The sequence below is a fragment of the Homo sapiens genome, chromosome 9 (assembly GCF_000001405.40).
Source record: "Homo sapiens chromosome 9, GRCh38.p14 Primary Assembly".
Classification (NCBI taxonomy): Eukaryota; Metazoa; Chordata; class Mammalia; order Primates; family Hominidae; genus Homo; species Homo sapiens.
Genome location: NC_000009.12, coordinates 132,704,564 through 133,232,063, shown reverse-complemented (window position 1 = coordinate 133,232,063; position 527,500 = coordinate 132,704,564). Strand labels below are relative to the sequence as shown.

Here is a 527,500-nt window from a genome sequence, read left to right as displayed (position 1 = left end):
TATTGCCTGGTATGTGGCCTATTTTAAAACTATTCCATGTGTATTTAATAAGAATTAGCAATTAAGAATTGTTCATTGTAACAATTATAACAATATAATTGTTTACCTTTTGAGGCAGTGTCTTTGTATACTTTACAATGTTGGTTCCAAATTTCGACATGGGTGTGAACTTTTAACACCCTCGCCCTCTGTTTCTAATGCAGAAGTTCTGACATCTCCCCTTCCAACTGTGTATTTGACCCCTTTGTTCTTCAGTCTGTTTTGGCTTCTTGTATTTCGATGCAGTATGCCTTCACATTCATGAACATTCGTCTTCTTGTGATTGTGCTTTTAATTGTTTTCATGTTGGCTGCCTTTTCATCTATACTGATGAAAAGTAAATCATGCTTTTGTCTAACAGGCTTCTTTATGTATTTTGAAAATTTATTATCCCTGCCCACCCCTTTCCACTTCCCTCTCCATGGATCACTATTCTCCCGTGCTTAACGTGCATCTTTTGTTCATATGAACCCATGCATGTGGGCACAAGTGTGTTTTGTGTGCATTCTTGTTCGTATGAACCCATGCGTGTGGGCACAAGTGTGTTTTGTGTGCATTCTTGTTCGTATGAACCCATGCGTGTGGGCACAAGTGTGTTTTGTGTGCATTCTTGTTCGTATGAACCCATGCGTGTGGGCACAAGTGTGTTTTGTGTGCATTTAGCACTCTTTAAATATGCACTAAAACAGAACCTTTCCCCCACCATCAAAGTCTGCACCATTCATGTTTGTACAGCCAGCAGGTAGTTTGCCTTGCTGACATCATTTATACCCCCGACCTCGGTCTCCTATAGACTTGCTAAAATTCTCCCTTTCAAACTCCCTTTGATGGAGACCAGTGAGTGGTAGACACTCTCAGTTGTTGTTGTTGTTCAATTTTTATTTTTATTTTTTCGAGATGGAGTCTTGCTCTGTTGCCCAGGCTGGAGTGCAGTGGCATGATCTCAGCTCATTGCAACCTCTGCCTCCCAGGTTCAAGCAATTCTCCTGCCTTTGCCTCCTGAGTAGCTGGGATTACAGGTGCACGCCACCATGCCTGGCTAATTTTTGTATTTTTAGTCAAGATGGGGTTTCACCATGTTGGTCAGGCTGGTCTCGAACTTTTGACCTCGTCTTGGCTTCCCAAAGTGCTGGTATTACAGGTGTGAGCCACCACGCTGGGCCTCAGTTGTTTTTTAATGTCCGAGATGTCTTTATTTTGCCTTCAATATTTTATGAAAGTTGCACTGAGAATAACATTCACAGGTAAATGTGATTTCTCCCGGGTCAGTTAAAGATGTCACTCCACTGTCTTCCGGAAGGCAGCGTTGCTATTGAGAAGTCTGCCATCAGTCCACATCCGCTTTTATGGTATGTAGTGTGGCTCTTCTTTCTGGTCGTTTTGACTTTTTTTCTCCTTTCCTGGGTGATCTGCACTTCACTGTAATATTCTAGGAGTGGATTTCTCAATTTTTATCATTCCTTGGTAATTTAGATCTGGGATCTCATGTCTTTTCAATTCTGAAAAATTCTGAGCTATTCCGTTGCTTTGTTGCCATTTTAGAAAATGTTTTTCTTTCGGAACTCCTATTCTGTTTATATTGGAGCCTCCTGATCTATTCTCCACGTGTGTTAACTTTGTGCATGTGTGTATGTGTGTGAATGTGCATGTGTGTACGTATGTGTGCATGTATGTGCATGTATGTATGCATGCATGCATGGTGTGTGTGTACGTGTGTATGTCTGTGTGTGTGCATGTATGTGTGCATGTGTATGGGGGGTGTGCATTTGTATGTGTGCACATGTGCGTGTGTGTGCATGTGTGTGTGCATGTGTGTGTGTATATCTGTGTGTGTTGTGTTTTCAGAGCTGCTGCACTCTGGATGGTTTCCTCCACTCATTTTATTACTAGCTCCAGGATGGAGACTGAATCTATCTGTAACACCTCAATTTCTCTTTCTAATTTTTCTGTCTTCATTGATTTTGTTGGTACTATCTTCCATGACACTAAGTCTCTTTTCTACTATGTCAAGTCTGGAATTTAACCTGTCTATTGAGTTTTTTTATTCACTTTGTTATTCATCTTCAAGATTTGTAATTATTTCTATTTCATCTCTCCTTGTTTCTTATATTCTGGCCAGTTCTAATTTTATACTTTATATATTTTTAAAATGCTAGGCATCTTGATCATACTCCTGCAGTTTTAAAGTGTGTGTCAGACTTTCCTTAGCTGGTGTAAGTTCCTGTACCAATTGCTCATTTTTAGCCTGCCTTTCTTGGTGTGGTGTTGCCTTGGGTAATTTGGAACCTGGCCTTTCTAGCTTATTTCAAGGCAAGGATATTGAGTCTCTGCATTTCTGCCTTTCTCCGACATCTTGTTGTCACTGTCCTCTGTCTAGCAGTGTTTCGTAGCCTCTGCCCCGGGTCCCAGGCTTCTGCTCTGCAGTGATGTGGAGGATGTCACAGATAAAGTCACCCTTTCTGAGGACGGCTTGTCTCAGCTTCTGCCCTTGAGGCTGTGTCGATGTCCTCTTGCCTTCCTATGCCCACAGTGCTCCACTAAGTTATAAGAAGTTACAGCCCTGGGATGTGTCAAGGAGAGTTTCTCAGCCTCCTTTCTGGAGTCAGGGAAGCCCCTCCCATCACTCCCAGGAGCTGGATCTAGGCCCTCTCTGCCTGCCTTGGGACTTGGAACTGACAGGCCCCTGCCTCTGCCCCATCACCAGCCTGTGCTTCTCCTCCATTCCTGGTTTTATGTGAGTGTGTGTGTGTTTGTGCATGTGTGTGCATGTATATATGTACACACCTGCATACACACACACACACCTGTCTTGGTCTTCTGTCTGTCTGACCTATTGCTGCTCTGTGTGTGGAGCAGAGAGGGTCGTTACTGCACACCTTGCTCAGGACAGTGGACACCGTCCTTAAATGCACACGGTATCGTGTTCACACAGGAGGGTCCCTTTTTTTCCATGATGAATCTGAGGCCAAGTAACCTGCCCAGAGATGCAGGAAGCTCAGCCGAGCCCCAGGCCCACGGCCCTCGGACTCCAACCCCAAACCCCCTTGACGGTGTGCACATCAGCGCATGTGGGATGGCTGGGGGGCGCCTGTTACTGCCGCACATGTCCCCAGGAGGCCTGCACGCCCTTCACTCCCTTCAGTTTCCTCCCAGGTGAAATCTGCAAACCCGCTCCTCTGGACCTGGTCCTGTCCGGATGATCCTCTGGAATTAACAAGCTGTTATTCACCAGCCTCCAGCAACAATGGCACGTTATCTGCTCCGTTGCAGAACTGGCCGTGGTTTACATCCAGGAAGGGATTGGTCAGTCACCTGTGCTAGGTCCCCAGGGGATCCTGAGCCCAGCTGTAAAAAGGGCGGCTGTGGGAGTGGCACACCCTCTCCCAGCCCCAGCAAGTGAACTGTCAGGCGGCCGTGAACTCAGACACCAGAGATGAAGCCCCTGCTCCTGGCCATCAGCCTCAGCCTCATTGCTGCCCTGCAGGCCCACCACCTCCTGGCCTCAGACGAGGAGATTCAGGATGTGAGGCCCGGATGGGAAGGCTGGGCTGGAGGGGGCAAGGGGCGAGGCTGAGACTGCTGGATGGAGACCACATCCCTCCCCCATCCAAGGAGACCCTCATTTTCAGGTTGGGCATTAAAGCCCTGCCCTGAAAGATGGTGAGATGGGACAGCAGGAGTCTGGGCTGGGAGGGGGCCGGGGTGCAGAAGGGCAGGGCTAGGAGGGTGGGGGTCTGGCTGACTTCACTTCTCTCCTGGGGGTGAGGGCTCCTGTGGTCCTGGCCAACTTGCGGGGGCTGGAGCCTTCGGGTGGACCTGGCGAGGGTGCTGGGTGTTTTCTGGGTGGATTAGATTGGGGAATGTTCCCCATCTCCAGCCCTTGGGGTGCGGTAGAGTCTGGGGGCTGCAGGCCAGGGAAGGGGGAGGCTCTGGAGCGGTCAGCCTGAGCCTGATAGAGAGGAACTTTCTCCAGGTGTCAGGGACGTGGTATCTGAAGGCCATGACGGTGGACAGGGAGCTCCCTGAGATGAATCTGGAATCGGTGACACCCATGACCCTCACAATCCTGGAAGGGGGCAACCTGGAAGCTAAGGCCACCATGCTGTGAGTGTCTGCCAGCCGGCCGGGCAGCCTGCAACCTGGTCTAGGGCCTTCCCTTTCCCCACCCAGGAGAGCTCTGGTGCTGGGGAGGTGGGCAGACCTGCTGGGAGGCCTCTCTCAGCCCTGCCTGCTCAGGCAATGCTTGAGGGCAAACTGTGCCAGTGAGGTGCCTCAGCTAGAGGGGACCTGAGGGAGTAGAGGCCCCTGTGGGCTATCAGGGGCAGTGCTGGGTACCACCCACCACCTCCTCCGACTAGGGAATGTGTGGTGCCGTGCAGGCCCCTTTGGGAAAAGGTGTTTACCCCCGATCAGAGTCAGAGCCAGCAGGCAGGGCTTACAGACTCTAGACTTGTAGTCTTGGCAGTAAATTTCTGCTTTGGAGAAGCGCAGGGATGGGGCTTGCAGAATGACCAAGAGGGGGCATAGGACACCATGGAGAAGACCCCCTTGAAGTCCCTGTGTAGCGCTCACCTGTGCGGCTCTCACCTGTGCTGCTTCCATCCGCGTGGCTCACATCTGTGACTTCCCACCTGTGTGATTTCACCCGCGTGGCTCCCACCTGAGTGGCATGCAGTGCCTGTGCTCCGGTCCTGGGGGCTGACCCTTAGGAAGTCACTGACCCTGGCAATGACCCTGATTTTTTTTTTTCCCCAAAAGCCCCTCACTGAACCTTTCCCTCTCTGGGCCAGATGATGATGGGTATGGGGCCTGTCCCTGAATGTCTCTAAAAGGAAGAATGCAGCTGGTGGGATGAGGCTCAGGCCCACGCCACAGACACTGCCTACAAACCAGGCAGCCCGGGTGCATCTGGCAGGAAATGTGTTGGGGGCGGGGGGGTTGGGAAGGCAGCCACCAGGAGGAGCGATGCAGAGCTCCTGGCCACCTCAGGAGACCCCGGGAACTGCCATGTGTGACCCGGAGGGGCTGCTGGTGCCTGGGTCTGAGATGCAGAGAAGCATCCTCCTCCATGGGCCTGTGGCAGACTCAGGGCCACCTTTGCAGGGCATTGTAGCGTGGCTGCTCCAGGGCCGGGGGAGGCACAGGTCAGGGCCGCTTTGCCAGGGGGCTTCTGTTTTCCAGGATAAGTGGCCAGTGCCAGGAGGTGAAGGTCATCCTGGAGAAAACTGACGAGCCGGGAAAATACACGGCCAGTGAGTCCCGGAGCCTAAGCCAGAGCCTAAACTCAAACACACGCTGGATGTGGGGGGGTAGCCAGTGCCTTTTTGGGGTGGCCTTTTGGCCTGCTGCCCCTGACTCCACTAAAAGCCCACTTTCCTCTCCCACTGGTCAATTTGCTTTAGAAATGTGAACACCTGACCCCAAACACCAGGTGTGACGGGTTTGTCCCTGGGTGGACCCTCTGGGCTTTCCCTGTAGCCCTAGCTGCGGCTCTGGCAGGGCCAGGAGCAGAGTCATATTTGGCTGCGGGGGGCTGTACCCCAACTCCCACCTCCGCAGACCTCACACCCGGAGGAACCCCCCGTGACTCACTGGTTTGAGATGTGGCCACCTCTCGGGTGCATCAGGTTCCTGGGAAGTGGGGGTCCCATGGCCTAGGGCTCAGGCCCAGTGGGGAACCTGGGTCAGGGAGCTCTGGGAGGCTGGAAGGGTGCAGGAGCTGCGGGGCTTGCAGGGCCTGGCAACGCACACTGTCCCGGGATCCTCTCTGAAGGCCCCGGTGGCTAATTCAGGACTATGCTGCTGTCCTTCTGCAGACAGGGGCAAGCACGTGGCATACATCATCAGGTCGCACATGAAGGACCACTACATCTTTTACTGTGAGGGTGAGCTGCACGGGAAGCCGATCCGAGGGGCGAAGCTCGTGGGTGGGTCCCGTACCCCCACCCTGCAACCCATGCCTCCACCCACCCTCCCTCCTCCCTCGGCTTCCTGCACCCTCTTCCCCATGGGAGAAGCCACTGGGACCCAGGAACACACTGCAGTTTCCTTAGGATGAGTTTTCCTGATAAAGGCCCCAATTCCCACCCTGGAGTTCAGGATTTGGGATGCCCCGGCCTCGGTCTCTGCAACAGAGGCAGGAAGGAGCCACAGCTGTCGGCACAGGGGCTCAAAGGTCACACGTGTCCCAGAGTGGCCCAGGCCTTCCCCCGGGGCAGCTCCCTGCAGTGTCATCCTTGAGCGCGTTCCTGTGGGGTGTCCAGCAGGGGAGAGGAATGGGGATGTGAGCAGGAGTCTGCGTGGAAAGAACGTTCCAGCTCCCGGGGTTGAATTCCAGACGCGGTGGCTCCCACAGACGGTGGCGCATCAGTGCCGTCCCTGTCGGAGGACGAGGCCCGTGAAGGCTCCTGAGTTCTCCCTGGAGCCAGGGGTGTGTGAATGACAGAGGAATGGGACAGGCGGTGCCCTGGTGCCCCCGAGGGGAGAGGCGCTTCCTCCAGGGCGGGCCTGTCCCGCAGTCCATTCTCACTCCGGGAGATGCTTGGGGATGGACGGAGAGCCCTTCCCGTTCTCCCGGTTCTGCTGCTGCGGGAGCCTTCTCAGCCGTGCACGGCACCCTGGTCCCACTTTGCCAGCCTGAGGACCTCTGGGTTCAAGTCCCCCCACCGTGGGCAAGGTCCCTCTCCCCAGGCTAGCTCAGGCCTCCAGGCTGGGACGGGGTGCCGTCTGCCCAGTGCTGCCTTGAGCACCCGCATCTCGTCCTGGCACCCACAGGCAGAGACCCCGAGAACAACCTGGAAGCCTTGGAGGACTTTGAGAAAGCTGCAGGAGCCCGTGGACTCAGCACGGAGAGCATCCTCATCCCCAGGCAGAGCGGTAGGAGGCATGGCCCTGCAGAGCCCCCCATGTCCCCGCATGGGGACGTCAGCAGAGCTGCATTGCACGGGCGCGTAACTGTACTGTGTCTAATTCTGGCTTTGTCCTTCCTGGGGTGGTGGAGTTGGTGGCTGATGAGGGGCCCCGGTCCTGACTGCATTCCTGGGGTCTCCTGACTCGCCTGTGCTTCCTTTTGCTGCAGAAACCTGCTCTCCAGGGAGCGATTAGGGTGAGCGAACAACTTTAGAGGACATTTGAGAAAATCCAGCCCTGGGGCTCAGTGGCGCTTCAAGAAGCCCTGGGGTATGTTTATTGCGGCACTACTCACAATAGCAAAGACTTGGAACCAACCCAAATGTCCAACAATGATAGACTGGATTAAGAAAATGTGGCACAGATACACCATGGAATACTCTGCAGCCATAAAAAATGATGAGTTCATGTCCTTTGTAGGGACATGGATGAAGCTGGAAACCATCATTCTCAGCAAACTATCACAAGGACAAAAAACCAAACACCGCATGTTCTCACTCATAGGTGGGAATTGAACAATGAGAACACTTGGACACAGGAAGGGGAACATCACACACCGGGGCCTGTCGTGGAGTGGGGGGTAGGGGGAGGGATAGCATTAGGATAAATACCTCATGTAAATGACGAGCTAATGGGTACAGCACACCAACATTGCACATGTATACATATGTAACAAACCTGCATGTTGTGCACATGTACCCTAGAACTTAAAGTATAATAAAAATATATATATGTGTATATATGTATATATATATGTGTATGTGTATATATATACATATATGTGTGTATATATGTGTGTATGTGTGTGTGTGTGTATATATATGTGTATATATATATTAAAAAAAACTCAATTCTGGCCAGGCATGGTGGCTTATGCCTGTGTTCCCAGCACTTTGGGAGGCTGAGGTGAGAGAATCACTTGAAGCTATGAGTTGGAGACCAGCCTGGGCAACATAGCGAGACCCCAGCTCTACCAAAAAAAACCCAAAAATTAGCCAGGCTTGCTGGTGCACACCTGTAATCCCAGATACTTGGGAGGCTGAAGTGGGAGGATTGCTTGAGCCCAGGAGGTCGAGGCTGCAATGAGCTATGATCATGTCACTGCACTCCAGCCTGGGGGACAGAGCAAGACCCTCTCCACAGAGGCCTGAGCACCTTCCAGGTTGTTCCTACCCCGGTGTGCAGCCTCAGCCCTGGGGTAGAGCTGGCTCCCATTTCTGTTATTTCTGTGGTTTGAGAGTCCTCTTTACCCGTTGGTAGCCCCTCTCCTGTTACCAGCTGGGGATTCTTTACAGTAATTTGCTCTTCAAATGACTGCGCGACCTGTCTCCGACACCCTCTCTGTGTGAACCATGGCCTTTACTTTCTGAATTTGGACACTTTGACATCTGGGGCCTTGCTAACCCTGGAGAAAGTGCTTCTCCAGGAGTTGGCTAATTTCTAGAAATAGCAGATGACTTGTCTGTAAGTGTGCCTTCCATATGCAAACCGGTAACCAGTCCAGAGCCTACACCCTCCCCAGGGCAGGGACCATCTGTAAGTGTGCCTTCCATATGCAAACCAACCAGTCCAGAGCCCACACCCTCCCCAGGGCAGGGACCAGACAGCTAGGGACAGCCAGCCCCCACACCCCAGGGCCCGGGACATTATTGAAACCAGCCCGCCCTGAGCCTGTTTACCCTGCTTCCTCCGTTCCTTCCCGTGGGAAACGTGGGAACCGCAGTGCAGGCTCCGCCCGGTGCCTCCAGACAGGCCCTGGTGCTTCCGTGAGGCCCCGCCCCTCCTGTTTCTAGGGGCCTAAGTGTAATAAGCCTCCGTCCCACAGTCATTCCTATGGCTGTGTCTTCCCCCACCAGCCTAAAGCAAACCCTGGGAACCCTTCAATCACCTGCAGCACAGAGTCCTTTCTCCATGTTATGTGGGGCCATCCTGGCGTCCCAGCCCCTGTGAATGAGGCCTCAACACCAGCTCAGCCAGTCCTGGAAGCCATCTGAGAGCTGCTCTACCGCTCAAGCCAATGTGTTAAATACGGCATTTTGGATACGTCGTCACCAGTGAGCCAAGCTGAATGCTAGTTAAAGCGGTGAGGACAGGTTTTATTCAGCAACTTCTCAGAGCCAGGAACAGACTGGTTCCATGCCACTTTGTGCAGGGGAGAAGGGGTGTTCTGAAGGGAGAGTGGTTGGGGGTGCGGGAGGGAGTGGGGGCTCCGGTGAAGAGTTACAGAGTGCTGGTCAGGGTCAGTGCAGTGGGACCAGCTGTGTGGCAGTTATGGAAGGAGGACTCTGTCCCCCAACAGAGTCTGGAAGAAGGAGGCCCATTCTTCCTGAAGGTCACATTTCTAAGGAATGGCTCTCAGGTCCCTGAGAATGACACTTTTTTTTTGTTTTGGAGTCTTGCTCTGTCACACAGGCTGGAGCGCAGTGGCACGATCTCGGCTTACTGCAACCTCTTCTGCTTCCCGGGTTCAAGCAATTCTCCTGCCTCAGCCTCCCGAGTAGCTGGGATTACAGGCACGTGCCTCCACGCCCGGCTAATTTTTGTACTTTTAGTAAAGACAGGGTTTCACCATGTTGGCCAGGCTGATCTTGAACTCCTGACCTCAATTGATCCACCCACCTATGCCTCCCAAAGTGCTGGGATTACGGATGTGAGCCACTGCAGCCAGCCTGAGAAATACACTTCTGCATTGTAGGAGAAACACAGACTTCTCAAAGTGGCAGAGGAAGGAGTCACAGGTGTAAGCCCTTTTTAGCAAAAGCTCTAAGAAGGGGCAGCTGGGTGCTGGCCAGGACACACAGCAAATTCACCTGCAGTGCCGAGCTCTCAGGCAAGCATTTAGGGCGCTGGGGCCACCCCAGGGATGCGCCTCCTGCTGTTGGATGCCATGAGAGCTTGGCGATCTCCTGTCTCCTGGTGCAGGGGCTTGGGCGGAGCCGATCCATGCTGAGAGCTCTGCCGTGCTCAGTACATACGCACTGACACACTCAGCACATACGCACTGACACACTCAGCTTGGGTCCACATTGGAGCGCGGTTCTCCTGGTGTAAAGCCCCTAGAATCCACCCCTACACAACTGCCTCGGGGTAAGATGTCTGAGAAAGGGAAGTCTCATCTCCTCACGCAAAGGAGGAGGGGATGATTCTGCCCAGGCAGGTTCAGGGGGATTGGGTAGGGGAGGAGGGGGTGATTCTGCCCCGGCAGGTTCAGGGAGATTGGGGAGGGGATCAAGATTCTCACTTCCATCTGAGATCACATAAATGTCCCAGTTCTGTGTGTCATGGTCCCACTCCTTAAGCAGTGACCCAACTTTCACATAAAACACTTGGCGACTTTTGAATCCAACTCACCATGCAATCCACACTATTAAATATGGAGTCTGATTTTCAGCCATTTCTGCTCTGTGGCTGCAAGAATGAAATATTATTCTAAGGCCAGGATGGAACATCTCCATTGTCTTGCCTGTTACTGAAGCTCAGACCTTGGCATTTCCTTTCTGAAAGCCCTAGATCAGTCAGGCAGTCCCCGCCCCATTCTCCCTGAAGTCATTACCACGTCTGTGGCCAAGCACAGCAGCCAGTTGGCTTCCCAAAGTCTTGGTTCCAGTGGGTGCCACGTCCCAATGAGCAACCACAGCAAACAATTTAGGGAATTGTGGTGTCACTTCATGCCGTGCCCAAGAGTATCCCATTTTCTATCGACGAGATGCCCTCCCTGCATCTGTGCACACCCAAGCAATCTGCACACGCGCCTGTAGACCTGAGAAAGCCCTGTGGTTGACAAGGGTGGGAAGAACGACTCCAAAGTTCCACTGAGTGAGGGGGAGAAGTCAAATAATTCCAAATGCTTTCCCTCCTTGAGCTGCAGGAGAAAACCGTGAGGAAACGCATCCTCTGGTTGTGAGGCTGGGACTGGGAATAGATATTCATGCTCCCCTTCAGCCGATGGTGCATGGGGTCTTAGAACGCTTTCATTTGTTGGTCAAAAAACCCACAACCACAACCGAGCATGCAGGTTTTGCTGAGACAACTTCAGATGCTTCATTCCAGCTCTTCTTTTCAGTATGTTTCACGGGGCTAAAACGAAGGTTGGCAGGGCTGGTTCCTTCTGGAGGCTCTTGGGCAGGAGTCTGTCCCTGCCATTTCCAGCTTCCAGAGGCCTCCACATGCCTTGGCTTGTGGCCCCTCCTCCACCTTCAAAGCCAGCAGCACAGCCTCTTCTACTTCTGTTCATAAATATTCTCTCTCCTCACCCTCCTCTCTCTCCCTCCCTCGCTCCCCAGCCTCTCTCCTATAAGGGCCCCTGTGATAACAGTGGGCCCACCCAGATAATCTGGGGTAATTGTTCATCTCAGATCCTTCACTGAATTATATCTGTGAAGTCCGTTTTACCATGCACACATCCACAGGGCCAGGGATGAGGATGTGGACATCTTTAGGGGACCATTATTCCGTCTACACATGGGGGACACAGGGCCAGGGATGAGGATGTGGACATCTTTAGGGGACCATTATTCAGTCTACCACATACACACATCCACAGGGCCAGGGATGAGGATGTGGACATCTTCAGGGGACCATTATTCAGTCTACCACATACACACATCCACAGGGCCAGGGATGAGGATGCGGACATCTTCAGGGGACCATTATTCAGTCTGCCCATGGGGGGAACTGGCAATCAATAGGACTGCAAGTAAATGAACAGGGTGTCTCCGGGGAGTGATGTGTCCTAATGGAGCGCAGCTCAGGGAAGTGACAGAGAGAGGAGGGGCTGCATCTTCCATTGTGTAGCCTGGAGAGGCTTCTCTGGGGAGGTGGTTTTTAAAATTTTTATTTGATATATATTCCACATGCCATCATACTCACTCTTTAAAAGTGCCCAATTCAGTGGGTTTCAGTAAATTCACAAGGCTGTGAAACCATCACCACTATCTAATTCCAGGAGATCTTCATCATCTTACAAAGGTCCCTATGCCCGTCTGCTCTCACCCCCATTCTTCCCTCCACGCCCCAGAACCTCTCATCGACTTCCCGTCTGCATGAACTTGCCTGTTCTGGACACTTCATAGAAATGGAATCATATATATGTGTTTCTTATGCCTGGTTTCTTTCCCTTAGCATAATGTTTCAACGTTTGCTCATGTGGTAGCATGGGTCGGTATTTTCTTTTTATGACAGAATAATATTTCATTGTGTGGATAATACCACCTTTTTTATCCATTCATCCATTGGTAGACATTTGAGTTGTTTCTACTTCTTGGGTTTTGTAATGTTGCTAGGGACATTTGTGCATAAATGTTTTCATGGGAACATATGTTTTCATTTCTCCTGGGTGTATACCTGGGAGTGGAACTGCTGGGTCATATGGTATTAAATAATTCTATGTGTAACTGTTGGATAAACTGCCAAACTATGTTTTTCTGAGCAGCTGTGCCATTTTACATTCCCACCAGTGGTGCATGAGGGTTCTAATTGCTCCACATCCTTGCCAACCCTTGTTATTATCTGGCTTTGTGATTCTAGCCATCCTAATGAGTGTGAAGTGGTATTTCGCTGTAGTTTTGATTTGCATTTCCCTAATGACTAATGACATTGAGCATATTTTCAGGTGTTTATTGGTCATTTTTATATCTTCTCTGAAGAAAGTCTATTCATTTCCCTTTTTAAAATTGGGCTAGTTGTGTTTTTATGTTGAGTTATAAGTGTATTTTATATATTGTTGATACTAGACTCGACTCTTGTCAGATATGTGATTTGCAAGTATTTTCTCACGTTCTGTATCTTGTCTTTTCATTTCCTTGACAGTGTCCACTGACGTACAAAAGTTTTTAATTTTGATGAAGTCCAATTTGTCTGTTCCTTTGGTTGCATGCTATTTGGGTGTATAGAGAAGAATTCATTGTCAAAGCCAAAGTCACAGAGATTTACACATCTTCTTAGAGTTGTACAGTTTTAGCTCTTACGTTGAGGTCTTTGATCCATTCTGGTTGAAAGCTTGTGTGTGGCGTGAGGTCCCACCTCAGTCTTTTGCATGTGGACATCCAGTTGTCCCAGAGCCATTTGTTGAAGACAGTTCTTATCTTGGCATCTCAACTAATTCTTGCACCTGTGTTTGTGGGGTGTTGATTTTCTTCAGTTCCTTGGAATCCTTCTTTACCCAAACATCATTTTCTCTGGCCCTGTGGAGTTCCACCCTCTGTCTGCATGGACTGGTATTTAGCTATGGTCTTGAGGACCACTCTGCATGTTTCTGGAGCTCTTCCTCTGCAGAGGGCTCTCCTATCTCTTTCCTTGTCTCCCACATTCTAGTCGTCTGCGATGCCTAGAGTCCAATCTGTGTCCCGTCCACGCCGTCTGACTCCTTGCTCTGTTGGGTTCCTCTCTCTGTGGTGGATTGAAATTCCCTCCAGGCATAAAGCTGCCATGATCCAGCTGAGCTCGTTAGCTCCCATTCTCAGGGATCACAGCCTGCGCTGTCTGTGTCCAGTTTCTAAACACAAGCGTTTTGCACCTGGGGGCCAGTTTCCCTCTGTTTGTGGTGGGACAGTTAGGTCCATCCCCTGTTCTCCTGGATGCCCAGGTAGAAATCAGTGCACCATCCTGGGTTATTGCCGCGTCTTTTCTAACTGCTTTCTCTGCTTCTATATTCGGCCTCCAAATCTGTGCTCAATGCAGCAACTGGAGTGACCCCTTAAATACGTAAGTCACAGCTTGCCTTTGTCAGAGCTCTCCAGGGTCTTTCACTCAGAGCAGAAGCTGAAGTCCTCGTGGTGGTCCTTAATCCCTACATGGCAGTTCCACCCACTCCCCAGCCTCATGTGTGGCCGGTCTCCCTGGATCATTTGCTGTGGCTGCTCTGCTGTGTGTTCCCGGAAACTGCCAGCGTTCTCCCACCTCCAGGCTGGCACTGGATGCTCCTGCCACCTGGACTCCTCTTCCAGCTGACGAGCTCATGGCTTGCTTCCTTCATGTCTTAAATTCGGTGTTTGAATGCCACCTTGGCGGGGCTGTTCCTCATCAATTCATTTAAAGGACAAATAACCCCTTGTCCTGACACTCCTGTCCAACTTGTCCACTTTGCTTTTTCCATAGCACTGATCACCATTTAAAATAACGTATGAACCAGTGACCCATCAGGATCCAGAGACAATAGATTGAACAGGGATTGCTTGCACAATGAACAATCAGCTCTAGAGGTTTAAAGAGAACCACAAAGAATGGCTCAGGATTGCACGAGGGCAGTTAAGGAAGAAATAAACAGGGGTGGGGATCCTTTCCACAAGTCTGGGTTCAGACCTCACGGGAGAAGGTGTGGTTCTCCCAAGGGAAGCTGGAGAAGTTTGCTGGGTTGTCCCAGCCACAGCTGGCCCACGGTCAGGGCAGAGGCCAGCAGGCAGGGAAATGTAGGCTGGGTCTGGCAAGCAGGAAGCCTCTCTCCCCACCCAAGGCAGGTGGGCTGGGGCTGGGAAGCCTGCAAGAGTCACTGGGAACCCACAGGTGCAGATGCCACTGAATCTCAATAGGAAGCCATCTGGGGGCGGTCCCCTGAATTCAATGTGGTGTGTGCCGCCAGACGTCCCCGACTTGTGCCACTGCCATTTGCATAGGAAGAGAAAGAAAAAGGAAGAAATGGAAGCATCTGGAACCAGTCATCCTGGACCCATGCTAGGAGGCGCTTCTCCCTACGCCTCAACCAACAAAGCTTAGCATTGCACCAGGTGCACAAGAGAAGCGCCTGCTGGCTCCAGCTCCATTGCCTCGGAACCGGCCATGAAGGGTACGTGTGGAGCTGGAGGCAAGACATTGATAGCTGGCACTGCAATTCACTTATTTATTGTGTTCATTTTAAGTCCCCTGCACCTAGAATATAAGCCCCCCGAGCACAGGACATTTGTTTCATTGATCGATGTATTCCTTGTGCCCCAAAGAATGAGAGGCATCTAGAAAGTCTGCAAAAATCAAACATAAAAATGAACCTTTATTCAGTCATTGTTATTTTGATGGAAATTTGAGGCATTTCCAAGATTTGTAAGTAACAATTGAACCCTTCTGCTGGTTCATGTGTGGGAGTGTATCTGTTGAAATGATGCTTCTGAGTGGAGTTGCTGAGTCTTTGGCTCTAGGTTTTTTTTTTTTAAGCATTTATGCTTATTGTGGTTTTTAAATTAAACATTTAACCCTGAGACATTGTAGATTCCCATGCAGTTGTAAAAAGCCACACAGAGCTATCATGTGTATCTTCACCTGGCTTGCTCCAGCCCCAACCCCAGCAATGACAGACCTGTTCTCCACTCCTGAAATCTGCTCATTGCAAGAATGTCGTCTATTGCAATCATAAAATTGTGGGATTGGCTTTTTTTTTTCCTGTGCAGCATCATTCTCTGGAGATTCATCCCATTGTTGCATTTATCAATAGTTTATTCCATTTTACTTCTGAGTAGTGCTCTATGGTATGGATGTACCACAGTCTGTTTAACTATTCACCTGTTGGAGGATGTCTGTGTTTATAGATTTGGGCTATGACACATGTACAGGTTTTTGCATGGACATCAGTTTTCATTTTTCTGGGACAAAGGCCCAGGGGTTCTATTGCGGGGTTCTATGCTTGTTGCAGGGTTTTTTTTTTTTAAACCTGTCAAGCCATTTTCCAGAAACTGTCCAGTTTCCATGCATCCTCACCAGGCTTCAGTGTGATCACTATGATCTTATCTCAGCCACCTTAATAGGTATGTACTGATATATCATGGCTTTTATTTGCATTTCACTGATGACTAATGGTGTTGAGCATCTTTTCATGTGTTTATTTGCCATCTGTATATCCTCTCTAGTCAAGTGTCCCTTCATGTCTTTTGTTTACGTTCTATTTTTGAAACTGTTGAGTTTTGAAAAATTCTTTATAAAGTATAGAAACTAATTCTTTGTTGAATATGTAGTTTGTCAATATTTTCTTTCAGTCTTTGGCTTGTCTTTTTATTCTGTTAACAGGGTCTCTTACAGAGCAAAAGGTTTTTATTTTGATGAAGTCTATTTTAACAATTTTTCCTTTTATGGATCATATTTTTGGTGACACATCTAAAATCTCCTGACCCAGCTCCATATCCCAAAGATTTTCTTTCTGTTTTCTAAAGCTTTTATAGTTTTAAGTTTTATGTTTAAGTCTATGATCCATTTTGAGTTAATTTTCTTGCAGGGTGTGAGACCAAGGTTGTGGTTCTTCTTTTTGTTTGGTGGTTTTGTCTGTGGATGTCCAGTTAATCCAGCCCATTTGCTACAAAAGCTATCTTCCATTGAATTGCTTTTGCATCTTTGTAAAAACTTAACTGGGTATATGCGTGCAGGTCTGTTTGAGGATTCTTTATTGTCTGTCCCATTGATCTATGCATCTGTCCATCTGCTAGCTATACAATGAGTCTTGAAAGGGTAGCCTGTAGCTGGGTATGGTGGTGTGCATCTGTAATCCCAGCTACTTGGGAGGCGGAGGCAGGAGAATCACTTGAATCTGGGAGGTGGAGGTTGCAATGAGTCGAGATTGTGCTACTGCACTCCAGCCTGGGTGACAGAGCAAGACTCTGTCTCTAAAAAAAAGAAAGAAGAAGAAAAGGAAAGAAAGGGTAGCCTGATTCCTCCCACTTTATTCTTAAAAAAAAAAGTTTTAGTTATTCTAGTTCCTCTGCCTTTCCATATAAATGTTAGAATAATCTTGTCTATGTCTACAAAAATTCCTTCTGGAATTTTGATAGAAATTGTGTTAAATCTTTATATTATTTGAGAGAAATGACGCTTTTATTATGTTGAGTCTCCTAATCCATGGATATAGCACATCTCTCCATTTGTTTAGATCTTCTTTGATTTATTTTATAATCATTGCATTATTTTCAGCATACAAATCCAGCATATGGGTTGTTAAACTTATGCCTAGGTATCTCTTTTTTTTAGCCACTATAAGTAGTATTGTGTTTTTAAGTTTAGGGTCCGTTACTAGTATGTAGACACACAATTGATCTTTGTATATTTATCTTGTATCCTGCAACCTTGCTGAACTCGCTTAATAGTTCTAGGAGGTGTATTGTTTTCTTTTGTTTTGTTTTTCAGTTTCTTGGGATTTTCTACAGAGACAATCATGTCATCTGCAGATGCAGACAGTTTTCTTCCTTCCTTTCCAATTTGTATGTCTTTAATTTCCTTTTTAAAAAACCTTTATTGCTCTGACTAGAACTTTCTGTACTATGTTAAATACAAGTGGTGAAAGTGGACATCCTTGCCTTGTCCCTGATGTTAAGGAGAAAGCGTTTGTAACTGAGTATCCCAGCCTCAAAATGTGCTTAAAAACTTTTTTCCTTTCTTGCTTTCAGCCTTGAAACATACTTCGAAACTCTTTATTTCTCCCTTTCCCACCAGGCACTTCTGTGAGCAGTGCTCGCTTATCTAATTATGTGCTTACTTAGAAATTCCAGGGGCCAATTTTGAAACAAACCAGGCAGAGAGACCCAGCTGCAGAATCCTCCCTCTTAGGGGGAGTTACAGGTAGCCTACCACTTCCCGGCTGAAATCAGGATGACTCAAACCAGACCTCTGGACAGACGATTAATGACTCATGATAACCATTGGAACAAGATGCAGACCAACATCCTCCTGCACCATTCCCACATATTTCCCACACCTTTTCCTCCTTAAACCCCTTCGCTCAGTCCAGAAAGTTTGAATGGTCTTTTAAAGGCATGGGCCTGGCCATTCCTCTACTGCTAGCATTTGAATAATGCTGCTTTCCTTTCACCACACTTCACTTCTCATGCCTTGACTTCTGAGCAGCGAGCAGCTGGACTTGAGCCAGTTACACATCAGTCTTTCACCATGAGAAATGATGTTAGCCATAGGTTTTTTGTAGATGCTCTTTGTCAAGTTAAGGAGGTTCTCTTCTATTCCTACTTTTCTGAGAGTTGTTTTCCTGAATGCGTGATGAATTTAGTCAAATACTTTTTCTGCATTGATCGATATGATCATGTAATTTTTCTTCTTAACATATTAATATGGTTGATTTTTGAGTATTGTACCAGGTTTCCATCCCTGGAATAAACTGCTTTTGGTCATGGTGTAGAATTAATTTTATATATTATTATTTGCTAATATTTTGTAAAGGATTTCTGTATCTATATTCATGAGGTATATTGTTCTGCAGCTTTCCTTTTTGTGTTGTCAGGTTTTGGTTGGGAGATATTCTCTCATCTTCTGAGATTATGCAGAGTTGGTGTTATTTATTTTTTAAATGGTTGGTAGAATTTTCTAATGAAACCATATGGACATGAAGAATTATTTTTGGAAGCTTTTAAAATTAAAATGTTAACTTTAATTGTCATAGAGCTATTAAAGTTATCTATCTTATATTGGCATTGTGTTTTTTGAGAAATTGGTTCATTTCACCTATGTTGTCAAATATATGTGGGAAGGTCTCTTCGTAGTATTCCCTTATTATCCTTTGATGTCTGCAGGGTCTGTAGTGATAGTCTCTGTTTTGTTCCAGATGTTGGTTATTTGTGTCTTTCTTTCTTTTTTTGTTTGTCAGTCTTTCTAGAACTGCCTCAATTTTATTAATTTTTCCAGAGAACTAGCCCTTGTTTCATTGTTTTTCTCTGTTGTTTTTCTGCTTTCGATTTTTTCTGCTTTCTGCTTTTGATTTATTAATTGCTGCTCTTATCTTTGTTATTTCTTTTCTTCTTGCTTTGGGTTTATTTTGCTCTTCTTTTTCTAGGTTCTTGAAGTGGGAGCTTAGATAGTTGATTTTGGACTTCTCTTTTCTAATATATGCATTTAATGCCTCTCAGCACTGATTTAGCTGTGTCTCACAAATTTTGATATGTTTTTGTTTGTTTGTTTTTGAGGTAGAGTCTCGCTCTGTATCCCAGGCTGGAGTGCAGTGGCACTATCTTGGCTCACTGCAACCTCCACCTCCTGGGTTGAAGTAATTCTCCTGCTTCAGCCCCCTAAGTAGCTGGGATTACAGGTATACGCCACCATGCCCAGCAATTTATTTATTTATTTATTTTTGTATTTTTAGTAGAGATGAGGTTTTGTCATGCTGTCCAGGCTGGTCTCGAACTCCTGACCTCAAGTGATCTGCCCACGTGGGGCTCCAAAGCACTGAGATTATAGGCATAAGCCACTGTGCCCAGCCTGTTTTTGTTTTTTTTGAGATGGAGTCTTGCTCTGTCACCCAGGCTGGAGTGCAGTGGCATGATAGCCCACTGCAACCTCCGCCTCCCGGGTTCAAGTGATTCTCCTGCCTCAGCCTCCCGATTAGCTGGGATTACAGGCGTGCACCACCACACTCAGCTAGTTTTTGCATTTTTGGTAGAGATGGGTTTTCGCCATGTTGGCCAGGCTGGTCTCGAATTCCTGATCGCAAGTGATCCACCCGCCTGGGCCTCCCAAAGTGCTGGAATTATAGGCACAAGCCACCACGCCCAGCTGATATGTTGTATTTTCATTTTCATCCAGCCTAGTATATTTTTAAATTTACCTTCAGGCTTCCTCTTTGACCTGTGGATTATTCACAGGTGTGTTGTTTCCAAGCCTCTGAAGAAAGATTTTCCATTATCTTTCTGGCATTGATTTATAGTTAGATTCCATGTGGTCAGAGACTACCCTCTATATCATTTAAATTTTTAAAAATTTCTTGAGGCTCATTTTCTCATCCAGGATATGGTCTATCTTGGTATATATTCTGGTGCACTTGAAAAGAATGTGTGTAGTGCTGTTGCCAGGTGGTGTGTTCTACAAATGTCAATTCGATTATGTTAATTGATGGGTGGCCGAGTTCTTTGATGTCCCTGCTGGTTTTCTGTCTAGTTGCTCTGAGAGAAGGGTATTGAAGTCTCCAACTATAATTGTGGCTTTTTAAATTTCTCCTTTCAGTTCTGTTTTGCTTCACATATTGTGCAGCTAATGTTTGGTGCACACACGTTTAGGATTACTATGTCTTCTTTGCAGAATGGCCCACTTATTATTGTATAATTTCCCTCTCTGTTAATTAGTCTTTGTTCTAAAGTCTATTTTACCTGTTATTGAAATAATGCTTCTGCTTTCTTTTGATTAATGTTTATATATCTTTTTTCATGTTTTTACTTTCAACCTGTCTCTATTGTTACATTTGAAGTAAGTTTCTTGTAGACGGCATATAGTTGTATAATGGCTTTTAATTCACTTTGCCAATCACTGTCATTTAATATTTAAACCATTTACATTTAATATAATTATTAACATGCTAGAGTTTGTATTATTTTTATAGGGTTGCTATAACAAAATACTACCAACTGGGTGGCTTAGAACAAAAATTTATTTTCTCACATTCTGGTGGCCAGAAGTCTGAGATCAAGTGAGATTTGGAAGGTAGAAAAACCAACAAAATATGTTAATGATGTTACCATTGTGGGCAACTGGGACTCAGTCCTTCTGAGGACCATCTGAGAAATAGGGTGGAACCATATTTGATTGTTCCACTTAGAAGGAAGAGTCCAGACCATTTATCCCATCAGTTACTATCCCTACAGACTGAGGATGCTGATTCACTTGCACATCTGGGTTTCATCGGTGTCAGGGGAAGCACAGAAGAAAAGGTGCAGGCACTTAAGGTGGGAAGCTGTGAATACGTCCGTGCACCAGGAACGATCTACAACTGTGGCAGGTGGGCCGAGAGCGTGGGTCACCAGTGCCTTCAGCCACCCCTTGCACTGCACTGACCCACTCACACAGCAAATCAAGTCCATTTTGTAACTGATGCTTCAGCATGGTGGCCAGCCACCGTCTCTGAAATAATTAAAATAGGTGGTTGGTGGCACAGGCGATGGTCCCTACTGTGCAGTTGGTCTTGCAGCCTTAACTGAGATTCATCGTAAGCTCCCACTCTGCTCCTTCTTGGCGTGCCTCAGTCCCAGCCAGCACATGCTCTGGTCTAGGTGCTTGTTTGGTGGTGCCATCTAAACCTTCTTATGCCCAGGTGTCGAGTAAAGCCCAGACACTGTCCACTTCAGTGAAGCACCTAGGAATTAGCAGCCCTGAAAAGCTGTGATCACTGTGAGATTCAAAGAAAAGGGTCGTGAGGGAAGTGGTGAGAGAGAAAGTTGTGTGGTAGCGGCAGCCCAACAGGAGCCACCATCAGAAGGAACACAGCCATCCAGAGAAGTGCCCCAGGCCACAAAGCACTGGGGGCCAGAGATCTCACCCCTCATGTCTGCCATGGGTTGACCCCCAACCTCCAGCCCTACCATCTCCTGACGGTGTCTGCACCAGTTGAACCCAACCAGTATCTAAAAGGACACAGTTGGCGAATGAGACTGGGACACAGGGCAAGATGGGTGGATGATGGGAGACTCCTGGAGAGCACCCGTCGCACTGAGCGTGGACCTCATGGGAGAGCCCTGTTCTCTGAAGCATCTGTGCATGTCGTTCCAGCATTTTCTTCAAGGATTGAGCCAGCAGCACCAGTGTTGTAAGGTGCTTAGATCAATGATTCACAAACAACCAATGAAATACGAGGTGCCTGGGGTACAGTCAACAAACACAGAGAACAGAGAAACCTTCCCGTTGATGTAGAGACTCCAGCCTGTTTGCTCATCTCTGGTCCTGAAGAGCCCAGGCCCCATTCTTTCCTGCCCGGGGGGATGAGGGTGGGGGGTTTCTGCTCGGCAGCACTTGCCGTGGGAGGGGTGAGGGACTGGGTCACACCAGCCCGTTCGTTACAGCCCCAGGGTTTATTAGAGTGTGCATTAGTATTATTGAGTAAGTACTTGAGAGTGTCTGATCTTGGGCCAGAGAGGCACAAAGATGCCATTGTGTGGGTCCAGCACCTGCCTGCAGAGCGTGGGTCAGCCTTGGGTCCCAGGGAAGATGACACACACCTGGGAAATGCAGGGTCCGGGAGGGAGAAGGCAAAGTTCTGGCTCAGGTTGGCTGGGGATGAGGCCAGCAGAGCCAGGTGCCCAAGGGACCTCAGCCACGAACTCTGAGCACAGGCTGGCAGGTGACTCTTGGTGCCTCATGCGACTTGTTTATCTAAAGGGATGAGATTCAAGGCCTGTCCTGGGGGCTGGGGGCCGTCAAAGCTGACGAGAGAGGGGAATGTATATTCTAACAGGGAGATGGTCGATGAATACGTGCAGGAAGAAATGGACAGGACAATCCAGAGAGATCGCGTGTTCTGAGGACAGCACAGCCAGGCTCCGGTACGGAGTGAAGCGGGGTCGGGGAGGCGGCGGGGTCCCTCATATGGCCCGAGGAGGCCGTATATAAACTGACCCTGAGCCACACAATAGTGCCCTCCTCTGCCCCTAGGAAGCTCGAGTGCAGGGTCCAGGTGGGGAAAATCAATGCAGAGTGGGTCCCAGAGTGGGCGGAAGCTTGGGCTCTAGGGCGTGCGGGACTCAGCTGGCAGCAGCCCCACGTCTCTCTGGTTCTAAAGCCCAGTCCATTTCTGCTCAGCAGGGAGATGGCCAGTTCCCCAGAGGACTTGCCCAGGGTCCCAGCCGTGGCCCTGGGAGGGTGCAGGGGTTGGTGAGGGAGTATCCCGAGGCTGTGGGCCCTGCCTCTGTGGCTTGGGGTGCAGATGGACACCACCCTGCCCTGTCCTCTCGAGTCCTCTGGGCTCATCTGAGTGGGCGCGTTCGGGTGGTGCAAACTCTGGATGGCATCGTGTGTCTTTTCTTCTCTGGCTGGCACTGACTTGCTGTTCACCAGATGCCAGCAATGAGGACACTCCCCCTCCCGGATGCAGGACTGGTTGCCACCATGGGGAGGGGTGCACCGTGCCACGTGCTCCCAGGACACTGGCCAGGGGGCTATAAAGAACATCTCGAGAGGAGCCAGCACAGCCTTGTTCAGACGCCCAGTGACCTGCCGAGGTCGGCAGCACAGAGCTCTGGAGATGAAGACCCTGTTCCTGGGTGTCACGCTCGGCCTGGCCGCTGCCCTGTCCTTCACCCTGGAGGAGGAGGATGTGAGCTGGGTTGGCGTGGGCGGATGGAGGAGCCAGGCGGACTCCTGGGCAGGGGGCAGTGCCAGGGGCCCTGCTTTAGGAGGTGTCACTGAAGGCTGGCTTCTGACCCCGTGCTCCCAGCCTGGGGTGGTGGTGGAGGGGTCCTATTGTTCCTCCAGCAGACACGGCCCCCCGAGGCCCAGGGCCGGAGCAGGCTCGTCTCAGGGGTTCCTGCTGCACTGACGCCTGAAGCCCGAAGGTCTCGCAGGGTTGGGCCCTGTGGAGGGAGGGCTCACCTGGTGCTGGGGCCCGGGGGTCCATGGGGTGCAGACATGCCCTCCTTCCACTGGGGGCTGGGAGCCCTGAGCAGGGGGCTGGCTCTAACTCACTCCAGCTGAGCTCTAACTAAGGTGCAGGAACACAGCCTGCCTTTAAGGGCAGCAGCCGGGCACCATGGGTGTCTGGTTATAGCTGCAGGCCTGAGTGCCAGGGTCAGAGTAGAATCTGGGCCACCCATGGTGGGCTCACGGCCTTGGCCTGCTCCAGATCACAGGGACCTGGTACGTGAAGGCCATGGTGGTCGATAAGGACTTTCCGGAGGACAGGAGGCCCAGGAAGGTGTCCCCAGTGAAGGTGACAGCCCTGGGCGGTGGGAAGTTGGAAGCCACGTTCACCTTCATGTGAGTGTTGCCCACTGCAGGGCCCCTCAGGCCACTTTCGCTCCCCTCCCCAGATCCACCTGGTGCCCATTGCCCCATCCACGTTTCGGGTGTTGGGAAGAGTCACCCCCTGCCTTGGAGGGAAACAGCCTGGGCATCCTGAAGCTCGGTGGGGTGGGGGGCAGTGGAATTTTCAGGTTGCCGGGTCAGGGCCATGCACCAGGTGAGCTGAGGATGGGCCATGGGTGTCCTGGGAGCCGCTGCCCGCGTGTCTCCTGTTTTCCAGGAGGGAGGATAGGTGCATCCAGAAGAAAATCCTGATGCGGAAGACGGAGGAGCCTGGCAAATACAGCGCCTGTGAGCCCCTCCCCCACTCCCACCCCCACCCTCCCCCACCGCCAACCCCAGTGCACCAGCCTCCACAGGTAGAGAGTGCCCAGGCTGCCCTTTTGCCAGGGCCCCAGCTCTGCCCACCTCCAAGGAGGGGCTGGCCTCTCCTTCCTGGGGGGCTGGTGGCCCTGACATCAGACACCGGGTGTGACAGGCTTGTCCGCAGTCGAGATGGACCAGATCACGCCTGCCCTCTGGGAGGCCCTAGCCATTGACACATTGAGGAAGCTGAGGATTGGGACAAGGAGGCCAAGGATTAGGTACGGGGAGGCTGAGGGTTAGGGATGGGGAAGCTGAGGGTTAAGGATGGGGAAGCTGAGGGTTAAGGATGGGGAGGCTGAGGGTTAGGGACGGGGGCCAAGGGTTAGGGATCGGGAAGCTGAGGGTTAGGGATGAGGAGGCCGAGGGTTAGGGATGGGGAGGCCGAGGGTTAGTGCTGCGGAAGCTGAGGATTAGAGATGGGGAGGCTGAGGGGGAAGATGAGGGTTAGGGACAGGGAAGTGGGGCAGGAGCAGCTGCTGGAGCTGGGAAGGCCGGACTCTAGTCCTGGACGTGCTCTGGCCTTGTGGCTCCATTACTTGCATTGGGACCTTCCTGAGAGGAGGCTCCTGCCTCCGTGTCCGGGTCCACACTGTGCGGAGCAGCCAGGCCTGGCTCAGGCTGTCCAGGGCACCTGGGTGACCGCTGAAACATTCCCGAGTGTTTCTTCATGTGGCCCCGAGTGTTCTCTCTGGGAATGACCCATTTTCTCTGTCATCTACAGATGGGGGCAGGAAGCTCATGTACCTGCAGGAGCTGCCCAGGAGGGACCACTACATCTTTTACTGCAAAGACCAGCACCATGGGGGCCTGCTCCACATGGGAAAGCTTGTGGGTGAGGGGCTTGCTGGGGTCTGCGTGTCCTGCCCCACGGTCTCTGCCTCTGGAAGCCGGTGGAACCAGCACCACCATGCCCTGGCATGGGGGAAAAGGAAGCCCCCTGTGCCGGCTTTCATGTGCCGGGCACCGCTGGGCAGCCGGTCCAAGTACCTGAAGTGGGAATGGGATGGGCCAGGCAGGGACAGACATGGCCCTCGGTGACATGAACCTGCCAAGGGCCACTTCTGGGGTCTCGGGTGTAGGAGGGTCACCTTAAGGGGGAGGGTCACCTTAAGCGTCCTAAGAGAGCTCTTCATGGGGCAGGGACCCTCCAGGGCAGGAGGGTGGCCGGTGCCTCTGGGAGACAAGGTCCCTCCAGGTGAGGGCTGTGACCCTGCAGGGTGGCATTGGGAGCTGCCCAGGTCCCCTGGGGTTGCCGAGTGGCTTGGAGAGTCCCCGCCACTGTCCCCCTTCCTGGGGACCTCTCATCTGGGCAGTGACTGTCTCCTCTGTCCCCAGTCCCACCCCTGAGCTCTCATCCATTCTCAAGTCTCCTCTCCTGCTTGTCCGGTGCTGGGCTATGGCCATCTCTTCTGTCCCCGGCCCCACCCCAGAGCTCTGGTCCACTCTTGGGTCTCTCCCCTTGTCCTGGTGCTGGGCAGTGGCCATCTCCTCTGTCCCCAGCCCCACCCCCGAGCTCTGATCCACTCTCAGGCCTCTCCCCCTGTCCTGGTGCTGGGCCGTGGTCGTCTCCTTTCGGCATCTGCTCCCTGCAGGGCCGTGCCGCTGTCCCCACGTCGGCTCACCTGGCCACCTCACCTGCAGGTAGGAATTCTGATACCAACCGGGAGGCCCTGGAAGAATTTAAGAAATTGGTGCAGCGCAAGGGACTCTCGGAGGAGGACATTTTCACGCCCCTGCAGACGGGTGAGGATGGCTGTGCCCAGTCCCCTGTGTCCCTCTGCTGTGTCTGTCTGCTATCTCCAGTGTCCCATGACCCCCATGTCCTCCCATGTCCCCCGCATTCCCCGTGTGCCCCGAGTCTCCTCGCAGGGGCTCCCGGGCCCTGTTTAGCGTCCTCCTCATTGGAGGCTCTGTGCTCTGGGCTGCGATGGGGTCTGGGGCTCCGCGCTCTGGGCTGCGATGGGGTCTGGGGCTCCGCGCTCTGGGCTGCGATGGGGTCTGGGGCTCCGCGCTCTGGGCTGCGATGGGCTCTGGGGCTCTGAGCTCTGGGCTGCGATGGGGTCTGGGCCCTGGTCTAGGGCGCCTTCTAATCCCTGGGTTTTTCTTGGTCTCTGCAGGAAGCTGCGTTCCCGAACACTAGGGTGAGTGAGCCTTTAGGAGGGCACTGGACAAGCCCAGAGTCCTGGGTTCCCGGGGTTCGAGGGTACATCTGCTCTGGCCCCTCCCATCCCACACAGCCAGGGAGACCCCCCCAGGGTCAGGCACGAGGTTGGCACCTCAGAGTCTGCCCACCCACAGTTCCTGGGACATTCGGGAAGTCCTTTGTTTTATCATTCCTGCACCTGCCAGCCCGAGTGAGGGTCCTCCTCGGCCTTTCCACAGCGAGGCCTCCCTCCGGCTCCCTCAGGTGTCAGCTCAGCCCATCGCCCCCTGCACCTGTCCCCACGCGGTCCACTCCCCACCATCCACCCACCAAGGATGCTCAGAGGCCTGCCCAGTCATTGGAGGAGCTGAGGTCGCTCTGGAGCCCCGAGGTTGCCCAGCAGTGGCCGATGTGGGGGCTGCAGAGCCTGGGGAGGGAGCTCTGGCCCTGGCCTCTGCCCTACCCTGCAGCCTCCCTGACCTCTGCTCCTCTTCCCAGCACAGCAGCCCCCGGGTCTGCACCTCCAGAGCCCACCCTACCACCAGACACAGAGCCTGGACCACCTGGACCTACCCTCCAGCCATGACCCTTCCCTGCTCCCACCCACCTGACTCCAAATAAAGTCCTTCTCCCCCAGCTCTGGGCAGGCCTATCTGTGGGGACAGAGGGGCTTGCACCCGCTCCCTGGGAGGTCTGCTGGGAGGGGGAGCCACAAGGGAAGCTGGGGAGATGTTGGACCTAGCAAGGGCCAAACCACAAGAGGCACGATGTCCAACAGGCCTGAGGGGCTGCGTGATGTCCTGGAGGGGCCTCCTGCAGAGCCGCCCTCAGGTCTCAGGTTCAGCTTAGGACAGGCAGGGCCCTGGGCAGGAGCGTTTGGAAAGCTACTGGGGAGGACAGGAGCGGGGACACGGCGTCAGGGCTGCAGCAGTGGGGCCACCGCAGGGCTCCCGCCTCAGGGGTCTCAGAGGGATCCTCCAAGCTCCCCCATTTTAGCAGCCTGGGCTCAGTGGCAGCACTGGAGAGAGGAGCGCTGGAGAGAGGGACACTGGCGCCTCCATCATCACCCCCAGAGCAAGGCAGAGCCGACCCTGGTCTCCGAGATCCTTGGCCCCACCCTGGCCTTCCCATGGCTTGTCCAGGGGCCATGGTCTGTGCAGACACTGGGGCTGCTGGGACATGAGGAGGCCGACCACAGTGAGGGACGAGAGGCCACTGCACCGCAGTGATAAACATGCCCCAGGAACCACAAACCCAAGCTGGACAGGCCTCCTGGGGGCTGAGCCTTCAAAGCGACCGCCTCTCCCCCCGGCCACACCAAGTAACCACTGCCCACCTCCCGCCAGACCAGCATCCTCATCTCCTCCTCTCCCACCTGGACATGATTCTTGGGTGAGGCTACAGGGTGGTCCTGAAGTGAGCCAGGCCAGCAGGGCCCAGGCGAGCCGAGGCGGAACCAACCTGGGTGTCCACGGGCCACATGTGGAGGGCAGGGCAGACCTCACCCTACAAAGATGGGTGAGCAGTAAGCCATCTCCCTCACCCTGTGCTACCATGCAGATTCCAGAAAGGTTAGGATATGTGTAAAAATTCAAGATTGGTTGGTTATTTGCTATTGGATAGAAAACCTAAAAAGTTAAAAAAAATACATATATATGAAATTGGCCAGGTGCAGTGGCTCACATCTGTAAGCATTTTGGGAGGCCGAGGAGAAAGGACACTTGAGGCCAGGTGTTCGAGAACAGCCTGGGAAACACAGTGATACCTCATCTCTGTTTGTAAAAAGAAGAAAAAATAAGTAAATAGTAAAAATATTAACCTGGTGGAAAAGGATTTTTGACACATCTAAGCAGTGGGGAGGGTCTCCTTGGGAAAGACAGAGATTGGACTGCAGAGCGCTGAGCGTGGGTGCAGGGAGATGCTGGCAGGAACAGGAGGTGGGCACATAAGAAGCTGGGAAACCTGTTCCTGCCCACTTGGAGGGCCTGGCATGGGCGGCTGTGGGTCTCCCTGCATCCTTGCCTGGGCTGTTTGTCCATTCATCTGCCCTATCCATCCAATGTCCTGGCCACCTCATGATGGGTGGACCAGGGACCTGTAGCCCTGGGAATGCAGCCCTCGAGGTGGGAGGCTCTGTCCTGGCGGACGTGGGCCCCAACCATCATCCATTTCTGCTCCCGAGAGCCCTGGCCCCATGCAGCTTCCCCTTCCAAGCTCAGCACCCCCCAATTCCACCCACAAACTCTCCAATCACTGAGTCACACGAAGCCTCTTCCCATGGCTCATAACCATGGGACCCTCGCAGACACCCAACATCTGAAATATTTGAGGACAGTATCCCAAATAAGTCAGGAAAACTTTCACTCCCAACCCAAGCATGGCAGAGGCACCGAGCAGAATCTCTCCAGGAGCAAAACGAGCCTTTCAGTGTTTGAAAATCAAGAAATCGCAGATGTGAAGGAGGGCAGTGGAGATTTTTTTGTTCTTTCAAAATGAATTTTTAAATATATGTACAAAGGGACACAAGTATCCTGGAGATGGCGCACCAGACGGGTTCTCTCCGACATGACTTGTTCACCAGGGGCCAAGTGTCCAGGCTGAGAGCTAGGGCCCCAGGCAGACTGAGAAGTGTGACACAGGGCTCGTGGGTCACCAGCCTTCCGGAAAGTGCTTAACCTGTTTCTTTGTTCGTAAAGAGAGGACCACAGGAGCACTCACCAGCAGGGTTGCTGTGAGGAACGGGCACACATCTACACACAATCTCACACATGAACACACATATGTGCGCACACACACACCCCTACACACACCTATACATGCTCTCACACATGCACACACACCTACACACACACTGCCACATGCTCTCTCTCACACATACACACAGTCTCCCACCCGCACACACACCTACCTACTCACAATGCACCCCCCTGGTATACATGCCTGGTACAGCCTAAGTCTGCATGTGTGTCAATGATGAGCCTTCTTGCTGGGGAGTGTAATCTGCATGCCTGCGGTTGCCTAACTCCATGTCTGGACTCAATATTAAGAGAACAAAGATGCTGGAGTCGGGCGTGGTGGCGCGCACCTGTAGTCCCAGCTCCTCAGGATGCTGACATGGGAGGATCACTTGAGCCTAGGAGTTTGAGACCAGCCTGGGCAACATAGCAAAACTCTGTCTCAAAAAAAAAAATTTTTTTTAAAGACATAAGCAAGCATTCATTATCCATAGAAGGATTTCAAATCACACCACTCCATATAACAAAAAAATATTAATTTTGTTTTTCTAGTGTGAGTCCCCCAGAAGCAGATGAGGCAGATGCAAGCTCAAGTGGTTTACTTAGGAGGTGGTCCCAGGAGACCCTCCTAAGTAGGGTTGGGGAGGTGACGTTAGCAGGGAAGGCCACTGGTGAAGGGTCCAGCATCAAGGTGACCACTTGCGACCAACTGGGGCTCAGTCCCTGGCGCTGCCATGTTTTAGACCAGCTCCAGCCGGTCACGGGATGGGGATGCTTCCATGGGGCACTTATTCCTGGCACTTCCCGCTGCTGCAGGGCAGGGCGGCTTAGGTGGAAAGACGACCCCTCCAGAGAGGAGCTGAGGACACTGCGGTGGAAACGTGGCCAGCGTGGCCTGCAATAGCAAGAACCAAGGGCTATGACAGCCCCCATGGCACCCACTGCAGTCCACCCCTGGCAGCTTCAGAACACTCATGCCCCACACTGAGCTCACACTTTGCTGCCACCGGGTCTTCAAGGTGACATTTGCCTGTGATAATTTCTAAAATACAAAAAAGAAAAAAGTCTTAGAACAGAAACATTCTTGGGCTGGGCGAGGCTCTGGCTGTGGCAGTCAGTGCCAGGCGTGGCTGATGTTCATCCTTTCCTCCTTGCCGCTGGCCAGGGGCTCAGCTAGACTAGGTCTCTTCTCCGGTGGGATAGCACTGACCTTCCCCGCCAGGGTTCTGAGCCCCCAGGTGGGCACCTTGGAGGTCTGTGGTCCTGCTGTGCCAATTCACAGGCCTGGAAGCACCAGAGGGTGCCCAGAGAACCCTGGAGTTCTGTACGTCCACCCCCATCCCTCTCATGGGACAGTGCACCTGTTGCTTGGTGATAGGCAGATTCACTCATCTGGCAGTAGGTTAGCAAGACTATCATACTGTATGTGCAAAAGAGAGATGGGCAGAAGTTTAAAAAGTTCTATTTTGCCTGCAAAAGTAAAGGCGGCGTCTGGCTTGCTCCTGGGCCCTAAGGAACGCTGAGCACCTGCCCAGAGGATGCCAGTGACGGTGGGGCTGCAGGTGCCTGTCTCGCCTGGCATTGCCAAAGGTTGGGTGGGCAGAAACCCTCAGCCGTCTGAAGAAGCAGGGCATTTCAGATCAGCCCCCAGCAGGAAGGTCCCATGAGGCCCTGGTGAGAGCTGACCGGAGGACATGGGGTCCCAGCCACCTGTTGGACACCATGGTGTGGGCAGGTCTGGGAAGCTTTTCTCCTCTTTTTTTTTCTTTTATGAGACACTGTCCTTCTCTGTTGCCTAGGCTGGAGTGCAGTAGTACAATCACAGCTCACTGTAGCCTTGATATCTCAGGCTCAGGCAATCCTGAGTAGCTCAGCCTCCTGAGTAGCTGCCACTACAGGTGTGCACCACTATGCCCAGGTAATTTTTTTTTTTCTTAGAGACAGAAACTCCCAACGTTGCTCAGGCTGGTCTCAAACTCCTAGGCTCAGATGATCCTCCTACCTTGGCCTCCCAAAGTGCCTGAATTCCAGTCATGAGCCACCGACTGTGCCTGGCCTCTTCTCTTCTTGTTGGTGTTTGTCTATTACACATAGTGAACAGCAGGAGAAATATATCCGAGGGCTGGTGGCAGTGCCCTCTCCCTAACTCACCCCTAAACCCCGCTAACAGACACGGAACAGAACCAGAGCCGGGAGGTTTATTCTCTCAATGCAGGGGGATTCCTGGAGGTTTATTGTCAATGCAGGGGGATTCCGTTGCCACTTGCTGCCATCTCTGCACGATCAGCTCCTATGCATCTTCCCTTGGACTTGTCTGTGCTCAGCGCCAGGCCCCCGCCCACCCGCTTGCCTGGTGAGTGCCTCTCATTGGCTCCTCTCCTCGGATCAGCGCTCGCCTCCCCCCAGGTCACTTCACTTTCTTCCGTTCCTGGCCTGGTACCGCATTCTTGGATATCAACCTTTTTCTCCGAACAATCCATGGATGCTTGTTCTTCCTTTCTGTGTGCGTTTAGGGGTTCGTTTTATTAAAAACAAACAAACAAAAGCGCTTTATATTCTTGATCTTTCGAGATCTTTCCAGGATCATTTATTTTCATCTTTTAAGTCCAAGAGCTTTCCAGGATGCGCAGGCCTGTGTCTCTCCTCACCTGCCTTGCCTGAATTTGTGAGCGCTAGCAATCTCACGCTCACACTCTGCGGCGTTCCTTCTGCTCGGAGAAATTTTATGCCATTCTTGGTCTCCTGTCCTCCATCCGTGTGCCTCCCTGCTCCTGGAACGCCCGGGGTTTGCAGGGAAGGCTCCCGCGCGCCCGGCCCCCTCCCGCCCGCGGGCTCTCACTCAGCTCTGGCTGAGAGCTTCCTCTTCGCGGTGGTCTTCACCTTTTACGTCTGGTTGCGGTCTCTCCTGCATCGTCTCACTCATTTCCCCATTTGTAAAGCACGTGTTTCCGAGCCCAGTCTGCTTTTGCGCCGTGGCCTCCTGTCCTCAAGGGGCGCGTTACTGGTTTGGCGCCCGCGGTGGCTTCCGCTGCCGTCGGGGCGCTCTGGTTCCCGCTCTCTGGGCCACTCACGAGCTGCGTTCCTTTGCCCGTCCCCGGGCTCAGGTCCAGGTGCTGCTTCTCCCGGCAGGCGTGACCTGAGATTGTCGTGGGTCCCGCAGTCACTGGCTCTGCGGACGTTTTGCTCATCTCCTGCAGAGAATCCTGGAGGAAGCCCTTCTATCCCCAGCCTCCTTGGGGCAAAGGCCGGGGTGCCCAGGTCTCAGGCTGCAGGGCATCATTGCCTGCGAGCAGTTCTCTGGGGGCAGGCCAGGGGCCGGCCAGCGGGGCCTTGTGGAATGTCACGGGAGTGGCACTGCCTTTCCGTGGGGCCTGTGGGTCACACTCCCTCCAAGAAGGGGAACGGACCCACCCCTGGCGGAGTCCTGGGCCTCCGTCCCTGGCTCCCGGGAGGCCTGCCTGGGAACGCAGCTGCAGCTGGGAGAGGAAGGCACCGGAGGTTCCCACACCGCCGCTCTTCCAGAACTCGCTCCGCCGCCGATTTGGAGCAGCTTACATTTTGTTTTGTCTCTGCTTCCATCCGCAGTATTTATTTCTGCCTCCTGTGTTTCTGTTCTTCTCCAGTCTCCCCAGAGTCCATTTCTTTCTTTCCATCTCTATAAGGAACCAGCTTCTGCCTCCGAGGAGTGTCTCTGCCTCTCCGTGTGCCGACTCCCAGCTCGCACTCCTGTCTCACGTTCCCTTGGCATTTTGGTTTTGCTCTGTTATTTGTTCGTTTGTTTATTGAGACGGAGTCTCACTCTGTCCCCCAGGCTGGAGTGCGGTGCGCCATCTCAGCTCACTGCAACCTCCGCCTCCCGGGTTCAAGTGATTCTCCTCCCTCAGCCTCCCAAGTAGCTGGGACTACAGGAGAGGGCCACCACGCTTGGCTAATTTTTGTTTTCGTGGGTTTTTTTTTTTGAGACAGAGTCTCACACTGTCGCCCGGGCTGGAATACAGTGGGGCCATCTCGCTCACTGCAACCTCCGCCTCCCAGGTTCAAGCGATTCTCCTGCCTCAGCCTCCTGAGTAACCGGAATTACAGGTGCCCGCCACCACGCCCGGCTTATTTATTTATTTATTTATTTTGTATTTTAAGTACCACCACGCCCGGCTTATTTATTTATTTATTTATTTATTTATTTTGTATTTTAAGTAGAGATGGGGTTTCACCATGTTGACCAGGCTGGTCTGGAACTCCTGACCTTGTGATCCGCCTGCCTCGGCCTCCCAAAGTGCTTGGGATTACAGGCGTGAGCCACTGCACCAGGCCTAATTTTTGTATTTTTAGTAGAGACGGAGTTTCACCATGTTGGCCAGGCTGGTCTTGAACTCCTGACCTCAAGTGATCCACCCGCCTCAGCCTCCCAAAGTGCTGGGATTACAGGCATGAGCCACTGCTCCTGCCCTGCTCTGTTATTATTTTTAATATTGATTTGAACACTTGGTTCATTTATTTGTATGTTATATGTTTCTTTTTTTTTTTTTTTTTTTTTTTTTTTTTTGAGACAGGGTCTTGCTCTGTCGCCCCAGGCTGGAGTGCAGTGACATGATCTTGGCTCACGGCAACCTCTGCTTCCTGGGTTCAAGAGATTCTCCTGCGTCAGCCTCCTGAGTAGCTGGGATTACAGGTGCCCACCACCATGCCCGGCTAATTTTTGTATTTTTTTTTTTTTAGTAGAGGCAGGATTTCACCATGTTAGCCAGGCTGGTCTTGAACTCCTGGCCTGAAGTGATCCACCTGCCTCGACCTCCCAAAGTGCTGAGATTACAGGCGTGAGCCACCGCGCTCGGCCATATTTCCATGTTTTATGTTTCTAATGCTTATGTCTGTAATTTTCTGAGTGCAACAAAGGACACCTTTAGCTGCATCCAACAAATGTTGATAGAGATTGCTGTCACTGTTATTCATTTCTCAGTAGTTCATAAGTTCCTTTGTAATCCTAAGAGTATACACTGTCTATGGGAATCTGTTGATAGTTCCTTTCTGATACATGGCTGAAAAGTTTTTGCAAACATTTCTCATGTGCTTGAACTTAATTTGTGGGTTTTGGTAGTTGCATATTTCCACAAACACCTATTAGATGAACTTAACTGATCATGTTACTTACATCTTACACTCTCAAATATTTTTCTCTACTTCATCCATTTGTTTCTGAATATCTCCGTTAAATAATCCCGCTTCAGTTGTTGATTTCTCATGTTCTCCTTAAATTCAATTAGTTTTTGCTCCATATATTTAGAATTTACAATTGTTTTGGTGTGGCCAGCTCAATGGTGGTGATTTTCTTTTCCCTAAGGATGATCATTCCTGTTATCAGCACCAAGCATCTTTGTGTGTTCACATTTGATGTTTCTCCTCATATTTCACAGCAACTTCTTTTGGAAAATATATTTTCCTTTTCATTCTTTGTTTTTTAACGTGAGTCTCTTTCTGATTTTTTTAATTATTTTATTTTGAAATTCACACAGAAAAAAAGTGGTTTTTTTCATGGACAGTTCTGTGGATTTTAGCATGTGCAGAGATTTTTTTTTTTTTAAACAGAGTCTCGTCCTGTCGCCCAAGCTGGAGTGCAGTGGCGCGATCTCTGTTCACTGCAACCTCCGCCTTGAGGGTTCAAGCGATTCTCCTGCCTCAGCCTCCCAAGTAGCTGGGATTGCAGGTGCCTGCCACCATGCCTGGCTAATTTTTGTATTTTTACTAGAGACAGGGTTTCACCATATTGGCCAAGCTGGTCTCAAACACCTGACCTCAGGTGATTTGCCCTCCTCGGCCTCCCAAAGTGCTCAGATTACAGGCGTGAGCCACCGCACACAGCCACATGTGTAGATTTGTGTAACCATCACTGTCGTCAACAGGCAGAGCAGATCTGCCACCCCAGCAACCCCCCCTGCTTACCCTCCACAGTCAAATCCTCCCCCAGCCCCTCACCTCTGGGGACCTCAATCTTTCTTGCATCTCTGTAGTTGTGTCTTCTCTAGAATATCACATAAATGGAACTGCATAGTATGCAGCCTTTTTAGACTGGCTTCACTCATTCCGCATACTGCCTTTGATATTAATCCATGCTGTTAAGCATATCAACAGCTTGCTCCTTTTAATTGCTGAGAAGTTTCATTGCGTGGATGTACAACAGTTTGCCCTATTGATGGTGAAGGTGTTTGAGTTGTTTCCAGTTTCTAGCAATGATGAATGGAGCTGCTACACACATTTGTTTTTGTACAAGTTTTGTTTTTGTATTTTTGTTTTGTTTTTGTTTTTGAGATGGAGTCTTGCTCTGTCGCCCAGGCTGGAGTGCAGTGGCGCCATCTCGGCTCACTGCAAGCCCGGCCTCCCAGGTTCACGCCATTCTCCGGCCTCAGCCTCCCGAGTAGCTAGGACTACAGGTGCCTGCCACCACGCCTGGCTAATTTTTTGTATTTTTAGTAGAGACGGGGTTTCACCATGTTAGCCAGGATGGTCTCGATCTTCTGACCTCATGATCCACCCACCTCAGCCTCCCAAAGTGCTGGGATTACAGGCGTGAGCCACTGTGCCTGGCCAATATTTTCTTATACATACATACCACATACCATATTTGCTTATCTGTTCATCTTTTGATGGACATTTAGGATGCTTCCACCTCTTGGCTACAGTGAATAGTACTGCTGTGAGTATGGATGTGGAAGTATCTTTTCCAGACCCAGTTTTCAATTGTTTTGGCAATACATGCAGGAGTGGGATTGCTGGATGATATGGTACTCGTATTTTTAATGATGTGAGGAACCTCCACACTTTTTTCCACATAGGCTGCACCATTTACATTCCCACCAATGGAGCACAAGTGTTCCAACTTCACATCCTTGCCAACACTTGTTATTGATAGTCGCTGTCCTAATGGATGTGAGGATATTATCTCATTGTGGACTTGGTTTGCATTCTCTGATAATTAGCGATGTGAAGCATGTTTGTGTGTGCTTGTTGGTCATTTGAAAACCATCTTTAAGGCCGGGTGTGGTGGCTCACGCCTGTAATCCCAGCACTTTGGGGAGCCAAGGCAGGCGGATCGCCTGAGGTCAGGAGTTCAAGACCAGCCTGGCCAACATGGTGAAACCCTGTCTCTACTAAAAATACAAAAATTAGCCAGGTGTGGTGGCAGACCCCTGTAATCTCAGCTACTTGGAAGGCTGAGGCAGGAGAATCACTTGAACCCGGGAGGCGGGGGTTGCAGTGAGCCGAGATCGCGCCATTGCATTCCACCCTGAACGACAAGAGTAAAACTCCATCTCAAAAAAAAAAAAAAAAAAGAAAAGAAAGAAAGAAAGAAAAGAAAACCACCTTTAGAAAAATGTCTACTCAAGTCCTTTACCATTTTTTTCTTTTTTTTTTCTTCAGCACCTTTTTTACTCATTTTTTTAAGTGGGAGTATTTAATTGTTTTCTTGTTGAGTTGTAGGGTTTATTTATTCTAGATAAAAATCTGTATCAGAGATATGATTTGCAAATATTTTCTCTCAGCTTGTAGGTTACCTTTTCACTTTGCTGTTAGCATTTTTTGATGCCTGAAAGTATTTATGATTGATGTACTTCTGTCTGTCTGTTTTTGCTTTGGTTTGCCTGTGTTTTTGGTGTCATATCTGAAAAGTCAGATATGCAATTTCAAATTTTCCTGTATTTTCTTCTAGAGGTTGTGCAGTTACAGGTATTACCATTAGGTCCTTATTTCATTTCTAGTTAATTTTTGGATGTGGTGTAAGGCAAGGGTCTTCCTTTATGCTTCTGCACATGAATATCATTTTTCCCAGCACCATTTGTTGGAGAAACTGTCCTTTCCCCAGTGACAGGTCTCAGCACCATTGTTGAGGATTGCTTGAACATATGTACACAAGGGTTCTCTGTTTTATTCCATTGGTCTATATCTTTGCCTTTGGCCAGTACCACACTGTTTTGATTACTGTAGTTTAGTAATATGTTTTGAATTCAGGAAGTATGAGTCCTCCACTTTGTTCTTTTTCCAAATTGTCTTGGCTATTTGGGGTCCTTTGAGATTCCATGTGAATTTTGGGGTGAATTTTTATATTTATGAAACAAATACCATTTGGATTTTGATAGAAATTGCAGTGAATCACTTCAAGTGGTAGGGAAATTTGACAATATTAAAGTCTTTGAATTGAAGAACACAAGATATCTTTCCATTTATTTGTGTCTTCTCTAATTTCTTTCAGCAAGATTTTATAGTTTTCAGTGTACAAGTCTTTGAGCTTGTAGGGTAGGTTTATCCACTAGTATTTTATTCTTTTTGATGCCACTGTATTGAAATTATTTTCTTAATTCCTTTTGGATTGTTGATTGTTGGTGTATGGAAAGGCAACTGACTTTTGAACGCTGATTTTGTATCAGCAACTTGGCTGAATTCGTTTACATTTCTAACTTTTTTGGTAACTTTGAGGTTTGCTAAGTATAAGATCATGTCACCCGCATACAGGGATGATTTTACTTCTTTCTTTCCAATTTGGTGCCTTTGCTTTCTTTTCCTCGCCTAACTCATCTGGTTATGAGTTTCAATACTCACTTGAACAGAAAAGACAAGAGCCAGCACCCTTGCTTGTTCCCACTCTCGGAGGAAAAGCGTTCAGCCTGTCACCATTGAGTATGATGTTAGAAGTGAGCTTTTCATAAGCGACCTTCATTGTGTTGAGGCAGTTCCGTCCTCTTCCTATGTGTGGAGTGTTTTTTTTTTTTTTTTACTGTGAAAGGATGTTGAATCTTGGCCACATGCTGTTTCTGCATCAGTTGGCATTACCATGGGGTTTGTCTTTCGTTCTGCTAATGTGTCTGCGTGGTTCATATGTTGCTTCATCCTCAGAATATACTCTCATGTGTCTGGCTTCCTGAATTCAGCTCATGGGATTCATAAATGTCTATGTTTCGGTCTGGGTTGCCTCCATTCTCTCTCTTTCTCTCTTTTTTCCCTTTCTTTCTTTCTTTTTCTTTCATTCTTTCTTTTTTTTTTTTTTTTTTTGAGACAGAGTCTCACTCTGTTCCCCAGGCTGGAGTGCAGTAGCATGATCTTGGCTTACTGCAACCTCCGCCTCCCAGGTTCAAGTGATTCTCCTGCCTTAGCCTCCCAAGCAGCTGGGAATATAGGCATGCGCCACCATGCCTGGCTAACTTTTGTATTTTTAGTAGAGACTGGGTTTCACTATGTTGGCCAGGCTGGTCTAGAACTCCTGGCCTCAAGAGATCCGCCTGCCTCAACCTCCCAAAGTGCTGAGATTACAAGTGTGAGCCACCCCACCCTGCGGGCCTCCATTTGTTTTTGTTGCTCTGTGGGTCTGTTTTGTGCACTACAACCTCACTGCCTTGACTCCTGTAGCGTCATAAGTCTGAACATCTCATAGCATAAGTCCTCCAAATTTGTTCTTATTCAAGATTCTTCTGGTTCTATTTTAGTCCTTTGTATTTCTACATAAATTTTTAAATTGGTTCCTCAGATTCCACATAGCAATATCTGCTGTTGTATTTCATAAAGAATGTATTGCATCTATAGATCAATTTGGGGAGAACTCAATTCAGTAATACATGGTAGGGGGAGCCCCACAATGTGAAAAAGAAGGAATACGCTGGGAACAAATACCTGCAACTCATCTCAGGAAAATGACTCCCATCCCCAATATGTAAAGAGCTCCTAGAAATTGATAAGAAAAAGATCAGCAAAAGAGAGTATGAGACCCTTTACAGAAAGAAATACAAAAGGTTTTAAGCATATGAACGTATGTTCATTCTCAATGATAATATACAAAATTGTCTAATCCAAAGGTTTGAAAATATACTCTGAAGCTGTGTAGAAATAGGAACTTTTATTCATTGCCAACAGAAATATAAGTTGCCTGCCAATGGATGCAGTTTGACGATATCTATCAAAGTTACAAATTGGCCAGGTGCAGTGGCTCACACTTGTAATACTAGCACTTTGGGAGGCCAAAGCAGGTGGATCACTTGAGGTCAGGAGTTCGAGACCAGCCTGGCCAACATGGTGAAACCCCTTCTCTACAAAAAGATACAAAAATTAGCTGGGCATGATGGTGCTCCTGTAATCCCAGCTACTTGGGAGGCTGAGGCACTTGAACCCAGGAGGTGGAGGTTGCAGTGAGCCGAGATCGCACCACTGCACTCCAGCCTGGGCAACAGAGAGAGGCTCTGTCTCAAAACAATAACAACAACAACAAAAACCCCACAAAATTACAAATGTATTTACCCTTTCATTTATCAGTCCCAGTACAGGGAATTCATCCCACTTAACACTTCTACACTTGACATGTGTTCACAGTTATTGATTGCAGCTTTCCTCTCAAGAGCCAAAGATTAGAAACAACCCAATTTCCTCCAGCAAGGGTCCGGTTAAATAAATGATGACCATCCACATGACAAAATACAATGTAGTTGGGAAAGAAAATAAGAAAAAGTGAAAGGAGGGAGCCTTTTATGTATCACTCTGGAAAGATCTCTGGCTAAACCCAGTTGCTACCAGGGCTAGCACTTACTGCTCTGTGCCTGAGGCACCCAGCTGGATTTTACCAGCACCTTAGGAGATTGCTTTACCAGCATGTCCCCAACACCTGGGTCATCATGGTCACTATGGGCCAGGCCGGAGCTCCTGGCCCAGCTCAACCACTGACCAGAAGAGAGATATTGGCCAGTCCTCCTGTGGGGACACATAGCCCAGGTCCTGCAGTGAACTCTAACCCTGGGCCTCCAGGTCACGTGAAGACAGACAAACTGCAGAGAGCTCTTCTTTGCTTGCCTTAAAGAATCAAGGTCAACTTCATTATGGAACCAGGAAATGGATATCCTCACATGCCCATTTTACAGATGGGAAAACTGAGGCCCAGTGAGGGGAAAGCCATTGGGAATCATGGATAGCATGGCATGGCCGTTTGGAGCAAGGATCCCACATCCCCTCCACCACAGGCCCCACCCAGGCTGGCCCTGAGCTGCGGGACAGGAACTTGTGCCTGACCTACTGATCCCGGCAGCTGCTCCCACTGAGCTTGGACCACGTGCTTGAGACCCGCCTCCCCTCATTTAAACCCTGCTCGGGCAGCCTCACACCAGTGGGGACCGTACTTGTTCACAGCAATTCTCTCAAGCCTCTAGAACAGAGCCTGACACAGGAGGTGCTTAATGTTTACTGAATAAATAGATGAATGAATCAGTGTAATCCTCCCAACAGCCCTTCGAGGGGGTGCTCTAAAGAATCCTGCGACACAAAGAAGTCTTGGGTTCATTCATTCAGTCATTCATGCATTCAGCACCTGTGTGCTGCTCCCTGTTGTATGCAGACACCTGGAATATGACAGTGAGCCTCAAACACCTGGAATATAACAGTGAACCCCAGGCCCCTGGAATATGATGGTGAATGCCAGACCCCTGGAATACGATGATAAACCCCAGGCCCCTGGAATACGATGGTGAACCCCAGGCCCCTGGAATACGATGGTGAGCCCAGACACCTGGAATACAGCAGTGAACCCCAGACACCTGGAATATGAGAGTGAATCCCAGACACCTGGAATACAGCAGTGAACCCCAGACACCTGGAATATGACAGTGAATCCCAGACACCTGGAATATAACAGTGAACCCAGGCACCTGGAATATGACGGTGAACCCCAGACACCTGGAATACGACAGTGAGCCCCAGACACCTGGAATACAACGGTGAACCCGACACCTGGAATACGACAGTGAACGCCAGACACCTGGAATATGATGGTGAACCCCAGGCCCCTGGAATATGACAGTGAACCCCAGACACCTGGAATACAACAGTGAACCCCAGACACCTGGAATACAACAGTGAGCCCCAGACACCTGGAATACAATGGTGAACCCCAGACACCTGGAATACGACAGTGAACGCCAGACACCTGGAATATGATGGTGAACCCCAGGCCCCTGGAATATGACAGTGAACCCCAGACACCTGGAATACAACAGTGAACCCCAGACACCTGGAATATGGTGGTGAACCCCAGGCCCCTGGAATATGACAGTGAACCCCAGACACCTGGAATATGACAGTGAATCCCAGACACCTGGAATATAACAGTGAACCCAAGCACCTGGAATATGACGGTGAACCCCAGACACCTGGAATACGACAGTGAACCCCAGACACCTGGAATATGGTGGTGAACCCCAGGCCCCTAGAATATGACAGTGAACCCCAGACACCTGGAATACGACAGTGAGCCCCAGACACCTGGAATACAACAGTGAACCCAACACCTGGAATACGACAGTGAACGCCAGACACCTGGAATATGATGGTGAACCCCAGGCCCCTGGAATATGACAGTGAACCCCAGACACCTGGAATACAACAGTGAACCCCAGACACCTGGAATACGACAGTGAGCCCCAGACACCTGGAATACAATGGTGAACCCCAGACACCTGGAATACGACAGTGAACGCCAGACACCTGGAATATGATGGTGAACTCCAGACCTCTGGAATATGGTGGTGAACCCCAGGCCCCTGGAATATGACAGTGAACCCCAGACACCTGGAATACGACAGTGAGCCCCAGACACCTGGAATACAATGGTGAACTCCAGACACCTGGAATACAACGATGAACCCCAGACACCTGGAATACGACAGTGAACCCCAGACACCTGGAATATGGTGGTGAACCCCAGGCCCCTGGAATATGACAGTGAACCCCGTAAACCTGGAATACAATGGTAAACCCTAGACACCTGGAATACAACGATGAACCCCAGACAACTGGAATATGAAAGTGAACGCCAGACACCTGGAATATGATGGTGAACCCCAGACCTCTGGAATATGACAGTGAACCTATACACCATCCCTGTCCTGAGAGCTCACAGCCCAACAGAGGGGACAGCATCTCACCCACAGCCAGCAGTGGAGGCTACAAAGCTAGAGCCTGCTCTAGCATAAGGTCTTGTGCCAGCCACAGAGCTAGAGCCACCTCCAGCTCCAACACTCGGGCCAGCTCCAGAGCTAAAGCCATCTTCAGTGTCGGTTCTTGCCCCCCTTCTGGCACCAGGCTAGAGTTAGAATCAGCTCCAGAATAAGAGCCAGTTCTAGATCTAGCTCCAGCACCACTGCCTGGGATAGAGGCAGCTCCAGCCCTGGCTCAGGCCCCCGCTACTGAGCCAGTTCCACAGCCAGAACGCGGCAGCTCGAGCATCGGCCACCACTCCAGCTCCAGTGCGGGAGCCTCAGGCAGGCACCACCTTCAGCACCAGCTCCTGTGCCAGAGCTTTAAGGCCCCTCCCTGGGCTGGCAACATTTCATTTTTATAGTATGTTTCTATTTCATATTCTTTATGGTTTATTATATTTTGTGATTTAAATTTTATATACAGATCAGGTGCAGTGGCTCATGCCTATAATTCCAGCTCTTTGGGAGGCTGAGGCAGGTGGATCGCTGGAGCTCAGGAGTTTGAGACTAGCCTGGGAAACATAGTGAAACCCTGTTTCTACAAAAAAAAAAAAAAAAAAAATTAGCCAAGTGGTAGTCCCAGCTCCTCGGGAGGCTGAGGTGGGGGTTTCCCTCGAGCCTGGGAGGTTGAGGTTGCAGTGAGCCGAGATCTCGTCACTGCACTCCAGCCTGGGTGACAGAGCAATACTCTGTCTCAAAAAACTAAAACAAATTATACACAATGAAATGAAATTTAAACTTTAATCATTGTAAACTATACAATTCATGGATATTAAATGCATTTACTATGTGGTATAACCATCACCACTCTCTAGTTCTAGAATTTTTTCATCACCACTAACAGACACCCTGTACCCATTAAGCAGTCACTCTCCACCCCTCACCCCTGACAACCACTCATCTGCTTTCTGTCCCTGTGGAGTTCTCTGTCTGGCCTGTGGCCCCCTCTTGAGCACAGCTGACCATCCTTCTGCCCTTCCCCACCAAGCTGAAGACCCCTGACAACGCCAACACGTTTTCAACCGTGAACTCTACCGCTGACTATGACTTTGTCCAAAAGAAGCAACGCTTAGCAAGGGGACACAGGTCAGGTGTGGAGGCAGCTCGGCCCTCCTTGCATGAAGCAGAAGGGACTGGAGATTCCCAAGGGCATCCTCTCAGCCATCTCCTGTGCTGACTCACCACAGGGCCGCCCTCCCCAGGGTCTGGCTGCTGGCTAGGCACTTACAGACTGGAGGGGACCAGGCCAGTCAGGCACCTTCCAGCCACCTGCAAGCCCAGGCCACCCCAGACTCCAGGGGCTCTGTCCTTCTGTTGGATAAAACACCTGCTGGTCACCAGGCTGACCTGGCCTCAGTGGACCGCCATAATTGCCTTCTGTGCCCTGGGAACCAGAGGACCAGCTAACCCTTTCCAGCAGGTGCTGCCACCATGCTCCGAGCCCTGTTGGCCCCACGTGCTGCCCCCCCCCCCACCAGCATGTCCCTGACACCCTTCTAGTACAGGTCACTGCCATCCATGCCCGGGGCATCCTAGAGCACCCACTCAGCCAGCAGATCTGACAATGGTGAAGCTGCCCTTCCAGCCGCCAGGCCCCCAGCAGGGAGCTCAGGACCAGAGGCAGCTTCCACTCAAGCCCTGAGACCAGCTCAGGTGAGCTCCTCCCTCAGCAGCCGGGACATTGCCAATGCACTCAGCGTGCACTCAGCCGGCTCCTCCAGCTGCAAAGTGAAGGAGATCAATGTCAGCTTTGTCCTGGAGCCCCCTAATGGCAGGGAAAGAAGGCGACTGCTTGCCCTTCTCCCTGACAGCTCTTTCATTCTATGTCCCCTCCCAGCCGGTGCCTGCGTTCCCCACTCTGCACCCAAAAAAGAAGCAACAAACCCCTGACTGCTGAATGGAGCTGCTAACAAGCCCCAGAGGGGGACGCTGGCCTCAGAAGCCCTGCAGGGTCCAGGCTTCTGCTGATCTTGCTATTCCCCTCAGTTCTGGGAATCGACCTTGCTGTCATCCGCAGGGACCTCCGGCACCAACTCCGACTCCAGCAGCACCTCCTCCTCTTCAGCCTCCAGCACACCACGGCTGCTAAACCCACCTTCAAATTCTCAGTCTCAGGGCTCTGCAGCCACAGCTCCTCACGCTGCTCTACAACCTGCAGGTAGGCGACGCCACGTCATCCACATCGGCCCGGACAAGGACAAGACAACAGGTACAAGAGCGTCCTGGGGTGCCAGGCAGGTGGGCAGTCCCTGGTCCCCTCACTCAGGCCTCTCTGGGTACAGACGGACCTCTCCTGCAGGACTGTTTTGACAAGTGACCAGTTCTGGGCCATCCAGGCAGCATGCCCAGCCTGAGCGGAGGCTGATGGTCCCCACAGTCCTCATCTAGAGCCAGAACGAGCTCCCCAACCAATTCAGAATTGGAGCCAGCACCAGACATGGAGCTAGACCCAGTGCCAAGTTCAGAGGAAGAGCCAGTGGCAGCACTGGCTCTCGCATCAGCTCCAGAGGTAGAGCCCGGGCCAGCAGCAGCTCCCGCACCAGCTGCAGAGCTACAGATGGCCCCAGCACTAGCTTCAGAGCTACAAGCAGCTCCAGAAACAGCTCTAGCACCATCAGCGGAGGTAGATCTAGCTCCAGTACGAACTTGAACATCAAATCCGGAGTTTGGGCACCTTTATCACAAATTGCTGCACTAGCTGCAATGGTAGTTCTAGCACCAGCTCTAGAGCTTGAACCGGCTCCAAAATGATTACAGAATTAGAGTCAATGCCAGGCTCATACTATGGCCAGCACCAGATTCAGAGGAAGTCAGGTCCAGAGCCAACTCTAGCACTAGCTCCAAGCTAGAGCCTGTGCTGCCTCCAGAGCCTAAACAAGAGCTCTAGCTCCAACACCAAAGCAACTCCAGAGATAGAGGCAGCTCTCTCAACTCGGATACCATCTCTAGAGCTAACCCCAGCTGCAACAAGAGCTCTAGCTCCAACACCAATCCAGAAATCGCTCAAGCACCACCACTCCCAGCAACTCCAGGGATAGAGGCAGCTCTAACGCCAACTCTGGTGCCATCTCTAGAGCTATGACCTGCCCCAGCACCAATTCAAGGAGACAGCCAGTGAGAGTTTTCATTTCGGATACAGGTCCAGAACCTCCTGTAGTATCACCTCCTGACCTAGAGCCACTCCAGCATCCACCTCACAGCTAAGGCTAGTGCCGGCTGCACGTCAAACCCGACTCTGCCATCACCTCCAGAGGGAGAGCCAGTCGCTGGCCCAGAACCACAGCTAGAATCAGCTCTGGCACCAGCTCCAGTCCCAGCTCCCAAGATACAGCCAGTGCCAGCCCCAGGACCAGAACCTTCATGGCCCTCACCTGTCAAGGCATTCTTTTTTTCCTGCCTGGTTTTCTTTTATTCATATACTTTATAGTTACCTGTATTTTATGTTATAAAATTCATATAAAATAAAGGTTACTTTTTTTTTTTTGACACGGAGTATTTCTCTGTCGTCAGGCTGGAGTGCAATGGCATGATCTCAGCTCACTGCAACCTCCGCCTCCGGAGTTCAAGCAATTCTCCCGCCTCAGCTCTCGCGTAGCTGGGATTACAGGTGCCTGCCACCATGCCCAGCTAATTTTTGTATTTTTAGTAGAGACAGGGGGGTTCACCATGTTGGCCAGGCTGGTCTTGAACTCCTGACCTCGTGATCCGCCCGCCTCGGCCCCCAAAGTGCTGGGATTACAGGCATGAGCCACCGCGCCCGGCCTAAAGTTTACCTTTTAAAACGTACCCAATTGTACAACTGAGTGGTATTCACTACATTCACCATCCTGGGCACCATCACCACTCTCAGTTCTAAACACTTCCATCACCCCAAACGGAAACCCTGCCCCTGGTAAGTAGTCACGCCCCATCTCCCACTCGGCGCCTCTAGCACCAGAGCTGGCCCCTGAGCTCCCATTAGAGCTCCCCCTGCTGTCAGCCGCGAATCTGCCACCCGTCTATTCGTCTACCTTCTCTGGATTTTTCATACAAGTGAAATCATATCACGTGTGGCCTTCGCTGAAGGGTTTCTTGCACTTAGATGTTTTCAAGGTTCATCAGCTTTGTAGCATATATCAATACCTCATCCCTCCTTATGGCTGGATAATATTCCACTGTATGGACAGACCATACTTTTTTTTTGAGACAGGGTCTCACTCTGTTGCCTGCCCAGGCTGGAGTGCAATGGCACAATCATGGCTCACTGCAGCCTCGACAACCCAGGTTCAAGCAATCCTCTCACCTCAGGCTCCTGAGTAGTTGGGATTACAGGCACACGTCATCACACCCGACTAAATTTTTTTTTTTTTTTTTTTTTTTTTTTTTTTTTTGGAGAGATGAGGTCTTACTGTGTTGCCTAGACTGATCTTGAGCTACTCCTGGCCTCAGGTGATCCTCCTACCTCATCCTCCCAAAGTGCTGGCATTATAGGCATGAGCCACCACACCCAGCTTGTATTCAATTCTTTTGGGTATATACCTAGGAAAGAAATCACGGGGCCGGGCGCGGTGGCTCACGCCTGTAATCCCAGCACTTTGGGAGGCCGAGGCGGGCGGATCACGAGGTCAGGAGATCGAGACCATCCCGGCTAAAACGGTGAAACCCCGTCTCTACTAAAAATACAAAAAATTAGCCGGGCGTAGTGGCGGGCGCCTGTAGTCCCAGCTACTCGGGAGGCTGAGGCAGGAGAATGGCGTGAACCCGGGAGGCGGAGCTTGCAGTGAGCCGAGATCCCGCCACTGCACTCCAGCCTGGGCGACAGAGCGAGACTCCGTCTCAAAAAAAAAAAAAAAAAAAAAAAAAAGAAATCACGGAGTCAAATGGTAGCACTATGCTGAATTTTCTGGGGAACTGCCAAACTGCTTTCCAGCCACTACACCATTTTACACTTACTCCAGCAAAATATGAGGCTTCGGTTTCCTCAACATCCTCTCCAGCCGTCGTTACTCTCATTTTGTAAAATGTGGCCACCTAGTGGGTGTGGAGTGGGATCTCACTGTGGTTTTGGTTTACATTTCTCCAACACCTCGGGATGCGAATCATCTTTTCCTGTGCTACTGGCCACTTACTTGTACATCTGCTTTGAAGAAATGTCTCTGCAAGTCTTTTACCCATTTTTAATTAGGTTATTTGTGTTTTGATGTCGAGCAGTAAAAAGTCTGTATATATTCTGGATATAAAACCGTTGTCAGATTTATAATTTGCAAATATTTTCTACCATCCTGTGGGTTTGCTTTTCATTCTTTTCAGGGTGTACTTAAGGGGTTTTAATTTCAATGAAGTCCAATTTACCTGTTTTTTTTCTTCTGTTGTTTGTGCTTTTTGTATATTTAAGAAACCATTTCCAAATCAAAGGGCATAGAGATTTGCTCTTTTCTCTAAGAGTGTCATTTTTCTTCCCCCTGCCTAGGCTGGAGTGAGTGCAGTGGCGTGACCTCGGCTCACTGCAGCCTCCGCCTCCGGTGTTCAAACAATTCTCGTGCCTCAGCCACCCGAGTAGCTGGGATTACAGGCATGTGCCACCATGTCTGGTTTTTTTTTTTTTTTTTGTATTTTTAATAGAGACAGATTTTGCCATGTTGGCCAGGCTGGTCTCGAACTCCTGGCCACAGGCGTTCCACACGCCTCAGCCTCCCAAAGTGCTAAGATTACAGGCATGAGCCACCACACCCGGCCGAGTGTTAAAGTTTCATTTCTCAAATTTAGGTCTTTAATTCCTTTTAAGTCAATATTTTATATGGTATTAGGTAAGGCTCCAACTTCCCTCTTTTGCCTGAGGATATCCAGTTCTGCTGGCACCATTTGTGGAAGAGACTGTTTCTGCCTCACTGAATGATCCTGATAGCCATGTTGAAAATCAATTGACATACATGTATGGATTTATCTCCTGATTCTCAACTGTATTCCACTGATCTGTATGTGTATTCCTCATCTCTGCTGCAACTTTGCTGAAATTGTTCATTAACTCTAAGATTATTTTTATTCCATAGAATTTTCTACACATAAGTTCATGTCATCAATAAACAGAGATACTTGGCCAGGCGCAGTGGCTCATGCCTGTAATCCCAACACTTTGGGAGGCCGAGGCGGGTGGACCACAAGGTCAGGAGTTCAAGACCAGCCTGGCCAACATGGTGAAACCCCGTCTCTACTAACAATACAAAAATTAGCTGGGCGTGGTGGTGCGCATCTGTAATCCCAGCTACTCGGGAGACTGAGGCAGGAGAGTCACTTGAACCTGGGAGGCAGAGGTTGCAGTGAGCCGAGATTGCGCCACTGCACTCCAGCCTGGGCGACAGGGCGAGACTCCATCTCAAAAAACAAAACAAAACAAAACAAAAAACAGAGATACTTTTACTTCTTTCTTTCCAATTTCAGTGCCTTTATTTCTTTGTCTTGCCTAATTGCTCTGGTCAAACTTCCATCACGATGTTGGAGTGAAGTGGTGAAAGCAGGCATCCTTGTCTCGTTCTTCATCTGAGGCAGAGAGCTCTCAGCCTTTCACCACCGAGTCACAGTAGGTGTGAGTTTTTCGTAAGTACTCTTAATCCTGTTGAGGAAGTTCCCTTCTATTTCTCTTTTATTGAGTGCTCTTATCATGACAGTGTTGGATTTTGTCAAATGCTTTTTCTGCGTGAATTGGGATGATGGGTTTTTCCCTTCATTCTAGGGAGACGGTGTATCATATTGAAGATTTTGAGAAGTCTGAGAAGGATTGGTGTTACATGTTAAATGTCTGGGAGGATACGCCAGTGAAGTCACCTGGTTCTGGGCTTTTCTTTGTGGGAAAGTTTCTGATCACTGACTCAATCTCCTCACTCTGACAGGTCTGTTTAGATTTTCCATTTCTTGACTCAGGTGTGGTAGTTTGTATGTTTCTAGGAATGTGTCCATTTCATTTACGTTAACCAACTAGTTGGCCTACAATTGTTCCTAGCATTCTCTTTATAAATCCTTTTTATTTCCGTGGGGTCATTGGTGATGTCACCCTGTCATTTCTGATTTTAGTAATTTGAGTCTTATCTCTTTTTTTCTTAGTCAACTAGCTAAAGGTTTCTCAATTTTGTTAACCTTTCATGGAAGGAACATGTTTTCACTGATTTCCTCTAGTGCTCCTCTCTCCTCTATCCCATTTATCTCTGCTCTAATCTTTATTATTTCCTTCCATCTGCTAACTTTATGGGGTTGGGGGGGTTTTTTGTTTGTTTGTTTGTTTGTTTGCTTTACGACAGGGTCTCACTCTGTGACCCAGGCTGGAGTACAGTGGTGCCATCTTGGCTCACTGCAGCCTTGATCTCATGGACTCAAGCTATCCTGCCACCTCAGCCTCTCAAGTAGCTGGGACCACAAGCACATGCTAATTTTTTAAATTTTTTATAGAGACAGGGTTTCACCATCTTGCCCAAGCTGGTCTTGAACTCCTGAGCTCAAGCAGTCCTTCTGCCTCAGCCTCCCACAGTGCTGGGATTACAAGCATGAGCCACCATGCCTGCAAGGGCATCTTCTAATCAACCCCTGGCACCAACCAGGGCTTCCCTTCCTAGGGTCTCACCTGCAGAGTGGCTAAGCACTTACAGACGGGAGTGGACAAAGCCATCCAGACACCCTCCACCCACCTGTCAGCCCAGGCCACCTCCAGATTCCAGTTTCACACAGAACCTGTCCTGCTGCTGGGCAGGACACCTCCTGGTCACCAGGCTGACCTGGCCTCTGTGGACTACTCACTGCCTTAGGTGCCTTTTGCTCCCCAGGATCCAAAGGAGTAGCTGACTTTTTCCAAGGAGCACTGCCCATGGGGACGGAGCCCTGACACCAAAGGGACGGCTGCCCTCTGTGCGCTTCCCTCACACTTTCCCAGATATGAGTCACAGCCACCTGTGCCAACGAGCACCCTTAGAACACCCATTCACCCAGCAGGTGTGACCGCTGCAAAGCTGAACCTTCCATCTGGCCACCAGGCCCCCAGCATGGAGCCTGGGACCAGCAGCAGCCCCTACTCCAAGGCTGGAACCAGCTCAGATGCAACCCTCTCAATCCAAGGAGTCTGGGACTCCACATTCTGGGACTCCAGCTAATTTTATGCATAAAAATTATGGGCCCAGAACTTGTGCATTTTTAGAAAAATGGGTTAACCTAACTAAAGAAAACTTAGAATTAAGATGGCTGCAATGGGGAAGTTTTAATTTGGATAAAATTGTTTATTTATGAGGCATATTAGAAAAGGGGGAATGAAAAACCCCATAAAACAGTGGGATGTGTATTCTTTTATTGGTATGCAGAAGCCCCTAAAAGAGTAAATGAATCAAAAATTGACTCCTTAAAAGATTCTTTGCAAAAAGCAAACGAAAAGCTTAAGCAACAAACTAACGACATGATGAAAGAGGACTGTACTGTGACTGACCTCATCCTGACTGTTCCTTCTCTTTATCCTTCTCTACCTACATACTCTGAGTCCACTAACCTTTTTGCTAAATTACCCTTTCAGGCCAGGCTTGGTGGCTCATGCCTATAATCCCAGCACTTTGGGAGGCCGAGGTGGGTGGATCACCTGAGATCAGGAGTTTGAGACCAGCCTGGCCAATATGGTGAAACCTCGTCTCTACTAAAAATACAAAATTAGCTGGGCGTGGTGCTGCGTGCCTGTAATCCCAGCCACTCGGGAGGCTGAGGCAGGAGAATTGCTTGAACCCAGGAGGCAGAGGTTGCAGTGAGCCGAGATCATACCACTGCACTCCAGCTTGGGTGACAGAGTGAGACCCTGTCTCAAAAAAATAAAAAATAAAAAATATGTATATATTACCCTTTCACCCTGAAGACGATTAAAAAAATAATAATAAGTTAGACAGGCACCTTACAAAGTGAGACTTTCTGATCAGTCATGCCTGCCTGCTGTAACTACTTTCACTCCATGGTCTAAAACTGAGCTTAGAGCCATTGTGAGGGACTTGCCTGATCCAAGAGAAAATCCTCAAAAATTTACTGAGGAATTTAGAATCCTCATAGGAGCTTATGATCCAGGACTTCCTGACCTTCACTAATGTATTCCCGTGATATTGGGGCCTGGTAAAGCTCGGAAATGGACGGCAGCAGCAGAATGGGGCAAACCTGAGGAGGATGTTAAAGACCCCTCCAAAAGCTCCTCACAAGAAGGACCAAAAGTCGCTGGAAAAATTGCTGAAAACCTTTTAAATTCAATTCCTAAAATTTTTCCGCAAAAAATGGACTGGTCCATCATACAATCTTGTAAACATAACAAAAAAAAAGATTTCAGTTTCAGATTACAGAACTCACTTAGAAATGCTGTTTGTGAAACATTCTGGGATCCAAGTACAACAAGAAGTATTTCCTGCAAGGACTGAAACGGCATTAAGTGCTCTATTTGTAAATGGACTCCATCCCGAACTCAGCAATTTAATTAAAATACATGAGTTGGGATAGGAAGTTACAGATATGACTAAATTGTTGGCCTTAGCTGGACATTTTGAGAGGACTCTAGAGCAAGAAAAAACTCAAAAGGCTAACAAGCTTATGGCCCTTCAGCTATAACAGTTACAGGGACCGGGACCCAAGGGATTAATCATTTTATGTATTTATTTAGAGACGGAGTTTCACTCTGTCACCCAGGCTGGAGTGCAGTGGTGAGATCTCGGCTCACTGCAACCTCCACCTCCCACGTTCAAGCGATTCTCATGCCTCAGCCTCCCAGGTAGCTGGGATTACAGGTGCGTGCCACCGTGCCCGGCTAATTTTTGCATTTTTAGTAGAGACAGCTTTTCACCATGTTGGCCAGGCTGGTCTCGAACTCCTGACCTCAAAAGATCCGCCCGCCTTGGCCTCCCAAATTGCTGGGATTACAGGCGTGAGCCACTGCGCTCTGCCTCCTTCTCATTTTAAATCACAATCAGGAGGTCCTAGAACAAGAAGTTCTTTGCCCCAAGATGTCTGCCTGTATTGCAAACAACCAGGGCACTGGAAAAGGGATTGTCCGCTTTTCTATCAGTCCACCAATGAGCCTCCCTTTCGGCCAAACTGTTTCACCACTAGAGGGAGCCCAAGAGACCTTAGGCCTCCTGATAATAATCAACCTTGATGAGGTTCCAAGGGATTCTCCAGTAGATTGCTCTCCGTGCCTTTAAATCAACGTGGAGAAACAGGTTAAAATAAATGGGGAGTTGTGTACAGTCCTCGGGGATATGGGGGCTACTCTATCTACCATAAACCCCACTTTAATAAGCCAACAAATCCCTTGGAGTAAAAAGGTCATTTCTGTGGTGGGGGTTTCAAATCAAGTTTAAGAGGTTCCCGTATCTGAACCAATCCAATTAGCTTTGGGCCCCTTTTCAGAAAAACACTTTTTTACTATGTTATACTGCTCCAGTAAACTTGTTAGGGCGAGATTTGCTTTCAAAGCTAAAAGGGCACATAAAATTTTTCTCAGGAGAAATAACCTTAGAGTTTCCTGATTCTCCTGGACTAGAATTGTTATGCTGTCTACAGACAGAAATCTATAAGATTGAAACTCAGGCCTGTAATACCCCTGATCTTTCAAAAATATCTAAATGTTTTTGGGCCTCTTCCCCAACTGATATGGTAAGAATTAAAAGTTTGGAACCTATAAAAGTACAAAGAGATCGTTCTAAACCTTTGCCTAAATTACCCCAATATCCTCTAAAACCTGAAGCAATTCAAGGGCTGTCACCAATTGTAGAGGATTTCATTAAACAAGGACTCATAATCCCGTGCACCAGCCCTTGTAACAGTCCAGTACTACCAGTTAAAAAACCAAATGGACAAGGCTGGAGATTTGTTTAAGATTTACGGGCATTTAATAAAATTGTAATACCAAGATTCCTGTAGTTCCAAATCCTGATACTTTATTATCTAATGTACCAATTAGTTCCAAGTGGTCCACAGTAATAGATCTCTGCTTAGCCTTCTTTAGCATTCCAGTTCATAAAGAAAGTTTGGTGGCTCACGCCTGTAATCCCAGCACTTTGGAAGGCCGAGGCAGGTGAATCACCTGAGGCCAGGAGCTCAAGACAGCCTGACCAACATGGTGAAACCCCCATCTCTACTAAAAATACAAAAAGTAGTCAGGCATGGTGGCGGGCACCTGTAAGTAATCCCAGCTACTCAGGAGGCTGAGACAGGAGAATCGCTTGAACCCAGGAGGCAGAGGTTGCAATGAGCCAAGACCATGCCATTGCATTCCAGCCTGGGCGACAGCAGCGAAACTCTGTCTCCAAAGAAAAAAAAAAGTCAATACTTGTTTGCCTTTACTTGGAAAAATAGGCAATACACCTGGGCTGTAAAGCCACTAGGGTTTACCAAAGCCACTTCATATTTTTCCCAGGCATTGCATCAGGACTTAATAACACTACAATTTCCTCAAAATTGTACTCTCATTCAGTATGTAGATGACTTATTGTTCTCCCACTAAGGAGTGCTCTGAAATTGACTCAGTTTACCTTTTACAACAACTTGCATATAAAGATCACAAGGCTTAAATGGAAAAACTTCAGTTTTCAAAAGAAAAATTCCACTATTTGGGACATGACTTGACTGCCAAAGGGATTTCCTCTCACCTGGGAGGATAAAAACTGTTCAAAGTTTTCCTTGACCTGAAACCAAAAGACAATTAAGAGGATTTCTTGGACTTACAGGATATTGCAGATCCTGGGTTCCAAATTTTTCCTTAATAGGTTCGCCATTGTATGAACTCACTAAAAATGCTGTACCAGAGCCTTTACCTTGGGAAGATAGTCATGAGCAGGCTTTTAGCCAAATGAAGTTGGCCTTACAACAGCCCCCAGCTTTAGGACTTCCAAATTACCCTAAGCCTTTCACCTTGTTTGTTCATGAGTGTGACAATCAGGCATTAGGAGTCCTTACACAAGAACGTGGTGCTAAACATAGGTCCATTGCATACGATAGCCTGCAATTAGGCCCAGACTCTAAGGCATATTCTAACTGTTTAAAAGCAGTAGCAGCAGCTGCCAAGCTGGTAGAAGCTTCATCAGATCTGGTTTTAGGAAGCGAACTTAATTTGCAAACCTCACATGCTGTGGAAAGTCTGTTAAATTCCAACCAAACCCAGCATTTTTCAGTAAGTAAACTAACATTTTATGAATTACTGCTATCTCCTAATCTTCATTTAAAATGCTGTAATCTACTTAACCCTGCTACTCTGTTACCTTTGCCTGACGATGGTGAAGAACACAACTGTGTAAATGTAGTGCCAGAAATAGTGGCCCCTCATGTTGATTTACAAGATACTCCAGTGGATAATCCTGGATTTATACTTTTTGTTGATAGGTCCTATCCTAAAATCTCAGAAGGAAAATACCAGGCAGAATATGCTGTTACCATCCAAAATGAGTGAATAGAGAAGGAAACGCTTCCTCAATTTAAGTCAGCCCGAACTGCAGAGCTTTTTGTCCTTACCCAAGTTTGTCATATAGCTGAGGACAAGTCAGTAAATATTTATACAGCTAGTAGATATGCTTTCGGAGTAGTACATGATTTTGGCGTGATATGGAAACTATGAGGGTTTCTCACCTCTAGTGGGACCTCCATCAAAAATAGACCCCAAGTAAATGAGCCCCTTTCTGCTATCCTGTTACCATTGTAGACTGTTGTTACTAAGATTGAAGCTCATACTTGTAGAACTGAACCCAAATATCAGGGAAATGCTTTAGCAAATTTTTATGCTAAATCAGCTAGTGCTGAAACTGTTAAGAAATGCAATCTGAATGAACTCCATTGGATTAAGCCGAGCCCACTTCCTTATGATGACCTGCTTAGTAAACAGTGCAGTGCACCTGATTTGGAAAAGCAAAATTGGTATCTAAAAGGATGTAAATTTAATGTGATGCACAGACTCACGGAGGGCCCAGACGGCCGCCTGGTCCTTCCTGAGTCTTTGAAGCTTCCATTGTTGAAAACGCTGCACTCCACCGCTCATCATGGAACAGACAAAATGATCCAAATTATGAAAAAATACTGGTCGGGTGACTGTTCCAAAATTGCTAAAATGGTTTATAATCAATGTTTGACTTGTCAAACTCATAATCCTGGAAAAACAATCAAAACTTCAGGTCATATATTTCCACCACCTGATGAACAATTTGAGCATTTACAGATGGACTTAATTTAGTTGTGACGCGCAATGGGGTATCAGTATGTTCTTGTAATAGTTTGCATGTTTTTGGCCGGGCGTGGTGGCTCACGTCTGTAATCCCAGCCCTTCGGGAGGCCGAGGTGGGTGGATCACAAGGTCAGGAGATCGAGACCATCTTGGCTAACATGGTGAAACCCCCTCTCTACTAAAAAATACAAAAAAATTAGCCGGGCGTGGTGGCAGGCACCTGTAGTACCAGCTACTCGGGAGACTGAGGCAGGAGAATGGTGTGAACCCGGGAGGCAGAGCTTGCAGTGAGCCGAGATCGCGCCACTGCACTCCAGCCTGGGCAACAGAGCAAGACTCCGTCTCAAAAAAACAAAAAGGGGCCCCTTCAGAGTCCTGGAACTGTACACCTGTTGGAGACTTTAAAGTAAAGCTGACCAAGGAAATCTCTCTTCAGAAGCAGACAGCATCCTAGTTTTGGACAGCTTTCCCAAGATCATGGACCAAGACTTCTCTATCATCAGGAAAGCCTTATGTGTTTTTCTGTTTTCCTCATCTTCTGCCCTAATCTTGTCCTTTTCCCTACAGGCAAACCCATGGCACCATAATCAGTGGATGGCTTTAGCTCAAGTTTATGCTCTAGCACAAAACCAGAGTAATTGTTGGGTTTGTGGGCTAATGCCAAAAAAAAATCAGGAAATGATTCCACTGGTGCCAGTGCCCCTCCGCGTTCCCAGCGAGAGCTACCTGAAACTAAGGGAAGAACAGAAAGTTATTCTTGATATGCTAAACATCACTGCTACTTGCTTCCTACACTCACTAAAAACAACACTCTAACTTTTTCAATTGATAAGTCGATCATTACCAAATATAAAAAAACAATCCAAGGCTGGGTGCAGTGGCTCATGTCTGTAATCCCAGCACTTTGGGAGGCTGAGGCAGGTGGATCAACTGAGGTCAGGAGTTTGAGACCAGCCTGGCCAACATGGTAAAACCCCATCTCTACTAAAAATACAAAAATTAGCCAGGCATGGTGGTAGGCGCCTATAATCCCAGCTACTGGGGAGGCTGAGGTAGGAGAATCACTTGAACCTGGGAGGCAGAGGTTGCAGTGAGCCAAGATCGTGCCATTACACTCCACTCCAGCCTGGGCAACAAGAGCGAAACTTCGTCTCAAAAAAAAAAATCCAAGTGATGCCAGCAAAAGATACATTGTGCTTCCAGACATCACGCACTCAAGATTTGGGAATTACTTATGTTGATACAAGTGATTGCTTGTATAATGTAACTGGATTAAATCCAGTAGGGTCTCTTTTTTACTAGATATGGTTATATACCCTTACAACATGCTATAAAGGGGCCACAGAAAAGTAAATTTCCCACTGGACGTTGTTCAGGAGGTATGCAGATTTGTGGTCGAACAAACCTGACTGATCTCTGCTCAAATGCAACTAGGTGGCCCTCTTTTCCAATCCCCAAGGGTCTATACTGGGTCTGTGAAGAGTCTGCGTATCCTGTTCTGCCTCCTCATTGGTTGGGTTCTTGTTATGTGGCCTGGCTTGCTCCTGCCTTTCAAATAGCTTCCCCTGAAAATTCTCATGATGGCCCTTATGATTGGAGGCCAAAATGATCAATAACTGAAATTAGCACTAGCCTTGAAATATTTGAGGATAAGCTCGTTTCTACTGAGGAAAGATTCCAGTGGGATTCCTGGGGGTGCACTCTTGGTGGTAGTGAGATAGCAGTTGTATGGAATTTAAAGCTAATTTGTAAATTGGGAAAAATCTTGGATTTTGTAATCAATCAGACCTCCCAGGGTTTCAGATGGGTAGAAGCTGCTCTCAGAAAGATAGATGACAGGGCTGGGCATGGTGGCTCACGCCTGTAATCCCGGCATTTGGGAGGCCAAGGCGGGCAGATCTCTTGAGGTCAGAAGTTTGAGACCAGCCTGGCCAACATGGTGAAACCCCATCTCTACTAAAAATACAAAAATTAGCCAGGCATGGTGGCTCATGCCTGTAATCCCAGCTACTTGGGAGGCTGAGGCAGTAGAATCGCTTGAACCCAGGAGGCGGTGGTTGCAGTGAGCCAAGATAATGCCATTGCACTCCAGCCTGGGCAACAGAGTGAGACTCCATCTCAAAAAAAAAAAAGATAGATGACAACACGTGAATTCAGCAAAAACACTTACTGGAACATCGTGCAACCTCAGATCTTTTTGCTCAAGCTGGAAGCCTAGGTTTGGTGTTAAACAAAACTGAATGTTGTACTACTTATCTCTTACCTGATTTTGTTATTACAGGAAGCTTAATTTAAAAGGTGCTGATACTGCTGTTTCCTTAGACACTGCCACCAAATACATTAAAGACATCTCTCAAGAGAAAGGAGCCCATGACATGTTTACAATAGGCAACTAACGGTTTGCAGGCATCCTAAGGGTGGATGGCAAGCTTGGGTTTTCCAAGGGCTTCTAATCCTTATAATTCTTCTAGTAGGTTTCCAAGTTATTATGACTTGTATTACCAATGTAACAATGAAAATGAGTAACTGTTTAAGTCAGGCCACTTTACAGCAAACCATGGTCCTTAATCGCTATCATACTCTAAACGAGGATAATGACCAATTGGACCCTAACACTGTTGAACTGCCTATATTGTCTGAACCTTCACTTGGCTAATTTGGTTCGGTTCATTTCATAAGAACTCTCATTAAGGAGTACGCCTTGGCATTTTGATAGTATCCTCTTGATAGTCATAATAATCGTCACCCTGATACACTGTATCCTCTCAAGTCTTAAATGTTTTGTATGCAGCCATCCATTGAGAGTTGAATGGTCTCATTCCAACCAGGTCAAAAAGAACATAAAGAATCATTTAGCTGGTACAAAGCTGCAACTTGTGAATTCCATGTTAACACCAAAGAAGATGTGTGAGACTCCATACTGAAACTAAAGAAGACTTGTGAATTCCACACTGAGACCAAATAAGTCTTTAGGATGGTGACAGAGAGTGGCATCAATGCCTAAAGCTTCGGTCAATCTCTCTAAATTGAGAGGCTGACCAAAAGAGGGGAATTGTTAAAGCAAACTAAATATGGCCTAAGAAGGGACTCCCTACCTCTCTATTTGAGTCCTTGTGGATGAACCATAAGCTGGCTTAATAGGCAGACAAGATGGAAAACCCAACTTAGTAGTATGCACCTATAACAATGGCTGAGTGTTGGCCAATCCCAGCGGCCATACTTCAACCACTCATAGACTGCTGAGTGTTTAAACTGTGTTCAACTAAGGCAAACGCCGAGATGCAACCAATCTCTGTTTCTGTACTTCATTTCCAATTCCTGTACATCACTTTACTTTTTTGTCTATAAATTTGTTCTGACCACGAGGAACCCCCAGAGTCTCTGAATCTGCTGTGATTCTGGAGGCTGCCCGATTTGTGAATCATTTCTTTTTTATTTTTTTCCAATTAAACTCCATCAAATTTAACTTGTCTGAAGTTTTAACAGCTGGTAACACCAGCACCATAGCTTCCTGATGCATTCACTCATTCAGCAAATATTCTCTGGTCCTGCTGTGTGCCCAGCTGTGTGCCTCAGTGAGCGTGATCCGATGAGGTCACTCCCCACGTGGAGCTCACGCCCACTCTGTGACGTGCAGGGACGGTCCATGGGGTTAGCAGGGATGATGAGCACCGGGAATTGGCCATTTTATTAAAAGAGAGTCCTGTATTTGAAAGAAATAATGGAGAAAAGGCCTACTTGGCACTTGATCTTGAAAAATGAAATAAAAATATGAAAAATAAATGTAGCCTTTTTTGTTTGCTTGTTTGCTTTAAGACAGGGTCTCACTCTGTTGTCCAGGCTGAAGTGCAATGGTGCAATCTCACTGCATTCTCTCCCTCCCTGGCTCAAGCAATCCTCCCACCTTAGACTCCCAAGTAGCTGGGACTACAGGCACACACCACCACACCCAGTTAATTTTTGTATTTTTGTATTTTTTGTAGAAACGGGGTTTCTCCATGTTGCCCAGGCTGGTCTTGAACTCCTGGCTTCAAGGAATCTGCTCACTTCGGCCTCCCAAAGTGCTGGGATTACAAGTGTGAGCCACCATGTCCAGCCAAATGTATATTTAACAAAATGTGGCCCAGTGCAGTGGCTCACGCATGTAATCGCAGCACTTTGGGAGGCTGTGGCGGGCGGATGACCTGAGGTCAGGAGTTTGAGACCAGCCTGGCCAATATGGAGAAACTCCGTCCCTACTGAAAATACAAAAATTAGCTGGGCGTGGTGGTGGGCACCTGTAATCCCAGCTACTGGGGAGACTGAGGCTGAGAATCGCTTGAACCTGACAGGCAGAGGTTGCAGTGAGCTGAGATCATGCCACTGCACTCCAGCCTGGGTGACAGAGAAAAACTCTGTCCCAACCCCCCTCCCCCAGAAAAGGAAGCTATAATAGCAAGTATACACTGAGTTTTAGAAACAACAATGAATAAATAAGTCCACAGTAGATTAGGTACGTGTGACACAATTTTTACGACAAAATTATAGCGTATCAGCAGAAATCTTCTAGGGCCTCATTAATTTTCCTAAGGGTTCGTAAATCTTCTAGTGCTTAAATTGTTCTCTTTGAAACCGTCTGTCACATTATCTTTTTTGTCAGTTGTCTCTTCTTCCATTGCTAAGTGATCTGACTCCGCCAGGGTCTCCCTTGGCAGTGGCTTGCTGTGTCTGGACAGGCTGCCAGCAGCCCTTCCTCAGCCAGGCGAGCTCCGGTTTCTTCCCACGATTTGCATTTCCCTTTGCAATTGATTGGCATTTTGACTGTGCATCACTTTGCATGTGCACATGCCGTGTCTCCTTTAGTGACTTCATGAGTTAGGACTTTTGTCCCCATTTTACAGATTAGGACACTCAAGTCCAGAAGGTAGAGACCACCTGCTCAAGTCCTGCAGACAGTGTGGAACCCTGGCAGAGTCTGGGTCCCTGAAAGCAGACAAGGACTTGGGGACATGTCATTTGTTGCAGATGATCCCAGGACACCTGAGTGAGGACATGGGAAGGTGAGCCCGGAGGAGGGGAGCCGGAGAGTGGCCCTGATGAGCGAGCTCTGTGGTGGGTGCCTGGGCTCAGTCTCGGCTCAGCCTCCCGGCGTCCCACCTGGATGGGCTCCATCTCTGTGGTAAAGGGTCGTCCCTGGGGCATTAATGCTCTTGCTCTGCTGGCTGGTGCTGGCATGCAAACGAGGACGCTCCCATGGGGTTTGAAGTACATGATGCTATCCCACCTGGGAGCAGGGGTCTTCACCGTGGATCCCTGTTCTGTTCTAAACAAGGAAGCCGGTGCTCAGAGAGGGAAACGGTCATGACTAAAGTCTCTCGGCCAGAGAGCGGTGCAGCTGTGGTTCCTGCCCAGCTCGGGCTGCCTCGGCACAGAGCCTGAAGCGAATGCACCAGGAGCTTTGTAAGTAGAAAAACCCCAGCACAGCCAGGGGCTGCATCCTCTCTGCCTCCCTGGGGTCTCCGCACGCATCCCCCCTTGTGAGAGGCTGGAGTAAGTAGCCTCCTCGGGCCAGGAAAGCTCAGCCGGGAGGGCACCTGGTGCCTGAGAGGTAACCGTAGTGCCTGGTCAAGCTCGGAGCAGCGGGCTGGGTGAGGGAGCTGCCTAGTACAGCCAGGCCAGACGCAGGTGTAGTCATCTACCAGCTGCCATCAGTGTGTGCCGGGGGCTGGAGCGCAAACCGTGTCATCTGCAACCAAGCCTCTGAGGTGGAGAACGTGGTTCCCCCATGCTCTAAGTGGGAAATGGAAGCACCTCCTGGCCAGTAAGTAGCAGTGCTGGGGATTTAGCCAGGTCTGTCTGGCTCAAAGACAAGGCTCCCCACTCTCCTGGGAACGGGGAGCCCTGAGCAAGGATGTCAGAGGCCAGGAGGCGGCCTCTCCTGTACAGGTGTCCTGGGCTACCCCAACCCCCTCCCACACCTGCCACACCTGGCCTGTCCCCCATCTAGAACACTTCATGTCTGACGGTGTCCACACGCACACACCTGAGACCAGCAGTCCACGAAACCCTGGCCCTTCCTGGGAGGCCACTCTCTAATGTTTTCTATTTTGTTTAAAATCCAGGCCAGGCGCAGTGGCTTACGCCTGTAAGTCCAGCACTTTGGGAGGCCGAGGTGGGTGGATCTCCTGAGGTCAGAGTTTGAAACCAGCCTGACCAACATGGTGAAACCCCATCTCTACTAAAAATACAAAAAGTTAGCTGGGCGTGGTGGCGGGCGCCTGTAATTCCAGCTACTCGGGAAGCTGAGGCAAGAGAATTGCTTGAACCTGGGAGGCGGAGGTTCCAGTGAGCTGAGATCACACCATTGCACTCCAGCCTGGGCAACAAGAGTGAAACTCCATCTCAAAAATAAATAAATTTAAAAAATCCCAGTCTACCCCATTAACTCGGCTCATGGTCCAGTGAGGGGTGTGCTGACCTCTGTCTGACACCAGCTTTTTTTTTTTCTTTGAGACAGGGTCTTGCTCTGTCGCCCAGGCTGGAGAGCAGTGGCACGATCATGGCTCACTGCAGCCTCAACTTCTTGGGCTGAAGCCATCCTCCTGCCTCTGCCTCCCAAGTAGCTGGGACCACAGGTGCATGCCACCACACTCAGCTAATTTTTTTGTAGAGATGGGGTCTCCCGATGTTACCCAGGCTTGTCTTGAAATCCTGGGCTCAAATGATCCACCTGCCTTGGCCTCCCAAAGTTCTGGGATTACAGGTGTAAGCCACCGTGTCTGATCTGACACCAGCATTTTTTTTTTTTTTTTTTTTGAGATGGAGTCTCACTCTGTTGCCCAGGCTGGAGTGCAGTGGCGCAGTCTCGGCTTACTGCAACCTCTGCCTCCCAAGTTCAAGCGAGTCTCCTGCCTCAGCCTCCCAAGTAGCTGGGACTACAGGAACATGCCACCATGCCTGGCTATTTTTTTTTTTTTTTTTGTATTTTTAGTAGAGATGGGGTTTCACTATGTGGCCAGGCTGGTCTCAAACTCCTGACCTCGTGATCTGCCCGCCTTGGCCTCCAAAAGTGCTGGGATTACAGGCGTGAGCCACCGTGCCCGGCCAACAGCAACACCTTTAATGGCTGCGGGGCGTGTTTCTTCCTCCAGGGACACCAGATCCCCCTGCTCAAGGCTGGGGGGCGAGTGTGCCACTCGGGGCTCTGAGATGGGCAGAGATGACTATCCTCGAACTTGAACCCTTTGTTCGTGTCTCTAAACCTTTCCTGTTTTCTAGAAGTAGACAAACTGAATCCAAGGGCGGGTGTGCTGGGGTCTTAGTGCCAACTCACCCTCCAGAAGGAGAGTCCAGACCCTTCTCCCACTGCCAGGGGGAAAGTGTCCATCCCCCTCAGCCAATCCAAGGGTTTCAAACTTCAGGGGTGTGATATCATGCCAAATATATATATTTCCATCCATGATTCCTGGCTCATAACTCCCATAGTGCTTGTTATAATGTTGGGGTGTTTTAGGCCTCAGAAGCAGGCCTCAGAAAACAGAATGTCTCTCTCTGTCTCTCTCTCTCTGACCTTCTCCTGCCCTCCTTTCACCTGCTCCTTTTTCTCCCCAAGGCAAGAATCTTCCCCTGCCTTTCTGTCTGGCCATAAATTCTCTGACCTACCTTGTCTAATTGTAGGTCACAAGATCCCCATTTTAGGAGTCCCACCCCAGACCCTGGAGGAAGGAATGCTGTAGGGAGAGGCCAAGAAGAATCTGCACAGACAGGCCTTGTGAGTTTCCCCCTCCACTAATGCTAGACCGTGGGCCAATGCTAGACCGTGCGCCAATGCTAGACCGTGCGCCAATGCTAGACCGTGCGCCAGTGCTAGACCGTGCGCCAGTGCTAGACCGTGCGCCAATGCTAGACCGTGCGCCAATGCTAGATTGTGCGCTAATGCTAGACCATGCCCTTTTTGTCCAACCATGTTTCTACACAGTTGTCCATGCTTCAGTCATGCCTATCCGATTACCCAGTGAAGCCTCCATAAAAGGCCCAAGAGGACAGGGTTTAGGGAGCTTCTGGATGGCTGAACACATAGAGGCTCCCAAAGGGTGGGCGTCCGGGGAGGGCTGGAGGCTTCGCACCCCTTCCCCCATACCTTGCCCTACACATCCCTTCATCTGTATGCTTTGTAGTATCTTTTATAATAAACCAGTAAACATGTTTCCCTGAGTTCTGTGAGCTGCTCTAGCAAATTAATTGAACCCAAAGAGGAGGCTCTGGGAACTCCAGTTTGCAGCTGGTGAGTCAGAAGCTCTGGAAGCCCAGATTTGTTTGTTTGTTTTTTTGTTTGTTTTGGAGATGGAGTCACTCTATCACCCCGGCTGGAGTGCAATGGTGTGATCGCAGCTCACTGCAACCTCTGCCTCCCAGGTTCAAGCGATTCTCCTTGGAAACCCAGATTTGTGATGGCGTCAGTGGGAAGTGGGGGAGGGGGCAGTCTTGTGGGACTGAGATCTCAACCCGGGGGATCTGATGCTACCTCCTGGTGTCTGTTGCCTGGTGTGTGGGAAACCCCCACACGCTGGACCACAGAAGTCTTCTGTGTTGACTGTTGAATGAGGGAAGAGAAAAAGCCCTTTGAGAGAGAGAGAGAGAGAGAGAGAGAGAGAGAGAGAGAGAGAGTGTGTGTGTGTGTGTATGTGTGTGTTTTCCACTCAAGGACCTTTGGGGGAAATGGCTGCACACTTCATAGGTGAGATATGCTATCTAACTCATTATCTTATTTCATTGTCCTGATGCAGGCGGAGGCTGGATTTTCATCTTTCCACCATTTCTGAAGCGTGGCCCCTTCTGCTCTCAGGGGAGCCTGCTGAACATGTGTTCTTCTGGGCATCCCTGGGGTCAAGGTCTAGGTATGGCTTCCAGCACAGCCAAGAAGCTCCTCTCCCAGGTGCTGGGGGCCCAGGAACCAGCCCTGGGATCCCTCCTCCGGGCCTAGCTGGCTGGTTTCAGTTAGTGCTTGGACTGGCTTCCCTGGGACAGGGTGCAGTGGGTTCTGCTTGTATCCAGGCCAGGCCTTAGCTAGTGCAGGATGATGGGCTTGGATCAGAGACTGGCTCCTGGATGCCGCTGGGTTCTGGGTGGGCCAACTGTATGGATGTGAACGCACTTGTCCTCCTGAAACACCAGGTCAAAGAGGAACACAGTGAAGGGAGCCCCAGAGGAGTAGGGCTGGCCCAGAGTCCACCCAGCCCTGTAGTCTTTAAACCCCACCTTTTTGGGGCAGTGATACATTGTTCTGATAATACAGATGTAGAACCCCAATGTATCAAACCCAGGACAGAGCTGCTCAGGGTGGAGCTGGGATGAGGTCTGGACTCCCTACCCCCAACCCAGACACACAGACACACTTCAGGAGCCTCCTCCCCGACACCCCATTCCTAGGCCTCTGAGAGGCCCAGCTTGACAAGCACTAAAGGAAGCTGTCACTGCAATGCATAGTGGGAAAAACTGAGGCTTTGTCCAAGATCAGCCAGCAAAGCAGGGGCAGAAGCTTGGGTGATGAGCTGAGACTTGGGGTCTGTCCTCAGGACCCTCCTGCTGCTGCCCACCCCCAGGTTCCAAGGCCAAGGGGAGCCAAAATCAATGTCTGGGTCCAAACTGAGCTTTGCAGAGATGCCTGATGGCCACTCAGGAGAGCACTGGCTCTTGTTCCAGACAGAAGCTTCTCCTAAAGTGAGGAGAGTGAGGCCCACACGGGGGGCCATGGGGCCTGCCTCCACCCCACCCAGTCCCTCCACCCCAGCTCCACGGCCAGGGAAGCTCTGCAGACTCTCCCCACCTCTCCTTAGAGATTAAAGGTCTGGGGGGTTCTGCCACCCCTGCTCACCTGAGTTCCCAGACTTGACCATGAACTCCCTTATTTCTGGGAAACACTCTGGAGCATTCTCTGGCATCCCAGAGGTAAGGCCCAGCCGGGGATCAATTACAGAGGGTCTGTGCATGGTGGGGAGCCCAAGGGCCTCCCTTGCCTTTGATTATTATATTTTTAAGTCATGGAGGTCTCTCTTGTCTGAGCCAAGGGGTCTCAGCCCAGCTCTGCCGCTAACCAGAAGGGGGACTTTAGCCAGCCCCCTACGAGAGGACATTTCCCCATTCCCTTCATGAATGCAAACCTCAGCCCTCCAGGATTACCAGTGGGAAGACAGGTCACTTCTTTGTCAGCTTCAGAAGATCAAGACCAATTTATGGAGAAACCGAGAGATGAGTCCTCACAAGCCCATTTTCCAGATGAAAAGCTGAGGCCCAGTGAGGGGAATGGTCACAGAGGGACACTGGATAGCCTGGGAGTTCGGACCAAGAGTCCTACATCCCCTCCACCGCCGACCCCACCCAGGCTGGCCCTGAGCTGCTGCACAAGAACTTGCCCGTGACCTCCCGATCCCAGCCGCTGCCCTCTGACCTCCCGATCCCAGCCGCTGCCCTCGCTGAGCTTGGACCACGTGCCTGAGACCCGTCTTTCCTCATTTAAACCCTGCTCGGGGTGGGGGGGGCTCCACACCGGCGGGGAACGTGCTTGTTCACCGTGTGTTCTTAGCCTCTAGAACAGAGCCTCAGGCACAGGAGGCACTTCACATTTATTGAATAAATAGATGAATGAATCAGTGTCATCCTCCCAACAGCCCCTTGAAGCAGGTACTCTTATTTGACAGAGGAGGAACCTGAGACACAAAGAAGTCTTGGTTTCATTCATTCCTTCACTCATTCATGCATCCAGCACCCCTGTTGTGTGCAGACACCTGGAATATGACAGTGAACCCCAGACACCATCCCTGTCCTGAGAGCTCACAGCGCAAAAGCAGGGACAGCATCTCACCCACAGCTAGCAGTGGAAGCGCCGATCTGGGTCCCAGCTTCAGTGGCCCACCACCTCCTCAAAAGATAGTTAAGTAAGGCCAGGCACGGTGGCTCACACCTGTAATCCCAGCACTTTGGGAGGCCGAGGTGGGTGGATCACCTGAGGTCAGGAGTTCGAGACCAGCCTCGCCAACATGGTGAAACCCCGTCTCTACTTAAAAATATATAAAAATCAGCCAGATGTTGTAATCCCAGCTACTCAGGAGGCTGAGGCAGGAGAATTGCTTGAACTGGGAGGCAGAGGTTGAACTGGGAGGCAGTGAGCCGAGATTGTGCCACTGCAGTCCAGCCTGGGCGACAGAGCAAGACTCCATCTCAAAAGATCACGCCACTGCACTCCAGCCCAGGTGACAGAGCGAGACTCCATTAAAAAAAAATTAAGTAAAACATAAATTTTATTTATTTACTTATTTTTGAGACATAGTCTCACTCTGGCACCCTTGCTCCAGCCTCATAGCTTGCTATGTTACCCAGGCTGCTCTTGAACTCCTGGGCTCACGTGATCCTCTCACCCTAGCCTCCCAAAGTGCTGGGATTACAGGCTTGAGTCACCATGCTCGGCCTTAAGTAATATTTAATAAGAGTTTTCTTTAAGTCATATAGAGAGAGACAGACAGAAAAACAGAGACAGAGAGAGACAGAACTGGAAGGCTAGCAGTGACTCTTCTCCCCACTGCTCTTCTCCCACTCTGCCTGGCTTGGATTTGTTCTTTCTGGTTCCCTTGAACACTGCAAGTCTCTGCCTACATTCCTATTTCAGCCCACTTAACTCCCGGATGAGAAAGATGCCCACATCCACCTACAGTGTCTTCTCCCATCTTCCTTTTACCTCCCTTGCCTTTGATTATTATATTTTTAAGTCACGGAGGTCTCTCTTGTCTTTCTTCACCTTTGCACCCAGCCCCCTCCAGGCCAGTGCTGTCTTTAGGCCACATTTTTTCTCCTCTGGGGGTGCAGCGGGGAGGGATGGAGAGACTGCTGGATGGGCCAAGGGAGGGCTGCAGCCAGTAGGCACAGCCATAGGGCTAGGTCGGCCCTGTCTTGCTCACCTTAAAGCTGTATTAGAAAACAATTCCCAGAGAGGCATCAGTGTCTGGAAGGCAGACCAGGGAACTTTGCAAACATAAACTGAGTAAGGAAAATGAATCAGCAGATCCCAGACCAGGTCCCAGGGAGCTAGTGTTTGCAGCGAAAAGGTGGAAGCATGACCTTTTGAACAGCACTCACCAGCTCCCAGGGCCGGTGCCAGGCTCCTGCAGACTGAGAAAACAGGCCCTGCCTTACAGGAACCCCAAGGTGCTCTAGAGAAACCCCAAGGACACAGGTAATCATCACACCCCTGAGGGGCCTGGGAGGCTGTGCCCAGGCACCAGGCAGGGCTGGGTTTCCAACTTCCAGCTGCACTGTGACCTGGAGCACACCCATAACCTCTCTGAGCCCGTCTCTGGCTGGGTCCCACCCCCCACCCCTTGGGTCACTCTCTCTTTTATTTTCCCTTAGGGCCCCTTCATTTCGCCTTACTGTCCCTCCCCTCTCGCACCCTTCCTAGGAGAGGTTTCTGCTACGAAAACTTTCTACCCCATGCACTGGCGGACCTCTGGTGAGCTGCAAGAGGGTCTCTCCTGGGGTCCCAGAGTCCCTGGGGTGGAAAAGAGTAGCCCTTCGTGGAAGGGATAATGCAACCCCGACAGGCCGTGGGAAGAAAGTGTGGCCAGTCCCATTTCACAGAAGAGAACACGGAGGCTCCGGGTAATTCTGGGAGCCACTCACTTGTGTCCCCTCGCTGGGTAGGGGCGCCTGGCTCAGAGGCCCCCAGCAAAGGAGGACAGATCCTAAACCGGACAGCAAGCTGCGTCCAGCTGGTTCTCCCTTTCCGTGACTGCTTCAAAGCTCTTATAAACAAGGTAAGGTTTTCCCCACAAATCGCTTCATTTCTCCACCCGCACCCTACCATGGCCCCGGACCTGCGGTTCTCGGCCCCCCGAGCTGGGCCTGCTGCATCCTAGGCAGAGTTCTAGGCGGCTAGCGGAAGCCAGGCCCAGGGGTCAGCTCAGGCGCTCGGTCCCCCGGGATCCTGCTCCCAGGCCGCAGGGAAGGGGCTCTGGGACCGCAGGGGCGGGGCCTGCGGTAGGTGGGCGGGGCTGCGGCGCCCTCTTTCCCGTCTGGCTTCTCTTTTCTGTCCTCTTTCCTGTCTGTCTTCCTCTTTTCTGTCTGGCCCGCGGCCCCGCTGCCTGCCCTGCTCCAGGCTCCACCTGCGCCGCCGATCGCCCGGGTATCGCGGGGGCCCAGGCCAGCTGAGTCCGTTTTCCGCGCCGGGGTGGCGCCCCTCCAACCGTCCTAACGCCGGGCCGGCAGCAAGGAGTAAGTCTGCACCCCGTAGGGACAGTCGCGCTCCCTTGGCCCCACCCAGTCCCTGCCACGCAAGGGGCCAAGGAGGAGGGCCCTGAGCCCAGGAGGTGCGCATCTCGGACCCAGGGTCCCGGGTCCCGACCACGGACTGGGGCCGGCGGCGCTCGGGGCTGGGCTCTGCGTTCGCGGGAGGCGGGGGCGAGACGGGGCTTGGAGGCCCGAGTGGGGAAACTGAGGCCCCAGAGGAAGAGAGAGGGAGAGGGCTTGCCGGACACTCCCGAGTGGCAGCGGCCTAATCCCCAGGACCCCGGCTCTCCGCTCACTGTGGCCCGGGCTGCGCCCAGCGTTTTACAGCCGTTCCCGCGTGTCCTCCCCCCGGGCGCCGCGTGCCGCCCCCCATCCACTGAGGCCGGGAGCAGGGGATGACTGGCCCAAGGTCAACGAGCCAGCGAGTTGAGGCGCGTTCCCATCGTTCCGTGGAGAACCCGGGCCCTGCCTCCCGGAGAGGTGGACAGCGGCCACCTCGCTCCCCTCGGGGAATCCTGGGCGCCCCTTCCCGCGCATCCTGCGCTGGGACTGCATGTGTCCTCGCTGTGCCTCGGTGCTTGATTTCCAGCGGACGGTGGACTGGCCCATGCACCCCTCCCGGCGGCCTCGGCTCACCTCTGACAATGGACCTAGTACGGAGACGCGGGAGCCAAGGCAGGGATCCGCCTTCGCGGCCTCTGCGAAGTCGGTCCCAGCCCCTCTCCCAAAGGACAGCTGGAAGCAACAGCTGAGCACCGAGCCACTGCCACCGTGCGCCTCCCAGAGCTGCCAGAGCTGAGCCCGGGGTCCAGCGGGACCTAGAGTCCACATGACCGCAGTGGGTGACCGAGGGAGGGCAGGGCTGCAGGGCTGGGGTCACCGTCTCCCCATAAAGAGCATTCCTGGCCCGGTGCAGTGGCTCAAGCCTGTCATCCCAGCACTTTGGGAGGCCGAGGCGGGTGGATCACCTGAGGTCAGGACACCAGCCTGACCAACATGGAGAAACCTCTTCTCTACTAAAAATACAAAAATTAGCTGGGCATGGTGGCTTGTGCCTGTAATCCCAGCTACTCAGGAGGCTGAGACAAGAGAATCGCTTGAACCCAAGAGAAGAGGTTGCAGTGAATGGAGATTGCGCCACTGCACTCCAGCCCAGTTGACAAGAGTGAAACTCTATCTCAAAACAACAAAAGTGTTCCTTTGCAGGTGTTCCTGGGACCTCAGAGACCAGGCTCAGAGCCTGACATCCCTGCGAGGGGACAGCCTCATCCGCCCAGGCCAGTGGGGGTCTCTACAAGTGCCCAGGCTCAGGTGCAGCCCCCAGCAATGCATCGCCGGAGACTGGCCCTGGGTCTGGGGTTCTGCCTGTTGGCGGGCACAAGCCTCAGTGTCCTGTGGTGAGTCTGCCCCACGGAGCTCCCCCTGTCTCTATCCCCACCCAGGACTCCCCCTGTCTCTATCCCCACCCAGGACTCCCCCTGTCTCTATCCCCACCCAGGACTCCCCCTGTCTCTATCCCCACCCAGGACTCCCCCTGTCTCTATCCCCACCCAGGACTCCCCCTGTCTCTATCCCCACCCAGGACTTCCCCTGTCTCTATCCCCACCCAGGACTCTCCCTGTCTCTATCCCCACCCAGGACTCCCCCTGTCTCTGCAGATCAACCCCAAAACCTTGATCTCCTCATAGGATTCCAGATCCCACCAACCCCTCCTGACTCACCTGTTCTCCAACCCCAGCCCCAACAAGACCCAACTAGTGTCTCCGGCTTCTGAATTCTGCCTTGTACTGGCCTCCTGGCCTTTGACTTGCTCTTTTCTCTGCCTGGATCATCCTTCAACCAATGTTGATGGGGAATCCCCGTTCACGCTCCCAAATTCACCCTCTGTTTCTGTCCTTCCATGAAGCTCCTGGGGCTGCCCCTCACCCTGCTGTTTGTGTGGGGGGCCTGGCATCAAGAATATACACTCCCTAGGAATGAATGACTCTATGGGTGAATGAATGACTGCATGGCAGGCCCTGTGACACATGCCAGGAATACCAGCAGGCTTTGTCCTCCAAGGTCAGCCAGACCTACAGAATGACAGGGGACCTGGCCTCCTAATGCACTGTGGGAGACCTGCACTCCCAATGACGTGCATGAGGTGCGTTTTCAGCCTCTGGTGCAGAGTGGATCAACAGATTTTTTTTCTTTTTTTTATTCACAGGGTGTATCTTGAGAACTGGCTGCCAGTCTCCTATGTCCCCTATTATCTCCCCTGCCCAGAGATCTTGTAAGTATGGGTGTGGCTAGGAGAACTGGGGGCCCTGAGGGCTGCTCACAGTTGGGGAGACAGGAGAGTATTTAAGTTCACTTCATCTGCCGGTTCCTGATTCCTAAGTTCATGTTTCTGATAAATGCAATAGTATTTATGTAATTTAAGGGCTGTGACAAGCGTGAAGTGAAATTCCCATTTCGGTCTTCCAGCATCCTTGCAGCCCCCTGCATGGTCTGACCGTCCACATGTTGCACAGCTGTGAGCCTTGCTTGCTGTGTCTGGCCACTGAGAACACAGAGTGCAAAGATGCCCATAAACAGCCTGCTGTTGCTCCCGGTGACCAGCAGGGGTTGTGTTCAGTGCTTTTAGGACTTGACCTTGTTGCTCAATTTTGTGTTCCATGGATTCAAGGAACAAATGAACATGTGACCAAAGTCCTCCTCAACTAAGGAGTCTTTTTTTTTTTTTTCTTGAGTCAGAGTCTCACTCTGTCGCCCTGGCTGGAGTGCAGTGGCGTGATCTTGGCTCACAGCAACCTCCACCTCCCCAGTTCAAGAGATTGTCCTGTCTCAGCCTCCCAAGTAGCTGGGATTACAGGCACCCGCCACCATACCTGGCTAATTTTTGTATTTTTATTTGAGATGGCGTTTCACCATGTTGGCCAGGCTGGTCTCAAACTCCTGACCTCAAGTGTTCCACCTGCCTCAGCCTCCCAAAGTGCTGAGATTACAGGCATGAGCTACTGCATCGGTCCGGTCACCATCATCTTATTCCACCCAGGGACTGACACATAATTTTTGAGCCTCTCTCTCTTTCCCACCACCAATTGCTCTCGGGATTTAGGTTGCTCCCAATTTCCCAGGGCTCTCAGTTAGTTTGTGATGAGCAGCATAACCCTTTCTCCATTTCAAAGATCATTTTGTTCAGATATGTTCCCTTAGTGGCCGGAGGATGTGGATAGGTTCTGATCCAACTCATTGGGTTATTTCCAGAAGGACCACAGCACATCAGTCACTCATTCATGTGCCCTGCCCAAGCAGTACCCAGCAAAGCCACCGTGTAGTACACCTGGGCTACTGCTGGGAATACCAGAGGTTATGAAAACAAAAATGAACCTACCTTGCTGATTGGGAGAGGGAAAATGCTATCCTCTTTGGTATAAATTTTATTTATTATTATTATTATTATTATTATTATTATATTGAGACAGAGTCTCGCTTTGCCACCCAGGCTGGAGTACCGTGGCGTGATCTCAGCTCATTGCAACCTCCACCTCCCGGGTTCAAGCAATTGTCATGCCTCAGCCACCTGAATAGCTGGGATTACAGGCACACACGCTAATTTTTGTATTTTTAGTAGAAACAGCATTTCATCATGTTGGCCAGGTTGGTCTTTGCCCCCTTCGGCCAGGCTTCGCCCCCTCATCGGCCTCCCAAAGTGCTGGGATTAAAGGCGTGAACCACCACCCCTGGCCTTAATTTTTTTTTTTTTTTATTATTACTAGTGAGACTCTCATTTCCCTACGTCTTCCCGTTAATTGAAATTTTTCTTGTGTGAAGTGCTTCTTCCCCACCTTCTCTGTTTGGTCCGTTTGTGGGTTCTCTATCATCACTCTTGGCTAAGTATACCTACAACTTTTTTTTTTCTTTCCAGTTTGTCTATCTTGTGTGTGTGCGTGGCGGAGGGAGATAAGGTCTGGCTCTGTTGCCCAGGCTGGAGTGCAGTGGCACGATCACAGCTCACTACAGCCTTGACCTCCTGGGCTCAAGTGATCCTCACACTTTAGCCTCCTGAGTAGCTAGGACCACAGATACTCACCACCACACCTCCTAGCTAATTTTTTTTTATTTGTTTGTAGAGACAGGGTCTCACTATGTTGCCCAGGCTGGTCTGGAACTCCTGGCCTCAAGGGGTCGTCCCAACTCGCCCCTGCCGGGATTGCGGGCATGAGCCACCACACCGGCCTGCTTTTGTATTCTTGTATGTAACTCTTCACTGCAGCTGGAGTGTGTCTGGGCTTGTGGAGAGAAAAGAGGAGCTCGCTGCCAGGGAGGCACAGAATGCTGGGCTGTTTGGTACCCCTTCTAACTCCTGACCGCTTCTTGGAATCCCAGGGCTTTCTGAGCAGGGCCCTGAAACATGCTTTCTTGTAGGAAACTAGGGCAGAGGGCCAATTTGACGAACTGACTTTAAAAAATTGTTGATTCAAGAGTAGCAACTTGGCTGGGTGTAGCGGCTTATGCCTGTAATCCCAGCACTTTGGGAGGCCGAGGCTGGTGGATCACTTGAGCTCAGGAGTTCAAGACCAGCCTGGCCAACATGATGAAACCCCATCTCTAATAAAAATACAAAAATTGGCGGGGTGTGGTGGCACACACCTGTAGTCCCAGCTACTTGGGAGGCTGAGGCAGGAGAATCACTTGATCCCAGGAGGCTAAGGTTACAGTGAGCCAAGATCACACCACTGCACTCCAGCTGGGATGACAAGGTTACTGAGACTCCATCTAAAAAAAGAAAAAAAAAAGTAGCTACTAATCACAAAAGGACAAAAACTTTATTATTCCACTTATAGGAAGTACTTTCCATACTCAAGTTCATAGAGGCAGAAGTAGAATTATGGTTCCCAGGGGCTGGGGGCGGGGCAACGGCAAGCTGTTGTTTAATGAGGACCGAGCTTCCTTTTGGGATGATGAAAAAGTTCTGGACACAAATGTTGGATGGTTGCATGACAATGTGAATGTACCTAATGCCACTGAATTGTACACTTAAAGATGGCTAAAGTAGTAAATCTTGTGTTTTGTATACTTTACCACAAATAAAAGAGCATAGCCTAGAGGTGGAAGAGTTCAAGGAGGCTTCAGCCACCCCATCATACATGATGTATTGAAACTCACAGGGGACCAGGCAAGGCAGCTCATGCCTGTAATCCCAGCACTTTGGGAAGCCAAGACAGGCAGATCACTTGAGCTCAGGAGTTCAAGACCAGCCTGGGCAACATGGTGAAACCCAGTCTGTACAAAAAATATTAATACAAAAACAGCTGGGTGTGGTGGTGGGCACCTGTGGTCTCAGCTCCTCAGGGTGCTGGTGTGGGAGGACCGCTTGAGCTCAGGCAGTCAAGACTGCAGTTAGCCGAGATTGTGCCACTGCACTCCAGCCTGGGCAACACAGATAGACCCCACCTCAAAAAAGAAAAGAAAGAAAGAAAAGAAACTTACAAGGACCTGGCAGACTACTGTGTCATCAGTGGGTGGGATCCTTATGAGCTTCTGCCTGGGGACAGTCGGCCTCGGGCCTTTTGTTGCTGCTGCTGGCTGGGTGGCCTTTCCCTTTTTTTTGAGATGCAGTCTTGCTCTGTCGCCAGGCTGGAGTGCAGTGGCGGGATCTCGGCTCACTGCACCCTCAGCCTCCCGGGTTCAAGCGATTCTCCTCCCTCAGCCTCCCAAGTAGCTGGGACTACAGGTGCCCACCACCACGCCCAGCTAATTTTTGTATTTTTAGTAGAAATGGGGTTTCACCATGTTGCCCAGGATGGTCTCGATCTCTCGACCTTGTGATCTGCCCGCTTTGGCCTCCCAAAGTGCTGGGATTACAGGCATGAGCCACCACGCCCGGCCGGTCTTTCCCTTCTCTGCACCTCGCTTCCACCTGCTGGAAACACTCTAAGTGGATGGTTTTATTGTCCCCATTTTGTGGATGAGGAAACTAAAGTTCACAGGGTCAACTGTCTGGCTCCAGGTCCCTGGGCCAGTTAGTGGCAGAGCCAGAGGTGAGCCCAGGGGTCTGACCCTACAGCCCTGGCACCTCCTTCATGGACCCCCTTCTTTCTTCTCCAACCAGTTTGACCTTGAAACTGACCATGGAGGCTGCCTGCCAAGACTTGCCCAGGATCCCTCACCTTACTGAGCACTTGCTCCATGCTGGACATGGTCAAGAGCCCCTCACACACCTTGTGTAACTCTCACCACATCGCTAAGGCTAAGGATGGTTTTGCCCATTTTGCAGATGCAGAGAAATGGCAGTCAGTGTTCCACTAGAGAAACAGAACCAGTAAGAGGTAGGAAGGTAGACAGATGGCCAACATACCTAGGAAAATTGACTTATGTGATGGTGAGGCTGGCTAAGCAGCTGAAACTCAGATAGGAGCAGACACCACAGCCCACAGGTGAAGTTCTTTTTTTTTTTTTTTTTTTTGAGACAGGGTCTCACTTTGTGGGTGGCCCAGGCTGGAGTGCAGTAGTGTGATTACAGCTCACTACAGCCTCCACCTCCTGGGCTCAAGCCATCCTCCTGCTTCAGCCTCCCAAGTAGCCAGGACCACAGGTGCACACCACCATACCCAGCTAATTTTTGTTGTTTTTGTAGAGATGAGGTCTTGCCATGTTGCCCAGGCTGGTCTTGAACTACTGGGCTCAAGCGCTTTGCCCGCGTTGGGCCCCCAAAGTGCTGGGACTACAGGTGTGAGCCACCTGGGCTGGCCACCAGTTCTGTTCTTAAGGCCTTTCAACCAATTGGATCGGTCCCACCCAGGTTGTCTAGGATACTCTCTTTTATGTAAAATCAACTGATATAGAATGTTAATCACATCTACAAAATACTTTCACAGACCAGCCTGGGCGACATAGTAAGACCCCATCTCTACAAAATTTTAAAAAATCAGCCGGGGGTGGTAATGAGTGCCTGGCAGGTCCAGCTACTCAGGAGGCTAAGGCAGGAGGATTGCCTACAACTGACCATTACAGTGGGCTCAGGTTAATTAGCTCTTAGCTCACCCGAGGTCCCAGTCACCAGGCCTTTGCAGCTTTTCTTCCTTTTTTTTTTTGAGATGGAATCTTGCTCTGTCACACAGGCTGTAGTGCAATGGTGCGATCTCGGCTCACTGCAACCTCTGCCTCCTGGGTTCAAGCAATTCTCCTGCCTCAGCCTCCCGAGTAGCTGGGATTACAGGCGCCCGCCACCATGCCCAGCTAATTTTTGTATTTTTAGTAGAGACGAGGTTTCACCATCTTGGCCAGGCTGGTCTTGAACTCCTGGCCTTGTGATCCACCCGCCTCCGCCTCCCAAAGTGCTGGGATTACAGGCGTGAGCCACCGCGCCTGGCCCTTTGCAGGTTTTCACATCTTCTTTCCGACAACGAGAGCGACATGGTTGGAAAAGCATCAGCCTTGGGAGCAAGCGGCACTGGGTTCGAATCACTGCCCTGCCACTTACTCTCTCAGTGACCCTGGACAGATCACTTCTGTAGGGGTCCCCAGCTCCTCTGTAGAGTCGGGTGGGGCTGTGGGGGAAGGTCAGAGGGAGCCTGCATGGACCCTGGGTGCCCACCCGCAGGGGCCTCTGACTCCTCCTTCTTCCTGTGCTGAGTGTCTCTGTCCCCAGACCCATGATGATGGCTCTTTCTTGCCTCTGCCACCAGCAACATGAAGCTGCACTACAAGAGGGAGAAGCCACTCCAGCCCGTGGTATGGTAAGGAGACTGGCATTTCCTCTTTTGTGGCCGTGAGGGTGGTGGCTCTCCTCCATCACTGGTCCTTCTTGGTTGCAGGTCACAGTACCCTCAGCCCAAGCTGCTGGAGCACAGGTAGGTGTCATGGAGAGGCCTGATGGGGGCGGGGGAAAAGGACAAAAGAGCTCTGATTTATAAGGTGGGGTAGTGGAGGTGCTAACATCAGGGTGGCCTTGGGGCCCAGAGAGTTAGGGACTGTGGAAAGACACAGGGCTGGGAGTCAGGGACCTGGGCTGTGTGACCCTGGGCAGCGTACCCAACTGCTCTGAGCTTTTTCTGTGCAGGTGGATAGTAGTGCCTAGCTCACTGGAGTTTGGAGGAGCAGATGAGAGGTATTGTAACATCTGCACCGTGCTTGCACTCAGGAGGTGCTCAGGCCATTGTTCATAACAACGTGGTCTTGCCCTTTTTAATGACCCTCATTTATTAGGGGCTTGGCACATATGAATAATGCCAGGCTTCTCCTTGGTGTGCGTTAACTCCTGGTACTCCCAACCCTGCTGGGAGGTGGCTATCATTATCCCCACTTTCCATATGAGGAAAGGGAGGCCCAGAGATGGGGACGAAGCTGCCCCGGGTCACACAGTGTGAGAGCCAGGGCTGGGATGAGACTTAGGCTTTCACAGGGGAGGGTCTCAGTGCCCACGGCCCCCCTGCTGCCAGGCCCACACAGCTGCTGACACTCACACCCTGGTTGGCGCCCATCGTCTCCGAGGGAACCTTCAACCCAGAGCTTCTGCAGCACATCTACCAGCCACTGAACCTGACCATTGGGGTCACGGTGTTTGCCGTGGGGAAGTGAGTAGTGGGCTGGGGAAGGGGAGGGAGGTCTCCCTGAGCCACAGGAGTTTATAGTTGGGAAGAGACCAGACCAGACGTGCACACAGGACCCTGCTGGGCACCCGGGAGGCTCGGAACCAGGTGCCAAGCAGATAGAAAGTACAGTGTAGGGTGTGATAGTGGGATGGGAGCTTCCTGGAGTAGGGGATCTGGCTCTAGCATAGACAGGATGCAGAGTCCAGGTGAGGGGACAGCAGGAGCCTTTGTCAGGAGGCCCCCTTGCCCCTCCCTGTTTCATCTAGACCCCTCCTCTGCCCTTGTCTCTCCCATGACCCCACCTGGCCTTCCTTTAGGAGCTGCCGCTTGGCAGCCTTCCTCTGGGCCTCTGGGACTCCTTCCTGGAACTTCCTGGGGCCCTAAAGCATGACCAGATGATGAATGGTCCACCTAGGGTCAGGTGACCCCCTTGTCCAATGAGTTTTGGCCTGGGGGCAGGGCTGTGTCAACCACACCCCCCTCCATGCCCCCAGCATCTAGCTCAACTTGCCTTCCCTTGATTCGTCCACTTACCTGCTTCTTCACTACTTTCTTCTCTGTGATCCTCAATGTTCCTGCCTGTAAAATGGGCATGCTTATGCAGATCAAAGATCATAAGAATTCTTAGAACGTCGCTGGGCACTTAGAAATTGCTCAGTAAAAGTTCACCTGGCCTAGGAGCATAAGAATCTCTACCAGGAACATGCTTACAACAGCCGTAAGAGGCTGGTACTAGCATTTTGGGAATTGGACAAATGAGGACCCAGAGGGCCAGAGCAGAGTGACATCTTGAGATGGGGAGCTGGTAAGTGGACCCCAGCCTGGCTGACCCCAGCACACAGTGGGGACCCTGGCAGGCTGCTGGTGTAGCAGTGGGTGACCGGGTGATCATCACTAGGTACACTCATTTCATCCAGTCCTTCCTGGAGTCAGCCGAGGAGTTCTTCATGCGTGGGTACCGGGTGCACTACTACATCTTCACTGACAACCCTGCAGCCGTTCCCGGGGTCCCGCTGGGTCCCCACCGGCTTCTCAGCTCCATCCCCATCCAGGGTCACTCCCACTGGGAGGAGACATCCATGCGCCGGATGGAGACCATCAGCCAGCACATTGCTAAGAGGGCTCACCGGGAGGTGGACTACCTCTTCTGCCTTGATGTGGACATGGTGTTTCGGAACCCGTGGGGCCCTGAGACCTTGGGAGACCTGGTGGCTGCCATTCACCCAAGCTACTACGCCGTTCCCCGCCAGCAGTTCCCCTATGAGCGCAGGCGTGTTTCCACTGCCTTTGTGGCAGACAGCGAAGGGGACTTCTATTATGGTGGGGCAGTCTTCGGGGGGCAGGTGGCCAGGGTATATGAGTTTACTAGGGGCTGCCACATGGCCATCCTGGCGGACAAGGCCAATGGCATCATGGCTGCCTGGCGGGAGGAAAGCCACCTGAACCGTCACTTCATCTCAAACAAGCCGTCCAAGGTGCTGTCCCCCGAGTACCTCTGGGACGACAGGAAGCCCCAGCCACCCAGCCTGAAGCTGATCCGCTTTTCTACACTGGACAAGGATATCAGCTGCCTGAGGAGCTGACCACGGAGCTGGGGGTTGCCATGGATGGGGACCCAAAGACCTGCAGCCACCAGTGCTTCACTAGCGTGCAGACCAGCCCTGTCCCGCCTCCCTGTCAGTCAGGCGAATTCAACCGGAAAAGGGACGTGGAAAGGCCACTGTGAACTGCAGAGGGCTGTGCACACAGTAGCACACAGGATCTCACAGTAACGCGGCATGGGAACAGTGAGACAGGGGGAGGGGAGGCGCAGTTACAAAGGCAGGGCCCGGCAGGCTTGCCACGTTCTGCAGCCGTGCCTTTGCGGGGCAGGCTCTGAAGCCTCAGCCCGACTCAGAGTGCCTGAACCCTGCCGCGCCAGTCCCCCGTTTATTGCATATTGCCCTTAACGTAGCATTTCTAATACCCTGGTGTGAAGGCGCCCTAGACCCCTTTTCTCTGGTCACAGGGGTCCTGGGTCCTTTGATGTCTCCCAACCACATGTAGCCAATTCCTCACTCAGGCCCCCAGAGTGAGCCTTTGAAATGGAACAGGTCTAGGCTCCCTCGGTTTCCTGCACCCCAAAGTGAGCCGCACTCTCAGGGGACTAGCCACCTCCTTCTTAAGAGGGTTTGGGGCAGTTTATAATAAAGGGGGCGTGTGCTCAACCCTAGCTAGGGTGATTTTTTTTGTTTTGTTTTTGTTTTTTTTGAGACCGAGTTTCGCTCTTGTCACCCAGGCTGGAGTTCAGTGGCGTGATCTTGGCTCACTGCAACCTCTGGCTCCCAGGTTCAAGCGATTCTCCTGCCTCAGACTCCCAAGTAGCTGGGATTACAGGTGCCCGCCACACCCAGTTAATTTTTGTATTTTTAGTAGAGACGGGGTTTCACCGTGTTGGCCAGGCTTGTCTCAAACTCCTGGCCTCAAGTGATCCACCTGCCTCGACCTCCCAAAGTGCTGGGATTACAGGTGTGAGCCACTGTGCCCGGCCACTAAGGTGGTTTTTACCTGCACATCCAGCCTGCCTGTGTCCCCAGTGTCTGTTCCATCAGGCAGTGGGGACACAGGCAGACTGGAAGTCAAACACAATCGAATAGGGATATAGTTACTCCAGAAAATCTGAGCTAAAGCTAGAGGCTACAACGGACAGGATTTCATTCCAGTTCTCCAGGGAGACTGGGTGAAGTGGAGCATGCTGGCAGAGCCACCACACTCCCAACTGTGTAGAGGGGTATGGAGCCCAGCAGCCGGACAACCCTGGGAGCTCCCGTATCCAGGGTCACTGCAGCCCTGTGAGGTCACCAGTGGGCGTGGGACTCTGAGCCAATGGTGCAGGCCAGGATTAGAGGGCATGGGAAGATGACCTCTCCAGTCTGGATCCAGAAGGACTTCAGAGGCCTACAGTGTGGTTCTGTCTGCCTGGCCACGCAGAGATGGGGTGGGGTATGGGTTCAGGGCTTGGCGGCCTGGTGCTCACCGCCCTGGAGACAGCAGCATCTTTTTCATGGAAGGAGAAGACAGAAAGGAGGGTGGGGTAGACTCTGGTCATACTGGAACGGGCAGGCACCCACCCACTTGGTCACCCGTGGAAAAGCTGGGGCCAGCCCTGAGTTCATTCTTCCTTCACCTGTGGTTTGGCTGGCGAGCAGGGACAGACCCGAAGAGCGTGGACAGATGGAGTGACCAGTTGGAGGAGACAGACTGGGCTGGAGAGGCCTGGAGTCTTGAAGGGGCACTGAGTGCCTCCTGGGCAGAGGGGCAGGAATGGAACCATGGCCTCTGTGTCCCTCATAGGGAGCACCTGCTCCAGGGGAGGGGTTCTGTGCTGAAGGAGTAGGCCCTGCCTCCGAGGAGCTTCTGTTGAAAGCACAGAGAGGGCCATGGAGCGCTGGACTCAGCTGGGTGGATGGCTGGGAGATGGGGGACCTGAGGTGACAGCAGACTCTGAGGCCTGGGCAGCTCCACCTAGCAGGGGAGAAGTCCCCCATACCCCCCTCACCCCACTTACACCCAGCTTTACCCCTGGCACACCCTCCCGGGTGGGAGTCCCTGACTCATTTTCAGTAGAGGAAACTGAGACTCTGAGAGGTCACCATGAGCTTGCCTGTGATGTGGCTCAGCTGCAGGTTTGAACCCAGGTCATCTGGGTTCAAGACTGTGCTCTGCACAGGGTGGGAGGAGTGCAGCTCTGAAGGTGAGTGCATTGTGGAGGAGGATACAGGGAGGGGCAGTGCTGGCAGGGGGCTCTGAGAGGGGCAGGGGCTTGATGGGGTCCCTGGGTCAGGATGGCCCCAGGAGGCTAGAGTTGGGGTATAGGGACCAGGTCACACAGGGTTCTGAATGCCAGGCTAGGAGGCAGGGGTCACCGCAGGCCTGTCCCAGCAGGGGGATCAATATATATGGGGCCCAAGCGCTGGACTCAGGGGATACCTGGCCAGCGAGGCCCCAACACAGGATGAGGCCTCTGATGACCAGCTCGGGGATGAGTGACGGGGAAGAGCCATGAAGTGGGGGTCACCACGCACAGCAGGGCCTGGCCACTTACAGCTGAGTGGCCTGCAGTGCTGGTGCCTTGGCTCTGGTATAAAATTGAATGAAGCCGGGCACAGTGGCTCACGCCTGTAATTGCGGCACTTTGGGAGGCCAAGGCAGGAGGATCTCTGGAGCCCAAGAGTTCCAAACCAGCCTGGGCAACATAGTGAGACTTCATCTCTACATAGTTTTTTTAAAAATAAAAAAGGCCGGGCACAGTGGCTCACGCCTGTAATCCCAGCACTTTGGGAGGCCAAGGTGGGCAGATTACGAGGTCAGAAGTTCCAGACCAGCCTGGCCAACATAGTGAAACCCCGCCTCTACTAAAAATACAAAAATTAGCCGGGTGTGATGGCACATGCCTGTAGTCCCAGCTACTCGGGAGGCTGAGACGGGAGAATCACTTGAACCTGGGAGGTGGAGGTTGCAGTGAGCTGAGACTGTGCCATTGCACTCCAGTCTGGGTGACAGAGTGAGACTCTGTCTCAAAAAAATAAAATAAATAAATAAATCAAAAGGGTTGGCCAGGCAAAGTGGCTCACGCCTGTAATCCCAACACTTTGGGAGGCCGAGGAGGGCAGATCACCTGAGGTCAGAAGTTCGAGACCAGCCTGGCCAATATGGTGAAACTCTGTCTCTACTAAAAACACAAAAATTAGTCGGGCGTGGTGGTGGCAGCGTGCACCTGTAATCCCAGCTACTTGGGAGGCTGAGACAGGAGAATCGCTTGAACCCAGGAGGCAGAGGTTGCAATAAGCCGTGATCTAGCCACTGCATTCCAGCCTGGTCGACAAGAAGGAGACTGCGGCTGGTGCAGTGGCTCATGCCTGTAATCCCAGCACTTTGGGAGGCCAAGGTGGGAGGATCACCTGACGTCTGGAGTTTGAGACCAGCCTGGCCAACATGGTGAAACCCCATCTCTACTAAAAATACAAAATTAGCCGGGCGTGGTGGCAGGTGCCTGTAATCCCAGCTACTCAGGAGGCTGAGGCAGGAGAATTGCTTGAACCTGGGACGTGGAGGTTGCAGTGAGCCGAGATCGCGCCATTGCACTCCAGCCTGGGGGACAAGAGTGAGACTTCGTCTCAAAAAACAAACAAACGAGACTCCATCTCAAAAACAAAAGTAAATAAAAAATAAAAAGGGACGAAATCAGTTAGCCCTAATAACACTGACTACCCCCAACAGTCGCTCAACCCCAGTGTGAGGCCTCCTTCCCCCAGGCTCCCTTGAGCCCCATCTTACACCAGCTGAAGCTGCAGCTGGACCTTGTGGTCCCGGGTGCTGTCAGGGAAGACAAGGAGGGAGGTGGGGAAGAGGAGGGGAAGGGGAGACCTGACTTTCTCCCTGCCCAGGCTGAGTTCGCTGTCACCTCGGGTCCCCCAGCTCCCAGCCATCCGCCGAGCCGAGTCCAGCAGGTGGCATCGGGGTGCTGGGCGCCAGGGTGAACGTGTATATTTGGTGACGCCGGCGCGCCGACTCAGCGGCCCCCGCCTGGCTGGGGCGAGGTTGGCCCTAGGTCCTAGCGGGGTGGGGAGTACTGAGCAGGCGGCTGGGGCGGACGGACACGTGAGATCGGCCGCACATGGCGCTGGGAGCGTGGCGCGTGCGCGCGGCGAAGCGGAGTGACGTGCACGCGCTGTCTGCGGTCCCGCGCAGGCCCCGTGTGCGCGCCCGGCCTTGGACAACAGGCCCGGCTGCCCCGCGGGGGGAACACCCGCGTCGGCCCGCGGGAGGGAGGCCTGAGCGCGCCCCCGAGCGCGTCCCCGAGCTCACGCGGCGGGGCGCGCCCCTCGCACCTGCGGGCGGGCTGGGGCGGGGCCGCGGCTGTCCCCGCCCACCCGGGCCCGAGCCCGGGGAGCCGGGGCGGAACCGAGCGGCGAGGCCCGAGCGGCCGGAGCGCGGCGCGGCGCAGACAATGGGAGCGGCGCTGGCGGCTGCCGGGGCGGCCCCGAGGGCCGCAGAGTCCTGGGCCCGGCGGGGACCGGAGGCCGCGCCATGAGCCCCGCAGCCGGGCGCACCCCTGCGCCGCGCGCGGGCCCAGGCGAGCGGCCTCTGCGAGCCCCGGGTCCCGCCCTGGGGCCGGCGATGTGCCACCGAGGCTGAGGATGATGGTAGATTGCCAGGTGAGTGCGCGCCGTCCCCAGCCTCGCGTCGCGGGTGGAGGGAGGACCGTATGCCCCAGCCCACACCCACCGGGGGGAGGGAGCCCGGCGCCGCGTCCACGCTGAGCGTGCGCTTACGCAGCTCCGCGTCCAACCCCGCCCGGGACAGTAGGGAAACTGAGGACAGGAGAGGGGCAGGGACTCGCCCGGGGCACACGAAGTTGGCGGAGTCCAGAGATGAAGGGAGGGTTCCGGCCTCTTAGGCCAGGAAGGGCTCGGCTCACCCTTCCCGTGGGGTTTGCTTTGGGAATGACAGCCTCTAAGATCCTGGGGACCCCTGCCCATCTCCCATGTGGGCTCATTTGCCTGGGCTTCTCCGCGCACGTACAGGCGCAGGCCTGCGCATACATGCTCACACACACGCAGACACACACACCACACACTTCCTGGGGCTCAGAGTAGGACGGGACGCTGGGGAAGTGACTGGGGGAAAGAAGAAAGAGGGCGGGGGCTACTCTGCCACGGGCAGGGGCATCCAGTACCCAGCAACATGCCTGGGGCCATGGCACGGGGTGGGGGGCAAGGGGAGGACACGCCAGCTTGATGGGCGGGGATTCTCCAAGGTTCCCAGGATCTGTCTGGGCTGGGGCAGCCTGGAGAGGACAGATTGTGGGGTTCTGTGTTCACCGCTGTGATCACCTGGAAGCAGGAAAAGACCCCTTCAGTGTGGACGGGGCTGTAGGAAAGGAAGCCTCAAATTCCTGCTCTATAAATTGGAATGTTTGGCCTGGGTGACTCCAAGGGTCCCACAGGCTCGTAGACGTGTCTGTCGGCCTTAGGTCTCCACTGGGGATGCCCCCACTACCCACCGAGGTCTGTGGAAAATGCCTTCTTCTTGGAGGTTCTTCTGAGCAAGAGAAGCCGGGGGGGCTGAAGGGCTGAGGGCCTGGGGTGGTGCAGAGCGTGGCCAAGCACTGGACAACTCTTGTGGGACAAGACTGTCCTTGTTGGAGCCTCAGGGTTCTTATTTGGAAGTGGGGCCAGAGCCGTTGCCCTGGTTGGAGTGAGGAGGCCTCACGAGTGAACTGGACACCCCAGGACCAGCAGAGGGAAAGAGGGGAGCAAATGAAGCTTCTGAGGCGCCTTGAATTACCCCTGGAGCCTGCAGGTTCTGCTCCTTTGACCCCCTGGGACTCAGGAGAGCTGCTACCTTGACAACACCCAAACAAAGGTGTGTGTTTTGTTTTCTGGGTTTTCTGCCTGAGGCTGCTGCTGCTGTGCTAGTGCCGGCCACCAGGGGGAGGCAGTGCCCACTGTACTCATTGGAGCAACTGGAGTCAGGGAGAGCCCGGCAGGGTCCCTCTGGGGGACCCCGGCCTCTACCCAATGCACACCCCCCATTACTAGCATCCCTCTCCACAATGTTAGCTGCTCAGAGGCGGGAGGGGGCTCCAAGAGCTTCCTCTTTCCCTTCAGCAGGTGTGCCCAAGCACTCACCCTGGGTTGTGGGGGGGCAGCGTTGGGCTTGGGTGTGGCTCTGAAAGTGACCCAGGGGGGCCTGCCCTCCAGAGCTGGCAGTCTGGAGGGGGCGATGGACAGGGCACAAAAGCAAACAGGCACAGAAAGGAAAAAGCAGTGCTGCAGCGAAAATAATGCCGGGGCTGCCATGGAGGGCTGGGGCCTGCTGGGTGGGGATCTGAGAGGTCTCGCTAAGGGGACATCTGTGCTGTGACCAGAAGACAAAGCATGGGCCAGCCCTGCACGAGTCTGGACAGTGTGATGGAGAAGGCTCAGCAGGCAGGGCTGGGAGGCAGAAATGAGTTTGGCCAGAGAGGAGTGAGAAAGGAGGCCAGTGTGGCCCAAGTGAGCTGGGGGTGGGAGGGGCAGCCCAGGGGCCTGTGGACAGCTATGTGACAACACTACCCTAATGTACAGCTTCCAGCAACAGACATTGATCATCACACAGTTTCTGTGGACCCAGATCCAGGGCAGCTCAGCTGGGTGCCTCTGCCCCCAGGTCTCAAGGGAGGCTGGGACTGGGGTCTCATCCATGGCTGGACTGGGCAGGACCCGCCCCCAGGCCATTCTCATGTTATTGGCAGGATTCAGTTTTGACTGAGGGCATCAGTTCTTCTGTGACTGTTGGTGGGGGCCCTCCCTTGGTTCACTGCCATGTGGGTCTCTCTGTAGGGCAGGCAGCTCACGGCATCAGAACTCACTTCCCCAGAGTGAGGGGTGAAGGTGGGGAGGAAAACAAGAGCAAACAAGCAAGACAGAAGTCATAGTTTTTTGTAAATCTTGGAAGTGACCTCACATCACCTGTGCTGTGTTCTGTTGGTGAGAAGCCAGTCACTAAATCCAATCACCCTCGGAGGAAGGGGATCACTCAGCAACTTATGTACCAGGAGGCAGGGATCTCTGGGGCCAGTGTGGAGGCTGCCTGGGACAGTGTCTGAGAGGAGGCAGTCAGGCCTGATTCTAAACATAACGGAGGCTGGGCGCGGTGGCTCACACCTGTAATCTCAGCATTTTGGGAGGCCGAGGCGGGTGGATCACCTGAGGTCAGGAGTTCAACACCAGCCTGGCCAACGTGGTGAAACCCCGTCTCTACAAAAAAGAAATACAAAAATTAGCTGGGTGTCTCGGCAGGTGCCTATAATCCCAGCTACTCCGGAGGCTGAGGCAGGAAAATCACTTGAACCTGGGAGGTGATGAGTGCAGTGAGCCAAGATCATGCCACTGCACTCCAGCCTGGGCGACGGAGCCAGACCCTGTCTCAATAAACAAACGAACAAACAAACAAACAAACATCATGGGAGCCATTGGAAGGTGTTCCCATTGGAAGATGCTCCCATATGCCACAGGGGGCCGATATCTGATTTTTGCTTCATTTTCAACCCGTTCATGGTGCAAATGAGGAAACCAGACCAAGAAGGGAGTGACTTTCCCCAGATCACAGCACCAGTGCCCAGCCTGTCCGACTTGTATTCCGGGCTGTGTCTCGCCCCTGTGAGAAGTTTCTTTCCTCACAGTTGTAAAGGCCAGAGGTCCAAAATCCAGGGGTCAGCAGGACCCTGCAGTCTCTGAAGGCCCTTTTCCTTCCTAATCCTTCCATCTCTAAGTCTGTGAGGCAGCTAACAGGTTTTGTAGTATTGTCTCACATTAGCGTGGTGATGTCCCCAGGAAGTAGACGTTAGAACCATCCCCATTGTGCAGGTCAGGAGACTGGGGAGGCCCTGAAAGGCACAATGGCTAGTTTGGGGTCACAGAACTGGCAAGAGGCAGGAGCTTGGTGACCCAGATGGCTTCCCCTCTCTGAGCCTCAGGGGCTGGGAGCATGAGAACACACTGGTTGGCTGTCCCAGCTCCCAGGGTGGCTGTGAGTACCTGGAAGTGCCCCTTGTCTCCCCTCACACATCTGCCATCACTCTCCCCATTTCCTTAACCCCCAGCACTGCTGCCACTTGATTTTTACGAACATCTGAATATGACGAACATACAGATTTTTACGAACATCTGAATATGACGAAGTAGCAAAGGTGGATATTCACTCATTCATTTCGTATCTGTCTCCTGGGCCCAGGCCATGCCGGGGCGGGGGGTGGGGGTAACAAGAATCCGGGGAGTTGCCAGGGGAAGGGGAAGTGCTCATCTGGGGAGTGCGTGGGCACAGAGAGATTCCAGAAGGAGGTGTCCTGTGGTCGTGGTTGATTCGTGGAGGGGAGGTGTGGTGATGGCACAGAGGGTGATGACTGGGACCAGTGTCTATCGGGTCAGCTTCCTGGGCTGCTGTCACAAAGTGCTGGGTGGCTCAACACAACAGAAATGTATTCTCTCACAGTTCTAAAGGCCAGAAGTCCAAAATCCAGGGGTCAGCAAGGCCATGCTGTCTCTGAAGGTTCTAGGAGAGGATACTTCCTTGCATCTTCCAACCTCTGGTGGCTGCCAGTTTCCTTGGCATTCGTTCCTGGTTTTGTAGACGTGTGACTGCAAACTGTGCCTTCATCAGTTCGTGTCTGTCCGCCTGTGCGTGTCTGTCCAATTTTCCCTGTTATCATAAGGATAGCAGTCATTGGATTAAGGCCCACCCTAATCCAGTATGACCTCATCCGGATTCTATCCGCACAGACCCTATTTCCAAATAAGATCTCATTCACGGGTACCAGAGATCTTTTTGTTCAGGGACACAGTTCAACCCGTAACAGGAGTATTGGGAATGATCCCCCTCCCAAAGGCCGGGTACCCGCGTGCCTACGGGGACTAGGGGAGCAGCGGGGAGTCGGAAGACATCGCAGGAACCCAGCCCCCAGCCAGGGGGTGTGGGGGCGTGAGCGGAGCCCGCCTGCTCCTCAGCTTGGCGCGCTCTGGCGGCAGCACCAGCAGGTGGCGCTGTGCCCTCCCGTGCGGCCGCCCAGCCCGGCGCGGAGCTGCCGCAGACAAAGGTCTCGCTTTCGGGTCGCGAGGAGCTTGCGCACAGCTGTAAACAGGCCAGGGGCACGGCCACCTCATGGGTGACACACACGGGAGGAAATCAAACCAGGCGGGGCCGAGGCGGGGTGACTGGGTGGCGACTTTGCGTCGGAGGCCGGCGGGGGGCGGAGGAGGAGGTGACAGGGGTGGCGAGGAGGACCATGGTTTGCAGACCGTGGTGTCAGCGGGGCGGAAAGGAAGGCAGGGAGGAGGGATAGGGGACCTGCGAGGCTGCAGGGGCCAGGAGTTTGCCTTTCGTTTGGTTCCTCGCCTGCAAGCTGAGCCGGCCTTTCTCAGGCCTCTCCAGAGGCCGTGCGGCTGATGACACTGCGGTTTGCAGATAGCTCTCCTGTTACTGCAGGCCCAGGTCTGCGGGTGCTCGGAAGGCAGCCCTGGGCACGGGTGGGCTGTCTGTGCAGATAGAGACTTGAGGGGTCCTTCCCCCCAACCCCAGCCCCAGACCCTGCCTCAGGGGAGCTGGGATGCCTGAGGTGGTCCTGCTGCTCCTGGTGGGGGTCAGCACAGCCCCTCAGAGGCGCCTTTGATATACAAAGGGGCGAGGCAGTGTGGGGCTGAGGAGCAGGGGTCAGGTCCCCGCCATGGAGCTGCTCACATGGCATCAGCGAAAGGGAGCGGAGTGCACAGCGGGCCGCTGGCCCAGGAGTGGAATGAGTGGAAGCCATTCCTTTATTTTATTATTATTATTATTATTATTATTATTATTATTGTTGTTGTTGTTGTTATTATTATTATTATTATTATTATTATTATTATTGAGACAGGGTCTTGCTCTGTGGCCCAGGCTGCAGTGCAGGGGCCAGATCACGGCTCACTGCGTCCTCGACCTCCTGGGCTCAGACCTCCAGAGTAGCTGGGGCGGCAGGTGCACGCCAACACTCCCAGCTAATTTTTGGATTTTTTTTGTAGAAACAGTTTCACCATGTTGCCCAGGCTGGTCTCAAACACCTGGGCTCAAGGGATTCCCCCCGCCTCGGCCTCCCAAACTGCTAGGATTAAAGGCTTGAGACACTGCATCCAGCAAGAGGCCATTTCTTACTGTCACCTCCCTACCCGCACAAGGCCCTCCCACCACCTCCTCGCTCACCGAGCTACCAGGCCCGCCCCTGAGGCTGCTGGTCCTTGACAGTTGGTTCAGCGATTGATTCACACAGCAGATACTGGCCTCTGTACACCTGGCTGGCGCTGGGTGCCTGGCCTGTGGGAAGCACCCTGGCTTCTGTGGAAGGCTCAGGGGTATGGGGCAGACAGATCTTGTGGAGAAGGCATGGGCTGCGAGCCTGGGGACCTGGATTCAGTGGCCACTCTGCCATCAGTGGCGTGGTCAGTCACCATTGCACGCTAGCCACAGGACTATTCTCCACAGAGTCCTTCCCTCTGTCCCCTGCTGCAGAGGTGCCTGGTGATGACAGCCAGCCTGTAGGCCTTGTGCTAAAGTGTCCCTTGTATCTGCTCAGCACTCTGCAAGATAAGTGCCACTGCCATCCTCACTTCCAGGTGGGGAAACTGAGGCACTGGAAGGGGAAGGAACTCCCACAGCTAGGTAGTGGCAGCTTGGCAATGGCGCCTCCCCGTGTGCACACAAGCCTGGGAAGGGCCAGGCACCAGGACCACATTCCTTCCAATTACAGTGGCCTTCCAACGGTCAGGGCTGGGCCCGGCTGCTGGGCAGGGCGGGGCTGGGAGGCCCTAGGCCCCAAGTGGTGGTTAATGGCGGCAAGGAGACATAAACAGAGCTAATGAGCCCCTTTCATCGTCTCCCTGCTCTAATGAAGGCCTTGGACTCTGGGCTTTGCATTTTGGGGGTTCTTGATTCTGGAGCCTCAAAGAGTCTTAGGGCCAGGGGTATGTGGGCCCCCCCATAGGGGTGGGGTGTGAGCTTATGGACTCCCAGTGTCCCCTCCCAGGGCAGCCAAGCCAGGGTGAGGAAGTGGAGAGGAAAGGGAACGGGAAGCATTGTGGCATCCCCCTAAGAATGACAAGCCCCAGAAAAAAGGGAGTGTTCCCGTGGCAACCCAGAGCAGTTGCTTGGCAACTGCTGGCCCCCAAAATACTTGCCTGCAGGAAGGCTCCGGGCTGGGGCTTTCCGATGGGCTTTCCGATGGCTCACTTCCAACCCCCACCAGCGCACACCCACCCCTGGCCCAAAAAGAAGACTCTGAGGCTGAAAGAGAAAATGCAGAGACCAGGGTCCAGGACCTTCATTAGAGCCTGGGGAGGAAGGGGCCTGACCTGCTGAGTTTCCTCAGATACTTCTCATGGCCCTCCACCCTGACACAGGACCCAGTAGACTCTGCCCCTGGATCCTTCCTGAGGGACACCCCAGTCCACTCCCCCCTCCCCATCTCCCCACTCTGCCAGCCACCCGGCATCAAGCCAGTCCCCTAGCAACAGAGGCCGCTTCCTGGATACCTGAGTGAGAGTTGACAGTGGCAGAATGTCAGAAAACGCAAGGTCAGAAAGCACAGCGATGGCTCGGTGCCAGCCAGAGTGTGTGGGGCCATGGGGTACCACGTGTGGTACCGTGTGCTTTGCCGCCCTGCAGCCGTGGGCTCCCTGGCCTGGGGCTGGATGGCATGCCAGGTTGTGGTTGGGCTGGGTACAGCCCTTGGAACAGGGGACTGTGGTTCTGGGCCAACTTTGATACCGACTGACTATGTGACCTTAGTGTGTCCCTTCTCGCTGGCCTCAGTTTCCCCATTGGTGGCCCATCTACCCCTCTGCCTGTGTGTTTACCGTTCAGTGCATAAACATTGCCCTGTGAATTATGTCACCTACTGGGGCCTTGGGGCAGGAGAGTGAGGGGACCAGGACCAGGCCGCCACTGCCCTTCCTCCTCACATGTCGGCATCCACCTCGGCCATCAGGCCCCTGGTCCTCAGGTGAGGCAGGTGGCTTTGGAGCAGGACACCTGGGTCCAAATTCCAGCTCAGCGCTTATTGCTGGGCATCCTAGAAGCAGCACAGGTCCCCTCTGAGCCTCCCTGTCTGCCCTGAGGTCCCCGCAGTTGCTGTGAGGGTGTAAGAAAGCCCTGCCCTTGGGCTCCCATAGGGGCTGCCTTAGTTTGTGGGCACCCACCCTGCACCCAGACTTGGGCACTGCGGGAGCCGAGGTGAGAACATGGATGAGGGGTGTCCAGCCTGGAAGGAGCGAGGTGGAGCCCCAGACCCTGGGAGAGGGTGGGGCAGTAGAATGGTGGGAAAAGGCAGGTGGGGCCACACTGCCCAGTGGGTTGGACTTTGGGGATGGGAAGGCTATGAGACCTGGTTGCCTCAGATGTTCTCTCTGGGGATGGCAGTGAGGGTAGGACTGTTGGTGACAACTCTGCAGGAACTCCCGGTGCTCTCATGGAGCCAGGATGCCAGTCTGACCCTGGTCATTTGCTCACTGTGTGACCCTGGGTCATGATTTCACCCCTCTGAGCCTCCCTTGCCCCATCTGTCAAATGGGCAAGGGGTGTGCCCACCTCCGGAGTTGGGTACTGGGCTCGTATGTTCACTTGGGGGTCGTCGGCTGGGCTCAGGGTGATCCCATGGGGACTCTGCCCAGCCACCCCCAGCTGGAGTGCCACAGGAGGAGGGGCAGGGCAGAGGGCAGCACAGACAGTGGCGGGGAGCTGCCGGCCCACAGCCCAAGGTGCGTGCAGCCCCGGCCCACGTTCTTGCCGGATGCCACGCCAAGAAGGCGGGCGGATGAGGCGAGCCCCCAGCCCAGCACCAAGGAACAGGCTGCAGGAAGCCAGTTGGTGGGAGGGAAGATTCAGGCACACAGCCCCACCCACCCTGCGTGGGTGCTGCACTAAGGACCTTCCCCACCCCCTCCCCCACGTTGGCCTCCCCTCCCTGCACTGCATGGTGGGCACATAATTAACTGAATTGAGCTGCCCAGTCCTTCTGGGAAGGATAAGGGGGGCCGGGACCCACTGCCTGCTGGAGGGCACCCCAGTCCTTCCCTCTTTCTAGGTTAGGGTCCAGAAAGGGCTCCCATGGGAAGGGTGCAGGACCTCTCTGCTGGACACCACCCGAGAGGTCAGGTGTGCCCATCTGACCTTTGTGTTCCGAGGGAGGAAGGCAGGGAGGGGTGGGCTTGTCCAGTGGAGAGAAAGAAGAAAGCACCCTTGGCCAACCAGAGGCCCTGAGTCCAGGAACTTCCCCCACCTCTGGCACCCGCCCCTCTTGGGACTTTGTCCTGATCCCAGATGTGTGTGTGGGGGGGTGCCCTTTGCCTGTAATGTAAGTTCAAAACTGGGAGGGTGGGACCGTGGGGAGGGTGGGACCATGGGGAGGGTGGCAGAAGGTATTTAAGTCCTGGGGGCTGCCACCACCTGACCTGAATCCATTCCAAAGGGATTCCCGCTCCCACCCCACCCCACCCCACCCCTGCTGGGCTATAGCTGCAGCAGCACTTATCTGTCCCGATGATCAAGTGATCAGCTGATTAATCACCTGACTAGTGCTGTCATCTGTCACGATGTTCACCAGGAACAGCAGCCGCAGGGAAGTTCGGGCTGTCTAGAGGTCAAGGGGAGAGAAGCCTGGGAGGTGGGATGGGAGCCCTGGCTTGGCCTCAGGGGACCCAGACAAGTGGGTTCCTTAACTCCTCTGTACCCCCATTGCCTCCTCTGTGGGCCTACGGATGTGGGGGAGTATGAGATGTTCCTGAGGCCCCTGGCACCGCATGGGCAGGCCCTCCGCAGATGGCAGCCAATGTCTGCTCCGCTTCGCAGAAGGGAGATGGCCGATGGCCCACCAGCTCCCGCTGCCCTTGGGGAGCCAGGGTGTGGGTGGAGGGCAGGGACACTTGCAGGCCCTAAGTTGAATCCACAGGTTTTTTTCAGGTAGGGGAACTACGGCCCCGAGGAGGCGAGTAAGTTGCCCAGGCCACGCATCCCACTCTCCCCCGACCCCCTTCTTCCCTGAGGCCAAGTTCCAGGCCCTGCTGCCCAGTTGACAGGACTGGAGTTCAAGGGTGAAGCAGTCCACCTGGCCCCAGGCCCTGGGTGGCTGGGGAGGTGACAGCTGGGGGTAGTGGGCAGGTGGGTAGTGCCCAGTGTGGAAGGTCTCAGCTGGCGGCACCGCCTGCCTGGTCCCCCTGCCCCCTCGAAATAGCCGCTTGCCGTTCTTCAGGACTCCATGAGGTGTTTCCTTCCCAGCTTCTGGGGTCGGGGAGTCCCTGCATGGAGCCCTGCCTCCTCCCCTCTCCGCAGCCCTGAGGAGATTGCTGTCTGGCAGATATGCAGGGAGCAGGGTGTGTATCCAGGGCCTCTGGGCCTGCAGGGGCAGCGGCTGTGTGCTGTGGGATGCGGTGGGGCACATGTGCATTCTAGCACGTGTGTTGGGGGCAGGTGCATCTCTCTGCCTTTGGGTGACCCTGTATGTCTGCAGCATGCATGTGCTCAGATGTGACAAGCTTGACAGTGGCTGAGGGAGCACATATATGAAGGGGTATGTGTGGCTGCGTGTGGGGACACATGGCTGGTGCCTGGGGAGGGACAGCACGTTGCCACAGTGAGTGTGGGAGGGAGTGGGGGTTTGCATTTTGCCTTTTTAAAGCACTAGACCTGGACAGGTGCGGTGGCTCATGCCTGTACTCCCAGCATTTTGGAAGTCGAGGCAGGTGGATCACCTGAGGTCAGGAGTTTGAGGCCAGCCTGGCTAACACGGTGAAACCCCATCTCTACTAAAAATACAAAAATTAGCCGGGCGTGGTGGTGCACACCTGTAATTCCAGCTACTCGGGAGGCTGAGGCAGGAGAATTGCTTGAACCTGGGAGGCAGAGGTTGCAGCGAGCCGAGATCACTCCAGCCTGGGTGACAGAACAAGGCTCTGTCTCAGATAAACAAACAAACAAAGCACCAGGCCCAGGCCGGAGCCGTGACCATGAGGAGGGCTGAGTGTCAGTTTTCTCATGTGTCACTGGGTTGACAGCCGGACCCAGCTCACAGGGTTGTGGTGGCTGGGAACTGCTCAGCCACTGCCTGGCACACCCAGCTGCCCACCATGATGCTGGCATGGAGACCTGAACAGCTCTTGGAGGGTCCCTGGGCAGGGGAGGGCAGCTGGTACCTTGCTGTCCTTTGTCAGGCATCCCAGGTGAGGCAGATAGGAGAGGCCCTTGAGCCTCGCCTTCCAGGGGAGAAGCCAAGGAAGGAGCCAAGCCCAGGGATTAACGGGACAGTGGGTGGCAGGAGGGTGGGACACAGCAGTGTCCCTCAGACCCAGGGCCCTAGAGTCCCAAGGGATTGCGCTTCTCTAGCCCTGGGGAACTTCTTGCAGGCAAAGGACTGTGAGAAAGAGGGCAGCGGGCACCAGCCCTGCCACCTCCTGGCAGCCAGCCAAGGCCCTGTGCCCTCTCCAGAGGCCAGGGCAGCTTAGGAGGTTCCCTTTGGAAACAGTAGCCCCACTTCCCAGGCCCTCAGCCCCTTCAGGCAGGCAGCAGGCTGGTGGCGGCACCGGGCACACAGTGTCCCTGGCACGGCAGGCAGCCTCCCAACCACAAGGGCCCGTTTGTCCTGGTTCCCCTGGCCCGAGCGCACTGGGCGACCAGGGCCTGCTGGACACAGGGGCCTGACTGTGGGCTCAGCCCCCATCCCCCATCCTCACCAGCCACGGCTGTGCCTTGGGGAGGGGTCTCTGCCCACAGCAGAGCAACTTCTACTTACCTGTGAACAGAGACCCATTCCCCAAGAATTGTTCCTGGGCCAGGAATTTAGGAAGGGAAAACCCCCTAGGTTAAACCAGGGCCAACCTGACCACCTACCACCGCCTCCACCGTCCCAGGGCAGGCTGGCTTCTGGGAAACTCCAGGGCCCTGCTTCTAAGAAAAAGGGCTCTTGCTTCCCAGAAAGCCTGGCTGCCTTCCTCCTCGCTCTTCCCCCGCCTGGCTTGCCTCTGCCTCTCTTCTCAGCCTGGTTCCTGGGGGGAAAGCACTTTAATGGGAGGGAGCCAGGTGAGCAGAGGCGCCCCGCCCTTCCCTGGCCCTCCGGCCCCCTGCCCTCCCTCAGGCTCCTCTCCAGCCTCATCACCTCTTCCAAGGAGCTCTCCTGGTGATCTTCCCACAAGAACCTCCGAATATTTTAGAGTCTGGCCCATCGAGCTCACTTGTTCATCTAGGCATTTATGGAGAGCCAGCTGTGTGCTAGATGCTGTTCTAGGCATCAGGACCCTGGGGAACAGAGTCCCTGCTCTCAAGGAGCTTACAAACTCCCCGCCATGGGGGGCATGAAAGGACCCCGTGGTAGGTGAATTGTGTTGTTTTGTTTTGAGACGGAGTCTTGCTCTGTCGCCCAGGCTGGAGTGCAGTGGCACGATCTCAGCTCACTGCAACCTTTACCTCCCGGGTTCAAGTGGTTCTCCCGCTTCAGCCTCCCGAGTAGCTGGGACTACAGGTGCACCACCACACCCGTCTATTTTTTGTATTTTTAGTAGAGATGGGGTTTTACCGTGTTGGCCAGGCTGGTCTCAAACTCCTGAGCTCAAGTGATCCGCCCGCCTCGGCCTCCCAAAGTGCTGGGATTACAGGCGTAAGCCACCACGCCCAGCCTTGTTTCGTTTTTTGAGACGAAGTCTTGCTCTGTCGCCTAGGCTGGAGTATGCAGTGGTGCTATCTCAGCTCACTGCAACCTCCACCTCCTGGATTTAAGCCAGTCTCCTGCCTCAGCCTCCTGAGTAGCTGGGATTACAGGCACGCACCACCATGCCCAGCTAGTTTTTTTGTTTGTTTTTGAGATGGAGTCTTGCTCTGTCGCCCAGGCTGGAGTGCAGTGGCACGATCTTGGTCACTGCAACCTCTGCCTCCCAGGTTCAAGCAGTTCTCTGCCTCAGCCTCCCGAGTAGCTGGGGTTACAGGCGCCGCCACCACGCCTGGCTAATTTTTGTATTTTTAGTAGAAACAGGGTTTCACCATGTTAGCCAGGCTGGTCTTGAACTCCTGACCTCATGATCCACCCGCCTCGGCCTCCCAAAGTGCTGGGATTACAGGCGTGAGCCACCGCACCCGAGCTAGTTTTTTTGTATTTTTAGTAGATGCAGGGTTTCACCACATTGACCAGGCTGGTCTCGAACTCCTGAGCTCAAGTGATTCACTTGCCTTGGCCTCCCAAAGTGCTGGGATTACAGGCGTGAGCCACCGCGCCCGGCCAAGGTGAAATGTTTTAATGTCCCTCCTTCCATCCATACCCGCGCTGCCCCCTCAGCCCTCCTGGCCTGTCTGCAGTTGTAGCACCTGCTCCTGCCCCATGGGCCCCATCAGCCTTCCCTGTTCTGTTTTTGCCTTCTGGAGCATTCTTATTTTCAAAAATGCATTTTACTTATTATGACCTAGGCCAAAGGTGATTTTTATGTGTTGTGTTTTTCCCTGGTCTATCGCTGGCACTTGAATAGTGCCCGGCACCTAGTAGGTGTTCAGTAAATTCGCGTGGTCTGGCTGTGTGAATATAGTTGTGCCCCGGGCCCTCTCTGTGGTCTGCAGACAGTGCAGGCTACAAACTCTGTTACTGATCCTCATCTCCTTCAGTAGAGAAATGGACATTGTTTAGAAACTCTATGGCAGTTGACATTGCTGCAACATTTCACCTGCATTTTACAGAAGTATCAGCTGGCCTTGAATTCAAAATAAGAACTCTGGTTCTTCCCTGCAGAGGATGCCACCTTGGGGTGCCATTTTTTTGACACGGAGCATGTGCCAGGCCCTATCTTGAGTGCTTCCCATCCAGTGTTTCATTTCAGCATGCAGTCTTTTTGAGGCAGAGATGTTCCCTGTTGATGGGCTAGAACCAAGGCTCAGCAAGGGAAAGGAACCTGCCTGGCTCACCCAGCTCCACCCAGCCAGGAAGTGACAGGATGAGGGTTTGGCCCAAGACTCCTGACACTGTAGGCCCCAGCTCCCAGCCACTGCTTGGATCCTTACAGTTAGACGTTGGGTTCCTCCTGGAGCTGGACCTGGGGGCAGGCAGGGTTGGGGAGGGGAGCTGCGGTGCCCTTGGCAGGGCTGGGTCCTGCTGGGCTCAAAGCCAATGGGAGCGGCTGGGGCAGGGCCTGGATTCTTGGATCCTCAGCTTCTTGGCAACCTGCGTGACTCAGTGGGCTGGTAATAGGGGCCGGCGGGCAGGCAGCCAGTGCAGGGGAGCCCTGCGGTGGGTGAATCAGCCAGTTGCTGAATTACTGTCCTGCCTGGGGTGGTGCCAAGCCCCAACTGCCAAAATAAGCACAGCCCCTCTTTGCCTTTCTCTCCCCACTCCAGGGTGGCCCACCTTCCACATGCCTTGGCAGGTGTGTCCTGTGGCTCTGCTGCTCCTGGGAGTCCCCGGGTCTCCCTAGCCTGGAGCAGGGGAAAGGTCCTCCCCACTGGGGTGTGTAGCCTTCCACAAGTCATTCTGCGGCTCTGCCTCCCCACCACACACAGGGGCCCTCCTGTGAACTGGAGGTCATTGAGATACTTGCACCCTGAACTTAGAAGGGCACCGTGAGGATAAAATCACCTTTGACTCTTTATGAAAAGTCATAAAGAGTCTTCCTGCTAGGAGTTTGCAGGAAGGAGTGACTGGGAGCGCAAACCTGAGAGTCAGACAGGATTGGAAGCCCTGCTCTGCTGTGTGGCTTTGGATGAGCTTTGTGCCATCTCTGAGCTTCATCCTCAAACTCACCTGCAAAACCTGCGTCACATATCATGATGGTGAAATGATACCCGCATTGGCATGGCAGTGCGTAGTAGAAATTATCAGAGGGTTGTTGACTCTGGTTTAGGCGCCAGGTTGGAGGCAGCAGTGATCAGCAGAAATGGAAGTCAGAGTCCCCAGCCTAGGCCTCCTACAGGGGACAGACCACCCACCCCAGGGACAGGGTCCCAGCAGCGTCAAGTCTGTGTGCTGCCTGGAACAAATCTACTTGTGATCCTTAATTTGGAACAGAGTAGAGGAAAGCAAGCAGCCTTGGGGGCCGGACTTACACCCTGCCTTGGCACTGACACGCTGTGTGACATCAGGCAAGTTGTTCGCCCTCTCTGGGCCTCAGTTTTCTCAGTTTTACAACAGAGATGATGACTGTGGCCTCATCTTTCTGGCAGAGGCTGTCTGGAAAAGTGCTTTGTCCCCATTGAGGTGTGCTAAAGGCGGCGCCAGACTAGGCTCTAGGGTACGAAGGGGTGTCAGGAGTTGATCCTGCCTGCCAGGCTTCTGAACGTGGCAAGAATTTGCCTCTGGGCTGCACAGTGACAGGTGTCAGTGATGCCCCCGTCCCTGGGAGTCTCCTAGTCAGAGCCAAAGAGGGAGGGGATGCCAGGCATAGGTGCAGCCTCCAGGGGCAGGATCTGTCTCCTGCACGACCACAGCATCACTACCTAGCAGAGCCGGCTGGGCCTGAATGTGTGTTGAGCGACTTGACGGGGCCTCAGGTTCCCAGAAGCCAGGGGGAGGGGAGCTGGAGTGTCCCCCCAGCTGGACACCGAGTCTGGCCAGCAGCTCCCTGAGTCAAGTTAGCAGCAGGAAAGAGGAGCAAAAGCCAGGCCTCGGCCTCTGCTATCTGCTTCCTGGACAGGATGTGGTGCCGAGTAAACAGCTTCGCGAGGAGTCACTGCTCTGGCTCTGAGTCACAGCTCCTAGCGACAGCTGCACAGTGTTTGTAAACAATGGGCCTCACACCCAGCCAGGGCCTGCCCCTACCTAGAAAGGTGCCTGTGGGTTGGGTTTTGCTAGCCTGGGCTTGTGTGTGTGGCCAGGTGCATTATCCCAGGCCACCCGGCGTGCTGGGCAGAGCATCGTGGGACCACTGGTAGGTCGTGTGTCCTGGGAGAAGCCTGGGGTCAGGGTCGTCGTAAGCTTCATGCACAGTAGCTGGAAATGTTTGTGCCATGTATGGCCCTCACTAGGCCCAGCTCCTGAAGGCAGCCAGAGTTGCGGTGGGGAGGCTGCAGGTGGAGCTCCTCCAACTGGCCTCACCCCCAGGCCCCAGCGCCTCGGCTGTCCATGGCAGTCTTCGTTCCAGGCAGTGACAGTGATGTGGCGCATCACGTGGCGGCCTGGCCAGCAGGGAACAAAGACCCTGCTCTCCCCCAGGCTGGCGGCAGAGGCAGGGCCAGGGACCACGTGGGTGGGAGGAGGGGTGCATGGCCCTGCTGCTCCCCTCCTGCCAGCACCACCTCCTCGGGACTCCTGCATTTCTGCGTGGCAGCTGGTGCTGCTCCTCCTGCAGCCTGACTGTGTCAGCAGTCCCTCGATGGCCTTTCCAGCAAGCTCAGTGCCCACTGCCCCGGGTAGCCCTGCCCACCCTGGCTCCGAAAGGAGGAGCCCCAGGATTAGGCCCTGAGGCCAGGCTGACCTGTGCTGGAGGTGGGGGCAGGGGAGATATGGGGGTAACAGGCTTGGGAAGCTGGGCTGGAGTGGGCTATTCAAGAATAGCACAGAAAGCTTGTGTGAGAGATGCAAGGCCCTGCAGAGGGCCTGGTACCCGGGAGCTGCTTGTCCAAGCAAAGGCATTAGCTCACAAACACACCAGCAGGGTGGCCTGGTTCCCTGCCACTTCCCTACTGGTCCCCCACCCCCACTATGAAAGTTGAGCGCTTCTGGCCAGGCACGGTGGCTCACGCCTGTAATCCCAGCATTTTGGGAGGCCAAGGCGGGCGGATCTCGACGTCAGGAGTTTGAGACCATCCTGGCCAACATGTAAAACCCCATCTCTACTAAAAATACAAAAATTAGCTGGGCGTGGTGCCGCATGCCTGTTATCCCAGCTACTCGGGAGGCTGAGACAGGAGACTCGCTTGAACCCGGGAGTCGGAGGTTGCAGTGAGCCGAGATGGCGCCACTGCACTCCAGCCTGGGTGACAGAGCGAGACTCCGTCTCAAACAAAAAAAAAAGAAAAAAAGAAAGTTGAGCGCTTCTTTCCAGGGCCTCTTTAAGCCCCCCACCCAACCAAACATGCGCACACTGTAGGAAACACCTTCTCGGCCACTGAGCCCTTCTACGGGGCTAGGCTGCGAGGTCACACTTTGCAGACAAGGAAACCGAGGCTCAGGGAAAGCCCTCCCCACCCCCTCAAACCACGTGGTAAGCTCCCTGTTAAACCTGGAGTGGCAGCCGAACCACACCACACAATGCCCACAGTCACATGGCCAGGCAGTCAGCAACACCGGGGTGAGAGGCCGAGGCTGGGGACAGCCTCGGATCCCTGCTCGGATACCAACCCCTGCCGCCTGCCTCACCCAGATCCTGCCTGTCTGCACAGGGCGTCTCTCCCGTTAATAGTGTGTACCCAGACAGTGACCTCTTCGCTGGTCCCCTCTCCCGGGACCGGGCCTGCCTTGCAGTACCCATCTGTGTGTGCTTCTACATCAGCAAACATTTCCAAGCTATCTGCTAGGATCCAGTTACAAGCCACACTCTGAGCACTGGGCAGACCCCGGACTGCCATCTGGACCTTGCTGCCAGGGATGGAGTCAGGCTATGGCACTCCTGGCACAGGGGCAGCATCCACCAACATTGATCAAATGTCTGTTATGTGCCTGGCACCGGGGCAGGCATGTAACCCTTTGGCACCTGAACTCCTCAATCCCCACTGGAAATGATCATTGCACATCCGCCAAGCACGGCCATGAGCCGAGCCCATGCTGAGTTCTTGTGGAATCCTCCAGCGCCCTTGTGCCCATTTTATAAGGAGCAAACTAAGGCCCAGAGATGCTAAATCATTGGCCCAGGGTTCCAGAGTCCCTGGGGATCAGAATTTCAGTCCTGGGCTGACCAATTCACAGCCTGGTTGGCTCTACTGTTCCTCGAAGGTCAAGGTTGAGTCACTGTGCGCAAGAGAGGCCAGTGGTGATGCCTGACTTTCCCAGGGGACAGGGCCTTGGAGCCTGGCACAGAGGAGGAAGTGTGCCAGATGAAAAAGAACAGGGAATGGGTGGCTGGGGCAGGGATGGTGTTGCTGCATTAAGACAGGGGTGTTGGAGAAGGCTGCTCTGACTGGGGGCCGAGTCCTGAGACCAAGGGGGAAGAACATGGTTCCCAGCAGAGGACACTGGCAGCTGGAGTTAGTAGGAGGGGGCTGTGGGCAGGTGAGGACTTGGGATTCTCTTCTGGGTGGGACAGAAATGGTGGAGGGATTTTAGTGGAGGTGACTTGTTCTGGCCACAGGGTGAGTACAGGGAGGTAGGTTTCAGGGCCCCCCTGAAACCCTCTAGCTCCATTTCTCTGATGCTCCCCCACCCCAGCCCAGCCCACCCCCACATGCCCACCCACATCCCCTGAGAGTCTCCACCCTGAGGGTGGCAGAGCTCCCAGGCCCTGAACTGTCTGCTCAGCTGGGTCCCCTAAGGCCCACAAAGCCACCGGAAGAGGATGTGAGATGCTCAGAGGAGCAGGGCTGGGAGCGAGGTGCTGCTGGGGCAGTGTCTGGGCGGGAAGCCGGGCCCCAGGGCCTGATGTGCCTGTGGGGGCACTCCACAGCCCCTGCCCACACCCTCTCCTCCCCGCCTCTGCTGTTCTGCTCCCTGCCCTGTGCCCTCCACTTGCAGCCAGGGACTGGGCATCCACCCGGCCAGGTTCCCAGGAAGGTAAGGAAGTAGCTGAGACTCTTGGCCTCTGACTTCGCCCTGGCATCTCTGGGCTTTGGGGTTGGGGCTCTGAGTGTTCTGGCCCCCAGGTCAGGATGGAAGGAGCGTCTGCAAGCTTTGCAGAGCAGCTGGACAGACACTTTTCCTGTGAGATCTTGGGCAAGTCCCTGCTCTCTCTGGGGCTCAGTCTTTCCACTTGTCAGACGGGTGTGTTGGATGCGTCTGATGGCTTCCAATGTCTGGTTTGCAGCAAAATGAGAAAAACAGGGACAAGGTAGTAAGTTGTTGTATTGTTGTGGTGGTGGTGGTGGTTGTTTACAACTCCAGTAGTCACTCTAGTAAATTATTCTAAAAGCCAAATGTACTCATTTCAAGCCTGCCCTTCTTTCTGATGGCAGCCCTTTCTTGTTACCTTTGGTGGTGTTTTTTCTGAATGGTGGGAGTAGTGGTGGTAATATTATTATTTTTTACCACCCTACTTAATGAAACAAACCATTGGCATCCCCCACCCCTGCGCCCAGTTAAAATGAAATCTTGTGGCCGGGTGCGGTGGCTCACACCTGTAATCTTACCACTTTGGGAGGCCAAGGCAGGTGGATCACCTGAGGTCAGGAGTTCGAACCAGCCTGGCCAACATGGCAAAACCCCATCTCTAATAAAAATACAAAAAAATTAGCCAAGTGGCTGAGTGTGGTGGCTCATGCCTGTAATCCCAGCACTTTGGGAGGCTGAGGCAGGCATATCACGAGGTCAGGAGTTTGAGACCAGCCTGGCCAATGTAGTGAAGCCCCATCTCTACTAAAAATACAAAAATTAGCTGGGTGTGGTGGCATGCGCCTGTAGTCCCAGCTACCCAGGAGGCTGAGGCAGGAGAATCGCTTGAACCCGGGAGGCAGAGGTGCAGTGAGCCGAGACCATGCCACTGCACTCCAGCCTGGGTGACAGAGTGAGACGATGTCTCAAAAAAAAATTAGCCGAGCATGGTGGCATGTGCCTGTAATCCCAGATACCTGGGAGGCTGAGGCAGGAGAATCACTTGAACCGGGAGGTAGAGGTTATAGTGAGCCGAGGTCGCACCACTGCACTCCAGCCTGGGCGACAGAGCGAGATTCCATCTCAGGGAAAAAAAAAAAAAAAAAAAGAAGAAAGGAAATCTCGTGCCTGGGTGCCAGGGATGGAAGAGCTCAGGTCTAGGGGGCAGGGAAGCCTTCCAGAACAAGTGAGTGGGGTCTCCTGCCTGCCTCCCAGTGCCTCTGGCTAGACTCACATCCGCCTGGTGGCTCTGCTGACCGAACCCTGTTTTGATTTGGTTACTTGTATCTGTCACCTTTCTGGCTCTGTGTGGTGGTTTCCAGGCCCCCGACACAGGGGGAATGGGAGTGGGGACTTGGAGAATTAAGGGAGAAAGCTAGGCTAGCTTGGGGCAGCCTCTCCACTCGTCCTCGGCTGGCCCATGGCCTGGTACAAGCGGGAATTCCTGGTCCTGCCTGTCACAGCAGCAGGTATGACAGCCACGCGGGTGACACCAGGCCCAGGCACTCGGGTGCTCCACTCCACTAGGGCACGCAGGCGACGAGCACACTGGCAGAGGGCCTCCCGCAGGGCCCACTCCCCACCTGGCTCTCGCCCCACCATGGCCCGGGAAGCAGGCCAGGTTTGTGCCAGGCCTGCCGTGCCCAGGGGGAGGAAGGGCTCTGTGTTCTTTGCCTGTGTCTCTGTGGTGACCGCCAGGAGAAGGGCCGTCGCCCGTCGTGCCGCTCTCCAAAGCCCGACACCTTGGCTGGCACCTCTGCCAGCACCGGCCACCACCGAGGTGAGTTTCCAGGGCAACCAGTGCCTCTGCCGGGGAGGGGCTGGGTGGGTCACCGCCGAGCCCCAGGCATGGGAGTTGCTTTCCCAGGACTCCCTTTCTTCCCTGCCAGAACTGGTTGGAGGAGTTTGGAACTCACAGGGGAGTCTTCATCTCCCATCTCGGGTATGAGAGAGGAGACTGGGGGTCTGCTCTGCTGCTGGTGCCCGTGTGCACACGCTTGGCCTCCCCAGCTGCCCCCAGCCCCACGGGTCAGTCCAGGGTGGCTGCGGGCTGTCCTGGCAGCTCCGTCCAGAGGGTGCTTCTTGGATTACCAAGGACTTCTGTGCACTGCTTCACTGTCTGCTCCCCTGAGAAGCCTGAGAGCTGGTGCTATGACGGTTACTGTCCCCATTTTACTGATGGAGAAATTGAGGCCCCAGGAGGTGAAACTAAGGCTAGGAAGACACAGAGCAGGCACTGGAACCCGAATCTGCACTCCAGATCTTAAAAGAGTTCCCCAAACCCACAGGAAAGAATGGCCCCTTGGGGCTGGCTCATCCCAAGGCCCCCTGTGCTGTGACATTTCCAGCTGGCACTTTGTGGAGCATTTCCAAGGAGTCCGGGGCCAGGATGGCGGCTGACCACCCTCCAGGAGGGGAGATCATGGATGCCGGGGCCCCTCGGGGTGTGATGTGCCCCACCTATCACAGCTGTGGGATAGACGTTGCTGCCTTGTGATCAGGGCCCCTGGGCTTGGGGACAGGTACTAGGCTGAGACTATGGGACCCTCTGGGCCTTTGGTCCCTTCCTCAGCCAGGTGTGCCCAGCACCCCCCGCAGCCCCTCTGCGCCCTGTCTCCTCGCTTCCGTCTGCCTGCTGCCTCCCTCTCCCGCTGTGGTCCTCCGGCTCACTTTTGGGTCTTGGGTTCAGTTTCCCTCTATGTCTTCCTCTCTCCTCTGCTTCCCTCCACTTCGGCCTGTCACATGTTGAATTGGTGGCCCCTCGGGGGTGGCAGTGACTCCTCACAGTGCCAGGCAGCGAGCACTGCAGGAGTGGGGGACAGCTGTCCGAGCGGCCCCCGATTTGCAGCCCATGGATGCATTTATCACGTTTGTTCCTCTGCGTGCCTCCCCCTCAATATGCCGGGGGTGTACCCATTTCCAAGGGATGACAGCAGGGCCCCACAGCGAGCCCCAGGCTGATCCGGAGCCCTCTGCATCCCCGTCCAGGGCCGTTTGCACTGCTCCCGGCATCGGCACACCTTGTTCTGGTTGTGCTGGGACGGCAGCGCCCCGTGAGGTCAGAGGGTTGCTGTCACATCTGCCACCCAGTGTGGTCTCCTGGAGATTTCAGTGGTTCGGTGCTTCGCTTCTCACCTGGCCAGCTCTGAGTTCAGCCTCTCGCCTGTGGGGACCCCTGCATCCTGGCGGCAGAAGGAGGAGGAAGAAGCCACCAGAGGTTGCCAGGAACCCAGTGGCAGGGGAGGTGGGGCTGAGCCAGGCCCGCCCGCTGTGCCGGGAGTTCCCACGCGTGGTCCAGCTGCGTCACCTCCTGCCAAGGTGTGTGCTCACCCGCCCACAGAGGGCCACCCCAGGACCTAGGCAGGCTAGGAATGGTGACGTCAGTGTTGGGAAATGACCAAGGAGCGTGTCCAGGCCTCACCCTTTTCATGTCCTCCCCAGGCTCTAAATATAGATCACAAGAGACAGAAAGGGGTCAGTGACCTCCACCTGCCCAACAGGAGGTGACAGGTTTTCCACCAGGGCCTGACCTGAGTCAGGGTACCTGGCTGCCATTCCTCCCGGCCTTGGCCAAGCCCAGGTTGGAAAAGGTGATGGCCAAAGGCCACAGTCACCCAGTCACTGCCCTGTGCCCAGTTCCCGCTCTGAACTGCTGTGTGTCCGGCAGCCCCCAGAACTGCACCCCAGGCCCAAAGCCCACTGTCTGGGGCCCTGCGTTAAGGCAGGCCTGGGTCCCGACTTGAAGGTCCACAGGGGCAGCTTTTATGATCTGCCTCTCAGGTACCGGCCAAGGATGTACTGGCCAAGGAATGGGTGGAAGGAGGGACGCACCAGCCAGACAGAAGGGGCGGCATGAAGAAGGAGCTGCAGCAGTTCTGCTGAGAGGGAACCTGGAGTGGGGAGCTGGGGCCACACCAAGCCAGTGGTCTTCTGCCTGAGGGCAGTGGGGGGCTTTGCGGGATCAAGACCCCACTGGCCGCGGTGTCTGGGTATGGGAGCAGGGAGAAGAGGGACCACAGAGATTCAGCCTGAACACACCTTTTCCCTAAACGAGACAGCTGCTCAGGGGCCAGAGAGTGACTTAAGATGCCCAAGGAATCGCTCCTCGCCTCCGTCTGCCTGCTGCCTCCCTCTCCCGCTGTCCCTCGCTGTGGTCCTCAGGCTCACTCTTGGTTCTTGGGCTCAGTTTCCATCTGTGTGTCCCCCTCCGTCTCTTCCTCCTCTGCTTCCCTCCACTTCGGGTTGTCACATGTTGAATTGGTGGCCCCTCCGGGGTGGCAGTGACTCCCCAGGGTGTCGGGCACTGGGCACTGCGGGAGTGGGGGACAGTTGTCAGAGCAGTCCCCACACATGCCCTGGCTACAGGGGGCAGCTGCAGTCAGCTTCCGGCGGCACTTGGGAACACAGACCCGGTGTGGTCAGGTCACCCAGAGTTACAGGAGAAGAGGGAAATGTGGGTTTTTATGTGAAGTCGCCTGACCTTTTACTGTTGGCTTAAAATTTTAAAAACACTTCGCAAGCCAAACAAAACACATGTGTGGGTGGGATCTGGCTGCCAGCTGTCAGTTCACAGCCTGCCTTTTAAAGTTCCTCTGCGAGCAGCGTCCCGACTTCCGAAAGGTCTGTGCAGCCGTGCTCTCCAGGGGCTTGTGGTTGTAGCCCCCAAGGAAAGGCAGGTGCACGTCCCGGGGGGAGGTTGGGAACCTGGGAAGGCTAGGTGGGGGTGTGGGGGGGCGTGAGCTGGGGCAGGAGGGAGGAAGGGATCAATGCCGATTCATAAGAACCCCCCACTTCCGGGCAGTGCTTAGTGATCTCGAGAGTCCTTAGTTCCTCCCAGCAGAGGCTCCAACCGCCAAGCACAGGGTTGTCATTGGCCTTGAGTGTCAAACCCACCCAAGTTCACCTGGACTGCCCCCAGCCATCTCTGATAGCCCCATGTGGGCATCCGGACTCGGGTTCTAGCTGCCCACGGCCTCAGTCCCCACAGCAGAGCCCCCAACCCCTTTTGTAGTGAAGATGCCATCAGTGACCCCTGTGCCCACAGAGAGTAATACAGGAAACGGTGAGCCTGGCAGGAGTCACTGCCCGGGGTCAGAAGTTTGTAGCCCTCTCTGGAGGACTGCTGGGAGCCTCAGAGGCATCAGAGGGTGAGTCTCAAGCTGTGTCCTTTTTCTTCTTTTTTTGAGACGGAGTCTTGCTTTGTCGCCCAGGCTGGAGTGCGGTGGTGCAATCTCGGCTCACTGCAACCTCCACCTCCCAGGTTCAAGCGATTCTCCTGCCTCAGCCTCCCAAGTAGCTGGGATTACAGGCACGCGTCACCATGCCAGGCTAATTTTTTTGTATTTTTAGTAGAGATGAGGTTTTACCACGTTGGCCAGGCTGGTCTTGAACTCCTGACCTCAAGTGATCCACCCAGCTCAACCTCCCAAAGTGCTGGAATTACAGGCGTGAGCCACTGCGTCTGGCCATTTTTCTTCTTATAACTTTTATTATGGATAATTCCAAATAGACACAAAAATAGAGAAAATGGCATAAAGACCCCCAGCTTTCACGACCATCGGTGCAGGGCCACTCTTGTTCACCTCTCACTGCCCCACTCCCTGCCCGCCCCTGGAGATGTTTACATGAATCCCAGGCATGTGATGCCATCCACAGATAGCCCAAGATGTAACTCTACTAGTGACGGCAACACCATTCTCACACCTAAAAAGATGTCTAATGTCATCCAATATGTAGCAGTGTTCAGACAATCCACATGTCTTATAGTTGTTTTTTTTAAACAGTTGTCTTGCTGACATCATGATCCAAAATCCACACATTGCATTTGTTAGACGTCTCTGACCCTTCTTTTAGTCTAGTTTCCCCTTTCTTTTTCCTCTGAAATGTATTTGTTGAAGAAACTGGGTTGTTTGTCCCATAGAGGTTCCCACAGCCTGGATTTGTGGATTGCACCCTTGTGGTGTGTTGAACATGTTTCTCTGTCCCCTGTAATCCCACAAATGGCAGTTATATGCAGAGGCCTGCCTTGATTTAGGTTTGGGTTTTGAGGAGAACACTGTGAGTGGTGCTGCGTTCCTCCACTGGTGACACACGCTGTCCCAGGATGGCCTTGCCCTTGGTTAGGGTGTCCCCACAGCTTACAGGAGGCCTCAGGAGAGGGTCTTGCATGCAGGAGGCGTCCCATGAATGCCAACCCCAGTTGCTAACAGTGTGAGGCAGAGTCAGGCCCGCCCGATCTGAGGGCATTGGGCAACACATCCTGTGCAGGGAACTTTATCTGTGCCTTCATTAGGGGGGCATGTGTATCTGTGTTTCTGTCTCTATGTGTGTGTATCTGTGTCTATGTCTCTATATCTGTGTGTGTGTGTCTGTGTCTATCTCAAACTTGTTTTTTCCCTTTTTGTGGAGAATGGGGTCTTGCTATGTTGCCCAGGCTGGTCTCCAATTTCTGGGCTCAAGAAATCCTGCCTCTGCCTCCCTAAGCTCTGGGTTACAGGCATGAGCCACCACACCCAGCCTCTGTGTCTGTCTCTATGTCTCTGAGTAGGTATGTCTCTGTCTGTGTGTCTCTATCTCTGCGTGTGTGTCTCTGTTCCAATGTCTCTGTGTGTGTGTCTCCGTCTCTAAATGTGTGTGCCTGTGTCTGTCTCTGTGCGTCTGTGTCTCTGTGTCTGTCTCTATGTGTGTGTGTGTGTGCCTGTGTCTCTGTCTCTATGTGTCTCTGTGGGTCTGTGTGTGTGTCTGTGTCTCTGTCTCTATGTATGTGTCTCTGTGTGTGTGTGTCTGTGTCTCTGTCTCTATGTGTGTGTCTGTGTGTGCATCTCTGTGTATCTTTGTGTCTGTGTGTGTGTGTGTCTGTGTCTCTGTCTCTCTGTGTGTCTCTGTGTGTGCATCTCTGTGTATCTTTGTGTCTCTGTGTGTGTGTGTGTGTCTGTGTCTCTGTCTCTATGTGTGTGTCTCTGTGTGTGCATCTCTGTGTATCTTTGTGTCTCTGTGTGTGTGTGTGTGTCTGTGTCTCTGTCTCTATGTGTGTGTCTCTGTGTGCATCTCTGTGTATCTTTGTGTGTCTGTGTGTGTGTGTGTGTGTCTGTGTCTCTGTCTCTCTGTGTGTGTCTCTGTGTGTGCATCTCTGTGTATCTTTGTGTCTCTGTGTGTGTGTGTGTGTCTGTGTCTCTGTCTCTATGTGTGTGTCTCTGTGTGTGCATCTCTGTGTATCTTTGTGTCTGTCTGTGTGTGTGTGTCTCATGTACAGCCAGAGCAGTGATCAGGCTTCCCAGAAGTTGGGAGGTGAGTCCCAAAGGTAGGGGAACAAGGCAGGAAGAGGAACTTTGTAAAAACAGACACCGGCCAGAGGGACTGGCTAAGTAACGCCCTCCCCCGCCCTGGCTCCTGTAGATGATATAGTCAGATGGGAGGGAGCCAGGCCAGCCGCGTTGGGGGGTTTAGTGTGATGAATTCTTTACTCTTCACCACTCCAGCCTCCTTGGGGCCACCCCTCGCCCCAGCACCCAGGACCTTCAAGGCCAGAATAGTGGTGATTCCTCTATGTCCTCATGAGTCACTTGTCCTTCTGGGCTATAAAACGGGTGGGCGCTTGTTCCCAGGCCCATCACTCAGCGAAGGAGATAAAGAGAGCAGAGGAGATAAAGTCAGTGGCAGGCAGCTTCTGGACTTTCAGTTTCCGGAGGCATTGGGAGCTTGGCCCCAGAAGAAAGGGATGGGAGGAGGAGCTTAGGGCCGAGGGCAGTGTCTCGGTCACCTCTTTGTGGCCCTGTGGGGACCTCCTGCCTCGAAATACGCCTCACCCACATTACCCTCCCTGGCCAAACGGCTTGGAGGCTTCCTAAACAGCCTCTAGGGATCTCCATCCCAAATCAAATCTACCCATCTTGCTTCTTAAAAAAAAAACAAAAACAGGCTGGGCGTAGTGCTCCTGCCTGTAATCCCAGCTCTTTGGGAGGCCGAGGCGAGCGGTTCACTTGAGGTCAGGAGTTCAAGATCAGCCTGGCCAACATGGTGAAACCCTGTCTCTACGAAAAATACAGAACTAGCTGGGCATGGTGGCAGGTGCCTATAATCCCAGCTCCTCGAGAGGCTGAGGCAGGAAAATCACTTGACCCCAAGAGGCGGAGGCCTTAGTGAGCCGAGATCACACCACTGCACTCCAGCCTGGGTGACAGTGAGACTGTCTCAAAAACAGCATTTATCACATAGAGCTGATTATTAAAATACTGATTTTAGAAATTAGAAATTCAGAGAAGTAAAATGAAAACCAGTAGAGCTTCCACCCAGCTGCAACTTACCACCATAATTTTTGTGAAGTAGGCCCTTCTAGTCGTGTGCACATGGGGGTCTTGTTCTGAACGGATGAACTGCCGCCTCACTCCAGTCACAGTGGAAGTGTTTCGTGGGTGTCTGAGGATTGGCACTTGGGAAGGGGGCAAGATGTGCTCGTGGAATGTGCTGTCTGGTCCCGCCCTCTCAGTTTACAGATGGAGAAACTGAGGCCCAATAGTACGGACCAGACCTGGGGAGGTTGGCATGGCCAGGGCTGCTGGCAGCAATTGCTGGCCTCCATGAAGACTGAAGGCTGAGGCCAGGGCAGGCCCAGTGATGAGTGAGGCATGAGGAAGGGTCCCATTCATTCATCCATTCTCCTGGCCCTGCTGTTAAGCCCCAGGCTGTCTTCCTTCCTCACTGGCTTCCAGAAAGAGTAGTTGAGGATGTCCCTGTCCCTGCTTCCCCTTCAGCCCCAGCAGCCCCACTTCCACCCTGAGACCAGGGATGTCCAAGCCACAAGCAGCCCCAGCTGACAGGCCACGCAGCCATGTGCTCTGCCCAGCGTTGTCACTCTTGATGCCTTCCTCCTTGTCAGATGCCTCTCAGCCCCAACCTTGGTGCCTTCCGCTCTCCCCCACCTCCCTGGCTTCCCCTCCTCTGAGGGTGTCTGTAAGGGGATAGTGTGGGGCTTTGCCCCAAAAAGGTAGGGCCCCACTCTCTGACCCTTTCCCCCACTGCACACACAGCCCCACACTCAGGATTTCCAATTGCACTGACAGGGTCACTGAACACATGGTCAGCCTCTCCAAACTCCGCCTGAGCCTGTAGTCAGGTGCAGGTGCTCAGTGCTGAGTGCTTCATGTCCATTACGTAATGTCATCCTCCCCGCAACTGTTTGAGGAAGTCATTTTCACTACCCAGATTTTCCAGATGAAGAAACAGTGAGGCTCAGAGGGGTTAAGCAACTTGTGGAAGGCCACAGAGTTGGGGAGAGGCTTTGCTGGAATTCGGGGTAGCTGACTCCAGGGCGGCTTCCCCACACATGATCAGCACGTACACATTTCAGCCCTACGCAACACACGCACTGCAGCAGCGTGACACGCAAACGGTGCCTAACCGGGGTACCCAAGGCCCCACGACACACGTGACAGCCGGTCCTCCGGGAGACCCAGCCAACGCGCACCCCTCGACCTCCCCGGCCCCGCCCTCTTTGTTCAGACCCCGCCCCTCCAGGCTCCCGGTCCCGCCCCGGGTCTGACCTCGGCGAGGGCGGGGCCGCGGGCGCGCGCACGCACGCGTCCCTCGGACTCTCCGGTTCCGCCCCTCCCCGGCCCCACCCTCTTCCCCTCCGGCCCCGCCCCCCAGCCTGACATCAGCAGGGCCGGGCCGCGGGCTCACAGCGGTGGCAAAGCCCAGCCGCGCGGGCCGCGCCGCCGCCCCCGCCGCGCGCCGGGCCGGCCCCGCGCCCGCGCTGCGAGCCTTCCATGGTGCAGCGCATGTGGGCCGAGGCGGCCGGGCCTGCTGGCGGCGCCGAGCCGCTGTTTCCGGGCTCCCGGCGGAGCCGCAGCGTGTGGGACGCCGTGCGCCTGGAGGTGGGCGTCCCCGACAGCTGCCCGGTGGTGCTGCACAGCTTCACGCAGCTAGACCCCGACCTGCCGCGCCCGGAGGTGGGTGAGCTGGGGCGGTCGGGCGGGGGGTGCGTCGGAGCCTCCCCACCCGCGGCAGAGCTGGGCAGGTCGGGGCGAGCCCCGGACGGGGCCGGGCGATCCCAGCGGGCCGCCTCCCTCCTCTCTCCTCCATAGGTGGGGGTCGGGGCCTTCTGCAGAAATCAGCCAGCAGGGTGGGCAGTGGGGGCTGCCGCCGCGCCCCGTCCAACAGTAGGGACCACGGCTGGGGTTTTGCGCCCCTCAATACCGTTCCAGGGCCTGCTGTCACCAAGGCCGCTGCAGCCCAGGTGGACCTTTTTCTGCGGCACTGTCCCTGTTTACATCGGTGGCCTGTGCCTTATTTCACTCAGTTCCCACCCAGGGCCCGCAGCGCGTCGTTAGCCTTTACGATGCAGGTGTGGAACAAGTGGTCGGGAAGGCCAAATCCTAGAATCCTCAGAGGTGATGAGACCATAGGGGCCTTCCAGACAGACCCTACTTGGGGCAGATGTGGATCTGGTGACCAGGGACATCGGGGCTGCTCAGAGCGGGGTGGGGGGGGGGTCGGGGGATGGGGTGGAGCAGCAGGCCTCCAACACGTGGGACCAGATGTCCTGGTGGTGAGGGGAGGAGGGTGGCCCAGGCCCAGGGCGGGCAAGACTTGTTTCTGCTTAACTGGAAAGAGTGCCAACACCCTGAATCGGTAAGGACTGGGTAGGATTCAGAGAAGGGAGTGGTGTACCTGTGATGGATGGAGGGGAGGGTGACTAGGTGAGGGCGGGGGCTTGTTTCTCGTGTGCCCTGGGTCTCTGGGTGGTGCCATCTGCCTCCCACCTGACTGCTGCTGACTACACAGCAGAGGGAGTGGAATCCAGAGATGCCCCCCTCGCCCTGCTCTGCCTGGGCACAGGGCCTGCACAGAGGCCATTCCTGGATCGGGGGCTCAGGGCCCATCAGAGCTTTGGCTGGGCTGCAGCCTTCACAGTGAACCTCCTGAGTCCCCGTGCGGCATCGTGTTGCCTTGCTGCGTCTCCAGTCGCTTCATGGCTTTAGACTGTGGCGCGTTGTGATTGCTGGCGATTGTTAGCCTGAGTCTCGTGCCTCTTGGTGTCCCGGTACCTAGACAGGGCCTGGATGCGACTTGTTTCTCCGCCCAGTGTTGGGCAGAGCTCTTGGTGGGGGAACACCACACGCCTGAGAGACCCTTTCCTCCTGAGCTTGGCAGATGGCCGGACCAGACGTGTTCCCTCAACCCTCATCTATCCAGGGCTCTGGTCCTCATTGGCGGCTGGAGAGGGACCCCTGGGAGGGTGGGGGTGGGAGGCTGACACCAGCCCAGCGCTCATCTGGCTTTCATTACCTCTGGCAGCAGCTCGGGCTTTGTGTGCTGGGAGGGTCCGGCGGAGCGCTCACAGTGGCCGTGCAGGTTCCCTCTCTCCGTCCCTGAGGAACTGAGGGAGAGGCAGAGCTGAGCCCCACCCCTGCCTGGGGGTCTTGTCTTCCCTCTCTCTGGCCCTGGCGCTCCTTGCCCAGCCTCAGCACTGAGATCCAGACCTCGACTGCTATTTAGAAATCAAAGGGGAAGCTTCTGGCTGGGTCAGGAAAACCAGGATCCTGGCAGGAGAGGAGGCCACTGCCGGAAACTGAACACAATGACCATTTACCAAGGGCCCAAGGGAGGGGGCGGGGAAGTCCCTGTCCCTCCTGCCAACACCCCCCGTCCTGGGGCTGGTTTCCTGGTGTCTATGTGGCCTGCCAGAGCTGACGCTGCGCACTTGGTCCCTGTCCTCTCTGGAAACCACCAGACAGTTTCTGCCTTCCCCCGCATCCCTGTTTCCCTACCTAGCTTCCACCCGGTGCTTCCCTCTGGGCTGCCAGATCTCCTCACATCTGGGCTTCCGCTTATCTTCCCGATTCTAAGCCAAGCCACCAATGACCCAGCTTGGCCTGCACAGTTCTTGCTTTCTGGAGGTGACCTGGTCCGTGCCCCCATCTCTGGACAGGCTGTTGCTTTGGCCAGACAAAAAGTGCAGGTTGTGGGCCACCCCCTCACTTCATCTGCCTTAGACCAACCCTACAGAGTAGGTGCCAACACCACCTTCTAGGAAGCTAGGGGGTCAGAGAAGGGAAGTCTCTGACCTAAACACCCGTGCAGCCAGCAAGGGCCGCAGCCAGGATTTAAGCATGGGCTGTGTTCTCTGTGGCACCTACTGTGTGCAGGAGCCACCAGGAGTCAGAGGAAGCCCAGGCAGCCCAGAAGCCCTGAGGTCAGGTGAGCAGTAGGGAAGCTTATGGCTCAGAGGAAGGCAAAAGTGCTTTGGGCCACAGGACGCTGGGGAGAGCTACCTGGAGGAAGCAAGCCCAGAACTGGACCCCACAGGTTTAAGATAACAGCTAATAAGAGCCAGCAGGTTTTGGGGAGGTCCTTGGCTAAGTAATTTGCATCATCTCCTTTTGGGGTCAAGACTGTTAAGAGCTCACTTGACAGATAAAGTCACTGAGGCAACAGAGGTGAATTAGATTGCACAGAGTGACCAAGCTGGTCAGTGGCAGGGCCAGGATTCTGACCCAAGGCCTGAGGGCAGTTGCAGGTGGGCTGGAGTGAAGAGGGCTTCTCTGTATTCACAGGGAGCATCTCCCTTCAGCCTCCCGCGTCTTCCCACTGTTTGATCTCTTGATCACACTGTGTGCAGGTCTTCGGTTTAATCCCCAGGGCTCATGAGCACTTTGACACTGAAGACCCCAAGGCAAAGGGCCTGTCCCTGTGTGGGTGTGTGTCCCTGCATGCATGTGTACAGACTGTGGTCTTCCAGGAGAGCTTCCTGGGTGACTCTGAAGGGGCAGCCCCCAGGACCCTCAGGTTCCCCTCTTGCTCTACTCGGGAGGGTCCCCCAGAAGAGGGGGACCAGGCTGGCTGGTCCTGGGTCTTTGTTCCTTCTCCAGGCGGGGGATGCTCAGGCATGCTGGCCTGTTTCCCGGGAGGCTCAGGAATGGCCCTGGGAGATATCAAGCTGCTCGTTGCCAGAGCTGGGGTCTGATTCTTAACCTGGAAATTGGGCATTTCCAGGACCTGTCTGCGTTGCCAATGAGAAAAGAGTGGGGAGATTTATCACTGGCCCTCTGCAGGCAGGCTCTGAACGAGCCAGTGGAGCGGTTTCAGGAAGCTGCACCCAGGCAGTCAAGGACTGGTTCCCAAGAGCTGCTGGTTGGCCGCCCAGATGGCTCCCATGGCGTGGTGCCACCATGCTGTGGCCACCCAGTCCCAGGGTTGGACTTCCAGCCTTGCAGGCCCAGAATCACTGTGTTCCCAGATATACAGCAACAGCAGAGCAGTGTTCCCCATTTGATTGTTAAGGGGCAGACACTGATGCATGCAGCCTCATGCAGGACAAGCTGAGCTTTGAGCAGACCCAATTCTCCCAGTTCCGCACACCTTGGCTGCCCACGGGCGGGGGAGGCAGTGGGATGGCAGCCCAACAGTGGCTTGGCGGGCGGGGCAGGACACCTGCGTTGGAGGGTTTTGGCGTTTTCCTCCATGGGGAAGCTTGCATGCTTTGGCAGCCTCCCCTGTAGTCATTCCTGGAGACTTTTGTCCATCTCAACCGAGGGGCAGGGAGCCTGGGCTCTGGAGAGAAGAGAGCTATGCTGGGATGCCAGCTCAGCCCCCTAGCAGATGTAGACGTGCTCCTGAGCCTCAGTTTCCTCATCTGTAAAATGGACATGATGCCAGCTCTCCTGTTAGGGTTCTGGTGAGGACCCTCGAGTTAGACAAGAGACCTGAGGAGCAGCCTGCACAGCACTTGGCACAGTGGACAGGTAGCAGCTGCCACAATGAGGTTTTCTGATTAGGTGCCAGGGGAGCGGCCTGACCCTTCCAAGTGCCCTGGGCTCCTCGGGTGCGTCACCTGGCACCTTCAGCATGGCACTTCCCTGGCCTGGTGTCTTGTAGGCCTTTTGCCCAGGGCACGTCCACAAACCTCTCGGAGATGCAGGTGCTAGAAAGCTGGCCCTGCCACCCTCCCCTGCGAATTTGCTGTGTGACCTGAGGAAATCCTTCCTGTCTCTGGCCCCTCCTCCACATCTGTGCCACAAGGGGCTGGACTCTGCTCCAAGCCTGAGACCATGGCAGAGGCAGCGCCAGGCCTGGGTGGGTCCCAACAGGCCAGGGTTCAAATCCCTGTTCTGGCTGCCACGTCCTGGCTCCTGACCTGGGCGAGTTCCTCTCAGGCTGTTTCCTTGTCCATCAGGCAGGGCGTTAGGAGGATTAAACGTGATGGGTGTCCAAAGGGCCTTGCACCCAGGAAGTGCCCGCATGTGCTGGGCACTGTAGCTGGTTAAAGTTGGGGCTGCCCTGCACCCCCTTGGGACCAGCCCACCTTCCTCCTCAGCTGCCACCAGCCACGCCCCTCCCGGGCCTGGCCCTGTGTTCACCTGACTGTCAGGGGCTGGGCGTGGACAGGGACCCTGGATGCCCAAGGCTTGCGGCTGACCTGGAGGTCTGGTTCTCCCTCCTCCTGCTTGAGGCACGATTTTCCCATCAGTGAGTAGCAGGGCACAGGCCGGCAGGGAGGGTTTCTGGAGAGATGGGCCGGCCTTTGCGGGGCTCAGCACTGGTTGGTTCCCAGCCTCCACTTTCTGAGGCCAGGGAGCATCCTGGTGGGCAGGCACCGCGTGTCGTCCCGGTCTGAGGCCGCCTCTGTGGGCTGCCATGCCCAGGATCAGGAGTGTGGCCCACCCACACCCCGGGCTGGCCTCCTGTCATCTTGATGCTTTGTCTGTGCGCTGGGGATCAGGGTTGGGTCCACCCACCTGGAGCTGGAGGGCAGGCCCGAGGGCAGGAGGGTCACGGACACGGACACGAGGCCCTTGCGTTCCACCTCCCTTGATGGGGCTCATGGTCCGAGCTCATGACTTGAGAAGTCCTGGGCTCTCACCTCTGGCTCAGCCAGCACACGCCCCACCGGCTCCTGTCCTCGGGCATGGGTCCCCACCTCTGTAGGACGGAGAAGGGCACAGCAGCGTGGGCCCCGCACTGTCGCAGGAGCCTGGGCTCTGTAGAGAGCGAGCAGCCTTCTGTGATGCGTTTTACGTTTGGCTTCTGTATTGGAGCGGAAAGCTGAAGTCAGAAAGCTGCTCCCACCCACTGGGTTTCAGGGTGACTCAGCCTCTCTTTACAGTGTCCCTCGGCTAGGTCCCTGAGCCTTAGGCAGGCCTCAGACAAGTTTCCCTCAGGTTTTTACAGCCCAGCATCCGTCGCCGGCCCCAGGGGGATATGATGTCAGGTGTTGTCCGGTACCACGCCATCAGGTCCCAGTGCCGGTCACCGAGCTGTGTGCATTCTCTCTTGACCCCCACTGTTGCCTGTGACAGGTAGTGCTGCCCTCCCCAGATGACACACCAAGGCCGAGGGCCAGGGGCTGGGCAGAGCCAGCGAGAGACAGGGAGCTGCTGTCTGGTGGGCCAGAACTGTGAGGTGCTGGCAGGGGGGTGGCAAGCACCCCGGGGTGACCTCTGGTGACTGGGACCTGAGCAGCAGCTCAGAGGGGCTTGGGAGGTCCCCCAGGACAATCTCACGCACACGGAGGCTCTGCCGTGAGCCTTTCCACACACAGGCCCGGGGAGGACCAGGGGCGGAGCAGGCCGAGGTGCAGGCTAGAGCCCTCTCCTCACTCCGCTTCAGCCCTCAGCCAGGTCTCCTTGGGAGGGGCCGGTGAGTTCCTGGAGCCATCCATGGGGCAGGGGGCCACTAGCTACGGTTTCCAAGGAAAGGCGTCTGAGTCCGGAGCTGCACCAGAAGGCTGATGCTGGGAGGAGGTGCCGTTGGCCTGAGCGGGGAGATGGCAGGGCTGGGGCAGGCCCCGTAGGGTTCCTCAAGACCCTCACTATTCTACCCAGAGGGAGTCTGGGTTTGGCCTGTGGCTTCCTCCTTCTGTCAGCCAGGGACACGGCATCCTGCTGGCCTGTCACTCTGAGAAGGCTGATCAGGTGACACACTCACCAGACACCACCAGGCCCTGTTTCCCATCCTCATCTTCAGGGCTCTGGGCTGTGTCCCTGGAGACATTGGGGTGTGGGGGCCCCTGCTCACCGGGGACCCCATGCCACCCTCACTGCACTGACCCAAATGTTAGAAGGCCAGACAGTGTGTTTACAGGCACAGCTGCCGACTGGGTCCCAGAGCCCAGGGACATCAGCATGCCTGCTAGGGGTGGGACAGGAGTGTCCCTTGAGGACACAGCCAAGCACGTGGTGTTCTTTTCTCCTCCTAGCAGTCAGCTCATAGCGGCTGCCTGGGCACCTGCCCTCAGGGGAAAGCGTTTTCTCTGCATCAGCTGTTCACTAGGCCGTTCCTGCTCCTCCCGCTCTGAGCTCCCAGCCCGGCCAGAGTGCCCTGGGGCCCAGGCGCTGCCCAGATGGGCTGTCTGCTAACAGAGTGACCTAGGGTGGCCTGTGGGTGCTGGAACCCTGCCTTTCTTGCTGCAGAGGGTTCTGGGGCAGCTGCCAGGGCTGTTGGCTGCTTTCTTTCTCTGTCCTGTGAGGGGGCAAGGGATAGAGGCCTTACTCTGCCACTTTGTTCCCAGACCCCAGGGCAGCTCTCTCTGGAGCCTGCACCTCCACCATCTGAGCAGATGGTTTAAACAGCCCCTGTACTCCACGTAGCTCTATGGTCTGGTTCCATGCCTGCTGCTGCTGTGACGGGAAGCGACCAGAGAAGACAGGCCAGCTCCACGCGGGCTAGAGCGTCTCCCCGACTGTGTGACAGGGTGGCAACTCCCTTACCCCAAGCATGCATGGCTCTCAGTGTTGGGCCTGCATCCTTCCCCACCACCCGGCTGGCAGAAGAGGGCCCCCCGGGGGTGGGGGAAGGGTGCAGGGATCACATGACACCAAGCAGGGCTGGGCCAGCTGCTGGCCTGCCAGCTCACGGAGGAGCCGCTCTCTAGACCTGCTCAGGGACAGCCGAGGCCACCTGGCTTCAGCCCCTCCTGGGGATTGGCCTGCCTGGGGACACCTCTGTCCAGCAGGCACTGATGGTGCTCAGCCAGGACCTGGGTGCTGTGCTGGGCTCCCCCAGGGTTAATGTTTAGTCCCCTGTGGCGGGCTTGTCCTGCACGAGATCTCAGAGCCACTGCCGGTGACTTGGACACTCAGGATACTGTCTGCCTCCCAGCTGGTCCAGATGTGGCTAAAATCCCTGGGAGAGAGAGAGACTCCCAGCTGAGCCAACGGCCTTCACAGGAGGCAGTCTGGGACCCCTGAGGAGGCCCGGGTGGTTGGGGGCCCTGGTCGCTGTAACCTCTAATGCTTTTCTTTTCAAAGGAACAACTTTCTAGGCAGGGGAGAGATGTGTGAGTCAGGAAAAGGGGGGTGAGCGTATGTCTCTTTTCCTGTCAGTGGAAGGGCCAGACCTCCCCTGGCGGGGCTGTTTGTGGGGTGTGGGTGTGAGTGTGCCTGTGGGTTCCCTGCTAACTTCCAAGAAATGGGGCTGGCTCTCTGTCCAGAGGCGGTGGCGGTCAGGAGCCCGGCACAATGCCCGCAGCTTTCCTGTTGTACAAAGCCCAGCGTGGGAGGCGACCTCAGGTCGGAGGAAGTGGACTTCCAGGATGGCTCCTGGGCCTCTGAGGGTGCGCAGGAGGCAGGAGGCCAGGGTCCCGTCCACAGCATGCTGGACAGTCTACCTGGCTCCTGCTGGGGTTGAGGGAAGGGCCTGAGTCAGCACTGTCTGCCAGGCCTTCTCTGAGCTCCACGCCTACCTGGGCTGGGGCACTGACTGGGCGGTTAATGACCCTGGGCCAGGCCAGTACCTCTTAGCTCCTTCCTAACCTCTGAGGTTGATGTCCTTAACCCCCCGGCTCCTCTACCCGCTGCAAGCTCATTCCGTCCCTGGACAGAGCAGGTGGCATAGGGGGCTGTGAGGCCGGGGGTAATTGTGGCTAAGTGACCTAGGCCAGCCTGCCAGGTGGGGGAAGTCTGTCTCCTAAGACAACGGCCTTTCCTTACTGCCTGGGGCCAGATGCCCCCTTCCTGTTCCAGTCTAGGCCTGTGGTTTAGGGCTCTGTGGAACCCCAGCATCTGCCTGGATACCAGCACCGTCACCTCTCACACCCGTCCCCTCACGTGATGATGGTCAGGGAACTGGGAACTCCCATTGCCCAAGCAGGCACGAGGGCATGAATGAGCAGAGGGGAAGGAAGTGGCTGGGATGTGGCTGTCTGGGGTGCCCCACACCTGCCCAGACCTGGGCTGCCAACGCACCAGGGCTGGGCCCAGAGGAGCTGTGCGTTCCTGCTAGGTCAGCCAGGGCCCCCCAGGCTGGGTAGAGGAGGGGTGAGTGTGAGGATGCCCATGGGCCTCTGGCCCTGGGGAGGTAGGGGGACCTTCTCTTGGGGCATAGCCGCCTGGATGCAGTCAGCCGTGTCAGAGCCCTGGGGTCCCTGCCTCACCACTTACCCGAGGCAGCATGACCTTGGACCAGTTGTTCCTCTCTCAGCCTCCATTTACCCATCTGTGCAATGGCTGAATAACAGTCCCCTGTGTGGAAGGGGATGGCTTGAGGGTGGGTCTGTCCTGGGCAGGAGCAGAAGCCAGTTACTAGGGGATTGGAAGCCTGGTGGACTCATCATAATCACGTCCCAGGTCGTGGCTGGCCGGGTTGGGGAAGTGGAGTGCCGGGACAGTGGCTCTCGAGCTGTGATCTCATTCCACCCCAGGCTGTAGGTCTGTGCAGCCGCCAGTCTGTGCCCTATCTGGGAAACAGGTTACACAGGTGCATCCCCTGCACGGTGGCCAGGCAGGCCCTTGACGTCCCCGCGCCCGGCTGCCGGGCGTTGTCTTCACAGAGCTCCACGCAGGAGATCGGTGAGGAGCTGATCAACGGAGTCATCTACTCCATCTCCCTGCGCAAGGTGCAGCTGCACCACGGAGGCAACAAGGGGCAGCGCTGGCTCGGGGTGAGTGCGCTCGGGGTCTCCACTGGGAGACGCAGCTGGGGATCCCTCCCAGGACTTTTTCACTTGAGGGCCCCCAGTTCTGATCCCAAAGGAAACGGCCTTCACTCCCTTCCCGACCCCCACTGTCCAGCCCAGGCTTAATCGGGTTTTCATGTTTGACCTCCCTTCCCCGGGTGTGCAGCCATCAGCCTCACCATCCTCCATGCCTTCTCCCAGATGTGCACACCATCTGGAGTAGTGGGGCTGTCTTCACCCAAGGACAAAAGGGCTTCAGGCTGTTAGGTCTCTGCAAGTTGCCATCTCCCAGAACACATCCCTGGGGTTCCTCCAGGTTGAGAGCCGGGGCCTGACTCAGCTGCATAATATTCCAGAAGGGAGGCTGGAGCCACTGCCCCAGTTCAGCTCCTCATGACTGTGGGGCCACTGTGAGTCCTCTGAGGACACTTCAACAGTGCTGCAGGAGCCAGGCGCAGTGGCTCATGCCTGTAATCCCAGCATTTTGGGAGGCCAAGGCAGGAGGATTGCCTAAGGTCAGGAGTTTGAGACCAGCCTGGCCCACATGGTGAAACCCCATCTCTACTAAAAATACAAAAATTAGCCAAGCATGGTGGTGTGTGCCTGTAATCCCAACTACTTGGGAGGCTGAGACATGAGAATTGCTTCAGCCCAGGAGGCTGAGGTTGCAGTGAGCCGAGATCACACCACTGCACTCTAGCCTGGGTGACTGTCTCAAAACAAAACAAAACAGTGCCACGGGGAAGATGCTGTGCGTCCTAACGGGCCAGTCCCTCCCAGCCCCTGGATAAGCCTCTGTTTCCTCATCTCTAGAATGGGGATATTTTGTTAGAGCTCTCAGATGACGCTCTTCCCACAGGGCAGCTACCATTACTCAGCTAACAACGGACCTGAAGGTGTCAGTATTTAAATCATTCCCGCACCTCAAATTCTACTTTAAAAATTTTTTCACTCTTTTAGAGACAGGGTCTCACTCTGTCACCCAGGCTGCCATGCAGAGGTATGATCATAGCTCACAGCAGCCTTGACCTCCTGGGCTCAAGCGATCTTCTCACCTCAGTTCCCCAGGTAGCTGGGACCACCACACCTGGCTAATTTTGTATTTTTTGTAGAGATGGGGTTTTGCCATGTTGCCCAGGCTGGTCTCAAACTCCTGGGCTCAAGCAATTTGCCCACCTCAGCCTCCCAAAATGCTGGGATGACAGGCGTAAGCTACTATGCCTGGCCCTGGCTAATTTTTAAGTTTTGTAAACAATTTTTTTGTAGAGCTGGGGGATTTCACTTTGTTGCCCAGGCTGGTCTCAAACTCTTGGCTTCAAGTGATGCTCCCACCTTGGCCTCCCAAAGTGCCGGGATGACTGATGTGAGCCACCACACCTGGCCTGAAATTCTACTTTTAAAGCTGATAACCTTTTTCTGCTAGAGATACTCAGTCCTGCCTCTTGCCACAAGCTGCTGAGGGCTCGGGGTTCCATCTGAGCTCCAGGAGATTCGTGTGCTGCCACTGACTGTCTGTCCCTCCTCTGTCCCACCCCAGTATGAGAATGAGTCGGCCCTGAACCTTTATGAGACTTGCAAGGTGCGGACCGTGAAGGCTGGCACGCTGGAGAAGCTGGTGGAGCACCTGGTGCCAGCCTTCCAGGGCAGCGACCTCTCCTACGTCACCATCTTCCTGTGTACCTATAGAGCCTTCACCACCACCCAACAGGTCCTGGACCTGCTGTTCAAAAGGTGAGCATGAGCCCTCCACTGCACAGGGTGCACAGGGGCCCTCGCCCCCACCCCCACCTGGCTGCGGGTCTTGGCAATGCTGATTCACCTCTCTGAGCCTCGCTTTGCTCATATGAAAGAGAAACTGGAGTGCTAAGAGGACCTCATGGGGTTGTCACCATGCCTGGGCGGGATGAGGCGTGGAAAGTGCTCCCTCAACGCCTGGCCCTGTAGGGAATGGGCTGCGGGGCTGTGGTGCTCGTTTTTATGATTTTCCTGTCCCCCATGGGGAAGCTCTCTGCCCCAAGCCTCTCTTGTATGTGGCCTTGGGCGAAGCAGTTTTCCCACTTGTCAAGGAGATTCCGGATTCTATCTGGGGGCTGTTGGAGGGACCCAAGGGGCGCTCAGATAGCTGGGAAGGAGCTGGTTGGGACTTATTCATTGAACAAATATATATGAAGCACCTACTGTGTGCTGGCCCTTTTCTAGGCATTTAATATAATTTGATGAAAAAAAGCAAAAAAAAAAATCCCTGCCCTCCTGGGCCTCCGTTCTAGTCGGAGAGTCAGACAGTAACACTAGACGTCATAAGCAGGTACGGTAGATGTGACGCCCTCACGGCCTCCTCTAGATACGGCTGCATCCTCCCCTATTCCGACGAGGATGGTGGACCCCAGGACCAACTTAAAAAGTGAGTGAGCTTTGAGCCAAGAGGAAGGGACCCTGTCCCCACCGAACAGTGGGAGAGTACATGGGGCTGGGGCCGGAGCCGGGGCTGGCTGGGCAGAACCCTGGCTCCCACACCTCTTGTGGTTCCTGCTAGAGGGCTGGGGTCTGGGGGCTTCGCCTGCAGGAAGAAAGACGACCGAGAGCTGTGGAGGGGTCCTGGGGTGGCTGGGGCTCGGGGCAGCCCCCGGCGGGAACTCATCCCACCATAGCCTCATCCCAGCTGGCCTTGGCTCAGTGGGCCCTGATCTAGGGGCCCCTGGCAAGAGGTGGGGTGAGCCTCTGCTCTCACATTGCCTCACCCCTCAATAGTGAGTGCTCAGTGGGCAGGCTGCACCCCACCCTCTGGGAGAACAGGATTAGTGGGAAGATGAGACCCACACACAGCTCTGAGAGAGTAAGGCAGCTCACCAGCACTGAGCTACAAGTTGAGGAGCCGCCAGGGACCTGCAGATGCCCGGCAGGAGGACCGATCCCTCATGGAGTTTACATTCCAGCGAGGAGGGGGTGCTGGGAGACATGCAGAGCTGTGGGCGGGGCTTCCTTGGAGGAGGGGAGAGGTGTTCGCCACTGACCAGGGGCCTCCTTGGTTCTTTTAGCTGGACAGCCAAGGGGGCTTGGGCCGGGGCAGGTGGCCTTCAGATGGACAGGGGCCGGCTCAGGAGCCCAGCCTGGCTCAGGGGAGCCCAGGCCTCTGACTCTGCTGCCACCCACCTGTCCCCAGTGCCATCTCCTCCATCCTGGGCACCTGGCTGGACCAGTACTCGGAGGATTTCTGTCAACCTCCGGACTTTCCCTGCCTCAAGCAGCTGGTGGCCTACGTGCAGCTCAACATGCCAGGCTCAGACCTGGAGCGCCGTGCCCACCTTCTCCTGGCCCAGCTGGAGCACTCGGAACCCATTGAGGCAGAGCCTGAGGGTGAGGAGGACTGGGGTGGGTGCCAGAGGGTGAATGAGGAGGGGTCGGTGCTGGGCCACACGAAGAGGAGGCTCCAGGGTCTGGTGCTGGGTCAGGGGCCCAGATGAGCCTCAGACCACACAGGCAGGGACCACAGGCAGGAGAGTGGCCTGGTACACGTTTTGTGGGTTCGGGGAGAGAGGCTTCTCTGGAAGCCGGGGCTGTTCTGTGTCTTTGGAAAGGCACAGGAAAGGCTGGCATGTTGTTGAACTTTTCTCCTCTTGCAGCTCTGTCACCAGTGCCAGCTCTAAAACCAACTCCAGAGCTCGAGCTAGCTCTAACACCAGCTCGAGCACCCAGCCCAGTGCCGGCTCCAGCCCCGGAGCCAGAGCCAGCTCCAACACCAGCTCCAGGTTCAGAGCTAGAAGTAGCTCCAGCACCAGCTCCGGAGCTCCAGCAGGCTCCAGAGCCAGCTGTGGGACTAGAATCGGCTCCAGCGCCAGCTCTGGAACTAGAGCCAGCTCCAGAACAGGATCCAGCTCCCTCACAAACTCTAGAGCTGGAGCCAGCTCCAGCACCAGTTCCATCATTACAGCCTTCCTGGCCTTCACCTGTGGTTGCAGAGAACGGGCTGAGTGAGGAGAAGCCTCACCTCTTGGTGTTCCCTCCAGATCTGGTGGCAGAGCAGTTTACACTGATGGATGCGGTGAGCAGCTCAGCTTGGCAGGGCAGGGGTGGGCCTGCCTTCTGGCAGCATCTGCTGTCCCAGACCTACCATTTGCTGATCCAGAGCTGATGTTCTGGTCAAATCCCAGCTCTGCTGCTACACACCAAGTAACCAGGTCGTTCCTTAACCCCAAGTCCTCAGTTTACCTCTGGACAGTAGAGATGAGGTCACCCCTATCCTCCAGAGTGACTGTGCAGATTCTAGATGGAACAGACAGGAAGCTCAGCAGGCCTGGCCTGTGGGAGCGGAGGGTGCTCACCAAGGTGCATCCATGGGTCACCCCCATCTGTTCAGGAGGCTCACCAGCCTCAGCACTCATTAGGCACTTGGTGTGTCCTGGAGCCTATGGCAGACACTGGACAAAGCCCTTAGTTGTAGCGCCCACAGCAGATGTGCGTCTGGATGGGGAGCAGACTGAGGCGGGGGGATGGGGGGTGGGCAGGCGTGAGCCGCCTGTTGGAGCTGGGGCTTGGTGAGGCTGCGCGAGGCGGTGCTCCTCTTCTTCCCACCAGCGTTCTGTCCCGGGTCACTTGTGTGCTGGGCACCCTGCATGGACACGGGATAAAACCCAGAGATCCCCACAAGGCTCAAGCTGCATCCTCAGCTTCCCCAGCACCAGCCCAGACTGCTGGGGCAGGACCAGGTGACATTTAGCCTCCTCCCCAGGAACTGTTCAAGAAGGTGGTGCCCTACCACTGCCTGGGCTCCATCTGGTCCCAGCGGGACAAGAAGGGCAAGGAGCACCTGGCGCCCACCATCCGCGCCACTGTCACCCAGTTCAACAGTGTGGCCAACTGTGTCATCACCACCTGCCTCGGGAACCGAAGCACGAAAGCCCCAGACAGGGCCAGGGTGGTGGAGCACTGGATCGAGGTGGCCAGGGTATGCCAGAGGAGGGGCCTGGGCCCCCACTTTGGCTTCATCTGTTCTCAGGTTGTGGTCTGCAGTCCAAGGCCCTGTACAGGCCCCAGTCTACCCTTCCCAGGGGCATGCTGGCCTTGACTCTCCCAGCCCACTGCCTGGATGCTCACGTCTTCCTTACACTCTTTCCTTGGGTTGAGCTAAAATCCTCCTGTCACCCCCGGGTCGCAGGCGTGCCCTCTGGGGACTCCCTGGGTGTCTGTCTCATTAGGAGGGGAGGCTTGGCCAAGGGGGACTGAGGCCAGGCAAGCTGGGAGCTCCAGCCCCACCTCATGCCTCCTGCTCTTCCCGCCCCAGGAGTGCCGGATCCTCAAGAACTTCTCGTCACTGTATGCCATCCTCTCTGCCCTGCAGAGCAACTCCATCCACCGTCTGAAGAAGACGTGGGAAGACGTTTCCAGGTGGGCATGCCTCTGTAGGAGCTCCTGGTGCACCAGGGACCTCCCACAGGGCTGGCATCACCCCCTTAGTGAGCCCATGGGAGGCCACAAACCCTGAGGGCAGGGACCCTTCACTGACCTGAGTTGGCAGCAGCTCTGCCTCAGAGCTCGGCTTCCTAAGCTGTCAGATGGTGGGTTGAGCCACATCAGAGATTTTCAGGTATTCGTGTTGTAGCCACAGAACCCTCATCCAATTGAAATCAAAACCTTTGTGCCAGGCGCAATGGCTAACGCCTGTAATCCCAGCTACTTGGGAGGCTGAGGCAGGAGAATTTCTTGGACCCAGGAGGTAGAGGTTGCAATGAGTCGACATCTGGCCACTGCACTCCAGCCTGGGTGACTGAAACTGTCTCCAAAAAAAGAAAAAAACCCCTTTGGAAATAGCTGCTCAGTGGAAACGGGAATGGGGTCCTGTTGCACCAACATGAAGGCCCCCTCCCCAGACCTGCAGAGCGTTAGTGCTCTGGGGTACCCTGTGTGCTGCGTTCAGGCAGTCTGGGGTCTTTCAGCTCTAAAATAAAACGGATTTGCACTCACACCCCTCCCTACCATTCCCAGCTTTCTCTTTCCTTCTTTGCCCTTCTGACAGGGACAGTTTCCGGATCTTTCAGAAGCTGTCAGAGATCTTCTCAGATGAGAACAACTACTCATTGAGCCGGGAGCTGCTCATCAAGGTGGAGTGGCGGCAGGCTGGGGCGGGGGCTGGGGCGGGGGCTGGGGCGGGGGCTGGGGCGGGGGCTGGGGCTGGGGCGGGGGCTGGGGCGGGGGCTGGGGCGGGGGCTGGGGCGGCGGGCGGTGGCATTCGCTTCTTGCTGGGAAAGTTCCTTTCCCGTGTGCGTGAAGGGGGAAGAGGGATCTGTTTGGCCCCTGGGTGTTTGAGGGACAGGGCCCCAGTTAATTGGACACAGTAAGGGTAGCAGTGGAGGTTCCAGGAGGAGTAGATGGGCATCAGGACCAGCAGGCCTCTGGCTTCCTCGCCGGTCCCTCCTGCTGGGTGGGAAGGGGATGCGGCTCCTGCCCCCACACCGGCCCAGTCTGTCCCCGGGAGGCCAGGCTCCTGACGCTACCTCTGTCTGCTCTACACACCCAAGGAGAGGGCAGCCTGCCTACCCCAGGGACAGGAGCTGCAGGGGATGCCAGGGGCCAGGTGGCCAGACCTGGGAGGCAGATTTGGAGGCCCCATGTGGCTTCCCTACCCTGCCCCGAGAAGAGACACTGACCAGAGAACCCTGTAGAATTCTTCCCATGGCACCCCATTAGCTGTGGCGGATACCCCAGATGACTGAGGAGAACTTTCAGTGACTAATGGATTCACGAGGCCTCAGAGGGAGTCAAGTGTCACTGCCTGGTGCCCCTGGCATACCCGGTCAGTGAAATGGCATCTAGGGCCCCCCTCCTGCGTGGACACACACAGAGTTCCCTACAGGGGAGCATCGCAGGGGGCTCCTGGGACACCTGTCCCTCTCCCTCCGTGGCACAGCTCCACTGGGGGCCCTGGCATGCACGAGAAGCCCAGAGGACGGTACCCTGATCAGTGACCAAACGGGTAAAGGCAGATGGGGCAGAGCCTCTGGCTAGGACAGAAGAGCCTGTTCTGAGTCCCTGGGGGGCCCAGGGCAAGTCACTGCCCATCTCAGGGCCATAGTTTCCTCATCTAGAAAATGGAGGAATGCCAGCCCTGGGGTGCTGACCTTATGGAAGGTTCAAGGGAGAAAGGAGTGTGCAGCCATAACAGGACTGTAGCGCAGAGTCTCTGAGGCCCTGCGAGGCAGGTGGAGTTTTTTTATTTGTTTAGAGAAGGAGTCTCGCTCTGTCTCCCAGGCTGGAGTGCAATGGCGTGATCTCGGCTCACTGCAATCCCCACCTCCTGGGTTCAAGGGATTCTCCTGCCTCAGCTTCCCAAGTAGCTGGGATTATAGGTGTGCACCACCAACCCAGGTAATTTTTGTATTTTTTAGTAGAGATGGGGTTTCACTGTGTTGGCCAGGCTGGTCTTAAACTCCTGACCTCAAGTGATCCACCTGCCTTGGCCTTCCAAAATGCTGGGATTACAGGCGTGAGCCACCGCACCATGCAGCAGGCGGAGTTCTCATCCGCACTTTCCAGAGGGGGAGGCAGGCTCAGGAAGGCCAGGCCACCGGCCCAGGACCCCACACTAGTGAGTATTGATACAGGGTCAGCCCTGGAACCCGACCACACTGGCAGCACCCCAGGTCAGGGTGCCTGAGGGCTGAGGGGATAGGGCCTTGCTGACCCTGTCCTCTACCCTGGCAGGAGGGCACCTCCAAGTTTGCCACCCTGGAGATGAACCCCAAGAGAGCCCAGAAACGGCCGAAGGAGACGGTGAGAGTGCCCAAGGCCGCGGAGGGGCAGGGGGCTGGCCTGGGGGTAGGGAGGAGGGCCCTTTCCTCTCTAGCCACGGTGCCTATGGGCCCCATTAGAGGTAGCCTCCTCTGGACCCTAGCAGAGCCACACCTGGATCAGCTGGTATCTGGGAAGACCAGCTGCAGCCACGAAAGGACAGGCCTGGCAGAGCCGGCTCAGGCGGGTGTGGGGCTGGGGAGGGCCAGGGGCCACACGACTTGGGAACCTGGCATTTCCCAGATGCCAGCCAGGGAGATGGCTAGAGGGAGTCTGGGGTCCAGGGAGACAGTGGGCCCCAGGAGGCCCCCAGAGGTCCCCCAGCTGTTCCAAGTGAGACCAGTTGGGGCTGGGGGCTGAGAAAGCCTTCAGGGGAGGGGCCTTGCTCATCCTCCTACCCCAATGTCACAGGGCATCATCCAGGGCACCGTTCCCTACCTGGGCACGTTCCTCACCGACCTGGTGATGCTGGACACTGCCATGAAGGACTATCTGTATGTGAGTGTGCCGGGCGGGGCTGGAGTAGGGCCCGGGAGGAGAGACCTTCCCTGAGCCCTGGGGGCTGGGCTGCCACACCTGTCCCAGCAATGAGTAAACAGCTCAGTGCCCTGCTGGTGACACCCCAGGGCTGCCCAAACACAGAGCTGCAGCAGGGTTTGGCTGAGTGGGACACAGCCCATCCCTCAGGCAGTGACCCTGAGCACAGAGGGAAGCCAGGCCCTCAGCGGTCAGGCGGCACGTGGTGGCTGAGCAGGGCCTTCTCACCCAAGGCCTCAGTCCATTGTCCTCCGAGAGTGCTGGACAAGAAGTCCCCAAGCCTCTGCCCGCATGTCCCCTTGCCCTGGTGCCCAGCACCGGCTTCAATCCAGGGGTGTGCGTGCCCTGCCCCCTGGTGGGCACTCTTGATAGTGCAGCATGAGGTGGGGAGACTGTAATGGTCAAGGGGTCACTTTCTGACGGCCATTGGGTGTCCACCTTCCAGGGCAGACTCATCAACTTTGAGAAGAGGAGGAAGGTAAGCAGCTGCAGGCAGCCCTGACTTGGGGAGGGGTGGAAAACAGACCCACCAGGGTAGGACATTTCAACTCCTACCCTCTCCTTAGATTCATGGGACATGGGACATTTGGACACAGAGAGAAGGGGGTCCCCTCCCACTGGAGGGTGAGGGTAGGAGGTTATAATCCAGGACCACCTCCTGGGGAGTGGCTGAGCCCAACTTTGAGAACAGGAAGGCCTGGATGGGAGTAGAGGGGAGGAAGGGACCCCAAGAACAAAGACCCAGAGACTGGCCCCTGTGCTGCCCGGGGGGCCTTGTCACCGCCCTGTGCTTCCCTCTGGCCCCAGGAGTTCGAGGTGATCGCCCAGATCAAGCTGCTGCAGTCGGCCTGCAACAACTACAGCATCGCGCCAGATGAGCAATTTGGGGCCTGGTTCCGGGCCGTGGAGCGGCTCAGCGAGACTGAGAGGTGAGGCCGGGGCAGCAAATGGGGACAGTGGGGGCAGGCTGTCCTAGGGGGCCAGCTCCAGAGGGCCAGCAGCTATGACCCATGGTCAGCCTCAGCCCCTGTTGCCTGAGGATGGCCGGGGCACCCCGACTCCAGCTTCTGGGCAGGTGCTGGGGGAAGGCCGGAGCATGGCCCCTGGTTGTCACACCACTGCCCCTCTGCTCATAGCTACAACCTGTCGTGCGAGCTGGAGCCCCCATCCGAGTCAGCCAGCAACACCCTCAGGACCAAGAAGAACACAGCCATTGTCAAGCGCTGGAGCGAGTAAGGGCCTGGCCAAGGGTGGTAGGGGCAGCTGCCTTGGGGCTCAGAAGCTTCAGGGCTGAGCCTGGGCTCAGGGAGTCAGGGAGGCTGGCCCTGGAATCCTACCCTGCTGCTGACTGGCCCTGAGACTGGGATGAGTCCCCTCACCTTTTTGGGCCTCAGTTTCCTCCTCTGTGAAATGGGGTGATACTAAATGCTCTCCCAGATGGCTGTGGTGAATGGAGTACTGGCAACTGTCCCAGCACTTTGCACAGTCCTTGGGCGCAGGGTGCAGGGGCTGTGGGGTTGGGATGTGTCCTTGGGGAGCCCCCTTAACTAAGCCAACTCTTCACCCAGCCGCCAGGCCCCCAGCACTGAGCTCAGTACCAGTGGCAGCTCCCACTCCAAGTCCTGTGACCAGCTCAGGTGTGGCCCCTACCTCAGCAGCGGGGACATCGCTGACGCGCTCAGCGTGCACTCGGCCGGCTCCTCTAGCTCCGACGTGGAGGAGATCAACATCAGCTTCGTCCCGGAGTCTCCTGATGGCCAGGAAAAGAAGGTGACTGCCTGCCCTTCTCCCCAATATCCTTTCCCATCTCCCCACTCCAAATCCATGCATGGGGCCAGGAAGCCCTGGATCCTGAACACAGCTTCTAGAAGGTTCCCCATCTGGCAGCTGGCCTGGGGTGCCCCCACAGGGCAGTGGGATCTGCTGATCTTACCGTCTCCCTCAGTTCTGGGAATCAGCCTCACAGTCATCCCCGGAGACCTCCGGCATCAGCTCAGCCTCCAGCAGCACCTCGTCCTCCTCAGCCTCCACCACGCCCGTGGCTGCCACACGCACCCACAAGCGCTCTGTCTCAGGGCTCTGCAACTCCAGCTCCGCGCTGCCGCTCTACAACCAGCAGGTGGGCGACTGCTGTATCATCCGCGTCAGCCTGGACGTGGACAATGGCAACATGTACAAGAGCATCCTGGTAAGCCGGCGGGGGTGGCCTGGGTGCCTCCCTCCACTGGCGGCAAATGCACCCTGAACACAGTGCACCATCCCTGCCCTCCCGGGGTCTACCTTGTAGTTGGCGGGGAAGGACAGATGTCAGCCAGGTACAGAAATGAAGAAGGTAGTGATCAGGGACAAGGCTGGCCTGAGGGCAGAGGGGGAGGAAAGGAGCAGCCGTGCAAAGCCCCCAGGAGCTGAAGGGGCGGTGCTGTAGGGGAGGTGAGGTCAGGGAAGTATCCAGGGCCTGGCCACATAGGCCCTGAGCCCTGCCAGGACCTCGACTTTCTCGGGGAGGAAGACAGGAGCAATGATGGCTGGCTTCTCTGTCTGGTGTGGGCTGGTACCAGAGCCGCAGGGGTGTTGGTTAGGAGGCCGCTGTGGCAACCAGGCTGGGAGCCCTGGAAGGGGCCAGCAGGGTCAGAGTCTAGACAGGATTTGGAGACAGCAGATGGGAATTGCTCACAGAATGGGTTTGCCTGGGGGCTCTTTCTTCATCCTCCAGGTGTCCTGCGACAGATGAACCATTTGTAACCCCCACCCTCTGTACCCCAGCCCTGGGTCAGGTGCCCCATTATTCACACACGCTCCTGACCCCTCATTGCCAGGAGCTAGCATGGTTGTCATTAAGCAGTCACCTGTGGCCCTATGTCCGAGTTCCGCCTGTGCTCTGGCCCTCAGGGTCAAGGTAGCAGGGGCCTGGCCTATGCTGACCACACTGAGCATCCTGGCCGGCCCCTCCTTTCTTACCTCCAGGGCTTGGACTAGGGACTGTCTGTTCCCCAGGCTCAGTGATGCTGTTATCCTGGAGGGGCAAGTGCTTCTCAAGGAAGTGTGGGAGGAGGGAACAGTCTCTTACAGGAGAAGCAGGGTAGGCACTGCTGGGACAGACCCCTCCTCATTCCATGGAGGCCTCACATGGGGAACAGAAGGACGGAGGCCTCACTTGGGGAGTAGGAGAATGTGACAAGGCCCTCTCCGGACCCAGCACCTGGCCAGAGGCTGTGAGTGCCTGTGCTTGGTGCTGAGGGGACTCCAGAGGGTCCTTGGCCACTGCACTCTGGGGGAGCCGCTCCAGGGTCTTTTCCCTGATGGTCCATCCCCCGCCGCGATGCAGGTGACCAGCCAAGATAAGGCTCCGGCTGTAATCCGCAAGGCCATGGACAAACACAACCTGGAGGAGGAGGAGCCGGAGGACTATGAGCTGCTGCAGATTCTCTCAGATGACCGGAGTAAGTCAGAAGACCAGAGGGCGATGGCAGAGGGGGCAGGTCCACACCACTCCCCAGCCCCAGGTTGGAAGCCTTTGGCCCCAGAAAATTCACCAGCAGAGTGTGGGTAGACACTGTGGACAGGGCAGCCCTGGCTGCCCCCATTGTCTGCTTGCTGTCCCCAGCAACCACTGGACCTCCCCAGTGTGTGCCCTTCCCTAGGCGTGAACAGGCAGTTCAAAGCTCACATCAGTGAGGAGCAAAGAGAAAAGGCATTTTTCACTGGGACAGGTTAGCCACGTGGCCCACTGGAAGGGACTCTTTCTGGCTAAGACAAGAAAACATGTGCTCTACAAAGAATGGTGACAGCTGTGGACCAAAGTGTCAAGTGTTAAAATCCATGAGTGTGTGATTCTAAAAGCAGAACAGGCTACTAGGAGGCCAACTCAGTATTCTAGAAACTGGGAAAGTGTCAAGAACCAGTGCAGGCTCAGAGTGGGGTATCCTGGGCCTGGAGACGCTGGGCAAGCTCCTTAAGCCCTCTGTGCTTGTCTTCTCATCCCCCAAATGGAAATGAAAGTAGCCAGTGTGTTCATCATATATGTAAAAATCTATATGTATGTATATATGTGTATATGTATGTATATATGTGTATATATATGCATGTATATGTGTGTGTATATATATGCATGTATATGTGTGTGTATATATATGCATGTATATATAAAGCATCTATGTGCACCATAAAAGTTAACTATAAATACTATCATCGCTGTTTTCTTTCCAGTGAGCTGAACACCACCTCCCACCATTAGCCCAGACAGTAAGCAATGACTCCTGTGATCCCTAGAAGTTACAGTCTAAATCCTCTGGCAGCTTCTTGCACCATTTCGGTTAGGTGGGCAGGGTAGGCGGGACCCCCATCTTACAGAAAAGGAAGACTGAGGCCTAGAGAGGTTAAAGATGACGAAAAGCCACACGATGTCGGCAGGAGCACAAATCGAGCCCAGCTCTGGTTTATAGCAGGCTGTGGGCCAGAGGAGATGGTGGGAAATGGAGCCAAAAGGAAGTGCTTGCCGGGTGCCAGGGTTCAAGGAGTACAGGCCTCCCTGGAACGGGCGCCAGAGCCCTGGGGCAGGCCTGTCCTTTCCTGGTCCTTGGATCCCTTGTCCTGAGTAGGGCAGGATTCTGGGAGGTGACCTGGATTCTAGAAAGCCTGTTCCAGGTGGGCAGCCAGCACTGCAGTATGGGCAGGACGGGGTGACCCTCTGCCAGCTCAGGCCAAGCCGGGGGGTTCTGGAGTCAGTCCCTGTTTAAACAAGAGTCATCAGGTTTTGTGAGGACCTCAGCAGAGTCTGTCCTCAGGCAGGAGTCATTGAGAGGGGTCCTTGGAGTTCTGGAGCTGTATTGGAGGGGATCTGAGGTCTGTGGCTCAAGACAGTCCTTGTATGGGCTCTCAAGCGGTAGGGGTATCCTGCAGGGCCCCCAGGAGCATCCCTGATCACCCCTCTGCCCCTCCCCACCAGAGCTGAAGATCCCTGAAAACGCCAACGTCTTCTATGCCATGAACTCTACCGCCAACTATGACTTTGTCCTCAAGAAGCGGACCTTCACCAAGGGAGTGAAGGTCAAGCACGGAGCCAGCTCCACCCTCCCTCGCATGAAGCAGAAAGGACTCAAGATTGCCAAGGGCATCTTCTGAGGGCATCCTCCCAGGGTCTGGCTGGCTGGTAGCCAAGCACTTATGGACCAGAGTGGCCCAGGCCAGCTGGGCGCCTTCCTCCCACCTGCCAGCCCAGGGTACCCCAGACTCCAGTTTCATCCTGAACCTCTCCCGCTGCTGGGATTGACGCCTGCCATTGGTCAGGCTGACCTGGCCTCCCGTGGACCACTCGCTGCCTTAGGTGCCTTCTGCTCTCTGGAACCAGAGGACTAGCTGACTTTTGCCAAGGAGCAGTGCCAACGGGCATGGCATGGTGCCCTGCCTGCCCCCGGGCGCCACCTCTGTACACTTCCCTGACACCTTCCCAGGTGTGGGTCACTGCCACCTGTGCCCATGGGCACCCCAGAGCACCCACTGTGACCACTGCAGTTCTCTCATGCCCACAGGCACTGGCCTGTGACCTTCGCAGGGGTCCCGGCCCCTCCCACCACTCTAGCCTTTCTCAGGCTGCACCAAAGATTCCATCATCAGGGCCAACTGAGAGTGAGGGAGTCTCACCCACCGCTTACCCCAGCCCTCCCCTGGGAGCAGAGAGAGAAACCCTCTTCATGGACCAGACTCTGCACCCGGTGAGTGAGGACAGTCCCAGCTGAGTCCCATCGATGTTGAATCTCATGCCACTGCAAGTGCCATTCACCACTGCGTCCTGGGCTTTACGAGACCATGCAAGACGGGGGTTAGTGAGGAAGGAGGATTTGGGGTGGGGGTGGGGTGATTGAATATTTGTATAAAAAGCAAAAAGAAAAAAAAAATGTTTGTTTACTGATTGGGGAGGGGCAATATTTATTTGTTGTAAATAGCAAATGCTAGACTTGAATATTATATTAAAATCCTGTTTCTACTATACCCTGGTCATTACAGTTTTGTTCTTTCATTACCTGTCTTAATTAAAATGAGATAGAGACTCTCACATTCCGTGTTTAAGTAAGGACCCTTGCAGGGTTATCCAGTTATTTTATGCACAGGAAAAGCCAGCCACTCTTCTCAGCACACTGAAGGAAACACAAAAGTTTACCTTTCATACAGCAGATGTTCCTTTTGGCACCATTAAACTGGGAAATGTGCTGAGACAGCCCTCAGAACTCCTGGGACTAGAGTTTGGAGGTACTTTCACAAGGCATAGCAAGAATTTCTGAAATTTAGCTGTCTTTAAAAGTAACATTTGTGGCCAGGCGTGGTGGCTCATGCCTGTAATCCCAGCACTTTGGGAGGCCAAGGCAGGTGGATCATGAGGTCAGGAGATCGAGACCATCCTGGCTAACATGGTGAAACCCCATCTCTACTAAAAATAAAAAAAATTAGCCAGGCATGGTGCCAGGCACCTTTAATCCCAGCTATTCGGGAGGCTGACGCAAGAGAATCGCTTGAACCTGGGAGGCGGAGGTTGCAGGGAGCTGAGATCACGCCACTGTCCTCCAGCCCGGGCAACAGTGTGAGACTCTGTCTCAAAAAATAATAATAATAAAGTAACATTTGTGACAAAAGATGGCAGAGTAGGAGGCCCCAGGGTTCAGTTTTTGCACAGAAACAACGATTAAGCTGGAAGAAAGAAAACTATCAGAATAAACTGTTTTGGGACTCTGGAACCTGGTCGGACATAGTCACCAGGGGAACACTTGGTGAAGGGAGATGCTGCTGAACTCCAACAGTTAACAGGATCTCCATCAAGTCACAGGCTGACCAAGAGACAACAGAACAGAAACTTCGTGACTATACACAACAAGGAATACAAATATAAGCCTGGCAAAAATACGAATATAAGCCTGGAAAAGTCACTATGGACACAGAAGACTGCATCCTTCAATAAGCAAAAAAGCAATTCCTGAGGAGGGAGACAATCTGATTTCCAGAGTCACTGCATTATAATACTCAATGTTCAGTTCTCAAAAAATTACAAAGAAACAAAAATATGGCTCATTCACAGGGGAAAAGAGGATTTAACAGAAGCTATCCTTGAGGAAGCTCAGACATTAAAATTACTAGTCAGAGACATTAAATCACTTGTCCTAAATATGCTTGATGAGCTAAAGGAAACCATGGAAAATAATGTATGAGCAAATGGGTGATTAGCAATAAAGGGATAGAAATTATAAAAACCAACCAGAAGCTCCGGAGCTGAAAAGTATAACTGAGAAGAAAAATGTACTAGAGAGATTCAACAGCAGATTTAAGCAGGCAGAAGAAAGAATCAGTGTACTGGAAGATAAGGCAATAGAGATTATTCTGTCCAGGGAACAGAAAGAAAAAGGAAGAAAAATGAACAGAACTAGAGGTTCTTGTAGGACACCATTAAATGTACCAACATACATTTAATGAGAGTTCAGAAAAGGCAGAGATTATTTGAATAATGGTCCAGAACGTCCCAAATTTGATGAAAGACATAAATCTCCATATCCAAGAAGCTCAATGAGTTTCAAACAGGATAAACTCAGATCCATACCCAAATTTATTAGTCAAATTGTCAAAAGACAGAAAATCTTGAAAGCAGCAAGAAGAGATTCATCATATACAAGAGATCCTCAGGATTAACAGCTGATTTCTCATCAGAAACCATGGAGTCTAGAAGGTAATAGGATGACATATTTAAAGTGCTGAAAGAAGGCTGAGCATGGTGGCTCACACCTGTAATCCCAGCACTTTGGGAGGCCGTGGTGGACAGATCATCTGAAGTCAGGAGTTCGAGACCAAACTGGCCAACATGGTGAAACCTTGTCTCTACTAAAAATACAAAAATTAGCCAGGCATGGTGGCACATACCTATAGTCCCAACTATTTGGAGGCTGAGCCAGGAGAATCGCTTGAACCCGGGAGACGGAGGTTGCAGTGAGCCAAGATCGCACCACTGCCCTCCAGCCTGAGCGACAGAGCAAGACTCCGTCTCAAAAAATATTCTCAAAATAAAGTGCTGAAAGAAGAAGCAAAACATCCTTTAAGGATGAAGGAGAAATTAAGACATTCTCAGATAAAAGTTAAGGGAGTTTTATTAGTAGACCTGCCCTACAATAAATGGTAAAGGGAGTCCTTCCAGCTAAAATAAACACTAGACAGTAACTTGAAGCCATATGAAAAACTAAAGAACACTGGTAGAGATAACTAACAGGTAGTTAGCAAAGCCAGTGTTATTTCACTTTGGATTTGTGTAACTCATCCTTTTTTCTTATGATTTAAAGGTAAAATTCATAAAGCTATAAATCCACATTAATGGAAACAATGTATAAAGATATAATCTGTGACTGACAGAGGGAAGATGTGTAATAGCAGTGTATACTACTTAAATTCAATTGGTATTATTGAAACTAGATTGTTATATGTTTAAGATGTTACTTGTAATACCAAAAGTAACCAGTAAGAAAATAACTAAAAAGTATATAGGAAAGCAAAGAAAGGATCAAAATTGTACAAAAGTAAATCCGTAAAAAGCAGTAGTGGAGGAATTGAGGAATGAAAATCATAAGACATACAGAAAACAAACAGCTAAATGGCAGAAGTAAAGGTTTTCTCATTAATTACTATAAATACAAATGGGTTAAGTTCTCCAATTAAAAAGCAGAGATTGGGCCAGATGCAGTGGCTTACACCTGTAATCCCAGCACTTTGGGAGGCTGAGGTTGGAGATGGCTTGAGCCCCGGAGTTTGAGACCAGCATGGGCAACACGGTGAGATTCTATCTCTACAGAAAAATTTTAAAATTAGCCAGGCATGGTGATGTGCATCTGTGGTCCCAGCTCTCAAGAGGCTGATGTGGGAAGATCGCTTAAGCCCGGGAGGTCAAGGCTGTAGTGAGCTGTGATCCTGCCAATGCACTCCAGCCTGGACAACAGAGCAAGAGCAAGACCCTGTCTCAGGAAAAAAAAAAAAAAAAAAAAAAAAAAAAAGATGGGCAGAATGGATTTTTTTAGAACTTTGTCTATCTATATGCTGTATAGACTTTTTTTTTTTTGAGATGGTGTTTCACTCTTCACCCACGCTGGAGTGAAGTGGCACGATCTTGGCTCACTGCCACTTGACCCCTGGGCAAGTCTCCCAAGTAGCTGGGATTATAGGCACCCACTATCACACCCAGCTAATTTTGTATTTTTAGTAGAGACAGGGTTTTGCCACGTTGGCCAGGCTGGTCTCAAACTCCTGACCTCAGGTGACCTGTCCGCCTTGGCCTCCCAAAGTGCTAGGATTACAGGTGTGAGCCACTATGCCCAGCCTGTAGAGACAAATTTTATTTTATTTTGAGGTGGAATCTCACTCTGTCGCTTAGGCTGGAGTGCAGTGATGCAATCTCAGCTCACTGCAAACTCCACCTCCCAGGTTCAAGCAATTGTCCTGCCTCAGCCTCCTGAGTAGCTGGGATTACAGGTGTCTACCACCACACCTGGCTAATTTTTTTGTGTGTTTTTGGTAGAGACAGGGTTTTACCATATTGGCCAGGCTGGTTTTGAACTCCTGACCTCAAGTGACCCACCCACTTTGGCCTCCCAAAGTGCTAGGATTACAGGCGTGAGCTACTGCACCCGGCTGAGACAAATTTTGAATACAAAGATACAAAAAAGTTGAAAGTAAAATGTTGGAAAAAGTTATTCCATGAAAATAGTATATTTTAACAATGGCTATAGTATTATCAGACAAAATAGATTTTAAGTCAAAACCGTAACAAGACAAGGTCAGTATACACTGACAAAAGCTGCAACTTCTCAAGATACAACAATTGTATCCATACACACACTTAAAACACCCAAAATGTATGAAGCAAAAATTGATATAATTAAATGAGAAATACACAATTGGAGATTTCAATACCTCATTTCCAATAATGGATAAGAACAACCAAACAGAAGATCTATAAGGAAAGAGGATTTGAGCAACTCTATAAACCAATTAGACTGAGCAGACATATACACAACACACAAACCAGCAACAACAGACTACACATTATTGTCAAGTGTACATGGAACATTTTCCAGGATAGACCATATGTTAGGCCATAAAGTAAGTCTTAATTTTTTTTTTTAAGACGGAGTTTTGCTCTTGTTGCCCAGGCTGGAGTGCAATGGTGCAGTCTTGGCTCACTGCAACTTCCACCTCCCAGGTTCAAGTGCTTCTCCTGCCTCAGCCTCCCGAGTAGGTGGGATTACAGCACCCGCCACCACACCCGGCTAATTTTTGTATTTTTAGTAGAGATGGAGTTTTACCATGTTAAGCAGGTTGGTCTTGAACTCCTGACCTCAGGTGATCTCCCTGCCTCGGCTTCCCAAAGTGCTGGGATTACAGGCATGAGCCACTGCACCCAGCAATAAATTTTTAAAACGAAATTATACAAAGTATCATTCCAATTACAATAGGATAAAATTATAAATCCATAGCAGAAGAAAAACTGGAACACTCATGAATATGTGGAAGTTAACGCACTCTCTTCTTTTTCACGTCAGATGGGTAACGTGCCGACGTAAGGGTTTGAGGGTGACACATCTCACGCATGTGCATGAACACCCAATCATCATTGTTCATCAACTACAAAAGGATCTTAACACTCTTCCCCTCCCCGACTCCAGACGGAGTCTTGCTCCATCGCCCAGGCTGGGGTGCCGTGGCACGATCTCAGCTCACTGCAACCTCCACCTCCAAGGTTCAAGCAATTCTCCTGTCTCAGCCTCCTGAGTAGCTAGGATTACAGGTGTGCACCACCACAGCTGGTTAATTTTTATATATTTTTTAATAGAGATGGGGTTTCACCATGTTGGCCAGCCTGGTCTTGAACTCCTGACCTCATGATCCACCTGCCTCAGCCTCCCAAAGTGCTGGGATTACAGGCGTGAGCCACCGCGCCCAGGCTTAACACACTCTTAAACAACCAATGGGTCTAAAAGGAAGTCACAAGGGAAATTAGAAGACACCTTGAGACAAAACAAAAACACAACATACCAAAACTTACAGCATGCGGTGAAATTGAAAGCAGTGCTTGGGGGAAATTTATAGCTGTAAACGACTACATTAAAAAAGCAGAAAGATCTCAAATCAATAATTTATCCGCACACATTTAGGAATTAGAAAAAGAGCGAACTAAACCCAAAGCTAGCAGAATGAAGGAAATAATAAAGATTACAGCAGAGATAAACAAAATAGAGAATAGAAAAATAGAGAAAATCAGCAAAACCAAAAACTGGTTATTTCTAAAGAACAAAATTGACAATACTTTAGATGAACAAAGAAGAGACAAGACTCAAATTACTAAAATTTGGAATGAAAGTGGGAACATTCCTACCAACTTTACACAAATAAAAAGGATGAGAAGATAATGCTTTATAAGAGAATGCACCATTGCATGCCAGCAACATACAGTGGAATATTATTCAGTCATAAAAAGGCCAGGTGCAATGGCTCATGCCTGTAATCCCAGCACTTTGGGAGGCCAAGGTGGGTGGATCACTTGAGGTCAGAAGTTCAAGACCAGTCTGACCAACATGGTAAAACCCCATCTCTACTAAAAATACAAAATTAGCCGGGTATGGTGATGAGCACCTGTAATCCCAGCTACTTGGGAGGCCGAGGCAGGAGTATTGCTTAAACCCGGGAGGCAGAGGTTGCATTGAGCCGGGATTGTGCCACTACACTCCAGCCTGGGCAACAAGAGGGAAACTCCGCTTCTTAAAAAAAAAAAAAAAAGGTATGGTATGCCCACACATGCTACAACATGGATGAACTTTGAAAACATTACAATTCCACTTATGAGAAATATCTCCAAAAGGCAAATTCATGGAGACAGAAAGGATAGAGGCTACCAGGGGTTAGAGGGAGGGGAAATGAGGAGTTAGCTAATGGATATAGAGCTTCTATTTGGGGTGATGAAAAAATTATGGAAATAGAGAGTGGTGATGGTTGCCCAACAGTGAATCGAACTAATGTCACTCAATTCTACTCTTAAAAACAGTTAAATTAGCATCAGTTTTGTTATATAGGTTTTACCACAGTTAAAAAAAAAATAGTATCTGTAAGGACCATTTCCTAGCCCAGGTTGGTGGCTGCCTTTCTACAGCTTTAGGGGAAGAGGAGCATTTTCTGCTTGTCTTGCTGAGGTTTCTGTTGACCACCAATTAGGAACTTGTGGATTTCAAGGTCTAACTCTGGAATTTAGTCAGCACTAAGAAAAATTATAAACAGATAAAATGTACAATATGGAAAGTGGGGGGGAAAAGCTAAAGGAAGAGTGTTAGCCAGTGCACGGGCAGGACTTTGCCCCCTCAGTCCCTTCTAGAGGCCCGTGGTCCACCCTTTTTCTTAGACGGGAATCTTTGTTCCTAACCATAGATTTCCATTGCCTGTGCGTTTTCTCTCTGGGGAAAGACTTGTGATGCTGTGTTAGGGTTACAGTGGGCCTCATTCCATAAGCATTCCTGCCCACAGTGCCCACGTCACAAGGCCATGGTGAGGTCAGGCTCATCAAGTGCTCAGTGCAGTGCCTGGGCTTGGACCCGGAAGAGGTGGGGGTGGTCCCGACTCTGCCCCAACAACTCTGCCAGAGCCATTGGGCACCCCCAAGGGGCCCACCACCCAGCACCCTTGGCATCCTCTGCTTTCTACCCAGCACCCTTGGCATCCTCTGGCGTCTACCCGTGAACCAGGATGCCAGCATTCCTACAACTCCTTGTGTGATTGATGTCATCCAGAAACACCTTGGAAAGCCCCATCCCCTGTGCCCTGCACACTGTGGCCACTCGTCCTGCTGGAGCCTCATGAATGGCCAGTGAGTGCTGATTGCCAGGATAAGGGTGCTGATTCCTGCCAGCAAAAGACCTCCATACTCTCCCCCGATGGCCAAGGTGAAGCACAGGTCCGTGTGGTGCTGAGGTCCAGTCTCAGGTGATCACCAATTTACAGAGTCAGTCGTGTTGTTACTGACCCATCCTAAAGGGGTAGCTGGGCCCTGAGCCTTTAGAGCTCGCAGCCCCCTGAGGTGACTGTATTCTTTGTCCACAGTCTAGGATTTAGTTATGTCCCGGTTGGGCGTAGGTGTGTTAAACACGCAACACAGGAGTTGGGGTGGGGGGAAGAGGAAGGCCACTGAGACTGAGGATCCACAAGCACAGAAGGCCACAGCCTTACAATGAAAGTGCTGAAACATGTCCCCTGTGACAGTAAACATGCGCTGGCCCGAGCTCACCCCAGTGCTCTTCCAGGCTTCCTGGAACTGGGAGCCAGCAGGACCCCAGATGGCCTCCAGCCTGTCAGTATTTTCAACTTCATCATCTGGAGTCTGTAATGGCAAGAGCCAGATTGCAGGTGACTCTGAGCTGTCTCCTCCCTCTCGACAGCTGCAGGCATCACCCAGACACACTGCAGGGCTCACCTGTGCCATGGAGGCTTTTAAAGTAGATTTTCTGTTGCTTATAACAGAATACCTAAAACCGGGTAATTTATAAAGAAAAGGAATTTCTCACAGTTATGAAGGCTGAGAAGTCCGAGGTTGAGGTGTTATAGGATGGAAGGTCCTGACTGAGTTGTCCAGGTTCTTGGTGTATTGAACAAAGAAGTGAACAAAACTCACAAAGTAACAAAAGAATGAAACAATGACAGACAAAACAGGCCAGTCGCAGTGGCTCACGCCCGTAATCCCAGCACTTTGGGAGGCCGAGGTACCTGAGACCAGCCTTGCCAACATGGTGAAACCCCGTCTCTACTAAAAATACAAAAAAATTAGCTGGGCGTGGTGGCCGGTACCTGTAATCCCAGCTACTTGGGAGGCAGAGGCAGGAGAATCGCTTGAACCCAGGAGGCAGAGTTTGGAGTGAGCCCAGACTGTGCCATTGCACTCTAGCCTGGGCAATGAGAGTGAAACTCCACCAAAAAAAAAAAAAAAAAAAAAGACAAAGCAACAAGAAAACAGCTTACCAAAGGCACAGATTGATTGAAGCGAACGTGCAACCCACAGGGTGGGAGCGGGCCCAAGCAAACGGCTCAAGGACCTCCCAATTGCAATGCTTCTCAGGGTTTTTATAAAGAACACCCCAGATGCCCTTTAGAGGCCTCCAATTGGTTACACCCTATGAAGGATTAGCCTGGGACCAATCAGAGGCTGAAGTGGAGGATTGGCCCAGGGTCAATCAGAGGTTGAAGTGGAAGCTCCTGACTTGTTATCACAGCAGTGAGGATGTGGCCTGTGTGCTCCCCAATCCTGCCTAGAACTGGCTGCACCTGCTGTTCTCTGGCTTATGAGAACGGGCTGCACCTGCTGTTCTCTGGCTTATGTGAACGGGCTGTACCTGCTGTTCCTTTGCTTATGCCCCAACCCTTGGCTTCCCTAATTCCCTCTCCTCCTGCCTCAGAGAGGCTGCAGCAGGTGAAGGCCTTCTTGCTGGTGGGGACTCTGGTGTCCCGAGACGGTACTGGGCATCACGTGGTGAGGATGCTGAGCCTGCTCACATGCTAGCTCAAGTCTCTCTTCCTCTTACAAAGCCACCAGTTACCCTCCCATGATAACCCACTAACCCATGAATCCATGAATGGATGAATCCATCTACGGGGACAGGGCCTCATGATCCAGTCACCTCTTAAAGGCAGCACCTCTCAATACTGCCACATTGGGGATTAAATTTCAGCATGAGTTTTGGCGGGGACAAGCATTCAAACCGAAGCAGAGGGATGGCGGGTGCAGCCCAGAGGTAGAACACGCTTGGATCCCCACAGCCCATCCCTTCTGACGTGGCTTGGCCATCCAGGGATGTGATTTTCTGAATGACAGACATGACTGTGCTTTCTCTCAACAAGAGACGGGTGCCAGTCCCAAGGGTTGGGAAGAAGCACTGGGGTCCCAGGGGTTTCTCCCACAGTGCTGGAGGCGCCTGAGAGCTGACTCCACAGGTAGAAACACAATAATCCCTGTGGGTACCAGTGTGGCCAAGGAAGGGACACATCATTGTATCCTCGGGCTTCCGTTGCCCAAGAGAACAGGGACAGTCACTGGGAGAGGCCCACATTGCCGGGCAGCTCCATCTCACTCAGTCTTTGACAGGGAGTCCCCTTTTTACACCAGAGACCCCTTGACCAACCCAGGAAGCCCAGGGTGGCCAAAGTGGTCACAGCCAGCCAGGGTGTCCCCTGCTTCTCCAGGGGACAGGGTTCGTCCCGGCTCAGCTCTGCTGCATGAGGCCACAGGACTTGTCGGCCCTGAGCCTTATCCTCCCACCTGTAGGCTGGAGGGGCAGAGAGAGTGGCTAGCTGGTCCTTGGGTGCTGCTGCCCTCCACCGCGGAGCCCCCCAGGCAAAGTTGCTCAGGATTCCAGAATTTTCTCTCATCTAAGCCCCACCCTGCCCCACAGTGCCTGTTTAGAAGGTAGGTGAGGAGTGGGGAAGAAGACCCCCAACGTTGTTCCAAGCACTGGCTTTGGAGTCAGGGACCTGGGTTCAAATCCTTGCTCTGAGTGACCTTGGGCACGTGATGCCCTGTCAGGGCCTCATTTTCCTCTAAATATCTATAAACGTCTAAAAGGAGGGTGTACACCATACCCACCTCACAAGGCCATGGTGAGGTCAGGCTGGTCAAGTGCTCAGTGATGTGCCTGGGCTTAGACCCAGCAGAGGCAGGAGTACTCCTGACTCTGCCTTCTGCCCTCTGCCCCTGCCCCGTCAACTCTGCCAGAGCCATTGGGCACCCCCCAGAGGCCCACCACCCAGCGCCTACTGCCCAGCACCCTCCCCATCCTCTGCTTCCAACCTTCTGGTGTGATGTGTTATTCTTTCTTCCACTTGCATCCGGCTGGAGGAGCAGAATCCCTTTCTTTTCCCAGGCGGGTTCCCCAGACCCCAGTTAGAACACAGACTTCACTCCCTGCACCCAGAGGATGTGGGTGTGGCTGGGATCCCCTAGTCCAGAGGCAGCCACAGCCTGCCAGACCCCAGCTCCCTCTCTGACTGCAGCTGCCACCAGCCCCTCCCACCATATGGGACAGAATCTAGTCCCTGGGAGCCAGCAGCCTGGTTCCATTCAGGGAAGGGCAGGCTCTGGAGTGACCTGTGCCTGACTCCCACTCCTGGGCCTGCCAATCAACTTCCCTGGGCCCACCTCCTCCACTCGAAAGTGAGGATGGCACCATCAACGCCCCAGAGCCTGGGGATTGTGCCAGGTGATGGGGTCACAGGTTGGGCCCCCACCTGGTGCTGTAAGGGTAACTGAGGTCCACTCCTTCCTGCAGCTTAGCCTTGAGAGCAAAGAAAGACGCCAGACAGGGGAATGAGGTTTTATTCAGGAAGAGCTCAAGATGGGAGGGGAGCCCCTGGGGTTGCACCCTCTCGGCCTCTTGAGACCAAGGCTGATGGGACACTAGAAACTAATGACTGCAGCATCTGAGCTTCCTCGGAGTCATCTGTGGGGGACACAGGGGCAGCCTCAGTGTCACCCAAGGTGGGCACGGGCCTCAGAGTCACCCGTAGGGGGTACGGGGGAGCCTCAGAGTCACCTGAGGGGGACACGGGGGCAGCCTCAGAGTCACTTGTGAGGGGCACAGGGGCATCCTGAGAGTCACCCGTTGCAGGGACGGGGGCAGACTCGGAGTTGCCTGTCGGGGGAGACGGGAGTGGCCTCAGAGTCCCCTGTGGAGGGCATGGAACTGGCCTCCTGGTCGGTCACTGTGGGCAGCGCCAGATAGGTGAGGGTCCAGTAGCGCAGGAAGTTGGTTCTCAGGCTCCGCTTCATGGAGCTGCTGCCCATCTTCTTGGTGATCTCCAGGTAGCCGCTGTTTTCCGTAGTGTAGGGTTCCCAGTGTGTGGGCACAGCCGAGTGGCCCATGTTGGGGTCCCTGCAGAGTGAGAAGAGGCTGTGCAGGGGCTGGGGACTCCCAGGGGGCTGAAGCCCTGCTCTGCACCTGCACGCCTGAGCCATCCCCGCCCTCTGAGCTGGCCCTGGGCACCATGCCCCTCACTGCATACTGGGCACTGGCTGTGCACGTGCACGGGATTGGGGCTCTGCCAGTAACTCTCATCCTCAAACACACATGGATTCCGATGCAGGGGGAGGTTAAGTGACTTGCCCAAAGTCCCTCCACTGGCAAGTGAGGGAACAAGGCCTCATGGTGGGAGGCCCTTCTTGGCTGTGGCCCTCCGCCCTGCACTCAACCCACGTCTTACCCTGTTTTGGCAAAGTTGGTCCAGTAGGCGGTCATAGCCTTAGAGACTGTCCTGTCTTGGGGCCGGTAGCCCGGAGTGGGGTGGCAAAGGGCTCCCCAAAGATGTACTGGATCTCATCTCTATGGTCGGCCCCCACCCATTTGGGGTAGACGGGCATCCGAGAGGGATGGGAAAACAGGTAGGCGTAGGTCTTGGCACTCCTGGAGGGGAGAGACCACCCAAGTAGGCAGGGTGCTCACTGGGGACCGATCAGCCCAGAGACCGGACTTGGAGGGAGGTCCCGGGCAGTGGGCAGGGAAGTGTCTGGGGAATTCACATGAAGAGATGGGGCTTCTTACACCCAGGGAAGGGAAAGCTGAGAACCAAATTCATGGATTCATGGGTTCCACAATTTCAGCTGAATTTATACTTCACCTCCACAAAACATTGTGAGGCACCTTCCTTCTAGAATTCAGTATCAAGAAATATTTTGCTCTCCAAGTGAATGTGCATTCTTCAATTAGATTGGACAAGGTATAGGCCCTCAACTGTTTCCCTTTTTGCCTTGACTGAAAGGAGGCTCACAGCTAAATGTACTGCTTAGTTGCTGCAAAGCTTTCATCCTAGACTTCTAGGTATACTTTTATCTTCCTATCTTTTTCAGATTGCTAATTTATTTTTAATTTTTATTATTTATTTATTTACTTATTTATTCGAGACACAGTCTCACTCTGTTGCCCCTGCTGGAGTGCAGTGGCGTAATCTCTGCTCACTGCAACCTCCACCTCCTGGGTTCAACTGATTCTGCTGCCTCAGCCTCCTGAGTAGCTGGGATCACAGGTGTGCACCACCATGCCTGGATAATTTTTGTATTTTTAGTAGAGATGGGGTTTTGCCATGTTGGCCAGACTAGTCTCAGACTCCTGACCTCAAGTGATCCTCCCACCTTGACCTCCCAATGTGCTGGGATTACAAGGGCGAGCCACTGCACTCGGCCTTATTTTTCCTTCTAATTGGCTATTATTACATGAAGGTCTTTAATGAGGCCTTGGGCTGAAATTATTTTGTAAGGTGGCAAAGTTGAGGCCCATGAGAGTCAGTGGATAGAAACCATTGTCCAGTGTTCTCTCAGTGCACACAGCATGGGGGATGGAAGGTAGCTCAAGAACTCTCCAGTGGGAAGGACCATGGGGTGCAGGGCTGAGCAGGGCAGAGGATCATAGGGTTTGTAAAGCCCTGTAGGCTGGGAGGTAAAAAGAGGCCCTCAAGTCTTGCCAGGCCTCAGCAAAGTGGATCAGGCAGGCACAGGTGGGGACTCAAGCACCACTTTCCCAGACAACCCAGACACCTGAGAGCCACCCACAGCGAGGCCTCGGCTGGAAGGTGCAGCACCCCAGGAAGGCCCCCAGGAGCCACCCGCTGCCCAGATCCTCACTTGGCATTGGCTCTGTGCTGGGCTAGGGCAATCTCGGTGGGCACCAGGAAGAGGACATCGGTCTCAAAGTCCACCACAGTCTTCTTCTTATTCTCCTGGGATGGGTCCTGGGCCCAGGACTCGGTGTAGACATCAAAGGTCGTCTTGGCGCCTCTGAGCCCCTTGGTGATTGTGAACTCACTGACCAGCTTGTAGAAGTCCTCCCTGGGGGAATCAAGTAGGCACTGACACTCAGCCTGTGCCAACAGGAGGGTGTGTGCATACTCACCCCGACCGGTGCTAACTTCCTCACTCCCAGTCCTCCACTCAATGCCTTCCTCCTCCAGGCTGGCCCCCTCGCCAGTGCTTTCCCGGCGGCCCTCCCGCACGGGTCGCCCCTGAGTCCTGTGCCCCCTGCTTACTCCGTGACTTTCTTGTTGCCCTTGTTGATGGCAGGCATGTCGATGCTGGCGAAGATGTGGCCGTCCATGTTGTTGGTGCCTGCTATATAGTCGATGTCGGCGGCGTTGGCGTACAGGTTGATCGGGTCAGCGGGGATGAAGTCTCCATCAATGACAGGGACGAAGCCCACATAGTGCAGCATGGGGTCTGGGTGGGAGAGCCAGCAGGTTAGCAGGTTCTTGTACCTTCCAGTTTTCCCTGAGCCGCCCCTTGCCTCTCAGGGCTGGAATTGGCTATGTCCTCCCTTCTCTGATCTATGGACACTTGGGGCAGGGTTGATTCTGCACCATCAGGGGCATCCTGTGCCCTGTAGGATGTTTAGAGCATCCCCGGCCTCGACCCACGAGGTGCCAGGAGCACCCCCTCCCCAGCTGTGACAATCACAGATGTCTCCAGGCCCTGCCACACGTCCCCAGGCTGAGAGCCACTGTCTAGGGCCAGATCTGTCCTCTTCAGCGGCAGCCCCTCCCTCTCCTCTCTCTCTTTGCTGGGCCTGAAGCAGGAAGGAGGAAACTTAGAAGCCACTGAGGGAACTGATGGAGAAGGAGCTCCCTCTCTCAGGGCTGGGTTCCAGTCCATCAGCCAAAAATGGTGCGAGGTCTGCATTGTACTCCAGACCCCTGGACGGGCCCCTAGAGGACCCAGTGGCTGCTGAGGCAGGCGGGGCCTGGCTGTCACTGGGCCCAGCACAGCAGGCTTTGCTTCTAGCGGGGCCGTGGGGGTTGCTTTGTTTGGGCTTGTCCATCCTGAGGGCCTCAGGGTGGGGAAATGGGGAGGGGTCGTGATGACCTGCCGAAGGCCTCTCAGCACCCCAAGAAGAGCTCGCCCAAGAAGAAGGTGACCTGTCCTTTGAGTCAGGAGCCCAGGACCACTGCCCAAACCTCCCGGTCCCAGGGCCAGGGAGTGTGGAGAGCAGGCAGCAGAGGTGGAGACAGGAGTCCCCAGGGCCTGAGACACCGCAGGCGGCAGAACAGCGTGGTTGGGATCTGGGGTCCCCTGTGTGACTCCTGCTGGGGGCAGGGACTGGGCCGGGCACCGACACCGGCTTCCTGTGGGGCTTGGGGTTTCTGTGGCTTCTCCTTCACAGGCAGAGAGGGTAGAATTTATGGATGCCTCGAGAGAGCTCCTGCCTGCCGGCTCTCTTTCTGGAGGGACCCGGACCCGGGTGTGGAGTAGCTCGGCTTTCAGCTTCCTGCACAGGAATAGGAGGCAGCAGCTGTGCCATGCTGGGCAAACTGCCTGCCTGCTTCTCTCCAGCCGTCTGCCTGCTCTCCACACTCCCTGCCCCTGGGCCCGTTTCCCCTTCTGTAAAATGGGAACAACAGAGAGGTTGGTAGGTGGAATCACCAGGATTAGCAAATGTAAATTCAAGAGGCCCAGTTACATTTGAATTTCAGGTAAACAGTGAATTGTTTTTTAGTATGTTTCATTTTTTTCTTTTTCTATTTTTTGAGACAGAGTCTCGCCCTGTCACCCAGGCTGGAGTGCAGTAGCGTGATCTCAGCTCACCGCAATCTCCACCTCCCAGCTTCAAGCGGTTCTCCTGCCTCAGCCTCCCGAGTAGCTGGGATTACAGGCACCCACCACCACGCCCGATTAATATTTGTATTTTTAGTAGAGACGGGGTTTCACCATGTTGGCCAGGCTGGTCTCCAACTCCTGACCTCAAGTGATCCACCCACCTCGGCCTCCCAAACTGGTGGGATTGCAGGTGTGAGCCACTGCGCCCGGCCCATAGAAATTTGTTTCAAATATTGCATGGGACATACTTACACAGCAGTTCTTGGCAGTTTATCTGAAATTCAAATGGAATTGGGCATCCTGCGTTCTACCTGGCACCTGTCCCCATAGAAATGAGCGTGAGTGCCCGGGATCTGCTGCGGGGCTGTGCTGGGCTCTTTCTCAGCCTGGCCCGAAGTTTCCAGATCTGATTGAGCGAGAGAGCAGCAGGACCTGCCCCTCTGCTGGGCTCTTACCTTCGCGGCACTCGCCACTGCCCAGCAGCAGGTGAGGCCCAACACAACCAGTTGCAGGCGCCCCATGGTGAGCATCAGCCTCTGGGTGGCCCTCCCTCTGGGCCTCGGGTATTTATGGAGCTGGATCCAAGGTCACATGCTTGTTCATGAGCTCTCAGGCACTCCCTCCCCTCTACACCCTCAGGTGCAGGGAGATCCAGTTTTCCCCAAACCCACAGTGCACCTGTGCAGGTTACCACTTACCTGGGAGCAGAGGCAGGTGGCAAGGTGGCGGGTGGTAAGGGGGATGGTGGGGCCGGGCAGGGTGCACAGTGCCCTGCCTTCTGGTTTGTTCACAGGGCTTGGTGTCACTGTCAGAGAAAAGGGCATACTTTGTCTCCATGCCCTGCCTGTCCCCTAGGTCCCCAGAGGGGCTTCACAGGGGACCAAGCACGTGACTTCTGGGACAGAGAGGGTGACATGCTGTGGGCCCCCCACCCAAGTGGCTGACCTTATCTGTACGAGCTTTTCCTGGGGCCATGGAGCAAGCAGTCCAAGCTGGGTGCGGGTCCCAGAGCAGCACAAAGCCGTCTCATTCAAGGGTGGGGAGATGTCACCATCCAGCCTGATGCATCCTGGGAGGGAGGACTAGAGGCTCAGGGGGTGTGGGTGGGGGGGTGCGGAGGCATCTAGCCCAAACTTGTGGTCTTCCCTGAGGAAAGAAAGGACACAGCCAAGGCCCTGGGGCATGCCCAGGCAGAGTGACAGGAGAGAAAAGGAGGCCAGCGGGAGGGAAGGGAGAAGGTCCTGTGAGGTTGTGGAGGAAGAGGAGGCCACTCGTATTTTCTGTGAACAGGTATTAATCCTGGAGCCAGGAAAGGCTCTGAGAAGTGAAAGAACACCACGAACAAAGTCTTCAGATGGGGCCTGTAAGCTCAGCCAGTGTGAGGTCACCCTCACCGAGACGCTCGGTGGCAGCTCCAGCCACCGCACAGCCCTCTGCAGTGATGGGAACAGGGTGAGGGCAGCCAGAGCCTTCCCACCCAACAGTCCCCCAGGAGACACTGGGGCCTGTGCTTCCCACACCAACCACACTCCCGTTCTGCCACCCCTGCGGCCGGTGCCAGGGACCGAGTGGACCTGCAGAGCCACGTCTGTCCCTCTGTCTGTCGACCACAGCCGGTGCCAGCAATTCAGGAGGCCTAGTGGGCGAGGGAGGCTGGGGAAAGGACTGGAGGGTGGGAGGAGGAGCTCGGCCACAGGAAATAAGGGGCCTGCAGGTGGCTGGGGCGCCCCAGGGCAAAGGCATTTGCCTCAGACCTTTGCCCGGCTACTCTAGTTCTGAGAACCTGCCCTAAATAAAGGAGGTAATTCTGAACTGGGAGACATGCCCTTTGTGCTCCAGGATATTCACTGCAGTGTCATTTACAGTGGCTAAGGAGGAAAGGGGAGGGCAGAGGGGAGGCAGCAGGGAGAGGAAGGAGGTGGGGGAGAGGGCTGGGGCAGGGGAGAGGGAAAGGAAGGCCCCACTTTTTATATATATACATTTTTAGAGCAGATTTAGGTTCACAGCAAAATTAGAAGAAGGTTACAGAGATTTCCCGTATGTCCTCGCCCCAACCCAGTCTCCCCCATTATCAACATCCCCCACCAGGGGGTACAGCTGTTATACTTTATGAACCTACATTGACATGTCATAATCACCCAGAGTCCACAGATTTAGGGGTTTTTTTGTTTGTTTTGAGACAGGGTCTCACTATCACCCAGGCTAGAGGGCAGTGGCACAATAACAGCTCACTGCAGTCTTGAACTCCTGGGCTCAAGGGATCCTCCTGCTTTAGCCTCTCAAGTAGCTGGGATTACAGGCGCCCGCCATCACACCCGGCTAATTTTTGTATTTTTAGTAGAGAGGGAGTTTCGCCATGTTGGCCAGGCTGGTCTCGAACTCCTGAGCTCAAGTGATCTGCCCGCCTCAGCCTCCCAAAGTGCTGGGATGACAGTTGTGAGCCACTGCGCCCAGCCCCTAACCTAGTTTTGGCCATGCTCTGAGCCCACATTCTTTGTGGAACCTCAAGATGGTATCTAAGCTCTGTACTCTGTTGAGAAGTTGGGTCTCCATTTCAAAGGCTCCCGTGTATACGCATTAAACAAATATGTATGCTTTTCTCCTATGAGACAATCTGTCAGTGATTTTTCAGTGGTCCTTCAGAGGGAGAAGGGGAAAGCTCTCCCTTGGTCCCCATAGTATCATCCTGAATAGTTTGAATGCTCTAAAACCCCCCTGGGCTCCATTGATTCATTCCTTCCTCACTCAAATCCCTTGAAGCGGCTACATTGTCTGGTCTACATACCCGGGGTTTGTCGTCATGCACCAGGAAAATTTAGGACAGGGACAAACACGAGGACTTTAGGAGCGGAGGTTTAATAGATAGAAGAGAGGAAAAAGAGAAACATCTCTCTCTTCTCCAAGCATAAAGGACTGGTGGGCAGCAGACACACTGAATTTTATATTCAGGTTTGTCCTTGCCCAGCCCTGCCAGCCGACTGCAGGAGCAGGAGAACTAAGGAAGGGAAAAGGAAGCAGATGAAAGGCTTAAGAAAAAGGCGGATCTGTTGGCAGCAGCCCTTATAGAAAGAGAAATTAGCCATGTGAGAGGATGTGGACGCAGATGTGGACGTGGAAGAGGTCAAGTTAGACAAGGATTTAAGAGCTGACCAAGGCTAGAGAGGGATCAATGTGAGAGATGCAAAAAAAAAAAAAAAAAAAAAAAAAAAAGGGGGCACTGGAAGGATGAATGTCCAGAAGGCAATGAGGGAAATGGCCAAGGCCGTGAGACAAAGAGGCCATTGGCCAAGGGCTGCCATACCTTAGAGGAACCAGATACTAATCTGATTGGGCTGGCAGGAGCTGAAGGATGTGAGGACTAGGACAGACCGGGCTCCTTCTCACTGGGCCTCCAGGAGTCTGTGGTCACATTAGAAGTTGAAGGCAGCAGGATTCTGCCGTATCTGGATTCCAGATTTCTCGCTGATGGCTGAGCTATTATATGAAGTTACAAAAAGAGGAGAAAAGGAACCCCTCCTCTGGGAAACAGAACAGGAGAAGGAGCCATGCCTTGTGAAAACTTCCTTATAGACTTAAACGAAATGCCCCGTGCCAGAAGCTATCGGTATATTCTAGTGTTTATTTGCATCTTTTTCAGGATAGGTTGAAGCTTTCCCCACCAGGACAGAAAAAGCACGACAAATGACTAAAGTACTGTTAAAAGATATTATCCCCAGGTTTGGACTGCCTCTATCTTTACAGTCAGACAATGGGCCGGCATTTGTAGCTGAAATAGTACGAGATTTAACAAGACTGTTAAAAATAAAATGGAAGTTACACACAGCCTATTGGCTGCATAGTTGAGGAAAAGTGGAACGCATGAAGTGGACACTCAAGCAGCTACTGAAGAAATATTGCCAGGAAGCTCATCTGAGATAAGTTCAGGTTTTGCCTATGGTCCTCCTCCGAGACAGGTGCACCCCCACCAAACAAACTGAGTATTTACCCTATGAGGTTTTGTTCAGTTGGCCAACCCCAAATCATAGGTCAAATTAAAGGTGATCTCCAGGAACTAGAGGAATTAACCTTAAGAAAGCAAATGCAGGCTTTAGGAATAGCCATGCAAGAGGTCCATGGCTGGGTACAAGAAAGGATGCCTGTAAGCCTGATAGACCAGTGTGCCCCTTTAAATCTGGAGACTCTGTTTGGGTTAAAAAGTGGAATCCAACTTCTCTAGGACCCATATGGGGTGGGCCCTGTACTGTCATCTTGTCCACTCCCGTTGCTGTTAAAGTTGCAGGTGTTATGTCTTGGATCCACCACAGTCGGCTGAAACCGGCAGCTCAGGACGAGTGGACCAGCCAGCAGGACACAGATCATCCAACCCAGCTGATCCTGAGAAGACAACAAGCTGCTGCTGAGGACGATCACCCTGCTCTGGTCACTCGTGAGGCTGACCAGTCAACGCACGGCTGAAGCTTAAGGAGACAAGCCCCGCTCTAGTCACACACCCGAAGCTGACTAGTCTACGCACGGCCGAAGCTTGAGGACTCGTCAAGCAAGTAAATGTGGTTAGAAATCTTAGGACTAGTAGTCTTCCTTATAATACTAACTGTTTTACTATTGTTCCGTTGCTGTGCTCAATCTCCTCCCCCAGGCAAGGCCCTCTTCTGTCCTTGCTGGATATGAATACGCTGTACATTGTTTTGCTGTTATCACCCCCCTTGACCATGTTAAAATAAGTACCCTTAGAAAGTGTCCCCATTGTACACACACTACAGGGTCAGGAAACAGTATAACTAGGACTCTATTATTCTATACTTATTAGGAGTGTACAGGGACTCACCTAGGAACTTGTACTTACAATCGGATCACCTATTCAATTTGTGACCCAGGAAATGGCCAGCCTTATATATGCTATGACCTTCTAAGTCTTTACCTAGGACTTGGTTTGAGGTTCATACTGAGTCAAAGAAAGGAAGTCTTATAAATCAAAGCCAAGCCTCTACCCCCCAGGGGGGGCTATAGCCATATACTTTGATATTTGTCAGTTAACATCCGTGAACCCAACCTATCTCACAATCTCTGGTCCTACAGGGTACTGTACAAACTGCCAGTACAAAATTGTATGTGCATACCCTGTTTGCCCCTCCAAGGCCCTAGCAATAGCTTGCTGGAACCGCACAACACAGTTCACTGACCGATCATCACTGAGGCTAAAGCCAATCTTGCTCATCAAAGCGCCAGCAAAACCGGACTGTAAGACAAGCACTTGCAATCCTGTAAATCTTACTATCTTAGAGCCGGATCTACCTATATGGACTACAGGTTACTCCATGGCATTACAAAGCAGCAGTCAAAAAGCTAAAGTAAATTTATATATCATAAAGAGGACTCAAACCAAGAAGTCATCCCAGCAGCAATTCCGAGTCTTTAAGTCATTCTATGAGCACATAAATCAAAAGTTGCCGAGCCTCCCCCTTTAGCCAAAAACCTATTTGCTCAGATGGCTGAAAACATTGCTGGCAGCCTAGGCATCTCCTCATGTTATGTTTGTGGAGGGACAAACATGGGAGACCAATGGCCTTGGGAAGCAAAAGAGTTAATGCCTCAAAATAACTTTACTCTGACTGACCCTTCCTGCAAACTGACTCCCACAAGTTCAAGCGTCTGGCTCTTAAAAACTTCTATTATCGGGAAATACTGTATTGCTTGCTAGGGAAAAACTTCTACAGACCCAGTAGGGGAATTAACATGTTTGGAACAGAAACATGTTAAAAAATTAGGAAAAACTTTATGGCGCGGCAAAGATAGTCCCAAACCACCTCATCCAAATCCATTCTCCCGTTTCTCTGCTCTAAACCACACCTGGTATCAGCTTGAAGCTCCAAATACCTGGCAAGCACCCTCTGGTCTCTATCGGATCTGTGGGCCACGGGCCTACCGACAGCTACCAGCCAAATGGACAGGGGCCTGTGTACTTGGAACAATTAGGCCGTCTTTCTTCTTAATCCCTCTAAGACAAGGAGAAGCCTTAGAGTATCCTGTCTATGATGAGAAGAGAGAAAGATATAGAAGGAGCGTAAAGAAAGACACAGCCATAGGGGACTGGAAAGATGATGAATGGCCCCCTGAGAGAATAATTCACTACTATGGGCCAGCTACCTGGTGGGGGACGATGGCTCATGGGGTTACTGGTCTCCTATTTACATGCTTAACTGCATCATGAGGTTATAGATAGTGCTTGAGATCATCACTAATTAAACAGCAAGGGCTTTAGATCTATTAGCCCAGCAATCTACAAAAATGAGGAATGCTATCTATCAAAATAGATTAGCTTTAGACTGCCTCCTCGCCCAGGAAGGAGGAGGATGTGGAAAGTTCAATCGAACTAATTGCTGCCTGGAAATTGATGACAATGGAAAGGCAATTATAGGAATAACTGCAAGAATGAGAAAATTCGCCCATGTTCCAGTTCAAACTTGGAAAGGGTGGTCTCCAGATTCTCTCTTTGGAGACTGGTTTTCATTTTTCAGAGGGTTCAAGACTTTAATAGCAGTAGTTCTGGCTGTACTAGGAAGTTGCCTAATACTCCTTTGTCTCTTACCTCTCCTTGCTAGAAGCATTCAATCAGCTATAGAGGCAATAGTAGCTAGGCAAACTACCACTCAGCTGACGGCTCTGCATAAATATCAACCTTTGCCCAAAGAAGAAAACTTGTCTCTTGACGCAGAATTAAGTAATAGTGAGGCCTTCTATTAAACTTCTTTTATAAAAGGACTTGAAGTGGGGAAAAATGTAGTGAGGGTTAAAAAGAAAAAGAAACAAGTTTTCCTCTGCTTAGCAGCTCACTTCGAGGACAGTTATAAGATAACGCTGTCCAAAAAGCCAAGGCCAAAGGAATGAGCTCCAGACAGCCCCCCACCTCCAGAGCAAGGCTGAGGAAAAAAAGAGAGAAAGACAAATTCCTTTACTGTTACTCCTTTCCCTGGCCTCTTAAGCATGACTATGTCTTGCAAATATTTGTATTTAGCCAGTTCTTGTTTTTCTTTTGACACAGCTACAAGGCCACCAGCTAGGCAAGACCACAAGTTATACACTCTATGATTGACTGCCTTTGTTTTTCTTTTGTAAGCCTGCTTATAAAAACCCCACTCTGTCTTTGTTCAAGGCTCACCTTTTTGGATGTGAATCCACTGAGCTGGTGCATACCTTAAAATAAATATCCTCCTGTATTCACCTGTACTGGTCTCTCTAGTCCTCTGCGTCCCGCAACATTAGACCTGAAAAAGATTCCATTGTCTGGATGTATTGTATCCATTCACCTGCTGAAGGACTTCTTGGTTACCTCCAGGTTGTGGCAATGATGGATAAAGCTACTATAAACATCTGCTATGTTGACCAAAAAACCCAAACTGTAAAATATTTGACGAGATTTATCCTGAGCCAAATATGATTGACTGTAACCAGAGGCATGGTGTCAAGAGTTCCTGAGAACATGTGCCCCAGGCAGTTGAGTTACAGCTTGGTTTTATACATTTCAGGGGGACATAAGACATAAATCAGTAATGTGAGAGGGTTTGGGATGGCTTAAAAATCACAGGTGAATTCAAAGATTTTCTAATTAGCAATTGGTTGAAAGAGTTATTATCAAAAACCCTGGAATCAATACAAAGGAGGATCTTGGTTAAGTTAAAAAGTTGTGAAGACCAAGGTTCTCTTTCTTTCTTTCTTTTCTTTTCTTTCTCTCTTTCTCTTTCTTTTTTTTTTTTTTTTTTTTGAGACAGAGTTTCACTCTTGTTGCTCAGGCTGGAGTGCAATGGCATGATCTCTGCTCACTGCAATCTCCACCTCCCAGGTTCAAGCAATTCTCCTACCTCCACCCTCTGAATAGCTGGGATTACAGGCATGCGCCACCACGCCCAGCTAAATTTTTGTATTTTTAGTAGAGTTTGGGTTTCTCCATGTTCGTCAGGCTGGTCTCAAACTCCCGACCTCAGGTGATCTGCCCACCTCGGCCTCCCAAAGTGCTGGGATTGCAGGCATGAGCCACCGTGCCTGGTCCAAGATTTTTGTTATGTAGATGAAATCTCATAGATGGCTTCCCTTAGAGACAATAGATGGCAAATGTTTCCTCTCAGACCTCTAAAGGGTGCTGGACTCTTCAGAAATGACCTGGTAAGGGAAGGAGATTCTCTACAGAATGCAAATTTCCTCCACAAGAGACAGCTGTGCAGGGCCATTCCAAAATACGTCAAAGAAATACATTTTGGGGTAAAATATTTCAATTTGTTTCATGACCTGCTATCTGTCATGTGATGCTATACTTCAGTCAGGTTGGAATTTTATATCTTATTTCTACAGAGTCTGTTCTGTCAGTCTTAAGATCTCTGTTTTAAAGCTGGTCAGCTGTGCCTGAATTCCAAAGGGAAGAGAGTATGATGAGGCATGTCCGACCCCTACTGCCCATCATGGCCTGAACCTTCAGGTCCCTTTGGGTTTCCCTGGCCAAGAGGGCGTTCCATTCAGTCAGCTGCCGGGCTTGGAGTTTTATCTTTGGTTTACAGCTATAAACATCTGTTTGCAGGTTGAGTAAATCTTAAGGAATCAGAGTGCTGGATCACATGGAAGAAATAGGCATTATGTTTTGGGAAACTGCCAAACTGTCTTCCAAAGTGGCTGTACCGTTTGTTATTCCCAACAGCACTGAATGAGAGTTCTGGTTGCTCCACGTCCTCATCAGCATTTGGTGTTTGGCCAATTTTCTGGATTTTGGCCATTCTTACAGGTATGCAGTGGTAGCTCACTGTTTAAATTTGCGTTTTCCTGACAACATATGATGTGGATATCTTTTTGAAAAAAATACAGATGGGGTCTTACTCTGCTGTCCAGGCTGGTCTTGAATTAACTAGCCTCAAGAGATCCTCCTGCCTTGGCCGCCGCATGTGATGGGATTCCAGGTGTGAGCCACTGCACCCAACCTAGGTTAACTTTTCAGATGCTTATTTGCCACCTGTATAGCTTCTCTGGTGAGGTGTCTGCCTTTGACCCATTGTGGAATCAGGTTTTTTTTTTATTTATTGAGTGTTAAAAGCTCTTTGTATATTTTTGGATAACAGTGCTTTATCGGATGTCTTTTGCTAATGTTTTCCCAGTCTGTGGCTTGTCTTTGTTTTCCTAACAGTGTCTTTGCAGAGCAGAAATTTTTAATTTTAATGAAGTCCAGGTTACATCACACAAGGCAGAATTGCAAATCCAACACAGGTCCCAACCAATGCTGCCGCTCCCCAGCTGTGTGGCCTGGGCCCGTGCCTGCCTCTCTGAATTTCACATTTCCCATCAATACCTTCACTCAGCAAAACTATGGATGAGAAGTTCATGGCACAATAAATATCAGGGTCTACAGTTACTGTTTACAGGTTGCTCTAAAAGGAACACTTAAACTTTGTTTTCAGGCAGAGAAACATCCGCTTAAAAGTCCTAGGTAGGGGCTGAGCACAGTGGCTCATGCCTGTAATCCCAGCACATTGGGAGGCTGAGGCGGGCAGATCACCTGAGGTCAAGAGTTCAAGATCAGCCTGGCCAAAATGGTGAAACTCTGTCTCTACTAAAAGTCAAAAAAAATCAGCCGAACGTAGTGGCGCACGCCTGTAGGCCCAGCTACTCAGGAACCTGAGGCAGGAGAATAGCTTGAACCCAGGAGGCAGAGGTTGCAGTGAGCTAAGATCATGCCATTGCACCCTAGCCTGGGTGATAAGAGCGAAACTCAGTCTCAAAGGAAAAAACAAGAAGTCTTTGGTCAGTGTCTACATCTGCATGATTAAAAAAACCCCAAACTTCTAACTGTGTATCGGTAGATGGCTTAATCTACCAATTAAGTAACCACAGAGTTACTTAAGGGACCTAGAGGCACAATTGTTTATTCTGTGGGATAATTTAAGGAGAATGAGCAAAACGATCTTAAATGATCCTTAGTAGTCTTAATATTTTATCATATATTACTTTATATAATTTATAATTTATTTAAATTCATGTACTTTAAATGTAACTCATATGATTTATTGCAATATCTTATATTTCTTTTTTTTTTTTTGAGACGGAGTCTCGCTCTGTCGCCCAGCCTGGAGTGCAGTGGCGTGATCTCAGCTCACTGCAAGCTCTGCCTCCCAGGTTCCCACCATTCTCCTGCCTCAGCCTCCCGAGTAGCTGGGACTACAGGTGCCCGCCACCGTGCCTGGCTAACTTTTTTTGTATTTTTTTAGTAGAGACGGGGTTTCATCGTGTTAGCCAGGATGGTCTCGATCTCCTGACCTCGTGATCCGCCTGCCTTGGCCTCCCAAAGCGCTGGGATTACAGGCGTGAGCCACTGCACCCGGCCTATATCTTATATTTCAAAACTAGCATATGTATGTTATAGGAAAAAGAACATAAACAATTATGTTGGTGCTGTCGAACCCAGACTTTCAGCATAGGCGGAGAAAGAAACAAGTGTAAAATGAGAGAAGTAAAACCTGACAGTCTTACAACTGGGAAATACCTGTATGAATTCATACTTTTATTATTATTTGAGATGGTGCCTTGCTCTGTTGCCCAGGCTCAAGTGCAGTGGTGCGATCTCGGCTCACTGCAGCCTCTACCTCCCGAGCTCAAGTGATTCTCCTGCCTCAGCTGGGACCTCAGGTGCGCACTACCACACCTGGCTAATTTTTTGTATTTTTAGTACAGATGGGGTTTCACCATGTTGGCCAGGCTAGTCTCCAACTCCTGACCTCAAGTGATCCTCCTGCCTCAGCCTCCCAAAGTGCTGGGACTACAGGTGTGAGCCACTGTGCCCGGCCTCATACTTTTTTTTTTTTTTACTGGTTAAAAAAAAATACTTATTTCCTGGCTCTGTCTCTTCCAAAGCCCTAGCAGTAACGAAATCCCAGGAGCAAGCACCACCCCTGGTGACCAGATTGGGGTCTCTAAACACCATATTCACACCGACGAAGGAGTGCACCCTGCGGAGATGGTTGGGCCGGGTCCATGGCAGGAAATGCCAGGGAGGGGCTGGAGCCTGCACCATCATGGTGGCTGCAAGTAAGGAAGGTGCCCAAGACCCAAGGGTTGAGTCAAAGGACTACAGAGGTCAACCTGAGGCCGCCTCTGGCCAAAGATAAGATGAGCTGGGCATGAAAAAGCAAGCCTGCAATTGCCAGGCAGATCCTGCAGCTTAGCCTTGGGAGCAAAGAAAGACACCGACAGGGGTATGAGGCTTTATTCAGGAAGAGCTCAAGATGGGAGGGGAGCCCCTGGGGTCCCACTCTTGTGGCCTCTTGATACCAAGGCTCATGGGACGCTAAAACCTAATGACTGCAGGCATCTGAGCTTCCTTGGAGTCATCTGTGGGGGGCACAGGGGCAGCCTCAGAGTCACCCGTGGGGGGCACAGGGGGGGCCCCGGAGTCACCCGTGGGCGGCACGGGGGCGGTCTCGGAGTCACCCGTGGGGGTCACGGGGGGGGCCCCGGAGTCACCCGTGGGCGGCACGGGGGGGGCGCCGGAGTCACCCGTGGGCGGCACGGGGGGGGGCCCGGCGTCACCCGTGGGCGGCACGGGGGGGGCGCCGGAGTCACCCGTGGGCGGCACGGGGGGGGCCCCGGAGTCACCCGTGGGCGGCACGGGGGGGGCCCCGGAGTCACCCGTGGGCGGCACGGGGGGGGCCCCGGAGTCACCCGTGGGCGGCACGGGGGGGGCCCCGGAGTCACCCGTGGGCGGCACGGGGGGGGCCCCGGAGTCACCCGTGGGCGGCACGGGGGGGGCCCCGGAGTCACCCGTGGGCGGCACGGGGGGGGCCCCGGAGTCACCCGTGGGCGGCACGGGGGCGGTCTCGGAGTCACCCGTGGGGGGCACGGGAGTGGCCTCGGAGTCCCCTGTGGGGGGCACAGGGGTGGCCTCCTGGTCGGTCACTGTGGGCAGCGCCAGATAGGTGAGGGTCCAGTAGCGCAGGAAGTTGGTTCTCAGGCTCCGCTTCATGGAGCTGCTGCCCATCTTCTTGGTGATCTCCAGGTAGCCGCTGTTTTCCGTAGTGTAGGGTTCCCAGTGTGTGGGCACAGCCGAGTCGCCCATGTTGGGGTCCCTGCAGAGTGAGAAGAGGCTGTGCAGGGGCTGGGGACTCCCAGGGGGCTGAAGCCCTGCTCTCCACCTGCACGCCTGAGCCATCCCCGCCCTCTGAGCTGGCCCTGGGCACCATGCCCCTCACTGCATACTGGGCACTGGCTGTGCACGTGCATGGGCTTGGGGCTCTGCCAGTAACTCTCATCCTCAAACACACATGGATTCCGATGCAGGGGGAGGTTAAGTGACTTGCCCAAAGTCCCTCCACTGGCAAATGAGGGAACAAGGCCTCGTGGTGGGAGGCCCTTCTCGGCTGTGGCCCTCCGCCCTGCACTCAACCCACGTCTTACCCTGTTTTGGCAAAGTTGGTCCAGTAGGCGATCATGGCCTTAGAGACTGTCCTGTCTTGGGGCCGGTAGCCCGTGGGGGTGGCGAAGGGCTTCCCGAAAACGTACTGAATGTCATCTGCATGGTCGGCCCCCACCCATTTGGGGTAGACGGGCATCCGAGAGGGATGGGAAAACAGGTAGGCGTAGGTCTTGGCACTCCTGGAGGGGAGAGACCACCCAAGTAGGCAGGGTGCTCACTGGGGACCGATCAGCCCAGAGACCGGACTTGGAGGGAGGTCCCGGGCAGTGGGCAGGGAAGTGTCTGGGGAATTCACATGAAGAGATGGGGCTTCTTACACCCAGGGAAGGGAAAGCTGAGAACCAAATTCATGGATTCATGGGTTCCACAATTTCAGCTGAATTTATACTTCACCTCCACAAAACATTGTGAGGCACCTTCCTTCTAGAATTCAGTATCAAGAAATATTTTGCTCTCCAAGTGAATGTGCATTCTTCAATTAGATTGGACAAGGTATAGGCCCTCAACTGTTTCCCTTTTTGCCTTGACTGAAAGGAGGCTCACAGCTAAATGTACTGCTTAGTTGCTGCAAAGCTTTCATCCTAGACTTCTAGGTATACTTTTATCTTCCTATCTTTTTCGTATTCCTAACTTATTTTTTATTTTTATTATTTATTTACTTATTTATTCGAGACACAGTCTCACTCTGTTGCCCCTGCTGGAGTGCAGTGGCGTAATCTCGGCTCACTGCAACCTCCACCTCCCTGGGTCAATCAATTCTGCTACCTCAGCCTCCTGAGTAGCTAGGATTATAGGCATGCACCACCATGCCTGGATAATTTTTGTATTTTTAGTAGAGATGGGGTTTTGCCATGTTGGCCAGACTAGTCTCAGACTCCTGACCTCAAGTGATCCTCCCACCTTGACCTCCCAATGTGCTGGGATTACAGGCATGAGCTACTGTGTCTGGCCTTATTTTTTATTATAATTGGCTATTATTACATGAAGATTTTTAATGTGGTGGTGGGCTGAAATTATGGGCAAAGTTGAGGCCCATAAGAGTCAGTGGATAGAAACTATTGTCCAGTGTTCTCTCAGTGCACACAGCATGGGGGATGGAAGGTAGCTCAAGAACTCTCCAGTGGGAAGGACCATGGGGTGCAGGGCTGAGCAGGGCAGAGGATCATAGGGTTTGTAAAGCCCTGTAGGCTGGGAGGTAAAAAGAGGCCCTCAAGTCTTGCCAGGCCTCAGCAAAGTGGATCAGGCAGGCACAGGTGGGGACTCAAGCACCACTTTCCCAGACAACCCAGACACCTGAGAGCCACCCACAGCGAGGCCTCGGCTGGAAGGTGCAGCACCCCAGGAAGGCCCCCAGGAGCCACCCGCTGCCCAGATCCTCACTTGGCATTGGCTCTGTGCTGGGCTAGGGCAATCTCGGTGGGCACCAGGAAGAGGACATCGGTCTCAAAGTCCACCACAGTCTTCTTCTTATTCTCCTGGGATGGGTCCTGGGCCCAGGACTCGGTGTAGACATCAAAGGTCGTCTTGGCGCCTCTGAGCCCCTTGGTGATTGTGAACTCACTGACCAGCTTGTAGAAGTCCTCCCTGGGGGAATCAAGTAGGCACTGACACTCAGCCTGTGCCAACAGGAAGGTGTGTGCATACTCACCCCGACCGGTGCTAACTTCCTCACTCCCAGTCCTCCACTCAATGCCTTCCTCCTCCAGGCTGGCCCCCTCGCCAGTGCTTTCCCGGCGGCCCTCCCGCACGGGTCGCCCCTGAGTCCTGTGCCCCCTGCTTACTCCGTGACTTTCTTGTTGCCCTTGTTGATGGCAGGCATGTCGATGCTGGCGAAGATGTGGCCGTCCATGTTGTTGGTGCCTGCTATATAGTCGATGTCGGCGGCGTTGGCGTACAGGTTGATCGGGTCAGCGGGGATGAAGTCTCCATCAATGACAGGGACGAAGCCCACATAGTGCAGCATGGGGTCTGGGTGGGAGAGCCAGCAGGTTAGCAGGTTCTTGTACCTCCCAGTTTCCCCTGAGCCGCCCCTTGCCTCTCAGGGCTGGAATTGGCTATGTCCTCCCTTCTCTGATCTATGGACACTTGGGGCAGGGTTGATTCTGCACCATCAGGGGCATCCTGTGCCCTGTAGGATGTTTAGAGCATCCCCGGCCTCGACCCACGAGGTGCCAGGAGCACCCCCTCCCCAGCTGTGACAATCACAGATGTCTCCAGGCCCTGCCACACGTCCCCAGGCTGAGAGTCACTGTCTAGGGCCAGATCTGTCCTCTTCAGCGGCAGCCCCTCCCTCTCCTCTCTCTCTTTGCTGGGCCTGAAGCAGGAAGGAGGAAACTTAGAAGCCACTGAGGGAACTGATGGAGAAGGAGCTCCCTCTCTCAGGGCTGGGTTCCAGTCCATCAGCCAAAAATGGTGGGAGGTCTGCATTGTACTCCAGACCCCTGGACGGGCCCCTAGAGGACCCAGTGGCTGCTGAGGCAGGCGGGGCCTGGCTGTCACTGGGCCCAGCACAGCAGGTTTTGCTTCTAGCGGGGCCGTGGGGGTTGCTTTGTTTGGGCTTGTCCAGCCCGTGCAGTTGAGCTCATGTCAGGTAAACGTGCAGATGACTTGGCTTCATGGCATGTTGCCATAGAAGAATGAGTGAGGGACAGCCTTAGCGTAGCAAGCTGGTAAGGCTGACATGCAGAGGTGTTTGTGGAATGGGTCCCCAGGCCTTCCCGGGGTACAGAATAGTGGAGCTGGAGGCTGGGCCCCAGTGCTACGGTTCAGTAAATGTTTGCTGAATGAATGAACGAATGAATGAACGGTCATCTAGCACAAAGGCTCTTGGTCTGAGGTCTATGAGTCTCCCTAAAATTATATGCAAATGACTGCATATGAATGCATGAGGTGGGGGAGGGGGCCCCAAATGTTCATCAGCTTCTCAAAGGGGAGTCTGTAACTCATGGGAGATAAGAATAAAGAAGGGGCCGGGCACAGTGGCTCACGCCTGTAATTCCAGCACTTTGGGAGGCCGAGGTGGGCAGATCATGAGGTCCCAAGACCGAGATCATCCTAGCTAACACGATGAAACTCCATCCCTACTAAACACACAGAAAAATTATCTGGGCATGGTGGCATGTGCCTGTAGTCCCAGCTACATGGGAGGTTGAGTCAGAGAATCACTTGAACCCAGGAGGTGGAGGTTGCAGTGAGCTGAGATCGTGACACTGCACTCCAGCCTGGGCAACAGTGAGACTCCATCTCAAAAAAAAAGAAGAAACGGCACCCCCTCTCCCTTACAGCTGGGGCCTTCGAGGGGAGACACCAGCTAGTTGGTGACAGGACAAGACCGCAGCTCTGGCACCTTCCTCTCTCCTCCGGAGTACTCCCTGGCAGTACCCCCCTCAACCCCCACCTCGAGACCCCATGGGCCAACCCGAGCAGCTACTCACACTCCAGGCCTGCCAGCGGCACCTTATAGGCCAGCGTCAGGGCTCGGGGATCAGTAACCTTCAGACACTGGGCCATCCTGGCGGCATCACCCACAGGGCAACCCACCTTCTCAGCCACCTGGGGGCAGAACCAAGGCCAGCAGGTAGGTGAGGCCGGAGCTCAGGGCTCAGAACCATTTGAAGGCAAGGATGGGGTCCAGGATAAAGAACGGAAATGTGGACAGCCCCCACCCCGCCCAGCCCTGCCCTCCTCCGTTTACCTTTTTGGCCCAGAAGAGTGGGTTTTTCTGGATGACCCAGGGACTCAGGGCCACGCCGCTCTGGCTGATGGCTCGCCGGATGAGGCCCTTGTTGTAGGGGGAGAGGGTCTACGGGACCCAGAAATCCCGTCACCAAGGCCGCTCCCCACTCTGCCCACCCCACGCTGGGACAAGGACACCCCAGCACCACAGCCCCAGCTCCACGCTCCTCCTCCCACCCTCCCCTTCCCGTTTGAGCTTCCTCTCAACCTGTGGGGCAGGCCCTCCCCACAGGGATCCCGAGACCTGCAGAGAGACGCTGGCACCTCCAGCAGACTCCCCGAAGAGCGTGATGTTGTTGGGGTCCCCCCCGAAGGCCGCGATATTCCTCTTCACCCAAGCAATGGCCATGTGCTGATCCCGAAGGCCATAGTTACCTGGGGGCAGGGCAGGGGAGGGGGTGCTAGAGACCAGTGGCCCAGGCCTGGCCTCCAGGAGGGGAGATCAGCATAGGTGGGGTGGAAATGCCCTCAACAGAGTTGGGGCCATGGCAGAGCCCCAGTTGGCAAATGGTGGGTCCCTAAGAAGCTGGGTCGGGTAGGGTGCTGGAGGGGGTGGGTCCCCAGGAGACTAGGTCACGTTGGTTGCTGGAGTGGGTGGGTCCCCAGGAGGCTGAGTCGGGTGCGGTGCTGTATGGGGTGGGTCCCCAGGAGGTTGGGTTGGTGTGGTGCTGGAGGGGGTGGTGTTTGTCGGGGGCAGGATGGTCAGGCCCATGCACCTCTCCTGCCCCTGCCCCAGTCCCTCCTGTCTGTGTCCTGCCACTTCTGTGTCCACAGCTGTCTCTGCCTCAAGGTATTGTTCTCTGTCTCTCACTCAGCTCTGCTCTCCTGGTTTCTCTCTGAGCCTCAGCCTGTCTGCCTGTCTGTCTGTCCCACAGCCTCTTATTTTTGAGATGGGGCCTCACTCTGTCGCCCAGGCTGGAGTGCAGTGGCACGACCACGGCTCACTGCAGCTTTGAACCCCTGGGCTCAAGCGATCCTTCCACCTCTGCCTCCCAGGTAGCTGAGGACAGAGGCATGAGATACCACGCCTGGCTATTTTTTTTTTTTTTTTTTTTTTTGAGACAGAGTTTTACTCTTGTTCTCCAGGCTGGAGTGCAGTGGCATGATCTCGGCTCACCGCAACCTCCGCCTCCTGAGTTCAAGCGATTCTCCTGCCTCAGCCTCCCGAGTAGCTGGGATTACAGGCAAGCGCCACCACGCCTGGCTAATTTTGTATTTTTAGTAGAGAAGAGGTTTCTCCATTTTAGTCAGGCTGGTCTCAAACTCCTGACCTCAGGTGATCTACCCACCTTGGGCTCCCAACGTGCTGGGATTACAGGGGTGAGCCGCCGCGCCCAGTCCCCAGCTAATTTTTAATTTTTGTGTAGAGATGGGGGTCTCCCAGTGATTTTCAGGCTGGTCTTGAACTTCTGCGCTCAAGTGACCCACCTGTGTGGGCCTCCTAAAGTGCTGGGATTACAGGCGTGAGCCATCTCTCCCGGCCTCTGCAGCATCTTTTATTTTACTACAGCTACCAAGGGCCTCCTGCATCTCATGATTCTACTCCAGCTTCCGGGTCTTTCTGTGAACCGCCACTGGTTGTTTGGGGTGAGGGGTGCTGAGGAAAATCTCCCTGCTGGGCTCAGCATGCTGGTCGCCCCACCTCAGGGCCGAAGGCACCCACGCACCTGGCAGATTGGCGTCCCCAGTGCTGAGGAACCCAAGGGGGCCGACACGGTAGTTGAAGGTGACCACGATGACGTTTCCGCGTGTGGCGATCTCCTCGCCGTCATACAGGTAGTTGTTGAGGAAGTTGGCCCCATGGCCGGACCCCATGAGGAAGGCGCCTCCATAGATCCAGATCATAACGGGCAGGTCCCGGGAGACTGAGATGGGGGAGCGGCTGGTGACCCCAGACGCCCCGCCTGGCCCTGTCTCCAGCCGGTCCCCTGTCCCTGTGCAGCAGGTGCCTGGGGCCAAGACAGGGAGGTGCTCCAAGGCGCTGCCCTGCCCCAGGCTGGGCAACGGCAGTGGGCGCTCCCCTCCCCGCCTCTGTGGGATTTCATGGAAGTTCAGCTTTGCAGCCCCCAGACTCAAGCCAGGAGTAGACCCGGGGCAGTGGCTGCATGGGAGGGTCCCTTGGGGAGTAGAGGGGAGGCAGACCTTGCTTCCTGCCCTGGGGCACCCAAATGTTGAGGTACAGGCAGTCTTCATCCCCGTAGGTGCTGTCCTGGGTGATGGTGGCCTGCAGGCATCTCTTCTTGAAGTTCTTGGCCTTCAGGGTCCCTGCAGGTGGCAGGAGTTGGCATGAGGAAGGCAGCCGCCCTCACCCGCCCCGCCGCAGGGCCAGTCCGGCACCACCCACTCCCACCTTGCCAGCCAGGATGTGGCTGAGGATTTTCCAGGGCCTTGGTGGGAGCTGCGAAGGGGATGCCCTTGAAGATGTCCACAGAGTCACCCAGGAGGCCGAGCTTCTTATTGACGCCTTCCACGAACCCACCTTCTGTGTACACGGCGCCCAGCTGCGAGGGAGACACGGGCAGGGTCAGGGGGGCTCAAGCCCCATCGGCCTGAATCCGGAGGGGGCAAGGCAAGCCGACTCCGCGTGCCCAGAGGCAAAGACAGCTTCAAAGCAGGACAGCTCTGCACAGGAGACCCAGGCAGCACCCCCTGCCCTGCAATGCTCAGGGCTTTAGGATTCCTGTTCCTCTCCTTATCCCTGGGGGTGTCCTGCTCCCAGAATCTTAGAGGAAACTGGTTCAACCAGTGTTCCCACTAGGGAAGCCGGCCAAGAGGTGGGATGGAGGTTTGGGTTCTGGCTATGGCCGCCCAGCTTTGACTCCGATCCTCAGTTTCCCCATGTGGAAGACGAGCAACAGCCGTGTCTCCTGTCGGCCTGTTTGCCATCACATGGGAGGCCTGTCCAGCTCCCGGGAGGAGTGTACCCAATGCTCAGTGTACCCGGGATGTTTCACACCAACCTTCCTCCTTTCTGAGGGGTGGGGCCTGCTTTTCCCTCCTCCCATCTCCCTGCACAGGGCCTAGCTGGCTGGGCACAAAGTCGATGGCCCCATGCCCAAGTCCCCACAGTTCCTGAGCCCCCTGCTGGTAAAGAACCCCCTAGGGACCACACCTCCCACCCCCGCCACGCTTCCCTGTGCCATGAAAATGGCCTCTGTGCACCAAGCTGTCCACCCCCACGAGGGGCCTGGAGGTTGGTGCTCATCCACCCTCTGTCCCTGACGGAACTGAGGCTGGGCAGCTTTTGGGCTTGAAGTCACCCTGTTGAGAAGCAGCTGTCTGCCCCAGTGCCACCTCCTGTCCATCTTGGGCAGCAGCTCCCTCTTCCCGTGGTGCATGGTGGGACCAGGTCATTGCTTGCTGGCTGTCACCTGTGCCAGGTTCCAGGTGGGGAAGGGCAGGGTGGCCCTACACCCCCAGGCCCAGCCAGGGTCCCAGCAGCCCTCTGAAGTCTAGGGTGATGGGCCCCCTGTCACACTGGTGTGGGAGAGTGCGGCGGTTGGAACTGGAGGAAAGGAACCAGAAGCAACACATGCAGGCATCGTGGGCATCCCCTGCGAGGCATCTGTGTCTCCTTGTGCCAGTGGCGTGATCCCTGTGCAATTGAGACTGGCCAGAGGGCCTCAGGGTGGGGAAATGGGGAGGGGTCGTGATGACCTGCCGAAGGCCTCTCAGCACCCCAAGAAGAGCTCGCCCAAGAAGAAGGTGACCTCTCCTTTGAGTCAGGAGCCCAGGACCACTGCCCAAACCTCCCGGTCCCAGGGCCAGGGAGTGTGGAGAGCAGGCAGCAGAGGTGGAGACAGGAGTCCCCAGGGCCTGAGACACCGCAGGCGGCAGAACAGCGTGGTTGGGATCTGGGGTCCCCTGTGTGACTCCTGCTGGGGGCAGGGACTGGGCCGGGCACCGACACCGGCTTCCTGTGGGGCTTGGGGTTTCTGTGGCTTCTCCTTCACAGGCAGAGAGGGTAGAATTTATGGATGCCTCGAGAGAGCTCCTGCCTGCCGGCTCTCTTTCTGGAGGGACCCGGACCCGGGTGTGGAGTAGCTCGGCTTTCAGCTTCCTGCACAGGAATAGGAGGCAGCAGCTGTGCCATGCTGGGCAAACTGCCTGCCTGCTTCTCTCCACCCGTCTGCCTGCTCTCCACACTCCCTGCCCCTGGGCCCGTTTCCCCTTCTGTAAAATGGGAACAACAGAGAGGTGGAATCACCAGGATTAGCAAATGTAAATTCAAGAGGCCCAGTTACATTTGAATTTCAGGTAAACAGTGAATTGTTTTTTAGTATGTTTCATTTTTTTCTTTTTCTATTTTTTGAGACAGAGTCTCGCCCTGTCACCCAGGCTGGAGTGCAGTAGCGTGATCTCAGCTCACCGCAATCTCCACCTCCCAGCTTCAAGCGGTTCTCCTGCCTCAGCCTCCCGAGTAGCTGGGATTACAGGCACCCACCACCACGCCCGATTAATATTTGTATTTTTAGTAGAGACGGGGTTTCACCATGTTGGCCAGGCTGGTCTCCAACTCCTGACCTCAAGTGATCCACCCACCTCGGCCTCCCAAACTGGTGGGATTGCAGGTGTGAGCCACTGCGCCCGGCCCATAGAAATTTGTTTCAAATATTGCATGGGACATACTTACACAGCAGTTCTTGGCAGTTTATCTGAAATTCAAATGGAATTGGGCATCCTGTGTTCTACCTGGCACCTGTCCCCATAGAAATGAGCGTGAGTGCCCGGGATCTGCTGCGGGGCTGTGCTGGGCTCTTTCTCAGCCTGGCCCGAAGTTTCCAGATCTGATTGAGCGAGAGAGCAGCAGGACCTGCCCCTCTGCTGGGCTCTTACCTTCGCGGCACTCGCCACTGCCCAGCAGCAGGTGAGGCCCAACACAACCAGTTGCAGGCGCCCCATGGTGAGCATCAGCCTCTGGGTGGCCCTCCCCCTGGGCCTCGGGTATTTATGGAGCTGGATCCAAGGTCACATGCTTGTTCATGAGCTCTCAGGCACTCCCTCCCCTCTACCCCCTCAGGTGCAGGGAGATCCAGTTTTCCCCAAACCCACAGTGCACCTGTGCAGGTTACCACTTACCTGGGAGCAGAGGCAGGTGGCAAGGTGGCGGGTGGTAAGGGGGATGGTGGGGCCGGGCAGGGTGCACAGTGCCCTGCCTTCTGGTTTGTTCACAGGGCTTGGTGTCACTGTCAGAGAAAAGGGCATACTTTGTCTCCATGTCTCCATGCCCTGCTTGTCCCCTAGGTCCCCAAAGGGGCTTCAGAGGGGACCGAGCACGTGACTTCTGGGACAGAAAGGGCAGCATGCTGCAGGCCCTCCACTCATGTGGCTGACCTTATCTGTACGAGCTTTTCCTGGGGCCCGTGGAGCGGGTAGTCCAAGCTGGGTGCGAATCCCAGAGCAGCACAAGGCAGTCCCACTCAAGGGTGTGGAAGTGTCACCATCCAGCCTGATGTGTCCTGGGAGGGAGGACTAGAGGCTCAGGGGGTGTGGGTGGGGGGGTGCGGAGGCATCTAGCCCAACCATGTAGGTTTCCCTGTGGAAACAAAGGGCCCAGCCGAGGCCCTGGGGCATGCCCAGGCAGAGTGACAGAAGGGGAGGGAAAGAGGCCAGTGGGAGGGAAGGGAGAAGGTCGTGTGAGGTTGTGGAGGAGGAGGCGACTCGTATTTTCTGTGAACAGGTATTAATCCTGGAGCCAGGAAAGGCTCTGAGAAGTGAAAGAACACCACGAACAAAGTCTTCAGATGGGGCCTTTAAGCTCAGCCAGTGTGAGGTCACCCTCACCGAGACACTCAGTGGCAGCTCCAGCCACCGCACAGCCCTCTGCAGTGATGGGAACAGGGTGAGGGCAGCCAGAGCCTTCCCACCCAACAGTCCCCCAGGAGACACTGGGGCCTGTGCTTCCCACACCAACCACACTCCCGTTCTGCCACCCCTGCGGCCGGTGCCAGGGACCGAGTGGACCTGCAGAGCCACGTCTGTCCCTCTGTCTGTCGACCACAGCCGGTGCCAGCAATTCAGGAGGCCTAGTGGGCGAGGGAGGCTGGGGAAAGGACTGGAGGGTGGGAGGAGGAGCTCGGCCACAGGAAATAAGGGGCCTGCAGGTGGCTGGGGCGCCCCAGGGCAAAGGCATTTGCCTCAGACCTTTGCTGCAGTGTCATTTACAGTGGCTAAGGAGGAAAGGGGAGGGCAGAGGGGAGGCAGCAGGGAGAGGAAGGAGGTGGGGGAGGGCTGGGGCAGGGCAGAGGGAAAGGAAGGCCCCAGTTTATATCTATGTACATTTTTAGAGCAGCTTTAGGTTCACAGCAAAATTAGAGGAAGATTACAGAGATTTCCCGTATGTCCTCGCCCCACTCCAGTCTCCCCCGTTATCAACATCCCCCACCAGGGGGTACAGCTGTTAACACCTGATGAATCCACATTGACATGTCATTATCACCCGGAGTCCACAGAGGTTTTTTGTTTGTTTGTTTTTTTGAGACAGGGTCTCTGTCACCCAGGCTAGAGTGCAGTGGCACAATCATAGCTCACTGCAGTCTTGAACTCCTGGGTTCGAGGGATCCTCCTGCTTTAGCCTCTGAAGTAGCTGGGATTACAGGCGTGCGCCATCACACCCAGCCGATTTTTGTATTTTTAGTAGAGACTGGGTTTCACCATGTTGGCCAGGCTGGTCTCAAACTCCTGAGCTCAAGTGATCTGCCCGCCTCAGCCTCCCAAAGTGCTGGGATTACAGGCATGAGCCACCGTGCCCAGCCTCATACTTTATTTTTTTAAAATTGGCAAAAAAAAAAAAAAAAAACTTATTTCCTGGCTCTGTCTCTTCCAAAGCCCTAGCAGTAACGAAATCCCAGGAGCAAGCCCCACCCCTGGTGACCAGACTGGGGTCTCTAAACACCATATTCACACCGACTGAGTGCACCCTGGGGAGATGGTTGGGCCGGGTCCGCAACAGGAAATGCCAGGGAGGGGCTGGAGCCTGCAGCATCGTGGTAGCTGTAAGTAAGGAAGGTGCCCAAGACCCAAGGCTTGTGTCAAAGGACTACAGAGGTCAACCTGAGGCCGCCTCTGGGCAAAGATAGACAAGTTGGGCATGAAAAAGCAAGCCTGCAATTGACAGACGTGAGAGTTCACCAGGCAGCCCAGGAAACACGCTCTCCACCCCCTCCTGCCCTGTCACTGGCCCTTGCCAGGGCACTAACTCATTGTTCTGAAAACTGTTAGAGGTGATAACAGGCATTTTCCCTTCTTTTCTGTGAAAATAGTATTTCAGGGTAATCAAACAGACGATGAGGAAGATTCCTTTATAGGATTCCAGCTACTAAATGCAGAGGGAACGATATAATTCAAAAAAATCACCATTTTGCACCCTTAAGGAAGTAGTAGGTCCAGGCAATTATCAACGGCTATTCAAAAGCCATTAAATAGGCTGGACGCAGTGGCTCACACCTGTAATCCCAGTACTTTGGAAGGCTGAGGCGGGAGGATCCCTTGAGCCCAGCCTGGACAACATTAGTGAGACCTCATCTCTACAAAAATTCAAAAATTATCTGGGCATGGCGGTACACAACCTGTAGTTCCAGCTACTCAGGAGGCTGAGGTGGAAGGATCACCCGAGCCCAGGAGGTTGAGGCTGCAGTGAGCCCTGATTGCATCACTGCACTCCAACCTGGGTGACAAAGCAAGACCATCTCAAAAAAAAAAAAAAGACCCACAAATGAAACAAAAAACCACAGAAACCCAAAAACCGTTAGATAAAAGACCAACACATCAGGCTGACAACACCTAAACCTGCTGGTCAATCCTAGTAAGCAGACCTCCCGTGCATGCAGACTGACGCAGCCTAGGAAGAGACCTTGAACCCGAATCTGGCTGAGCCTCCACCTGTCCCCAGGAAATACAGGGGAGAGAGGAGCAGGTTCAGCACCACACAGAAGCAACCAGCCAATCCAGAACAGGGCCATTCTCTGACAACTGACTGTTTCTTCAACAAATACTCGGCACGCACACAGGTTGGGAGGGAGTGCTGCTGCCGACTTGGGGAGACACAAGAGGTGCCTCAGCCAAGGGCAACATGGGGAGCGGGGCCAGGCAGGCAGGCTCGGTGGGCTCAGGACCCACTAGTTTCACACTGGGCAGCCACAGGACAGCAGGGCCCGTTTCCCATGACTTTGTCAAGAAGGTATTCATTTAGAGAAGAACTGACCCCAGGCCTGGAGTCCTCCTAGCTGCCCTCACCCAACCCGACCACATGTGAGGGGGGCACAGGCCAGCACTGCCAGCATGTCACTGAATGAATGAAGGAATGAATGAAGGAATATATGAAGGGACAAAGGGGGCCCAAGCCCCAAGGCAATAAGAAGACTCCCCTGCAGCGCCAACATTCACACCAAGAAACCAAGACTTCTCGGGAAACTGGTTTAATAAGGACAATTCCAGAGGGGCCTGGCTGTGGCCAAAGCTGTGCCAAACGGTTGGGATCCAGAGCTAAAGGCACTTCTTGCCACGTGAGACCATGGGCGAGGCTCCCCACGCTATCTCCACCACCACAGTCATGAGAGCCAAGCGAGACTGGCCTGTGGCCTGGGGCTCCACAGCTGCCCAGCTCCACCTCCGGCATTTACTGGTCTCATCCTGAGAGGCATTGGGTGCCCACTCACTGGCTGGATGCTGGGCTGGTTCATGGGTGGCAGAGCCAGGGTATACCCTTTGGGGATGTCCCTAACCCCTCAGGACCAGAGGCAGCACCAAGCAGCATGTCACAGCCAGTGCTAGGGTCAGCTGCACCCTTTGCTGGGACTCTAGCTCTCCTCAGAGGGCCTCCTAGGGCCATTCCGGGCACTGTGGGTGGCAATGGGGAGCCCCGGCTCCCTCATTAGGCCAGACACCAGTCTGGCCGGGTCAGGGAGGCCCAGCCTTGGGCCCTGTCACACGTAGTCCAGAATCTCTGTCTCCATTTCGTTTTCACTGCCGTCGGATGGCTTGAAGTCCTCCTCCTCCTCTTCCTCCTCCTCCTCATCCTCCTCGTCTTCCCCAGACTCGTACGTCAGCTGCTCTTTTCCGCCATCAGCCTTGGCTGAGCTGGAAAAGAGAGCTGGGGCCGGAGGAGACAAGGCCATGGGTGTCCCATGCAGGCTGCCGGGTGGCCCCAGAAAGGCCACCAGGCTCTGGGGAGCCTGTTTACTACTATAAGGGTCCGAGCTCGAGCTCTTAAGAAGCTGGTGGGTAAGTATGGGGTGGAGGCCCCCCAGGGAAGCTGTAGTTTGACGGGCACCCAGGGGAATCCTGCAGCAGGGGAGCCATGAGCAGCTTCAAGGGCCCATGGACCCTCAGGAGTGAACACACCATTTTCTCTGGGAAAGGGTCCACACCCTTGATTAGATTCCCAAAGGGGGCTGAATCTGGGTTCCAAGCAAGACCAAGAACCCCTGCTTCGGTCAGATCTGTGGGGCGTGGCTGGGTCCAGGATGCCTCCTCCCCAAGCCTGGGAGGAGTTCCCTGAGAGAGGGGGCCTCTTATAACTCCCCCGAGCCTCGTGAGACCCACAGCCTGGCAGGTGTTGCCCCCTTCACTTTCCCTGCAGCTGGCCCTCACTCCTGCCAGGGCTGCCTGGTTCCAGGAAGGGGCTGGGCCACACAGAACAGGAAGAAGACAGAGGCAGAGCCTGCGCATGCACAGCTGAAAGACATGGGCTGGTGTGAGGGCGTCAGGTGGAGGCCCCGATGGCAGTGCCAGGCTGCTGCACCCAGCCCCTCTGGGCTTGTCTCCTGCCCCGGACCGCAGGGCTGAGGGCCTCGGCTGAGGCAGCCTCTGGGCAGCTGGGGTGATGCCAGCACCTGGGCTGGGCTCTGGCTCACAATGTCCTCCTCCCACCAGGGCCAGGGGCAAGATGATGCCACCTGGGTGCCATTTCCCAGGAATGGGTCCCCTTAGGGACACCTCTGTCTCAAAGGAGATCACCAGGCATCCTGGACCCCCTTTACCCCAAGCGGCTCTTACCAGGCCTCTTGGAGCGGATGGTCTGCCGGATCATGAGGGACATGGTGTCCCTGAGCTCGTCGCTGGTCTTGGGGAGGCACCACCCATCCCGTTCTGTGCAGGAATTCTCTGCCCCGTCATTGCGGTGAATGATCTTCTGCAACCTGGGGGTGGGGAGAGGGTTGGGACATAAAGTCCCAGGGCGGGTCTCTGCTAAGAGATGCCAGTGTTGGTTTTTGCCAGAGGCAGAGCTGTACTGAGATCAAAGGCAGCCCCGTGAGCGAAGTCTACAGAGAGGAACTGGAAACACAAGCTGTGTGTTCCCAGCTGGGGCCCTAAACCTGTGTGCTCCCTGGACCGCCTCACACACATGAAGCTGGCCGTGTTACCACTGCACATGCTTCTGGTGAACCATGGCTTTCAGCAGAGTTCAAGATGTATTTGATGTGTTCCCATCTCCTCTCATCCCAGTGAGTGCCCTTTCCCTGCAATTCTTTAAACATCACTGAGAACAAGTCGATAAAAGGTTTCTGGGATCTGATGGGTCCTGGGATTGAGAACCACCTCATGGGGCCTTTATGTGGACAGTGGAAGAGGAGCAAGGACATAACAGTAAGAACTGTCTCTGCGCAGCTTGGAGCCACGGCTTTCTATAGGGCACCGCCTCTACGAGGGCCACCAGCATGCCAGGGCTCTCGGCAGCACCAAACTCCCAGACAGGCGAGTGCTCTTGCCGGAGATGAAGGCCGACGTGAAGTGGAAGAGTTCAGAGACCGCTTTGGTCCCTGGGTCCCACGGGCCCCCCTCAGTGTCTCAGGGCCCCTCCCATACGTACTCTTCCACATTCAAGTCGCATAACTGGTAGAACATCTGCCGATAGGGTGGCAAGGCCCCTTCCCGGAAGATGTAGACAGAGTCCTGGTGACAAAGGGGGAGAGAGACAGGGAAGGTGAGCCAGAGCCCTGGGGCTGCCAGTGTTGCAGACTCCATGTAGGCTCCCATGGGGTCTCTCCAGGGAGCTGGCTGGTCACCAGGAGCAGGTTGGGCAGACAGGCTGGAAGGCCACGGAGGAGTTGGGGAAAAAACAATGTCCAACTCCCCAGGAGGCTCTGGGAGAGGCAGAGGAGCACCCAGGCCCTCCTGGGGCCACTGGAAACGGTGAGCCCGCCCGTGCAGCAGGCCATGGCGCCCATGGCATGGGGCTGGCACTAGCCTTGTGCCGGGCTCTGCTCTCTGTGCCCTCCTGCACTCTGACCTTATCCCTCACCCACTGCTGCTAATTTGTCACCCTATGTCCCCCTATGGGCTGCCCTGACATCTTTTCTGGGAAAAGCAGGGCTTAGTGAGTGTTTGCTCTCTCCTTTCCGTACCCAGCCATGTAGTTCTAGAGTAAGGATAACGGCCTCCTAGGAGAGGCCTCGAGAAGGAAGGCCGCACAGGCTGTGGCATGATCGCCCCTCACTGGGAAGGCAGCAAAGGTCTAAAAAACCTAGAAAATAGGCAGGGCCCCAGACACTGGGGGACAGCAAGTCCCTCGCATCACCCGTCTCTGCTGCACTCATCTCTGCCACCCACTCCCTCAGCAGGTGATTCCACCGTGCGGGATGCCCCCTTCTCGGCCTCCCCCAGGGCTGTGGAGCGGCTTGCGGGAGCCTGAATGTGGGAACAGCTCTGGAAACCGCCAACCCCCGCTGGGCAACCGCACTGACGGAAACGTGAGCCAGTGAGGCTCCTGCCACAGCTGCAGCCCACATGGCCTGCTCTGGCTCTGTCCTCCTGTGTGTGCCCAATTCCGATCATTCCCGGAGTGGTCACGTGGCTCAGTGGGGGCCCAGGCTCCCAAAGGGCTCGAGAAGGACAACCACATGCAGCTGCTGGTGCCAGACTTCCCTGAGACTTGTCACCACCTCTTCGCCAGATGTCCCCAACACACACAGCCCTGGGGCTTTGCACCCGAGTTCTCACCCTCAGTGTCTGAAGGCTGACCTAAAAGGAAGCAAGGTGCCGAGGCCCCGGTGGGCAGAGCTGCCCTAATCACAGCCCCCCAGGTGTCACCCACAAGGTGCCCGGCCCCAAGAGGGAAGTCCTCCCCTCCATTCCTGGCCTCCAGGGGCGCCCACCTTGAGCTTGTACTTGCTGGAAGCTGGTTTCCGAGCACCACTCGTCCCCGACGGGCCCAGGCCCTGCTTCAGGTCATGCATGGTGACAAGCTGGCTGGCTGCGTGGGGACAACAGCAGTGCTTGGAATGTGCAGGGTGGGGAGGAGGTGTCTCTCCCAACCACCATGCCCTGCCCTCCTGCCAGCCCACCCCCTCCTAGGGGAGGAATGACCGGCAGAGCCCTGGAGTGACCCCCAGGAACCACCTCCCCGTCTGGGTCCAGGTGCCCCGCCTTCCTTGGCAAATCACTCATGACCCACAAAAGGCGCCTGGCACGCTTACATGTCTTCTTGACGGTGATGGGGAGGCTGTAGTTGTAGGTGCTGCGCTTTGCTTTGACCGGCAAGTCACTGGGGGCGTAACCTGTAGGCGAGGGCGGGCAAGTCAGGTGGGCGGGCACAGGGCCCGTCGGCACACAACACTGGCTTCACACTGGAGATGGGAGTTGGGTCCATGGGGCCAGCTCCTGAGAGGGCAACCCCAGACTGCCAAGCACGCCACTGCGGTCACCAACACATCTCAGCACTTCCCAGGCAGGGCGGGCACTGATGCTCTCACAAGTGCCTGGCCTGCATCACAGGACCATAGGGCACGTGGAGTCACTTAATGAGGGACTGTGGTTCAGAAACGGGCGGTCAGTGGTGGGGCCAGCACAGAACTAGGACTTTCGTTTCCACGCCATTCTGCATTCAAAAGAGTCTCAGCAACGGGGGCAAAAGGTTTTTTTATTCTTTCCAAATGAAAAGATTCTTACTACAAAAGAGAATGCTAGAAACTGAAAGATAAAGAGAGAGAAAGGCAGGAAGCAAAGCTTTCAGGAATTTTTACCGTGTTTCATTCCACAACGGATTCGGAAATCGAGGACTTGATAAATCTTGGCATCTGGGTTTTTTCGGGGGTCATACCCAAATCGAATCCATAGGCTGCGCCAGGGGCCTGTTATCTGGGACAGAAAAGTGGGGAAAATGTGAGGTGAGGTGAAGGCCCAGGTCCCTGGACGGGCCAGAGCCTACAGTGAGGCAGCAGAAGAGCTCAGGAGCTGGGGACAGGGCTCTGGATGCCCAGCCCTGCTCTGCCACATGCAGGCCCTGTCACCTTGGTGAGGGCACGTGGCCTTTCCAAACCTTGGTCTTCCTGTCAGATGGAGGGAAAAGGAGCACCCTTTCCTGTGGGTTTTTGTTTTTTGGGGGAGAGGGTCTCACTCTGTTGCCCAGGCTGAGTGCAGTGGCAAAATCACGGTTCACTGCAGCCTCAACCTCCTGGGCTCAAGTGATCCTCCTACCTCAGCCTCCCAAGTAGCTGGAACTACAGGCACGAGCCACCACACCCAGCTAATTTTTAATTTTTTTGTAGAGATGGGGTCTCATTATGTTGCCTAGGCTCGTCTCAAACTCCTGGATGCAAGCGATTCTCCCGCTTCAGCCTCCCGAAGTACCGGGATTCTAGGAGTGAGCCATCATGCCTGGCCTCCCATGGTTTTTCAGAGGATTAAATGAGATAGCGCCCGTGGAGCCTTTACCATGGTTCCTGGCACATATTAAGTGCCCAATGTTACTACTGGCCTAATCGATGAGACATCTTCTGTCCCTAAACGGAGCTTTTGAATGGCTTATGTCTAAAAAGCCAATGCCAGCCAGCCGCAGTGGCTCTCGCCTATAATCCCAGCATTTTGGGAGACCGAGACAGGCAGATCACTTGAGGTTAGGAGTTCGAGACCAGCCTGACCAACATGGCGAAACCCCATCTCTACTAAAAATGCAAAAAAAGAAAATTAGCTGGGCATGGTGGCGTGCGCCTGTACTCCCAGCTACTTAGGAGGCTGAGGCAGGAGAATCACTTGAATCCCAGAGGCGGAGGTTGCAGTGAGCAGAGATCACACCACTGCACTCCAGCCTGGGAGACAGAGTGAGACTCCATCTCAAAATAAATAAAATAAATAAAATAAAATAAAATGCCAACGCCAAGCAGCACAGGTCGCTCTCCTGAGCCGGAAGTCCAACAAGGCAGAAGAAATGAGTCTTTCTTGTGTCCTACTGCCTGTTGCAGACCCTCACAGTCATGTCTTACGCTGGCCTCCCCTAATGCTCTGTGAGGCCTGGCAGCGGGGAGGATCCCTTTCCAACCAGCACCTTTGGAACCTCAGTAATGACATGTGTCTTTACATGCTTGTGGATCAAAGGTGGATCTGCCTCCCACTGAACCCCACTCAACACAGGTAGAGGACGACATGGGGCCGCTGTGGTCAGGGGCTGGGTTCTGCAGCCCAACAGGCTGTGGAGGGCGCCCTGGACTCAGGGAGCTGAAACTTTTCTAGCTGGCTTTAATAAGCTGTCTTAGGGATGCTAGGATCGGGGGGCCAGGACAGGGGGGAAGGAAGGATGGGGGTGCCAGGACGGGGGAGGTGCTAGGTTGGGGGCAGGGCAGGAAGGATGAGGGCCAGGCCAGGGGTGGGTAGGAAGGATGGGCCAGGATGGGGGTGGGGCAGGAAGGATGGGGAGCCAGGATAGGGGGTTGGCTGCTCTTACTGTGGCTCTAAGACATCACAGCAGGGACCAGGGACCACATGGGTGGAAACCAAGGCAGGTGGGTGGGCAGCTGACACTTACCATGTAATAGGCTATGAAGGGAAGCAAGACCTTGAGCTTGTCTGGGTGGACGCTGATGTTGGCCTTGACAGCATTTCGGGACCAGATGGGACGGATGTCAAACAGCTGGGGAGGCCAAGGGCAGAGGCTGAGATGAGCACCAGCAGCTTCCACCCTTCGGCCCTGAACTCCCAACATGTTCTGGGCCCCAGCGGCCCCTCCAGAGAGGAGCTGGTAGAGGACAGGGGCTGGACACACAGGGCGTGGCCCTAGGACCTCCTGCTCTCACTAATTCATCCCTTCCCTCAGAAGCCTGGGCTGCATGCCCAGCCTGTGCCAAGTGCAGTTGTGGGGCTGGGTCTCTCAAACGATAAGAGACATGGTCGCTGTCCTCATAGAGCCCACAGCGCGGTGGGGAGTACGGCTCAGGGGGCACATGCTAGAGTCCCAGGGTCCCCATGCTGCCCCAATCTACAGAACAGGTGCCTGAGGTGGGACATCGTCAGGGCTGAAGGGGACAGCCTGGCCCGGGGAGGACTGCAAAGGTCAGTGTGGCCGGAGTGTAGAGGGCCAGGGGGCTGGGGCAGCGGGCCTCACGAGCCAATTCAGGTCAGGAATGTGGGCTGTGCCTGGTGGGCAATAAGGAGCCACTGACAGTGTGCCCCAGTGACTGCTGGAAATCAACAAGACATCCACGTGGTCTCCCACAGGCACACTGCGTAAGGGAAGCGCCGGGCTCCAGGTGGCAGTGGCCTGTGAACCTGATGCTCATGCCAGTGGGGACGCAGGACTCCACGGCACCCGCAAGCCCGGGGAAGGAGGGCTGCCTGGCAGCACGGTTCCAGTTCTAACGGTAAGAAAGTGCTGGGCCTGGCACACTAGGTGCCCCACTGGCTTGGCTGCAATGAGTGAATGGAAGAATAAGAGCTCAGTGGATCCCAGAGCTCCACGTTTATGTCACATCTGAACAACGCACGCATATTTTTCTTAAGAACTCTAAGAAGCATTTTCAACCTTGGGAATGTAGAACTTATACCGACACAGCCTTTAGACATGGCATCTGAAGGTGAGAAGTTCCCATGCACTAAGGAATGGGTAAAGGTCAGTGCAGCCAACCCCACAGCCAGGAACAGGGAGCAGCTGGGTAAACACGGGAAGCCAACAGAGAGGCTGGAGCCACCGGGGCCAGGCGCAGCGCAGGACTTGCCTTCCTCAGCTCCTCCTCCACCTTCCGGTCCACGGGGTTAGTGCAGACTCTCCTCCACGTCTGGGCTGCAGCCTCCAGTGGCTGCTTGGGCACCTCCTCATCCTCAAAGTTGACAAAGATGGCATTGTGGGGGCGCCGGGCTCTGCTCAGGCCAATCAGATTCTCACCTGAGATGGGGGGATTGTTGTAGCCTTCCCTGGGGGCAGAGAGTACAGGTGAGAACAGGAGCACCAAGGCCATCCCAGGCACCCGCTGGGCCAGACCAGGCAGGGAGCCCAGAACCCCCCAAGGCCCACAGCCACCGTGTGCCTCTCTCTGGACATCTGTGCTGGGAAAGGACCCCAGAGTTGGCTGCTAAAGGAACCTGTATTCACAGAGGAAGAGACGCAGCCACAACTGCCTATGACAACTCAGAGAAACCCTGGGGCCTGCAGCTCTCAAACTGGGGAAAGGCCAAAAGGTCCTAGAGGCTGGAGTGCAGGAAAGGGCACCTGTCATGGGGCTGGTGGCCCCAAAAGTGCACTGAGTCAGGCACAGCACTGTCCAGCCAGTGAAAAACTGGACAGAGTCTAATGTCCAGCAGCTGGCAATGGTGAAATCACCCAGCACAGCTGCATGAGAGAACGCAATCCGTTGTCAAAACAGGGACAAGAGCTGCACTCACTCACATCTGCTTACATGCGATTCACTTATTTAACGCTCAAACTAATCCTACAGAGAAGGGACCATTTTCTAATAAAGCAGCTGAAACCACAGGGACTGGGAAATTTGCCCAGAGACGGAGCTCCTGGGAAGGAGCTGGGACTCCCATCGAGAAGGCTGGCTGCAAAGGTCCCATCACACACCTGTCCTGCCACCCAACAGAGCATGACTCTTTGGCTCACAAGCATCTCGACCACATGTAGATGAATGAACAAAGAACCTCACCAAATGGCATTGTCATGAAACACAGGGGTTAAAGCCAAGGGTTCCATTTGTCCAAACACATAGAATGTCCAACACCAAGAGGGAACCCCAATGTCAACTACGGACACTGGGTGACGACGTCTCAGCATAGGTTCATCCACTGGTAACAAGCGCCCCACTCTACTGAGATGCTGATCACGGGGGAGGCTGAGTGGGGGTGGCTGGGGGGCATAGGAGAAATCGCTGCGCCTTATTTTGCTGTGATTCTAAAATTGCTCTAAAAAAATAAAGTCTTAAAACACATACACACACATACAAAGCAGAGATTCTAGAACTACCTCTGTATGTTGGCACAGAACACCCTTAGGTAGGTATTTCTCAAAATATTTGTAGTAGTTACGTCTTTAAGGTTGGACACCAAACTGACACAAAAGCAGGCAGGCCAGTGTAAAGAACCCCCACAAGCCCGTCACCAGCTTCAGCAATGATCAGCACATGGTTAACTGCATTTCATCGAAGTGCATCTTAAAGTAGGTCTCGGACATCATCAAATTCACTCGGGTGATCATTACCTTTTAAAATGTGTTTCCATTTTACCTTAGTTTTCTACATGAGTACATAGCATCTGCACACTTACAAAGAATAGCAGTAATTTTCACATTGTGAAACAAAACTAGAAAGACGGGATCGAGCCTGGGCCTTCTTTTTAAAGTGCCTGCGTTAGAAACCGCACGGGACAGGTCAGCACTATCGCGTTTTCAAAGATGTTCCCCAGGAAAACCGGGTGGTCACCTGCAAGAGCAGCCCACCTGTGCCCAACCCTGTAGGGAGAGGCTGCGGCAGCCTTGGCTGCATCCCCAGACCGCTCCCCATGGTGGCCTCAGGCTGTGGTCTGTGTCACCATGATTCTAAGTAGGTGGGGAACTGCTGGCAGGGGTCGAAGGGTGCTGATGGCAAAGTCAACAGGACCACCTTGGAGAGTCCCTGAGGAACAGGAGGGACCCACCATCCTCCAGTTAGGACGACCCCGTCAGGCCACCCAGCAGCCTCTGCTTGCCCACCTGGTTTGTGGGAAGCTCAATCTCCCCAGGAAGGGGCCAAGGAGGCAGTGGCTAGGTCTCCTCCCTGCCAGTCCTCATGCACCCAGCAACGTGAGCAGGGCAGGAGAATCGACAGCAGCCCTGGGAGAAAATGCAGGTTCTTTCCAGGTGCTGGAAACTGATAAACCACATGGGGAGGGAGGGGGGCCTTGGGGCCCGAGGGCAGCTGGCCCTCCTCCCTCATTTTACCCCAGGGGCTGGAAACAGCTTCCCACTGGCCCACAGGGCAGAGCAGTAACTCAGATGCTGCTGCCATCTAGTGCCAGGGGCGGCAGTGCTGACAAGTGCTGTTTTCTTTTTTTTGAGATGGAGTTTCACTCTTGTTGCCCAGGCTGGAGTGCAATGGCACGATCTCAGCTCACCTCAACCTCCACATCCTGGGTTCAAGCGATTCTCCTGCCTCAGCCCCCCAAGTAGCTGGGATTACAAGCATGCGCCACCACGCCCGGCTAATTTTTTGTATATTATTATTTTTTGAGATGGGGTGTCACTCGGTCGCCCAGGCTGGAGTGCGGTGGCGCGATCTCGGCTCACTGCAAGCTCCGCCTCGCGGGTTCACGCCATTCTCCTGCCTCAGCCTCCCAAATAGCTGGGACTACAGGCGCCCACCACCACACCTGGCTAATTTTTTTGTATTTTTAGTAGAGACAGGGTTTCACTGTGTTAGCCAGGATGGTCTTGATCTGACCTCAGGTGATCCACCCGCCTCGGCCTCCCAAAGTGCTGGGATTATAGGTGTGAGCCACCGTGCCCAGTCTGTTTTCTTTTATGTATTTTTGTTTCTGACAAGAGTATGCTGCTTGTGGTGAAGAAAAAACAAACCAAAAAACCACTTTTTTTTTTTAAAACACGGTCCCACTCTGTCACCCAGGCTGGAGTGCAGTGGCACAATGACAGCTCACTGCAGCTTTGACCTCCCAGGCTCAGGCCATCCTCCCATCTCAACTTCCCAAGTAGCTGAGACCACAGGCACACGTGCCACCACACTTGGGTGATTTAAAAAAAATTTTTGTAGACACAGGGTCTCACTATGTCGCTCAGGCTGTTCTCAAACTTCTGGGCTCAAGCGATCCTCCCACCTCAGCCTCTCAAAGTGCTGGAATTACAGGCATGAGCCACTATGCCTGGCCAATAAGTAACTTTAAAAAATAGGCTGGGTGCGGTGGCTTACGCCTGTAATCCCAGCACTTTGGGAGGCTGAGGCAGGCGGATCATCTGAGGTCAGGAGTTTGAGACCATCTTGGTCAACATGGTGAAACCCCGTCTTTACTAAAAATACAAAAGTTAGCTGGGCGTGATGGCGCGCACCTGTAATCCCAGCTACTCGGGAGGCTGAGGCAGGAGAATCACTTGAACCTGGGAGGCAGAGGTTGCAGTGAGCCGAGATCGCGCCACTGCATTCCAGCCTGGGTGACAAGAGGGAAATTCCGTCTCCAAAAAAAAAAAAAGGAAGGATCATGTCACCCCCTGCTTCAAACTCTTATAGTGAGTACAATACACTTACAGAAAATGGTATCATTCTATGTGCAACAGTTTTCTGCAGGGAGGCAAAGTGACTTGATTCTTTTTAGTTAATACATTTCCACAATGTTTTGTTTTTTTCTAACAGGTACAATTTATTCTTACAATCAGAAAAAAGTAGGGGGTGGTGGTGGTAGAGGATGTTACAGACTAGGGGACAGCAACCAAAAGCAACATGTGTGGCCCTTGTTTGGCTCCTGAGTGGCTTTTGAGACAATCGGGAAAAAGTGAACAAGGACTGGTTGTGGGTGATGTTGGGGAGTGCTATTAATTCTGTTGCGTAGGAGACTGGTATTGCGAGTCTGTCTGAAACATGAGTCTTCCCTGTCAGAGATCCGCACTGCTTGTTTCTGAAGGCAGCACTGTGCCACTGGGGGTGGAGAGGAGCAGAATGTTGCTCACTGGACGCTCCTGATGGGCACGTGGGGGCTACTAGACAATCCAATTCTCTCCACCTTTCTGCAATGCTTTTCCGGAGGCAGAGAATAACACACTCTCTCTTGAGGATGAAGCCTAGGCACTGGTCTTCACTCCCCACCCCCATTCTCTGGCTCACCTGCTCTGGGGCACAGCAGCCTCCCCAGCCTTCCTTTGCATGCGCCAATCCCCTGGTCTGGAAAGTTCTCCCTGGATCTTCACCTGGCTGGCTCTGTCTCAGCTCCAGATGTCAGCTCCTCTGAGGGCCCTCGCTGCTACCTGTAGCCCCGGCCCACTGCCTTCCACCAGTGTGGCCCACTCCCCATGATCTCCTTTAAGGCTCCCAGCCATGTACTCATGCTCCGTCTAGCTCCCCGCCCCTGCACTGCACCCCAGCTGCTGTGCTGTCCGTGGACACCAGGCTCCAGGGAGTGCCCTGGGCCACCACAGGTGCTCAGTCAGGACATAAAGGAAACACATAATGAGGAATGAGAAAGCCCTCCCACCCCTTCAAAGAAAACTGCTCTGAGCCCCAAATCTTCCAGACTTTTCTAGGCTTCTGTTATCACACCACCATTTATTTCTATTCCACAGAATCTGGTCTTGCACCTGCCTTTCTCACAGAGCAAGGGAGGCACCTGGGCATGGGTCCCATCAGTCCACAGAGTCCGCTCTTTTTTCTGTTTGTTTTTTGTTTTGTTTATTGAGACAGGGTTTTGTTCTGTCACCCAGGCTGGAGTGCAGTGGTGTGATCATATTCACTGCAGCCTCAAAATCCTGGGCTCAACCAATCTTTCCACCTCAGCCTCCCGAGTAGCTAGGGCTATACAGGTGCACGCCACCATGCCCAGCTAACTTTTTTAGTTTTTTTTGTAGAGACAGAGTCTTGCTATATTGCCCAGGCTGGTCTCAAACTTTTGGCCTCAAGTGATCCTCCTACTTTAGCCTCTCAAATCACTGGAATTACAGGTGTGAGCCACTACACTAGGCCCAAGCCCATTCTCTTGAGGGCTGCATTTTTGGAAGCTTAAAACATGCTATGGAACAATTATTCAACAAACACCATCACCTCTGGCCCAGTTTTCAAAGTCCTTTTCGGGCTGGACACTGTGGCTCACACCTGTAATCCCAGCACCTTGGGAGGCTGAGGTGGGCGGATCACTGGAGGCCAGGAGTTCGAGACCAGCCTGGCCAATATGGTGAAACCTCATTTCTGCTAAAAATACAAAAATAAGCTGGGCGTACTGGTGGGCGCCTGCAGTCCCAACTACTCAGGAGGCTGAGGTAGGAGAATTGTTTTAACCCAGGAAGCAGAGGTTGCAGTGAGCCAAGATCGCGCCACTGCACTCCAGCCTGGGTGGACAGAGCAAGACTCCGCCTTTCAAAAAGAAAAAGAAAAAAAGGCCCTTTCATTTTGCTCATCTGTTGGCAGTAATCTTGCTCCCCTAAATCTGTGTGGGGCCCATGGACACTTGCTGAGTACCTCTCACAGGCCAGGCTCTGTTCTGGGCACCGGGGCTATGACAGAGACCGAAGCAGGCCAAGTCGCTACTTCTGGGGAGCATCCATTACAATGCAAAGTTTTTTTCCATGTTGTCTTTTTGTGCGTCATTTTAGAAAGTAGAGCATACAAAAATCAGGACACCGTTGGCACTGGGCCACGAGCAAAGCCTGCAGAGTGGGAGAGACCAGGGCGGTGCTGCCGGCGGGACGTGGCGCTGACCCCATGTCTCGGCTTCCTCATGTGTACGATGGGGGTGTCAGGAACCCTGGGGAATTGCTCCCAGGCTTGGGTGAGATGCACTCACAGCGCTGCTGCACAGGGACGTGAAATAACTGGCAGTGTGGCTGGTCAATGTTATTCATCCCCAGTTGGATACTGTCAAACTTGTTTTCTTCATTTTGTTTTCACAGTATTCAATCTTGGATTTTATATAAAGGAAATCCTATTCTTTTATGTCAATGTATGGCATTTGACAATTTGACTACATTTGACAATGCCCAGGCCTGCCTTTCCAACAGCCGCTGAGGTCTCTAATTATGTCAAGAACCTCTGAGTTACAGAATTCATTTCATCTGAATTGCATGTGGGCTTGGGCAGGCTGTGCACGGAGCCTGTGTGTGGGTGGCAGGGGGTGGCGGTGGGTGCACTATGAGTCACGTCCATGTGGCTTTTCATAGCTCTCGGTGTAGGAGAAACCCACTACTGATGAGAGAGAGTGAGCGCCTGTCCTCAGGAGAGGCACCGTGTTCTGGAGGGGACGCAGTCCATAACCAAGTACAGAGCAGGCGAGAGCTGTGTAGAGTCACAGATGCCTTGAGAAGGATGGCACTGGGCGATGGGCAGGGTCAGGGGTTCTCTGAAGCGACCTCCAGCCGCACAGGGCAGACCAGGAAAGGGTAAACAGCTGGGGTGAAGTAGGACCAAGGCTTGGCAGGTGAGTGTGGCAAAGAGAGGAGGGCAGGGCAGGGACAGATGATAAAGAGGCTGCAAAATCTCCGCCACGGACAGGGACGGTGAGGCCATGGGGAGCAAAGGAAGTAGGAAAGAGCTGGGGTCAGAGAGTGGGACATTCCCACGAGGCTTGCTTAGGTAGTGTCATTACTAGTGACAGCAAGGTCCAGAGACTGGCTGGTCAGCAATGACCAGGGGATTAAGCCAAAGGACATTTCTCAGCAGGAACCCACATGTCCCACAGTCACGTTCTTTGCACTGTCCTCAGGACTGAGGCCAACCTGGCGATCACACAGGCCACCGCTTACTAAGGCCCTGTTCTGTACTCAGCCCTGTGCTGAGAACTGCACACACTTTTTAAATTCAATCCCAATACGTCTGTTGGGTAGTACTACTGTCATCCCATTTTCTTTTTTTTTTTTTTTTTTTTTTTGGGAGACAAAGTCTCACTCTGTCACCCGGGCTGGAGTGCAGTGACGCGATCTTGGCTCACTGCAACCTCCGCCTCCTGGGTTCAAGTGATTCTCCAGCCTCAGCCTCCCGAGTAGCTGGAATTACAGGTGTGCACCACCACGCCCAGTGTGTGAGCCTCCGTGCCCGGACCATCCCATTTTCAGGATAGAGAACCGAGGCTGCATGGAGGGGGGCCTTACCGGTGCTGGGTCTCTGGTCGGTAGAAGTAGTCCACCGGGGCGTCCAGCCGGGAGAAGATGGGTGGGGGGATGTAGAGCGGCAGCTCCTGGTGGAAAAAGGCCTCCTTCTCGGGCCGGAGCATGAGCACCTTGTCATACATTGACGTATGCTTGCCGCCTGCTTCCGTATGCACAGCCAAGTACTGGAAGTCAGACATCCCTAGAAAGAGAGGTGGGCAGATGGCAGACATTGAGTCCAGGAATGGGCAGCTGCCACACACCGACACCCACATCTGCTTAGGGAGGTGCTGAGTGGGCCATGTGGTGGAGGCTGCAGGGTGAGGGTGGCAGGAAAACACACCCTTCCCAAATGCCTCTGCAAAGTTGGCTCCATGCAGTCTAAGTCACTTACATGAAAATTATTTTGGGGAGGTGGGGAGCTACATGATAGGTGAGGATGGAGTCCAGGTCAGTGCTTCTTAGATGAATGTTACTTTTAACTGTAAAACCTGCAATTACCTTTGCACCAACCTAGTAACATGCATATGAATCTGCTGGGATCTTGCTAAATGCAGGTTCTGACCTGGTGCATTTCTACCAAGCTCCCAGGTGAGGCTGATGCTGCCAGTCCAGAGACACACACAGAGCAGCAAGATGCTGGTTCAATTCGATGAAAAATATGAGGTGTTATGTTTTATGAATCACTTGGGAAACCTTGTCCCAAAAGAACAGCCCTCTTTGGTGAATGCCATGACCCACCAGAATGACTGCCATTAAAAATGCCCAACCCATGGGACCCCAGGTCCTGCTTCTCCTTCATTTCACTTTCTTCTTCCCCTCTTTTCTTTCTAGTCCTCTTTGCCCTTCTCAATCTTTATACTCTTCAGATTCTGCCTAGAACTGCAGATGTAACTTAGCCATCTCTAAGCCTTGTTAGTAATATGCCAGGCACCTCCTGTGGGCCAGAGGCTGGCCCATTCACAAGCATTGCCTCCCGGAATCTTCACGAGGGCCTAAGGAACGCAGGCTCTGTAGCCCGCACTGCACAGACAAGGACACTGAGGCTCAGGGAAGCCAAGCCACCTCCCAAAGAAACTGGCAGGGCTCAGGCAGGCACAATGCCAGAGTCTGTCTTTCTCACCCGTCTCCCTCCCTTGCTTTATTGCTTCCTCACTGGGGTTCCTGGTAGGTGGGAAACCTGATTGAGGGCTCCACGAGGGACGTTCAACCTGCTGAGAGTTCAGAGGAGGAGGAGGTCCCAAGGGGCTTCGGGAGCTAGGAGGGCAAGACCAACAGCAGCCGAGACAAGAGAAGGTTCAAAACACTGTGGTGGGGGAAAGACTGGAGGTCTACTGACCAGTTTTATTTGGTCCCACACAATGGTTTCATTAAAAATTAGGAGATTTCTAGCTTAAGAATGCTGAAGATTGGGCAGCAATGAACCTGCAGTCTCTGGGGAACTGTTGGCTGGAGGGAAGAAAGGCTGCCTCCTGGATGGGGCCTGTGCCCTGCTGTGTCCCCACAGCCCCTGGGCATATCCTGGCCCCCTCCACTGGTGCAGATGACCCACACAGCTCCTGCAGGCAGCTAGGATGGCCAGCCCTGAAATAACCAGACATTGCAAGAGCAGATTTCAGTTACCCTGAAATTTGTAAATGGTGGAGATGATGCCAAGGATCTCCATGTCAAATGTGACCTCGGAGTGGGCCTCAGTGCCCAGCACCCCTTTCTGCCGCCTCGTTCTCTTCCTGATGCGGAGCAGCAGGCTGCTGGTACTGAAGCGGTTGGCGCACACTGGGTGGCAGTATGGGTCCTTGGGCCGGAAGTACAGCTCCAGCCTCTTGGTGGGGTCTGCGTAGATCTGTGGCAAGGCCAAAGGAGACAGAGTGAAGCAATGACAAGCCAAGCAGCCAGTGGGGAGCTGCTCCTCTCTCAATAAAAGCCTGACGGTGATCCAGGAAAGGCCAGGAGGCTCATGTTTCATTCTGGGCCCTTAATTCCCAAAAGGCCCATTTTTTAAACCCATGTATCTTAGTTTTTATCTGGTGGAAAAAATGAGAATCGTCTCCTTCCTTCTAAGTAAATGCCATCATCCATCAAGTGCCTGCTCGGTGTGGGGCATTAGTTGGTCCTTCTGGCAACACTTGAGGGGAGATACTATCACCCTTATCTTTGTAGGGACCAGCCCCACAGGGTCGGTGGGTTTTTCTCCCTGTGTGTGGAGACGAGACTGCAGAAATAAAGACACAAGACAAAGACATAAAAGAAAAGACAGCTGGGCCCGGGGGACCACTACCACCAAAATGCGGGGACCGGTAGTGGCCCCAAATGTCTGGCTGCACTGTTATTTACTGGATACAAAGCAAAAGGGGCAGGGTAAAGAGTGTGAGTCATCTCCAATGATAGGTAAGGTCACGTGGGTTATGTGTCCACTGGACAGGGGGCCCTTACCTGCCTGGCAGCCGAGGCAGACAGAGAGGGAGAGAGAGAGACAGCTTATGCCATTACTTCTGCATATCAGAGACTTTTAGTACTTTCACTAATTTACTACTGCTATCTAAAAGGCAGAGCCAGGCGTACAGGACGGAACATGAAGGTGGACTAGGAGCGTGACCACTGAAGCACAGCATCACAGGGAGACAGTCCCCCGGATAACTGCGGGCAGGTCTGACTGATGTCAGGCCCTCCACAAGAGGTGGAGGAGTAGAGTCTTCTCCAAACTCCCCCAGGGAAAGGGAGACTCCCTTTGCAGGTCTGCTAAGTAGCGGGTGTTTTTCCTTGACACTGATGCTACCGCTAGACCATGGTCCGCTTGGCAAGAGGCGTCTTCCCAGACACTGGCGTTACTGCTAGACCAAGGAGCCCTCTGGTGGCCCAGTCTGGGCATAACAGAAGGCTCGCACTCTTGTCTTCTGGTCACTTCTCACCATGTCCCCTCAGCTCCTATCTCTGTATGACCTGGTTTTTCTTAGGTTATGATTATAGAGCGAGGATTATTATAATATTGGAATAAAGAGTAATTCCTACAAACTAATGATTAATGATATTCATATATAATCATGTCTATGATCTAGATCTAGTATAACTTGTTGTTTTATGTATTTTATTATACTGGAACAGCTCATGCCCTCGGTCTCTTGCCTCAGCACCTGGGTGGCTTGCCACCCACAATCTTGGAGGTAACTCAGGCTTGGTGCGGGGTGGAGTGGCTTGTCTAGGGTTACCTACTCTAACAACTACCCACCATAAAGGGTCTTGGTATTTAGTCTCATATGCAAATGTTTCGAGGTCCAAATGAGATTAAATCAATCAGTAACAACCATTTGGGCTCTGACTTGCTGTTACCTCTAGCTTTCCAAGCACATGAAACTGAATACCAACACTCTTTTTGGTCCCTCTCCTTAAAAACCCCAAGAATAGCATCTATGTCATACGACTGTTATGATTAAATATCTATAAAGCACAGCTCCTGGTGCCTAACTCATGGTAGACATTCAATATGTGCCACGTACATATGAATGAATACTTGCCCAATGCTGGGTCACAACGAGCACTGGATGTGTGCATATGAAAGCACCAACAACGTGAACTGGGACAAGGTCACCTACGTGCTAGTGAGCTGGTTCCCAACACCCAGGACAGGGTCTGTCCCTTAGGAAGTGATCAGGAACTATCTCGGGAGAGAATGAAGAAGACTTGGTTCTCAGGAATCTCCTCCTCATAAAACACACACCTCTGAGTCCCGATGGGGCGGGAATGAACCCAAACGTAGGCCTGGCACAGGGGAGGTGCTCAAGAAACATGAGAAGAGTGAATGAGTAAGGAAGGTCCCTTCCCAAAGTGCTCACACTGTAATAATCCCTGAGGTTAGCGAGAGTAAGGATTCTGTCAAAGCCATAAATCAAGAGAATAATATAAAAGAAGAAAACGTGATTAACTGGGGCTCTACTGGCAGCCCGTGCTTAATGAATTCAGGGCTTTTCCATATTCATAAAGGATGAGGAAGCAGCAGGTAAAAGTTCAGACTCTAGAGCAAAGCATGAGTTCAAATCCCCTTGTACCATGTAGATGTCTGACCTAAACTTTCTTGTGTCTTTATCTGAAAAATGTGAATAAAAATGGCATCTAACTCACTAGATTGCTGTGAAGACTCAATCGTGCATTTGACAAGTATTTACAGAACTAGGCACTGTTATGGATGTTAGGAACAGAGAACTGGGCCAGGCATGGTGGCTCATTTAGCAAGATCCCGGCAGATTCATATGCATGTATTCCAGCCCTTTGGGAAGCCAAGGCAGGCGGATCGCTTGAGCCCAGGAGTTCGAGACCATCCTGGACAACTTAGGGAGACCACGTCTCTACAAAAAATACCAAAAACTAGCTGGGCGTGGTGGTGCATGCCTATAGTCCCAGCTACCTGGCAGGGTGAGGTGAGAAGATCACCCGAGCCTAGGAGGTTGAGGTTGCAGTGAGCCATAATTGCTCTACTGCACTCCAGCCTTGGTGACAGAATGAAACCCTGTCTCAAAAAATAAAAAAATAAAAATAAAGAAGTACAGAAGTGAACAAAAGAAGTCCCCACTCTCATGGAGTTGACAGTCTTAGGGTCAAGAGGACGAGAGACAGTAAATTTTTTTTTCCTTTTTTCTTAAATGTTTTATATGTATAAGCCTTTGTCAGAATAAACATTTTAAAACATTTTCAGATTGGAATTAACAGGATGAGGAGGCAGATAATTGCCAGTGGCCACTTTAGTTAGGGCAATCAGGGAAAACTTCTCTAAAGAGACACTTCAAGTTCTGGTACATGTAAAGAACTTACACATAGCATCCTCCAGCTGCCCCACTTGCTGTGTGACCTCGAACAAGTTCCTTCCCCCGTAAAATACAGACTCTGACAGTTCCTACCTGGTAGGGTTCTAAAGAGGACGGACTCTAAGTAAGGCACCTAGAGCCGTACGTGGCAGAGAATAAGATGTCAACCATCACTACCTCTAATCCTAACAACATAACAGTCTATCCCTCTCAGGTAAGTCAACAGAGCTTCATCTCCCCGTGCCTCAGTTTTCTACCCCGGGTAATGAGGATACGGCAGTGCAACACACCCTGTGGGGCTGCAGAGTTGCATTCCTGGCACCAGTGCCCAGGCTGTGGCTCACATTTGTGGATGGAATGAAAAAAAAGCCCCTAGGAGCCGGGCGCAGTGGCTCACACCTGTAATCCCAGCACTTTGGGAGGCCGAGCTGGGTGGATCACCTGAGGTCAGGAGTTCGAGACCAGCCTGGCCAACATGGTGAAACCCCAACTCTACTAAAAAAAAAAAAACAAAAATTAGCCGGGCGTGGTGGTGGGTGTCTATAATCCCAGCTACTCAGGAGGCTGAGGCAGGAGAACTGCTTGAACCCGGGAGGCGGAGGTTACAGTGAGCCGAGATCGCGCCACTGCACTCCAGCCTGGGCGACGGAGCCAGACTCCGTCTCAAAAAAAAAAAAAAAAAAGCTCCTAGGGGTCTCCCCCACAGTCCCTTCCCCTCTGTCCCCTGGGGAGAAAAAGGCTGTTCCTGGCAATTACAGATACCAAAGCCCTGCCCATTGGGCACCCAGAGTCCACCACACTCTCCGTTGCCAAGGAAACCACACGCCCGGGTAGACTCTCCCCTTCAGCCGCCGTCCAGCAACTCCGTCCCTCTCTCAGTGTCCCGGATATTAGATATCCAGGTTGAGTGAGTTCCTCCTCAAAGGTTCAGCTTGTTCAACTCCCTTCTTCTTTGTTCTCCATCTTCAAAGTCTAACTTCCTTGTTCTTTGCGCCTCCTTGCCCTTAGTTACCCGCTCTGTAACTGCCCTTCCCGCCGAAACTATTCTTCCTGGCGAAACCGCTCATCCAGCCACTGTAACCCACATCCCTGTTCTATTTGAAATAGCCAATCGAGATCAGCTTAGATTGTGCGGTCCAACTCCAGCCAGTGGGACAAGACACAGGAACCTTTCCTCCTTTGTTCCGTGTGCTCTGGTGGCCAGAAGAGCGAGCAGCACAGCACCTTTCTTCTGCAGAACTAAATGTGCTAAGTTTACTTCTGCAGAAGGGTGCTGCTCGCTCTTCTGTTTGTTCCCTTCCGTCTAGCGTCAGCTGCTCCTCAGAAGAGCTTTTTGTTTCAGGGGTAAAGGGAGAAGGATTTAGAGCAAAAATCTTAGAAGACGCAGAGTTCAAACATAAAAATCGAACAGCCCACGTTAAATTTCTGCTAATCCCTGAAGCAGGAACTAACCCGTTAGGAAGAGACTTAAAGTTAGGTATAGGTTTACATGTTAGCCCAGAAGGATTCCTCACCTCATTAAACCTACTTACCACCATGAAGAAAAATACATTCATCCCGATCTCTGGTCAAGGGAAGGGAATTGGGGAAGACTCCAAGTCCCACCCCCCCACCATACATATAAAGTTAAAAACCCCGGGGGGAAATAGTAAGAAGGAAGCAATATCCCATCCCCTTAGAAGGCAGAATAGGCCTAAAACCTATCATTGAGAGTCTCATTAGGGACGGGCTCCTTGAACCCGGTGTGTCCCCTTATCCCAATACTGCCTGTAAGAAAGTCAGATGGGTCATACTGACTAGTGCAAGGCCTCTGGGCCATCAGCCAGATATTCCAGACTACTCACCCTGTTGTCCCTAATCCTTACACCCTCCTCAGCAAAATTCCATACGACCATCAGTGGTTTACAGTAATATATTTAAGATGCTTTTTGGGCATGCCCCTTGTCTGAGGACAGCCGAGACATTTTTGCTTGCGAATGGAAAGATCCCCATTCCGGACGGAAGCAACAGTATCGACGGACAGTTCTCCCCCAAGACTTCACAGACTCCTCTAACCTCTTCGGTCAGATTCTAGAACAAGTTCTAGAACAAATTTCTACCCCAAAACACATGCCTGCTCCAATACGTGGATGACCCGCTGGTATCTGGTGAAGCTACAGAACGGATAGCTGCCCTCTCCGTCCACCTCCTTAACCATTTGCAAGGAAAAGGGTTATGGGGTTTCAAAGGGAAAGCTTCAATCTGTAGAGCCAGAAGTTAAATACCTAGGACACTTGATACGAAGGACAGGAACTGAACACGTCGAAGGGATCGTGTCCTTCTTAACTTTGCCTAAAACTAAGCAGGAACTCGTAACATTCCTAGGATTGGTTGGATATTGCCGCTTACGGATTGACTCATATGCCCTAAAAACAAAATCTTTATACCTAAAGCTTGCCCAAGAAAAGCCTGACCCTCTTCTGTGGACCTCTGAAGAAATCCACCAGGTTGAAGAACTAAAACATATGCTCATAACTGCCCCGTCCTAGCCCTGCCTTCCCTAGAAAAGCCATCTCATCTTTTCATTAATGTAAAGAAGGGGGTAGCTTTAGGGGTACTTACTCAAGAACACGGGGGTCACTGGCAACCTGTGGTGTTCCTGTCGAAAGTTTTAGATCCAGTAACCTGTGGATGGCTTGAATGTATTCAATCCATTGCGGCTACGGCTTTGTTAACTGAAGAAAGCAGAAAGCTGACCTTTGGGGGAGATTTAGTTGTGAGCACGCCTCATCAAGTTAGAACTATCTTAAACCAGAAAGCAGGGAGATGGCTCACTGACTCAAAAATTTTAAAGTATGAAGCTATCCTATTAGAGAGATGATTTAACACTAACCACTGATAATTCACTTAACCCAGCAGGTCTCCTAACAGGGAATCCAAATCTAAAAGGACCTGAGCATGAGTGTTTAGATTCAGGCCCGATGTAAGGGAGACCCCTTTCAAACAGGGCAGCACTTATTTATAGATGGCTCTTCCCAGGTAACTGAAGGAAAAAGACATAATGGATATTCAGTAGTCTATGGGGAAGCCCTTGCAGAAGGAGGGTCAGGAAGGCTGCCCAGTCATTGGTCTGCCCAAACATGTGAATTGTTTGCAATGAATCAAGCCTTAAAGCACTTGCAAAACCAAGAAGGAACTATTTATTCTGATTCCAAGTACGCCTTCGGGCTAGCTCATACCTTTGGAAAAATTTGGACCGAACGAGGTCTCATTAATAGCAAAGGCCAAGACCTTGCCCACAAGGAATTAATCACCCAAGTGTTAGGTAACCTCCAGCTGCCAGAAGAAATAGCTACTGTCCATGTCCCAGGACACCAGAAAGGTCTTTCTTGTGAAAGTCGAGGTAATAACCTTGCAGATCAAATAGCCAAACAAGCTGCCATTTCCTCAAAACGCTCACTTTTCACCTAACCCCTTGTCTTCCTCCCCCGACCGCAGTTCCCATCTTCTCTTCCACTGAAAAAGGGAAATTAATAAAAATAGGGGCCAAAGAGAATTCTGAAGGGAAATGGGTGTTACCAGACCAAAGAGAAATGTTATCCAAACCCCTCAAGAGAGAAGTCTTATCTCAGCTGCATCAAGGAATTCACTGGGGACCCCAAGCCATGTGTGATGCAGTTCTCAGGGTTTAGGGATGTATAGGAATTTATACTCTGGAAAGACAAGTTACAGATAGTTGTCTAATATGCAAAAAGACTAATAAGCAGACCCTAAGAAAACCACTCCCTGGGGGAAAGGAGTCCAGGGTTAAGACCGTCCCAAAGTGTCCAAATTGATTACACCGAAATGCCCCCAGTCGGTTGCCTAAAGTACTTATTAGTGATAGTAGATCACCTTACGCACTGGAGGGAACCTATTCCCTTTTCAAGTGCAACTGCTAATAATGTAATTAAAGCATTGATTGAGAATATTATACCCAGGTTTAACAGATTAATACAAAATATTGATTCAGATAATGGGACTCATTTCACTGCACATGCCGTCAAGAAACTAGCCCAAGTACTAGACATAGCAGGGGAATACCACACTCCCTGGCACCCACCTTCATCAGGAAGAGTGGAGAGAATGAACCAAACTCTGAAGAGTCACTTAACCAAATTAGTCTTAGAGACTCGGTTGCCATGGACTAAATGCCTTCCCATTGCCTTGTGAAAAATCCGAACTGCCCCTTGGAAAGATGTTGGCTTATCCCCTTATGAAATGCTATATGGGTTGCCTTATCTACACTCCATTGCTGACATTGCTACGTTTGAAACAAAGATCAGTTTCTTAAAAACTATAAACTTGGTCTCTCCTCCACTTTTTCTTCCCTCAGGACTGAAGGCCTCTGAGCACAGACGCCAGCTCTAGAGTTTCCAGCACACCAGCATCAGCCTGGGGATCACGTTCTCATCAAAAGCTGGAAGGAGGGAAAACTTGAACCAGCTTGGGAAGGGCCTTATCTGGTACTCTTAACTACTGAAACAGCGATTCGAACGGCTGAAAAGGGATGGGCACACTACACGCCAGGTGAAAGGAGTAATGTCCACAGACAGGGAAAAATGGGCTGTCACCCCGGGACCCACCCCTACCAAACTAACCCTAAAAAGGGCTTAATAATCACTTGTCTATTTTTCCTTTTCTTTCCAACATAAGGTCATCTTGTCATCAATGTGACTCAGGCTAACCATCCCTTGACCCTTCAGTTCGACACTTGTTCTTACCCCGTGCAGATACGAACAAGCTCAAAGGCAGCTATCCGATGTAGTTAAGTATCCATGTCCATATCGCAGACAGTCAAACAAGTATAAGTATGGAGCCTTAAAGGGCCCCTGTGGTGACTGGGCAAATGTTTGGTGGACCAGTCAATATGGGAGGCGGACAGCCAACCCCCCTCCTTTAAATAAGTTGCGGAAACTCAAACAAAAACTCTAACTTATCCATCGCTCCACTCCACCAAATTGTAAGCCACTGCGGTGTAACCCCTTATTGCTAATTATAGATAATCCCCAAACAATGGCCCAAGAACCCTCTGTATTCGGACGGTACGGGTTAGGAGCAGATGTTACAGGACGGGATCCCATAGGAACCCTCTCTAAGGTTGACTGGACCATCGGCGGTTAAAAACAATGAAGAAACCCAGACCCAGAGTCCAGGGAACGTATGGGACCCAACGCTCTCCCCAAACATATCAGGCCCAGTGTTCCCCTCCGGTCTCCACAACGACCCAGCCAAAGTAGCAGCTGTAGAAGTAAGAGACCTAAAGCAAACTCTAGCAATTGAAACAGGGTACTGAGATGCAAACGCCTGGATGGAATGGATTAAATATTCTGTCCGCACTTTAAACAAAAGTGATTGTTACACTTGTGCACACAGTAGACCAGAAGCCCAGACTGTCCCCTTTCCACTTGGATGGTCCTCCAGACGAGTGGGCATGGGCTGTACGGTAGCTCTTTTCCAGGACCCCACAGCCTGGGGTGATAAATCGTGCCGAGCTCTCTCTCTGCTGTTCCCTGAGGTTCAACACCCTGCGGGTCAGCCCCTGAGGGCTATCCAGCTTCTGTCTCCCAGTGCCAATTTTACTTTGTGTCTCTTGTGACAGGGAAAATTTGGCATTCCTTGGGGACCTAACAGGATGCAGTGAGCTTAAGCCCTTCCAAGAGCTTACCCATGAATCTGCCCCTAGTCATTTATCCTGAGCAGATGTATGGTGGCATTGTGGTGGACCGTAACTGGATACTCTGCCAAGTAACTGGAGCGGTACCTGTGCTCTGATCCAATTGGCCATCCCTTTCACTCTGGCATTTCATCAACCAGAAGAAGTAAAAACAAGACACCGTAGAGTAAGAGATGCCCCCCGTGGTTCCTTTGACCCTCGTGTTTATACAGATGCCACTGGAGTTCCCCGAGGGGTACCTGATGAATTTAAGGCTTGTAATCAAATAGCTGCGGGATTTGAGTCTATGTTTTTCTGGTGGTTAACTATAAATAAAAATGTAGATTGGATAAGTTACATCTATTACAACCAGCAACAATTTGTTAATTATACTAGGAATGCTATCAAAGGAACAGCTGAACAACTAGGACCCACCAGTCAAATGGCTTGGGAAAATAGAATAGCATTAGAAATGATACTAGCAGAGAGGGGTGGCGTTTGTGTCATGCTTGGAACCCAATGTTGTACTTTTATCCCAAATAATACTGTTCCTGACGGAACCATAACAAAGGCACTGCAAGGTCTTACTGCTTTATCCAATGAGCTAGCTTAAAATTCTGGGATAAACGATCTCTTCACTGATCTAACGGGAAGATTGTTCGGCAGGTGGAAAGGACTTATGTCCTCGATCCTTATGTCCCTTGCCATTGTAATAAACGTGTTTATTCTCGTAGGATGTTGTATCATACCCTGTGCCTGAGGGTTAATACAAAGACTTACGGAGACAGCTCTCACTAACCTCCAATTTCCCCCCGCCTTATTCAGACAAACTTCTACTTTTAGAAAACCAAGAACAGCAAAGTCGAGACATGCTAAAAAGGTTTGAAGAGAAAGAAGTATGAAAATCAAGAGGGGGAAACTGTTCTATACAGTGAATTCTTCTTCAAAGGTTCAGCTTGTTCAACTCCCTTGTTCTTTGTTCTCCATCTTCAAAGTCTAACTTCCTTGTTCTTTGTGCCTCCTTGCCCTTAGTTACCCGCTCTGTTTAACTGCCCTTCCCGCCGAAACTAGTCTTCCCACCGAAATCGCTCGTCCCGTCACTGTAACCCACACCCCTGTTCTATTTAAAATAGCCAATTGAGATTAGCTTAGATTGTGTGGTCCAACTCCAACCAGCAGGGACAGGACACAAAAACAGGGACTGACTGCCTTAGGGATAAAAACCCATTCCAGGCTGGGCACGGTGGCTCACGCCTATAATCCCAGCACTTTGGGAGGCCAAGACGGGTGGATCACCTGAGCTCAGGAGTTCAAGACCAGCCTATAGGACACAGTAAATTCCACTTCAAAGATTTTAGCCTTTTACCTTCCTTTAAATTCAAGAGGGGGAAAATTAATAAATACAATGAGTTATGAGTTCCATTTCAAAGAACCAATATGTCAGTATGTTCAGCTTCCCTGTTCTTTGTTCTCCATTTTAAAGTTTAACCCCTCGTTCTTTACGCCTCCTTGCCCCTAGTTTCAGTAAACAACCCCTTCCTAGCTTCTATCACCTGCTCTGTCCTTAGTCATCCTGAGTCACCTGCTCTGTAACCATCCTTCCCACCAAAACTACTCACCCCGCCACTCAGGCCTGTGCCCCTGCCCTCTTTGAAATAACCAATCGGAATTAGCTTAGACTGTGCGGTCCAACCCTAGCCAATATGGGAAAGACACAGCAGTAGAGACTAGCTGTGTAAGAGATAGGAACCCCTTCCCCTTCCTTGTCGGTGTGCTCTCGCCATTGCTCCATCCGCAAGATGCACCCTTCTATAGAAGGAAATTTGCCTTGCTGAGAAAACTGTTTGCCAGAGTGCTGATTCTTCTTTGCGGCACCCAAAATTTATTTCCAACAAGCCTGACCAACATGGTGAAACCCCCTCTCTACTAAAAAATACAAATTTAGCCGGGCGTGGTGGCATGCGCCTGTAATCCCAGCTACTCTGGAGGCTGAGGCAGGAGAATCGCTTGAACCCTGGAGGCGGAGGTTGCAGTGAGCCAAAATCGCACCACCGCACACCAGCCTGGGAAACAAGAGCGAAACTCCGCCTGAAAAACCAACAAAAAAACAAAAACAAAAACAAAAATCCTTCCCTTCTTTGTTCTGTTGGCTCTCTTGCAGCGGCCAGAAGAGCGAGCAGCACCCTTCTGCGTAAGTAAATTTGCTAAATTTCCCTTGCTGAGAAATCCTTTGAGTGCTCGTTTTCTTTGCGACTCCGAGCTCTTATTCCAACACCGAGATTCCCAGCCCCTTACCCGGGAGACGCCTTCCTCGCCGCCCAGAGTCGGCAGCATCTTAGCCACATCACGCACCACTCCCGGGTACTCCACGCACACCATGCGTCGCTCCCGCCTCAGCTCCACGGGGACGGCGGCCCCCAGCCCCAAATCGGCCGCCTCCGCCGCCATCCCTGTGCGTCTGGCAGGGCCCGCCAGGGTCCGTCCCACAAAGTACTCCCAAAGGCCTCGCCTCAATTGTTCCGCGAAGGAATCGTTCCGGGCTCCCTCACCGCTCGCGTCATCCTAACTCCCCGGGCTCAGCAAGACGCGAGGGCCTCCAGGGAGCAAATGGCCCATGGGAGGGCCCATGTCTTCGGGAAAACGACCGCCGTGTCCTCGACTTTTTATTTAAAATTAAGCGAGTTAGTCCACCGGGCGGGGCAAGCACCAGTCTCTCCTACTAGCCAGCGAGGGACCCGGAGGATAATAAGACACAAACCTCCCTCGACTTCAGCCAATGAGAATCCGAGGGCCGAGCGAGTTTTTTTTTGAGCCAATGAGAAGTCCGGAGGAAGCTAGGTCCCACCTTCTCCTCCAGCTTCGTACGTTTTAACCAATAAAGAACTAGAGTTAACCACGTCCCAGCCCTCTTCTGGGTATTCCACCCAATGACACCTCGGGGGCGGGCCAGAGGCAGACTTCCGGCCCGCCTGCTTGGTGGGGAAAAGGTCCCGGCTGAGAATTGATTTCCGCATTGGGTCGGCCTGGTATTCTGTCGGTGTTGGCGCTTCTTCTCCCAAGCTCTTGCAGCCCCCTCGGGACTAGGTTTCCAACGGCGCTTGCGGGGGGCCTCGCGGAGGTGGATGTGGAAAAGGCGAGCGCGGGGGAACTGTGCTGTAACCATCGCCCCGCCTCCACAGAAAGCCCCGAAGCGCCGGCTCGGGGCCGAACGCGGGCATCCGGCGTTCGTCTGTTAGGCAGGCAGACATTAAGCGCCTACTGTGTGCTGGGCCCTACTCAAGACCCAGGCGGGGAGAACGGCGTCTGTCCGGTAGGCGCCCAGGGCTGCTGCAAAGCCCCGGAGCGAGGAGTGTGGCCCCTCAAACAGGGAGGAGATGAGGTCCGAGGCCGACCGAGGTCAGAGACCCGCACCCACGAAAAGGGTCCACCCGTCGGGCTGGCTGCTTCCCAGTGCCGTGGAGAGCCCCTGAAGGTTTCTTTTTTTGAGAAGGAATCTCGCTGTGTCGCCCAGGCTAGAATGCAGTGGCGCTTTCTCGGCTCACTGCAACCTCCGCCTCGGGTTCAAGCTATTCTCGTGCCTCAGCCTCCCGAATAGCTGGGATTACAGGCGCCTGCCACCATGCCCGGTTAATTTTTGTATTTTTAGTAGAGACGAGGTTTCACCATGTTGGCCAGGCTGGTCTTGAACTCTTGACCTCAAATGATCCGCCTGCTTCGGCCTCCCCAAGTCCTGGGATTACAGGCGTGAGCCACCGCGCCTGGCCCCTTGAAGGGTTTTATGCGGAGCAGTGATCCCATTCATGCATTTGAAAGACCTCTCTGGCTGTTGTGTGGAGAACAGATCAAAGGGGGAGAAAGTGAGTTCAGATAAACCAGCTCCGAGACTGCATAATCCAGTCAAGAGATGAAGGGACTGGGTTTGAGAATATTGGGAGATGAGAATCATGGCCCAGCACAGTGGCTCACGCCTGTAATCCCAGCACTTTGGGAGGCTGAGGCGGGAGGATCAGTTGAGCCCAGCAGTTGGAGGCCAGCCTGGGCAACAGGGGAAGACCCCATTTCTACCAAAAAATACAAAATTAGCCGGCCATGGTGGTGCATGCCACAGTAGTCCCAACTACTCAAAAGGCTGAGGCAGGAGGATCCTTTGAGCCCTGGAGTTGGAGGCTGCAGTGAGCTATGATCATGCCACTTGCATTACAGCTAGAAATTAGTAAGAGCAAGTGACCCCTTGGGTATGGGTACCCCGTTTCTGAAGTGATTTTTTTTTTTGAAAGACACGATCTCCCTCTGTCACCCAGGCTGGAGTGTAGTGGTGTGATCATGGCTCACTGCAGCCCCGAACTCCTGGGCTCAAGTGATCCTCCTGCCTCAGCCTCCTGAGTAGTTGGGACTACAGGCGTGCACCACCATACCCGACTAATTTTGTATTTGTGTGTGTGTGGCGACGGGGTCTCACTATGTTGCCTAAAGTCATTTCTTTTTGTTGTTTGTTTGTTTTGAGACAGAGCCTCACTCTGTCACCAGGCTGGAATGCAGTAGCACAATCTCGGCTCACTGCAACCTCCGACTCCCTGGTATAAGCGATTCTCCTGCCTCAAACTCCCGGGTAGCTGGGATTATAGGCATGCGCCACCACGCCCAGCTAATTTTTGTATTTTTAGTAGAGATGGGGTTTCACCATGTTGGCCAGGATGGTCTCGATCTCCTGACATCATGATCTGCCCACCTCGGCCTCCCAAAATGCTGAGATTACAGGCGTGAGCCACCGTGCCCAGCCTGTGATTTCTTAATCAGAAGAGTACCTGATTGCTCTCCTTGGGTTTAAGAAGGCAGAATAAATAGCTACATGAATTCAGCCCACTGAATACATTCTAAAGTGTAACCTCAATGTGAAATATATTGTATTGTAATTGGAAGGCTGGGTCAGGAGCCCCAAAGCTTTGAAAGAACACCTCCTGAGAGTACAGTGGGAAATCAACCACCAGCAGATGATGGTTGAGCTAGAAGAACCACGTGTTTCCACAGGGAGCTGCACACGAGGACCCGGTGGTCCCTGACCTGCCCTCTCCAGGGGGGACCTGCACTTTCTGCCACCAAAGAGGATTCTCTGTAGGGAGGCCAGGATGATTCTCCAGAATTTACCATGCCTTGAGATGAAATTTCCTTTCAAACTTCCTTGTGTCCTTTTGTCCTCATTCCATGTTCACCAGTCTTCTGACTGTTTCATTTTCCAGAAAGGAGAAACTGAATAACATGTATATTTTAACCTTGCCTGCAATTGTAAATCAATAAATTGGTGTATTTACATCAGATCCCTGTGAGTTTGGTGCACATAAGACAGTCATGAAGACTTGGTCACTGTTGGTAGAGTTGGCCAATAAAATATTGAACACAGTTAAATTTGAATTCATGCAATATTTGGGGCATATTTATACTAAATATGTGTTATCTGAGATTCATATTTAGCTAGGTGATTTTTTAATTTGCTAAATATGGCACTCCCACCTCCGGGTATTGAGATTGAGTTTCTGAATTTGGAAAGCTGATTCCAAACCACCTGGAACCTTAGTGAGCCCACCATGCAATCCAGTGACCCTCTAGTTTGTCTGCTGTATTTTTCCTCCTTACTGAAGCAAGAGTGATCTTTCCAGAATGAGATCGCAGTCTGTCCCTGCCTCCAGTGACTCCCCAGCATCCCTGGCCCACCACCTGGCTAACTACTCCTCTCCTTTAGGTTGTTGCCTTAGACTTCAATTTGCCTGGTAAATCCTCCCTGACCCCAAAACACTAGTTTGGTGCCATCCTCGCTGCCCGGGGCCCCAAACCCACTGCATCATGGAGCCGGAAGCACTATTATTTTTTTTCTTTTTTACTTCTCCACTTGAGTGGCAACTTTCTGAAGACAGGGACCATGTCTGTCTTATTCACCACTGTCTTCCCACTGTCACCACTGCTTTGCATGGGGCTGAGCACCGAGCAGGTGCTCAGGAAGTATTTATTGAACAACTGAATGAGGCCACTTGTCTTATTTGAGCCTTCAATCGAGCCCCGGGTCAGGGCATGGTCATAGGGACACTAAATCAAGGCTTGTCAGACAAGGAGTGTCCCTTAGTGCACAGGAAGTGAGGAGGGGCTGAGTGTGAGGGGAAGACAAGGGACCAACCCCAGGGCATCAGACCAAGCTTTTTGAGATTAGACTTGGTCCTGCCTGAGATCCAAAGCGGGAGGTCAGAGGCAGGAGCAGTAAGGCAAGGCTGGGAGCAGAGACAGGCCAAGAAAGATCAGGAACCCAGTTAAAAAGTAGCTTTGGCTGGGAGCGGTGGCTCATGCCTGTAATCCCAGCACTTTGGGAGGCTAAGGCGGGTGGATCACTTGAGGTCAGGAGTTCGAGACCAGCCTGGCCAACATAGTGAAACCCCATCTCTACTAAAAATACAAAAATTAGCCACATGTGGTAGCACATGCCTGTAATCTCAGCTACTCGGGAGGCTGAGGCAGGAGTCTCGCTTGATCCCAGGAGGCAGAGGTTGCAGTGTGCAGAGATCATGCCACTGCACTCCAGCCTGAGTGACAGAGTGAGACTCCATCTCAAAAAAAAAAAAAAAAAAAAAAAAAGAAGTAGCTTTAACGTTCTCCAAAACCTTGCAGCATTCAGAGCAGGCAGCTGTGACAATATTTGTGCACTGAGGGGACACTTTCTCTGCCTGGATTCAGGGCATATGCTATGGTTTGAAAATGTCCCCCAAATTTCATGTGTTGGAAACTTAATTTGTCTGCCCTCATGAATAAATTAATGTTGGCTCTGCCCTCATGCATGGATTAATGTCGCTGTTGTGGGAGTGAGTTGCTTATCTCTTTGTTATAGAGGCAAGCTCTCTCCGGCTCTCTCTCTCCTGCCCTCTTGCATATGTGCCCTCCACCATGTTATGGCACAGCAAGAATGCAAAGACCCTTAGCAGATGCTGCCACCGTGTCCTTGAACTTCTCAGCTTCCAGAACTACAAGAAACAAATGTTTTTCCTGTAGGAATTACCCAGTCTGGGATATTCTGTTATAACAGCAGAAAACAGACTAACGCAGCATGCTTCTCGCATCTTGCCCTGCTGTGGGGTGGCAGATTTCATCCCACTGGACAGAAGGGCACTACAGCTCTAGCCACCTCCTATGGGCGGATTGGGCACACTGGGGGTGGGGGGCAGCCTCTATGTGCCACTTCCACACGGGAGAGATTCGGAGCTCCTGAAGGACGCTTGGGTGCTGCAACCAGCGTTTGTTGCTCAGGGAAAGGGTGGATGTAGGGACCAGCCCTACAGGGTCTGTGGGTTTTTCTCCCCTTGTGCGGAGACGAGAGATCGTAGAAATAAAGACACAAGACAGAGAGATAAAAGAAAAGACAGCTGGGCCTGGGGGACCACTACCACTGAGACGTGGAGACTGGTAGTGGCCCCGAATGCCAGCCTGTGCTGTTATTTATTGGATACAAGACAAGCGGGCAGGGTAAGGAGTGTGAGCCACCTCCAATGATAGGTAAGGTAACGTGGGTCACGTGTCCACTGGACAGGGGGCCCTTCCCTATTTGGCAGCCAAGGTGGAGAGAAAGAGAGGGAGGAGACAGCTTACACCATTATTTCTGCATATCAGAGACTTTTAGTGCTTTCACTAATTTTGCTACTGCTATCTAGAAGGCAGAGCCAGGTGTACAGGATGGAACATGAAAGCGGACCAGGAGCATGACCGCTGAAGCACAGCATCACAGGGAGACGGTTAGGCCTCCGGATAACTGTGGGCGGGTCAGGCCCTCAACAAGAGGTGGTGGAGTAGAGTCTTCTCTAAACTCCCCCAGGGAAAGGGAGACTCCCTTTCCCGGTCTGCTAAGTAGCCGGTGCTTTTCCTTGGCACTGATGCTACTGCTAGAACACGGTCCGCTTGGCTACGGGCGTCTTCCCAGACGCTGGCATTACCGCTAGACCAAGGAGCCCTCTGGTGGCCCTGTCTGGGTGTGACAGAGGGCTCATGCTCTTGTCTTCTGGTCACTTCTCACCATGTCCCTTCAGCTCCTATCTCTGTATGGCCTGGCTTTTCCTAGGTTATGATTGTAGAGCGAGGATTATTATAATAGTTGAATAAAGAGTAATTACTACAAACTGATGATTAGTGGTACTTACATATATCTATGATCTATATGTAGTATAACTCTTGTTATTTTATATATTTTATTATACTGGAACAGCTTGTGCCCTCGGTCTCTTGCCTTGGCACCTGGGTGGCTTGCTGCCCACAGGTGGGGACCCCTGGCACAAGACACAGAAGGGTGCATCTTCCACCACCACCCCTTGGAGCTGAGCTCCTCTTTCCAGACTCAGGGACCCTCCTGCTGAAGGGACCGAGGAGCTGGCCCCCTCGGGGATGGTTTGGGTTTTAGGAGGAATCTTGGCCTTAGACAGGACCTGGTAGAAGTTTTGCCATTGAGAAGCTTTGAGCTGCTGTTGGCATGAGGAGGGAGGATGAGTCCGCTTCGCCCGTTGGGCCTCACTTCTGTGCATGGGCACTGCCCTGCTTGGTTTGAACATTTTTTCAGCTTAAATGTTTAATTTCCTGTGACGTGAGTCGGGGGGGGGGGCGGAATTGGATCTTACTGTCACCTTGCTACCGGACTGCTGGCCTCCAGAACTCTGAAAATCACATTTGTGTTGTGTTTTCAGTCACCCAGTGTGTGGCGATTTCTCACAGTCACCTTAGGAGATGAATACAGATCAGGGAGTCCTTGAATTTCCAGAGCATTTCCAGAATTTATTTTTGGGTCATAACATTTTCTTTTTTTTTTCTTTTTCTTTTTGAGACGGAGTCTTGCTCTGTTGCCTAGGCTGGAGGACAGTGGCATGATCTCGGCTCACTGCAACCTCCACCTCCCAGGTTCAAGCAATTATCCTGCCTCAGCCTCCCAAGTAGTTGGGACTGCAGGACGATGCCACCTCACCTGGCTAATTTTTGTATTTTTATTAGACACGGGGTTTCACCATGTTGGCCAGACTGGTCTCGAACTCCTGACCCCATGATCCACCTGCCTCAGCCTCCCAAAATGCTGGCATTACAGGCGTGAGCCACTGCGCAGGGCCGAGTCATAACATTTTCTGGCATAAGCAGGTCAGGTTTTCTTCTCTTAAGTTACTGGAGCTCACTCACTATAAATCAGGCCTCCCCGCTTCATTCTTTACCCCTCCTATGGGGCCAGAGACCACCCATTTCCAGGCTGGGGGTCCTCTTTGAGTTACTGACCGTCACTGGGGGCACATGGTGTAAATGTCGCAGCGCAGCCTGGGTGGCTGAATTGCAGCAAGTGTTGTCCCCACCCACTCTCCAGACTATATGTTAAAACTCTAACTCCCTGAGCTGGTATTAGGAGTTGCTGCCTTGGGAGGTGATGAGGTCACGAGTGTGGAGCCCTCGTGGCGGGATTAGTGCCCTCATAGAGGAGACAAGAGTGCGTGCTCACTCCACTCTGCTGTGTGAGGTCACAGCAAGAAGGCGGTCGCCTGCCAGCCAGGAAGAGGACCTTCGCCAGACCCTGTATCTGCCCGCACCTTGACCTGGGACTTCCCAGCCTCCAGAACTGTGAGAAACAAATTTCTGTTGTTTAAGCCCCCGAGTCTATGACATTTTTGTTCTAGTAGCCTGAACTAAGACCGGTCACTTCACAGCAGCCATTCAGACATCCATTTACCAAATGCTCCCCGCGATGTGCCCGATCCTGTGCTGGGCTCGGATGATGAAGCCGAGAGGACCGCCCCCCTCCGCCCTCACGGAGCTCACATTTGATTGGCAGAGACAGACAGCAGGCGAATAAAGGAATCCACACCTAAGGTAATACCAGGTAATGAGGGCTTCCGGGAAAAACGAAGCCCAGCGCATTTTAACCGTTTCCCTGCAGTGGGCCCTGCCAACCCCAGCCGCTGCATCCAGATCCCGGAAGTCACAGAGTGAGTTCTCAACTAGGTCCACACAGGCTCACATCCTCCCTGGGCAGCAGGGGCAAGCGGTGTGGAAGTTAGGGGGTGGCCGGTGCCACCGTGCCCTGCCACCTATGGTCCCAGCTCAAGCACTAAGGACTTGCCAGTCCCCGCCCTCAGTTGCCCCAGCATCCAGCTGAAGCCCCGCCCCTGCTTCCTGATTGTAGACGTGGGGAACATCACACAGCTGTCCTGTCTGCTGAGGTGTCCCAAGGCAAAAAAGGGGCTACTGGCTGATTGACAGGGCCAAATCTCGTGCGGTGGGGGGCCTGACACTCTGGCAACCCCACAACCCCCACACCTGACTTCTGTCTGGGGCCTTGAATACTTAATACTGTCTGGGGAGGCCCTTCTGTGATGGGGCTTGGGTGGGGGGATATTGATCCTCTACTAACTGAAGACAAGGAGGGCTTTCAAAAATGTTTTCTTTGCACCGGAGCGTAATGGCTTACGCCTGTAATCCCAGCACTTTGGGAGGCTGAGGAAGGCGGATCACTGGAGGCCAGGAGTTCAAGACCAGCCTGGCCAGCATAGTGAAACCCCATCTCTACTAAAAAAAAAAAAAAAAAAAAAAAAAAATTAGCCGGGCGTGTTGGCGGGCGCCTGTAGTACCAGCTACTCGGGAGGCTGAGGCAGCAGAATCGCTTGAACTCGGGAGGCGGAGGCTGCAGTGAACTGAGATTGTGCCACTGCACTCCAGCCTGGGCAACAGAGCGAGACTCCACCTCAAAAAAAAAGTTTTCTTCGGGTCCCAGAATCTGAATATTCCTTCCTGGGATGCTAGGTCAGTCTGTGAAGCACACAGTGGGTATTTATTTAGTATTCCCTGGTCTGGAACGGATTCCTGCACCCTGAGCAGGAGGAAGAGTGTAGTGTTGAATTTTGGCCATGAGATGGCAACAGAGCGTCCTCCTGGGCAACATCGCCACCTGGTGACCATCAGTGCCCAGGACAACCTGGAAGAAAGGGCGAAGTAGCGACGGAAGGTGAACCCAGCTTGGGGAGCTTAGAGCCTCATGGAAGCCATGTGCTGGGCCAGGGGGGACCAGCCTGCTCCCGATCACGTCCGACCATACACACACCCACATCCAGGTCCAAGAATACTCCCACACGGTTCCAACACTGGGTGGCAAATGATGGGGACCTGGGGATGGGGTTTATGCAGATATTTCACAATTTTCTTTTTATTTCCAAGTGGGGCAACCTGTTCCAAAGGATATTCTCCCTTTTAACCAATTCGTCATTCTGAAGCAAAATTAAGTTACATACATATAGTACTGATTTTCAAAGTCTGTTCATAAAGAGTTATATTCCTAAAATAAATATTTTTTAAAATGTACCAGGCAAAGGGAAATTTATAATAAAGCTAATACAATTTAAGCATCAGATTCCCTCAAGTGCATGTACTTTTTGAAGGCCCTGGTAGGTCCCTTATCATTGTATTCACGTAGGCATGTTTTTATAAAAACTGAAAACACAAGATTTTAACTGCAATTTAAACTGCTATCTCTTTCTTTTCTTTTCTTTTCTTTCTTTTTTTTTTTTTTTTTTTTTTTTTTTGTGAGACAGAGTCTTGCTCTGTTGCCCAGGCTGGAGTGCAGTGGCGCCATCTCAGCTCACTGCAAACTCCACCTCCTGAGTTCAAGTGATTCTCCTGACTCAGCCTCCCTAGTAGCTGGAACTACAGGCATACCACCACACACACCCGGATAATTTTTGTATTTTTAGTAGAGACGGGGTTTCACCATGTTGGCCAGGCTCATCTCGAACTCCTGACCTCAGATGATCCGCCTGCCTCCGTCTCCCAAAGTTCTGGGGTTACAGGCGTAAGCCACCACAGCCAGCCTGCTGTCTCTTTCTATGGGACCTGCCCTCTATCACATGTCCCCTGGTGTTGGGAGACACTGAAGCAGTCACAGGCATTTGGGGAATTTGACTGAGGGGAAGTTGAATTGGGAATGCATTTAGTTTGGATTGAATGGACTGCATGTGTGGCTTGCAGTCATTTAATTTAATAGTTATCACTGATCATCCCATGTAGAAATGGCTTCCAGGAATACACATTATTACTACCTTCTGTGACAGTTTACTGATGTTTGGGCGTGAAGTCCAGGGTCAAAGGAAGTACAGCGCTCAGAGTTAAAAGCTACTCTGTAGAAAATTTCACCAAACAGCAGATGTGTAAAACATAAAAAGAGGAATGTAAATGGTGCAGCCACTGTGGAAACAGTATGGCAGTTTCTCAAAATATTATTATTATTATTATTATTATTATTTTTTTTTCTCATTTAACTTTTTTAATGGGTCTCAAACTTCTGTGACAAATTTTTGGTCAAGTTGTTTCCATTAAAAAGTACTGATTTTAAAAACTAATAACTTAAAACTGCCACACGCAAAAAAGAAAACCAAAGTGGTCCACAAAACATTCTCCTTTCCTTCTGAAGGTTTTACGATGCATTGTTATCATTAACCAGTCTTTTACTACTAAACTTAAATGGCCAATTGAAACAAACAGTTCTGAGACCGTTCTTCCACCACTGATTAAGAGTGGGGTGGCAGGTATTAGGGATAATATTCATTTAGCCTTCTGAGCTTTCTGGGCAGACTTGGTGACCTTGCCAGCTCCAGCAGCCTTCTTGTCCACTGCTTTGATGACACCCACCGCAACTGTCTGTCTCATATCACGAACAGCAAAGCGACCCAAAGGTGGATAGTCTGAGAAGCTCTCAACACACATGGGCTTGCCAGGAACCATATCAACAATGGCAGCATCACCAGACTTCAAGAATTTAGGGCCATCTTCCAGCTTTTTACCAGAACGGCGATCAATCTTTTCCTTCAGCTCAGCAAACTTGCATGCAATGTGAGCCATGTGGCAATCCAATACAGGGGCATAGCCGGCGCTTATTTGGCCTGGATGGTTCAGGATAATCACCTGAGCAGTGAAGCCAGCTGCTTCCATTGGTGGGTCATTTTTGCTGTCACCAGCAACGTTGCCACGACGAACATCCTTGACAGACACATTCTTGACCTTGAAGCCCACATTGTCCCCAGGAAGAGCTTCACTCAAAGCTTCATGGTGCATTTCGACAGATTTTACTTCCGTTGTAACGTTGACTGGAGCAAAGGTGACCACCATACCGGGTTTGAGAACACCAGTCTCCACTCGGCCAACAGGAACAGTACCAATACCACCAATTTTGTAGACATCCTGGAGAGGCAGGCGCAAGGGCTTGTCAGTTGGGCGAGTTGGTGGTAGGATGCAGTCCAGAGCCTCAAGCAGCGTGGTTCCACTGGCATTGCCATCCTTACGGGTGACTTTCCATCCCTTGAACCAAGGCATGTTAGCACTTGGCTCCAGCATGTTGTCACCATTCCAACCAGAAATTGGCACAAATGCTACTGTGTCGGGGTTGTAGCCAATTTTCTTAATGTAAGTGCTGACTTCCTTAACAATTTCCTCATATCTCTTCTGGCTGTAGGGTGGCTCAGTGGAATCCATTTTGTTAACACCGACAATTAGTTGTTTCACACCCAGTGTGTAAGCCAGAAGGGCATGCTCTCGGGTCTGCCCATTCTTGGAGATACCAGCTTCAAATTCACCAACACCAGCAGCAACAATCAGGACAGCACAGTCAGCCTGAGATGTCCCTGTAATCATGTTTTTGATGAAGTCTCTGTGTCCTGGGGCATCAATGATAGTCACATAGTACTTGCTGGTCTCAAATTTCCACAAGGAGATATCAATGGTGATACCACGTTCACGCTCAGCTTTCAGTTTATCCAAGACCCAGGCATACTTGAAGGAGCCCTTTCCCATCTCAGCAGCCTCCTTCTCAAATTTTTCAATGGTTCTTTTGTCGATGCCACCGCATTTATAGATCAGATGGCCAGTAGTGGTGGACTTGCCCGAATCTACGTGTCCAATGACGACAATGTTGATATGAGTCTTTTCCTTTCCCATTTTGGCTTTTAGGGGTAGTTTTCACGACACCTGTGTTCTGGCGGCAAACCCGTTGCGAAAAAGCAAAATATTATTATTATTTATTTATTTTGAGACAGAGTCTCCCTCTGCCACCCAGGCTGGAGTGCAATGGCACGAGCTCGGCTCACTGCAGCCTCTGCCTCCCAAGTTCAAGCGATTCTCCTGCCTCAGCCTCCCAAGTAGCTGGGACTACAGGCTACATGCCTGGATAATTTTGGTATTTTTAGGAGAGATGGGGTTTCACCATGTTGGCCAGGCTGGTTTCGAACTGCTGACCTCAGGTGATCCACCTACCTCAGCCTCCCAAAGTGCTAGGATTACAGGCGTGAGCCACCGTGCCCAGCGTCAAAATATTAAAAATAGGTTTACCTGGTCAGGCACTGTGGCTCATGCCTGTAATCCCAGCAGTTTGGGAGGCTGAGACAGGATTGCTTGAGCCCAGGAGTTCAAGACCAGCCTGGGCAACATAGAGAGATCTTGTCTCTAAAAATTTTTAAAAATAGGGCCATGCCACACGCAGTGGCTCACACCTGTAATCCCAGCACTCTGGGAGGCCAAGGCAGGTGGATCACTTGAGGTCAGGAGTTTGAGACCAGCCTGGCCAGCATGGTGAAACGCCATCTCTACTAAAAATACAAAAATTAGCCAGGCATGGTGGCATGCACCTGTAATCCCAGCTACTCAGGAGGCTGAGCAAGAGAATTGCTTGAACCCAGGAGGCGGAGGTTGCAGTGAGCCAAGATCGCGCCACTGCACTCCAGCCTGGGCAACAGAGCGAGACTCCATCTCAAAAAAAAAAAAAAAAAGTCACATGGTGATGGTTGCGCAACAATGTGGATGTATTCAGTGTCATTGAACTGTGCTGCAATATTTTGAAAAAAATCTTTTTTTTTTTCTGAGCAGCAGGTCTCAACAGAGAGCTTAAAATATTCAGTAAACCATGCCACAAACAGACACACTATCATCCAGGATTTGTTCTTCCATTTCTAGAGCATGGGCAGAGTAGATTTAGCATCATTCTTTTCTTTTGTTTTTTTTCACAGGGTCTTGCTCTGTGGCCCAGGCTGGGGTTCAGTGGCACAGACTGTACCCTCCACCTCCCGGGCTCTGGTGATCCTCCCACCTCATTCTCCTGAGTAGCTGGGAGTTTCACAGGCATGCACCACCATGCGTGGCTAATTTTTGTAATTTTTGTAGAGACGGGTTTCGCCATGTTGCCCAGGCTGGTCTTGAACTGCTGGGCTCAAGCAGTCTGCCCAACTCAGCCTCTGAAAGTGCTGGGATTACAGGCATGAGCCACCGCACCTGGCTGATTTAGCATAATTCTTAAGGGTCCTAGGATTTTTGGAATGGTAAATGAGCACTGGCTTCAACCAAATGTCAGCAGCTGCATGAACCCCTAACAAAAGTCAGCCTGTCGTTTGAAGCTTTGAAGCCACTCATTGACTTTTTCTCTCTAGCTAGGAAAGTCCTAGGTTGCATCTTGTTCCAATAGAAGGCTGTTCCATCTACATTGAAAATCTGTTGTTTAGTGTACCCACTTTCATCGGTGATCTTAGCTAGATCTTCTGGATAACTTGCTGCAGCTTCTCCATCAGCACTTGCAGCTTCACTTTGTACTTTTTTTTTTTTTTTTGAGATGGAGTCTCACTCTTGTTGCCCAGGCTGGAATAAAATGGCGTGATCTCGGCTCACTGCAACCTCCACCTCCCGGGTTCAAGCGATTCTCCTGCCACAGCCTCCCGGGTAGCTGGGATTACAGGCATGTGCCACCACACCAGGCTAATTTTGTATTTTTAGTAGAGACGAGGTTTCACCATCTTAGTCAGGCTGATCTCAAACTCCCGACCTCGGGTGATCTGCCCGCCTCAGACTCCCAAAGTTCTGGGATTACAGGCATGAGCCACCGCGCCCAGCTTACCTTGTACTTTTGTGTTATGGAGATGGCTTCTTTCCTTAAACCTCATGAACCAATCTCTGCTAGCTTCCAACTTTTCTTCTGCAGCTTCCTCACCTTTCTCATCCTTCCTAGAATTAAAGAGAGTTAGGGCCTTGCTCTGCATTAGGTTTTGGCTTAAGGGAATGCTGTGGCTGGTTTGATCTTCTATCCGAAACACTCAAACCTTAGCCATATCAGCAATAAGACTTTTTTGATTTCTTATCATTTGTGTGTTCACTGGAGTAGCACTTTTAATTTATTTCAAGAACTTTTCCTTTGCATTCACACCTTGACTGTCTGGCACAAGAGGTCTAGCTTTGGGTCTGCCTTGGCTTTCAACCTGCCTTCCTCATGCCAACATTCCTCACTAATCATTCCTGGCTTTTGATTTAAAGGGAGAAACCTGGGACCCTTCCTTTCACTTGGACACTTAGAGCCCATTGTAGGGTCACTGATCAGTCTAAATTCAGTATTTTGGGTCTCAGGTGGGAGGGAAGCCTGTGGAAAGGGAGAGAGATGGGGAAATGGCCAGTCAGTGCAGCAGTCAGAACACACACAACAATTATTGATTAAGTTTGCTGTTATATGGGTGCAGTTTGAGGTACGCCAAAACAATTACCATAATAACATCCAAGATCACTGATCACAGATCACCATAACACATATAATAATGAAAACATTTGAAATATTGTGATACAGAGACATGAAGTGAACATACACTGTTAAGAAAATGAAGCCAATAGTCTTGCTGGACCCAGGGTTGCCACAAACCTTCAATTTGTTAAAAAAAAAAAAAAAAAAAAAAAAAAACAGGCTGGGTGCAGTGGCTCACGCCTGTAATCCCAGCACTTTGGGAGGCCGAGGCAGGCAGATCACCTGAGGTCAGGAGTTCAAGACCAGCCTGGCCAACAAAAATTAGCCAGGCATGGTGGTGCACACCTGTAATCCCAGCTACTCAGGTGGCTGAGGCAGGAGAATCACTTGAACCCAGGAGGCGGAAGTTGCAGTGAGCCGAGATTGTGCCATTGCACTCAAGCTTGGGCGAGAGAGGAAGACTCCATCTCAAAAAAAAAAAGAAAAAAGAAATATCTGAAAATTGCATAAAATAGAGCATTATAAAACCAGGTGTGCCTGTATAGTATATTCACCTTTAGAGGTCTTCCAGAGAGACTAGCCTGTAATTTTTCTTTCTTGTAAAGTCCTTGCCAGTTTTGTACAGCAAGGTTTATGTTAGCTTTATACAATAAATTGAAAAGTGTTCTCTCTTTTTCCATTCTCTTTGTGTAAATTTGTACATGACTTATCTTTCTTTTCTTTTTTTATTTTGTCTTTTTTAATTTTTGTTTTTGTACATGATTTCTTTTTTTAAATGTTGGGAATGGGAGGGAGGTTTGTGAGAAAGTCTTAAATTACAGATTCAGATCAAGGACTACTCAGATTTTCCATTTCTTATTGTGTCAGCTTTGGTAAGTTATGTTTTATTAGGGATTATTCAATTTCATCTAAATTTGCAAATCTATTGAGATAAAGTTATTCATAATATTCTCTTATGACCTTTTTATAGTACTCCATTGGGGTATAATTTATTTGTAGTAAAATGCACAAATCTGAAGTGTACACCTTCATGAATTTTTTGTTTGTTTGTTTTGAGACAGAGTTTTGCTCGGTCACCCAGGCTGGAGTGCAATAGTGCGATCTCAGCTCACTGCAACCTGTGCCTCCTGGGTTCAAGTGATTTTCCTGTCTCAGCCTCCTGAGTAGCTGGGACTACAGGCACACGCCACCATGCCTGGCTGATTTTTGTATTTTTAGTAGAGACAGGGTTTCACCATGTTGGCCAGGCTGGTCTCAAACTCCTGACCTCAGGTGATCTGCCCGCCTTGGCCTCCTAAAGTGCTGGGATTACAGGCATAAGACACTGCGCCTTGCCCTTCATGAATTTTTGCCTGTGAATTAATACATATACATGGGGCCATTTCCCAGATCAAGAAAAAAAACACTGCCATCATTCCAGAACATCTCATGCCTCTTTCCAGTCAATATGTCCATTGCTGTCAGACCCAACCACTGTTTGATTTCTCTCACCATATGTAACAGTTTGGCTGGAATTATACTCCATATCTGTTCTGTCTGGCTTCTTTTGTTCAACATAATGATTTTGAGATTCATTTATATGGTGTGTATCAAGAGTTGTTCTTTCATATTATTGGCCAGTATATTGTTGGATAAATGTGCTATGCCAACATTTGGTTCTTCATTGTCTTAGTTCAGGCTGCTATAATAAAACACCACAGACTGGGCAGCTTCAGTCACATTTACTTTTCATAGTTCTGGAGACTGGGAAGTGTAAGATCAGAGTGCTGGCAGATTCAGTGTCCATTGAGGGTGCTTTTCATGCTTTGCAAACAGCCATCTTCTCATTGTATCCTCATATGGCAGAGCAGAGAGAGGGGGCCAGCTCTCTCTGGTATCTTCTTATTTTTATTTATTTGTTTGTTTGTTTGTTTTGAGACAGGGTCTCCCCCTGTTGCCCAGGCCAGAGTGCAGTGGCGCGATATCAGCTCACTGCCACTCCGCCTCTCTGGTATCTTCTTATAACAACACTCATCTCATCATGAGGGCTCCAGCCTCATGACCTAATCGCCTTCTAAGCCCCACCTTCTACTATCATCCTATTGGGAGTTAGGGTTTTAACATATGAATTTTGGAGGGATGTAAACATGCAGTCCATAACATCCATTCTCCTACTGATGGCCATTTGGTGGTGTAGCGGATTGCATTTCCCAGCAGTGGCTGCCCAATGAATATCCCATTCCCCATGGTCTTCCTACAATGTGATGTCCAACAATCCTCCATTTTGAGGTGGTGGTCTATATTCCCTCCCCTGGAACCTGGGTGAACCTTTGCAATTGCCTCAGCCAATAGAAAGTGGCAGAAAGGATGCTGCAGAACTTTCAAGGCTGGATCATAAAAGGCAACATGGCCTCTCTTGGGATGCTTGCCCTTGGAACCCAGCCACCATTTCGTGAGAAAACCTAGGCCACACGGAGAGACCAAGTGTTCCAGATGACAGCCACAGCCAGTCTCCCAAGCCAAGGGCCAACATCCAATGCCAGACATGTGAATGAAAGGACATTCAGATGCTTCCAACTGCCAGCCTTTGAGTCTTGTAGCTGAGGTCTCAGACACTACAGAGGAGAAAGAAGCTATTGCCTCTGTGCTCTGTCTGATTATCTGATCTATAGAAACCATGAGAGAGAATAAATACTCACTATTGCTTCAAGCCACTCTATTTTGGGGATAAGTTGTAACGCAGCCTGTGTAACCAGATTACGCGGTTTCTAGTTTTCCACCATTACAAATACAGCTGTGATGAACATTCCTGTACAAGTCATGTCTATGGATATGAATGTTCATCTTGGCTAGACACCTGGGCATGGAACGGCTAAGTCACATGGAGAGTGTGTGCTGAACTGTATAAGAAACTGATGACCTCTTTTCTTTAGCAGTTGTACCATTTTACATTCATCCCAACAGTGTTTGAGACTTCCAGTTGCTCCACATCTTCAACAACACTTAGTATTATGTTAGCTGTACTAATAGGTTGCAGTCATATCTCATTGTGTCTTAAATTTACATTTTTCCCTGACTAATGATGTTATTGAGCATCTTTTAACATGCTTTTTGGCCATTTAAATAACTCGTTTTGTGAAATGTCTGTTCAAAGCTTTTTGCTTTCTTAAATTTAAGACAGGGTCTCACTCTGCTGCCCAGGCTGGATTGCAGTGGTGCGATCACGACTCACAGCAGCCTCAGCCTCCACCTCCTGGGCTCAAGCAGTCCTCTGGCTTCAGTCTCTCAAGTAGCTGGGACCACAGGCATGCAGCACCACACCCAGATAATTCAAATTTTTTTTCTAGAGATAGGGTCTTGCCATGTTGCCCAGGCTGGTCTCAAACTCCTGGCTTCAAGGTATTCTCCTGCCTCAGCCTTCCAAAGTGGTTTTTGCTTTTTTTGTGAGACTGAGTCTCACTCTGTCGCCCAGGCTAGAGTGCAATGGCTTGATCTCGGCTCACTGCAACCTCCTCCTCCTAAGTTCAGGCAATTCTCCTGCCTCAGCCTCCCGAGTAGCTAGGATTACAGGCACCCAACACCACGCTCGACTAATTTTTGTATTTTTAGTAGAGATGGGTTTTCACCATGTTGGCCAGGCTGGTCTCAAACTCCTGACCTCAAGTGATCCACCTGCCTCAGCCTCCCAAAGTGCTGGGATTACAGGCGTGAGCCACTGGGTCTGGCCAGTTTTTGCCTATTTTTAAATCAAGTTAGTTTTAGTAAAATAAAGTTTATTGTATTTTAATTTAGGAGTTCTTTATATATTCTAGATTTAAGTCCTCTGTCGGTGATATGGAGTGGGAAAGTTTTCTCAGAACATGGCTTGGCTGTTCACATTCTTAATGCTGCCTGCTGATGAGTAGAAGTTGTTAGCTTTGACATGGCTAAAACACACTTAAGAATATGTTTAGCTTAAACATATATTTTTTCTTTTATGCTTTATGGTTCCTTTTATGTTGTACTAAAAATATTTTCCAATCTCTAAATTCATAAAGATAGTCGACATTTTCTTCTAGAAGCTTTATAGTTTTAGTTCATTCTTAGTTTTTTCATTGTTATGGTGGAGAATTTGTCTTTCGCAATTTTCAATATCCTCATTCTCTCTCTTTCTCTGTCTTCTCTTCAGTTGAAAATAAAGAGAAATCCACTGTGATTTTTGATTATTATTACTATTTTTTAATTTTTTTTATTTTTTTGAGATAGAGTCACACTCTGTTGCCCAGGCTGGAGTGCAGTGGTGTGATCCCAGCTCACTGAAACCTCTATCTCCCGGGTTCAAGTGATTCTCGTGCCTCAGCCTCCCGAGTAGCTGGGGCTACAGGTGTGTGCCACCATGCTCAGCTAATTTTTTGTGTATTTTTAGTATAGATGGGGTTTCACCGTTTCACCATGTTGCCCAGGCTGATTCTTGAACTCCTGAGCTCAGGCAATTCACCTGCCTCGGCCTCCCAAAGTGCTACGATTATAGGCGTGAGCCACTGGCATGCCCAGCCTGATTATTATTATTATTATCATGGAATTTTTTTTTTTTTTTTTTAATGAGACAGGGTCTCACTCTGTCACCCAGGCTGGAGTGCAGCGGTGCAGTCATGGCTCACTGCAGCCTCAACCTCTTGCGCTCAAGCAATCTTTCCACCTCTGTCTCTTGAGTAGCTGGTACTACAGGTGTGCACTGCCACGCTCATCTTTTTTTTTTTTTTGAGATGGAGTCTCGCTCTGTTGCCCAGGCTGGAGTGCAATGGCTCGATTTCAGCTCACTGCGACCTCTGCCTCCCAGGTTCAAGCGATTCTCCTGCCTCAGCCTCCTGAGTAGCTGGGATTACAGGCACGTGCCACCACGCCTGGCTAATTTTTGTATTTTTAGTAGAGACGGGGTTTCACCGTGTTGGTCAGGCTGATCTCAAACTCCTGACCTCATGATCTGCCTACCTCGGCCTCCCAAAGTGCTGGGATTATAGGCATGAGCCACTGGACCCATGGGTTATTTAAAGTCTATTGCTTAGTATCCAAAAATTGGGGATTTAAAAATAACCTTTTTGTTGTTGACTTCTAGCTTAGTTCCACCATGATCAGAGAACTTATTCTGCATGATTGCATTATCTGAAATTTACTGGGGCTTGCTTTGTGGCCCAGCAGATGGTCAGTCTGGTTAAGTGTTCTGTGTACATTTGAAAGCATCAGGTACAATGTTCTATATTCTTCTTAATTTGCTTTATTTGTTTGCTTTTGTTTTTCGGTCTGCTTGTTCCGTGAGAGATGTGTTAAAATTTCCCACTGTGATTGTGAATTTGCCTATTTCTCCTTTTAGTTTTGTCAGTTTTATTTTGTATATATTTGAGGTCATATTTTTATGCACATATAAATTTAGAAATGTTATATCATTTCTTTTAATCATTATGAAATGTTCTTCTTTATCTCTAGTAAAGTCTAAATTGTGTGATGTTAATATAGCTGTAAGAGATTTATTTTGGTTAGTGTTTTCATGGTATATATCTTTTTCCATCTTCCATCTTTTCACTTTCAATCTTTCTTTATCTTTTTTTTTTTTTTTTTTTTTGAGACCGAGTGTCACTCTGTTGCTGGACTGCAGTGGTGTGATCTCAGCTCACTGCAACCTCCGTCTCCCAGGTTCAAGTGATTCTCATGCCTCAGCCTCCTAAGTAGCTGGAACTGTAGGTGCGAGCCACCACGCCTGGCTAATGGTTGTATTTTTAGTAGAGATGAGGTTTCACCATGTTGGCCAGGCTGGTGTCAAACTCCTGACCTCAGGTGATCCACCCTCCTTGGCCTCCCAAAGTGCTGGGATTACAGGTGTGAGCCACCACACCCAGCCACTGTATTCTTATATTTTAAGTCTATCTCTTATAGGCAGCATGTAGTTGTTTCTCTTTTCTAAGATCCTGTGTCTTTTAGCTGGAATATTTAATCTTTTTATATTTAATGTAATACTAATATATTTGTGTTTAAAGCTTTCACATTACTGTTTTCTATTTGTTCTATCTGTTCTATATGGTTTTCCTTCCTTTTCCTTCTTTAATACTAATTATATTTTGTTATTTTATTTTTCCTCTAATAAATAGTTGTATAAACTTTTACTGGTTACCCTGGGGATTACAATATGAATCCTTGATCTGGTAAAGTCAAATACAAATTAGTACTTCTACTACTTCCATAACAATGTAAAGACACATTTGAATGCTTCTTTGCCTCTTGCCTTTTGTTCTGTTGTTATCACGTCATACATGTATGTGTGTATTTATTATTACTTTTTCCTTTCTTTTTTTTTTTTTTTTTGAGACAAGGTCTTGCTCTGTCACCTGGGCTGGAGTGCAGTAGCACTCACTGCAGCCTCGACCTCCTGGTCTCAAGCCTTGAGCCTTCGACCTCCCACCTCAGCTTCCCGAGTAGCTGAGACTACAGGTACGTGTCACCACACTTGGCCATTTTATTTTTTTTTATTTTTTGTAGAGATGGGGTCTCACTATGTTGCCCAGGCTGGTCTTGAACTTCTGGCCTCCAGTGATCCTACAACCTTGGCTTCCCAAAGTGCTGAGATTACAGGTGTGAGCTACCACACCCAGCATGTGTTATACTTTTAAATCAGCTTTATTGAGGTATAATTTATATGCAATAAAATACACCCAGTTTAAGTATATAGTTTGATGACTTTACAACTATATAAATGTAGTCACCATGTCAATCATGACACAGAATATTTCAATCACCCCCAAAGAATTCCCAGGTTCCTTTTTAGTGAGTCACCTCACCAATGGGGCAGACAGGGGACCTGGGGGGCTCTGGAGGGTGAGTGGGTTCTTTGCATCACCTATTGAACATCAAAACTCCTAGAATGGACAAGAATGGGTAGGGCTTAGGTTATGGGACTACCTGCTAGAGGGTGACCAAGGAAGCATCTAAGCCCAGGACTTACTCCAACAGGCAGGGGCCACACAGGGAACTGTCCGTTCTCTAAGACCACACCCACATGGGGAAATTTATTCACAGGGGAGATGGGAGAACCCTGGACAGTCAAAGGGGGAGACAAAAAAAACAAATGATGCTTAAACTGAACTCACCCTGTATCTTCCCAGATCTCTTCCCATGACTCCCTCCTGCAGGATTCTCTTTCTCAGGAATGGCAGCACCGGAAACGTGGGTGTCATCCCGGATTCCCCACTTGCCCCTCATCCATCTGCTGCCACATCAGTCCACTCTATCTCTTAAATTCATCAGAAATCCATCTTCTCCACCCATCCATCCATCACCCTGGTTCAACTCACACCACTGGGAACAGCCTCCACTTCGCCACTGGGAACAGCCTTCTAAGGCATCTCCCACATCCACTTACACTTCTCTATTAAGAGGATGGGTAACTATATGCATGTGTTTCAAAATTCAAAGGACACAAAAAGGCACTCAGTGAAAAGTCTCCCTCCCACTCCTTTCCCCCAGACACTGAGATCACCTTTTCTCTGGAGGTGATCAATGTCAACGGTTTCTTGTTTATCTCTCTGGAGACAATCTACAATGTTATAAACAAAATTATATATATATATATATATTCTCCATCCCCTTTTTAAAAAGCAAACAACTAACTCACAAATGGGTTTTCTTATTCAACTTCCCCTGTAATAAATAGTTGCACATGCTTTTACTGGCTTCCCCAGAGATTATAATATGACTCCTTCATCTATTACAGCCAACTATCAATTCGTTGACCACCAATGGTGCCTTGGTATACATTCCCTTCCTACCTTCCTTTTTTCACTTGGCAATATATCATGGAAATTACTCTCTGTCAATTCAGAAAGTGCTTCCTCATTTCTTTGAACAGATGGACAGTATTCCCCTGTGTGGCTGGACCATGATTTATTTACGCAACCCTCTTTAATGGGTACTTAGGTTGTTTCCAACCTTTCCCAAAAACAAATGCTTGTAGTGAATCACTGTAGTGTGTACACATGGGCTAGGCATCTGTAAGGTATTGTTGGGCCAAAGGGTGTGTGCCTCTGTGATTTAGTTAGACATTACTACATTGTTCCCTATTGGAGCCACAACCATTTCTGTCTCTCCCCCCAGGAGACCTGCCTGTGTTGGGACCACAGGGGCCTCAGAGGACTCAGGCCACCCTCCAGCGGTGGCCCACCTTGGTTCCCTAGACCCGTGAGCGGTTCCATCTTGAGGGGGCTGCCTGGCTGGTCTTTGCAACCCCTGCCCCCTGAGTTGTAGGGCTCCAGTCACCTTGCAGGGCTCCTGACTTCCCTGGCCACCAGGACACCAGGGATGCTTCTCCCCCGAAAATGCAAGTCGATCCCACTGCTCTGGGGCAGAGACCCAAAGCTTTACCAGAGACTGTGGGAGTGGGTCCCGCTGCTCCCACCCCTGTCTTCTCCTAACCACTCCCACTTTGCCCCACCCCCAAATTCCTGGCCCTGCGATGCCAGGGCCTCCCCAGGACCTCCATGCCTTTCCTTCCTGCTCCCCTTTTGGTTCTGGGTGACCTCTGGGAAGGGGTTTCTGCCCCCACTTGAAGAGGCCCCTCCGTGCAGCACACCTACTGCCCCCATCCCTGAGCAGGGTCGGGGGTGTCTCTTTGGACCCCGCTTCCCCAGCGCCTGGCATGAAATCAATGCTGCTGAGTGAGCGAACCCATAAATGGAGGAGAGAACAGAGGACCGAGCCAGGGAGTCCCATGCGTGCCCCGCAGTCCCCTCCCCTGGCCACTGGCAGTGCCCCCCCACCCCTAGGTCCAGGAAGAACTCAAGATGCTGGAAGGAAAGAATCACTAAGTCATTCAAGAGTTTCAGCCAGGGCCACAACCCCACCTGTGGCTAGGAAGAGTGGGGAAAGGGGAGAGGGAGGAGGAGAAGGAAAGGGAGATAGGGAGGAGGAGAAGGAAAGGGAGATGGGGAGAAGAGGAGGGAGAGAGAGGAGGGGAGGGAAGAGGTGGGGAGGAAGAGTGAGGGAAGAGGAGGAAAGGAACAGGAGGAGGGAGGTGGAGAGGGAGGGAAGGGCCCCGGGTCTGGCATTCTCCAAAGTGCTTCCCTACTCCAGGCTCATCCCTTCCTGACCCCTCCACGCCGGCCCAGAGCACCACACTGGGAACTTGCTGTCTGTTTTAGGGGATCTGTAGAGGAGAGTGGGCCACAGGTCCATCCCTGACCCCTTGATTCCTTGGGAAGGGTTTACCTTGGGATTAAAAAGCCTTGGGGAAGAGGTCCTTTAAAGTTCAGTCAAACCTTGGGCAAATGCGTGCCTCAGTTTCCATGTCTGTAAAACAGGGAAAAGTAGCTCCTGCTATTCTATGGGAAGTGCTCAGCTAGTGCCAGCCCAGGTCACAGCAAGTGCTAGGTACAGTTGGATGGTGCCATCTGGGATGGGTCCTCCAAGCCAATCAGATCAGATCAGATTGAGAGCTCATCCTCCCAGGAGATGGTGAGTGCTGTCCTTCAGCCAAACCTCTAGATCCAGGAAGCCGTTCTCAGACAGGTCCACAGTCCACACAGTGTCAGGTAGGACTGACAGTGGGCCTGAACTGTAATTCATGGTTCTAGGCAAAAGACTCGAAAGCACCCATTCACACGTATACTTGCACCCTGTTATCCAGGCCTAGGCACTCCATGCATTGGCCCCTTTGGGTGGGTAGACCCTTCAGTTTGCTTGCCTATCCATCCACCCATTGTCCATCCATCCACCCATCCACCATCCATCCACCCAACCACCATCCATCCATCCATCCATCCATCCACCTATCATCCATCCACCCACCCATCCATCCATCCATCCATCTGTCCATCCATCCGTCCATCCGTCCATCCATCCATCCATCCATCCATGCATCCATCCATCCATCCATCCACCCATCTGTTCATCCATTCATCCATCCACACATCCACCATCCATCCATCCATCCATCCAACCATCCATCCATCCATCCATCCATCCATCCACCCATCTGTTCATCCATCCATCCATCCACACATCCACCATCCATCCATCCACCCATCCATCCATCTATCCATGCTTCCATCCATCCATCCAACCATCCATCCATCCATCATTCATCCATCCATCCACTCACCCAACCATCCATCTGTCCATCTGACAAAAAGCATTTCCTTAATGAGTACTGGGGAAGCAATGGAGAATTTCATAGAACGTGTCACACAATGACACAAATAGCTATTTCATGACAATTATGATCAACATCAGAGGGCAGAATTTCTGGGGGATTTGAGAGTCTATAACTGGCAAGGGGAGGTTTTCTTGTGGGGTGCATGTGGGTTGGGTTTGGGATGACGAAGATAAAGAATTGGTGAAGTGAGGAAACTGCCTTCCAAGTGGAGGGAACAGCATTCCCAGAGCCTCAGAGGCAGGCAAAGCCAGTCTGGAAGGAGGAAGGAGAGAATGTCGCTGGGATTCTGGTGCTGTTGCTCAGACACCCACCCCTAGGGAGAAGTGGCTCTCCCTGCAGATCTCCCACAACCCTGAAGGTGCCTCCCTGCTCCAGCCCAGAGCAGGGCTCCCTGGCCCGTCTGCCATCAGTTGAGGGGGCATTACCTGCTCTGTTTCTCTGCCTGGACTATGCATGAGCTGTTTAGGGCTGGGCTCTGGTTTTCAAGTCTTCATTCAGCAGAGACCACTGTGCACATGGGCTTTTTTTTTTTGGCGGGGGCGGGGGGAGGGGTTACTAAAATATACTTAATAAATTTTACCTTCTTAACTATTTCTAAGTGTACAGTTCAGTGGCATTGGGTACATTCACATTGTTGTGCAATCATCACCACCAGCCAACACCAGAACTTTTCCCAAACTGAAGCTCTGTACCCATTAGACACTAACTCCCCACTCCCCTCCCCCAGATCCTGCCAGCCACCATTCTACTTTCGATGAATTTGACTACTCTAGGGACCTCATATAAGTGGAATCATCCTGTGCTTGTGCTTTTGTGACTGGCCTGTTTCACTCAGCATGATGTCCTCAAGGTCCACGTGTGGCATGTGTCAGAGCTCCATTCCCTTTGATGGCCAAGTCATATTTCCTAGCATGGACAGGCCCCGTTTTGTTTACCCATCATCTGTGGATGGACACTTGGGGTGCCCACTTTTTGGCTGCTGGGGACGATGCTGCTTTGAAGCCCACCAGCTTTTGGTACCTCTTTGGTGGAGTACCTTCGGCCAACTACACACCCACTGAGCAGTTTGTATTTTGCAAAATTTTATAGTGAAGGGACTGCAGACGTCGTCTTGACCAACTCTCTTCCTTTTGCAGCTGAGTGGAACCAAGTCCACTGGCTGCGGCGCTTCCTCTTCGCCCAGCTCTCTGCACGGTGGCCAAGCTCTGGGCCCTTAGCTCCTGGCAGGACCATATGTCCCCTGATCGGACTTTTGTGACACCGGGGCGCCCCACCTCATGCCTGCAGTGGTGCAACCCACACTACTCTAGAAAGTTTATGTGCCTGCTGCACACCCTCCTTTCCCTAGCCCACCGCAGCCATCCCATGGTGTTGTGGGAAATGACCTCAGAGAGCTTCCCCAGACAATGGAGAGTCTTTAGAATGCTGGGCAGCTGGACCCTTGGCCCTGGATACCAAGAGCTATGCAGGCACTTATCCCAAAGCCACCCCCATTCCAGCCAGATGCTGGTCCCCAACCCTGGGAAACAGAGACCAGGACCTGTGCCACTCCTGCTTGGCATGCACCTGGACTCCCCAGGACAGCCCTGCGGGTGGGTTTTCTTATCTCACTTTACAGACAGCATACGGGGCTAAAAAGTAGAGAAATGACTTGCTTAGAGCACCAGGGCCCAGCACAGAGTTCAGCTTCAAAGCCATCATTTCATTGTCCTCCACCAGCAGAGGAAGCCTAGTGACCGCCCCTTCCTACCCCCAGCCTCATCCCCACAATCACAGGGTCCCCTGCTGACAAGTGGCTCCCAGGGCAGGTCTCCCAGCCTAGCAGATCTCCTGGCTTGGAGACCCAGGATTTCTCCTGGCAAGGTCTCTAGGGCAGATGAGGCTGAGCTGCCTTCAAGTCCACCCAGGCCTCCCCAGAGGAGGCCCCCCTCCCAGGAATGGCATCCCAGCTCCTCCCTCCTCTGGGCTGGCTTCATGGGGGCAGACACCTTTACTTCTGCAACACAGCTGGGCTGCAGTCGTACAAGGGATCATGGTTTGCAGGCTGAGCTGGCAGAGGGACACCCCAGGGTGAAGGGCATTTGTGGGGCATCCTGTCATTGAACTTTCTCAGAAGGCCCTGCCCTTCTCTTTTTCCCTCCAAGGCAGTTGTTGGGATGGCAACATCAATGCTGGCCGTGGCACTTCCTCTTTGGCCAGCTCTGCACAGTGGCCGAGCTGTGGGCCCTCAGCTCCTGGCAGGGCCCTGTGTCCCCTGACCAGACTTCCGTGAGGCCAGGCCTCCCCACCCCACACCTGCAGCAGTGCAGCCCATGCTGCTCTAGGAGGTTTATCTGCCAGAGAGGCTTTGAGGGTGGGGAATGAGACCCTTATCTCCCTGCCAGGGGCCTGCCCTACAGTTAGGGCTTTGTAATCTGACATTGTGATTTTTCACTCTTGTTTTTCCCCTCATGGAGGGAAGATTTGCTGAATCACCCAGGGTGAGGTGGTTGGAGGAGGAGGGGGGCACCAGCTGGGGGGCAGTGATAAGTCTCAGGCCGGGCTGAGGGGCGCTGGGGAGCCACCGGGAGGAAACCCTTAACCGTGACGGTTTCCAGCTAAGATTGTAGGCTTCTAAAGAGCTGCCTTGGGGAGGCTGAGCTCAGGGATCCTGAACCTTCCTTCCTGAGGAGTGCAGAGGAGGGCCGGGGGTGCCAGGCAAGCCCCGTAGACATCCCACGAGCCAGCAGGGATGGGAAGGCAGGGACCGTGACCGTGGCAATGACCAAAGATGCATGTGGCTGGCTGCCAAGCCCCAACAGGATAGCCCCCAGGACCCCACTAGGTCACCCTTGCTTTGCACACTGGCCTCCTGAAGCCCTGAGAAGGCGCTGGCTAGAGCACTGCTCCCTAACAGGTTGGGCAAGAGCTGGGGGCAGGGGAGGCCTCTTGTCTCCCCCAGGGCTTTGTGCCCCGCTGTTTTCTTGGCTTGGGGCAGCCCTCTGCACTTCCAACAGATCAAATTCTTTTTGTCTTGCAAATGTCGACTTCCCTCATTAGACTTCCCTTAACCCCAGGGCTGGGCTTAGTAACCCCCTTGGGCCTCCAGACCCCCCACAGCGTCTCCTCTCCTGGGTCTTGCCAAGGCCCTGCCCAGAGTGGACGCCCAGCAAATACTTGTTGAACAGACTTTGTACCCTGCGAGAAGTGGTCTTCTATTGGCACTAAGTCTGGGGTCTACAAAGTGGGAAGAAATCCCCAGAGGAGCTGGGCTGGCCCCCAGGAATGCCCTCTGTTGCAGAGAGGACCCAGCTGCTGGGAGTGGTAGACCCCAGCCTGACCTCCAGGTGCCCGACCCTCAGCCTCTGCTGGGGCTGGCCACACAGTAGAGACAGCTGTCCACCAGTGATCTCATGGTAGTGTACAGAGATGGGGTCGTGCTGGGCGCAGGGGGAGGGCTTGGAGCAGAAAGGCCAGGCCGGACGGTGCCTGAGGCTTCCCCAGGATGCTCTCTACGCGACTGACTTCTGATTCCCCTCAGAGTCCGGTGGGCAACCGCAGCTCCGGGGAAGATGGGTGATTGACACCCCTGAGTCAGTGGCCACATCCCTTGCTGCTCCCAAAAGGGGCTCCTGGGGCAGGAAGAGCTGCCCACGGTGGTCGCTTCGCTCCCTTCCTGCTGCCCAGCTGAGCTCAGAGATAAGTCCTTGCTGGGCTGAGAGAGGCCTGGGGCTTAGGCCTTCCCCAGAAATCATGTTCGAGTTCCCCATGTGGAGGAAGGGGCCTGACGGCCACGATAACCCCTCTATTTTTAAGAGATCCGGGAGGAAGTTCCAAGTCACCCTTGGCAGAAATAGCTCTGGGCTTCAGCCTGGTGTCTGTAGCTCCAGCTGTCGGCAGGGACAGCCGAGGAGTGCAGCAGGATTCAGCTCATCACAGCATGGGGGGGCCCACCTGCTCCCCACCTGCTCCCCAACCCCAGACTGGGAGGACCTGTGGCCCTGCAGGTCCAGCCCAGAACCTGGGCTCCAAGGTCAGAGCTTTTGGCAATGAAATAACAACTACATTTATTGTGTGCCTACCCCGCACCCTGAGCCATTCACAGCGTTCACAGGAAAGTGCTGTGATCGTGCCACAAACGTGTCAGAGGGAAGAGAACTGCCTGGGAAGGCATCCGGAGGAGGTGAGGCTTGAGCTGTGCCCAGGACAGTTAGGAGAGAGCTGAGCAAATCGGTAGGAGGAAAAGAGCCACTTGGGTAGAGGGGACAGAAAGAGCAGAGGTTGGGAGTCAAGAGGTGTCTACAGGAGGCTGAGGCAGGAGGATCATTTGAAGCCAGGACTAACTAGGCAACAGAGTGAGACCTCATCACTACAAAAAGTACAAAATTAGCCTGGAGTGGTGGTGAGTACCTGTGGTCCCAGCTATTCTGGAAGCCAAGGCAGCAGGATGGCTTGAAGCCAGGAGTTCAAGACAAGTCTGGGCAACACAGTGAGACCTTGTCTGCACAAAAAAAAGAAAAAGAAACTGGCTGAGCGAAGTGGCTCACACCTGTAATCCCAGCACTTTGAGAGGCTGAGGTGGGCAGATTGCTTGAGCCCAGGAGTATGAGCCCAGGCTGGCAACATGGCTAAACCCTGTCTAATACAAAAATTAGCTGGTTATGTTGGCACATGCCTGTACTCTCAGCTACTCGGGAGGCTGAGGTGGGAGGATCACTTGAGCCCAGGAGGTTGAGGCTGCAGTGAGCTGTGATCATGCCCCTGCACTCCAGCCTGGGTGACAGAGTGAGATCCTCTCTCAACAAACAAACAAACAAACAAAAAATTTTAAAGAAAGAAAGAAAAGAAAAGAAAAAGAAACTGAGGCCCAGAGGGCAGTGTCTGACCAAAGCCACCCAGCCAAGCAGAGTGACATCCCTCGGTCTCCTGACTCCATCCAGGGCTGTCCTTCCACAACCCCCTCTCTTGTGCAGGGAAACTCAGTGCTTCTTAATGAGGTCTCTCTGGCCACCCATCTAACTTGGTGATCTCCACGTCATCAACACCCCCACACCTTTCTTTTTTTTTTTTTTTTTTTGAGACAGAGTCTCACTCTGTCACCCAGGCTGGATGGCAGTGGCACGATCTCAGCTCACTGCAACCTCTGCCTCACAGGTTCAAGTGATTCTCCTGCCTCAGCCCCCAGAGTAGCTGGGATTACAGGCACCGGCTACCACGCCCTGCTAACTTTTTTTTTTTTTTTTTTTTTTGAGATGGGGTTTCACTCTTGTTGCCCAGGCTGGAGTGCAATGGCACGATCTCAGCTCACCGCAACCTCTGCCTCCTGGGTTCAAGTGATTCTCCTGCCTCAGCCTCCCGAGTAGCTGGGATTACAGGCATGCACCACCATGCCAGGCTAATTTTGTATTTTTAGTAGAGACAGGGTTTCTCCATGTTGGTCAGGCTGGTCTCGAACTCCCGACCTCAGGTGATCCGCCTGCCTCAGCCTCCCAAAGTGCTGGGATGACAAGTGTGAGCCACCGCACCTGGCCTAATTTTTGTATTTTTAATAGTTATGGGTTTTCGCCATGTTGGTCAGGCTGGTCTCGAACTCCTGACCTCAGGTGATCCACCCCTTTCTGCCTCCCAAGTGCAGGGATTACAGGCACGGGCCACCACGCCCGGCTTCTCTGCATTCTGTTTCTCCTGGCTTTGTTTAGTCTCTGCATCCCCGCTGAGCTCCAAGAGGGCGGGGATTTCGTCTGTTTTCCCCTCGGCCCGATCCTCACCACCTGTGGCAGGCACTCGATAGATATAGGAGTTGATGAATGAAAGATTTCTGACCTGTCAGGGTGGTCTTTGTGCCTCTGTGAGGGTCCTGGGTGCAGTCTCTCATACATGACTCCAGGGGACACACTGCTGGCTCTGCAGACACTGGCATGGCCCTCTGCTTGCACCCCAGGCTGGCAGAGGTGGGCACCTACAGACTGATCCTGGGCTGGGACCGTTCCCACCAGGTCAGAGAGCCTTGGTAGCAATGCCTTTTCCTTCTCTGCCTCTTAAAACAAATGAACAAATCACCTTTCTTTCCCCACGCCCTCCCCCAAAACATTGTTGTTATAGAAACCACGGAAAACTGTATATATGTATATAAAAGGGACTTAGGTGGGCGTGGTGGCTCATATCTGTAATCCCAGCACTTTGGGAGGCCGAGGCAGGTGGATCACTTGAGGTTAGGAGTTTGAGACCAGCCTGACCAACACGGTGAAACCCCATCTCTACTAAAAGTACAAAAATTAGCCAGGCATGGCAGTGGGTACCTGTAATCCCAGCTACCCAGGGAGGCTGAGGCAGGAGAATCGCTTGAACCCAGGAGGTGGAGGCTGCAGTGAGCCAAGATCACGCCATTGCACTCCAGCCTGGGTGACAGAGTGAGACTCCATCTCAACAAAACAAAACAAAAACAAACAAACAAAAGGACTTAAAAATCCACCCCACAAAGATAACCCTGTGGATGCCGGCGCCTGCCTCCCCCCGCCAGGTGGCTGTGCACAGCTGAGGACCAGGCTGCCCTGTGGCTGCACTTAGGGCTGGGAGGCATTGCCTCATGTGCGACTTTTCCTTGCAGATCACGAAGCACTTGTCGGACCTCCAGACCTCAGGGTGGGCGTGGAACCTCCCAGCTTTCCCTTCTCTTCCTGCTCTTCTTCCTCCTGGTCTCCTGGGTCCTTGCCCCCCTGCCTGCTCTCCTGCTCACTCTCAGACTCAGTTTCCCCAGTCATGAGGAGGGGTGTAATGTTGGAAAGCCGTGCCTCCCTGGATGGAGACAAGTGCCAGGCTGGACACCCCAGAGGGACTCACAAAAGATAACCTGAGCCTGACTCTCACCCGAGGCCTTGGGGCTTGGGGTTAGGGAGGAAAAGGGTTGGGGTGGGATGGAATGGGGTTCAAGTAATTAAAGAAGCAGCCCCCGGCTGCCTGGCCCTCCTGCTCCCAGGGATTTCCACGTGCATCCTGGAGCCCCAGGACCTTCCAGGAAAGGGAGTTTTTTCCCTAGGTCTTGCGGAAGAGCTGAGTAGTGGCAGCATTGTCTGGTGATCTGGAAGGCTATGCCTGGGTTTGATGGGGTCTTCAGCCTGTGCCTGCCCGGGGCTGATTCCCCACTGCAGTGGCTCAAGGCTGGGACGTCAAGGACCCCTGAGGAACCTCGGAGGCCTCTTCCTCCCCAGCTTGTCCTTTGAGTGAAGTGGGTGGAAGTCTCTCTCTCTCTCTCTTTCTCTCTCTCTGTCTGTGTCTGTCTCTCTCCCTCACTCTCTCTCTCTCTCCCTCCTCTGGTCCCTTTCTCCCGCTCTCTGGGCCACCAGGCCCCTGATAACACTTGGAAGGCGCTATCGGCTCAGGAGTGCCCTCCTGCTTGGCCCATGGTTCTACTCCACACCGACGGTTGGCAGCCGGCACCGTGCGATAAACTTATCAGGCCAAACCTGAGCATGCCGGGTCGGAACATGCCCTGCCTCAGATTTCCCTCCCGCAGCATCCCTGCAGCCCCCATCCCCCGGGAACCCTGGGTCCTGCCTGTCTCCGGGCCAGGCCCAACTCCAGCTAGACACCCATGGAGGTGGTCCCGGACAGCCCCTGACCCAGACCAGAGGAAGAGCTGGGGACCCTGTGAGAAGTCACAGGTCCAGTGTCCACCCCACTGTTCCCAAACCAGGCTGTCACTCTACCTACCTTGGAGGCCCTGCCCCAGCTGCTAAGAAGGAGTCGGGAGGTTGCATACCCATCCTAAACTTACTGGGGACCTAGTAGGCCCTGGCCCCAAAGGATAGGACCCAGCATCTGCCAGGAGGTGGCTCACAGAGTAGCAGGGTGGGGGCGAGACAGCCAGCACTTGTAAAGTAAAAAGTCACCTGCCTGCAAGGCTCTGCACTGCACTAGAGGGGCCTGAAGGGACCTGCAGCTTTGAGGGAGGGGACAGAGACACAAACCTCAAGGCCGGGAAATCATATTTCAGCAGACAGAGTCTTTTTTGTCATGCCAGTGATAATGTTATCATGCACGCCCAATACAGAAAAATAAAACATACACACTAAAAAATAAGAAGAAAAAAGACACTGCCGTTTATCCTTGCACACTTCCTTCCGTGTGTGTGTGTGTGTGTGTGTGTATGTAATTAACAACATGAATCATGGGTTGTATACTGATTTTTTAAACCTCATTTTCACTTAAGATATCAATAGCTTCCTCTATCAATACATTTATTCTGCAAAATTATTTTCTCTTCTATTTTTTAGTTACCAAAAATCTGCAACAAACGCCAAGTCTCTTTAAAAAAAAGTTTGAGATGGAGTCTTGCTCTGTTGCCCAGGCTGGAGTGCAGTGGCGCAATCTCTACTCACTGCAACCTCTACCTCTGGGGTTCAAGTGATTCTCATGCCTCAGCCTCCCGAGTAGCTGGGATTACAGGAGCCCACCAAATTTTTTTTTTTTTTTGAGACAGAGTCTTGCTCTGTTGCCCAGGCTGGAGTGCAGTGGCACAATCTCGGCTCACTGCAAGCTCCATCTCCCAGGTTCACACCATTCTCCTGCCTCAGCCTCCCGAGTAGCTGGGACTACAGGCGCCCGCCACCATGCCCGGCTAAATTTTTGTATTTTTAGTAGAGATGGGGTTTCACTGTGTTAGCCAGGATGTTCTCAATCTCCTGACCTCGTGATCCGCCCGCCTCGGCCTCCCTAAGTGCTGGGAATACAGGCGTGAGCTGCCGCACCCGGCCAAATTTTTGTATTTTTAGTAGAGATGAGGTTTCACCATGTTGGCCAGGCTGGTCTCAAACTCCTGACCTCAAGTGATCCACCTACCTTGGCCTCCCAAAGCACTGGGATTACAGGCATGAGCCACCATGCCCAGTCACAAGTCTCTTTTAAAGGTGGCACTGAGAGTGAAATTTAACCCTCTGTTCCAGCCCCCAGAAATAACTGCGGTCAATGGTTTTGTGGACTTTCTTCAGCTGTGTTTTACTAAGCATACACAGACAGAGGCTTACAGAACCCGCATGCTAGCATGCCACATGCATTCCTCACTCCACATCAGCCTGATAAACTCCTCCCCGGGTCAGGTCTTCTAAAGCATGCTTGCTCTTCTTCCTGGCCATGTGGTCATCTGTTGCACCAACGGCTTGGCCAGCCTCCTCCCATGGGCATTAGGATGGTTCTGATTTCTTTCTTTCTTTCTTTCTTTTTTTTGCCATTATAAACAGGCTGCAAAGATGCTCTTGCAGCTGAATCTACATTCCCATCAGTAATTACTTCTCAACTTTTTTTTTTTTTGAGACGGAGTCTTGCTCTGTCACTCAGCCTGGAGTGCAATGGCATGATCACGGCTCACTGCAACCTCTGCTTCTCAGGTCCGCCTCTCGGGTTCAAGAAATTCTCCTGCCTCAGCCTCTTGAGTAGCTGGGATTACAGGCGCCCGCTACCACACCCAGCTAATTTTTTTTTTTTTTTGTATTTTTAGTAGATACGGGGTTTCACCATGTTGGCCAGCCTGGTCTCGAACTCCTGACCTCATGATCCACCCGCCTCGGCCTCCCAAAGTGCTGGGATTACAGGTGTGAGCCACTGCTCTTGGCCAATTTTTTTTTTGGTGGAGAAGGGATCTGGCTATGTTGCCCAGGCTGGTCTTGAACTCCTGGGCTCAAGCAATCCTCCCACTTGGGCTTTGCAAAATGCTGTGATGATAGATGTGAGCCACTGTGCCCGTCCCATATCTATTTCTTGAAGATACATTCCTAGGAGTGGAATGGAGGGTCATGGGCGATCACATTTCAAAAGCTTTTCTTATGAACTTGACTTAAGCCTGAGAGGGTTCAGAACAAGAAGAGGGCATTTCAGGCAGAGGGAACACGAGGGGCAAAGGCTCGAGGGTGGGAAACAGCATTGAGTTCTCTTGAGAACATTTAGGAATAGCAAGAAGGGCCCTGCTGCTTGTCCAGTGACCCCAGGACGCGGGGTGGGGTGGGGCCTCACTCTTCTGGGTCCCGCCCTCCATCCAGGGCCGGGCCGCCCTCCCCTCCCTGAGCAGCCTCAACAGGGTAGCAGGGAGAGCCCAGGCCAGACTGACACTGAGGCTGGAGCTGCTGTCGCTCCTGATACTGACAAGACCGGCCTCCAGCCAGTGCCCCTGCTCTGTGCCCCCAGGCCGCACTGCACACCCACCTGGGTCTTCCTTCTAAAGCTCAGCCCATGTCATAGCAGCTCCCTCGGGGCTTCGGGCCCATAAGTCAACGGCTGCAATGCCTTTAAGAACTCCTGGGGGTCTTCAGTCTCCCCTGATGCACAGCGTGTGCCATGCTGTGCCCACTCCCTGCACTCCTTCCTGCTTCCTTCTCACTTCTGGCCAGCCCAGATTCTTCTGTGTTCTCGGTTCCTTCCCGTGGAACAGCCTTCACCCACACCACACTGAGTGGGAGCCCCCATAGGGCAGGGATTGCAGAGAGGGGTTTGAAGTCAGGGGACTGGGGTCAGCCCTGAAGGCTAGGTCATGGTGAGCAGCTGGGGCTGGGGCTCAGTTCTCTAGGCGATGGGGTGGGGGATGTCTGATCTCCAGGGAACCTTCAGGACAGGTCCTGATCTTCTGGATCATACAGAACCCTGTTTACTTCCACTTCCCTATAGCCCGAGTGCCCGGTCCCTGCCTCCTTACCTCGGTCTGTCCACCCCGCTTCCAGGCCAGCTCACTCCAGTCGGGCAGATAGAGACAGGCTGGGGCCAACACATGTGTGTGAGTGCACACACGCACAAATCTCCAGGCTCACCCTGGGAGATGCATTTCCATCCTTATCAGTGATTTCCATGGCGGGCTCACTGGGCACCTCTCAGTCTGTCCCTCAGGAGGCCCTGGCCCTGGGCCTGGTTGCCCTGTGGGATGTGGCCTGCTTGGAAGAGGGGCTTCTCCTGCATCCAGAGGGAATGCGGGGTGCAGGGCCTGCAGTGTAGCCTGAAGCTGTCACCACGAACAGGACATTTTATCTGAAAATTAATTCAGATGTTACATTCCACTCCCTAATGTGGCTGGCTAGTTTTGATATTAAAATATTGGTTTTGTTAATTACCATGGAGTAAACTGATATTCTGGGTCATGTCACCAGCAGCATCCTGAGGTCTCACGAGTCCCCATTCAATCCTTGGAAGCAGGGGGTCAGTGCCACAGTCTAAGGAACGCTTCCACCCCACCCAGCCACCCACCCCACCAACACCATTTACACCGTATTCTATGCACATGGAGCACCCTGGAGTCAGGCAACCCAGAGGCCCTGCTAGGACGGCCACTAGACTGGGGCTGGAAAACCTGGGTTCTGTCGTACTATGCTGTTAATGGCAATGTGACCTTGGGCTAGCACCTCTCCTCTCTGGGCCTCTGTTTCCTTGTGTGGCACATGGAAGCCACGGACAGTCTCCACAGGGCTGGACAGTGCCTTCCAGGTCACATTGCAACTCCGGTGGCAGGAATTGCAGGCCAGGTAGTTGGCCGCAGGGAGCTGACGGGAAGTGGAGAATTGGTGGGGGAGCTTGAACTTCCCTGAAATCACAGACTGCAGGTGGGTGGTGCCCCACAGCACCTCCTGGGCCACCTCCCCGCCCCAGTGTCATGGGCATAGCCTCTGCATCCAGAAGGAGACGGAACATCCAGGGAACTCTGTCCCACTGGGGCCCATCCAAGTCTTCTCCAGGGCTGCCTTCTCCTAGGGGCTCCCAGCTCTGCACATGAGGCCAGCCTGCAGCAGCTTCTCAGGCATGAGGAAGGGTCAGCAGCACCGCCCTCTGGCTCACAGCAACCCCCGAGCCCCAATCCACGGACTCAGCAGGGCCAGGAAGCCCAAGCCAAGCCTTCCCAGCCAGTGCAGAATCTTCCCCTGGAAGCAGGTGTCACAGGCTTCCCCACTACCTGCCCTCTTTCTCTGCTGTATGCAAATGGGGTTCCAGCCCCCACTGCTCTGAGGCTGCTGTGGCCTTCCGCTGGCGCCACCCCACACACCCACTCACTGGAGGAGCCCGACAAGCTTAATCTCGATCTCGCCAAACCTCAGTCGACAAAGAAGGAACATTGTCTGGCTTCCCCTCACAGCTCAGCTCCTCCGCCTTGCCCCGCCCTGCTGCAGAAGTGGCTGAAATCCCGATACTGGTTTGGTTTTGTTTAGCAAACAGGGAGTATGCAAAGCAGCTCCCAATCCGTGTGTGTGCATGTGTGCATGTGTGTGTAAGAGATGAGTCAGGAGCCCATTCCAGGCCTGGCCCCAGAAGTGTGGCTGTGGGCAAGGCCCTTCCCCTCTCTGGGCTTCTCTGTCCTCCTGGACAGGAGGAGAGGTGGGAACAGGTGGTTTCTAAGGCTTTGCTGGCTCTGGTGCTCTGGCCACCAGGGTCCCTCTTCTCCTGATTCCAAGAGCTGGATTTCAAGACAGGACACCGACAGGGAGCTTGCTGAGGAGACGGGACCACCCTCCCATGCAAATCCCGAGCCCCGAGCCCACCCCGCACACCTGACAGGTTTGCTTAGAGGAATTCTGGCTAAAGGAAACAGGAAGAGCTTCTGGCAGGAAATGGATGTCAGGATTCTGCCTAGCCAAATGCAGAGCCTGGGGGTGGGTGAGAGTTCCATTCCTCTTGGGGGCCCAAGCCCCTTGCACACCAGAGAAGAGACCTGGAAGAAACACTTTTGGGTTTCAGTGGGAGGGAGAGTACACAGACTCCAAAAAGATAGCCTCAACTCGGAATCAGTTTCTGATCCCAGTCCTGCCTTTACCTGCTGTGTGACTTTGGGCAAGTAGGCCAACCTCTCCCTCTCCCTCTCTGGTTCCCAAATTAACCTTAGGAAAACACTGAACACCCAAATCCTCCCCTTGGGGATGGACACATGCGTATCACACGTTATAGGCTCTAAGAAGCAGTTGCAATAGACTGAACGTTAACCCAGAGTTCCTCCCAGTTATTTGAGCAATGTGATCTCTACTCCGTCTAAAGCAAACGAACCCCCGGAGGCTTGTGGCGCACGCCTGGGGAGCACCAGAACGGGTCTGAGGCATGTCCAGCCGGCTCTGTGGGCCTCTCTGGAACCACGAACATGAGTCTGAGGACTTGTCACTCACTCCCCTGATGATCCATTGAACAGCTTCTAGTTTGACCCAGGTTTGAGCTGCCCACAATGGATGCGAATTGGGCGTTTGCATGGGACATTTGCCATTTCATGACAGGTTGAGCCTCATAAGTTGGCATGCAATCAAATACACGTTAAACAAGTCAGTTCATGAACCGACAGAAACCATCGGACGATAGTGGCGTTTCTTTGGAAAGAATCCTTCTTTCTCTAGGAAAGAGGGTCTCTCTGTGGGTCCCAGCTCTGGTCTACTCTTGGCATCCCTGTCTCCCTGGGGGTATTCCAGCTTTCTGTGCTCTGCTAGAGGAAGGCACCTGAGCACACCTGGAAAGGGTAAGCCCTAGTATCTATGTTTGTTTGTTTGTTTGTTTCCGAGATGGAGTCTTGCTCTGTTGCCCAGAGCTGGAGTGCAACGACAACATCTCGGCTCACTGCAACTTCCACCTCCCAGGTTCAAGCAGTTCTCCTGCCTCAGCTTCCCAAGTAGCTGGGTTTACAGGCACGCGCCACCATGCCCAGCTAATTTTTGTATGTTTAATAGAGACAGGGTTTCACCATGTTGGCCAGGCTGGTCTCGAACTCCTGACCTCAAGTGATCTGCCCGCCTCAGCCTCCTAAAGTGCTGGGATTACAGGCGTGAGCGCCTGGCCCATATCTGTGTTTTTTTTTTATGTTTGACCTCTCTGGGCCTCAGTTGCCCCATCTGTAAAATGGGAGAATGGCATTCCATTGCAGAAGGTTGTGTGGGTTAGAGACAATGTATGGAAACCCTTGGCTTAGCTCAGTACCTGCAAGTTCATTCAGAGGTGTCCATGGCTGTGGGCCAGGCACAGGATTGGTGTGGGATGGGGGGTGGGGTGCGGCTGGAGCTCAGACAGAAGACCTCCTGAAGTTATCCACACATAACTGCATTCCACATTCAATGGCTCCTAAGCTGTAAGCAAAGAGACTGAGTTGCTCGGTATCAGAGGAGAGAGAAGACCTTCTGGCTGGATGACCCAGGGAGGCTTCATGGAGGAGATGGCTAAGTGGGCCTTGTAGGATGGACAGGACTTCAAAAAGGAATGTTCACAACTCGGCAGCACTTACTACGTGCTGGGCTGGACCTGTATGCCACTTTGTAAGAATGGTCTCAGCGAATCGGTGGAAGGGACTGCTGTGTTTACCATTTTACAGAGGAGGAAGCTGAGCCCCAGAGAGGTTCAGGAACTCACCTGAAGTCACACAGCTAGACAGGTGTGGCACCAGGCTCAGCTTCATCACACCTGCAAAGTCCCTTTTACCCTATAGCGTCACACTCATAGGTTCCAGGGTTAGGATGTGGATATCATCTTTGGGGCCATTATTCAGCCAATCACGGTGATTACGTTCAGGATCTTGAGATGGGATGATTTATACCTGAGCTCAGTGTAATCAGAAGGGTCTTTATAAGAGAGAGGCAAGAAGGTTGAAAGCAGAAGACAGAGATGGAGGCAGAAGCAGAGATCCAAGTTATGTGCTTTGAAGGCAGAGGAAGGGGCCAAGATCAGAGGCACAGACGGCCTTGGGAAGGTGAGAGACAGGAAAACAGACTCTCCTGGGAGCCTGCTGCAGGAATGCAGTCCTGCTAACACCTTGATGTTAGCCCCATGAGACTCATTTTGAGTTTCTGGCCTCTAGAATTTAAGAGAATAAATGTGTGTTGTTTTAAGCCACTAAGTTTGTGGTCATTTGTCACAGCAGCCACAGGAAACGGATACCGCCCCAGCTGCACTAGCCTTGCCCACCCCTGTGGTCTTGTCGCACGGGCCCCTTCTGCTTGCTCCTGGCTCGTCAGCGGGTCTGTGCACGTGGGGGCTGAGTACACTTCTCCACAACTTGCCTATGAGCACCTCCATGGCTTTCTCTGCTCCTCAAGCCTCCCCGCATCACTCCCCAAAGCCTCGTGCAGTACCCTGGACCTCATAGGCACTTAATAAATGCTGGTCACATGGCAGCAAATCTGTATCTTTAATTTTATTGACAGCAGTTGAGAGAACAGGCTTTTGACAGCAATAACTGCCAGTTTCTCCAGCCTCACGGCCTGGTTGTGGAGCTAGAATCCCCAGAGGCCAGCTGAGTGCTGGTCGGAAGTCGGAGTCAGCCAGCACATCTGGCCGAAGCAGAGGGGGTGCCAGGCTTCTGACTGGGGTGGGAGGCAGCTCCGACTCTGCCTGTTATAGCCAGAAAGAGGCCGGCTAAAATCCAAGGTGACCAGGTCCCAGCTCAGTGGGCAGCAGGCAGGTGGAGGTTCTGTCTGTGGGTCCCAGCTCTGGTCTACTCTTGGCATCCCTGTCTCCCTGGGGGTATTCTAGCTTTCTGTGCTCTGCTAGAGGAAGGCACTTGAGCACACCTGGAAACAACTTCTGCTGAGAAAGACCCAGCCAGGCTCCCACACTTGGCAGCAGGAGAAATGTTGATCCAGACAGGGTAAGTGACTTGCCCAAGGTCACACAGCAATTTCATGAGTCTCAAAACAAGCTGGTAGACTCCTGTCCAGTCCCACCTCCAGGAGACTGGAGATTTGGGCATGTGAGGCTGGCCTCCAGGTGACAGGACCGCAGGGCAGGCTGGCCAGGAGCTGGGAGCCGGCGCAGCCTCACTTGAGATTGTGCTGGCTCTCGCGGTGCCGCCGCAGGTCCACCTTGCGCTGGAAGCCTTTGGTGCACAGCTCACAGCTGAAGGGCTTGAAGCCTGTGTGCTTGCGGCTGTGGGTGATGAGGTTGGAGCTCTGGCTGAAGGCCTTTCCGCACACCTGGCACTTGTGCGGCTTCTCACCTGCAGGGAGGGCAGCGCAGCACAGCAAGGGCGGGGTCAGGGCCTCCTCACCAGGCCTGCTGCTCCCCTGCCCTGCCCCCGGGTTCATTTTCCAATACCTTCCTGTGTTTTCTCTCATGGCCAACTCACATTCACTTTAGAAAATAATTAGAAAAGAGAGAGAAGCAAAGATACAACTTGGACCCTCCTCCACCCCTACTGGATTATAGGGTGGTTAGGGGCAGCTGCCGAGTCATCTTGTTTATCAATACATCTCCAAGCCTGGTATACCTGGCACAAAAGAGGCACTCAGCTAATAGCAAGGAGGCAATGAATAAGCAAGTGAATGAATGAGTGAAGGAATGAATAAGCAAATGAATGAGTGAACAAATGAATGAGCAAATGAGTGAGCGAATGTGTGAATAAATGAGCAAATGAGTGAATGAGTGAACAAATGAATCAACAAATGAATGAATGAGTGAACAAATGAATGAGCAAATGAGTGAACAAATGAATGAATGAGTGAACAAATGAATGAGCAAATGAGTGAACAAATGAATGAATGACTGAACAAATGAATGAGCAAATGAATGAGTGAACAAATGAATGAGCAAATGAATGAATGAGTGAACAAATGAATGAGCAAATGAGTGAGCGAATGTGTGAATAAATGAGCAAATGAGTGAACAAATGAATGAGCAAGTGAGTGAGTGAATGAGTGAACAAATGAATGAGCAGTTCGCCTGCTAGTCTCATGTCTGCCATGAGATCAACAGTGTTGAGATTTTGCTGTTTCCTCCCTGTATTTTTTTCCATGCATTAAGTGCACTTAAGTAGCACAGGTGCCCAGCCCTCCATCAGCAGTGGCCTTTGACTTTGTAACTAGACCCCGCCCCCAGCCTCACGCTGGGGGCCTCTGATGCATCTCTCAGGGAAAGGTGGGGGTGCTCTGCCCAGGGGGCACAGGCAGGTGAGACTCACTCACCTGTGTGGATGTAGGTGTGCTTCTTCATGTCGGACTTCTGGTGGAAACGCTTGCCGCAGAACTGGCAGGGGTAGGGCCGCGTGTCTGAGTGGATGAGCAGGTGGGTGGACAGCGTGGACGAGCGCTTGAAGGCCTTGCCGCACATGCGGCACTCGAAGCTGCGCTCCTGCCGGAGGAAATGAGGCCCCGGGGGGTCAGGTGCAGGCTCAGGACTGGACCCGGCCGGGATCCCCTGCGGAACAGGACACTCCATTGGGGCGGCCTGGAGGAGCAGGACCGGGGGACCCCTCATCTCTGCCTCTGAGGTGAAACTGGGGCTTGGAGTCTCATTGGTCTCCTGTGGGATTTTTCCTTGTAATCTTCACGGTATCCCGCTCAAAATAAACCTCAATAAATGTTCGTTGATTGACTGATGGACTGACTGATCTCAGAGGTTCTTTAGGGGTTCACATTTCATGACCATTAACCTAGAGTGAGTTCCTTGAGGCAGGGATGGTTGTGGTCTGCACGGTGGTTTAGTTAAGAGTCTGAAGTTTGTTAAGGGCAGGTGTTGGAGACCCAGACCCAGGGAGGTGGGTACTAGGGGACCCCTCCCAATCTGTGTCACCCCCAGGGGCAGGGGGAGGGACCCAGCCACAGCCCCCAGGCTCCCTGGGGAAGCACAGAGAAGGAGTGGGGCTGGGAGTCCTGCGCTGGGCCAGGTGCCCACCTGGGAGTGGACGTGCGTGTGCTGCTCCAGGCTCACAGCGTGGCCGAAGGTTTTGCCGCAGATGTCACAGGCGAAGGGCCGGGTCCCACTATGGGAGCGTCGCACATGCACTTCGAGCCCGTGAGGGGTGGAGAAGACCTGGGAGCAGGGGCAGCATGTGAGGCCACTGGGGGCTGCGGTGACAGGGACAGGCCTGGGGTCCCATGGTCTCTTCCATGCCCAGCTCTGGCCAAGGCTGGGTACACAGAGTAAGGGGCACTGGATTGCCAGTTCTGCTGCTTGCTTGCTGTGTGTCCCAGGGAGGTCCGTTTGCCTCTCTGTGGCTCAGTCTCCCTTCTACAAAGTTGGATGTGAGAGAGGGGATCTGGAGGCCCCTCCTTGCCTCATCTAGAGGCTGAATAGCCCAGTGGTTAAGAGCTGGGAGTTGGCCGAAGCTGGGTTTGAATGCTGGTTCTGATATCTACTTGCTGTCTGATCCTGGAAAAGTGACTTAACCTCTCTGAACCTTAACCTTTCATCTGACTCTGGCACTCATGCCTGTCAATTGCTTAGCACAGGGCCAGGCACGTGGTCAGAGCTCAATGAATGGTGATGAGGATGAACGTTTTGAATCCTTAATCCCACCAGAGCCCCAACATTCACAGCACAGAGAACGCCCAGAGCTGCCAGTGAGTTGAGAGGGAGTGCGGAGAGGAGGGCCCAGGTGCCCACCACACCCCCCGCTGCCCACCTTGTTGCACTTCACACAGTGGTACGCATCCATGCCTGGGGAGTAGCGGAGGCTGAAGTCCAAGGCGGGCTCAGTGCTGGGCACAAGAGGACTGCCGTACAGGCTGACGGAGTGCTCCAGGAAGGCTGACTGCATGGTGGAGGGGGCCTGCCGGTAGCTGTGGCCATAGGTTGTGGCCAAGGTGTCCCAGGAGAAGCTAGGCTTGTAGAATGGGGGTGAGTCGGACAGTGGAGAGTCCCCATCCTGGGGTCGGGACAGCACAATGGGGCCCTCTGTGGAGATAACGACACAGGCCTGGTTACTCATTTAAACACAGGGGGTTGGGCACAGTGGCGTGGCTCATGCCTGCAATTCCAGCACTTTGGGAGGCTGAGGCAAGTGGGTCACTTGAGGTCGGGAGTTCAAGACCAGGCGGACCAACGTGGTGAAACTCTGTCTCTACCAAAAAATACAAAAATTAGCCAGGCGTGGTGGCTCACGCCTATAATCCCAGCTACTAGGGAGGCTGAGGCAGGAGAATTGCTTGAACCTGGGAGGCAGAGGTTGCAGTGAGTTGAGATCGTGCCACTGCACTCCAGCCTGGGCAACAGAGTGAGACACTGTCTCAAAAAATAAAATGAAATAAAATAAACACAGGGCACCCCCTTCCCACCACCCTCTACCACACACCACTACCTTCATCACCTCATGTGGAGGGTTTCAGGGTGTCAACCCAGATACTTACTGCCAGGAATGTCTGGGTCCTCACTGTGGCTCCTCAGCTTTTCCAGCCCAGAGACACCCCCAGCCTCACTCCACAGTGCCCACCTCACTCCCTGCACGGACCGGCCCAGCTGCTGCTTCTGGCCTCTTCTCCCACCTAGCCCACATCCGGGAATTAGCTCCCTGTCTGAGAGGCCCAAGCAGAAGCCACAGAGCCCGGGCTGCATCCAGTGACTTCGTGGGTCCTTCCTGACTCCAGGGCCCCAAGGGGCCCTGCTGCAAGAGTCCCTTCATCCTTCCTCCCCTTGGCACTCCCTGGGGAATGACAGTGGGTCACAGCGGGGTACCTGGTGCCGGGGCCATCCTGGCCAAGTTCTGGTCCTGCTCCAGCTCCGGCTCTCGTTTGAGGTTGGTCCAGTCCAGGCACTGGTTTGGGAATAGAGTGCTAAGGACAGGGCTGTTGCTTGGAGCCTGGTCTCTGGGCACTGTGGGGAGATAGGACCATCAGCATCAATAGCCACGGTTTCTGGGAAGCCCAGAGGGAGCAAGGAGGGCACGCCCTTCCTAGGAGGAGGAGGCCCAGAGAGACAGCCACGTGCCGCTGCTTCTGGCGGCTCACACTCCCGGGCTCTGCCCAGAGCAGGCGGCGGCAAGAAGAGGCCAGGAGGAGACCCCGGGGAAGACTTTGGACCAGTCTGTTTTTCTGAGCAACCCAACTCCAGCCCTAGACTGGGCCTCCAGTGAGGCCCCACATGCCAGTAACTAAGTACTGGCTCCAACCTGACACTCTCGTCTCCCTAACAGGGCAGAAGGGATGAGGGCATCACTCATTTGTCTACTCCTTTCATCTGCAACCCACAGTTACTGCACTCCTGTTTCCAGACTTGGAAGAAGAGGCTGCTGCAGGAGGGACGCTGCTGCACCCTCATCACGCAGAGCAGAGAGCCCCCCGTGGGTGCAGCAGGCGCCAGCCCGGGCTCTGACTCACCCGGGGTAAGGGCAGGAGGCCAGAGCGGTTCATCTTCCTGCACACGGGGCTGGTGGTAGGTGTGAGCCTTCTTGCTCTTCACCAGGAAGGAGCGTGGCATTTTCAGTGTGCACCCCACACCTGCAAGGGGGAGGGATGGGAGCGGTTAGGAAGGACAAGAGAACAATACCCCTCCATATCTCAGAACCTCCTCCTGAGATAAAACACCAGCTATACTGGGTTGAACAGTGGCCCCCAAAGTTCATGTCCACCCAGAACCTGTGAATGTGACCTTATTAGCAATAGGGTGTTTTTGCAGATGTAATCAAGTTATGATGAGGTCATTCCGGGTTAGGATGGGCCCTCAATCCAAGATGACTCGTGTCCTTATAAGAAGATGGAAATTTGGACCCAGAGACACAGACACCCAGGGAGAACGCCGTGTGCCGACAACAGAGCAGAGAGTGACACTTCTATCAGCCAGAGAATGCCAGGCAGTGCCGACAGCCGCCAGAACTCGGAGCTTCTATCAGCCAGAGAATGCCAGGCAGTGCCGACAGCCGCCAGAACTCAGAGAGGGGCATGAAACCCTCTCCCCTGGCGTCTGCAGAAAGAACCCACTTTGCGGACACCTCGATTTTGGATTTCTAGATCCCAGAACCATGAAAGAATAAATTTCTGTTGGTTTTAAGCCACCTGTTTGTGCTATTTTGTTACGGCAGCTACAAATCCTAACTTCCCTCACTGCTCCTTCACCAGGAAATGAATGCATCGCCCCCTAGAAAACGCTCAGACAAGCCTGCTCCCATTGGCATGACCTGGGCTGCAATGGAGCAGAAAAGGAAAGGCAGGGACTGGGGTCTCCCTCTGTGACACACAGTGGACCCCAATTCTAGAAAGCTACATTTGGGTACCAGTGAGATTCACCTTCAGAGGCCATAGAAACGGGTGGTCTGAGCTTAGGTTTTGGAATCAGTGGTTCGTGGGTTAGAATCTCAGTTCACTTGCTGTGCAATTTGGGACACACACTTAACCTCTCTGGGCCTATCCCCTTTGCTGTAAGTGGGGATGTCCAGGCTTGCAGTGCTGACAGGTGCATCACAGGTGTTCAGTGTCTATCACTGGGGGCTCTGGCAGAGAAGCTGCAGCAAACGAGGGGACATTGCCAATCCACGTGCTCCTGCAAGCCGCAAGCCACAGCCGCCAGAGCACGGCTGCGCCTTGTCCACAGCCCTGGCCCAGAGTCTGTTCCCTAGAGAGACAGGGGCTTTCTCTCTCTGAGGAGTGGGGTGTGGGGACTCAAGACCTGAGAGGACCCCCAACTCCACTGCACCTGGAGGCCTGAGGCTTCATGGACACAGGAGAAGAGGCGAACAGCCCCCAGCTTCCGTGGGCAGCCCAGCATCACTACCAACCCCACCAGTCAGGGAGTGGGAGAAGAAACCAAGGACCACATCAGTCAAGGGACCATCCCAGGCAGAGTCAGGGAGTGACAGGGCTGGACCAACTTGACCACCCCAGGACTCCTGGCTTCCCCTGCAGAGCCCTCTGGAGCTGAGAGCCCTGCCTGGCCCCCAGAATGGTTCACATCCCTGCACTCAGCCTGTGAGGTTCCCCCGGGCACTCTGGAGAGCATCTTCTGGTGGTCCTCTATCCTTTCTGCCCCCACGCTGCACCCAGGCCGACACCAGGCCCATGCCTGAGGCGTCAGAGGAGTCCCACCCCCCCACCCCTTGGGCCAGCCGCCATGCAAGGCTGCAGGGGTGATAGGGTCCGGAGAAGGCGGGAGAGGGATCACAGCTGCTTCAGAACAGCAGTGAGGGCCTGGGTGATAAGGCCTTGGCCCAGGAGCAGGGTGGGAGGTGGGAGATTAGAGAATGCAGCTTGGAAAAGGGCCAGGGACTCACCCCTTCCCCAAGGAGATGAACCACAGCCAGGCAGAAGAGGGACCCGACTATGCCCAGGCCTGCTTCCCCCTGGCCCAGAGCCTGGGGGCATCAAGAGTTTGGACTGGGGGCTCTGCACAGGGGGCCAAGCTCAGGCCCAGCCCTTGCCTGCTGTAAGGCTCATCACTGAGCCTCAGTGCTCATATCTGCTAAACGGGGATCCCAATCCAACCACATGGGATGGTGGGGAGCGAGAAAGGACCTTTATCCATCAGGAGCGAGTGTGAGAGGTGCTCAGCATGTGCTCCCCCGCATCCCAGCACCCAGCCCACTGCAGGTGCATTCAAAGGACGGGGTAAGCCCTGTGCCAAGGGCTGCAGCAGCCTCCCAGAAGCCAGGGCCGCGCTCAAGGCCCTGTACTCTCTGAGCTCTAAAATTAGGAGAAAGGACCTTGAAGGCCTCTGGGGTCCCTTCCCGCGGTCAGATTCTCGGCTCTCTGAACACAGGCTCGGGCCGGGGGCAGCCCACGGCCTTATCTCCCAGGGACACGTCTTCCTCCTCTTGCCTCCTCCCCCTCCCTCACCAGGGCTCCCCACACCCCCCTTCCTTCCCGCTTTTAACTCTTCTTCGCTTCAAGAAAGCCCATGGGGAGGCCAGACCCTAGGGGGAGAGGAGGGGACCCAGTGAGCAGGAGGAGGACTGGGGGTGTGGGGTTCCCCTTGCACTTTGTTTTGAGGGGGCCTGTGAGGGTCATGGTTTGCCTATCAAAATATCAAAAGATGATCCTTTTTTGCGCATAATATTTATGAGGAAATCAACTAGAACCAAAGGTACTCGCCAAGGCTTCTGTGATAGAAGAGGAGCTGGTCAAACCTTCTGGCAGGGGGCTGCTTAGCCTGCCTTGTTTATTACACCTTTAATTCTGATGCTTAATCCAGATGCTGAGTCCCGCTGCTGTCCCATTTTATAAAGAAGGAGCTGAAGCCTGGAGGGCTCAGGACCCTGGGGCAGAGTGAGCAGGGAAGGACTGGGGTCTGTCTGGCCCCAGGCCTCCATGCTCTTGACTTTCAGCCCAGCAGGTGGGCAGTTACTCGGTGCAGAATGGGTGCCAAGTGCTGGGCAGTGCCCGGCATGGGCTTCTCTCTGCAGAGGGAGTGGAGCCGACGTGCTAGGGATGAAAACAGCAGTTTGAAGCTCCCTCGTGTGCCCGTGTCAAGCAGTGTCTTCCCAGGTTGCAGGTGGGAAAACTGAGGTGCAGAGAGGAAAGTGACTCAGACCCAGGGCTCCTGGCCTGTTAGGATTTTACTCTCAAGCCACTGTGCCACCCAGCACTGTCAGAGGTCCTCACAGCACCCGGTGAACACCGCCTGCAGCACAGAGGGAAATGCAGGGTGCTGGGGCAAGAGGGGAGAAAAATCAGGCCGGGTGCAGTGGCTCACACCTGTAATCCCAACATTTTGGGAGGCCGAGGCGGACGGATCACAAGATCAGGAGTTCGAGACCAGCCTAGCCAACACAGTGAAACCTCGTCTCTACAAAAAATACAAAAATTAGCCGGGCATGGTGGCACTTGCCTACAGTTCCAGCTACTCAGGAGGCTGAGGCAGGAGAATCGCTTGAACCCGGGAGGCGGAGGTTGCAGTGAGCCGAGATCACACCACCACTGCACTTCAGCCTGGGTGACAGAGCCACACTCTGTCTCAAAAAAAAAAAAAAAAAAAAAGGAGGGAGAAAAATCAAACCCTCTGACCCTCAAGTCTTTTCCAGGCTCCTAAAAGACCCACATGGCTCCTGAAGAGTCTTGGTGGGGCCAGGCCAGGGACAGACTTCCCTTCAGGAAGCATTGGTATTCTCCTGGGCTCAGGGCCTAAGGAGAACCCAGGTCAACTGACTCTAACCCTGGGCCCCACAACAAGGACACTTTCTAGCGCTCATGAGCCCTGGCCAAGCACTTTTCACTTAGGCACAGGGCAAGATGGGGCTGGCTTCTGGGGTTCTCCAGCCTCAGGAAGGTGATTCTCATGCTTCTTCTAGTGATCTCCCCTGAGCCCCACACCCGCTTTCTTGCCTCCCCCCAGTGTTCTCTCCCCTGAGCTTGGCAAGTGACAGTGACACAGCCAACGCCACGGCCAAGCCCTCTGGCTCACAGAGGGGCCAAATGCACCCGGTGAACTTCCTTTTGGCCCCTGTTAGCAGAGTTGTTTTTTTTTTAAAGAAAAAACAGGAACCAATCACCTATACTGTAGTTAATTAACAACCACTTGGTTTTGATTGACATGAACTCCGTTCTGAGAAGGAGCTAAGAGCAGAGATTATGAAAGAAGCTCAGGAATTCTTCATAAAACAGAGGACTTGATGGTATCGGACCTCCGGAAAGAGGCTCACTGTTATCACTCCATAACCCCCGATCCTGATAGAGTCCCCCTGACCCTGAGTCAGAATCTCAGTCAGTGCTTCTTGAAGACAGGCGACCCTGCACCCTGGCAGGAGCCAGCACCCTAACTTCCAGTTGGACTTGGGTCAACAGGCCTGTGATGTCCCTGTAATGAGGCCCCTTTGTTGCCCAAGGAGTTGAGTCTGATTTGGGGTCCTGGAGCTTGTGACCGCATCAGCCACCAACCTGGGGCTTGGTTTTCCTATCTCTTAAAAGGGACGGTTGGGCTAAGAGATTTCTAAACTTCCCTTTTGCTCTAAAATCCCATGTAGAATTCGTTGACCTTCAGTGAGAGATTGAACCACCTTGACTAAAAGACTTGTCACTCGGGTTCCCCTTTTGGGAGGGTTGGGTAAGACTCAGCTGGTTCTCAGGGTCAGCTACAGAGAACCTTTTTGACTTCCTTTATGTTTAAAGACTCAAGGGAGGCCGGGCGTGGTGGCTCACGCCTGTAATCCCAGCACTTTGGGAGGCCAAGGCAGGCGGATCACCTGAAGTCAGGAGTTCAAGACCAGCCTGGCCAACATGGGGAAACCCCGTCTCTACTAAAAATACAAAACTTAGCTGGGTGTGGTGGCAGGCACCTGTAATCCCAGCTACTCGGGAGGCTGAGGCTGGAGAATCACTTGAACCCAGAAGGCGGAGGTTGCGGTGAGCCCAGATGGCGCCACTGCACTCCAGCCTGGGTGACACAGCGAGACTCTGTCAAAAAAAAAAAAGATTCAAGGGGAAAACAAGACTTGTCCGTGGAGGAGTCGGGGGAAAATGAGCCCAGGTCAGGCCCAGGGGCCCCAGCAGAAAGTAATCATCATCATCATCACCATCATTATTATTATTATTTTGAGACAGAGTCTCACTCTGTCACCTGGGCTGGAGTGCAGTGGTTTGATCTTGGCCCACTGTAACCTCCACCTCCCAGGCCCAAGCGATCCTCCCATCTTAGCTTCTCGAGTAGCTGGGACTACAGGCATGCACCACCACAGTTGGCTAATTTTTGTATTTTTTGTAGAGACGGGGTTTTGCCATGTTGCCCAGGCCGGTCTAAATCATCATTTTTATTTGAAATTTAGAAGGAGTTCTCAAATGTCTCCTCCAAAGCTCAGAGAATGCAATGTCAAAAGTGAGTGAATCTACTTCTGGGTATAGACCCAAAATCATTGGAAGGGGAGACTCAAAGAGATATCTGCATACTCATGTTTATAGCAGCACTATTCACAATAGGCAAAAAGTGGAAGCAACCCAGGTTTCATGGCAGATGAATGTCCAAACAACATGTGGTCTATGGCCAGACTTAGTGGCTCACACCTGTAATCCCAGCACTGTGGGAGGCCGAGGTGGGCAGATCACCTGAGGTCAGGAGTTCCAAGACAAGCCTGGCCAAAATGGCGAAACCCCACCTCTACTAGAAATACAAAAATCAGCCAGGCATGGTGGTGGGTGCCTGTAATCCCAGCTACCCAGGAGGCTGAGGCAGGAGAATCGCTTGAACCCGGGAGGCAGAGGTTGCAGTGAGCCAAGATCGCACCATGGCACTCCAGCTTTGTGACAGAGACTCTGTCTCAAACAAACAAACAAACAAACAAAATGTGGTCTAGACATATGATTGAACATTATTCGGCCTTAAAAAGGAAGGAAATGCTGGCGCATGCTACAACATGGATGAACCTGAAGGATTTATGCTAAGTGAAATAAGCCAATCACAAAAGGACAAATACTGTGTGATTCCTTATATGAGTCCCTAAAATAGGCAATTTCATAGAGACAGAAATAGATAGAGGTTGCCAGAGGTGAGGGGAAGGGAATGGAAGTTACTGTGTAATAGGTATGAAGTTTCAGCTTTATGAGATGAAACAGTTCTGTGGATGGATGGTGGTGATGGTTGCACAGCCATGTGGGTGTACTTAATACCATTGAATGGTACGCTTGAAAATGGCTAAAACGGGAAATTTTATGTTATATGTATTTTATCAAAATAAAAAGACAAGTGAGTGAATGAAACTCTTTCTGCATATCTCTATATTATAGACTAAAGCAGCTCCCATTGGCTTGAATTCCTGGCAAGGAACACACGAAAAGCCTCCCTCTAGACTAAGAGGGGGTGGTGTTTGCTGATGTTTCAACCAAGGGTCTGGATATTGTGGCACAGACAGTGAAGAATCCCATTTGATCAGGCTGTTTTCCCTGGGTGATCTGGAGCCATCTGGTCCCAGAGCCTTTGAAAATCCTTGTACTGTCCAATAAGATTCCCACCCACCCTACCCTGCCCCGCTGAAAGCTTCGGGGCAATGGTCTGCGCTGGTTTTGAGTGATTCCATTAATCAAACCGAAACCAGGTATAGCTCTCCAATGTTCCCCAAGAACTCTCTTCAGGAAGACCAAACTCTGACAGAAAGAGCAAGGGGAATTACGCATTTTCTTGTCCAAAGAATTCCTTCTGCAATACTTCCGAGGACAAGAAACTTGACACTTTGCTAGACTTGGAAGAAATATTCTGCCTGTTGCCTACTAAGAAACATGCAGGCGCGTCCAGGCGGTCAGGTGCAGCTCAGCTGGCTTCTAATATCTACCAGACTCATGCCCACAGATTGTAATCGAATTTACTCCCTAAGAACTCGTGAAAGCTCTGGACTTTCTCCCCGGAAAAATGTACACGGGCACATACCCACGGCGATTCTGCAGACCTCCTCTTCACAAGTCCTGTTTTAGAGTGAGCATGTCTCCTCAGATGCCTCAACACTTAAACTTGGTTTTTTTTCTCCAAAAATAGGTGGAAAGGGCTAACAACAGCCACAGGGAAAGGCGAGCTGAAACAGTACCTCTCCATGGTCGGTCCTATTGTTCCTGGAGCCTGGGCAGTGTGTGGGAGAGGGCAGCCCTGTCATCTCCCCTTAGTAGGCTCTGGAGGGGAGAGCGCCTGACTCTCAAAGTGTCCTGGGAATTTGGCTGGGCGCAGTGGCTAATGCCTGTAATCCCAACACTTTGGGAGGCTGAGGCAGGTGGATCGTTTGAGGTCAAGAGTTCGAGACCAGCCTGGCCAACATGGTGAAACCCGTCTCTACTAAAAATACAAAAATTAGCCAGGCGTGGTAACACGCGCCTGTAATCCCAGCTACTTGGGAGGCTGAGGCAGGAGAATCGCTTGAATTCGGGAGGCAGAGGTTTCAGTGCAATCGCACCACTGCGCTCCAGAGTCTCACTCTGTCTCAAAAAAAAAAAAAAAAAAAAAAAAAAAAGTGTCCCAGGAACTTTAGTCAAGTCCCTAAAGTCTGGGACTGTCTCCGAGGGGGAACACAACTCAGGCACTTGGAAGTGTGTCTCCCTGAGCACTGCCCAGGTCCCCAGGACAGCTGGGTTGTGGGTATGACTTTGTGCCCGAAGGTGACGTCTGTCAGCCTAAAATCAAATTTTGAAAAGTGTTTCTGCGCAGCCGGCAAAGGCGCAATTCCTAGCACAGTGGCTCAGACGAGGCTACGTCCTCACCCTGTTTCTCCCTTGGCTCCTTGCCTTCCAGAGCTTTTCCAGCCCACCTCACCTTTCCTAGGACCGCAGGAGGAGCCAGGGAGCCTGCTGTGAAGCCACCTGCGGCGCACAGGCACATTTCAAAACAAAAGCGTAGAAACGCATCCTCCAGCACTCACCTGTCCGGAGCTGTCCCTCGCCTGGGTTCTGCCGGAGCTTCCCGAGGTGGGAACTGCAAAGCCTCTCTCGGGACTGGCCTCCACTCTGTCAACTGTGTGACTCTTTGCACAAATAGATACTTCTCCTTTTTGCTCTGTCTCTCTGTGTGTTTTTCCTCTTCTGTTCCCCTCCCTGATTTTCAATCTGATTATTTGTGTCAAAATCTGGCGGTGAACAAGCAGCCAATGAAGAGAGCGCGGGAGCTCAGCCGTATTTGCTTATCAAAACTTTCCAGGACACAAGACTTCGAATTCTCATTTCTAACCCTCGACACTTGGAGCGGCACGCTTTCTCTCTGCAGAGAAATTCAGAATTTCGCTGGAAATTTTGAATAACATCTGCACAAAAAGAAAGTGATGGCTAAATTATTAAATTTTAAAAATTAAAGTTAGAAAAAGCTCTAACTTATAAAACTCGATTTTGCATAGGGAAGTCATTGCTCTTTGGTTTTTTTCTTCTTTCTTTTCTCTTGCCTTTTTTCTTCCTTCCCTCCTTCCCTCCTTTTTCCTTCCTTCTCTTCCTCCTTTCTTTCTTCCTCCCTCCCTGCCTCCTTCCTTCCCTTCCTTATTTTCCTTCTTCCTCCCTCCTTCTTTCCTTCCCTCCCTCCCTCCTTCTCCTCCTCTCCTCTCTCTCTCTTCCCTCCTTTCCTCCCTCCTTTTTTCCCTGCCTCCCTCCTCGCTGCCTCCTCCCCTCCCTCCCTCCCCAAGTTCAGCACCCTGAGGCTTGTGAGAGCCAGGCTGGTGCAATGCCCCTAGTACCCGAGCCGGCCACATGCATAGAGGCCCCTCTTGTCCTTGCAGAGGTCATATCTCAGAAGAGACATCAAATTTGCATTTCCCCCAGATATGACCTTTGAGCGGGTAGAGGCACCCTGGAGGTGTGGCAGTGAGTTCGGAGGCCAGGAGACGCTCGGCCTGCTGAAGCTGCCATACAGATTGAAGGCCAGGTGCCAGAGCCCGTGTGTGCTGCCCTCTGGTGGCAGACAAAGTGATGGGGAGGCCAGTGGGGGCCTCTGGGGTGTCCCATTGATGCTGGGGGGAGTGAGGGCGGTAAAGCTTGGCTGAGCTGGCTGGGGCATTTCTTCCCATTTGGCAGGGCGTCCCATCCCCTGGCTCCCCACCTTCTCCCTCCTCCTCTGGCCCCCGCCTCCTCCCGCTTGCAGGATGACTGATTTATTTCAGGAGGTTTTGCATAAGATGAGAACGCCACAAACAGAGCACTGTTAGGCTGCTTTGTCTGCTCTTCCAGCCCGGGTGCTGGAGATATTATGTTTCCCTCATAAAGAAAACAAGTCTGGTGACAGGAAGCCCCAATTTAAACTGCAAGTCCAAGGTTCAAAATGAAGAAAAAGGGGTGTTTCAGGCGAGGTCTTTCTGCTGGGCCAGCCCTGGAGCACCAGCCAGGAGGACACAACCCTGTGGTCACCAGGCCTCAGTAATGCTGGGGTGTCAGTCCCAGCCCCAGGCTACAGACAGCAGACCACTGCTCCCAGCTCTGTGGTCTCTCTTGGTGGAAAGAAACATCTTTTTAAAAAATTATTATTGGCTGGGCACAGTGGTTCACGCCTGTAATCCCAGCACTTTGAGAGGCCGAGGCAGGCGAGGATCACTTGAGATCGGGAGTTCAAGACCAGCCTGACCAACATGGAGAAACCCCATCTCTACAAAAAATACAAAATTAGCTGGGTGTGGTGGCACATGCCTGTAATCTCAGCCACTTAGGAGGCTGAGGCAGGATAATTGCTTGAACCCAGAAGGCAGAGGTTGCGGTGAGTCCAGATCGCACCATTGCACTTCAGCCTGGGCAACAAGAGCAAAATTCTGTCTCAAGAAAATTATTATTATTATTATTATTTTCTTAGAGACAGGAGTTGGCTTTGTAGCCCAGACTGGAGTGCAGTGTTGCAATCATAGCTCACTGCAGCCTCGACCTCCCTGGCTCAAGAGATCCTCCTGCTTCAGCCTCTTGAGTGGCTGGGACTACAGGCGCACCACCATGCCTGGTTAATTTTTTTATTTTTTTTAGAGATGGGGTCTTGCTATGCTGTCCAGTCTGGTCTAAATCATTATTTTTATTTGAAATTTAGAAGTTCTCAAATGTCTCCTCTAAAATTCAGAGAATGCAATGTCAAAAGTGAGTGAATCTACTTCTGGGTATAGACTCAAAATCACTGGAAGCAGAATCGAAGAGATATTTGCACACTTACATTTATAGTGGTACTATTCACAATAGGCTGGTCTTGAACTCCTGGCCTCAAGCGATCCTCCTGCCTCAGCCTCCCAAAGTGCTGGGATTACAGGCACGAGCTGCTGTGCCCAGCCAGGGACACATCTTGAGTATTCTGTGGGTGTTGTACATTGCCAACAATCAGCTAGAACTGCTTGTCATTATGCAGAAAACTTAAAATATTCTCTCCAAGTCAACAAGTCCCCAGTTTCCTCATGTTCTCACTTCCCTATACACACATACACACATTTTGCTACTGTAAACCAGCGTGTCATTTTCCGTGAAACATGATTTTATGGAAGTGCTTCCTAAGTTCGTTTGCAGCCTTTATTGACATCTTTAATGGTTTCACCATTAAATCTTTAATGGTTTCATGGTTTATCTCACCAAACGCTTCCTCCACTTGTTTAGGGTGTTTTCTAATAGGAAGCGGCTGTATCAGGCACATGCAGTTCAACTGCTGTTCTAAGATTGTAATCCCACTTTAGGGTCCCTACCTTCCCCCGTGAGTAACTGACACAGGGACAGCCTTCCCAGACCCAGACCAGGGACCCAGCCTGCAGATGAAGCCACCCAGGTTCCCCTTGATGGGAGAGCAGTGGCCAGGCAGCCAGTCCCCTGGCATAGCAGTTGAAGCCAGGAGTCCCCAGCCAGCCTCACCCAGGCCCTTACAGCCCTGGACTTCCCATGCTCTGTGTCCCCTCCAGGGCTGCCTGTAAAGCTACCAGCACTTCCCTTAGTGAGCAGCCCTGGAGTCAACACCTTCATTTAGTCTCTCCCAAGAGCTAAATCGCTTCCGCATTCCCATGCCCATTCATCAGTTTATTCATTCATTTAACAGTTACCATTAGGTACCTTTCGTGTATCAGCTCTTTCCTTCCCTCCCTTATGTAACACATGTGTATCGAGTGCCCACAACAAGGCACCACATGCTGGGGTTTCAAAAAACAGCCGGACTTTTCATATTCCTTCCTGGTCTAGAGGGTAGGAAAGAGCAACCTGAAATTTACAATTTGGGGTGACAAGTGCTGTGATATAAACATAGTATACAAAAGAAGCCTGGGGCATTTGGAAATGGACCCAGGCTTGGGGGGGTTGGTGAAGGAAGTGATATCTAAGTTGATGCCTAGGCTAAGTTAGTTGGGAGAAGGAAGGTAGGGAAAAGTGTCTCAAAGAAGAACAGCATTGTGCTAAGAGCTGGAGGTCCCCTGAAGGGAGCTGACAGCAGCCAAGTTCATTAGGGAAGAAACGCAGACTGAAGGAAGGGGAGGGAAGGTTAGGACTTTTGAGAGCTGAGCCTAGAGAAAGAAAAAGAACAAAGATCAGGAAGATTCTTCCCTGGTTTAAAAACCTTCAATAATTTCCCTTTACCTTTAGGACAAAAATCTCAGCTTCAGAGATCAATACTCCGTGTTTTTCACAATGTCGGCACCCTTTCAAATAACAGCACTTTTCCAGATGCGAGTTGCAGGAAGTTTCAAAAAGATGGGGTCTTGCTCTGTAGCCCAGGCTGGTCTTGAACTCCTGGTCTCAAGCAATCCTCCCAAGCTCCTGAGTAGCTGGGATTACAGGTGCATGCCACCGTGCCCAGTACAGAAACACAATTTAAACTCATTTAATAATAACAATGAAACAATTAATTCATGTCACAGAAAATTTTCAGCTTCTGACATGGTTGGATCCAGATGCTCAAATGATACTGTCTGGAATCTCACTCATTCAGGTCATTGGCACTTCTCGTGCCCTCTGCCTGGATGGCCTAACTCTCTGATTTCCCCAAGCCTGTCTCCTTCTTGTCATCCAGGTCTTAGCGGAAATGTTACTTCTGCAGAAAGACCTCCTTGACCTTCAACTAAAGTAGGACCTCCCCACCCCAGTCACTTTCTATTCCTTCACCCACCCCTTTCTTCTTAGCATTCACACTTATCTGAAAATATCTTGCTTGTCTTCCCTTTTTTTTTTTTTTTTTTTTTTGAGACGGATTCTGGCTCTGTCGCCTAGGCTGGAGGGCAGTGGCACAATCTCGGCTCACTGCAACCTCCTTCTCCCAGGTTCAAGCGATTCTCCTGCCTCAGCCTCCCGAGTAGCTGGGATTACAGGTGCCCGCCACCAAGCCTGGCTAATTTTTTTGTGTTTTTAGTAGAGATAGAGTTTCACCATGTTGGCCAGGCTAGTCTCAAACTCCTAACCTCAAGTGATCCTTGCCTGCCTCGGCCTCCCAAAGTGCTGGGATTACAGGTGTGAGCCACCGCGCCTGGCCATCTTCCTATCTTTTAATTCATTTATTTATTGCTCTAACTTCCCACAAGGAATGTCCATGCTACAAGAGCAGGAACTGTTTTTCCAGGCACACAGCTCAGGGCTTAGACTCTCCAGGGCTTAGAACAGTGTTTGGGAGACACTAATGATATCTTCACAGAGTGAATAAATGAATGAATGAATGACTCTCTCTCCATCATCTCGGCTTTGCTTCCCTCTGTGTTGGCCTCATCCTCACGCCATGATCTCTACCCACTTTATGCGGCTCTTATCTCTGGGCCTAGGAACCCCAGTGGAAAGAGAGATTCCTCCTCAATTGTTTCAGAAAGATTGCTAGGGTTGACTCTGATTGGCCCAGCCTGGTCACAAGCACATCCAGCACCAATCATTGTGCCCAGGGGGAGGGATATGGGCCTCTCATTGGCCGGGGCTGGCAGACTTTCCCGCCAAAACCATGAGGTTGCTTAAGTGTAGAGGAAGAGGTGGGTTTGAGCAGGAACAACAGCTGTCATTAAACAGAATAAGGCCAGAGAGGCGTTTGGAGCCATGGCTTCTATCTTCTACCTTCTAACTGTCCTCTCATTATCACCTGGATATGCTGTGTCCTTTCTTGCCTCACCTGTTCCCCTTGTCTGGAATGGTTCTTTCTCTTCAGCCCCCTCCTTCACAGCTCAATCCAGCTCTCAACGCCTCCAGGAAGCCCTCCCAGACGCCCCACAATCCAGGGAGTCATCTGTTGTCTACAGATTTGGCCCACCCGTGACGACCCTTGGATTCCTGTCTTGCTCGGTTACTCATGGGGCCTCACTTGCTTTTCGGTGAGACTGGGGGCTCCTTAAGGGCAGGAACGTCATGGGGTCCTCTGTCTGTGGACAACGGGCGTGGGCCGGGCCTCAGCACACACGCTGGCCTGCAGGGACCATATCAGGGCTGAATACATGGGAACCACCACTGCTGAGGCCGGGCCACGGGCCCTCTATAAGGACAGCTCCGGCAGGTGCAGGTGGGCTGGGGAAGCTCTGTGCGGGGGTCGTGGGATATTGGGGGTGAATGTTCTGTGCCGGGTGGCACCGGGGCTACGACACTCCCAGGCATCGGCTGTGTGAACTTGGGCAGCTTCTGGCCTTGGCCCAGGACAGCCACAGAATGTGACGGTCATGAGCTGAACCCAACAGTCCTGGGAATGGGACAATGGACCCGGTGGTCCCTGCCCTCCAGGGGCTCCCAGAGAGCCGGCTGGGCATTGGGGCTCGTCTGCTCTATGTACATCTTGGTGCCAGAAAAGTGCCTGCTGGCTCTGTCCCGCTGCGAGTGCGCTGAAGGGTGGACAGCAGTGGGCAGCAGGCCAAGTAGGAAACGTCCACCTGGTCATCGGCGGCTACGGACCTCTTTCCAGGTCCAGGCTCCTTACCGGGGGCTGCAGGCAGTCGACGTGCGGGAGCCCGGCTTGCAAACCCTGCCTGTCGTCGGGGCTGGCACTGCCCTCCGACTCCCCACCCTACGACCCAGGCGCTCCGCTCCACACGGGAAGCAATTCACCATCCCACCACACGGTGGCACTCCTGCCTACCTTTCCTCGAACAAAAACCAGCCTGAAAAAAGTGAAAATAATTATCTGTGTACAGGTACATGCTGTTTGAATTACAAGAGTAATATATGATCAGAGTTGAAATAAGAAAAAGAAGAATATGCACCTGTGTCCCATCCCCATTAACTATTTTTTCACTGAGACAGAGTCTCACTCTGTCGCCCAGGCTGGAGTGCAGTGGCTCCATCATGGCTCACTGCAGCCACGACCTCCTGGGCTCAAGTGATCCTCCTGCCTCAGCCTTCCGAGTAGCTAGGACCATAAGCACACACCACCACACCCAGCTAATTTTTGTTTGTTTGTTTTTGAAACGGAGTCTAGCTCTGTTGCCCAGGCTGGAGTGCAGTGGTGCAATCTCGGCTCACTGCAACATCCACCTCCCAGGTTCAAGTGATTCTCCTGCCTCAGCCTCCCGAGTAGCTGGGATTACAGGCGCCCGCCACCACGCCCAGCTAATTTCTGTATTTTTAGTAGAGACGGGGTTTCACTATGTTGGTCAGGCTGGTCTTGAATTCCTTACATCAAGTGATCTGCCTGCCTTGGCTTCCAAAAGTGCTGGGATTACAGGCATGAGCCACTACTCCTGGCCACCTGGCTAATTATTTTTTAAAAATTTTGTAGAGACAGGGTCTTGCTCTGTTGTCCAGGTTGGTCTCAAACTCCTAAATCCATGAGATCTGCCCACCTCGGCCTCCCAAAGTGCTGGGATTACAGGCGTGAGCCACCACACCCAACCCAATTTTTTTTTTTTTTTTTAGACAGAGTCTTGCTTTGTCACCCAGACTGGAGTACAGTGGCATGATCTCAACTCACTGCAACCTCTGCCTCCCTGGTTCAAGTGATTCTCCTGCCTTCGCCTCCCTAGTAGCTGGGATTACAGGCACGTGCCACCATACCCAGCTAATTTTTGTATTTTTAGTGGAGACAGGGGTTTGCCATGTTGGCCAGGCTGGTCTCGAACTCCTGACCTCAAGGGATCTGCCAGCCTCAGCCTCCCAAAGTGCTGTGATTACAGACGTGAGCCACCATGCCCGGCCAACAGTAACGTTTTTGAAGTCTATTTTTCTTGTTTCTTTCTCTGTCTCTCCTTCTGTCTCTCTTGCCCTCTTTTCCTCCCTGCTTCCCTTTTCCTGTCTCTCTTTCCCACTTGTATGTGTTTATAATGTTTTCAATTCAAATTAATCCACATTGACCCTTTGCTTTTGAGTAACCACACAGGCAGATGACAACTCCCCCAGCTTGGAAGTTGAAGTCCCTTCAACCCTCCTGTCTTAGGGAACCTCAGATGGGGAAGGGCAGTATTCAGGTGGGAGGCCATGGGGTGAGGTTTGGGGTGCATCCACTTCTCGAGATGGCTGGTGTGCCTCAGAGAAGCATGGAAGGAGTGTGGGGGGGACACAGGGAACTTGGGTGGGAGTCAGGGACTCTGGGTGCAGGTGAAGTACAGGACAGCGTTCAGGCCACAGGCCTGCCTGAAGCTCCCCAGAAACCCTGGCAGGGGTGTCAAACCCATGGGCCCCACTTCTAAGTTTAGGAAATAACAAGAAGATTGACAAGTCCATCTGGGCCGGGCGCAGTGGCTCACACCCATAATCCCAGCACTTTGGGGACTGACGTGGGAGGATTGCTTGAGCCCAGGAGTTCAAGACTGGCCTGGGCAAAATAGTGAGTTATTATTTCTCAGCAGAAATATTCAACAGCTGACTATAAAACTCTGCCCTTTCTCTCTTTAACTGGATGGTTAAGAGCAGTCTTAGTTGCGGCAGGGTTAGGGTTAGGTGATGTCAGCTTGATTCTTATCAGGTGAGTGGTGCTAATTTACATGGCAGGTTGATTATTAATGAAACACCTGACATTTGGTTACCGCCCCATAAACTCTTGATGACTTCCGCATTGGTGTTCTCCCTAGAGACTCACAGAAATCCCACTCTGAGGCTGCAGAGATGAAGGAGGAGCGAATGAAAGTTTGTTGAAGCTTACCCTGGGCCAGACAGGGTGGAGGGGCTTTATACGCCTCATCTCTTAGTCTTTTGGAGCATTTTGCCGCAGGAAATTACCGAGCATATGATGGAAAACCAAGAACCAACCCCCAGGCAGGGCTGGCGCTATGGTCAACCACATAAGTAGGGGCAATCTGCCTGATCCACTAGGGCACAGACACACCCCCCTGGCCAACCTTTTCTGATGAGCACCACACTGCACGTCACAGATCAGGAAGCGTGGCCATGGATGCATGCAACTCTGTGCTCTTCCCAACAAGCTCTCTCTCTGTGTGCGTGCGTGCGTGCATGCGTGCGTGTGTGTTCATTAGCCAGCCTTAGGAGGGTACAAATCTCCCAGTGGGTCCTCACCTCCCCAGTCAAGCCCCTTCGAGTAGCACCCCCAGCAGGTACTGGCCTGGTGTCTGGGCAGGTTCAGCAAACAGAGGAGCTTGCTGTGGCTACTGATGGGGAGAGGCCCTGTCTCCTGTCTGGGTCAGGGAGGCTTGGACCCAGGGCTTGGCTCCAGTCTCCAGACCCAGGAAGCAAAACCTCAAAGGAACATATAAGGAAATGAAGAGCACTGTGGGAAGACTTCAGAGAATGTGCACCCCTTTGCAGAAGACTTGGGAATAAAAAACCCATTTAGGAAAGATCCCTCTCTTCTCCCATCGATGGGGTTCCTTCTCAACACTGATCAGCACTAAGAATGTGCTGGAAGGCGGGAGGCTGAGGTGGGGGAATCAACACCAGGGAGCCCTCCAGCAGCCAGGATTTGCACGCGATTTACATCTATTTTGCATGTACCGGCCGCCTTCGGAGATTTTAACTGTTTCATGAAATTTTCCCTGAAGGATGAACATTGTTCTCTTCCTGCTGCTTTTTAGCAAAACCCATGAGAGTCAGGGTGATGAAAAGAGGTTCCTTTCACCAAGGATGATGGAGATGCTGGGGAGAGTGGGCTTGTGAAAGTGGTCTGTTAACACATTTCTGCAAGATGAATGGTTTGCAGTTTTAAAGGGGCCCTTGTAATAAGCTCATTTGGAAAACAGGAAAGAGTCCTTTACAAATCATCTCACCCAGTTCCAGCAATCCCACGCACGGGTATAGACCCAAACGCACTGAAAGGCACGCGGAAAGATCTTTGCACACCCGTGTTCACAGTAGTGTTATTTACATCAGCCAAAAGGTAGAGGCAACCCAAGTGTCTGTGACAGATGAATGCATACATGGAATGTAGTTGGTCCATACGACGGAGTATTATTATTCAGCCTTAGAAAGGAATGAGGCTGTGACACAGGCAACAACCTGGATGAACCCCGAGGACGTTATGCTAAGTGAAATAAGCCAGTCACAAAAAGACAAATACGGTCACTTCATTTACCTGAGTTACCTAGAGTAGTCAAAATAATAGGGACAGGCCGGGCACAGTGGCTCACGCCTGTAATCCCAGCACTTTGGGAGGCTGAGGCAGGCGGATCTCCTGAGGTCTGGAGCTCAAGACCTGCCTGGCCAACATGGCGAAACCCAGTCTCTACTAAAAATACAAAAAAATTAGCCAGGCCTGGTGGTGCGCGCCTGTAGTCCCAGCTACTCAGGAGGCTGAGGCATGAGAAGCGCTTGAACCCGGGAGGCAGAGGTTGCAGTGAGCCGAGATCATGCCACTGCACTCCAGCCTGGGAGACAGAGTGAGACTCTGTCTCAAAAAAAACATAAAACAAATCATAGAGACAGGAAGTGGAATGGTGGTTGCCAGGGGTTGGGGGACAGGCGACTGGGGAGTTTGTATTTAATGGGGACAGAGTTTTGGTTTTGCGAGATGAAAAAGTCCTGGAGATGGATGGTTGTGGTGGTGGTTGTGGACTGATATGAACGTACTTAAGCCGATGCCACTGAACTATACGCTTAAAAATAATTAGGATAATAAATTGTATGTTCTGTGTACTTTATAACAATTAATTGATAAAAACCACAAAACCTCCATGCCTCTGAGGCCTTCATTTTCACAAATGGGGAAAGCAGAGGTACAGCGGGGTGAAGTAAGATCTAGAACCCAGGGAATGTTCCTACCTTGCGATTAGGATCTCAGACTCTTCTTACCGAATATTCTAATTATATTTTGACCTTCAAATATTTTTTAAACATTTATATTATATAAAATTTCAAACAAAAAAGCGAATTAATCTTATCTAATGAACACCCCAATATCTACTACCTATATTCAACAATAGTTAGCATCTGCCAGATATGCTTTCTGTCCCCTATGCATATCTAAGTGTATACAATTATATTTTACTTTAATAAAATGTTAAAAATACATATATTGCAGCCCAGGCATAGTGGCTCACACCTGTAATCCCAGCACTCTGGGAGGCTGAAGTGGGAGGATTGCTCGAGCCCAGGAGTTCGAGACCAGCCCAGGCAATGTAGTGAGGCCTCGTCTCTACTAAAAAAAAAATTTTTCTTTAATTAGCCAGGTGTGGTGGCATGCATGTGTAGTCCTAGCTACTCAGCATGCTGAGGAGAAGGATCACTTGATCCTGGGAGATAGAGGCTGCAGTGAGCTATGATCACCAGTGCACTCTAGCCCAGGTGACAGAGCAAGACACTGTCTCAAATCAAATAAATAAATAAATAAATAAATAAATAAATAAATAAATAAAAGAATGGCTGGGCACTGTGGCTCACACCTGTAATCCCAGTACTTTGGGAGGCCAAGGCAGGTGGATCATTTGAGATCAGGAGTTCGAGACCAACCTGGCCAACATGGTGAAACCCCATCTCTACTAAAAATATAAAAAATTAGCCGGGCGTGGTGGCACATGCATGTAATCCCAGCTACTCGGGAGGCTGAGGCAGGAGAATCGCTTGAACCCAGAGGCGGAGGTTACAGTGAGCCAAGATTGTGCCACTGCACTCTAGCCTGGGTGACAGAGCAAGAGTCCATCTGAGAAAAAAAGAAAAATATGTGTATACACACACATACACACACACACACGTGTATATATGTGTATATATATAATAGATATCATGACACTTCACCCATACTGGAGCATGTATCTCCTAAACATAAGGATATTGCTTTCATACATAATCACACAACTACAATGTCATTATCGTACCTAAGAAAATTATCAATAGTTCCCAAATGTTGTCGAATATCCAGTCTATATGGACATTTTTGCAGTTTCCCCCAGTTTTCTTTGATAGTTCCTCTTTTAGAATCAGGATCCAGACAAGTTGCAAGCATTGCATGAGTGTATTATGTCTTTAGCTTCCTTTATGATGGAAGAGCACCCCCTGCCCCTTTCTTTTCGTAATGATTTTTTCCCCCTAAAAGAGCCCAGGCCAGTCCAGTAGAAGGTTCAGCATTTGGGATTTTCTCATTGTTTTGTCATGGTGCCATTTAACCTCTTCCTCCACCTGCTGTGTCTTAGTCCATTTTCTGCTGCTATAACAGAATGCCACAGACTGGGTCACTTATAAAGAAAAGATTTATTTGGCTCACAGTTCTGGAGGCTGGGAAGATTGAGGGGCCACATCTGGTGAGGGCTTTTGTGCTGCATTACTCCATGGAGAAAGGCAGAAGGGCAGGCAAGCACCGAAGACAGAGAGAGTACAGGTGGGGGCTGAACTTCCCTCCCCAAAGAACTAATTCTCTCCATGGTAACAGCATTAATCTACTGATGAGGGCATGACCGAATCACCTGTCAAAGGCCCTGGCTCTTAATTCCTTCCCAATGACAATTAATTTCAAAATGAGTTTTGGAGAGGACATCTAAACCCTAGCACTCTGTGTCTTGGAACCCATATTCCCATGGCAATGCCTATTCCTGAATAAACATTATTTTCAAGACCTCACTGTGTCCTGGAAGTCAGGTCCTAGGCTTGGTTGGATTCAGATGAGATGTTTTAGGCACGGATACTTCACAGGTGACGCTGTGGGCTTCACTGCATCAGGAGGCATCTAACAGTAGGTTGTCCCACCTTAGTGATGCTGAGTTTGGTTAAAATGGTGACACCCAGTTCTCTCCATCATAACTGAATTAAGAAGCAATCTGCAGGTTAGGACTTTGTCGCCAAGCAAACATCCTGTTCTCCACAGTCTCCCCTACTGGTTTCAGCATCCATGGCAGCTCCTTGCTATAATCAATTACATCACTGGTGGCTTCAAAACTATTATTCTTCCAATTCTATCATTCCTTCTACATTTATTATCTGTAAAGAAGAGCTTTCTCTCATTAGCTGGGGATGAACCACAGTTCTAAAAAATGAGAGTGTAAGTGATTTGTCTTCTCTCCTTAATTGCTGATGTTCATAGCAAGGTGATGTAACTGGGATTTTTTCTTCTTTTTTCTTGTTCTTGTTCTTTTCTTTTTTTTTTTCTTTTTGAGATAGGATCTCACTTTGTTGCCTAGGCTGAAGTGCAGTGGTGTGATCATGGCTCACTGTAGCCTCAACTCCTGGGGCTCAAGTGATTCTCCCACCTCAGCCCCCTGAGGAGCTGGAACTATAGGTACGCGCCACCACACCTGACCAATTTTTTTATTTCTTGTAGAGATGGGGTCTCACTATGTTTCCCAGGCTGGTCTCAAACTCCTGAACACCAGCGGTTCTCCTGCCTTGACCTCTCAAGTGCTGAGAAAGCAGGCGTGAGCCACTGTGCCTGGCCTATTTTTGTTGTCCATTCTCTTTTCCCCCTTAAACTTCAGCATCGCTGTGAACTCATGGATTTTTTTAATAATTTAATTTAATTTTAAGTTCCAGGATACATGTGTAGGAAATGCAGGTTTGTTACATAGGTAAACATGTGCCAGAACTCATGGATTTTTATTTATTCAACATTTTACATTAAATTGCAGAAATTCTATTTTATGGCTCCTGTGGACACTATAGCAATTACATGTTGGGTGGCTTAAAACAACAGAAATTTCTTGCCTGTCAATTCTGGAGGCTGGAAGTCGGAAATCAAGGTGTCGGCAGGATTGGTTCCTTCTGGAGTCTCCGAGGGATGACCTGACCCAGGCCTCTCTCCCAGTGCCTGCTGGCTGCGGGCAATCTTTGGCATTCCTTGGCCTGGAGCTGCGCCACTCCAATCTCTGCCTCTGCCTTCATGGGGCCTCCCACTCCGTGTCTATGTCCGTCCTGCTTCTGTCTTATACAAGGACACAGGACATTGGATTAGAACCCAGCCGGCTAATCCAAGATGGTCTCATTTTGAGATCATTAATTACATCTGCACAGACCTTTTTCCCAAATACGGTCACATTCACAGGTACTGAGTGTTAGGATTTGGACCTATCTTTTTAGGGGGCCACTATTCAACCCACTACGGTTTCCTCAAATTTTGTCACGAACAGCACATCCAGGTTAGTTTCTGTATGGGTCTGACATTTCCGAATCAATCTTCGAGCATGTCCTTGCTTTCTAACACAAGAAGGTGACCCACTTGTACTTCCCCTGCTGCATTTCTGGAAGCAGCCAGTTCTTTCAGCCTAGTTCTATTTAGTGAGGGCTGGGATCTAAAGCCATGGCCAGGAGTTCTTGTTACTGGGCACCTGCCTCTAAGCTGTTTCAGTGTTCAGAACTAGGAAATCGATGCTTTTTAATTTATTTTTGTAATTATGACTTTGTCAATCTAAACAACAAACAGAGAGAAAGACTCTCTAGAAGAAAATAATGTTTATTCAGGTATAGGCATTGCAATGGGAATATGGGGGCCATAGTAAATTATTGATATGTACATATTCTGGGAGGTAAAGGAAGGCAAAAGTTTTTAAAGAAAAAATGAGGACCAGCCTGGCCAACATGGCGAAACCCCATCTCTACTAAAAATACAAAAATTAGCCGGGCATGGTGTCAGGTGCCTATAATCCCAGCTACACGGAAGGCTGAGGCCGGAGACTCGCTTGAAACCAGGAGGCAGAAGTTGCAATGAGCCGAGATCACGCCACTGCACTCCAGCCTGGAACTCCATCAAAAAAAAAAAAAAAAAAAAAAAAAAAAGGAAGAAAAATTGTTTTGAGATAATCATCCTTGGCTACAAGGATCAGTAACAAGGGTAGCACAGTTCAAGACTGGACAGGCAGTTGCTGGGCAGATGTCCTCACAGAAGTATTTTTGTGTGTGTAGAATTGTGACGGCCTTTGTGCAAGGTTGTGGTTTTTGCAAAATCTTTTGCGATAGTGATTGTGACCAGGCATTGATGCATGAGAACCCGCCCGTCATGGCCTTCCCCGGCTCTTCTTGTCAGGGTTTTTAATACAAGTGGCTGAAAATTGATTCAGACAATTTTCACAAGTTCCTATTGATATTCTCAGTTTGAATTTAGCATTACTGGGTTTTGTTTGTATACAGTGAAGGGGTCCAAGAGCCGTTTTGTTATATGCATAGATTGCATAGTAGTGAAGTCTGGTATTTTAGTGTATCCATCACCAGATAGTGTATATTGTACCCGTTAAGTAATTTCTCAGCATTATAGGTTTTTATTTAATTAATTTATTTATTTAGAGATGGAGTTTTGCTTTTGTTGCCCAGGCTGGAGTGCAATGGCGTGGTCTCGGCTCACTGCAACCTCCACCTCCCAGGTTCAAGCGATTTTCCTGCCTCAGCCTCCCAAGTAGCTGGGATTACAGGCGTGCATCACCATGCCCAGCTAATTTTGTATTTTTAGTAGAGATGGGGTTTCACCATGTTGGCCAGGCTGGTCTTGAACTCCTGACCTCAGGTGATCTTCCCACCTTGGCCTCCCAAAGTGCTGGGATTACAGGTGTGAGCCACCCATGCCCAGCCTGCATTATAGGTTTTTAAAAATACTTGATTTTATATTTGTGTCTCTTTTCTCTTACATTGGAAATCTTGGTTCTTGACAAAATTCGCATTTTTATCTCTGCATCTTACTGCGCCATAGTTTATTCAATCAGTCCCCTATTTTTTTTCTTTTTTAAACTTTTTTGAGAGGCTTTTGGGCAAAAACCAGAAAGCCTGCTAGACAAATTCTAAAAGAACTGTAACACTAATCAGTCCCCTATTAATTGACATTTGGGTTGTCTCCAATATTCAACTTTTGCAGATAATGCCATAAGAAATATTTTTTTGGCCGGGTGCAGTGGCTCACACCTGTAATCCTAGCACTTTGGGAGGCTAAGGTGGCTGGATCACCTGAGATCAGGAGTTCGAGATCACGCCACTGCACTCCAGCCTGGATGACAGCAAGACTCCATCTCAAGGGAAAATAATAATAACAATAATAATAATAATAATTTTTTTGAGACGGAATCTGTCTCTGTCGCCCAGACTGGAATGCATCTGGCGTGATTTTAGCTCACTGCAACCTCCGCCTCCCAGGTTCAAGAGATTATTCTGCCTTCGCCTCCTGGGTAGCTGGGACTACAAGTGCGTGCCACAACATGCCACTAATTTTTGTATTTTTAGTAGAGATGGGGTTTCACCACGTTGGCCAGGCTGGTCTTGAACTCTTGACCTCGTGATCTGCCCGCCTCAGCCTCCCAAAGTGCTGGGATTACAGGCATGAGCCACCACGCCTGACCAATAATATTTTTTTGAAATGAAAGTTCCCATATATGTAATACTGAACCCAGCCTACTAGTGTACAACATGTAAACAAAGAGAAAAAATAGATTCCTTTTTTTTTTTTTTTTTTTTTTTGAGATGGAGTCTCACTCTGTTGCCCAGGCTGGAGCGCAGTGGCGCCATATCAGCTCATTGCAACCTCTGTCTCCTGGGTTTAAGAGATTCTCCTGCCTCAGCCTCCCAATTAGCTGGGACTGCAGGCTGGTGCCACCACGCCTGGCTATTTTTTTTTTTTTTTTTGTATTTTTAGTAGAGATGGGTTTTCACCACGTTGGCTAGGCTGGCCTCAAACTCCTGACCTCAAGTGATCCACCCGCCTTGGCCTCCCAAATTAGTGGGATTACAGGCGTGAGCCATTGCGCCTTGTCAAAAATGTATTCCTAATAAAACATGTCAAACTGTCCAGATATGGTGACATTTTCAGCTTGATATGGTGATGATGGTGACCTTGATAGAACATAATATGTGTGTCATCTCATGTGTAATTCCTTATAGACCCAGCTTGGTTCTTCTTCAATATCTCCTTTTGGAGTTGTACCTAATTTGATTACCAGTTTTCATCTGATTCCACTGGGAAATGGGATGATTTTTGCTTTTGTTTCTTGGCCAGGAATCACTTAATCCTCAAAGTCTTGTGAGAAGACATGGCGAGAAGCAGAGTCAAACACACACCACGATAGCAGAGAAGGGAAGAGAGAGAGAAGAAAGAATCTTTTATGGGCCAGGAGAGGAGGCTCACACTTGTAATCCCGCACTCTGGAAGGCTGAGGTGAGCGGATCACCTGAGGTCAGGAGTTTGAGACCAGCCTGGCTAACATGGTGAAACCCTGTCTCCACTAAAAATACAAATAATTAGCCAGGCATGGTGGCTCGCATCTGTGGCCCCAGCTACTTGGGAGGCTTAGCCACGAGAACTGCTTGAACTCAGGAGGTGGAGGTTGCAGAAAGCTGAGATGGTACCACTGTACTCCAGCCTGTGTGACAGAGTGAGATTCTGTCTCAAAAGAAAAAAAAAAAAAGAAAAAAAAAACAATTCTGTATGCACACATGTGTGAGTGTAGGGTTGTGTGTGTGTGTGTGTGTGTGTGTAGAGTGTAGGTGTGTAGGGAAGATGCATAGCAAAGAAAGAATGCACACATTATGGCCTTAGATATGGCCAAATTCCTGTCTAGAGAGGGTGTGCAGTCCTGTCCTCCCACTCCCAGAAGTGTAGATTTGTTCCCACAGCCTTGCCAGCAAGGTGGGTTGTCAAATTTGGGGAATTTTGGCCGGGTGCGGTGGCTCTCACCTGTAATCCCAGCACTTTGGGAGGCTGAGGCAGGCAGATCACGAGGTCAGGAGATCGAGACCATCCTGGCTAACATGGTGAAACCCTGTCTCTATTAAAAACACAAAAAATTGGCCAGGTGTGGTGGCGGGCACCTGTAGTCCCAGCTACTGGGGAGGCTGAGGCAGGAGGATGGCGTGAACCCGGGAGGCAGAGCTTGCAGTGAGCCAAGATTGCACCACTGCACTCCAGCCTGGGCGACAGAGCGAGACTCCGTCTCAAAAAAAAAAAAAAAAAATGAGAGGTATTTTGCCAATCTGATAGGACAGGAGGAAGGGCATCCCAGGGTAGTTTTAATTTGTGTTTCCTTTATGTTGAGTGAGGCTGTCTTTTCATACTTCTTAGGGTCACTTACATTTTTCTGAAAACTTTCCATTTATGCCTTTTTTCTGTTGTTTTTTTTTTTTGTCAAATAATTGACTTTTCACAATTAAGACTGTGATATAATAGTTCTGTGTATATTAGAGAGGCCGTTTGTGATATAAGTTGCAAAAGTTTTCTCTCCGTCTATCATTTATCTTCTGACTTTGCTCTGCTTGCTTTCTTCTTACCATGGAAAAGGTTTTTGTTTTGTTTTGTTTTGCTTTGGTTTTTTGAGGTCGCCTAACTTATCGGTCTTCTATTGTTTCTGACTGTTCAGCCATTTTTAGAAAGGTTTTCTTCACTCCTGATTACACAGAATTCACTCATGTTTTCTTCTTGCACTCGTATGATTTCACTTTTGACACTTAAAGTTTATTCTGGTGTAGGGTGTGGAGAGGGATCTAACTTTATCTTTTTCCAAATGGTCACTGCATATGCTTCAGGGGAGGCGCAGCTAAAATAAAACCTCTAGCTGTGAATGCTGCTGCTTGGGGGACTGAGAAATGGTCTCACGGTGACCATGAAACTCTTTAACATCCAACACGCTGCGGAGTGTGGCCCGGCACAATTTATTGCTGGGGGTGTGTAGAGGCGTGATCAGGGATTTGAGAGAGGAGGTGGCCTACCCAAGAAGACAAAACACCCAGAATTTTAAATTTTAATTGAGCCAGGCTCGGTGGCTCATGCTTGTAACCCTAATGTTTTGGGAGACTGAGGTGGGAGGATCTCTTGAGACCAGGACTTCGAAACCAGCCTGGGAAACATAGTTAGGCCCAATCTCTAAAAAAATAAAAATAAAAAAAGTATCCGGGTGTAGTGGTACATGCCCATATTCCCAGCTCTTTGGGAGGCTGAGTTGGGAGGACCACTTGAGCCCAGGAGCTCGAGGCTGTAGTGAGCTATGATCGCACCACTGTACTCCAAGCAGGGACAAAGCGAGATCCTGTCTCAATAAATACATAAATAAATAAAATTGGCAGGCATCAATGTCAAGATGAAGCCTTTGACAACATTCCACAGACAGCTCTTTCCTTCTTTCCTGAACTCACAAACTTCCAGGGGTTCTGCGTTGCCTACAGATATAGCCCAGGCTGCTTATTTAGCCCAGGGTCCTTCATACATGACTTTTCTTGCCTCCTATTCCCTACACCTGACCATTTATAAAGCAAGCAAGCCTTCTGTGGTCTTGCTTCCCTGCTTCTGCTCAAGCTGGGTCCTACTGTCGTAAAGCCCATCTGCTCCATCACCATTGATCAAATTCTTGATGAAACCAGAAGCAAAGTTCAAGTCTCACCCTCACCAGTAAGTTGCCCTCATCACTCTAATTTTGACGTCTTTCTCCTGCAGCACTTTGTAGGGTGGTTCTGGGCTGGACCTGGCCTTGAGCAGAGTAGGATCAGTCTTTCCCATGTCATCTGCTGGGTCCATGCTCCTTGCCAGCAGGTATAGGGGACTGAATTATCTCCTCATCCCAATTCATGTCTACCTGGAACCGCAGAACGTGACTTTATTTGGAAAGGGAGTCTTTGAAGATGAAGTTCGGTTCAGCTGAATTCACACTGGGTTGAGGTGGGCTTTAAATACAATGCCTGGGGTCTCATAAGAAGAGGAGCAAACACAGAGGGACACAGAGGAGAAGCCTGCATGAAGATGGAGGCAGAGACTGGGCTGACGCAGCCACAGCCAAGGAACACCAAGCATGGCCAGTGACCACCAGAAGCTTAGAAAGAGCCAGGGAACAGCTGCTCCCTCGGAACCTTCAGAGGGAACCAACCCTGCTGACTGACACCTTGGGTTTGGGACTTTTGGCCTCGAGAATTGTGAGAGAATAATCTTCTGTTGTTTTAAGCCACCCAGTTTGCAGTAACTTGTTATGGCAGCCCTGGGAAATGAATATAGCAGGCATCAACAGTAACAATATTTACTCAGTGCTCACACTGCGTGGGCACTCTGCTAGATATTCACACGTGTCTCTCACTGGACTGTCCGTATTAACCTGTTCTCACGTTGCTGTGAAGAAATCCTGGCACTGGGTAATTTATAAAGGAAAGCAGTTTAATTGACTCACAGTTCCTCAGGGCTGGGAGGGCCTCAGGAAACTTACAATCATGGCAGGAGGGGAAGCAAACATGTCCTTCTTCAAGTGGCGGCAGGAAGGAGAAGTGCCGAGCAAAGTGGGGAAAGCCCCTTATAAAACCATCAGGTCTCGTGAGAACTCACTCGCTATCCCGAGAACAGCATGGGAGAACCACCCCCATGACTCAATTACCTCCCCCAGTTTCCCTACCATGACACATGGGGATTATGGGAACTACCGTTCAAGATGAGATTTGGGTGGGGACACAGCCAAACCATGTCACTGTCCTGGGAACCTTCTGAGCTGGGAATTTAAGGTATTAGTGTCATCTCCATTTTACAGACAGAGAAACTGAGGCTTGGAGACTCACCCAGGACCACACATCTTGTTTGCAGAGCCAGGATCCCAATAGGCCAGCCCTCTCTGTCCTCACCAGAGGGCCCGGCTCACCCACTGCACACCCTCAGCTGCCATGGCCAGTTCTCCTGGTCTCTCATTTACCTTCTGAATGCCAACACTTCCCAAATCTTGGCCTCTGCCTTCAAGTCTAAACTCCAAATCCACTGGGCCTGTCTCTCTGGCATCTCAATTGAGCTGGTCCCAAAGTGACATCAGCCCACGTTCTCTAGCCCAGTTCCTACCTCATGTCTCAGGGAATGGCACCACCCACACCCTAGCTAAAATCCTGAGTTCAACTTCCAACATAGTTTGGATGTGTGTCCCTGCCCAAATCTCATGCTGACATGTAATCCCCAATATTGGAGGTGGGGTCTGGTGGGAGGTGATTAGATCATGGGGGCAGATTTCTCACGGATGGTTTATTACCATCCTCTTGGTACTGTCCTCTTGATAGTGAATGACTTCTCATGAAAGCTGGTCATTTAAAAGTGTGTGGCACCTCCTCGCTGTCTCTTTCTTGCTCTTGCTTTCTCTATGTGACGTGCCTGCTTTCCATTTGCCTTCCGCCATGATTGGAAGCTTCCTGAAGCCTTCTCAGAAGCAGATGCCGCTATGGTTCTTGTACAACCTGCAGAACTGTGAGCCAATTAAACCTCTTTTCTTTATAAATTACCCAGTCTCAGATATTTCTTTGTAGCAACGCAAGAACGGCCTAACACATCCTCTTTCTCCTCTATCTCCCGTCTTACCACCTTAATCCAGGCTGTCATCACCATTCCCCTGGAGTACTGCATCCTGTTTCTAAACAGCCCCTCCCTGCCTTCTGGCCTGGCCCCATTCTCTACACCCCAGCAGATGTCGACCCAATTAAAATCCTTCAAGGCTCCTCACTGAGCTCAGGATCAAGGTCAAACACCTTCACATGACCCCTCGTGATCTGCCCCTACTGTGTCTCCAGTGGTTATGACTCAGACGTTGATTATCCGGTGACTGGGGCAAGTCTCTCTGACTCAGTTCCCTTACCTGTAAAATTACACCTACTGCATAGGATTATTCTGAAGGTAAATATATGCACGCAAAACCATAGGAAACTGTTCGGTACTCAATGCATGTTGCCTGTTGGCTGACATTAGTATTTCTTGCCTCTCTTTCCCCAGCATGCTTGGTTACAGCCATGCTAGTTGCTTCTCAGCTGCTCCTGCCTTTCTCATTCTTGTTATTATTACACGTGTTCCTGCTTTCTAACTTTCTCTCTCTTTTCCTGGCTAACTGCCACTTACTCTTCATATCTGAATTGAAATGCTACCACCGACAAAAATGGTCTGGGTGTCTGCTACTAAAGTGTCTTTTACTTATGCTATGACAACGTGTTCTGGGTTGTATTATAATTGTGCTTGCATTTCTCTATCTCCCATCCTGGTCTTCATAAGGTTCTTGAGTCTGGGGACTCTCTCTTGTTCACTACTGAGTTCCCCCATGCCCAGCAAAGAAATGCAGAGGAGATGCTAGTATGTCATTGTTGAATGAATGAGTGCTTCTCTGCATTGACACATAAACGACTACATACTCTTCACTTAATACATGTAGAGTGCTTAGAACAATATGGTCTCATAGCAACTCCTCATAGCTGCTACATTATTACTGTGATGACTAGGATGGTAGATGTATGAACAGAAGAGTACTGTGGGGACCAGAGAAGGATCTGCTATTTTGTCTGAAGGTGTCAGCGCAGCCGTTAGAGAAAGGTGTTTTCCAAGCCATGCACGTTTGTGTGCTAAGCATTGGAAGCAAATCACCCCCAAAGATGCCTGAATCCTGAAATTTACAACCTGTGTGGTCCCCTCTCATTGGGTGTGAGCAGTAACTTCCTTAGACACTCACTGAGACTACCTAGTGACTTCCTTCTAAAGAATAGGATGGAAAACGTGATGGGATGGCACACTTGCAGGCCTAAGTTATGACAGACCCTGTCTTCCATGTTATTTGCACTCTCTTTTTTGTTCTCTCTGATGGAAGCCAGCTGCCATATTGTGAGCTGCCCTATGGAAAAGCCCACATGACAAGGAACTGAATCTTGTCAACAACTGTGTGTGAGCTTAGGAGTGCATCCTTCCCCTGTCAAGCCTTGGGATGACTGTAGCACCAGCTGACATCTAGACTGCAGCCTTGTGAGGGGCCCTGAGCCACAGGACCCAGCTAAACTACACCCATATCCCTGATCCACAGAAACTGTGAGATAATAGGTGGTGTTGTTCCAATTCTATGTTTCTAATAACTCTACATTTCAGAATTAATTGCTCCACAGCAATAGACAACTAATGCATTCTTTGGTCAAAATTCTTCCCCAAAAGGGAAGGCCTGAAATATATGTGTTATTTTGAATGGATCCAGCAACAGGTGGTACATTTTAAAGGGTGCACTTGGAGAAGTCAAACTGCTGTACTTTGGCAGGGAAGGATGGAAGAGCATCCATGGGTTCCTGGAGTCTCTGTCTGGGACTGGCACCTTTAGGATATTTCCTGGGATTTTTTGAGCAGCCTGTCACTTTTGCCAACATTCATATCCTATGCTGACACATGATTTTTAAATTTTCTGGTCTACCTGCTAAGCAAAGCTTTTTAGAAGACGATTCACGGAAATGACAGTTCTCTAATCTACATCAATGTTTTTCTTTGCCAAAAAAAAAATAATAACAAAAGGAGGTGGAGGAAAAGGGTATGATAGTAGCTTTTCTTTGGAAGAAGAAAGTTTTACCTTACAACAGTTTAAAAAACAACAAGAAAATCACAGCTTAAGAGGCCAAGAAACTTGCTTTCCTAGGTACTCAGTATAATGGCTAATTTTATGTCTCAATTTGTCCAGGCCATAGTGGCCACATGTGTGGTCAAACGTGTTTTTGGATGAGATGAGCATTTAAATAAGTGGACTTTCAGTAAAGCAGATTGCCTTCCACTATGTGGGTGGGCCTCATCCAATCAATTCAAGGCCTGAGTAGATCAAAAGACTGACCTCCCACAAGCAAGAGGGAATTCTGCCAACAGACAGCCTTTGGACTTGGACTGCAACAGTGGTTCTTCTCTGTTCCTGGCAACCCATCCTGCAGATTTTGGACATGCCAGACTCAAAAATCATGTGCATCAATTCCTTAAACACACACACACACACACACACACACACACACATGCACACACACACACACATCACGTTGGTTCTGCTTCTCTGGAGAACTCTTACTAATACACTCAGGATGATTTCAAATCAATCAACCAATCCGTTTATGTTAAGAATTTAAATTACCTTCAGAAAAAAAGGAACAAAGGTAAGAATTACCATAAATTTCTCCTCAGAAATTTTGTCAATTAAGAGACAATGGAATGACATATTTAAAAAGCTGAAAGAGGCTGGGCACAGTAGCTAATGCCTGTAATCCCAATCCTTTGGGAGACCAAGGCGGGAGGATCACTTAAGGCCAGGAGTTCGAGACCAGCCTGGGAAACATAGGAGAATTCACCTCTAATAAAAATGTTTTAAAAAGTAGCTGGTCATGGTGACATGCACCCATAGTCCCAGCTACTTGAGAGGCTGAGATGGGAGGACTGCTTGAACCCAGGACTTTGAGGTTGCAGTGAGCTACTAACACACCACTGCACTCCATCCCGGGTGACAGAGTAAGACCCTGTCTCAAAAAAAAAGAAAAAATGCTGAAAGAAAGAAACCATCAACCTAGAATTCTATACCCAGCAAAAATATCTTTCAAAAAATGAGGGTAAAATACTCTTTCAGACAAAGGTCAAGAGAATTTATTGCATGCTCATTTTATAAAAAATGTTAAAGGAAGTTCTTTAAGTAGAAGGAAAGTAATACCAGATGCAAACTTGGATCTACACAAATAAATGAAGAATGCCAGCAATGGTAAATATGTGGGCAAATATAAAATATTTTTTCTCAGTTTTTTGTTTCTTTAAAAAATATTTGGCCAGGTACAGTGGCTGATGCCTATAATCCCAGCAGTTTGGGAGGCCAAGGTGGGTGGATCATGAGGTCAAGAGATCGAGACCATCCTGGCCAACATAGTGAAACTCCGTCTCTACTAAAAATAAAAAAATTAGCTGGGCTTGGTGGCACGCACCTGTAGTCCCAGCTACTCGGGAGGCTGAGTCAGAAGAATCACTTGAACCCGGGAGGAGGAGGTTGCAGTGAGTCGAGATTGCGCCACTGTACTCCAGCCTGGGCAACAGAGTGAGACTCCATCTCAAAAAAAAAAAAATTGGCCAGATGTGGTTGCTCACACCTGTAATCCTAGCACTTTGCAAGGCCAAGGCAGGAGGATTGCTTGAGCCCAGGGGTTTGAGACCACCCTGGACAACATAGCAAAACCCTGTTTCTTTTCTTTTTCTTTTCTTTTTTTTTTTTTTTGAGACAGAGTCTTACTCTGCTATCCAGGCTGGAGTGCAGTGGCATGATCTCAGCTCACTGCAACTTCTGCCTCCTGGGTTCAAGTGATTCTCTTGCCTCAGCCTCCTGAGTAGCTGGGATTACAGTTATGCACTACCACATCTGGCTAATTTTTGTATTTTTAGTAGAGATGGGGTTTTACCATTTTGGTCAGGCTGGTCTCCAACTCCTGACCTTAAGCAATCCAGGCAGCTCAGCCTCCAAAAGTGCTGGGATTATAGGAGTGAGCCACTGCACCCTGCTGGTAAAACCTTGTTTCTACAAAAAATGCAAATATTATCTGGGTGTGGTGGTGCACGTGCCTGTAGTCCCAGCTACCTGGGAGGCTGAGGCAGGAGGATCACTTGAGCCCTGGGAGGTGGAGGTTGCAGTGGGCTGAGATCGCACCACTGCATTCTAGCCTTGGTGACAGACCAATACACACACAAAAAATTGATTCTTTACAGCAAAAATAATAACAATATTTTTATAATATAGACCCCTAGCTAGGGTTTTATAACCTATGTAGAAGTAAAATTTATGACAACAATAGCACAAAAAACAGGGGGCAGGAAATAGAAGTGTATAGTTTATTTTATTTTATTTATTTATTTATTTTTGAGATGGAGTCTCACTCTGTCGCCCAGGCTGGAGTTAGGGTGGCATGATCTTGGCTCACTACAACCTCCACCTCCCGGGTTCAAGCGTCAGCCTCCCAAGTAGCTGGGACTACAGGTGTGTGCCACCATACCCAGCTAATTTTTTGTATTTTTAGTAGAGACAGGGTTTCACCATGTTAGCCAGGATGGTCTCAATCTCCTGACCTCGTGATCTGCCCGCCTCAGCCTCCCAAAGTGCTGGGATTACAGGCATGAGCCACCGTGCCCGGCCTATTTTATTTTTGAGACGGGATCTCATTCCGTCACCCAGGCTGGAGTACAGTGGTGCCATGTCAGCTCACTGCAACCTCCGCCTCCCGGGCTCAAGCAATCCTCCTGCCTCAGCCTCCCAAGTAGCTGGGACTACAGGTACTCGCCACCATGCCCAGCTAATTTTTGTATTTTCAGTAGAGACACTGTTTTGCCATGTTGCCCAGGCTGGTCTCGAACTCCTGGACTCAAGTGATCTGCCTGCCTTGGCCTCCCAAAGTGCTGGGATTACAGGCATGGAGCCACCACGCCTGGTCAGAAGTATATTGTTGTAAAGCTCTTAAATTATATCTGAAATGGTATAGTAGCCACTGAATATAGATGGTGATAAGTTAAAGATTCATATTTTAAATCCTAGAACAATCACTAAAAGCATAAGACGAAGAGGTACAGCAAAGAAGCCAATAGTGGTGGTAAAATGGAATTCTAAAAAATGCTAAATTAATCCAAAAGGAGGCTGAAAAAGACAAAAGAAAGGAACAAAGAACAGATGGAAAAATAGAAAGCAAATATCAAGAAGGTAAACTTAAGCCCAACTACACTGATAATTACATTAAATGTAAATAGTCTATACATTCCAATTAAAAGAACCATAAATGCATACAATAAATGCAAAAATCCTTAATAAAACACGAATCAACAAGTATTTTTAAAAATACATCATGATCAAGTTGTGCTTGTCCTAGGAGTGCAAGGATAAATGACCATCAAAAAAATGTATCTGTGTACTTCACCACATTGATAGGCTAAAATAAGGATATTTCTGACTATTCAATGAATGCAGAAAAAGCATTGGATAAAGGCCACATCTATTCTTTAATTTGGTAAAAGTCATAGACAAAAGTCTTAGAGCAAACATCATACCTACTGTAGAAAATTTATATGCATTTCCTTGAAGATTGGGAATAATGAATAGATGCCTAATATCACCACTACTGGTTGACATAGTACTGGAGGTCCCAGCCAACACTATAAAAAGGGAAAGACAAATGAGGAGAGTTCTAATTTAAAAAGAAGAGACAGACCGAGTGTGATGACTCATGACTGTAATCCCAGTACTTTGGGAGGCCAAGGCGGGAATTTCACTTGAGTCCAGGAGTTCAAGACCAGCCTGGGCAGCATAGGGAGACCTCACCTCTATAAAATATTTGAAAATTAACCAGGCATGTCTATAGTCTCAGCTACCCGGGAGGTTGAGGTGGGAGGGTCACTTGAGCCTGGGAATTCGAGACTGCAGTGGGCCATGATCATGCCACTATACTCCAGCCTGGACAACAGAGCAAGAGTTCATCTCAGAAAAAAAGAAAAAGAGAGAGAGATAAAACTGTTTTATTTTCAGATGATGTGATAATATCCCTAGAAAACTCAACATAAATAAAAATAAAATGACAAACTAGTAAAATTAGAGAGTTCAACTAGGTGCAAGATATAAGATCAACCTACAAAAATCAATAGAATTTCTCTACTTCAGTAACAACCAAGTTGAAAATTTTAAAAAAACACACAAAATAATATTAAAAACTATAAAATACCTAATAATAAATCAATAATACACTACAGGTCAGGCATGGTGGCTCACGCCTGTAATCCCAGCCCTTTGGGAGGCGGAGGTGGGAGATTTGCTTGAGTCCAGGAGTTCAAGACCAGCCTGGGCAACATGGTGAGAGCCCACTTCTACAAAAAATAAAAAAAATTATCCCGGTGTGGTGGTGTGTGCCTGGAGTCCCAGCTACTCAGGAGGCTGAGATGGGAGGATGGCTTGAACCTAGGTGTTCCAGGTTGCACTGAGCTATGATCAGGCCACTGTACTCTAGTCTGGACTGGAGTGAGACACTGTCTCAAAAATAAATAATAAAATAATACTAAAGTCAACTTTTGGGAAGGACATTTTAAAACTCAGATAAATGTCCCACACAGAGGAGGAGCTGGACAGCAGAGAGAGCCTTCAGCTATGATATGGATCTGAAACCTGTGAGGAGAGGGGGACTGCGTGTGACTAAGGGTTGGAAGCGGCATTGCTAAACAAAATCTCAAAAACCCAAAGTGCAAGTCAAAAAGAAAAAGGAGTGAATTTGATAATCAAAATTAATGACTCTTTTCCAATGAGCTACACTATAGATAGTTAATAGGGAGATAATAAACTGGGAGAAGAGTCTCAGACTGCTTTGCAGTTCCAAGAGAGGTTTGATCAGGTCGATGAAGAGTTCTCGGGCCAATGTCCTCCACTGTCAAGGGTCCCACACCTCCTCAGAGCTATCCTGCGTTAGGGCCCCTGCTGTGCCCAGTCACGGGCTGGGAGTGGCTCACGAGATGTGTGGCTTCATTGCAAATGGGGTGTAGATCCAGAGCGGTGGCAGCTGGGCCTTCAACAATTAGCAGAAAAGCTGAATGGCACATTTTTCATGGCCTCTGCAGAGACCTAGAAGTGAAATGTAAAACATAAATTTATTTTTTAATGTAACAATATAAATATGAAACATACAAATGGCCAGGCATGGTGGCTCACACCTGTAACCCCAGCACTTTGGGAGGTCAAGGCAAGAGGATCGCTTGAGCCCAGAAGTTCAAGACCAGCCTGGGCAACAAAGTGAGACCTTATCTCTAATAAAATAAAATAAAATAATTAGCTGGGTGTGATACCACACTCCTGTGGTCCCAGCTACACAGGAGGCTAAGGCAGGAGGATGGTCTGAGCCCGGGAGGTCAAGGCTGCAGTGAGCCATGTTTGCACAACTGCACTCAATCCTGGGTGACAGAGTAAGACCCTGTCTCAAAAACAAACAAACAAACAAACAACAACAACAAAAAACCCCATACAAACAGAGAAAGCTTAAGCATTTGTGTGTGATTAAGGGTTGGAAAAGGCATTGTTAAACAAAATCTCAAAAACCCAAAGTGTATAGTGTATAGTGTAGTGTAGTGTATAGTATAGTGTAGTGCATAGTGTGTATAGTGCGTAGTGAATTGCTTGAACCCGGGAGGCAGAGCTTGCAGTGAGCCGAGATCACGCCACTGCACTCCAGCCTGGGCGACAGAGTGAGACTCCGTCTCAAAAAAAAAAAAAAAAAAAAAAGTGGGATTGGGATTACAGGCGTGAGCCACCGAGCCTGGCCTGTTCCTGTCTTTTGACCTTGAAGTAGAGGTTTCAAGGGCCCTCTTATCCATCCCACCTCCTGGGGACAGCAGAGTTCTTGAGAACTTGGGAGACAGGCCCATAAGCACAACCTGAGTAAGCAGGCGGTGTGGTGGAAGGAATGGAGGTATGCATTTGATAGGGGTAGTGGGCTCAGGGCAGGGGTCTTTTTGCCATCCTGGGGGTCCTAAAAAGACTTCCTGGTGGAGATCACATTGGAGTTGAGTCTTGGAGGAAGAACAGGTGTGATGTGGGTGAAGAAAGGAAAGCATGTTTGGCCATCTCCAGCCTCGATGGTGGTGTTGGTTGTCAGGAACAGAAGCGAACATCTTCTAGCTCAGGTAAAAGTAGAATTTGTGTGTGTGTGTTATTTTTATTTTTTAGAGACAGGGTCTTACTCTGTCACTCAGGCTGGAGTGCAGTGGCACGATCATGGCTCACTGCAGGTTCAACATTCTGGGGTCAAGTGATCCTCCTGCCTCAGCCACTCAAGTAGCTAGTACTTCAGCTGCATGCCACTGTGTCTGGCTAATCTTTATTTTTTGTAGAGATGGGGTCTTGCTATGTTGCCCAGGCTGGTCTCGAACTCCCGGCCCCAGGCAATCCTCCTGCCTCAGCCTCCCAAAGTGTGGGGATTACAGGCATGAAAAAGTGGAATTTATTGAAAAGATACAGGGGCATCTTCCAGACCTAAGCAGGCCTCCTGGGCAATGGGCTAGTCCTGCAGCTCTCCTTCCTCTCTGTGGCCACAGCTGCTCCTTGCTGGTTTGGGCATGCCGGCTTCCTCAGCAAGGCTCCTAGTAGCTCTTCCTGCTTAACCTCTGCTGTCCAGAGTGGTGCTGACGGCCATGGCTGGGTCCAACTCCATATGAACCCCCCCAGGGACCAGCACAGTCCCGCCTTATTGCATAACCCTCGAGGGCACCTGTTTGAGGTGTTTTCTAAGTGATCTGCCTCTCCTGGAGTACAGCAGTTTGAATGGTCCCCCTGCAGTTGTGTAAAGTTGCAATCCTCCACCAACACCATGTATCTCAGTCTTGGGGTCTCTCGGTTCTAATTCTCAAGAAGGAGAATCAGGCTGGTTCAGTGTGAGGAAGGTTTTCAGCCCTGATCCAGGTCCAATCAGGGGGTTGGGGGTGTGTGTGTGTGTGTATGTGTGTGTGTGTGTGTATCTGTGGGTTTGGCTTGATGTGTGTGTGTGTGTGTGTGTGTGTGTGTGTGTGTGTATCTGTGGGTTTGGCTTGATTCACAGTGAGTAGCCTGGGCTGAAGATAGATTCTCTAAGAAGGGGCTGTAGCAGTTGGGATCCTGGTGGGAAACAGTAACACCCTCCAAGGGATAATTAAAAAGACAGGTGTGAGCAGCTTCAGAGAAAAAAGAGGTGCTGAAGCACCTAAGGACTAGTGAGCTGTGGGGATCCGTGATCACCTCTGGGTGTGAAAAGTGAGTGGGGGAAACCATTACTAACACCACGGGTGAGACAGGCCACGCAGCAGGAGCTGTGCCTCACGGCCAGGCCAGGCCAGGTGGGAAGGCTCTTCCTCGCTCACCTGACCCTGCCGCACTTTGGTCAAATCCAAGAGGAGGGAGAGGACATGCTTAGCGGGTGTGGCTCAGAGGGGAGCCCAGACAGAGAAGGGCAAACGGAGAATGACCAGCACAGGCTGCAGAGGCCATCTGGTGCGGAGGGAGAGGAGACGGCCTAAGCCAAGGTAGGGCGGTGTGAAGCCTCTGGGCGTTCCTTGGTACTGGAGGACACGGTGCTAGAAAGCAAGGGGAAACTGATGCGCTAGAGAGGCCGGGGCTGCAGAGGGCCTTGGGGGCTGCCAGCAGAAGCTCAGACCCCATCCTGCGGGGGTTGCCCACCAACGGCAGGGCACCTGGCCAGGAGGCTGCTGCACAGAGAGCTGAAAGCTAAAGCCAAAAGGCAATTCAAGCGGATGAACTTCGGGCACAGAGTGGGAAATATTTTTGGCTGGTGGTGTCCTTCCAAAGGCCTCTGAATCCCACCACATCCAGAAGGCCTTTTGTTGATGAGGGTCAGAAATCCAATGAAACTAGCATTGGCCAAAATAGTTATTGCTTCATGGAACTTGGAAGGCCAGGGCAAAGCTGGTTTCAGGGACTCCGGAAATGCAGGAGATAGCAGCATGAATTTCTCTTTCCATCTCTGTCTCTTTCACTCTTTAACTCGACTTGTCACACACCTTGCTGTAGGACGGGGGAAGGGAGAGGCCACAGCTTCCTCATCGCAGTTTAGTGACCCCAAAGGAAAGAGAAAAATTGCTTTTTTTTTTTAAACACCCATCTATAAAGACCCAGAGGAGCACTCTAGTCCAGCTCAAGTCACAGGTCCACTGTAGACCAACCATTTCAGCTTGTTAAAGCAAATGAAATATGGCCTGAGAAGGACTCCGTACTTTTATATTTGAGTCCTTGTGGACGAACCGTAACCTAGCTTAATAGGCACGCAAAATTGAAAACCTAACTTAGTAGTATGCACTTGTAACAATAGCTGAGTGTTGGCCAATCCCAGCGGCCATACTTCAACCACTCATAGACTGCTGAGTGTTCAAACTGTTCAAATACGGCAAACGCCGAGCTGCAACCAATCTCACTGTTTCTGTACCTCACTTCTGATTCCTGTATGTCACTTTAGTTTAGTTTTTTTTTTTTTTTTTTTTTGGAGACCAAGTCTCTCTTTGTTACCCAGGCTGGAATGCAGTGGCACAATCTCAGCTCACTACAACCTCTGCCTCCCAGGTTCAAGTGATTCTCCTGCCTCAGCCTCCTGAGTAGCTTGGATTATAGGTACCCGCCACCACGCCTGGCTAATTTTTGTATTTTTAGTAGAGACAGGGTTTCACCATGTTGGCCAGGCTGGTCTCGAACTCCTGACCTCAAGCCATCTACCTGCCTTGGCCTCCCAAATTGCTAGGATTACAGAAGTGAGCTACTGCGCCAGGCCACTTTACTTTGTCTATAAATTTGTTCTGACCCCGGGAGTCTCTCTGAATCTGTTGATTCTAGAGGCTGCCTGATTCATGAATTCTCTTTTTCTTTCTTTTTTTTTTTTTTTTTTGCTCGATTAAATTTAATCTAATTGAACTTGTCTTAAGCTTTCTTTTAACAAGCTCCATGATGGGCATCTCAGATTGGCCAGGCCTGGTCCACCTGCTGTGGCCTGGGGCTGGTACTGTGATTGTGAGGACCATCAGCACTGAAAGAATTGAGGATGGGCGGTTCACCTGTTCAGAAGGCGAGGGGGAGATGTCACACAGCCAAATGCAGCAGATGTCCTCCACCACGTGCATCCTGTCAGCACGCCCGCCTATGGAGGGCTCAGCCCTTTCATGCTCAGACAGGCCGGTCAGGAAGCCCCGTCACAGGGAGGCTCCAGGGTGGTGTATGGAAGGTAGTGGTCTGAATAGTGTCTGTTGAGCAAATGACAAAAATCAACCCCAGAGAAGCAGAAAACATCTAGGTGGCCCAGCCTGGTAAGTGGCAGGAGATGGTAGTAGAGCTGTCTCTGCCTGTCACCTTCAGCCTCTTCTTGCAAGCCCCTGGTGGTCCCATATTGAGGTAACAATGCCCATTCTTCTTCCAGACAGTGTAGAAACAGTGACAATGTGGTTATGGCCCCCTGGAAAGTGAGCAGTTGATGAGCTCTGCTTATGGCTGCTCTCCTCCATGGCAGAATGCATTCCTGCAGGATGAGGTCATGGAGCCAAGGAAGGTCAGGGTGTGGGGGGGCTTCCTGGGTCAGAGCTCCAGAGCAGTGCTGCTCCCCCTGCCCTCCTCCTTAGGTCTCCCATCACTGGTGGTCTCAGAAATCTCTGAAGATTTCAGAAATCTTGAATCCCTTCCCTGGTGTGAATGCAAAGGGAAGAGTCTGTTCCTGTAAAGTAGTTTGCAGATTGGTGGAACTGAGAGAACCCAGACCCTTCCCCGTTTCCCTCGACCTTTCCATCTCTGGACCCCATGCAGACTATGCTTGGGTGGTGACACAGAAGAATTTAGTGTTTGGTGGACCCGTTTCTGGAAGTGATGGATGCTGACAGCTGGCACTTAACAGTTATCAAAAATAACATTAACTGGAGTAGGCTCTGTGCCACTTAGAGCTTAATGACTCACTGACTTCACCCCAAATCCCCATGAACTAGCATTATTATTAGCCCTATGTTGCAGGTGAGGAGACTAAGGCTCATCCAGTTAGAACATGATGGCTGAAACCTACATTCAAACTCTGGTCTGTTTGAATCTAGAACTCTTAGCTTCCCCCCAGCGACTGTGTTAGAACAGAGGAATCATCAGTTCAATTTTCACCTCCCTCCTAAGCCTTCGTGGCTCTAGACGTATGGTTATAAAGGTTGTTCACTGCTCAAGGGCCCAGGAGGGTTTGGGGCTGGTGGATAGGGGCCAAAATACAGCCCAGGGGTGCCATTTTTCTAATTCTCACCAAGGCCCTATACTGACTAGCAGCGGCTCTACCCGATACCATCCAGGGCCTTTTCAGAATTCTGAAGGCACCCACGGTGCTGGCTACTCACACACCTGGCCCCCCTTAACCATGGCTGCCTTGCACTGTGACCCAATTGGTTCCCATGACAAAACCTGTTATTCCCATAACTCACCCAACACTTTTTTGCCCCTAGGCTCTTGCTCCTTTGGTTCCCTCTGCCTGGAATGGCCTTCTCTCCCGAGCCGCCTCGCCTGGTTCTATTAGGTTGATGCAAAAGTCATCGCGGTTTTAATGGTAAAAACCGTGATGACTTTTGCACCGACCTAGTATTTCACAAAACCTACATTTCCTTTAAAACCCAACCTGATGCCTACTCCTTCAAAATGCCTTTCATATCCCACAGTTCGACTTCATCTCACTCTGCCTCCTCTCACAGGGCTTTGTGTTCGTGCTGGATGGAGCCCATCATACTCAGCCTCGCAATAAAGGCCACCTATCTAGTGAGTGAGCATTTACTAGGCGCAGGACTCTGGGCTAAACGCTGTCCATACTTCATCTCCTTGATTCTTCACGTCACAGATGTCATTATGCCCATTTCACAGAGGAAGAAACTGAGGCTTGGAGGACTTAAAGCCTTGTTTCAGCAGGAAACGGAATAAGGCGTTCTGATTTTCAAGCTGTCTCCTATTAGGGCTGGTTTCCCCTAGATGTCATGAGTAGGTGTGAAGTGTGAGCTACTTGAAGGCAGAAGCCAGGGGGGTCCCCCGCAATCCCGGAGGCGGGCTTCTGAAAATGTTTAGCCCAGGAAGGAGGGCTGCCCTGGCCCGCAGCTTTCCGCCCCTTCCCAGGTGAGCTGCAACTCCAAAGCTCCCAAGCAGGCCCTTCACCCACGCGGGCCCCAGCAGCTCCTTGGGAAACAGGATCGCTGCTCTGAGGCCGCCCACAGAGAGACCCTCGGAGGGCGCCACGCAAGCGAAGGGCAGAAACGACTCGGGGGGCAGGGGCAGGGCGCTCCAACCACACCCAGGCGCCGCCAGCTTGTTTACGCCTCTCCGCCGCGTCCCCCCGCCCGCCAGTCACGTGACCGCCCGCCCCGCCCCCTCGGGCTCTCGCGTGGCTCCTCCCGCCGCGCCGGCCCTTCTTTTTGCCTCCTTCGCGGAGTCACAAGATCTCTTCGCAGCCTCCTTTCGGATCCTTCCGCCCGGCCCCGCCCCCCTCCATAAAAACCCTCCTTACTTTTTTTCTCGTCCAACCCACATCGTCAGTTATGAGTGGAAGAGCCTCTTCCTTCCGGCGGGGCTGCCGAGCGCGGCCGTCTATCCTTCCTTTCGAGAAGGAGGGGAGGTCCGGAGGGGGACTCTTTTTCGTGGCGGAGGCCGCCGTCGGCCTTGGCCCTTTCACGACGGGGGAGGTGCTGTACGTCCAAGATGGCGGCGCCCTGTAGGCTGGAGGGACTGTGAGGTAAACAGCTGAGGGGGAGGAGACGGTGGGTGAGTATGGGGGTGTCTCCCCCTCCTTTTTATGGGGGCTTCCTGGGGCAGCCCCGGCACCATGACTCCAGCCGGGGAGGCTCGGAGGGGCTGGAGCAAGAGACTCACTTGCTTGGTAGGGATCCCGGGGAAGGGGGGTTCGGAGAGCTCTCCCCTCCCTCTTATTACACGCTATCTCCGGCTGGCCCGGCCGGGACTGGCGGGTCCCTGGGGAGGAGAGGCGAGCCGGACGGAGCACTTCGCCCCTCCTTGGCCCCCGAGGGGACGGCTGCACCCTGGGCCTCGGTCCCTCGGGCAGGGGCGAGGTGGGCCCCTTCGTCAGTCCCTCACTTGGTGGGGTGACAGGTTCACGCTAGGTGCGGAGGGCAGGGTAGAGACGCTTGGCGGGAGGGGAAGGGTCGCGAGGGTGGGGCTGGTCCCAGAACTTAAAGAGAGGGGTCGGGGTATAGGGGCGTGGAGAATGAATGGAGGTCGCCTGTGGGGATCAAGGACTCGCCTGGATTCGGTGTCTCCGCTGAAATTTGCATGACTCGCTCTGGGTGTACTTGTGGGTGTTTAATTGGTGGTGAAAGACAGTTACCTTAAAGTGGGCAAAGGGGATTCCTAAGAGACAGCTATTTGCAGAGCCCCTCCTAGGCGTTCATTCATTCATTTGAGGAACTGGAGGATGAAGAGCCTGCAATCGGAGGGACCTTGTAGAATTAAAGCTCTTTCTTTGTGTTTCCTGTTAAAGAGTTTTGCTTTGTGTGTTTTGGATGTGTGGTGAGGACTTGGGAGGGGACGCGGTCCTCCTAAGAACAACAGCTAACGTTAATGGAGTGCTCTCTGTGTGCCAGGCACTGTGAAAGTGCTTGGCAGTCATTATCTCCTTTGGTCCTCACGACAAAGAGAAGAGGCAGCCACTGTTAACACCTCCAATCTTCTCAAATGAAGAAACTGAGGCCCGGAGAGAGCAGGGTACTTTGCCTAAGTTCACACCCCAATTGTATCTGAGCCAGGACTGGAACTGCTGGGATCTGACTGACTCCAAAGATATGACTCTTAAATTTATCTGTTATTTGATCAAAGCTGGCCTGTAAGTGATTAAAATTTATCATTTAGCCAAGGTTTATGCACGTGTGTCTGTTTAATGTTGAAGTGGGGGGATGCACTTGGCTTATCCGCCTTAGCTTTTGTTTGGGATGGCAGTGTTGTGCATGTGAACTTGTTAGTCTAAATTAGGCTAAAAAGTATTTGATAGTTTAATAAAACTGATGAGTTTACTGAAGAAAGAAGTCCTGCTAAAATCCTTGCTGGCTTTTTTTTTTTTTTAAATAGAAAGCATACAAATAACACTTCACGTTGCATAGAGTAAGCTATAAAAGTGCTAAAATAGAATAATACTCTTCTGAGATACTTTGATTTATAATTTTGGGATCAACTTGGAGTCATCTGAATTCAAACAGGCCGGCAAAGTGGAGCTGTAAATTTCAGGAAGCATTATAAAACCTAATCTTTGGGGAGCCTTTGATTTACCGAGCAACCACCTGTGATTCTTAAATTGAACATTCCTGAGTAAATCTGGAATATGCAAATGTGAAAACTGATTTAGGGTTGTGTAGGGAAATGCACCTTTAACAGTCATGCATCAGGCAAATGAGGCTCCTCAGAAACAGTGAAACATTCTTTGCTATTGCCCTAGGGAGCTGCAGAATCTTCCTCTAACCACCTGGTGTAAACTTAAGGGGTATTTATAGAAGATGTAAACGGAAAATATCCTCTTACTAAAGTTAATATCTTATCCAAAACACTCTTATATCACGTGCCTAGAAGGGCAGATGATGTAAACTTTCTCTGCTGCATGCATTTCCTGGTGTCATAAACACTTGGTACGTTCCTAAATTCCTGGTTAGAAAGCAGGTGGCTACCAGCCTTCTTGTTTCCATAAAATTAGAGTGCTTCAGGTCCTGTGACTCAGTTGTCCTCTTCCTCACTGGGTTAAGAGTAAAAACTGATACTGCTACTGTTGTGGTGTAATATGATGCCTTCTGTGCATGCCTGGTTTCATTCGTGAGATGAAACTTAACAGTCTTACTAGGGCAAATCTAATATATACCTCTATATGTAATGTTTGCAGAATAATGAACTTGGTGGAAACGAGATCTGAAACCCTAGTGCTCATGAGAACCTTGATGTACAGATATTTGGCACTATACTAGGTAGACCTACATATTCGGACACCTTGTATATATATTTTGGAAGAAGACTGATTCTTATGTGCACCGGAGGTTGAGGACCACTGGCTTCAAGTATCATTCTGGCTATTTTCATTTATTATTTATCACAGAGGTATTTCTTAAAATAGCTTGTAGCCTTTTATTTGTGTAGTGGTGGGTGAATTTTGGGCTCTGAATTAGAGCTGACTTGTTCTTATAGCTCTGTCTTCATTTGAAGTTTGTTTGGCTACAGGTATGTTTATTTCTGGGTTCCAGGGCCATAGTGAACTAAAATTAGCTTTTCCTGGAATTAATTGGATATTCTTGAATGCCGATGAGCCAAATATAGCAATATCTCAACCATTTCAGGCTTTTCTAGAGAGTCAGATAGCTTTTGACCTTCAGTGGGTCACTTAAGTTCTGTGAGCCTGTGTCTTCATCTGTGAAGTAAAAGTTGGAATGTAAATTAATGAGTATTTCTAGGCCTACATTTCTGTGATTTAAAGTCCTTTGGGGTGTCATTTAAATATTCTGACTAAATCGATTGAGTCAACCTGTTAATGGTTTTATAAAAACCAAGCAAATTGGTGACTTTGAGCCTACCCTGTTGGGTGAAGATCTGTTTATCATTTATCCTTTCCTTTACATCATAATACTCTTTGAAAAGGTAATTCCCTATAAGTTTCCCATATTATAAATCTCTGAAAGGTTAGTCTTTGCATTGGTTTTGTCATTTAAGTAGCTGAAGGCGTGAAAGAAAAGTGTACTTAATAGCGTTAAAATCTGTGGCTGTTTGCTTGAAATGTGTATATGTAGTATACACTCAAACACTGAGTTTGTTTTTTTTAATCTCAGATCATGAATTGGTAACTAATATAATTTGGGTAGCATGAAATACTCATTCTCCATTTAAATTCATCTGAAAGAGGTAAACTGTCAGCAGTTTGAGATTATTCTTTCTCTGGTTTACTTTTTAAGACTGTAGTTGCTAGAAATTAGTAACTTTATGTCTGTTTTCATGGGAGAGAATAAAAATGCAAATTTTATATACTGTGTATAAAATACACTGTCTCAGGACCTTGTCAGTTTCTTCTTGTCCTTTCTCTCGTTCAGTGCTAACTTTTATTATGAACATGGAATCAGCAAAAGATAACAATACTTTTTACGGTTGAATGAATTCAGATTTACATCTAATAAGTAAAATGTCTTAAAAACCATGCTTTAGTCCAAAATAAAGCATAGTAGTTACTGCCCTACAACTCACAGGTCACTCTCTTAAGTAAATATGATGGCAGTAGAGGCCCAGAAGTGTTGGAGTAACAAAGGACAGTTTTGCCCTTCTGTGGGTGATGTGATGGAAGACACAGAGGGGAGCTGTAGGAAGAACAGAGGCAGTGACCTTAATGTCTGCAATCATTAAGACTCTGCTACTTTGAGTAGTTCACAGAGCATAGTAACAAACTTGAACTGTATCCATTTTAAGTTATACAATGGTTGTATCAATGTTTCAAATACCAGTTGTTAAATGGATAGACTGCTAAGCATTATGTACCCAGCAATCCATTTTTGTGAAGTAGTAATATTGTTATAATAAAGTTTATATTTTTTGAGTACTCATGTGCCAAACACTGTGGTATTTTACATGTCTGATACCCCATTAACTTCTTACAGCCTTAAGAGGCAGGATAGGAAGAGGAAGCAGGCTTAGAGTAAGTTGCCTATAGTCACTTATTCAGTGGCTAAGCTGGGATATGAACCTTTTTGGTTGACTCCACAGCCCAAACATTTAGTCTTCCACTGTGATAAACTGCTTCATCTGCTGACCTCATAAATTAACTCACAGGTCAGGTCAGTGGTTCTTAACTTTGGTGGTGGTGGGAAGGTGTGTGGACTCAGTTGCCCTCTGAAAATCTGTGGGAAGCTATGGACCAAATTTCTCTTCTACCCTTTATGTCCCATCATCACCAAAAAAATTCATACAGACATGGGATTTTGGATATGGCTTCAGGTAATTTATGGACGCAGCTTGAAACCCAGCTGATCATTTTAGATAGATTACTGCTCTAAAAATGGACTTAGGCTTTATTAAAAAACTTTTTTTTTTTTTTAACTAGTAGTCAGGAAAGGCCCAAGTCAGAAGGTGGCCTTATGTACTGTCTGGGTTATAAATTACTTTGTTAAATTTCTGTAGTGTACCCAGGTATGTAACCTGCTACGTGCTTGTCAGGCTTGGCATTCGGTCTGTGCTGGTACCTTTAGCACCTGGCAGAATTCCACTGGGCCTTTTCCCCAAGGTTTATGCACTCTATATATTTTTTTCCTTTTGAACCTCAAAGGAGGTATATTAATGAATGAATGTTTTTTACCTTCATCCTTCTTTTTCCTAGACCAGTGGTTCTGAACCTTTAGTGGACGTCAGAATTACCTAGAAGGCCCCACCCCCAAAGTATCCAATTCCGAGATCTAGTGAAAGGCCTGAGAATTTACATTTCTAACAAATACCCAGGCTCCTGCTCGTGGTGCCAGGACCACATTTTGAGAACCACTGCCCTAGACTATCAAACTATACCCTTCTTCCCTAGAATACTTCTATTTTGGTCCTATAAACCTGAAACCTAAAGATATCTCACAGTTTGCTTGTATCTCTTTTAGGAGAAGCTCTGCGTAGTGTCTTTTTGAAATATACATGGTATCTGTTTGGCCTGTATTATCTTAGTAAATAATGTTGTTCATGTTAATAGAAAGTCAAAACGTAAGCATTATTTATTGAAGAGATACGCCTTACCAAAATTAAGCTCTGGCCTTACACTTAAGTTACTAGAAGATTCTTCACCTTTGGGATAGGCTATAAGCTTTAGCAAACCATCCATCAAGGCCCCTGATGGCAGAAATTCTGAATGGAGAATCTGGCAAGTTGGAGCTCTCCTGCCCCAGTTTGTCCTTGAGAGGGACTCCAACTACTAAGACCTATTCAATCACACATGACTACACATGTTGGCAGGTTTTACCATCAGCTGTTTTACTCTCACATAGTAAGTAGTTATTTCCTACCCTTTTTTCCTTCCTTCTAGGCACTGATAGGAAGAGAGAATGGGAGCAAGTATCTTACCCTTTTTAGATGCATTTGTGCTGAAGGCGTCTTGGTTCACTTGATAGAATATTACCCTAAGAAGTCACCTGAGAGTTCCTGAGCCAGAGCGGAACATTAACTTAACAGTGTAACATTTCTGCTCTATCTAACTGTACCTGATAATAAAATAGTCTATCCATGCCTGGACCTGTGTCTGAATTGTCCTTGAATTTTTATGGATAAAAAATTGAATATAGGAAACAAGTTATAGTGAAGAGACATCTGCCTTCATTTACACATGCAGTACATTTTTACATCATAGACAAATGTGTACAAAATTATCTTAGGCAAATTGATATGCGGTCACCTATTTTATGTTACATACAGTCCTGAGGAGTCGTAGAGGGTAGTGTCTAGGCCACATATCACAGCACTTGTTTTTGAAAAATTCGAATATTCACCTGTAATTTCAGATAAATCCATTCTAAAGACATCTTAGGTATCTGCCACTAGTATTTTCAAAAGGTTTGTGTGTACTCTTGGCTCTCTCACAGCTCATAATGCATCTTGGCTAGGGCAGAGATATGTGAAAAAAATGGCGTACGGGTCCTGCTAATGACAGCTGTCCATGGCTGTTAGGCTAGAGTTCATGTGTAATCCTAGGCATATAAGCCATCCGTCTGTAAACACCTAAAGAATGATATTAGTTAAGATGAACAGTGAAAACAGATTGATCTATGTGCCTTCTGTTTCATCTCAAAATACTTAAACACAGAGCCCTTATCTTCTTCCTCAAACCTACATTTTATTCAGAAAGATTGCTTATAGAAGTGAAGTTATAATGATGAACATAAGTGAGAACACAACTTTTGGGTCAAATATGAAAGGGAAAAAAGTCTAGATCTGGAGGCAGGTTTCTTTTTAAATTTGGCTTTCGAAGATAAGGACGTGGATTGACACTGGTGTTCTGCTCTGCCAGGTGTTTCCATCTGCATTCCTCCCTTCCCCTCAGGAGGTTCACAGATCACATCTCACTTTACTGACCAGAGTGATTATGCCTTGTAGTACCCCCATAGGACAGGATTGAAATACAAATGAATAAGTCAATAAACACTTAAAAATATAAATAAGAGTAGAATAGTAGGTAGCCTTTGACATACCAACATAAAATTGCTACCAATTTAGTACCATTATCATTTTTAGTGCAGTAATAAAGAAATTAAAAGTCTTAACATTGAGCATTGGACAAAAACACTCTGCTTGGCAGGGGGTGGGGGCTCACGCCTGTAACCCCAGCACTATGGGAGGCCAAGGTGGATGGATCACTTGAGTCCAGGAGTTCTAGACCAGCCTGGGCGACTTAGGGAGACCCTGTCTCTACAAAAAAATACAAAAATTAGTTGGGCATGGTGGTGCGTGCCTGTATTCCCAGCTACTTGGGAGGTTGAGGTGGGATGATTGCTTGAGCCTGGGAGGCGAAGGTCGCAGTGAACCATGAGTCATGATTAGGCCACTGAACTCCAGCCTGAGCGACAGAGCAGGGCTCTATCTCAAAAAACAAAACAAAAAAACCAACCACCAACAACAAAACCACTCTGCTTTCCTAGAGTAGGGCCTTTATGTAGGATGGGTTGTGGCTGGGCAGTCTACAGGATCTCATCTAGCGTAGATCCTAATTTTACCCTTGCCTTAGATATTTCTTTTCAGGTAAAATGTCCAACCGGGATTAGTCGCAAGAGGAAGTCTATATGACTCACTGGACTAACTGCTTATTTTAAGATTCTGATTTTAAGATTAGAGGCTCTTGCACTTTATTTATTTATGTATTTATTTTGAAACGGAGTTTTGCTCTTGTTGCCCAGGCTGGAGTGCAGTGGCACTATCTCGACTCATTGCAACCTCCACCTCCTGGGTTCAAGTGATTCTCCTGCCTTAGCCTCCCGAGTAGCTGGGATTACAGGCATGTGCCACCACGCCTGGCTAGTTTTGTATTTTCAGTAGAGATGGGGTTTCTCCATGTTGGTTAGGTTGGTCTCAAACTCCCGACGCCAGGTGATCCGCCCACCTTGGCCTCCCAAAGTGCTGGGATTACAGGCGTGAGCCACCACACCTGGCCTGGGCTCCTGCACTTTAATTCAAGCCCTGTGACTTGCAGTGAGTGTGGCCAGGCAAGCACTCCCTGTCAGAATGGTATGATCCCTCTTTTCTGGAGGGCCAGCCTGCCTGCAGCACTGTTCACAGGCTTGCAGGTGCCACTGAAGAGACCAGTGGAGTTTAATGTCTGGAATGTGTTCCACGTGGAAATATAATTACTCTGTCATCTGGAACAAGCGATTTTAATTGTTAGAGAGTTCCTCAGTCCACTAGTTTGACTTTGGCCATGGTCGTACATTTAAGAACTTGGTTCAAGTTTTTTCCATGTTTAGGGTAATTAGGTGTCCATAGTATATGAGGCTCAGCTTTCATACTCTATTCAACTCTGGAATGGCTGCCAAAGAAGCTGATTAAATCTTACCAGTTCTGAGCAGGGTGTTTTTGCCTCTTGTGTGCCAGGTGCCAGGATAGGCCCTAGGTGTCCCAGATGGTTCCTGTCCTCATGGAGTTTACCATCTAGTGATCAGATTGTACCTAAATATAGTTTGAAGGACCCATATTTTAAAAGCAAACAAAAATGTATTTATATATACTCATTTAGCATGGATATTTAATACAAGTTAATTTGGACAGAAAGTAGGGTAAAAGGGGGAAGAAAATAGAAAAATGATAGCTGTTCACAAACATTTTATGTCTCTTTTGTAGTAAACTTAAGTCATGCTGCCTGAAGGCAGAATTAGGCTTTGCACATTTATTTAAGAAATACTGGCCAGGTGCAGTGGCTCACGTCTGTAATACTAGCACCTTGGGAGGCCTTGGTGGGAGGATTGCGTGAGGCTAGGAGTTTGGGAACAGCCTGGGCAACATAGTGAGACCCCATCTTTAAAACTAAAAGAAACCGATTAGTCGGGCCTGGTGGAGTGCATCTGTATTCCTAGCTACTCGGGAGGCTGAGGTGGGAGGATCACTTGAGCCTAGGAGTTTGAGGTTGCAGTGAGCTATGATGGCTCCACTGTACTCTAGCCTAAGAGTGAGACCCTGTCTCTAAAAAAGAAAGAGAGAAAGAAAGAAAAAGAAAAGATTTTAACTTCTAGTCATTCAATCAAGAAGTGCCAGACAGCATGGTAGCTGCTTGAAATACAGTACTGAGTAAGCTGCGGTCTCTCCCTGGATATAACTCCTAGTGAAGGAGGCATGTTCAGTAATCAATCAAGCTTATTTAATTGGGTTGTGGTAAGTGACACAAGAAATATAGGCTGCAAGAGTATAACAGGGGACCTGACCTAGTCTGGAAGGTGGAAGTGGGAGGCAAGTAGAGGCCTAGGAGGTCTTCTCTGAGGAAGTGAGCATTTAAGCTGAGATTTTAAGGATGAAGAGTGAGTTTAGGAGGAGCCAAAGGTAGACTCTCTTAGGCTCAGGAATGGGGAGCATGTGGCTTAGCCAAGGAACTGAAAGGCCAGTGAGTCAAGGTGGTGGGGAGGGTTGGGGAGGGGTGAGGACTGTGGGGACTGTGGCAGGCGGTGAGGCCCTGCAGGCCCACTCAGTGCTTTGTGCCTCTCACTGTCCTGGACCTGCCTCACATGGCTCCTCCAGTAACTTCGGTGTGCCCCGTGCTGTGCCGAGGGCAATGGAATGCATCATCTCATGTAATCCCCACAAGCCTTGTGAGCTTGATGCCATCATTATTCTAACTTTACAGACGAGGTAACTTACGGTTAGACATTGGAGACTTAAGATAAATAGCTAAATGTTACACAGCTAATAAGTTGCAGAGCTTGGATTTTAACCCGGAACTCTCTAATTCTAGGGCCTATCCTGCCCATTCATTTATACCTCTAACAGACATTAACAAAAGACAGAGATTACAAGTTCAGCACAATATAAAGAATTTTCCAGCAACCAGCTGTTCAGAAATGTAGACGGGGAGAGGCACGTGCTTCCAATGATTATGAGTGTTCATTCCAGTGGAAACGTGGTGGCCACCTGTCAGGGATAGAGGAGGAAGAAGCTTGTGCCAGATGAACCCCTAACCCGCTTTTGATTACATCTGGGATTTTGCTTCATTGTACATATGTTTTCTTCCTTCAGTGACCATGAAAGACACCAGGTTGACAGCACTGGAAACTGAAGTACCAGTTGTCGCTAGAACAGGTAAGCTATAACCAGGCCAGTGGTTAGAGGAAGATGGGAGGGAATTATCTTGCCCATGGTCGTGCATTCAGGGATTTAACATTTACAGTTTTAGCTACTTGCCAGGAACTGGACCATCTATGGCATGAAGGGATTAGTCACATTACTGATGATTATTAGTTGCTTGTATTCAGTGCCTGACACTGTGCAAAGCGCATTATATGCGTTACTTTCTTCTTCACAGCCACGCTTTTGGTGTTTCCCCATTTTACAGGTGAGGATTCGGGTTCAAACATGTCAATTTTCCTAAAGATGCATAGCTGGTACTTAGTGGACTCAATTCAGCTCTGTTTAGCAGCAAAGTTTGGTTGTGACCACTTCATTCAATTAAAGCCTGTGTGCTGGCACAAGTCATTTAACTAGTGCAGACGTTCTTAACCCTGGCTGCACCTGAGAAATCTGCATGGGTTTATAAAAACAAACCAAATGTGATGTCCGGATTCCATCCCTTAGTTAACCTGCTCCAGAGTTTCTGTAAGCTCTCCAGGTGATTCTGATGTACATCCTGGGCTGAGAACCCTTGAGCTGGTGAGTGAGCATTTGCATCTTAACATGGCTATATCTGTTGCTTTAAATTAATTTTGGGGGATAAATTATATGCTATAGTAGTTTTTAGGAATTGGATGATCCTGTCTCAGAATATATCCTTCATAAATGTTGAGGCGCCGGCATTTCCACGGATGGAATTTCCTCTTAGTGACTTAACTGATCACTGAACTGTAATTTTGGTTTAGCAGTAATAGTGCCAAGCGCAACAGAGCTGTGTATAGGAAGGGTGTAGGGAAGACGGGAGGTGCTTGGTCTGCTGTCTTTGTACATGGACAGCTCTGTGACTCATGCCGAGGCTCAGTGGTTGCTGTTTAGTGTATTCTGTCACTGTCTGCCTCACCTCTGTCGTAGGAATTGTAAAATAAGGTAGGGATTTTTGTCTTACAGCTCTACATTGGTTCATAAGTAGGGTCTTGATACAAATTGTAGACTGTCGAAAGTTAAGTATTGTTCTCAAGTAGGGAAAGTTTTCTGAGTTTGATTTTTCATTTTCAGTGTTTTTGTGTATACTTCATACTGTTCCTTTTTTAGAAGTCCACTGTATATGAATTTGAACCCAAAGTCAAATGGTTAAGTGTTCAGATCATTGAGGTCCCCAAGCTAAATATCACCATCATAAAATGTAAATTCTGGGATACAAAAGTAAATCTCAAATTTTATTAAACATTTTTCACGATAGTAATTGTATTGCATTTTAGTAGTCAGATTTTAGAAGTTTGGAATTTTAATATAGGAAAAATACTTTGTGGGCACTACCGGCTGCTAGGTTACTCCTGTGGTCACTATGTCACATGTGTAGTATCATCTCAACTGGCACACAGCGTCATTGGTAACATTTTTGGACAAAGCAGAATTCAGGAAAGTTTCTGGTAGATGGTTTTCTGGAAGGAACCTTGTACCTGGGATTCATAGCTTGGCAAGCCTCAAAGATCCTTACTCTTCAATTACTAAAAATTGTTGGCCGCCTTTAGCAATTATTCTTATTTTGAAACAAAAAAAACCCCAGCTTTTAATAGCATTTTTCTTTTTTCATGGGGTACTCTTGTTTATACTTTTGTCCTCATTTTTAAGACATTTTTGGCCAGGTGTGGTGGCTCACACCCGTAATCCCAGCACTTTGGGAGGCCAAGGTGGGAGGATCACATGAGGTCAGGAGTTCGAGACCAGCCTGGCCAACATGGTAAAACCCCATCTCTACGAAAAATACAAAAATTAGCCAGGCATGGTGGTGTGCGCCTATAATCTCAGCTACTCGGGAGGCTGAGGCAGGAGAATCACTTGAACCCAGGAGATGGAGGTTGCAGTGGGCCAAGATTGTGCCATTGCACTGCAGCCTGAGTGATGGAGCGAGACTCTGTCTCAATTAAAAACAAACAAAACACCAAAGCCAAAGCCAGACAGCCACCAGATTTTGGCTGAGTATAGAGACTGAAACTGAACTTTGGCAGATCCCTGCTTTCCATGTTTTTTGAGATCATAAGTATCATTGGATCAAATCTGGCTACTAGTTGTATAGTTTAAACTTAGTTCAAGGTTTCTCATGAATTACAAAGTATCTTTTATTGAAAAGTGATGACTGAGAACCTCCCTGCTGCTTTAGATTGGGTGGTCAGGGGAGGCCCATCAGATATCTGCGAGACCGTCAGCTGTGCAAGGATGTGGGAGAAGAGTGTTTCATGCATAGAGGGAACAGCAAGTGCAAAGGCCTTGAGCAAGAAAGAACCAGTATTCCTGTGTTTGGGAAGACTGGGACTAGAGCAGAGGAATGAAGAGGCAGAGGGGGGTTGGGAGGTTAATAACTGGCTGGATCTTATGAGGCCTTGTAGGCTACTCATGAGTTTCATAAGTTCCATAATGTTATTGGCTCTTATTAATTCCATGGGAAGCCATTGGATGATTTTAAACAGAGGAGTGAGATTCTGATGTTTATATCTCAATGTCTCTTGTGGTTATTTGGAGGCAAATGAATTTTGTAGGGTAGCATGAATACAAGCAAGGAGAGTAGTGAGGGGGGCTGCTGCTCCCTTGTCTCTGAGAGATGATGCGGGCTTCGACTGAGGTGATAGCAAAGGGTTTGCTGATGGATTAGATGTGGTGGTGGGGGTGGTGAAAGAGTCAAGGAGTCACCTGGGTGTTTGCTTTAGACTGATGGTAGTGCCTTTTACTGAGATCCAGAAGATGGCAGAGTGATGGATTTTGGAGTGGAGATTGGCCTTGAAGGTCATGCCCTCTGAATATGACTAGCATCATCTACAGCACTGTACTGTGCACTGTATGTGGCCACTAAAGATAATATTAAACTAAATGGAATATTGCTTTAGCATGTACGATACAGAAATCCATTCACCCAGTTGCTGTCTTTTAACTTCTCCTGTATGGCTATTTTCTATGGTGAGTTACTTCCAAAATGGAAAAGAGACTTATGGCTAGAGACTTTTGTGGCTAACACACTGATGCTTCCTTGTGTCTGTGGTGCTAATCTTTAATTGACTTTTCTCAGCCAGTCTTCTATAGGCTGTAAAGTGTGTTTAACATGTGTATATTTCATCCACCACTACCACCACCCCTGACTGAGTCCATGTAGGGCTGGTTTCTTCCCCTTTTTTGTACACATATTGAACCATGTCTTTTTTTCTGCTATAAAACATTTAATTCTTCATTGCACTGGCTAAATCTGTTTTACCTGCTTAACACCTTGCACTTACTGTAGACCCTCAAATGTTTGAATGTGCTTAAAAAGGAGATATTCTAGTTGTGGGACTGATTCCAAAAGCTATGATTTAACTCTTAGGAGGGCTTTTTAGAATGTCAAAAATGCTTGAACTTGAGCCACTTATGCGAAGAATCTCACATAAAACCCAATGTTTATATTTTTCCTGGAGATTAAAAACTATGGTAAACAGTAGAATTTTGGAAGGCAGCTATGCTCACCACTATACCACCAACGCGGCCGACAGTAGGATTTTGGAACCAGAGAGAAAAACTTGTTGCCAAAACGTGTTTCTAATGTGTTTTAGAATAAAACCTTACTTTGCAAATGGAAAAACAAGCTAGGTGGCCCAAGCTGATTAGCCCACACTATCGCCAAGTTGACTGGATGGGCGCCATCTTTGTTTAAAATTGAGCTCATGTCACTCCGGGCTCTGGGGCTGCCTGCATTTGGAGGACCAGATATGACATTATCGTCTTCTGACTACACAGAAGGCAAACTCAGAGTCTCCCTAGACAAATAGTAGGTAAGTAACAATTTTATTGAAACAAAACCAAACTTAGGGACAAGATACTTTTAAATTTATGAACAACATTCTTTGTCACTAATTGAGAATCATTTGTGATTTACCTGAAGCAGAAATCAATGTGGGGGTTAGCTAGACAAGTGTGCCATTAAAAAGTCATCTTGAAAGTGGTGGCCCAAAGATTTTTACTGGTATTTTTTATGATAATATACAGGTACTATGCAGCGAGTGTTTATATGTACCTGATACCATACTAATCGCTTTTTGGTTTTGAACTTTTACGGTAGAATCTTACCAACGGTGGTCTCACATTTTGGAGCCCTTTGAAATTAACTTCCTATGTGATTTACTTGTAAGATTTTTATTTATAGATATGAGTCAGCAACTTCCTATATCATGGTATCAAAAAGGCATTTAGACATTTTAATTGATTTTTCTGATAAATGAACTTCTAACTTACTAAGAGCCAAAATCAGTGAATGTCACAAGATTGTAATTAAATAAGAATATAGATGATAGCAAGTTAATACCTGGCAGTTTTTGGGGTCATGGCTAATTTAAATTTGGCATTCTTGCAGAAGGAGCTTATCTCTCTCTTTTTTTTTTTTTTTTTTTTTTTTTGAGGCAGAGTCTTGCTTTGTTGCCCAGGCTAGAGTGCAGTGGCATGACCTTGACTCACTGCAACCTCCGTCTCCCAGGCTCAAGTGATTCTCCTGCCTCAGCCTCCTGAGTAGGTGGGACTACAGGCACACGCCACCACACCAGCTAATTTTTGTATTTTTAGTAGAGACGGGGCTTCACCATGTTGGCCAGGTTGGTCTCGAACTCTTGACCTTAGGTGATCTGCCTGCCTCGGCCTCCCATTATGCTGGGATTACAAGCGTGAGCCACCATGCCTGGCCTCAGCCACTACATCCGGCCTCAGCTTAACTCTTTAGTTGGATTTTTCTTTATCATAGTGTTTCTCAAAAATAATTTGTGTCTCACTTTAAGAATTACCTGGAGTGCTTATTAAAATATAGATTCCTGAGCCCAAAATACAGTTTTGGAAGGGGCCCAGGTATTGCATTTCTAGCAAGTATCCCAGGTGGTTTCGATGCACATTGAAGCTTAAGAACTGCTACTTACACTTACTGAAAGAAAAGGAAGTGTTATCCTTTTTGGGCATGCATATCCCCATGTGTAAAATAAGGATGATACCTGCTCACACCACATCACATCACATCACAGACTTGCTGTGATGATCAAAACCACAGGTTAGCTTAGTGTGACACTTAAGGGCTTGGGGCTTTGGAGTCGGGCATACCTAGCTTCCAATATCAGTTTTTCTCCTCTGGTTTTGCCTCTTGCTAGCTTTGTGACCCAGAACAAATGGCTTGATCTCCATTCTGCTCCCTGTACAATGGGGACAAAAGTGCCAATTACATGGTGGTCATATTAGGAGTATATACAATGATGTTTGTGAAAGGTGTACAGTGCTTATGAATGATAACTGTTGTTACTTGTTTTAACAAATATAGCCTCAGAGATCAAAGTGGGGGAGAAATCGTAAATGTGTATAGTTACACTTGGGAATGAGCTGCTTTTTGTATATCAAGATAAAGCAGCTGCTCTACTACCATAGAGAGCTTGGGTTTTGAAGGGTGAGTTTTTGAAGATTTGCCCTGATGATCCCATCTATGGATACCTCCCTGTAGCCAGTGGTATTTGGGTGTGCAATTAGATGTCTCAGATGAGAGGTATATGCTAAAACAGAGAAATGATCCCCAGTTTATGCTAGATGTTGGACTTAACAGACTTGTGACCTAACCAGCTATACTAACTCTTAGCCATTGATGAGACTGTCAAGAAGGAAATAGTATGTATTTAGTTCTTTTGCTGAAAAAAGACTGTCTGCTTTTTAGATCAATAATTTGAAATATAAATGTGGTCTTAGCCAAAACCCAAGGTAGAATCAGAAGTAGGAATAAAACTTAGATTTGATCCTATCATTAAGTTGCTGTGACTGGTATCAGTTTTTAAGGTTTCTTTCTGATTGTTATATTTTGTAGAAACCCTCTTCATAAACTCGCCAAAGAATTATTCATACACTTTATCTTCTTTTATCAGCTAAATGTACTCACTGTTTGAATCAGAGAATTCTGGCCAAACTTTCCATTGCATTGAACACGTGCATTAGTTTGTCTTGCAGGTATTTTCTTTTTTTATGGAGAAAAATGGGGCCATTTAGTGACTGTTCATCTTCCTTTTTCTCAGTTTGGTAGTGGCCCCAATGAAGAACCTTCAGAACCTGTAGCACACGTCCTGGAGCCAGCACAGCGCCTTCGAGCGAGAGAATGGCCCAACAAGCAAATGTCGGGGAGCTTCTTGCCATGCTGGACTCCCCCATGCTGGGTGTGCGGGACGACGTGACAGCTGTCTTTAAAGAGAACCTCAATTCTGGTTAGCAAAATAATATCCTTTTTAGCTTATCTTCTAGAAAGAAGAGATTGACTTTAGAGCCACTAGAATCCTGCTGATACATTTTAGTTTTCATCTTCTGAAAAGTTTTTTAAACACCCAAAGAGAGTATCTATATGTGTTTTAAACTTTCAATTATGGAAATACTCAAGTATGCACACACATGAAGTAAGAATCATGCAGTGAACCCCATGAATCCAGTTTCAAATTCTTTCCTCCCTGACTCTCCCACCCTCCAAATATTTTAAAGCAAATTCCAGATGTTGCTTTAACTGTAAATCATATATGTGGTTTTTAATATGAAAAGTGCTTAACCTCTTTTTAATATGAGAAATACAAATTTAAATAGTACCCTTTTTTGCTTACCAGGTTGGCAAAATTAAATATTGAATATAGAAATGGGCACTGTTAGCAGGAATATGAATTGATGTTCAGCCTTTTGGAGCATCAGTCATCAATTTTAAAACACATACCATTTGGGCCATTTATAAGAATCTGTATCTTATTACAGCTTTGAGTGAAATACAGTGAAGAATTGGAAAAACCCAAGTATCCTTCAGTAGGTGAATGGTTAAATTAGTTATGTAGAGCCATGCAGTGGAACACTAGGAGGACGGAAAGAAATGAAATAGGCCATAGATGCTGACGTGGGAAGGTGGTTACAACATACTGTTCAGTGGAAAAAACACACACATGCACAAACTGTGTCTGTGTCTGTGGACATGAGGGCTGTGTGCGTGTGGTTATACAAGTAGAAAAGGGTTTGAAGAGACACACTCTAAACTTAAGGGTGTTTATCTGTGAAGAGTGGGTTGGGAGGCAGGTGGTGAGGAGCACTTTCATTTTTATTTTATGTACTTTTACATAGCCTGAATGTTTAACAGTAGATATGGATTATTTTTTGTAATTAAAAAAGCAATAAAGGGCCAGGTGTGGCGGCTCACGCCTGTAATCCCAGCACTTGGGGAGGCCGAGGCGGGCGGATCACAAGGTCAGGAGATTGAGACCATGTTGGCCAATGTGGTGAAACCCCATCTCTAGTAAAAATACAAAAATTAGCCAGGCGTGGTGGCAGGTGCCTGTAATCCCAGCTAGCTACTTGGGAGGCTGAGGCACGAGAATTGCTTGAACCCAGGAGGCAGAGGTTGCAGTGAGCTGAGATTGTGCCACTGCACTCCAGCCTGGCAACAGAGTGAGACTCCATCTCAAAAAAAAAAAAAAAAAAAAGGCAATAAAAATGACTTCATATGTTTTTATGCATATTTAGGCAAATAAGCTTGGAATATCTTATTATTAAATTAAGAAGGCAGAACTGTAATGCTGCACAAAACTTAGAATAGCATATAAAGAAACATTTTCTGGATTTTGTGACAGGAAGCTGTGTAAGGTAAATTTAGGATGTTAAGGGGAATAAGTATCATCCATTGCCCTTTTCTTGATTTAGACCGTGGCCCTATGCTTGTAAACACCTTGGTGGATTATTACCTGGAAACCAGCTCTCAGCCGGCATTGCACATCCTGACCACCTTGCAAGAGCCACATGACAAGGTAATGGCTGAAATATCATAGGCATTTCATATGTTCTTCATGAGTACAACAGCTTCTGTGCACGGCCACTGTGCAACTTGTCCTGAGCTTATTCTTTTGATTTCTGTGCGCCACTGATGACATTGTTCCCAGTTTATAACTACATATAAAAATTACTTTGTAGGACCCATGATTCTTGAAAAGTTTACAAAATAAAACATATTTCAGAGACTGTTAAAGATCTTGTTTGGGCCGGGTGTGGTGGCTCACGCCTGTAATCCCCTTAGGAGGCCGAGGCGGGTGGATTGCCTGAGGTCACGAGTTTGAGACCAGCCTGGCCAACACAGTGAAACCCCGTCTCTACTAAAAAATACAAAAAATTAGCTGGGCGTGGTGGTGGACACCTATAATCTCAGCTACTCAGGAAGCTGAGGCAGGAGAATCGCTTGAACCTGGGAGGCGGAGGTTGCAGTGACCTGAGATTGCACCATTGCACTCCAGGGCAACAAGAGTGAAACTGTCTCAAAAAAAAAAAAGATCTTGTTTAAAGAAATCTTACATTTCCAGTACTATAATTGTATAGTGATGATTTGGCCCATAGGTACCCATCTTTCAACCCATACTTTGAATAGAATTTTTAGACTTTTATCGATATGGAAAAGCTTCAAGTACAAAGGACTAACATGACAAATTAATGAGTCTTGTTTCCTAGCACCCGGCACTTGGAGGGCTCCTTCATGTTTTCCTTTTGTTTTTAGTAAGTAGCTAATAAAGCATTGTTATTGCAGACTTTGGTAAGTCTTAAGTGTATATATGAGAGCAACTTCCCCAGGATTTGAAGACCTTGTATTGCATGCCTTTTACAGTACATCTTGTTTTGTTTTGTTTTCTAAAGAGGTGAGGTCTCATTGTGTTCCCTAGACTGGAGCGTGGTGGCACAATCATAGCTCACTGTAACCTTGAACTCCTGGCCTCAAGCTATCCTCCTGCCTCAGCCTCCCAAAGTGCAGGGATTGCCGGCATGAGCCACTGCGCCTGGCCCGTCTTGTTTTTTTGTTTACTCTGGTCTGAAATGTAACTTCTACTACCTAATTGATACTTGAGGCCAAACCATGTAGGCTGGGTTGCTCTAGCAATAAGTGGCTGCTTCCAGCAGGATCCCCTCATGGCTTCAGTAACCTATCACAGTTTGGGACTGTTGGTTATTGAGGGGCTGTGAACAAGTCTCCCCCTTTCTGCATGCGTGTATTGTAGGGTCCTTTTTCATGAGCTGCAAACTGGCTGCCTTTTGTCAGGCCAAATGCAGCAGTGTTTTGTTTGCTAACGTGGTTTTTAAAATCTTGAATTTGACCTTTTATCTGCATGACCCTTGCTTTACATTAGAGACAAGACTTGAGAGATTGGAGCACATCATTGCTGTCTTTATTTGTGTTAACTTCATACATTCATGTGAGGACTGCCCTTGTTCTTTTACATTTTCAGCACCTCTTGGACAGGATTAACGAATATGTGGGCAAAGCCGCCACTCGTTTATCCATCCTCTCGTTACTGGGTCATGTCATAAGACTGCAGCCATCTTGGAAGCATAAGCTCTCTCAAGCACCTCTTTTGCCTTCTTTACTAAAATGTCTCAAGGTAGGATGTTTGTAAGGATTTGAATGAAATGGTTTTATGAGTATAGTTTCTGAAATTTTAGGCAACTTAAAGCAAGGAAGCTAGATTTTAACTTTTAGAGTTTAAAACCTTCTAGGCATTTGGCTTTTCTCAAATAGAATGTTGTCCAGAGTTGGTACTTAGTAAGTTCTCAAATACATCACTATGACTATTGAATACCTTGTCCATGCAAGTATGGAAAAATTTCGATCAGATGGGTTCAATGTTACATTATTCCAAACCTCTTGATTTCGTCATCGTTTAGCCTTCCCTCATTTAAAAACATCCTGGATTATCTTTTGGGAATCCCTGTTTCTAAATTATCTTTTAGCTAATAGAAAAATGGCTTAAAGTTTCTGTTAACCATTTAGGAGTATGGTCTGGTTGCAGCTATAATTAAGACTTTGTTGATGTAAATTCTACTAAGTTGCATTCTATTTTTTGCACTAAATTTAGTGCATTTTTCTATATAGGGAGTCAAAATCTAAATAGAACTTTATGGTTTTAGTTTTAACAGTGGCGTGCAGCCATACTCAGGGTTATTTGTTTAATCTGTTTTAGTTCCTGGACTTGTTTTCTATCTATAAAATAAGAAAATGTGGTTAATATTAACTGCCTGTACCTCACAGAGACATGAAAATATCCAATAGTATTTGTTCCAGGATGGCAGTACCATTGGATTCATCTGCTACAGCACCATGCAAATTGATTTTTGTGTCTGCCAAGAAGGGTAACTCTTTTATTATCCCTAGAGGTGGGTCCCAAGGAGTCACATTGGCAGGGTATTATAAAAACATGCATTTAATTCAGAAAAAATAGGAACAGTTTTAACAACTTAATGTTTTTTAAACAAATGGATTGATGAGAATATAATCTAATTAATGGATTGGTGAGAATATAATCTAAATGGATTGATGAGAATATAATCTAAATGGATTGGTGAGAATATAATCTAAATGGATTGATGAGAATATAATCTAATTTTGAGGCACATCATTTAGTTCAGATTGCAAAACACTTATCTTTTCCAAAAGAGTACGTTTTGTTAATCATGGATAAGTCTTCAGTTAGACTGTTAGGAAAATGAAATCAGGGCTAGTTCTTTCTGCTGAGAATCATTATATAGTCTCATATATTCTCAATTCTCCTACCAATATATTATTCTTACTGGATATCTTCCGTAATGAAAGGCTTGATGCTTGATGTAAAAATCAAAATATATTTAAAACTTTATTCCCAGACTCATAGATTCCTATTCTAATAGGAATAATGGATGTCTTAACCTACATAGTAGTCTTTTGATTAATATCTTGTTTCATAAATCTGAATTTCATCTACCTGGCAAACATTCATGATTTAATTATGGGTCAGGTGAGCTGCTGTAGCTAGCTAGTCAGAGCTGATTGAGTATCCATTGGGTGTTAAGTGTCTTCAGTTAGCCTGAAGTTATTTATTTGACTTAATATTTAAACTGTAGGCGTGCTGAAAGGTTTCCATATATATATATTTTAATTTACTGGTCTCTAAATACTGCTTTGAAGTGAGCCTTTAAGTTGACTTGTTAGTGCTATATGAATTTCTCCTTCAATTATACTTCTGTTGTAGTTCTTTAAAAAATAGTAAGTTACTTGTCAATGTGCAGTTTTTTTTTTTTTTAATTAACAAAAAGTAAGTATCTTAGGATTTGGTTGAATGAATGAAACAGAGCAGTGCTCCTGTGTTTTGTTGAAAAGCAGCTCCTTTTGTTTTCATCCAACTGCTATCAATAGGGCATCCTAAGGCTGCAGGACTTGGGTGTCCCCAAGTCAAGTTTGAACTCGTCTCCCGGATGCCTTTGCATAGGTGTGTTGTAAATGGTCCTCACTGACTCATTACAGTAGAGTTGGGGCTCAGTGTTCTGTTGAGTCTGTTTGAATGTTATCCCTTCAGTAATCCTTAGGGATAGGGAAATGAGTACGTGAGTCAACTTGTGATTTGTGATTCTCTCAGTGTTTAGAGCCTCTTCATGTACTGTACAATGCCGATCCTGGTGCCAGTGCCTGACAGACGTTTCCTGTTTGACCTTTTCTCCTGCAGATGGACACTGACGTCGTTGTCCTCACAACAGGCGTCTTGGTGTTGATAACCATGCTACCAATGATTCCACAGTCTGGGAAACAGCATCTTCTTGATTTCTTTGACATTTTTGGCCGTCTGTCATCATGGTGCCTGAAGAAACCAGGTACAGATCTCCTCATATACCTGTTGGGCCCTGTGAGGTGAATGCTTTCATTATTGATTAATTGCTCATATGCTGTAAGGAATGGACATGTAGACTTTTATAGCTGAAATGAGTGGTTTTCACCAGACAGATGAGGGAATATCTTGGGTGCATCCACTACAGGCACATAGAAGAAACATGACTGTTGAGATAACTTTTTTTATTTTCTTGGCTTAAAAGGATTAGTCGTCAGAGAAATTGAGTGGTAGGATGTAAAACTTTATGATTGTTGATAAACTGAAAAACAGCCTCCGTCTGTATTGCAGCAGTACAGGACTAAGCTTGTGGGACATTTCTGTCTTCCTTGGCTGCTCTGTTGTGACAGAACGCAAATGTCAGATTCTGAGAACCCACTCGTTGTACCTGTAGGAGTCAGAGGGAAATGCGGTGTGTCCTGATTAGCACTCCAGCTTCAAATGCAGTGGTTTTTTTTTTTCCCCTATCGGCAGGTAGCAGAGCTCTATCAAAGGGATCAGAAGCTGTAAGCATGTGAAATTTGGAATCTTTGGGTTATCCCAGTGTGAGGTATTTCTATCAAAAGGGTGAAGTATGTCAGACCTGTGAGACAGAACACCGTGCCTTCCTGTATAGGATTAAATTACAAGCATAGGCCCACGTGGTGCCTGCTTGTTTAGTAGGACCTTTGTGAAAAAGGAATGGTCTGTCCATTATTTTGGAGGACCTTTATGTATACTGTGGCCGTGGGTTTCCACAGGGTCTAGGTAAGGCTAAATTAAGATGTTCAATTTCTTTCACTCTTAGTTCTTTAAGCTAATTTCTAGATAATAGTTTTTTTCACTCTGTAGTTATAAATCTGCATAGCTAAGACTACATACTGATTTAAAAGAGTCTCACACATTCATTCTGTAAATATTGAGTGCTTGTTAAATATCAGGTCCAGTGCAAAGCACCGAGAAATAAGTAAGACAGTTTTTTTCTCAAGAAGCTCGTACTGAATTCGGCAATGGAAAAGTATAAATTTTACAGAGAGCTATCATCATAAAGATAGTTCAGTATTGTGAGAATGTTTGGGATCCTTTTTGGGCAGTGGCTGAAGAGGAGGGCAGAAGTTAGATCAGGAAGAGCCTTCATGGATCATACTAGTAGACTGGAATTTATCCAAAACTTATAGGGAGCCATTGATGGATTTGAAATAAGGGTGTCTGGTGTGTTCGGATTTGTTTGCATTTTAGAAAACCACTCTTCCTGTCTTTGGAGTGAGGTGGGAATATACATAGATAAAAAGTCCTGCTGGCAGCCACTTGTTTATAGCTGTTTTGCACTCCTCAATCTGTCTCCAACTAAGAGGCTCTTCTCAACGGGTTCCTTTTCTAGGCCACGTGGCGGAAGTCTATCTCGTCCATCTCCATGCCAGTGTGTACGCACTCTTTCATCGCCTTTATGGAATGTACCCTTGCAACTTCGTCTCCTTTTTGCGTTCTCATTACAGTATGAAAGAAAACCTGGAGACTTTTGAAGAAGTGGTCAAGGTAAATTGAAACTGCTTGTTTGTTTGCTACTTAGTATACTGTTTAGATAGGCTGCATTTATACCTTTTGTATTTAACGGCAGACAGGGAAATTTTGAAAAGAAATTCAGTTTTCTTCCTCGCCACTCCAATCCCTAGGCAGCCACTAATCTGTTTTCTGTCTTAATAGATTTGCCTATTCTGGACATTTTGTATAAATGGGATCATATAATATGTGGTCTTTTGTGACTGGCTTCTTTCACTCAGTATAATGTTCTCAAGGTTCCATCTGTGTTATAACATGTATCAGTACTTCATTCCTTTTAATTGTCAACTAATATTCCATCATTTGGATGTTCCACAAACATTCAGCCCTTTATAATTTGTCAACCCAACTCTTCTAGCCAATGATGGAGCATGTGCGAATTCATCCGGAATTAGTGACTGGATCCAAGGACCATGAACTGGACCCTCGAAGGTATAGAAACTAGTGTCAAAATTTTAAAGAATCTTTCGAGAGATTGAAAATGTGATCTAGGAGGTAATCCCTGTTGAGGTATATTTGGGAATATAGATGTTCTACTTACAGAATCAGTCCACTTGGAAGCACTCATACAGCTAAAATTTGTGTGAGTTTAAAACATACTCTTCACAGGCGGAGGACTAATAACATTTAGCAGAGTGGAGAAAGTTGCAGCACAAGTGCCTGTCCCCCAGAAAGGCTTACACCTCAGTAGTGCCAGTGATGGGGCGATGCAGGAGGTGAAGCATATGGCTAAAAACAAGGGGACTGCAGAAAAACAATTTAGCATATATATAAATCTGGCTTTGCAAAATGGAGAAAGGACTTCAGGGAGTCCTATATTAAGTATTTGGAGTCCCTGAGGTCCTTTCTCCATTCTGCAAAGCCAGTTGACTATACCATCCTCCCCAGGGCCCTACAGAGGCCCCCAGGTATGTTCTCTGGAAAAACCGAACCTTTGAGTCCCTTGATTGAAGGATTCCAGGCACAGTGGAGAGTGGAACTGAGGGTAAGACTGAGCGAGGGAGATAAAGGAAATTTACAGACTGAGCTGTGGGAGGCCCAGCTCCTTCCCTCTGCTTGTCTCTGCCTGGTAGCCAGGCTTATTATGCTCCCCAGTTAGGGGAGCTGGCCCTTTTTGGGGAAACTGACCCATGGATACTGACACTTAGGGATCTCCTGCTGAAAAAGCTAGCTCACTGCCTGATCCCCCAACAGCGAATCTCACCTCACCACAGACACTGCCTCTACCACACAGAGCCTCAGCCAGCTTAAAGCAGTTTATTGTGAGATTATATGTAGAGAAGTATAGAAAATGTGTATGTAAAGTTTAATAATAACACAAAAACACATGTAGCTGGCACCTAGCTTAAAAAAAACAGAACATTACTGGTACCTTAGAGGCTCCCCGTGGAGAACCCCTCTTTTCTCCCTACTACCTCAGAGACAACTACCATTGTTGCTTTTAATCATTCTCTTGCTTTTCTTTGTAGTTTTACTGTAGGTATTGCTTTGTTTTGAAAAGCTAGTTGACTAGGAGGCAAAGCCTGGTTAAGAGAAGGGCAGTCTTGTCACTAGTAGTTGAAGGTTTCCAGGAGATGAGAGGAGGACCAGCGCATCTGAGTCTTGGTGTGGTTTCACTGTCCCTGAGGTTTCACAGCCCCTTCTGGGAAGTCAGTGCACAAGGTCATGAATGAGTCTGGGAAACACAAGGCTTACCCTCATCAGAGCGTCTGGCAAGGCTTCTAGCAAGGGCAAGGCACTGGACATGCGTGAAATATGGCAGGCAGGGAAGCTGCTCTCTGCGCCTGCTTTCAGCTCTCAGGAATAGGTCAGACAGAATCCTTCTGTGGGATAAAATGAATGTCCTCTGCTGATCAGACAGAGGAGGGAGAGTAGGAATTTCATCAGTATGTAGTTAAGACAAGCTAAGTACAGACAAGTTATACAGGCCAGGGTCACCTGGCTCTGTCCCTCATTAAAAAGATAGTGCAGGACAGCAGGAACTTTGAGACATGCCTGTCTCTTGGCAGCTGCTGTTCTGATCCGAACTGGTTCTCGTCTGTGCCTAGTACCCAGCTGTCATCCTAGTCTCCTGGGGCTTTCCTTCGCCTCTCTCCTGTGCAGGATCTCCCATTTCCTGTATCTTGTCTTCTTTCTTGGTTTACTCTTGTTTAATAGGACATAGCCTCTAGGAGCTTTTTGAGGAAGGATGCAGTGTTTTGGCTGGTGTAGACTTACAGGTTGAGAGTCGGTAATTTGAAGGCATTCAGTAATTTGAAGGCATTATTCCATTGCCACCCTGCTTCCAATGTTGCTCTTAGAATTTCTGATCATCTGTATTTGCTGTGTTTTTCTCTAGGGGAGCTGGTAGGGAGTTCTCTTTGTTGTCATAATATTCTGAAATTTCCAGTGATGTATGTTGGTATGAATCTATTCTCATTGTTCAAGCTGGAAGCTCTTCAAGTTCTATGATATTTTCTTTAGTTGTTTTGTGCTTGATTTCCTGTTTTCTCTGTCTTTCCTTCTAGAAATCCAGTTCATCCCTGCACCACATAATGACATTTCAGTCAATGATGGGCTCCATAGATGATAGTGGTTCTGCGAGATTATACCACCACATCTTTACCGTACCTTTCCTAGGTTCAGATATGTCTAGATACACAAATACCTACTGTTGTTACAGTTACTGCAGTCTTTAGTACAGTACCATGCTGTGCAGGTTTGTAGCCTAGGAGCCTATAACATCTAGTTTTGTATGAGTACACTCTGATGTTCACACAACAAAGAAATTGCCTAATGATGCATTTCTCAGAACATGTCACTGTCATTAAGTGACACATGACTGTATACTTATACAAGGAGTTTTCTTTTCCCTGCATAATCTGTTTCTTCTAAGCTTCCTTCTTTTCGGTTTTGTGTTATTCTTTTTAAATCTTTGAGGCCTTCTGCCAGGATCTAGTAAACTGTTTATATATGGGGAGACAAAACAGCTTTGTTCACAGTGGTGGGACTTGTTGACTTTGAGCTTTGTTGTATGTTGAACTGAGCATCTGTTGGAAATAGTGGTGTCGGTATTGTTTTCTTCTTGAGCTGGTCATGTTTTTTAGAAAGTAGTCTTCTGATTTTCAGGCTGGTAGGGGTCTGACTACCTCTGGGGGGAAAGAGGCTGGTGGTGAGGAAGGGTTGGTGGTCTGGGCATTCAGAATGTATATGCTTCACTTAATCCCCTCATTTGGAATGGCACTCATGCCCTCAACTACTTCTGGAATACTTTATCCAGGTACTCCTTGTTTTATTCTCTATAGAGAATAATCCAGGTTTCTGGTGAGAAAAGAGCTGTTGCTTGGGAGTGTAGAGTTGGGGCAGGACCCAGGGGTTGTGACTGCTCCTCCAGTGGTTTTCACTCTGTCTTCAGTATTTTAGCTCCCCTTGTCTACCTGCTGCTCATCTCCTGTTCCAGAAGTACCAGATGCTATAAGTTCCTCATGATTTTAAGGATTCTGTAGTATAATCAGTTGACTCTTCACTTTGAGACAGTGGCAGCTTAGGATTCTGCTTTTGTGGATTTGCAGTGTCAGTTACCACCTGCCTGTCTGTTTTTTAGTTTCAAAAACTTATGGTTCTATTCCCTCTCTCCTGTTCTCCTCCTTGTGGGTTTATATTTAAAAACAAAGAAGTCTTTACTGTAGACAGTGGGATTCCAGGAGGTTGTACAGTTGAGTGCATATGTTCAACCAACTATATTAACTTGGAAGGCTCCTCAGTCAGCTTATAGAGAGCCTCACTCACCTTGGCTGGGCAGATTGTTTGGCTTTGGAAGAAGGTTTTAACAGTAAAGACAGACACCAACATTAAGAGGAGAAAAGAGAGCTAGAACAAAACCATAATGATAGAGCAGAAGAAAATATCTACCATAGCCACAGAGATAAGATGTTTGTGCATATGTAAGCATCAGGATGCCACAGAAAAAGACCATTTTGAGACTAAAAGAACTCTTCAAAATTAAAAATGATAGCCAAAATAAACATTTCAGTAAAAGAATTGGGAGATACTTTTCTGAGATATAGGTAAATAGAAAGCAGAACCAAAGGATAGAGCTTGGTAATATGAGCAGAACAGAGATTTAGAATGATCAGTTCAGGAAGTCCCAGCATCCAATTAAAAAAAATTTTTTTTTAAAGAAGAGCCGGGTGCAGTGGCTCACGCCTGTAATCCTAGCACTTTGGGAGGCGGACGGGGGAGGATCTCTTGAGGTCAGGAGTTCGAGACCAGCCTGGCCAACATGGTGAAACCTCCTCTCTACTAAAACTGCAAAAAATTAGTCGGGCATGGTGGTGGGTGCCTGTAATCCCAGCTACTTGGGAGGCTGAGGCAGGAGAATCGTTTGAACCCAGGAGGCAGAGGTTGCAGTGAGCCGAGATCGTGCTACTGCACGCCAGCCTGGGTGACAGAGCGAGAATCCATCTCAGAAAAAGAGAGAGAAGAAAACTTTGGTGGAGGAAGAAATTGTGAAAGAAATAATACAACAAAAAAAAAATCCTAGGATTGAAGGATATGAGTTTCCAGATTGAAGGGGCTTACCTGGTGCCCAGCTAAATCAATAAAAAAGAATGCCACCAGGTCTCAATATTGTAAAAGTTTATAGTACCAGGGATTAACCTTTCAGAGAAAGAAAAAAATGAAATCACATTAATAAGGATTAGAAATCAGAATGCTGTTAGCTTCTGAAATACCTTCAAAATTGAGAGAAAAAGGTTTTCAACTAGAATTCTATAGCCAGCCAACTTGTCTATCAAATATGAGACACTTTCAGATATGCATGGACTCAAATTTCCTTCCCATATGTCCTTCCTCAGTTAATCACTGGAGCATGTATTCCACCAAAATGAGAGTAAAATCATGAAGGAGGAAGACCGAATCCAGGAGACTGGGGCCTGATCATGACCGTTTTACAGGACCATGTCCAGGGAAAGTGTCAGGATAACAGGCAGTGCTGAGAGCAGCCAGTCCAATCTGAAGCCAGGGAGAGAGTGCTCCAGAAGGGAGCTCTTCTGGAAGATGAGGAATAATCCTGGTGGATTCTTTGCATTTCATTAGTAAAAGTTATATTAGGCATTGTTTCAGAGCTGTTAGAATACATTTAGGAAAAATTAGCAATAGACACACAAAAAAGTGAGGAAGAGAAACAGAACAATTAAAACTTACAAGAAAGGAAATATTATCATAGTATACTCTGTGGCTCAGCCATGAGTAGTACTTAGGTAGTCATAATGTTGAAATCAATTTTGAAAACAACAAAAACAGTTACATATTTATTTTGAGAGCATTGAGGAGGAGGGAAAGGATATATGGAAGAGTCCTCAATCCTCACTTCCCATTAATAGTAAGTTAATAGATGGTGTCTATAATTTATAAATCAAGAAATTAAAAGCACAGGGCATATTCTTTAGAACTATAGAGGCAGGATAACAATTCAGCTAACAGAATTGGAAGCAGCTGCCAGAGTGGTTGCAGTGGGGAGGGATGGGAGGAACCTTTAGTACCGTATTGACTTTTTAAACTACCATATTTCATTGGATCTCAGATGCCGTTAGATGTGTGCTGTACTTCTATTTTATATACATCTGAGAAAGAAAAAAATGCCAAGTAAACTAACATGCATTTGATTAGACGATGGTTCCCAGTTTTAGATATTAAAATATGAAAAGTCCTTTTAAGAAGCAGGGAAATACTGTAAGTGCATAAATTACTTTGATTAAAATAAAACATTTAAATGTATTCCTCTTTTATTATGATTCTCATTTTCTCCTCTAAAATCAATCTTCTTGTGTGTACACATGTGTCCTAACGCCTGCTCTCAATCACTTTCTAGTCATGCTGAGAATGCATAAATAGGAGCCTATCCCCATTAACAGGATCCCACAGGCAGTGAGAACCCAGGTAGTGAATGAAGGGGCAGCCCTGAAATCGAAAGGCTCGCTCTTCAGGGAAGCTGCCTTATATTCTCCCCATGCCCTGGACACTTTCTTTTCTGTATTTAATACCGTGTTTTCAGCATCTAAGATATAATGAGCTTCCTACAACAGTTGAGTAGGATCACATGCTTTGTTAAGGTAAACCTATGGAGTGCCCTTAGTGTTGCTGTGCTGTTTTCTGTAAACTTGGAAAAAAAATGCAAATCTCTGATGGAGTTACTAACCACCTTAGAAACACATAGAGCAAAGTTATGTTGTCTAAAGGAAAATAGTTTATGCTTGACTAGGCGTTTAATTTTAAATATTCTGTTCATTATTAGGGCCTTTATAGAATGTTTGGTAAATACTGAAGAGTTGAAAGAATAAATGAACATTGTTCGTAACTTCACTTCTTTTCATTTGAATACTTACTACAGTCAGATATATTTGCGGGTGTGTCTCTGAATAGCTTTGTGTCTTTTTTTCTTTTAAGATTATATTATAAGCGTTTTATGTCATCTAATGTTTGAAAGCATTATTATTTTTTTGCGGCACAGTCTTGCTATGTTGCCCAAGCTGATCTCGAACTCCTGGGCTCAAGTGATCCTCCTGCTTCAGCCTCCCCGGTGGCTGAGAGTACAGGCACGTGGAAAGCATGATTTTTTTTTTTTCTTCCTGAGACAGGGTCTTGCTCTGTTGCCCAGGCTGGAGTGCAGTGGTACAGCATGGCTCATGGCAGCCTCAACCTCCCAGGGTCAAGCTATCCTCCCACGTCAGCCTCCTGAGTGGCTGGACCATGAGCACATGCCACCACGCCCAGCTATTTTGTTGTTGTTGTTGTTGTTGTAGAGATGGGGTGTGGTCTCACTTTGTTGCCCAGGCTGGTCTTGAACCCCTGGCCTCAAGTGATCTCCTGCCTTGGCCTCCCATAGTGCTGGGATTACAGGTGTGAGCCACCATGCCCAGCTGAAAGCATGATTTTCTTTTCTCTTTTTTTCAGAGTCTAGCCCTGTAGCTCAGGCTGGAGTGCAGTGGTGCTTTCCTGGCTCTCTGCAACCTCCGCCTTCCAGGTTCAAGTGATTCTCGAGTCTTAGCCACTCAAGTAGCTGGGATTACAGGTGCATGCCACCATGCCTGGCTAATTTTTTTTTTTTTTTTGTATTTTTTTTTTAAGATGGGGTTTTGCCATGTTGCCCATGCTGGTCTCGAACTTGGCCTCAAGTAATCCGCCTGCCTTGGCCACCCAAAATGCTGAGATTACAGGTACGAGCCACCACACCCAGCCTTAAGCATGATTTTTTAAATCAACTTTGGTATGGTATAATTTGCTTACAATAAAATTAATCAATTTTGCTAAGTTTTGACAAAAATCCCAATCATAATAAAGAACACTTCCATCATCCCAAAAGTTCCTTTGTGTCTCTTCCCCCACTTCTGGCAACCATCGATCTGCTAAAAGCATGCTTTTTCAGGGGGTGTAATAATAGTTATTCTATAAAATATATCCCTTTGGTTGAACTTTGGGTTATTTCCTTTCTTCTTTCCATTACAAGCTGTGCTGTGCTGAACATTGTTGTATGTCTGTTTCTATAGGATAAATTCTTAGAAGTGAAACCATGGATCACATAACAGGAATCTTTAGACAGTTTTAAAAATATTCTTGGCCGGGTACAGTGGCTCACGCCTGTAATCCCAGCACTTTGGGAGGCTAAGGCAGGTGGATCACCTGAGGTCAGGAGTTCAAGACCAGCCTGGCAAACATGGTGAAACCCCATCTCTACTAAAAATACAAAAAATTGGCTGGGGATGGTGGCGGGCACCTGGAATCCCAGCTACTCGGGAGACTGAGGCAGGAGAATTGCTTGAATCCAGAAGGTGGAGGTTGCAGTGAGTCGAGATTGCGCCACTGAACTCCAGCCTGGGTGACAGAGTGAGACTCTGTCTAAAAAAAAAAAAAAAAAAAAAAAAAACAAAACAAAACAAAAAACCCATGGGAGGCTGGCACATTGGCTCACTTTTTTTTTTTTTTTTTTTTTGAGACGGAGTCTCGCTCTATCGCCCAGGCTGGAGTGCAGTGGCGTAATCTCGGCTCACTGCAAATTCCGCCTCCTGGGTTCACGCCATTCTCCTGCCTCAGCCTCCTGAGTAGCTGGGACTACAGGCGCCCGCCACCGCGCCCAGCTAATTTTTTGTATTTTTAGTAGAAACGGGGGTTCACCATGTTAGCCAGGATGGTCTCAATCTCTCGACCTTGTGATCCGTCCGCCTCAGCCTCCCAAAGTGCTGGGATTACAGGCTCACTTCTGTATGTACGTCAAGACATACAACAGTGTTCAGCACAGCACAGCTTGTAATGGAAAGAAGAAATAACCCAAAGTTCAACCAAAGGGTTATATTCTATAGAATAACTATTATTACACCCCCTGAAAAAGCATGCTTTTAGCAGATCGATAGTTGCAAGAAGTGGGGGAAGAGACTCACCACAAAGGGCACAAAGGAACTTTTGGGGTGATGGACATGTTCTTTATTATGATCGGGACTTTTGTCAAAACTTAGCAAGATTGACTAATTTTATTGTAAGCAAATTATGCCATACTAACACGTTGATTTAAAAAATCATGCCTTCAGCTGGGCATGGTCATGGCTTATGCCTGTAATCCCAGCACTTTGGGAGGCCAAGGTGGGAGGATCATTTGAGGCCAGTAAGTTCGAGACCAGCATGAGCAACAAAGTGAGACCCCATTTCTGTAAGAATATTAGCCAGGCACGGTGGCACGTGCCTGTAGTCCCAGCTACTTGGGAGGCTGTGGCAGGAGGATCCCTGAGCCTAGGAGTTGGAGGTAGCAGTGAGCCACGATCATGCCACTGTCCTCCAGCCTGGGTGATAGAGTGAGACCCCATCTCAAGAAAAAAAAAAAAAGAAAAAAATTCTCATGGACTTTCTTTAGTTTGTCTTTTTATACTCTGTTTCTGGTCCAGGGATGGATTTGACACCTGAGGCCTTGATAGGAGACCTTAAGTCAGCCTCAGCTGCTTGGCAGTCTCCAGGTCTCCCTATTTTTTGATGACCTTTGTTCCAAAGGACATTTTTCCCTGCCTGCTGCTCTGCTGCATAGCTTATGTTTCATTTTTCCATTTTGAGGCTACACCTAGTCTTTTGTTGAGGAAATATTTGTTTCAGATTAGCTTGTAAACTTGATATAACCATTTTAAACAGGGAAGGTATAGGATTGTAAAATGAATGGCTATTTCTTTATGTACTAGAATTGTTTCAGACTTGGGCTGGCATGGTCCCGCTTGTTCTTTGCTATCAGAGTTCCGTGGCTGGCACTGAGTTGACACTCTGAAGTATTTAATTCAGTTGATTACAGTTTGCATTTCTTGACTTTCATTGCATTTTACAGGTGGAAGAGATTAGAAACTCATGATGTTGTGATCGAGTGTGCCAAAATCTCTCTGGATCCCACAGAAGCCTCATATGAAGATGGCTATTCTGTGTCTCACCAAATCTCAGCCCGCTTTCCTCATCGTTCAGCCGATGTCACCACCAGCCCTTATGCTGACACACAGAATAGCTATGGTAAAAAGTGTCTTTGGTACTTATCTGTTTTGCAACTTTGTCTCTGGAAAACATTATTTGTCTTTGTTGATTTTCTTTTCTGGAGTAAGACTTAGTTCAGTTCCTAGGGATTTTTCCCAAAATATCTTAAATTTGCATGTCCCTCCATTTTCTTCTAATTAATTTCTCCTTCAAGTTTAATTTAGATGTCCTTGGTCTGCTACCTGATTGTATGCCAACAGAGTTGGTGACGTGTCTCCAACACTTAAGAAAGAAAATGGGTTTAAGTATTTGACTTCCAGACTCTACCTCATAAGGGAATCTTTCTGATTTTCAGACATTTAGAGTGAGGCTCTTGTGTCTGTAGCACTGACACAGTTTGAATGAGTCGGAACAATTTAGAATTGGATTCATATAAAAATCTAGGCTTTATTTGTGGGTTGCAGCCACTGAAGTTGTCATCTGTATTGTGCTTTTTTAAGTTATCTTGAGGCTTAATGAGACATCAAACCTTATTGAACTTTATTTCAAAGGAGCATTTAGAGAAACTCTGAAGTGTTACTTTGTCCCCAAGGATGTCAGTTAAGTCCCTCAGATTTTTTAGGTACAGAGAATTGAATATTATCAAATGGTCTAGAGGACCATCTTTTTTTTTTTTTTTTTTTTTTTTTTTTTTTAACCAGAATAACCTAAAACCACACACTAACCCCCTGTGTTCTTCTCTTCCATTTTAGGGTGTGCTACTTCTACCCCTTACTCCACGTCTCGGCTGATGTTGTTAAATATGCCAGGGCAGCTACCTCAGACTCTGAGTTCCCCATCGACACGGCTGATAACTGAACCACCACAAGTATGGTGTCAACTAGTGTGCCTGCTCTCTCCTCTGCTTTCTGGTGAAGCTGACCCTTTGGGTCAGATTTAGTATGTGGTTGGGAAAATTTCACACTGCTCATTTCAGGAGTCACTTTTAAGGATCCATGATATTAGCAAAGAAAGTTACTGTTGCCTCTTAGATTCATCTTGAAGTCTTGATTTACAAAATGCAACTTGTTTCTTGATACGCTTTTAATAAGATGCCTTTTTCTAGATGAAAAAGCTAAATTTAAGCTGAACACTGGCCATGGATATAAACCTCGTGGATGACTTAGCATTCCTTTGCCACTGCTGATGTACTTTATTAACTTCCCAGGCTACTCTTTGGAGCCCATCTATGGTTTGTGGTATGACCACTCCTCCAACTTCTCCTGGAAATGTCCCACCTGATCTGTCACACCCTTACAGTAAAGTCTTTGGTACAACTGGTATGTATGTCTTAGGTTGGATTTGATTAGTTGGTTTTGGCCTGCCTTTAATGGCAGGAGGAGCTCTCTTTTAGATCTAAGGGACCACTTGCTGTTGTAAACTTGTTTTTGACACTTATTGCAAATCCCTGGGGCTTTCAGAATGTGTAAAGTGAACCTAAAAACAAAAAAGAGAGAGACTGATCTAGATCCCCAGAAAGTTAACTCTAGCAGCTTTATTTATAGTAATAGTTATAGGCTGAAAAAAAATCGGCAGTTTTTCTAATAGTTGGGCTCAGTGTTCATATATGTTCTGCCCTTGTCTCTAAGCAGGTGGAAAAGGAACTCCTCTGGGAACCCCAGCAACCTCTCCTCCTCCAGCCCCACTCTGTCATTCGGATGACTACGTGCACATTTCACTCCCCCAGGCCACAGTCACACCCCCCAGGAAGGTGCGATCCAGCTCGTCTGCTATCCCTCTGCCCAGGCACAGTGACTCACTTGCAAGCCTCACTTTGAGAAGCCTAATTATGCCAGATAGAATTCTGACCTAAAATGCAATGGGTTTGAATCAGAATAATTGAAAATGGACTAACAAGCTGCTCTCAAGGTGTGATCTGCCGACCCCTGGGTGGTTCCAAAACTCTGCTTTGGCAGAACTCTTGTGGGGAACCCAGCAGGTCAAACCTACTCTCTTGATTTTTTTTTTTTTTTTTTTTTTGGAGACAGGGTCTTGCTCTGTCGCCCAGGGTGGAGTGCAGTGGCACGATCATGGCTCACTGCAGCCTTGACCTCCCAGACTCATGCAATCCTCCTGCATCAGCCTCGCTAGTAGCTGGGACTACAGGCATGTGCCATGATGCCTGGCTAAGTTTTTTTTTTTTTTGGTGGAGATGAGGTCTCACTATGTTGCCCAGGCTAGTCTTAAACTCCTGGACTCAAACGATCCTCCTACCTGGGCCTCCCAAAATCCTGGGATTACAGGTTTGAGCCACCACACCTGACCAAACCCACCTTCATAGTAACACTAAGCTGTCATTTGCCCTTCCCACTGCATTGGCATCTGCAATGATGGCACAAATACGACGGGGGGTGAAATGGTGGCAACTTAGCCTGAATCAAGGCAGGCATTGAAGTGTCCTATCCCAAGAGGCCTTGCATTCTTCCCTGACATCTTCTCTCCATTAAAAACAATAAAAACTAAAAAATTTTAAAAGTTGAGTGTTCTGTATTAAGCAGTAACCATTATTAATTTTATTAAATCTTAGCCCTTGAGAACATGTATGTGTAATATTCTTCGTGGCAAAATAGAAAATATGCATAAGGCACATGTACTGCATACCAGGGTATGATGGTGACCTCTGGCCCTCATGCAGTTATTTGAATTGAGAGGTGAAGTAGCTGCCTTTTTTCATGGAATGCCAGTTTTATTTGAAAGAACTGCTGTCTTACAAACTGGTTATTCAGACTTGGGTGTTTGGCAGGCAGCTTCTCAAATGATGAGCTGAGTCTGTCACTTCAAGATAAACAACTGACAGTATTTGTTGCCAACAATAAAAGTCAACTCTCAGGTGGAAATCAAGATATTAAAAAACGTGTATATACTACCATGAACTTGATAGCTGCCCCAGGACTTTTATGATGAGACCGAAAAGTCTGTGGAAGCTTAGTTAGTAATTTGAGTTTTTGATATTGTATAATGAAGTGTTTCAACATTTGGAATATTTGAATAGCTTGAGGAGCCAATATTTTCAGAGTGTCCAATGTATGATACGTTGCAGAATCATGCATAGGTAAAAAGTACATTCAAAGTACAAAGCAGGCTGGGCGCAGTGGCTTACACCTGTAACCCAGCACTTTGGGAGGCTGAAGCAGGTGGATCACTTGAGGTCAGCAGTTGAAGACCAGCCTGGCCTACATGTTGAAACACCATCTCTACTAAATATAGACATTAGCCGGGTATGGTGGCAGGCACCTGTAATCCCAGCTACTTGGGAGGCTGAGGCGGGAGAATCACTTGAACCCAGGAGGCGGAGGTTGCAGTAAGTCGAGATCACACCACTGCATTCCAGCCCCAGCCTGGGCAACAGGGCAAGACTGTCACAAAAAAAAAAAAAAAAAGTGCAAGGTAGACTAGTGGGTTTTAACACAGGAAAAGCTCATTGATGTGGTTTCAAATTTCACTTTGTAACTTTAAGAAACTAACACTTATCAAATTTTGGTGTAATAACAAAGATGATTATTTGAAAAGTCTGTCAACATACGTTTACTTTTTGCGGCTGGGCGTGGTGGCTTGCTTCTGTATCCAGCACTCTGGGAGTCCAAGGGAGGTAGATTGCTTGAGCCCAGGCGTTCAAGACCAGCCTGGGCAACATGCAAAACCCCATCTCAACTAAAAAAAAAAAAAAAGCCAGGTGTGGTGATGTGCATCTGTAGTCCCAGCTAATCGGGGAGCTGATGGAGAACGGCTTGAGCCCAGGAGGCAGAGATTGCAGTGAGCCATGATCACGCCACTGCATTCCAGCCTAGGTGACAGAGCCAGACCCTGTCTCAAAAAGAAAAACAACAACACATATGTTTACTTTTGCAATTACATATCTGTGGGGCCCCAGATTTTCTTTATACACTTCAGTCAAAATAACATATTGCAACAGACTGAATGTAGAGGTAGATATGAGAATCCAGCTGTCTTTCATGAAGCCATATATTAAAGAGATGGCAAAAATGTTCCATTCTTCTCACTAAATTTATTTTTATTTCGGGAAATATAGTTTTTTAATAAGAATATGTAATTTACATTAACTTGTAATGGGCTTGCTATTTTTAAGGGAATTAATATTTTAAAAATTTCCTGGTTTTCTAATATAATAATTATGCCTCGTAAAAGCTCTTGGGATTCTCCAACTTTCTCATTATTATTATTATTTTGTGTGTGTGAGACAGGGTCTCACTCTGTCGCCCAGGCTGGAGTGCAGTGGCACAATTGCAGCTCTCTGCAGCCTTGACCTCCCTGGCTCAGGTGGTCCTCCCACCTCAGCCTCCTGGGTAGTTGGGACTACAAGCACCAGTCACCATGCCCGGCTACTTTTTAAATTTTTTGTAGAGATGGGGTTTTGCCATGTTCCCCAGGCTAGTCTCAAACTGCTGAGCTCAAGGGATCCACTGGCCTTGGCCTCCCAAAGTGCTGGGACTACAGGCGTGGGCCACCACGCCCAGTCTGCAGCCATTTTTTAAGACTATAAAGAAAGCTGCTGGGCGTGGTCCCAGCACTTTGGGAGGCCGAGGCAGGCAGATCATCTGAGGTTGGGAGTTCGTGACCAGCCTGACCAATGTGGAGAAACCCCGTCTGTACTAAAAATACAAAAATTAGCCAGGCGTGGTGGTGCATTTCTGTAATCCCAGCTACTCTGGAGGCTGAGGCAGGAGAATCGCTTGAACCCAGGAGGCGGAGGTTGCAGTGAGCCGAGATTGTGCCATTGCACTCCAGCCTGGGCAACAAGAGCGAAACTCCACCTCAAAAAAAAAGAAAAGAAAACATCCCAACAATTTGAGAATCACTGCACTCGGCTGACCTTTAAACTACTTTACAATATGCTCGAGAACATGTGCAACATTTTTCGTCTTGTGATATAAATGATACTTATCTTTTCAGGAAGAGAGAATGGATTCTGCAAGACCATGTCTACACAGACAACACCATCTTCTGAATGACAGAGGATCAGGTAAAATTTCTGCGTTACTACAGGCCTTGCTTGCCTCTTCTAATTGGGTTATATGTGTTTAAGAAAAGAAAGTTAAATGGAAACAAGGAAATTCTGGGATATCCAAAATACTGAGGCCTAAACATAATGAAACGAGTAGTGAATTCTAAACACCAACCTAATAATATCAAAAACAGTTTTTAAGCTATTGCAGTGAAGTACCTGTATTCTGACTTGACTATATCTCTTTTCAGAGACATTAAGAACTGAGAATTTTATTTGCTATGGGATTATTTTTGGTACTTTTAGTTATATTATTTTTAATATTTCAGTCTTTTGTAGTATCCCCAGGACAGAGCCATGTCCAGCCTTCTCTGTTCAGCATGAAGAGTTATTACAGACATATTCTATACAGTGTAAGCAGTTTTACACTTACAGGGATTACACTGTATTTCTTTGACTTCAGTTGTCTTTGTTTCTCTTCAGAAGAGCCACCTGGCAGCAAAGGTTCTGTCACTCTAAGTGATCTTCCAGGGTTTTTAGGTGATCTGGCCTCTGAAGAAGATAGTATTGAAAAAGATAAAGAAGAAGGTAATGTATGTGGGATTGCTATGAGTTGATAAAACCTGACCCTCGCTCTGCTATAAATCTGGGATTTTGTGCCATTGCTCACAGGCTTGCTGGATTTTTCTTCTCTTGAGGTAACAAGATGGGTGGTTTAGTCTGGGACCTATGCCAGGTAAAGTGATGCCACTTTTTTTTTTTTTTTTTTTGAGACAGGGTCTTGCTCTGTCACCCTGGCTGGAGTGCAGTGGTACGATCATGGCTCACTGCAGCCTTGACCTCCCAGGCTCAAGCAATCCGCCCACCTCAGCCTCCTGAGTAGCTGGGACCACAGGCATACACCACGATGCTCAGCTGATTTTTATTGTATTTTTTGTAGAGATGGGATCTCCCTATGTTGTCCAGGCTGGTCTCTAACTCCTGGGCTCAAGTGATCCTCCCTCCTCAGCCTCCCAAAGTTCTGGCATTACAGGCGTGAGCCACTGTGTCCAGCCGGATGCCACTTTTTCTCCTCTCTCTGAGTGACACTGGCATGTGGCAGCATGCCACCCAAACTGCCTAGTCTTTCCCAGGTGGAATACCGACTGCCATTTCTTTTGTTTCCTCTCTTCCTCTCAGCTGCAATATCTAGAGAACTTTCTGAGATCACCACAGCAGAGGCAGAGCCTGTGGTTCCTCGAGGAGGCTTTGACTCTCCCTTTTACCGAGACAGTCTCCCAGGTTCTCAGCGGAAGACCCACTCGGCAGCCTCCAGTTCTCAGGGCGCCAGCGTGAACCCTGAGCCTTTACACTCCTCCCTGGACAAGCTTGGGCCTGACACACCAAAGCAAGCCTTTACTCCCATAGACCTGCCCTGCGGCAGTGCTGATGAAAGCCCTGCGGGAGACAGGGAATGCCAGACTTCTTTGGAGACCAGTATCTTCACTCCCAGTCCTTGTAAAATTCCACCTCCGACGAGAGTGGGCTTTGGAAGCGGGCAGCCTCCCCCGTATGATCATCTTTTTGAGGTGGCATTGCCAAAGACAGCCCATCATTTTGTCATCAGGAAGACTGAGGAGCTGTTAAAGAAAGCAAAAGGAAACACAGAGGAAGATGGTGTGCCCTCTACCTCCCCAATGGAAGTGCTGGACAGACTGATACAGCAGGGAGCAGACGCGCACAGCAAGGAGCTGAACAAGTAAGGGACTGGGGCACTCTCTTCTGTGTTAAATGGTCCATTTTATTGTGAAGTACAGAAAGTGTAAGAGAGGAACAAGAATCATTCTTCACACTCCCACCTTGAGGCAGCTGGTTCTCTGCTGTTTGTCAGATGTCCTTCTAGGCTGTTGCATCTTCATATATGTGACCATGTGTGACCTCTGTGCACCTAAATTGGGATGATTCCTTAGCAGTCCATTTCAAAATGAGTCTTTTTATATAGGCCATTTTATGCCTCTGTTCTATGAGGACACTCAAATGCTTTCATATGTGCCCTCTGCAAGCTGTAGGCTGAAAATGAGGTTATGGTATTTCAAAGAATATAAGAATATTTGTCACAGTGTTTCCCTCTCTAGCTACAGATTATTATTATTATTTTCTATTTTGGTATCATAGTTCATTAGGTGGAGATAAAATCATCAGCATTTTATGCAAGTTCAGATGGCCTGACATCCCCTCCAGACCCCCTGAGGCACCCAAGTTTTCATAGAAAGGACTCTAGCTGAGAAACGGTTTCCCATCCGTCTTTTATTAGCTACTTTACAGGTGCTTGGGGAATATTTTTATTTTTCTTCTTATATACTATGCTATGGTGGAATTTGACAGGGATTATAGTATTTAAGCTCCCTCTTTTTAAACGAGATTTGGTATGATAGGCTTAGGTAAATTACCTACTTTTTCCTTAAATCGGAGTGACATAGCTTTACAACAGAGTGTACTCCCTGTATATTTCAACAGACAGGGTTGAAAACGGCTCTCAGTGTGTTTGACTACTCAGTTTCTCTGGAGAGCTGGCCCCAGAAACGGAGGCCACGGTGTATGCAGTGCAGCTCAGCCTGCAACCCTCTCCGCTCTGGATTTGTTTTTTAAAGGACTGTGTTAAGCTAACAACACAGGTCCTAGGCAGTGGGGCGAGGGCCGCCTCCCATTGTGTCCAGTGTAGGCTTCTCCTCTAACTCTCTGTGGACCTGGAGTTTGAAACATTCTTATGCCATTGCAGATTTTGACCACAAGGAAGTGATCTAACTTTGCTGCAAATAAAAGTCCAGATACGTTTTTTTCTTGGTAAGATCGGTAACTTTGTTACTCAAAAACTTTCTTCCTAGGTTGCCTTTACCCAGCAAGTCTGTCGACTGGACCCACTTTGGAGGTAAAGTTGTTACTTTAGCTCCAAATCCAGCCCACATGGTTCCTGCTTGCTTGTTGCCCTTTCTGTCCTTGAAGGAGGTGCCCTCTGGGAAACAGATCTCCCCTTGGCTATTGCTCCGGCCAGGCTATCTGCTTGGCTAAAGGATCTCAAGTGTTGCCAAGTCAGCATTTCTTATTTTTGAAAAGTGGCAAGTACTATGCGCTTGAGAGTATAAGTGCAAAATACAGACTTCCTGCCAGGCTTCCCTGGAGAAGACCAGAGTGAAGCATCTTCCTGGGGGAGAACACACAGCGAAGGAAGTGTCTTGAGAAACAGGGCATCTGAAATGCGTGATCTAGATTTGTGGGGAAAGGAAAGCAGGCTCTCAAAGAGTCATCCCACATGATATGACCTTTTGCATTCCTTCACGGGGGAGACACATAGTCCATACTTTCCCCCCTGCTGTTGCTGGGAGTCAAGTGGTCATTTGCAAAGAGAGTGGTGATTTGTTTTTAAAGAATTGTGTTTGTTAAGCTAACAACACATGGGAAGGGGGCTTGATTGAACCATCTGTAAAAGGCATTTCTGCCACCCTCCCTCTGCTTTACAATCAGGCTCTCCTCCTTCAGATGAGATCCGCACCCTCCGAGACCAGTTGCTTTTACTGCACAACCAGTTACTCTATGAGCGTTTTAAGAGGCAGCAGCATGCCCTCCGGAACAGGCGGCTCCTCCGCAAGGTGATCAAAGCAGCAGCTCTGGAGGAACATAATGCTGCCATGGTGAGGACTGGGGAGGGGACAGGTGGAGCTTGCTTTTTGTTTTGTTTTGGGTCAGCATGATAGCTTATAAAGCACAGCAGCCGAGGAGGTCAGAGTTCCCAGTCCTTCCCACTCCTTTGGGCAGGTCGCTTGAGATTAAGACATGAATGGTGACACCTCGGAATTCCCTCATAATTCTCAGAAACCGTGGGGACAAGTGATTTTGTGTGTGTATGTTTGCATGTAACTGGCCATGATGATGAAGGGTCAGAAGATGATTTTATTTCTCCAAATGTAAAACCAACTCTTGTAAAGCTATTTCATGGCACAAAACTGAAGCGTGTATTGTACAGCGGGTGTGAAGCCAGTCAGGCCTGGAGTTTGAATCTTGGCTCTACCAGTGTTACCTTAGAAAAGTAACGTGGCCTCTTGAAGCCTCTGTTAGCCATGCTATAAAATGGAAATAACAATAGCAGCACCTGCTCTTTAAGTTGTGATGGTTAAAAGAAATTATGTCGGTAAGCCCTTGCTGAGCGCCCAGCACACTGCAAGCATTCAGTAAATGCTCATCGTTTCAGTGAACTTAGTACCATGTTTGAGAGATTTTATTCCAGTGTTGGTAGTCAGACTTTTGAAAGTATTGGAAGCAAACTGATCCCTGAGAAGATTTATTTAAGCAACTTAAGATCCATTTGCTTAATGTAAAATTTGGAAAACCTTGACCTAAGGCCAAGTAAGACAGTAGTGAGCTCTAAGAGTTTTGGTCTGTAGTTAGTTACATTTTCAGGGTAGCTTATGACTATTCAGATGAAATGTTCGCAGTGTGTGTTAAATTGCCTGTGTTGGAAGACAGCTAAAATGATGACATTTCTGGTCTCTGCTAGAAAGATCAGTTGAAGTTACAAGAGAAGGACATCCAGATGTGGAAGGTTAGTCTGCAGAAAGAACAAGCTAGATACAATCAGCTCCAGGAGCAGCGTGACACTATGGTAACCAAGCTCCACAGCCAGATCAGACAGCTGCAGCATGACCGAGAGGAATTCTACAACCAGAGCCAGGAATTACAGGTATAAACTGCAGCACCAGGCAAAGCCAACTGCGAGAATGCCGGAGAGCAGTGGGGAGGGAGGCAGTCAGTTTCCCTGGGTGTCCTTGACTTGTTCAGCTTTACTAAGCTGAATGCTTTTCTCTCTGAAATCATGGCAGAAATTCTTCATGGCAGGTGAATCTTACTTAGGACAGAGGTTCCCCAACTTTGTTGGTTCATATAGTAGCTCCCTTAGTGTCTCAGTCATTTTTTTTTCTGCAGCCAAAAGGAAACAGTTAACAGTTCTGCTCATTAAGTAGATCTGAATAACTTAGTGAGTACGAATGTCCTAAGAACTTAGTAGCTGTTCACAGATAATACACATAAATTAATTTTTAAAAAAATAATTGCAATTACTAATGCCTCGTGTGCACCTATTGGGCACTGCATGGTATCTCAGACCTTGAAATCAGAGTGGACAGTGACACCCTCATTTCCTGTTCCACACTGGTTTTCCTTGTGGTGCTTTGTATCACTGCACCCAAAAAAACCCGGCTTCACAAAGACGTCATCCACAGACACAGCATCATTTCCAGCCAGTTAGTAATTCACAGAGTGTCCAACAGATGGCGCTGCGTCTCCCTCGAAAATTCAGAATCTTTCTGCAGCATCCCTGTGAGTTTGCTGTGTAGCCTCAGGGCTCTTTGGTGCACAGTTTGGGAACTGAGGATCTAAGGTCTCTTTTTTTCTTTTGTTAAACAGTAAGGAACTCAGAAATCAACCATAACTTACTTTTTAAAACTAAGACATCAAATTCTGAGGGCCCAAGAAAGTAGAGCCGTTGAGCTAAGGCATTCCCAGTCCTCTGTGGGCTGGTGGCTAGGTAGGCCTGTGATCTGGCCTGTTGGTGTTCCTCAAACTTCATGTCCACGTCTCTTTGGGCAGACGAAGCTGGAGGACTGCAGGAACATGATTGCGGAGCTGCGGATAGAACTGAAGAAGGCCAACAACAAGGTGTGTCACACTGAGCTGCTGCTCAGTCAGGTTTCCCAAAAGGTAAGAAGAAATGAGGCAGACCTGAATCTGCTGAAACACCATTTGCTAACATTCTTCCTTCAGACAGGTTAAAGAAATAGATTACTTGAGTGTCTGTGTCATGGGTTCCCAACAGGAAGTGGTTCTGCTGCCCCCATAGTCCCTGACATTTGGCAATGTCTGGAGACATTTTAGGTTCATGTTTTTGGTGCTGCTGGTATCCAGTGGGTAGGAGCCAGGGTGCTGCCAAATATCCTACAATGCACAGGCAGCCCCCTGCAACAAAGAAGTATCCATCCTAAACCCTGCTCTATGTGTATCCCATGGAACTCTTTCTTCATACCTTGTTTACATAAATGTCAAAAGTTTGTTCAGGTTTTTGAGCGTGATTCCTCCTTCTTTGGGAATCACTGCACTTCATACATCATTTTGTCAAGAACGGTGAGTTTTCCCTAGGGCTTTATGCCACTGGGCCTTGGTGGTATACCTGTCCACCTTCTCCAGGTGTTCTGTGGGTGGTCAGTTTGATGGACTGCATTTGTGCTGTCCCCTTTGCAAAGCACAGTTCTGAAGTGTGTTTCTGTCTATTTTTGTTGTCCTTGGGTACCATCCTCCCCACCTGCCATTATGTCAGGGACTGTGAACCCATGGGACTGGTTTATTTTGCCTTAACATTGAAATAGTGTGCTCCTAGCTGATTCCCTGTTTAATGACGTCTATGTGCTAGTTTTATGTCGTCGGATTTTTCACTTTGCTCATGTTTTTTGGTTAGCTCTCAAACAGTGAGTCGGTCCAGCAGCAGATGGAGTTCTTGAACAGGCAGCTGTTGGTTCTTGGGGAGGTCAACGAGCTCTATTTGGAACAACTGCAGAACAAGCACTCAGATACCACAAAGGTATGCCAGGGCTCGGGAGCCAGACCTTAGTGGGGAAAGCGTTTCAGACCCAGACAGTATGTCTCCCGCATGGCATAGAGAATGGCTTGATGACTTATTTCCTAAAAGACGGAGCGGCAGTCCCACTACTCCGTGGTCCAGCTATACAAGCACTTTCCAGCCACCATGTGAGCTTGTTTCTCCTATTGGGTTGCTTTGAAGTTAACTCACACTGAAAGCACCTAATGGTAGTTGGTAGAGAGTAGGTGTAAAGTGTTTCCTTTCTCTTCCCTAGGCTGCCTTTCAAAGAGGGAGAGAGAAAAAGAAGGATGGGGGACCAATTCTGTTTAACATACCTCTCAGGACCATGGATATAGAGTGCTGTACATACCATTTTTTTTTTTCCTTTTAATGTTGGATTTCTGCAGATGGTAGTTCAGTCCTGGCAACAAGGCCAGCATTGGGATGATCTTACATTAATTAGTGCCTCACCAGTGGTGTCGAGGCAGAAGTTTTAAGTCACTTTATAAATAGCCTCAGGTAATGTTAGTGAATGAGGTGGGAATTGAATTTTAATAGTAGCTGTTCAGATACTTCCTGTCACTAACTTCTCCATCACACATGGGCCTTCTTTTTGGGTTTCTTGGGCATGTGCTTTGTAAAGAGTCTTTTTCGGCCGGATGTAGAGAGGAGTCTTAGAACTGGAGAGAGTAATTTTCCTAATAGAGTTACTCTTTATTTCTTGGCTCCTCTCAGCTCTCAGATTCAGACTCCCTTTTTTAGAAGGATGTTAGGTGTGGGACTTTCTCTAGAAAGCAGCTATCACTTATTTTGGAGGTGTAATGACTGGGAACAGAAAGGGGGAGAAACAGATCCGAGGCACAAGAGAGCTCCTGAAAAAGCTGCTGAAACGTGCCTGGGCCATCTCCTGAGAGAAGCCTAGATGGGCGGCCTCCAAGGAGTCCTTGTGCTGTTTGGGACCTTGAGTAGCTGCCTCTCCATGGGGCCCTGTTTCCCAGTTCATAAAACGGGTGATGCAGCTGAGTTGTGATAGTCAGGATGCCTTCAATTGTAGACAACAAAAACCAAACTAGGGCTGGGCACGGTGACACATGCCTACAGTGCCAACTATTTGGAAGGCTGAAATAGGAGGATTGCTTGAGCTCAGAAGTTCTAGACCAAGCCTAACAATATCCAAAAAAACAACAAAAACAAAAAGCACTCAACTGGCTTAACAGTGAAGAACTGTATTGTTTCACTTGACAAGAGGTTGTGAGGCAGGTGAGTTCCAGGTTGGTCAAGTTGGCCATTCAGGGACAGCATCGAGGAGCCAGGCTCTTTCCACTCTTCTGCACTGCCTTGCTTATCCTGCAGACCTTGTCTTCCAGCTAGCTGCACTCATGGTTGCCAGGTGTGTGCCACAGGCACAGATATGACAGGCAGACACAATGATGTCCCCACAGAAGAGGAGAGCATCTCTTCCTATTCCTCAGCAAGAAAATCTTTCCCAGGCTGGACGTGGTGGCTCATGCTTGTAATCCCAGCACTTTGGTAGGCCGAGGCGGGTGGATCACGAGGTTAGGAGAACGAGACCATCCTGGCGAACATGGTGAAACCCCGTCTCTACTAAAAATACAAAAAATTAGCCAGGTGTGGTGGCGCACACTTGTAGTCCCAGCTACTTGGGGAGCTGAGGCAGGGGAATCGCTTGAACCCCGGAGGCGGAGGTTTCAGTGGGCCGAGATCACGCCACTGCACTCCAGCCCGGTCAACAGAGCAAGACTCTGTCTCCAAAAAAAAGAAAAGGAAAAGAAAACCTTTCCCAGATGATCCCACCATACTTCTCATCACCCCTGTTGGCCAGGCCTGTCCTGTGCCCATCCCTAGCCTAGTCATTGCCTCAACCCAGTCAGGATTTGCTCCTGAACCTGGAGCTAGGGTTGCTCTTGTTCCATCCAAAGGAGGAGGAAGAGTGAGTGGTGGGGAATCAGGTGGGAACAGTTGGTAGGGGTAGCTGTAAGGATTAGTGAGAGTGCACGGATGTTCCTGGTTCAATGCTTTGCATGATTATCCATGAATAAGTCCTGTTGTTTATGACGAAGGCCAGATAGATGCGTTCATCCACCCTGTGCTGAAGTCGAGCCATTTAGCACAGCTGGAACAGCCGCATTATCCGAGAGCCAGTTCTGAGTTTCAATCAGTTGCGTTCTATAACAAGGAAGCATTGGGCTTACCAGACAGCATCAAGGCAGGGCGCCTTCGTGAAAGCTCATCTCCTTGCTGTTTATGGTTTATTATCTTTTTTAAAAAACAAATATATGGCAAGTTTTGTGTTTTGTATATTTTACCACGGTAAACATACACACACAAATGTAACACAGGCTTAAAAAAATACCCTTTCCGCCTTCTTTCTGAGCATTAGTGTGTACTTGCTCTGGGTTTCAAGCTGTTCCAATCTGTCGGCAGCAGGCCATCTGCCTTAGCACGATCAACAAACCTTGTCAGGGCATCCAGTCTGCAAAGGCTGCTTTGCTTGAGCAGACCTGCTCCATTGGCATTCCATTCTGTAGCCTCACCTGCGCTATTGTCAGGAGGGGGAGAAAAGGAGAAAGGAAAGCAAGTGACCTGCGGTACCACTGGACTGAAATGATAACTGGATAGTGGCGTATTTTCACTTGGTGTTTTGTATATGTATATGTTCGCATAGTTGATTGTACTATTCACACAGTCTTGTAGTCTGCTTTTTAATCTTTTTACTGACACCATATCATTTTTTAAAAAGACTTAGAAATATAGGATGTATTTTAATTTACTTAACTGTTCCCCTGACATTAGACTTAAACGATGTTTCCAGGTTTTTGCTCTTATAAATATGCTGTGATGATTATTTTTGTGCAAAATCTCTATTTATGTTTCACATGATTTGCTTGGGGATAGATTTCAAGGAAGGGTTACTAGGATAATACTACCAGCTTACTTTCCATAAAGTTGTACTAGTTTATATTTCTGTTATCAGTATACTAAAATGCCTTCTCAGTCCTTCTTACATTGTCTTTTCAAAATGGATACAGCATGTTTATTTTTTATAAGTACTAATTCCAGTCTTTTTTTTTTTTTTTTTTCAGGAAGTAGAAATGATGAAAGCCGCCTATCGGAAAGAGCTAGAAAAAAACAGAAGCCATGTTCTCCAGCAGACTCAGAGGCTTGATACCTCCCAAAAACGGATTTTGGAACTGGAATCTCACCTGGCCAAGAAAGACCACCTTCTTTTGGAACAGAAGAAATATCTAGAGGATGTCAAACTCCAGGCAAGGTAACTTTCATCAGGAAAGGCTTTTGTGTTTTTATTAAGTGGAACTTCCTATATTCTGGCTGGTCTGTATCTTTCAGAGGACAGCTGCAGGCCGCAGAGAGCAGGTATGAGGCTCAGAAAAGGATAACCCAGGTGTTTGAATTGGAGATCTTAGATTTATATGGCAGGTTGGAGAAAGATGGCCTCCTGAAAAAACTTGAAGAAGAAAAAGCAGAAGCAGCTGAAGCAGCAGAAGAAAGGTAGGAACAAAGAACTGATTCATGACCTTGGGACTAAGCTGCCAATTCCAGCATAAGGACTGTGTCACGTGGTGTGGGAAGCAGTTACTGCTGACTAGACAGGCTGCAACACTCAGCTCACTCCGTGTCAGAGACCCACTCTGACGTTCCTTTCCTCAAAACGCCCAGTGATCTCTTCGTGTTCGTGTTCCTGGCCTTGAGTCCCTCCATATGGCCACAGGAAGTGTTCACACTTAAGATTGCCACCTACTATCCCTAGTTGTGATTTAGGTTTCTCTTGATGAGATCTCTTGAGTCCAGTATTATAAAACAGAGAGTGGGCTAGCGGAGTTCAGTGTCAGTGTGAGTGAGTGTCAGTGTAATTCCACATCCTCCGAATGTGGACAGTCCAATCACCAGCTCCTTTTTTCCTCCCCGGCTTTCTTACAGGCTTGACTGTTGTAATGACGGGTGCTCAGATTCCATGGTAGGGCACAATGAAGAGGCATCTGGCCACAACGGTGAGACCAAGACCCCCAGGCCCAGCAGCGCCCGGGGCAGTAGTGGAAGCAGAGGTGGTGGAGGCAGCAGCAGCAGCAGCAGCGAGCTTTCTACCCCAGAGAAACCCCCACACCAGAGGGCAGGCCCATTCAGCAGTCGGTGGGAGACGACTATGGGAGAAGCGTCTGCCAGCATCCCCACCACTGTGGGCTCACTTCCCAGTTCAAAAAGCTTCCTGGGTATGAAGGCTCGAGAGTTATTTCGTAATAAGAGCGAGAGCCAGTGTGATGAGGACGGCATGACCAGTAGCCTTTCTGAGAGCCTAAAGACAGAACTGGGCAAAGACTTGGGTGTGGAAGCCAAGATTCCCCTGAACCTAGATGGCCCTCACCCGTCTCCCCCGACCCCGGACAGTGTTGGACAGCTACATATCATGGACTACAATGAGACTCATCATGAACACAGCTAAGGAATGATGGTCAATCAGTGTTAACTTGCATATTGTTGGCACAGAACAGGAGGTGTGAATGCACGTTTCAAAGCTTTCCTGTTTCCAGGGTCTGAGTGCAAGTTCATGTGTGGAAATGGGACGGAGGTCCTTTGGACAGCTGACTGAATGCAGAACGGTTTTTGGATCTGGCATTGAAATGCCTCTTGACCTTCCCCTCCACCCGCCCTAACCCCCTCTCATTTACCTCGCAGTGTGTTCTAATCCAAGGGCCAGTTGGTGTTCCTCAGTAGCTTTACTTTCTTCCTTTCCCCCCCAAATGGTTGCGTCCTTTGAACCTGTGCAATATGAGGCCAAATTTAATCTTTGAGTCTAACACACCACTTTCTGCTTTCCCGAAGTTCAGATAACTGGGTTGGCTCTCAATTAGACCAGGTAGTTTGTTGCATTGCAGGTAAGTCTGGTTTTGTCCCTTCCAGGAGGACATAGCCTGCAAAGCTGGTTGTCTTTACATGAAAGCGTTTACATGAGACTTTCCGACTGCTTTTTTGATTCTGAAGTTCAGCATCTAAAGCAGCAGGTCTAGAAGAACAACGGTTTATTCATACTTGCATTCTTTTGGCAGTTCTGATAAGCTTCCTAGAAAGTTCTGTGTAAACAGAAGCCTGTTTCAGAAATCTGGAGCTGGCACTGTGGAGACCACACACCCTTTGGGAAAGCTCTTGTCTCTTCTTCCCCCACTACCTCTTATTTATTTGGTGTTTGCTTGAATGCTGGTACTATTGTGACCACAGGCTGGTGTGTAGGTGGTAAAACCTGTTCTCCATAGGAGGGAAGGAGCAGTCACTGGGAGAGGTTACCCGAGAAGCACTTGAGCATGAGGAACTGCACCTTTAGGCCATCTCAGCTTGCTGGGCCTTTTGTTAAACCCTTCTGTCTACTGGCCTCCCTTTGTGTGCATACGCCTCTTGTTCATGTCAGCTTATATGTGACACTGCAGCAGAAAGGCTCTGAAGGTCCAAAGAGTTTCTGCAAAGTGTATGTGACCATCATTTCCCAGGCCATTAGGGTTGCCTCACTGTAGCAGGTTCTAGGCTACCAGAAGAGGGGCAGCTTTTTCATACCAATTCCAACTTTCAGGGGCTGACTCTCCAGGGAGCTGATGTCATCACACTCTCCATGTTAGTAATGGCAGAGCAGTCTAAACAGAGTCCGGGAGAATGCTGGCAAAGGCTGGCTGTGTATACCCACTAGGCTGCCCCACGTGCTCCCGAGAGATGACACTAGTCAGAAAATTGGCAGTGGCAGAGAATCCAAACTCAACAAGTGCTCCTGAAAGAAACGCTAGAAGCCTAAGAACTGTGGTCTGGTGTTCCAGCTGAGGCAGGGGGATTTGGTAGGAAGGAGCCAGTGAACTTGGCTTTCCTGTTTCTATCTTTCATTAAAAAGAATAGAAGGATTCAGTCATAAAGAGGTAAAAAACTGTCACGGTACGAAATCTTAGTGCCCACGGAGGCCTCGAGCAGAGAGAATGAAAGTCTTTTTTTTTTTTTTTTTTTTTTAGCATGGCAATAAATATTCTAGCATCCCTAACTAAAGGGGACTAGACAGTTAGAGACTCTGTCACCCTAGCTATACCAGCAGAAAACCTGTTCAGGCAGGCTTTCTGGGTGTGACTGATTCCCAGCCTGTGGCAGGGCGTGGTCCCAACTACTCAGCCTAGCACAGGCTGGCAGTTGGTACTGAATTGTCAGATGTGGAGTATTAGTGACACCACACATTTAATTCAGCTTTGTCCAAAGGAAAGCTTAAAACCCAATACAGTCTAGTTTCCTGGTTCCGTTTTAGAAAAGGAAAACGTGAACAAACTTAGAAAGGGAAGGAAATCCCATCAGTGAATCCTGAAACTGGTTTTAAGTGCTTTCCTTCTCCTCATGCCCAAGAGATCTGTGCCATAGAACAAGATACCAGGCACTTAAAGCCTTTTCCTGAATTGGAAAGGAAAAGAGGCCCAAGTGCAAAAGAAAAAACATTTTAGAAACGGACAGCTTATAAAAATAAAGGGAAGAAAGGAGGCAGCATGGAGAGAGGCCTGTGCTAGAAGCTCCATGGACGTGTCTGCACAGGGTCCTCAGCTCATCCATGCGGCCTGGGTGTCCTTTTACTCAGCTTTATAACAAATGTGGCTCCAAGCTCAGGTGCCTTTGAGTTCTAGGAGGCTGTGGGTTTTATTCAACTACGGTTGGGAGAATGAGACCTGGAGTCATGTTGAAGGTGCCCAACCTAAAAATGTAGGCTTTCATGTTGCAAAGAACTCCAGAGTCAGTAGTTAGGTTTGGTTTGGTTTTGGACATGATAAACCTGCCAAGAGTCAACAGGTCACTTGATCATGCTGCAGTGGGTAGTTCTAAGGATGGAAAGGTGACAGTATTACTCTCGAGAGGCAATTCAGTCCTGGGCAAAGGTATTAGTACAATAAGCGTTAAGGGCAGAGTCTACCTTGAAACCAATTAAGCAGCTTGGTATTCATAAATATTGGGATTGGATGGCCTCCATCCAGAAATCACTATGGGTGAGCATACCTGTCTCAGCTGTTTGGCCAATGTGCATAACCTACTCGGATCCCCACCTGACACTAACCAGAGTCAGCACAGGCCCCGAGGAGCCCGAAGTCTGCTGCTGTGCAGCATGGAATTCCTTTAAAAAGGTGCACTACAGTTTTAGCGGGGAGGGGGATAGGAAGACGCAGAGCAAATGAGCTCCGGAGTCCCTGCAGGTGAATAAACACACAGATCTGCATCTGATAGAACTTTGATGGATTTTCAAAAAGCCGTTGACAAGGCTCTGCTATACAGTCTATAAAAATTGTTATTATGGGATTGGAAGAAACACGTGGTCATGAATAGAAAAAAAACAAACCCAAAGGTAGGAAGGTCAAGGTCATTTCTTAGATGGAGAAGTTGTGAAAGATGTCCTTGGAGATGAGTTTTAGGACCAGCATTACTAAGGCAGGTGGGCAGACAGTGACCTCTCTAGGTGTGTCCACAGAGTTTTTCAGGAGAGAAAACTGCCTGACCTTTGGGACTAAGCTGCGGAATCTTCTTACTAAGCTTGAAGAGTGGAGAGGCGAGAGGTGAGCTACTTTGTGAGCCAAAGCTTATGTGACATGGTTGGGGAAACAGTCCAAACTGTTCTGAGAAGGTGAACTGTTACGACCCAGGACAATTAGAAAAATTCACCCACCATGCCGCACATTACTGGGTAAAAGCAGGGCAGCAGGGAACAAAACTCCAGACTCTTGGGCCGTCCCCATTTGCAACAGCACACATAGTTTCTGGTATATTTGTTGGGAAAGATAAAACTCTAGCAGTTGTTGAGGGGAGGATGTATAAAATGGTCATGGGGATGAAAGGATCTCTGAGACCACAGAGGCTCAGACTCACTGTTAAGAATAGAAAACTGGGTATGCGTTTCATGTAGCCAGCAGAACTGAAGTGTGCTGTGACAAGCCAATGTGAATTTCTACCAAATAGTAGAGCATACCACTTGAAGAAGGAAAGAACCGAAGAGCAAACAAAAGTTCTGCGTAATGAGACTCACCTTTTCTCGCTGAAAGCACTAAGAGGTGGGAGGAGGCCTGCACAGGCTGGAGGAGGGTTTGGGCAGAGCGAAGACCCGGCCAGGACCTTGGTGAGATGGGGTGCCGCCCACCTCCTGCGGATACTCTTGGAGAGTTGTTCCCCCAGGGGGCTCTGCCCCACCTGGAGAAGGAAGCTGCCTGGTGTGGAGTGACTCAAATCAGTATACCTATCTGCTGCACCTTCACTCTCCAGGGTACATGCTTTAAAACCGACCCGCAACAAGTATTGGAAAAATGTATCCAGTCTGAAGATGTTTGTGTATCTGTTTACATCCAGAGTTCTGTGACACATGCCCCCCAGATTGCTGCAAAGATCCCAAGGCATTGATTGCACTTGATTAAGCTTTTGTCTGTAGGTGAAAGAACAAGTTTAGGTCGAGGACTGGCCCCTAGGCTGCTGCTGTGACCCTTGTCCCATGTGGCTTGTTTGCCTGTCCGGGACTCTTCGATGTGCCCAGGGGAGCGTGTTCCTGTCTCTTCCATGCCGTCCTGCAGTCCTTATCTGCTCGCCTGAGGGAAGAGTAGCTGTAGCTACAAGGGAAGCCTGCCTGGAAGAGCCGAGCACCTGTGCCCATGGCTTCTGGTCATGAAACGAGTTAATGATGGCAGAGGAGCTTCCTCCCCACTTCGCAGCGCCACATTATCCATCCTCTGAGATAAGTAGGCTGGTTTAACCATTGGAATGGACCTTTCAGTGGAAACCCTGAGAGTCTGAGAACCCCCAGACCAACCCTTCCCTCCCTTTCCCCACCTCTTACAGTGTTTGGACAGGAGGGTATGGTGCTGCTCTGTGTAGCAAGTACTTTGGCTTATGAAAGAGGCAGCCACGCATTTTGCACTAGGAAGAATCAGTAATCACTTTTCAGAAGACTTCTATGGACCACAAATATATTACGGAGGAACAGATTTTGCTAAGACATAATCTAGTTTTATAACTCAATCATGAATGAACCATGTGTGGCAAACTTGCAGTTTAAAGGGGTCCCATCAGTGAAAGAAACTGATTTTTTTTAACGGACTGCTTTTAGTTAAATTGAAGAAAGTCAGCTCTTGTCAAAAGGTCTAAACTTTCCCGCCTCAATCCTAAAAGCATGTCAACAATCCACATCAGATGCCATAAATATGAACTGCAGGATAAAATGGTACAATCTTAGTGAATGGGAATTGGAATCAAAAGAGTTTGCTGTCCTTCTTAGAATGTTCTAAAATGTCAAGGCAGTTGCTTGTGTTTAACTGTGAACAAATAAAAATTTATTGTTTTGCACTACTCTGCTGTGTGGACATGGAGTGGCTTACACTGGCCTTGGCAGGCTTACAGGTCAAGCAGGGGACTGGTCCAAAGATACAAAGCCTTAGGGTCTGGTTTGGCTACCTTGGGTGACTGGAAGAGGAGCCTGACAAATAATGGATTTGGGCTTTTGTCTCTAAGAAGACCCTTTTTATTCTGGCAAATGGTCTGGTGCACAGCCACAAATCCTTCCTGTATCTGCCTCAAATTCATGCTCTTCCTCAATGAGTGGCCAAGTGGCATAGTGTGGGAGGGGGTGATTTGAATCCTGCCTACAGAAAAACCAAGAACCAGGCTGTCTGCAGGGGTGTGTGGCTCCTCCGTGCTGGCATGTTGGGTGTCCCATGTTTTGGTGGCACCACACTGACACTTCAGTGCTCCAGAGCTTGCCCTCTTGAGCCTTGCTGGTTGTGTTAATGTGAGTGTGCCAAGGAGACAGTACAGCTCCCAACATTCCCTTCTCCGTGCCCTTCATGGGCTTTAGAAGAAGGCCGGAAACTGCCTTTACACAATTTTGACATCTACCCTGGCTTATGATCTCTTGGCCTGGGACTTCCATATAAGGACCAGGGATGAATTTCATTTGTGATGTGGCTTTCAATTGCTTGCCTCTGCCTGGCTGTGTCTGGAAATCAGCGTTGCTCTGCCCATTTTATTTTTATTTGTTTTGTTTATTTATTTGAGACGGAGTCTCACTCTGTCGCCCAGGCTGGAGTGCAGTGGCCTGGTCTCAACTCCACTGCAACCTCCGCCTCCCAGGTTCAAGTGATTCTCCTGTCTCAGCCTCCCAAGTAGCTGGAATTACAGGCGCCTGCCACCATATCCGGCTAGTTTTTTTGTGTTTTTAGTAGAGACGGGTTTTCACCATGTTGGCCAGGCTGGTCTCGAACTCCTGGCCTCAAGTGATTCACCCGCCTTGGCCTCCCAAAGTGCTGGGATTACAGGCGTGAGCCACTGCACCCACCCTGCTCTGCCCATTTTAATGGTTGAAGCAACTCCTTTGAGACTAAGGCTGGGAGGCGGCAGTTTTTAATTTCTCTGGAAAATTCAGGTTTTCTTATCTGACTAGGTCTCTTAACTAGACTTCCCATCCTTGGAGGAAGATCTGATTGCTGGTCCTCTGGAGCTTGGGCATGAGCCTCTTAGAAGCCGACTTGAGACAGGCATGCCCCCTTGCCTAGGGTGGCCTCTCTCTCTGCTGTCTGCTGAGGCTTACTGCCCAGTGTCCTTTGATGTCTTAGGGGAGATGTAGGTTTTCTTTCAGGGATAAATCCCAGGAAACCAAGTCAGGCAGAGAGGTGGTAGAATACTTTTTATTCTTGACTGTCTCCCCCTGAGGAAGCAACAATAATACAGAAGCTAAGTCGTCCCCTGTGAAGGGAAAAACCAACAGTCAGACATTACTTTGGGCAAGCTCAGAAGCCAGGGACACATTTTACAATGTTTGGGGTTCGACTACGCTGTGAAAACCAGGTCATCGCCCTTGCTCAGGAGCCACAAAATCAGAATTCTGGCTTCTGTCATGGTCTCCCTCTCCCAAGTAAAGGCGAAGGAAAGGTGAGTTTATTCCCCTTTGGCTGTGGTCCAGAGAACTAAACACACTACTGAGTTCTGGCCAGGTGCCGTGGCTCACACCTGTAATCCCAGCACTTTGGGAGGCCGAGGCGGGTGGACCAGTTGAGGTCAGGAGTTCAAGACCAGCCTGGCCAACGTGGTGAAGCCCCGTCTCTACTAAAAAATATATATATATATAAATTAGCCAGGTGGGGTGGTGGGCGCCTGTAATTCCAGCTACTCAGGAGGCTGAGGCAGGAGAATCGCTTGAACCTGGAGGTGGAGGTTGCAGTGAGCCAAGATCGTGCCACTGCACTCCAGCCTGGGAGACAGAGTGAAACTCCATCTCAAAAAATAAAAAAATAAACACGCTGAGTTCCACATGCCGACCCCCACTCCATCCTGGAGGGGAGCATCCCTGGCTCGCAAACAGCGTGTGCCTTGCCTACAGTTGGGGCTGGTGGTGGGGCAAGGAGCAGATGGTCTCCAGCTTGATCACCCTCTGCAAAACTGCAGCCCGCAGCAGGGACAGGCGTGGCACTGGAGCCGGATGTGGCTCAAAGAGGACCTAGGTGACAGTTCAGTGCCCTCCTGGGACCCTCTACCACACCATCCTGTTTGGGCAACTTCTGTAAGTGGGTTTCCTCTTCATCAGCACGGAGCCTGATGCTTAGAAGTGGAAATGTTAGAAGTTAAAGCAAGAGGGCCGGGCGCTGTGGCTCACGCCTGTAATCCCAGCACTTTGGGAGGCCGATCACGAGGGTAGATCATGAGGTCAGGAGATTGAGACCATCCTGGCTAACATGGTGAAACGCTGTCTCTACTAAAAATACAAAAAATTAGCCAGGCGAGGTGGTGGGCGCCTGTAGTCCCAGCTACTTGGGAGGCTGAGGCAGGAGAATGGCGTGAACCTGGGAGGCGGAGGTTGCAGTGAGCCGAGGTTGCGCCACCGCACTCCAGCCTGGGCGACAGAGCGAGACTCCGTCTCAAAAAAAAAAGAAGTTAAAGCAAGAAGAGAGAGAGGAAGTCTCAGTAATATATTGGCTGATTCCCTTGGGGTTAGTAAGTGGCAGGGTCCATGGGTACCAGTGAAAAAAGGACCAACCAGTAAAATCCAAATTAAACAGCAAAGCTCTCCGCCGACGGAGCTCCTGGCTCTGAGTTACAATTTCCCACCAGGAGGCCTCCAGGGTGGTTTTGAACATCCCCTGGGTTTGAGGCTGGCTTTTGTGAGCTGTCTACACTTGTGTTTAGTGGCCCTGGGCTGGGTCCCTATGGCCTGGGCAGGACGAGCGGCTCCCCTGGTGCTCTCCTGGTGCGCCTGGGGCTCACTCACGTGCTGCAGCACCTTGCGCGGCAACTTCTCGGAGTGGGCGATCCATTCTTTCATTAAGTCTAGGATGAGGGGGATGAGGCTGACCACGCCGCCGTAGTGGTTCCGGGCCTCGTCACAGCTGAGGTGGTTCACCACATCATGAGGGTATCTGCAGGACGGCAGGGGGCCAGGTGAACCCATGCTCCCGGGACTTGCCATGCCGTGGCAAGCAGCTGCCACACCTCAGGCACAGCAGAGTCACCTGGGGAGGCTTTAGAACTGGACACACAGCACGCTGAGGCGCTCTGTCCCCAGAGATTCTGGCAGACCAGGCCTGGGGTGCCACAAGCCCCAGGTAATTCTGGTGTGAAAGACAGGAGATGCAAACCACTGCCCCATGGTCCGTAGAAACCTGGGTTAGGGGTGAGGAACTGGCTGGCTCATCCCTCTGGCTCTTCTCACCCTGGTATCTACAGAGCTTCCCCAGGCTCTGGCCCACTGTGCTGCAGGCTCCCGGGCTGTCAGGATGAGGAGCCCTCAGTGCCAGTGCTGCTGCCCCTGGGAGGCGGCTCTGGTGTCCACTTCTTTGCATGTCAGTGAGGATCTCTGTGGGCTTCTGGGGGCAACTGCTCTGGGCTCTACACCCCCTTCTCCACCTGCCTGGTGCTAACACCCGTGAGACACCTGGTGTCCTGCCATGTCTACGATGGTTGTAAAGAAAAGGTTTTGTTGAATCCGAGTCATTCCAATAAATGAGTGGAGACTGGGATTTCCTGCCCGGGGTGGTCTAATAGGAGCACCATGATCCAGGCAACAGGAAAGAAGCAGGACAGAGGCCTCCCCACAGGCACACACGGGGCCTCAAGAGCAGCATCAGAGGGACTTACTTTGCTCTGAGGCTGCTTAAGTCGTTGCTTTGGCTAACGAGGGTTTTGCATTTCTCCAGGAGGTTGTTGGTGACTGGGGTGCCAGAGTGCACGGCCTCAAAGTGCTGGCAGAGCTTATTCAGCTCTGAACAGATGTCCAGGAACATGAGCAGAACCCGCCGGTCTGTGGAGCTGTTGCAGTAGTGTTCCATGTAGCTCTGCACCTGCAAGGGCCGCCGCCACATGAGCTGGGGACATGCCAACCCGGGTCCTGGCTGGCTTATGGTGCAAATGTCCAGAAGCACCCACCCTACTCCCTCCCACCCTACATGACTCATGGGGGAGACGCAAGTAACGCTTAAGCATTTTAAGGTACAGACCACTCTATATAGTGGTATCTCTCTCTCTATAGATGGATGGATGGATGGATGGATGGATGGATGGATGGATGGATAGATATGATATGAAATTAATGGATCGGTTGGGCACAGTGGCTCACACGTGTAATCCCCGCACTTTGGGAGGCTGAGGTGGGCGGGGATCACTTGAGGTCAGGAGTTCGAGACCAGCCTGGTCAACATGGTGAAACCCCATCTCTACTAGGAAAAAAAAAATTAGCCAGGCGTGGTGGCACGTGCCTGTAATCCCAGCTACTCGGGAGGCTGAGGCAGGAAAACCACTTGAACCCGGGAGGAGGAGGCTGCAGTGAGCCGAGATCATGCCACTGCACTCCAGCCTGGGTAACAGAGCAAGATGCCATCTCAAAAACAAAAAATTAATTAAATTAAATGGACGGATGGATGGGTAGATAGATAGATGGATATAAAATCAAGTGTTCCAGGCACCATGCAAAATGCTTTACGGGCCTGCTCTCGCCTGTCTTCATCTAAACCCTACACACTGAGCAGGTACCTTTTTAAATTCCCATTTTACAGATCAGTACCATGACATGAACACTGGAGGTTTGCAGAGGTGAAATAACCCGCCCAGGGCACCAGTGGCTTAGTTGGGTGTCCCCAGCTCAGTGGCTCCGTGCCCTACCCCTCACCTGTCCCCTGCCACCTGAACCAACCACCGCCTAAAGCAAAAGGGGGCTGCCCCCTGACTTAATGCCACAGTGCCTGTCATCCCACTTCTAGAGGGTTCATTGTGAGAAATTCCAGCGTGGGCCACCCATACTGAGAGGGAAACAGCAGGGACTGGAATCCTTTGGGCTTCAGCCGTACTGTGTTCACAAGGTGGAGAAGGAGGGGCAGGCCAGTAAGTGGAGCTTATGGGGTTACCCAGTGACTGCATCTGAGGTTGGGCCAGAGCCGGAGGTCTGATCTCGAGCTAGGGAGGAATTGGCTGTGGTCCAGGCCAGATGAACAGACCCATTTCGTAGTCAGATGGTTCTACTCTCCACAATCTGATGACAGATGCAGGTATCACCTCCTCCAGCACCCACAAAGGTCTACATCTAAATCAGGGTTTTCTTGCTGTAACCGTTTGTCTTTTTGTTGCTAGGGGATGTTTCCCCAAACAATCTGAAGTGGTTCCTTCCCAAGGACTGCCATGCACAAGCAGCTTCGTAAGGGGGAGAGGCTCTTCACACTCATACCCACAAAGGCACCTGTAGGGGTCGAGGAGGAGGAACCTGCCCCATGGTGTAACTACAACAGAGCATTGCGGGGGTGGGGGGCGGTGTGCAGGGAACCTTTGGACACTTCTGGTTCAGGGAGGGCAGGGGAGGGGTGAGGCAACTCAGAACACAAGGCCACTGTTTACCAAGAGCCTTCGGCTGAACCTAAGGCAAGAAGGCCACTCCCTTATGCATGGATGTAGATTCTGGGAAGGGACACTTGTTGACTTTTGAAGCTTCTGGAGGATGGACTAAAAAGGATGTAGGCAGTTTCTTTTCTTTTTTCCCCCGAAGTCCAGGTTTACAGAAGAGGAAGTTTATTTTCCAATAGCTCAGGGGCTGCATGCGTGGGCAAATATGGCTAAATTGGCTAAATGTCACAAGTCGGTGAATCTGGGTGAGGGTTATATGGGTGCTCCTTTTCTGTACATTTAACTTTTTTTTTTTTTTTTTTTTTTTGAGACAGGGTCTTGCTGTGTCACCCAGGCTGGAGTGCAGTGGTGCGATCTCGGCTCACTGCAGCTTCTGCCTCCAGGGTTCATGTGATTCTCATGCCTCAGCCTCCCGAGTCACTGGGACTACAGGCGCGTACCACCACAACTGGCTAATTTTGGGATTTTTAGTAAAGATGGGGTTTCACCATGTTGGCCAGGCTGGTCTCCACTCCTGGCCTCAGGTGATCCACTCACCTCGGCCTCTCAAAGTGCTGGGATTACCGGCATGAGCCGCTGTGTCTGGCCTCTATATTTAACATTTTTTTGAGTTAAAAAATTGAGGAAACATTTTACCAAAATTAGAAAAAAAAAGTGTTTTTTTTCATTTTTTTGTTTTTGTTTTTGTTTTGTTTTGTTTTGTTTTTGAGACGGAGTCTCACTCTGTCGCCCAGGCTGGAGTACAGTGGCGCAATATCGGCTCACTGCAACCTCCACCTCCCAGATTCAAGCAATTCTCCTGCCTCAGCCTCCCGAGTAGCTGGGATTACAGATGCGCACCACCACGCCCAGCTATTTTTGTATTTTTAGTAGAGACAGGGTTTCACCATGTTGGTCAGGCTGGTCTCAAACTCCTGACCTCATGATCCACCTGCCTCGGCCTCCCAAAGTGCTGGGATTACAGGCATGAGCCACCACGCCTGGCCAGAAAAAAATGTTTTTAAAGGATGCTGCCAGCAAGGGTTGCTTGTTCCTCCCGAGCCTGTTTCTCCTCTGCAGTTCTGAGCCCTGCGCCTGTTCCCACCCATCTTGGGGCAGTTACCCTTCCACAAGCTGACTCCCTCCAAGCTGTGAAGGGCCGGCCTGTGTGTGTTCCTAACTGCACTGCAGCTCCAGCCCCTAACATCCTGGAAGGATCATTTGGTCTTGAGGCCTCCAAGTCCTGCACAGCAAACCTGGACAGCAGCTAACCCTGGAGGAGATGCAGGTTAAATAAAAACATCTGCGAAAGCACCTGGCGGTGTGCTTGGCATCCCACAGTTCCTCAACCCCCAGTGGAATCTGATGGGAAGGACAGGATCCCTCTGGTCACCAGTAAATCCCTGGTTTTCTATGGGTGACCACTGAACCTGCGTCACAGATGAGGACACTGAGGCACAGAAAGGTGAAGTCATTGGCCTGAGATCACAGCAGTGGCACATGGTAGAGCTAGGACTTAAGCCCTGGCCGGCTGAGTTTTAAACCTGCCTCTTTATTCACTTGTTGTTATTCACTTACATATTTGGTAGAGAAACGAATGAAGGACTCATTACATCATTTAGGTTCTGGGTCCGGGTCCTAATTCTGGCGCAAACGTCCTTCCCCTCTCTGGGCCCCAGTGGTTTCATCTTTTGTGAGAGGGGACTGGGCTTGTTGCCCCTCGGCCGGGGTGGGGGTCGGGAGCCCCACCTGTCCAATGCTGGAGATGGGCCGGATCTTGTCGTGGGCGTTCTCCCTGCAGTGCTCCAGAGCGGCGGTGAAGGTGAGCTGCTGCTGCTGGAAGAGCTTGTACTTCTGCTCGATGCTGCGAAGGGATTCTTTCACCTCATTCATTGTCTTCCTCTGTGGTCATTTACAGGAGAAGAGGAATCTATGGGGAGACAGAGGATAGTGATGAGGTCCTGGGACCCAATGCTCGGATCCAGCTCCGGAGGGAAGGACTGTCAGGGGAGAGGGATACCCATGGCCCCTCTCACTGGAGCGCCTTGTGAGTGCCTCCCCACAGAAGAAAGCGAGGCCCTGGGAGGCTGCACACTTGTCCAGAGCCCCCAGGCTGTCCATGACAGAGCTGAGCCTGACCTCGAAATTTACCCTCCATGAACACATTCTTTGCCAGGAAATGTGACTTCTTCCCTCAGCTGTGGACAGAGTTTCTCTGGTTCTGTTTCTCCAGATGTGGGTATCTACACACACGCGCGCACACACACACGCACACACATGCATGTGCACACACATACAGGTACATGCATACACACACACACGCACGCGTGTACACACACGCCCTCCAATCCCTTGCTGTGGTGTCAGCAAAACCTGGGATCAAGGGATATGCCACAGGATATAAAACCAGGAGATGATCAGTTTGGATCAAATTATTGTAAAGCTGCTCTGCAACTGGTGGGAAAGTCTGGGAATTCCTTCCCATGGATTAAGCGGGGAGAAGAATCAATACTAGACTGTCTAGTTTGAGAAGATGTAAGTCTGCCTGCTCTGGGCTGGGGGCAGGAGCCTTGGTCTCAGGTTTGCGCATTCTCAGGGCAGGGCTGGTGGCTAGTGGACTGCCCCCTGACCCTGTTAATTGCTGGAATGCCATGATCAGTAACATGGAGGCTGTGGGGAGGACTCTCTCTTGGCGCCTCACAGACTGTCCCTGCTGTGATTTAGGTGCTCCACAGAGCATCTACAATCCTCCTGTGAGCAGAAAAGTCTGTGGGTGTGTGCTCCATGACATCACAGTTTTGCTGAGCGCGTGCAAAATGCTCCAGACCACAGATTTCTATTCATGTTAGAGCTGGAAGGGACTGAGAAAACCAGCTCCCTTGAGCTGCTATGGGGAAAGTGAGGCTCAGAGGGAAAGGTTTTGCCCAGGGTGTCACAGCAAATTTGTGCCCAAGACACCCTGGGTCCTAGGCTTCCTTACGTCTAACCAGCATCGTCAGTGCTGCCACACTCGGCTGCCCCTCCACTGCCTCCAGAACAAAGGCCAGGCTCGAACGTGTCACCACATGAGCAGGGGTCAGAGAAGGCTGTGCTGAGCTCAGGTCCAGTCCAAGGGAGATGTTGGAGATGGAAGGGGCCAGAACATTTAGCATGGACTGGGGCAGGGAAGGCACATTCCAAGCTTCCAAGCAGGTCCCAGGTGGATAGGAATAACAAGACGGGGCTGGGAAATATTTCTTTCTGCTGTGTCCAGAGCAGGGCTGGAGCTGGGGGTCCAGTTTGAACCCAGGAGGTCAAGGCTCCAGTGAGCCATGATCGCAGTACTGCACTCCAGCCTAGGACACAGGGAGACCCTGACTCAAAAAAAAAAAAAAAAAAGAGGCAGGGTAGGGGGAGCATCCCAGTTGATGCAAGAAGAGATGGCATCAGAGGAATGAAAGGAAACACAAGAACAGACCAGGAGATGGCCTCCGCGAGATGATGGGGGTGGTACATCAGAGCACTTGGAGGAGGCTGGGGAAGAGGCCCTTTAGCAAGATGGAGCCCAGCCATGGAGCCTCTATCCCTGGAGCCAAAAGCCAGCAAGGCTGCCTTAGAGGAGCCACCTTAAGAGCCACTGAGTGAGTCTCCTGGAAAGACAAGAGAGTATGCTTCTGCAGCAGAGCCACAGCACTGTGACTGTCAACAGACACAGGGACAGTCGCAGCTGCCCTGGGGGTGGGCCTGGGCCAGGGCAGGCAGGGCAGGGGCCTCTTTCCAGCTCAACCTCCTATGGAAAGGAGAGCTGAAGGTGGGGAATGAGATGGGGGGTCCATGGTTTATTGACACCTGCCATATCCTTGGCTGGTCCCTGCCACATGGAGCAGACATGCTGACTCACGCACAGTGGTTTCCTGTTGTGCCTCCCGTGGTGTCCGGCTCACCCAGGACCAACTAGGGTGAGGTGAGGGAGACACTTGCCCCCATGCAAAACTTAAGGAGGCGCCAAAAAACTCGGCAATCAAGATGAAAATAGGCCAGGCACAGTGGCTCATGCCTATAATCCCAGCACTTTGGGAGGCTGAGGCAGGAGGATCGCTTGAACCCAGGAGGTCAAGGCTGCAGTGAGCCATGATCGCAGTACTGCACTCCAACCTGGGTGACACAGTGAGACCCTGTCTCAAAAAAAAAAAAAAGCATCTTGAGTAGCTGGGATTACAGGTGGGTGCCACTACACCTGGCTATTTTTTGTATTTTTAGTAGAGATGGAATTTCACCACGTCAGCTAGGCTGGTCTTGAACTCCTGGCCTCAAGTGATCTCCCTTTCTCAGCCTCCGAAAGTGCTGGGATGATAGGCATGAGCCACTGTACCCAGCCCCAAAAACGTTTTTTAAAGAATGGGTCTTGCTCTTTCACCCAGGCTGGAGTGTGGTGCTGTGATCACGACTCACTGCAATCTTGACCTCCTGGGCTCAAGTGATCCTCCCGCCTCAGCCTCTTGAGTAGCTGGGACCTCAGGTATGTGCCACCATGCCTGACTACCTTTTTTCTTTTTTTTTTTTTCTTCTTTTTTTTCTTTTTTTTTTTTCTTTTTTTTTGTAGAGATGGGGTCTCCCTATGTTGCTCAGGCTGGTCTCGAACTCCTGGGCTCCAGCGATCCTCCCACCTCAGCCTCCCAATGTGCTGGGATTAGAAGCATGAGCTGGCAACATCAGAATTTGTAAAGAAAAGATTGCTGGCTGGGCGCGGTAGCTCACGCCTGTAATCCCAGCACTTTGGGAGGCCGAGGTGGGTGGATCACGAAGTCAGGAGATTGAGACCATCCTGGCCAACACGGTGAAACCCTGTCTGTAATAAAAATACAAAAAAAGTTAGCCGGGCACGGTGGCGGGCGCCTGTAGTCCCAGCTACTCGGGAGGCTGAGGCAGGAGAATGGCGTGAACCTGGGAGGCGGAGCTTGCAGTGAGCCGAGATGGCGCCACTGCACTCCAGCCTGGGCGACAGAGCAAGACTCCATCTCAAAAAAAAAAAAAAAAAAGATAGCTGCACCTTGCCATACTGAGGCCTGAGGCAAAAGGAGAAATCAGTAACACTGAGCCTACCTTTACTTAAATTTTTGACATGTTATTCTAAATGGATTTTAGGCAGCATTATTTTTGATTTTTAAAATATATTGCATTAAAACGTGAAAAACATCCACCTCAATGATTGAATTGCCGGCACTCCCTTAAGTTTTGTGCTGAGGGTGCATCACTTGCCTTGCCCTAATGTTGGCCCAGGGCTTACAAATGACTCAAAGGTGAAGCTCCAGAAAAGTGAGAGAGAGCACATAGGTGGAGTTCCAGGGAGAAAGGGCGTGTGCCCTTTCGGCCTGGCTTTTCCCTCATCATGGTGGGAGCTGTGGTTGGTAGTGGTTGAGAGGAACTGACTCTGTTCTTGATCCTAGCAACTTGTGACATGCACGCCAGGAATGTCATGAGAGGAGCTGTAATAAGCTATCCGAAGTGATCGTCCCTTGAACGAGAGCCACTGCAGCCAAATTAGTGTGGATGAAGGGCACAGGGGACGGGCACTTCTCGATCTGGGGGAGGAGGGAGGAAAAAAATGATTACCCATAGGTTTTAGGCTTTAATTGATTTGTATTTTTCCAGGCTGCTAAAGAAGATTGAATCATGGTAGGAAAAGCGCCTAGGGCTTAAAATAAATGAGGAGAAAGGCAAGTCATTTCAGAAATGTCCAGGAAGCAAAACAAACCTCTCCAGTGCAAATGGCAGGCATGGCTGTTGTGTTCTTTGCTCAGGGGGAGGCAGCTTCCTTTTCTTCCCCAGCTATCTTTACAGTTGGGTTTGACAAGCCTACCAAGGTGTACACACTTTGAGGAAGCGGTTTGGAGGGGAAGAGGCAACAGTGCTGGCTTTTACGTTGGGAGGGCATGTCTCTGGGCTGATGGCTGGTAGAAAAGGGCTTTAGCTGGAGCCTGGATGCAGAGTTCATGCCCTGGCTCTGCCCAATCTAACCAGTGGCCCTAGCCAAGATTTCCCCCTTTTCTGGGCCTCAGTTTATCCATCTGTCAAATGAGAGAGTTTGGATTAGCCTCTTCTTCAAGAGGCCTTCTGGTTCTAAGGCTGTATGATCAACAACTGATGAGAAAAGAAGCCCAGAAAGGGGAAGTGACTCACCCAAAGTTACCCAGCCAACCACTCCTCATTGTTCTAATCCTCCAACTTCTCATCTGTAAAATGGGAATGAAGGTGCCTATTTCACAGGATTGTTGGAACGATTAAATGAGATACTACTACTAATAGTAGCCCCATATATTGTGTGCTTACTGCATGCCAATTACTCTCCAATACATTAGCTCCTGAAATCCTTCAGCAGTTCCCTCTTCACAGGGCAGGAAAGTGAGGCACGGAGCAAGCAGAGAGTTTGCCAAGCTCACACAGTAAGAAGCGGAGCCAGAACTTGAAGCTGGGGCTGTCTGCATTGACTGTGCCATTTTCCCTCTCCATAAGGTACAGAGACAACAGAATTTTGCCGAGAGCACAAAGAGTTCAACAAACTCTTACAGCTCCTACGATTAACGGCAACAGACAAGAGCTAGAGATCCCAATTCAGTGTTGCGACTAATAAAATATCAAGCTGCCCCGTACCACTGGGAATTCATACGACTTAAAAAGCTCCGTCTCCAGCGCGAACCTTCCCCTCGCCCCCACCCCGAGACAGCTGTGCAGGCCCCTCCATCCTCCGGACCCCTCCATCTTTCCATCCTCCACCCCAGCTTCCAGTTTCTGACCCAGAGGCCGGGGTGGGGTCCGAGTGGGCCCACCCACACTCATCCCTGTTTACCCTTGCTTGTCCTAGAGCGCTCTTCGCTCCACGGAGCACCCAGAGAAGTTGGAGTGACTCCGTGAGTGTCGGTGCCCCGGAGGGTGGGGAGGCCCGTTCCAGGACTTGGGAGGCGAGGGTGGGTGGGGACGTCGGGCGAGAAGGGGCGGGGCCGCGGGCGTGATTGTTACCGCCGGTGCCATAGCAATCGGGTCACTTGGCGGCTTGGCCAGAGCCGGGGAGCTGGGAGGGGTCTACCGGGGCTCGACTCTAGGAGTTGGGCTGAGGATTTCCACCCGATCCTCGAACCTCCGGCCCATCTCATGGACGCCCCTCCCCCTTCAAACACCCTCCCCCACATTTATTCCCGCGTCTGTTTTAAAGATGGGTAAACTGAGGCACAGGGAGCCGGGCCGGGGAGCACTGACAGAACCAGAAGCAGGTTCTGCCTCCCGTCCCCTCGGAGGGCCGACTTGCCCCTTCTGGGTTTCGTCGGGGGTCTCAGATACGAGGAGGCCCAGCTGGAAGCCACCTGAGGGTGTCCCCCGCTAAGATGCGCAAATGGGAAAAGCGAGGCCGGGGTTGGGGAAAGAACTTGCCCGAGCCGCAGAGCGCGTCAGCCGGGGAGGTCGGGGCGGGGGCGACCCGCGCGACCGAGGATCGGGTATCTGGGCCCGGCGCGGAGCCTGCAGGGCGGGGCCGCGGCGCGTGCTGATGACGCAGTCGGCGCGGCGGCCCTAGCGACGCGGTTACTAGGGAGCGGCGAGCCGAGACGGCTACATGGACGCCACTATCGCCCCGCACCGTATCCCCCCCGAGATGCCCCAGTACGGGGAGGAGAACCACATCTTCGAGTTGATGCAGGTGACCGGACACCCCTGCCCGTCGCGACGCTGGCGGCGGCTCGGGAGCCTCCACTGCGACGTCGGGTGCGCGGCCGGGACCCGCAGCTGGGGCCGAGTCGCGCGCCCACGAAGCAGCCCAACTCGGGATGTACGATTCGTGTGTCGCCGTGACCCCGAGGGGGCCCTCGAGCTGGGGACGCTCCTGGTCCTGCCCGGGTTTGCCTCAGGCGGACCCAGGGGGAGGAAGGGGGCCACTCGAGCCGGGATTTGGTCCTGGCTGTGCCGCCAGCGGGCCTTATGGTCTGGAACCAGTCCTTTCCTTTTCTCGGTTTCCCCACCTGTGAAATGCCAGGTTGCAAGAGGTGGTCTCCCAGGGGCTCTCCCGGCGCTGACAATTACCATCTGTCGAATTTGTGGGGAGCCTCTCGGCCCAGGTTTCTGAGGTGGGCATTGTCCGAGTTCAAGCTGGCATCTCCATCCTCAGAGAGGGCCGCCTCTGGGACAGCAGCATCTCCCACCTTGGTCCCTCCTCCTCAGGGCCAGACGTCCCCGGCAGCTCCGAAGCTCTCATTCTGGCTCCAGGCCTGACTGGGCCCCCAGCTCACCGTGTGACTTTGGGCGAGGCCCCGTCCCCGCCAGGGCCCCAGTTTTCCCTTTTGCACGTGGTGGAGGTCAAGGCTTTCAGGAGCTGGAGGGGAAGAACTCTCAGCCACTCAAAGGTTCTGAGAGGCAAGGGGAAGCTGGAGCTCAGTTTTCAGATCATTTGTCTGCTTCCCAGGGTACACCCCATCCCCAGGGGCATGGCATGGAGGGCATAGTGGTGTCTGTGGTCATTTGAGGTTCTGCCCTGCACACTAGACAGCTGAGCCCAGACGAAGAAACCCGTGTCTGCACCTCCATCAAACACATTTCCCTCGGAAAGTGTTAACTGATAGAGGGAGAGCAAGAGATTCCTAAAACTGCTTGAGTGGCCAATCACAAATCAAATAGCTAGCTGGGTTAGAAGTCAGCAGGTCAGGGCAGGATGGGGGATCATCTGGAGCCCTGTTGTCTGCTCTAGAGAACCTGGTGTGTTTTCCACATTGATTGTTGGAGGAATTGCCCAGGAAAGCTTTTATTGATTTTGAAACAGGGTCTTGCACTGCTGCCCAGGCTGGAGTGCAGTGATACAATCATGGCTTACTGCAGCCTTGAACTCCTGGGCTCAAGCAATCCTTCTGCCTTAGTCCCTCCAGAGTAGCCGAGACTACAGGTGCAGGCCACCATACCTGGCTAATGTTTTTTTTTTAATTTTAGTACAGACGAGGTCTTGCTATGTTGCCCGGACTGGTCTTGAACTCCTGGGCTCAAACAGTCCTTCTGCCTCGGCCTCCCAACAAGAAAGCTTTCAGTCCAGTATTTCCAGTCCTTAGTCATCTGTGGATTCCCTCCATGTTTTTGACCATTTCCATTTTTTATACTTTTGATTTTAAAATAATGTTAGATTCACAGGAAGTTAAAAAATAGTATGGATTTCTGGTCTCCCCTCCCACATTGCCCCCGTGATAACATCTAACATAACTGTAGCACATTGTCAAAACCAGGAAACTGGCATTGGTACAATAGGATTACCTGAACTGTAGGCCTTGTTTGGATTTCCTCCATTTTTACCTGCATTGATGTTTTTGTTGTGCATACAGTTCTGTGCAGTTGTATCACATGTACAGATTTGCATAACCGCTACTGCACCTCCATTTAAACTAATCACTTGTTTAAATCAACTCACCTTTTAAAAAATTAAATAGCCGCTTTTGCCTCATCCTAAGTGATATCCTTGAAATTATTGATTTGATGTACTTATATTTCTAATACACGTTAAATACACAATGATTTAAACATGAAATGTAAAATATTTATGTGTGAACCATCTAAAATCATCTCATTCCATCATCGCACCAGTGACATACAAACATGAATTCACTCCAGCTGTGCTACTGAACAGGCAGAGAAGCTGAGGCCCAGAGAAGGGAAGGGACTTGCTGATGAGATACAGTGGGGCTGGAACCAAGACTTCTCATGGCTCGGTGCTCTTTCCCTGCCCCACACTCCCTTCACTCCAAGAGGGCTACAGCCCCTCCCTCCTTGTCCCTGGGGCTCAAGGATACCCCTTATTGCAGCAGCACAGCTGCTATGAGCTCCTCCTCATTTCTCTGCCTAGGGTTCTGCAACCCCAGAAGCTGCTTTCTCTTGATATGCTTGCCTGATTGGATGAAATGGCCAGAATATCCCAGGACTATTTAGAAATCTGGCTGGTAACATTCTGTTCCATTCTGGAGAGACACAGTTAGTGGTGACGGTCATGTTCCCCAGCAAACATCTGCGCTGGGCATCTGCTATGACTGCCAGGTATTGGGGTGCCAAGGGCTCTAGGCAGACAAGGAGGCCCACAGAACCCATGGCCTGCCGGGGGGATGGTGGCCTGGTGAGTAGGGACAGGGTGAGGCGTGGAACAGGGCGATGCCCGCAGGCAGGTGCAGGAGCATCTGACATATTTACGTAGTGCACATACTCAGGAAGGTATGTTCCCATTGAGATCTGAGACTGAGCAGAAGTTAGCCAGGATGAGGACAAGGCAGAAGCTTCCAAGCTGAGGGAACAGCATCTGCTAAGGCTCTGAGGGGAATGGTGATGCTTGAGAACTTGGAGAAGGCTGGTCTGGGAAGCTCAAAGGGCCCCAGGGGAGAGAGCCCTGGACTGCCTGCTCTGAATCAGGGGCGAGACTCCTCCACTTCTGCCTCCCCATAGGTGCCTCCGCAGCAGCACCACGTGGCCCCCCTCATGCCTCTGCTCATGGGGACCCAAGCAGATGCCAGCTGGGGCGGTGGCTGGGTCCCAGGTTGAAGGCATGTTTGGTGGGGTGCAGTGGAGAGAGCAGGCCCCATAGCTGGTATCTGTGGTGACCAGGTGCCCTTGCAGGTATTAACCACCTGGGTGTCTGCCCTGCACCCACAGAACATGCTGGAGCAACTCCTGATCCACCAGCCCGAAGATCCCATCCCCTTCATGATCCAGCACTTGCATAGAGACAACGACAATGGTGAGCACTGGCTGGGGCTCTTCCCCTCCTCGTCTTCCCTTCCCCTCCTCCTCCTTCCCCTTCTTCCCTGACTCCTCTGCCTCCTCCTCCTCTTCCTCTCCAGGAACCCTGCCCCATCCCGAGAATAGCTGAGCACCATTCTGTCCTACCTGTGTCTGAAGGGAGGTCAGAAGGGAGGGGTTTCATCAACTTGAGGTGGTGGTTCATTGAAAAATGCCTTGATTTCTTTTGGAGCACAACTTATAAAAATTCTCTTGCCAAGTTATTAAAATGAAAACCCCAGAATGACCCATGGAATCAATTATTAATGCTTTCGCCTGCCCTAGCTGATGTCGCCTGTTGGGTTTCAGCTCTCTGATCACTCCACTTGTCAGGTGTAAGTTTGGTTTCTGGTCTACCTAGACAGGCAAGCTCTTGGGCTTTTCCGACGGTCTCATTATCGGAGCCTGTTAATGAGTTTCCGAGCTCCCCAAACCTTTGCAGTTGGCCGGTGCAGGTCAGCCTGACCCAAGGCCGGAGCACAGAACTGGGGAGGAGGGAGGCGCTCACTCAAGGAAGGCCCCTCACTCCACTCCATGGTCCATTTGCCAAGTGGAGGATCAGTCCTGTCCTTTGTGAGCTGTTGGGGAGGACCGATGTCTTGGAGCTTTTATGTTTCTTTCGTTGGAGCATTAGCTGCTTTGAAGGAGCTACCAGTGCACCAGTGAAATTAGTGCTTGGTACAGCTGAGGACAGAGCCCAGAGATGCCCTGTGTGGAGGTTCAGAAGGCCCAAGGTGAGAAATGACACTAGGTAGTTAAAAAAAAGAAAGGAGGTTCCAAGCCTTTTCCTTGTGCCCCACATGCAAGTCCTGACGCATCCAGGCCTGGCTGCGGAGCAGCAGAGTAAGGGAATCTTGGGTCCCGATGCCATTGCATGGACCTAGGCAGGCAGGTACAGAGAGAGACCCCACAAAGGGCCAACAAAAAGGCCCTTTTCTGAGCCTCTGGTTAGGTGCAAATGGCTGATTCACTAGACATTCCCTTGTTCAGCGGATGTTGACTGAGCGTCCTATATGCCCAGGCGGGGGTGGTGCGGTGCTGGGGTGGCCTTGGGACCCCCTTCCCCGTGTCTGATTTGCCTTCTCCCCAAACCCACCTTCCTGGTGCAGTTTACTCTGCCCTGCAGCGACTCTTAGAGACCTCCTTTCTCTGGTTGGCTGTTTATTACATGGTACAGGTGGGAGGTTTTGTCTCCCCAGATTCATCACCTGCTCTTAGGGTGGATGTTAAGCCTACCCTGCGCTCCTGAGTGGTCCTTACTGCTGCAGACCTAGGCTCGCCCCCAGGCCTCACTGACTCCATTTGCCAGTGGAGGTAGTTCCTGCATTCCCCCCTGCCCCCACCCTGAGGCCGAGTGGGTGCTGGGAGCTTGAGTGCTGCTGAACTCTGTTATTCCAGGGCTGCGGAGAGCATCTCTGCCCACACGCAGCTATCTCACACCGCCACCAGAGAAAGAATGGACCGCAAAGGGAAAGCAAAGCAAAAGGAAACACAAAGTAAAAGTGAAATAAGAGCCAAGTAAAAGCTAAAGTAAAAGTAGAGTAAAAGTAAAGTAAAAACAAAGTAAGACTAAAAGTCAACCAAGAGCGAGTGGAAAGTGCAGTGCAGCACAGTCCTCTGTCCTGCCACCCCCCCACCTCCCTCCCCACTGTCAGGGACCCTGCAGCTCACTCATCTTAAAATGTAGAGACGTGAGAGATCGTGGCTCTCTTTGGCCTCACTTTCCTCGTTTGTGAAATGGATGTGTTTGGTTAACCCAGATAGAAGCTGTGAAACTCTGGTCTGGTCAGTAGTGGCTGAAGGAATGGGAAATCCCTGATGCATCATGGGTAGCAGCTTCCAGGAATATGACGTCTAGTTTCCACTAGTAAAAAGCTTAATAGATTTTTCTAAATTAAAAATTGTGCTTGCCAGCCTGGCCAATATGGCAAAACCCCATCTCTACTAAAAATACGAAAATTGGCTGGGTGCGGTGGCTCACGCCTGTAATCCCAGCACTTTGGGAGGCCGAGGTGGGCGGATCATGAGGTCAGGAGATCGAGAACATCCTGGCTAACATGGTGAAATCCCATCTCTACTAAAAATAAAAAAAAAATTAGCTGGGCGTGGTGGCGGGCGCCTGTAGTCCCAGCTACTGGGGAGGCTGAGGCGGGAGAATGGTGTGAACCCAGGAGGCGGAGCTTGCAATGAGTAGAGATCACGCCACTGCACTGCAGCCTGGGCGAAAGAGCGAGACTCTGTCTCTAAAACAAAACAAAACAAAAATACAAAAATTAACCAGGCTTGGCAGCACACACCTGTAATCCAAGCTACTCAGGAGGCTGAGGCAGGAGAATCGCTTGAACCCAGGGGGTGGAGGTTGCAGTGAGCTGAGATCGCACCACTGCACTCCAGCCTGGGCAACAGAGTAAGACCCTATCTCAAAAAAAAAAAAATGTGCTTGAAAGCTGGGTGTGGTGGTGCACCTGTAGCTCCAGCTACTTGGGAGGCTGAGACAGGAGGATCGCTTGAGGCCAGGAGTGAGAGGCCATGGTGCCACGACTTCATCTTGAATACCCACTGCATTCCAGCTTGGGCAACATAGTAAGACTCTATCTAAAAAAAAATGTGCTCGATAATAATGTAACCACTTGAACTCTCATAAATTAGGTTGCACTGACATTTTCTACTGTTAGTTTGAAAATCATGCATGCCCTGTGTTCTTCTCTTTTTTTTATTTTCTCCCTCTTATTTTTCTTTTTAGAGACAGGGTCTCTGTTGCTCAGGCTGGAGTGCAGTGGGGAGATTACAGCCCATTACAGGCTTGACCTCCTAGGCTCAAGTGATCCTCCTGCCTCAGCCTCCTGAGTAGTTGGGACTACAGGTGCATGCTACTGCGCCTGGCTAATTTTTAAAAATTTTTTGTAGAGATGGGGTTTCACTATGTTGCCCAGGCTGGTCCCTGCTCCTAGGCTCAAGTGATCCTCTTGCCTTGGCCTCCCAAAGCATTGAGATTACAGGCATGGACCACTGTGCCTGGCCCTCTGTGTTCTTAAACCGCTACTTCAAGGCTTACCTAGTTCCCCAGCCTAGAAGCTCAAGAACCTTGAATTTCAAGAAATTTGAGGCAGATTCAATCATCTCTTTGTTTTGATCTTGCTCCTCTGTGTGCAGCTTTAATTTTCAATGTCAAACTATCCACTTCATCAGAATTTTAAAGTTTAAACATCATCTTTCTGGTTTGGATGGAGTGCAGTTGATGTTGGCTGGACAGCCACCTCCGCTGCCACCTCCCTGCCTTTGTCTCCTCCTCCCACCCTCCTTAGCGCCCCTTTCCCTTCATCCGAAGGTCTGGGGCTTTCCTGAAGCTCCCTCCAAGGAGCCCTTGCTCCTTTCTCTGCACTGCACCTGCTCTGTTGTTCTCGAGCAGAGGCTTAGGCTCCAGACCTGCCTCGTGCCGTCTCTAGCTGGGGGCCAGCCTCCAGCCGGGGGGGTCTGTCCTCCTGAATAGCTGAGTCCAGCTTTTTGCCCGGATGCTCTCAGGGAGTCGAGTCACTGGGTCCCAGGAACCACTGTTTTGGAGAGTTCATTTGTTTCCCACAGCCCTGCACTCCACCGCAGGCCCTCAGCTGGCAGCTTTTATGGATATTAGAACATTTTGTCCTTTGGCTCAAGCCCCAACCACTGAAATGGAAAGAAGAGAGCGACACCCATGGGTTTCTCTCTCTTTGCCCACGCCTCTGTGGACAAGTGAAGCAAAAATGGGAAGGAGGAAGGGAGACAGGGGAGACTACCCTGCTTGGTGACTTTTCTTTTCTTTTTCTGTTTTTTTGTTTTTCTTTTTGTTTTGAGATGGAGTCTGGCTCTGTCGCCTAGGCTGGAGTGCAATGGCGCAATCTCAGCTCACTGCAAGCTCCGCCTCCCAGGTTCAAGTGATTCTCCTGCCTCAGCCTCCTGACTAGCTTGGATTACAGGCACCCGCCACCATGCCCAGCTAACTTTTGTATTTTTAGTAGAGACGGGGTTTCACCATGTTGGCCAGGCTGGTCTCAAACACCTGACCTCAGATGATCCACCCGCCTCGGCCTCCCAAAGTGCTGGGATTACAGGCATGAGCCACCATACCCGGCCGCCTAGGTGAATTTTCTAGGAGTGGGAGAAGCCTCGAATCAGCTAAGCCCAATCCTCATGTGTCCTAGAAGAGTGCGGGAGGCTTGGAGAGGCCCATGACATCCAGTGTGTGTTTTTGTTCCCCTGGGCTGGTGTGTCAGATCATTGTGCCCCCTTCCAGCCATGCAGCGGCCTGGGGTAACTATAGCTAGGACCTCAACCCTTCCTCTTACTGGGCCTGGGGTTAACTGCCACACACAGTGACATGGCTGGTGACTGGTGTAGAGAGAAAGAAGGCCCCGGACTCATCCCGGTGAGCGAGCACACGAGGGAGCAGAGGGAGCCCCGGCACTTGGGCTGGCAGCCCCTTCGCCGCCAGAAAGGCAGATTTAGTACAAAGTGAGCATTTACAGTAGCCCTGGGCAATATTAAAGCAGGCGATGGTGTATATAATGGTATGTTTCGTTTTTTATCAAACGTTTGTCCAAGAAAGCTGTGTATTAGAGCTCCAATACCTAAGGGTTTTCTTGTGAATTTTAAATCATGCTCCTAGTTAAACCTCAAAAGGATCTGTGGATGGAAAGGTTTTTTGATTTCCTTTGAAGTGGTTGGAAGAAGTTGATTACTCTTGGCAGTCCAGCAGCCTTTTATGACACTGTTTATAAATAATTACTCATGAGCAGGGCTGTAGTTTCAAGGTGTTAGATTTTAAGAAAATGAAATTAATCACATAAATGTGTGGGAGAAATTAGGTGGGGAGAAAGGCCGTGGATGTTCCCCTTTTAAAGTCTATTCATAGACATGTACCATTTGGGTGCCACTTACAGGAACCTGGAAGGGGAGGGTTTCCCCTGCAGCCCCCAGCCCGGGAACTCTCAGATGAATGCGTGGAGTCAGGTTCGCTCCCCAAAGGCCCTTGCCGAGCTGCATCTCCCCTTTCCTTGGGCTCTGGGCGCCCTGAGCCCTGTTGGGCCTCATCTGTGTTTGGAGGAGCTTCAGCAGGGCCTGTGGTCAGAGCCCTGGAGAGGCAGCAGGCGATGGTGCATGAGTGGACCCAGGTTCCCCACTGCTCCCTCATCAGACTTTGGCCAAGCAGGCGCTCTCTCCATGATCCACACGAGCCCTCTGCCTCGTGGCCCAAGGCTCCTCCACCCTTGACCACCCTCCCTGCCACTCCTCCCCACAAACCTCCCATGGCACTCTGGCTCCCATCTCACCTCGTCCTCTCACCTGACCATGTGTCCTCAATGCCACCTGGTTTCCATACTTGTCCTGCAAGCAGTGTTTTCCACACTATATCCTATGGTGGCTTCTCTCACCCATGGGGAGGGCCCTGGGAGGCCTTGCCCCAGGCCACAGGCCTAGAACAGAGAAAGGGCCGCTGAATGCCCGCCCTGGCTCCCACCCCAGAAGCTGAAAACACCTTCCTAGCTTCCATGACAGTCAGGGCTGGGCCCACCACCAGCGCTTCCCCTGCCAGGCGAGTCCAGAGTCGGAGTCACAGGCAGGACCTGGAGCACTTCCTGGCAGCTCCGCAGGGCCTGCTTCCTGGGTGGAAGGGCAGCATGGTTGATGGCGGCAGCATGGTTGATGGCGGCACCATGCCCACATGTGACAGCAGCATCATGGGCACGGGCAGCACTGTCTGGTGTCTCCCCAGCCCATTTGGTGGCCTTGCTTGGGGTGTTGTTCCTGTGGGGTAGCCCTGAAGGCCTGGCTCCCCAGCCTGTGCAGGACTCTTATGAGCCACGCTGGGATAGATAGATAGATAGATAAATAGACATAGATATAGATATAGATATTTTGAGACGAAGTCTTGCTCTGTTGCCCAGGCTAGAGTGCAGTGGCGCAGTCTCAGCTCACTGCAACCTCCACCTCCCAGGTTCAAGTGATTCTCCTGTGTCAGCCTCCCGAGTAGCTGGGATTACAGTTGTGTGCCACCACGCCTGTCTAATTTTTTGTATTTTCAGTAGAGATGGGGTTTCACCATGTTGGCCAGGCTGGTCTCGAACTCCTGACCTCAAGTGATCCGCCCATCTCGGCCTCCCAAAGTGCTGGGATTACAGGTGTGAGCAATCAACCCCCTTTTCTTCTTGACTCAGCTGCATTCAGTTTCTGCACTTGTACCCAAACATGCTGACTGGCAGAGGGGGCCCTCTGTAAGGCAGTAGTAATGGTGGTGACAAAGGTGACAAACAGTGACCATAGGACGAGATGGGGATGGCCAAGGAGGTGGCCCTGAAGGTCACTGTGTGTGGCTCCTCACAGTTCTGGCCGCCATGGGGGTGATCCAGGAGGATAAGACTCGGTCTCTGCCCTTGGGAGCTTCTCTTCCTGTGGGGACAGCAACTCCACCTGTTTCTCAGTAGTGGGCTGACATTCACCAACGTGGAAGACTGTGGCAGCCCATCACTTGATCACGGGCCTCCACAGGGAGTGAGAACAAGGATCTCGGGGAGGGAGAAGGAGTGGGAGGCTGGGGGTGCTGGGTGCTGGGAAGGGAGGACATTCCTGATGGGAAATGACAGGTGGCAAGGCAGGAACGTGGAGGGAACAGCCATAAGGAGAATATGAAGGTCCACAGCTTCTGAGGTTAAAGGAGAGGATCATTCAGTGAGTTACCTTGACTTCCTCCAAAAATGAGAAGGTGCCATGATTTTGGGCAAAGATCTATTTAAACCCAAGCAGCCAGCTGGGTGTAGATGTGCTAACCATTACATTGCTGGCCAAAAGGACGATGTCTAGTTCCTTTTCTCTGTCTGCCTCCAAACTAGAAGATACAGCACCTCTCTCCTCTGCTGAGATGAGATTCCCTCCTGAAAGCCCAGCCAGAATAGGCTCTCATGCAGACGTTAGAGGCTCATGTGAGTTGCAGTGGACATCTGTTCATCTGTCACCTTGGGTCAGGGGCCAGGCCAAGGTTACCGGCTTCCCACAAGGAGAGGGACAGCTGGCCCAATCAAGATGGTGTTGAGCAGGCAGGCAGTGTGGATGCATCTGTCCAGACCCCACTGCTGTTCCCTTCATTTCAACCCAGTGTGATGCCTTCCTGCACCCTTCTCACCATGCTGGTCAGCTCTTTTCCCATCGCCAGCAGCCACTCTAGCTCTGTCTCACCTCTTCCTCTCACCTGACCACTTGTCCCCAAAGCCACCTTGTTTCCAGAGTTGTCCTGCAAGCAGTTTTTCCACCTGCAGTGGGTTCTCTCCCCACAGGGAGGGCCCTGGGAGGCCTTGCCCCAGGTTACAGGCCTAGAACAGAGAAAGGGCCACTGAATCTCTGCCCTGGCTCCCACCCCAGAAGCTGAAAATGCCTTCCCAGCTTCCACGATGGCCAGGGCCTGGGCCTGCCACCAGAGCTTCACCTGCCGGGTGAGCCCAGACTCTCGGTCACAGGTTCAGGAGCCTGTGGTTCATATCACACTCTTGTCAGTAGCCTGGGTTGGGAATTCTGTGGGACCAAAACCAGCCAGGACTAAAATCAAACAAGGTGCCAGTGTTTTCCATTTGCATAGAAATGCCCATCTTTGAAAACAGACTTTCCTTTCTTGGGTTTTATAAATCTGGCCCATACACTCCAGGCTTTTCCCATTACTTCCCTCTGTAAAATCATGGGGAATACAATTTGCTAAATAAAACGGCATAAACATAAAGAAAAGCTTCTAAGGTCGATTTGCATAAATTACAGCCTTATTGGAGAGAGCGTTCCTGAGACAAAGTCCCTGTTTAAAATGCTTTGTGGTGTTTGAAATCCCAATTGTTCTTGATATTTATGAGTTTGGTAAACAAGTTACCGTGTCTCTGTCCCCTTGGAGGCAGAAGAATAAACCATCTCGGTGATCACTTACCTCTCTGAACACAGAGAATGCGTTCCATGGCAAGAGTGTCTCTGAGCTGCTGGGTTACAAATGGCCGTGTCACTGGCAGAAAATGAAATCTAGGGAGGGAGAAATAAGTACACCCCGAGTACCGCAGGTGTGGGAGGCTGCTTGTCATGTTGAGTGGTGACATTCAAATCTTTTTATTCCACAGTGCCCAGGATTGTAATATTAGGTCCACCCGCCTCAGGGAAAACAACAATAGTAAGTGTATCATATTAAGTGTTGTGATGCTGTAATATCTCATTGATCCTCCAGAGCTGGAATGAGACTGCACCTCCGTGAATTTGTAGCATAACTGAGCTTTTCTTCTTTTCCTTCTCCTCCTTCTTATTACAAAAGGTAGTGTGTATTCATAGCAGAAAACCTAGAAACTACAAAAGACCAAAAATAGAATTCCCTGACCATCCAGAGATGAGCATTCCTTTAGCATGCTCGGAGACACCTTCCTGGGCTTTTTCTGGCCTGCATACACGCTCTCCTTGCTCACCCTTCGCTATATCCTTAGGGTACGTTTCCAGAAGTACACGTGCTGGGTCCAACAGTACACGCATTTCATAGACTTTGACTTGGAATCTTAATATTTACTCTGAGCATTTTAATTGTGAAATACTTAAAAGAATCAGAAAAGCACAGCAAACTGTACCATCGATATTCACGTATCCAACTCCCAGATTTTATGCAAATTTAACATCTTGCCATATTTGCTTTGTTTGTTCTCTCCTCATTTTAAAGAAAATACATCTTTGAAGATACAGCAAATGCCTGGGCCCACCTCGCCCACACTTTTTCACACATCACCAGTTTCTGGACAGTGAATGCCCTTTTCTGGACAGTGAATGTCCAGAAACTGGTGGTGTGTGCTTCATTTATCTGTGGCTTCGATCTTTAAGGTCCTTTTTTGTTTTTTCAGACAGAGTATCACTGTGTCACACAGGCTGGAATGCAGTGGTGCGATCTGGGCTCACTGCAACCTCTGCCTCCTAGGTTCAAGCGATTCTCATGCCTCAGCCTCCCGAGTAGCTGGGACTACAGGCATGCACCACCATGCGCGGCTAATTTATGTATTTTTAGTAGAGATGGGGCTTCACCATGTCGTCCAGGCTGGTATTGGACTCCTGACCTCAGGTGATCCGCCTACCTCAGCCTCCCAAAGAGCTGGGATTACAGACGTGAGCCACCACGCCCAGCCTAAGGTCCATTTTTAAGTACCAAAAATGTGTTAAAATTTCATTCATCTGAGATGGAACCCTTTTTACCTTTATTTTTTATTTTTTATTTTTATTTTTATTTTTTGAGACAGAGTCTCCCTCTGTTGCTAGGTTGGAGTGCAGTGGTGCGATCTCGGCTCACTGCGACCTCCGCCTCCTGGGTTCAAGCAATTCTTCTGCCTCAGCCTCCCGAGAAGCTGGGACTACAGGCGTACGCCACCATGCCCAGCTAATTTTTGTATTTTTAGTAGAAACGGGGTTTCACCATGTTGGCCAGGATGGTCTTGATCTCTTGACCTCATGATCCTCGGCCTCCCAAAGTGCTGGGATTACAGGCGTGAGCCACCGTGCCCGGCCTAAGGTCCATTTTTAAGTGCCAAAAATGTGTTAAAATTTCATTCATCCAAGATGGGACCTTTTTTACCTTTTAAAAGCCTGATTGGTGAACATCAGCGAACCCTTCCTCTGTGACCACATCATTGCTGTGAGCATGTATCATGGACGGGATGGGGCAGGCTGTTCCCCGGTTTAACTGGCACCTTGCTTTCTTCTGAAAAGGAGTTAAAATGACTGATCCTTGCACAAACTAACCTGCATCTGCTATACTTTTGGAGTTAGCATAGCTGTTCTACTCATCTGTCCATCTGCTCACCCTTCTGTCAGTCTATAGTTTTTCTATTAGATTCCTCCATATCAGGCCGTAGGGTTCTAAGCCTTTCTGCAGGACCCACCTGAGTCCAACCATTTTGCTGTTTCACAATTAGAAGCCAGGGACTCCCAGACCTGCTGATCATTAGCATTTCCAGGGTGCTATGAAAAATGCAGGTTCCTGGAGTCCCCTGCAGACCAACCTCATCAGAATCTCCTGGAGCAGAGCCCCAAAAAACTAGTAGTTAGAACACACTCCCCAGGTAATTCTGACATTGGGAATGAGGATGACAGATCCTGCATTTAGACAGACAAGCTCGTTGAACTCGTTTTTCTGGAGGAGTCTGGTTGCTCAGTGGGAGGCTCTCCTTTTGTCTTTGACATTTGAATTCTGGGGCCATCTGTGCTTCGTCCTGTCCTAGCTCTTCTCTGGTCACTGGTAGGAATCTGCTGGGCAGAGCAGATTCAGAACGCAGAGACCTGCTTTCGGCAAGTCCCAGCATGGCTGAAGCGATCGAGTTTGTCCTCTCTGTCGAGGTCAGGCCCTGGCAGCTGGTGTTTCAGCAACAAGCCTTTTGGTGAATTGCTGTCCCCACTCCTGAGTGCCCTTTGGAGACACACAGATCTGATGATATGATGTACAGTCAAAAAGGGCTTCTTCCCAATGCTGTCATTGAGGTTTCTCACCACCCACAAAGGCAGCTTCAAAGCCAAATCCTCAGAAAAGGGGATCTGCCTGGGCTAGCTGGTCAGGTGTCCCAGGCACAGTCAGCTCTGTTGAGGGGTGTGCAGTGAGGGCTCAGTGAGGCCACAGAGCTCAGATGTGGCCATGAAGACTCCTGGTTGGCAGGGGATGAATGAAGGAACAGGAAGAACGAAGGTTCACACCAGCCCCAGGCCCTGGAAGGGCCTTCAGAACCATCTCGAGGCTGAAATAGTCATCAGCACAATTTTGGTGTCAAGAATGTTTTAGTCCATTATTCTCCCTTAAAATTTACTCTTCCCTTATAGACTATAGAGTAATTATCAATGAACTAAACATCCCATTGGCCAGCACATGCCAGCTCCCAATCTTTAAGAAAAAAAAAAGAACACTGAGTGTGGGCTGTTACCCATCCTTAGGTTCTGTCCTCAAAGTTCCTGTTCTGAGTCTTCCTTGAGATGAAACTCATGGTCCACAGAGCTTGGAAAGCACGCCAAGGGCAGCTAAAATGTAACCTGCCTGTAGGTCTTCCCACTTCATTTAAGTCTATGCTGGTAGAAGAAGAGATGCTATGAGCAGGGCTCTTAGGCCAGCAGGTGCTTTATGGGTGGGTCTCCCTTGGTGGCCGTCCTCCAGCTGGAAATAATTGTGCTTCCCCATGGCCAACCTTTTCCCATAGGAGAGGGAAGGACCAGGGCATTTTAATAGAGTCATTTGTGTATTTATTGTTTTTATGAAAATGCCCTTTTCTTCTTTCCTTTCTTCAGGCAATGTGGCTCTGCAAACATCTGAACAGCAGTCTCCTCACCCTGGAGAACCTGATCTTAAATGAGTTTTCCTATACGGCCACCGAAGCCAGAAGGCTTTATCTGCAAAGGAAGGTAGGACTGGCCCCGGGGACAGGGGTAGGCACACAGCAGCAGTGCCCACTGCCACACCCACTGCCACCTGACCATTGCTTGGTTTGTTCCCATTTCATTTTTGATTGAGTACAAGAAAATGCTGGGGTAAAATGAGATACAGGCAGGGTGTGAAGGAAGGAAGAAGATAATTCTTTACTGGGCTCACGTCCTGTTGGGTACCGAGGTGAGTTTTTGCAGTGGGAAAGGATCACGGGTCGAGTGAAGGAGGCTGTTTTGTCCAAGCCCTTGGTGGGATGGTCCAGGCTTGCTCTTTTTCTTCTTAGGCTCAGCCGAGTAAAGGCATGGAGGCAAGTGCTGAACCTGGCGGCCCGCGCCAGGAGATGCAGGGTTGGGCTGCGCCAGCAGTTGAAAGGGCAGCTGTCCAGCTGTCCCCAGAGTGGAAAGCCCCCATGTTCTGTACCTTAGAGGCGTCTCCCTCCCATAGCCTTGGGCACCCTGCTGCACAGCCCACCCTCTGGTCCGGGCAGTGCCCATTCCCCCTGTCCCTCCCACACACGCTGGGGAGCATTGCAGGAGGTGTGGGTGTTGTTTCTAAAAGACCAACAGCTCGATATTTGAAAAACATCTTCTAAAGGGAAATATAAGGCTTGATCACATTATTTCTCTTTAATACAAATAGAAACTCAAAATATTTCTTCAAAATTCCTTCTGGCTGGGCATGGTGGCACGTGCCTGTAGTCCCTGCAACTTGGGAGGCTGAGGCAGGGACTCTTCCTCCTCTCTTCTGTCTTTCTTGCCATGCTCCCAGCCACTCGTGACCACCACTCCATTCTTGTCTCCTGTGTTCTCGGTTCAGACCACCCACAAAGGCAGCTTCAAAGCCAAATCCTCAGGAAGGGGGATCTGCCCGGGCTAGCTAGTCACGTGTCAGGCACAGTCAGCTCTGTTGAGGGGTGTGCAGTGAGGGCTCAGTGAGGCCACAGAGCTCAGATGTGGCTATGAAGACTCCTGGTTGGTGGGGGATGGCAGTTCTCACAGATGAGAGGTATGGATGGGCTGGGTGCAATGACTCACGCCTATGATCCCAGCCCTTTGGGAGGCCAAGGTGGGCAGATCACTTGAAGTCAGGAGTTCGAGACCAGCCTGGCCAACATGGTGAAACCCTATTTCTACCAAAATACAAAAAAATTAGGTGCGCATGGTGGTGGGTGCCTATATTCCCAGCTACCCAGGAGACTGAGGCAGGAGAATTGCTCAAACCCAGGAGGCTGAGGTTGCAGTGAGTCAAGATCACACCACTGCACTCCAGCTTGAGCGACAGAATAAGACTCTGTGTTAACAAAAAAAAAAAAAGAGAGAGAAAGGGGTGTGACTTCGACAGACCCCCAGCCCCAAGTCTGCCTATGACAGCAGCTTGATAGAGAAGGAAAGCCTGGCTCAGCAAGGCGGCCACCCCCACGGCAAGTCAGTCCCCCAGCCGCCCCTGCAGTCTTGCAGGAGTTGGACTGTGTGGCTTCAGCTTGCGGGGACACCAGCCTTTCGGGCTGGGAATATGGTTTTAGAAAGAAAGTGGTTATCTCATTTTCTGCAGAAGATAAGCTTTCTTGGGGAAGGCTTTTTTGTAGGATAAAAATGTTTTTATTAGCTTTATAAAATTCAACAGAGAGGAGGGAGTTTAAGGAAATTCCTCCTGGGTTTCATTTTGCTAATTATCAACATATTTCAAACCACATTGAAGTGCTTTCAAGGGTGTCTTGTTGGGGTCCTTGGCTCAGAAACTCTGGTGGAGGGAAGATGAAAGGCCTGGATGTCAGGCCTCATCAAAGAGTAAAATGTTCTGAAGAGCGAGTGGGCACATGGCAGGCTCGGCCATGCGTGGCCTTGTCTGCAGACAGTGCCTGCCAGTCAAGGCCTCTCATTAAATGTCCTCTTTAAATTGTCTGCTGATTTGGAATCTTTATGGCTCTTTTTGCAAGTAGTAATGATACCTTCAAATACCTGATTTTCTCCTGCTAGTCTTAGCTTTGCCCTCCTAAGCAGAATTCTCTTACGTTGCCACTGTTAACCAAGACATCTCCATCTTAGGCATTTCCCAGTGGTTTCTGAAATACTTCCTAACTGCCTTTTTGCCAAGCACTATTCTGCAGTGCTGTGGGAGAGTCAAAGATGAGTTTCTTCTCCTTACCCCAGAAGCTTCCAGCCAGTGAGGAGACTGATGGTCCCATAAAACTAAGCACAAGCCAGGGTATGGGAGCCAGGGAACCTTCAATAAAGCAATTAATCGGTGGCTTGTTTGACTCAATTCATTTACTAATTCATTTACGTTAGTCCTGAGCACCTACTAAGTCCTAGGCACTGGCTCTGGGCTGGGAAGGGGGTACAGGCTGCAAGATTTAGGGACCCCCTGGAGCCATAACCACAGTTACACTAAGCAAAGCCTTCCCAAAGGGCACACTGTAATGTTCTAAGGCATGGAACGGTCTGGAATCGGGCAGTGTCACAAAGCCCACGGGGATGGTGCCCCAGGATGCTGGGGGTTCACAGTGGCCAGGGATTTTTGTTTGTTTTTAAGTGTTTGTTGTGAAATCTCATAAAAATATCTAGAAGCAGTGAGGATAGTCTGAGAACCCCCATGGATCCATCCCCTGCTTCGACAGATGTCAGCTCATGGCAGTCTAGCCTTGGGTTGCACCCTCACCTGCTCCCCCTGCCCTGGGTTATTTTAAAGCAAACCCAGACAGCATTTGACCTTCCCCATGGGTGTTTTAGTCCAGATCTACTGAGATTGAATATTCAGTGTGGACAATGGCAAGACCTCCTGTAAACATAAGACTCTGCCCCACAATCTGCAGCAGCCCACCCAGGAGACCAACCCATGACCTGCAAGAGCCCACCCGGGAAGCCACCTGCTGTGCCAGGCTTGCAGGAAGCCAGGCTGCTCTCTCTTCCAATAGTCCAGGAAGCTGAACTAAGTCATCCCTATAGCCACCTATCCCAAATGGCCAGGGCATGATTAATAACTGGCAGTGTCTCTAGTTTTTGTTCCTGCTTCCAACCTGAGACCAGCCAGAGAAAGCCAAACATGCTCCCCTGTCTAGTCCTGTAGAATGCCCACCTCTAGAGAGACACCTCCAGCTCCCCAGCAGCAGCCTCCTTCAGGCATGCCTGGAGCCTTCCCTTTTCCTCTAGAACTCTCCCTGTCCTCTACCTGCGTTCGAGTCCGCCAGATGTGAACGATGCTGGCTGACTCCCTTGCCCAGCAAGCTCTGAGTAAACAGCCTTGGCTTGTCTCATTTGGGAGGTCTTCATTTATTTCCGCAACCCAAAGATAAGGGCCCTTTTTCAGTAAACGCATAGAGACACATTATCACACCTAGAAGTGTCACTGAGGATTCCACCAGGCCAGCCAGAGTTATAAATCTCGCCGAGGAGATGGTGTTCTTATGGCTCCTGGGCCCTCTCCTGCTCAGGCCCCTCCCTCACTGGACCATCAGGGACATGTGATGCTTCTGGGTCCAGGCCGGGCTGGAAGAGACGTTTGATGCCCTGAAGACGCTGGCTGTCCCTGGACACCAGCCAAGGTCATTGGCTGGCGACTGGCTCCCCTGAGTGATTTTGTCTAGATGCTGACCCCACAGCTTTTCCTGGAGGGGATCAGGGACCCAAGGACATGGTCAGAGCCATCGAAATGAATGTCAAAATGGCCCCAGTCCTCTCGCCGAACACCGTGAAAGGGACATGGTTTCCAGTAATACTGCAGAAACCCCCACCTTTTCTTCCCACAGTAGTGGCCCTAACACCTTCTCCACAGGCCCGTTCCCCTGAAACGCTGCCCCTGGAACCCCAGCCCGAGGCCACCTTTGCCTCCCGTTCTTCCCATTTATTAAGTTAATTGAATTCATCTTTTCAGCCGAGTCTTTTTTCCTTCATCTGCTTTCTCTGGCCCTGTCTCTAAGCCCACAGTCTGACTCAACATCATAAACACCACAAAAAGGCTCAGGTGAGGAAGACCCGGGTCGAGGAGGGGGAGGAGACGGGGAAGGAGGGGGACAGGGTAGGGGAGGAGAAGGGAGGAGAAGGGGGAGAGGGGGAAGGCCACTGAGGAGCCACTCTCAGGTGCTGATCCTGTACTTATGAGCCTTCAATTTCTACTGTTTAAAAAAAAAAATCTGGCTGGGTGCAGTGGCTTACACCTGTAATCCCAGCACTTTGGGAGGCTGAGGCGGGAGGATCGCCACCTTTCTTTTTTTTCTCTGTCTCTACAAAAAAGAAAAAAATATTAGCTGGGCATGGTGGGGGGCGCCTGTAGTCCCTGCTGCCTGGGAGGCTGAGCCTGGGAGGTGGAGGCTGCAGTGAGCCATGATGGTTCCACTGCACTCCAGCCTGGATGACAGAGTGAGACCCTGTCTCAAAGAAAAAAAACAACGTGAGCCCTCATCCTACCTCTGTCTGCACACAAGAAACATAGTCCCCTCCAAGTAGTTCTGAGGATTTCTAGGAAACAGCCCACAGATGTTGCTTCCCAGTCCTGCCTGGTGTCTCCCTCACTTCTGGCCACTCCATCTCCAGCTGGCCTTGCTGCTCCCATTTCTTGAGGCTGAACTGAGACACAGTGGGAATGCCCTCAGTCTCTCCCTCCCTTTCCTGAGTCAACAGCTCCAGGCAGTGGCGTCGAGCAGGCCTTTTTGGAAGGCTTGGGGTAGAGGAGGTGACTGCTCTACCCAGGGAAACTGGAGCACCAGGCTCCGTCACTCCTGTGAAAATTTCCTGGCCTTCATCCAGTCCAGGGTTTCTCTTGCTGCCACGTCCTTCCGTGCGCCTGTCTGGGTGCCACGCTATGAGGTCTGCTCTCTTCCTTTGAAGCCTCTTCTCCTCTCTCCTCCCTCCTCTTGTCTCTGGTCCCCCAACCCTCCTGTCTCCCCCTCCCAAACTCTAGGAGGCAGTTCCTGCTGTCTCCTAACCTGCTCTGACAGCTCCGAGCAGCAGTAACTTTGGAATGGGAGTTGTCTCTAAAGGATGTTCTGTCAGTTCTGAGGGGAGCTCAAGTCCGACTACTGGGTTTCCCTCGTCTACCAGGAGGAGCCCCTTTATGGAGAAGGGGGGTGTGGGGGTCAGATCAGGGCATCTCACCTGTTCCCCTCCCTGCTCTACTTCCCAAGATCACACTGTAGCTCAAAATGCCCACAACTTCTGAGCAGGCATCACTCACCATGTTGACACAGGGACATTAGGATCCCTGAGAGTGGGGCCTGGAGATGGGACAGGAAGATGCAGGCTCATGCCATCCCAGTGTGAGAAAGCCCACTGGGGAGAAGTCAAGTGACGCCCCAGGGGCAGAGCCAGGGTTGGCACCTGCACACTTGGCTGCCTCAGAACAGCAAAACAGCGGGCGGCACCTTGGAGGGCTAGGAGATCAGCGAGTCTGCCCCCAGGCCGGGAAACCCACCAAAGCCGCACTGGGTGCTGGAGGGGAAGAGAGAAAAATCCAAATTGCAGCAAACACAGCCTGTCCTGCCCTTAAGTGCACGGAAGCAGCACGGGAGCAACTGGGTGCTGCGGTGCCACCGAGCAGGGAGACCCGGGGCCAGGGGCCTGAGTCGGGGCTGAGCCTTCTCTGTGGCCAGGAGCGGCCTCACTGCACTGTCAGCTTCTCCCTGATTCTCCCCAAATGCCAGACTTTGGGGGCTGGGGTGGGAGAGCATCACAGTGCTCTGCAAGGAGGGAGGCTGATTCCTGCTAAGACAGTTTGGCAGGGCTTCTAGAAGCGGCCTCTGAAAGCCCTGCTGCTGACGTGACACATCAAAGCTGGCGTGGAGACAGCACAGTGGCGGGGAGCAGCGGGGGGCGCTCAGGAGTAGCTGCGCTCAAAGCCGCAGGCCTGTCCCCTGCTGTGCAGGCTGCAGGGGGTGCTGTGCCCCACCGGGGCTGTCCGCCTTTCAGCCGGTGCTCTTTGACTGGCTGGCACCCCCTGCGTCCTGGTTGGCACCCTTCTCTGCATCCTGTACCTGTTTGAACACTGCCTCCTGAATGGGTGTTGTCAGGGAGGGCAGAGGAATCTGGGAAAAACAGCCCCAGAATGGAAATTGGCTGTGCCTGGGGTCAGGAGAGGACCTGAGGGGCTGGGAAAGGATGAAAGGGGATGGGAGGGGAGAGGATGAGACGGAGGGGGGATGCAGAGGGAAGGGACAGGGCTGCTTCCTGTCCACCCCTTCCCTTGCCAGCCTGGGGAAGCTCCCCTGGAGACCTGAGGGAAACGGGCACTGGCGGAAAGACACCCTCCCTCTCTAGCAGCTTCCCCCAGACCCCGGGGGCCCTGTGTAGGTGGGCTTATGCCAGTGGTTCTCCAGGTGTGATGCCCTGACCAGCAGCGTCCGCGTCCCTTGAAAACTTGCTAGAAATGCACATTCTCAGCTCTGTCCCAGAGCTACTGAATCAGAGCTCCCAGGCTGGGGCCCAGCAGTTTGTGTTTCCAGAAGCTCTGCCAGCATTCTGTTGCACAATCAAATTGAGAACCACTGGCTTAGGGAAGAAAGGTGGGGGAAGGGGGCGGTAGGATAAGGATACAGGGCTATCTCAGCAGATGTTGGAGCCAGGGACTGGATGCTGGCTCGCCTCCTTCTTGCCTCTCTGGTCTCCTTTTTCCTCTGTGCACCATCCATTCATTCATTCATTCTGTCTCTCCCTCTTGCTCTCGATCTTGACTTTGGCTGTCTACCTCGTAGAAACATGGTGACCCCATAACTTTAAAGTGAACATATTCATCCAGTTCCCAGCAGAGGTGCCCCCTCCCTCGTTCTCTCGCTATCTCCCCTTTTTCTTCCCATTCCCCATCCCTGGAAAAGCCATTCTGCAGCTGGGTCTGGTTTCTCTCTTTCCCTTTGTGCTGGTTTCATTCCGTTCCACACCCGTCATGCCCACGAAGTGGCTGCCGCAGCTCCCGCTCTTACATTTTCTCAGCTTCTGAGCTGGTGGAAAGCAGGGGTTCATGCCCCTAATGATTGCACTGATGTCCTGGGCCTGACTTTCACTAGCTGGGACTGGGTCCCAGGCAGCCTCTGAATCAATCACAGTGGCTGGGAGTGGGGTGTGCAGATTGGCTTGGACAAGTCAGGGCCCTCCTCTGGATCTGAGGATGGACTTGAGCGCACCCAGACCATACAGGCAGAAGGGCAGGAGGGTGACTCCTCAAAGGAACTTTGGGAGCCCATGTTACTGTAAGTGGAGTGTATGGAAAATTAAAATAAAAGCCACATTTGCAGTCTCATTACTGATTTCTACTGGTTAGGTGTGTGAGGCCTAAAGAGGTCAAGGCTTTGCCCAGGGTCGCCCAGCTGGCTGTATCGCAGCCGCCAGGAGCAGAGAGCCTGCCCTGGGCAGAGGTGGGAGGTGAGCCCTGATGCCAAGTCCGAGTCTCTGCTCTGCATAAGAAAGGCTGTGCCAGGAGGCCCCCGCCCCCAGCAAGGAACTTTCTGATTGGAATGTATTTCTACTTCCCATGTCCTTTTTCAGAAATGTGGGTGGGTGTAGAGGAGATTTTTAGCCCCTGTTGTGCACTACAAGGAAAGGCACAGGCCAGGCCTCAGCGACTCCCCTGAGAAGAGTTGCTTCCTCCCCAGTCCTTTGCAGAGAAGGGAGAGTGCGGAGTACCCTGGGGAAGCAGCTTCACCTCTCCCAGGCTCAGCTTCCTCCTCTATGAAAAGGGCCAACACTCTGAATCAATCACAGTGGTCAGGAGTGGGGTATGCGGATTGGCTTAGACCAGTCAGGGCCCTCCTCTGGATCTGAGGATAGAGTTGAGCACACCCAGACCATACAGGCAGAAGGGGGCAAGAGGGCGACTCCTCTTTGGGATTCCTCTTTGGGGGCCCGTGTTACTGTAAGTGGAGTGTAGATGGCACAGAGTTGTTACAAAAAGCAAAGAATGGAATGCTTGGCCCAGTGCCTGGCACATAGCACGTGCTCAACAAATGCTAGCCGTCATGATTGCTGCTTGTTGAATGCATCAAGGAATTTGAAGTTTCATTATGGTCGACAGGGCTTCCTATATCCTTGATACCATTTGGTCTGCTGGTCAATATTCAACAACCAGCACTGGGGGCAGGGTGGGGAGTCCTTATTGTAGCCTTTATCATTTCTGTGGTGTAGACACTCCCACCGTGGCCAATTTTGTTACCAACATGAGGTCACTGACTGTGGACTTGGGAAGAGATGGACACACTCGCCTCTGCTGAGTCTTGGAGCCAATCCCCTCCCACCCGCCACTGTCTGGAGTCCAGAGTCAGTAGGACACTGTCCCTTTCCTTGAAGAGCTTTACAACTTCCTGGGGACACAGCCACGTGGGCAGTCCATTAGCGTGTGCGGTGGTTAGTGCAGTGACAGAGTTCTCCATCCAGGATGATGGAGCACGGGAAGTAGCACCAGCCTGGCCTGGGAGGATCCGGCAGGGCTTCCTGCAGGCTGGCACTTGGGGCTGAGGCTCTGAGGGAGCCCTGGAGTTATTCAGGTGGAGGTGGGCGAGGGCATGTTGGGGCTTGGGCACAGGATAAGGTGAGTACATGTGTGAGGGAGGCCCTCAAAGATGCTGGGGGGAGAAGAGAGTTCAAGGAAAGGGTGCAGCGGGTGGAGGAAGGGCGGGGCCCGATGGTGGTCGGTGCTTTCCAGAGGCCAGGGCGTTGGTGAAGGGTGTGTGCTGGTCTGTGTCCTGAGCTGCAGGAAGCAGGTTTGGGCCATCATTCTGTGTGTCCTTTTTCCTTCAGACAGTTCCCAGCGCGCTGCTCGTCCAGCTGATTCAGGAACGCCTGGCTGAAGAGGATTGCATCAAGCAGGTAAGACTCCAGTGAGCTAGGGGTTTCAGTGCCAAGATAAAGGGGAGGGTGAAGGGCGTGTGTTCATCTCCAAGACCAGAGATGACCAGAGGCATAAGAGAAGGTAAGGCAGGCAAACGGGAACTCCGTGAAGGTCAGTCTACAGACATGGATTTTGCTTTTGTCAAAGGAAAAGGAACAGTGTGGAATTCGTTGTATCGGTCAGGGTTCCCGTAGGAAATAGCTGGCCCATCCAGAGGGGTCACAGGAAAGCATTTAATGACAGGACAATCGCAGAAGCATGGGAGGGTAAGGCAACCGACAAGTGATGGTGAGGCGCCAGGGACTGGCATCGGCAGGAGGCAGAATTAGGGGTACCCCAGACTCTCGCCTCCTATCCTTTGATCTCCTGCCAGACCCAGTGAAGTCAAAGGGCAGGAGTCCAGGTGAGCAGTCCACTGAGGCCGGCCTCCTGGGGCACAAGGAGGGTGGAGAGGGCAGGGGAGGGCTCAGGAGGACAGCAGCATAGCACCTGTCTACTGGGCACTGATGGGTGCCACAGGAGGGCTTTGCACACCGATTCATGTGTCCTCACAGGAACCCTATTGGGTCATGTCATTACTTTTCTCTTTTTATTTTATTTTATGTATATATGTATGTATGTGTATATATACGTTTGAGACAGGGTCTTGCTCTGTCACCGAGGCTGGACCCCAGTGGCATGATCACAGCTCACTTAGCCTCAACTTCCCAGGCTCAAGTGATCCTCCTGTCTCAGCCTCCTGAGTAGCTGGGACTACAGGCATGCATCACCACACCCAGCTAATTTTTGTACTTTTTGTAGAGATAGAGTTTCACTATGTTGCCCAGGCTGGTTATCAAACTCCTAGGCTCCTATATTTTTTTCTGAATTTAGAATCCTAGGTTAACAGTTTTTTTCTTTCAGCATTTTACAAATGTTTCACTTACAGTTTTTTCTTTTTTTGTAATTTTTAAGGGGCCATGCTAATATTCTCTGTATTGTTCTAATTTTAGTATATGCGCTTGCCAAAGCTAGCACTCTGTTTACTTTTTTTTTTTTTTTTTTTTTTTTTGAGGCAGAGTCTTGCTCTGTTGCCCAGGCTGGAGTGCAGTGGCGATCACTGCTCACTGCAACCTTGACCTTCTGGGCTCAAGAGATCCTCTCGCCTCAACCTCCCCAGTAGCTGGAACTGCAGGTGTGTGCCACCATGCCCAGCTAATTTTTTGTAGACTGGATCTCCCTCTATTTCTCAGGCTGGTCTCCAACTTCTGGTCTCAAGCAGTCCTCCTGCCTTGGCCTCCCAATGTGTTGAGATTACAGGCATGAGCCGCCACACCCAGCCTCCACTTACTTCTGACCACTGTGGTTTCTATGAAAAATCCACAGTCATTCAAATTCTTTTATAAATAATGCATCATTTTTTTCTCTGACTACTTTCAAGATTTTTTCTTTGTTTTTAGTTTTCTTTTTTCCTTTTCTTTTCTTTTTTTTTTTTTTTGAGGCGGAGTCTCATTCTGTCGCCCAGGTAGGAGTGCAGCGGCATAATCTCGGCTCACTGCAACCTCCACCTCCCAGGTTTGAGCGATTCTCCTGCCTCAGCCTCCTGAGTAGCTGGGATTACAGGCATGCGTCACCATGCCTGGCTTATTTTTGTATTTTTAGTAGAGATAGGGTTTCCCCCTTGTTGGCCAGGCTGATCTTGAACTCCTGACCTCGGGTGATCCACCCGCCTTGGCCTCCCAAAGTGCTGGGATTACAGGTGTGAGCTACCGTGCCCGGCCTATTTTTAGGTTTCACTAGTATAATTATGACATGTCTGGGATGAATTTCTTTGGGCTTATTCTTTTTGGTGTTTGCTGAGCTCCTGAATTTATAGGTTTGTATTTTCCTCCAAACTTGCAAAGTTTTTAGCCTTTATTTCTTCACGTAACTTCCTGCACCCTACTCTCTCTCCTCTCCTTCTGCAACTCCAATAACACAAAGCATTCACCCTTTTGCTGTTGTCCCACAGGTCCCTGAGGCTCCAGTCTTTTTTTTTCTTATCATTTTTTCTTTCTTTCTTTTTTTTTTTTTTTTTTTTTTTTTTGAGACCTAATCTCACTCTGTTGCCCAGGCCAGAGTGCAGTGGCATGATCTCGGCTCACTGCAACCTCTGCCTCCCAAGTTCAAGCAATTCACATGCCTCAGCCTCCCCATTAGCTGGAGTTACAGGCATACACCACCGTGCCTAATTTTTTTTTTTTTTTGAGATGGAGTCTTGCTCTGTCACCCAGGCTGGAGTGCAGTGGTGCGATCTCAGCTCACTGCAACCTCCGCTTCCCAGGTTCAAGCTATTCTCCTGCCTCATCCTCCCGAGTAGCTGGGATTACAGGCACGTGCCACCACACCCGGCTAATTTTTTGTATTTTTTAGTAGAGACGAGGTTTCACTGTGTTAGCCAGGATGGTCTCAATCTCCTGACCTCATGATCCACCCGCCTCGACCTTCCAAAGTGCCGGGATTACTAGCATGAGCCACCGCGCCCGGCCCAATTTTTGTATTTTTAATAGAGTCAGGGTTTCACCATGTTGGCCAGGCTGGACTGGAATTCCTGACTTCAAGTAATCCTCCCGCCTTGGCCTCCCAAAGTGCTGAGATTACAGGCGTGAGCCACCATGCCTGGCCCCTATTGTTTTTACTCTCTATCAGTCACATGTGATAATTTGTATTGAACTATTGTCAGGGTCACTGAATCTTCCCTTGTTTTTTTATTCCACTATTGAGCTTGTCCTGTGAGTTTTTTATCGCATCGGTTCTTTCTGCCTTCTGTGTCTTTGCTGAGACTGTATCTTTCTGTGTTTTTACCAGTTGGAAGTTTCTTGTAATAGCCGCTTTCGAGTTTTCATCCGCTAATTCCAGTATCTGAGTTACGTGGTGGTGACATCTGTATCTGCTCTCATGTGAGTAGAGATGTTCCTGGTTCTCCCTGCGCTAAGTAATTTTGTATCCTGGACATTTTAAATATTGTTATGAGGCTCTGGGTCTTGTTTAAATCCTATGGCAAATGTCATTATTTTTGTCTTAGCAGATGACTGATTCAGTTGGGTTCAGGTTGCATGTTCCAGCCAGGCTTCTCAGAGTGTGGTTTCCATGTCAGTCCTGTGTTCAGCAACTTTGCAGTGCCGTGCAGTGACCGACCATGCAGCTCTGTGCTATGTGCACATCACCCAGGGGCACCTGGGGACTTGGCAGTGAGCTGGCCACAGTTCATGTCTCAGTGTCTCTGAAATGCCGTTTAGGGTCAGGCCCACACGTGCACAGCTTGGGGGTGAGCCTTTGATCTCATCAAACACTGTGTTTAGTTACTTCCCTGAGCTCCCCTCTCTGTCATCTCCTGATAACTCCTAGTTCCCTGGTGCTCCTCTTTTTGGTATTTTGGCCAGAAAACTGAGGTTATTTATCCTGCTCTGCCACTCACTTCCTGGGACTGCACCCATGACCAGGGTCAAGTGGTGGGAGGACAGAGAAAGGAAGGATTGACAGGGCTTTGCCCTGTTCTCTTGGGACTGGAGAAGGGTCCCCTCTTTCAGTGTTTCAGGCACCTGCAGGCCCCTTTGACACAGCAGTGCCACCACAGTCACCGCAGGACTGCCTGGAGGCAGGAGTGTGAGAAAACAGAGAAAAGAAAAACCCCACAGAGGTATCTCCCCTCCTAGCTCGCTCTTCTCCCATCTGCTTCCCACTTTCAGCCTTCAGGTTGCCTTAAGGCCAGGCCAGGAGATACTGGTTTGGTGGTATTTTGGATTCTAGTCTTTTCCCCCAACTTGCCTACTACTGGGTAACTTTCTGAGTCCTCGAATAGCTGCCCTGTGTGTTTTATGAATGTATTACAGCTACTTTCAGTGGGGTTGACAAGGCGGGTGGCGCACATTTCCTGTCTCCCAGAATCAGAACTTGTGTCTTTTTTTTTTTTTTTTTTAAATGCACCTACAGATTCTCTCTCTTTCTCCATCTGTCTCTCACTTGAAAATGTATTAGGGCCAGGCTGGGCATGGTGGCTCACACCTGTAATCCCAGCACTTTGGGAGGCCAAGGCAGGAGGATTGCTTGAGTCCAGGAGTTCTAGACTAGCCTGGCCAACATGGCAAAACCCCGTCTCTACTAAAAATACAAAAAATTGGCCGGGCGTGGTGGCCCACGCCTGTAATCCCAGTATTTTGGGAAGGCGAGGCGGGCGGATCACCTGAGGTCAGGATTTCGAGACCAGCCTGGCCAACATGGCAAAACCCTGTCTTTACTAAAAATATAAAAATTAGCTGGGCATGGTGGTGGGTGCCTGTAATCCCAGCTACTTGGGAGGCTGAGGCAGGGACAATCACTTGAACCCAGTAGGCAGAGGTTGCAGTGAGCCAACATCACGCCACTGCACTCCAGCCTGGGTGACAGAGTGAGACCCTGTCTCAAAAAAAAAAAAAAAAGTATTAGGGTTGAATGCAGTGGCTCACGCCTGTAATCCCAGCACTTTGGGAGGCTGAGGCAGGAGGCTTCTATCGCAACGACTCAGCTCTGATGTAATACAAAGGCAGCCGTACACATGCCATTGCACTCCAGCCTGGGCTACAGAGCAAGACTCTGTCTCAAAAAAAAAAAAAAAAATTAGCTGGGCATGGTGGTGGGTGCCTGTAATCCCAGCTACTCGGTAGGCTGAGGCAGGGGAATGGCTTGAACCCAGGAGGTGGAAGTTGCAGTGAGCCGACATCACGCCACTGCACTCCAGCCTGGGTGACAGAGTGAGACCCTGTCTCAAAAAAAAAAAAAAAAATGTACTAGGGTTGAATGCAGTGGCTAATGCCTGTAATCCCAGCACTTTGGGAGGCTGAGGCAGGAAGATCACTTAAGTCCAGGAGTTCAAGACCAGCCTGGCCAACATGGTGAAACCCTGTCTCTACTAAACATACAAAAAATTTGCTGGGCATGGTGGCGTGCACCTGTAATCGCAGCTACTCGGGAGGCTGAGGCAGGAGAATCGCTTGAACCTGGAGGAGGAGGTTGCAGTGAGCCGACACGCACCACGGCACTCCAGCCTGAGTGACAGAGCAAGACCCTGTCTCAAAAATATATTGATTGGGAAGCCCCAAACCTGAAGCAGGAATCTTTCCAGCATGCTGGCGAGGGAGTAGCAGTTCTCACGAGCTTGTTCTGCATGGCCCTCAGCCATGGGATCTCCATCACAAACACCCTGCCGGCCGGGCTGCAACACTGGCTCTGAACAGTGTGTTTACATCTGAATTGTCTCAAATTGTTCACTGTGAGTGGATGGTCTTCTGCCCAGGTGTGGGCAGATATCCAGAGCCCAGAGGCTATTCTAAATCGGGGGTGGACACATGTTTTCTGAAAAGGATGGAGAGACACTCGTTGAGGCTTTGCAGGCTATATGGCTTCTGTCACAACGACTCAGCTCTGATGTAATACAAAGGCAGCCGTACACAACACAGACACAAAAGGGCACGGCTGTGCTCTAGAAAGACTTTTATCTTAGAAGCAGGCAGCAGGCCAGATTTGGCCCGCGGGCTGTAGCTTGCCAACCCCTGTTCTAAGTAACACTTTCACATTGATCATGAAAACATTTCTGCCCTTTCTCTTGAGCTCTCAATAAAAAGCAAACTTCCGGCTGGGCGTAGTGGCTCACACCTGTAATCCCAGCACTTTGGGAGGCTGAGACAGGCGGATCATGAGATCCAAAGATTGAGACCATCCTGGCTAACATGGTGAAACCTCGTCTCTACTAAAAATACAAAAAATTAGCCGGGCGTGGTGGCACGCGCCTGTAGTCCCAGCTACTCAGGAGGCTGAGGTAGGAGAATCGCTTGAACCCAAGAGGCAGAGGTTGCAGTGAGCCGAGATCACGCCACTGCACTCCAGCCTGGGCGACAGAGTGAGACTCCGTGTCAAAAAAAAAAAAAAAAAAAAGCAAACAGGAGTGTTAGAAGAAAGGCCAGCTTCCCCATAGACTTTCATTTTAACTAAGTTCCCTCCCAGTCACCTGACTTCCAAGCTCGGCGACTTGATTCTGCATCTCCAGTTGAGTGCCCCCTGCAGGCCCTGCATGGTTTTCACTACCAGGACCCTTCCCCACACCCGAGACCTTCCTCCTCAGCACCCCCCACTTCTAGCAAGATGGTCTTGCCTGCCTTGGGCTCACCATCTGCAGTTGAAGGCAGAGTCAAACATGACCAAGGCAAGGCAGATGGTGAGAAGGGTTGTGATGGAAAAACCAGGGCGGGAGAGTCAAGTGATTCCTGAAGCCTCTAGTGAAGGGGACTGGAGTGGACTGTGGAGGGGCCGTCTTAGGCTGGAGGGAATGGCAGCCAGAAGTGAGGCAGGAACCAGAAAACCCAGTCCTTTACCCCAATTTCACACTCTTAACTCAGAGTGTCAAACCAACCTCACGGGAACTTTTCCTAAAACTGACCCATCAGTCGGTCACTATTTTTAAGGTTTCCCACCTCTTTTACCTAGGAAGTGCCAAACAATCTTTTGGCAGAGCATTAAAGGGGAGGGAAAGATGGCCCGAGTGACTGGAAATGGGCCAGCATTTTCCCATACAAAATGCTGTGTGCCTTAATCCATTATCCATTATTTCTTATGCATTTGCCAAGTTGGATTAGACTCTTGCATAGCAGATCACCAGGCTGGAAGCATTCAAGGGAGTCTTCCTTTCTTCTCTTCAATCTTTTTTTTTTTTTTTTTTTTTTTTTTTTGAAACAGGGTGTTGCTCTGTTGCCCAGGCCGGAGTGCAATGGCACGGTCATGGCTCGCTGCAGCCCCAACCTCCTGGGCTCAAGCAATCCTCCCACCTCCGCTTCCTGAGTAGCTGGGACTACAGGCACATGCCACCATGCCCATCTGTTTTTCATTTTTATTGTTTGTAGAGTCGTGGTCTCCCAATGTTGCCCAGGCTGATCTTAAACTGGGCTGAAACGATCCTCCTGCTCAGCTTCCTGAGTAGCTGGGATCACAGGCGCGCACCACCATGCCCGGCTAATTTTTGTATTTTTTGTAGAGACAAGGTCTCACCATGTTGCCCAGGCTGGTCTCAAACTCCTGTGCTTAAGTGATCCACATGTCTTGGCCTCCCGAAGTGCTGGGGTTATAGGCATGAGCCACCATGCCTGGCTCTCTTTGATCTTTAAAGCTAAGCTGTTTTCTCTTTTTCATCATGATAGCTACTCATCAAATTTGGTCAAATATAGGGGGGTGGTACTCCTTTGGCTTAATTGTACCTTAGTTGCCCAGGACTGGACCCCCTCAGCAGGGGTGGGGGCTGTCTGTGAAAGCACAGCTGGATATGGTCTTGCCCATCAGGCAGTGTTTCAAATTCAATATGCCAAGAGTTCCTGGAACCAGGACTGTCAGTGTGATGAGCATTCGTTCTAAGCACACAGGAAGGGAGAAACTATGTAGTTCATATCCTCAGGAATAACACGCACCTAAAAAATGTGGCATACTCATGAGCCACCATCACTGCCCCTGCCAAACGAAAGGCCCGGTGGAGATGGCGCCACGGTCTGTCTTAGTCAGCAAAGGCAGCAGGACTTCCCCACGCCTGGTGGTAGAAGACCTGCCTTTCCCTTTTCAGATTTCCTTTGAAGATGCTATGATCCCCAAACCACCTGTGACCCAGGAACTTGAGCAGGAACTGCTGTGTCTGGGCCGCTCTTCCCCCGGCCCGCTCTCCTGGTCAAGAGTGTTTGCTTCAACCAGCTGCCTTAGTGCAGCAGAAGCCGGGAGCTGGCCTGCTGACCACTGGAAGGCAGAAGTCTCTGGGATCCAGGCAGGCAGGAGAGCAGGCAGGCCCAGAGCCTCTGCTCCAGCTCTCTATCTCGGCCCGGGAGAAGCCAGAGACCTGAATGGAGCATGCGTCTGAGCCTGGCATCAGGCACTACGCCCAGCAGCTTCTCCAGCTTCACGGGACCCTACATGGCCAGTGTTACTATTATTGTGCCCATGTTGTAGCTGCAGGGCCTGAGGCACGCCCAGAGCCACACCGGGGGAAGCGGCAGGGCTGGCCAGGGTAGACCAGGCACATGGTGCACAGGGCCAGCGCTCTGACCCAGGGGCTCCAGGGCTGTGCTATGCAGCCCAGGACAGAAGCTCAAAGGCTGGGCAAAGCCTATCTACTCCCTGTCGTGTTTTGTGCCATTCACAGGCCCCCAACGTGTCCCCATGCCACCTGATATGTTCCTCCACTAGAGTCGTGACCAAAAGCCTTGTCATGGTTTGTTGGCCTACCCGGCTCCCCAGTCAGTGTTTCCTAAAAGTACTCATTCATTCATTCATTCATTCATTCATTCATTCATTCATTCATTCATCTATTCTCTCATGCAACAAATCACTTTGCTAAGCACAGGGACCAAAGCAGTGAACAAGAGAGTTAAACGTCTTGCTCTCAAGGAACAGAAGTTCTAGTCATGGAGAGACAGACAATAAACCAGATAAATAAGCAAAGGAGTCACGTCAGTTAGAGGCAGATCTGAACTTCATAGCTGGAAGAGAGGCTTGGCATGGGGCCAAGGCATCTGTGGGCCCCTCTGCCCCATCCACCCCACACATCCATTGCAGAAGGCCCAGGGTGGGTGTCTGGATACCACTGAGCAACCCTCAAAGTCTCTCTCCTTTCCAACCTCAAAACATTTGAAACAGTACTATTTCGTGTAAGTAATTTTTACAAGTTACAGCATTCCAATGAAAATGTTTCTGGTGGGTAAGCATTCTGGATTCTAGGTGGAAATCTAGAATCCAGAGATGCAGGGCCTCAGGGTGGGCTGCCAGTGATCGTCTGTGTGTCCCACTGGCTATATACACGCCCTTGAAGCCGCACTGCCCTTCTTTCCCCACTCCAGAATCTAACAAGGCTGCACAGTTTTCACACAGGATCCAGCTGCCTGGACAGATTTGTTTCCGTGATTTTTAAAAAATTTCTACCTCACTGAGTGATAGTTTCTGGGGAAAATATGGTGATTCTCTCTGTGTTTGCAGCTGGATATCCCAAACATGCCCTCAGTGATCTAGAATAGTCATTTTTTTTTTTTTTTTTTGAGATGGAGTTTCGTTCTTGCCCAGGCTGGAGTGCAGTGGCGCGATCTCTGCTCACTGCAACCTCCGCCTCCTAGGTTCAGGCGATTCTCCTGCCTCAGCCTCCTGAGTAGCTGGGATTACAGGCACATGCCACCATGCCCGGCTAATTTTTATATTTTTAGTAGAGACCATGTGGGCCAGGCTGGTCTCAAACTCCTGACTTCCAAGTGATCCCCTCGCCTGGGCCTCCCAAAGTGCTGGGATTACAGGCATGAGCCACTGCACCCGGCCTAGAATAGTCTTTCAAATATGCATTTAACTTCTGTGAATTCTTCCTGAGCTTATTTAAAAGCTTGGTCTGCATAACCTCTTTGCATAGTGCACCTGCAGTGTGGACAGAGTACAGGACCATGCATCCCAAGTCACCATCATAAAAATGATGATGAAGTCTATTGTTAGAAATTAAAATCTCAATTATAATTGACATCGTTATTAGTTACATTACACTATATGTGATTACATTGTATTATAAATAATATATTGACTGAGTATTTATAATGTGTGTTATTATTATGATTATTTTGATGATGGTGGTAGCTGTAGTCTACGCGCCTGGTCTGGCATGTTATCTGCTACATGACATTGCAGGTGCACCTTGCACTATGCAAGAGGCTGTAATTACATTCTGGGTGACTCCCCTTGATTGGGAGTGTAGCATTGGCAGCAGGACCGTGTGCTGTGGAGTCCTTACAGCAACCTTGCGGAGGTGGCACTGCTGTCTACCCTATTTCACAGATGCAGAATCCAGGCCTTGAAGAGGTTGTGTATCTTGCTGAAGATCCCACAATTAAATCCCAGAACTGAGATGCAAACACAGTGTTGTACTATTGGCCACTGTTCTTGTTTCAAAGGTTGCATCTCAGGAAGGCACAGAGCGTGTTACTCTGGTGAGAGCTTCACTTCCTTAGGCCTCAGTTTTTCCATCTATAAAACCATGGGGTTGGACTTGAGCATGGAAATCCCTTCTAGTCTTGAGCATGGAAATCCCTTCTAGTCTTATAGTTCTGTGATTCTGATCATGTCCACGCTGTTGTTACCTGCAGAGTAAAGAAATATCTCCTTCAATTTGTTTTAAACTTTCTTCTAACCTTTAAGGGGCATCCATTGCCTTTTCATCTCTTCCCGCTGGAGACAGGATTTCAAGAGTAAGAGGTTAGACTTCTAATTATGTGCTTTGGTTGTTCAAAAACAAAACAAACCCTCATCCAAAATAAACAGGCTTTCTTGCTTTTAGGGAGAAAAATGACACATATGCATATTCATTTATATGGTAATTATTATTATTTAGCTACACAGGGACTAGAATTGGTAATTTAGAGCACAGAAAGAATGCAGGGAATAGTGTTCAGGGAAAAATAACGCAATCATAACCCATCAGGATTCTGTAGTTAATGCAGGGGGGTCGTTTCTTTTTCTTTTTTCTTTTTTTTTTTTTTTTTTTGGTCTAATGCAGTCTCTTTGAAGAATTTTTTTTTGAAGTGACCATCAAATGCATTAGAGAAAGAAAAATTAGCACTCTGTATTGGAACGATCAAAAGGAGTTGGCTCTACCTGTTGGATACCCATTAGCCATTGTTAGGGACAATCAAGAGAATGTGCCCGAATCCTCAGACTACCCCTGTAGGGCAAAGAAAAGCCAAGACATAAGACAGTAAGTTCTGGAAACTTGGGGGGAAAGGCTCAGTACCAAAGAGATTCTAAATTTTACCTTGACCATAGTCACCATTTGTGCTCCATTTTATTTAAATTGCTAAGAATCCCTTTCCTTTATTTGGAACCTGATCCATCTCCCCACAGCTACCCTGGTTTCTTCCCAACTCTTTCTTCACATTGCTGCTGGAAGGATGGCTTTTTAAAGAATGAATGAATTTATTTCATTACCATGATATATTCATTCCTATGGTTCCAAAGGCACCAAAGTCCCCCCTCACTCCTGTTCCTTAGCCACCCAGCTTCCTTCCCTGGAGGCAACTGATGTTCACACTTTCTTGAAAGTGCACCCTTCTGAGGATGACTTTAAACATAGAGAAACATTTGTTATTTTAAAATAAATGTGGTTGTGACCCTCCACTGCTTCCAGGAGCCCTGTGTGTCCTGGGCCTGCCTGCGGTTCAGCTTCATCCCTGGACTTCTCTCATCTACCCACTCAGTACCCGCCACCTTTCTCCAGGTCAACCTGCACCCACCCTGCTCAGGCCTTTGTGGGCAGCTGCCAGACCCTAATTGCATTAGGCCATTCTTGCAATGCATAAAGAAATACCTGAGACTGAGTAATTTATAAAGAAATGAGGTTTAATTGGCTCATGGTTCCGCAGGCTATAAGAGAAGCATGGTGCTGGCATCTGCTCTGCTTCTGGGAAGGCCTTAGGAAGTTTACCATCACGGCAGAAGGTGAAGGGGGAGCAGGCACATCATGTGGCCAGAGCAGGAGCAAGAGAGAGACAGTGGGAGGGGGAGGCGCCACACACTTTTAACCAGATCTCTTGAAAACTCACTATTGTGAAGACAGCACCAAACCATGAGGGACCCGCCCCCATGATCCAAACACCTCCCACCAGGCTCCACCTCTAGCAATGGGGATTACATTTTAATGTGAGATTTGGGTGGGGACACATATCCAAACTATATCACTAAGCAACTCTCAGTGATTTCCCACCCCCTTGTGTCCATGCCTATGTAATCCCCTCCCCTTGAGTGGGGGCAGGACCAGCTGAATGTGGCAAAGGTGAGGGGATGTCACTCCTGTGCTACATTATGTTATGTAAGAATGTGCCTTAGCAGACCAGAGAGAGATCCTCCTTGCTGGCATGATGAAGTATGCAGCTATGTTGGAGAAGCCCACATGGCTGGTCTCTAGGAACTGCAGGGGCCTCCAGCCCCTAGCAAGCGAGAAACCGGAGCCCTCAGTCATGTGGCAGCAAGGAAATGGATTCTGTCAACAATCCAGATGAGCTGGGAAGAGGGTTCTCCCTCAGTCAAGCCTCCAGATGGGAACACAGCCTGGTCAACACCTTGACTGCAGCCTTTGAGACTGAGCAGAGGACCCAGCTGAGCTGTGCTCAGACTCCTTGAAAACCATGTGATAATAACTGTATTGTCTACAGTCACTAAGATTGTTATGCAGCAGTGGAAAAGGAATACACAGTGCTCTTAACCCCACCCCTTAGCTAGAAAACTGCTCTCATTCCTCAGCCTCAGCTTCAAGTCACTTCTTCAGGGAGGCCTCCCCTGGCCTTGCCCAGCCCCAGATGAGGCCGACCTGCCTGTTACACATGCTCACAGCATTCTGCTCTCCAACTCTGCACTGTCATAGTTAGGAGTAGGAATGCAAGATCTTTCATGTGATACCTGGCAGAGACTCCATGCTGGGTAAATATTTATAGAATGAATGAATGAATGAATGAATGAATGAACCAGTCAATAATGAATCAATCAATGCCATTTGGATAATTCCCCAGTTCTGTACCACCGTGGCAGTGAAATCTTATCCCAACATGCACATGGCCCAAGGAGGCAAAGGTGTTTAAAATCCAGCAGCCCTATCCAGTCACATCCGGATGCCCTAATAATGGTTTCAACACTAGGAACATACTTGTCTTCAGGCTTCTTTGGGGAGATTGTTTTGGCCAGTGTGCTAGCTTTGTTTTCTGTGAATTTTGGATCTGTTTAGCGACTTCTTCCTTGTATTCTAAAATTATTCCCATCATTAGTGCTTTCAAGTTTCCCATTTGGCCTTGGACTCCTACACCTTGAGAAAGTTCAAGCACTGCACCCTAAGGGTGGAGGTCCCCCCTTGGGACCCCGGGTTCAGGTTTTTGAGAACCAGTCTTCCAATCTGATCTCCTATGCCAGGAGATTTTCTGTCTCCTCCTCCTCTATTCCTCTAATCAACTGTAACAAGAATCAAGCGCCAGGGTGCTTGATTTTAAAGCATTAAATAAATGTGTAACATAAAAGTGATCACACCTGGTGGATGAATCCCAGTTTGTCTTATCAATGTCTTTTAAAAAGCCATCTACAGAAATCATCCCACAAAAACCTCTTATGAAAAGGGAAACTGAGGCCCAGATGGAGGAAGGAATTTGGTTGACGTCCCACAGGCCAGGTCAGTGTGGCATTTTACAGGCCACCACGCAGAGGCTCCTGGCTACCTGACTGGCAGGTCAGGCTTCAGCTGGACTCGGCAGGTTTGTGCCAGGCCTTCTGACAAAGGCATTTTTATGTCACCAGCACCAGACATTTGGAATATCACAGACTGGAAAATATCTGGCAAAGAAAAAAAGAAATGTTTTCATGTATGGATGCTACCCCCACGCCGCTGCAGGGGGCAAAGGAAAGACTTGTGCCCAATTATGACGGCTCGTCATGTGCGGAGAATTTTATTATTCATCAAAAGGCAGAGGCCTTCACGCACCGGGAATGTGATTCTTATGGGCTCCACACGTGGCTCGGGTTCACATCTGCTGACCTGAGCTGACCCTTGAATATCTGGGCTGGCAGACAGCAGCGAGGGACACTCAGACAGGGACTGGTGTGGACAGCCTGCTCGGGCTGCAGTGCTTTTCTATGTAGAGCGCCCTGTAATTCACAGGCAGGCAGCATGGCCTTAGGTGCTGCGGCGCATGCTCTGAAGTAACAGCTGTCTCACTGTCTGATTAAAATGTGACGATCCAAGCATAGCACTTAGCACTGTGCCCAGCCCGGAGGTCCACTTAGAGTTGATGCTTTTTACATGCTGGATGACTTGGGTGAAGGCCATTTGAGGATCCCTTATGAGTAGAAGTCTGCTACTTCTTCATACCTGGGCTTTGTGTTAGAAAACAGTCCTGGACACTTTCTGGGTGGGTTTATGATCTACCAGCAACATCATGGTGTACTTTTTTTTTGGCGCGATCTCGGCTCACTGCAACCTCCGCCTCCTGGGTTCAAGTGATTCTCCCACCTCAGCCTCCCAAGTAGCTGGGATTGCAGGCGTGTGCCACCACAACTGACTAATTTTTGTATTTTTAGTAGAGACAGGATTTCACCATGTTAGCCAGGCTGGTCTCGATCTCCTGACTTCAGGTGATCCACCTGCCTCAGCCTCCCAGATTCCTGGGATTACAGGCATGAGCCACTGTGCCTGGCCTGTGGTGCACTTTTGAAACCACCACTCAAGTGAGTTCTATTATATCCCCATACCTGGATGAATGAGAGTGAGCAGTCTTTTCAGTGTAGTGCCTGAGGAAAAAAATCAGTGAAATTTCCGAGCCAGCTGCAGACTGCCTTCCTCATGCCTGTTCACTTGCCTTGTGTGTGTGTGTGTGTGTGTGTGTGTGTGTGTGTGTGTGTGAGTGTCCACTTGGGATTGAGTCCCACCACTCTGGAGGTTAGGAATGGTTCAAAATGTTGCCAAACGCGAGCGTAATGCAAGAAGCCAAGCACGTGAGATGCTCGGTTCACTCCTTTGGAGATGGAGCTGGGCTGTGAGGGAAGGGACCTTCAGTGTGACTGCAGCAGGAATTTGCTTTCTTGATGCTTGCTTTGGTTTGAATGTTTGTCCTCTCCAAAACTCATGTTGAACTTTAATCTCCAATGTGGCAGCATTGAGAGCCATAGTACTACCTTTAAGAGGTGACTGGGGCCGGGCGCAGTGGCTCACACCTGTAATCCTAGCACTGTGGAAGGCCAAGGCGGGTGGATCACCTGAGGTCAGGAGTTCGAGAACAGCCTGGGCAACATGGTGAAACCCTGTCTCTACTAAAAACACAAAAATTAGGTGGGCATGGTGGCGGGTGCCTGTAGTCCCAGCTACTCAGGAGGCTGAGGCAAGAGAATCACTTGAACCCGGGAGGCAGAGGTTGCGGTGAGCCGAGATCGCGCCACTGCACTCTAGCCTGGGTGACAGAGCAAGGCTCCGTCCCTGCGCCCCCCCCCCCGGCAAAAAAAATGTTTTCTTTACAATTTACACAGTTTCAGGTATTCTGTCATAAGCCGCAAAAACGGACTAAGACAGTGCTCAACTGGTGGGAGGTACCTCCTCAATCTGCATTCTGTTCACAGTGTCTCCTCATTCTTCTTCCTTAACTGTGAGGCTCAGAGCCCCTGCCGGAGTCAAAGCGACACTGTGACTAACAAAAGCTAGGCCTGCTGCATCCTCCCCGGTGCTGCTGAGCAGGAGCCTGCGGAGGGATGCTGTCCCCATCTGCATCCTGGCTAATGCATTCTAGACATCGCCTCTTATTCCCCAGCACCTCTTCGAGAAGTCTTCCTATTCTCCCATCAAAAGCATAGGAAGGAAACAGAGCCTGTCCACCAGGACCCATGATCAGTTAAATGGAATATGAACGGGTCTCTGCTTCAGTGTGTTAAAAGAGTGTTACTTTGCCCCATGACTCATTGAGCCTGTGATCATGTTACATTAAAGACAGGAAAGAAGGAAAATGAAGGCCAGAACTAAGCCAAGACACAGTTGGTGAAGAGCAAAATTGGTCCATCAAGATAAGGGTACACATCAGCTGGGCGTGGTGGCTCACGCCTGTAATCCCAGCACCGTGGGAGGCCTAGGCGGGTGGATCTTTTGAGGTCAGGAGTTCGAGACCAGCCTGGCCAACATGGTGAAACCTCATCTCTAGTAAAAATACAAAAATTAGCCAGGTGTGGTGGTGGGCGCCTGTAATCCTAACTACTTAGGAGGCTGAGGCAGGAGAATCGCTTGAACCCAGGAGGCAGAGTTGCAATGAGCCGAGATCACACCACTGCACTCTCCATCTGGGCGACAGTTGGAGACTCGGTCTCAACAAAAAAATAAAAAAATAATAAGGTACACAGAATGCTCAGCTAGCATTTACTGGCCCCTGATATGTGCCGAACACCACGTCACACTGTGATGCATTTTCCCATTGAACCTGCATGACTGTCCTATGATGTTTTCAACAGCTAAGACTTCTGGGGCACCTGCTGTGCACCAGCAAATGTTCTAGGTGGCTCAGAACAGAGGGCTGACAGGAACAGGCAGGTTCTAAGAGCTGCTGTCATTCTACGGATGAGGCCGTAGCACAGGAGCCCCACCCACTGACCCAAAGGAGGGATAAATACATTACCTAGAAGAAAAACTGACCTTCTAGAAATGCATCAGGTTCAAAATGTCTGCTTCTGCATAATCTTCCTCCTGGAGCTACAGTAAGAATGCCATCATCAGATGCAACACCTGGACCATTCTGAACCTTGACCATGTCCGCAGATCCCTGGAGTCAGGTCTCTGATGCACTTGGGAAGCAAGGTCAGGCCCCCAGCCCCAAAAGTGACTGTACTGGCCGGGGGTGTTTCCTTTACTGAACATGAAATGCAAAATTCTATTTTGTGTTCCCAGGTTGACTCCTCTTAGATCTCATGTAATATCATGGAAACTTGGTTCTTTCACTGTAAAGGGGGAGCGGACGTAGCACACTTTTGACTGTGGAGCCAAAAGTTTAGAATTTACATGGTGGGTTTCTATAGTCTTTTTTCCTCCTCTTTGGTCTTAGATTTATGCTTCCCTGCCCATAACATGAGTCAGTATTTTATAGTGGAAACAGTAACGGAGTGGAGGAGCTAGATGCTGGTCCACAGAACCACCAGCTGTTTGTTTTATTTCTCCTTGTGGTGTCATTGGGCTGGCATTAATTACACCACTTTCATCCCACTGACAGTAGGAACACAGGATTTTCTTGCCATTGTTTTGACACTCACGGGTTTATAGATGTCACTTGCCTCCTCCAAGGAGTGCGGTTTTATTGATCCACAGCTCTGCTGAGGCCCTGGCTGTGTGTTCCTCAAATACAGATGCAGTTAGCTTTGCAGGGGATTGGAAGTGGAGGTCTGAGTTCCACTCAGGAAACGTATGGCCCGCATCACGGCGAGGCAGGGCTTCTGAGGGCTTGGTGAGGTGCCGGGCACAGCACAGTGAGCACACCTCCTGTGCCCCCTTATTTGTGGGTGTTTCTGTAAGAGACCCTGATGCTGAGGCGTGGTTGGTTGGTTGGTGTGATATGGGCTTCTTAAGGGCACGTGTGGATCATGTGTCTGCATACAGAGCCGTAGCACTCCATGTGGACAGGAACGCGTGTTCCGATATGCTCTGTGGATGTGTGATGCCTCAGATCATCCCTCTCACTGCAGTAGAAGAGGAAAAAGAGATGATCAAATGCAGGACAGGGCCTGAGGTTTGAGCAGACGCAAGCAGACCTTGGAGCAGGAGAGAGTATTGAGAGGCACGGAGATGATGGGAACGGGACTGGACCCAGAAGTACTGACCACATCACTCTTCTCTTCGCAGGCTGAGCAGAGAGTCAGAGGTGCCACGTCTGCTCCCGAGAGCTAGCAGGGCACCCACAGCAGAAGGGCAGAGCAGAAGGGGGCCAACTCCTCATTCTTTCATTCTTTTTTTTTTTTTTTTTTTCGAGATGGAGTCTTGCTCTGTCACCCAGGCTGGAGTGCAGTGGCGCAATCTCAGCTCACTGCAACCTCTGCCTCCAAGATTCAAGCGATTCTCCTGCCTCAGTCTCCCGAGTAGCTGGGATTACAGGCGCCCGCCACCACGCCCAGATAATTTTTGTATATTTAGTAGAGATGGGGTTTCACCACGTTGGCCAGGATGGTCTCGATCTCTTGACCTCATGATCCGCCTACCTTGGCCTCCCAAAGTGCTGGGATTATAGGCGTGAACCACCACGCCTGGCCCGTTCTCCCATTCTTAGGCTGAGTTTGGTCTGTTTTTCAAATGAGTTGTCAACTATGAAAAGCCTGTGTATGCCAGGAGACATTTATTAAGCACCTGCTATCTGCCAGACGTTGTGCCACCACTTTAGGTACATCGTTGCCTGTAACCCTAAACGCTATGAAGTGTAGGTACTATTATCATCATTCCTGTTATACAGATAAGGAAACAGTCACATGGGCTTCCAGAGGACAGGCAAACTCCCCTCAGAGAGGGCAGCTGGCCAAGTGATGGCAAATGGCGTGAGCCCACCTTGGGGTGAATCCACAGTAGCTGTTAACTCACTAGACCCCCGCATTCTAATTGAAATGTGTCTGTCCCAGCTGGGCGTGGTGGTGCACCTGTAATCCCAGCACTTTGGGAGGCCAAGGCAGGAGGATGACTCGAGGCCAGAAGTTTGAGAGCAGCCTGGGCAATATAGCAAGACCCCAGTTTCAAAAAAAGAGAAATGTGTCTACCCCAAGTCCTCCTTAATTAAAGATCTTCCCTCAGTTCATACCTGGAATGCCAGTTGCTCCTGTTTCCCAGAGATTTGCCTTTTTAAACAATTTTTTTTAATATTAAGTTCTACAAACTTAAGTGGGACTCCTTGGAAGTAGGTAGAGAAAAAGAAGATCGTTCACCTTTCTCAAAATTATAATGATAAAACTAGTTAACTTTGGGTCATTTCTTTGTTGCCAGGCACTACACTTGTTTTGTTATTTGTTTTTTCAGAGATGGGGTCCCACTCTGTCACCCAGGCTGAAGTGCAGTGGCACAATTATAGCTCCCTGCAGCCTCGAACTCCCGGACTCAAGTGATCCTTCCACCTCAGCCTCCCAAGAAGCTGGGACTACAGGTGCATGTCACTATGCCTGGCTAACTTTTTGTTTTTTTTTGAGATGGAGTTTTGCTCTTGTTGCCCAGGCTAGAGTGCAGTGGCTCAATCTCAGCTCACCGCAACCTCCACCTTCCAGGTGCAAGCGATTCTCCTGCCTCAGCCTCCTGAGTAGCTGGGATTACAGGCATGCGCCACCATGTCTGGCTAATCTTGTATTTTTAGTAGAGACGGGGTTTCTCCATGTTGATCAGGCTGGTCTCGAACTCTCAACCTCAGGTGATCCACCCACCTCGGCCTCCCAAAGTGCTGGGATTACAGGCGTGAGCCACTGCGCCTGGCCTAATTTTTTATTTTTTTGTAGAAGCGGGGTCTCGCTGTGTTGTCCAGGCTGGTCTAGAACTCCTGGCCTCAAGCAATCCTCCCACCTTGGCCTCCTAAAGTGCTAGGATTATGGGCATGAGCCACGGTGCCTGGTCTGTTTGTTTATAATCCTCATTTAATTATTTCATCAACCGTGAGCTAGATTTTGATTATTCACATTGTGCAGAGGAGAATGAGGCCAGAGGGGATGAAGTGACTGGTTGAAAGTCACACATTGGCTGTGGCACAGGTCATCTGGTTCCAAAGCCACTGCTTTCCGCCGTTACAAGAAACTGATACTTTCCAGGGCTAATCTTGTTTCTAGACAGGTGGGTCTACACCACAGACATGGTCTAAAGTGTTTGAGGGGAATGGGCCCTGGATGCTGGGTTATCCGTGTCTGTTACTTTCATCTAAAGCACATTATGTCTGACTTGGAGAACTAAATGTGAACCTCCAAAGTGAGTTATCTCTGCAGGGGGCTATCTTGGGGCCAACCTCAGAGCTAGGGTAGACTGGTGCATCTGGGGACAGAACAATTTGTTCTTCAAACTGTGTCTTCTTCCATGGAGTGGCTTCAGGGGCACCATAGATACTTGATAGGAATTTAAATTTTTTTTAACTATTTAGGAACTAATAAAAACCCTCTTGAAGCCGGGCGCAGTGGCTCATGCCTGTAATCCCAGCACTTTGGGCAGCTAAGGCGGGTGGATCATGAGGTCAGGAGATCAAGACCATCCTGGCTAACACGGGGAAACCCCGTCTCTACTAAAAAATATAAAACATTAGCTGGGCGTAGTGGCATGCGCCTGTAGTCCCAGCTACTTGGGAGGCTGAGGCAGGAGAATCACTTGAACCCGGGAGGAGAAGGTCGCAGTGAGCCGAGATCATGCCGTTGCACTCCAGCAGTCTGGGCGACAGAGTGGGACTCTGTCTCAAAAAAAAAAAAAAAGGCACCTCTTGAATGCCTGCATTTGGGCTTTACCAGGTTTTCATATCCTAGAGATCATTGGCCTGTAGGCTGCACATCTAGGAGTAATGATATCCCCGCATCTGCACGTTTGTATAAAAATACCACGCATGTATCATTGATTATCAAGGGTGGAATTCAACTCTGTTTAGAAAAATCACTCCTGCATATTTCGGCGTTGTAAGAGCATAATCACTGTTAGGCTGCCCAGAAAAAGGTCAGGCAAAGCCCTGGGCACACCTCACCTTGATCAGGTGGAGGAATCAGAGCAAGTTAAGGGGTAACGGGTTCCTGCTACAGTCATACATGTGGAATGTGGAATACTAACGTTCCGTGTTCAGTGCATTCCACGTTCAGTGCTAACAGGGGTTGCATATTGTTTGGGATTCAACTTTGAGATAAAAATTCTTGCTAGTCATCTTTCAGGTGAGTTGAATATGGACGGCATCCTAGGGTTCTGTGGCAGGCTAAGGTTTTTATGTTTTTGTATAAACCAAAGTAACTGCTCCTGGGACAGTGTGATGTCAGATTTTTTTATGTTCATCAAGGTAGTCTCATTGTTCTCACCGATTGGCTTTAGAACATATCACTGTCCCAAACTGGATCTTTTAAGATGCATTTCCTTCCTGGCTGACAGAATCTCTCTCCTCTATGTTGGGAAACCACATTAGGCCGCGTTCAGCCTGCAGTGCCTCTTGTGAGGCTTGCCCTGGTTCAGACTTGGAACTGAGCGAAACTGATTTATCGAGTCCAAGTCTTCAGCCTCAGCTTGCCTCGTTGGGACTGCAGAGATTGAGCATGCAGCTCCAGGGAATGCCTCCGGTGGAGTCTGCAGTCGGAGCTGCGAGCCAGATCAGAGGCAGGACTGGGGAAAACACCCAGGGAGCCCCACGCTCTGGTCCTGGGAGGAGAGGGGAGGAGCGGAAAGGCAACGCATCAAAAAGGCAGAGGCCCAGAGGGCAACAGAGCCTTCCCATGTGAAGTTGCTAATTGCGCTTTAATAATAGTCAGGAGGGCAAAAGAGGCCAGTGTTCGCACAAAGCCGGACGGCTCGTGCCGCATCAGGCCGTGCTCTGCTGGGCCTCGCCAAGTTCCCCAGGCTGACTGGCGTCTTTTCTTTGCTTTTTTTTCATCTGTGACATCTGCTCAGTGCTTGTCCCTCCTGTGATACCATACCCCTCGCAGCTGTGCAGACCTCCAGCTCTGCACTGGTGCCTGGAGTGCCCTGAGCATACGGCCTTTTTGATGTGTGATAAAACAGAACCGAGCCACGGGGGTACGGTGAGCGAAGGCATCAGAATATCAATTAACCTGCTCTGAACAAAGCTGCAGCTCAGAGTGGAATAGACATTTCACTGAAGTGTCAGGAAGATGGATAATGTATTCTAATTAGGGATTGACTGATACCTCCACATCCAGCCACTCCTGGACGTGAGACCCGCGAACCTCGCAACACAGGCTTGTTGGGAATGTCTTAATGTCCCATCATGGCAGTTGTCGGGTGCTATTTACTGATTTATGACTTCTTGCTTTGCCAGAATTTGTAGCCATTAAAGTCCTCCCAGCCAAAATTGCTGCTTCCCTGTGAACGTGCAGCCCATTTTGCAGCTGGGCAAATAACCCCTTTAAATGCAAGAGCTCTGGGAAAGAAGATCTTTTCTGAGCCCCAAGCCTGCAGCTTTCATCTTGAGAATGCCGTAGGACAGACCCGCCTTCAACAGAGGTTTGGTCAAGGCGCCCTCCCTTCCAGGTGGACCAGTGTGGACCAGCGTGGGCTGGCGCAGAGAGGAAGAGCCTCCATGGCTGCCTTCTCCATACAGTGGGGGGTGGCTCTAATGGGGCCTGGGTGCTGCTCGAGGGCTTCCTCGGGGACCTTGTTTCTTAGTCCCCAGGTGATCGTACCATTTCCCCAGCTCAGAGCAGACCTGGAGAGCTGGTGGCCTAGGGCTCACTCCAGAGCCCCCCACCTTCTTCCTTTTAGATTTTCACATCTGCACCAGAATGACACTCCAGTGAGGCCAGGCTAATTAGGGAGATGTTCCTCATTTTGCTGCACTTTTCCTGTGTAATTGGAAGTCCCGCTTTCTCTGGTGAAAAGTCAGTGAGAGCTGTTCCCCTGAATAGTTCTAAAAGCCTTGGACCACATACTGATATCTGCTGCAAATTTATGGGTGAGATTATAATGATTGCTCAGTAATGCAATATTAAAAGCAGAGGCCTTTTTCAGTGCTGAGCAAAGATGGAGTTCCAACCTTCCAGCTTCAAAAAGGGACTAAAACAGAATTGCCAGCCCTTGTACTAGAAGCAGCAATCAATGGGCTCACAATCCCTCCCCGTCCAAATGAAGGAAAAATAAGGGGGTATGAATTTAGCTAAAGTTCAGAAAATGTTGGTTCGGCTTCCAGAACTGTGAGGGAGCTGTCAGACGCTGCGTCTCCTGGTTCTGCTGGTGTTGCTCACGTCTGTAGATGTTTGCTCTTTCTAAGAGCTGCAGCCCGGCGCTTGGCTGGCTATAACAAGGACTTGAGGGAGCAAAAGACTGTTAAAAATTGTTTTTGCACTTTTGCTTCATTAGTTCTAGAAACCAGGGGTTCCGTGGCTGTGAGTCTTCCTGTATAATTCAAGAAATTAATGAAAGCTTGCTGGATTTTTCCAACAGTCTTTAGGCTGTAAATTTGTTTAGGTTTTTTTTTTTTTTTTTTTTAAATGTCAGTGGAGGCTACGGGAACCTAAATATTTTAATATGGAAGAAATGCTGGCCTTTTTTTTTTTTTTTTTTTTTTTTTTTCAGAGACAAGGTCTCACTGTGTCACCCAGGCAGGAGTGCAATAGCACGATCGTAGCTCACTGCAGCCTCAAATTCCTGGGCTAAGGGGATCTTTCTGCCTCAGCCTCCCAAGTAGCTGGGATTACAGGTGTGCACCAACGCGCCTGGCTAATTTTTAAAAATCTTTTTCGGTAGAGTGGGGGGGTCTCATTGTGTTGCCCAGGCTGGTTTGAAATTCCTGGCATCCAGCGATCCTCCTGCCTTGGCCTCCTAAAGTGCTGGGATTTCAGGCATGAGCCACTGCACCCAGACCACCTTTTGGTTTGTTTTTAAAGAAAGACATCTCTTACAGTCGCCCACACTGTGTCTGTCGATCAGGTGATATGGACGTGAGTGACCTGGAGGCTGAGTCCGTCCATGTCAGTCCGTCATCTGACCTTAGAGCAACTGAGTCTCCCAGTGGCTGAGAGGGAGGGCTCTACAGCAAGCGGGGGCTCCCAGCGTTGACTCCCAGTTGCCTGACCCCGCTTCCTACACAATGGAGACTTGAAGCAACTCGCTGCTTTCTTTCAGTCTCTTCCAAAGCTCCCTTTACTAATGTACCTGGACATCAAGTCTAAAGCATTACATTGTGTGTGTGTGTGTAACTCTAGACTCACGGGACTTGAAAGGACTTTAGAAATTGTTTATTGTGAACATTGCTGAGGGACATAAAAAACAACTTAAGCACATGAGACGATAATGCATTGACTTGATAGTGTAAAAATGTCAATTTGTCGTGAATTGATCTACACATTTAATGTTGTTCCAGAATCCCAGTGGAATTTCTATTTGGGAACTTGACAAAATATTTTTAATGTTTACCTGAAAGATCTTGCTTTGAAAAAAAAAAGAAGGGAGAGCGTATTTTACTAGACATTACGATAACTTATAAAACAACAATTTAAACAGTTAAATAAAAAGAATTTAACAATCTACAGGCAGAAAGAGGCCAGAGCCAATGTCGTATCAGCATTTAGACTGTGATAAGTGTCCTCAGAGGGGAAAAGATAGACTGTATTGTGGGTGAGTTTGGAACAGGTGGTGAGCCATAAGGAAACAGAGTAGATCACAGCCCTATATCATTCGCACACTGGAATGCAGCCCTATTACACAAATCATTACTATTTACATGTAAAGAGTAAAAACACAAGAACACAATTTAAAGGCAAGTGAATATGTATCAGCTTTTTCAGGGGGGAGGGTGTTTTATGCATCCACACAATGCCAGAATCCAAAGACGAAAGCAGCGATTCATTTGGCCACAAACTGGTGTGTTAAAAGCAACACCACACACAAAATGAAAAGGCTGCAAGACAAACTGCTGAAAATATTGGCAACATAGTTTGCCTCAAAGGGTTTGTGGTAGTGTTTGCCAAAATGGGTTCACGTTCTTAATATGTAAAGAGCTGTTGTCAATAAATAAAAGGATGCGACCCCAAGGGGAAAGTAGATAGATGACACAAATGGACATTTTGGAAAAGAAAAAAAAATCCAAATAGCTAACAAACATATGGAAAAAATACTGAACCTCATTAATGATCAAAGAAATGTAAATTAAAGCAGCAGTGGTATACTGTATTTTGCTGGACAGATTTTTTTCCCCTAGATAATGCCCAACATTGGCAGAGATGCAAGGAAACATGCTTTGCCATTGGATTCATAAACTAGTGGGCCATTTTGTAGAGCGATGTGGCAAAATGTATCAAAAGTCGTAAAAGAAGGTATCAACTTTTAGAAATTTATCTGAGGATGTTTGATAGGCATCGAGATGCATATACAACATTGTTTATAATGGTGGAAAACTGGAGTCAAACTGAGCAATATGAGCAACAATATGGGATCAGTTAACATCAGGTCAATTCATACAATACCAGGCAGCTGTGAAAACTTCTATGCAAGGAGCACTTTGTGACATGGGAAAACGTTCATGAAATGTTTTTGCTAGAAAAGAACAGATTACCAAACAGTGTGTACAGTGTGGTTCCCCTCCCCACAACCCCCAGCCACCGGGAAAAAAGGTATCTGCACTTGCTGCTTGGAAGGAGATATACCAGAATGTTGACAGTGGCTTGTTTGGGTCTGAGGTGTTACCAGTGACTCTTATTATTATTTCAGCTTTTCAATATTTTCCACACAGTGTACAATGATTGTATATTACTTTCACAATTGGATTTAAAGAGTTAGTAAAGGCCAGGCACAGTGGCTCACGCCAGTAATCCCAGCACTAGGGAGGCTGAGGCAGGAGGATTGCTCGAGCCCAGGAGTTCAAGACCAGCCTAGGCAACGTAGCAAGACTCTATCTCTATAAATAAATAGTAAAAATAAACCTCTAAACCAGTTCCCTAGCTGTACCAAGAGGGGGCTGATGGGTGAGGAATTTCAATCCTGTAACAAGTTAGCCGCAGAGTAGAAACCGGAATCATCGTCCAGGGTTTTTTTTTTTAAGAAAAATGGGGTGTTCCTGCAGATATATGGGGCAGAAAATGAAAACAAAAGTGGGGTTTTGTTTTCACCCTGGTCTCAGGAATCTCTCAGAAACTGTCTTTAGGAAATTATCCAAAATGTGGAAAGCGCTAGATGCACAAAGATGTTCATCGAGGTATTATCTATGATAGTGAACACTGCCCGCAGTTGAAATGTTCATTTGTGGACATAGTTAAGTGGCTGTGTACATTCTCTTGGTGGGACATTGCACAGCCGTTGATAATGTGGACAATGAGGAGCTGTGCAGATATGAAGAGATGCTTGTGGTCGCTATTGTGTGGTAGAAAAAAATCAAGATGTAGGCCAGGCACAGTTGCTCACGCCTGTAATCCCAGCACTTTGGGAGGCCAAGGTGGGCAGATCACCTGAGGTCAAGAGTTTGAGACCAGCCTGGCTAACATGGTGAAACTCTGTTTCTACTAAAAATACAAAAAATTAGCCGGGTGTGGTGGCACATGCTTATAATCCCAGCTACTTGGGAGGCTGAGGCAGGAGAATTGCTTGAACCCAGGAGGCGGAGGTTGCAGTGTGCCGAGATTGTGCCATTGCACTCCAGATTGGGCAACGAGAGTGAAACTCCATCTCAAAAAAAAAAAAAAATCAAGATGTAAAATATATATGTTATGATTATAATCACCAAGATATGATTCGGAAGGGAATATAATAATATATTACAAAGTAGTTTTTAAAGAAGGGTGAGGTAGCTATCAGAAACATTTTTTTTGTCTTAAAAGTTCTAGTCTTTCTATAAAGCTATTATATTCCTTTTAAAATAATTCCAAAAAATCTAAAACTCAAAACAGATGAGCACCTCTCTGAATCTTCTGTCTAGGGCTGGATTCTGGATGGCATCCCTGAGACGCGTGAGCAGGCTCTGAGGATCCAGACCCTGGGGATCACACCCAGACACGTCAGTGAGTAGCTCCCAAGGGTCCCCCACCTGCCAGAGCTGCAGCCCCAAGGGGTGGCCAGTGAGCGCCCCGCTCATGCTGCCTGCTCCTGACCTCAGCCCAGGCACCGTCTGAGACCCAGCAAGGAAGAGGACAGCACAACTGAATTTTTCACAGAGCTAAATATATTCAGGGCTGGTTCTTAAGAAAAGTGGGGTTTCGTTTTCAGCCTGGCGATTCCTTGTCTCAGGAAGGAAATGCATATTCTATGCATAGCATAGAATGCTGTGCAAGCATTTAGTGCGCACAGAGATGCCCATTGTGGCGTTATCTGTGACGAGGGAAATTGTTAACAGGCAGAACTTTCCGTCATGGGCCGTGCTCTGTCCCAACGTTACACTCTTTGTGTTTGGGTGCGAGAAGACCTTTCTCTTAGGAATTCACGGGGATGGGAGATGATTGTTGTTTTAATGTCATTATACAGAAAAGCAAAAAACGTAAAGCAAGTATTGGTCTGTGATATTCAAATGTGTGGCACCCGCTGCCCGACATGCCTGGTTTTGCTCCTTTTCTTCTCTGCCCAGTTGTGCTGAGTGCTCCAGACACGGTCCTGATCGAGAGAAACTTGGGGAAGAGAATCGACCCTCAAACTGGAGGTATGGCTACGGCCACCCCCACCCAGCCCCATGGGGTTTCAGAGTCCATGGTGATGACAGCCCGTCTACCATTTCCTGACCTCGCATTCTGCTCTGGGCACCCACAGAGGGACACGAGGAAGGCTGCCACAGGCTGGGCTCTGAGCTGGAAGACACTGGCAAGGGTACATTCTGGTAGATGAGGAAATGGAGGCCTGTTTAGGCTAAAGGAGGAGACTTTCTTGTGGCAGAACCAGAATAGAGTGTGGGGGGTCATGCCAGGCACCTGGGCTTGGGGCCCACACAGGAGCCAGGGGACATGTCTGCCTCTCCCTGGGACAAATTATGTGCCCCCTTGACACCCCTTATTCTTTGGTATTTATACAGGAGAGAGAGGCATGAGCATTACCTGGGAGAATTGGCAGGTGTTGCAGGGGACGGGGCCCTTGAACTGGGCCTTGAAGACCAGGCAGTTCAGCAAGGGGCTGGCGGGAGGGTGGGGGGAGACGGGACTGCCCTTGATCTTCCGGGCCTCACGCTGTGGTGGCAGATAGAGCTGGGTTTGTGGATCCCTAACTCTGTCCCTTTCTGGCTGTAGACATGGGATACCTGAGACTCAGTTTTCTTATCTGTACTTGAGGATGAAAATACCAACCTAATGGGTGATGGGATGGCTGTGAAGATGAAATGGGAGTCTGCAGGTGCCTATCAGAGTGGCTGGCACAGAGTAAGTGCTCAGAAGTTCACGGCAGCCCTTGCCCTGGGTCCTGTTCTTGTATTGTAACAAGAATAATAGTTAAGAGCAGGCTCAGAGTAGCTGGAAGTGCTGGTGTTGAGCAACGGTGTCCTGCCGTGGTCAGCCACACCCCAGGAATGTGTAGGGCCTGGCCTCCAGGACAGCAAGCACCCCAGCCAGGCACAGCAGCGCCCACAGGGCCCCTGCATGGCCATTTCTAACTGTGCACCTCTCTCCTTGTAGAGATTTATCACACCACCTTTGACTGGCCACCCGAATCTGAAATCCAGAACCGTCTCATGGTGCCAGAGGACATCTCAGAGCTGGAGACGGCTCAGAAACTGCTGGAGTATCATAGGAACATCGTCAGGGTCATTCCCTCCTACCCCAAAATCCTCAAAGTCATCAGTGCTGACCAGCCATGTGTGGACGTCTTCTACCAGGGTAAACACAAGCAGGCAGCCCCACCCTGGACAGACGGCCAAGGGCGGGGCTCGCTGTGCCTTCTACCACTTTGTCCCTTATTCTGGTAGTGGCCAGTGTCTGGGACATGCCTGGGACCCTGGAAGTCAAGACATAGATGACCCGGGTTCCCTGCCCAGAAATGCATGTGTGCAGAGCCCCTGGGGGTACCCCACTTGGAGACCCTGGGCTAATGTCCCACACTCAGATGTGGTCACATCTCTGGCCCACAGCAGATTTGGTGGTCGTGGGGTCGGGAGGAGGAGAGGCAAGGGATGGGGTGGGAGGGACATGGTAGCAAGAAGTTTGAGCCTGACCTTGAGGGAGAGGAAAGAAAAAATATATAAAGATTAAGACAAAAACAAAACCACCACCACCACACACAACACAATAAAACACACACACACAGCACAGGTGGTATGCTTCATTTAGGATGGAGATACATGGCCCCGCGCCTGGCACTGCGTTGCTGTCCACAGCAATGGCCAATGTTCACAGCAGCTCGGGAGCCACTGCGGGCAGCCTGTGCGAGGTGCGGGGATGGCTGAGCTGAGCAACCTGTTCAAATCTCAGCCCCGACGCAGCCCAGCTGTGCAGCCTCTGGCACTTCTCCTAACTCCTCGGAGCCCTAGTTTTGGCATCGCTAAAATAGGAACAAAACTTGTGCCCTCCTCCCAGGCGTAGGTGAGGATTAAATGGGATTCTCCAAATCACGTGTCCACAGCCACAAGCCCAGTTCTGGCACAGAGAAAAGCCTCAATAAACATCAGTCGTCATAGCTCCTATCATTGTTCAACACCCTGCCCAAAAAGGCAAGGGCAAGGTAGAATAATTCTATCCCCAAACAGCTGTATTATCCTTTTCAAAAGTCTTGCTGAGCTTCAGTCATCTCAAAATGCAGTATCTCAAAATCCAGTCGTCTCAAAATTACCCTTCCACACAGTGTTGGGTAAATGAAGCGTTTACGATGGGAACATCACAGATATTTAAGACACTTGACAGTTTACAAAGTCCTTTTTTTCATATATTCTCTCAAAACTCTCCAAGAAAAGTCCTGTTTTGCCGGGGAAGTGGTTTTGAGCTCCCTCAAGCCCTTCCCTGCTGACTTTCCCAGCACCTTCTCCTGCTGGTAGACTCGGTGCTTAAACCTCATTGCTACACTGAGCTCGGAGATGCGGTGTTTGCCGGCGTGGATTGAACAGCCTCGCCCTCTGAAGGGAGCAATCAGCCAGCGGGTGGGTTAGTAGAAAATGTCGCTACTTAAAGAAGAAATGCCAGGCTTATGATGGCTTATAATTTTCCAGTGATTTTGCATCTCGGAAGGGTCATTAGTAACAAACACTGCACTCTTAAGATAAACAACCACAACATTTATCTTATGCCATGATTCTGAATTTACACATTAATTACTTCCAAATTACTTAATTAAATTTAAAAGTTCATATGATCGTTCATAAAGAATTCATGCCTGGAATTGTAAATAAAAATGTGAGTGTCTGAATATTAATTATTATTAATTAATAATGCAGAGAGATAAATTGAAAATTGGAATGCAGAATTCTCTCTGTGTTGTTTTTCTAATCTCTCTGCAGTGCATCCAGCAACCACACATTTTTAAAAAGAATAATTAGATGTTGAGACTGTCTGGGGGATCATTACTTCTAATTAACTTAGTTATTTACTGTAAATTAAGCATCATTTGTAAGCAGGCTGCTTTGCCTGTAGTATTTGTGCTTTTCAGATGCACGGGATTATGGAAGGTCTGAGAATAAAGAGAGCCTCGCCTGAGTAGCTTCCTTTGGGCTTCTCTCAGTGGAGGAATGGTACCCATGGCAGGTGGTTTGGGAGAGTTGCCCCAGCTCTGCCAAGTCTCAGCCTAATTGGCTCATCTGTAAAATGGGACATGAATAACGCAACCCTCATGGGATTGTTGGGCCAAAGAAAAGAGATGGTGCCTATAGAGTATTTGTCGTAGCAATTAGTACATGCCATTGATGATGCTGATCACAACCTGGAAAAAAGTCCATTCTAACTCATCTCTGCCTTCTAAAAAGAGGGGACTGTGCATCTCTAATGACCCTTCCAATTTAAAAGTCCAGCAAAGATTTGAGAGTTCAGGATTTTCACAATGAACATATCCCAGCGGTTCACAATCGGGGGCAGTTTTGCCCCCACCGCAACCCCGGGGATATTTGGCAATGTCTGTAAAGGTTTTTTGGTTGTCATACCTTGCGGTTGTGCTGCAGGCACCTAGTGGGTAGAGGCCAGGGATGCTTCTCAACATCCTACAGTGCCCAGAATAGCCCCGCAACAAAGAATCTTCTGGCCCCAGATGTCAGTAGTGCTGAGGATGAGGAACCTGCCTGGTTCCTGGGTGGCATGTTCCTGAAGGAGGCACGATGGCCTGGCCCCTCACCCAGCACGGCACCCACCGCAAGGCACATTGGTAAAGGCAGACTGGCAGGAAGGTGTAACGGGGCCACCCCTGGCTGAGTTTGCACAGGACAGTCTGGGGCCTTGGCAGGAGGGGGAAGGTCTCCCTGGGGAAGGATGCCCTGTTTTGAACGCTGGGGTGGGGGCTGGCACAGGTCCGTGCCTCATCTGTGGGCATCTCTCCTGCCTCAGGTGCCCGAAATGCTGCCTTTACAGCCTCATTAGCCTTTTCTCACAGCTCCCTGTTTCTGAGCTCCAGCGGGAGGTGACCTGGTTTGATGTTCAGTAGCTTTGCCCTGTGGCTTCTTGGCATCCGGTGCCCCCCATGGTGCAGGTGGCCTCATTGTTGGAGACACTCACCCCATCTCCTCACTTCTTTGTTCACCAAATGCCAGGGGCACACCACAGGCCAGGGCCATGCAGCTACATCTGGCCACTCCTGTGACCTCTTTGATCACTACCTCTTTGGAGAGTCGCAACAAAGTTGGTGTCACCAGAGTGCAGCTGCACAAACTACTCTCCAATTCGAGTCCTTTAGAAGTCCCTGGGCACTGGGCCCCCATGTGGCTGGATGCGTTTATCAAAGCCTGTGTCTGACATTCAGGTGCACCTAGCAGAAAGCCAGCGTGCACTTCTAGGAGACCAGCCTAGTTCCGGGGCTTCCGGTTGGGAGGCTCAGCCCGATTCAGTAGGAAAAGCCACCAGCCCTATAGAGAGTGCTATCATGTCCTGGGACCAGTCTCCCAACTGCAACACAGCCAGCCCTAGTTCAGCCTGGAAGGAAATGCAGACACCTGCACGTGTTTAGACGCCTGTGTTGAGAGGAATCCAGGGCGGCGCTCCAGGGTGGCTTCTGTGGACTTCACTCCTCGCTCCCTGCCTTGGTGCCCAGGCCTGCCACGTAATTCTTTTCCCTGCCTCTTCGCCAGATGCACAGAGGGCTTCCATGGTGCTGTGAAAGAGAAAAAGAGTTACTGCCGTTAAAAGAGTCAAAGCAGAGGGGCTGCAAGCGGGTTTCCTGTTCTCTAGGACCTGGGTTTATTATCCTCATATCCTCTCTTTCCAGCTCTGACCTATGTCCAAAGCAACCATCGTACTAATGCCCCGTTCACCCCGAGGGTGCTGCTGCTCGGGCCTGTGGGCAGTGGGAAAAGTCTGCAGGCCGCCCTCCTGGCCCAGAAATACAGGCTTGTCAATGGTGAGTGCCCCAGGTGCTGGGCTGCCCAGCTTCGAGAGCCTTTCCCTGCCTCCTGCCCCTCCTCCCCAGCTCTCATTTTATGGGGGGTGGTGTTGGGGGGGAAGGGTCAGTATCACTTCTCTTTCTGGCTCTTTGTTCTTAACCATTTTCTGTTAGTCCATCTTTGCAGGAATTTTCTTCCTCCCGAGGAATATTGCCATAAAAACATTAACCACTAAAAACATGTCCACAGCCCAAAGAGACAGAACATTTTTCAGTCATCGTTTTTTATATCCTTTGGAGCGGGGGGTTTGTCTGTGCTGTACACCAGGGGTGGCTCCCATCTCACCCCTGCCATCTCCCCTGAAGCCTTGGCTCCTGCGTAATAGGAATGTGCTGTTTATTTATTTTCTCCAGTCTCGTTTGGTGCCCCCAACCCAGGTCAGTGTGTTTACAGGCAGACAATTTCTGAACCAGAGGAAGACTTCTCACTCCGCACAGTTTCAATAAATATTTTACCAGGAAGAGAGAAAATATTGAAATCAGCTCTCCAGGTCTTTCCCGGGGTGGTCCCAGGCGGTCTTGGATGCCAGCTTGTGTTCAGGAGGATAAAGGGATGGGAATCAGGAAGAAACTGTAGCAGAGACACACTGCCAGGTTGAAGGGAGTTAAAAGCACTGCCCCTACGCACACCATGCTCCACAAACCTAAGTAGCCTCTACTGTATTTACTAAGGAAACGAGACCTGCACCCCCAAATATATGCATATGCATACAACCCCCCCAAATTATACAGGCATACCATATGAATATAGAGAGGGAATACAAACAAATATATGGACACACACAAATATACCTACAAATATATGTACATTTTTGTACATTTGTATGTATATTTGTATATACATACACATATATGTATATATTTGTATATACATACACATATATGTATATATTTGTATATACATACACATATATGTATATATTTGTATATACATACACATATATGTATATATTTGTATATACATACACATATATGTATATATTTGTATATACATACACATATATGTATATATTTGTATATACATACACATATATGTATATATTTGTATATACATACACATATATGTATATATTTGTATATACATACACATATATGTATATATTTGTATATACATACACATATATGTATATATTTGTATATACATACACATATATGTATATATTTGTATATACATACACATATATGTATATATTTGTATATACATACACATATATGTATATATTTGTATATACATACACATATATGTATATATTTGTATATACATACACATATATGTATATATTTGTATATACATACACATATATGTATATATTTGTATATACATACACATATATGTATATATTTGTATATACATACACATATATGTATATATTTGTATATACATACACATATACATATATGTATATATTTGTATATACATACAAATATACATATATGTATATACATACAAATGTACGTGTATATATATGTATATGCATACAAATATATGTATATACCACCCCAGAAGAATCAAGTTTTGAATAAAAATGCTTCTCAGGCCTCCTCCAGCTTACAATTCTAAAGCCACTGAGACCAGCAAGGAATCCATGACAAAAGTCACACACCTAAAATGAAGATAGAGACCTGAACAATTACTCTGCAAATTTGATTACTATGGAAAATTAATCAGGACATTTAGAATAAAAAATGTTCCTGAGTCCGTTTTTAAAAATAAATTATTTCAATAATTCCTTCTTCTTTTGATTGTTCCTCTTAAGAGAATTATAAGATGAAATTTCCAGCAGTGTTAGGGATGGCTTCTTTGTTCCGATGACCAGCAGTCTACCTGTGGCGGCATCACTTGCTTACGTAAGCATGTGCCCACATCGTTACGGGAAGGGACAGAGTGAGCGTGGAGGGGCACTCGCGGTGGAGGGAGAGTCTGAAAACACGGCAGCAATACTTTAATGCAGTGCAGGGCTTTATGGAAATAATTGTCTCGGTGCTCTGTTTTATGATGCAGACACTCTCATTCAATAAAAGGTTTTTTTTTTTTAATTCAAATTGCGTTCAGCACACCAGCCATGAAGAGATGAAATTACCTGCCTAGATTTTTCCAAAAATGAAAATAGAAAAGCTCATCATGGTTTTTGCTTGTTACCTAAGAGCCATGATGGGGCTCTTTTAGATAATTAAGCATTTGGAGACTATCTCAGAAAGTTCACATTTCTCAAAGGTGTTCTTGATAAATACAAGATGTCATGAGATTTAAGTAAACCCATTTAAGAGACCTAAGGCAGGTAGCCTTGAGATCTCTCTGCAAATGCGTGTCTGAACCCAGAGCTCCAGGTGCTGTCTGCTCCGCTGCGGCCATCCGCTCGCCTGGTTCTAATCTTCACATCTGTGAATCTCTCAGCCAAAGGAAAATATCTCCAAACCAACAAAAAAACAGACAGCCCCCACACTCACTCCCACAAAGTTCATCAGAAGACCTCACTTAGGATGATGGGAGTATATACGGACACGACTTTCTGAAAGGCGAAAGCCACTGTTGGTTAAAGCACTAACTGCGCAAACCCTGTGACCCTGGGATTTAACTCCTAGGAGTTTATTCTGCTCCAACACTCAGATATGTAAGGAGAGATGTGGCAGAAGCATAATGAGAAACAGAGGCAACCTCTAACTCTGTTAATAAGCAGGTTTGTGAAATAAGTTGTGATAAACCCATGTAATGGATTGCGAGGCAGCTGTTAAAAATAAACCTGTAAAGTGATTTGATGTCAGTGATACATGGCTAAATAAGGGAGGGGCAGAAAACAATTTGCTCAGCAGTATCCAGGGGGTGACCTCATTTTTGTTCAAAAAAGCATGTTAGTTTATGCTCAGAAAAAGCATGAAGAAATATCCATACACCAAACTGCTTATCTCGGCAGAGCTGTGGATTATACAATTCAGATTTTTTTTTTTTTTTACAGTGAGCATGAATTCTTTCCTTCCTTCCTTCCTTCCTTCCCTTTGTCTTTTTTTTTTTTTTTTTTTCGGGTCTTACTCTGTCACCCAGGCTGGAATGCAGTGGTGCAGTCATGGCTCACTGCAGCCTCCAACTCCTCAAGTGATCCTCCCGCCTCAGCCTCCCAAGTAGCTGGGACTACAGGTGTATGCCACCATGCTCAGCTAATTTTTTTTTGTAAAGACGGGAATCTCTCTATGTTGCCCAGTCTGGTCTCAAATTCTTGGCCTGAAGCAATCCTCCCACCTCAGCCTCTGGTTTCTTTTTTGACTTGTGTACTATTTAGAATACACCTTGCTTAATTCCCACATATTTGGGGATTTTCCTGATTGCTTTATAGTCTTGATTTCTAATTTAATTCTATTGTGGTAAAAGAACATACCCTATGTGATTTTGATCCTTTGAAATTTGCATATATGGTCTATACTGGTGAATTCCAAGTGTACTTAAAAAAATAGGTATTCTGCATTGTTGGTTATAGTGTTCTATAATATCGATTAGGATAAGATGTTTGAAATTTTTAATCAAATTTTGAAATTCGTCTATGTCCTTAATGATTCTCACTCTACTTATTATGTCAGTTATTGAGAGAGGTGTGTTAAACTCTCCCAACTCTTTTATTTTTAATTTTTTACAATCATCCAGCCCAACATTTAAAAAATCTCCCAACTCTGAATTGTGGATTTGTCTATTCTCTGCAAGTTTTTGCTTCATGTAATTTGTCATTAAGTGCATACTGTCACACCTCAGTATCCATGGGGGATTGGTTCTAGGACCTCCCTTGGATACTGAAATCCGAGGATGTTCCAGTCTCTGATACAAAATGGCGTAGTATTTGCATATAACCTACATACATTCTCCTATACACTTTAAATCATCTCTAGATTACTTATAATACCTAATATAATGTAAATGCTATGCAACAGTTGTTATACTGTATTGTTTAGGGAATACTGACAAGGAAAAAAGACTACATGTTCAGTGCAGACGTAATTTTTACCCCAGATATTTTCAATCTGTGGTTGGTTGAATCCATGAGTGTAGAAACTATGGATATGGAGGGCTGACTGTATACAGTAAGGATAGTTATATGTTATTGGTGAAATGACCCTTTTATTGCTAGGAAATGTTGCTTTTCCTCTCTAGCAATACTCATTTTCTTGAAGTCCACTTTGTCTGATGTTAATGAAGTTTCTCTAACTTTCTTATGATTTGTGTCTGTATGATATACCTTCTATTCTTTTTCTTTTAAACTATCTGTGTCTTATAGTCTAACTATGTGTCTTGTAAACAGCATATAGTTGGGTCTCACTTTTTTTTTTTTAAGAGACGGGGTCTTGCTCTGTTGCCCTGGCTGGAGTACAGTGGTGCAATCATAGCTCGTTGCACCCTCAAACTCCTGGGCTCAAGTGAACCTCCCGCCTCGGCCTCCCACTGAAGTTACAGGCATGAGCCCTCAAGCCTGGCCTGTTTTTTTGTTTTGTTTTGTTTTCTACTTGTGTCATCTGTTCTTTGTTCCTCCTTTCCTGCCACCTTTTGGATTAACCAAGTATTTTTTAGTAATCCATTTTCTTTCTTCTATTTCCTTTTTAGCCATATCTCTTTGCTTTATTTTGTTAGTGGTTGCTCTAGGGATTAAATATGCATCTTTTGCTTGTCCCAGCCTATTTTGAGTGAATGTTACACCTCACCATGTATGATATCAGAGCCTCGCAGCAGTAGATTTTTCCATTTACCTTACTTCTTTACAGTTGACATACATTTTACTTCTGCGTATGTTATAAACCCTACAATATATTGTAATTATTTTTGTTTTAAATAGTCATTCATCTTTTAAAGAAGTGAAGATATAAGGGGGGAGAGACTTTTATATGTACCCACCTATCAGTACTCTTCACTCCTTGGTTTAGATCCAGGTTTCCATCTGGTATCATTTCCTCTCAGCCTGAAGAACTTCCTTTAACAGCTCTTGTAGTGAAAGTGTGCTGGTGACAAATTTTCTCAGCTTTCATAGCCTGAAAATGATATGATTTCATCTTCATTTTTGAAGGATGTTTTGGCTGCATATAGAAATCTATGTTGACAGTTTCTTTCTCTTAACACTTTAAAGATGTCATTCTATTGTCTTCCGGCTTGCACTTCTTCTGATGAAATCTCAGAGGTTATTTTTACCATTGTTGCCCTGCATGTGAAGCACTCCCCCTGCCCTCAGCTGCTGTTAATATTTTCTCTTTAGCTTTCAGCAATTTGACTACGATGTATCGAAGTGTGACTTACTTTGTGTTTGTTCTGCTTGGATCTCAGAGATTCTTGGGTGTGTGGGCTGAAATTTTTAATCAAATTTTGAAGTTCTCCTGTCATTATCTTCTGAAATCTTTTTTCTGCCTGCCTCTCTTCTTTCTGGAACTACAGTTCCACATATGTTAGACTGTCTGGTATTGTCCTCTAGGTCTCTTAGATTTGGTTCTTTTCTTCCGGTCCTTTCCCATCCCCCTCTTTGCTGCAGTTTGGCTACTTCCTATTGCCTCTTTTATCCTGTCTTTAAATTCACTGATTGCAGCACACCTAGTGATTTGTTTCATTTAAGATACTGTATTTTCCAGGTCCAGAATTTCCATCTGGTTCTTTTTCACAGTTTTCCTTTCTCTGCTGAGATTCTCCATCTGTTCACTCATTTTAACTATCTTTTCCTTTAAGGTTTTAAGTGTACTCATAATAGCTGTTTTAAAGTCCTGGTGTGCTGATTCTGACATGTGTGTCATCCCCGATCTGATTCTCTGGCCTGTTTTCTCTCCTCATAGGAGTCACATTTTCCTGCTTTTTTGCATGTCAAGGAGCTTTTGATTAAATGCTAGACATTGTGTTTCTCACATTTTTGAAGGTCTGGATTGTGTCACCATTCTGCTTTAAGAGTATTGAGTTTGGAGGATTAACTCCATCCTACTGAAGCTTATTTTCAGGCTTTGTTAAGTGGGAGTAGAGTGTTCTTACTCTAGGGCTAGAGTATCCCTGCAGCTAAGGTCTGCCCTTTCTGGAATCTCAGCTGAATGTCCGGGGTGTTCAGCAGGGTCTGTCACTTTGGTTGTCAGAATGCCAGCATCTCCCAGCCCTGTGTGAATTTCCATTCAGTTCACAGCTTCCCAGTAGCTTTTCTCTACCAGGCCTCTGGAGTCTCACCCTGCACATGTGCAGCTTCATATTGGCCAAAGGCTCAGTGAACCCCTATGAGATTTCTGGAACTCCTTCTGTGCACAGCTGCCTCCTCTCCCTTACCCTGTTCTACAAATTCTGGCCGTCTCAGAGCTCCAGTCTTTGTTGCTTCCACCCAGTGAGACTGCTGATCTGTTTGGGCTCCACTTCTCCTGTGCCATGATTTGAGAAGTGCCCATAGGTAGAAATCCAGGATGACTATGGGGCTCGTTTTGTATGTTTCCTGCCTCTCAAGGATTACAGACCTGTCTCTCTGTTGTCCAATGACTCTAAAGAATTGCTTCATAGATTTTGTTCAGTTTCACAGCTTTCTATAAGAGAAGTTAAATATGATACCTGTTACTCCTTCATGGCCAGAACTGGAAGCTAAGCATGGGTTTGATGTCACGCAGACCTGGGTTTGGACCCCAGCTCTGCCCCTTAATGGCTCTGTGACCTAAAGCAGGTTATTTCATCTCTTTGAGCCTCAGTGTCTTTACCTAAGAAACAGCAGGTTATTGTGAGGACCAAATAAAACAAAGCACACTTAGCACAGTGCTTGGCACACAGAATTGTCTCAGTTCTCAGCAGCTTTTTTTTTCTTTTCTTTCTTTTTCTTTTTTTTTTTTTGAGACAAAGTCTCCCTCTGTCACCCAGGCTGGAGTGTAGTGGTGCCAATCTCTGCTCACTACAACCTCCGCCTCCTGGGCTCAAGCAATTCTCCTGCCTCAGCCTCCCAAGTAGCTGGGATTACAGGCTTCCACCACCACACTGGGCTAATTTTTGTATTTTTAGTAGAGACGGAGTTTCACCATATTGGCCAGGCTGGTTTCAAGCTCCTGACCTCAAATGATCCTCCCGCCTTGGCCTCCCAAAGTCCTGGGATTACAGGCATGAGCCACTGCGCCTAGCTCCCAGCAGCCTTTATTCTCACTTATATGTCCTTTGCTGGTGAGGCTGCCAAGCACATTGGATTAAATTAAATGACAACTGCTGTCATTTACATAGTGAATTAAGCATATCATTATTGAGGAATGAATCCCTGGTGATGGTAATTTTGTTAAACATTCATGCTATCCAGTTAACTTTAGGATGTTTTTTGGTCTCCTTAGTATAGGCAGAAAACTTCTTAGCCCTAAAGGTAAGAAAGCCAAAAGCGTGCAGTGAACAATTCATGAAAATATAGTTTAAATCTTCTGGCTTTGGCTAGGAAGGACTTTCACAGCCAAGGAGGAGGTAGCCTGTGTTTATTCACTCATGCTTGTTGCCCAGCACCTCCTTTGTGCCGGCCCTAGCTCAGGGCTCGAGACACAGTGGGGCCAGAGGCAGGTTCCTGCCCAGGGCGAGCAGGTGTCCAGAGCGGGGCAGCCGCCACTGGCCAGGTGACTGCAGCGTGGTACCTTTTTTTCTTTTTCTTTTTCTTTTTTTTTTTGAAACGGAGTCTTGCTCTGTTGCCCAGACTGGAGCGCAGTGACGCGATCTTGGCTCGCTGCAACCTCCACCTCCCAGGTTCAAGTGATTCTCCTGCCTCAGCCTCCCCAGTAGCTGGGATTACAGGTATATGCCACCCACCTGGCTAATTTTTGTATTTTTAGTAGAAACGGATTTTCACCATGTTGGCCAGGCTGGTCTTGAACTCCTGATCTTAAGTGATCTGCCCGCCTCAGCCAAAAAGCTGGGATTACAGCCACATGGTGCCCTTTAATGATGAGTCAGCCCACTTGGAATATGAATCTATCGTATTGTGTGGCCCCACCATCCCATGGAGATGCCCTGCCAGCTGGAAGGGCTGTGGAAGCAACACACTGCACCCCCTCTGCTGTGTAACAAGGGTGCAAATGTGGACGCACTTGAGGCACATCGCCCAGAGATGAGCAGCCCCCGGCCAGAACGCTGATCCTCCGCAGCACCCTGGAGGGCGCCGAGTTCTGCGCAGCAATTCCAGGTGCAGCGAGGCCCTGCAGGGCTCCTCTGTGGGCAACATCCTCGTTAGTGTCTTCCCCACGCCGTCCATTTTTAATGTGTTCTTTGCCAAATGCATTCCTTTTCATTCCACCTCTCTCTTTTATTTATTTCCCGGCTCCTTTTTGATATTTACTTTTACTTGGACACATACCCACACACAGAAAAACCCTTTTATGCTTTTTTCAGTGACCTTTTTTTTTTCCCTCAGCAGGCAGCACTGGGGGTTCTTTTTTTCTCATCCTTCCTCCTATTTAAAATTTAATGGGTGTCTTTCTGTTCCCCTCTCCTTCAGTCTGCTGTGGGCAACTGCTGAAAGAGGCTGTGGCAGATAGGACCACGTTTGGCGAGCTCATCCAGCCCTTCTTTGAAAAGGAGATGGCAGGTAGGCCACGTTCCCACTAACTGTCATGACCTTACAGGCTCCAGAGAGAACTTTCTTTTTGTGCGGCTCTCTGAACATTCAGGGGCTCAAAATTGGGGAGAACAGCCGGGAAATGGAAATTGGGTTTTCTTGTAAGCAAAGGCTCTGCTGCTTGCTTCCGGTAAGGCCTCTTGGTGTCTGAGCCCGATCCCCAGTGAGGTGAGTTTGTGGATGTGGGGGGGTTATCCCTGATGGTTTAGGATGTTCCTATTTCTCAAGACGGTTGGCTTTTCATAACTGGTACCATTTAAAATTGAGAGCCAGGAGAGGCCACAGACCTCCCCACATCCTTTTTTTTTTTTTTTTTTTTTTTTTTTTTTGAGACAGGGTATCAATCTGTCACTCAGACTGGAGTGCAGTGGTGCAGTCTCAGCTCACTACAGCCTCAACCTCCTGGGCTCAGGTTATCCTCCCACCTCAGCCTCCCAAGTAGCTGGGACTACAGGTGCATGCCACCATGCCTGGCTAATTTTTTGTATTCTTTGTAGAGATGGGATTTCTCCATGTTGCCCAGGCTGATCTTGAACTCCTGGGCTCAAGTGATCCTCCTGTTTCAGCCTCCCAAAACGCTGGGATTACAGGTGTAAGCCACCACTTCCTGCCCCCACATCCTTTATTATTTGGTATATAAAAATACTGTGGGCAAATATTCCAATTTAATCAGCACTTAGAAGCCAGAAGTTTCAGACAGCTTTGCAGATGTGAGTGTTGACCGGCATTGGTCCTCAGCAGTTAGATGCTCGCCTGTTTGACAGGCGAAGCAGGACCAGATCCTCTTCCCAGGTGCCCTCTGTGATCCACAGTCTGAAAGCTTTCCTAGGATCTGACCCACAGTAAGGGCACCTTTGGGAGCATTCTAGTCAGGCTTCCTGAGTCCACGAAGGAGCCTCAGAGAAGGGACTGAGCTGCTGAGGCCACACAGCCAGTTGGCGGCTGGGCTTCTGGGGATCCTGCATCTGTCTCTTCCCTGGGGCAGTGAATTTCCCACTCACGCACCCACACCTTCCTCCCCTGCACATGCTGCAGCTCCTCCCTGCAGTCAGTGCACACCCACTTATCAAGTCTGTTGTGAACACGTGCTTATTGTGAAGAAAATGAATTCCAGAAGCAGCTGCCATTATAGTGAGCAGTGCGGGCATTGGCTAGGAATCCTCCTGGTGGAAGCTTGTGGCCTTCTCCTACCACTTTCTAGATGGAGCAGGTTGATGAGGAGGAAGCACATGAAAACAGGCTCTGTCCTCCCAGCCATCCTCTGCTTGGGCCTCCCCGGGAGATGTCCTGGCCAGCCCTCCCAAGTCCCTCCTTAAGATGTCCTAGTCCGCGGGGTGGAGTTCAAGTGTGTGGAGTAGGAGCCGTCAGACGCAATGATCTGTGTAGGTGCAGGGCAGTGAGCGGGTCTGGTCCTGGGTGTCTGCGGTGGCCACAGAATGAGGTGATCTGTGTAGGCTCAGGGCAGTGAGCAGGTCTGGTCCTGGGTGTCTGCGGTGGCCACAGAATGAGGTGATCTGTGTAGGCTCAGGGCAGTGAGCGGGTCTGGTCCTGGGTGTCTGCGGTGGCCACAGAATGAGGTGATCTCTGTAGGTGCAGGGCAGTGAGCGGGTCTGGTCCTGGGTGTCTGCGGTGGCCACAGAATGAGGTGATCTGTGTAGGCTCAGGGCAGTGAGCAGGTCTGGTCCTGGGTGTCTGCGGTGGCCACAGAATGAGGTGATCTGTGTAGGCTCAGGGCAGTGAGTGGGTCTGGTCCTGGGTGTCTGCGGTGGCCACAGAATGAGGTGGATGTAGGAGGCACCAGGGAGGGTGAAAACCAGCACGAGCTCTTATGCTTCCCAGTCTGGTTCAGATTCCAGCGCTGCCCCCACCAGCCATGTGGCACCAATAAACCACCCTGCCCTTCTCGAAGCCCCAGGCTTCCGGGTGGCAGGATGGAGGTAGAGGTCCCTTCCTGCAAGGTCGTCCTGAGGAGCAGCCCTCATGCACATGCACAGGGTCTGGGAGGCCACAGGCAGCTGCTGCTCTTCAAATCCACCTAGCGGCCGGGCGCGGCGGCTCACCCGTCATCCCAGTGGGCACGGTAGCTCACCCCTGTCATCCCAGCACTTTGGAAGGCCGAGGCGGGTGGATGTTTTCAGCTCAAGAATTCGAGACCAGCCTGGCCAACATGGCAAAACCCCATCTCTACTAAAAATACAAAAAAAAAAAAATTAGCCACGTGTGGTGGTGGGCGCCTGTAGTCCCAGCTACTCGGGAGGTTGAAGCAGGAGAATCGCTTGAACCGGGGAGGCAGAGGTTGCCGTGAGCCAAGATTGCACCACACTCTTGCCTGGGTGACAGAGTGAGACTCAGTCTCAAAAAAAAAAAAAAAAAAAAAAAGCCACAGTAGCAAGCAGCAGCAATGGCGGAGTACCTGTTGCATCCTCAAGCATAATTTCTCTCCATTTCTCTCCAAATTCCCATTTACTGGGATGGGGATTAGCACCCTAAAAATGAGTGAATGTGATACCAAATTAACCTAATGTATATAGTTTCAAGGGTTGCTAGTAGTATTCCATAGTATGCCTGGAAGATAATTTAATTCCCCACTAACCAGATAGTGGTTCAGAAACAGAGACAATGGCCAAGCAGCTGAGGTAGTGCCAATCGGCCAACACCAGGGAAGGGTCTGCAGGAATTCTTTGACTCTTCTTGCAGCTTCCTTGTCCATTTGAATTTTTTTCAAAATATAAAATTACAAAAATAAATATTTTGGTGGTTTCCAGATTTGCAGTCCTTCAATAATACTAAAATGCACACTCTTGTATGGAGAAACATCCCTGGTGATCTTATTAGGATACCCTGAGGCCTGAGTCAGCAGTGATGCCCATGAACAGTGGCAGTGGTGATGCTGTACTGCCATACGCTCCCACCATCAGTGTGCGAATGCTCATTCCCTGCCTGTCTTTGCCATCTCTGGGTACTGCCAGTGTATTTGTCTTCTGTTACTTCATAACAAATGTCATGGTTTAGAACAACACAGATTTATCTTGCAGTTCTGTAGGTCAGAAGTCCTGAAATCCAGGTATTAGTAGGGCTGTGCTCCTTCCTGGGGCACTTGAGAGGATTTACTTCCTTGCCTTTTCCAGCTTCTGGGGGCCATCCCCATGCTTTGGCTCGTGGCCCCTTCCTCTGTCTTCAAAGCCAGTAGAGTAGCATTTTCCAATCTCTCTCTCTCTGACTTCTGCTTCTGCTATCACACCTCCCTCTCTGACTCTGACCCTCTTACCTCCTTCTTATAAGGACCCTTGGGATGACCCAGAACGATCCAGGATCATCTCTTCATCTCCAGATCCTTAATTTAGTCCCCTTTGCAGAGCCCTTTTTGCCATATCAGGGAACATATTCACAGGTGCCAGCGATTAGGATGTGGACATCTTTTTGGGAGGTATTATTCTGCCTGCCATGGCCAGCCATTTGAATCTTTGCCACTTTGTTATGTGACAAAAGATGTATTTATTTTTAATTGTGGTCTTATGATTGTCGGTGAGGTTGGTAAAGTTGAACGTATTTTCATAAGATAATTGGTCACGTGTGTTTTATCTTTGTGAACCACCTCTCTATAGCCCTGGCCTATTAACTGTTTTTCCCTTTGCCCATTTTCCAGTTAAGCAATTTTTTGTCCTAATTGGTTTGTCAGTGCTCTTTGCATATTAGGGTTGTTTACGTTTTTCCATTAATTTTTCTTTATACTTACATTCTATATTTTATCTCTGTTTCAAGTCACGTTATAATTTTGTAGTTTTAGCAATTGCTTGGAAAGAGAACAGTGGCTCATCGCGGCCCTTTAGTTCTCAGGCATCGTGGGATGTCACGGTCGCCAAGAAGGTCATATGAGGATGTTGGTTTTTTATGAGGTCACGGAGCACTCGGCCTCCTGGTTTCCTCATCTCCTCTCTCCTCACCATCTGACAGCACAGTCTTATCTTCCTCGTCTTATAGGGAGTTGGGCGTTTACAGATCCTTAATTAATCATCAGATATGGGCACCATTTTGCTGACTTATTCAAACTGTATCTTTTGAGTAAATGGGACCTATTGTTACTTCCTCTTCGAGAGACAGAAATGAATTTGCTTGAATCAAAGCACGTCAACTTTGTACAGAGCCGGCTTAATTCATCCACCACTAAAAGCAAACCCAAGAGTCCTTTCAAAGGTGGTCCAGGCGCAGAGTCGTTTTTGTGTTTGTTTTTTGTTATTTGGGGGATGCAAAGGAGGCTGACGGCACAATTCCCAATTTTCTATAAAGTTAGCGAGACCCGGATCACTTCGATCTTCAATGTTTCATGCTAAATTTTTTCTTCCACAGCTTTTTGTTTATTTAGACTATGTACCTCTATACTTTCGCTCTTCCTACAAAATTAAAGACACAACAACAACCAATATCATATCTCCCTAACGGAAGCAATAAATTCTGTCATTTCACTAATCCTGATCTCGCAGGGATAACAAAGAATGCATTTACATTCATAACCACTAACAGGGTCTCATTAGTGGGCTGTGGAGAAGCTGCCGAGAAAACCAAAGCGCTCAGCTCGCAGAGCAGGAGCGCTGGAACCACCCAGGTCTGGCAGGGACCCACTTCACCGCCAGCTGAAACAGGAAGAAAATTTAAATGATTCTTGACAGAATTTGGTTTTGAAGGGAAGGTCAGGCTGAACAGGGAAACTCTGCCTAGCCGACCACAGCCTGCTTATTTATGAATAAGCCCAGCTGGCTGAGGCCCCCTCCTTCCCGAATTGAGCATTGGTGACATCTGTGACTTAGGGGTCCCCTAGCCTGCAGGTGTACCCCACTGTTTGGGCTTGAGGGGTGGTGATTAACCACATCCCTTCCCCTCATCCTGAGTTCTGAACCCGATAGGAGACAGACCTCAGAGTTTGCTGAGAGCATAGAATGGATAATGTGGCTGAGAACCCAGGTCACATTTGGGCTTAACGTGCCCTTTGGAGGCCAGGCCTGGAGACAAACCACCCATTGTATGGCCATACTCCAGTGGTGGGGACAGGGAGATGGGCCCCCACGCTTGCCCCAGGAAGAGCCCTGACTGAGTGGAGGCAGATGTGGAAGGAAATTCCTCTGCACTGTGGGCCAGTGCCTGCCAGCGGGAGGATGGGAGAGCCGGAGGGACTTGGCCTGTCGTGGAGTGACTCCCTGCTCTGGGGAAGAGGGAGGCCACAGGGTGAAGGGAACAGTGGAATTCAGCTTCCGAACACTGCCCTGCAACCAGAAGGACCTGCCCTGCCTCCTGAAACTGGAGGACATGCTGCTGTATCCCCTGAGGCTTTCAGAACTTCCAGAAGAGGAGCTGCTGGTTGGTGCTCTCCCATATACCTTTGGGGAGTCATTGGAGACATCCCAGATTCCCCTTTTCAATCCTAGGTCTGTTTCAGATATCTCTGTCCTGGGTGCCAGCGGCATTCCTGGGAACATAGGAAAGCACCCAGTCACTCCCCTGCCTGTTAGGAGTTTTCATCTGTAAGGTTCAGGAGCTCAGCAAGTGAGATTATTGTAAAGACATGGAGACCTCATCGCCATGGGGCAGAGGCCCCTAGCATCTCTGAGCTTGCAGGTGTCACTGCCAGAACACCCTACCATCTAGCCACCCAGTGCAGAAAGCCCATCCCCACCACTCCCCAAGCCAGGCACTATAGAGTCTTCCTGGGTACCCCCTCATTGCCCTGGTGGGTACTGGACCTCCTTCCCTGGGGACTCCGCCCTGCCTGTGCTCCCGGCTGCTGGCCTTCTGCTGGTCTTTCACTGGGACCCCTGCCATTGCAGACTTGTGCTTTCTCTCCACTCACCTTGGAGCTGCGTGCCCCAGAGATGTGCGCTTTTGTTATTGTGCATCCCTGCCACCCTCACAGTCACCATCACCACCATCACTGGCTCAGCCAAATAGAGCCAGATGTCATCTTTTCCCCGTGCAGCCTCTTGCTCTTATCCCCACTCCAGGCCTCATGATGTTATGTCCCAGCCGTGACCTCTGCAGACTTAGTTATGTTCTTTTTTTGTCCTCACAGGTGCTGCCAACACCTCCTTCTTTCGAATCAGCAGCAAAATTAATAACTGTACTGTTTTCCCATCTTTCCACATTTACTGGGCAAAGGACCCCAGGGCCCCATCTTAGCGCATCTTCAGTCCCTTGATCCCAGGCTCTTGGTGATGGCACTGTGGACAGAGGACTGGGGAGATGCTTATTCTGTGCCTGGACTTTGAAATATATAGGTCTGACCCCCTAAACTCGTTCTGACTTGAGCTGCAGTGAACAGAACAAATTTATTCCCCAGGGCTCCGCACGTGGAGTTCTTTATGCAGGCAACCTCCATTAAAGTCACCAGGAGTTTGCTCTGCATACGATAAACAGGGTCGAGCTTAAATCATGCAGCCTTAGTTGCCAGGGAGCTCCTGTCACTTTTACACTAGTACAAAACAAGTAAAAACGATTCTGGGCTTTTGGAAAAATAAGTTCTCAGCTGTTTCTGTATCATTTAAAATGAGATGGTTGCTGCTGATGGACTCCATTGCCACCGTGTTCTACAGCATGTGTACAGATGTCCTCTTTCCTCTCTGAACTCAAGCAAAGGCGCTACTAGATCTCAGTTCTTTGCTTAAATCAGCGGTGGCTCACAGTGGCCACCACTGCCAAATGATGTCCTCAGCTCCTTCCCCATAGCTCCATTCCTACCGAAGTGTGTTTGAAATTTCTGAATTCTGGAGGCCCAGAGCTTCCTAAGGAAATTGGCCATAATTCTGTCTTTGCCTCTTGGAATGTCGCTTCCCGATTTTCACTTAATATAAAATGAGCCCTGCTCATGGGCCTCACTCTGTTGTTCAAACTCACCCAACATAAAGAAGTCTGAAGTCTGCACTGCTTTATTTTTAGCCTTTCTCATGAGAATTTTAGCCATAAATTAGGGTCCAGGGACTGTTGATGGTGGATATAACCTACTTCCAGGTTGCCGGGCCCAGTGAATGGTACAACGCCGGCTCTTCAGCCAGAAGGCTTGGCTTCTGCCCTGGCCCAAGGAACTGTTCTCGTTCTCATGAGTTGCTTGGACTTCCTCTGGAGGGTGGTTATCCAGGGAGGAGATGAAAAACAGCCAAAGGCAGATCTTGTCCTTGCTGGTTTATGTCTTTGCTCCAAGTGCATGAGATGCTCATCTCAGCCTGTCCACAGCGCACTCGGAACATGCTGGAACTGCATGGTCAGGAGCCCGCCAGCCATGCCATGTCCCCAGCAGTGGGGCTTCTGAGCTAGACTGTAGCTTTTCACATCTCCTGTCTCTGCATACACTCTGCAACACCTGCCCAACTGGCTCGTCGGCCCAGTTACGGTGAGCTCCTAACTGGCAGCTGCCCCTGTGGCCCCGCCCCCCCCAGCATCTCCCAACAGCTAAAGCAGTTCAGTTGTAGGAAGGCCCACATTCCTTGGCACATACCAGACATATTCCTTTCTTATTGTCAGGAGGGAAGACAGCTATTTAATTGGTAATGACTTTCCCCTAAAAGCGAAAGTCCTGGTATGTAGAAAAGGTGATGTGGAAGACAGATCATTATCGAGTTGTTACCTGTGCCCCTCCCACACATCCCTACATTTCCTAAACATTTCTGTCTGGGAAAGGTCCCTCATGGCCTAATAGAACCCGAGAAAAGGCGGGAGATTTGAGAGAGTTTCAAGAAGCTAATTTGCACCCTTTCTGGTAATGAGACCTCACCCTAGCAAATGCAGCCATCGTAATACAAACAAGCCAAACCAGCCCCCAATTGGGATGATGATGTGTTTTCAAGAGCCTTCCGTGAGTCCAGATCCCAGGAGGTGTGGATCAGAGCTCAGCCAAAGTGCTGCATTTTTAAGGGGGAATTAATATTCTCATCACTAAATGCACACTAAAGATCGACCATAGACCAGTTTTTCTCTTTTGTTAAAAACTTGCAAAGAGTTGCTGAGTTGAAAGACAAAGTAAATCTCCCCATCTGAGGAGGTAAGCGGAATGCTATTTCTTGTTTTTAGCAGAGCAGCCTCGGCCAGCTGCAAGCTGTCTTCCCGTGGAGGGGAGACCCTGAGGGACCCTCTGCCCGTTTCCAGCAAGCCTTTGCATGCGGTGTGTTTGTACTCGCTGAAGACAGCGCATGACTCTCTAAATAATTTACAAGTTGATTAATAGACTCACAGGGGTATAATTAGAAGAGGGAGAGACAGTGGGTACAGTAACCGGTACAGTGCTTGGGGGAACAGGAGCCTTTATTTTTTTAAAGAAACTTTCTAGGGTGCTGGGCGTTTGAAGATAAGTTGGGAAGAGCTCAGTGCCTCTTCTCTTTTGAAGTGGAAATAGGACAGTTTGAATCCGTCGAGTTTAATTTTTCACAAGCTTTAGGGGCCCCGCAGTGCAACTCCCTTTTTATTATTGAAAAAACTCTACATTTTTCTTTCATTTTTCTACACACACACACACACACACACACACGCCAAGCAGTAAGTAATAAACACATTAATTTACTCTTATTCTATGTGGATTTCCTTCGCGTTGCCTCCCCCAGGTGTGTTGGCCTCTGTCCCTTTGGTACCCCCAACCCAGAGCCCCCGCTGTAGGGTGGCCTAGAGGTTTATTAATGGATGCCCCCTGTAATTTATGCATTTTAAAGGAACCCTCACCTCGGTCTGACAATGCTTTTGAAGTAGCTCCTTTTTTCAAGTCAAACTTTTGACTTTTCCGCTGGGACTGCTACAAAGATTTCCTCATGGAAACTAGGTAGGAGTCTTTTTCAGCCAGAGAGAAAGCTGTGGCCAAGATAGCCAAGCAGAGTGGCAGGGTAAAAGCGTTGTTTGCATTGTGGGGGCTGGAGGGCCTAGGAATGAGCACAGTTAGAGGAAGCGGGTGAGCACCTTTGCTTATCAACAGGTTTGTGCCCCCGAGGGTCCTTCTCTTTGATTTTTTTTACACTAGACTTTGATTTTGAAAGTGTGCCTTGTCTTTCTCCGGTATGAAAATGATGCTTTGCCAGGAGGCAGCCCCGTCACCAAAAGATCAAAAAGCCTTTGCTCAATGGCTAGTCCAGTGGGGAAACTGAGGCAGTAAGTGATGCCAGATTCATTCATGCATCCATTCGACAACATTGTCTCCCCAAGAAGAATGGGCGCTGCCGGAGGGGGGTAGGTCTGGCCTGCTTAGCGCTGTTCCTTGTCACTGGCTGGAGCCACCATAGGGGCACAGCCAGATTTTCCTGTTGGGCTGAATGTCAAGTGTTGCTGTGTATCAGGCATCCAGATTAAAAAAGAAACCCAACCCAACCCTGACATTTCTGGGAAGTCCAAGGAGAGCCGGAGTGCACAGAGTCATCCTTGCTCTGACCAGAGCTTCTAGAAGCGTTTCCCTCTCCGTGGGCAGCCCCAGCGGCTTCAGAGAAGAGCAAACCGCCAGTGCGCTCAGCTGTGAAATTGTCTCTGACAGGCCTGACCCTGGAGGCCCCGGGCCTTCTTCTCCAGTCGGGAGGTCTCTCAGTGTAGCTGTCTGGGCAGCCCTTGGCATGGCTAGAGCTGTGCTCCTGCCCCTCACAGACCCCCCAACGGCAGGTGCAGCTTGAAGCCTCTTTCCCTCTGGGAACATCCTCGCCTGACGGGAGCTGACACGGGTTCTTTCTCATTGGGCTGTGAGCGGGGCCTGCAGAGGCAGGGGCAGGACATGAGGGGTGAGGAAGAGGTGGCCCCAGTGACCCTCTGCAGCCTCTACACTTATGATCAGGGAGGTGGGACTTGCTGGGGTTTGTCAACCAGAAGCTGGCTCTGAGGTTTCCTGTGCAAGGGAACTTGGCACAGCCTCATCGGACATAGAGGGAGGGAAGCGGGGACCACGCCCTGCAGCTTCACACCTGTCGCTGCTGCTCTGGGTGACAAGGGCACACCCGACAGAAGAAGCAAGATGGGAGCAGAGGGACACGGGAGGGGGAGAGGCGAGGGAAGAGACTTCCTGACATACAGAGGGATGTACCTGCTCCCACCCCCCTCCCTGGGAAGAGCCTGTGGAAGCCAGGGGATGCGGGAGGCAGGGGAAGGGGAACTCCTTCTCCTCACCCCTCACTGCAGACCTCTGATTTACCCCATCCACGATCTTGATTGCAGGACTCTGACCTCCCCCCAGCCTTTGGTTGGTTTTTACTGGGAGATGAGATGGCCTCATCTGGGACCTCCCTACCCCAGGATCCCCCTGTTTCTGCTCACGCTGTCTGCTCGGCCGGCTGCTTCAAGGGCTGAGGAGTCAGCTCCCGCAGGGCTCATGGTAGGAGCTCAGCTAGTTTAGTGGAAGAGCAAGCCTGTGGCAGTTGACCTGGGTCCCTGTGGTGTGGACAATCCCAGGGCCCAGATGCTGCCCTCTGCTGCCTGCATTTCTATTCGGGTGAGGTCCCTCTCCATGGGCAGCCCCAGTGGCTTCAGAGAATTAGTCTTTTTTTTTTTTTTTTTTTTTTTGAGATGGAGTCTCACTCTGTCCCCAGGCTGGATCGCAGTGGCGCGATCTCGGCTCACTACAACTTTCGCCTCCTGGGTTCAAGCGATTCTCCTGCCTCAACCTCCTGAGTAACTGGGACTACAGGCGCCCACCACCACGCCCGGCTAATTTTTGTATTTTTAGTAGAGATGGGGTTTCACCATATTGGCCAGGTCTCCATCTCTTGACCTCGTGATCCGCCAGCCTCGGCCTCCCAAAGTGCTGGGATTACAGGCGTGAACCACCATGCCCGGCCCAGAGAATTAGTCTTGAAGGAACAAAGAGGAGACAGGTCACAGGGGGCAGCATGCAGCCTGAAGGATTTCTAGAAGGGAGGCAAGTGACTGTCACTCCCAGATGGGAGGGGCCGTGGCTCAGAATCACACAGACTTGGTTCCCATTCAGACTCTGCTTCCTCCCAGCTGTGCTCCTGGGCAAGCCATGCGCCCCCTCAGAGCTCCCTTCAGTTTTCCCATCTGTAAGGCGAGCTTTCCTAGGATCCCATTTGTTGGCTTGCTCTATATAAAGGGAATTGTGTCTGTAATTCACTAATTACTTACTATGGTCACTGGTTGTAATCACTGATTACTCACCATGATTATTATCAAGAATGGAGTTGCCATCGTCATCATCTTAGTGGTAGTAATGGTACTCACAGCAAGTCCTGTCGGGTGTGAATATATTTTATATATGGGGGATTTTTTATATTTATTTATTTCCCATGACTGCTACCAGCTTTGGGGACCTAGTCCCTGCGGTAACTGGGAACTGACAAAGCTCCAGTTTGCATTACTCTGATGCTCCGTGATATGGTTTGGCTGTGTCCCCACCCAAATCTCATCTTGAACTGTAGTTCCCATAATCCTCACGTGTCATGGGAGGGACCCGGTGGGAGGTAATTGAATCTTGGGGGTGGTTACCTCCATGCTGTTCTCGTGATAGTGAGTTCTCACAAGATCTGATGGTTTTATAAAGGGCTTTCCCCCGCTCTGCCCCTTCGCTCTGCACCTCTCCTGGCTGCCGCTATGTGAAGAAGGACGTGTTTGCTTCCCCTTCTGCCATGATTGTAAGTTTCCCAAGGCCTCCCCAGCCTTGCAGAACTGTGAGTCCATTAAACCTCTTTCCTTTATAAATTACCCAGTCTTGGGTATGTCCCCCAAGTATCTCTTGTAGCCTAACAAGCTACCCCCCAATTTAATGGCATAAAATGACGCTGAGTTTATTATGCTCCTGATTTAGTGGGTCAGGGTTTGGGGCAGGACATGGCAAGGAGGTCTCGACTCTGCTCTGTGCTGACTTGGGCTTAGGTGGGATGCCTTGAACTGCCTAAGAGAGCTGGGCTGGCTCACCCGGGGATTTACATCTGGATCTCAGTTCTGGCGTCAGCTTGATTCCTTGGTTTTTCTCCACGTTGCATCTGCAGGGATAGTGTGTCCAAGACGGATTCTTCATCGCCATGCCCGGTGCCTGGGAGGGCACGCTTGGAATGGCTGGGGCTGGCCAGGCATCTTCCCTCCTCACAGCCTCTCCGTGGGGCTGGCTTCACCTGCCTTCTTACTTGGTGTCTGGCTGCTCCTGGCACAAGCACTCCAGAGAGTTCAAGGGCGGCAGTGGTTGGGGTGGAAGGTGGGGCCAGCGGCCAGGCATCCCATGACTTCACCACAGACACCCCAGGATACACTTCTGTCTGAATCTGTTCACAGAGCTTGTCACTGGGGCCAGCCCAGGTTCCAGGGAGGGGATTGAGACACCGCCCCCCTCCCGCCCCCTGCCCTGGGAGGAGTAGCAAAGAAGGCGTGGCCATCTTTAATCTCCCACACCACACCGGGGAAGGCTTGATGTGAACATTTTAGTTTTGTTCAGGATGGGCTGCACCACGTGCCTGGGAGGCAGCCACAGCCTAAGCAGCCCTCAGGAGCTGGATCCCCAGGCGACATCGGGTGCCACACAGGGGCCTACCAATACCTCCGTGGCTTTGGAGCCCAATTTTGTCCCCATGAAGAGGAGGAAGCCTTGGCTAGGAGGTAAAATGAGTCGCCCAAAGGCAGGCTGCAAGTGGAATGCAGAGCGCAGGGCAGAGTTTGGGCCTCTAGTCCTCATCGTCACAGTGCTCGTCCTCCTAAAAGTCAGGTGGCAGCAAGCAGCCCCAGAGCTGGATTGGCTGGATGCAAATCCAAGCTCCACTACCTGTGAGCTGTATGGCCATGGGCAAGTCACTTCCTCTTCCTGTGCCTTAGTTTTCTAATCTGTAAAATGGGATACTGTGACTACTTCTTTCATAGGGAGAAAACTACATGAATTAATATTTGTATTAGAACAAAGACATGCTTAGAACAGGGCCAGGCTCATCATATGCACTGTAGCATACATGCTTGGTGAGTCAATATACTATCATATCTTTTCCCTCCCAGAAAACTGGGCTCATGGTTCTGTTTGCTGCTGACTTTCTTCTCCCAGATTTCGTGGGCTATGGCATCCTTGCTGCCCTTGAGATGTGGGAGAAAAAACTGGTTCTAAGCCCTGAATTCATTAAAATGGAAGGAAAATCGTGTTCCTTAAATGCTTTGATCTGCAGTGTACACTTAGTGAATACATCACTCTTTAAAATAATCCAGTTCACATGCAGACTGGCCGACCTCTGCTCATTTTCCCAGATACTTTCATATTCCATTGAAAGATGTAAAAATGTACTTTAAAATAAAAATTGTCAAATCATTCTGCACAGTGTGGCTAGCCGAGCATTTCCAATAGAGAAGTTTTACTAATTTGCTAAGTGATGTACCAGTTGTTTATAGAAGAATGTCTATTTTTGAATGGTCTCTTTTGTCACCTAAAACTTCATTTGAAAGGGACAAACTGGCCAGGCGTGGTGGCTCATGCCTATAATCCCAGCACTTTGGGAGGCCGAGGCAGGCAGATCACCTGAAGTCAGGAACTCAAGACCAGCGTAGCCAACATGGTGAAACCCCATTTCTACTAAAAATACAAAAAAAATTAGCCGGGCCTGGTGGCGCACTTCTGTAATCCCAGTCACTCACGAGGCTGAGGCAGGAGAATCTCTTGAACTCAGGAGGTAGAGGTTGTAGTGATCCGAAATCGCGCCACTGCACTCCAGCCTGGGCGACAGAGCGAGACTACTCCGTCTCAAAAAAAAAAAAAAAAAAAAGGACAAACTGAAATATTCACTGTTGGGCATCTCTGCCCCTCAGGTAGCTGTGTCAATGCCGTGTGGGCACCTCAGTCTTGTCTTTGCCTTTTGCCTGAGTAGACATGGTAAAGAAGAGAGTGACAGAAAGTGGGTGGCCCTCTCCAAGGGAGGAGGGGCACAACATGGCCTCCTAGTCTGCAGGGCACCCAGGGCTGATGTACTGACTTCTCTGGTCTTGAAAGAAAATCCAGTATTAACACATTGTTATTTCCTGGCGCCATTGTCTGCCAGGCAATTTTAAACGTTGTTAAGCAGTAGAGATATTAGAGTAGAAAGGTTGGCGTCTAAGAAAACCATGGAAGGCATCTGTTTCATCTCCTACTTGGGGAACCAAGGCCCGGCCAGATGGGGGTTTGTCTGGGGCAATTGACTTGAGTTTACCAAAGAGCAAGCTAGATCCAGTGGCCTTACCCTCCCTTAGGAATTGCAGGGTGCGGCCGATGGAACAATCCCAGTTTCTCCTCATTCTCTTCTCCAGGGTTTGGAAATGTTCTGTGCGTTGCTGGCGGCGTTCACTTGGGGGATGCAGAACCCATGTTTCACCAGCAGGTGGTAGTAAATAACAAACAAACGGCATCACCAACAGAAACACCTGGCGCCAGGTCCTGGCACTGGGGCGCTGCAGGGCCTTCAGGGCACGCAGGATTTCTGGTGACGGCAGCGAGACGGGCTTGCAGGCCCAGCTGCCGGGAATCAGTGCCATCCCGAGAGTGATGGCCTCCAGAGATGGGAGGCGTTCGGCTTTCCTTGAATTAAGTCAGGGCCTGGGCAAACCTCCCAGCAGCCTAGAGTAGAGCCCCTGGCGGGATGCGAGCCCCGCTTCTTTCAGGCACCAGGTTGTGTGAAATGGAAATTAAAAAACAAAACCAAAAGCAACCCCTTTTCCTCCTCCACAGTCCTGTTCCTTTTGTAAGATTCCCTGGACCTCCTGGGTCCTATTGGGATCCTTCAGGAGGGGCGGGACCCAGGGACCCAGGGACCACAGGAGAAAGAGAAGCAAATGCCAGCCTCCCCCATGAACACTGATGCTCATCTTGACATCAATTTCAAGGAGGGCTTGAAGAAGGAAAGAAGTTACACCGGGCAGTTTGAAGCGAATGTGAGGGATGAGGAGAGGCAGTGTGGGTGCGGTGTAGGTATGTAGGTGTGTTTGCTAGATGTGTTTGTGTAATGAGGGTGTGTGCTTCGTGTACTATGTGTGGATAGGTGGGTATACAGTATGTGTTGTGCACGTGGTGGGGTGTAGGGGTGTGGGGGTGTGTGGTGTGTGTGTGTGTGTGTTTGTAGCTGAGTGCATGAGCACATGTCTGTGTGTGTGCGTGCCTGTGTGTGTTGTAGTGTGTCAGGTGTCGTGTGTGTAGACATGTATGTAGTGTGTGGGGGCGTTTATGAGTGTGCATGGAGGGGTGACGTGTGCAGGGCATGTGCAAGGGTGTGTGGGGAGGCACTCAGCTCTTTCCTGTTTGCCCTAGGGTGCCAAGGAGGCTCACATGGCTTGTCGTGAGTCTAGCAATCAACCTTAGCATGTTTTTTATCTTTAAGCCACTGGCTGAAGGAGCTATTTCCTTCTCTCCACTTTTTGTCCTATCTTTATATGCCAGCCCCAGAAACCTTAGTGTCCCTCATATCTTCTCCCTCAACAATAACTGATGGGCAGAAAGCCAAGGTCCCTGCAGGGCTGGCTCTGCGGTGCGGACAGCAGGCGGCGGCGTGGCGCAGCAGGAGGGGCCTCTGGTGCCTGCTGGAAAACCGCAAGCTGGCCTGGGTGCTCTCTCCGAGCCCTTCCCTACTCACACCCATCAGCTCTGGAGCTGGATGTGACCGAGGGTGACTGAAGCCAGACCTGCAGCCCGGGAGGAGTCAGTGCTGCCCAGTTGCATCTCATGGGTGTCGGGACTCCTGTCCGGAGCCGTGGAACTGCTGTGCGGGAGGGAGCCCAATGGGATCCTGGGCCTTTAGACAGGACTCCTTCCCCTTCGAGACAGGAGGGTGGGACACGGGCCCGCGGTGGGGAGTGGAGGCCTGGGAGCATCCCACTTGCCACCATGGATCCCCATCTACCCCCATGCCAAGGGCCAAGCACACCCAGCCCCGCGGGGAATAAATGGATTGAGATTTTAATAACCTGGAGGTCAACTTGAGGACTGCCATCTTTTATGGAAGATCTTGAGAAAAAAAAAAAAAAAAACAAACGAAACCATGTGGTGTGGCCTTATGAAATAATGAGATACTCATATCTTGCAGTTGGCTAAATTTAGGGCTGACAGAACACTCCAGAGAGGTAACCCTTGGCGGTAGCTTTGTATGAAGGGTGAGATGTTAACTGTCAAGCCCAGAAATCAAGCCTGAGGCATCTGACTTAATGGTGAAAGACTTTAGACCGCACTGAAAAATCTCTGTCTGAGAGGAGGAGAAAGGGTAAATGGACAGCATTATCAAGAGGACTCGAAACTTCTGGCAGAGCACAGTGAACCAAGGAGCAGCTTGTTCTCAGCTTTGTGCTGAGCTGGCCAGTCAGACCATGTGGGGCTGGAAACGTGAGTCCATAGCTGGCAGGAAAATCCAAACAAGCCACAGCAAAACAGACACCGAGCCTCAGAGAGGCTGGGACAGGAGACATGGGTGGGTTTGGGGAATTTACACTAAAGGCAGGGTCTTCAGGGTTCACCCCTCACTCCTCAACCCTGCGTGCTGCCACTGAGGAGAGATGCTGACTGGGAAAGGTCGGTAGCCTCAGAGCAGCACCCAGTGGGGTCTGTTGCTTGTCTTGACCCAGATGGGAGAGCCCTACCAGGATCCAGGATCCCTGTGCGCTGGGAGAGGACCAGTGCAGTTCCTTAGCCACGCAGCCCCAGTGAGGAACTGTGAGCCAAAATGTGTTGCTGTTCCTTATAAAAGGTTAAAGGACTCGAACGAGGAGCTTTCGCAGGACTGCTAACACAGGCAGATGTGGGCAAGTGCCCGTGATGCCAGGCTTCTGGGCAGAGCTTCCGGAACTGGTGGAGTTACAGGACGGCTGGAGGCCACCCAAACTGCAGGTCCCCCAAAAGGGAGAGCCGCCCATGGCCTTCGGGGGAGATTGTGTCCTTTGTCACTTTAGGAACGGTCTCTCACAGGGGCCATTTCAATCTGTTTTAAGCATTAAATGGTTTCCTTTAAAAAAAAATCACATTTTTAGTGGAAAACGTTAAACACATCTAAAAAGCAGAGAGAATAGAATAATGAACCTGTGGGAGCCATCGCTAGTATAATGAACCTCACGTGCTTGTGGCCACCCTTGTTGCATCTAGAACCACCCTCCCCTACCCCAGAGACCCCTCCCAACAAACCCCAGGTGCTAGTGCTCATTCTTTTGGCTGCATATTTAATTCACGAGTGGGTGATCACGTAGAGATGAATGGAACGACTGAGAGGAAGCGTCTCCCTTGGTTATTTTCTGTTGCCGCAGGACCTGATTCAGTGCTTGGTGAGAAAAGTCCTTAAGTTCTCTGGCCCATGAACGCTTGAGGAACTAAAGAACTTCCTGGGTTTTGGAAATGGTTCCCTTTTTTCCTTCCCTCCCTCCCTTCCTTCCTTCCTTCGTGTTTATTAGATGCTTTCCGTGGGCCCAGTACTGTGCCAGGTGCTGGGGTATAGCAATGAGCCTGACCCTACTGGGGGGATCCCTGCTTTCATGGGGTGGGCATTGGGGTGGGAATGCAGGTATTAAGTGGATACTACATCAGTTGTTACTGATGTGCGCTTGTGATGAGCCCTTCCAGGAAGTGCTGGCTGCAGAGCCTGTGTTTCCTGATTCCTGCAGAGAGGGGTTTGTTTGGGTTTTGGCTCAAAGTGGGAACCAGCGTGAGCATTCCCTTTCTTCCTCAATCTTTTGGAAATTTGGCCCTCCCTGCCTCCGACATCCCCAGCACTTCCTACTTCTGTGACCTCTGCTTTCCTGCCAGGTTTGTGTTGCATTACATCCGGGTGCCCTCTCACCTCCACCACCCTGGGCTCCATGAGCAAGGGCTTGAGTCCGATTCATGGAGCGTGAAGTGGCGGCCACCCTTCCCCCTCCCTCTGTGTGTGTGTGTGTGTGTGTGTGTGTGTGTGTGTGTGTGTGTGTGTAGCATGTATGTATGTGTATATATTAATATAGTCACATATGAATATATGTTTAAATTAGACCATGTATACAAGCCGTTTATTTACCTGCTTTTTTCTCATTCTGTCATAGACTTCTGCCTCGACCTGTCTATATTAACTTTGCAAGTTAATATAGAGATTGTTTTTAAAAGGTTGTCTAATATTCTATTGCAGAGATGTACCTTCTTTGATTTAATCTGTCCTCTATTGATGGACATTCTAGATCATTTCCAGTTGTCACTATTGTAAACAACACTGAAATGGACATCTTTGTATACACATCTTTTTCCCCTCTTAGGTTCAAGTTCTTAGAAATAGGATTGCTGGGTCAAAAGACATGTACATTTTAAATTTTGATGCAAGTTGGGAAATTCTCTCTAGAAATCTTTGTCAACTAACAGAAAAAACAAAAACAAAAACCTCATTGTATTTCTATCTGGCCTTCCATTTTTCCCTCGAGTCAGATTTCTCCTCAGTTGAGAAACTTTGTATTGGTTCGTAAGTGGCCAATGTGAGGGACTCAGGGGCTCCAGGCCATTGGGTAATGAGGCAGCAGAACAGTTGGGGGTGTTATGGGCCGGGGATCAGGGTCCTATCCCAGCCTGATCACCAGCTGGCTAGATGACCTTGGGCGGGTCACTTAAACCACAACCTCTTTGGGCTTCAGTTTCCTAACTTTGAAACAAGAGGTCAATGGGATGACCTTCCAGGCCCTCAGAAAGCTGTGGCTCCAAAGGTCAGACCACCTACAGTGCAGCTGGGTTTCCAAGCCATACTTGATTATTAGAGATGACACTCAGAAAATATTTGGTCCAAATAATTCTCACCGCTAAACAATGGAGGCCTTAGTGGGCCTGGATTATTAGCGGGATCCACCATTCTGATCTCAGCCAAATGCGGCCTCCTTAGTAGCCGTCCTAGGCCCGGTCAAACCATCAGCCTCCCATCATTTGGTTGATTTTCTTCACAGTACCCATGACTCTTAGAAATGGTTATTTGTTACCTGGGTAATGTTTGTCTCCCCGAGACAGCGTGAACTTCAGGAGCCCGGGGGCCTTGGCAGTCAGGCTTGCTGCGTAGACCGTATCCCATGTCCAGCACAGTGCCTGGCACAGCCTAGATGGTCAGCAACTACCCACTGGGTGAATCGTGGGGATAGGATTATTTCTGTATTGGTTTCTTCTTTCCGTGAAAATATCTGTAAATATTAAGGGTAGACCTGGACTGGAAGGCTCTATGGCAGATTCTTACCCTACATTGTTTTAAATCGGTATTTATTCATCCTGGCAAGAAAACACAAGGTCTCTGGATCAGAGGACAGACCAAATTCTTTCACACAGTAATCTCAGAGCTGGCTCCCCACGCCCCAGTTCCTCACAGGCAATGTGGAAAGAGCCAAGTGCACCCCGAGTGTACAGGGGGTCTATAGCAGGAGGGGAGCCCCAACACTGTGACTCTTGGAGCTTATGCAAGACAACATGCCAGCTCCCTCCCGAGCTTTACTCTGGAAGGAACCGACTCTGACTCCGACTCCTTCTGGGGAGAGGAGGAGGAGGTCACTAGGTTTACAGCCCTTTGAATGTAAACAAATGTCTCGAGGCAGAGGTCCCTAAGTCTCTCTGGAGGTCTCTGTCTTTAACTTCCAAGGCTGTTCTTAATCTGTCATCCTTTATCCCAGGTGCCAACAGTCTTTGCTGGCACGCCCTGACCACAGGCAACCGTGAAAATATTCGTGAAGCATCACTTCCCCACACACATCTCCTGAATTGAAAAGTAATAGCCACCACCTTTGAGTGTCGGCTGTGTGCCAGAATCGTAAATGCGGTGTGAGCCGGTCACAACAGGTCCTCTTATCCTTTCAGCAGATAGGAAGCTGACGCTCAGAGAGTGAGAGACTGCCTGGAGATGAGGCAGCAAGAAAGGGAGGAGCTGAGATGAGACCTGGATTTGTGAATGCCCCAAGCCCATGTTCTGTCTACAACCTGGCTTCCCCAAAGTCTGGTCAAGTTGATTTTAACAGAGTTGATTACTTTTGAAATATTTGAAAAAGAGAAGCCTTCTATTTATTCAACACCTACTATGTGCCAGACATCTTTCTAGGCAGGGAAAAATGGGAGAGACATGGTTCTTTGTTATTATGGGACCCATCCATGAAAGAGACGCAGACATTAAAGAAAGAATCACCCAGAGAGAAGTATCTTTGTGATAACAAGGGTGGCAAGTGAGGGAGGATGAGAAGTGCAGGCTGGGGGCTGTCCTCAGAGACTTCCCTGGGGAGGGAACATCACACCGTGGCCCTGAGGCTGAGTTTGAAGGCTGGCCCAGGCAAGATGTGGGAGAAGGGTGTTCCGGATGGAGGAGGTGGCACGTTCGAAGGGAGGTGCAAGCTGGCAAGATTCACCTGGGAGGAAGGCAGGGCACAGACCTTGCCTTGGAAAGGAGACTGCTCTTTATCCTCGGAGCACTGGGGAGCCCCTGCAGGTTTGAAGCAGGGGAAGGGATGGGATTCGCTGAAGTGACTTCTCATTCATGCTAGATAGCCAGATGTTCTCGTTAAAGCAAAAACCCTTTTCTGCTCTTTCCTAGGGACTGGGGAAGAAAGGCTGAAGGGCATGAGAGAGAACACATTCAGGGAAATGCAGACTGCTTAGAATTAGGGTTATGGTTTTTTGGTGACAAGGGCAGCAACCCAGCAAGTCACGGCCACAGGGAAAACGGCTGGCAGTGATTTTTCTGCATCTCTTGCTTCCACGTTCACCTGGCTGTCAGCCTGGGGGGCCCTGTGGAAGGTTTCAAATGTGTGCTTCAGGCCCGCTTGCCAGACCCCCGGGCAGTCGGTAGGAGGGTAACCAGGCAGCTTCCAGAGAAACTGCCAAACTCACTGCCACCACACCCCTAGGAACCAGTTCCAATGGGGCCACAGTCATAGCAAACAATGGTAATATTTACCAAGTATTTCTGGAAAAATGAGTGCAAAGTGCAGGAAACACAGTGCAAATTGCTAGAACGCAGTACATTAGCAACATAGGACATTTAATGAGTCTGGGAAGAGACGTATGAATTTCAGGAAAATGTCAATTGCCGCAATGTAAACAAGAGGCTTCTCAATATCTCATTCTCCTTAGGACTTTATTTCAGTCTTTGGTTATAACTAGTTCTGTGATTCTTGGGAGAGACTTCGTTCTAAGCATCAAGGATGGGAGAATTGGAGAATTTTGGGAAAGGGGAGTGGGCGTTGCTAGCGCATCACAGACTGGCAGAGAGCTTTGGGGGCGCTGGCACAGTCCCACTTGAGGAAAACTGAAACTGCAGCTGGAGCTGGTGCGCTTCCAGGAAAAGTGTTTGCTGCAAAAACTGGGCCCATAGTGGTTGCTATGGTCTGAATGTGTCATCCCAAAATTCATATGTTAAAATCTAATCCCCAAGACAATGGTGTTAGATGGGACCTTTGGGAGGTGATGAGGTCACAAGGCAGGGGCCCTTGTGGATGGGATTAGTGCCCGTATAAGGGAGACCCCAGAGAGACTTCTCACCCCTTCCACCAGGTGAGGATGAAGCAAGAAGGCACCATCTGTGAACCAGAAAATAGGCCCTTTCCAGGCACTGAATCTGACTTGATCTTAGACTCCCCAGACACCCAGTTTACGGGATTTTGCTATAGCAGCCCAAATGGACTAAGACAGGGGGACAATCTGCTCACATCTCACTGGGTTGCAGGTGGGGATGGTGTCGTGTCCAGGAAAGGGAAAGACCGAGGTCAAGGTCAGCCAGTGCATTTCCCATCTCACGCAGCCCCGTTGCTGGGACCGAGGAGGGACCTGGGAAATAGGCACTGACAACCTTGTCCAAGTGGTTCCAAGTGGCTCCACCTAGACCCACTTCTTCAGCAGCTCAATCTATGGCCAAGTAAAGTTAGGAAGCCCAGGACCCATGGGCTGCCGGCCAGCAGGGTACTCACTTGCCCCCCTTCTCTGCAGTTCCTGACAGCCTCCTCATGAAGGTGCTGAGCCAGCGCCTGGACCAGCAGGACTGCATCCAGAAAGGCTGGGTGCTACACGGCGTCCCGCGGGACCTCGACCAGGCACACCTGCTGAACCGCCTGGGCTACAATCCCAACAGGTGAGCTGCCCCAGCCAAGCCAGCAGCCCTGGCCAAGCCCCTGGGCACCCCCTCTCCAGGGCTCAGCTGAAGGGGTCCAGGTTACACAAGCCTTCACGTGTTCCTGAAGTGGAATGTCTCCTGGTCATCCCCATTCCCACCCATCCCATCTGCCCGGTGGACTAGGAGTCAGGCTTGGGTTCAAATCCTGGCTTTCACCCTCCTTGATGGACCCTCATCTGTAAAACAGTAATAAATACCAGTCTTGCCTTCCTTGGGGAATTGTTATACAAATCAATGGATGTTTTCTTCTACTATTTTTACAGTTTCATTTTTATATTTAAATCTTTGGTGCAGCTGATATTTATTTGGATGTGAGTAGGCAGTATGAGTCCCCCTTTTATTTTTTCCCCAAATGGTTAACCATTTGTTCAGAGTGTTGAATATCACTGGATGTTCTGTCTTCCCTCTACTAGTTTGAACTTGAGAGCTCATCACAATTGTATATATTGTGGAGAGCAGTGAAGCCCACCAAAGTGAAAGCAAGCAAAGGCTATTTAGTCTGAGCTTGCAATAGCAAGGGGTCAGCCACCATTGCTTGGCGTTTTGGCAGAGGCTCACAGGCAGGCAGCGGAGGTGACAGCATTCTAGTGGAAGGTGGGAAAGGCTTCGGTTCTACCATGCCCCAGTTGGAGGCTGTTGGCTTGGGGAAGCTGGGTGGGTTAACTAGAGGCGGGGCCTCCTGTGTGACTGGTTAAGGGAACATATTTGGCTTTCTCTGGTTGGTCATACCTTGCAAATGGTGGCAAAAATGAGGGAAGCTGTCAATTCCTGATCAAGTCCTGGTCCTTTGGGGCTGATTGCTGCAGAGATTGTGGTCTGACACCCCGGGCAGGTTGCTGCAGGTTGTGGGTTCCAGTTCTCTTTTTATATATGGTCTGACCATCATCAAACTGTGTGTTTAGTCTCTCAATATACTGGGCCTGTTTCTGAACTTTCTCTTTTCTGAGTGTCTATTTCTGCAGTAGTACCTCTCTGTTTAACTACTTTACTTTTGTCATATCTGTATTTCAATAGTCAATGCAGGACAAGGCCCTCTCATTGATCTTCTTTATTGTCTATTTTATATATTTATTATTCCAAACGAGCACTATAATGATTTTATCATGTACAAAAAGAAACTGCCATTGAAATTTTAGCTGGAATTGCCTTAGATTTTCAAATTGATCTGTGATATGGTTTGGCTCTGTGTTCCCACCCAAATCTCATCTTGAACTATAATCCCCACATGTTAGGGAGGGACCTGGTGAGAGGTGATCGGATCATGGGGGCGGTTTCCTCCATGCTGTTCTCATGATAGTGAATGAGTTCTCACGAGATCTGATGGTTTTAAAGTGTGGCACCTCCCCCTTTGCTCTCTCTCTGTCTCTCTCCTGCTGCCATGTAAGATGTGCCTTGCTTCCCCTTTACCTTTTGCCATGACTGTAAGTTTCCTGAGGCCTCCCCAGCCATGTGGAACTGTGAATCAATTAAACCTCTTTCCTTTATAAATTACCCAGTCTCAAGTAGTTGTTTATAGCAGTGTGAAACGGACTAATACAATCCGTTACAGTTTGACATGGATATATTCTGTCTTTGCTTCTAGTGAAAATATCAACACTTCCTTGGGTCTCGCATTTTTTATTTTATTTCTAGGTATATTATCTCTTGTTCTTCTTACTGATATTATAATAAGATATTTTCATTCCATATTTTCTAAGGGGGTTTTTCAAGAGTATACAAAAGACATTGATTTTGGCTTACTTATTTTATACCCCAGCCACCTTCTCAAACCCTCTTACTGTTTTGGATAGTTTTTCAGTTGATTCTCTTGGGTTTTACAGGTAGATGACCATGTCATCTACAAATACTCATCCTTTTGCCTCTTCCTTTTCAATATTTATACTTTTCATTTTACTCTTGTTGGGCGGTACTTTCAGAACAGGGTGTCATGATCGACACGGTGGTTTTTCCTGACCATAAGGGCTGTCCTGGTACTGCTGACATTAAGGTGCTACTGGCTTTTGGTTTGAAGTGCATACAATTTGTATGAAGTTAAAGAAGTTGGCCGGGCACAGTGGCTCACGCCTGTAATCCCAGCACTTTGGGAGGCCGAGGTGGGTGGATCATGAGGTCAGGAGATCGAGACCATCCTGGCTAACATGGTGAAACCCGTCTCTACTAAAAAATACAAAAAATTAGCTGGACGTGGTGGCGGCCGCCTGTAGTCCCAGCTACTTGGGAGTCTGAGGCAGGAGAATGGTGTGAACCCAGGAGGCGGAGTTTGCAGTGAGCTGAGATCACGCCACTGCGCTCCAGCCTGAGCGACAGAGTGAGACTCCGTCTCAAAAAAAAAAAAAGAAGTATAGCTCCGTGATTTAAAATCTCTAGTTAATGTTTATCAAGAGCTTTTCAGCATCCTTTAAAATTGTTTTTCCTTTTTGACACATTGGTATTATAAATTATGTTAATATTAGTAAGCCAGTCTTTTGTTCCTATAGTAACTGGTTTGGTCATGGCATATTGTTCGTTCATGGAATATTATTCTACTGCTTGTGGCAGATAGAATTTTGACCCTTAGGACCTTTGCCCCCTGCTGTCATGCGTCTGAATATTACATTACATGACAAAAGGGACTTTGCAGATATACTTAAGATTACTAATCAGTTCACCTTAAAATAGAAAGGTCATCCTGGACTATCTGGGTGGGCCCAGAATAATCACACAAACCCTTAAAAGCAGAGTTTCCTCCTGACTGAGGGCAGAAGAGGAAGTCAGAGAGATTTCTAAGCATGACACAGCATTGGTGGCTCAAAGATGGGGGCCGTGGAAAATGTGAGAAGAAATGAATTCAACCAACAGTGAGCCCCAGGTGAGAACTACAGCTCTGGCTGATACCTTGACCTAAGCCCAGTTAGACCCATACCAGATTTCTGACCTACAGAAACTGGGAGATAATAAATTTGAGTATCTTTTTTTCTTTTCTTTCTTTCTTTTTTTTTTTTTTTTTTTTTTTTTGTGAGATGAGTATCACTCTGTCGCCCAGGCTGGAGTGCAGTGGCATGATCTCTGTTCACTGCAACCTCTGCCTCCCAAGTTCAAGTGATTCTCCTGCCTCCTCCTCCTGAGTAGCTGGGATTACAAGTGTGTGCCACCATGTATGGCTAATTTTTGTATTTTTATTAGAGACGGGTTTTACCATGTCGGCCAGGCTGGTCTCGAACTCCTGACCTCAGGTGATCCACCCATCTCAGCCTCCCAAAGTGCTTGGATTACAGGCATGAGCTACTGCACCTAGCCAAATTTGATTATCTTTTTTTTTGAGACAGAGTCTCGCTCTGTCTCCCAGGCTGGAGTGCATGGCGCGATCTTGGCTCACTGTAAGCTCTGCCTCCCGGGTTCACGCCATTCTCCTGCCTCAGCCTCCCAAGTAGCTGGGACTACAGGTGCCTGCCACCACGCCTGGCTAATTTTTTGTATTTTTAGTAGAGACGGGGTTTCACCGTGTTAGCCAGGATGGTCTCGATCTCCTGACTTTGTGATCCACCCACCTCGGCCTCCCAAAGTGCTGGGATTACAGGTGTGAGCCACCGCACCCAGTCCAAATTTGAGTATCTTTAAGCAGCTAAGTTTGTCATAATATGATATTGGCAGCACAAGGAAATTAACATGCTGTTGGATTGTATTGGCTACATTTTTTTTTGCATTAATATGCATCTATAATATGGATTAGAATTTTTCCACATTCTTGTGCTTTGTTAGGCTTTAGTATCAGTGATGTGAAAATTTCGTAGATTTTCTTTCTTTCTCCATATCTGAGAGAGTTTTTAAAACTCAGGCAGTAACTGTTTTTTTGGATCTGGCACTTTGGGGCAGAGGTAGCTTGTTAACAATTTGATTGATTTTGTTCAGGGTGTTTGGTCAATTCGAATTTCTCTCTTTTCTTGTGCAATTGGTCTCTTCTTAGAAAATCACCCCTTTCCCCTGTCTTTAAATATATTAACATAATTTGAATATCTTGTGCCACTAATTTTTATTGTGTTTCCTACAGTTTTGGCTTTATGTGTTTTGGTGCTATGTTATTTAGTGCATAAAGGTTTCTGTCAGCTATGTGTTCATTGTGAAATGTATTCTTGATGAAAGTGACCATCAGTGACAGACAGCTAATTATCTACCCCAACATTTATTCTAACTTTCCTCCTCAATAACAAAAGATCAATTTTCAGAGGAGTACTTTGGTGTCTGAAAATAAAAGATCCCATTTTCCAGTCTTCTTTACAGCTATATGGAGCCACAACACTAAGTTCTGGCTAATGAGATACAAGCATACAATTTTGTGGTTTTTCCAGGAAACCTGCTTTAAGGAATCTAACTCAGCTGGAAGGCGTTAGCTTTTTTTTGTTTTTCCTTTCCTTTCTTTTTGATTTTCCTGAAGTTAATAATCATCTTGCTTTTTCACTTGTCTAGTTTTCTTTGTACCTATTAGTTAATTATTTCCACATCTCATAATAGCCTTTCAGAACAATTTCCCACAAAGTCCATCATATTGTGTAATCTGTCAGTTTCAGGTTGTTGTTTTTTTTTTGGTCACTCCCATTCCTCTTCTGTTTGGACTGGTTTTTTTCTAGGCTTACTGCATAGTTGATCATCAGGGGCTTTTCTTTACTATAATCAGAGGAATTCCCCTTGGCTTTCTTTTGAGTTGGAGTCTCTACTTCCTGAGTTACACATCTTCCTTTTATATACCCCCTTGATTTGACAAAGCATAACCTCTAGTTGCTTCCCAAGTTAAAAAGATGATTTAAAAGCAGTGGACTGTTACACCGGAAACACATGTGTTCTAAATTGAAGAAGTCACCCTTTATGCCTGTACACAACAATCATTTTGGGATTGCCTTTCACTACTACACTGAAGATTCTCTTTACCCCTCTCCCATATTCGATATTTTATTTCTATATCACATGGCTTCCTTTTTCTTGGTTTACTACCTTGTTTTGGTTGAACACATCTATCAGTAACTTCCTGAGAAACAGTGTATGGGAGGTAAATTTTGGGGGCCCTACTATTCTATCTGAAAGTGTCTATTCTATCTTCATACTTGTTGGATAGATTGGCTGGGTGAGAAACTATAGGCTGGAAATGATTTTCCCGTGGAATTTTGAATTTCCAGTGTTGCTAAGAAGTCCAATGCCAATCTGATCCTGAGCCTTCATACGTGACTTTTTTCTTTCTGTGGAAGTTTGTAGGCTCTTCCTTTTGTCTCCAGGGTTCTGAAATTTCACAGTGAAATTTCATTATATCCTTGGTATAGGTCAGATTTACTCCACCGTACCAGAAATTAATCTTGAAACCTGTGTCCTTCAGTCCTGGGACATTTTCTTGAATTATTTTGTTAATGATTTTTTCCCCTTTTTTCTATTCTCTCTGAAACTGCTGTTATTTGGGTATTGGATCTTCAGGACTGGGCTTCTAAATGTTGTAAAAATATCTTTTTTCCCTTGTATTTTGTGTGTATGTGTGTGTGTGGTCAGTTGCTGCTTTTTGTTTTGTTTGGCTCTACTTTCTGGGAGATTTCCTCAACTTTCTCTTCCAACATTTTTATTGAATTCTAATTTCTGCTCTTGGGTTTGTTTATTTCTGTAATATTCAAGAGCTTTTTGTTTTCTGAATATTCCTTTTATAGTTTCTTGATCTTATTTCATGGTTTTTTTATCTCTTGAAAATGTTAATGACATATTTGATTTTGTTAGGAGGATGGGGAGATAGGCTTTTTTCCTTTTCCTTTCTGCATAACCAGTTTCTATTGAATTTTTGTTTGTCTTGGTCTTATTCTTTCTCAGCAGAGTCTTTTTTTACCCTTAGATGTTGAATTACCCTTGGTTGTTTGCTCACGTCTAAGAATGGGAGACTAAAAAGCGATTTGGAAGCTCTGAGTGCATGGAAAGAGCCCACAGGTTTAGTCTTCACTGTAGGGTGGTATCATTGGGGTGATAAAATTGGGCCATTTGTGCAGAACCCTCCCACCAAGTGTCAACATCTTTAGATCTTTTCCTCTGGGCTGCTCCGATTCCCCAGAGAGGACTCATGCAGTCTCCTGCTGGAGGGTAAAGGCCTTGCTGCCAGGACCCCCTCTCTGGGGGTCCAGGGGAGAAGCAGGACACTGGGAAGGGCAGGGGAGGGGTCTCACATACTGCATGCAGTTTGCATACTTTTACTTAATTCCCCTGTGTTTACCATAGACTCAGGCTCTCAACTGTGCTTGGCATTCTTCAGCCCAAAGAGCCTGTATTTTATCCTCTCTAGAGAATAAATGTTTAATTTCTTCCCAAGTGGAGGAGAGACATTCACTCAGCTGGGTGGAGTGAGGAAGGGATCTAGGACTCACTCTCTTCTGAAACAAATTTCAACCAAGCCCCCTTATTTTAGCCACCAGTTCCCAGGTGGCACCTGTGCCTGAGCCTTTTGAGGATTTTCTGGGGAAGATGAGGTTGATTCTCAGCTTTCCTACTACTGATTTAGGATTTGGCTTTCTGAGGCCGCCTCAGCTCGTTGCCTCTGGTTCAAGTCTGCTTTCCAGCATCGAAACCTTTGTCTGATTGCCTTCTTCTTCCCTGTTCTTTCTGTCCTTGTAGGTTAGGTTTTCAAAGTGCCTTTCCTATCGTTTTTCTGTGGGATTTGGGGAAGAAACAAAATCTGGTGCGGGTTTCAAGAAGCCATTTTTATCTGGAATTCAAACTCTGATTTCTTTGTTACATTTGCATGTTCCTAAGTTTTACTTTCAACTATTTTGCTTCTCTTATTTTTTGTTGATGACACAACTAAAAAGCTATATGGAAGCTCTGGATGCATGGGTGGAGCCCGTAGATGTTGTCTTCACTGTGGACAGAATGAAATTGGGTTTGATATTTTTTCTTCAATCTGAAATGACTTTTTCCTTGAATAGTTGAGTCTATCCCACTTATTTTTGCTTTTCTTACTTTATTTTGTGCTTCATTATGGTTTCCTTTGTTTTCCATCTTTTCTTTATGGGATGTGTTTTGAGTTTTGTTCTTGTTATTGTTAGCTTCTTACCTGCCCCACTTCCGTTAATTTAGAAGATAATCTGTTTATAGTTCTAATAGTCTCTTCAACACGACTTGATTAAACCTTATTTCTCAGTTTGTTGATTTTGAAATGCAGCAGAATATCTTGACCCCTTCATATGAAAGATGTCGGTTGGGCGTGGTGGCTCACGCCTGTAATCCCAGCACTTTGGGAGGCCGAGGCAGGTGGATCACGAGGTCCAGAGTTCAAGACCTGCCTGGACAATATGGTGGAACCCTGTCTCTACTAAAAATACAAAAATTAGCCGGGCATGGTGGTGGGCGCCTGTAGTCCCAGCTACTCAGGAGGCTGAGGCAGGGAACTGCTTGAACCCGGGAGGCAGAGGTTGCAGTGAGCCGAGAGCACGCCACTGCATTCCAGCCTGGGCGACAGAGCAAGACTCCATCTAAAAAAAAAAAAAAAAAAAGAGTATCCCACATGTACTGCCTCCTCATCCCCCTTCTCCAGCCATTCTCCATTTTGGGGGAGCCAGGGACAGACATATCCTGAAATTTTTCTGTGCCAGTCTATTATACACAGATTATTGTTTTTAATCAGTATTGATTAAGCTTTTCTTTCTAGAAATATAACAATTATATTCTGTTTTTAACTATAATTACTATACTTACAAAGTTTTTATTCTCTTTAAAACTGGATTAAGATTTCAACACCAGTTGTTTATATATTTCAACCTCTTCATTTATTAATTTTGATTTTATCTTTCATTTGAATGGATTATGTCTTTGATTCATTTTCAGCTAGGGTACATAGATACTAAACTTCCTGAATTTTTGCATACTTGAGAATGTCTTTCTGTTATTTTTACTTGTAAACAACATCTGGCAAAGAATTCTTTGATCATGTTTCTTTCTTTCTCTCCCCAAGCTCCTCCCCCGCCCTCAGTGTTCCAAATCCCTTCTGCACAGCCTCTGACATCTTGCCAGATGTGTTTCTCTTTCCTTCTCTTTCTTTCTTTCTCTCTTCCTTCCTTCCCTCCTTCCTTTTCTTTCTTTCTTTCTTGATGGAGTCTCACTCTGTCATCCAGGCCGGAATGGCGCAATCTCAGCTCCCTGCAACCTTCCCCTCCTGACTTCAAGCGATTCTCCTGCCTCAGCCTCCTGAGTAGCTGGGATTACAGATGTGTGCCACCATGCACAGCTACTTTTTGTATTTTTAGTAGAGACAGGGTTTCACCATGTTGGCCAGGCTGGTCTTGAACTCCTGACCTCAGGTGATCCACCCCCTCAACCTCCCAAAGTGCTGGGATTACAGGCATGAGCCACTGCGCCCGGCCTATGGATGTGTTTCTTTTGCCTGGGTGTTCGGGAGATCTCTCTGTCTCTCTGCCTCTGTCTGTGTCCCCTACCCCCTTCTCTTTCTCTTTAAGTTCATTTACAATCACCAGGCCATAGCTCAGTCTTGGTTCTCCTTATTACTTTTCTCTGGACATTAGGAACCCTTTCACTTACAGTATTTCAGGATGATTTTCTTCCAGTAGATATATTAATATTTTTCTGGTTCATTTGCTTGGTTTTCTTCTTCAGTAAGACCAATTATGTGTGTGTTAGATATTTATCATCAGCTTTTCATAATTCGGATTTTCTGCTGGTGGCTTTTACCTTACTCTTTTTGGTATTATTTTCTCCACTCTGACCTTCATGGTAACTGACTGTTTTCTGCTGTGTTTATTTCTTGCTGTTTTTCATTTGTTTTTTTGTTTCCATAATGCTTTTACTTTTCCCCTTAGGCATTTTTCCTTCATTTTGTGAGCTTTCTTTGCATCTCCTTTTTAAAAATCTCATCATCTTTTCTTTCACTTCCTATATCATGGAGTCCATTCTCTTTAAATTATTTAGAACATTCTGGTAAGGTTTTATCTAAAATGTTCTTATGTTTCCTGGAGTAATTCATTTTCTAACAGGTATTCATTGTCTCTCTCTCTTTTTTTTTTTTTTTAACTTTTATGCCCCTTTCCTTCCATTTTTTGGTAGCACCTATAACTGGGTCCCAAGATGGATATATTCTGTAAATCCTTTACCTTTGAATAGGCTGGTTGTTTGTCTAAGAATAGTGTGAGTTGGCATATTAGTTACCTATATTGCCATCATAAATTACCACTGACTTGGTGGCTTAAAACAACACAAATTTATTGTCTTCAAATTCTGTAGTTCTAAAAATCATGGCACTGCCAGGGCTGCATTCCTTCCTGGAGGCTCTAGGGCAAAATCCGTTTCCTTGCCTCTTCCACCTTCTAGAGGCTTCCACATTCCTTGGCTCACAACCCCTCCCACCATCTTCAGAGGCCGTAGTGCAACTCCCATCCTTCCTCTGTACTCATGTCTCCCTGAGACCAGCGCCGGGAAAGGGTCTCAGATTTTAAGGAGCCATGTGATTAGATTGGGCCTACCCAGATAACCTGAGATAATCTTACCATATCAACACAGTCCTTAACTTAATCCAATCTGCAAAGTTCCTTGTTCCTGGTAAGATAACCTATTCACAGAATCTGGGAATTAAGAGGTGAACATCTTGGAGTTGGGGGCAGGCATTATTCTGCCTTTCCCAAAGTTAGAATCTCCTCAACTCTGAATTATATCCCTAGAGTTTGGGCTACAGAGCTTCCCATTGGAAGACTGAAACCTGTTTAGGCCCAGGGCAGCGGGGATCTGATAGTGTTAACCTGAGCATCCTGTTTTACTGCCGTTATTCCTGTGAAATTCCAGGGACCAAAGTACCCAAAGGCTAAGTGTCCACCCTCTGTTCTTCCTAACATAGTTAATGCCACAGACGTGGTTAATGTCACAGCATCAGTTGCATAGCTTCTGTTTTTGTTTTTTTTTTTGAGACGGAATTTCGCTCTTGTTGCCCAGGCTGGAGTGCAATGGCACGATCTTGGCTCACTACAACCTCCGCCTTCCGGATTCAAGTGATTCTCCTGCCTCAGCCTCCCAAGTAGCTAGGATTACAGGCGCGTGCCACCATGCCCAGCTAATTTTGTATTTTTAGTAGAGACGGGGTTTCACCATGTTGGTCAGGCTGGTGTCAAACTCCTGACCTCAGGTGATCCACCCGCCCTGGGCTCCCAAAGTGTTGGGATTACAGGCGTGAGCCACTGCTCCCAGCCTGCATAGCTTCTTTGTGAGCGCATCAGCTATGTGAAGATGAAACGCACTGGGGAAAATGCAGAACAATCACTTTAAAGAAGGCAGGGGCAGGGTGTCATTAACAGGTCAGGGGAGAGAATCCTGTGCTGGTTTTCTGAAGCCTGGGGGGAAAAATGACTGTTTTACTTACCGAGCCCAAGCACCAGTACTACAGGACCAACACAGGGAGGAAAAGCACACAGGAGGAATATTCAAGAACCGATTTGATTTAGGGCAGGGTTGCAAGGAAACACTCTTCCGTTCACCACGGAGTGAAAATCACGTTCTAAAGACTTAGTAAAGAATGCCAATTTAATTTATTTGACCCTAGGGCGAAGGACAGGCAGGAACAAAAAATCTTGATTTACAATGTAGATTTAATCATATGCTGCTGTTGATCATCCTTTCGTAGTCATTGAAGGTATATTTTCCTTCCTCCTTTCTCATCTCTGTCTCTTCCATCTCCAGCACCTTAGCTTTCAGTTAAACATTTTTATGATTAACTCAGAAAGTAATCTTAGCCGTAAACCTTCAAGTTCAGATACAGGCTAAGAAAGAGAGAAATATTCTAAAATGAATCCACCTAGCACCAGGATGACTATCAGGACTGTAATTCTGGTTCGGTTGTGATGCCAATTATAAAACACTCTAGCTGTGGTGTTGCTGTTTTTGACACCAGGAGGAAATCTTGACAGAATTATAGCCTAGAAATCAATCTGGGAATACGATACAGAAATCTATAATTCAGATATGAAAATCTACAAAGGCTCTTTTTTTAAGGAAGGTTCAATGAAATTAGATTAAAATAAATTTACATATATATCAATTTTATTATTAAAATATATTCACACTAGTAAATAGAGTTATCGGGGAAGGGTAAGCTACTCAGTGTATTGGACACAAAAATAGACCTCTTTGGCTTATCAGAAAACAAAGCTATTGTCTCCTTGTCAAATATAAATCTCTTCTTAGAGCTAATAAATGGGTAGTGTTCAAATGCAATGTTTTGTCTGACTCCTACCTCATAAACCCATGGCACATAATACTAAATTATATTCCACTGAGCAGTATCAATCTCTTGATTCCAACATCATACAGTAAGGGAAACAAACCAAGTAATTGATCTGTCGAAAAGAAGGAAAAAAAGTTATTTCAGAACAAATAAAATGGGCTATAAAGTTTGTTAAAACGTAATAATAATAGTAAAAAAAAAGAAAGAAAGAAAGAAACAAAGAAAGAACTATGTTCATGGCTGCATCCAGAAACCTGCCCTCTGCCTGGCTGTAAAATAATTCATTTCATGCTGCAAGCTTGTAGCACAGTATTTTCTTTTAAAATTAATGCTTACTACAGAGAAAGAGTATAGGATTCTGATTGATGTTGGGAAGTTTGCCGTGTATGAGACCCACTGTTTTTTTGCATCCTCCTTTCCCTCCGTGCTGCAAGGAGGGAGGGGGCAGGGCAAGCTGTGACCTTAACCCTCCCCCACAAGGTCTTGGTCATGCTATCTCAGAAATCCCCGGAAAAGGATGTAAAAGGAGGGTTCTAGATGAGTCAGTGGCAATGACATTCAGCAAAATGGTAGCAGGGAGTTTTAATCTTGGTGTTGTTTTCTGGAGTATCTTTTTCTCTCTTCATTGGACTGCATTTTAGGACTCTCAGGAAACCACCCAAGAATGAGATTTCTGATTAGCTCATTTGGGTGCCAGGTCATTTTGTGCAAACTGGAAACTGCTATATAGGTTCCTTTGAGGATGTGGTGGTTTCTGAATTTTTATGTATTATTGTTGTTTAAATAAGATGGGTATGTGTGTCCCACATCCAGAGGAGCCCAGAGGGTTTCAGTTGTCCCTGGAAAGGCAGTGACAGGTCTCTTCTCATTGCATATGGCTCCCCGTTGGTGCTGGGTTTGTAGTTGTTGTTGTTGGCTTTTGCTAAACAGACCTTCCACACAGACATTTCCTCCAGAAAGCCAGAGAGAACAGAGCTGCCGAGGGGAGGGAGGCTGGCAGACACCCACCCCCAGGCACAAGGGGCTGTCACTTCCGCACTCAGCGCAGTCTGCTGGGGCCAAGCCTGTCCCCTCAGGTCTGGAAGCTTTCTTCTTAGATTTCCGAGGACAAAACTGCCATGGCTTTGCACAGGGCATCTCTGCTCTGCCTTTCTCAACTTCCTCTCTGCTTTTCTCTTTCTCCTTCTTCATCTTTCAGTTCATTCTCCTTTTATTCTCTGACTGCCGTGAAACAGCCCCTCCCACTTTGTTCCCAGATCACGTCCATTGAGGACACTTCTTCCCTTTCCCTCCTCCTTCTCTCTTCTGCCCCCTCCTCCTTCATAATCAGCATTATCTTGACAACAAGAGTAATAATGATGATATCTGGTCTTTACTGAGTGCTGATTATGCAGTTGTTTCCTATGTGATTCCATCCATTCAACAGCCCAGTAAAGGAGGTTTGCTCAGGTAAAAGGCAGTCAGCGTTAGAGAAGCCATGTCCTTGCTCCAGGCCACATAGCCAGGTAAGATCCATGGAAGGGGCCAGCCCTGAACCCAACTCTTTGCTCTGAACTGTTAAATTCTATCCTTTATGCAATGGGATTGCATTTATCCTTCTCTGTTGGCTAGCTGGTTTGAAGAAGACACATTTAACGTCAATTTCCTTATCTGTTAAATGGGACAATAATCTCTACTCTTTTAACCTCACAGCACTACTGCTCTGGAGAGTAGATGGAGGATGTGTGCATGTGGTTGATAGCTTGAAAGAGCTGTACGGATACTGTGAATGGCTATGACCTGCTCTGCACGTGAGTGCCCAGAGTACCTCCTGTCAGGGCCGACTCTTATTCAAATGTGTAGGGGAGAGTTTGTCTTCTCGCCTGTTCTCACATAACAAGTTACACGCTAAGCCGCGCATGGTGGTGCACACCTGTAGTTCCAGCTACTTGGGAGGCTGAGGTAGGAGGATTGCTTGAGCCCAGGAATCAGAGGCTGCAGTGAGCTATGATCGTGCCCCTGCACTCCAGCCTGGGTGACAGAAGGAGACCTTGTCTCTCCGAAAATGAATAAATACATAAATAAATAAAGCACACACAGCCCCCAAATAGGATGCTACAGATTTGTCTATATGTTAAGAAGTGTAAACACATTTACTATGACACTTCCCCATGTGACGCTGAATTCCTGCTCAATACAAAGAGGCTAAGATGGCAAATATTGAAGGGATGACCCTCAAAGAGTATTTGCTGCATCTACTCACTATGGGTTGGTACAAATAATTTTAAAAATATTTTTTCTCTAATGGTGACCTGCTTGCTTTCCTTATCTATGGAAGACATTTTAAAGACACTCATTGGCTTGGAAGTGGGGAAGGTAGCCTGTTCTTCTCATTGGCTTGGAAGTGGGGAAGGTAGCCTGTTCTTCTGGTAACACATGCGGCGAATGACCCCAAAATAGTCAAAGACAAAATTGCCCTTTTGTTCAGGACCCCATCGAGCCAAGAAAACTGGAAATTTTTTTTTTTTCAATTCAAACTGAAGCAAACTGGAAATTTTTAATCAGGGCATTTACCAATGTTTATAAAATTATTCTGCTAAATGTGGTTTTGATTTTTTTGTTTCAATTATGTCCAATTTTAAACGATGGAATATGGTGGTACATTATGAAATTAAAAACCAGATTGGCATATAGTTTATAGGCCAGAGCTCCCTAATTTGATGTAATTTATTTCCGTATGACAATTTCTTTTGGGGGACAACACATTGAAACCCTTGGATAATGACTTTGTCATTTCTAACATGGTCCAAAGTGAGAAGGATGCTGTAATTTCTTAAGAGGACAGCAGTAGGACCAAAGAAAAATTAAAATGCAAAGTAGAGAGGGTTTCTTGCCCGCCCCACTCTCTCTCTCTTTCATTATCACGGGTCCTTCCAGGAAGCACTATTTCTGCAGCTGATCCTTATGCGGACTATGGATAATAAACAGCCCATTAATGGAGGCCTGAACTAGGAAATGGAGTTGGAATCAGCAGCAAAATCCAGTGGCTGACGAAGGTTAATAACTCCATTACTGCAGCTCTGGGCCTGAGCCTCCCGACGAGCAGGGTGTTAGCCTTATCTTACTCCTCATTAATTGAGCTAATAGAACCCGGGTGACCCTGCCTTGCTGCCATCATCCGAGAGTTTACCAGACATGGGCTGGAATACATATCATTGACTGTGTGCGCCATGGTGCCTTTTCTCTTGGAAGAAAGCTCTTTCTTAAAGACGGGTTTGCTGCGAGCCTCCGCCTAACAGAAGGCCCATCCTAACGGAAGCCCCCATGCAGCTGACTGCAACAGGACCTGACATCATTCTGATTTTGTCGCATGGGCCGTGATGCAGCAAAGGCCTGCTGCGCTCCTTCGCACCTCGAGACAGAGGTCCACTTGGGGATTGAGGTTTTTGCCTCAAATCGGGCAGCTTTGGTGGAATGGCCATTGTTTCCACAGTGTCGGTGGACAAGGGTGAAAAAGAAAGTGGGGCGTGTGTTGGGGGTGGGACCCACAGCCTTGCCTTTTCTGGGCTCTTCTCTTTCTTTAAACATTTGGCAGCGATCTCTCTTGCACCCCAAGTTTCCTTCCTTGCTCGCAGAGCTTCCTGATAGTTCACAACTGTTTCCCTCAGCCCTGCTTGACTGCTTTACTGGCCAAGTTGTCTACAGGCGGCTACTTACCCTTTCTAAGCCTCAAGTCTCCTTAACCATCAAAGGGAGTAGTAGCCCCGCCCACCATTTGCTGGGCTAATGGACATATTTGCTGGGAAAATATGTATGGGTGGGAATGATGAATTGGAAAATACTCTGTACAACTGAGATAATGTTGTCAACAGATTCAAAGTTGAAATCTGAGTTTGCTAGAGAGCCAGGCTCAGTCTGTAGCCAGGGAGGCAGCAGGGGCAAGGAACACCGGTGTGGAGTCCAAGCAGCTCGTCTCTGATCTACTTCTACTTGGGCAAGTTCTTAGCTTCTCTGCACCTCCGTTTCCTTGACTAAAAATCAGGGACAGTGGGATTTGGGGCATCAGGTGAGAGGATTCAATGGGATGATGCGGGGAGGCACTGGGCACAACTGGCACCAATAGGGGCTCCACCCGTGTGACCATATTTATTCCTAATATTTTGAGGGCTCTGTGCCTTTCTGTGGAGATCAGAGCTTCTGAGAAGTACGTTCAACCCAATTCCTCACCAAAATACCAGTCGCAAGATTTTGTGGCTGTGGCTGGCCCCTCTGAGCAGCCTGCTTCCCCTGGGCTGGCTTTGCGGGGTAGAGTTGGAGAAAGGCAGTTCCTTATCCACCAGGTGACACGCGGGGCAGGAGGATGATCTTGCAAGGAGACAAGGATGAAATCAGACTCATATCTGAGACCCCCATGGAACCAGGGGTCTAATGTGGCTAATTTAAATAATTTTGGAGGCTCCAGAGCACAGAGGCTGTCCCAGGTTGTCTAGAACTTGGCCCCAAGTATGGCCTGTGGAAGCCGGATAAGGAAGTGGTTGGTGGGGGCTTAGTAAATTGCCCGTGAAGGGGAATCAAGAGTTTTTAGCCATGACTTCAAAGCTGGGGGAAGAGAGCCCTGTGAATCGTCTTCTCCTGTCTTGGGGTGGGATGAGAAGGCACTGGCCTGTCCTAACTCTGAGCTCTTCATCTTTTGGGATCGAGGCACACTCATGGAGGTGGCCTTGAAGAGATTAAAGCTCAAGCAAAGGTCCTCCATCCTCCAGCCCTTCCATCCTGCAGCGTGGCGGCCCCGCAGCACTCTCAGAGCTCTGCTGGCACAGCTGTTTGAGGGACGGCCTCATCCATGCTTTTGGATCCACCGCCCCCACAGCAGGCTGCCTTCCTGTGCCACCAGCTTGGTCACCACCACCCTTCTCACAGCCACTTGCACTCAGCATCAGCACACTCTGACCAACAGGACTCTCGGGACTCTCAGAGCAGGCCTCGTGCTTTGTTGTAGCAAAAGCGAGTGCTACCCTGTGGGCGGAATTTGGCCCAGGCCTGCAGGGTGCTCCCTGAGCCTCCTTTGAGGTCAGAAGGGAGGCGGTGGCTGGGTCATCCGGCCTGCAGTTAAGAAGGAGGTGCACCCCTGGGCTCGAGCCCAAGGTTGTGGCCAGTAATGGTGGTGATAGGCCAGCAGCCCACCACCCCTAGAGTTGTAGCATTTTAATCTCTCAGTAAATAAACTCAGAACTGGAGTGGAAAAAGGAAAGTTCTCCCATTATTTTCCTGCCTGGGGACCATTGACATTTTACCACTTATTTCCAATGTTTGTGTAAGAGGCAGTCCAGTGAGGATGATGTGGGCAAATGCAGGAGAGGCCGGTGCTGCTGCTTTCTCGGGTTAAAACTTAGTTTATGACAGCCTGTTGCTAGGTGTGTTGTCTGTGTTTGAGAGCATAAGAGCAATTACTTTTGAAGCAGTGACATCAAAAAATGTACATAACCTGTGAACTCTGCCTGCAGCCTCATGGATTTTTCTGAGTATAAAAATACAGTGAATTTCTGCAGAGAGAGTGCCTAGGCAACCGCAGGCATGGCTGTGCTGTCCCCAAGAGGCAGCCGAGGATTGGGAGGGAGCATTGCATGGTACCTGGGGTAGGTGGGAAGAAGCTTCCAGGGAGCCATGGAGAGATGGCCTGTTCTATCAGGGAGCTTAATCTTGAGGAAGAGATGGGGTCATGCCATATAGCAAGGGCTCTGTGTGGTCTTTTCTTGGTGAGTAATTTTGCTAGTTTAAAACAGACATGAGGCCAGGCACAGTGGCTCATGCCTGTAATCCCAGCACTTTGGGAGGCGGAGGCTGAGGCGGGCAGATCACTTGAGGTCAGTGGTTCGAGACCAGACTGGCCAACATGGCAAAACCCCATCTGTACTAAAAATACAAAAATTAGCCGGGCATGGTGGTGCACGCCTGTAATTCCAGCTACTTGGGAGGCTGAGGCAGGAGAATCGCTTGAATCCAGGAGGTGGAAATTGCAGTGAGCCAAGGTTGCGCCACTGCACTCCAGCATGGGTGATAGTGAGACTCCGTCTCAAAAAAATAAAAAAGGAAATAAAAATAAAATAAACAGACACAAACAGTCTCACTGCAGTATACTGAAACTCAGTTTATTTACCACTTAACATTTTTTCCTAAGAGCTTTCTAAGAGCCCCCCAGTCCAGCCTGCATTGCTGGTTCAACTTTCCTGCTGACTCTTGGAGGTCAGGGAGAGGTTTCCAGGGTCCCTTTGCCATCCCCTGCTCTCAGCACAGCATTCTGGGTAAACATGTCCTTTGGAGACAAAGGGATGACTGTTCTCCATTTCCTGCTGTAGTGTCTGAGAACCTTCACAGGCAGGAAATTTCCCCTCCTGAAAAGACTTCTCTTTGCCTACCTTTAAGGTTTACAACTCTTCATTGGCAAAGCGCATCTCAATTTCTTTCCCTCCTGTGGATTCCAAGCTCTTATTAGGGGCCCAGTGGGTTGTACTCAACCGGTAACAGTTCGGCCTAAGCCAGCGGTGAATAAGACATTGGAGAAGATAAACATGCCTTCCCCGCCATGGAAATCAGAGCTCCAAAGCAATCTCCATGCCTCGGGTGGACAATGACAGGTGACCTTTAACAGAACAGAGCCCGGGGTAGTTGGCATTTGAATCGAGCTCTGATGGAGACGCCCCCATTTTTGGCAGGCGCGATGCTCGACCGTTCACTTAAATTTATTTCCCAGAGAAAGGCAAGAGGACAGAGACACCAAGATGACTTGGAGAAATCATATTTGTTTTTCTTTACCCATAGGGGACTTCGGGAGACATCAGAGTGTACTTCAATTTTCCATCTTCCTTACAGGCATAACTAAAGTGCTGAACTGCTGAACCCGGCACTGTGCTTTAAAAGCTTGAGCCTCTGCCAGATTCAGGTGGCAGATGTCTAAAAGCTTGAAGCTCTTCTTCCTAAATATCACAGAAATTATTTAATATATAAAAAAACTTTTAAGAAAAGTCTTCCACAAATAGAAGTGCAGCCTTACTTTTTATGAGATTGTAAGACTCCAGGCATCGCCTCCTTGTTGGCTTTGAGATTTCTGCAGATTCCAGACCACCCCCAACCCCCCCATGAGCAGGAGGGTCAGAGCCACCCCCACCCCATTCTGGCCACGAGACAGTGTCCATCCAGGGGCGCTGGCATTGTGCCTCCTTTTCTCTCCTGGGCCTGTCTCAGGAGCGTGGATTCTAGGTCATAGGGCAAGGCTTCATGCATCCCAATAAGGTCTGCCAGGCCAGGAGCCCCTCCCAGAGTAGAAGGTGGAGTGGGGAGAAGGAGAAATGGGGAGCATCCAGAAGCCAAGGGAAGAGGGGGGCCCCATGCTTCCTCTCTTTCCTATCTACCACTCCCGTCTCCCCCCTACACCTTAGCACACCTACCCACTTCCTGTTTCCTAAACACGGAGTTTTTACTCATGGTGTTTCTTCTTTCAGAACACCATGGGATTTCATACAAATCTTATCTTTTTACAAGTCTTAGCTCAAATGCCACCTGCTCCAGGAAGCCTCCCCTGATGCCTCTTCTTGCCCTGCACCTCCATAAGACTTTACATATTTTTCTCGTGATGGGAAGCAGCATAATAGGACAGTGGTTAAGAAAGAGGTTCTGAAGTCAGCAACTGGGTTGGAATCCTGGCTTTGCCATCTATGGGCTGTGTGATGCTGGTCAGGGTATTTGTCACTCTGAACTATGGTTTCCTCCCATGTAACATGGCAATGACTTTATTCAGTTAGGCAACAAATATTTGTGGAACATCGATTGCATGCAGGCACTACTTGAGTTCTTGGGACTCAAAAGGAAACAAAACCTAAGACGCTTCAGGTGTCTTACATTCTGGTTGGAGTGAGAAAGTCTATAAACACCAGATGCATAATATGTTGTGTGCTATGGAGAATAAAACAGGATAAAGGGGAATAGGGAAGACGGGCAGCTGGAAGGGAGAGGACAGGGTGGTGTGTTTATAGAGGGCCATCCAGGAAGGCTGGAGAGGACAGGGTGGTATGTTTATAGAGGGCCATCAGGGAAGGCCTTTCTGATGATGCTTGAGCAGAGGCTTATATGGAGTGAGGGAATGAGCCATGGACAGATGTAGGGAAGAGTGGTCCAGGCCTGGAACTACAGTGCAAAGGCCCTGAGTTAGGAATGTGCCTGGCAACTCTGAGCAACATCAAGGAGGCCATTGGCCATAGATCAGGGAGAGACTCGCAGGTGAGGTGTCAGAGGTCACAGGAGACCATAGACCTTGAAGGAATTCGGCTTTTCCTTGGAGTGATGTGGGAGCCACTGTGTGGGGCTTGAGCAAATGACAGATGGGATCCCGCTGATGTTGTAAAAAGATACCTAGTGGGTGGAGAAAGGGCTGTAGGCAGGGGGACAAGGTAGCAGCTGGGAGGCCAGGTATAGGGCTGTTGGCAGTAATCCAGGTGAGAGGTGCCAGAGGCCTGGACCAGGGTGGTAGCTGTGGAGGTGGTGAGAAGTCTTTTGAAGGTAGAATTGGTACCATTGATTTGCTATCACACTGGATGTAGGACATGTGAGAGAGAGAGGCGTTGCAGAGAGCTCAGGTGCTTGCTGGGGCAGCAGGAAGAATGGACTGGCCTTGTGATGACCAGAGGAGGAGGCTGGAGGAATGGGGTTGAGGAGGGACCACTAGCTCAGTTTTGGGCATGATAAGCTTGAGATGCCTCTTAGAAATCTACTGGTTTGCTGGGGCTGCCACAGCAATGTACCATAGATGAGGTATCTTAACAGAAGTTTATTTCTTCAGAGTCCTGGAGGCTGGAAGCCCAAGATCAAGGTGCCAGCAGGTTTGGTTTCTTCTGAGGCCTCTCACTGCATCCTCACATGGCACGTGTGCCCTGGGTGCCTCTCTGCGTGTCCACATTTCCTCCTCTTAGAAGGACTCCAGTCAGATTGGATTGGGGCCCACCTTTTAGGGCCCTTTTAACTTAACCACCTCTTTAAAGGCCCTGTGTTCAAATACAGTCACCTTCTGAGGTTCTGGGGGTGAGGGCTTCACAGGTGAATTTTGTGGAACACAATTCAACCCTAACAACATCTGCAGCGGGCTATGAGTCTGGTAGTTCAGGAAGAAAAATTTGGGAATCACCAGAGTCTAACACCCAGTGAGCTCTCAAAGAGCAACTCCTCTCATTGATGGTGGTGGCAGGAGCATTCTGGGGTGATATGGTTTGGCTGTGTCCCCACCCAAATCTCATCTTGAATTCCCACGTGTTGTGGGAGGGACCTGGTGGGAGGTAATTGAATCATGGGGGCAGGTCCTTCCCATGCTGTTGTTGTGATAGTGAATAAGTCTCATGAGATCTGATGGTTTTTTTAAGGGGGAGTTCCCCTGCACAAGTTCTCTCGCTTTGCCTGCTGCCATCCATATAAGATGTGACTTGCTCCTCCTTGCCTTACGCCATGATTGTGAGGCCTCCCCAGCCATGTGGAACTGTCAGTCCATTAATCCTCTTTCCTGTATAAATTACCCAGTCTCAGGTGTGTTTTTATTAGCAGCGTGAAAACAGACTGATACACAGGCTCTGAAAGGAAGCTCCGTCCTAGCCTTTCCCCTCTGGTGACCTCACACCACACGACGCTGCTTGTCAATGGCCCTGGCCATTCATAATGGAGCCACACCGCCATAACAAGGTGGGAGCCTTGAGCCTTTTGAAGGGAATTGCAGTCAGAACATGCTAGATGGATGGAGACCCAGTACTCTCCAGCTTACCTTCATTCTGCCTTCACATTTCAATCAAGTGACACCTTGGGGTTTGTTTCTTTACAAGAGGCGCCCTTTCAGTCCATGAAGGACCCCTTAATGGCCTTATTGAGAGCCTGTGGTAGGGGCTTAAGCATATAAAGATGGAGGATTGTACGATCCAGGGAAGGCGACACATTTTCATAAACAGAATCTCGTAAAAACATCCAGAGAGGGCTGCCATGTGCATGATTCCTGGCCCGTTCTGTTGACAGGGACATAATTCTCACAGTGTAAGCCTGACCACCATCTGCCATAGCACTTTCCTCCATAGTCTCTTGTCTCCTGTGGGCAGGAGGGCCAGGCCCTGGGCTGTGCACCTGGCCTACCTCTTCCCTCCTAGTCCTTCCAGCAAGACCAGGAAAGGGTGCATCACCCGAACCTTTCAGCTGAGGAAACTGAGGCTCCAAGAGGCTGAGTGTCTTGCCCTCATCACACAGCACATCATGGCAGTGGAGACGGACTCGGACTGAGACGGAGTCCCTGGACTCCTGTGCTCTGAGCCGCTGAGCGCAGAGTCTTCAGGTCACCCTGGCACTAAGTCCACACCTGCCCTGCTGGCTTCCCAGAGGCCTCCTGAGGCCCCCTGCTCAGCCAGACCCTCCCATCTCCTGTGCTGCGTTTGCCGAGGCCACCAGCTGCTCCCTCCCCACTGAGATGAGATGGGGGAAGCATCTCCCTGACTGGGGAGGCCCACACCGCTGGGCCTGAGAGAAGGTGTAACCCCATGCCAGGGGGTCTGCCGTGCACTCAGCAGCTGCTTCCAGAGCCCACTGGGTTCCTGGATCCAGGGGAGGGGGAATGGGGGTCAACAGGGAGCAAGACCGCCCCACACTGCGCCCCAGGGCTCCCCTTGAAGGGGCCGACCCATCCCGCTCTTCCCTGCCTTGTCCCGGTCTCGATCTCGGCCCAGCCCGCTGCCCACCGCGCTGCCCCAGGTCTCTGTTGAAATGGGACCGGCTTCCCAGCCAATTCAATCCCGGAAGTCACCACTGACCCTCACGCGGGCTGCTCAGGTTACAGCCAGGGGCAGGGCGCGCGTGCAGGGCGAGGGGCATCCCCCGCGCTCCCAGCCCGCTCCTCCACAGGGTGTCCCCTCGCCCCTGCCCCACCCCCTACCCCAGCCAGCGTTCTGGGCTCTTTATTCATTCCGAGATTCATAGCCATGAAAGTCAAACCCAGAGGCCCCTGGACGCCATCGAGCGCGGTCCTCATGGCACTGAGGAAGCAGCAGAGGCCCAGGGAAGCTGAGCGCGCCGAGGGGTGGCCCTTGGCGCGGGGCTGGGCCTCCGGGCCCGGGCTGGCGGGGCTGCTGTTTGTTTCCGCTTTCACTTTTAAATGCCACGTTGTCTGCATCCCAGGACCCAGGCAAGGGGCACGAGTGTGACCCCCCCAGGCCTTCCCCTGGTTCCGTTTCCCTCCCTAGCCCGGTCCCCACGATGGGTGGGGACAGTGGGCTGTGACAATGGATCGCGACTGCTGTTTTTACCTGGCGGACGATGCGCCCGAATTCGCTTTAACCAGATGCCCCTCTTCGCCTGGAGCCCTGGGAGCAGTCCCCCTCTCCGCTCAACAATAATTAGCCTTGTAAGACTAATGGAGGAAATCGTGTCTAATTACCCTGTTGAAGACCCAATTATGCGATTAACATTCGTGGCTATAAGCTAATGATGAGAAGAGCCTCTCATTTGCATAGCATTAAGTTAATTGCTGGCAAGCGGAGGGGCGGACAAGGCGGTGATGGCAGGATTCTCTTTCTGAAAGGATACTAATGACCAGAGAGGACGAGCCACCTGACAGCTTTATTAATTAACAGCGATCTGATTACCTACCAGGAATGGCAAGTGGCCTCGCTGAAAGTCTCGGCTCTTTGAGAAATGAGAGATGGGAGCCCTCACTGCCGATGTTTCTTCCACACGCTTTGCTGGGTTAGAGGCAAGCTCATGACCGCCTTGAAAAGCCATTTTAGACAAATCTTCCTTTGCATTCTTGCTGGAGCCCTTCTCTTATGCCCTTCCTTGGACATTTGCTCTTTCACTCCCTCCCCCATGCACTCACCCCACCCATAGTGACTGCGCTCCTCCTGCCTGCGACGCTGGCAACAGGCAGCACAGTCTAAGGTCCCTCCCGGGAAAGTGTTCAGAGAGGGTTCCATTCTGGGAGAGGCCCCCACTTTCCCCAGAGGTTTCAGATTCGAGTCAACCTTGCTGCTGGCAAATGTCAGCAGAGAATTTCAGAGCTTGAAGAATCCTTAGAGAGCATCAGTTCGAGTCTCTTACCCGGAAAAAACTGGGGGGCCCGGAGAGGCTAAGGGTCTGGAGCTCAAGATGCCCGCCAGGCAGTGGCAGGGCAGGGTGGTGCCTGGACTGTGCAGGACGGCTCTGTCTCTTCAGCCTCTCTGTCATCCCCGTCAGGCCCACTGTATTTGGAGATTTCGACGTTGCCTTGGGAACCCCTGCCCCTCCCCACAGTGCCCGCCCAGCCCCCTCCCATTTCCCCTCCTAGCACTTACTTGCCCCTGGCCCTCCTCCCAGCCTGTTTCCCCCCATGCGGGCAGGAACTGTATTGCACTCACTCTAATAAATAGATGATTGGACCAATTAAGGAAGCCTTGCAGTGGTGTGGCTGGGACTCATCTTCCAGTGGGTTTTAAAACATGGAGATTTTTAACGACAAATAAAATCTTGCATATATCCTTCTGTAACTTGCTTTTTCACTTAATAAAATATTATGGACATCTTTCCCTATCACTGCATAAAGATACAGCTCACTAGGTGTTTGCATAGCATGAGACTGTCCAGATGTATTATAATGTATTTAAATACCCTCTGTTAGCAGACATGTGTTTCCTGTTTTTTCTATTACAATGCAACAACTAGCATTCATATATATACACACACATATGCATTTGTATTTGTTTTTGCATATGTTTTGATCATTTCCTTGGGGAAAATTCATAGAAATGGAATTGCTGATCCAAAAGGCATAAACAATTAAAAAGTTGGCCGGCACGGTGGCTCACGCCTGTAATCCCAGCACTTGGGGAGGCTGAGGTGGGCAGATCACCTGAGGTCAGTAGTTTGAGATCAGCCTGACAAACATGGAGAAACCCCGTCTCTACTAAAAATACAAAATTAGCTGGGCATGGTGGCGCATGCCTGTAATCCCAGCTACTTGGGAGACTGAGGCAGGAGCATCACTTGAACCCAGGAGGCGGAGGTTGCAATGAGCTGAGATGGCGCCATTGCACTTCAGCCTGGGCAACAAGAGCGAAACTCCGTCTCAAAAAAAAAAAAAAATTAAAAAGTTAATGATTTTGATTTTTTATTGGTAGATAATAATGGTACATATTCATGAGGGTACATGTGATATTTCGGTACATGCATATAACGTGCGATGATCATGTTAGGATATTTAAGATGTCCGTCACCTTAAACATCTATCATTTCTTTATTTTGGGAACATTTCAAATCTCTTCTGGCTATTTTGAAATATGCAATAAATTATTGTTAACCATAGTCCCCCTACTGTGCTATCAAACACTGGAACTTATTCCTTCTATCTAACTGTATTTTCTTGCCCAGTAACCAACCTCTCTTCACCTCCCCTGGCCCCTCCCAGCCTCTGGTAACCATCATTCCACTCTCTACCTCCATGAGATCAACTTTTTTAGCTCCCACATATGAGTGAGAACATGCCATATTTTTCTTTCTGTGCCTGGCTTATTTCACTTACCATAATGACCTCTGGTTTCATCTGTGTTACTGTAAATGACAGAATTTCATTCTTTTTATGGCTGAATAGTACTTCATTGTGTATATATACCACATTTTCTTTATCCATTAATTCGTGGATGGACACTTAGGTTGATTCCATATCTTGGCTATTGTGAGTAGTGCTGCAGTAAACATGGGCATGCAGATATCTCTTAGATATACTAAGTTTCTTTCTTTTTGATACACATCCCACAGTGGAATTGTGGGATCACATGACAGATCTATTTTTAGTTTTTGCAGAACCTCCATACTGTTTTCCGAAGTAGCTGCACTAATTTACAGCCCCGCTAACAAAGTACTAGCATTCCACTTTCTCCACATCTTCACCAGCATCTTTTTTTTTTCAATTTTTGCTAATAGCTATTTTAACTGGGGTGAGATGATATCTAATTGTGGTTTTAATTTGCATTTCCATGATATTTGTGATGTTGAACATTTATTTTCATATGCCTGTTGGCCATTCGTATATCTTCTTTTGAGAAATGTTTATTCAGATCATTTGCCCATTTTTTAATTGGCTTTGCTATTGAGTTCCTGTGTATTCTGACTGCTAATCTCTGTCTGGATGGATAGTTTACAAATACTTCCTTTGATTCCATAGGTTGTCTCTTCACTCTGTTGTTTCCTTCGCTATGCAGAAGCTTTTTAGCTTGATGTAAGCCCCATTTGTCTATTTTTGTTTTTGTTGCCTGTCCTTTAAGCTCTTACCAAAAAAATATTTGCCCAGACCAATGTCCTGAAGTGTTTCCTCATGTTTTCTTTTAGTAGTTTTATAGGTTTGGGCCTTTTGTTTAAGTCTTCAATCTATTTTGATTTGATTTTTGTCTATGAGGAGAGATAGAGATCTAGTTTCATTTTTCTGCATGCAGATATATCCAGTTTTCCCAGCTCCATTTATTGAAGAGACTGCCCCTTCTCCACTGAATGTTCTTAGCACCTTTGTCAAAAGTCAGTGGCTATAAATACATGGACTTATTTATGGATTTCTATTCTGTTCCACTGGTCTATGTGTCTGTTTTTATGACAGTACCATACTATTTTGGTTACTATAGCTTTGTAGTATATTTGATGCCTCCAGCTTTGTTCTTTTTGCTCAAAATTGTTTTGGCTATTTGGAATGTTCCATAGTTCATATAAATTTTAAGTTTTTTTTTTCTATTTCTGTGAAGAATTTCATTGGTATTTTGATAGGGATTATGTTGAATCTGTAGATTGCTTTTGGTAGTATGGTCACTTTCACAATATTAATTCTTCCAATCCATGAACATGGAATGTCTTTCCAATTTTTGTGTGTATGACCTCTTTAATTTCTTTCACCAGTGTTTTATAGCTTTCCTTGTAGAGACCTTTTACTTCCTTGGTTAAATTTATTCTTAGGAGGTCAGGCACAGTGGATCACACCTGTAATTCCAACATTTTGGGAGGCCAAGGCAGGAGGATTGCTTGAGCCCAGGAGTTTGAGACCAGTCTGGGCAACACAGAGAGACCTCATCTCCACTAAAAATAAAAATAAATCAGCCAGGCATGTTGGAGCACATTTGTTGTTCCAGCTACTCAGGAGGCTGAGGTGGGAGGATTGCTTGAACCTGGGAGGTTAAGACTGCAGTTTGCCATGATCACACCACTGCACTCCAGCTTCAGCAACAGAGCAAGATCCTGTCTCAAAAAGAAAATTTATTCTTAGGTATTGTTTTGTAACAATGGTAATTGGGATTGCTTTCTTGATTTCTTTTTCCACCAGTTTATTCTTGGTGTATAGAAATGCTACTAATTTTTTGTATGTTAATTTTGTCTTTTGCAACTTTATTAAATGTGTTTATCAGTTCAAAGAGTTTTTTGGTAGAGCATTTTAGGGTTTCCTATATGCAAAATCATGCTATCTGCAAACAGGGATAATTTGACTTCCTCCTTTCCAATTTGGATGACCTTTATTTCTTTTTTGTGTCTAATTGCTCTGGCAAGGACTTACAGTAATGTATTGAATAAGAGCGATGAGAGTGGGCATACTTGTTTTATTCCAGTTATTAGAGGAAAAGCTTTCAACTTTTTCCTATTCAGTATAAAGTTAGATATCGGTTTGCCATATATATGAGCTTTATTGTGTTAAGGTATATACTCCTTCTATACATTGTTCGTTGAGGGTTTTGTTGTTGTTGTTTTGCTTGTTTATTTTAGAGACAGGGTCTCATCTTGCTATGTTGGCCATGCTGGTCTTGAACTCCAGGGCTCAAGTGATCCTCCCACCTCAGCCTCCCGAGTAGCTGGGGCTACAGGTGTGCACCACTGTCCCCAGCTTGTTAAGGGTTTTTATCAAGAAGGGATGTTGAATTTTATCAAATGATTTTTCTGCATCTATTAAGATGATCGTGTGGTTTCTGTCTTTCATTCTGTTGGTGTGATCTATTGCATTTATTGATTTGCATATATCGAACCATCTTTGCATCCCTGAGATGCACCACATGATTATGGTGAATTCTCTTTTTTTTTTTTTTTTTTTTTTGAAATGGAGTCTCGCTCTGTTGCCCAGGCTGGAATGCAGTGGCATGATCTTGGCTCACTACAACCTCCGCCCCCTGGGCTCAAGCAACTCTCCCGCCTCAGCCTCCCGAGTAGCTGGGACTACAAGTGCGTGCCACCACGCCCAGCTAATTTTTTGCATTTTAGTAGAGATGCGGTTTCACCGTGTTGCCCAGGCTGGTCTCAAACTCCTGAACTCAGGCAATCTGCCCGCCTTGGCCTCCCAAAGTGCTGGGATTACAGACGTGAGCCACCACGCCCAGCTGGTGAATGATCTTTTTAATGTGCTGCTGGATTCAGTTTGTTAGTATTTTGTCGAGGATTTTTGCTTCTGTGTCCATCAAGGATGTTGGCCTATAGTTTTCTTTTTTTGCTGTATCTTTGTCTGGCCTTGGTATTAGAGTAATGCTGGCCTCATAGAATGCATTTGGATGAATTACCTCCTCTTCTATTTTGTAGAAAAGTTTGAGAAGAAATGGTATTAGGTTGGTGCAAAAGGAATTGTGGTTTTGGCCATTACTATCAGTTAGCTCTTCTTTAAATGTCTGGTAGAATTCAGCAGTGAAGCCATCAAGTCCTGGGCTTTTCTGTGATGGGAGACTTTTTATTACTGATTCAATCTTGTCACTCATAATTGGTTTGTTCAGTTTTACTATTTCTTCTGATTCTATCTTGGTAGGTTGTATGTGTCCAGGAATTTATTCATTTCTGTTAGATTTTCCAGTTTGTTGGTGCATAGTTGTTCATAATAGTCTCTAATGAGCCTTTGTATATCTGTGGTACCAGTTGTAATGTGTCCTTTTTTGTTGCTGATTTATTTGGGTCTTTTCTGTTTTTTTCTTGTTAATCAAGCTAATTGATTTTGTTAAAAACTGACTTAATTTTGTTGATCTTTGTATTTTTCTTTTAGTTTTATTTCTGCCCTGATCTTGTTTTTTTGTTTTTTGTTTTTGTTTTTGTGTTTTTGAGACAGAGTCTTGCTCTGTTGTCCAGGCTGGAGTGCAGTGGTGTGATCTCAGCTCACTGCAACGTCTACCTCCCAGGCTCAAGTGATTGTCCCACCACAGCCTCCTGAGTAGCTAGGACTATAGGTGCACACCAACACACCCAGATAATTTTTTAAATTATTTTTTAGTAGAGACAGGGTTTCACCATGTTGCCTAGGCTGGTCTTAAACTTTTGGACTCAAGCAACCCACCCACCTTGGCCTCCCAAAATGCTAGGACAGGATTGCAGGCATGAGCCATTGCTCCTAGCCTGCTCTGATCTTTATTATTTATTTTCTTGTACTCATGTGGGGTTGGGTTAGTTTTTGCTTTTCTAGTTCCTTGAAATGCATCATTAGGTTATTTGAAATCTTCCTACTTTTTTTGATGTTGGTGTTTATCACTATAAACTTCCCTTTTAATACTGCATTTGCTGTACCCTGTAGGCTTTGGGATTGTTAAAAGAAAAACTTTAGACAAATTAAATTCAGCAGACTTTAATTAAGCAAAGAACAATTCATGAATTGGGCAGCCCCCCAAACCAGAACAGGCTCAGAATGACACCAGCGCTGCCAAGTGGGTGGAGTGGATTTGTAGACAGAAAAAGGAAAATGATGTGACATACAGAAGATGGAAACGAGGTACAAAAACAACTGGATTGATTATAGCTTGGCATTTGCCTTATTTGAATACGGTTTGAACAGTTGGCTGCCTTAGTTGGCCAAAACTTGGTGATAGGTACAAAAATAAGTTACAGTCTGTTTACGCATCTAGTTAGATTACAGCTTACTGTGTATAAAGCAACCTTTAGGCCAAACTTAAAATATGTAAGATGGCAGCCTTAGGCTAAACTTAATTGAAGAGTGTGTGTTTCTATTTTCCTTTGTTTCAAGAAATTTTTTAATTTCCTCCTTAATTTCTTCATTGACCCATTGGTCATTCAGGAGCATGTTGTTTAATCTGCATGTATTTGTACAGTTTCAAAAGTTCCTCTTGTTATTGATTTCTAGTTTTATGCCATTGTGGTCACAAAAGGTACTTGATATGATATCAATTCTTTAAAATTTGTTGTGACTTTCCCCCAAAAGCAAGGCACACTCCAGCGGTAGCTCCAGCTTCAAGATGGTGTCATACAGCAGCCGGCTGGCCACAGTGGCAGGGTACTGTGTCACCTCCTTCTCTAGGGGAGCACAGCTGTGTAGATACTAGACAGCTCTCTGCATGGGCATAGGGCCTGTGAGGACCCCAGTGGTGAGCAGGTGTCCAAAGGGTGGTGGGAGCTGCTGGAATCCTCTTTTCTACCTTTTCGCTGTAGGAAGACGTTCCTCCTGGTTCCTGGCTGACTCTGGCTGGAGGATGGGCAGTGGAGTCCTGTTGTTTCCTTCCTTTTTCTTTTCTTTTTCTTTTTCTTTTGAGATAGAGTCTCGCTCTGTCACCCAGGCTGGAGTGCAGTGGCACAATCTCAGCTCATGCAAACTTCGCCTCCTGGGTGCAAGTAGCTGGAATTACAGACATGCACCACCACCCCTGACTAATTTTTGTATTTTTAGTAGAGACAGGGTTTCTCCATATTGGCCAGGCTGGTCTGGAACTCCTGACCTCAGGTGATCCGCCCGCCTCAGCCTCCCAAAGTGCTGGGATTGTTTCCTTCCGTTTTCTATGTGGCTATCCAGAGTTTCTTTGCTCACCAGGGTTTCTGTTACTCCTTTGATGAACTCCAGGACTCACTCCTGTATTTATTTTCATTTAAATATAGTTGTTTATTCACTGTTTGGCCGTCTTTGTGGAAGGGAGAGCTGACTAGAGGCCTCTAGCTAGTCATCTTCCTGGGGTCACTCCAACATCATCTACTTTGATTTTTTAATTGAAAGGAGTCACACATTGAAGGAACATAAATGGTATTCAGTGAAAAATAAATCTCAAAAGAAGAACAGTTGAAAATTAATGATCTAAGCCGCTGACCTAGGTTAAAAAATTACTAAACTCAAAGAGTAGCTGGAGAGAGAACAGAAACCAATGGAATAGTTAACAGAGCTTGGGTAGAGCAAAAGTGGATTCCTTGGCAAAATTAATAAACCGACAAATCTCTAGCAATATTGATCAATTAAAAAAGAAAGAATGGCCAGGCGCAGTGGCTCATTCCTGTAATCCTAGCACTTTGGGAGGCCAAGGTGGGCAGATCACTTATGGCCAGGAGTTCGAGACCAGCCTGGCCAACATGGTAAAACCCCATTTCTACTAAAAATACAAAAATTAGCCAGGTATGGTGGCATGCAGCTGTAGTCTCAGCTACTCGGGAGGCTGAGACACAAGAATTGCTTGAACTGGGGAGGTGAAGGTTGCAGTGAGCTGAGATTGCACCACTGCACTCCAGCCTGAGCTACAGAACAAGACTCTGTCTCTAAAGAAAACAAAAGAGAGAGAGAGAGGAAGAAAAGAAAAGAAGAAAGAAAGAGAGAGAGAGGGAGAGAGAGAGAAGGAGGGAGGGAGGGAAGAAGAGAAAAAGGGAGGAAGAAAGAAAGGAAAGAAAGAACAGATTGACATATTTGAAATGAAAAAGAGGATGAAACACATTTTGATAATAAATATAGTAACATAAATATAACAGATTACAAGGATAGGAAAAATATTACAAACAACTTTATGGCAATACATTTGGAAACATAGATAAAACAGATACATTCATAGGAAAAAAAATCTTATGAATAGTGACATAAGAAGAAATAGAGGCCAGGTGCAGCGGCTCATGCTTGTAATCCCAGCACTTTGGGAAGCTGAGGTGGGCAGATACGTGAAGCCAGGAGTTTGAGACCAGACTTGCCAACATGGCGAAACCCTGTCTCTACTAAAAATACCAAAATTAGCCGAGCATGGTGGCACATGCCTCTAATCCCAGCTACTCGAGTGGCTGAGGCATGAGAATTGCTTGAACCCGGGAGGCAGAGGTGGCAGCCAAGATTGTGCCACTGCACTCCAGCCTGGGTGACTGAGTGAGACCCTGTCTCAAAAAAAAAAAAAAAGAAAAGAAAAGAAAAGAAAAAAGAAATAGAAAATCCAAAGTCCCATAACTATTAAATAAATTGAATAATAAAAATGAATTGTTCCCCTCCCTTAAACACTAGGCCCAGATGCCTTTTACAGGTGAAATCTACCACAGTATTCAAGGAATTGATTATTCCCATTGTGAACAAACTCTTTTCAGAAAACAGAAAAAGAAAAAGAGGGAACACATCACAATACATTTCATAAGATTAATAAAGTCTTAATGTGAAACCCAAAGATAATATAAATAAGAAAAATTACAGGCCAATGTTATTCGTAAATATAGTTGCCACAATCCTAAACAAAATATTAGCAAATCCAATCCAATTGTGTATTAGGGTATTCAAGGATGATTCAACTTTAGAAAAGCTATTACTTGAATTCACAATAATAAGAAATTAAAGAAAAAGAGATATAGCTATTTCAATAGATGAAGACAAAGCATTGGATAAAATTAAATATCTATTCATGATTTTAAAATTCTTAGCTATAAACTGAAGGGAATTTCCTTAACCTGATAAAAGATACCTTCCCAAACTATAGCAACCATAGGTCTTAGTGGTGAAATGTTAGAAGCATGCCCTTTAAAATCAAGCATAAGACAAGGATTCCCCCATCATCATTTCTATGAAACATTATTAAACAGTGCAGTAAAGACAAGAAAAGTAAATAAAACCTCTAGGACTTGGGATGGAAGGACCAAAAGTCATTATTGGCAGGTGTTATGATTATCTACATTAAGAAAGCCCCAAAGAATTTATGGAGTACATAATAGTTTTAGTGAGAGTTTAGCAAGGTTACCAACTAAAAGATCAATAATTAAAGATCCAAAGATTATTTACACTTTCTTTGGCAACAGAGAGTTGGAAAATGTAAAACTAAGATAATAATCAACAACAATGGCCAGGCACAGCAGCTTGAGCCTGTAATCTCAGCTACTGGGAGACTGAGGTGGGAGGATCACTTAAACCCAGGAGTCAGGGCTGCAGTGAGCTATAATCATTCCACTGCACTGCAGCCTGGGCAACACAGCAAGACCCCATCTCCAAAAAAAAAAAAATTAACAACGTATAGCAGAAGAAAAGTGTACACTGAAATAAACACAATGAAAGATGTATAAGCCCTTTATTGGAAAAACTGTGTAAGTTTATTAAAAGGCATGTAAGAATCCCTAAGAGGGAGGCAATGTCTCGTTCATGGTTAGGGACGCTAATATTATAAAGATGTCACCCCTTCCCAAATTGATCATAGATCCAGTGGAATCAGAATTAAAATTCCAAATTGTTGGTAGTGGTTCTTTTTGATGCAACTTGCTGTGCTCATTCTGCATTTACATAGAAGAGCAAAGAGTTAAAAATTTATCAAGTTATTCCCGAAGAAAGACAAAGTGGGAGGACTTGCCCTCTCAAATATCTATTTATTTTAAAACCATTAGGACATTGAGGTGTTAGCACTAAATTAGATCTACTAACCAGTGACACAGAACACAGAGCCCGGAAACACTCACACTTGATAATGACAGGGGTGGCACCACGGATCAGGGGGAAGAGATGGACTTTCCAATAAATGATGCTGCGCAACTGGGTACCCATGTGGGAAAAAATTACCTTCGACAGCTACTTGCCCCATATATGTAACAATCAATTCCAGGTAGTTTAAAAGCTTAAATGTGAAAGACAAAACTGTAAAACCTTGTAGAAGAACATATACGAAACTATCTTATGATCTTGGGATACAGAAGTCTTCCTAAAATAAGACCCAAAGAGCGTAAACAACAAAAGAAAATAAATAAATTTGACTACATTAAAATTGAGAACTTTTATTCAGCCAAAGGCATTCATCTGAAGAATGAAAAGACTCAATCTGGGATAGGCTAGTTGCAACCAAAACAGAGTTAGTATCCAGAATTTATAAAGAGCTCCTATAAATGAATGAGATAAAGTATGCTTAATATAAAAATGGGCAGAAAAATCAGGAACAGATCATAGAATTCTGGGAGTGTGCTAAAACCTGTGGAATTGTACATTTCTATTTTTTTTTTTTTTTTTTTTTGAGACCAGGTCTCACTGTGTCCCTCAGGCTGGAGTGCAGTGGCGTGATCACAGCTCATTGCAGCCTCGACCTCCCAGGTTCAAGCAGTCCTCCCACCTTGGCCTCCGTAATAGCTGGGACTACAACACACCACCACACCAGGCTAATTTTTGTATTTTTTTGTAGAGACAGGGTTTTGCCGTTTTGCCAAGCCTGGTCTTGAACTCTGGGGCTCAAGCGATCCTCCCACCTCAGCCTCCCAAAGTCCTGGGATTACAGGCATGCGCTGTCATGCCCGGCTGGAACTGTACACTGTAAATAAGTGAATTTTATGGTGTGTGAATTATATCTCAGTAAGGCTGTTTTGTTTTATTTTTTTAAGACGTGAACATGGATTTCACAAAAGAAAAAACACAAGGGCCAAAAAACAGAAAAAGTTGCTAAACCTCATTAGAAAATGGAAAATGCGGTGGCTCATGCCTGTAATCCCCACACTTTGGGAAGCTGAGGCAGGCGGATCACTTGAGCTCAGGAGTTAGAGACCAGACTAGGCAACATGGCGAAAAACCATCTCTACTAAAAATGCAGAAAAAAAAAAAATTAGCCAGGCCTGGTGGCACAGGCCTGTAATCCCAGCTACCTGGGAAGCTGAGGCAAGAGAATCATTTGAACCAGGGAAGCAGAGGTTGCAGTGAGCCGAGATCGCACCATTGCACTCCAGCCTGGGTGACAGAGCCAGACCCTGTCTCAAAAAACATAAACAAACAAACAAAAAAAAAGAAAATGGAAAATACGAATTTAAATCATAATGGTACATTGTTTTGTTCCTGCCAGCTTGTCAAACATTAAGTCTGTCCAAACCAAGTACTGATGAGGATATGGATGAGTAGGAAGCCCTGCTGAAGAGCATTTAGACTTTTTTCTTTCTTTCCCTTTGCAAATGGTTCTGTAATAAACATGCCGTATGTGTGGCTCCGCGTATTCGTGTGACTGTTTCTCCAGATTAAAAGCCTGGAAGGGAACTGTAGTTGCACTTCTGTTTTCAATGGGTGCCACCAAAGTGCCCAAGAGCTCATAATTCTACTGGTGGCAATAAAGAATTGGATGACTGAAAGTGATGGATGCTTTGGAAATGACGGAAACGTCCAAGAAACAAAGGCTTCATCTAAGCTGGGTGATGCCACATGGCAGACCATGAGGACATCAGGACAGCGATGTGAGGGACAGCCCCCAGAGCCATCAAAACTGCAGCCCTGCCCAAGTTAGTGGCCCAGTTCAGTGGAATTGCCCTCCTCGTGCTCAAGCTGTGGAAGTGTTTATCATCATGAAACTTAAGGTTTAGGGACCTTTTTTTTCCCTCCCTTAGGATCAATGATGGATTTAAAATATCCCTAAATGTTTTCTTTCAGGAATGGCTATATTACCCACGGCAGTTCTATTTTGATAGACAGATAGAGTATTTCAGTAATGACAGTTATTTCCATTTTTAGTGTTTCGGGGGGCTGGCCACAAGAGGGAACAGAAGGGGCAAAGGCCTGGAAACAGGAACCAGATCCACCTCTGCGGTTGCCGCCTTTCGGAGCCTCAGTTTCTTCACTTGCAAAGTGGAATTAGCAGTCCACATTGTGTGAAGTTGCTGTGAGGGTCAGTCAGGTAGTGCATACAGGTAAATGTGAGGGAGTAATAAATTGTAGCAGTTTTGTTCCAGGCTCGATATTCTTTCTGTATTTCCCATACAGGATGGGATTAACCAGTAGGCCCCCAGGCATAGCCCGGATTGTTCTATAAGAGAGTGGGTACTGCTCATCAGAGGAAAAAAATGGCCTCTTTTTCTCCTTGTCTTCTTCACCTGCCGTGAGATGGCGGGCCCTCCTTCCCCAGAGGCCAGCGGGTTGGACACGGCCTCGTTGGTGCAGTGAGGGTGACGGGGGGAGCCCATCCTAGCCTTGTCCTGCTCCGGAACCCTCTGACCATCCCGGTGAGCTGTGGAAGCTTCTCTCCCGCTAACGGTGGGAATCACCAGGTCCCCGTGGCAGCTTCTGGATTGAAATGTCAGTCACTCTGGCTGCCCCTGGACACACGCATTCCGTTGTCATCTGTCGGGTGCCCACGGCAACTGCTGCGGTGTAATAGAGACAAATGTAGCACCAAACTGGAATGCGATGATTCCGAAATTATGTATTTAATTCACAACTGATATAGAGTGCTCATAAAATCTTGATCATGATAGAGAGGCAATAAACATTTGAGAACATAAATATTTGGGGGGGAAATGGCTTTGTGAAACATTTAGTTGTGGAGTAGTTAGAAGAACAGAGAAAATCAGCCAGGCAGAACTCTCTAGACACGAGTCCGTGAGTTATAGATGTAGGGCTGATAATGACCTTGAGTGAGTCGTTTTATGGGGGTGCGGAATTCGCCTGTCTCTAAAGGGGGGATGATGACAATGGCACCTGCTCACAGGGTGTGATGAGAGATAAATTAGGTGACGTGCGTTCGGTGCTTACAGAAGCCCATTTTGAGCTTCAAAGAGTGGGACAATCCAGCGCCCTCTTGCTTGCTCAGAATCAGGTCAGTGAGATGCCGGCATTTCCCGTGAGAGGGTGCTTCAGATTCTGTTCGCACTTCGGAGTGTGGCCCCCGGCAGCTGATCGCCTCTCCCCTCACCTTGGCAAAACATAGATTTGTTATCAGTGCAGAAGGTGGTTTAAAAGGAATTTGTTACCATGAACAGTGAATTTTTAGGTATGCAAATGATCACTTAAGAAACTGCTTCGCAGGTTGCAGGCGCCCTCCCTCTGGCTCCCCGCCTGGCTTCGGAGCCAAGCTCCACACCTCAAGGTGCCTCTAGGAGAGAGTTGGGCCCGACAGCAGCTTTCCCCAGACACTGCAGAAGGCAGAATGGCTTAAACTGAGGGCCTCAAAGCTTTCTCTCTAGAACCTGGGAGCTTCTTTTTTGGGAGGAGAATTCTTTTCTATGCAAGAATGAGCTGCTGTTTTTGTACTTCCTGTGAGAGGAAAACAAAGGGAAGTGGAATTTATGTACACCAGGAAGAGTCTGGACAAAATTCTTTAGTGTCTGTAAAGGTGGCAATGGGAGGAAAGCTAAGGGCAGCTGAGGAATACACCTCATTTTAAAAAAGTCTTTGAGTCTAGGTGTGGTGGCTCATGCCTGTAATCCCAGCACTTTGAGAGGCCAAGGCAGGTGGATCACTTGAGGTCAGGAGTTTGAGACCAGCCTGGCCAACATGGTGAAACCCCGTCTCTACTAAAAATACAAAATTAGCCAGGCATGGTGGCGCATGCCTGTGATCCCAGCTACTGGGGAGGCTGAGGCAGGAGAATCACTTGAACCCAGAGGGCGAAGGTTGCAGTGAGCAGAGATCGCACCATTACACTCCAGCCTGGGAAACAAGAGCGAAACTCCGTCTCAAAAAAAAAAAAAAAATCTGAGAGTTGGAGCCAGTCATTGGCCTGAGGCAACTCTGCCTGTAAAATTAAGGGTCTTCTGGTGTTCTCTTTGGCCCTGGGATGCTATAATGCAACGGCTACTGGGGCCACCACTTCTATAGCTGGTGATTTATGGCTCTCAGCAAATAGGAAGATCATGTATTCATTCAGCAAACCGATTAAGCCCTGTGATGAGGGGCTATGTGCACACGGTGCAGGCTCTGAAGATGCAAAGGTGGGAGTGAGGCGCAGTCCTGCCCTCCATGGTCCCTCTCCCAGGAGCTTCCCTCTAGCAGAACAGACAGATTTGGACACAGCTAACTACTGTCCTTCACAGTGAGCGCATTCTTTGAGGTTTGCCTTAGAGCCGGTGCAATCAGGTGGGACGGGTCGAGGCGCTCGGGTGCTCGGCTGGCAGCACTCTCTCCCAGCGTGGCTCTTGGTGTGCAGGGTAGGGGGCACCTGGCACCTGGGAGATACCATAGGCAAGAAAGCGGCTGAGGGGGTGCCAGGACACAGTAGTGTTCCAGGTCTCTGACACATGGAAAATATGAAAACCTGCCAAATCTTTTAGATAACCAAGTTGTAATCCAAATATTCTGGCATGACAGCAAGTGCTTGCTCCTGTCAGCTAAAAGAAGGGAAGATGCTGATAAAAATATTAGCAAGGTGGGGCACGGTGGCTCATGCCTGTAATCCCATCACTTTAGGAGGCCGAGGCGGGCAGATTACCTGAGGTCAGGAGTTCGAGACCAGCCTGGCCAACATGGTGAAACCCCATCTCTACTAAAAATACAAAATTAGCCTGGCGTGGTGGCACATGCCTGTAATCCCAGGTACTTGGGAGGCTGAGGCAGGAAAAGTGCTTGAATCCAGGAGGTGGAGGTTGCAATGAGCCAAGATTGCACCATTGTACTCCAGCCTCGGCAACAAGAGCAAAACTCTGTCTCAAAAAAAAAAAAAAAACCAAAAAACAAAAATCAGTGGTAATGTTTTGGCTGTAAGGCCTTTTTCTTTAAGTAGTTGGAGAAAAATGGAATCAAATTGGAAACTGTTGGTTCCTTATGTGTGATAGGCATGGCTAGGGGAGGGAGAGGAGGAGAAGCTGCCCTTGGCTCAACTGTCCTCCCGGGAACAGCAGCAGGAGGAAGCACCAGCATCACAGAGAGGGCAGCGGCAAGAGGAATGGCCATTGAAAGTTTTACTCTTTACAATGGAAACTTGATATGAAAGGGGGCGGCCTGATATGTTTCCAATCAGATGGGGATGGGGCCGATCCTGTTCTCTCATTTGCATGCTTACTGATCTTCCACGAACATTCAGAGTCACTGGTGATTAATGCCAGTGTTACACGCTGGGTGCCCACACCTCTCAAAGGCCTGCTGGATATCACCTCGGGCTCACACTGCAATATGCTGATTTGGCTCCATCATGGGTCCCATTTATGTCTGCAGTCCTGCTCAAAGATGATGAAATGCAAATAGCCATTTCTATCCCAAACTGAAATACATCTCTGTGCTTGCTTGTGGCGGAGGTACTTCAGAAACATCAAAGAGTATCATCTGCTTCCCCTTTCCCGACCTTGCGTGTTGTGCCGTCTCCTGGTAGCATGTTGTTGCAGAGATCCTAGGCGGCCATGTGCCCTCTTCTTCTTCCCCTGGAGTTTCTGCTGACCTCAGTGGGTTCTCAGCTGTTAACCAAGTCACCCTGCAGTGGGTCCTTTAGAGACAGACAGTGTGGTGTGACGGCAAAGAGCTGCCTTCTGGAACCGCACTCCGGGCTCCAGTGCCCTCTGTGAGTTGCGCTGTCTGAATGACTTATCCCACCTGGAGGGCTCCTTCTGCATCATAAAATGGAGGCAATGATGGGACCTAATTCAGACGGCAGTGGAAAGACTGGATGAGTAAATACGAAGAGGAGACCTTCGTGCATGCTCCCTGCAGTCCCCATTGTCACCTGCGTGCCACTCCAGGAGGCTGCAGGGATGGGGCGTGAGAGCACTTGTCTCCTGCCCACTTGTCTCCTTCCCTAGAGAACATGGAGGGGCTTCATGCTCTCCACAGCGGGGATCCCCTCACTGCGAGGGTGCCCTTCCGCCCCAGCTGGGCCACCCTGGGGATGACCCATACCCTCCAGCAAGGAAACTGGCTTAAAGCCACCAGCCTGAGCCTGTGCCAGGGGCCCTTCCCTACCAGGATGTGAGTACCTGGGGATTAGTCCAGGGATGGCTTCAGCCCCCACACTCATGAGCTCTCTCTGCCCCAGCCACCCCAAATAAAGCCATCGTCTCAGTAAACAGTGTGTGCAGCTTTGTGAACATGTCCAATGAGCAGTTCTAACTGGGCTGCTGCCCCTAAGCCCTTCCCAGATAGGAGTTGTGGGGACCCTGCCACTGGGGCCAGGCAGAGGGTCAGGGCTGCCTGCCAGCCAGGCCCACATCCTGCAGGGCCAGGCCCAGCCCCTAGCATAGGATGGAGGTTGTTCTTGGCAGTGGAGCGGCAAGATGAGAGAGCCCAGAACCAGCTGGCTTACTAGGGGGGTGACAGGGAGGTTACTTTATGTCTCTGATCCTCAGATTCCCCAGGACAAAAGGAGGTCAACAGTGGCCTGGCTCCTTCCTCCTGGGAATGCGGCGTGATTCCCCAGTGTAGAATGATCAGCTCGGAGCCCAGTTGTGGCAGCTGCTATTCCTAGTAGTAAGGGAAGGACTTACACTTCAATTTGTTCGCTCCAGAAGTATTTATTGTAGGCTTCTCTTTGCCAGGCACCGTTCCAGACGCTGGGGCCACAGAAACAAGCAAAACATTCCCATGGGAGGAGGCGACGTTAGACAAATAAACAGAGCAGAAATACCTGCTAGGACCAAGTGCTTTATGTGGGATTAAAATGCCATGGCATGATGGAGTAGGGGCAAGCTGACTGGTTTGGATGCGCTGGTGGGGGAAGGTGCCTCTGAGGAGGGCTGGTTTAAGCTCAGACTTGAATGGAAGGAAGGAGCCAGCTGCAGGAGGAGGGGAGGAAGAGTTCTGCAGGTGGGGTGGGTGGGGGGCAGCCAGCGTCCATGTCCTGGGCCAGGGACAGCCAGGCCCATTCCAGGAGAGCTGGGGGAAGGGAAGCCACTGGAGGAACAAGGTGGGGGCAGGGTGTGGCGAAGGTGGTTATTTCAAACATTTGATTACACAGGGCATCTACTTATTGTAGAAAAGTTAGAAAATGTAGGCCGGGTGCAGTGGCTCACGCCTGTAATCCCAGCACTTTGGGAGGCTGAGGCGGGCAGATCACGAGGTCAGGAGATCGAGACCATCCTGGCTAACATGGTAAAACCCCATCTCTACTAAAAATACAAAAAATTAGCCAGGCGTGGTGGCGGGCGCCTATAGTCCCAGCTGCTCGGGAGGCAGAGGCAGGAGAATGGCGTGAACCCAGCTGGTGGAGCCTGCAGTGAGCAGAGATCACGCCACTGCACTCCAGCCTGGGCGACAGCGAGACTCCGTCTCAAAAAAAAAAAAAAAAAAGTTAGAAAATGTAGCTAAGTAAAAATATTTCCAATATCCAAAGATAACTAATGTTGACATTTGGGTGTATGTCTATTCCAATATTTTAAAAACTACTCTAAACAGGTCTTGGCTGGGCACGGTGGCTCGCACCTATAATCTCAGTGCTTTGGGAGGTCGAGGCGCGTGGATCATTTGAGGTCAGGAGTTCGAGACCAGCCTGACCAACATGATGAAACCCCATCTCTACTAAAAATACAAAAAAAATTAGTCAGGTGTGGTGCTGCATGCCTATAGTCCCAGCTACTCAGGAGGCTGAGGCAGGAAAATCACTTGAACCCAGGAGGCAGATGTTGCAGAGCCCAGATCGCGCCACTGCACTCCAGCCTGGGCGACAGAGCGAGACTCCTTCTCAAAAATAAAAAAATAAGAAAATAAATAATAAAAATGAAAACAGGGTCTTAATTGCACACATTATATCACAGCCCTTTCCTCTATGGAATATACCATGAACCCGTGTTCACAAACACTGTCCCCAGCCTCACCGTCAGTGGCTGCACAGTACTTCTTTGAGAGCATTTGTGCTCGTCAGCCGTCACACAAGGACCAGGATTATCACAAGTTGATGGCCCTTGGGGGAGATGCCACCAGGATGTCACAGGCTTCTCGGCTGGAATCATAGACTTAATTCACAGACAACTAACAAAACCCAGAAGTTGTTTTTTTTTTTTTTGGAGTCTCACTCTGTCATCGTGGCTAGAGTGCAGTGGCATGATCTCGGCTCACTGCAACCACCAGGATGTTGCAGGCTTCTCAGCTGGAATCATAGACTTAATTCGCAGACAACTAGCAAAACCCAGAAGTTGGTTTTTTTTGTTTTTTTTTTTTTTTTTTGGAGTCTCACTCTGTCATCCTGGCTGGAGGGCAGTGACATGATCTCGGCTCACTGCAACCTCTGCCTCCCGGGTTCAAGCGATTCTCCTGCCTCAGCCTCCTGAGTAGCTGGGATTACAGGCGTGCACCACCACGCCCGGCTAATTTTTGTATTTTTAGTAGACATGGGGTTTCACCATGTTGGCCGGGCTGGTCTTGAACTCCTGACCTCAAATGATCGGCCTGCCTTGGCCTCTCAAAGTGCTGGGATTACAGGCGTGAGCCACGGCACCCGGCATAAAACCCAGAAGTTTTAAATTGCAGTTCTGTGTACCTGGCCAAAGACGTGGAAAAGCTTTATCTAGAAATTCAGGTTTCACCTCCTTGGGTCGGTTCACTTAAGAAGTTTAACCTGGGAGCATAACCCAGATAAACAGTTTAACCCTGGGTTCTTTTCCATAGGCAGTTAGGGGAGGCTTCTCTTGGCCTGGCCAAGCCACAGGGCTGGCCTCTGGGTTAGGCCTTCCAGGCGGTGACCTTTACCCCCACAAATCGAGGTTTCTTCCGATTGCAAAGTCAAGTCCAGGGTACAATTTGTACCTAATTTCCATTGGTATCTCTGGATGCAGCCTGACGTTAGGTGCAGATTTGGGAGGGGAGGGAGCCTAAGGGAGCTTCTCTCTGAAGTTGCTCTCATGGGGGAGCTCGCGCCCTGGTGGGATTCACCGGATGGAGTCCTTTGAAGCGCTAGAATCTGAACCCTTATCTTTGCTAGTCCACAAGTAAGAGCTTCCAATCCTATTTAGAAATTTGAGAAGAAAGCGTGGTTTTCCTGGAATGAAAGCTCAGAGGGGATGTCCCAGAGTTGGAATATTCAGGGAAGTCCTTGGAATTGTGCTGGGAAGGCCACAGAGGTATGTCTTCTGTTGGCCACTGCTGCCCCGATGCCGGACAGAAAGATGTGTAGAAGAAATGAAGAGGAGCCGGGCGCGGTGGCTCACACCTGTAATCCCAGCAGTTTGAGAGGCCAAGGCGGGTGGCTCACTTGAGGTCAGGATTTGGACACCAGCCTGGCCAACATGGTGAAACCCCATCTCTACTAAAAGTACAAAAATTAGCCGGGTGTGGTGGCACATGCCTGTAATCCCAGCTACTCGGGAGGCTGAGGCAGGAGAATCGCTTGAACCCAGGAGGCGGAGGTTGCAGTGAGCCGAGATCGCACCATTGCACTCCAGCCTGCATGACAGAGCCCATGAGAAGAGGTGAAGGAAGAGAGGCTGGTTCAGGGGTGGGCACAGAGAGGCCAAGAAGCCTGATGCATCAGGGCCTCCCAGGCCTCCCCAAGATGCGTACACATGGCAGAAACTCAATATAAGTGTGCTGTCAGTATCTCCAAGAGTGTGCTGTCAGTATCTCTAGGAGTGTGCTGTCAGTATCTCGAGGTAAGGAAGACAGAGGAAGGAGGTTGGGGAAGAAATAAAAGGATGGCAAGTGCACGCCCACCCCAACACCAGCCCCATGGCCTCCTGCAGCAGCGTCTGTTCTCTGCGCCGGTTCTGGTGGCTCCTGGCTGTGGGCTTTCCCACTCACCCCTTCAAGTGCCCTCAGCTCCAGTCCACCCCTGCAAGAGGATTTTCATATCGATTTAAAAAATAAAAATTATCGATGAACAAATCTGTCTCAAGAAAAAAAAAAAACAGAGTAAATGAAGCACTTAAGAGACTTCCTGCATTTGGGAAACAGCAACACAGCCCAGTGGCTCCCACCCTGGATGTTAGAGTCCAGCAGCTGTGAGTCGCGAGTTCTTCTGGGTCACTCACCAGCCGATATCGGGGCAAGCTGCCTCATCCATAAGATGGGGGTGACAGTTACACCTACGTCCCGGGCTTGCCATGAAGACGCAGTGAGAGGTATCCTGTGCATCCTCACAGAGTGCCGGGCACGGGGCACCTGAAGAGCCAGCACACCTTACGAGGGGCCTCGCACAAGAGCATCCAGGGAGGCGGTAGTGCCCAGTGGTTATGGCAGGCCAGAGCGTCCAGCACCTGAACCCAGAGCCTGCCTTTACTAGGGATGGGACCTTGAGAAGCTGCATAACTTCCCTGAGACCCAGTTCCCACACCTATCAAATAGGGGATGGTGGTTGTGCCTAACTCCTACAAAGAGAAGATTGCGTGAAATTATGTTATGTAGCATGCTTAGTTCGTGAAAAACATTGTAAATATTTACTGGGCGCAGTGGCTCACGCCGGTAATCCCAGCACTTTGGGAGGCCAAGATGGGCAGATCACCTGAGGTCAGGAGTTCGAGACCAGCCTGGCCAACATGGTGAAACCCGTCTCTACTAAAAATACAAAAATTAGCCGGGCTTGGTGGCAGGTACCTGTAATCCCAGCTACTCAGGAGGCTGAGGCAAGAGAATCGCTTGAACCCGGGAGGCGGAGGTTGCAGTGAGCCGAGATCGCGCCATTGCACTCCAGCCTGGGGTCAAGAGTGAGACTTAGTCTCAAAACAAACAAACAAACAAACACAACTTAGCCACTTCATCAGAAAAATTATCCATCCAAGAAATTAGTGTGTACTTCACCCTCCTTGTCCAAACCATATTTAGCAAACAACTTGTGGATCTCATCCCTTTGCCGATTGCAAACTGGTCTTTTCATAGTACATATTTGCATCTTTTAATATCGAGATCAACCCCAAGTACCACGGGCAGATGGTGTCTGTGTGTATCTAAACACACGTGGTAAAAGCTGTGGGAGGCCAGGAATGTGCCTGGCTCATTCACCACTAGATCTGTAGTTCCTAGGGCAGCCAGCAACTAGCATCTAGGAAGCACTGGGTAAATATTTGTTGAATGAATGAATGAACATCTTTTGATTTTCTTAAACCAGAGGCATTGATTTGCACTGAGCTATTCACACTTCCTCACCTGAGCCCTCTCGCACCTGAGCACCTGGGAGGCTGGCACCTGGGTGAAAGGTCGTCCCACTCTTTGTCCTTCTCAGTGGCCAGCATCTGCTGTGTCCTTGTCCCCATTCTGCCCACTCTTATTGAAATGAAGTTCTGATTCCACAGTGATATGGGGGGTTTGATAAGAGACTGAGAGCACTGCTCAGACACATGAAGCTTTAAATCTGTGTGTTTTATGATCTGCGCATAAGAACTTCCGGTCCAGTCTTACGGTTATCTACGTGTTATCACCATTATGTTGGTCCTGTAGCTGAAAATGCACACTTTTCCGTCTTTAACAATAAACCTGTTCTTGTGATTTTGTTTATTTATTTATTTATTTATTTCTGAGACAGAGTTTCACTCTTGTTGCCCAGGCTGGAGTGCAATGGCACCGTCTCAGCTCACTGCAACCTCCACCTCTTGGGTTCAAGCGATTCTCCTGCCTCAGCCTCCCAAGTAGCTGAGACTACAGGCGCCCATCACCATGCTCGGCTAATTTTTGTATTTTTAGTAGAGATGGGATTTCATTATGTTGGCCAGGCTGGTCTCGAACTCCCCTGCCTCGGCCTCCCAAAGTGCTGGGATTACAGGTGTGAGCCACCACGCCCAGCCTGTGATTTTATAATTAGTGTTTTTCTTAATTGTAGAAATAGTACAGTCTCATTGTAAAAAAAAAAATTAAAATTAAAAAATTAAAACCAGACATATAAAGTAAGGCCAGGCATGGTGGCTCACACCTGTAATCCCAGCACTTTGGGAGGCCGAGGCAGACAGATCACTAGAGGTCAGGAGTTCAAGACCAGCCAGGCCAACATGATGAAACCCCCTCTCTACAAAATACAAAAAATTAGCCAGGCATGGTGTAATCCCAGCTACAGGTTGAGGCATGAGAATCGCTTGAACCTGGGATGCGGAGGTTGCAGTGAGCCAAGATTGCACCACTGCACTCCAGCCTGTGTGACAGAACCAGACTCCATCTCAGAAAAAAAAAAATGCTGGGTGCAGTGCCTTATGCCTGTAATCCCAGCACTTTGGGAGGCCAAGGTGGGGAGATCATGAGGTCAAGAGATTGAGACCATCGTGGCCAACATGGTGAAACCAACATGGTGAAACCCCATCTCTACTAAAAATACAAAAATTAGCTGGGTGTGGTGGCACACGCCTGTAGTCCCAGCTACTCAGGAGGCTGAGGCAGGAGAATCGCTTGAACCCAGGAGATGGAGGTTGCAGTGAGCCGAGATTGCACCACTGCACTCCAGCCTGGCAACAGAGCGAGACTCTGTCTCAAAGAAGTAATTCAGCAATGAGAAATCTTGTCCATATATCTTTACACTTGCACAAATATTTGCTTAAAATAAATTTCTGAACCAAGATACTTGGCTACCCTGAGCCTCAGTTGCCGCATATATGCATTGAGAATACTGTTTACTTTGCAAGATGATATAAAGTAACAACTGTAAAATATTTAAGGCAGTTGTATTTGATGAATGATAGTTTGGTTTTATTTTAAACCAGAATGCATTAAACCCAGCTTGACTACTAATTGATACTTCATTTTCAATTAGGCCCCAATTAAATATTTTAGACCAAGTGAACTTACTTTCTTTTAATGTGCAGTTGGCCCTTCTTTCATCCTCGAGGCAGAGACTGAGTGCTCGCCTCACGTGTGGCCCGGGGGTTCCTGCAACTTTTCCACCTGGATCTATTTTGCTGCCTCCGTAAGGCATTCTTGTAGACCTCACTGGTTGCTCCATTTGACAGCACACTGTCCACTGCGCAATTAAGGGGTGGAAGCCAACCCCGACTGTCATGTGCGTTTGTGGAAGAGGAAAGTGATGGATAGAGCCTCCCTGTTGCGCAAGTCGGAATCTCTATTAGCATGTGATAATAGTATTGGCTAACTAAATTGGGTGATTATCACATATCAGCCTCGATGCTAAGGCCACGGGTTAGTGCCTTTAATCCTCCTCACCTGTTGCCATCCCTGTCCCCTTAGATGGGGAACCTGGGGCTGCCCTTGGCCATGCATTCCTGGTGTCTGCAGAAGGGTATGAGCCTTGATCCTGAGAGTGCAGACCCCAGAGCCCCAGCTCTGGCTGCTGCCCAGGCCCTACTCGCAAAAGTGGGAGTAAAATACATTCTTTCATAGGTATCCACAGGAGGACTGAAGGTGGTAACCACAGGGCTTCTAATTTGTTTCGTGTGTGTGTCTATGTGTGTGTGTGCATGCATGTGCTTGGCTCAGGTGAATGCCAGACTGGCTTGGAAGCGAGAGGAGAGAATAGAACCATCTCAGAGGACTGACTGGTTGGCTGCGCGGCTCCGATGGTCTCACCCTGCTCCCCACAGAGTGCACTAGGATTGCTGGATGAAGGCAGCGTCTCCCTAAACTCGACATCCCCGTTGCTCCAGCTGGGAAGTCAGCCACCTTTGTCTCCTCTGTCCTTCGGCTCACAGAATTCTGGAAGCATCCTCTCTCTTCCTGAGCACCAGGATCATTTTACTCCTTGGGGAGGGTGCATTTGCTCTTCTCTGCTGATTTCCTTCCAAACATACTTCAAGGAGCTGATGACAGCTTCAAGTTTGGGTCCAAGTTTAGACCGCATTTAAAGAAGCTCCTGGTGGCCACCTTGTACGGATGGACAAAGTCAGGCCTGAGGGAAACCCTTAGCTTGGGGATTGTCTCAGGTGGACTGTCTTGAGGGACCCTTGCACTGGGGACATTGGGCTTCGAGGGCACACAGGGTGTGAACAATACAGGGGGCTGTGGACCTCCCCTCCACTACCCGGAAAGAAAGGGATCAGGGCCCCAGTGTCACCACGGTCATGAAGTCAGCATCCGGAATTAGTGTCCCGAAGAGAACATAGTAAAACAAAAGGCGATCGCATGCTGAGCCTTTTTAATCACCTAATGGCCCAGACACCCGACTCTGGAGCTCAGGTTTCTGCCGGGGCCCAGCTCGGGTACTGTAACTACACCCAAGTTTGGCCCGCCTTCTCCACATTACAGCCGCGACACGGACGCACACAATTGAAGTATTTGAGAACAATGAAATATGCATGGCTATCTGTGACAGCCCCGTAAAGTCGAGCAATTAGCCGCGTAATCCGAGAGAGGGAGCCGGCCCTGGGCAGCCCGCGGTTCCCCATTAGTTAAATGCATTTTGTACGTCCTCATCCCATCAAATCAACTAACACTTCCTTTAATTGGTTCATGAATTATACAGCCGCCCCGCATTATAATTTAATCGCCTGTAAACATTCATAAGGCCCCACCGTAAAGCGTATCTCGCTCATTAATTCGTTAATTTCAGCAGATGGAAGGGGAGATCGGATGAACGGTGGCAGAACAGAGCGCTTTGGGCAATGGAAGAAGGGGAAATAGGTGGGGGCCGTTTAGGTTTTTTAAGGGCTGTCAGAAACTCAATCTGTGAGCTGTCAGCAGCCCGGACCCGTCTCCACCCCCTCCACTCCGCAGACTGCGGGAAGTGACTGGCGGATTCATATGGAGGCTTGTCAACCGTCTTTAAACATCAAGCCAGCGGGTAAACCGAGCCCAGTGTAAATTAATTCTTGTCTTACGGCCCCCCTTTCTCTGTCCCCATGAATATTTCATGGCGGGCAGCATAAATATTAATTCTAATAGCTCTGCACAGTGGTTATTATTTCTGTTTTATGACAAATATTCATAAAATATTCAGGACCCTTTCTTAGAACATTTACACACTTGATTGTGAATTTTCCCAGTTTCCTGGGGACACTGTAAACATATTGGGGTTCTCTTGATGGACTTTTCCCCCTTAATTAATACCACTGGTTATTAATATTTAATCAGATTTAGGTTTTTCCAGAAGTGAATCCTATTAGATTAGAGGGCTAAAGGGTATGTTTTTCCCCTTCGGTCTGTAAAATGGGAGATTTCTGCTATCATGAGACCGTTTCTCTTTGACACCTGCGTGATCTGACCGAGGATGACCTCCTTGCCTTTTTATTTTGAAAACAGCATCTATCCTTTTTTTTTTTTTTTTGGCACGTGTCTATTCTCCTGTTACTTTTTAGTGGAGAGCTCTGGCAGCAACCCAACTTACTGTAATGAAATTCTTCAGAAGATGCCACTGCAATATTTATGCAAGGATTTAACATAATTTTGGAGTAATTAAAGTGTGGGTTTAACAACCACGGTGGTGGATTCTTTAGGCAAGGCAGCTGTGATTGGGGACGAAGGGTCTTTTGGAATCTGTGGAATTTATCTTTAGTCCTGAGAGGCAGCTGTGCCCTGTGTCCTTAGTGAGGCACACTGGAGGGTGTGAGCCGGCACACCCCCTACGTAACGGGGGACACAGAGGAGTCTGAGGTGGGGTCTAGCACACCGGGAGAGTGGGGGCACATAAGCAGGGTCAACCCCCGTCCCTCCCGCTAGCTGGCTTGAGTTCCGGCAGGTTCACTGTCCCTCTCCTGATCCTCACTGGAGATTTCAGGAAGGCTCCGCCAACTTCAGGGAACAAAGCACGATTATTTTACATCTGAGAACTTAGCGGAGCAGCAACGGAGTGTCCTAGATTCAGATGGCCCTGGAGTCCAGCCTGGAGGCAACACTTCACCTCTCAGAGCCCGAGTCTTTGCACCCTCGAAATGGGCACGATCACAGTACCGGGGTCGTGTACTTCTCACGAGGATTAAATAAGATAGCACGTGCATGTAACGTGCTTACTACCAGTGCCCGGCAGGTAGGAAATATCAATAAAACAGTTTTGGTGCTGATTAATGGAAGGCAAAGGATTAAAATTAAAACCAAGAAGTAAAACACTTGTAGACAGAGGGATTCATGGAAAAGCTCCAGCTGCAGAAAAGGTTAAAAGACAGGTTTCTCTGCAGCACGTTTATATAGATAGGTACATACATAGCAGAGAAGTCAAGGCTGGGGAATCTGGCGGTGGGTAGCGACAGTGCTGTGGCAGAGGAACACTGGAATGTGCTTATGTAACTTTTCACCAGAGACAGATTTTAAAGCAGCAGTTGTCACTGATGGAGACTGACTCTGAGAAAGGAAACCTCAAAATTAGCACACCTACCCGTGTCTCCACTGCCCTGTTTCCAGTGACCAGTGACGAGGAGATGCACTTGTCCCCCAGGTGACCCAGGGATCCTGGATCTGCACACCCTGCTCTCAGACCCGTGCCTGTGGGGCCGCCCGACGGCAGGTCAGGTCGCGAGCAGAGGCACGTGGGTGGGCCCCCATGGCAGAGCATCTGCTGTGTTTCCTGCCTCGAATCTCTTCCAGCTGATCTGTTGCAGGTGGAGAAAGATGACATTGACTGCAGCTGGCTCTGAACCTGGGCCTCACAGCACAGCCCCGGGGAGCTAAAGCTACACACGCAGCCAGGGCTTGTGGCTTGAGCTGAGCAGTGGGAGGCCAGGCCCCCCTCCTCCCCTTGTTCCTTCAGCGGAATCACAATGGAGTGCTGTGACCAAGGGCACCGACACTGGAGAATTCACCTGGGTTGAGTCGTGGCTCCATCGCTTCTGGCGGGGGAACTTGGATTGGTTGCTGAACTCCTCTGTCCCTCGGTTCCCTCATCTGTTCTAATGACACCCCCGCCTCTCAAGCTTGTGATGAGGATGAAGTGGCCTCACGGAGGCTAATAGAAGAGTGCTGGTGTGTGGGCCCACGTGGGTTCTGTGTTGTTATTACATATTAAGTGTCTTGTCAGGATGCAATCTCGGGAAGCAGATGCTGAGACAGGGTCAGGAGTGAAGAGGAGTTAATGGGGAAGGCACACCTGTACCAGGAAAAGAGCCCAAAGTAAGGTGGGTGAGGAGCCATGGATCATGACGCAGACCTGGCACAGCCCCTCAGAGGGCTGCGAGGGGCAGAAATGCCAGGTGCTGGTACCCCTGTCATGCTTAGTTTTTGGCCAAAGGTCACCCCAGAGTGTGACCTTGGTTCAAAAGCTTGGGTTAAAAATCCATTGGTTGGCTAGCACCGTGGCTCACGCCTGTAATCCCAGTACTTTGGGAGGCCACGGTGGGTGGATTACTTGAGCCCAAAAGACCAACCTGGGCAATATGGTGAGACCCTGTCTCTACAAAAAATGTTTTTAAAAATTAGCTGGGAGTAGTGGCATGTGCTGTAGTCCTAGCTGTTAGGGAGGCTGAAGTGGGAGGATCGCTTGAGCCCGGAAGGTCGAAGCTGCAGTGAGCTGTGATTGTGTCATTACACTCCAGCCTGAGCAACAGAATGAGACTCTATCTCTCTCAAAAAAAAAAAAAAAAAAAGTCCAAGTCCATCAACTCGTGGATGCATAAACAAAATGTGATAGATCCAAAGAATGGAGCACTGTTTGGCTGCACGAGGAATGAAGTTCTGATCCATGCGACAGTCTGGATGAACCTTGAAAACATCAGGCTGAGTGAAAGCAGCCTGGCACATTGGCCCTCGTGGATATTCTATGTAATTATGTGTTAAGTGCTTTCTATGGGTCATCTCATTTAATCCTTAAGACAATCTTGTGAAGTCCTCTTTCTTTTTATCCTAGGTGGAGACTTGGAGAGCCATGTCTTGTGAAATGTGCAGAATAGGAAAATCCGTAGAGACAGAAAGTCCATCAGTGCTTGCTTAGGGCTGGGAGCTGGGGAAGGGGAAGTGACTGTTCATGGGTACAGGGTTGCCTTTTGGAGTGATGAAAATGTTCCATACTTAGATTGTGTTGATGATGGCACAACTCTGAATATACTAAATCCATTGAATTAGACTCATTACAGGGGTGAATTATAGCTCAGTAAAGATGTCAAAACAAAAACAAAAACGAAAACTAGGGCTCAAGACCCTCACGATGCTTCAGTTGGAGGCTGCGGTGACCCACCCCTTACAGCTGAGCTCTTTCTGGAAGGGGGATCTGAGTGGGGCCTCTTGGCATCGGCCACACCTCAGGACACGGAGGAAATGTTCACCAACCCAGCTGTTTTTGGGGGGCTGTTGCTGACCAATGGATCTTGACTGGCGTCCAAACAGAGCGACTTCAGTGTTGATCAGTGTTCCCACTGTCAAGCTAAGTGCTTGTTAGAGCTCGGAGTACCAGGTAGAAGGCGTGGTGCAGTGCCCAGTGAAGATGGTGGGTTTCCAGGAGCATGCGGGAACTTTGTCTGCACTGACTGCTAACTTCCAAGTGTGCACAGGCATGAAGGAGCAGTGTCGGGGGGATTCGGACACAGGCCCTGCCTGGAACCAGGAAAAAGACTCGGCCAGAGTTTTTAAAGTGTGCTCCTGTGCCCCATACCTGCACCTGAGAGCTGCTGGTGCAGATGGTGCCGTGACCTGGCACAGACTGGCTGGGCTTGCCGTGGGTGATTCAGCTTGCCCAGGGTGCCCCCAGGAAATGGGGGGAAAAGGCACTCCCACCATGTGGCAGGAAGGCTGGGTGGCCAGGTGCCACTTGGGAACAGGCAGATGATAGCGAGGGTCCTGACTGGGGATAGGACCCCCAGGCCCACCATCTTCTGAGAGTAGGACAAACACACCAGATGCCACCTCAAAGAAGTCTTCTGGACACTAGGATTGGTCAACTCTTCTGCATCCCCATCCATCAGCGAAGGAGCCAAATGCATCTGATGAGGAGTGCAGCCCTGGAGATGAAGATGACCGTTCATCAACTGTACTTTCCAAGGCCTGGGTGGGTTCCTCGCCTGGGCCCACCGTGCAGGTGAGGGATGCAGCCCCAGAGTGGGGCGGGGGGGTGCTCAGCTCTAAGACTGGAGGAGGCCAGAGGTGCACAGGTCTCTGTTCATCATCCCCAAATCCAAACGGGGAGCCGACCAGAGCCAAGTCCCACCCATTCCAGCTGCTCATTCCACTGCGTAGTCGGGAACCTTACTTCTTCCCTCTCACCTCCCTAGAAATGTCTATTCCATGTCTCACACCTCTGGAGAAGGCTCAAAGCAAGTAACTCAGCCCACCACACACGGCCACTAAGTGCAAGATGAGCTCCGTGATGGAGAGAACTGGTACCCCCATGTGGTTATGGGCACGAACTTGGGAGCAGACAGTCCTGGGTTCAAGTCTCTGCCTCTTTTTAGCCAAATAACCTTGTGCAGGCATGTGATCTTTCTAGGCCTCATTTGTTTGCTGATGTGAAAAGTAAGCATAATCCAGTACCCAGACCTCATTTGGGTGTTGTGAGGATTACATAAAACCAGACATTTACATCACCTGGCTTTAAACACAGTGCCTGATAAAAAGTGGCTGTCTGACCAGTACCCGTGTTGGTAAAATGGGAACAGTAATCCGTGCTCCGCCTTAGGGGGCTGCTGTGGCAGGGGCGTGCTAGAACTGGGCTGCACCAGCTGCTGAGGTCTGAATGTGCACTTCTCTTCCGCATTTAAGGACGCCATGTTGGCAGCTTGAAATTTACTAGATGGGGATATTGGCAAATGCTACAAATCAGGGGTCGTCCCTCCTCACTGCTAAAAGCTGGTTTACCAGCATGCCACTGTGTGGGAACAGAACAAGAATGCGTACTTTGCCCCACAAGGTAAGGGCCTTGTTCTGCCACTACTTTATAACACCCCCGCCCCCAATCAACCTGCCTTCCTCCCCCTTGGGGCCTGGACCTAGTTTATAGAAGGCAGGGCTGTTGCTGTTGGTACACAGAGCATTTCTCTTTTCTTCCTGACTTCCATGTTAGTAGAAGTTGACTTTTTATTTTATTTTAATTGTTTTTAGTGAGAGGGTCTCACTGTGTTGCTCAGGCTGGCCTCAAACTTCTGGCCTCAAGAAGCCCTCCTGCCTCAGCCTCCCAAGTAGCTGGGATTATAGGCATGAGCCACTGTGCCTGGCTTGAAGTTGACTTAAAAAACAAAACAAAACAAAAACAACTCTGGCTTATTTCTCTTTACAAAAATCATATATGTTGTAAAAAGTTTTTTAAATATATGGAGCTAAAAAGAGAAAGATAAGCAGGAACAATCTTTTTTTTTTTTTTTTTTTTTTTTTTTTTTTTTTTTTTTTGAGACAGAGTCACTCTCTGTTGCCCAGGCTGGAATGCAGTGACATGATCTCAGCTCACCGCAACCTCTGCTTCCCAGGTTCAAGCGATTCTCCTGCCTCAGTCTCCCAAGTAGCTGGGATTACAGGCATCTGCCATCACACCTGGCTTATCTTTAGTAGAGACGGGGTCTCACCGTCTTGGCCAGGCTGGTCTCAAACTCCTAATCTCAGGTAATCCACCTGCCTCGGCCTCCCAAAGTGCTGGGATTATAGGTATGAGCCACCACGCCCAGCCCAGAAATAATCATTCTTAATGTTGCAGTCTTTTTCTTTTCTATACATTTTTTTAGTGGGATCAAACAGTATTACCTGATATATAACCTGATTTTTTAAATTAACAATATGTCAGGCCAGGCATGGTGGCTCATGCCTATAATCCCAGCACTTTGGGAGGCTGAGGTTGGAGGGTCACTTCAGCCCAGGAATTCAAGACCAGCCTGGGCAACATAAGAAAAGTCTCTACAAAATTAAAAATTAAAAAATTAGCTGGGTGTGGTACACAAACCTGTGGTCCCAGCTACTTGGGGGACTGAAATGGAAGGATCACTTGAGCCCGGGAGATAGAGGCTGCAGCCAGTCATGATGGCTCCACTGCACTCCAGCCTGGGGGGGCAGAGTGAGACCCTGTCTCAAAAAAAAAAAAAAAAAAAGTCATGAACATATTTCTGCGTTGTTTGTTGTAATAGTGTCCACCAATGACCAAGTGTATCTCCTGGATTACTTCCTTTGGAAACTATCCTTGCCTCAAACGAGATGTTGCCCAAGGGAAACATCCCTGAACTTCCCCTCCCATCCCAGTCTAGCTAGAAATGGACAATAGTTTCATTAGAGCAGCAAACTGTGGTCTGAACAAAGTATTATTTGCATTCTTATGAATGTTTGAATTTACCCTGAGCTATAAAGGACATATTTATTGTGATCAAATTGTACCGATCAACAGAAAAGGAGGCACTTGGTTTTAAAACTTTTTTAAATTAAAAAAAAAGAAGAGTTGAACAGTCATTGGGAATAAACTTGAAGATGTGAAAACTGCCCATGTTAAGATACTTAGGCCAGGTGCGGTGGCTCACGTCTGTAATCCCAGCACTTTGGGAGGCTGAGGCGGGCAGATCACGAGGTCAGGAAATCGAGATCATCCTGGCTAACACAGTAAAACCTCATCTCTACTAAAAATACAAAAAATTAGCCGGGCGTGGTGGCACACGCCTGTAGTCACAGCTACTCGGGAGGCTGAGGCAGGAGAATCACTTGAACCCGGGAGGCGGAGGTTGCAGTGAGCCGAGATTGTGCCACTGCACTGCAGCCTGGGCGACAGAGTGAGACTCTGTCTCAAAAAAAAAAAAAAGTAATTCAGCAATGGGAAATCTTGTGCTAAATATTTATTTAGCACTTAGCACATGCCAGGAATGAAGGACTCAGCGCCCACAAGGCTGTCCCAGCACCTGTGCTCAGACCGCCCACACCCAGGGTACTCAGAGGTGGAGTGTTTTCAATTTATTTGCTTGTTGTATCCTTTTCTGGTCTTATTGTACAATCCAGGACTCACAGTTTGATGATGACTAGTAGAAGTGAGAGTGGACATTCTTGCCTTGTTCTCAATTTTAGGGAGAAAGTGTTTAGTCTTTGGGCATTAAGTATGATCTTAACTATAGTTTTTAAGTAAATGCCCTTTATTGGGTTGAGGACTTTCCCTTCTATTTCTAGTTTGCTGAGAGTTTTTGTTAGGAATTGGTGTAAAATTTTGTCAGATCTTTTTCCACATCTGTTGAGATGATTATAAACTTTTTCTTCTAATGATACAGTCAATTACTTATTGATTGACTTTTGAATGTTAGCTTTCCATTCACAGGCTGAATCCCACTTGGTTGTGATGTATTATTCTTTTTATGTAATGCTAGATTAATTAAATTTCCTAATATTCTGCTGAGGATTTTTGCATTTGTGTTTATGAGGGATGTTGGTCTGTAGTTTTAATGTCTTTGTCTGGTTTTTGGTATCAAGGAAAAGCTGACGAATAAAATCAGTATTCCTTCCTCTATTTTCTGAAAGAGTTTATGTAGTATTTGCATTATAGTTTGTGTAGAATTAATACTGTCATATGGTTCATTGTTTTGTCCATCTGTTTATATGTATACATGCATGTATTCAGAACCTCATTAAATTGTAAGTTTATTCAAGGTCAGAGAACTTCTCTCCCCCAGTTGCCTTCATTGTAATGTCTACTAACTACTTGTGTTTGTGTGTGTGTGTGTGTTAAATATATATAACATAAAGTTTACTATTTTGACCATCTTTAAGTGTAAGTTTAGTAGCATTAAGTACCTTCACATTGTTGTACAAACATCACCACCGCTCATCTCCAGAACTTTTTTGTCATCCCAAACTGAAACTCTAGACTCATTAAAACACTAATTCCCAATTTCCCCTTCCCCCTGCCCCTGGAAGCCCCATTCTACTTTCTGTCTGTATGAATTTGACTACCCTAGGGACCTCAAAAAGTGGAGTCATACAATGTTTGTCCTTTTGTATCTGTCTTATTTTACTTAGCATAATGTCTTCAAGGTTCATCCAGGTTTTAGCATGTGTCAAAATTTTATGCCTTTTTTTTTTTTTTTTTTGAGATGGATTCTCACTCTGTCACCCAGGCTGGAGTGCAGTGGCGCAACCTCTGCTCACTTCAAGCTTCGCCTCCCGGGTTCACGCCATTCTCCTGCTTCAGCCTCCGGAGTAGCTGGGACTACGGGCGCCCACCACCATGCCTGGCTAATGTTTTGTATTTTTAGTAGAGACGGGGTTTCACTGTGGTCTCGATCTCCTGAGCTTGTGATCCGCCCACCTCGGCCTCCCAAAGTGCTGGGATTACAGGTGTGAGCCACCGCGCCCAGCCCAAATTTTATTCCTTTTTAAGACTGATTGGCCAGGCACAGTGGCTCACGCCTGTAACCCCAACACTTTGGGAGGCCGAGGTGGGCGGATCACCTGAGGTCAGGAGTTTGAGACCAGCCTGGCCAACATGGTGGATCCCCGTCTCTACTAAAAATACAAAAAATTAGCTGGGCATGGTGGTACACACCTGTAATCCCAGCTACTCGGGAGGCTGAGGCAGGAGAATTGCTTGAATCCGGGAGGCGGAGGTTGCAGTGAGCCAAGATTGCGCCATTCCACTCCAGACTAGGGGACAAGAGCGAGACTTCGTCTCAAAAAAAAAAAAAAAAAGACTGAATAGTATTTCATCGTATGTACAGTCATGCACTGCATAACGACATTTTGGTCAATGACAGACCACACATACAATGGTGGTCCCATAAGATTCTGATACCCTATTTTTACTGTGCCTTTTCTATGTTTAGGTATGTGTGGATACACAAGTACTTACCATTGCATTATAATTGCCTACAGTATTCAGTGCGGTAACATGCTGTACAGGACTGCAGCCTAGTTGTGTGGTAGGCTATACCAACTAGGTATGAGTAAGTGCACTCCATGGTGTTCACAAAACAACACATTTCTCAGAACGTGTCCCTGTTATTAAGCAACGCATGACTGTATAGACCACATTTTGTTTATCCATTCATCTATTGATGAACAGTTGGGTTGTTTTCACCTTTTGGCTGTTGCGAATCATGCTGCTAAGAACACTGGTGTACAAATATCTGTTCAAGTCCCTGCTTTCGGTTCTTTTGGTTATATCCTCCGAAGTGGTACTGCTGGGTCTATGTTTAATTTTTCGAGGAGCCAGCATAGCATTTTCCACAGGAGGTGCACCATGCTATATTTCCAGCAGCAATGTGCAAGAGCTCCAATCTCTCTACAGTCTAGCCAACACTTACTTTATGGGTTTTTTTTTTAAATGTGTAATAGTCATTCTACTGAGTGTGAAGTAGTATCTCCCTGTGGTTATGTCATATTGCTTTGTGTAGGGTTTTGCAATCATGGAGGCTTATTGGTTAAGATCAAGAAGCCAACACAGTCAGGCCCCTGCCTCTGGGCAGAACCGGGCATCATATTTGCAGTCAGTTATTGTACATCGTATCTCTCAACTTACCCAATCCGTCCATGGATCCAGAGTAAATTTCACCCTCAGTTTCTAGTGATGAAAGCAGGGGATGAGCTTCAAGGTCATTGAGGAAGGAGGCTTCCTGTGTTCTTCAAACAGAATCTCAGGCAGTGTGGCTAGAGTGGGCGTTACCAGGGTGGGTCAGGGGATCCCAGTTGTCATTGGATACCTGACACCAATGCTCAGAGTGACAGAGTATGAACCCCTCAGCTCTCTGGGACCCAGTAGACTAAGTAGATTGAATCAGGGCAGTGGTGCTCAACCCTGGCTGCACATTGCAGCCACCCAAGGAGCTTTCATTTAGTTAGTTATTTAGAGATGGAGTCTTGCTTTGTCGCCCAGGCTGGAGTGCAGTGGCGCGATCTCCACTCACTGCAACCTCCACCTCTCGGGTTCAAGCGATTCTCGTGCTTCAGTCTCCTGAGTAGCTGGGACTACAGGCGCATGCCACCATGCCTAGCTAATTTTTGTATTTTTTAGTAGAGATGGGGTTTCACCATGCTGGCCAGTCTGGTCTCAAACTCTTGACCTCAGGTGATCCGTCCATCTCAGCCTGCCAAACTATTGGGATTACAGGTGTGAGCCACCGTGCCCAACCTATTTATGTATTTAGACAGGGTCTTTCTCTGTCACCCAGGCCGGAGTACAGTGGTGTGATTGTAGCTCACTGCAGCCTCAAACTCCTGGGCTCAAGCGACACTCCCACCTCAGCCTCCCAAGTAGCCAGAACTATCGGTGCGCCACCACACTGGGCTAATTTTTAAAAACTTTTTGTAGAGATGGGGTCTCACTGTGTTGCCCAGGTTGGTCTTGAACTCCTGAGCTCAAGCGATGCTCCTGTGTCAGCCTTCCACAGTGCTGGGGTTACAGGCGTGAGTACCATACCCAGTGAGGAGCTTGTAAAAATCCCATTTTCAGGCCTCACCCTGGACCAAGTATACCAGAATCTCCGGGAGTGGTGCCCAGGCCTCAGTACGCTCAAAGCTCTTGTTGGCTTCAGGGTGCGGCCAAGGATGAGACCATGGATTAGAGCCATGGCTCCCATACCTGCCTGGGCATGAACATCACCCGAGCTTCTGACTTACGAATGCAGGTCTCCCAGCCCCTCACCTGGAGGTTTTGGTTCAGTAGCTCTTGGGGGAAGGGGTGCCTGCAATCTGTATTTTACGCAAGCCTTCCAGATAATTCTCAACACCAGACAAATCTTGGAAGCACGGGTCAGAGTGGCCCTTCTCCAACCTTAATGTGCCTACAAATCACTGAGGATCTTGTTAAAACATGGACTCCAGTGGGTGGGCAGTGGGGCTTGAGATCTGTGTCGTTAATAAGCTCTGGGGAGGTGCTGAGGCAGCTGATCCAGGGTGCCCACCTGGAGCAGGGATTAGAGGCCTCCCAAAACACCTTCCACCTCCCTTCCGGAAGCATCCACCAGCCTGAAGTTCTGCAATCCCAGGGGCAGGTAGAGTGCCCGCCCCTGGCCAGTCCAGGCACCCACTACCCTCACCCACACCAGGAGGGTCTGCCCAGCACACCCTGTTTTGAGTATTCTTTGCTTTCACCTTTCTCCCTTTCCTGGCTCTGTAATAAACAGCAGAAAACAAAAAACCAGTGGCTGGTGGCATGCACAGAGCAGTAGCTCTCAGCAGCGTGGCCTGGGCTGCCCCTGCACCCTGCCACCTGGCCCTCACATTGGGCGCAATGAGCCAGGATAATCAGAAGCTTCCAGCATGGAGCAGGGCCCTCCGCAGCGAGGCTGTCCCCAGCAGCGTGCTCCAAGCACCCATTTGGTGTCCTTGTGCGTCACATCTTGCCAGCCTTTCACAAGCCATTCCCTTGAATGACGACAAGCAGTCTTGGTACGCTGGGTTAAAAGTCTTTCAAATGGGGCTTGTTTATGAAGCAGCTTCAATTATCAGGGATTTCCAAACCGGCTTCCTTTCTACTGGCGTCGGCATCCAGAGCCGCCAGCCGCCGTGACAGCCGTGTTTTGGTGTTGCCGTTGGGCCTTGCAGTACCGGGGGTGCAAGGGGGGCCGCGTGTTCACAGCGTCAGGGATGAAAGCCGCTGCGACACCTGCACTCCCTGTGTTTACACACTCCCCGATCTCGCATGTTTTTTTTTTTTAGTGGCTGTTATTTTGCAGCACGTTGTGAATGGAAGTCATTATCAAGCACATGTGCAAGGAGGACGTGGCTTTTCATGGGCTTTTCATGGCTCCCAGCCGCTCCAGGCTGCTGGGGAAACAGTTGGGCTCGCTTCCTGGAGGGGCAGCTGCAGTTTTCATCAGGCACCAGTGAGGAGCTTCCTGGCGACTGGGCAGAAGCAAAGCTCAGCGAACAGCATGGGCAAAGTGAGAGAGAGAGAAGCAAGGCCACGGGAGAAGCTGGCCTCGAAGGAGAAAGAGATTGTGGCTCAGGGACTCATAGTTGTTTTAAGTTCACACATTTTCTAGAAGCAAGTGGCACTGGAAAAACTGGATATATGATGTGTCCTTTGGGTAACAGTTGCAGGAAACCCAGCCTAGGCAAGAGAAGAGGTGTATATATTCATACATACATGAATATATACATATTCATGTGCCTGAGGCTGGCTACAGGCACAGCTTGAACCAGGGCCCCAAACAATGTCTCTCACCATCTTTCTGCTCTCGTGGCGTGAACTTCATTCTCAGTTACGCTCTCTTTGGGTGCAGGCCCCAGGGAACCCCGGGCTTCCACTTCATTGCCTTTTCAGCTTCATCAGAAATGAGGCTCATTTCTCTCCGGCAAGCCCTGGGGTGGCTTCTCATAGACCCGGCTTGGATCAGCCTTGCATTCTAAACAAATTCCTGTGGCCTGGAGGAGCCAGCACTCAGACTGGTGACCTCTGGGCCTCCCTCAGGCCCAGCCCTGCAGCCCTGGGGCAAACTAGTTCAGGAACCGGTCATAATCCTGAAAGATATAATCCTGAATGCCATAGAAGATATAATCCTGAATGCCATAGAAGATATAATCCTGAATGCCATAGAAGATACAATCCTGAATGCCATAATCCCAAATGTTAAAACCCTGAAAGGTCAGAAATCCCTAATGTCTAAAATTCTGAAAATCACAATGCTGAAAGATCAAAATCCCAAAAATATAATTGTGGAAAAAAACATTGTTTAATTATTTAAATGATGTTTATTTACATATAGAAAAGGGGATTTTTTTTGAGATATTAAAAACACCACAGAGCACTTTGTAGGCCAATTTACACAATAAAATTGGCCATAATAACTCAGGTACACTGAGCATAAACACTCAGGTACACTAATAACTATCACACGGGTATTACAGTTTTGAGCAGATGAACCATCTTCATAAAGAAATAGGTTAAAAATGAAATATATAAATGCATATTACTATGGTTGGTCATTGTGGGAACCCAGCTTTATAACTGTGGTCATCTGAAATACCATGACAGACCACCTACCTTTGTTTTTTGTTTTGTTTTTCAGAGACGGGGTCTCGCAATGTTGCCCAGGCTGGCCTTGAACTCCTGGGCTCAAGGGATCCTCCCACCTCAGCACAACCTGAGTCTTTTGACAGGATTGACCAAAAACCCAGATGGGTCAGCACCACGTATGTAGTCATCCAGAGAGCTGAGCTCTCAAGAAACTTTATCCTTCTCAAATGCAGTTGCATAAATAGGACATCTCGTCATTTACTGAGGAAGTTTTAAACTTTCCATGTCCATATGCAGTGCTCACACACACTCAGCCTTGTGATAAGCCCTTTCATGAAATCAAATTTCTGATGTCCACAGCAGCAGAAGCACAGCCTGTCCAGCCCTCAGAGAGAGACCAGTTCGCCTTCTGTATTGGTTCTCTCCAGAACCCTGGCTGATTACACAGGGTGTGCCAACACTGAGGGCAGGGCAGGGCTTCCCCACCCACCCTCTCAGACTCACAGCCCTCTCCTCTGGAGACACCTGCACAGACACGCCCAAAAGAATCCTTTACCACGTTGCTAGGAGCTCCTTCATCCAGTCAAGGTGACACATAAAATTAAGTCCACAAGTCCACCTATTGTCAACTTGGCACCCATAGCCACCTCCTGACACCATACTTAGTTTCCAAGATGATGCAGCTAGCCTGGGCACTGCTGAAAACACACAAATCACTCGGAATTCGGCTTTCAGGATTTCCACATTTAGGATTTTAATCTTTTGAAATTGTGATTTTCAGGATTTTAGACATTAGAATTTAGACTTTAGGGATTTTGAGCTTTCAGGATTTCGGCGTTTGGGATTGTGACATTTGGGATCCGTCTTTCAGGATTATGATCCATACCCGGTAGTTCCAGCCAAGCCACAGGGAGGCGAGGGGGCCAAGGTGGCTCCCAGAGGGAATCAGGAGAATGAAAAGGCGTCTACAAGCCAAGGAGAACAGTGAGTGTGAGGACAGCATGCAGGATCGGGGGCAGCCCCGGCTTTCCCGAGGCCAGGTTCCTCATCTCACTGTAAAACATGAGGTTTTGGCTCAGATTCATAATGATGTTTAAGGACCAGCACCCCTCTGAGAATCTGATGAGCCCACCCAACACCCAGTAGGGCACACATTCTCCATGTAGTCAGCAGTTTGTATCTAATTTCCGGGGCTCACAGGACCTTTGGGGTGCCTGGCTCAGAATCCCTGACCCAGGTGTTTTCCAAGGCAGTGGATTCCAGTGACCAGGGCCACACTGGGCTCCCTCCAATGCCCCTGACTGAGCAGTTCTGGGCAAGGGGCATAGGCATCCACCATCAAAGGCTCCTGACGGGATTCTGATGCAACTGGCCCCTGGGAATTACATGTCTAAGATCCCGCCCAACCCTAGGGTTTTAGATCACTCTCTGTTCTACCAGTTAGATGAGTTTTTTTGGCAAGGATGGAAAAAAAAAAAAAAAACAGGCAGTGGGCAGAGACTTTAAAAAGAATTCTAGGCCTGGATACCATGGGTTGGTTCATTTCTTCATTCCTTCACACGCATTTCCTGGGCACGTGCTGTTATTGCTCTGGACAGAGCAGGTGACACCTGTGCCCCAAAGGCTGGTCTGGGCCCCATGGGAACCAGTGTCCCATTGGACCTACCAAAGCGCGGCCTCTTGGCAGCCCGCTCAACACATCTGGAGAATTCCAAGGATGTCAGTGAGAGGCTGCTTTTGTTCACTGACTTGGAGGAGGCAGTCTGAAACGAACAGAAAAGCCTCCCACCGTGTTGTCAGCTTGGCACCCATAGGCCCCTCCTGAAACCATATTTAGTTTCCAAGACAATAACAAGGTCATAGTCCCGCCTAACATGACGCAGCTAGCCTGGGCACCGCTGAAAACACACGACTCTCAGAATTCGGCTTTCAGGATCTCCACATTTGGGATTTTAATCTTTCGATCAATCTTTTGATTTAGTCTTTTGATCATGCTAGGAGGGAAGGAGGGAGGTCTCATTTGTGTGTGTTTTCTCCGCACGTAGAGGTGCTTCTGGCCTGAGTTTACTTTCTTGAAAGTGAAATGAATACAAGGCTTTGGGTGCACAGGGAGTGTTTGTTGTCACTGATGTTTTCTTGTTGTTGTCGTTGATGTTGTCACCAACTTTGGCCCCAGTGGAAACTGCACATGCCAGTCATAGGACCTGTCAATGTCGTCAAGGAGGAGACTCTTAAATTTAGTGCCTAAATTCCATCTGGTGAGCTGGCAAACACTGGAACTTCCTGCTGTGTCCGAGACACAGCCAGCACTTGATAAATATATGTATAAATGAATTAAAGGACAAATGAGCAAATAGTGAGCAATGGAATGTTCTAGAAGTTATTTTTTAAAAATGAACCAGATGATTTAGTGCTAGAAGACCTGGCTTAGCTCTGTGGGTGGGAGCTCCTAGGTCTTGGCTCATCCCCAGCCCCACCTCTCCCAGCCAGAGCAGCCACACCTCTTCTCATTCTGTTTGTTCACACACTGTCCCAGGCAGGGCTCCTCAGCCATGCACTTGACATTTGGGGCCAGATCATTATTTGAGGTGGGTGCTGTCCTGTACATTATAAGGTGCTTTCCAGCATCACTGTCCAGCTGGGAAAATAAAACATGTCTCCAGACATTTTGCCAGATGGTTTCTGGGGAACAAAATCACCCCTGGTGGAGAACCACTCTCCTAAGGTCTTATATAGGCCACATATGGTGGCTCATGCCTGTAATCCCAGCGCTTTGAGAGGCTGAAGGGGGCAGATTTCTTGAGCCCAGGAGTTCCAGAACAGCTGGGCAACATAGTGAGACCCCATCTCTGAAAAATAGATAACAAAACTTATCTGGGTGGGGTGGTGCACACCTGTAGTCCCAGCTACTCAGGATGCTGAGATGGGCAGATTGACTGAGCCTGGGAGGTCACTCCACTGCACTCCAGCCTGAGCAACAATGTGAGACCCTGCCTCTAAAAGAAAAAAAAAAAAGGTTTCATATAAAGTAAGTGTTCCATTGCCCTAAAAAGGGGGGTGGGGATGAAACCATTGGAACTAGGAGTTTGAGAGATGAATTCCCTGGTGCTCCCAGTCTGAGAATCATGAGAAGTGAGCCCTTCATCTCTTCTGCTGGGTTCTGATTTGGGCTTATTAGCAGGAGTGTCCTGCTCCTTTGGGTCCAGGGCTCCTTTGAGAAAGAGGAAGTGAGAAAGCTGAGAACAACCAACCTCCACCTCTCCAAGGAGGACAGGGGAAGTCAGGGAGCCTGAACTCCCAGGAAGGGTATCTAGGAATGGTGATTAAATTATAACAGCTGCCACGCTGGGGTACCGAGTCTGTGCAGACCTCACACTGAGTTTGTCACACACTTTATCTTGTTAAATCTTCAACACCAGGGAACTATAATTAGCCCCATTTTGTAGTTGGGGTAACTGAGTCTGACAGAGGCTGGGTCAGTGGCCCAAGCTCACACAGCAAGTCCATAGTGGAGGTGAGAGTCTAGCCCAAGTCTGTGTGACTCTAGAGAACAAGATGTTCCCCCAAAGCTCACCCAAACAATGACCCCCATCCCCGGGAGTCCCAACCCCAGGAGTGATGGGGGCTGAGAGCTATCCCTGAACCAGGGGAGCCTAGTGCGTCCTTGCAGGGAGCCCTGCTGTCCCGCATCTGTCCCTGGTGACCTCCAAGTGTGGTATCCCAGAGCCCTGAGCAGTGGCTCCAGTGGCTCCACCCACATGTGGAAAATGATGCCCACCCTCGTCTGGGGTGACGAGAGTCAGCCTGGGTTTGCTCCCCATGACCATCTGCTTGTTCTTGTCTTAATTGCACCCAAAATCTAATGTATAGAGGTAACCAGGTGATGATACAGAGAGGTCAATCCCACTGAAAGAAGAGTTTGTTACTCACAGCTCCCAGGAAAAGGGGGGCACACCATGCCCTGCAGGACCTGGGGAGGCACCAGGGTTGGTCAGGTGGCAGCAGGAGTGAGGGGAGAGCGTGTCCCAGAATGCAGACAAGTCACAGTGAGCATAGGACTGGGCAGTTTGAATAATTCTGCCAAGCTCGGTCTACAGGGATGGTCTCTAGTTGCCTGGCACCCGGCCCTGAGGTGATTTAGGGCAGGAAGAATATTGGTTTGGGGTGTGAGAGTCAGATGAAGGAGGCGGTTGGGGGGACACAGGCTCTGGAGTGGTTGGGTTGTACATGAAAGGCAGGTTTGCAGGCACATTGCTTGCTGGCTCTAGGAATCGGCCAGCCCTGGGAGGAGCAGTCTCTCCAGGATTCTCAAGACCCCAGGATGTCACAGCATCATAAAATACAGGAAATAAAAACCATTATTAATATGGTTTATTTCCTTATAGGGTGTTTTTCCTGAATGTGCCATTTGATTCCATCATGGAGCGGCTGACTCTGAGAAGAATTGATCCAGTCACTGGGGAAAGGTTTGTGCTGTGTTCCTGGTGGTTGGCAGTCTGGGGACTGCCAGGGGCCAGACCCAACTGACTGACCAATGCCATGGTGGAAACACTGCAGGGATAACACTGGTGACCACTGAAGGACGATTATCAAAATGGACTTTATCCAACTGGCTGTTCTGTGCAATATCTGTTGACCGTCTTTGCCTGGAAGAATAACCAGGAAATTTATGTCTAAAGCAACACAATGGTGAAATGTTCACCCACTCTATCCTGGGATCAACAGCTTAATCCCAGCATGTGAAACAGCAGCCTTGGGTGGGCGTCACCTGTTTCCTCACTGGCCTTTCCTTGAGCCACGATGCATCCCAGTGGTGGTTGCTGTACAAACACATCCCCATGGGCACAAGTTGCCTTTGAGGCTTCCCATAGTTACAGGAGGTAGATTCCGAGTTTGATTCTGCAGTCTGACCAAATACAATCACTGCATTCATGTTGAAATGCAATGGAAACCCCACAATCACTAAGAGGCGGGTGTTGTCATCTCTCCTGACAGTCAGGGTCACATTTCTTGGTAGGGACGCAGGAGTGGGGTGGGGGGCGGGCAGGAAGGAAGTGCAGGGATTTTTCTAAAATGTAGACCTGATTTGTCATGGGAGTTTTTAGCTTTCCCATCTCAAGTGCTGTGGCCTTCATGTCACCCTGTCCCTGCGGTCTCTCCCAACAGTGAACGGCTGTAGTACTTCCTTCCATCTCCACAGTTGCTGTAATGTCCCACTCCCTCATCTGACTGTGAGCTCCATAGGCACAGAGCCAGCGCCTGTCCTGCTTACCATGGCACTGTCAGTGGCAGATTTAACACAGGACTCAGTGCAGATAAACATTGAATGGAAGGGAGGAAAAAGGAACAAGAGGCCGGGCATGGTGGCTCACGCCTGTAATCCCAGCACTTTGGGAGGCCAAGGCAGGTGGATCACCTGAGGTCAGGAGTTTGAGACCAGCTTGGCCAACATGGTGAAACCCCTTCTCTACTAAAAATACAAAAATTAGCTGGGCAGTAATGGTGCACGCCTGGGAGGCAGAGGTTGTGGTGAGCGAAGATCGCGCCACTGCACTCCAGCCTGGGCAAGAGAGTGAGACCCTGTCTCAAAAAAGAAAAGAAAAAGGAAGAAGAAGAGAAAGGAAGGGAGGGAGGGAGGGAGAGAAGAGAGGGAGGATAGGGGAGGGAGGGGAGATAGGAAGGAAGGAGGGAAGGAAGGAAGGAGGGAAGGAGGGAGGGAGGAAGGAAAGAATTTGCCCATATATGATTGTATTCTGTCCTCCTATCACTGATCTCTCTCCCTCTCCCTTGAGCGGGGAGCACATCTTGGATCTCTCTGTAGCTCCAGGGCCCATCAGTCAAAGGTGTGCACACAGCAGTACACAGTAGTAAATGGCTGGTGATGGTGGTGGTGGCCAGGACACCCCAAATTGGTCCACAGTAGAGTAGAGGGTCCCTTTCTCCCCTGCTTCCAGGCCAGGCCATGGGTCACCTGCTTTCCTTCCTCCCTTGCAGGTACCACCTCATGTACAAGCCACCTCCCACCATGGAGATCCAGGCTCGCCTCCTGCAGAACCCAAAGGATGCTGAAGAGCAGGTCAAGCTGAAAATGGACCTGTTCTACAGGAACTCAGCTGACTTGGAGCAGTTGTATGGGTCGGCCATCACCCTCAATGGGGACCAGGACCCATACACAGTCTTCGAATACATCGAGAGTGGGATCATTAATCCCCTGCCCAAGAAAATCCCCTGATGGGTTCAGAGCCAGGAGCGCTGCCCCAGGGAAAGAGTTAATCCCCTGCCCCCAGCCCCCCAGCCTCGGCACAGCTCCCCTAAAAAGCCAATAAAGCCTGCTGGATACAGTCTCGTACGTCCTGAAGGTGAGGTGGCCGGAAGTTGGCCTCGTGTAGGGGTCTGGGGACACAGGACAGGTGAAGACCACAGTGATGATAAAGTGGAGTGCAGGCCGGGTCTCTGGAGTCGGACCTGGGACAAATGGTGGCTCCAGCACCAACGCATGGTGTGTCCTTGGAGTCCCAACCCACAGAGCCTCTCTTCTCACAACCAACTTGAGGCTAAAAACCGTAGCCGCCTCGCAGGGTGGCTGTGGGATAAAGAGTGGTGATGCCGATGAAGATCTCAGCGCAGTGCCGGGCTCTGGAAGCACTCAACAAACACAGCTTTTAAAACACCCACCTTGGCCGGGTGCAGTGGCTCATGCCTATAATCCCAGCACTTTAGGAGGCCGAGGCGTGTGGATCACAAAGTCAGGAGTTCGAGACCAGCCTGGCCAATATGGTGAAACCCCGTCTCTACTAAAAATACAAAAATTAGTTGGGCGTGGTGGCTCAAGCCTGTAGTCCCAGTTACTCAGGAGGTTGAGGCAGGAGAATCGCTTGAACCCGGGAGGCGGAGGTTGCAGTGAGCCAAGATTACGCCACTGCACTCCAGCCTGGGTGGCAGAGCGAGACTCCATCTCAAAAAACAAAACAAAACAAAAAAACCAAGAAACACCCATCTCTTGGGCGGCGCCATCCAGCACAGCTCTCGGTAATGAAGAGCATGATCTCCATCTGCCTGTCCAATGTGGCAGCCACTAGCCATGGGTGGCTATTGGGCACTTGAAAGTGACGAGTGCAACCGAGGGGATGGTTTCAACATTGTATTTAATTTTCACAAATTTAAATAGCCAACTTGCGGCTCCAGATAACAGGCGTAGCTGTCTGCCTCTAGAGAGATGTAATGCAGTGTTTGATGGATATAGCACAGTTCTTGACAGATGTAGCTGTTTCTTTAGACTTGCTTCTTCAGGTCCCACGAAGTGAAAAGAAATGGTCTCTCTAGGGTCTGCAGAGCACACAGGGCCCAGGAGCAGACGCCAGAGCGACAGTGACATCTTAGGCTGATGGAGCAATCGATCCTCTTCTCCCATTATTTCCTTTGACCTTCCAAATGGTCTTCATTAGGTAGGTGCTTGGGGGTTCCCCCAGCGACACGAGGACACTGAGACCACAGAGGGTAAGTGCCATGCCTGAGGTCACCTGGATCCAAGGCTAGACCTGAACCCAGTGCTCTGGGCAACACCTGTGCTCTGCCTACCTGGCCTCAGCAGCCCAGGCCAGCCTGGGTTCTAGCCTCTGGGGCTGTGGGAAGCTTGGGAGTCTGGGCCTGATGGCTAAAGCCCCTTCTAATCTAGGGTAGCCTAGAGCCCTTCCAGCAAAGATCTAACCCTCGCACCAACCATGGTAGCCAAGGACCAGGCCAGCCAGCAGCTCCCATGAGCTGAGCCAAGCTTCCTGGGCCCACCTCCTTTGCTTCTGCCCTGGTTGCAGGCAGGCTGAACGCCAGGCCAGCCCAGGCCCTCTCTGAGGGGCCTTCTCCAGAGGTCCTGCCTCCTGCATCTTCCCTGTGCCTGGCGGCTCAGTCTCCACACTGCCTCCCTGCCCTGCTCAGCCACTGGATACCACCTCCTGAAATTCCATCAGGGGCCTCCCCTGCCCAGGGCTCAGTTCTTCCCAAAGACCCCTGGGGGGAAGAGGGTGTGTACCCTGAACTTTCTCTGACAATGTGCCCCTGACCAGGAAGCCTCCATCCAGCCTCAGGAGGCCCCCGTTACAGTCTGCACATCCAGGTTGTAAATGCCCCATGCTGGGTGATGAAGCTCTGCCCCTTGGACCAGCCCCCAGGCTGGAGGAGACAGCGGACCTCAAAGCTGGCCAGCACAGGCCTGGCTCTGGTCACTTCCCTCTGTGGCTCTCCCCTTCTGCCTGGCATTCCTGGTCCCTGGAAGGGATCTCAAATGAAACGCCATTTGGATGTAAATCCTTAGTGATTACATCATTTATTCAGTGATAATAAATGCTTTAGTCCCAGCTACTCAGGAGGCTGAAGTGGGAGAATGGCGTGAACCCGGGATGCGGAGCTTGCAGTGAGCCGAGATCCCGCCTCTGCACTCCAACTCCAGCCTGGGTGACAGAGCGAGACTCCATCTCAAAACAAAACAAAACAAACAAAAAAACAAACCCCAGAGGCTTACAGTTCACAGAGCAGACAGAACATCTGATTTCTGATCATTCCTGAGATCCATCCCTGCCCTTGGGTTCCATTAAACATTCCTCTATTCTCCCAACATGCTCACCTCTTTAGCCTGGGGGTCAGATGAGTTTTAAGAGTACAGTGGTACAGTTAGGACTAACCTAGAGATGGGTCAGATGAGTTTTAAGAACACAGTGGTACAATTAGGACTAACGTAGAGAGAGGTTAGGACTCACCCAGGAAAGCAGGTGAGAGGTGAGAGGGAATTTAAAATGAGATCAGGACTCACGGGAGCCCCCCTAAGGAGTTGCAGGTCACTTGGGAGCTGAGTTTTAAGGCACACTTGAGGGTTCAGAGGCATGAAAATGATGGCCGCGGTGGCCCATCTGGAGCTGCAGCTTCGAAGACATTGGCGGCGGTGGGGGAGGTGTGGCTGAGGCTGTGGGCTCCAAGGAGCAGTGGGAGCCCTGCCTCCTTCCACGGAGGCAACTGCCGCGGACCAGGCATCCCTGCCTGGGGCCTGGGAAGCCACATCACCACCACCGCAGGCTCGGAAGCTGGCAAAGTTGAGGCCAAGCCTGGGCGCTGTCACGACCCAGGGCCGGGTGTGTGCTCTGGGCACAATGACACTCCAACCCCCTGCTGCTTCGGACTTTGCCTAGAAACACAGAGAGGGAGGTTGGAGGGGAGCTGAGGGCAGCTGGGCACTGGCCTGTAGGCACCCCTCAGCGGGAAGAGCCTGGGTGCCATGGAGCACATGATCAATGGCAGCAAGAGGCAGACAGGCTCCTGGGTGGAAAGGGGCAGGTCCCTGGTGAGGCCCCACCTTCAAGCCAGGGACGGCCTGAAGCGTGGTGGGCCAGGCTCAGTTCTGGTAGAGTCCATGGCCTGGAGTGAGAACTTAGGGTGCTTTTTCCAGACCCACCCATGGCTGCCCATGGATCAGTCAGCATCTACTTCTTCCCTTCTGAAGCCCAAGCCCATAAAACCTGGGACTCAGTCACACTCACCAAGACATTGGGATGACCAGCTGTGGGAAGGAGCTACCCAGTTCAGGTCTCCTGAGTTGGGACGACCTGCCTGCAGAAAGGAGGTACCCACTTCGGGTCTCCTGAGAGCTGTCCTGTCGCTCAATGAAACTTCTCTCCACCTTGCTCACCCTCCCGTTGTCCCTGTACCTCATTCTTCCTGGATGCAGGACAAGAACTCAGGACCTGCCGAATGGCGGGACTGAAAGAGCTGTAACACAAACAGGGCTGAAACATGTCCCCCCCACCCCGCAGCCCCCCACTCATCACATTGCAGGCAACAAGAAGGAGAGAAGAGCTGCGGCCCCTCAGGGAGCCCTGACCAAGGGGCTCCCCAAGCCAAGGCTATGACACCTTCTCTGGGGCTCTGTGGTTCCTGGAGTCTCCAAGCTTCCTGGAGCCACCACATTCCCCTCATCCAGACGCGGGTGCCCACAGCAGAAGCTGCGTGTGGTACACCTGGTCCCACCGCAGCCTCACACGGAGCCGGCACAGGCCCCTGGAGCTGCTCACCCCACCACAGCCAGCATGCTTGGCTATGTGCAGTGGCCAGACGCCACACTTGCTCGCTCACACATCCCTCGCTGCTCTGCACCTGGCTTGCCCTTGGCAGGCTGGTAGTGCAAGCAGAGTAGGCAGAACAAGCCCAGTGGGCGCAAGCAACACTCAGGCAGAAGATGCCGCCAGCCATAGAGGTTTTCGACTGGTGAAGTAACACCCCAAGGATCCTGTGACAAAAAGAAAACATGACATATGACTGGACTATGGAATATGCTTCCATTTAAAAAATAGAAACATAACTATATTATTATAATACTTTTTTAATGTTAAAATATATTCCTGGCCAGGCATGGGGGCTCACGCCTCTAATTCGAGCACTTTGGGAGGCCAAGGCAGGTGGATCACCTGAGGAGTTTGAGACCAGCCTGGCCAACATGGCGAAACCCCGTCTCTACCAAAAATACAGAAATCAGCCAGGCATGGTGGCGGGCACCTGTAATCCCAGCTACTCGGGAAGCTGAGGCAGGAGAATCGCTGGAACCCAGGAGGCAGAGGTTGCAGTGAGCCGAGATCACACCACTGCACTCCAGCCTGGCTGACAGAGCGAGACTTCATCTCAGAAAGAAAAACTTTTCTTACACAAAAATCCAAACAAGACAGCATATGCACCTCACCTAGGAAGGAAACATCGCATCCCCACTCCAATAAACCCTTAAGTGTCACTCACTAGAGATGATCACAGTCAAAAGTTTTGTGTGTCAGTTGCTGTGGATGGGAGGACGGATGTTCAATACAATCCCATAAACACTGATGGGAGTGGATTGTGTAGACGCCTCTGTAATTTACTTTATAAGAGGTAAGAACATGCTATGGTTTGGATCTGTGTCCACACCCAAATCTCATATTCAATTGTAATCCCCAGTGTTGGTGGTGGGGCCTGGTGGGAGGTGACTGGATCATGGTGGGGGCAGTATTTCTCATGAAGGGTTTAGTACCATCTCCTTGGTACTGTCCTCATGATACTGAGTGAGTTCTTTCTAGATCTGGTCATTTAAAAGTATCATTTTAAATGCACTTTTTTTTTCTTTTTCAAGATGGAGACTCACTCTGTCGCTCAGGCTGGAGTGCAGTGGCTTGATCTCGGCTCACTGCAACCTCCGCCTCCTGGGTTCAATCAATTCTCCTGCCTCAGCCTCCCGAGTAGCTGGGACTACAGGCGTCCGCCACCACACCCAGCTAATTTTTGTATTTTTAGTAGAGACGGGGTTTCACCATGTTGGCCAGGCTGCTCTTGAACTCCTGACCTCAGGTGATCCGCCTGCCTCGGCCTCCCAAAGTGCTGGGATTACAGGCATGAGCCACCGCACCTGGCCTCAGATATTTCTTTATAGCAGCGCAAGAAAGGCCTAATACAGAACACTTAACATAAGATATATACCCTTAACAAATTAAGTGTACGATCCCGTATTGCTACCCAGAAGCACAATGTTGCACAGCAAACCCCTAAAACTATTCATTTGCACAACTTGAAACTTTATACTCCTTGAACAGCTCCCCTCCAGCTCCTCCTCCCCACCCCACTCCCAGGTCCTGGCAACCACCATTCTTCTCTCTGCTTCTGTGAGTTTGACTATTTTTAGAAACCTCCTATATGTGGAATCATGCTGTATTTGTCCTCCTTTGTCTGACTTATTTCATTTAGCATAATGTCCTCCAGGTTCATCCATATTGTAGCATATGGCAGGATTTCCTTCCTTTTTTCAGGCTAACAATTCATTGTATGCATAGACTGCAATTTCTTCATCTGCTCATTGATAAATGGACATTTAGGTTGTTTCCATATTCTGGCTCTTGTGAATAATGCTGCAAGAGACATCGGCGTGCAGAAGTCTCTTTGAGATCCTGATTTCAACTCTCACAGATAACTTGCCTTGTTATTCAACCATGTAGTGTAATGTAGTCAACTTTTAATTTCAATATGTATAGAAGTGGCTGGGCATGGTGGCTAACGCCTGTAATTCCAGCACTTTGGGAGGCCAAGTTGGGTGAATCACCTGAGGTCATGAGTTCGAGACCAGCTTGGCCAACATGGTGAAACCCCATCTCTACTAAAAATACAAAAAATTAGCCAGGCATGGTGGCAGATACCTGTAGTCCCAGCTACTTGGGAGGCAGAGGCAGGAGAATCGCTTGAACCCGGGAGGCGGAGGTTGCAGTGAGCTGAGATCGCGCCACTGCACTGCAGCCTGGTCGACAGAGCGAGACTCCATCTCAAAAAAAAAAAAAAACTAAAAAAAATACATATGTATAGAAGTGCCCCATTTTCAGTTTTTTTTTTTTCTTTGAGACAGGGTCTTGCTCTGTCACCCAGGCTGCAGTGCAGTGGTGTGATCTCGGCTTACTGCTTCCTCTCTCGACCTCCCCAGTTCAATCCATCCTCCCACCTCAGCCTCCCAAGTAGCTGGGACTACAGGCATGCGCCATCATGCTTGGCTACTTTCTGTAGTTTTTGAAGAAACAGGGTTTTGCCGTGTTGCCCAGGCTGGTAACTCCTGGGCTCAAGTGAACCTCTCGCCTCAGCCTCCCAAAGTGCTGGGATTATCGGCATGAGCCACCATGCCCGGCCCATTTTCAGTTTTAATCCATATGCTTGCTTCCATTTAGCCTTGTTTCTTCAGGCAGTGATCCCGTGGTGAAAGCTCTGGTCTGATTGCCATGTTAATCATTGTGGTTGACAGAAGTTAAAAGGGGAGGAACTGTGCTACTCCCTGTTGACAAAAGAGTCAAACTCTGTAAAATATTTTAAGAGTTTTTTGTTTGTTTGTTTGTTTGTTTGTTTTAAAATGGAGTCTCTCTCTGTCGCCAGGCTGGAGTGCAGTGGTGCGATCTCAGTTCACTGCAACCTCTGCCTCCCAGGTTCAAGTGATTCTCATGCCTCAGCCTCCCGCATAGCTGGGACCACAGGCGCCCGCCACCACGCCCAGCTAATTTTTGTATTTTTATTTTCACCATGTTGGCCAGTATGGTCTCAATCTCCTAACCTCATGATCCGCCCACCTCAGCCTCCCAAAGTGCTGGGATTACAAGTGTGAGCCACTGCACCCAGCCAAGAGATTCATTCTGAGCCAAATATGAGTAACCATGGCCCGTGACACAAACCTCAGGAGGTCCTGAGAACATGTGCTCCAGGTGGTTGGGATAAAGCTTGGTTTTATATATTTTCGGGAGACATGAGACATCAATCAAATACATTTAAGAAATACATTGGTTTGGTTCAGAAAGGCGTGACAACTCAAAGGGTGGGGGGCCTCCAGGCTATAGGTAAATTTAAACATTTTCTCGTCAACCATTGGTTGAGTTTATCTGAAGACCTGGGATTAATAGAAAGGAAATGTTGAGGTTAAGATAAAAGATTGTGGAGATCAAGTTTTATTGTGCAGAGGAAGCTCTCAGACAGCAGACTTCAGAGAGAGCAGGTTGTAAAATGTTTCTTATCGGACTTAAAAGGGTGCCTGGCTCTTAGCTGATTTTCTCCTGGATCTGGAAAGGAAGGAAGGAAAACAAAGGGGAAGGGGATTCTCTATAGAATGTGGATTTTTCCCACAAGAGACTTTGCAGGGCGATTCCAAGGCATTTCAAGGAAGGAATTTCATGGCAAGGAAATATATTTTGGAGTAAAAGATGTTGACTTTTTCCCTTGTTATGCCAGAGTCAGATTGGAAAGTAAGTCACGATATACAGCGTTAAATAAAACCTATCTGATGAGAATTTATGGTTTGTAGGGCATGACTTCCCAGACCCCTTAGAAAGGAATTTGGGCAAGATTAAAAAAATCAGAGCTTAGTCCTCACCGCTCCTTGGCCTGATCTGGAAAAGAAGGCATCTGAGGGCTCTGCAGACAGCAAATAGGCGGGAGTCCACGTGCTGTGCATCGGTCCTGGGCCAGCCCCATGATGAGGTCTTGGCACACACGGGCTCATTTCATCCACACAAGAGCCTGGCAAAGTACAAAACTTATGATCTCCATTGTCCAGACGAGAAAACTGTGGCTCAGAGAGGGCAGGGGTTTCCTCAGCTCACACAGGCAGCTGGCGGCCGACCTAGAGCACGTGACCCCACTGTGCTGTCCTGCCTGTCACTGACTCCCCCACGTTTCGTGAACAAGGTAGCCGCACCATCCAGCCCTAGAGAGACAGCACTGACTGATGAAAGTGGGGAGACAGATTCTGTCCCACTGCAGGAGAAATATGAGTTGGTTCAGTCACCTTGTAGGGCACCGTGACAGCATCTACTAAAATGTGAAATGCACATAACGTACTCCACCCATTCAACATGGGACAATGACACTTCTCAGCTCCTACCCTTGAACTCATACGTGCACAAGTAGACACGTTCAAGGATGTTTACTGCCACACTTCATAACAGAATGATAGAGGAAGAAGAGACAGAACCTAAGTGTTCTTTCTTTTTTTTTCTTTTTTCTTGGTACATGGTCCAGTCCCAGCCTGGAGTGCAGTGACACAATCATAGCTCCCTGCAGCCTTGACCTCCCAGGCTCAAGTGATCCTCCCACCTCAGCCTCCCAAGTAGCTGGAACCACAGCCATGCAGAGCACCGTGCCCAGGTAATTTTATTTTTGGTAGAGACGGGGTTCTGTCTACATTGCCCAGACTGGTCTTGAAGTCCTGGGCTCAAGTGATCCTCCTGCCTCAGCCTCCCAAAGTACTGGGATTACAGGCATGAGTCACCATGCCCAGCCCCTAAATGTTCTTTACTGGTGAGGCAGACACGGATGGATGCCTTCCTTTGAGGATTCCCTTCCTCCATGCCATCGAACGCACAGTTTGTTCAGGCTACTAAGGTAACCACCTAAAACTACTGATTTTCCTGCAACTAGGATGACCATGGAACAAAGTTCTGGCCAATGAGAACTTTCAGGAAAGCCATTGTTCTCCTCACCGAAAAAGAGGGAGGGAAGGGAAGCGAGGGGCACATGGGGACCACTCTCCCAAACCTGGGCTGTGAGCGCGAGGGGCACGTGGGGACCACTCTCCCAAACCTGGGCTGTGAGCGCGAGGGGCACGTGGGGACCACTCTCCCAAACCTGGGCTGTGAGCGCGAGGGGCACGTGGGGACCACTCTCCCAAACCTGGGCTGTGAGCGCGAGGGGCACGTGGGGACCACTCTCCCAAACCTGGGCTGTGAGCGCGAGGGGCACGTGGGGACCACTCTCCCAAACCTGGGCTGTGAGCGCGAGGGGCACATGGGGACCACTCTCCCAAACCTGGGCTGTGAGCGCTTCACTTCTGTCTCAGTTCCAAGCCCAGGCCTGGGTCCACAGCCTTCACCAGGGGGTGCCCTGTGCTGATCATCTTAGACTAATTAGGAAACGCTCAGTCTGCCCTGGAGCCTTAGCCATGTGCCGGACGAGTGAATATCTCAACCAAAAGAGGACTTGGTTGGGAAAACAAACAAACAAACAAACACTGAGGTTGTAGAAAGGCAACCAACAAGATCCCCCCAACTCATTCCTCCCACAGAGGGAGAAACAGAGGCCCCGAGCAGGAAGGAATCAACGTCTCCTGCCTCCAGGGCCAAGGCTTCTTCCTCCCCTGGACTTGTCCCTTCTGTGATACCCATTCTACAGGTGGGGAGACTGAGGATTCTGTGGCCAGAGCCTTGAGCATTTAAAAAGGGTCCCTTGGCTGGGTGAGGTGGCTCACGCCTGTGAGCCCACCACTTTAGGAGGCTGAGGTGGGCAGATCACTTGAGGTCAGGAGTTGGAGACTAGCCTAGCCAACATAGTGAGACCCATGTCTCTACTAAAAATACAACAAATTAGCCCGGCATGGTGGTGGATGCCTGTAATTCCCACTACTCAGGAGGCTGAGGCAGGAGAATCGCTTGCACCTGGGAGGCAGAGGTTGCAGTGAGCCAAGATTGCGCCACCGCACTCCAGCCTGGGGACACAGTGAGACTCCATCTCCAAAAAGAAAAATAAATAAATAAAAATAAAATAATAATAATAATAATAATAATAATAAAGGGTCCCTTGTCCACTTCTAACCGGAGGAGACCAAGGTCATTATTAAAGCTGTCTCCATCAAGTAAAGTAGAAAAAAAGTTGAGTTAATGAATTTTTCAGTTCTTAGGTTCATGCATTCCACAAATATTAAACAAACCCATTCTGCCCGAAGCACCCATTCTTCTGGGCCTATAGCAGGTGATAAGACAGACAAAGCCCTGCACTGTGCACTGGACCAATTTTACACTTGTATCCACGCACAGAGGTTCCAAGGGTCAGCTCCAGATACCAAGAAGGGCAGAAGGGCCAGGGCCCAGGCTCTAGGACCTAACAACAAAGTTTGCCCTTTAGCAAAACAATTTCATCATTATTATTATTATTATTATTATTATTATTATTTTGAGACACAGTCTTGCTCTGTCACCCAGGCTGGAGGGCAGTGGCACCATCTCGGCTCACTGCAACCTCTGCCTCCCAGATTCAAGCAATTCTCCTGCCTCAGCCTCCTGAGTACCTGGGGTTATAGGCACATGCCAGGCTAATTTTTGTGTTTTTAGTAGAGATGGGGTTTTGCCATGTTGGCCAGGCTGGTCTTGAACTCCTGACCTCAGATGATCCGCCCGCCTCAGCCTCCCAAAGTGCTGGGATTACAGGTGTGAGCCACCGCGCCCAGCCTATTTTTAATTTTTATTTTTTATCAACAGCTCAGGAGCATCGAACAAGCTACAGACCTACCAGCCTGGTCATTCCTTCCCTGGCATGAGAGGGCTGAGGTCAAGTTTCATAGCCATCACTTTTGTATTTTAGTGATGTCCAAACGGTAAACTCCAGTTTTTCCTATCAAGCTCATATTTCTTTTTTTTTTTTTTTTTTTTGAGACAGAGTCTCACTCTGTCTCCCAGGCTGGAGTGCAGTGGCGCGATCTCGGCTCACTGCAAGCTCCACCTCCCAGGTTCATGCCATTCTCCTGCCTCAGCCTCTCCCGAGTAGCTGGGACTACAGGCGCCCGCCACCATGCCTGGCTAATTTTATATATATATATATATATATATTTTTTTTTTTTAGTAGAGACGGGGTTTCACTGTGTTAGCCAAGATGGTCTTGATCTCCTGACCTCGTGATCCAGCCGCCTCGGCCTCCCAAAGTGCTGGGATTACAGGCCAAGCTCTTATTTCCTTTGAGAATCTTTTCCAATTGCTCTTGGTCCCTGCAGCCAGAATGAGGACAGTGACATCTAATTTACATATGACCACTGGGGCACCAGTTGGTTATTCTCAAAAACAGCAAGATACTCCACTGATCTCCAGATGGAGAGGAAGAACAAAAACTGTGGACCTCTCTATGGGCCCAGGTAGGAGATGTCTATTCACTGAGCCCGCTGCCTTAGATTCATGGGGAGGTTGTACCTGAAGCTGGGCAAGCATCAGGATCTCATCTGTAGTGATAGATAACTTTATGCACTCTACAAAACATAACAGACTGGCAGGGGGAAATTCTATCATTGTATGTAATAGAGGGGAATGAATAACAACAAACTTCCTTGCCACTTTTATATATATATATATATGTATATGTATTCAATGATAATATATATAAAACAATTTTATTGAGAAATAATTCACACATAAAATTCATCCATTAAAAGTATACAATTTAGGCTGAGCATGGTGGCTCATGCCTGTAATCTTAACACTTTGGGAGGCCGAGGCGGGTGGATCACCTGAGGTCAGGAGTTTGAGACCAGCCTGGACAACATTGTGAAACCCCATCTCTACTAAAAATACAAAAAATAGCCAGGCGTGGTGGCGGGCACCTGTAATCCCGATACTTGGGAGGCTGAAGCAGGAGAATTGCTTGAAACCAGGAGGCGGAGGTTGCAGTGAGCCGAGGTTGCGCCACTGCCCTCCAGCCTGGGCGACAGAGCGAGACTCCGTCTCAAAATAAATAAAAAAATAAATAAATAAATAAAAATAAAAGTGTACAATTTAATGGTTTTTAGTATATCTACAGAATTGTACCATTCCCATTAATTTAAGAACAATTCATCACCCCACAAAGAAACCCCGTACCCATTAGCCGTCACTCCCCATTTCCTTCTCCCCACCCAGTCTCCTGGCAACCACTCCTCTACCTTCTGTCTCCATGGATTTGCCTATTCTGAACATTTCACATACAATCATACATGGAATCACACGACATGTGGCCTTTCGTGTCTGGTTTCTTTCTGATGCTTTCAAAGTTCATCGCGTTGTAGCATGGATCAGTCCTTCATTCCTGTTTATTGCAGAGTAATACCCCATCGTATGAAAATGCGCCGTTTTGTTTACTCATTCATCAGCTGAATGCATTTCAGTTGTATCCACTTTTGGACTGTTATGAATAACGCTGCTGTGAACATTTGTATATAAGTTTTTGTGTGGACAGATTTTTTTTTTTTTTTTTTTTGAGACAGAGTCTCGCTCTTTCGCCCAGGCTGGAGTGCAGTGGCGTGATCTCGGCTCACTGCAAGCTCCGCCTCCTGGGTTCACACCATTCTCCTGTCTCAGCCTCCCGAGTAGCTGGGACTACAGGTGCCCGCCACCATGCCCGGCTAATTTCTGTATTTTTAGTAGAGATGGGGTTTCACCGTGTTAGTGAGGATGGTCTCGATCTCCTGACCTCATGACCCGCCCACCTCGGCCTCCCAAAGTGCTGGGATTACAGGCATGAGCCACCGCGCCTGGTCAATGTGGACAGATGTTTTAATTTCTCGAGTATATGCCCAGGAATGGAATTGCTAGGTTGTTTGATAATTCTGTTTAACCTTCTGAGGAACCACCAGGCTGTTGCTAAAACAGCTGCAAGACTTTACATTTCCTGCAGCAGTACATGAAGCATCCAATTTCTCTACATTGTTGCCAACACTTGTTCATATCTGTCTCTATAACCACCCTACGGGTGTGAAGTGGTATCTTATTGGTTTTCACTTTCCTGATGACTAAGAATGTCGAGCAACTCTTCATATGCTTATTGGCCATTTGTTTGTCTTCTTTTGATAAATGTCTGTTCAGATCCTTTGCCCATTTTAAAATGGGATGGTTTATCTTTTTATTATGGAGTGATGAGTCCTTTTTTTTTTTTTTTTTTTTTTTGAGATAGAGTCTCGCTCCGTCACCAGACTGGAGTGCACTGGCATGATCTTGGCTCACTGCAACCTCCGCCTCCTGGGTTGAAGCAATTCCCCTGCCTCAGCCTCCCGAGTAGGTGGTACTACAGGCATACACCACCAGGCCCAGCTAATTTTTTTTTTTTTTTTTTTTGTATTTTAGTAGAGACAGGGTTTCACCATGTTAGCCAGAATGGTCTCGATATCCTGATCTCGTGATCCACCTGCCTCGGCTTCCCAAAGTGCTGGGATTTACAGGCATGAGCCACCACGCCCAGCTGAGTTCTTTATATATTCTAAAGACAAGTCCTGTATCAGATATATGATTTGCAAATACTTTCTCCCGTTCCGTGGGTTGTCTTTTCACTTTCTTGATGATGCTGTTTGTAGTACAAAAGTTTTTAATTTGGATTGAGTCCAACATATCTATTTTTTCTGTCACGTGTACATTTGGTGTCTACAAAGGCTTTGCCTAACCCAGAGTCACAAAGATTTGCTCCTATGTTTTCTTCAGAGTTGTATAGTTCTAGCCTTACATGTAGGTCTGTGGTCCATTATGAGTTAACCTTTCTGTATGGTGTGAGGATGGAGTCCAGCTTCATTCTTTTGCATATGGGTATTCTAGCCACTCAAAGCATGTAATTTTGTCTCTGAGCAGCTCTCCAGGAGAGGCTGTCCCTAGGGCAATAGCTCAGCAGGTAAGAATTATCTGGAATGCTTGTTTAAAAAATAAGACTCAGGTCGGGCGTGGTGGCTCATGCCTGTAATCCCAACACTTTGGGAGGCTGAGGTGGGCAGATCACGAGATCAGGAGTTCAAGACCAGTCTGGCCAACATAGTGAAACCCCATCTCTACTAAAAATACAAAAAATTAGCCAGGCATGGTGGTGTGCGCCTGTAATCCCAGCTACTCAGGAGGCTGAGGCAGGAGAATCACGTGAACCCGGGAGGCGGAGTTTGCAGTGAGCTGAGATTACGCCATTGCACTCCGGCCTGGGTGACAGTGCAAGACTTTGTCTCAAAAATAAATAAATAAATAAAAAATAAAAAAGACTCAGCTGGGCACAGTGGCTCACACCTGTAATCCCAGCACTTTGGAAGGCCGAGGTGGGCAGATTACCTGAGATCAGGAGTTCGAGACCAGCCTGGCAGTATGGTGAAACTCTGTCTCTACAAAAATACAAAAAAAAAATTAGCCGGGCATGATGGCAGGTGCCTGTAATCCCAGCTACTCGGGAGGCTGAGACAGGAGAATCACTTAAACCTAGGAGGTGGAGGTTGCAGTGAGCTGAGATGGCACCATTGCACTCCAGCCTAGGCAACTCTGTCTTAAAATAAATAAATAAATAAATAAATAAATAAATAAATTTTAAATAAATTAAATAAAAAATAAGACTCCTGGGCTCTATCCCCAGAGATTCTGATTTAACAAGTTCAGGGCGGGGCCTGGAAATCTGTTTTTGTAGCAAACATCCCACCGTTGATCAAGTGTCTGCGGACCTGAACTTTGAGGATCTTTGCCTTTTGTGGAGGATGCTTATAGTTAGAACATGAAAATTCAAACATGGCTGAGCATGGTGGCTCACACCTGTAATTCCAGCACTTTGGGAGGCCAAGGCACATGGATCACTTGAGGCCAGGAGTTCAAGACCAGCCTGGCCAACATAGCAAAGCCCTGTCTCTATAAAAAATACAAAAATTAGCCAAATGTTGTGGCATGTGCCTGTAGTTCCAGCTACTCAGGAGGCTAAGGCAGAGAATTGCTTGAACCTGGGAGGCGGAGGTTGCAGTGAGCCGAGATTGTGCCACTGCACTCCAGCCTGGCCAACAGAGCGAGACTGTCAGAAGGGAAGGGGAAGGGGGAAGGAAGGAAGAAAGAAAGAAAATTCAAAAGTAACTGGTGACTTCCAGTTCTGACAACCTGCAGCTTAGAGATCCTGATTATGCCTCTTAAAACAAACCCCTAAAAATTCTGAATGAAATATGGTGACAGGGCTGGGGGCTGGTAACTATAACTGAGCTAGCAGGAAACATTCAGGGCCAAAAAGGACATGAACGCAGGAATCCAGACAGACGGGTGAAGGCTGAAGCCGGAGTTGCCGTACAAGTGTGTGTTGAGCCTGATGGCCCAGATCTTCAGTTAAAATTGTCCACACATGGAACACTGGAGGCAAAGCGCAGAGTCCCCCCACCCACCCAGGGAAGAAAGAGAGACTGGGAGGAAAGATTTGCAATGCATTTACCCAAACAGTATTAGTGTCCAGAATATGTGCACAACTCCTAAATATTACCAAGTCAAAAGCATTCAAATAAACAAATGGAAACATACACGAACAGGTATTTAACAGGAGAAAACACAAATGGTCAATTAACTACACAAAAAACGCTTAACCTCATTGGCGATCCAAGTTTTGCAAATTAAAAGTCACAATGAGATATGCCTGCACACCCACCACCAGAATTTAAAAGGATTGACAATACCAAGTGTTGGAGGGAACGTACAGCAGTGGGAACTCTTGTACAGTGCTGGTGGGAGTGGAAATTGGCTTAACTGCTTTGGAAAACTGTTAAGAAATTATCTGCCAAGGCTAAACATGCCTACCTTGTGACCCAGCAATTCCTCTCCTAGCATATACAAAACGAGTGCATAAGTATAGAAAGGGACATGAATAAGAATGTTAAAAGCAGTTTAATTCATGTTAGCCCCAAACTGGAAATGGCACAAGTGTCTATCAATTATGGTTTATTCATGCTATAAACTATTACATGACAATAAAAAACTCCTGATAAATGCCTCAATAGGGATGAATCTCGCAACCAGACACAAAAGAGCACACACTTTATGATTTGATTTATATGAGGTTCAAGAACAGATCAAACTAAGCACTGTTAATAGCAATCATCTCTAAGAGGGACATGCCTGAGAAGGGGCACAAGGACTCTAGGGTGATGTAAAGGTTCTGTATCGATCCAGGTAGCGGTTACACTCAAATCCTAAGCTGTGCACTTAAGTTTGTGGCCTTTATTGTACATGGTATATGTTAATGAAACCACTGAATACATTTGAGACAGGCTTAAGTAGCAATACACACACACATACACACACAACTGAAGAGAAAAATATTTAAAAGACATGAATGGGATTTTTGGTGTGTTTTAGAGGTGGTTTCGCTCTGTCACCCAGGCTGGAGTACAGTGGTGTGATCATAGCTCACTGCAGCCTCAAACTCCTGGGCTCACGTGCTTCTCCTGCCTTAGCCTCCCAAGCAGCTGGGAATACAGGTATGCACCACTGCACCCAACTATTTTTTTTTAAGAGATGGGGTCTTAAACACCTGGGATCAAGTGATCCTCCCACCTTAGCCTCCCAAAGGGCTGGGATTACAGGCGTGAGCCACTGCACCTGGCCCATGAATGGGCATTTTACAGAAGAAAACATGATTAGCCAATAAAATACATGACAAAAGCTCCACGTCATTAGTAATCAGGGAAATGCAGGTTCTAATGAGATACTGGTACTGCTCTGAGACTGGCAACAATTTGACAAATCTGGCCGCTTCTACTATTGACAGAATGGGGAGCAAGGGGAACTCATGAAGACTGTGATGAGGTGGACCAGGCACCACCACTCTAGGAGACAATCGGCGTCATCTGGTGAAGTGCAGCTGCGTGCCCTGGGAACGGGCCAGCCACGAGACGCCGCAGGTGCGCTACGGTGTGCGTCAGCGGCACCAGAGGAGCTCCTTCAGCCTGCAGATTTTGAGGCCCCCAGATTCTTGCCTTCCACGTGCAGACGGGCCGAGGCACCACTTTGAGAAACAGTTTCCAAGGATGAAGCTGCAAGCAAGGAGGGGCATGGAGCCGAGGGACTCGCCGGGGGTCCCAGCTGGAGTCCCTGGATTGACTCGCCGCTACCTCTTGTACTTCCCCGGGGTGTTCCAGGGGCTCTCGGAGCGCCGTATTGAAATCGATGTCCTCGGTGAGGATCCTAAGCGGGGGACCCAGGGTGGTAGATGTTACGTTTTCTCGAGAAAGAACGTCAGAGATGTTCCTAATATTGTCGAAAGCCTCCCTCTTATCCCCAGTTTCCTTCGCATGTTTTAGGAGAAAAGAGGGAAGGGAGGAAAAGGGAACAAAACCTGAAGACGGACACACAACCACCTCTGTCGTTAGCTGTGGAGGGCTGGGCTGTGGTCCTGGTGGGAACATGGCCCTTCAGCACCTGGGGAGAGGAGCTCGGAGTTCTGGGCTTTCCTCTTCCTTTAAAAGCTGTGTTGGAGGAGTCTGGTCTGTGGTGAAACTAAGCATCCCGGTTTGCCTGGGACCGAGGGAGCTCCCAGACATGGGCATTCCACTTTTCAAAGCAGGCCGGTTCTGGGAGAGCCAGGATGAGTTGGTCACACCCTGCCAGTGTGAGCGGATCCTGGAACCACAGGCCAGCTACTTTCAGGGTGGAGACATGCAGCCAAGCCTGGGGCAGGGCACCGTTGCGGTCCTCTACGTACATGGATGCTAGAGGAAGAAGAAGGGAGGAAGGAAGGAAAAGGCAGCAGATCCACAAGCCCCTGCCTTCTGCAGGCTCCCTCCAGCGCCCGCTTTTTCTTTCTTTCTTTCTTTCTTTTTTTTTTTTTTTTTTGAGACGGTGTCTCACTCTGTCCCCAGGCTGGAGTGCAGTGACGCGATCTCGGCTCACTGCAACCTCCGCCTCCCGGGTTCAATAAATTCTCCGGCCTCAGCCTCCCGAATAGCTGAGATTACAGGCACCCACCACCACACCCAAGTAATTTTTGTATTTTTAGTAGAGACGGGGTTTCATTCACCATGTTGGCCAGGCTGGTCTTGAACTCCTGACCTCGTGATCCGCCCGCCTTGGCCTCCCAAAGTGCTGGGATTACAGGTAAGAACCACCGCACCTGGCCTGAGCACCCTCTTTTGACAAAGCTGAATATCGTGCCCACAGCCAAGAAGGATGGAGTCCAGCCAATGACAGCAGGTGGGGACTGAAGGGTGAATCTGGAGCTAAGTTAATCAATCAGTAAGCGGCTCATGTGTATTATTGATTTGTTCCTTTTTGTAGCTGAGCCACACACCGTTGTGTAGCTATTCTACATTTTGTTTCTATAGTCACCTATTGATGGATACTTGAGTTGTTTTTAGGTTTTGAGTATTGTGACTAAAACTGCTATGAATATTTGCACAATTTATTTTTGAGTATTCGTTTTGGATCCAGAAACCTTGCTAATGTCTCTTAATGCTAATAACTTATCAGTCGATTCTTTTATACTTTTTTCATACCCAATCATATTTTTTGTTTGTTTGTGACAGGGTCTCGCTCTGTCGCCCAGGCTGGAGTGCAATGGTGCCACTGTAGCTCACTGCAGCCTGAGCTCCTGGACTCAAGTGACCCTCCACCTCAGCCTCTCAAGTAGCTGGGACTACAGGTATGGACCACTATGCCTGGCTAATTTTTTTTTTTTTTTTTTTTTTTTGTGGAGATAGGATCTCCCTATGTTGCCCAGGCTACATATCATATTGACTGAGAATACGATATCTTTTTTCCAATTTTTTTTTTCTTTTTCCTAAGAGACAGGGTCTCGCTCAGTCTCCCAGGCTGGAGGGAGGTGGTGTGATCATGGTTCACTGCAGCCTCAAACTCCTGGCCTCAAGTGATGCTCCTGCCTCAGTCTCACAAAGCACTGGGATTACAGGTATGAGCCACGATGCCTGGCCCTTTTCCCCCAATCTTTATACCTTTCTCTCTCTCGCCTTATTGGAATGACCAGGACCTATAGTGCAATGTCGAGTAGAATAGATGTGTCTAGCTCCACTGGGTCTTCTGGGTAACATGGCCCAAGTGACAGGCCAGCTTGCATCCCAGCCTGGACCTGGAGTCCTCTCTTGCTACGGACCTCACACAAAGCTACCAGCCTTTTGAGTTATTCAGTAAGTGAGCCGGAGCTGGGTCCCTGGTAGAGGCTGCCAGAAGCTCTTTGCCTCTTTCTCAGTGGTAGGAAGTAAAAGGTGCAAGAACTTGTTTTTTGCCTTAAGGACAATGCCATGGCATGCCTTGGACCACTGGATCCATAAAAACTTCATTGTGATTACAGGACCCAGAATCATTGTAGTATTTTTCATCGACTTTCTGGCACACATATGCCCCACATTCAAGCAGTTGCCACTTTCCTGTTTCCCAAGTCCAGTTAGGATGCTGCCGTCGACATAACAGAGCAGCATGATGTTTTGTGGAGCGGAAAGACAAATGTCTTTGGATTATATTGTAATGAAGAGCAGACGAGTTTGGGTGGGGAAGAAATCGAGATCCAAAGGAACATACCCATTTATAAATATATGATCAACAAATGTAATTACTGATCAACAAAAAAATACCCTGAATGCCAGCAAGTGGCTAATGAGTTGTAGTGGATTTTTAGCTCTATTCAAGTGGAATCAAGAGGAGCTACAGTTGTTATACATCCTAGTTTCAGTAGCAGATATTGAATTTGCGTCAGTAGTTGTGTTGAGCTTGCTCTGACATCCTGTGTTTCTTTATATATTTATTTATTTATGAGACAGAGTCTCACTCCATTACCCGGGCTGGAGTGCAGTGGCACGATCTCACTGTAACCTCCACCTCCTGGGTTCAAGCAATTCTCCTGCCTCAGCTGCCTGAGTATCTGGGATTACAGGCATGCACCACCACCACACCTGGCTGATTTTTGCATTTTTAGTAAAGATGAGGTTTCACCATGTTGGCCAGGCTGGTCTTGAACTCCTGATCTCAAGTGATCTCCCCACCTTGACCTCCCAAAATGCTGGGATTACAGGTGTGAGCCACCGCGTCCAGCCTGACTGTCATAATTCTTTATCACGCTGGCTCTGACATTTTGGTCTTCATGCTGCATTACCAGTGCCTCTTATAGTCGCCCCTGCAGTGTGTCTGGTACATCCTATAACATCCCCCAGCAGGGTCAGGTTAGCCTCAGTTTCTTCACACAAGTTAACAGAACCCTGGGGCAAGACAGCAAATGTGAATTTCAGTCTTTCCTAGGAGATTGCAAACTGTTTTTGATCCTGTTCTCTGATGGGGATTGAAAATAATGCCTTTGCCTCATCAATGCAGCACACATCAGTTGCCAGGGCTGTGGGTATACTCTGGTGAAGACCTTATGTCTGGCACAACAGCTGCAGGTGGGGCCCCGGCTTGATTGCATTTATGGTAGCCCCCCTCCTCTGTCAGATCCGTCAGGTTGGACAGGGACCAGCCTGGCACATTAAGCAGGGATGTGACGGAGGCCACCACCTCCCCGATCTTTAAATCTTTGCAGGTGACATTGATCTTTAGGATTCCACCTGAGTTACAGCATTGCTCTGTTTTATTTATTCATTTTATTTTTTGAGACAGAGTTTCACTCTCATCACCCAGGCTGGAGTGCAGTGGTGCAATCTCGGCTCACTGCAACCTCCGCCTCCCAGGTTCAAGCAATTCTCCTGCCTCAGCCTCCCAAGTAGCTGGGACTACAGGTGTGCACCACCACACCCCGCTAATTTTCATATTTTTAGTAGAGATGGGGTTTTGCCATGTTGGCCAGGCTGGTCTCAATACTCTTCACGTCAGGTGATCCGCCCACCTCTGCCTCCCAAATTACTGGGATGACAGGCATGAGTCACCATGCCCGGCCTGCTCTGTTTTACTATCTTGGCTGTGGCAGAAGTTTTAGGAGCTTCCACTTGGCCCTTTCTCCACAGGTGAGAGAACCAGAATCCTGACTATGATAGTATCACATCAGAAGCATCAGACTTCTATAAATTTCATGTAGTCTTTAGAATACTCCCATTAATAACACATCCATACAAACATCACTTTAGAAAAAATTTAATGTAACCAAAATTATGACTGATAAAATCAGATTTTGTGATTTTATATAATTTTTGGAACATTTACATCAATAATACACCAATAAATATAACTGAAAGAAGATCTAGTTTCACTATCATTTGACAATGACCACATCAGCTTAATCATTTAGCATCTCTACAAGATAAGAAATACATCCTTTGAGGCTCTCCAGGGGCCCAACTGGAAAATCCCAAAGTTAACTTTAGGTCAGTAAGACTTAATTTAGAATTTTGATCCTGGGGAAAC

The 527,500-nt window shown here is 49.8% G+C and overlaps 10 protein-coding genes, 1 long non-coding RNA gene, 5 other non-coding genes and 5 pseudogenes across 113 annotated transcripts, besides 73 other annotated features; 8 read left to right on the top strand and 13 right to left on the bottom strand.

The window, feature by feature from the left end:
- On the top strand, nt 3,417–7,159 carry LCN1P1 (lipocalin 1 pseudogene 1; annotated as a pseudogene).
- Nucleotides 3,776–4,731: an enhancer, noted in NCBI's record as "H3K4me1 hESC enhancer chr9:136102720-136103675 (GRCh37/hg19 assembly coordinates)". NCBI's record gives its function as "activates a minimal SCP1, AML or CMV promoter by ChIP-STARR-seq in primed H9 embryonic stem cells {active_cell/tissue: H9 hESC(primed)}" and the evidence as "EXISTENCE:reporter gene assay evidence [ECO:0000049][PMID:30033119]".
- Nucleotides 8,809–26,785, top strand: OBP2B (odorant binding protein 2B). 7 transcript variants are annotated; one of them, XM_047423295.1, is made up of 9 exons: nt 8,809–9,031; nt 22,079–22,166; nt 22,678–22,936; nt 23,462–23,595; nt 23,861–23,931; nt 24,728–24,838; nt 25,648–25,749; nt 26,124–26,147; nt 26,389–26,785. In XM_047423295.1, exons 3-8 carry the CDS (start codon nt 22,709–22,711, stop codon nt 26,144–26,146), a joined length of 669 nt encoding a protein of 222 aa, XP_047279251.1. In that variant the 5' UTR covers nt 8,809–9,031; nt 22,079–22,166; nt 22,678–22,708; the 3' UTR covers nt 26,147; nt 26,389–26,785. The 7 variants fall into 7 exon arrangements, 5 of the variants coding, with proteins under 5 accessions (XP_047279251.1, XP_016870143.1, NP_055396.1 ...); XM_017014654.2 differs by lacking the exon at nt 8,809–9,031 and having other exon boundaries at nt 22,068–22,166; nt 26,653–26,785; NR_110242.2 differs by lacking the exons at nt 8,809–9,031; nt 22,079–22,166 and adding an exon at nt 24,119–24,224 and having other exon boundaries at nt 22,814–22,936; nt 26,653–26,785.
- Nucleotides 25,408–25,595: a silencer, noted in NCBI's record as "fragment chr9:136081856-136082043 (GRCh37/hg19 assembly coordinates)". NCBI's record gives its function as "represses an EF-1alpha promoter that drives an FKBP-Casp9 reporter gene in an ReSE screen in K562 erythroleukemia cells {active_cell/tissue: K562}" and the evidence as "EXISTENCE:reporter gene assay evidence [ECO:0000049][PMID:32094911]".
- Nucleotides 31,327–32,048: an enhancer, noted in NCBI's record as "H3K27ac-H3K4me1 hESC enhancer chr9:136075403-136076124 (GRCh37/hg19 assembly coordinates)". NCBI's record gives its function as "activates a minimal SCP1, AML or CMV promoter by ChIP-STARR-seq in primed H9 embryonic stem cells {active_cell/tissue: H9 hESC(primed)}" and the evidence as "EXISTENCE:reporter gene assay evidence [ECO:0000049][PMID:30033119]".
- Nucleotides 43,753–44,620: an enhancer, noted in NCBI's record as "H3K4me1 hESC enhancer chr9:136062831-136063698 (GRCh37/hg19 assembly coordinates)". NCBI's record gives its function as "activates a minimal SCP1, AML or CMV promoter by ChIP-STARR-seq in naive H9 embryonic stem cells {active_cell/tissue: H9 hESC(naive)}" and the evidence as "EXISTENCE:reporter gene assay evidence [ECO:0000049][PMID:30033119]".
- Nucleotides 67,955–68,184: a silencer, noted in NCBI's record as "silent region_20450". NCBI's record gives its function as "represses an Ori minimal core promoter by ATAC-STARR-seq in GM12878 lymphoblastoid cells {active_cell/tissue: GM12878}" and the evidence as "EXISTENCE:reporter gene assay evidence [ECO:0000049][PMID:35858748]".
- Nucleotides 67,955–68,696: a biological region, named in NCBI's record as "H3K27ac-H3K4me1 hESC enhancer GRCh37_chr9:136038755-136039477".
- Nucleotides 67,974–68,696: an enhancer, noted in NCBI's record as "H3K27ac-H3K4me1 hESC enhancer chr9:136038755-136039477 (GRCh37/hg19 assembly coordinates)". NCBI's record gives its function as "activates a minimal SCP1, AML or CMV promoter by ChIP-STARR-seq in primed H9 embryonic stem cells {active_cell/tissue: H9 hESC(primed)}" and the evidence as "EXISTENCE:reporter gene assay evidence [ECO:0000049][PMID:30033119]".
- On the top strand, nt 68,150–79,116 carry GBGT1 (globoside alpha-1,3-N-acetylgalactosaminyltransferase 1 (FORS blood group)). Of its 5 annotated transcripts, none has more exons than NM_001282629.2 (7): nt 68,150–68,310; nt 69,532–69,722; nt 70,532–70,597; nt 75,999–76,049; nt 76,128–76,163; nt 76,752–76,886; nt 77,822–79,116. In NM_001282629.2, exons 2-7 carry the CDS (start codon nt 69,652–69,654, stop codon nt 78,345–78,347), a joined length of 885 nt encoding a protein of 294 aa, NP_001269558.1. In that variant the 5' UTR covers nt 68,150–68,310; nt 69,532–69,651; the 3' UTR covers nt 78,348–79,116. The 5 variants fall into 5 exon arrangements, with proteins under 5 accessions (NP_001269558.1, NP_068836.2, NP_001275502.1 ...); NM_021996.6 differs by having other exon boundaries at nt 77,803–79,116; NM_001288573.2 differs by having other exon boundaries at nt 76,715–76,886; nt 77,803–79,116.
- Nucleotides 82,528–83,037: a silencer, noted in NCBI's record as "silent region_20449". NCBI's record gives its function as "represses an Ori minimal core promoter by ATAC-STARR-seq in GM12878 lymphoblastoid cells {active_cell/tissue: GM12878}" and the evidence as "EXISTENCE:reporter gene assay evidence [ECO:0000049][PMID:35858748]".
- Nucleotides 82,528–83,214: a biological region, named in NCBI's record as "H3K27ac-H3K4me1 hESC enhancer GRCh37_chr9:136024237-136024884".
- Nucleotides 82,567–83,214: an enhancer, noted in NCBI's record as "H3K27ac-H3K4me1 hESC enhancer chr9:136024237-136024884 (GRCh37/hg19 assembly coordinates)". NCBI's record gives its function as "activates a minimal SCP1, AML or CMV promoter by ChIP-STARR-seq in naive H9 embryonic stem cells {active_cell/tissue: H9 hESC(naive)}" and the evidence as "EXISTENCE:reporter gene assay evidence [ECO:0000049][PMID:30033119]".
- On the top strand, nt 82,854–134,342 carry RALGDS (ral guanine nucleotide dissociation stimulator). Of its 5 annotated transcripts, none has more exons than NM_001042368.3 (18): nt 82,854–83,101; nt 119,912–120,022; nt 121,575–121,768; nt 122,343–122,438; nt 123,198–123,391; nt 123,658–124,076; nt 124,764–124,979; nt 125,316–125,419; nt 126,048–126,132; nt 127,733–127,801; nt 128,231–128,317; nt 128,802–128,834; nt 129,164–129,285; nt 129,493–129,588; nt 129,925–130,126; nt 130,302–130,544; nt 131,682–131,796; nt 133,302–134,342. In NM_001042368.3, the coding sequence occupies exons 1-18, from the start codon at nt 83,084–83,086 to the stop codon at nt 133,475–133,477; spliced, it is 2,580 nt and encodes an 859-aa protein (NP_001035827.1). In that variant the 5' UTR covers nt 82,854–83,083; the 3' UTR covers nt 133,478–134,342. The 5 variants fall into 5 exon arrangements, with proteins under 5 accessions (NP_001035827.1, NP_001258703.1, NP_001258704.1 ...); NM_001271774.2 differs by lacking the exon at nt 82,854–83,101 and adding an exon at nt 100,907–101,112 and having other exon boundaries at nt 122,379–122,438; NM_001271775.2 differs by lacking the exon at nt 82,854–83,101 and adding an exon at nt 102,663–102,925.
- Nucleotides 83,068–83,157: a silencer, noted in NCBI's record as "silent region_20448". NCBI's record gives its function as "represses an Ori minimal core promoter by ATAC-STARR-seq in GM12878 lymphoblastoid cells {active_cell/tissue: GM12878}" and the evidence as "EXISTENCE:reporter gene assay evidence [ECO:0000049][PMID:35858748]".
- Nucleotides 87,299–87,418: a silencer, noted in NCBI's record as "silent region_20447". NCBI's record gives its function as "represses an Ori minimal core promoter by ATAC-STARR-seq in GM12878 lymphoblastoid cells {active_cell/tissue: GM12878}" and the evidence as "EXISTENCE:reporter gene assay evidence [ECO:0000049][PMID:35858748]".
- Nucleotides 87,449–87,548: a silencer, noted in NCBI's record as "silent region_20446". NCBI's record gives its function as "represses an Ori minimal core promoter by ATAC-STARR-seq in GM12878 lymphoblastoid cells {active_cell/tissue: GM12878}" and the evidence as "EXISTENCE:reporter gene assay evidence [ECO:0000049][PMID:35858748]".
- Nucleotides 87,695–88,254: an enhancer, noted in NCBI's record as "H3K27ac-H3K4me1 hESC enhancer chr9:136019197-136019756 (GRCh37/hg19 assembly coordinates)". NCBI's record gives its function as "activates a minimal SCP1, AML or CMV promoter by ChIP-STARR-seq in naive H9 embryonic stem cells {active_cell/tissue: H9 hESC(naive)}" and the evidence as "EXISTENCE:reporter gene assay evidence [ECO:0000049][PMID:30033119]".
- Nucleotides 88,707–88,796: an enhancer, noted in NCBI's record as "active region_29233". NCBI's record gives its function as "activates an Ori minimal core promoter by ATAC-STARR-seq in GM12878 lymphoblastoid cells {active_cell/tissue: GM12878}" and the evidence as "EXISTENCE:reporter gene assay evidence [ECO:0000049][PMID:35858748]".
- Nucleotides 88,847–88,976: an enhancer, noted in NCBI's record as "active region_29232". NCBI's record gives its function as "activates an Ori minimal core promoter by ATAC-STARR-seq in GM12878 lymphoblastoid cells {active_cell/tissue: GM12878}" and the evidence as "EXISTENCE:reporter gene assay evidence [ECO:0000049][PMID:35858748]".
- Nucleotides 89,376–89,425: an enhancer, noted in NCBI's record as "active region_29231". NCBI's record gives its function as "activates an Ori minimal core promoter by ATAC-STARR-seq in GM12878 lymphoblastoid cells {active_cell/tissue: GM12878}" and the evidence as "EXISTENCE:reporter gene assay evidence [ECO:0000049][PMID:35858748]".
- Nucleotides 89,476–89,755: an enhancer, noted in NCBI's record as "active region_29230". NCBI's record gives its function as "activates an Ori minimal core promoter by ATAC-STARR-seq in GM12878 lymphoblastoid cells {active_cell/tissue: GM12878}" and the evidence as "EXISTENCE:reporter gene assay evidence [ECO:0000049][PMID:35858748]".
- Nucleotides 97,806–98,095: an enhancer, noted in NCBI's record as "active region_29229". NCBI's record gives its function as "activates an Ori minimal core promoter by ATAC-STARR-seq in GM12878 lymphoblastoid cells {active_cell/tissue: GM12878}" and the evidence as "EXISTENCE:reporter gene assay evidence [ECO:0000049][PMID:35858748]".
- Nucleotides 98,810–99,354: an enhancer, noted in NCBI's record as "H3K27ac-H3K4me1 hESC enhancer chr9:136008097-136008641 (GRCh37/hg19 assembly coordinates)". NCBI's record gives its function as "activates a minimal SCP1, AML or CMV promoter by ChIP-STARR-seq in primed H9 embryonic stem cells {active_cell/tissue: H9 hESC(primed)}" and the evidence as "EXISTENCE:reporter gene assay evidence [ECO:0000049][PMID:30033119]".
- Nucleotides 104,046–105,245: an enhancer, noted in NCBI's record as "BRD4-independent group 4 enhancer chr9:136002206-136003405 (GRCh37/hg19 assembly coordinates)". NCBI's record gives its function as "activates an origin of replication core promoter dependent on BRD2, P300/CBP, MED14 and CDK7 cofactors, and independent of BRD4, by STARR-seq in HCT116 cells {active_cell/tissue: HCT116}" and the evidence as "EXISTENCE:reporter gene assay evidence [ECO:0000049][PMID:35650434]".
- Nucleotides 105,564–105,613: a silencer, noted in NCBI's record as "silent region_20445". NCBI's record gives its function as "represses an Ori minimal core promoter by ATAC-STARR-seq in GM12878 lymphoblastoid cells {active_cell/tissue: GM12878}" and the evidence as "EXISTENCE:reporter gene assay evidence [ECO:0000049][PMID:35858748]".
- Nucleotides 105,624–105,813: a silencer, noted in NCBI's record as "silent region_20444". NCBI's record gives its function as "represses an Ori minimal core promoter by ATAC-STARR-seq in GM12878 lymphoblastoid cells {active_cell/tissue: GM12878}" and the evidence as "EXISTENCE:reporter gene assay evidence [ECO:0000049][PMID:35858748]".
- Nucleotides 105,904–106,013: a silencer, noted in NCBI's record as "silent region_20443". NCBI's record gives its function as "represses an Ori minimal core promoter by ATAC-STARR-seq in GM12878 lymphoblastoid cells {active_cell/tissue: GM12878}" and the evidence as "EXISTENCE:reporter gene assay evidence [ECO:0000049][PMID:35858748]".
- Nucleotides 110,535–111,244: a silencer, noted in NCBI's record as "silent region_20442". NCBI's record gives its function as "represses an Ori minimal core promoter by ATAC-STARR-seq in GM12878 lymphoblastoid cells {active_cell/tissue: GM12878}" and the evidence as "EXISTENCE:reporter gene assay evidence [ECO:0000049][PMID:35858748]".
- Nucleotides 111,224–111,920: an enhancer, noted in NCBI's record as "H3K27ac-H3K4me1 hESC enhancer chr9:135995531-135996227 (GRCh37/hg19 assembly coordinates)". NCBI's record gives its function as "activates a minimal SCP1, AML or CMV promoter by ChIP-STARR-seq in primed H9 embryonic stem cells {active_cell/tissue: H9 hESC(primed)}" and the evidence as "EXISTENCE:reporter gene assay evidence [ECO:0000049][PMID:30033119]".
- Nucleotides 116,270–116,559: an enhancer, noted in NCBI's record as "active region_29228". NCBI's record gives its function as "activates an Ori minimal core promoter by ATAC-STARR-seq in GM12878 lymphoblastoid cells {active_cell/tissue: GM12878}" and the evidence as "EXISTENCE:reporter gene assay evidence [ECO:0000049][PMID:35858748]".
- Nucleotides 129,663–130,862: an enhancer, noted in NCBI's record as "CDK7 strongly-dependent group 2 enhancer chr9:135976589-135977788 (GRCh37/hg19 assembly coordinates)". NCBI's record gives its function as "activates an origin of replication core promoter dependent on BRD2, BRD4, P300/CBP, MED14 and CDK7 cofactors, with strong dependence on CDK7, by STARR-seq in HCT116 cells {active_cell/tissue: HCT116}" and the evidence as "EXISTENCE:reporter gene assay evidence [ECO:0000049][PMID:35650434]".
- A 4,570-nt stretch (nt 134,343–138,912) lies between the features above and the next one.
- Nucleotides 138,913–139,012, bottom strand: LOC124902343 (small nucleolar RNA U13). The gene has a single exon (XR_007061919.1). It is a non-coding gene; the product is annotated as a small nucleolar RNA U13 (small nucleolar RNA).
- Nucleotides 141,075–141,576: an enhancer, noted in NCBI's record as "H3K4me1 hESC enhancer chr9:135965875-135966376 (GRCh37/hg19 assembly coordinates)". NCBI's record gives its function as "activates a minimal SCP1, AML or CMV promoter by ChIP-STARR-seq in naive H9 embryonic stem cells {active_cell/tissue: H9 hESC(naive)}" and the evidence as "EXISTENCE:reporter gene assay evidence [ECO:0000049][PMID:30033119]".
- Nucleotides 144,973–149,525, bottom strand: CELP (carboxyl ester lipase pseudogene; annotated as a pseudogene). Its single transcript, NR_001275.2, has 5 exons — nt 149,438–149,525; nt 147,422–147,608; nt 147,021–147,224; nt 145,607–145,806; nt 144,973–145,278 (listed from the first exon to the last, which is right to left on the bottom strand). The product of NR_001275.2 is annotated as a carboxyl ester lipase pseudogene (transcript).
- On the bottom strand, nt 160,203–170,083 carry CEL (carboxyl ester lipase). Its single transcript, NM_001807.6, has 11 exons — nt 169,996–170,083; nt 167,510–167,660; nt 167,302–167,424; nt 166,827–167,024; nt 165,404–165,534; nt 165,119–165,226; nt 164,859–164,976; nt 163,206–163,392; nt 162,805–163,008; nt 161,406–161,603; nt 160,203–161,077 (listed from the first exon to the last, which is right to left on the bottom strand). The coding sequence occupies exons 1-11, from the start codon at nt 170,059–170,061 to the stop codon at nt 160,300–160,302; spliced, it is 2,262 nt and encodes a 753-aa protein (NP_001798.3). The 5' UTR covers nt 170,062–170,083; the 3' UTR covers nt 160,203–160,299.
- Nucleotides 170,368–171,120: an enhancer, noted in NCBI's record as "H3K27ac-H3K4me1 hESC enhancer chr9:135936331-135937083 (GRCh37/hg19 assembly coordinates)". NCBI's record gives its function as "activates a minimal SCP1, AML or CMV promoter by ChIP-STARR-seq in naive H9 embryonic stem cells {active_cell/tissue: H9 hESC(naive)}" and the evidence as "EXISTENCE:reporter gene assay evidence [ECO:0000049][PMID:30033119]".
- LOC124902325 (uncharacterized) lies at nt 170,732–173,983 on the top strand. The gene is made up of 2 exons (XM_047424377.1): nt 170,732–171,315; nt 173,890–173,983. Exons 1-2 carry the CDS (start codon nt 170,732–170,734, stop codon nt 173,981–173,983), a joined length of 678 nt encoding a protein of 225 aa, XP_047280333.1.
- Nucleotides 171,121–171,872: an enhancer, noted in NCBI's record as "H3K27ac-H3K4me1 hESC enhancer chr9:135935579-135936330 (GRCh37/hg19 assembly coordinates)". NCBI's record gives its function as "activates a minimal SCP1, AML or CMV promoter by ChIP-STARR-seq in naive H9 embryonic stem cells {active_cell/tissue: H9 hESC(naive)}" and the evidence as "EXISTENCE:reporter gene assay evidence [ECO:0000049][PMID:30033119]".
- GTF3C5 (general transcription factor IIIC subunit 5) lies at nt 173,561–201,356 on the bottom strand. 7 transcript variants are annotated; one of them, XM_017015315.2, is made up of 12 exons: nt 201,154–201,356; nt 189,758–189,977; nt 188,138–188,336; nt 181,086–181,281; nt 179,900–180,004; nt 178,122–178,236; nt 177,576–177,656; nt 177,255–177,352; nt 177,100–177,120; nt 175,970–176,052; nt 175,156–175,298; nt 173,561–174,250 (listed from the first exon to the last, which is right to left on the bottom strand). In XM_017015315.2, exons 1-12 carry the CDS (start codon nt 201,163–201,165, stop codon nt 174,084–174,086), a joined length of 1,440 nt encoding a protein of 479 aa, XP_016870804.1. In that variant the 5' UTR covers nt 201,166–201,356; the 3' UTR covers nt 173,561–174,083. The 7 variants fall into 7 exon arrangements, with proteins under 7 accessions (XP_016870804.1, NP_001116295.1, XP_016870805.1 ...); NM_001122823.2 differs by lacking the exon at nt 201,154–201,356 and adding an exon at nt 200,900–201,067; XM_017015316.2 differs by lacking the exon at nt 177,100–177,120.
- Nucleotides 180,005–180,068, bottom strand: MIR6877 (microRNA 6877). Its single transcript, NR_106937.1, has one exon. It is a non-coding gene; the product is annotated as a microRNA 6877 (primary transcript).
- Nucleotides 183,250–183,319: a silencer, noted in NCBI's record as "silent region_20441". NCBI's record gives its function as "represses an Ori minimal core promoter by ATAC-STARR-seq in GM12878 lymphoblastoid cells {active_cell/tissue: GM12878}" and the evidence as "EXISTENCE:reporter gene assay evidence [ECO:0000049][PMID:35858748]".
- Nucleotides 200,751–201,402: an enhancer, noted in NCBI's record as "H3K27ac hESC enhancer chr9:135906049-135906700 (GRCh37/hg19 assembly coordinates)". NCBI's record gives its function as "activates a minimal SCP1, AML or CMV promoter by ChIP-STARR-seq in primed H9 embryonic stem cells {active_cell/tissue: H9 hESC(primed)}" and the evidence as "EXISTENCE:reporter gene assay evidence [ECO:0000049][PMID:30033119]".
- Nucleotides 201,047–201,306: an enhancer, noted in NCBI's record as "active region_29227". NCBI's record gives its function as "activates an Ori minimal core promoter by ATAC-STARR-seq in GM12878 lymphoblastoid cells {active_cell/tissue: GM12878}" and the evidence as "EXISTENCE:reporter gene assay evidence [ECO:0000049][PMID:35858748]".
- Nucleotides 201,637–201,886: an enhancer, noted in NCBI's record as "active region_29226". NCBI's record gives its function as "activates an Ori minimal core promoter by ATAC-STARR-seq in GM12878 lymphoblastoid cells {active_cell/tissue: GM12878}" and the evidence as "EXISTENCE:reporter gene assay evidence [ECO:0000049][PMID:35858748]".
- Nucleotides 201,642–203,912, top strand: LOC105376306 (uncharacterized). The gene is made up of 2 exons (NR_135119.1): nt 201,642–201,914; nt 203,633–203,912. It is a non-coding gene; the product is annotated as an uncharacterized LOC105376306 (long non-coding RNA).
- On the bottom strand, nt 210,895–212,641 carry EEF1A1P5 (eukaryotic translation elongation factor 1 alpha 1 pseudogene 5; annotated as a pseudogene).
- On the bottom strand, nt 211,530–211,634 carry SNORD141A (small nucleolar RNA, C/D box 141A). The gene has a single exon (NR_132980.1). It is a non-coding gene; the product is annotated as a small nucleolar RNA, C/D box 141A (small nucleolar RNA).
- Nucleotides 211,564–212,256: an enhancer, noted in NCBI's record as "H3K27ac hESC enhancer chr9:135895195-135895887 (GRCh37/hg19 assembly coordinates)". NCBI's record gives its function as "activates a minimal SCP1, AML or CMV promoter by ChIP-STARR-seq in naive H9 embryonic stem cells {active_cell/tissue: H9 hESC(naive)}" and the evidence as "EXISTENCE:reporter gene assay evidence [ECO:0000049][PMID:30033119]".
- Nucleotides 212,257–212,949: an enhancer, noted in NCBI's record as "H3K27ac hESC enhancer chr9:135894502-135895194 (GRCh37/hg19 assembly coordinates)". NCBI's record gives its function as "activates a minimal SCP1, AML or CMV promoter by ChIP-STARR-seq in naive H9 embryonic stem cells {active_cell/tissue: H9 hESC(naive)}" and the evidence as "EXISTENCE:reporter gene assay evidence [ECO:0000049][PMID:30033119]".
- Nucleotides 226,219–227,090: an enhancer, noted in NCBI's record as "H3K4me1 hESC enhancer chr9:135880361-135881232 (GRCh37/hg19 assembly coordinates)". NCBI's record gives its function as "activates a minimal SCP1, AML or CMV promoter by ChIP-STARR-seq in primed H9 embryonic stem cells {active_cell/tissue: H9 hESC(primed)}" and the evidence as "EXISTENCE:reporter gene assay evidence [ECO:0000049][PMID:30033119]".
- Nucleotides 227,286–228,237: a transcriptional cis regulatory region, noted in NCBI's record as "candidate enhancer chr9.3633 targeted for multiplex CRISPR interference". NCBI's record gives its function as "positively regulates GFI1B gene expression with high confidence in K562 cells {active_cell/tissue: K562}" and the evidence as "EXISTENCE:mutant phenotype evidence [ECO:0000015][PMID:30612741]".
- Nucleotides 227,286–228,838: a biological region, named in NCBI's record as "GATA motif-containing MPRA enhancer 41". NCBI's record gives its function as "regulatory_interactions: GFI1B".
- Nucleotides 227,568–227,862: an enhancer, noted in NCBI's record as "tiled region #4600; K562 Activating DNase matched - State 5:Enh". NCBI's record gives its function as "activates a minimal TATA promoter and a strong SV40 promoter by Sharpr-MPRA in K562 cells {active_cell/tissue: K562}" and the evidence as "EXISTENCE:reporter gene assay evidence [ECO:0000049][PMID:27701403]".
- Nucleotides 227,737–227,881: an enhancer, noted in NCBI's record as "145 bp enhancer 41 fragment used in the MPRA reporter construct; PK_construct_4141". NCBI's record gives its function as "activates an SV40 promoter by MPRA in K562 cells {active_cell/tissue: K562}" and the evidence as "EXISTENCE:reporter gene assay evidence [ECO:0000049][PMID:23512712]".
- Nucleotides 227,801–227,818: a transcriptional cis regulatory region, noted in NCBI's record as "GATA motif; MPRA enhancer 41 activity is reduced when this motif is scrambled". NCBI's record gives its function as "necessary for full MPRA enhancer 41 activity in K562 cells {active_cell/tissue: K562}" and the evidence as "EXISTENCE:site-directed mutagenesis evidence [ECO:0005528][PMID:23512712]".
- Nucleotides 227,965–228,838: an enhancer, noted in NCBI's record as "OCT4-NANOG-H3K4me1 hESC enhancer chr9:135878613-135879486 (GRCh37/hg19 assembly coordinates)". NCBI's record gives its function as "activates a minimal SCP1, AML or CMV promoter by ChIP-STARR-seq in naive H9 embryonic stem cells {active_cell/tissue: H9 hESC(naive)}" and the evidence as "EXISTENCE:reporter gene assay evidence [ECO:0000049][PMID:30033119]".
- Nucleotides 230,674–231,174: an enhancer, noted in NCBI's record as "H3K4me1 hESC enhancer chr9:135876277-135876777 (GRCh37/hg19 assembly coordinates)". NCBI's record gives its function as "activates a minimal SCP1, AML or CMV promoter by ChIP-STARR-seq in primed H9 embryonic stem cells {active_cell/tissue: H9 hESC(primed)}" and the evidence as "EXISTENCE:reporter gene assay evidence [ECO:0000049][PMID:30033119]".
- Nucleotides 232,336–233,258: a transcriptional cis regulatory region, noted in NCBI's record as "candidate enhancer chr9.3630 targeted for multiplex CRISPR interference". NCBI's record gives its function as "positively regulates GFI1B gene expression with high confidence in K562 cells {active_cell/tissue: K562}" and the evidence as "EXISTENCE:mutant phenotype evidence [ECO:0000015][PMID:30612741]".
- Nucleotides 237,142–237,702: an enhancer, noted in NCBI's record as "H3K27ac-H3K4me1 hESC enhancer chr9:135869749-135870309 (GRCh37/hg19 assembly coordinates)". NCBI's record gives its function as "activates a minimal SCP1, AML or CMV promoter by ChIP-STARR-seq in naive H9 embryonic stem cells {active_cell/tissue: H9 hESC(naive)}" and the evidence as "EXISTENCE:reporter gene assay evidence [ECO:0000049][PMID:30033119]".
- Nucleotides 237,703–238,263: an enhancer, noted in NCBI's record as "H3K27ac-H3K4me1 hESC enhancer chr9:135869188-135869748 (GRCh37/hg19 assembly coordinates)". NCBI's record gives its function as "activates a minimal SCP1, AML or CMV promoter by ChIP-STARR-seq in naive H9 embryonic stem cells {active_cell/tissue: H9 hESC(naive)}" and the evidence as "EXISTENCE:reporter gene assay evidence [ECO:0000049][PMID:30033119]".
- GFI1B (growth factor independent 1B transcriptional repressor) lies at nt 238,630–286,533 on the bottom strand. 8 transcript variants are annotated; one of them, NM_004188.8, is made up of 11 exons: nt 286,395–286,533; nt 259,318–259,339; nt 256,860–257,047; nt 255,469–255,603; nt 253,223–253,557; nt 245,286–245,405; nt 244,645–244,782; nt 243,596–243,867; nt 242,866–243,003; nt 242,157–242,322; nt 240,377–241,192 (listed from the first exon to the last, which is right to left on the bottom strand). In NM_004188.8, the coding sequence occupies exons 6-11, from the start codon at nt 245,383–245,385 to the stop codon at nt 241,014–241,016; spliced, it is 993 nt and encodes a 330-aa protein (NP_004179.3). In that variant the 5' UTR covers nt 245,386–245,405; nt 253,223–253,557; nt 255,469–255,603; nt 256,860–257,047; nt 259,318–259,339; nt 286,395–286,533; the 3' UTR covers nt 240,377–241,013. The 8 variants fall into 8 exon arrangements, 7 of the variants coding, with proteins under 7 accessions (NP_004179.3, NP_001358837.1, NP_001364233.1 ...); XR_007061360.1 differs by lacking the exons at nt 255,469–255,603; nt 256,860–257,047; nt 259,318–259,339; nt 286,395–286,533 and adding an exon at nt 238,630–238,720 and having other exon boundaries at nt 240,768–241,192; nt 242,157–242,388; nt 253,223–253,370; NM_001371908.1 differs by lacking the exons at nt 255,469–255,603; nt 256,860–257,047; nt 259,318–259,339; nt 286,395–286,533 and having other exon boundaries at nt 242,157–242,388; nt 253,223–253,370.
- On the bottom strand, nt 268,271–268,331 carry RNU7-21P (RNA, U7 small nuclear 21 pseudogene; annotated as a pseudogene).
- Nucleotides 269,293–269,602, bottom strand: RPL39P24 (ribosomal protein L39 pseudogene 24; annotated as a pseudogene).
- MIR548AW (microRNA 548aw) lies at nt 286,293–286,357 on the bottom strand. Its single transcript, NR_049862.1, has one exon. It is a non-coding gene; the product is annotated as a microRNA 548aw (primary transcript).
- On the top strand, nt 286,686–340,715 carry TSC1 (TSC complex subunit 1). Of its 49 annotated transcripts, none has more exons than NM_001406600.1 (24): nt 287,448–287,492; nt 296,969–297,031; nt 300,637–300,855; nt 303,112–303,297; nt 304,760–304,863; nt 306,325–306,477; nt 308,572–308,716; nt 310,091–310,245; nt 310,628–310,701; nt 319,607–319,782; nt 320,496–320,611; nt 320,951–321,062; nt 321,375–321,493; nt 324,694–324,763; nt 325,229–325,333; nt 325,925–326,483; nt 327,610–327,653; nt 328,247–328,413; nt 329,277–329,459; nt 330,365–330,475; nt 331,227–331,349; nt 334,454–334,641; nt 334,719–334,880; nt 335,310–340,715. In NM_001406600.1, exons 4-24 carry the CDS (start codon nt 303,192–303,194, stop codon nt 335,827–335,829), a joined length of 3,492 nt encoding a protein of 1,163 aa, NP_001393529.1. In that variant the 5' UTR covers nt 287,448–287,492; nt 296,969–297,031; nt 300,637–300,855; nt 303,112–303,191; the 3' UTR covers nt 335,830–340,715. The 49 variants fall into 49 exon arrangements, 44 of the variants coding, with proteins under 44 accessions (XP_011517281.1, NP_001393529.1, NP_001393524.1 ...); NM_001406595.1 differs by having other exon boundaries at nt 321,372–321,493; NM_001406624.1 differs by lacking the exon at nt 300,637–300,855 and adding an exon at nt 307,158–307,249 and having other exon boundaries at nt 287,448–287,521; nt 321,372–321,493; nt 330,365–330,433.
- Nucleotides 286,731–286,870: an enhancer, noted in NCBI's record as "active region_29225". NCBI's record gives its function as "activates an Ori minimal core promoter by ATAC-STARR-seq in GM12878 lymphoblastoid cells {active_cell/tissue: GM12878}" and the evidence as "EXISTENCE:reporter gene assay evidence [ECO:0000049][PMID:35858748]".
- Nucleotides 286,731–287,576: a biological region, named in NCBI's record as "NANOG-H3K27ac-H3K4me1 hESC enhancer GRCh37_chr9:135819875-135820608".
- Nucleotides 286,843–287,576: an enhancer, noted in NCBI's record as "NANOG-H3K27ac-H3K4me1 hESC enhancer chr9:135819875-135820608 (GRCh37/hg19 assembly coordinates)". NCBI's record gives its function as "activates a minimal SCP1, AML or CMV promoter by ChIP-STARR-seq in primed H9 embryonic stem cells {active_cell/tissue: H9 hESC(primed)}" and the evidence as "EXISTENCE:reporter gene assay evidence [ECO:0000049][PMID:30033119]".
- Nucleotides 287,051–287,130: a silencer, noted in NCBI's record as "silent region_20440". NCBI's record gives its function as "represses an Ori minimal core promoter by ATAC-STARR-seq in GM12878 lymphoblastoid cells {active_cell/tissue: GM12878}" and the evidence as "EXISTENCE:reporter gene assay evidence [ECO:0000049][PMID:35858748]".
- Nucleotides 287,231–287,530: an enhancer, noted in NCBI's record as "active region_29224". NCBI's record gives its function as "activates an Ori minimal core promoter by ATAC-STARR-seq in GM12878 lymphoblastoid cells {active_cell/tissue: GM12878}" and the evidence as "EXISTENCE:reporter gene assay evidence [ECO:0000049][PMID:35858748]".
- Nucleotides 287,661–287,720: a silencer, noted in NCBI's record as "silent region_20439". NCBI's record gives its function as "represses an Ori minimal core promoter by ATAC-STARR-seq in GM12878 lymphoblastoid cells {active_cell/tissue: GM12878}" and the evidence as "EXISTENCE:reporter gene assay evidence [ECO:0000049][PMID:35858748]".
- Nucleotides 287,781–287,840: a silencer, noted in NCBI's record as "silent region_20438". NCBI's record gives its function as "represses an Ori minimal core promoter by ATAC-STARR-seq in GM12878 lymphoblastoid cells {active_cell/tissue: GM12878}" and the evidence as "EXISTENCE:reporter gene assay evidence [ECO:0000049][PMID:35858748]".
- Nucleotides 327,826–328,510: an enhancer, noted in NCBI's record as "OCT4-NANOG hESC enhancer chr9:135778941-135779625 (GRCh37/hg19 assembly coordinates)". NCBI's record gives its function as "activates a minimal SCP1, AML or CMV promoter by ChIP-STARR-seq in primed H9 embryonic stem cells {active_cell/tissue: H9 hESC(primed)}" and the evidence as "EXISTENCE:reporter gene assay evidence [ECO:0000049][PMID:30033119]".
- SPACA9 (sperm acrosome associated 9) lies at nt 341,750–353,720 on the bottom strand. 9 transcript variants are annotated; one of them, XM_047422697.1, is made up of 6 exons: nt 353,050–353,166; nt 352,383–352,435; nt 347,973–348,153; nt 344,493–344,695; nt 343,627–343,774; nt 341,863–342,107 (listed from the first exon to the last, which is right to left on the bottom strand). In XM_047422697.1, exons 3-6 carry the CDS (start codon nt 348,114–348,116, stop codon nt 342,096–342,098), a joined length of 507 nt encoding a protein of 168 aa, XP_047278653.1. In that variant the 5' UTR covers nt 348,117–348,153; nt 352,383–352,435; nt 353,050–353,166; the 3' UTR covers nt 341,863–342,095. The 9 variants fall into 9 exon arrangements, 8 of the variants coding, with proteins under 8 accessions (XP_016869720.1, XP_047278653.1, XP_024303165.1 ...); XM_017014231.2 differs by lacking the exon at nt 352,383–352,435 and having other exon boundaries at nt 341,750–342,069; XM_024447397.2 differs by lacking the exons at nt 352,383–352,435; nt 353,050–353,166 and adding an exon at nt 353,628–353,720.
- AK8 (adenylate kinase 8) lies at nt 353,018–506,486 on the top strand. 14 transcript variants are annotated; one of them, NM_001317959.2, is made up of 15 exons: nt 353,780–353,892; nt 356,865–356,949; nt 357,625–357,724; nt 365,111–365,160; nt 368,286–368,399; nt 377,139–377,207; nt 403,338–403,419; nt 403,980–404,215; nt 404,629–404,757; nt 405,010–405,210; nt 408,728–408,859; nt 417,337–417,426; nt 439,289–439,430; nt 504,530–504,610; nt 506,139–506,486. In NM_001317959.2, exons 9-15 carry the CDS (start codon nt 404,718–404,720, stop codon nt 506,374–506,376), a joined length of 924 nt encoding a protein of 307 aa, NP_001304888.1. In that variant the 5' UTR covers nt 353,780–353,892; nt 356,865–356,949; nt 357,625–357,724; nt 365,111–365,160; nt 368,286–368,399; nt 377,139–377,207; nt 403,338–403,419; nt 403,980–404,215; nt 404,629–404,717; the 3' UTR covers nt 506,377–506,486. The 14 variants fall into 14 exon arrangements, with proteins under 14 accessions (NP_001358702.1, NP_001358700.1, NP_001304888.1 ...); NM_001371773.1 differs by lacking the exons at nt 353,780–353,892; nt 357,625–357,724; nt 404,629–404,757 and adding exons at nt 353,018–353,110; nt 380,056–380,147 and having other exon boundaries at nt 403,980–404,051; NM_001371771.1 differs by lacking the exons at nt 353,780–353,892; nt 357,625–357,724; nt 404,629–404,757 and adding an exon at nt 353,018–353,110 and having other exon boundaries at nt 403,980–404,051.
- Nucleotides 358,511–358,620: an enhancer, noted in NCBI's record as "active region_29223". NCBI's record gives its function as "activates an Ori minimal core promoter by ATAC-STARR-seq in GM12878 lymphoblastoid cells {active_cell/tissue: GM12878}" and the evidence as "EXISTENCE:reporter gene assay evidence [ECO:0000049][PMID:35858748]".
- Nucleotides 368,624–369,355: an enhancer, noted in NCBI's record as "H3K27ac-H3K4me1 hESC enhancer chr9:135738096-135738827 (GRCh37/hg19 assembly coordinates)". NCBI's record gives its function as "activates a minimal SCP1, AML or CMV promoter by ChIP-STARR-seq in naive H9 embryonic stem cells {active_cell/tissue: H9 hESC(naive)}" and the evidence as "EXISTENCE:reporter gene assay evidence [ECO:0000049][PMID:30033119]".
- Nucleotides 374,105–374,878: an enhancer, noted in NCBI's record as "H3K4me1 hESC enhancer chr9:135732573-135733346 (GRCh37/hg19 assembly coordinates)". NCBI's record gives its function as "activates a minimal SCP1, AML or CMV promoter by ChIP-STARR-seq in naive and primed H9 embryonic stem cells {active_cell/tissue: H9 hESC(naive and primed)}" and the evidence as "EXISTENCE:reporter gene assay evidence [ECO:0000049][PMID:30033119]".
- Nucleotides 375,301–375,800: an enhancer, noted in NCBI's record as "H3K4me1 hESC enhancer chr9:135731651-135732150 (GRCh37/hg19 assembly coordinates)". NCBI's record gives its function as "activates a minimal SCP1, AML or CMV promoter by ChIP-STARR-seq in naive H9 embryonic stem cells {active_cell/tissue: H9 hESC(naive)}" and the evidence as "EXISTENCE:reporter gene assay evidence [ECO:0000049][PMID:30033119]".
- Nucleotides 375,801–376,302: an enhancer, noted in NCBI's record as "H3K4me1 hESC enhancer chr9:135731149-135731650 (GRCh37/hg19 assembly coordinates)". NCBI's record gives its function as "activates a minimal SCP1, AML or CMV promoter by ChIP-STARR-seq in naive H9 embryonic stem cells {active_cell/tissue: H9 hESC(naive)}" and the evidence as "EXISTENCE:reporter gene assay evidence [ECO:0000049][PMID:30033119]".
- Nucleotides 377,359–377,550: a silencer, noted in NCBI's record as "fragment chr9:135729901-135730092 (GRCh37/hg19 assembly coordinates)". NCBI's record gives its function as "represses an EF-1alpha promoter that drives an FKBP-Casp9 reporter gene in an ReSE screen in K562 erythroleukemia cells {active_cell/tissue: K562}" and the evidence as "EXISTENCE:reporter gene assay evidence [ECO:0000049][PMID:32094911]".
- On the bottom strand, nt 378,139–378,246 carry LOC124902335 (U6 spliceosomal RNA). Its single transcript, XR_007061910.1, has one exon. It is a non-coding gene; the product is annotated as a U6 spliceosomal RNA (small nuclear RNA).
- Nucleotides 396,134–396,296: a silencer, noted in NCBI's record as "fragment chr9:135711155-135711317 (GRCh37/hg19 assembly coordinates)". NCBI's record gives its function as "represses an EF-1alpha promoter that drives an FKBP-Casp9 reporter gene in an ReSE screen in K562 erythroleukemia cells {active_cell/tissue: K562}" and the evidence as "EXISTENCE:reporter gene assay evidence [ECO:0000049][PMID:32094911]".
- Nucleotides 423,261–423,762: an enhancer, noted in NCBI's record as "H3K27ac hESC enhancer chr9:135683689-135684190 (GRCh37/hg19 assembly coordinates)". NCBI's record gives its function as "activates a minimal SCP1, AML or CMV promoter by ChIP-STARR-seq in primed H9 embryonic stem cells {active_cell/tissue: H9 hESC(primed)}" and the evidence as "EXISTENCE:reporter gene assay evidence [ECO:0000049][PMID:30033119]".
- Nucleotides 461,463–461,762: a silencer, noted in NCBI's record as "silent region_20437". NCBI's record gives its function as "represses an Ori minimal core promoter by ATAC-STARR-seq in GM12878 lymphoblastoid cells {active_cell/tissue: GM12878}" and the evidence as "EXISTENCE:reporter gene assay evidence [ECO:0000049][PMID:35858748]".
- Nucleotides 461,463–461,922: a biological region, named in NCBI's record as "Sharpr-MPRA regulatory region 7884".
- Nucleotides 461,628–461,922: an enhancer, noted in NCBI's record as "tiled region #7884; HepG2 Activating DNase unmatched - State 1:Tss, and K562 Activating non-DNase unmatched - State 2:TssF". NCBI's record gives its function as "activates a minimal TATA promoter and a strong SV40 promoter by Sharpr-MPRA in HepG2 cells, with weaker activation in K562 cells {active_cell/tissue: HepG2 | K562}" and the evidence as "EXISTENCE:reporter gene assay evidence [ECO:0000049][PMID:27701403]".
- Nucleotides 462,033–462,092: an enhancer, noted in NCBI's record as "active region_29222". NCBI's record gives its function as "activates an Ori minimal core promoter by ATAC-STARR-seq in GM12878 lymphoblastoid cells {active_cell/tissue: GM12878}" and the evidence as "EXISTENCE:reporter gene assay evidence [ECO:0000049][PMID:35858748]".
- Nucleotides 486,257–486,756: an enhancer, noted in NCBI's record as "NANOG-H3K4me1 hESC enhancer chr9:135620695-135621194 (GRCh37/hg19 assembly coordinates)". NCBI's record gives its function as "activates a minimal SCP1, AML or CMV promoter by ChIP-STARR-seq in naive H9 embryonic stem cells {active_cell/tissue: H9 hESC(naive)}" and the evidence as "EXISTENCE:reporter gene assay evidence [ECO:0000049][PMID:30033119]".
- Nucleotides 497,952–498,452: an enhancer, noted in NCBI's record as "H3K4me1 hESC enhancer chr9:135608999-135609499 (GRCh37/hg19 assembly coordinates)". NCBI's record gives its function as "activates a minimal SCP1, AML or CMV promoter by ChIP-STARR-seq in naive H9 embryonic stem cells {active_cell/tissue: H9 hESC(naive)}" and the evidence as "EXISTENCE:reporter gene assay evidence [ECO:0000049][PMID:30033119]".
- Nucleotides 498,453–498,953: an enhancer, noted in NCBI's record as "H3K4me1 hESC enhancer chr9:135608498-135608998 (GRCh37/hg19 assembly coordinates)". NCBI's record gives its function as "activates a minimal SCP1, AML or CMV promoter by ChIP-STARR-seq in naive H9 embryonic stem cells {active_cell/tissue: H9 hESC(naive)}" and the evidence as "EXISTENCE:reporter gene assay evidence [ECO:0000049][PMID:30033119]".
- Nucleotides 507,661–508,166: an enhancer, noted in NCBI's record as "H3K4me1 hESC enhancer chr9:135599285-135599790 (GRCh37/hg19 assembly coordinates)". NCBI's record gives its function as "activates a minimal SCP1, AML or CMV promoter by ChIP-STARR-seq in primed H9 embryonic stem cells {active_cell/tissue: H9 hESC(primed)}" and the evidence as "EXISTENCE:reporter gene assay evidence [ECO:0000049][PMID:30033119]".
- Nucleotides 509,181–509,687: an enhancer, noted in NCBI's record as "H3K27ac-H3K4me1 hESC enhancer chr9:135597764-135598270 (GRCh37/hg19 assembly coordinates)". NCBI's record gives its function as "activates a minimal SCP1, AML or CMV promoter by ChIP-STARR-seq in naive H9 embryonic stem cells {active_cell/tissue: H9 hESC(naive)}" and the evidence as "EXISTENCE:reporter gene assay evidence [ECO:0000049][PMID:30033119]".

What these genes read in the sequence shown, in the direction of transcription:
- OBP2B (XM_047423295.1), top strand. Translation starts at nt 22,709, where the DNA reads ATGCAGGACTGGTTGCCACCATGGGGAGGGGTGCACCGTGCCACGTGC. An exon ending in GCCTGGCAAATACAGCGCCT is followed by an intron (nt 23,932 to 24,727) that starts GTGAGCCCCTCC and finishes TGTCATCTACAG; the next exon opens with ATGGGGGCAGGAAGCTCATG. An exon ending in CCACATGGGAAAGCTTGTGG is followed by an intron (nt 24,839 to 25,647) that starts GTGAGGGGCTTG and finishes CCTCACCTGCAG; the next exon opens with GTAGGAATTCTGATACCAAC.
- GBGT1 (NM_021996.6), top strand. Translation starts at nt 69,652, where the DNA reads ATGCATCGCCGGAGACTGGCCCTGGGTCTGGGGTTCTGCCTGTTGGCG. An exon ending in ACAAGCCTCAGTGTCCTGTG is followed by an intron (nt 69,723 to 70,531) that starts GTGAGTCTGCCC and finishes TTTTATTCACAG; the next exon opens with GGTGTATCTTGAGAACTGGC. An exon ending in CCACTCCAGCCCGTGGTATG is followed by an intron (nt 76,050 to 76,127) that starts GTAAGGAGACTG and finishes TCTTGGTTGCAG; the next exon opens with GTCACAGTACCCTCAGCCCA.
- RALGDS (NM_006266.4), top strand. Translation starts at nt 110,910, where the DNA reads ATGGTGCAGCGCATGTGGGCCGAGGCGGCCGGGCCTGCTGGCGGCGCC. An exon ending in AGGGGCAGCGCTGGCTCGGG is followed by an intron (nt 120,023 to 121,574) that starts GTGAGTGCGCTC and finishes GTCCCACCCCAG; the next exon opens with TATGAGAATGAGTCGGCCCT. An exon ending in CATTGAGGCAGAGCCTGAGG is followed by an intron (nt 123,392 to 123,657) that starts GTGAGGAGGACT and finishes CTCCTCTTGCAG; the next exon opens with CTCTGTCACCAGTGCCAGCT.
- CEL (NM_001807.6), bottom strand. Translation starts at nt 170,061, where the DNA reads ATGGGGCGCCTGCAACTGGTTGTGTTGGGCCTCACCTGCTGCTGGGCA. An exon ending in GCCACATCCTGGCTGGCAAG is followed by an intron (nt 167,425 to 167,509) that starts GTGGGAGTGGGT and finishes TGCCACCTGCAG; the next exon opens with GGACCCTGAAGGCCAAGAAC. An exon ending in CACTCTTCTGGGCCAAAAAG is followed by an intron (nt 164,977 to 165,118) that starts GTAAACGGAGGA and finishes TTCTGCCCCCAG; the next exon opens with GTGGCTGAGAAGGTGGGTTG.
- LOC124902325 (XM_047424377.1), top strand. Translation starts at nt 170,732, where the DNA reads ATGCCCAGGCAGAGTGACAGAAGGGGAGGGAAAGAGGCCAGTGGGAGG. An exon ending in CCTCAGACCTTTGCTGCAGT is followed by an intron (nt 171,316 to 173,889) that starts GTCATTTACAGT and finishes CTAACCCCTCAG; the next exon opens with GACCAGAGGCAGCACCAAGC.
- GTF3C5 (XM_047424080.1), bottom strand. Translation starts at nt 201,052, where the DNA reads ATGGCGGCGGAGGCGGCCGATTTGGGGCTGGGGGCCGCCGTCCCCGTG. An exon ending in CACCATTTACAAATTTCAGG is followed by an intron (nt 188,337 to 189,757) that starts GTAACTGAAATC and finishes CTCTCTTTCTAG; the next exon opens with GGATGTCTGACTTCCAGTAC. An exon ending in CCTTCATAGCCTATTACATG is followed by an intron (nt 178,237 to 179,899) that starts GTAAGTGTCAGC and finishes TTTCTGTCCCAG; the next exon opens with ATAACAGGCCCCTGGCGCAG.
- GFI1B (NM_001371908.1), bottom strand. Translation starts at nt 245,385, where the DNA reads ATGCCACGCTCCTTCCTGGTGAAGAGCAAGAAGGCTCACACCTACCAC. An exon ending in ACTGTGTGAAGTGCAACAAG is followed by an intron (nt 243,004 to 243,595) that starts GTGGGCAGCGGG and finishes CCCTGCTCCCAG; the next exon opens with GTCTTCTCCACCCCTCACGG. An exon ending in GCACACCTACATCCACACAG is followed by an intron (nt 241,193 to 242,156) that starts GTGAGTGAGTCT and finishes CCCTCCCTGCAG; the next exon opens with GTGAGAAGCCGCACAAGTGC.
- TSC1 (XM_011518979.3), top strand. Translation starts at nt 303,192, where the DNA reads ATGGCCCAACAAGCAAATGTCGGGGAGCTTCTTGCCATGCTGGACTCC. An exon ending in ACCAGAGCCAGGAATTACAG is followed by an intron (nt 329,460 to 330,364) that starts GTATAAACTGCA and finishes CTCTTTGGGCAG; the next exon opens with ACGAAGCTGGAGGACTGCAG. An exon ending in GATGTCAAACTCCAGGCAAG is followed by an intron (nt 334,642 to 334,718) that starts GTAACTTTCATC and finishes TGTATCTTTCAG; the next exon opens with AGGACAGCTGCAGGCCGCAG.
- SPACA9 (NM_001316898.2), bottom strand. Translation starts at nt 348,116, where the DNA reads ATGAATGAGGTGAAAGAATCCCTTCGCAGCATCGAGCAGAAGTACAAG. An exon ending in CCATCTCCAGCATTGGACAG is followed by an intron (nt 344,696 to 347,972) that starts GTGGGGCTCCCG and finishes CGGCCCTTGCAG; the next exon opens with GTGCAGAGCTACATGGAACA. An exon ending in TTAAGCAGCCTCAGAGCAAA is followed by an intron (nt 343,775 to 344,492) that starts GTAAGTCCCTCT and finishes GCCGTCCTGCAG; the next exon opens with ATACCCTCATGATGTGGTGA.
- AK8 (XM_005272169.3), top strand. Translation starts at nt 353,809, where the DNA reads ATGGACGCCACTATCGCCCCGCACCGTATCCCCCCCGAGATGCCCCAG. An exon ending in TGTGGACGTCTTCTACCAGG is followed by an intron (nt 405,211 to 408,727) that starts GTAAACACAAGC and finishes CTCTCTTTCCAG; the next exon opens with CTCTGACCTATGTCCAAAGC. An exon ending in CTTTGAAAAGGAGATGGCAG is followed by an intron (nt 417,427 to 439,288) that starts GTAGGCCACGTT and finishes CCTTCTCTGCAG; the next exon opens with TTCCTGACAGCCTCCTCATG.